General features: G+C 36.3%; 2 protein-coding genes, 1 long non-coding RNA gene and 3 pseudogenes across 8 annotated transcripts; 1 reads left to right on the top strand and 5 right to left on the bottom strand.

Moving 5' to 3' along the window:
• The first annotated feature begins 75,322 nt into the window (after positions 1 to 75,322).
• LOC120611797 (uncharacterized) lies at positions 75,323 to 75,441 on the top strand (annotated as a pseudogene).
• An 11,677-nt stretch (positions 75,442 to 87,118) lies between these two features.
• Positions 87,119 to 143,141, bottom strand: LOC120611602 (uncharacterized). 2 transcript variants are annotated; one of them, XR_005655236.1, is made up of 5 exons: positions 143,019 to 143,141; positions 94,647 to 94,792; positions 90,661 to 90,797; positions 89,920 to 90,008; positions 87,119 to 87,221 (listed from the first exon to the last, which is right to left on the bottom strand). It is a non-coding gene; the product is annotated as an uncharacterized LOC120611602 (long non-coding RNA). The 2 variants fall into 2 exon arrangements; XR_005655237.1 differs by lacking the exons at positions 89,920 to 90,008; positions 90,661 to 90,797.
• Positions 143,142 to 156,896: 13,755 nt separating this feature from the next.
• On the bottom strand, positions 156,897 to 199,845 carry NEDD1 (NEDD1 gamma-tubulin ring complex targeting factor). Of its 3 annotated transcripts, none has more exons than XM_039874055.1 (15): positions 199,758 to 199,845; positions 197,354 to 197,497; positions 195,226 to 195,320; positions 191,049 to 191,165; positions 187,922 to 188,062; positions 174,770 to 174,999; positions 173,194 to 173,395; positions 172,619 to 172,814; positions 169,896 to 170,024; positions 167,632 to 167,679; positions 166,501 to 166,703; positions 165,461 to 165,605; positions 164,401 to 164,557; positions 158,757 to 158,823; positions 156,897 to 158,323 (listed from the first exon to the last, which is right to left on the bottom strand). In XM_039874055.1, the coding sequence occupies exons 2-15, from the start codon at positions 197,487 to 197,489 to the stop codon at positions 158,219 to 158,221; spliced, it is 1,971 nt and encodes a 656-aa protein (XP_039729989.1). In that variant the 5' UTR covers positions 197,490 to 197,497; positions 199,758 to 199,845; the 3' UTR covers positions 156,897 to 158,218. The 3 variants fall into 3 exon arrangements, with proteins under 3 accessions (XP_039729989.1, XP_039729988.1, XP_039729990.1); XM_039874054.1 differs by having other exon boundaries at positions 199,488 to 199,813; XM_039874056.1 differs by lacking the exon at positions 199,758 to 199,845 and adding an exon at positions 199,336 to 199,481.
• Positions 192,606 to 192,724, bottom strand: LOC120611803 (uncharacterized; annotated as a pseudogene).
• A 26,422-nt stretch (positions 199,846 to 226,267) lies between the features above and the next one.
• On the bottom strand, positions 226,268 to 459,241 carry CFAP54 (cilia and flagella associated protein 54). 3 transcript variants are annotated; one of them, XM_039874058.1, is made up of 68 exons: positions 458,866 to 459,239; positions 453,142 to 453,247; positions 450,318 to 450,461; positions 446,617 to 446,788; positions 442,829 to 442,887; positions 438,118 to 438,261; positions 436,291 to 436,404; positions 436,071 to 436,172; positions 432,745 to 432,943; positions 426,126 to 426,307; positions 425,879 to 426,041; positions 424,865 to 424,950; positions 422,853 to 422,987; positions 421,676 to 421,826; positions 419,498 to 419,574; positions 413,816 to 413,944; positions 413,337 to 413,463; positions 409,582 to 409,668; positions 409,368 to 409,489; positions 397,717 to 397,893; positions 394,216 to 394,308; positions 393,777 to 393,962; positions 389,194 to 389,330; positions 386,623 to 386,770; positions 385,017 to 385,172; positions 380,768 to 380,890; positions 373,088 to 373,216; positions 371,218 to 371,329; positions 369,323 to 369,412; positions 368,526 to 368,652; positions 361,613 to 361,727; positions 361,170 to 361,267; positions 356,819 to 357,049; positions 354,351 to 354,493; positions 352,640 to 352,830; positions 350,828 to 351,055; positions 350,263 to 350,486; positions 350,027 to 350,162; positions 347,059 to 347,167; positions 335,509 to 335,661; positions 332,829 to 333,023; positions 331,091 to 331,178; positions 330,594 to 330,803; positions 327,623 to 327,689; positions 325,763 to 325,945; positions 323,124 to 323,210; positions 318,223 to 318,345; positions 313,401 to 313,454; positions 308,837 to 309,044; positions 306,685 to 306,764; positions 304,929 to 305,098; positions 299,389 to 299,494; positions 297,210 to 297,357; positions 296,234 to 296,391; positions 295,883 to 296,062; positions 295,646 to 295,772; positions 289,632 to 289,802; positions 288,194 to 288,299; positions 287,162 to 287,255; positions 277,720 to 277,818; positions 277,051 to 277,192; positions 268,469 to 268,642; positions 266,708 to 266,931; positions 261,443 to 261,610; positions 254,556 to 254,662; positions 252,046 to 252,187; positions 244,899 to 244,973; positions 226,268 to 226,484 (listed from the first exon to the last, which is right to left on the bottom strand). In XM_039874058.1, the coding sequence occupies exons 1-68, from the start codon at positions 459,213 to 459,215 to the stop codon at positions 226,365 to 226,367; spliced, it is 9,561 nt and encodes a 3,186-aa protein (XP_039729992.1). In that variant the 5' UTR covers positions 459,216 to 459,239; the 3' UTR covers positions 226,268 to 226,364. The 3 variants fall into 3 exon arrangements, with proteins under 3 accessions (XP_039729992.1, XP_039729994.1, XP_039729993.1); XM_039874060.1 differs by lacking the exon at positions 436,291 to 436,404 and having other exon boundaries at positions 458,866 to 459,241; XM_039874059.1 differs by lacking the exon at positions 313,401 to 313,454 and having other exon boundaries at positions 458,866 to 459,238.
• Positions 438,271 to 442,208, bottom strand: LOC120611594 (intraflagellar transport protein 74 homolog; annotated as a pseudogene).
• Positions 459,242 to 497,124: the final 37,883 nt, after the last annotated feature.

Genomic DNA, 497,124 nt, shown 5'->3' on the forward strand with positions numbered 1-497,124 from the left:
GTTTCTGTTTCTTGCAACCAAAAAATCCTAAATAATAGACATTATGTACCAGTTTGTTTAAAAACACTAGAATCTGTCCTACGGTGTTTCAACAGGGGTTCCACAGATAGTTATAAAAGTCTCCAGTGTAGTAGTAATAATCATAGTGGAGCAATTACATCCCAGTGCTATTTGCCTTTCTACTGTATGTGGATAGAAAATGGGACAAAGTATTCATTGCTAAGCAAATGAACAGAGCAAACAAAGGTGAATTTGGTCTGCTTAAGCACAAAAGCCAGCAAACTTTTCAACACTCATTAAAAAATTCTGTGCGGTATGAATGGGCTGATTTTAAAAAGCACTGTTGTTTCATGCACATGAATGTAATGAATATAGAATTTCCTTACAAAACCTATAATTCTGGTTTATACTTTAAAAAATTGGTTAGATTAAGGATAATACGCTCAGTTTAATGGTCCTGAGAATCAATTAATTTTAAAGAGAACACAGAGCACGTCGCTGGTCTTAAATAATATCTTATTCTTTTCTAAAAGGTATTGACATTTAAAAAATATAATTATTAAACATGTACTCTAGGTATAGCAGAGTATAATGTCTTATGAGGCAACAATCTCTACCCTCATGAGTTTCCAAATTAATTGGGAAGCTAAGGCATTGAAAAATTAAGTTAAAAAAGCAAAGTAGCAAATAAGACACCGGTTACTCAAGAAGAGACCCCAAAACTGGTCCCTACCCATGAGTGTTGCATAACATAGCTAGAGAGACAGACAGTTACAAATTTATCGATATTAAAACAGGGCCCATGCTATATTAGTGGTATAAGAAAAAGCAGCGTAAGAAGACAGAGGGAGCCATTACTTCTGCCTCATATGTCTGCAAAGTCTTCATAGAGGAGGTTATGACAATATGGGACTTGCAGGATTTACTGTGACAGGAATGAGGAGAAAAGCCTGAGGAATTGTAAGAACAAAATTAGGACAAACTCATTTACCCAAGGGAGTGGTCAATGCGCCTGGAGTATGAGATATACGGGTGGATGAAGAGGCAAGCAAAACCACGCTAGAGACAAGAAGAAATCAAAAGCAGAAAGATCAATTCTTCATTCATCCATGTGCCCATCCACATACTCTGTTAAGGAGTATTAACAAGTAATGGCTGCAGAAGTTTGATTCCTGGAACAGAGGTTGCAAACTCATGAACCATGGACAGATCCAAATTCCAGCTATGTCTCGCACAACATATTTTGTTTGTTTCTGTGTTCATTTTAATATGACCCAAACTTTAAAATGGATTCCCCACAGAAACCTAGATTTTTCTCCTCTGAAAATTCAAATCTGGCAAAACTAGACCCACATTTCCAGCTAAAGTCGAGTAGGAGATGAATCCCTGAACAAGGGACATCAATAATCAATTTTCCATCATTCCCCCCATTTATCTGTGTGCCTGATATTGAAGCCAATTTTAGAGGCCACAGTTGTTGTGATTTTACTGCTGTCTAACTTCAGCAGAGAACACTGTCTTTGTACCAATGTAACTATCAAAAAATGAGAAAGTAGGAAATAAATGGAAAGAAGATCATTTCAAGAAAAATAGGAGAGAGCGTATTTCTTTGTGAAAATGATGAATTGTCCCATGTTTTTAATGCAAATACAATGTCTGTGTTAGAAGAATACAGCTTAAGGTGTCCTTCTGCTTACATTATCCTACCATGCTCATCTACGTTCTCTGTTTTGCATTTGAATTTCCAATCCCAAAGAAAAGGGAAGTCTAAGGTAGGGATTCCCAAAAAAAGTTGAGATTAAAGCATGAAGTTAGCCTCGTAAAACCTTCTGTCATGGCGTAGTATAGTAATTCCAGATATTCACCAAATTACCTGGATTTCTGTGATTCAATTAGTGTTTCCCTCCTTTAAGTTGATTCTAGTATCCTAAGGGGTATGGCTATGGAAGAGATAGGGCATGGTACTATAAGCCACATATTCATTTAATAAATATTTATTAATCATTTACCTATAATTAATTACCTCTTAATCACTTACCTCTACTTACATAGGTACAAAGACTGTTCTCGGCTGGGAGTTAGCAGTGTGAGTATAAATGTCAACCACTAACAGTTGCCTTGGATACCAGAGACAAAGTATAAATGGTAGGGACTACAGCAAATTGGTCATGGATGCCTCCTGTTCAGTGGTTCATCCCCTACTCAACTTCAGCTGGAAATTGGGTCCAGTTTTGACAAATCTGATTCTGGCACTCTGGTTCTTGGCACTCTGCTAGGTTTGGGATGTATAGCAGTGATCAAGACAGATATGCGCTAAAGTTTACCTTCTAGCTAAAGAGATAATTAGATAATAAATTATAACAAAATATAAATATTACATGAAGTGAGGGTAGTGTACCAATTAGAGTACGTAGCACCATGTCAATTAGGAATGCTTTCAGCTTCAAGGAAGAGAAAGTCCAAATGATGGTGGCTTAAACAGATGGGGGTTATTTTTCTCATATAACAAGAAATCAGGTCAGGCTGGTGTTTATGAGGTAATTCCAAAATGACAGGGCTGGTGTTCCTGTGATTTTCTAGATTTTTCCTTCATGGTCACATGAGATATTTATGATGTATGATGGACAAGAATTGGTTTTGGATACAGGGAGACAGGCAAGCAAGAATCAGAGATGACACAGATCTCCGCTCCTGACAACTGCATGGAAGTGAAAAATTTTCCTGAGATAGCGGTAATGGCCAAAAGACCAAGTTTGTCTAAGAAAGAAAAAGACAAGACAGCAATCTTGTCTGAACTGTACAGCATTATTATAGAATTTTTAAAAAATAACATGGAAAGTTCTATCTTGTTCAATAACTAAAGGGAGCCATAGCCTTCACGAGTATATGAGAAACTGAGCCAATAAAGGGCCCAAGGCTAACTCAACTTGGATCCCTGCTCTTAGGCAACCTTTATTAAATACTATCTCCACTTGCAAACGGGAAAAGAGCATCAGGAGAAGTAAAACCAGCATTCTTCCTTGCTTTACTTTCATGTTATTCTAAAAATGATTTAATTTAAGAATACACCAATATGAAGGGAGAGGAGCTCTGTGGAAGGTATAATATCGAGTGTATTAAAAATGTATGACACACTGTATATTCTCACAGGAGCCCTATCCAGAACCTCTACAGCTGATAAAATGACATACAAATGTGATTAATAATATTATAAATCCTGTTGATTGGAAAACTCAGGGACATATGACAAATTGACCTGACTCTTTGATTTAAACCAATATCACTGAAATAACCTTTCATATCCTGAGAAAGAATAATGTCTTGCCTGCAGGATAGAAAACAGCATCAGAAAATGCAGTTGTCTTCTGAGGTTTGTTTTCATACATTAAATGCTCTTGAAACATTTTATATCTGAATCTTTATATCTAGATTCTGAGCTCCTACCCCAGAATTGCTACTATTTCATCGACCCCCCTCCCATATCATTTGTATGATTTATGATGAAAAATAAAACAATAGAAAAAAAAAAGAAATATGCCAAGATGCTAATAGCGAAAATCTTTAGATGGTATCTGAGTGATTTTTGTTAATTTCTTTTTACTTTATGGAATTTTCCCAAGTTTTCTACAATGACACATGGTGGGGGTGGAGGTGACACAAAAGTTTACATTAAAAAATAAAGAAATTAAAAGAAAAAATCATTTTAAAAACAAAATTGTTATAAGTGCCAGTACTTTCCACCAGATCTAGGTAAAAAGGTCACGAAGATTGAGATGAATCTGATGAACAACCAACGCATAATAGAATGATGTATACAACTAGCATTATCGCTGCACATTCCCAACTCACAGCCCAGCTGCTGTTCTCTATTTTGGTTTTTCTGCACCTTAATGAGTAATGTTCATATGAAAATCAAACTATCCACTCTCTTTTGGTTAGACTCTCTACCTTTAACAAAAGGCATCTTTTCCTTTTGCTCCCCAGTGTCTTCTGTTACCCAAATCCTGACATTCTTCTGAGGAACCAGCCCTTCCTCCCATCTGAGACATGGGTTTACAGGACAGCTGACTTCACTCCTGGCTCCAGGTAAAAGCACATGATTCATTCCTGGCCAAACAAAAGGTCACATTCCCTGGTTACAGCATTTGGTTCAGGAACGGCACATGATCAATCTTAAAGAGATGCAGTAAGACCAAGGGAGAAGCACATGCTCTTCACTGCTGAATTTGAACCTGGGCGAGTGAGTTGTTGTTGTTGTTTGTTTTTGTTTTTATTTAACTGGCATATAAAGCCTGGGAACAAAACTCGTCTGGAGAAAGATTAGGTCCTCATTGTATTGTTTAAGCCCCTGCTTCAAGTCAGTCCTAAAGGCTTCACTGCTTCTGGGCTTTCTAATATAGAAGCCAGTGACTAACTTCCCTTTGTGCTTAAGCCAGTTGGACTTGAGTGTTTATCCTTTGCAGCTGAAAGAGCCCTACCTGACATAAACCTTTTATCTATTTAATGCCCTACTCAGGTTATTGTGACCAGGGGGGTTAACTGTTGTACCTTGTATATGATAAGACCAACAGAGTTGCACAGGTAGACTCCTGGAACTGTACTCCATACACGAACTTTAGGTATTTATGCAGCACTTTGTCTATTAGAGCCTGAGTACCAAAGTTTGTACACTAAAGACATAAGCACAACTATCAATGTTTATATTACAAATAAACTAACCCTAAAGTTAAATAACACATACAAACATTAATACATACTAATGTATTAAAATAAGTTATGCTTTAGATAGTTCTAAGCAGTATTCTAACAACAGTTCTTATGTTTTGACAAATATACCAAATAATCAACTCAAGCAAAGTTCTCAATCATATTGAGTTTCCTTGTCATTCAAAGTTCACAACAATTTGAAGGTAAAAGATTTTGTGTCTGAAGGTACAAAAACTCCATCTAGTTTAAGCTCAATCGCACTCTATTTAAGAGCATTCTGATATAAGCAAGGACCAAAGAACTTCTATCTTGGTTTGCAGGAAATAACTATAAACCCATCCACTAATTCTGAAGGTACCTTGTTTGAGAAGGAGAGGGCTCAGGGAAAGGGAGAGTGTATGCTATCCTTTGTTTTTCTTCCTCCTCCGACAGGATGGGGGATTCAGTGGCACATGACCATATAACCGTGAAGGTGAATGGAAGCCAGAAAAGAAAAGACAATTGCTTTCTCCATCACTGTTAGATATGATCACTTCTGGCAGTGGTCCTTATGGTCTGCTATACGGTACCAATGTGCTTTACTGCCATCTGCTATATAATTGTCATAATATAATAATTTTGTTTGAACGGGATATTTTTTGTACCTTCTAGGCAAAGGCAAAGATAAACATACCAATGCACTTTGTTACATGAACATACCCGTTAGATGTGATACTCTCCTTCAGTACACATCTAACACAACTGTACATGGCAGCCCTGTGAGCAAAGATTGTGATAAATAATACCATACACACTGGCCCACCTTGAAATATTTCAAGTCCTTTTGACCCTTATCTCATATTTCTGCCATTTCTGCCATCAATATTGGACATGTTAGATCTGCTCACCCTCCCGTGTCCAGATAACAGGGTCATAATGATGCCAGTTACACTGGAGAAAGGAAACAATCATTTTTTTTTTACATTTGTCATATGCTGGGAAACATATTTTCTCATTTTCAAAATTATCTTTTTCTGTACTTTTGTTTTTATTGCAAAGTAATTTTTTTAAAATCCAAGCAAAACAGTAAAGGATAAGGCAAAAAATAAAGGTCTTCCTCCTAACGATCATTCTTACTCCTCATAAACAACAATAATTTCTCGAGTGTTCTTCCACTCAAGTTCTAGGAAGTTTCTATACATATACACATCATCAACAAATAAAAACGTGTGTGCATGAGAAATATAACTATTCAGATAAAGGGGCTCTTAGTAAGTGCCCATATCCCCCAGCTGTTACCTGTTTGAATAGGCACATCCAGGAATTCACCTCAAAGGAAAGTCTTCATTCTGCAAAGAAAAAGTAGTTGCTCGTAATTATACAAATACAAGATGAGCGGACACTCAGTCTCCTGGGACAAGACTATAAGGGGACAATTCAGGCATGTGTGTTTTAGCAAAAGCCATTCCTATCTTTGGTTTGCAGAGTGTGGAGAGGAGATTGACTAATCTGAAAAAGAACCTATCTCTACTCTCTTCTGGGAAAGAAGAAATCTAGAGTTCAAACTCTGCCCGAAGTTAGGGAAACTAGCTAGATGGCTGGTTGATGGTTCCATTAGGAATGTCTACTGAGGCCTCCCTAGGAGGGCTAAAGGATATCAGCTCATCATCAGTGCCCAAGAGTTTTCACTGCAGGGTTCCTTCAAGAAACGTGGCTAAGACTCTAGACTTGCAAAATGGAGAATAATGACTGAACTTGTGAGTATAAACTAAAAACAGCTATCCTAACACAGCACAAACATGGGCCATCACAGCTTCTCAAGATTCTGGAGGAGTGAGGCATTCCAGCAGCCATGGCCAAGTGTCACCTGATGGCTGGTGCCACAACTAGTCAGTACAACTTAGCCTAGAAATGAAAAGGCCAGCAGAGGATTGAACAGACTCTGCTAAGCTAGCTCCCCCTGGTGTTAGGAGCTGGATGACACTCCCCTTTTGAACTGCATAAACCCTGGAGTTTTTAAAAAATTTATTAGGGCAATGTGGATACTTGTGCAATTAGTGGAAAAAATAGGAGAGATGTAGTCAGCTGTGTACCAAGTTAGTGAAGCATATCAAGCTGGTTACAATACCATATATTTTCATGTCTATACATACTTATTATATGTGTGTAAACACATATACACACATCTATTCATGTGTCTGCATGATGCCTACCATATACTATTTTTCAACTAGTTATTTAATGTAATAATAATTCTTGGCCATTTTTCCATATTTGTATATCTATCTCATTTCTTTTCATGGCTACATATAATTTCATAGTACAGATTTATTATAATTTATTTAATTAGTTTCCTATTGATGGTCATCTAAGTTGTTTCCACTTATTCATTATTGCAAACAATGATGCAATAAGTATCTTTATATATATTTATTTATATTTATATTTATATTATATATATTTATTTAGCCATGAAATAAACTTCTAGAAGTAAAATTGCTGAAAAACAGGTATGTGCATTTAAAAGGATAAGAGATTTGACTAATTTTCCTTCAAAATAAATGCACCAATTTATACTCTTACTAACAGAGTAGAAATTATTTTCCTATATTTTCCCAAAAGTTGAGAGAATTAAATATGGTTTTTTTCAACTCTAATAGTGAAAAATATCATTTCATTTGATGTTGCACAACAATCCTAGGAGACAGAAATCTTTCAGATGAGAAAACCGAATCTGATAAAGGTTGTATAACTTATTATATGGCTAATAATTAAATGAACAAATATTTAAACCCTAATATATTTGATTTCAAAGCCCATTCTTTCATTCATGTAACAGAGCTTACTATGTTTCAGGCATCGTTCTAAATAAATTACATATATTTGTTCATTTTGTCTTTCTATCAAGACTTTAAGGTAGATGCAATTAATTCCCATTTTACAGATGAAGTAACTGTAGCAAAGAAAATTTAATTTACTTGCCCAAGGCCACATAGCTAGTAAATGGCAAAAATGGGGTTAGAATCTCAGCTGTTTAGCTTCCATTTGTTTATCTTAATAGTAACTTCTTTAAAATAGTTTTGCAAAGAGAAAAAGTCACCTCTGCAAAGGCACTGGCTCTACATATCAATGTTTATAAAAAACATTAAGAGGAAATAAAAATGGGCTGAAGAACACCAATTCGATGGGCTTCAAATGGCTACTTATTTTGATATCCAACCAACATAATCCCTTCCTCTCTCTTTTTCAGATTTAAAGGTGACACTATGTCTTAGGGTTTGCAGTGATTGTCAGTAAGGTTGCCAGTGTTATGCACAGCTCCATTGTTATCACACATTTTGTGACATAAATTTAATCATTTAGGTGGAGGGGATGGATATGTAACAGCCATAGTGCCCTAAGCTGCCCAGATTATGGGCAGTATTAGCCTGCCCAGTATTAGTTGTGATGATGTAAATGGAAACAATGAAAAAATGCAATAAGAAAAAAAAAAACATTCTTTTAATGTTTTTACCATAGATTTTTTATCATGATATTCTAAAACCAGAAAATTCAGCATTATTTTAAAATAAGGGGGAAATGCTAGACTGCCACATTTGCCCTAGAAATTAGTTTTGTAAAGAAAATTAAAATGGACTCCCCAAGATACTGTGTATCTAGACAATAATTTTATGAGGTAAATAAGATAAAAATACCTGTCTTAGCTAATCGTAAAATAATACTTCTATACCAAATAAAGTATTTTACTAGATTTAACATCTTCCAATATATTCTAACGTCCACATAAGCATAAATATATAAATGTATTTATATAACAAATTAAGGTAAAAGGAAATCAATTCATATAAATAATTAATTCTACTAAAGTATTTCAGCTAGAAAACTCAAGCGGTTTCAAAGTTTCTTGGGCTGAGTAACAGGAATAAGCATTGTCTTTTTGTTTTTTTTTTAAACATCTCACTGTTCTTTGTATATTCCATTGTTACAAAACCAAAGACCATGTCAAAGAGTTGTCTCATTAATACTGAAATAGGATGCCATTAATTAGGCTTATTAATGGGCTTTGGAATGTAGTCAGTACTTTAATGGGCTTTCAAGAGCAGTCAGTTCTGTAAGGGGTTTACTTTTCATTGGTCACCATTATGTATGAGAAATATTGTTACAGCTTTCTCCAGTTGGTCAGTAATGTCAAAAAAAAAAAAAAGTTCAGAAAAGACTTCACATTAATTTAAGGAGTAGAGGTCTGATGGAGTTTCTTTCTGTCATCTACTTTTAAACACATATTGAATCATATTATTAAACTATATCATAGAAAGAATTGGTCTACGTGGCTTGTTAAAAGGTGGATTCATCGAGATAAACATTGTAGCTTGGTCAGAACAGTGGGAAAGCGTTCATTCATTCATTCATTCAGCAAATATTTAGTGAGTCAGCTCCCTGCTGAGTTCCAGAGATACAGCAGGGAACAGAGCAGACGAAGCCTTCAGGTACTAAGGAGTTCACCTTCTAGTGGGGGATTTTCACAATTAGCAATAAATCAGTAAAATCTAAGTACGTCACATGACAATAAGCAATATGAAGAAAAATAAAAGCAGGGGCAGGATTGTCGGAAGGGAGCCATTTAAAATAGAGTGATCAGAGAAAAACTTTTGGAGAAGGTAACATTTGAGTAAATACCAGAAAAAACCAGCAATGAAAATGTGAGTGGGGAGAACATTCTGGGTGGAAGAACTGGCAAGTGCGGGGTGAGAGAGCATACTGTAAGGACACTGGAAGGACAAATGCGGTCGGCAAGTAGGGCCATGGGAAGGAGACTAGGTCCAAGATGAAGTCCAAGAGATGATGTGGACCAGGTCTAAGGCCACTGTCAGGACTTTGGCTTTTACTCTGAGTGAGATGGGGAGCCGTGAGTGTTCTTAAGAAGAGGAGTTTAATGATCCAACTTAAAAGGGTCTGAAGGAATCAGTCTGCCTGCTGTGCTGAAAAAAGTCCAAAGGGGACCTGTTAGGAGGCTACTGACCATCCAGACAAGAGACAGTGGTGCCTTGAACCTTGGGTGGTGAATAAAGGTCATTCTCTGGATATTTCGAAGGTAGAAACAACAGAATATGTTGACTCATTGGATGTAGAAATGAGAGAAAAAAATAATTACAAGACGACTCCAAGATCTTTGGTGTAAGACGCTAGAATGATGAAAGAATTGTTAAAATTAAAAGGAATGTCCAGGAAAGAAAATATAACATTAGCCAGTATTGACAAGGTCACTGACTAAATCAAGACAGGAAATTATTCTCATTGCTTTTAATTGCCCACAGGAAACATGGAATGAACAGAGAGGACCCCCAATGAGAGAGGACCCCCAATAGCTTTCCCTGACTTAGATGCTTATTATGAACGTATTATAATTATCTTTCCACCTAAATCTCAGAAACATCTTCTAATTTTTAAACAATTATTCTGGGAACTTGAGTTTGATTATTAATTTTAGTCATTGGTACTTCTACCCATAGACAAAATGATTCCATTGCAAAAATACATATTTAGTACCTAATATGGGCCAGCAAGTCACTAGACAACCTAGGCAGGAACATTAGGCATTAGGGATGTAATTATGAATAATACACACTTGCTTTTCTAGTCTTCATTTTTTTCTAGCATTCCGACAGTGTATACCCCTGTTATAAATAGAATGTAAACATGTGGGAACTGATTTAGCTGGAAATGATTGAAAAGAACCTTGATGTAAAAGTACCAAGTGGAGAGAAAAGGAAGCAAGGCTGGCATCTGAAATTGCTGTTAAATATGAAATGTGACCTAGGAGAGAGTGGGGCCATTTGTATTTACTATGTAAAACGTTTTCCATTACAGATACACTTCAGCTCTGCCTGCTTCTGTATTAGGAAAGTCAGAAGCACCACAATTGGGCTCTCTCTGGGATTCTTGAGTTCGGAAATACAGGGCAGCTGTACATCAAAGTAATCTGGCTATGCTAACTTCAGAAAGAAGGAGAAGGAAAATACACGAGATAACTAAAATGCCACTAAATCAAAAGGACTCTGGCAGGACAGGAAACTGGCAGAGTATCCAAGACCTAACTTGGAAGGGGTTCACAATGGTGAGGAGGAAAGCACGTCACTGTCATTGGCTCCCAGAGATAAGGAAGCAAATTTTAACACATCCTGCTCACGTCTTGCCACCCAAGTTACCTGTGGTGGGCTATTTCTTGGCAATATAATTTACCCAACTTAGTCTGGTCTTTTTCCTCTCCCTCCCCCTTTTGATAAATTGATTTCATTGGATCCAAAGCTATGGTGGAAACCCAACTTCTCTTTCTCCTTTATAAAAAATACTTATCTTCACACTGACCATCATTTACTACCGTACACAGTTTCTTGTCTTATTTTTACTTCTTATTTATAGTAGTAAATTCTGCAGGATTTATGCCAAAAAAAAAAAAAAAAAACTAACAATGTTGATTTTTGCTAACTTCTTTTGGAAGTGTGTAGCATATTTACTTTTTCTCAGACTGTTTCTGAGGAATGTTTCTTTGATCTTTTCTTTATTTATCTTTAACATTCATTTCTTCCATTTATATAGAAGAGGTACTGAGTCATGGAGGTAAAAAACTAGAAAGTCACCCAGAACTGGAAATTAAACCTGTAATGCCTTCTCCTGCCCCTCCTGACCTTTCAGATCAATGAAATTTTACTTTTGAATGCTTTAAATCTTCAGAGACAAATCCAATAAGGGCACTGGAATGCACCCCGCCACTTCAGTCCAGTGTAGAGCAGAAGAGACAAAAGAGTGGGCTGCTCAGTGTGCATTCTAATCAACTCTCTCAGGAGTCCCCCAGCTAAGTACAGGAAATCACAAGTTTTCAGCCAGCCTTCAATTTCCTAATCACGGACTTCAATTCCCTTCCGTCTTTATGCTTGAGCTAGCAGTCACTGCTTAGCCGGCTCCGTCCAACATCGCTGGCAGCATTCTGTGCTAAGCGTTCACGTTGTTGAGGTAATGCCGATGGGAGCCGAGTGGTTCTGGCTCTGGAAAGGCTGTATTACCCTGAAAAACAGTTCTCTTCCAGGCCCTCATTCCCACAGTGTTTACTGATGCCAGATCTTTTTCATTATTTCTGTTACTCTCCGTCACAGCTTTCTAGACCATAAACTGATAAGTTTAGGAAAAGTTATTTTGTCCAAACTTAACAGTGAGTCTCACTCTGATTGACTTCTAAAAACAAATTCCATTTGACTTTCACATCAGCCTCAACATAAAAGTGATTTGTTGAGAGTTACTAATGACCTTTCTCCAGAAGGCTTGAGTCAGATCTTCAACAACAGTAAACAGCATCTATCAAAATCTTCCTACAGCACCATGGGGCCTATTGCAATCTTTCTGCTTCTCCGCATTCTCTAAGTCAACCACCTCCAACACATACACCACACACACACACACACACACACACACACACACACGATAGACTGACACGTGTTTTTGGCACTTCTAGTCAATGATGAAATTTGGAACATTCTACAGTAAGATGAAAGTTATCTTACTTAAATTTCTGTAAGGCAATCATTTATCCTCATCTTTTTCTTTTGGTACCCATGTTTACAGTGTGAGACTTGTTTTCTAACAGAAAGCAAAGTCATCTGCCTCTGACAAAGAAGAATGGTCATCACATATACTGCATTTTCCCTAAAACTAGAAGAGGTAGATACAGTTGTAGATCAGAAAAAAACTGGGGACAAAAAAATCTTTCCAGATAGAACAAGAACAAAATAAGATTCTTACACCAACCATTGGGAGTAATTTGTTCCTGAAAAGAAATCTATAAGGCTATTTCTCAAAAATGTTATTACAATCAATTTCAGTGGGAAGAAGTTTTGTGTTTCCACCCTCCAGATTGATAGATGTTTATGTTAAACAACATCAAATCCCATTACAATGAGCTCAATTGCCCCAATAGTTAACATTCATTATCACAACATAACCTAACAAGGTGTTTTCCCTTCATCAATTATTCTACAATATGGTTGTTCCCCTGATCCGTTTTAGTTTTTTTTTTTTTTTTTATGGTTTATGACTAAGACAATGCTCACAAAAAGGCATGCACATGGTGTTATGTTAAGTAATTTAACCTTTAATGCAGAAAAAAAAATTCCATTAAAGTCGAAATAAACCAGTGAAAATGATACAAGTCATCTCATACTCACTGAATAAGTTGACATCAGAAGGGTCATGCTGGACAAAACATCCCTAGCAAAAACTAGATGACCGCTCTAAAGGAGAAATTTGTACAATTCACAACAAATAGACAGCTACAAGGATGACAGGTTGCAATCCCTCTCAAGGCACTCAGATGCCCCTAAAGTACAAAATCCACACTGATAAATTCATATATTGGAACTCAAAAAACGGAGGCCGCCCCAATGGTTTGGCCCACATCAGCCTGCACTTACAGGCAATGCCTCAATATCAAAGAACTCTAACACCAATCTCAAACCTCCAGCTCAGCTTCAGCCACCCTACTTCACCCTAAAAAACAGGACCCGCTCGCCTTATAAGGAAATCTCTGTCCTCCTACCAAGCATGCCATTTCCTCAGTGCCTCTTCTAATGATCTATAAAATCGCTCTTGCCCAGTATTCCTTTGGGAGAGAGTGCTCCATCCACTGCTTATAAGGCCCTGTACTCCTCCAATCCACGGATTGTTTTCCCTTGAGTAAAGGCAGAAATTTGTTAATAAATCGTTTTAGTTTTGTCATTTGACAACACTAAGAAAAATGTATTTATTGAAACTCAGTATAAAGTCAAGTTCTCCGAATCCAAATAGGCAAATGTTAATGCCAGAGTAAAGAAGGGTGAAGGAGGGGAAAACAAAGGGGACTTGAGAGTCTGGGTCCCTCACTGGCTTTTGTCCTAGGTGTATTTGATATACAAGGTTGTGATACAAATCAAGGTGGTTCGTGGAACTTCCTGAAGGTCATCCATGGGAGAATAAGGAGTGGCTTGGGATGGGGAGCAGGGGTCACAGATCCCTCTGAAAAATTCGATCACAGTTATCTAAGGTTCGATCCTGACAAAAAGTGCACACATACACACAACTTTTGGCTTAAATTTTCATTGTTTGAGAACTCTCTAAAACTCATCCATGACTTGAGAATCCCATTTAAGAATCCTTGCTCTAGAGACTGAACCAACCTAAATTTTAAGATCTTTCCTTTCTGTTGGTTCAAACACTCTTTCTGTAGTGACTCATTATTCACAAATAAAGCCATCAATGAGTAAAGATGGAGGTGAGACTCCCCCAAGGGCAAATGAATTGATGAATATGAGCAGTTAATTATCTCTTGGACATGCTCTGTTAATACCTTCTACCAAAACTTAATTTCAGATTACTTCCTGGGAATGAATTAAGCTTATTGGGGGGTTGCATTACCTGATGGCACTCCAGGCTATTTGGTAAAATAATTACAGGTTTGCTGCATTATGCGATGGCTACCTGTCCTGAAATTCTGTGCAAACAAAATCATTTTGTAAATCAAATCATGTTTTAAAGCTATTTAGCAAATAAACTTTGCTCCTTAGAAGAAATTTTATGGTGAGTCTTTTGGTGGGAAAAAAAAAAACCATGACCTAAAATGTTTTGTAAATCCTGTTTTGTATATATCAGCCTTACTGGAAGTGGGAAGCTTCCGAACTAATATATACGTAGTAGTTGGAACTGGTTCATAAGCTCATAACAGAAATCTGCTTGAAGGATGAAAGGATATGGTCAATTTAATATATGTGTAGATTTAGAATTGTAATTGGTCAATTGACTATGACTTCTGGAAACGTGTACAGAAATTATGATTTTTATCCGAGAATTTAACAGTACTGTGGAATTTTCTCTATTGTGACTATATCAGTCTCGTCTCCTTGGTTAGATTTTCAATGGCCAGATCTTTTCCTTTTGTTTCACTTTTATCTTCATAGTGCCTGGCCAAGGGAGGAACCGTGGGTTTCAGAGTGCCCAGAGAATGCGTTACAGATGGGTCATGGCACGGATAGGGAGGACTTGGGTAAACGGACAAGAAGGAAGAGGGCAATCCAAATGCAACGTAGAAGAAGCAAAGTCTCAGGGGTAGGAATGCAAATCCAGGATCAGGGAGTAAAGGTCAGAGGCAGAGGACCCATGAAAGCAGGGCTGGAAATGAAATGACACAGGTGGGTGGAGCCAAAGAAGTGACTGCTGCATAAAAAGAGCTTGAAGAGCTTCGTAAATATTTGTTGTTGTTGTTGTTGTTGTTGTTATTCAAAACACTTCTTAAACCAGATAAAATTTCAATAATTTAATGTGTGTGTGTGTGTGTAGGAAGGAAGGTATATGCTACAAACATTTTATGCTGGGAGATTCCTAGTATTTTCTATGCACTTTGACACTTTCCCCATTCAAGCCAAAAAGTGAAGCTTCGAACCCAGCAAGGGTTGTCAGAACAAAAAAGAAGAGAAGCAGCTTTTTTGAAGTACAAAGCCTGGCCTTTTAGGTCTCAGAAGCTCAGGCCCAGAGGGGATGCAGGCAAGAAGGCTTGATACATAAAGAAAGGCTTCTCACCTCCCCCTGCCCAAAAGCAGATAATGTTAAGGCTCATGGGTAGGTAGTGAGTAGGAAGAAGATGAAGGGGAAGTAAGTAGGGAAGAGGTCAGTCTCTCTACAGGAGATGATTGGGCCAGAGAGTTCACACAGACAGGAGCAGAGACATTCGCATTGGTTGATATCTTAATAATACTAATGATAATCATAATGATATCTGCAAATGTTTGTCAAGTGTTTAATATATGCCTGACACTGTTTAAAGTACCTTACGTGTATGAAATTTCATTTCATTTTTACAACAGCCCTAAAAGTAGATATTGTATATTATTAGCTCCATTTTTTCTGTGTCTCACAGAGAGATTAATTTTGCAAGGTTACACAGCTAGTTAAGCATTAGACCAAGAAGTAATGATTTGTGAAACTATCTGAGAAGAATTCTTCTGGTTGGGGTGTGCAAATGGATAGAGGGGTTAAAGACTGGAATCAGGGCAAGTGATTAGAAGCTATAGCAACAATCAGGGAGCTAGTGTATCTTGGGTGTCAAGGCCCTCAGAACAAGTATTGAAGATGACACCAAAATTTCCAGTCTATGTGTCTCAGAGAAAATCAGAAATTCAAAGAAGCAGTCTATTGGGTATGGTAGTCTGGGAATGCTAAGTTGTATTGGAAAAAAGTTCAATCTGATTCTATCTTAAACTCACTGCAAACACACACTAGAAAGCAAAGACGATTATGCCACAGTCATACATAATCAATAAGTAATTCACCAGCAGTTTCTAATCTCACAAAATAGGTGGTTGATAATCAATGCCTGTGTCTAACTGATTAAGTTGCAAAATCAAGAATATCATAAAGTGAAACTGAATTGAGATCAGTGAAGACTCTGGGAAGATCTAAATTTTTCTTCAATATTTGACAGATAAAAACCCATAACCAAAGCGCAGGCCCTGGAATTATCAAAAATCAAATTTTCAAAGATGGAAAAGATCTCCTAATTTCTGCTGTAGGTAGAATAATGCTACCCCCCCCACACACCCTCCTTCACCTCCCCACTCCCCCCAAATATGCCCAGACTAATTTCCAGAACCTATGAATATATAAAGTTACTTAGCAAAGAGGAACTAAGGTTGCAGATGAAAGTTGCTAATGACCTTAATCATGGAGAGTGACTTAGTTTATCCAGGGAGACCCAATGTAATCAGAAGCGTCCTTAAAAAGGGCAGTGAGAGCCAGAAGGGAACCAGAGCGATGGTAGTATGAGTAATATTGGACCCAAAGGTGTTGGCTTTGAAAATAGAGGAAAGGGACATGACCCAAGGAATATAGATGGTCTCTTGAAACAGGAAAAAGCAAGAAAACAGATCCTTCTAGAGCCTCCAGAAAGGAATGCATTCTGCCATCACCTTGATTTTAGCTCAGTGAGACCTATTTTGGACTTCTGACTTCTGGGGTGTAAGATAATACATTTGTGCCATTTTGAACCACATAATTTGTAGTAATTTGTTACAACAGTCATAGGGAAGTAATATAGTAAGTTAGAAAATAATTTATTTCTCCGAGTAGTTCAGATTTTTATTTTAACAACACATCCATAGAATGACTCTTGCCTACATGAAACAAACAATGCTAACAAAGAATCATAGCCTTCCATTTGTATTATTGACAATGGGAACAGTCTTAACTATGAATTGAGCATAAAAACTTCTATCGGGGTCATAGTCTATCTAGTCTGCCATTGAACAAACATGCTGGCAACAGTGATCCCCACATTCTGGGAGGCATGTGCATCCTTTTATCAGGACATATCTCTGATTTAAAAGCAAAAGAGGGCAAAAATGTATCGACATGCACGAACATACAGGAAACATTCTTTTGTCTCAGCAAAGGGAAAAATGCCTTGCTCAAGGAAGAAACTCTTACACTATATCAATAATTGGTTGGCATAAAAAGGAGAATAGTGGAGGTTTTGACCTTATTTTCTTCCTGCCAGCTTCCTCCTTTCCAGAGTATTCTATAAGCCCATTCTCTCAGTTAAGAGGCACAGCTCTTTCTGCCAGGGCTTCAGCCTTATTCCCAGCAGGTTGCTGGGTTTGGGTTCCTGTGGTCACTTTAAGATCAATGCAGCCCTTAACCTTATTAAGTAACAAGACAAGGGAATTCCAGGCAGTCTGAGAGGCTGTAGTCCAATAAAAGTTCCTTTAACCAAGTCTCGAGTGTGATAACACAAGTGATGTCGTCTTGAAATATAAGAATAATCCTGCCCTGTTCAGGGGTCAGAAAGTAGGGGAGAGCTTAACTTGTTTAAAAGAACCCTGTAGCTTATTTTAGACAAGTTAATACTCAGGGGTTTCTGAGATGGAGGGAGCATTGTGCTAGCTCAGCACTATTACCTGCATTGGAAACTGTGTTACTCACCTGCTTAACTTTAGCCAATTACAGAAAATAGCACCTCTGACTTCAGTCTAATACTTTGAATTTCATGGGTGAATATAGACTCTCTAATAGAATAAATTAACCTCTGACCACATCATAAACTAACCTCAAAAACTTGAGTATCTTCCTAAGAGGAAAAATAGAAAAAACAAAAATTGAAGCCAGGTAAGAATCTATGTCAGCCTCAGGCAAATCCTTCTACCCAGAAGTCCTTAAACCTAAAATTTCTTCTCAAGTCCAGATGGTCAGATAATTAATAATCAGCCAAGAGTTACTGAGAGTTCAACCAAGCATAGTAGAAGGACCCAATGAGTATAAGATGTGCCTAATGCCTTCAAGAAATTTGCAATTAAGTTGGGGAAATCAACCATGGAAAAGTTACAACAAGTAATTATACATTTCTTTGTGTATTTATTGGTCCTGCCTTTACTCCACAGAGAGGGGCTACATGCATCTTATTCACTGCTACACTTGGCAACACAAGATATGTACTCGAAACGCCTATAGATGTTAATTGGTTTTGTCCCACAATTAACTGGACATTGCTCTCAAGCCTTTTTCTCGTTGCTTCAAGAAATCTAATCATATCAATTAAGTACTTTTTCTATGGTGCACCAAAAATCTAGAATGTTGTAAATATTACTGACAACACAAAGCATTGTATCAAACCACTATTTCTAAGTCATCTCTTCTCCTCTTGGCCCCCTCTCTTTTCTATAACCCACAGGAGTTCCTCATTAATCAGAGTAGCTTCTCCGACTTCTAAAGACAAGGGTCCTATATTAGTTTCCTAGGCCTGCCATAATAAAGTACTGTAAACTGAATGGCTTAAAACAGAAATTTATTGTCTCACGGTTTTAGAAGGTAGAAGTCAAAAATTCAAGGTGTCAGTAGGCCATCTCCCTCTGAAACCTGTAGGAAAGATTCTCTCCTCGCCTCTTCCTAGCTTCTGGTGGTGGCTGTCAATCCTTGGCTTTTGTTGGCTTCTAGACGCAATACTCCAATTTGTGCCTCCATTTCTATGTCTTCACATGGTTATTTTCTTATAAGAACAGCAGTCATATTGGATTAGGTGCCCACCCTACTCCAGTATAAGCTCATAACAACTGATTATATCTACAATGACCCTATGTCCAAGTAAGGTCCTATGAGGTACTGGGGGTAAGGATTTCAATATATCATTTTGAAGAGGATACACTTCAACCCATAAAAGGGCCCTATTCCTGTAGGAAGAGAAGCTACCCCAAGAATTTATCAACTCTATTCACTTTTGCAATCCTCATTCCTCAAACAGTATCTGATGCATCTTAGATACTGACACAGTTTTTCCCCATAAAAAAAATCCAGTATGACAGCAGGTCAATATTTCTAAGACTAACTTAAAATTCATGATTATAAAAAAAATCTGCTTAAAGGCATCAACAAGCTGCTAAAACAACCAGAACTAGAGGGAACAAGATTCTGGAAAGGAGAGAACCAGAAAAACACACACTGACAATGTGTGACTGTTTTGATGATTCTGGGTTCAGAGCAAGAGAATGCAAATCTGGGTTGTGCCGTTGCTGAGGACAGAGAGATGAGCAGAGCTTTTCACTCTCCTATAACACTAGAGTGACAAAATTTGAGACTTAAGGAGCTAAGTTACTGGTAACAGGGAGAAAGAGAGAACTAAGCCTGATATACAGCCAACTTTTCCTTTAATACAGATGCCAATTTTTGAAGCAAGGCCAGAAAGCTTAGAAGCTAAGCAAATAAACTGAAAAGCAGAGCAGAGTCTTAGGAATCTCAGTTGTTAAAGAGAAAAGGATTAAAGTTTAAGCACTGCCTGGATGAGGCACCCAGTGAGCTCCTCAAGCTCTTGGGGAGGTTATTAAACCTTGGGAGTGGAGGTGAACCAGGAGTGGAATGAGACTTGCTAAAATTGAAACATAGTCTTTACTTGGATTAAGAAACAGCTCCAACTCAACCCAGCAGAATGAAAGGTAAACTCTAGCTGGAGGAAGATAACATTATCCGGAGCCACCACAATTTGTTTTTATATACAATGCCTGGCATTTAATTACAAAATTACTAGGCATGCCGAGATACAGAATGACATGTCTCAAAACCCAAAGAAAAATTAGATATTGAAATGGGTCCATATTGATCCAGATATTAGAGCTAACTGAGAAGAAACTTTAGAACAACTACGTTAAACTTCAAAAAAAACCAAAGGAGAAAAATTTTAAGTAGATGAAAAAAATGAAGAATTTCAATAAAAATTGAAATGTATAAAAAAAAGAATCAAATGAAAGCTCTATAACTGAAAACTACAATTACTGAAATTAAGAATTTATTGGGTGGACTTAACACAGCAAAAGAAAATTATTGAAGTGAAAGGCCCATAAAAACACCCAAAGTGAAGAACAGAGAAGCAAACAATAAAAAATACAAAAAAAGGGCATATATATATGTGGAATAACAATAAAAAATGTCTAACATATATGTAATTAAATTCCCAGAAGAAAGGGAGAAATAAAATAGAAGAATGTTTGTCTTCAATAATGACTGAAAATTTTCAAAAACTCAGAAAAGACAATATAGTTTAGAGAATTCTGAGAACCCTAAACAAAGTTAATACAAAGAAAACTTTATCCAGCTATATCGTGTCAAACTGCTGAAAACCAAAGAAAATTTAAGTCTTAAAAGTAGACAGAAGAGGAAAAAAGACATCTTTAATAGAGCAACAGTAGGACAGTCAGCTAACTTCTTATGAGAGATAATGAAATCCAGAAGGCAGTGGAATGATATCTTTAAAGTATTGAAAGAAAAAACAACAACCAAGACTGTAATACTCAAAAATAAAAGAGAAATTAAGATGTTTTAAAACAAACAAACTCCCAAAGTGGAGAGAATACATTTCTAGCAGACTTGAACTAAAAAATAAGATTATTAAAAGGATTTTTTTTTTTTCAGACAGAAGAAAAATAATCTGAAATAGCAACATTCAAATGCAGGAAGGAAGGAATAAAAACCTGCATTTTCAAAAATCTGTTAGTAATCTCCAGAGAGCAAGGAGTTCAACAATGGATGGCCAGTTCCTAGCACTCTGAAGATCTCTTAGTAAGTGCTTAACTGTTAAAATAATAACACTACCTCCATCTTGCTCCAAATAGGTAGTTTCCTCCCTCCAACGTTCGCATGAGTCAGAGAAATTGTATATTCGTGAAGTATCCATTAACCTTAGAGAAGGACATTCCAAATATCTATTCCTGGGTCTGAAAATGATTCTATTTCATTACACTTCTCCAAATAAAAACTAAATCTTAAGACAGGTGCCCCCAAACCTCTCCTTCCACTTAATACTTTCTCTCATTCCAAAAGAGAGATTACCTCAAGTAATCCTTATTGTCAAGGAATAATCTCCTGAAGGAAGGAAACTCACAGATCAACTGATTCTTTCTCTCACCACTAGTAACAATCCTAAACCTTTTTACTATATTTAGTTTTATCTGCACAATAGGAAGCTGGGAAAAGAAAGTACGGGAGAAATCCTTTGCACTCCTTAGATGCCTTCCACTACATAGCGGCCACCAAGTGTATTCAATAATAAACCCTTTTAAAGGTTTAAAAGCTGCAGCAAGGTTTAATAGACCATATAAGTCTCTCCCCAACCCCTTCAAAGAATGTCTGAAATCAGATGACAGGGAGAAGGAAAAACTGGCCTTAACCGGTTAAACAATGTTGTCTGCGTGCCTTTTTATTCTAGAGGCTTAGAAACGCAATCAGCTTTCTTGGCTGCTACCCTTTTGTGCGCAGAGCGCATTATGCAGCTTTCTTCATGGCACAGAAGCTCCCTGCAGTGAAAGCCTCCTCCTGAATGGGGTTTCTGAGCACAGACGTTTTCTTGCGTCTTATTTGCAGCTTTCTACAATAAACCCTCTCCCACACGAATACATATTTTCATTATCTTATTTTTAGAAATGCAATTTGTAGAGGGAAGTGTGATTTGACATTCTAATTGTGGTAGATTCTTCTGTCTGAGTCTCTCTAGGATCTGGCTGCAAATACAATTCTAACACTTGATTTCAGCACACCAGGCATCAGTTCCACTTCGCCATATTAAAAGCCATGTGCATTGCAGTCGCAGGCGCACCTTCCCACACATTCATTAGTCAAAATATATCATGTAATATGATTATCTTCCATTATGGCATTAAGTGTCTGATCCAGACTGTGAGTGTAAGAAATAAGTTGAGTTCTACAGTTCGAGTTGAATTCTCAGGTTATTCTCAGGTCTTAAGTTGCCTTCTATTCCTTCAAGTCCCAAGAGTACTAGTTTATATATTGCACCAATAGTTCTCAAAAGAGCAAGATTCTCAAAGTGCTACCAGCTGAAAGAAACTTTGTTACCTGAAGGCTCTGATAAAACTAAATGAATTTACAAGAGAGTGTGAAGGTTGTCTTAAAACTAAGGAGTTATGTCTCTCCATCTTTCTTTCCTTATTTTATTCTTTCCTTTTTCCCATCCCTTCTGCCTTCTTCTTTCTCTCCCTCTTTCCATCCATTCTTTCTTTATAAAAAAAAAAAATTATCTTAGCATCTAAGGAACTCCAGATACTGTTTGAGGTACTGAGAAAGAAAATATACATAAGCCAGAGCTTCACTCTTTGGGGGGAGACATATCAGTGGAAAAAACAATTAAAATGTAAAGTGAGATAGATGAGCTGGGTTCTGCAAGACCAAGATGTGTGAGAAAGAAGCACGTGGGAGATGAATTCCAGCCAGATGGGAAGGCGACTGCATAACCCCACTCCCTCAATTAGAGCCTCAAGCAGTACTCGCATTTGGTCTGAGCACATTCGTGGGCAAGACTGAAATGAGTTGATTTGCATTTAGGTTGTTGGATCTAGGGAAAGTGACCATTAAAGGGCATAGTTGGAAAGCTCTGTCTCAATGTGTCACTCTGCAAATATTTATTTAGTACCTATTACATAGCATGCAGTCTTTCATTACAACTCACTTAAACCTTAAGTTTAAGTACTCTGCTAGGGACTGGGGACACAAGGGTGAAAAAGGTAGATGTGGTCTCAGCCCTCTGTACAGCTACAGGCAAGAATCTTGGCCCTTTCCCTTCTAGGACCTTTAACTGAGTGGTATAGAGTGACGAGCTAGGAGGGAAGTATTCATGAAGGTTTCAAGGAGACTGAGAGATAGGGAGACACGAGTATAGTTGCTTTGGGCCCTAGTGACAAATGGCACACAGGTGAAGAAAAGAGACTTTTTCTCTGTAGACATAGCCATAATTCTTTGGAACCTCAAGAAATGGGAACACTGAAAAAGTACCCTGGGTATAGATGTCTGTATTGGTCAGTGTTCTCCAGAGAAACAAAAATCAATAAATAGAGAGAGATTCAACAGGTAGGTAAGTAGGTAGACAGATAATAGATAGATAGATAGATAGATAGATAGATAGATAGATAGATAGATAGATAGATGATAGATAGATAGATAATAGATAGATAAAGAGATAGATATTCAATAGGCAAGTAGGTAGATAGATGACTGATAGATTACATAGGTAATAGATGATAGATGACAGATAGACATAATTTTCAGAAATTGGCTCACATGATTGTGGGGACTGGCAAGTCTAAAACCCACAGGGCAGGCCAGCAGGTGGAAACTCGAGGTTTCTATGTTATAGTCTGGAGGCAGAATTTCTTCACCTCTGAAAAACCTCAGTTTTTGCTCTGAAGATCTTCAGCTGATTGGAAGAGACCCTCCCACATTATGCAGGGTAATCTGCCTTAAAGTCAACTGTTTATAAATATTAATCACATCTACAAAATACTTTAAGAACAACATTTAGACTAGTGCTTAATCAAACTGCTGGGCACCACAGCTTAGTGAAGTTGACACTTACAATGAACCATCACAGCATCAAAGTGAGAATTCTTAAGAGAACCCTCTATAGAGATATCAGTATTTCCACCCAAATCATAAGACACCAACCAGCAAGAGCAGCAGTGGTGGCTAGTTTGTGACCTGTCAAAACAGAAAAATATAAGAACTCCTATGAGCACATGATAAAACCCCTTCTAGGCACCCCCAGAAATATGTGACTGGAAAGGAATATGCAGGTAAATGTTTTGTTATAATCTTTGAGATCCCATTAACCTGGAGAAAGAAAAACTTTGCGACTTGAAGGATGACTTTTGAAGATGGAAAAATGTTTGTCTACAAGGATCCTGAGAGTGGCAAGAAAACAAAATCCATAGATCCTTTATTGCAGGAAGTCTGTGAGGACAGAAGGAGATAGAAGCCTTCTCTCACATTATGCGGGAGCTCTGCCTGATGGGGTTGGGAGAGCACAAGTCCCCGAATGGGGCAGAGCAGGAGTGAACCTTCCCTTTTGATCTAGTGATTTGATTGTTGTTGGGTGTAGCTCAGTATCACCAGTTTAACCTCTGAGAGGCTAGTAAGCCAAAACACTGTTTTGGTCCCCCTGTTTCTAAGGCTCAGGCTTGGGGCAGAATGGACCTCAAGCTATTTTGAGATGGGAAATGTCTCTGTTTTCAAGTTCCTATAGTCTTGAAATAATTCACAGGAGAATCAGTAGTGACATTCTAAAGAAGGAAAGAAGGACCACTGGACCATCAGCCAAAGCTGAGCACTTAAATATCATTCTAAATGTACACAAGGTAAGTTGAGATTGAAAAAAAAATAACCTAGTACATAAATAAATCTCATTAGCTTCCATGGATATACACACATATATTCTTTCCCTCCAAACCTGCTTCTCCTGCCATCTTTTTCTTAGAATCAATGCCACCATTCACCCAGTCACTCAGCCTAGGAAAGTCCTTAAGTCCTTCCACTCAAGTTTGGTCACTCACCAAGTTATGTTGCTTTTACCTACTTCCCTACTGAGCTAACTCCCACTTCTTAAAGACCTAGATCAATGGTAATTTCTTCCAACTTACCATGGCCTGAGTGGGGTGTTTCTCCCCTAGCATAGGATTGTTTGAGGAGTCATATGCCTGGAGACTTTCTCTTTCTTTCATTTTATGCAATGATGATATGGTTCACCTAACACCATCTATGCCCACCATCCTGCCAGCCCCAGCTGAGTGCTCAGCCTGGAAACTTACTCCCACACAGAAGCCTGGCTAACTCTACCTTTAAGACTGAGGATCATCTCAAAACCACACTCAAGAGTGTGCCTAATATTTGTTACCCCAGAACCCAGTGTTTATCAGAGACATTCGTTTTGTCATAGCACAACTTTAGCTGAGGGCAAAGCTTTACAAAGAGATACAGTAAATAGTGCCTTCAGGATCTCCTGGTTTGAAAGACACAGCAGCATCTTTGTGACATCCCCAGCAGGGTTACTTTCAATCCGTGACTCGCCTAGGTGCTGGTTTATTGGCATTCTATCCCTGCCATTTAAAAATAAGTAGCTCTTCCAATAATAGGTAAATAAACACAAATAAAAAAGAGCAATGATTTATATTATTCTCCAGCAAAGTGCAGGAACAGTAAATAGGACAGGTCTTCATGTTTGTTAAATCAGCCTTGGGATTTGGTTTCTTAAAATTAAGGCCAAAACAAAGTTCACAGTCTCTTCCGATATATGTGGGTAGTCGGATAAGGTCATTCGCTCACCAGCCAACAGGTGGTGTTATCAAGGCAGCCACTTAAAGAACCACAGTGGATTAAGGAAATCCTTCAGAAAAGAAAGGCATCTGATAGCGCAAAGACAATTAAGGAATTAAATTCAGAAAGTCATCTCCAGCCCAGAAAAAGCAAGCACAGGAAACAGAATCAGGAAGACAAGGAGAATGAAGCAGCCCCATCACTTTTCTTAGTAATTGCTACATTTTCCTGAAGCACGGTTTACACTGGTCAAACAGATCTTTATTCTTGTGAAGATAAGGAAATCTCAGTGATTTAAACTACTAAAATCATGAGGAACCACATTAACCAAACATCTAGATAAAAGCTGAAGAAACAGAGAAAAGACTGTTGGCTACCAGGAGTTGGAGGTTGGAGGAAGAGGGAGATGTTGGTCAAAGGGTACAAATGTCGTTATGAGATTAACAAGTTTTGGGGATCTAATGTACAGCATGGCAACTATAACTAGTAATACGGTAGTGCAGCAGTCCTCAATCTTTTTGGCAGCAGGGACCAGTGCTCCTGTGAGAATCTAATACCTGATGATCTGAGCTGGAGCTGACGTGGTGATGCTAGTGCTGGGGAGCAGCTGCGAATACAGATGAAGCTTTGCTTGCTCACCCACCAGCTCACCTCCTGTTGGTTTCTAAGAGATCACAACCAGTTCTGGTCCATGGCCCAAGGGTTGGGGACCTCTGCTGTAGTGTATACTTGAGAGTTGCTAAAAGAGATCTTAAATATTCTCACCACTAAAAAAGAAATGGTAAGTAACCTTGTGACATGATGGAGGTATTAGTTAATGATGTGGTGGTAATCATGTCATAATTTCTAAGTGTATCAAATCAACACATTTGTACAGCTTAAACCTAGACAACATTATATGTCAATTATATCTCAATAAAGCTGGCAGACATAATAAATCAAAACATAAATAAATCAAAACAAAACACAAACTGCAAATAAGATTTTTAGAGTATAAAGTAGTTTTTTATAGAGATAAATTTTCATCATAATGTGTTAGTTAATATTAAAAATAAATTTGAATTCTTTTGGTCCAGAGTACGATGTTAATAAAAGCCAACCACAGAACCCACAATTCGTTCATTCATTCATTCTACATTTGTGAAGGACTGCATGTAGTCGCTATATTCATCAGTAAAAAAAAAAACCAATAACTATCTTAAGAAAATGAAGCCACACTGCCCAAGTGTAGTCCCCAACCATGCCACTTAGTTTTAAGTGTGAGACCTTCGACAAATTCTTGAATGTCTCTATACCCCAATCTCCTCACATGTAAAATGTGGATAATAAGAGTGTGTTGACCTCATACGATTATTGTGAGGACTAAACAAGTTTGTAAATATAAAGTACACATCACAATGCCTGCCAGGCCACATAAAAATAACAATATTAAAAAATAACCATAAACCCACAACCAATCTTTATGGGGGATTAACTCATGCTATGGACTAGGCATAGTAAATACTCAATAAACGTTAGCTATTGTTATTATTATTTGGATCCTTTAGTTTTTAAAAAAAAATCAGAATATATTCTGATTCCTGTAGTTGCCACCATACTCTCAGCATGAAATCAGAGAAAATAGACCCAAGTACACTATAGGTCTAATGTAATAATCACCTGACTACGTCTGAATTTAGAACCCAAGCTTAAAAGGCCAGAGAGTACTTTAAAAATTTCTGCATATTCTACATTCCTAATAAGGAATGAACTGTGCCCAAGGCCAAGGAGAGGTCCTATCTTCTTGGACCTTGTTTGAAAAAGCAAAGCAAGAAGGTAGACCTATGTCAGAACAGTGGTTCAATAAATGAATGAATGAATGAATGAATGAATGAATGAATGAATAGATAAATAGATAAATAAATAGATAGATAAATAAATAGATAGATAGACAGATAGATAGATAGATAAGTAGATAAATAAATAAATAAATGATGCTGCTGAGGTTCTGAGTTAGGAAGACATGAGGTTATGTCTAGAAAAGTCAACTAAAACAAGGAGGATAAAGGCAGTTGAGTCCAGGTACACTAGAAGGAAGGTATCATCGGTAGTGTAGTCCAAGAGGCAAAACCATAGGAAAAGATTCGATTAGAAGATCAGAAATTTCAGCTATGGGTAACCAAGGCAAGGATGAAGCTTGTTTAGGGATACAGGATTTGTGCCCCATCTTCTTTTCACTGGCTGGGGGCTATGAGGGCTTAAAAAATTGTAGGCACTCCAATATTGGTTGTGTGATGCCATTTTTTACTCTAAGGAGTAAAGAATGCCTGGAGATATGCCTGGAATATCATGTTTATATTTGCATGTCTTTTACCTTTATGAGATTGTAAGCACCCCAAAAGCATCAACTACTTCCTCAACTTGGTGTTCCCAGAGAGAATTTCATATTGTAGATATTCAATAAACATTTTCTGAATGACTGAATAACTACCATGAACAAATGTGCAGACACCAAGGGAGTCTGATCTTGAGCCAACTACCTTCTGAGAGAAATGATCCTTACATCCTCCCCATCCAGAGCAAAATGGCTGCAGGGTGTGGGAACATCTGCTGGTGTTGTCTGCCAAGAATCAACAGTGCCATCTTCCAAGGAGAGCAAAGCAATTTTCCTTTGGGGAACTCTCCCACTCCAGTCTCTCCTGGCTAAGGGCGGGGTTAAGAGTTTAGCCAATCCTCTGTCTCTCCTTGGGATGTGAACATCATGCAGAACTTCAAGAACAGAAAATGATTAGAAACTGATTCGCCCCAACAGCGCCATTAGTTCACGCTACTTTGATTGCCATAGTTGTCTTGGTTTCTATCCTCTTTGAAGCTTTGAGTCAATGAACTTCCCTTTGTCCTTTAACATAAGTTAGCAAGAGTCCACTTCAATAACTACAAACCAAGAATCCAACTGGTGCCCTATGACGTCCTTGCTTACATCAGTAGTTCTCAACTGTGGCTGCACCTTAGAATCACTGGGGAGATTTTAAAACTCCAGCACTCAGGCCACACCCCAAGCCAACTAAATAAGATTCTATGAGGGTGCAACCAATACTCGTTAAAACACCCCAGGTGATTCTAATGTGCAGCCAAGGCTGAGAATCACAGGTCTAGAGCTAATGTTAATATGTCCACCTGCCTACTCTAAGAAAATGAGGGAGAAAGGGTATTTTACAAATAAAATATTCTTAAAGACAGAATCTAACTCTATGGAAAGAGCTAAACTCCCACTCGGAATTCATGTTTTCCACAAGAATTAAAGAACTGGGAGAATTTTCATCTTTAATTGCTATTTTTACCACTAAGTAAATTTAAAGAACTTCACAAATATAAGTACTTTCTAATTTTATTAATGATACAAGTATAGCGTCAGTGAAGAAAATATCCCTGTTAAATAGATCACAATAATTTATTCCAACCTTGAAAATATTTCTACTGAAGAAACCCTAGAACTGTTTAAAGTGAGATTGTCTTTGATGACATCTGTTAACTAGAAGGTGATCATGAGAGGGGAGAAAACTGACACCTTTTCACTTCCTCCACTCCTTCTGTTTTGTGAGAGACCTTTTTTAAAGTTATATGAGATGCAATGAGAGAAAAGCTAGCTAAGGAGTGAAGCAATTAAATTCCACAGAAAATAATAAACGTGTCTATAACAAGAAATATATGTTGAAATATTTCATATTCAGTCTCCTAAAGCAAGGATTTGCCTTTTCATAGAATGGTTTCTATAGAGAGAGTAGGACAATGTGATGACATTCCAGAAGAAATCCCAGTTCTGTGCACCCCCTGTACAGGGAATCCATCAGTCTGCTGCTCCGGCTGCTTGGGCCTCAGTCACCCACACAGTCACCTCTTGATCATGACTAATCCTTAGTTCATGTGGACTTGAGGCACGCACAGGCTATTTTGAGCTCTACCAGATCTCATGCAGTGATGCTGCACCTATACCATCAGGCCTGTTTCCCACAGCCCTGGTGTGGGACCTAATGTCCCTAGAAATTAGTTGAGTGTCTCCTCTTCTACCAGCTACACAAGGTGATTTATTTTATTTTTTTTTCAAAACTAGTGAGATTGAGTAAATAAGTATAGATTTATGTATGGTAACACACTTGCATAAGTTTAACGACAGAGCTTGGACATTTTATTGAATGTACTTCAGTTGAATATAGACGAGAATAAGAACCAGTTCCCAAGAAACACAGGAAAGGAGAATCACTGGTGCATCATACACATATTCAGGTGTCCTTTTTTTTGGTACTTTATTCTGATTCTAAATTCAAATATCATGTAAAAATGCATTTTAACACATTAAAAAATAAATTTAAATTAGATTGTATTCATTTGTTGTCTTTTATCTTGTTTGATCAGTGTATGAGGAAATAACTCCTTCCAAGTATAGGCTAACCACTGATAAATAATTTAGAAATATGTTTTCCTACAGGTCATTGATTTTTGTTTAAACATGAATTGAATTCAAGAGATATTTATTGAGACTCTACTATGTGTTAGGCATAGTCAAAAAAAAAAATCTCGTCTTCATAATTATAATATAATAAATTTCCTGTGTGCTGAACTGTCAATTCACTGTGTCATCATACCACAGTTATTTCTAAGCAACTAATTGGCACCATCTTTGGCAAGACACTGTCCTTCCTAAACTGAGAGAGTGATAGTGATCCACTCTTTATCAGGAGTGGATGAGAATGGCCCACCTCGAAGTATAATGCAACGGAAGTATTCCCTCCGTGTTACTGACTGACCACAGGGCAACACAACTCATACAAAGAGAACTGTAGGGTAGTGAAAAGGGAGCTGGACTTGGAATCTGAATACCCAAGTCTGAATCCTGACCTCTCAAGATGCAAACTGCAAAACCATGTACTCGCTGGTCACCTCCAGTCAGTTTCTTACACTGTCGAATGAGGATGACAATTATAGTGGCCTCTCCAAATGTTAACAAGTCAATAACGTATGTTCAAACACCAAACATAATGGCCTGTGCTCGCATTTCTGCTGAACCTGAACCTCGATCCCATCAAGGGCATCAAGCGATGAACATCTGTGTTGGCTACCATGTATACCTTTTTACTTTATGATGCATAAGTCAGGATGAGCATGGACTACTTGTGACCTTTACCTTCTTCTTTTCATTTTTCTATAGTTTCCAGTTTTTTCATAGTGATTATGGATAACTTTTATAACCTATAAGACATGTTTTATGAATAAAAAGATGGGGATATATTTTAAAGGTTCGAGTTAGACTGGCGGCATTGGATCCGATGAATACACATGGGTTAAGAGCATTTTGAGATCAGTCTGAATTGACCAAAGGACTGAATGTCAGCAAATAGGAACACTAAAATGATCGAGGTAAGAAGTTTGCTCCGTTCTTATTTCTATATGCTTTTAAACATAAGAAAAGCTTTTGTCAACGTGCTCACTGTAGACTTAAACAGTTAAAAATATTAATTTATTGTCCATTTATAATAACATAATGGCTGTTTATTGAGCACTTATTATGTCTTAGGTGCTTTTCAAACTACCTTACCAATACTCTAAGTAGTATCCTTTTTCCCCATTTTATCTATAGGAAAATTAAAAAAAATAATTCACCCAAGGTTGGGGCCAATAAATGGTTGTATCAAGTATTACCATTAACCTATTCTACTCTCTATTCCCTTGTATCTTTCTGTACTATGAAGGCCAGTGAGCTAGTTTTCAGACTCACTTGCAGCGCTAGTCCTACATATGGCCTAGGTTCAGCCAAACAGATACACCCATGCAAGAAAAGGAAGGTAAACATGAGCAGCAAACAGAGAGATAGGATTCTTGGCAAGCATAGTGTAGAGTCTGTGGTTTTACGAAGGCAAATGGTCAAGGAGGTTATGTGTTTGATTCAAAGAACTGATGAGGAGCAGGCAGAGTTGGTAGTGAGGACTTCTCGAAAGAAACCCCTTGCAGTTTTGGAGTGTTTCTGCTGACCGCATTATTTCTGGCTGCAAGGCATGAAAACTTGTTTCCTGGGCCTGAAAAGTCTGCAAATTATCCAATACCTTGTAATGAAACCATTTTCTCTTTAAACTGCCTACGATGAATTCTGTTGTCTGCAACCAAAGGATTCGGGCTGAACTAATGTATCATTTAGATTCTATGCTCCCCGCTGCCCACCCACATTCATGCTTTTCCTATCATTAGAAATTATCTTTTTGATAGAAATTGTCTAGAAAGAAAAAAACACTAACAAACTTAGATCTGGGCTTCCTAAAACCAAAGAGATGACTTTAAGGCAACACAGCTATGACTGAAGAGGGTAAAGAAGCAAAAAAGTTAAATAAAAGAAATTGCTTCAAGCAAGGCTCTGGACAGGATTAAATCAATAGAGATCTGAAAAAGCTGCAGAAAGTGAAACCTAAGTTTCAACTACGATGTGAGAGAAGTCTACAAGTATCTGGGCACACATTCCTGAAGAATGCAAGGGTACCAATGCTGTGAGTAAAACACAGTTGACCTGTACCTGATCACAAAACTTACACTGGGTTCCCGTTTCACTTGTTCAAAAATTGCAGGCTAAAAAAATATATAGGTCAGGGATGGACCAACTGTGGTCTAAAATCAAAATTGGGCTTACTATCTTTTTTTATAAATAAAGTTTTATTGGAACATAGCCACACTCATTCATTTACACATCGTCTACTGGCTGCTTTCACATCATACGGTTGAGTAGTTGCCCCGGCAACCATATAGCTCACAAAGCCTAAAATATTTACTGTTCTGCCCTTTATAGAAAAATCTGCTGACCCTTAGTCTAAAAGGTTAGGAGGGCAAAGCCATTTGGAAATGACAAGTCAGTTTTACATATCTGTCAAGCAAAGAGGGGAGTAAGTGAACAGATAAGGGACCAAGGTTGCTGTCTAAAGAGAAGAAAAGATTTTACTCCTTTGGTGGAAGCAGTCTCCAAGAGCATTTAGTTTGCAGGTATTCTTGGTGGGGAGGATGAGAAATATCACAGGTGCTGAAGTGAGTAGGAATTGTGGAAGTTGAAAGAGATGACACTGTAAGCCAGAAGACATAGATGATAAAGCAGGAGAGAGATTATACAAACAGAGGTGGAAAATTTAGAAACTGAGGCTAAAGTTCCAGGAGTACTTAACTGAGAAAGAGGTATGTCAAAGAAATAACATGCCCATTCGAGGCCTATTCCTCAGAGGCCAAGGCATTGTTAGGTCTTCAGAGGATTTGCAGAGCAGTAAAGGATAAAGGTGTAGCTCATAATACTGGATGCAGTGGAGTGGCTGAGAAGCAGCAGCCTTTGGATCTGACAGTTGGGGGCGCCTTCAGCAATCCTTGTAAAAGGAGGTGAGCTCTGTATAGCTCTGTGTAATTTGGAGGAATAGGAGCTCTTCTGAAAGAGGTCTCTGGGAATTTCAAATATTGAGAAGGAATAGTACTCCAGAAGTGATTCAGATGAAAGGAAGAAGATGAGACAGTAGCTCAAAAGTGTAAATGGGTCTCATGTTGCTTTCTGAAAGATGGGTGTCATGGCAAGAAAACCCTTTTCATCATACAGAGATGCCAGTAGTAGCAGCATTCTTTGTAATAGGATTTGACCTGTAGGTGAGCAGCTTCCACTCTGACTACCAAGAGATTTTTCTTAGCTGTGTTTTGGAAAAAAATAGAAAGGAACGCCAACTCTACTGAAAACCACTATAAATGCTACCTACACTGTGCCTGTGGCTACTTTATCCAAGGGTAATGAGAGGATGACCAGAATAAAAATACTCTGTGGCCTTTCTCAGCAGCCATGGTCAGTGTGATTGACTAAGCACAGAAGTTAGAGTCCTCCCCGAGTGGGAAGAGCACAACAAAAGGCAGTTATTAAATGAATCAGCCGACTTGGGTCTACACAAGAACCTGTTGCGGCAGCTGCACTAGCTCTCCCATGGAAAAATGAGAAGTCGGGTCAGATACTCAGAGTGGTATTATACAGGCTGAAGAAGCCGCAACTTATGGGGCTTTGAAAGGAAGTTGAGATGTTTTTATCTTCCTGGCACCATTTTTATCACTTCTGAAGATTTCTGAGAGAGTCACTTAACCTTTTGGGGTCCCTTTTTCCATCTGTAAAAATGGGGGTAATAAAAATTGTGCCTTGCTTCTCAAAGAGTTTGAGCTACTGCTATCAAAATGTCTTATAAAGAGAAAGTTACTCTTGTGGAAACTCAATACTTAGGTGCTGAGTTTGGGCAATTTCCTCTGTCTCTAAGGAGCACTTTGGGAACCACTGAGAAGCAAGATTTAGATGCCTGTCGTGCGTAACAGGAAAGGCAAAGAAAGTCTGGTTTCTGCAAGATCCTGCATACTTCTGTAAGATCCAGCAGACTGACGTCTCTGCAGATTTCATTACTACATATGGCACCTCTTAGTAAAGCAAGGTGGATGTGTGAAAGGTTGGTGGCTGGCAGGGAAAGTAATACAGGATACTGGTGAAGAGCATGGACTCCAGGGCCATAACACCTAGGTCACAAAATCTTAGTTCCTCCACTTTCTACTGTGTGACTTTTTCCAAAAATATCAACCTCTCTGACCTTTAGTTTCCTCACCTGTAAAGTATAAATAATAACCATATATAACCATATATCAATGTTATATTAAAGATTAAAAGAAATAATGAACGTACAGTACCTACCTAGCACAGTGCCTGGCCTTCAGAAAGCAACCCAAAATGCACGACATAGACAACTGAAGCCAATAGACCACAGCTTAATTCCATTTCACTGACATTTTCAGCCTCTCCCCTATATCCCAACAAGCCTTGCAGAAAATATAAATATAAAGCCTGATGGGTCTCCCTTTGTTTCTAATCTTCTTAAAGCTGAGAAGCAAAATGAAGTGAGGAAATGAAAAATAGTAAAGGTCTTGGCAGTAGCATCCCTACACCCAGAGGTGGGAGATTTGGTAGAGAGCTCTATTCACGGAAACATCTAGGTTTGCATCACATAGTAGGAAACCTGGAACCCACAGAAGGAGCTGTGAGAGATGCAGTACTCAGAAGGAGCATGCCAACGCTGTCACTCAGGTGCATGAGCAGCAGGAACGAGCTCTGGGTTGAGGACCATTAGCCATTGGTGGCTCAGAGGTTCAATGAGGTTATATAATGTAATCACCGAACTCATTCATCACTGAGGAAGGGATGTGGGAGGAAAGGAAAAAAGTACACCAGGGAAGATCATCCTCAAAAACATGTCTCAGGAAGCCCAGAAATGAACACAAGAAACTCAGTTCGAACCAAAGAATCCAACTCTCCTTGGCTCTAAAGTGCTTCTAAGAAGTAAACCGATAAAAAAAAAAAAAAAAAAAAGTCCCCAGCTTATGTTGTTTAGCAGCTCCTCCCAAGTACTATTCAAACACAGACTTTGTTTTCCATTGCGGTTATTTGACAAAGTCAAATATTATTTTCAAGACAATGAAAAAATAAAAATAATATTAGAAACCCTCCTCAAACTAAATTATATGGCCCACTCTCTAGATTTAGCAAACATCTTTCTTCCTGCTCTGTTGTCCTTTATTAAAATCTAATACTAATATGGGGTTAATGTGACAGCCCCGAGTACACAGATGAAGTTATAAAGAAAATAAGCTTTTATTACTTTTCCAAAGACAAAGCAATAACTTAGAATAACAGAATGATGTTAAACTTTCTACCACTTTCCACCCTCAAATTTTTCCTTTTTCTTTCTCCATATCACAGAGAAATTTTCTTAAAAAAAATGAAATAATCATTTATGAGTTAACAATAGAGCAATAAGTAAGAATAATAGCACAGTCTTTGTGACAACATCTTCTAGAAGCAGGGAAAACAGTCTTTGAAATAGCTCTGAAATTTAAAACTATATTTCTTATTTTCAAGTACATTGAGTTAACTGATAGATGTTACACGGCACTTCTTTTCATTCATTCTTAATTAGCCACCAAATTCTTTTTTCCTTAACTTCCTGAATATCTCTCAAATCTGTCATCTTCTTTTAGGCTTCCTCATATTTCAAATGCTGTCCATTTTCTGAAATGCATATTCCTAGCCATCGGATTGAGACCTTTGTAAACTGCAAATCTAATCTCCTCCCTTCCCTGCTTACAAAATGTCAACAAATTCCTGTTCATTACAGAATTATGTCCCTTCTCTTTGGCAAGCCCCACTTGTATGTCCATCAACTCTTCAACTACCCAGACTCCACCCCTTATGCCCTACTTCCCACCCACCCACACACACCCCTAGCATGGCTACCACCCACCACCACCATTTTAACTCTGACAGTTCTGGAAATCCTGTGGTTCTCTAATCCCACCATGCTTTTGTAATCTCTATGCTTCTTACATTCTGTTTCTGTTACCCTTCCTTCTTGTTTATTGTGTTCATGAGTTGTTGTAGAGCTCTTACCACATGTCAGGTCTTATTCAATGAGCTTCATGAGTATTAACTCATTTAATCATTACAACCCTGTGAGACAGATATTATTATTTTCATTTAATAGATGAAGAAACCTCAACACAGATCAGTTAGGAAACCTGAGCAAAGTCACACAGCCCATATACTCTGAGAGGAGAAAGGAGGCAAGATTCAAACCCAGGCAGTCCAGCTCCTTAACCACACATTGCACTGCTGCTTTTCGGATCTTCATTTCCTTACTCTGTATCATCTCCTCTGCAAAACCCTCTCTGACGACCAGCCTCAACTGCTCATCAACCCCTCCCATGTATCTCACGAAGGGTCTTATTATGTGATGACAACCACAATCTTCTTCTTCTCATTTTCGACCATAAGTTCCTAGAAGGCAGACACCATCATTCATCCTGGTATCCCAGCACAGGTGCTCAATACCTGTTTGACAAATGACCCAATAAGAATGACAGATAGCCTTATTACATGTTTCACGGTTGGTATAAGGAGAAATTCAAAGAAAGTGGAACTGAAGGATTACTTGTTTATTTCAGTATTTCACATTTCCAGTGAACATTATATCTAAGCCGTAAATTTGAAGGAAAATTTGTATGTATGCCCCTCCACTGCCCTACCCCCATTCTCAATAGCTCCATTACATAGACTGGCACTGTCCAATAGAATGTTCTGAAACCCTAGAAATGCTCTACATCTGTACTGTCCATGGGGTGGTCATTGAGCACTTGGCTAAAGAGAATGAGGAACTGAATTTTGAATTTAATTTTAATTATTTTTAAATTTAAATAGTCACATGTAGCTAGTGCCTACCATATTGGATGGTGCCTATCTGGTCTATTTGCAAATCATAAAGTGGCAGAGAAGAAAGCAGTGATGGAAAAAAGGAATGGGAAGCAGGAAGGAATATGCAAAGAACACTTGGCACGAGGGTGACCAACCTGTCCAGTTTGCCTGGAACTGAGGAGTTTCTTGGGGTGTTCAATGCTAAAAATGTGATAGTCCCAGGAGAACTAGAACAGTGAGTCAACTAACTCAGCACCTGGAAGGAACTAAGAGAATGTTCCACACTAGGATTAAAGAATTTGAAGCAGAAAAGAGAGTAGGAGAAAGACTGAGCTTGGGACAAGCTGAAGATGAAAACATATGACAGATGTGAAGAAGGTCATTATCTTGGAAACTGTATGCTTTTCAGATTTCCATGAATCTACACATTCCGACACCCACATTCCATTGTAGAGATTTCAAAAAATATGTATAACTTGCTTTTATACCTGCTCTTTTTCAAATATATATGCTTTATTTTACTCATCTGTCTCTTAGCTGGGAAGTCAAGATGATAGCCTACTCAACTCTCTTTGATCTGTCATTTAAATTTCCATTCTCATCCCATAATCTGTTAATCTTTCCAGTATCTCAGTGCAAGGCTGAATTAAATCCCCGTATTGAATCCCAACATGAAAGGCATTTCTTTGCGAACAACTCAATATAATGTTCTTCTAAATGACATTTAAAATGTTCAGCTCAGTAATGGAATGATAAAGAAGGGCACCCGGTGTTAGTACACATCAGTAAAAAGTACATTTTTTTTTTATTAGTCAGAAACCAAAAAGATAGAACAAGATAATTAAAAAAAAAAAAAGTTTATTCCTGCTAGACTGCCACAGGAGTATCATGACTCAAAATGTAATAGTCACTGAATTCCTGCAGGAATCTAACTTCTTAAAAAGACATCAGACATCAAAGTCTGAGTCATGCCACATTAACCACCAATGGCCAAAGAAAAGTTTGAATACCACTGGAAAAGTTAAATATTAGATTTTCCCTGAAACATTTAAACTCAGAGAAGTAGGTATTGCGGTTGTCATACCGACTTGTGTGCATTCTTTACAGCCTTCCAGACGGATGTCTGCGCCCCCCCTTCCGTTGCTATGGTGACCCAAATAAATTCTCTCCTGAGATTCATTTCTCTCAGAGGCCGATGCATCAGGTCAAGCAGACAGGCAGGCCAGCAAATAACACACTGGCCCTAAACATTCTCACACTCTCCAGGCAGCGACAAAGAGCTATTCCTCCACATATCACACACCCTATATCAATATTTTCAAAACTACGATTCCATTAGATTGAGAAAAAAATTATTCCAAGCTTTGGTATTTCTTTTATTTGTCTAACCAACAAGACGAATCCCTGCAAAAGGCAAAGAGTAAGAAGCTGAAAGTAGAAAATTCTCCAAACATCCACTTCGTCACCCTTATGTTCACCAGTAAGACCTAAACGGTAGTTGTCAGTAGAATAAAGAAAACTCTAAGGACTAGCACTGTCTGACCACTGTAGAGCATTAGCAGATAAGGGATTTAGTGATTAGAATTAGAGGTTGGAGAGAGGGTTGTGGGAGAGACTGAGATAAAACCAAAAATATTCATGAAGGAAAGCATTTGGCTCATAGAAAATATGCAGACATAATTCTAGGGGGAAAAGCGTGAAAGACTTTTTGTCATTAGAGACACTATAGTTTAAAGCCTCTAGTGTTTGTACACCCTACCCACCCCCGCCATATATGTGAAATATGTATTGCATATAGTGTCAATACTTCTCAAGATAGAGCATCCTGACAACCAGCAGTTCACAATGACAGTATATATGTAACAGAAAACAAATAGATCCCTACATTCCCTAAAAATCCAAGTCTATTAATTTTACCCAAAGGTATACAACATTTTGACCCCAAACTAATACAAGGCACATAAAAAGAAAGAGCGAGTTAGGCATTCCACTCAAAGACTGCTCGTAATAATAGCTCACATGCATTAACATTCTCTGCCTCTTAGAAATGCCTCACCACAAACCTATAAAGTTTGTTACACCCATTTTCCAGATCGTGAAACTGAGCACAGAGGGAAAAATCACTTGCCAAAAGTCACACAGCCAAGAAGAATCAGCACTGGGGTTTAAATCTTAGCTCATTTGTCAGGGCTTGCTACCCCTGTGTTCTTCTGTCCCCAAGGGTCCCTGATGCCCTTGGATGAACCAGACCTTGACTAGAGACTCTCTATTTTCAAGTGTCTCTAGTGTTACAAGTGTTCTTTCTCTCTCTCTCTCTCTCTTACAGAGAGATCTATATCCTCCCAGTGCTTCCAGGCCACAGAATCAATGGCCAGATGTTTTCTGGGGAGTTTAGCACTGCTAGAACAAGACACAACTTCTCTACCATCATTGCAGTCAGAAGCCAGAAACCATAGGCCACCAGAATTTTTTACTGAGCCCAGGGGAGCAGCCAGAGGCTACCACTGTCCTGGAGGAATGACTCTGATAGGGTGACAAAAGCAGCATATCTACACTTCCCATTTCCGTGCCATGCTTGCCCCAGAAGTGAGAAGAAAGAGCAGATTGGCTGTTCCCACACATGTACCCAGGGACTCCAACCATACCTTAAGGAGAGAGTGATTCAACCCTAGGGTTGAATAAACCAGAATGGAAAGCTTTAAGCACACAACACGCGCAATGAGGTTACAGAGATTCAAAGAGGAAGAAGCAGAGTGAACAGGACAGAGCAAGCAAACCAATAATACATAGTCAGTCACTTTTGTGCCCACTCCTCCTAGGCTCTGGGTCCCCACAGTGAGCCTGCCAGGGCCTGCTGTCCTCCCCTGTACATCCAGTTCCTTGGCACTTGGCTCTGTCCTTTCTCTCCACTACAGGTTTAAACCAAATTTGGTATTTTGAGGGTCAGCATGGGTATTTTTCAGTGATTTTTGAATCTATTAACTGTTTTCTTATAAACCAGTGTCTTTCCCTTATTAGGATTTCAAAACTATATATACTGGAGAGTCTTTGGTCTTGAAATGCTAGTTGGATTCCTAATGACCATCAGTGCAATGGGACTGATGGTAAAGAATTTGCCTTAAAGGCAGCTAACTTTTGGAGGGGAATACATCTATACTATATAGCAAGGGATACCTGTTTTCAACATCAAAGGGGCTGCAAACATTCATATTCCTCCCCAAAGGACAGCTGGGAATCTTATAAGCAGAATCCTAGCGTGACTCACTTGTTAGCGTTTGCCGCCTGCGGCATAGAATGTCTCATCAACAAGACTTGAGGTTTTGGGTAACTGTCTCTTAAGTGGATTCAGCTCTTAACCTGGATTTCATATTTTCCTCCTTCATTTCAAATGATTTAATTTCTCAAGAATTAAATTATTTTTTTAGTGTTCTCCTAAATTAAATGAAGAGTAAATAAAAAGGCCTTGGACAAAAACTGAGTAATTTTATTTGGAATATGATAAATGTGATAGGTTGCAATAGCCTGAAAAAAATCCCATTATATGCAATTAAAGAGCTACATTAATATAATTGTAGACTTCCTAGCATTTTAGCCGAGCACATACAGTATTTACAGATAATTGCATAGTAAGGGGGAAAATGCAAGCTGTGAGTCTAGCATGCATGTGACTCACATTGTCAAATTAAAACCTGGCTGGGTTTCTCCTTGAGTTATTATCTCTAAAAAGCTTAATTTTTATCTTTTCAAGATGGAAAAATGCACAGGCATGCAAACGGAATGTTTCCTGTTAAAAACCATACGTAGCACAATGAAATTACAGACACTATTAAAATAGTCATTTGGATAATACTAATTCCAAATTTCTAATTCTTTTACAAAAACTTTACTGAACAAAAAAGTCTAGAGTGAATTAATGCCGTAAACAGCATGCAGGGAGGATGAGTAACTTACTTTTATGCTTGTGAGACCTCTGATAGAAACATTGTTTGCATAGAAATGATGCCAACGTTACAAAAAAGCCAATGAGTGATCTAAAGATATTGCAGAACAAGTGCGTAACTAGTAATGTGAGTTCATACTCTACTCTGTTGGCAATAAATTACAGTCTTGAAAATAATTAAATTCTCTAGATCTGTTTCCTCAAGTGTCAAACTCAATAGTTGAGTTAGGTATGCCACAGGTCTTCTTGATTTCTAGGAATTAAGATGTTATCTAATTGTTGAGGAGGTCCTGTAGGACAAATACTTTCCAGCGATCAGGTTGAATTATTAATCTGAATTTAGAAGCAACTCTACATTTTTAAAAATAAACTTTTCATTAATTTAAGTTCACCTACCCTCAGATATGGTAGGGAAATAACGTAGGCCAGATAATTTCATTGTATAGTACTCTCCCCTTATCTGTAGGGGATACGTTCCAAGACTCCCAGTGGATGCCTAAAACTGCAGATAGTACCAAACCTTATACATACTTATGATAAAGTTTAACTTATAAATTAGGCAGAGTAAGAGATTAATAACAATAACTAATTATGAAATAGAACATTCATAACATAATGTAATAAAAGTTATAGGAATTTGGCATTATTATATAAAATAAGAGTTACTTGAACACAAGCACTGCCATGTCAGTAAGATAACTGAGACAGCTAGTAAGTGACTAATGGGTGAGTAGTGTTGGATAGGTAGCATATACAGTGTGGTTACACTGGGCAAGGTGATGATATCTCAGGGTATCTCAGAGAGGAATGGTGCAAGATTCATCACACTACTCAGAATGGTGGGCAATTTAAAATTTATGAATTATTTCCAAAATTTTCTATTTAATATTTTTGGACTGCAGTTTATCGTGGATACCTGAAAACCGCAGATAAGAAGGGAGTACAGTATCAGGAACTACAATAGTGACTGTCACAGATACCGCATCACGCAGTATCTGTATACTCTATTGGAAAAAAGATGGAGTTTGTATAGGCTGCTTTTACATTAAAGAGATTATAATCATTTTAAAGTCATTTAGCTTAAATACGTACCTGTGACCACAGTAATGATCACAGCAGTCATCATCTAAAATCTCTGATGAGTACTAGATATGGCATTGAGTGCATTGGATGCTTAATCCCAAGAAGCACCTTACAGAGAAGGTATTGTAACTATCTCCATTTTACAGATGCACAAAGTAAGCTTTGGAGAAGCTGGACAACTTGTCTAAGGCCACCCAACCAGCATGTGCAGGAGCCAGGACTTCGATTTAGGTAAGAATCTGAATCTAAAGCCATGCACAGACTGGTTTACACGTGGACTTAAAGTTATTTCCTTTTTCGTACTGCCCTCTAATCATTAAGGAGGTCAGAGGGAAGTAGATATAATAAAGACCCTCTACTTAATTTCCTCTGCCGAATTCGTGAAGAATAAGTCACCGATCCAGTCATCTTCCTCACTCCTGCCTCTGTATGATGGAAAACAAATGTTCTTGTTAAAGGGTTTAGATGGAAGCTATCAACAGAAATGAAATCTCAAATGATAGCTGCCCAGAACCACACAGCAATACATTATCACTCATATAGTTCATGGAACATTCATTTTCTTTAACATCAAGTTTAACTTTGCAGGAGGCAAGTTGTGTTATAAAACTGGAAAAAAAAAAAAGTCCGGAAATGTTGATATGATTGTCTATCTAGCGGAAGGGAGACAATTTGCAGCAAAATAATTGGTACATTTTCCCACTGCATTATGTTTCTCAAAACATGTTACTGTGGGAGGAGATTAGCTTCCCCTTTCTTCAGGAAGAAAATGACTTGTCTCCTATAGTGAATAGAACTGTCATTCTGAGAGCTGACAAATGCTAACGACCTTTGGAGGTACAGTGTGCAAGCATCTAAAAAACAAATAAAATAAAACAAAGAATCCAGTAACCAAAGAAGGAAAGGCCATGAAAGGAAATAATACAGTAGAACCCTTAGACATAAAAAAAAAAGTATTGGAAATCTGCTTAATGCTAGAAATAACACTCATACAGTAAAATGAAAGAAAACAGAAATAAATCATTCTAAATTAAAATCACTTTAATTAGTTTACTTTTTTATGTTAGGCTCCACAGCACCAAATCAAATATAACAAATTCTATTCTGTTTTACTAAACATGCAGTTGCACTAAGAAGACAATTAATAGAGCCGGCCACAGATGTTCAAAATAATAGTATTTGGACCGGGGATGGGATCACCAGCAGAGGTAGCACCCACTCCATCATGTATCTCTGTACCCTTGTTCCCCATGGTCCTTGTGGGATTAGAATGAGATTGGTGACAGAGATAAATAGACAGACCATAGGATAATGCAAGATGAGTAAGAATAATGCTGGGAGGCCATTATGACAGACCTGCATGAGATTTTGGCAGATGGTAGCAGTCGAGAGAAGTTTCTGGTCAATCCTGGTCTCCCTTTTTCCTGTCAGAAAAGGCCCTCAAATAATGACATCTTTATGGCAGTATTTTCTTTTCACTTTTTTTTTTAAGCACATAAAAGTCTGCAACTGATAAAATTTAGATTTTTGTCAGTCAAGATAGAGTATTTACTTTCTTGTTACCCTAAGTATAGTCCCAAGTGCTTATCATAGTAGAACTGGGGGTTGCTGCTAAAAACTAGTGTTCTTTAAAAGGCGGGGGTGGGGTGTGGAACAATGTAAAGCACTGTTCTGTATTTCAAGGACATGGAGATGTTAGAAGTGGAAGAGTCTTCAACAGATTTCCTAAAGGTCTGTGTAAGAAATGTGGTTCTTCACAAATAATCATAACAGTAATACATGACCATTACCTACTGAGCACTTACTGTGTGCCCTGCTCTGAACTAAGTACTTAACATATGTGAAATTATTTGCTCTTCACTATTCTATGAAATGTACTATCAGCGTCCTTATTTTAAAGATGAAGAAACAGGATTAGAGAGTCTGAATACTGATTCAAGGCACAGCTTGTAAGTGGTCAAGTTTAGATTTGGTAATTTTTTTCTTGGAAGCTAGACATTGTGAATTTTACACTGTTGGATGTTGGATATGTTTGTATTCTTTTCCCGAGCTGTGTTCTGGAATATAGTTAAGTTCCTTGGAAACAATTTGATTCTTTCAGGTCTTGCTTTTAAGCTTTGCTAGGCAGGACCAGACTAGTTAAGTCAAGGGCTAAATATTTTCCACTACTAAGGCAAAATCTTTGAGAAACTTGATGAATTATGAGGTTTTATACTCTGGCTCGTGGGGACAGGAAATGGTCCCAGGCCTGTGTGAGCTCCTAGTATTTTCCCTCTAGTCTTTTCAGGTGGTTCTCTCCCCAGTTTTTGCAGTTTCCTCACACGCATGTGCTCAGCCAAAGACTGAAGGGGGCCCCTCTGTAGATATCCAGAGCTCTCTCTTCAAGTAGCCCTACTCTACCCTGTAAATTCTGGCCCTGGCTTCCCTGGACTTTTAGCTCCGTCTTCTCAACTCAGGGAGACTGCCCTGTTCTACCTGGGTTTCCCTTCCCTGCACCTCAGCCTAGAAACTCTTCCCAGGCAATAAGCAGGGGTAATTGTGGAACTCGCCTTATTTGTTTCCCATAACTCAGGGACCACTGTCCTTCATGGCATGAGGTCTAATGTCTTAAAACTGTCCTTTGTTGTTATATATGTTGCCCGATTTCCTAGTTGTTTCAGAAAGGAAGGTAAATCTAGTCCTGATCGCTGCACCTTGGCCAGCAGCAGATGTCCTCAAGCTCAGTTTTGAAGCTAAGCCATCAAGTTTCAAAACCTGAGGTCATAACTGCTAACCTAATTTTGATGAAATCATTGGGACCAGAGGTTAAATAAAGAACTAAAAAATATACCATAAAAAATAAGTCTCTTTCCTTATAATACAATTATTTTTTTTTTCTAAAATGCCATTATGTGTACAGTGACATTAGAAAGGGGTGGGAGAAATAGATTCAGATCCTCTGTGGGTTAAATATTTTCACCTAGGCTCAACTACCAGGTTTTCATCTGAGGGAATGCTCACATTTTCTTGGAGCATTAGTCCTGGGAGACCATCCATAGAAATTTTAGGAAAATGGCAGGCAGCATTCTTTATGTTCATGAATCTCACATATCTTACCCACATAGAGTCTGATTAAGGTGGGGTTTAGTGATGTCTCTGACCATCAGAGGAAATCTGAGCACTGCAGATATATCTCGCTTTATTCACCAGATCTGTTCCTAAAGAACTGTGTTTAAATTAAATTTGAGTAAATTGAATGATTCTAAATGCACCAGTCTAATGTTTTAAAACTGTCCTTTGTTTAAAACAGTGAAGCTTTCTGTTTAAAATAATAGTAATCTCTTTTGTGAACTGAATCAGTTTCCTCAGTCTTCATGGAAGGCCGTGTAGCATTGTGGTTAAGGGCATAGGTTTAGGTAACTGGCAGGCCTGGGAGCAAATCCCAGATTCCTATGTGATCTCGGCCAAGTCACTTAACTCATCAAAGCCTCAGATTTTTCTTCTATAAAATGAGGATGATAAGAATACCCACCTCTTGGGTTGATAGCGTGAGCTAATCCCTGTAAAAGTGCTTAGTGATAGTCTGATGCTTAGCACTAAATAAAAGTTAACTATCATTAGCTCCCTTACATAGAAAAAAATGCAAGCTCATACAATCAAAGAAAATGAGAAATAAGAAATTGTCATCTCTAGCTAAAAATCTTTCCAAACATATGCTGCGTTTTAGTCTGATTTTAAATATATTAAAAGTTAGACTACCTAGCAATTTCTTAGAAAAGTTTTATAATTAAAATAGTTCACTCTTCTTAAATTTTCATTTATTTAATGTCATTCAATATTACTTATGTACCATGGTAACTAATTCTGCAGTGTTCATATCCTTTGGATATTATTAGATAATTACTTCAACACACCGTAGTCCTTAAGTTACCATTTTAATCAGCTACGCATATTCATTATTTATTTATTTTCACCTAACTTACATGAATCAAATCATTTAGCACTAAACATTTCTATCACTTTCCATGAACACAATTTTTAAAATATAATAATTCAGATAATGCTTCCCTCAGAATCATAGGAAAAGGAAAATTCCAATGTCCTTTTAATCTATTTCTAATTTATACCCAAACATATCTACTTGGACAGCCATACCATACTTCAGATTAGACATTAATATCAGCCCAAGAAAGCAGATTAGCCCTAAAAGAATTGACTCAGTAAGCCTACATGAATAAGTATAATCATTATCATTTTTTTTCATAATTTTTCCTTAGGATCTCCCAATACATCTGTGTTTAAGAATGAATTCTAAGTATATGTAGGGTTGACTCTATTTTAATTTGATAAATCTGGCAACTCTTAACATGTTTGAAACATGCATATGCTTGTATATTCACAAACTCTAGAAAAGGCTATATGTGAACATAACTGTGCAAGTTGGTAGAATAATTAAAATCCTAAAGGTTGTCAATGGTATAAACTATGAATATTTATCACATCTGAACACATCTTAGTATAATTTCTTTCCCTGGAGATTCCAACAGGTTTTAATGCAATACAAATGTAAAATGTCACCAATTTATTTAAATACAGCCTCTAAATCAAACACTAAGATGGCAAAAGAAGGCAAACTTAGTCCTCATTTCAGAAATATCTTGTCATCAGATGCATTGTTATTTTATGTTAGTAGCCATTTGAAGTACCTAGCAGACAACAAGAGGTCCACACCAATGCCAGTTTCAATTAATTCAAGATGGAAAATTCCATGTGACACTATCAAACACTTTACCAAAATTGAGATAGATTGCATCTACAACTGCACATTACTTTTATCTACTTATCTTGAAGTTCTATCAAAAAAAGCAATCAAGTTTTTCTGGCATGATTTGCTCTTTTTAAATTTCTATTTTGTAATGTCCATTATCATTATATGTTTCATCAGTGCTTGCAGATTTTCTATTAATGTTCATTCCATTCTTTCAATATAGACCGAACATGCTTTTGCTGTATAATTATGTCAGTGTTGTTCATTTTCTTAAAGAACAACAATAATTATTATCATTAGGATAATGCTCAAGAAATTACTCTTCATATTTGGGTTGATTAACAGATCCAGATCAATTCTACTATACTTATTGCACATTTACTAATTACTTATTACTCTGCCAGAGTAGGAGAGACAGATTTAAAAAAGCGAACTTTCCTCTGGAAGCCATTGATCTCATTGATAAGATAAAATACAGACTAATGGGAATTGTACATTCATTGGTACCCAGTGTTCTGCAAACTATAGCAGCTTAAATAAATAAATAATCTCATTAAAATTCAAGTTTTCATGCCTTATTTCCAGAAGTTCTGATTCAGCATTTGTGTTTGCAAAAAGCAACACCCCCTCCCCCTACCCAGGTAATTTCAGCAGAAGCATTTCTTAAACTACACTTGAGAAAAACTGACATGGACAGTCAAAATATGAGAGAACTAGAATAGAGTTCAGCCATTATAGGTCAATGTCATACAATAAGACTTTCCAACAGAGTTAGGACTTTAAGGATAGCAAACTAGCAGAGTTCTTACAGTATAACTTGTATTTGCAGGGCTAGAACTGTTTGACATATATTTGATTCATAAAGGTGGACATCTTTATGATTCATATACTCTGATCTTTCGCAATTGGGCCAAACCAATTAAGCAATGCAGGAAACATTACAATAACTTACCCACTCAAAAATAAGCATGTATGCTTGTCAAAGGAATTAAAATAAATTTAACACTGAGAAGAATTTACCTGGATTGCTTTCACATTTATACATTGGATACATTCCAGAACTTATAAATTTATCAATTTTTTTAGTGACTATCCAGAAAGCAATACTTAGACATGATTTCAGAGTCACCGGGAGATTTTATCCCATGAGAAACCTTGCAATACTCCTGTGAAAGCCTGTAGTGTTAAATATGATTGCTTTAGATTCATGAGGTATCAAATAAAAATTAGTATTTGAACATGTATAACTGCCTTTCTCCAAATATCTCAGACTGGTCTACTGTATTATTTCACTCTTTATATTATCCATGTAAAACCAACATATCAGTCAGGGTCCAACCAGGAAAATGGTATTTAAAACAAAGGGTATTTAGTTAGGGAACATTTTTGTTGAACAGGTGATGAAAGAGATGACTAACCTAAGGGGACACAGGAAGTCTCTTCCTCTAAGCCCAATGGAGAGTTTGTGTTGTTGCTTCCACTGCCCAGAGGTAGGGGCACCTAACTGAAGCCAAAACTATGGGGGCTCATCTGGAGTGAGTAGAATAATGGAGAAGAAGCAGCGCAGGCAGAAAAAGGGGAAGAGAAGTACCCTGCCTCTCCCTTCCTCCTACATGCCAATCTCCTGCAGGTGCTTCCCTCCCACAGCTGAACCCAGCAAAAACGCCAGCTGACATGTGACCTTTGAAAACAGTTAGGTCTCTGTTCCCCAGAGTAGGTCAGGAAAAGGACAAGAAAGGGGTCTGAGAGCAATAAGTCAAGGACTATCTAGAAAAGGTGATGGCAATGTTGACGGTGGTGGTGATTATTATTATTTTTATAGTTTTCCTTTAAAACAGAGAAGCCGAGTTTGCACAAGGAATTGGAAATTTTTACAGCTTCTCAATCCAGTATTTTACTTATTCAAAAATTCATGCTGCCTCCAAATATATTACAATTTATCCTCTCATTCTTCACTGCTCTAGTTTCCTAGGATTTAAAATTCGATGCTTGAATAAGCTTCATTATTCTTTTATAATATGACCGAATGCAAATTCTTTCTCCCTACTCATCTACTCATTTTACTTATGTCAGAAGATATTCTTATATTGTTCTTGATATCTTTTTAATTGTCCAAACGTCTTTACTTTGCATTTTTTATAAAACGCACATTTCTAAAGAACAGTCTAGCTACCATTTAGCTACCATAATTTTATTCTCATCTACACTCATCATTGGAATTTTTGTATCTAGTGATTTCTATTCTGCAGGCAGAATTCCATATACTAGTCCCTTTAGCCCATTTATGAAGTAAAAAGGATGAGCTAAGAACAAAGTTTGCTGTTTCCCAACCCCACACACATGCAGAAAAAATCGATCATATGAATTAAACACTGTGTAGAGCTTTGTGTTTAGCAAAGTGCTTTGCATACTGTGTCGTGTGTGTGTGTGTGTGTGTGTGTGTGTAAACAGAATAAACGGAATGGCTTCAAGGAAGACAAACAAAATAACACAATTGTAGGATCACGTTTCCATCCATATATATATATATATGCATATATACATAAATGCAACACGTAAATGACTTAACAGTTACGTAATCTTGTTCTCACAAAGTTACCCAAAGTCCACAGATTATACTTCAGTTGATCCTCATTTCTCCTTAATAACCAATTTCTAGTCTCATGAGGGCAGTCTCCTCACCAGCCACTCAACACCTCCCATGTTCAACTTGAGCTTCATTTTTCCAGTCTACTTTCCCCCACACTCCATTAATTCTGACTTCTCCATTCCCCAAAGCCCATCTGAGTCCATCTTCTTCATGTAATTTATTATGATGGGCCAGCCCAGAGGGATCCCTCTCCCTTCTCTTGAACTTCTATTAGACTGAGGTCCATGGCTTAATTGTTTATTAATTATCTCAGATATGTACTTTGTATCTTTAAATATCCTTTAAACTCTTGAGAACAGGATCTGTAGTTTAAATCCTATAATATTGTTAAGTAAAGAGTAACTACCCAAAATGTATTTACTAGATGCCGCTGAAGTTTCATAATCAGTCCTAGAAAGGGGTTTTTGAAGTCAACAAAGGTGATGGGGAAAAGGCAAAAAGGAATGATGTAACAGGGCAAGATGAGAAAGGACAAATGAGAGACCACTAACCTGGAAAGAAGCAGAAATCAATCAATTTCAGGTATGCAGGAGTAGATCTCCTTTAAAGAAACTTCTCATATATTTAGGGGAAATTTCCAAGACACTTTTTTTCCCCTTTGGAAAAAAAATCATATTTTTATCTGCACTGATTAAATTTCTTTTGTTTTAGGCAGCAATATATTTTTGCTGCCTCTCACGTCTTGAAAAATAACACTGAGGAATTTCATTTCATAGTCACTCTTTATTATCTGTCTTCTACCCAGTCTTAATTCAGTTTCATCAGGAGGATCAAATCTAAAAGCCATCTGTAGCCTGATTAGGTGTTCACTAAATGTGATTTTAAAACTCAAAGCTCATGATATCATTCTCGCAGCCTCCTGAAGGTCAACGGAGATTACACCAGTGACAATTAACATGGCTTCCCCTCAAGGTGTCTCCCCGCACCTGGACCATATCATTCTGACCTATCTCCTCATTTAAACCTCTCAACACCAATATGTCTTCAACTTAAAAATCAATTTTCTCCCTGTTTCAGTTTCTTTTTCACAGTTGCTTCTTCATTTAATCTTCAGGGTCATCTCAATCCCCATAAATCTAAACATAGCAATCAAATGTCTTCTCTCTTTAAAATGTCTCGCCACAGGTGGGGTGCAAATGCCCCCTCTTGATGGATTGGGCAATTTAAAAGAAAGATGGTGAACAGAGGAAATTATATCTCCAGAGAAAGGCCATTTTATCAGAAACATGGGGGTGGAAGAGCAGTTTTTGTTTTTGTTATTGAAAAGGTTTATGTTTTAACCTCTGCTTTCAGAATGCTTTTTTCTTGAAAAAAACAATCTTACCATTTATGAATGAGATCTGAAAATCAAGGTTTTGATAGCCCACTACAAGTGTTTTGTTTACTAAAATGAGAAGACTCCTACTAAATCTGAAGTGGGCTTAGTCTTCCCCTCTCTATGGATAGCTACTGTACCACTTTAAATGTCTGCAGTATTCTTCATGCGAGGGTTCTCTGTATTTATGCTTGCTCATTTTCTTACTAAATGAATACTTAGTGGGCATTTATGATCAGCAAGATATTGAGGTAGGTGCTGTAGGGCCAATTAAGATTAATATGACACAGCCTCTCTTCTCAGTGATATAGAGGTGATGGACATGGATATAGGTAAGCTACTTATATCTATAAAGAAAGGCAAGTAGTATACTTCATTTGTTGATTCAACAAGTATTTACTGAGTGCTTTCCTGCCAGACACTGAGGATACAAGAGAAAGAAAAACAGACTCCTTTCTTTCCCTCTAAGAGATTCTAGTCTTGCAAGTGGGTGACAAACATTAATAGAATGATCATTATGGCATCATTAGACACGAGTGTTCTGAAGTATTCTGAAGGCCACATATATCAAAGGGGACTGACAGACACAACAATTGGAGACATGATTTTGGGCTGAGATCTTAGAATGGATATGAGGTGACAAGGCTGGGAGGCTGGGGAAGAACATTCCAGATATGGCCAGATAAAGAAAAACTGCTGTGGGAGTTTTCAGATGGAGAAATCCTTTCAAGAAGGAGTGGGAAGAGACATATCCTAGAGTAAACAGACCGCTAATGTTGACCTTCTGTAAGGGTAGGACTTCGTCAAGAACAGATGATGGGGAGAAGAGTCTAAACCAGAGAAGGCAGAGAGGCGGGCCAGGATGAGCAGTATTCAGGGAGACAGGAATAGCATGATTTAGTTAGGTATACGTAGGGAATTCAGCAAAGAAGCTGGGAGGGAAGGAGACTGAAACGTGGGGGGTCTCACTCATCTGGGCTAAGAGGTTTGGGATTTTTCTAGGCATACGATGCAAAAACACTGAAGGCTTCAGAGCAGGCCTATCGTGGGACTGGATTCATGTGTTAAGGATATCAATCTGAACCTGAAATATCAATCAGCCATTCCTGGCAGCAGGAATGGAAAGGAAGATATAGATACATGAGATAGTCACAGAGGTAGATCTAGCAAAATGAATCTTTAACCCACTTTCAGTTTGCCCCGAGAATACTTGCCGGTGTCACTTGCAGCTACAGCATTTACTCCAAGATAAATCGTGGATCACAGTCCTAGCCTTATCCCCAAAGCCTGCCATGAAATATCTCACTTTTATTATTTTCTCATCACTCTAGTATATTGATAGTCTTTGGAAACAAATGACATCATTCTATATAGCATTTTGGTTTTAGTAGTGGTATTTACATTTACAAAATATAGTAATTCTCAATCACTGAAAATGTCAAATCCTAGAAAACATGGCATCCCTACATGTGATGTTAACATCATTCTCAAACAGTTTTTAACCGGAGATTCATTTGATGAATCTGATTTTTGTGCACTTTTCTGTTACATTAGGATTAGAGACAAGTTCTTTTTAGAAATAACTCCAAGAAGTTTTTATATTTTATTTTCACATTGAAAACCAGTCAGATACCCTTCAGCCTCAAAGCGCATGATTATGTAAAATTACATTAATACTGGCAGGAAGTCGCACTTTTTCTAAACAGGAAATGGGCTAAAGGAGGTTTTACATATTTAGGAGCTGTAAAGAAATTTTGAGAAAAAGGGAGCTAGACCCCATGCTAGGAGCTTCTCATAAACTGTTTTACTGAATCCCCAGGAATCCTTAAAATGGGTATTAGTATCCTTTCTATAGACGTGAGAAACTGAGGCTCAAAGAAATTACTTGCCGAAAAGAAGGAAAATAAGTTATGAAACCAAGATCTGACTTCAAGATCAGCTTGTTTTACTTCAAGACAAAAATAACACTCAAAGCCTTTCTTCTCTCCTAGTTTGCAATTTTTACCCTGTTCACCATTCCTCAGACTCTATTGACATTCAAAACAGATTCTCAGTGCTCTGCAAACCTCTGATTGAATATGGGAAATTCCCAAAGGGTCACCCAGCCAATGTCACACATATTTATCTCTGGGATAAGAAAAAGAAGATCTTCAATAAAACATACAATTGGAAGAGTAGAGATAAAATAATTTATTTCAGAGGTGCCGGGCCCATCTCTCCCTGAAATTTCAATGGCAGGGCATTTGCAGGACTTAAAAACCAGCTAGTGGATTCAGGATGTTAACTTTCATTTTCCTGTTTTTATTTTCCATATAAGGATCCAAGGACGAAGAACTCTTGTCAAAGCTCATAATTCCCTAATTACTTAATAATTAACAGTGAAAATCTGATTTTCAAAGTTGTTTAATGGTCATGCAATAAATCAACAGGAGACGACCGTTGATGCTGCAGCTCAGGTCCAAAGAGGTATGTGATGTTGCAGTTACTGTTATTTCAAAAATGGAAACAGAAAAGCCATAACCACAATATTGCCTGGGATTCCCAGTCACCCCCTATACCAGGTAAAATGTCTTTCAGACGTGGATGGGGTCAAGGAGGAGACTGTTACATATCAAGTTTTTTCCCCAACCAGTCTTTGTCATAGCAGGTAAAAATAAAGTTGATCATTAGGCAGAGGGGAAAAAAATGAACCAATTGTTAAGCATATTGCATTATTCTTAGAGTTGTTTTCTGACTTCTGTTACCACCACCAGCTGTGAATTTCAGCATTAATCATCATCTATGGGCATCTAAAGTATACTGATATTGTAATTTAAAACCATTATACCAAGTTTCTCTGCTCCAGCTCCTCATTCCTGACAACAAACAGGAAGGTGAAATGCAAAGTAGCCATAAAAAATAAGAGAGAACAAAAGAATAATAAACAGACAACTTTATATTAGTCATGGGAATAATTAGAACCCATCCACACAGTTCTCTGAAGGTCTATCCATGAGCGGTAACATCGTCAAAAGAGGGGAATGGGCTTATTTCTGGATTATCACTGAAAGGAAGTATTTCAAGAAGACTTGACCTTACAAAATATGATAGAGTAGCCCCTAAAAGGGGTTGCCCTGGCACAGAACTCTCTTCCTCCTTCATAGAAAAAATTAAAGCCATCAGATGGGGCTCTTGCAATTTTGACCAAATCCATGAATTGGTCTACAGTGCACATGGCCTCTCCTCTTTCCTGTTAGATAGGTTATAACGTCTCCCATCAAAAGACACTCCTAATTGTACTTTGCTTTCTGTCTCCTCTCACGTTCTGGTTCTTCTAGTTATCACCTCTTTCCTCCTTTTTCTTGACAGCATTTAACATGCTCAAGTCTCTTCCACATTAAAAAAAAAAATCCATCAGCCCTCCATCCAACCTCCAGCTGACAATAATTCTTTCTTATTCCTGTTCTGTCCTACACAAATCTGCCCCATTTTCCTTATCTCCCTCATTCCTCGTGTCCTTTAAATCTGGACTTCCACTTTGCACTTCACTAAAACTGCTCTTCAAGATGACCACTGATCCCCATGTTGCTAAATCCAATGGTCACTTTTCAGTTATCATTTTCTGACTTCTCAGCAGTATATGATATTATTGAAATCTTGAAATTCTCTTTTTTTTTTATTGACAGCGTATACTTTTCTTCCGACCACTTTGGTCACTCTTCATGTTCTACTGGTTCCATAACTTTGATGTTTCTCCGGATTCACTCCTCTCACTTAAAGGAGCTTAGACATTCCAATGACTCCAAGTACCATTACTAATTAGACTGATGAGTTTGTAGTTGATATCTCCAGGTCAGAACTGACTTCTAAGTTCCAGACCAATATATCTAAAAGCCAGTTGGACATCCCAACTTGTTCTCTTGCAAGAATCTTAAATTCAACATGTGTAAAAAAGAACATAACTTCTCTCCAAACTTGTTTCTATCTTGGTAAATGACATTACTAAGTAACTACTTACTCAAATATTGAAATCAGGAATCTGGGAATGATTCTTGGAATGTTTTTTCTCCTTTCTCTATCTCTCACCACTCATATTAAATCAACTATAAGTCTATCCATTCATTTATTCATTCCATAAATATTTATGGCATCTATCACCCATATTAGGTGCTGTGGGGAGCAGAACAGCCAAACTCCCTGCCTTCATGGAACTTACAGTTTAGTGTGGAAAACAGTAGTCACTAAACAAGTAAATAAACAATAAGAAAGCAAGAAATACAGGTAAAAATGAAACAGATTGAAAGATAATCGTGCCTGGACTACATCTGGGGCAACAAAGAAATAAAGAAGCATATGGCACTGAGACGTATTGGGAGGTAGAATTGAAAGGTTTTCCTGATTCAGTAGATGTCAGCATCAAAGGGAAAAGAGAAATCACTATATATTTACAGGTCCTCAACTGAATAGATGGGTAGATGGTAGTGCTTTTAACTGAGGTGATGGAAAGGTGGGAAATCAACAGGAAAGTTTTAGATGTGTTGAGGTTGAAATGTCTGTTAAGACTCCCGAATGGGCTTGTCGAGTAGCAGTTGGGGTTATAAGCTTAGAACTTCAAGGAGAAGTTTAGGCCTGAGACATAAACTTGTGATTTAGCAGTGTACAGACATTAAGATCACCTAGAAAAAAGTATAGACAATACACTGTATAGAGAGAAGGAAAGCAATTCCAGGATTGACCCTGATGAACTCCATCACAAATGGTTAAAAGGGAGAAAAATAGTTAGAAAGAGACTGAAGTGTAGGTTAGGAAAAAAAATAAAATTAAATAAAAATAAATAAATAAACCAAGAAGAAGAATAAATAGCAAAAGAAAAAAAAAAACAAATTAAGTGACGGTGACTGTGACAGAGGCAGTGTTAAGAGAAATGGTGAGGGCATAGAATGGAAATAGCTCTATTATCTAAATATTTTTTAAATATGCCTCATTCATTCCATCCTAACTCAAGTTTAAACCAGTATCATTGCTCACATGTATCACTCTTGCATCTCCTTCCACTTAAGTCCCATCCCACGTCCAGAATGATCTTGCTAAAAATCAGTTCTGAGCATGTCACTCCCCTGACCCACTTAAGATACAGACCACACTCCTCGTGATACCTTAAACCGCCCCCGCCGCCTGGCCCCTGCCTGCTGCTTCCATCTCATCTCATTCCACTCTCCTTTCAAGTTCAGTGCATCGACCATAGTGAAGATCTAAGATTCCAGGCACACCTAACATTAGGGCATCTCGGGATCGATTCTGAGTCAGAGAAAAAGTGAAATGAGGAAAGTGCATGTACGTAAGCTTGAGGGACATGTCCTAGGTGTTAACCAGGTAAGTGTTGTACAATTGAACTGACTCTTCCATTCTTGCTTTTTTTTTTTCCCCAATTTGGATCATGCTCCCACTTCAGGACTATTCTTTCACTTCTGTTGAGAACTCCCACAGTCAGGGAGGAACCCTAAAGCTACTTGCTGTATGCATACCTTGTACTACTGGGCCTTTTCCAGAAGAGCTATGCTTCTTATGTTCTCAACTAGATTGTAAACTCTTTAAAGCTGGGAAACATCAAAGGCCAAGAGTATGGACACCTATGTTTGAATCCTAGTTTCTGGAGTCCTTGGGCCATTTTTTTTTTAAAACCTCTCTGGGCCTCAATTTCTCTATCCGTGAAATTCATATAATAATATGTACTGACTTTATAGGGTTGTTTTAAGGACTCCGTGGGAGAACCGTAAAGTGCTTACTGCAATGCCTGGACTTAGTGAACACTCGACAAATCCCATTATCGTAATTTTTACTATTATTAGTATTTTCTAGATTTTAGAATGCTTTACACCATACTTAACAAAGTTGGTGCTTAACGAACACTGGTTGGCTAGCTGATAAATCCTATGGAACTGAATGTTTTCCTATGACTGATATGGTATATTATTCAAGGACAAGAGTGGTACACCCATCCTTATGATTAATTCTTTCTTTCATTTTCATGTTGAGTTATGTAAATCAAGCTTGCACATTTCACCCTTCAGACATAAATAGAGTGGTTCTAATTTGATCTAACCTAAGATGGGAGTGGGAGGGGGATACAGAAGACTGTAGAAGTTAAAACTTTCTGGTATAAATGAAACAGCAGGCTGCCTTATGTTTTCAACATTAGCATTTAAGTTCACTGCAGCTGAACTCAATTCGTATCAGTGGAGATTTATATCAAACAGTGGGAAGGCAAGTCATATCCTATTGCTGTCTCGCAGAATTAGCATCAGGAATGTAGCCAATTTTAGCACAAATAAATGGTAGTTAGAGAAGTAACTTGTATGATCGAGTCCTATAATGGTCATTCTTTGATTTAGAAATATGTTCTAAACCTGTCACTTTGCATGAGCTTGATTTTCAAAGGACAGAAGAAAAAAATAACTACGTTTTCTCTCATGGGAATACCACGATATACAATAACAAAATAGAGAAAGTTAAAATTCTCCTCACTATTTTATCATTTTAAGTGTATAGAAAATAACTTTAAGTAATAGATGCATGCTTAAGGATTAAATTACAGACAATATAGCTCACTATCATTACTGTTACACATCACTAAACCAAGACGGTCCTAAAACTGTCATCTTGTCGACAGTCAAAAGACAGCTTAAACACTGTTGAATTTTATTTCTTTTATCTCCTTTATGAAGTAAGAGAAGCACTTTATAAGAGTCACATACAAATGAAGGAAAAAACTGGTTTAGTGAATAAAATGAAGGTAGGTTTAGGGCAGGAAGGGAACTTAGAGATCATCATTTCAAACCCCTCAATTTAACAATGAGGAAACAAAGACCCAAACAATCAAAATAGCCGGACCAGGGACACATGTGATGGGGCACTGCATCTACATTTCTTCCCACAACTAATTCCCAAACCTATCCAAACAGAGGTCACCTAGGAACAAACATACAGGTTCTTGGACACACAGACTTGCAGAATCAGACTCTCTGGGGAGTGGAATTTAAAATCCTATGGATTTAAAAAGCTCCCCAGATGACTCAAATGAAGGACCAATGTTTGTGAAGCACCAACCCCTCTATTTAGTTTCTGTGTTATGTGCTGTTGAACTGGCTTTGACTCCCAATGACTCTATAAATAAGTGATATCCATAATGTCCTGTCCTCAACAGCCCTGCTCAGCTCCTTTGGACTCACGCCTGTGGCTTCTTTTATGGAACCAATCCATCTCATATTTGGTCTTCCTCTTTTCCTGCTGTCTTCTATTTTTCCTGGCATTATTGTCTTTTCCAAAGAACCCTGCTTTCTCATGATGTGCCCAAAGTAAGACAGCTTCAGTTTTGTGGGGTTTGCCTCCAGCAATGTGTCAGGCTTACTTTGCTCTAGGACCCATTTGTTTGTCTTTCAAGTAGCCCAGGGTATCTGTAGTGCTCTCCTCTTTCATTTCAAATGAATTTATTTTTTTCTATCAGCCTTCTTAACTATTCAACTTTCGCATCCACACTTAGTAACTGGGAATACGAGGGTGTGGATGATCTTAGCTTTGGTCCATAATGACATCTTTGTTCTTAGTGGTATTTTCTAATTCCTCCATCTATTTACCCTACATTCACCCTCAAACCAGTCAGACCGGCTACAGTTCTTTTCTGGTTTATAAAAGCGCCGTCCCTAAAAAGAAAACCATAGAATGCTTTTCAAAATACACATTTTGTTTTCCCTGGGATGGAAAATTGATATCTTAATTATCTGATAGTGCTACTAATATATCGATAGTGTGATATAAATGAACATCAAATAGACAAAAATAAAGTACCATCATCTCAGAACAATACTACACATGGTATTTATTTGTTTGCCATTACCCCTTTATTTACTAATATATCCTGAATACCTGCCATGGGATCAGCCATGCACCACAAAAGGAGAACTTTGCAAAAAAATGAACTTTCCTAAGCATAAAATCTGATGGATTCAAACCTGATTCTTCACCTCCAATCTAAGTGTCAGACTCATTTACACACGTGTCTTCCAAACATCTCTACCTGCTTGCTCCACATATAATCCAGACTCAACATGAACATGCTCGAAACCAAAGTCATCATTTTCTCTCAAATCTGTATCTCCTCTGCATTTCACATGTTGATTAATCCACTCAATTACTCGAGGCAAAAATCTGGGAATCACCTGTATTTGCTAGAATTTCAAATTCAGTTTCAAGGGAAAGAAAGTCTACTGTAGCTGGCTTGACTGAGAAATATTATCAACTTGCTAATTGGAAAATCTAAAGGAGGCTCTGTAAGTATGACTGGACCCAACTAAGTGATGTTACAAAAATCACTTTCCTGCTCTTTTTCTCTTCTCAGCTCTTCTCCACTATTGGCTTCTTTCTAGACTGCATATGCCATGCTTAGATCCATCTGGTTTTAATTCCAAAGAAAAGAGGTTCTCCTTCTTAATAATTTCAGCAGGAGTCCTGGTCTCGTTGGACTAACTCAGTTAGTTCATTGGCCTACTCCTGACTCGTTATTATAGCCAGGGAGATGGAACTGTTGGGTCATCCATGTACACCTGGGTGAACAGAATTGGGAAATGAACTGAGTATGAGGGAGGAGTAATTACCCAGAGAAAAACCGAGATGCTATTTCCAAAACTGAAAAATAGAAGGCGGAACACTGTGCAGGCAGAAATATCAGATATTTCCTATATCATCCTGCCTTTACTCCTTGATCCAAAGAATTGCTTAGTTCTGGTGATTCATTATCCTTAACATGTTTCTCATTTGTCTCCTCTCAGATACCCCTGGGTGTGTTCTTTTTTTGCAGGTTCAACTAGTCAACCCCCAGGCAACTTCAAGATCTAACCCAAGTGCCTTCTCTTCGATGATGAAGTTTCTGCTGATACATTTAAGCAGAGTTTATCATCTTCTCCTTTATGAATGACACATAACAACTTGTGAACATTGGAAATCTAAAGATTTAAGATAATTAAATGAATGATGTTCTATAATAGAATATTTAAAATATCAAAAATCATATTTTAGAAAAACACTAATAACCTAAAACACTGTTCCTGATGTAACTTGATTGGGGAGGGGATAGCACAGTACAAAGCACTAAATAATGTATGCTTCTACCTTCATAAAGTAATGTATCAAAATTTGACATATTTAGAATGTAAAATGGCAATTAATATAATGGAACTTTAGTATCAGGCAGAAATGGATCTGAGTTTCATCTTTGCCACTTACTAGCTCTAAAACTTTGGGAAAGGTACATAACCTGTTTGAATCTCTGAACCTCTAAATACATGTATGTGAACACATGCATGCATCTACATCTATATCTATCTATATCTATATAATAGCTATATCACATCTGTATCCACATATCTATTTATAGAAGAGAATGAGAATAAGAGACTGGAAGGACATATTTATCAAAAAGTAACAATAACGTAATTTGATTAATGTTTACTTTCTTCTTTATATTTTTCTTTATTTTCTATATATTCTACAATGCATATCTGTTTCCCTTATCTATATTCTGATCCATGCTCTGCGCTAATATGCTGTGTCTAATTTAAAACTTGGACCCAAGAGCAGAAACCGCATCTAATCATCTAATTATGCATCGACATCATACCCTACATGGCCTCAGTGTGAAATGACCTGGTGGTTAGTATCGTCACAGCCATGGCAGATCTGTCTGGCACACTTGGGAGGCCTTCTTTGGAAAAGAGTCAATTTTTGACAATTTAAGGGTTGATTATCTAGACTTAAATTGTCTATATCCTTATATTCTACAACATTTCCCTCCTGCCGACCAAATTTGAAGGTTCCATGGCTCCTTAATATCTCTACCATGACAAGAAGAGAGAAACAGAAGTGATGATATTATAATCAATCAAATTGCTTACTCTGTGGAAACACTGACCATTATGTTCACTTTAGAAGCTCCAACATGAGAAGAAGTTTCTTTTTACATGTAATGGTAGAGGAAAAATTTTCTTTCCCCTGAGAAAACATTCTATTTTCTATTTTATCGCTAAAACTATGTAGCTAGTGTTTCACCTTTTATCTCGGGTATTAGAAGGCTTACCATTATTTGTGGCTCTGTCTTCCTCCTCTGCTTAAATCTGTTTTCCTATTAACCTTATTTTTATGCCCTTTTTACACAGTTTATCTCAATTTATTTTTGAAAGGGTTGGAGTAGAAATAAATTCACTAAATTTTATCCTAATAAATTTATCCTAATAAATACCTTCTATTGTTTTGCTCTTTTTTTAGTAGTTTCACATTCATGACTTCATCTATTTCTCCTTGCCGTATAAATGAGGCAGTCATTATGCCCATTTTACAGATAAGAACACTGACTTAAAGCCTCTGGGAGAATAAGAAGGAAAAACATAAGTTCTGGAGCTAGATTGTCTGAGTTTGAATTCTTGGTTCTATTCTGGTTCTACCTAGAGCTGTGCCTTAGATAAATTGCTCAACATCTCTATCCCTCAGTACCTTCAGCTGTAAAATGGGAAGGATGATAGTAATAGCAGCTTCCACAGAGGATTATTGTGAGGATCAGTCAAGTAAATTACACACTTAAGGCACACGGATCAGTGCCTGGGAAACAGTAAAACTCATAAGTGTTTGACACTGTTATACTTAGATTCTTGTCATTTAACTTTCTGCATCGACTAGTCCATTATATTCATTTCTTTGCACTTTGTCAGCGTCTTAGTCAGCTGAGGCTGCCATAACAAAATATCATGTGGCTTAAATAACAGAAATTTATTTCTCACAGTTCTGGAGGCTGGGAAGTCTGAGAACAAGGTGCCAGCTGAATTGGTTCCCTGATGTGGGCTCTCTTCCTGGCTTGTAGGCAGCCACCTTCTGGTTGTGTCCTCACATGGGAGACAGAGAGAAAGAGCCCAGGTGTCTCTTCCTCTTCTTATAAGGGCACGAATCTCAGAACTGGGGCCCTACCAAAATAACCTCATCTAAACCTAATTACTTCCCAAAAGCCCCACCTCCAAGTACCAACACAGCAAGGGTTAAAGCTTGAACATATGAATTGGTGGGGCGAGGTTGGGGTGAGCAGTGCAATTCAGTCCACAGCAGTCAGCATTCAAACCACAATCAACGGAGTTCTGCTTTTGCCACAGATAAGACGAAATGATTTTCTAAGCACAGTAAAAGCATGACTATGGGGTCATATTAACATGATTTCAAAGGGAGAAAAAAACACCTTTAAGACTTTCTCCTATATCACAAAAAACATAAATTTCATCATATAGAGCAATGGGTAACAGAAGGCTTTAGTACCAGCCAGGCCCATCCTTGTCACTCACTAGCTGTGAAGCCTTGGGCGAGCTCCGTAATATCCAGAGCCATATTGTCCTCTGTCATAAAATGGAGATAATAGTGGTTCTTACTTGGTATTATTATGTAGAGCACATAGCACAGTGCCAGGACCATAGCAGGCAGTCAATAAATATTACAGTGATCGCTGTGGTGTTGCTATCATCATTATATAGTTGGCCAAGTGTACCAAAAGCCATCAAATTCAACTTCTTTTAAAATATTTTGCAATTCAGGCTTTTAAAAAATAATTCAGATTTTTTTTCTAAGTGAGGTAAAATTAGAGAGGATTTACTTTAGTTGAAGGGGAAAAAATTGTTCCCCCTAAATACAAAGTTTTGTGAATTTTTTCCCCCAGTTTTCTGACTCTAGTACTCATTATATCAATATTTTTAAAAAATTAACATAGTATAGAATTAATCCCCTTTGTTATATAGAATCTCAAAATTATCATGATAAATATAGACCTTAAAAGCCATTTAGACTTTCACTCTGATTCTGATAAATGTCGGTAAAATGTAAGATTTTATGTTAGATTTTCTAGTGGGATGTGTTTGTTTTGTTTTTGAGGTTTGGAAAGGACAGTTATGTGATTGAGCAAAGGGAAGGATTAGGTCTAATTGTCTTAAGTAACAAAAGTAAAGTTAATTAAGTTTGTGCTGAATTAAATTTATACAACAGACTTTATTAAAAAATAGTATCCACTGCATTCTTGAAGCTATTATCTTTTTTAAAAAATCACATCAAGAACACAGATAGGCCTTCCTTTAAGAAAATCTAAATGCAAAGCCCCAAACCTGTAAAATGAAGAGAGGGCAGCTATTTGCTTTTCAAAAGAGACTATTTCATGAAAAGCAGCTTTCCTTCAAAATCAAGCTTTATGTGGTATTTTAAATGATTCAATGGGAAAATTTGACTTGCACCGACCACAAATATTGAATAAAATGAAATATGCTTGTGTCTAGAGTGAATAAAAAGGTCACTTTTTCACTTTGATGCCATTATTTTCAAGCATCTTCTAGCAGATCCCTATAGTCTAAAAAATAATATTCAGCCTGGATGGAATGGCCTTTATAATTTTTAAATGGGTCTGGTGATCATGCGTACCTCACTGCGAGTGATGTGAAAAACGCAATGCCCTGACAACTCGCATTAAACATCACACAGAAAAAGTATAATTAGCATTTCTGTGCTAATTAAAAGTGATTCTGGGTTAGTTCCAATATCATGCTTTTAAATAGCTGAAGCCTCAGGAGAACAAAGTTGGGGGCAGGGTGGGGGGAATGCATTTTAAATGGAAAAACTTTCTTAAATGATTCAGATTTGTTGCTGTTGTTATTTACATCTCATTATCATGGTAGACTTCAAGATGACTTCTTTTAATCAGTTTACCATTTTCACTTTCTCCACTTTGCAAGCAGAAGGGAATTCAAGATGTTGTTCTGCTTCTTTAAATCCTTTGACCGTCTGCTTTCACACAAAATTAATTAAGGATTTTCTAAATAGAGAACATGCCATGAAAGAAAGCAGCAATTCAGGATTTTCAGTTCTTCTTTTGTACAGTGCAAAGTACATAGTGTACTCAGCCATTTCGGCCTTTCCTACAAGTGAAAATTTTAAAGACAAATACCACCTCCCCAACCCAATGGTTTTTCAAATAAACAGATGATTGCCATTGATTAAATACTTTTTTTTTCAAACACAGGCCAATTATTTAAAATCACAAAGGTTCTACATGGTGTTAAATCTGATTTTCTTTCCAGATGAAATGTCGGAGGATCACCAAGAGGTGGGGAGAGGGGGAAGCTATTGTTCCACCACATTCCATTCCTGTTAAATCAACTTGATATACGCAATAAATTAAGTCTGCACTGCAGGTCAGTGAATTTCTATTAACTACTTATTATGGAAGAAAGGAAAGCAGCCCAGTCAAGAACTCTTACACATCAGCCAAAGCAAGCTGTCACTCTGCTTAACTTTTACAATAAATGTTCCTCCATCTCACACATGTGAAAGAAAAAAACATCATTTGCCATTTAAGCTCTCATTGCCGATGTGCATTAAGGCAAAGAATCAGCCTAGATTGATTACTTCTCCTGATTTAAAAGGCTAGGAAACGCTCTGAATTTTGCTAAGATTTTGCTAATTTATAATGTAACCATTTTAAACAAGGCCTCTGGAGATTCTGAAAATATGGCTACCTTGCTAAAGTTTGCTACAGATATACTCCCAATGCTGCTCTCGGATCCCACAACTGCTGGGTGGAAATAAGGCCTTCCCTTTAGAGTGAGTCCCCAAAGGGAGAAATGATTCGCGTTTTTCACACAGGAGCTAAATGAGCAAGAGACTATAGGCAACTAATGTCAGAGAGTCCTAGCACTAGTTTCACAAGTTCCAAGATGCTGGAAAGAGCTTGACCCGCAGAACTCAGTGGGTTCTAAGCTCCCCGAGCACACCTGAGATCCTTAGACAAGAAGTAGTAGATAAGCAAATAAGAAGTAACTAAGCAGGTGGGCCTGGTCCTCCGTGTCCCCAGCCCTGCAGAGTCAAATAAAAACTGGGACAAAAAGTTTCTCCCTGTTGCCTCTGTGGGAGGTTGGAGCTACCCAGAACACCTAGAATGTAGAGACCACAGTGCCTTCTACCACTCACTGCCTGAATTGCTGCCACTTCAGATCTCCAGCAACCAGAACTGAGTCCCTGTGAGGATATCAAAAGAGTAAATGAATTAATGAATGAAAAAATATATCTTTTAAAATTATAATAAAGCCAAAGAGAGGAAACTCATTCAGAGCAAACAGAATGCATGTCTATGAAAATAGAATTGCTGGAAAAAATAAATGACAATGATGTAAAATATATTTTTTAATAAAAATATACAATAAAAACAATCATAATTAAGTAAAGAACAAAAATAATTTTGTGGAAGAAAATAAAAAAAAGAGACCATGATTTTGCATATAAACAATTAAAGAAGTGAATTTGAAAATAGAGTGGTTATTATTAAGATACAAATTAGCGACTTTGAAAATCAAGTGCAAGAAACATCTCAAAACACAAAGCCAAAGCATAGACAGAAAAAAATAATATAAAGAAATAGAAATGTGAAGAAATGAAAATATAAAGTTAGAAACAAAAAATATAAAAAGTTAGAAACTTTTTTAAAAAAAAAAAAAAAAGAAAAATGCTTTGAAGGAAAAAACCAAGAACATAGCTTTTTTTTTTTTCCAGAAGAAGACAGGAAAGGATGACAGAGATACAATATTTAAACAAATAACAGAGAAAATTTTCTCTGAACCAAAGAAAGATTTGAGTGTACAGAATGAAAGGACGAGGTTTAAGAATAGATTAATAAGACACAGGCTTAAGACTTTCCTAAAAAAATTAATAAATTCTAAGCATAAAGAGAAAATTTAATGAACTTCAAGCTATCACAAAAGAAAAAAATCAGACAGGTATCAGACTTGTCATCGGCAACACTTAGACCTCGAGGATGACGACATAATGTCTACAGACTACAGAGAGGAAAGGACAGTAAGAATCTTGACAAGGGAAAGGTGGCATTGAGGGAGAAAGAAAATAAGTGGCTGTGTTCAAAAGTTCACTCTACTGGGGTGCAATAAATGGAGGGGAACAGTGCCTCTTAGTAAGAAAATAATAGCTTTTCATTTTTAAGCAATATTAGAGAAATATATGTAAAATTATGAGTGTAGAAAAAGGAAACGTAACCGTTAGTAAATTGAAGCAGCAAAGAAAATCTTCCAAATGAATAAGAGAATGAACAAACGAATTAAAATTTGGATAAGGGAAAAGCAGAACAACAACACAAGTCATGAAGCAAGAAGAGAATAATAAAATCAAGTCATTGTACTGAAAACAAACCGACTGAATTCTTCCATTGCGGGAGACTGTCTAATTGGAATAAAGAAGAAAACCTTACTTTTGCAGTTTAAAAGAAACAATTAAAACAATTTAAAAGAGATTTAAAAATGTTGAAAACAAATGTATAGGCAAAGATAATATTAGACAAGGTGGAATTTAATGTTAAAAGCCCTAAACAGGAAATAGAGGATCATTAGGTTTCAATAGAAGGCATAGGTTAAGAAGATATTATAATTATAATTCTATATAATTACATAAACAGCTAAATATAAAAAATAAAAATTATTACAAATGTGAGACCTTGATGAAAATATAATTTTAGTTTGAAATATCAATGTATCTTTTTGAGCGTTACACAACTCTAGTTCACAAAAAAATAAGATCAGAGAGAAACTGAATAGTGCTATTTAAAAACTTTAGTTAATAAATACATGTTTAGGGGCTTAGTTTTTTACCTTCCCCAAAATTCATGTGACTGTATAAGGAGACTGGGCCTTTAAAAAGTAATTAAGGTGAAAAGAGGTCATATGGGTGGGTCCTAATCCTATTTGACTGATATCCTATTAGAAGAGGAAATTTGGACACAGCAAGAAGGTGGCCATCCAGAAGCCAAAGAAGAAAGGTCTCAGAAAAAAATCAAACCTGCTGAAACCTTGATCTTGGACTTCTAGCCTCCAGAGCTGTGAAAAAATAAATTTTGTTGTTTAAGCCATACAATATGTGGTATTTTACTATGCAGCCCTAGCAAACTAATATAATCTATATTAAATTTCTTAATTCTCAGATATAAAATGTGTGTGTACATATTGTGGGTAGGGGGAGAAAGAGAGAGACAGAGAAAGAAAAAGAGAGACAGAGAGACAGAGACAGAGACAGAGAGAGAAGATCCATAAATCATCTTTAAAATCATTTACTTAATCACAAAGAAAATTTCTAACATATTAAAAATATATACATGCTACATAGTCCAATTATAAAATAATATAATTAGAAATCAATTATAAAAAGTTTCTTCCATAAAAACTATAACTACGAAAAAATTAAGACACACTTTTAGAAATTTCTTGGACCAAAGAGGAAATCAAAAGAGAAATCACAAACTATTTTGAAAACAATGAACAGAAGAATATTTCATACCAAAATCTATGGGAATATACTTTTAAACCTAAAGGAAAGAGAATTATTAGCACAGAGGTTTGAAAGGTTAAAAAATTTTTTTAAAAAGAAGCATTGAAATCTGGTTCTCAGTTGAGTTTTTCAAACCCAGTGCTTTTCAACTGGGGCACTACTGGCATTTTCAATGGGATAATAATTTGTTGTACAGGACTGTCTTCTCCATTGCTTGACACAAACTCATTCCTAGCTCCTGGGTACAAAATAACATTAGCATCTTATCATCACTGAGCATCTCACCACCACCAAAATACTAGCACAATTACAAATGCTCTGGTGAACAGATAATTCCAGTGTTATTCAAACTATTCTAGGGCATAGAAAATCAAGGAAATGTCACTAGTTAAATCTCACGTTATTATAATTCTAAATTGTGCTAAGAGAGTAGAAAAAGAAAACAGTATGATATCACTTAAAATTGGTCCATATTATCAGATAGGAAGACTTAATACCACAAAAAATGTTTATATAAATATCTATCTATACTTATATGTAATTTTAATGCAATTTAAACTAGAGTTCCAATATGACATTTAAAAATTTTAGCTATAATGATCATACATTTTATATGAAAGGATAAATACCCAAAATGGGCAAGAAAAGGATTTTTTAAAAGGATTTAAAAAGATAATAAAAGAAGACTTGGTTTACCAGATATCAAAACGTACAATAAAGAGAATATGGTATTAATTTAGTAATAGAAAATTAAGTCACTGGAACATAATAGAAAATCAAGAATCAGATGCTAGCATATGAGGATTTAATATAGAGAAGAGTAACATTTCATTTCACTGGGTAAAAAATGGATCACTGGTTATCTATCTGGAAAAAAGTTGTTGGGACCATTCATCTTACACTATATGGCAAAACATATTTTAGATATACTAAAGATATAAACATAAAACCATTAAATGAAAATATTTCAAGAATATCTAGGAGACTATGTGTAATACTAAGGGGCAGAGAGACCTTCCTTGCCCAAAGTGGAAAGTCACATACTGTAAGAGATAAAACAGACACATTTGGCTAAGTAAAAACTAGATGCTTTTGATGGCAAAAGTTACCTTAAACAAATATAACAGACAAGGAAAATATCTGGAAAAAAATATTGCAAAATAGAGGAAAACAGTTAATATATGATGTGTACACAAAAACTCCTACAAATTGGCAGGAAGGCAAACAGTTTCTCCCCATAGGAAAAGAACAAGAGAAAACTCATAGAAGAGTTGATATAAATGGCCAGAAAATGTTCAATTTCACTAGTGATACAAAAAATGTACATGAAAGCAAATGAAACATCTTTATGTTCATCAGGTGGCAAAGTATGAAAGAATAATGATCATTATTATTGGTGTTGAGCTTTTTAAAAACATGTCTATTTTACATTTCTTAAAGAGGACAAACGTACATAAGAATAAAAATGTGTTTAGAAGGAAATGTGAATTGTAAAAGCCATTTTGGTAAACAATCTGTCTATATTCATTAAAAATAGACATATCTTTTATCCAAAATTTCTACCTCCTGGGAATCTAGTCAAAGAAATAAAACTCAAAGACATAAGAACATGATTGTATCACTGTTTGTAAAAGTTAACAATAATGACAACAGAATGGAAACAAAATGAATGCTTATCAATTGGATTCACCATGGCATATCACATAGCCTTCAAAAATAATGAATTGCAATTCTGCCAGTTGGGATAAAAGTAGTTTCCATTAGCTATTTTCAGTGACAAAATCTAAAAGTAGAAAAAAATGCTTATAATAAGTACATTATTATAAAACCTAAAATTTCTGTATGTGTGTGTGTATAGGTTTATGTTTGATTATACGATCATGGAGATAAATATGGATTACACATGATATAGTTTTTCTATATTACATTATACAATTTAATTATGATATATACGTAAAATTAATTACATGAGGTAGATGGATAGGCAGACAGATATGGCGGCAATAGTGGGATTAAAGAAGGAATATTGTATTTATGTAAAATTATACATGTGTACTCAGTGATAAAAAATCAAAGATGTACACCTCATTTCACTGATTCTACAATATTTTTTTTTTTGCTTTTTAATATCTCTGAAATCAGAATGCATCTTACAATTGATGGCATCTGGTACCTTACAATTAACTGACATCGTTTTTTCCTTTCTTAATGGCACATAAAATAATAGTGCCTTGAGCAGATGAGATATAGTATTATACTAATATCACATTCCTCAAAAGATGCTTTCAACCCAAGTCAAAAACGGTATATCCAAATGAAGAAGAGCAGAGCTTTAAAAAATCAGTAGTCTTTTTCACATTTCTTAAGTGAGTTAAAAAAAAAAAGTATGCAAGGGTAAAAATGAATCCATTAGAATCGTCATCTAGTAGACAAACAAACTAACAATGTTATACTCTTGTAAATAAATGGATTAAAGGAAAAGAGGCCAGATCTTGAAATTCACAATGCAGGGCAGTTTAAATAAGAGTATTTCATGGTCCCTTTTACAACCCATAGGCAGACAGCCAAAAACAAGACGACAAAAAATTTCTCCTTCCTCAGCTGCCATCTCCTCAAGCCCTGATCACGTCTCTTCTTCCTTCTGCTCCTAGAGGGAATAGCAGCCCAGGAAGGCAATATTTTCCTGGTGTTCTGAAGTAACTAAACACTCAGAGGAAACTGAAATTTGACCAGAGGGCCCACTAAAGTAGAACCTTTGGTTTGAATCCCATTTAGGTCTTTCTGATTTTACCTGGGATTTTCCAAAAGGCAGCATTTAAGAACATGAAATAGCTGCACAAATTTTCCATTCGCTTTAAAGAGTCCCTAACCTTTAATATGTAATAAACAGAATGTATTTATTTACAATCTTCCAATGACCAAAAACACTTCCACTCTTAGAATTTGAATATTCAGATGATTCTCAGACAATCTAAAGCCAGTTTTTCTACTAATGACTCCTAAAGACATTTTTTCTTCTCTTAATGTGATCAAGATCTCCTAATCCAGAAAGGAAAGAAGAGACGTGGATTCACAAAAGAATAAAGGAAAAAAACTTTGGCTGTAAAGGCCATTGGTTAAGAAGTACTGTTGAATTTTACTTCATTTTAATGGCCTTGTTATAGGCCTGGCATTGGCTGGATACTAAAATATACGAAATAAGTATGTGACTCAATTTCAGACCTTGGATGACTTACTATCAGAAAATAAATCAGAACATATAGAATACAATATTACTAATCAATCTCTCAGTGTATGCTATATAAATATGCCATATATATGAATGTCCTTTCTTCCTCAAATGAGGCCCCCAGCCCTTCTGCCTCTGACTTCCTCTTTAATCTGTGTAATATTCAAAGCAGTCCTTGGCTAACGGGGTCAGATAGTAGCTGGCACAAGATGGTGTTCTGTCCCAAATTCTCTTCATTACCTTCACACTCCCTCCTCAGTGGGGTCATAAATATGCTATCTTAGCCCATAGTTCAATTAATTTTATCTCAGTAGCCATTTCTCATCGGTACACGTTATCTTCAACTTTTTTCTTGCCCACATTCTATTAATGGCAATTGCTTCAGGAAAGATCTGGGGAAAGGTTCAAACATATTAGAATGTGATTCAAATTTTTTAAAACTTTAGAAACTTCTCTGACTTGATAAATATTTAAACTTGGAAGTTTTTAAGAGAAAAATAGGTTAGCACTTTTAAAATAGAGGAAATACACATATGAAAAGATGCTCAAGGTCACTAATCATCAGAGAAATGCAAATTTAAACCACAATGAGATATCACCTCACACCTATTAGAATGTCTATCATCAATAAATCAATGAATAACAAGTGTTGGTGAGGATGTGGAGAAAAGGAACCCTCATACCCTGTTGGTAAGATTACAAATTGGTGCAGCCATTACGGAAAACAATCTGGAGGTTTCTAAAAATGTTAAAAATGGATATATCTTTTTTGACCCAGCGATTGCACTTCTGGGTATTTATCCAAAGAAAACCAAAATAATAATTCATAAAGATCTATGCACCCCTATGTTCACTGCAACTCTATTCACAATAGCCAAGATATGGAAGCAGCCTAAATGTCCATCGACAGGCAATTGGATTAAAAAGTTATGGTTCATATATGCAATGGAATATTACTCAGCCATTAAAAATAAATGAAATGCTACCATTTGCAATGATATGGACGGACCTAGAGGTTATTATGATGACTAAAATAAGTCAGACAGAGAAAGATAAATACCATATGATTTCACTTATATGCAGAATCTAAGAACAAAAAGAACAAATGGCTTCCAAGTTCTTTGATACTCCTCCTATCAAGAAGTGGGATCTATGGTTCCACTTTGATCCCTTTTGATTCTAAGCTTTTTACTGCTCAGTAAATAGAATATTGGAAGTGACAAAGTGGCAGCTTCCTCTTCTTGCCTTTTGGGACATCCACTCTTGTAACATAGCTGGCATGCCACGAGGAAGCCCAGGTAACACGGAGATGACACGCACAGGTGTTCTGTCTCACAGTCTGAGCTAAGGTCTTGGCTGACAGCTATCAACCAGGAAACACATATATGAAAACATCTCCAGATGATACTCAGCTGCTGTGTCACCTCCAGCCTTCTAGTTTCTCCACTGATGCCCCAGACATTGAGAAGCAGAGGCAAGCCACACCGCTGAACCCCATCCAAATTCCTGACTCACAACGTCCCTGGGCATAATAAAATGGTTGTTTTATGCTACTCTGCTTTGGAGTAGTTGGTTCTACAGCAACAAATAATGAAGACATCATCCACCAGAGCCTAATTCTAACTCATACAGAGGCTCTGTTTGGACTAGTAGCAGCCCTGACTTAAGGCAGGCTATGGTTACCAAACTGAATCCTCAGGCACGTGTTATCTTTTCTTTCATTTCATGGTATTAGCTCTTCTTATTCTCTGAAGCTCAAAGTCCTGGTTTCTTCTCTTGGTGTACAAGGCCCTTGGTTTCTCTCTCTTGACTCATCTCTTTCCACTTCCCCCAAACTCACACCATGTTCTACCTACACTCACACTTCTTAGAGCATAGTTCTCACTTGGCTCCGGATCTTTGCATATGCTAAGGCCTCTACCTGAAATAACTTTCATCCCTACACCCCACCACCTCCATTGCTATAGTCTCACCTTCTAAATCTTGGCTTCTAATGACAAAATTTTCAATAATGCAGGGGGTTTCTGCATACTTTCATCCTGAACTGACCATAATACTGGCAGCTTTTCCTACCATACACCCTTCTCAGTGTCTTCCCCTGGACCTCCCTCTCCACTAGAAATGTCTTCCAATGGTAGTGAGGAGGGAAACATGGCTGCCAGCCAGACTGCAGAATCACCACCTTAAGATTTGTCACCATGCAGTAGACTCAGACAAAGAAATTGGAAACTCATTCCCACAAAGAAATGATGTAAATTCAAATAGCCATAAAGTCAGTTCTACCCCATTTCAGCAAGGGCATGCATTACAAAGGCTTCAGGATGTTTAAATCTCTGACTGACTAGAACCTTAGAGTAAGCTAAAGTGGAAAGTAGCCTAGAAATCACAGTTAGTCTTCGTTTCATTTGGCAGGAGAGAAATTGTTATGAGGTGGTACTGAACTAGCAGTAACATGACAATCCACGGCCTAAGCTGGCTGCAGTGGGCATTTGAGATGACTTAGCTCAGAATTAAGACTCAGGAGGTTTAATAAGAACTGCTTCAGAACTGTGAACAGGGAGCAACTCATTTCTTCCCAATGAGTGTGTGTACTCTGACTACTGTTTTCTTCTTTATATGATCCCTACCATGAAACAAAATAAAAACAAAAACGATTGGATTTGAGAAAATGATAGCTTGGATTTTTTTTTTTTAATGTACACACAATGAAATAAATGCTGATCTCAAATAAAATCTTTCTGACTTTGTGAAAGGACCCAGCCTTAATATCTCAAATAACAAAGATTAGGCACAAATGCTAGAATGTGAATGTCAAAGAGACTCACAGGAATAACTGGAAAATGGATAGACACCCTAAAGTTTCCAAAACACTTTTGAAAAAATCGAACACATTTTCTGACACAATACGAAAGCTGTAGCATTCTCTGGGAAAATAAATGTTTACTTCCAACATAAGCGTTGCAATTTGTAAATAAAAGTAGACAGACTTTTTCTCTGATGCTAAAGGTGCTGGCATGCTAACAAACGTGTCAATGAAAATATATATAAAGTGACGTCTGTCTGTCTTACTCTCCTCCCTGTTGACCTGCCTTTTCTTTTTTTCCCTTCTATCTGTCATATCTATTTTCTGTGTCTGCCCTGTCTCTTTTACTACCTATTTATGTATTTATTTATCTTTTCATTTTCCTTCTGCTGTAACTCTGTTTTCAATCAAATGACCCATTCATTATGGTCCTACTCTGTGCAACTCAGTTTGCTGGACAAACATGAACGCAATGTGGGGTGCTTGTCAGACTGGAAAGTATAATCGAGCCGAAAGATAAGACAGGAACCCAGGTAGTTGCAAATACAAGGCAGTGTCTGACCATAAATGTGGGAGTATTTCAAGAGCTGGGCCTTGGAAGATGAGCAGACTCTGGTAGGAGATATTGTGAAGAAAGACATAGGGGCAGAAGAGCACAGATTTGCTGCAAAGTTCAGCCCATTAGGCTGCTTTATCTTTAGTGCAAGGCTCAACTGGGAGGTGGTAAGAGAAAGACTTGCAAAAGCAGATGAGATCCAGATTGTAGGCAGCTTTGAATGCCAGGCAAAGGATTTAAACTCTACCCCACCACAGAGAGCCAATGGTGTTTTCTGGTGGAATAGTAAAGATTTATCTTTGAGAATCCTCCCCTTCTTATCCTCTCATCCTGGCCCACTGTCCTGTTGTTATTTGTTACATTTACAGAACAAAATGTTGCATTCTTTATTTTTATTTCTACTACAAAAGTACATGAGCTAAATAAAGGTTTTATATTTATCTTTTTAAGTCACATACATTGCTTGCATTCTTGAGAATAAGAAAATAAAATACAGTTCTGGTTACTTAGAAATATAAAATTTTAAAGATTATCTTTCAGATAAAAAGAAAAAAATGAGATAAATCCAAGTCTACACTAAAATCCAGAAATAAGTCATTTGGGATATCAAACCTGTTCTATCAAGGACTTCAAGAATTATAGCTAAATACTTCTGATTTAAATGACATCTGGCTAGCAACTCTTGAAATGGCCTTTCCTGATTCCTAGCTAAAATACTTATAAATTCATAGAAAAATATAAAACCCACAACACCATCAGAAAATAAGAGTTATAGGTAACTATTACTAGACTCTGTGAAGTATTTCAACTTAATGTATGGCTCACAAACATGGATTATAATTTATGCTTGAAGGGCTTCAGAGACTCTGACCTGAAGGACCACAAGCCTGAGGAGCCAGAGCCTGTTTATTCCCTCTCCTCACTCTCCTCCCACCTCCTATAACTGACTTTTCTCCATTTATGCAGACTAAAACCCCCACAAAATAGTAAGGCAAGAGCTACATAGTGAGTGATGTGTTACTTCCTCTTCTCTTGCTGCGCACTGTGAGAAGACCTCTTCCCTTCCGCAAGGATGCTTGAAAAAAAGGTCACATTAAAAAAAGAGGAAAAATACCCAAGATCACGGAAGAGCACACTCCTAAAAATGGGTACTGTCCAAGGGGCTATGCCCTCAATGATAGCCAACGAGGAATCCAGTAGGAAAAAAAAAAAGATCAAGAATACAAGACAATAGAATGAGTTTTGAAAACAATAAACTGAGTGTAAAAGAACAAAGTGGAACGAGGAAGACTTAAGAAAACTAAAATTATAATAACATAATTAAAACTGATATTGACGATGGTAGAGTGGAATTCACACTGCAGAAAATCAAAAGAGCGATAGGGATGGGAAGAACACGTGTACTGCAATCTCTACGAATGCCAGGTAAGAAGGCAAGACATATAACAGCATATGATTAGCAGTGGTTGTGATAACAGATGCAGGCAAACACTGCCAGAACATCAATGCAATTCCATGAGTGGTGGCTCTTCAAGTGCATGAAGATCCTGTCAATGAATCAAGAATTCAATTAGGCAGCAAAGACAGTGGGAAGGAAGTTAACTACAACCTTAGCTGGAATATTACAAAACTAAAGGCATCACTTGAACCTAGGAAAGGTCACTCCTCTCTAAATAGTTTAGACTCAAAGTGCCATTTGTCTTAGCTACAATATAAAAATAAATAGTATTTCCTAGTGAGGAAGCACAAAGAGATTGGCAGGGTTCAAATCTTGGATCTGTCACTATGTGACCTTGTTCAAGTTACTTCCTTTCTTTTTGCCTAAAAAATTATAATAATAATTAAATTCATAGTTCTTTCCTCATGGGACTGCTGTGAGGAATAAAAGTTATATTGTGCAAAGCACTTAATCTGGCACATAGCAAATGCTCAATAAATCAGTTGTTGCATTATTGCCATTATTAAAATCATAGGAAAGAAATATATACATGGCCCTAGAGATAAAGATAAATACATTAAAATAAATTTAAGTCTACAGACATGCCACCCTGAACAAGCCCAATCCCATCTGATCTCGGAAGCTAAGCAGGGTCGGGCCTGGTTAGTACTTGGATAGGAGACCACCTAGGAAGACCAGGTGCTGTAAGTGTAAAACATAAAAAATAAGCGATTGTAAGCTGACAAAGTCCTTGCAATATGTGAAGTCAACTGAGGGTTGCCTCGCCCAAAAAAATAAATAAAATATAAAATAAATAATAAAATAAAATAATAAAATAAAATATAAAATAAAATAAATAAAATAAAAATAAATAAATAAAATAAAATAAATAAAAAATAACTTTAAAAAGCTAAAGAAATGCAAACTTCGAACTAGCAGTTTTGTAGTTAGCTGCACTAGTGAAGGGGTACTGGATCCCACTTACTTAAGTCAAAAGTAAGAACTACATAATTTAAACCAGAAGGAAGAAACCTTATCTAAAAGGAGTTATTAGGAGGCTCCAGTTGTCATAACAACAATACTATGCTATCACCCTAGACCGTATGCATTTTGGTCAAAAATCTCTAGCCAAAACGCATTCTCAGCCAACTGATGGAACACTGCACCCATTTCTCCCTGAAGGTAATTCCAACTTGTATGGAATGGAAACCTCAATTTATTTTACATAATAAAATCTAGAGGGATAGTATCTTTTCCTTCCAGGAAGTTTATATTAAATATAGAGATGATAAAGTAAATCAAACCTACAGAATTAATACTTTTGTGGTAAGTACAGGAATAGGTTTCTAATTACGGGGCAATATTTCCATATGTAGTATGTAAAGAGATTTAATGTTTAAAAGCATATGGCTGATCACTGAATATGACACATTAGTCTTGTGATTCCATTTTAAAAGGTGTAACTGAGAAATGGATTTTCAATCTTTACCTTCTAGTGGAAAGATTTAGAGAATTTAATCAAGTTTAAAAGTATTGAAATGGGTAGAAGAATATGTGATTCATAATTTAAAGTAAATTTATTAGATTTATTGGAGTTGTTAAGATCTGGTTAGTAGGTCAGGCACCTGAAAGCTTAAAAAGAAAACTGAATGTATTAAATGTATAAATGGATTTTAAATACTTAGGGGATTTTATTAACTAAGTTGTAAAGGGACCTGCTTGGGCATTAAATGTGTTTAACTAAAATTGAACAAACATTATTCAAAGGTTCCCCTGAAAACAATTGTTAAAATTTACTGGATCCATAAATCAAAAGTGTGTAAGGTAAACTTAAAGGTTTGAGAAAAACTGAATTTCTGAAAAACTACTTTTAATAAAGTGAATATTAAAACCTTAAGTAACAACACAAAAGCAGCCTTCAGACATTTTTTAAAAATCACAATTGACATGGAGATTCCATCTAAGAATTATAAATGTTTCTGAAAAAGAAAATCCATATAAATAAAAGAGAAGAACTATCAGACATGATTGAAAATTGTTTTCTAAAGCTAGAAAAAATCACGAGTATGTAAACCAAATGGACTTAGTACGTTCTAGGCAAAATGAAGAACAAAGATTACATGCTAGAAAAAAAACTGAATTACAAGGATAAAGAAAAAAAATCATATTAGATTCCAGAGAGAGAAAAAAAATGTGATCCACAAAGGAAAATAATCAGGCTGGCTGCAGACTTCTCCTCTTTATAATGATGGCCAGACGAAAACAGATAAACAGCTATAGGATTTGAAGGAAAAAGGTTGCTATCTAAATATTTTCTACTTCATCAACTTGTTATTCATGTATGAAGCAAAGAGAAAGACATTCTCAGAATGTAAAACTCTAAAAATATAATTGAAAGTACATTTCCATGAACAAAGATGAATTAAAAACAGGAACCCCGCAATCAAGCAGTCATGTATATGAGGATTATGGTGAGCATTACATAAGTTAAAGAGTTAAGCTTAAATAATTGCAAATATTTTTTCAGGCCAAATGGCATTAAATAGTCATCTAATTCCTTCCTTTCCACTTTCCCAATGAATACAAGGGAAATCCTTTATCAACAAGACTGGAAGAGAAGGATAGCATTCAGATGGCAAATTTTTGAAAACTCATCCACTGAAGATAAAGCCAGATTGAGAGAAGGCCCAGAATGTATTTCATTCACCTAGCCCTCTCCTAAGGAAGAGCAGCAAACCCAGGATATACATGAAGGAAGCCCTTGCTGAACCGTACCGCCATTCCTAAGCTGGAGGTCTTGGCTGGACTTAAGACACCTTGGAACCACTTACACTTCATTTCACTCCTCATGAGCCTTAACATTGGAAAGAATGTGGCCTAAGGAACCTTTGGGCAGTGACGTAAAGCAGAAAACTGGGTGATGTTTGGGATCTGGTGGGTGGCACTGTAGCAGGAGACCCGATATTGGTTGAATCAAGCCACAGCTTGATCCAGTTACGGTGCATATAGAAAACTGGTCTCTGCTTTCAAGGTTTCACCAAACCCAGAGAACAAAGATCTCCTGGTATTTATTTATTCATTCAAATAAATACTTATTGAGTATCAACCAAGTAGTAAATTTAAAGTGGCTCCACAGCTTACCGTCTTCAGGGGACATGAGACAAGTAAATAGATAACGGCAATGATAGTGCAATAATAGGTGAAGAACATGGAGCTAGCAGATGATTCTCAGAGGCACCCAGCTCAGATCTGGGCAATTGGGAAAGACTTGCTAAAGGAAATTGTATGTATGTAAAAAATAAGTTGTACTAGGTGAAAAGTTTGGAGTCAGGGCAAGTGGGGAAGTACGTAAGAAAGCACTTTAGGCAGAGGGTGCAGCAAGGGTGAAGGCCAAGAGCCAAGAGCACATGATGCCATGTAGGACCTAAAAAAGAGGCAAGCAGGGGTTCAGGCCACAGAGAACCTTGCGATCCGTGTTTAACACCCTGGACTTCAACCCAAGAACAATGTAAGAGTGCTGAAAAGTTTCAGGCAGTGGAATTGATCCAATTCCCATTTTGAAAAATGATTCTGCACAGAAAAAACTAAGACTGGAGGCTACAAGACTACAGGCAGGGTGAGAGGGTTCATGGACATACCTGACTTCAATGACTGGTTGTAAACGTATGAAATACACCAGCTTTCAGAGACATCAAGGAAACCGAAACAATAGAACTTGAGGATTAATTTTCTATTAGTTATTTAGTGCTATATAACAAATTCCCACCAACTTAGCACAAACACATTTTTTAATCTTACAGTTCCCATAGGGCAGGGCCCTCTGTTTCACAGTCTCACAGCTTAGCTGGGCCCTCTGCTTCACGGTCTCACACAAGGCTGAAATCAAAGTATTGGCCAGGGCTGAGGTCTCATCTGAAACTCAAATGGAGAAAGACCTGCTTCAAAGCTCACATGATTTTTGACAGGAACCAGTTCCTCGCAGCAATTCAACAAAGTTCCTTGCTATATGGAACATTCCTCTGCAACGTGGCAGCTTGCTTTGGCAAAGTCAGGCAAAGACAGAGCATGCTGGCAAGGCACAAGTCACAATCTTATGTGACCTAATCATGGAAGTGACATACCATCTATTGGTTAAAAGCAAGTAGCTATGCCAGCCCATACTCAAGGAGAGGGAATTACACAAAGACATAAATATCAGAAGGGATGGATCACTGGGGGCCACCTTTGAGACTGTCTGGCTATGTGGGTTGGGATAAATAAGAGGATGATGGCTACATTTTTTGGAGTACTTAAGCAGTAACCCATTTTTTGTTTTTGTTTATTTGTTTGTTTGTTTGTTTTGCCAGTAAGTAATGAGGTGAGCTTTGAATATATTGAGTTTGGGGAACCTATAGCACACCCATGTTGAGTTGAAGTATGTTGAGTTGCTGGGATTCAGGGTTCTGACACTTGGTAAAGCTCTCTGGGCTAAGGGTAGAAATCTCTTATCTCTCAACAGATCCTTGAAGCTTTGGTAGTCAATGAGATGACCCAGAAAAGGTGGGTAAATAAACAATCCTAAGGCATGTTGAGTGCAACACCATTAAACACTATGGTAGAAAATGTTTCAAGGAAGGCCTGTTCGATACAAATCTCCAGAGATGAGGTCTGGTCATCTGTATTTTTGTAAAGCACCACAGGTGAGTTTGATGTGCAACCAGGCTTGAAAAACATTGAAATGTATTCATTAAAAAAAGACTAAGCATATGTGCACCTAAGCTTCAACTATGGTTATCTCCAGAAGATAGGATTACAGGTAATATTCATTTTCTCTTTTCTGTTTGCCTATACTTTCCACCCCAAATATATTTCTTTTATAAAAAGGAAATCAAGGAGCTCTTTTTAAAGGCAATTCTGCCACAAACAAATAGATTTTACCTAAGGAGCACAATAAAATAAATGTTATTAATATATCTTATTAATAAAGTAGAAATCATGGAAAACTCAAAACATACCCAAGCTTTACCTGTGCTAAGATTTGCAATTTAATGATAACGCTCGAAGTTAGTAATGTTATACAGTGTAGGTTGGTGTATAACTTAGTAAACCCTTCCAAGAAAGCAATTTATCAATGGGTATCAAGACTCATAAAATTATTCATACTCTTGGATTTAATTACACTTCCAGGAACTTATCCTAAGCAAATAATCAGAAGTAGGAACATAGATTTAAATACAATGAATTCATAGCCAGAATACTGATGATACTGAAAAATTAGAAACACTGTCACACAATTGGAAATGGTTAAACAAGTCATTCATACATGCCATCCTAATGTCCTTTGATCTCATTCAAGTATATACAAATGAATCATGTTTACTACAATACTATATACATTTAGTAAGTACTATAACATATATAATACTACATGCTTAATACAATATACTATAACACTATATGTGTTAAATATCTTATATATAAGACCCCACTGGCTTGATTGTCACCAAGTCTAGACTTTTCCAGGAATCTCTTCCCCAGTTATCCCCTCTTTGACTCTGGAACGAATTAAAAAGGAGATCGAGGAGGAAGAAGGCCATGGAATTGAGCCCCACATCCCCTTTACTCTTCACCTTGCTTTTCTGCTCTCCATTTACAGCTTTCACAAGGCTATCCCCACCTCTGCTGGCCTCTTTGGGAAGTCCAATTTCTGGGTTCATCTCTGGCCAAGAAAACAGTGCCTTTCACTTCCTATAAAAAGCTTTTTTAAGGCTCTTCCCATAGCAGAGTTCATTAATCCCCAGAGACAGGATTCTTCCCTAGAGGCTAGAACACACATGTGCTTGAGAAGCTCAGGTTAGGGACCCATCAAGGCACTCTACCTGGAGCCATGCTCTCTCTGACATCTCCAATAGCACACATTGGCCAGCTAACAGCCGTCTTCCCTTGGGATGATTTTGCCCAAGTTCTTCATGTGCCCCTCTGCAGTGTTGCTTCCTCTAGGAATCCAATCCATGCCACAGCCTAACTTCATTGATGGGCCTCATTCTGCTTTCCTCCCAGAGGCGACTCAAGAATTTAGCTGAGAATCTTCTTCACTTTTTCAAATTGTCTGTGACAGTTCAGTTCCCTCGCACATCCCTCACCAATGGAGCTGGTCTTCTCAGAGCACACAGAGAACCTCAACGGACAACATTCCTTTCCTTCACAAGCCAGCCACATCCTTCCACCATCTTTTGAGTCAGATTTTCAAAGCTAAGTTTTTTTCTATTTTCTGTGAAATACACCGTTCATACACGTAAGTATACATCTCTAAGTAATCAAAATAAAAATATTGTAGTTTCTCTGGAATATAGAACCACACAAACCTCTATTGTACCCCAATAAGAACAAATAACCAAGAGAATTTTTATTCATCCATTGAACAAATATTATTTTTGACTTACAAGGTAGACATTGCAAGAGCTACTAGAATAAAAGATTGGTCCCTGCTCTCGAGGATAGAAGAGGTGAGCAAAAATAATTGTGATGCAATAAAATATGAATTAAGTGTGGTAACAGTGGTGTAGATAATGAAATATGATAGTTCACTGGAGGGAAAATGAATTTCAAAAGAATGATTAAAAAACCTTCTTGCGGGGGGACAGCGTTAAAGTAAGTTTAAATAGAAACAGTTCAAGAGTTGACTGTGAGGAGGTTAAGATTTAATTTGCTGCTTTTTTCTTAAAGCAGCCTAACAGCTTATGCATTGTATTTTATAAAAATTTAGCTCTAGGTTTTATTAGCTGGGACTCTTTTAGTTACAAATCTCAGAAATCCAACTTGAACTCTTTGGCTTAGGGAGAAAAAAGGAATTAATTGATTCTTTAGAAGAATACTAGAGAAGTCTCAGGTGATCACAGAAAGGGTTAACGACAAAGCTCTATTATGATTGGTCAATTTTTACCAAGTAACCAACCCTGGACCAATCAATGAAAGTTGAACAAGTTGACATGTGTTATAAAAATGGCAGCTCCTAGAGATGCACAAGGGTGAAATAAAGGAAATATGGTTTACAAAAGATATAAAACCATCAAGCTCTGTGTATTCAATTGTGTAAAACCTTAGTTCTTTATCTCACAAGACTCCTCTCTGAGAATTATTCAATATCACGTAAAGATGGCTAGGCAGCCATCTCTCTGTTGTATTTCAGGTTTACATACACTACCGAACTGAACAGACAACATGTATTGTAAAGGGGCAAAAAGAATACCTTTAGGCACTGCTGATTATACTACTACTAAAAGTACTGAGAAATCCCAGGCACAAATTTCTCAGAGATCACCAAAAATATAGGCTTTGATGTGATCTATTTCATGCAACATTTAAAACAAATAGATACTCACACCTCCTTTAATTTTTCCAGTTCTACAACCAGGTCATGAAAAATGCAAGTTTCCTACCGTCCTCTTCAATGGATGTCTGAACAAGTTAAACAAAATGTTATTTAACATCTGTTTCACCTGGTTAAATCTAAAGACTACTGCCCTGGCTCCTAGCGTTTCATTATTCCCAGACCTCATATAACTAATACGCTCAGTGGAAAAGACTGATTAGCCGAGGGTCTTCCGACCCCCTAGAAAACTCTATGCCTATTGGTGTTCATTTTTATATAATAAGAAGGCCATTAAAAAGTATACCTGTTAGGGAATAGCAGGCTTTGCTCTGATGAATATCAGCACTTTGTATAGGAATATTCATGGTCATTACTAGCACTCCCCTGAGTTTTCCCGAGATAATTAAAGGCCTGGAGGCTCAGCACATAACACCACAAACAACTCTCAGATTGTTCCCTGAGCCCTCCAAGTAAAGTTGCCAGATTTAGCAAATAAAAGTCCAGGACATACAGTTAAAGTTGAATTTCAGATAAATGAGTAATTTTTTCCATAAAGGTATGTCCTATACAATATTTGAGCTAAGTTTTTACTAAAAAATTAATTATCTGAAATTCAATTTTACCTGGGCATCCTGTATTTCCCTGGCAACCTTATCCTCCAAGTTCTCTTCGGTATTGGCTTTAGTCTCTTCCCTAAAAGGTTTCAGCCTAAACAGCTTCGAAGAATTAAATTTCATCAAGCTTATCCGAACCCTATGAAGCTTTTATTTCCGCCATTTTGTAGTCACCAAACTCTAATTCAGAGAAGACCCAAGGGATGATAGAAAAGAGGGAAAGCAATAAATACATACTTACGTGCATACATACATACATATATACATTCACATATACATGCATACATATCTACAGTCATACATACATGCATACATACATTTATTTTCTCCTTCAATAATTCCTTTTCTCCTGTGTCACTCCACCCTCAAAATAAAATACCAAGTGTCGCTGATGATTCCTTCGATTAGGCCTATTGTAGACATAGTTTACAGTACAGTGGATTCCTATAGAACCATGCTATCATTACTTCCTAAAATACCCGATGAACATGCTGGCAACACTAAGTGCATCTTTGCCAGGATACATGAGGCCCAATGCAGAGAAATGCTACTGCCTCAGCAGTTCCCCGTCTATAGATCATAAGCATGTGCACATCCTGACAATAGGCCTGCCACATGGGAAGGAGGAGGCCATATATCACCTCTGAACATTAGAATTTATATTTAAACCCACCCTTGCAATGGTAGGTCTGGGAGGTCCTTGTATTAAACACAAATCATAAAATACTTGAAAAATGAACAGGAAAACCATAATTCTTCCTTCAATACAACACCTCTACTGTCACTTCTGTTTGAGAATTTTTACTAGTTTTTGTTAAGTCAGGGTATGTGTGGGGAGGTTAGAGAGTTATATTTAGCCAAAAAAATAATAATAATATAATTCTAGAATAGGGGGGACAAAAGCATTTCATCAATGACCTAAGCAAATAGAGTTTAAAAACAAAACCCCAGGTCATATTCGTTAGGTGGCCACAAATCGGATTGCTGGGGCCCCAACACATGACTATGAAGGCTGATAAATGAAAGGAGTGGATCAGGCATTTATCCTCCCTTCCTGTACTTTACAGTGATACTTCCTATGTTTCAGGGTAATCAAATACTTAATGAAAGAAATTTCTTCTGTATAGGAAAATTTTCATAATAAATGCAGACAGAATAACAGAACTAAAAAAATCACCTTCTGCAAGCCCTTAAATGAAATAATGGATCTAGACAACAATAATCAAGGAACAGATATTTTATAATGGAGGAAGGAGGCTGACACATCGGTCTCCACGCATCGACCTTAGCATCATTTCAAGTGGGACAAACAGACCTTACGGCTTCAAGAAATGAAGCAACAGGAACTACAGAGCACTACCCAGGAAAGTCTTGCCTAAAAATTGGAATTAAATCTAATTGCACCTCTAGAGCATTATAGCATTCTCTCTACTTTTATGTATCTTTGAAAATTTTCATTTAAAAATGTTTTAAAAAATAAGTATTCAGAATGTTCCTGGAATCTTTGCTTTGACCTTTGTTTTTATCCTAAGATACATTATTAGTTCCCTGTCCAGCCTAAGTACATTCACCATCCTGAACACAGCCAAGTCTTTCGACTGAGGTCTTCATTTTAGGCTTATTATAATAAACTTCAAGTGGGAGTTTCCCACTTGATTTAAATCATAGCTACTGATTTAAATCATCTAAAGGAGGTTGAACTGAATCTATACTAATTCCAGAATTCTTAATCATCGATCATAGTTTTCAGCGTCTTTTCACATACTAAGTATTGCCACCATCTATTTTCTTGATATTTGACCCTTTTCCGATAATTTTTTTTTTAAATATTCAAAACCACAGTGAATAGGAGTGGGAATTGGGACTATTAAAACCTTCTGGTTAACTGGCTTCTAGTTATAGGAGGCTTAAATTATACAAAAGAAATGATGGCAGAGGATGGGGGAGTAACGATAGCATTCTGTAAGGGTGCTGCTTACCCACTCTTCCCATTCTGCAAGACAGACTCTTGGCTGAAATAGAATCAGCTTGTCTACATGTAATAAAACTAAGTGAAGTTAACTTGCACCTTCATGAAGATAACTAAAGCACTGAGAAAGACTGAACTTTATTCACACCGAGATATAAAGAAAAGAGAGCAGGGTTCTAAAAGAAATATCTTTTTCTTTCTTATGAAAAAAAAAAATGCTGAAAACTCTTAGCCATTAAGGGTAGGGGACTGTGCTTATGATATAATCTGAATTGTTCTTTTGCCTCCATCTTCTTTATCCTATTCTTATTCCCCCCGGTCCACAATACAGTAGCTGAATTTCTCATCACTGTCCTTTTGTTAAACCTCTTCTAAGGCACTTCAGAATTCACTTTATGCGTTCTTATTATCAATCATTTTGCTGAGGATACCTTGCTTCCTGCCAATATCCTCTGTAACACACTGGCTGCCTACTTTCCATGTAAACTTCTAGAATACATTGTTCGTCTCTCAGTTTATGACGTTTTAACTTATTACCTATCTACTCTCTGAGCTCTTGTTCCGTATATCAGGCCTGTCTATGGCCGAGAAAAGAGAAGAGTTTGTTTGTTGTTTGTTTTTGTTTTTATTGTATATTTTGGGAGGGGTAACTTCCAGATTGGAGCCCTTACTGAAATCTGACATTTTTTCTTCCTTTGTTTCTGATCCAATGCCCTTAGTCTTGAATACACCCTCTCCCCCTCCGGCTGCTCTGTGGGAGAAGTATGTGTTTCTAATCATGCGATGCCCAATACTGAAAAGGTTCCAACAGCGGCCATCCTGAGGTTGGTTTTGCTTTTTCAAATTCCGCAAATTACTGAAACTTTGCTTATGGCTAACAGTAAGGATCAAGGCTCTAAGCAAGAAAATGAAATTCTACAAAACCCAGAGCTGAGTTTAATAGAAAAGAATCCCTTTTCTGATATGAGTAAAATGAAGATCTCTTGCTTCTTTCTTTCTTAAATACTCCCTTTCTCCCCCCCCATCCAACCCCATTTCCTAGACACAATACAACTCAAAGATTAATACCACCAAGCCTCTGCTACTCAAGAAGTACAATAGGTAAAAGACCCAAGTTAGAAGCCTGTGAAAAAAATGCCATCATCTAAAAAGAATATGGTAAATTTGGAGGGAAGAGATATAAGTGCTAATAGGTACCTATAGAGGAATGAGGGCAAAGAACAAGAGTCCAGGAGAATAGCCAAAGACTTCACAAGAAAAAAATAATTATGTTTCAGATATATGAGAACCAGAATCTATAATAAAAGTGAAAGCCAGAGAACAAGAAAATGGGTCCAAAACCAAGAACTATCACTGAGAGAAACAGAAGGAATGGGGCAGTTGGACAAATGAATGGAAAATCACCCAACTACAGATCTGATTAAGGTACTTCCTCCCCTCAAAGATTCATGTCTCCAGCCAGAGGAAGAAAGGACATCTAAAAGAAATTGGATAGACCATTCTCTTCCAGATGACAAAAGGGAGGCTAAAGATAGAAATAGCTCCACTTGATATTTAAGGGTAGAAGCAAAGTGAACTAACCAGCATTCATAATAGAAGGGAACAGAACCTGAAGAAGAAACTGTGGCCTGAAGAGGAGATAACTATCTGCCATTACCAACACAGCAAGGATGGGGTTTAACGTTCTGAACTTGAATGGGATGAACTGAATTAAGGCAGCCATATCTGTGAGCGGCCCCTAGGCTTTCTCACTCCTGGAGTCTTCAGTTCTGCATCAAAGCTTTCAGGGTGTGCTAAGCTGTGCTGGGTGAAGTGCATTTGTGGGGGAGTCAGGGGGAGGCTTGAAGGTAGGGAGGTACCACTGAAGTGGAAGGAAACAGAGTAGAAACAAGGTGGCCTAGGAAGATCAATTTTGAAAGGGAAAAAATATCTCCTTCTTTTCTAAAGAGAAAGAATCTACGGTTGGCTATACAATGGTAGCACTCTGTTTAAACTCAGACCTATGGCCAACAGGTCTCTAACAGCTACTGATCACCTACCACATTCAGTGCACAAGCAATCAAAGTACAAAACAAAAGAAAAAAATCAAGAAATTGACATTGAAAAGAATGGAATGAAAGAAGGATTAATTTCCAAGTTGGAATATTAGTAGCCTTGGGTTATAAACGATATTGCTTTCTATCATCTGATCTAAATACAGATTGTATTCATCCATACTTAAAGCCAAGTATCCAACAAATAAGCATGCCCATTACCTACTATGTGCCGAGATTTGTACCACACTGTGGGGACATAATAATGATGCCCAACATAAGTAGCTCCACCCAGTAAGGAACACGGGAAATTTTTTTTAAATCAATATTACGGTGCAACACAAGTACAAATTAGATAGATGCCTAAGGTACTATGATAACCCAGGGATCGTAATACTTTACCTCCAGACTGTAAAAGGGGAGGGAGGCATTCCGGTCATAGCGAACAGCATGTGCAAAGATGAGGACAAGAGAAACGGCATGGCATATTCATGAAGGGGCATGTAGTTCCCTGAGGTTGGAGCCTGGAAGCACAGGAGAAATGAGTAGATTAGGTAAGAGCAGAGTTTCTCAACCTCAGCACTATGAACATTTTGGACTATATATTTCTTTGTTGTGGAGGCTTGTCCTGTGCATTGCAGGATATTTAGCAGCATCCCTGGCCTCTACCCACTAGATTCCAGTAACACGCACACACACACATGCACGCACACACACACATACACATACACACACACACACACACACAGAATCAAAAATGTCTGCAGACATTGTCAAATGTCCCCTGTGAGGAAAAATTGACAAACTGACCCTGGTTGAAAATCCCTAGATTAGAGAGGTAGTAACGGGTCAATTCATGAATGGCTTTGCATGGATTTGGATATTCTCGTCTAAGCACCGAATATTATAAAAGAAACTGACATGACCAGATATATACTGGAGACCTATCACTTGTGTACGTAGGCTCTGCAGATGGACAAAGCTCGAGTAAGGAGCCCAGTTAAGAGGAGGCGAGGCTACTGCGACGGTCCAGGCAGCGGGGCGATCCAAGGCTGAACGGAGGCCATGGCACTGGAGCAGAAGAAGGAGAGCAGAAAGTAGGAGAGGGATGATAGGATGATGTCACGTCCTCCTCCCTGCCCTCTTGGTCAAAATAATAACCAAAGAGCAAACTAAATCTTGAAATGATTATAACTGGTAAATAGATTTACAGTGTAGTGATAGAAAAAATGAATACTTCATGAAGCTTTCCTGAGAACACATTACTGCTTTTACAAAAATCATTGCACATTAAAATTAATACATTCATTTATTTAACAACAACACTATTAACTTCTCGGCTACTAGAAAATAGGAGAAACTATGTGTAAACACATGTAGAGTGATGTGTATAAAATGAAATCATAAGACTTGCTGGGTTGGTGGCCTGTGAAATCTGAAGGGACCTCAATCTTCTCTCTCTTACTGCTGCTCCAGCACCTTACCCCATCCCAAGGACGGGGGAAAAAAATAAAACTTCAGGCAAACAACGTTGCCTTTGTCAACGCGATGCTCTTTCTTGTACACAGTCAAGCGCATCTGCTCGTTGACTTATATAACACCATGTGTCCAACGATCTCAAACTATCGAGACCAATTTCAGAAGCCAATTGATTGTGTTTCCTTTGAGAGCACCTTTCCATGAGAAAATTAAAATGCTTTTTTAGGGATGACTGTTAGATCATGACATACATATATACCCCTGACCATTACCTCAATTCCTGGGGACATCTGCAAAGGCGACGGCAGAACAAGGGTAGTTCATGGCAACAACACTGTATTCCACATACTGTGCTGTCCAGTCAGACGGCACAGTTGGTGGTCCTCCTAATGCCATTTCCAGCCTAAATCTCCTATTCACCCTCTTTTCTATATCAGCTCTGCATGATTAAAACACAAAACCCTGTGTTTATGAGAGCCATCGTACAAACTGAAATTAGAAAAAAAACACAGACAGTGGGTTAGCCAGCTTTGAATATCACTCTGGTAGAAGCGTTGAATTGGCTAAATTAACATTTTTCTCCTTCAAAGTCCTTTTTATTCCCCTACCTCTTCAATTTCATTTTCAGCACTCAGGTAACTGACTTATTAACCAATCTCTCTGGAGACTGCTGGTCTTTCCAGGAGACTGTTACAGAAAAAGCTTATTCTGACCAAACTGGAACACCTCAGGAGACATAACATTTATAAACTTCCTGTCACCCAATGTGCTGTTCAGAAGCCATTCATTTTAACTTAATTTGCAGGACTGAAAGTCTCAAGCTTACTTGCCGTATAAAAAGTGACTTTTTAAGCTATTACCCATTATCATTTTGCCTCCTGCCAATGGTACAGAGTTAAAGAGCACAGCAGAGCCGGAAACCCTTTGTTTGTAGTTAAACGAAGAGCTCCAAGACAGTTCTTACCTGGAAGGCAACCATTTCCCCTTCAAAATTTAATAATAATATCAATTTAGCAAGCTACTACTTTTCTTAGGGTGCTGATAGTGGCGATGCACTACTTCAGGGTCAATGAATACTTCACAGAAATCTTTGAAAAATGTAGTTTATGGATCATTTTTCCTACCAGCTAATTTTCATTTGTTTCTTCAAATACTTATCTGAGTTTATTCTTTTATTTACAGAAAACTAAAATGTTTATCCCCAGAAAATGCTCGAACTGTTTATATAAGAAATTATGTACCAATTTATAATATGGTAATGGATAAACTAATCAAACGACTCACCTGTCTTTCTCTAGTAGAGATAAATGATTTACAACTAAATAATATCAATGCTATTAAGATCTTTAATGATATGTAACTTAGAATCCTGAAAAATAAATTAATAATCTGAATAATCTTGGCCCATCTTGTTGCTGGCGCGAGGTCACTGCCACCCACCTATGACAATAACGCAGTAGGTAATTTTTGCATAAGAATTCAAGACTGTGAAGTCACTATCCATTAAACTACACAGATGAGTTAAAATTTTATATTTGGGATGAAATAACAGGATTCTTTTCTACTGACTTTAATACAAACTTTGAAACACTGAACCAATCTTCTTAAGCCAGACAAACAGAATCCCATCATTTGGATATTTATGTTGTATTCACTCTATTGTTCCCTGAATCTATTTTTGGCAAGATCACTAGTGGCCCGATTTTTGTTAAGTCCATCTACTGGACACTTTTAAGTCCTCACCTTAACTGACTTCCATCTTTTCTCTGCTCTTATGTTCTCTTCTTGGGCAACTTTTAGGGAGATTTCCTCAACTTTTCCTCCGAGGTAAGCTGGAAGAAAATGTTTTGTTTGAGTAATCATCGCTCTAATTTCCAAATGTTTTACCTCCTTCTTTGTATTTTTCATGTTCATAGCATCATGCTCATCTTTTGTGGAGACGACAGTGCCCATATCGTCTTATACCTCACTGAGGACAGCAGTCGCCACTGTTGTTGTTTTTAAACTATATTCGTTGACCTGAATTCTGTTTCTTCAGGGGTCAGTTTTCTATATCTTTTCTATTCTATTTTGTGAAGTTCCTCAAAATATCTTTCACTTTCTTTTACATGTTGTGAACTTCCTCAAACACAGGGCCGACTACGAGCAAAAGTCATCAACTCACAGGCTTCCCTTTAGGGGAAGAGAGTGAGGAGGTGAGAGCCAGCTTTATTTATGAGCCATCTAAATGACAGAATGTGAAGGGCATGACTCCAGGGTGATAACACCCACACTAACAGCCCAAGTTCTCCCAGACTATGTGTTCAATTTATTTAGAAAAGAACACTCTAGGTTTTTGTTTTGTTGCTATTGTTTCTGCCTGGAGGAAAATATTTAGTTGCTAGACTTTCTGAAGGAGAAAGTAGATTGTGTCCCTATATAAATAGGTTTTTCGATATTCTCCAATTCTCTGCTCTTTGCTAACTCGTTCCCACTCTCAGTTACCTGTTCTCTGTGCTTAAAGTATAAATCCTTTTTGGAGTATTCCAGGCAGCCTGGCTTCTTTCTCAGCTGCAACCTCCTCTGCAAATATTATGGCTGGAGTTTTCTCCACTCTGCTCCACCAATCCTTAATTTGCTTTCTAGAAGGAGAAACAGTACATCTGTCATTTCTCCTTATGTAAGTTGAGGCATCAGCATTGTCTCTCCTCTACTTGTCAGTCTTTGTTAACTGTATATGAAATTTGAAATCCACATAATTATTATTATTGTTTCTTGTAAAGTGTACTTTCTCACTCCAGACAGAGGCCATCAGCTGACATATCTTTAATAATTTTCCAGAAATCATACCAGTATGAATCCTTTTATAGTTGACAATGCTTCCTTGTTGCTTTCACACATTAATAAAATCTTGGAGGGATGCTTTGGTTAAAACTTTTTTTCCTCATGAGTCTATTATTATCTAGTGCTTTATATTATAGAGGTTACGCTATGATTATCTGGTGTTAAATTTGTAGAGATGAAATCCGAATTCAACTTGATGTTTTTTCCTCTGTAAAAAAACTTTTGAGAATTCAGAGTTTTGCATCGATGTTTTTATTTGTCTATAAAATTCAAATGTTTTTGCCAGAACATGTCTGAAAGTAAGGCTTAGTTTATTTTCTCTAGAAATTATTGAGTGTTATCAATGCTGACTCAATCTTTCATACATTTGGGAGAGTTTTCTTCTTCATATCTTTTAGTATTATTTCAATAGCATTCGTACTGACTTTATCTTCAGAAATGCCATATAGTCGTGGTTTCATTATCTATAACTGCCTTCCATATTGATCAACCTTGCTATTATGTTCATCTCTTTGATCATTTCCTCTGCATTCTAAACGAGCCTCTTACCTTTCCCTTCAAGGTAAATGATGCAATTTTTTGAAGTTTCATTTATGTTCCTTCTTCCTTCCAAAGAAGATTTCAAAAATATCCATTTGTTTCCTTTAACAGGCCATTTTTCAAAGTATGCATTCCATTTGTATCTTCAAGGCAATGGTTCCCATCTCTCAAGTTGTAGAAACTTTCCAAAGGCCCCAGGTTGGTTTAATTTATTTGTGTGTTCATCCTTTACTGAGGAGAGTTTTATCCAGTTCATCTCTTTCATGGATAAGATATAAGTATTGCTCTTAATCCCCTCCCCTCTTCCTACCCTGCAATAAACACATGTGTCTTATATAAACACATTCTCTGTCCCCTGGATGCCAAAAGAATTCATCTCTCAGACTTTAACATGGGAAAAAGGTGATTATTTATACACGCACATATATAGATATCCTTGTGGCAGATTGTACTTCATTTTCCAAGATGGTCTTGACAATATGTACCTTCCCACATGCTCTTTAATGATGTAACCTTATCACCCTCCCCATCAAGAGGTGGCATTAACCTTTCCTTGAATATGGGCAGCCTCAGTGATTCACTTATGCCAACAGAATGCAACAAAAGTGACTGCTTCAGAATTCTGAAACTAGACTATGTCAGAAAAGGCCATGCAGCATCCATCTGTTTGGTCTCTGGATTATCCCACTGGGAACCCAGTGGCTGTGCTGTGAAAAGCCTAAGCCACATAGAGAGGCCAGTTCTGGCTGACATTTTCGGTTGAGCCCAGCCTTCAAATTGTCCTAGCCCAAGTGCCAGACATGTGAGAGAAGAAGCCTCCAGATGACTCCCTCGGTCATTTGGAGGCCCCATTCATTGTGGAGAAGAGATTAACCATCCAAATTACTGACTCATAAAATCCATGAGCACTATTCACTGGTTGTTGCTTTAAACCATTAAGTGTTGGAGTTGTTTGTTACACAGCAGTAGATAACCAGGACAAGTTTCTAATAAAGTGTCTTATATAACACAGTCATTTATACAGTATAATTTTGATAGGTAGAGAAAGAATCAACTCTTAACCCTGCTGTTAGGTGTACTTTTACTAAAATGATGTTTTTATAGGTATATTTCATTAGAATCTCAGAAAGAGTTTAAAGAACGCTAACGACTCCTGCGTTGACCATCTCTTCTTATCTCTACTTCTTTCTGTGGATGACTTCACATCCCAGAATGCAATGGTCCCCTGTCTGACAGCTTCAAATGCCAGCCCTTTGCATGACTGAGGAGGGATGATAAGGAAGAAAGGTCATGCCTGCTTCAGAAAAAAATCCTCACCTGTGGCACTGAGAAGTATTCACATGGCTTTCTCACTGCTGAGGGTCTCATGTGGTATGTAACAGCCTTGGTGAGGGTCTCTTCCTGTCTTCTCCCTCTCTGGCCCTGTTAATCTGTTTAGCAGCTATGTAATGTTTCCACCCACCCCAACCTCACTGTGTTAGTGATATCCCCCGCAGTGAAGAAATTGTTTCCATGGCTTAAAATTTTTAAGGCACATGACTGAATAAGGTGTTTCCTCCTTAAGGACATATATTTTGTCACATTAGATCAACTGCAGAGTAAACACAGCTTGGCATTCTTTCTCCTACATAGTACCAACCAAAGAGGGTACCACAGGAAGTATAATTCACTCTCAAAAACCACTGAGTCTCTACAACTAATAAAAATTACACCTTCTGTGAACCTTTATTATTTTCAGCCCAGACCATATCTTGGGAGAGACTTATTTCAAAAGTTTATGACTCACTGTGTAAACTAATGTTTTTTCTATTTGTTCTAAATTTCTCCTTTTTCAGGCTTCAAAGAGTCCTCCCTACCCATTCTCGTACTTTGGAATTTGGTGAACACAAACATATTGATGTGTTCGTGGCTTCCTCTACTTTGATCATCTCTCCATGCAGCCTTCATCTCTGTGGGTTGAAAGTCTTAATCTTCTTAGTTTGACCTCATGTTTCAGCCCACCTATTCCCTTAATTCTTTCATCTGCCCTTCACTGGCCCTTCTAAGAATCATATTTCTTTGTTAAGGGGTACTAACCACAGACACTATTTCAAGAGCAGGTGTTCCCAGTCTTATCTTTAACTCTCTCCAGTGAGCTATTCAATCAGGCATGCTTATATGTTTTCAGAAGGTGGGGCAAACAGGAAGGGAGATATATTTCAAAGTCAATGTCAGAGCACAGTTTGGAAATATTTTGTCGCCCAAATGATGCGAGGCGAAATTACTCCCTGGATTCCTTTAGTATCTATTCAAACTTGAATGGCAGGATTTCCAAAGCATGTGGGAGCTACAGCGGTAGGCACTGTAGAAAAACAAAAAGCCTATTTTTATACCCAATGTTCAGAGAGGGGGGAGACACATTAATACACACACACACACACACACCACCACACACACACACACAACAGAAAAATGACTCTGAATTTTGTACATGGGGAAAAAATAAAATAGGATGGCAGCTTCATTTTGATATTTTGGTTCTTAGAAGCTGTTGTTTTGGTAGAAATGGGGAAAAAATAAACAAATGGAACAGAAGGTGTTATACACAGGAGGAATATAAACACAGACTCATGGCATATTCGTGCTTGGAGGAGAACTTCAAAGTTCCAACTCAACAGGAGTTTCCAAAAGGCAGGCTGTGGACCAGAGATGGGCTGCAGCTGTGAGGTCCACCCAGGGGGCTTGTTACAAAGGCCCTGAGAGCCTATGCCTGGAAACACTGACTCAGTAAATACCAGGTAAGGTCTGGGGAATCTGTACTTTTTTAAATTCCTCAAGGTAATCTGATATGTAGGTAGGTTTGTGAAACATTAATCCAGACCAGTGGTCTCCAAACTTTTAATTGATTGGATTTTCATTGCTTTTTGTCTTAGTAGCAGAATCCTCCTCTGAAATGAAATTATACATGAAATCTAAACATGTAAAATGCATCAGAGTGGCTGCACTGATTGGACTGGCCATTCAAGGCTGAGACATCCTTTTCAACTGACACCCCTACTGTGCCCCAAGAATATCACCAGAGAATTTTAAAGGTGACACAGAAACAGGCTGAAGATGACTGCTCTCACCTCTTCCCTTAATTATACTGATGAGGGAGCTGGAGCCCAGAAAGGTGGCATCTTCCAAGTCCACACAGTAAATCAGAAGGTGGGTCAACTAGAATCGAGAACACACTCCCAGGCTGTGTGTAGCCTCTCCTGGTGTCCATCGGCGGCTGCAAGAGAAAGCAAGGAGCAAGCATGAGGTCCACAGTCAGCCCCGTCACCAACACCAGATGAGAGACCCCTCATCTTCCTGGTGGTTCCAGGCTGTTCTTCCTCCCACAAGGGGGACTGCTTCCTCACTCCATGGCTGCCCTCCCAAGAGTCCAAAGAGTCACCCTCCTAAGAAAGCCACCTCAGTGGTGACTCCAGGGCTTTCCTGTGGCTTCCCACAGCTGGAGCTCCTGCTAAGCCAGGAACGAAGCAAAGCCCAAACCTTTAATCCCTGCTGTGCTGCCCCTTATATCAGTTACCTGCTTCCCTCTGATAGGCTACCATCAGTTCTTTCTTTTAACAGAATATTTGTATACCTAATGAATATATGTAATATACATGTAAGTTATGAATGAAGCATAATAAAATAAATTCCTCGAAACTTTTACCGAACTTATGAAACAGAACATTTCCAGAAGTTTCCATGTGCTCCTTCCAAAGCTGTTCTGGGGCTCGCTCACACTCCTCTGCTGCTGTAACAACAATACTGATTTTGGGTTCTTTATCCTTCTGTCGTATTTACATAGCAATGGACCATACATGGCTATATAACTGAATATACTATCATTTGCTTTTGCTTGATTTTAAACTTTGAGAAGTAGCATCATACGTGATTATTCTTTTGTCTCATTCATGTTTCTGTTATTCACCCACATTGACGCATGTAGCTATAATTCATTCATTAGTCACTGCTGCCATGTATCCCGCACAATGGGATCATACAAGTATACTGCATTCATTGCTAAACAAATAGTTGAGAGCTTCCTATGTACCAGGCTTTATTCTGGGGATACAGCAGTGCACAAAACAGACCTCATGGTGCTTAAATTCCAGTGGGGAGCATGCACTGCATAATTTATTTATCCTATCTTCTATCGAGGCACATTTGTTGTATTTGTTTGTTTGTTTGTTTTCTTCCAGATTTTTTGCTATTACCAACAGTGCTGCCATGGACTTGCTGCAGTCTTCTGAGCTGGAGCACTGAATTCCTCCCAGGGCAGTGGATCTCAGTGCTGAGGGCATACACAACCAGCTGGGGAGCTCTGCAAACCACCAGCACTTCGGGTCCCACCCCCAGAGGCTCTGTTTCTGTGCATCTTGGGTGGGGCCTGAGAACGGAAGTGTTTTTTAAAAGACTCCTGTGTGATTTTAATGGGCAAACTGCTCTATAATGTAGGTATGAGTCCATTCACTGACTTCTTTCATGCTTCCATTCCTTCTGCACCCAGAAATCTTCTTAAAGAAAGTACCAATTCAAATGACATCCTATCTGTTCAGTCTACTATTACTGCCCTTCTCCACGTCACCCCCCACCCCAACCACACACACTCATTCAGAATCACTCAGTTCCTCTTCCGTGCACACCGTCATCTCATTCATCTCCACTGTGTTACATAGGTTTGCAGGGGACCACTAACATGCTGGTCTCTTTTATAGTTTGAGAGTGATATGATAGACAGGCTGTCTCATTTGTCACTGTTCTTCCAACACAGCGCCTGGTGCAGAATAAATGTTGGCTGAAAGAATAAATAAATAGATGTCCAATGCTTTATTAGAAGTTATAGTCAAAAATTTAGGAAATGGAAGTGTAACAAATCAAGAAAGGACTGGGCAGAAGCAGGGAAGAAGAAGGAACATCTATAGTCAAACTCCCTTGAAAAGGGAGCCAAGGTCATCATAACCTATCACAGCAGCTAATAATAACATTAAGAGCTTAGAATCCTCAAGATGCAATTTACAACACAGTAAACATTAGCTAGGAAGCCCACAGAAGTTTCTAGCTTCACTGGAGACTAGTAACTTTCCAAGACATCAGTAGGCTAATTATTGATCATTGTACCGCTTCCCAAGAAAACGAAACACAGCCTGCTGTAGTAAAAAGAATATGGGTTTGGAAATCAAAACGATTCATTTGGCCTCCTGACACAACACAAATAAGTTAACTATTCTTTTTGAGCTACACTTTGCAAATCTATGAAATGGGAATATTTATAACTCCTGGCTCATAGGCTTATGTAATAATTGGAGAACACCTTGTCAGTGAAAGTTACTGTTCACCATGTGCCAAGCAGTGTGTTGAAAACCCAGGCAGTGTCATCTCACTGAGTCTTAGGTGGTAGGTGCTCTCTCCATGACAGACAAGTTAACGGACATGCTCCAGTTCCCATGACTGGTGATCCAGGATTTGAGATCGGATCTGTCTGATTACAAACTTTCATTTCATCAGTTCTTAGATATGTGTGGCGGGCATGCTCCTTAACCTTTCCAAGCCCAGGTTTCCTCTTCTGTAAAGTACAGAGACCAACAGCAACTACCACGTTGCGCGTATTCAATGAGGTGATCCATGCAGAGTGTTTAGCACACAGCTTGGCACTAAGGGCTCAAAGACGTTGATAGCTCTTACAACTACCACCACCACTGCCTTCGTTCTGATTCGGTTTTTTAAAATTCTCTGTCCCATGAAAGACATCACTATCTGCCCGGTTGTCCAATTCAAAAGTACATAAATAATTCGTCATGACATCTACTCTCTGAACCTTTACCTCTCTGAACCTCCATATCCATTCACCAAGGTCTGTCAGTTCTCCACCATTTCCCGTATCACTGCCACTCCACTGCCTCAGGTGAAGGCCACTGTCACTTCTCACCTGTGGTTTGTCAACCACTTCCCTACTGATCTCCTTGCCTGCTATTCCCCAGTCCTTCCATATGCAATCTCCATACTTAATCAAAGTGACTTTCTAAGACAACATCTCATTGCCACATTCCCTTGCTCAAAGCCCCTGACAACTCCACAAATCCTTGAAGATAAACTCTAAACTCCTATGTACATGAGGTAAAGTCTGGCCTGAACTAGCCTGACATCTGTCCCTCTCCAGTCTCCCCAGTCCCACCTCTTACCATTTCGGCAGACTTAAAAACTAACTCTCTCTCTCTCTCTATCTACCTTTCCAGTTGCTCAAGCCAAAATCCTTAGAGTCATCCTTGATTCTTCCCTTTCTTTCACATCCTGTAATCAATCAATCAGAGAATGCTATTGGCTTCACCTTCAAATATATCTGGAAGCTTGCAACTCTCCACTTCTACTACCTATGTTACCTTCATCCCTCTTCTGGATTGCTGCAACAATCTTGGGACTCTCTTATTCTTTATTCAGAGTCAAAGTCCTCACAATGAGGTTCTATGCAATAAGGCCCCTTGTTACCTCTCTAAGGTCATCTCCTACTATCCTCTTTTGCTTACTCTGCTTTCATTTCACTGGCTTCCTTGCTCCTCATCAGACACACAAGACACACCCCTACCTTAGGGTGTTTGCATTAGCTGTTCCTTCTACTTGTAATACTCTTCTCCTTGATACCACCTAGCTCACTCCCTCATCTCCCTCAAGTCCTTACTCTAATATCACCTTCTCAATAAGGCCCGCCTTAACTACCATCATCTCCGCCCTCCCAGGAACTCCTAATCTCCTTTACATTGATATATCTTCTTTTCTATAACACTCTATATAATTGATTGATTGATTGATTGATTGATTATATTCGTTGCTTGATTTTCCTACTAAAATGTAAAATCCACAGAAATAGTTTTTTAGAATCTTTTCTGTTCCTTGATATATTTCTATTATCCAGGATCAGTGCCTGACACATAGGAAGCACTCAGTAAACATGTGATGACTGATTATTGAATGAATGCCTCCCGTTTTCAGTACTTCCTTTAGGAAGAGGTAGGTCTGAAAGAACCTTGTTTTACGTTTTGTATTTGTCTATCCCTAGCCTTGAATGTTATAATTCTCATGCATCTCTGTTTGCTTTTTCCAAGAATATCTCATCTTTTCACCTAAAGAATCTCTTTTCCTCTAGTTAATCAATATTTCTTTCGTGGTTATCATTCCTCCGCTATACCTGTTCAACTAGCTATACAAAAGCCTGTTTTCCAGACCTCTCTAGACCCTGCCTGACTTCCTGAGCACACCTGATTCCTTGAGATAGAGTGGCCCAGATATAGGCTTTGTGGATTGCTTTCCTGGCTTCTCAATCTGCAAAAATTCCATTGAATGATTTCTCTACAGCAACCCAAGAACATGGCATATTCTCTCTATATTAAGGGCCTTCATTTTTTTTTTTTTTTTTTTTTTTTTTTTTTTGGTTTTTAATAAAACCTAACATCTCTTTATAAGTGAAGGCACTATTTGAATCCTCCTACAAGTCTAAGCCCATGGCCAAAGCTGATATAGTTAACAATTCAGAGCCAAACTGAGACCCTATAGTAGACACGATGCTAAGGAGCCCATATGAAGAAAATAAAATCTAAGAGGTTAGCTCCTCCATGGCCATCCCCCTGGGCCTGAAGATCAACATTAGAAGAATCATTATTTGGAGCAGTCTCATCACTGAAAGCCAGTGCTCAGAAGGGCACAGGGATCTCGACACCTTCCAGCAGTTCGAAGTCACCCCTGAAAATCTAGCTAAGAAAGAGGGCAGATTCCTACCACAAAGGTGAAGAGGTTGAGCCAGGTGTGCCCAGGTGCTCTCCAAAACACTCTTCTCCTTCCATTTGTTAAATGAACAGTTCAGAAAAAATACACTTCATTCTAACAAGAAAATCGCTTTTACCTGACATACTCAGATTACTGAGGCTGAAGTCTGAGTGCTATTTTATTATTTGGAGGCTTAAATTAGCCCAATATTTGTTGTGGGACCCCCTTCACTTTACGTCTGGAGACAGAAGCACAGGCTGCGAAACGGCAGGTGTTACAGTTAATAAAAGAAACCACTGAACGCAATGAGGCATTTGAGTGTTTTCTCGCTGATAATTGTATTGTTTCAGAATATTCCTAACTAACAATCTAAGATTCATTCGTGCAAGGAAAAACTACATTTACAATTATCCCAAATATACCTCCCATAGTGTTCCCGCCATTTCTCCAAAATAAAAGCTCCATTCCTTTCTCCCAGGAAGCGTGTGCCCTTTTGAATCATAAAAATGGATTTCATCACTGTTCAGCACTAGACTAATGGTTTTAAATTTTTGAGTTGTGCTGCAGGAGAAACTGTGTGCTTTCATATCGCATTTAAAAGAACGTTTCAAAAGGATTTTATGAGACAAAGTACACACACACCCATGCAATGAGATGAAGCTGCCGGAGGGATACAATATATTTTAGAAAATACAGCATCAAACTTTGATGAAAACAAAATTAAAATGTCTATTAAATACAGGGATTCTTCAGTTAACATCTCATTCATGTCATCTTATGTGAATTTTTCAGATAGTCAAACTGATAATTTTTTAAGATTTGCTTTAGAAAAAGAGTTCTAAAAGCATTACATACATCCCTGCCTTTTAAGTATAAATATATTAACCCTCAATATATATATAATATATGATATATATATTAATCCTCAAATGTTCTCTTTGCTGAGAACTTTTCCATGACCTATTTAATAAGTTCGTACAAACTGGAGGTCTGACAAGGGTATATTCTTTGACCCAGCTTCCTCCTCACCTTTATTTTGTACCTAAATTTCTTCAAAGTGTGGTCCACACTCTCCTTCACCACATCCTCGCTTCTTATTCCTTCCTTGACTTGCTGAAGGCTGACCTCTTTCTGCCAGCCTCCTGACTCCGGCAAGCAAAAGTCCTCTGTTCTTGAACTCTCTGAATTTAACCTCGAGGCCTCTTAAAAACTCCTTCCCTAGTTCACTGGCAACTACCCTCCCTGTTGCCTTTCTTTCAGTCTGACCATTTCCTCCCATGATCCTCCATAAAACCTCTGGTGTTTCCAGAGTTTTCTTCTGATGTTACTGCTTTGCCTTCAGCAATTCCACACCCTCCCTAACCACCTCCATACTCATGATTCCCAAACCTCTATCTTGGGCCAATCTGAACACCTTCACTTGGACACAGGCATCTCTAGCTAACGAGACCCAAGCTGAACTCATTGTCATCCCCCAGTCTGTTCCTTCTCTTGGCCTTCGCATATCCAAAGCCTGACTTCCCTGCCTGCAATATCAGGTCCAAGACTTCTAGATGGATGTCTCGGCTTCATTGTCTTTTCTTTATCCCTGTTGCTAGTATCTTAACTCAGGCTTCTATTCTTCCTCCTTGGAATTGTTGCAACCGCCATTTAACTAATCACCTTTTCTCTCTCATCTTGACAATTTTACATCTACGCTCCTGCTGCCAACAAAGTTATTAAAGATCTAAATCTGATTTTGTCATCTCAGCTTAAAAATCCTTCTCTGGTTCCCCAGCATGTACGGAATGAAGGCCAAGGTCAATTGAAGAGCATTTGAGGTCCATCTTAATTTGATTCCTGCCCACCTTTTCACCATTACTTGTCACCCATCCCCACCTCAGAATCTCTTTCAGCAATTTATAGTCACTTGTAGTTCCCTAAGCACATGAAACCACTAAGAATTTGCTTCATTATACACTCAAGAAACATCACATTTCTTTTTTAATTTTTCTAGATAAAATTAAAACTGGCTCAGTCTTTCTCTGCCAGTGTGTTGATGAGAAATCCAATCCTCCTTCCACCGTGTTCTGTAAGGATCCTAAGACTCCCATTGGAAGAGGGCCTGTTCCGGGTCCAAATGGTTGCCCTTATTGTAACTGTTCCTTCTGCTACTTAACACCTCTGTCAAGGCTATCTGCAGGCCATGGACACTGCTCACAGTGGAGGTAACAATAATAAGGGCACACATACAGCACTTTCTGTGTGCTAGCCACTGTTCCAAACAATTTGCATATATCTGCTTCTATATTCCTCTTAGCAACCTTATGAGGTAGGCATTCTTCTTACCAGCCCCATTTTGCAAGTCAAGGAACAGAGGTCAAGTTACTTGGCGGGGCTGGGATTTGACCCATCAGCCCAACTGCAAGCTCCTGCTCTTAATGACTGCTCACAGTGCAGCTGTCCATGGCCTGCAGGATTAGCCACAGAGAAACTTCATCCTTGCTCCTAAGGGCTAACTGACTAACCCCCATACAAGCATCCATATACCCCTTTTCCTACCACATGACGCTTTCATATCCTATACTTAAGGAAATACCCAAATCTCTATCTCTTTCTCAAATTCCAAGAAGCTACCTCATCTCTCTTGAGTCACTTCCTTTCTCAATTCAAAGTACAAAGATTGTTCTCCCTCCCCTGGGAAAAAACTCTAAATGAACTCCTTGATGGCCCTAAATCATTCCCATAACCCGAGGCACCTGGTTCTTTGACTCCCATGCTCCCCTTAGCTTCGCAGACCAGCATCCCAGCCTCCAGATGTTCCTTGACGCACAAAGCAAGTTTCCATTTCGGGGTCTTTACACTTGGTTATTCACTCTGCCTGCAACTCTTCTCCCAAGACAAACCTTAAAACACAGGGGTAAATGGGTTGTTCTTGGGCCACAGGGAGTGGGGCTGGGGAGTCTTGTTTCAACACTTCGACTCTAATGCATCCCCAAGAATAAAACAGAAATGAACAACTTAATAGCTTACACTACCCCACAAATCTTGCTAGTCCCTCCACCCAGGGATGGAACCCTGTGAAACTCTTGTTTCTTTTTCAAAATACAGCTCCTTAAAGAAGCCCTCTCTGCACGCCATTCTTTTGGGGGGGCCTGTGTCTGTACCTTGAACATATTCTGTTATTGTGCTTGCCACGACACATTATAATGTTTTAAATTTCTTTTTAGAGTTGTCTCTTTTATAAGATTGGGCTCAACAGGAGTAGGAACGGAATCATATAGAACTGTATCCTAGTCCCTAGCAAGATGTCAAGAAAACTAATAAATAACCCAAGTTGTTTGATAACTGAAGTAAACTGACTCAAGGTCAACACAGTGACGATCATTATTTTACTGCCCCCCTCGCCTTCACTACCCAAGCCCCCAACATAACAGCTAGGATAATCTTAAAATATAGATAGTTCATTCAAAATCTTCCTGTGACTTCCATCTCAATTGGCAAGCACTACAATGGTCTACGAGATTCTACATGATCTGTTCTCCTTGCCCTTACTGATCTAATTTCATCTTCGACTGCAATACTCATCACTCCAGCCGTGAGACTTCCTGTCGTTCCTCAGACCCACCAGGTACACTTCTGGCTCAGGGCCTTTGGAATTCCTGTTTCCTCTGCCTAGAATGTTCTCCCCTACATATCCTCATGGCTTACCCCCTCACTTCCTTCAAGTCTTTGTGTAAAAACCATCTTCTCACAGAGGACTTCCCTGATCGCCCTATTTAAAATGCTTTTATTTGTCTTCATGGCATTTTTCATATTCTGCATAATGTATGTATGATATACTGCATAATTTACTCATTTATCTTATTTATTGCCTGTCTCCTCCACATAGAATGCAAACTCCATGAAGACTTGACACATAGTAGACACTCAATAAATCTGTGTTGTCTGTCTGACTCTTAGACCAAGGAACCCAATGTCCAGTCTCAACACTGCCTCTAACCGGACAAGGCATTCAACTTAACTGTCCTCAGCCGTTTCCACTCTGAACTAAGTTTGGACCAGACTATCCCTTAGTAGATTTACAGTGGAATAAGAAAAAAAAATCTACAATTTTTCCTACCCACTTTTTGTCTTTTGAACAGGATCACAATCTCAAAACATTTTTGGTCCAAAACAATTGCATAAAAATTTGAGACTGTGTATATGATGGAGAATATGTGAACCATATGTTTTTGCAAACTTCTCTCTAGGGAGAAGGAGAAACCTGAGTTTTTGAAAGTTGATCCTAGGGAAGAAGGGAGAGAAACAAGAAAGAATTAATTAATTCGCTCTAGGAAAGAAGGGCCTGGAACTGCTTTTGGAAAAAGAGATTCAGATGTGACAGGAAGTAGCCCAATGTGAGAGGCGGTGAAGAAGGGTGGCATTTTGAAATAAATTTTGGTATAAAGAGAAGGACCATCACAAGTCTTTGAAATTTAGAAAAAAAAATTGTGCTTCAGTGGAAAATTCTGCATTGTCTACAGCACACCCTTCTGGATTACCTGGTTCTAGCCTTTCATTGCCATAAGTTATTGAACAGGTCTGTAAATTGTAAATAACTGATAGAAATTCAAAGTGGTTCTTGTGTACAGATCTGTAAATTCTACCTGATAGAAGTTCCATTGACTTCCTTCTTTTATTGTAGAAAAATCCAGTTTCACCTCCATTCGTACATTCGTTTCAACATTCCTGATTTGTAAATGTATCCATTCTTTGGATTATCCCTTGAACTGGTTGTAACATCGTACAGGTTCCTTCTTTCATGGGTTGAATAAAATCTTTAACATGTGTTCATTTTAAAACTGTATGAGAGTCATGATTTCATCTTTATTTTTTTTAAAAATTATCCTTTAAATGAGTGAAGAGAATCTTAAAGATATTTTAAATGTATTGTGCAATATAATCAAGAGAATGTAGTAAAAATTTAGGGCTTTTTATGTCACCGTGCTGAGAAGGACCTTATATTTGGATGAATGGAGATGATATAATATTCAGAACTTTAGAAAATTGACACTCTCAAACTGGTCTCACTGCCTTCAGATTCTTCTCTTTCAATCCAGCCTGGATAATTTTGCTAAAGTTACTTTGATCTTGTCAGTGCCCTGGTGAAAAACCATAAATGGTTCTTCACTGTCTCATCAGTAAAGCTCAAATGGCTTCACCCGCCACGCAAGGCCCAGACTGTAATGAATCTTCTGTATGCTCCGACTTTCCCTGCCTCAACAATAAGAATCTTCTACATCAGCCAAATGCTCTCACTCAAGCCCATGACTGTGCACCCCCAGGTTATCCACGTGACATCTCTTCTCCACTGGTGGAAAGGCCACTCACCCATCCCTCAGGGCTCAGGTCACATCCCACCTTTCCATAAAGCGAGCCCAGAATGACTTCTTCTTTTGAATGCACTGAACAACATATCTCTCTATTTTCTCATTTATCAAATACTGTTCCAACGCTTACATGATCTTTTTTACACATCTAATTAGGCTATAAAGTATTAATGAACATACCACATTTTACATTTCATTTGTATTCTCCACAGGACTTAAGCCAGCATTTGGTACACAGAATAAGACTATTGGTCTTCATACATAAGAATTAGCTTCTGAGAGAAATCTAATCCTTTGCTCCAATAGAGGCCTAATTTTTGATGAAACAAACACACACACACACACACACACACACACACACACATTTTCACTCTCTCTCACACACACACACACACACACAAACCACTTGAGAAATTGTCATAAATACTTCTCACCAGAACTCCTATCCCCAGACTTTTGAATTTTTTCCAAGTTTTCCGCAAACATCTACCCATTTCAAAAGTTGTCACGTGATTGCAATCTGCAGGGTATTCAGGGAATTACACCACATCCAGAAAGTCTCCTGATTGGATCCCCCTCCCCTTCCCAGGCTTCCTTTCTAGGAAAGGTTCCTCTGCTGCATTTCCATCTTTTGACTTAGTCCCAGGTGGTTCTGCAGTCTGTCCTGTTTGCCTGGAACTCACTAAGCTCCTGCTCCGACCTTTGCTAAATTGTTTTGCTGAATCTCCACGTTGGCCAGTAGCAAAGTTCCTTCACTTGTGCAAGTCCCTGCTGCGGGCGCTAATCGCTGCCTTTAATATATGCAGGCCCTTGGCTAGACCCTGGGTGAGGTGTAATAATGAATAAGACATTACCCTTGCCCTCCAGGTGCTTACAGGCTAATAATACTGATAGAACTAATTAACTTCTAAGGGAAAAAGAGAAAATATCTTCAGATGTCTCATTTTTGCTCACATTCAGGTTAGACAAAGCCACATGAATTGCTCGTTGGTCTTTGTGAACTGATACCAAGGAGAAACCACCGCCAAATCAATACATTTTAATTGGAAGTGTTTATGAAACCCAGGAGAGTTTCCTAAATGTATTAATTGCTTCCCAAGGAAATATAAAATTCACAATTACTAAAACCAGGGAAATGAATACAATGACAGCTCTAAAAAGACTGCTTTGTAAACTGTTGCTAAATATATAAAAATAAACCAATTGACCTTTTAAAAAGTTTTTTTAAAAAAAGCTCTAAATGATCAGTGTACAAGAACTGTTTGCCTGGAGACTAACCAACTTACTCAGGGCAGTATATGAATGCATTGCAATTCATTTAAAAGCAATTGCATCAACTGTATCATTCGTTTTAGAAAAGTTATTTCAACAAAGAAGGTAGCTAAAAGGTTAGATGTGAATTATTCTCTCCTTCCTCCCACACCTACAATATATTAGTACTGGTAAAAAAAAAAATAAAAAATCTCTATTAGCTCTGAATTTAGACTTTAAAAAGTAGTTTGAAGTGAAAATAGCAATTATCTGTATTCTAAGATTCTTTTTCATTTAAAGTTTCCACTGAATTACATCAGAAAATACGCTGAAGGGCTGGTTCTCCACAAAATACCGTACATGCAGAGCTTTCAAAACTTGAAATTACTTCCTCTAGAAAAAAAAGCCTGCTCATTTGCATGGTCACTCACTCAACAAACTTTTCTATGTATGCCCACCACTGGGTTAGGCACCAGGAAACATAGGCAGGAAAACTTAGTTCCGGTTTCAGAAAGTGCATAGTCTTAGGAGAATATGGGTGTTTACTTTACTGGCACTATGTGCATTGGGAAGTAGGAGCCCAAGATAAGGAACACTTAAGTCTATTCATGGAAGACAAAGCATTTCAACTGAGATTAAAAGGATGAAGATGGTGTTGCCAGGCAGTCAAGGCGGGCAAGGGCATTCCAACAGAAGGGCCAGCATGGGTGAAAGACACAGAGACCTGAGAAAGTGTGGCAGTGTCAGAGAAGAGCAAATAGCTGACTCGGGCAGTAGCAGTGGAGATAGAGGGGAAGGGGTGGATACACAAGACACTTAGAAGGTGGAATAAGAGAAGACTTGGTGACATTTATGGGCATTTGAAGTAAGAAAGGTATAGACAGGTATGAGGAAAGGAATACCTCCTTCCCACTCCTGATGTTCCTTTGAACATGAAAGGACATCAATTAATATAAAACTCCTGGCCTCTCTCTGCCCCCTTACTGCCAGGCCCCTTGAGCTGTAGTAATTTATCTGATGGTGAATTTGGCAGAGAAATGAGACGTGTAGCCCAGCTTTGTTCCTCCTCCCTCTTAGGGGCAAGTTGCCCTCGGAAGCTCACATTCTAATCTGCATTTCCACAGAGCAGAGAGACTCACAGTTTTAGGAACTAACCTCAACCTCCCAACAACTGATGTATGAACCGAGAATTTTGAGAAACAAAACAAAACTGTAGCAATTGATGGTGTGTAAGTCACAGGCCTTTGATGGAGCCTATGATTCGGGGCTGTTTGGTGGTGACTAGCAGCTTCGATGGTCCATCAGGCCATTTTATTGTTTCTGGTTTTTTTTTTTTATTTGTTTGTTTTTTTGTAATTGTGAAGTTTTATTAATATATGACAAATTTATCCTTATGTTTAAGAACTTTTCCATTTATTTGCATATCTGTTGCTTTATGTAGAAGGAATATTTTGAAATTAAAATTAAAAGTTTGTCAGATTAAAAGGCTAGTTTTGAGAGTTACGTAGCTGGGTTTGAACTGATGGCCCTGAACAGGAGGCCGGGTATGGTTTTCCCCTTCGCTGATCTTTGCTGCTTGTGGTGGCTCATCTAGGCTAACTTCCTCTAGAGGCAGAGTAGCATGTACAAGACCCTATCAAGAGCCATAGTCTCACCAAAGGGGAGAGCCTCAGTGCAAGGACAGGACACAGAAGGATGGGGTCGGGGTAGAAGTATAAAAAAGAATTGCTTTTTAAACTGCAAAGCAGCTGAGCTTCACATATTAAGCAGAGCCCCCAAGAGGTTCTGGGTTTAAATTGTTAGTAGCTTACAGGTAGGCAGTATAAAGGGAAAAAGAAATAAAGAAGTTTCTAATATGTGTAATAAAAAAGGGGAAAAGAGCTCTAATAAGATCCAATAACAGGAGCTGCCTCCATTACGAATTTTTATCGTCAGAGGGTACCAATGCCTCAAAGAGTATGTCAAAAGAAGGAGACGTGTGCGTAGGTGGTGTTTTCCCGCAGGTAGGCTAAACTCCCAGGCTCAAACTGGCCAACCTCTCGCTGGGATATTCCTCCCACTGCATTTAAGGTCATGAGTTGTGTGTTTTGGGAAGAGGACAATAGCAGACTGGCTTCCTGATGAAGCCAAACACTTTCTCCTCTGGGCCTCCTCTCAGTTACCACTGCATCTCTGCTCTAGCCTTTGGCAACTCTCAGTTCTAGGTTCTGGGAACACAGTTTTGCCCTGGATAGGGGACAACAGCTTAAAGACTGGGGCTTGGCTCATTTTCTAACAATGATCTTCAGTGTCCTATTAACTCTAGATTCTTTACACATGATGCTCATAGTCACTTGGAATGGTCACAGGACAACTTCCAAGGCACAGAGGCACTCTCCTAGCAAAGATCCCACCTGGGCTACCTCTCCTGGGAAATCCCCAGAACTATCCAGAATCAAGAACACCTCTCACTAAGACTGATCAAAAATAGCAAACAGAGGAAGATGGATTATTGATTTTAATTTCCAAGGACTTTTACATCATGGTAGCAACAAAATATGACTTTGGACTTGAATTCCTCTGGATTTTATCAAGTCTTTAGATTCTAATTTCTCCCTAAACATTTCATAGGGAATTGACATTAATTTTGGAGACACCTTTACAATGTTGGGATTTTGAAGTACTATGATGCTGTCATCTAATGTCACAGCAGGACATAGGGAATGTGCCATCGTCAAGTATGATGGAAAAGCAAGCAAGGGGTGAAGAGTCAGCCTTGGGAACTGAGTGGCCTTGGAGTTCATTCAGGTAAGGGAATTGTCCGATCCATTTCAGAGCCTTGATAGAGCCCAATCTTCACTGCCCACCTGTGGCTCCAGGGTAATCCTCAAAGAAGCTATGGTTGGCATGGGTAGATAGGACATAGGGAGGTGGGAGCAGGCTGATCCAACAAGCTACCTCCCCTCTGCCCTGAGTGGGAAAGCCCCACCCTGGTTAATGAAATGGTTAAGGCTAATAAGAGAACAAAAAGATGGTAACTAATAGAAAGGGAATATATCTTCTTGACTCCCTATGTTTCCCTTTACCTAAGGGCCATCAATTAGTATAGCACCCCAGACCTAACATCAGAATCTTCTGAGTTGGGCCAACACATCGGAACATTTTAAAAAGTCTCCAGATGATTCCAACATGTAGGCAGGCCTGAGAACCAATGAACTAAATGATCTCTAAAGGTAACTTACAACTCTTAAAAAAAAATAAATTGCTGTGATCCTGCTAGAAGTTAGAGGAAATGACTTTAAGGCCCGTGGGACATCTTATCTAGCAGCCCTGAGACTCAAAAGCATAGTGTGCAATCAGCTTTCTAATGGGAAAAAAATACATGAGTTTCATGTGTTGGTCCCAAAGCTTGCCTCTTAGGGCTTCCCTACCGGGTCATTGCCACACAATCAATGGTAGAACTGTTCTGAACTGTAACTGGAGAGGGAAATAATCAGGAACGATCCAGCTACACCACAGCCTAATCACAATGACTGATATGTCTAGGGCTGTGTTAATCAAGCCTTCCTGTAGACAGACCCTTGTGGTCAAACCGATTCTAGAATGATTCTGCCTCCACGGCTGGAATCTTTTATAAACTGAAATTCTCCATTTAGCCTTCCCTCTCCCCTAAGTGCAAAATCCCTCCTAATGGTAGCATCTGTTGTCTGCAGCAAACAGAGCTGATTACAGATGCTCTGAAAAGAATGTAAGTCCTTTCTCATGCTACTCGGGAGGTGACAGTGTGATGAGAAGCAGTGACTCTTCTGATTTAAAAAAAAAAAAAATCTTTGGCTAAACAGTGAGTGTGATAATAAGGTAAAAGATATATTGTTGTATAAAATATTAATATTTGTTGAATTTTTATCTCTTTCTTCTGTACTAAATACAGCCAATAACCGCACATGCACTGTCTCTTATAGCTACAGAGCAGGTGTGCAGGTAACTGGTTACCAAGCAACGTATTGGCTGGGGATTAGAGAACACAGTTGCATGGGCATAACTCTGAATAATGCAGACCTTGTTAAGTGATACATTTTTCATTATCCGAATATCACATCAAGTTCTATAACACCTTTTTTTTTCTTTAATCTAGGGAAAATATTCCTATTAAGAACCTTGAAGAAATTTTACCATCAGATATTTCTTTTTTATTAAAAACAATAAAAAGAACAGCTTCATTATATCTTATCCATCAAACTTGGTATCTACCTAAACATCTGTTCAGTAGTTGTTGTCATGTTTAGAAAGAATAATTATCCAACAGACCTTATAAGAAACGAATTCCAATGGCACAAATGAACTTTACTAATGGCTTGCATTTATAGCTCCTCAAGGAAAAAGTTATGTATTCTCATAATCCTGTTTATTCTTTTAAAACGAAAGGTCTTTAGTGGTTATTTTAGATCTTAGAGGGTTTTTAAAAACTAGCTCTTAACAGCCTTATGATCCTTAATAAATATGATCAAAATATATTTAAAGTCTTGTAGATCCTTAGTCCCTGAATATAGAAAATGGCTCTGCTTTTTACCATTATTTTCCTAATTTAAATATTAGTCTGCATCAAGGACTCGAAGTGGCAACTAAAAAGTTCTTGTTTATAGCAAAGTTCTCCGATACTTGTGATGACTTTTTTTTTTTTGTTAAATCACAATTAAATAGGGAGGAGTTAGCAGCTCCTCCCTAGTTAGGGAAGAAAGGAGTGAGGGAAGGAGCGAGGGGAGAAAAAATTCAAAAGGAGCTTCTACTTCCCCCATTCTTTGGAAACATTAAACAAGTAGATCTTTTTTATATATATATTCCATAGAACAGCTCAGTTTTTAAAGGCTTCCTTTCAATTGTTTAAGCGACTTGCCTACCCTAGAGAAGAACTTCCGCGTGGAAGTGGCGGCACACGTAGTGATTCTGGCGCAAGGAGATAAAGTTAATTCTCTTGTCCTTAATTTTAAAGCTGTATATGTATGACATTAGTTTTATCACAGAAATTGACAAAATATTTTTTTAAACCTGGAAAGAAGTCAATGGGGTTTTGTCTTGATATAGGGAAGCATACTCATAGCCCAGCTTTTGGTGTTGATATCATAGTTATGAATACAGAGGACAATACATTTTACGCAGCCTTTTGGAGTTCATGCAAGGCTGTATACCATTGCTAGCCTCAGAGAATAGAGCAGTGGGAACTTGCTTCCGACCTGGTGGCTTATTGAAGCTCAAACTAGCAATTTTATAGTATTTCCAGCAGCTTTGTAACTGTGTCTATTATTTATAATTCACCATCTTCAAATTCATGAGTACACTTACTATGAGCAGAACACTAAAAAATGGCAAAGTAGGCAGCTTTAAATTTCTTAGGGGAAAGAATTATGAAAGCTATGCCCTCTCTCCTTACCTGCTCTTTTTTCAGGAAAGAAATACAATATTCTCCATACTGTGGGTAAGATGCAGAGTCAACATATCATTTCTTGAAATAAAATGGATAATTCTTTTATTTACACTTAAAATGTATATGTTGGATACCAACCTTATATCTAAAATAAGTATCTGGACCAAGAACAAACTGATGGTTGCCAGATGGGAGGGGGTCTGGGGAGATAGGATAAAAAAGGTGAAGGATCAAGAAGTACGAATTGCCAGTTAGTTATAAAAACAGTCACAGAGATGTAAGTCCAGCATAGGGAGTATAGTCGATAATATTATAATAACTATGTATGCTGTCGGATGGGTTCTACACCTATTGGGGTACTCACTTCATAAGGTATATAAATATATAAATGTCTCATCCCTGTTGTACACCTGAAATTAATATAATATTGTATGTCAACCATAATTGAAAAGTAAATTTGAAGAAAAAATTTAAATAAAAAGTATCTGGAATCCATACCCCTCCGAAAGACCAAAGTGAAATAGCTGCTTTTATTTTTTGAGATGCTGCCTTCGAGATATATATAGCTGTGTTTTCTCCACCACCATTTTTCTTATGTTTTCCCAGTCTACCGGGTTCTTTCCTGATAGGATTGTTGCTATGCTGTCTAGATGTGAAAAGGTCTTTTGACTAGTAAGACATCAGGGCTGTTTTCAAAAAAAAAACACAAGTAACTATAGGCTACGATACCTGCTCAGCTCTCATTTCATTCTGTGAAACAAAATTTCTGTTAAAACAAAAATCAATCTCTGTTACTATTTCAGGCTGGAGATTCAAGCATCACATCTAAATACAGTCTTCTTATAACTTTAAGCTAGTTTAATGGTAATTTCCTCAAAAATGTCATTTTAACCGAAATCACCCTTGAAAGATACTCATTACAAGAAATCATAACTTTTTATCACAGAAATGTGTGTTGCTCCAAAACACAGATTTATACATATATTTCTGCCCCTCCCCCACTCATATAATTATGTAATGATCATGTAATAAAGACGTAACACAAGCTACGTAGAATTTTAAAACTAAATTTTTCTAAAAGCATTAATTGTCTGTATCATATAACTTGTTAGTTATATTCTTTATTCCAAGAGGGCTCACTCTAAAATTGTTTGCCTAATGTTATCTCCATTTCTCAGAATCAAGTAATAAATGAAAGAGAGAAAAGATGGTCTGTGAGCCTGTTTTCTTTTATAATCTTTCATGCAGAAAACAATTGCGTTGCACTTCAAAACCGAATCTGTAGACTTACAAATTAGCAAATATCGCCTAGCCTGTTGCTAATAAAAGGGCTATATATAACTGCTTTTTTCTTTACAATGAAAAAGATCATAATTTTAAATCAGCAATATGTAAAAATCTGTAATAAATTCACATTTTATGTCATTTTCAAAACAAACAAAAACATGTTTGTGAGAACCAAAATGAATTCATGGCACTGCCCGTCAGTCTATCTGATCGAACGAATCATCTTTCCTCCTCTTCCTTTCTCCCTGGCGCTGCCTGACAGTCAAGGCCAAGTTAGTTTACTTGCTTTGTTCAGCAAAGAAAATGCTTGGTTTTGCCTCCAAGTTTGAATTTATTAAAAGGTACAGAACCTTCTACTCTAAACATCGCTATCAACTCTTTTTCCCCCAAAAAAATTTAAATGCAATTTAAACACTATTCTCAGAGTGGACACCTGTATAATTATGTTTTCAGTGTATTGCATTTACTTATGCTGCGTGAATCTTTCCAGAAATAGGATGGGTCAAAAATTATATTAGCGAGAAAAAATTTATTAAAATATCTACTCTTCCCATATTTAAAATGTGAACCTCATGATTCATTACTTTCTATCAATTCTCCTGTGCACTTGAACATGGTAATTAGCAAAGTCTTTCTTAAAATCTGCCAAGATCTTGAGAGAGGGAGTTTTGGGGACAGGATGAATTCAGGCTTGTGGTTAGATCACGTTAGGGTTAAAGGAAGAGTGGATTGATAAGGTCACGAGACTGAAGAACCCGTGAGATAGACAAGAACGTTGCTCACCAGCCCACCTCCAAAAGGCCAAGAGGGCCTGAGTATTGTCTTCCTTTTTGATTGCTGAGGAAGAACTGTTCCCTAGAGACGCAGACAAAGGGTGTCAGCCTTCTGAATTGCACCTAACACTGCACCTAACACTGAATTGCACCAACAGTTACCATCTACTGATAAATTATCCGGGCTATGAGTATGTGTCCTTTCCATTATCAAGTATAAGTTTAGTTTCATACGTGGGGATTTATAGACATGTATAAAAGACAACCAATATTTCTCAAGCACATTCTTGTACCTAGTACTTTATGTGTATTTCCTTATTTAAACTCCTCTAAACCCCTGGGAAGTTGTACATCGACTGTATTTGAGACACACAAAACACAAAACTCGAAACTCAAGAAGGCCAAGTAAGACCCTTGAGCAAGAGAACACATTCATAAAAAGTTGGTCTGGGATTCAAATTTAGGTCGGAATCCAAAGGCCCTGTTCTTTCTACAATACCATGGAGGCTGGTGAGATACAAATTTCCTCACACGCTGAGGAAATTGAATTTGGCATTGAATAGCGTCATCCAACTCTTACCTCTGAAAATAGTTTTGGCAGCTCCTCAAGTAACTGATCTGTATTTTGTTGTGTAACATTTATTTCTGTTTGATAACATTTCCAATATTTAAGTAAGCTGAAGATTTTGTTGATCTGCTGACATTTAAATTAGTTTTTGTATGTCTTTCCTTCCGACAATTTTAGGTCATTGAATTTTAGAGCAAAGTCATAATTATAAAGAAATGATTTCCTCCATATGTAAAAAGACTATCCTGTATTATATACCGATAAAAGGCCAAGGATGAAAGTTCTGAAACTATATACTTCTCAAAGAGGAGTCCAACAAAGCCCTGTATCAGAATCACCTTGAGAAGATGTTAAAATGCAGGTTCCTGAACTCTATCCTAGAGATACTGAGTCTGGATATGAGACCCTGTTATCTACACTTTTAAACACAAAAGTTCAGGAATCAGCACTACGAACAATGCACTGTGAACAAAGTATCAATCATAAAGACTCAACTGTGGAAGTTTTCATACCCAAAGAGTTCCGAAGAGGGTCACTTTCAGTTACTGAGTTCTTAAATTTGAAATGGACATACATGAAATTGACTGGACTTTCTCTGTGCAAATGCATTAATTATTTTTCTGGGAAAAAAATTAGCTTTAATTATGCCATTCTTGATATGAAGCATAGTAAACCAGATCAAGCCACGCACACCTTCACCAAAAACCAGCAAATTAACAACATACGAAAACTAAGAGAGGCTTCTGGATCTAAGGCACTTGGCTCACTATCTTTCACCTTCTCCCTTTCTCCCTGCATCAGCTTTATTCCTCTACCACTTTAAGATTACAGGTCTTCTTTTTTCCCCACTTCTTTATTTTCATAGTGATTACACTCAAAACCTAACAAGCCAATATTAAGGAATTGTCATCTTGAACATACGACACATAAGGCCATTCATTATCAGTGCCTCGCCTCTCAGCATTCCTCACCCATTATTTCACCCTGGAATGGTCCCCAAGTGTAGTTTGCTCAGTACCTAACGCTGACAGACACTGCATCCTTTCCTTTTGGAAAGACGACCTTCAACCTATCATCTTCTTTGCCTGATTGATACCAATTTATTTCTCAAGTATTGCCTCTTCTTGGAAGCCTTCTGTGATGCACTGCAGCCCCACTGTATGTAAAGTTAGGGGTTCTCATTTCTGACAGCACATCAGAATCATCTACTAGCTTTTGACATAAATATCACCCCTCTTGCTCTCTTATAGTTACTATTTGCATAATATATCTTTTTCCATACTTCTACTTTTAACCTGTTTATATATTTTGGAATCTAAACTATGTTTCTTAAAGACAGCACACAGTTGGGTCTTGCTATTTTGTCAAATGTAACAGTGTTTGTCTTCTGATACAAGTGTTACTCCATTCATATTTAATGAAATTATTGTTATGGGTGGATTTGTTTTTCCATTTAATGTGATAGGTTTATTTGCTTTTAAGATTTCATATTTTAAAATTTCTACTCAAGTGTCAATATTGTTGAATTTATTTATTTTCAATATGGCACATCTTTGCTTGTTCCTATGCTCTTCATTTACTACCATCAGGGTTAACTATTTGTTAGGATAGCATTACAATGGTATACAACGTTTCTCTGTTGATTTTTTAAGTTATATTCTTAGCAGTTCTTCTAATGTTTATAATATGCATCTCTAATTTATCACAATCTACTTCAGGTTAATATAGACTTAATTCTGATAAAATATATCAACTTTGTTTCAATATAGTTTTCTTTCTTCCCTAATACTTTGTGCTATTATTGTCAGATATATTTCATCTATAGATGTTACAAACGGAACACAATAGTATTATAATTATTGTTTAAAATAATCTTATAGTTTTAAAAAAAATTAACAAAATAAAAGACAAAAAAAAAAGATAAAGATATAGATATATCCTCTATTTCCTACATACTTGCCATTTCCAGTGCTCTTCTGTAGTCTAAGCACCTGACATTAAGCTTTTAATTGCCCAGGCATCTATTTCAAAATGCATCCATCTTGAATAAACATTGCTAACTGTATTACACAGCTACTAACAAAACAACCAGAGAAGGAACTGGGCTGCCCCCACCCATGAAGGTCCCTCTTTCAGAAAGCCCTGGGTAACTAGATAACTGACCACTTAGAAAAGTGACACTGCTTTTCTCTTCCCACACCCTAATTCTTGCTCTTAGGCTTTCAATTAGCCAATAAAGAGTGAACCCACAAAACCCTACCCCACCCTCAAACCCTAATAAAGGCAGAACTCCAGGTTCGGTTTCCCTCTCTCTCTCTCTGTGCTCGCCCCAATCCTTACGATCTCACTGTGTGGCCCTCAGGCATGACACGTACCCTCCAGGACCTGTGAGTAATCTTGTTCTTCAACTTTCCCTGATGTTTTTTGCCAAAGCGCAACTTGCAATATTATAAGAACCACAAGGGCCAGTCCATCCATAACATTTATATCCAAAATTATGCAAATTTACAAATAAATAAACAATCTCCCCCAAAATATCAACCTAGTCCACAACCTAATACTTTTTCACTTGGAAAAGTCTTATACGTAGACCTCCAAAGAACTTCTAGTAATAATTAATGTAGATAAAAAGAAACTTCATGGGTACTATGTAAAGAAAATGTGACAAAATTTTAAGTTTTTTTTTTTAATGCTTCTTATGCTGACCATTATGGAATGATCCTACAACTTAGAAATGTAACAATCAGAGGTTTTCCTTTCATTTGACTCTTTTCTTGGTAACAACAACTGATGCTTTTACTTCATGCCTGTTCCCTTCTAATTCTGCTCCAAAGATGAATCAGCTTTCCCAAGAAATTCCTCTTTGAGAATTTCCAAACAAACTGAATTGGGTCTCATTTCACTCTCTTGACACAATGAGATTATTTATGCAAATTAAGCAATGCACAAAACAAAGAACCTCCCATTCCTGAATTACATACCCATCTCAATGAAATGCACAGTAAGGTACTGCAGTGGTGGAGAACTTGTCACCCCAGAATGTGCCTCTTTGGCATGCAGATTATTTTGAGCTGAGGACAAGCGAGGCCCAAAAGAATCGTGAAGTGCTTTTCATCTCCTCCTTAACAGCCTAAAATAATTTATGTAAAGGGCTAGTCTAGGAAGAAAATTATCACCAGAGATAACCACAGAGAATATGGTCTAGTTGTGGTAGACTGAGGGAAAGTATGGCAGGGCCATATTGCTCAGTTCTCTGTCTCTTCATGGCATGACAAACATTTGTTTACCAAACATTTGCTCTTCCCAACTTCCTGTAAATTGCCTTCTTCCCCTTTGAAGTCCCAGACCCTCACCCATTTCTCCTTAGTTCAGGATGGCACATAAATCTAAATTGCCTGACTGCCTATGGGTTTGATATTCTTATGGGACTCCCAAATATGCATATTTAAATTTTTTTTTTCTCCTGTTAATCTGTCTCATGTCAACTTAATTATTAGACCAGCCAGAAGAACCTATAAGGGTAGAAGAAAAATGTTTCCTCCCCTACCGTACATACACGCTAAAAAGTAATTTTCACAATGAAGACTGACTCATCCTTTGACAATATTCCCTTCCTGCCCATTTTTAATCTACTTAGATTTCTGGAATAATTGTGTGCTCCAGCCTCTGATCTTCTTCACCCAGCTCAACAGGGCTACCTCCATCCTCTCTGGAGTCTACAGGGCATACTTTCGTAGAAAAATTCTTAGGGCCGCATTTAAAATGCACGTTTTAATCAATGGCCAACATTTGAAAAGAGCAGTATATATTATGCTCATTCTGCTTCTGCCTCCAGAAAGAAGGATGGGCAAGATTTACATACTGCTTAACTCCACTGCAAGAGAGTTTTCTGCAATAATTTACAGTTTTGTTCAGATCCTACTGTTAACAAGGTCAGATTCTCAAATAATTGGCTGTAAGTTTACATAGGACATAACATGTTCGGTTTTGTTCCCTGCACGTCCGCCCCATAATATGTGTCTGTGTCACAGAATAACTGGAAGTCGAAACAAGACTGATAACTGTACATGTTTTCATGCCTCAGGTAAATAGACTTGCAGCTGGTAGGTTCCAAAGGGTTGCTTTTATGTTCTAATCTCCCTCTGCTCCAACACAGGTTTTAAGAGACTGTAAATCCAAGTCTCCTGGTTTGATTTAATCTAACCATGTCACAGTTGGTTTAATTATTCTCTTTCTCCTTCTCCTTCTCCCTCTCCTCCTCCTCTTTTTTTTTTTTTTTTTTTGTAATACAAGCACTTGACCTGAGCTTTGATTGCCAAGGCATCCATTCTAAAGTGGCACCCACTTCAAAGGTGGCTGTCTCTGATGAACAAATGAACACCTTGCCCGCCATAAGACAGGTAAAGAGTCAGGCTGCCTCCCCGCACTGAGGTTCCTTTGTTATAAAGGTCTTGGTTGATTTCAATAACTAACCATTTGGGCTACTTGTTTTATTTTTCTTCTTACACTTTAAATTCCTGCTTATGTTTTAAATTTGCCAATAAAGAGTGAGCCCCTCAACCCCAATAAAAGCAAAACCCCAAGCCCAGGCCTGTTTCCTCTTTCTCTCCCTCTCCGTCTCCCTCTCCCTCTCCTTCTCCCTCTCCCTCTCCCTCTCCCTCTTGCCACACTGTGTGGTCCCAGGTGTGCTATGTAATTTCCGGGTCTTATAAGTAATAAGCTGTATCTTTTCAAAGTTTCTGGGTGGTTATTGCTTACAATCATAATAAGAACCACAAGGGCCGACCCCTCCACAACACTGCTTTATTGAAAGGCAGAGACAAGTATGAAACAGTATCACTGGGAGATATTATTGTGTACCCACTGTTCTCACCTTTCCTCCCCTCCATTAACAGCTCTTCAGCCCAAGAGCACCTTCTGACCTAAGGAGAGGTATCCAGAATCCTTTTACTATGACAGAGAATGAGACTCACCTCCAGAGAACAGCAGCCTGTTCCCTATTAAAGATGCTCTCACCCTACTACAAATGCAGAACAGTGAAGCTTTCATGAAAAATGGCACCGAAGAAAAGAACCTCCAAGAAAACCAAGCTGAGTAATGCCCAACATCCTACAGGCAACTGGCAAGGAAGCCCACTGATGCTACCTGCTAACCCTTCAATGGTCAGGATCTGTGCTAAGTTCAATATAAAGTACTTAAAGTTGATCTTTGCTGCCTATCCACTCTCGCTTGTATCTTTGTGTATGGTACCCTCCTACTCTCCCTGGCTAACCAGGATCCCCATTCTGATGTCCATGTTTTACCATTTTTCTCCTTGCTCTAAAAAATGATCACTCTCCTCTTCGTTCCATTCAGTGTGTGACAGGTTCAATCACTGAGCCAGAATATTGATGGATGATAATTGCTCCATATGGTCCCGCTTCCCAAGATACACAACAGTTTTAAAAGGGGACTTTAATATCTTTACCCAAAGAAATAGCAATGTAGAAATTCCAGATAACCCAGCATGATGTGCTTGACTGGGGAGGGAGAAATGTGTCTAGCGATGTGCTTCAAATTATCCCTTATGCACTTGTACTGTCTACAGGATGCCCAGGCAATGAAGCATTGCTGTTCTCTTCATATGTACCAAGGCCAGACCCATTACATACCCACTCCTGGGATTCTATAAAGCTAAGACCCTACATGAAGGCAGAGTGTGGACTAATCAGAAGTACAAACAAAACAGAGTGGTAACTGCTAATATATTATCTTCCCTGTATGTGCCCCATTAAATTCAGTTAAGTGGCACAAATTTTGCCAGACTGTCTTAGAAACTGTCACACCATACAAATATCACATGCACTACAATACAGCAGAAAATCCTGCCAATTATTCCCTGCAAGACCTCTGAATAGGTAAACAGGTTCCCTATAAACAAAGATAGCAACACCCTCCATCCAGAGCTTTTGCAAGGAATGTGAAGATTAATAAACAGAAACCTCATTTAAATTGGAGTTGGAAGGGCCCGTAAAGGCCCTATGACTCACAGTCATTTACCCCAAACAGGAAGGAAAGTACTTTCTATGTCCAACAGGAAGATGTTTTTCTACTCCACTACTTCCAGCAGAAAGGAGGAGGATCTTCTCCTCACCTGGCAACCACTCAGCCAATGAAACACTGTTATAACTCAGCCAATGAAAAGCCATTACACTTCAAACTCCTCGTTTCTTCCAATGGACTCTTGGTTACAAAAATCCATCTGAATTCTCCCTTTCTTCTATAAAAAAATATCCCTCTCCTTTATGCTCTAGACTTGAGTGTGGCTCCCCATTAGACCACATATCCTTTGTTGTTCTTGAATAAACCCATTTTGCTGGAAATACATCTGGCTATTTGTTTAAGGACAATAAGAATAAATGAGATGGTGTCTGTGAAAGTAACAGCCTGGGGCCTGACACACAGTAGAAAACCAACAATGCTCTTCATCTTTATCCCAATTTCAAGATTCGTTTCTTATCTAATAACCTTTTTATGTGAAGTTAGGCACCCATAACAACCCCTATTTTTCTCTTCTCCTTAATCACTCATTCTCCTTGTACTATTTACCCTGCCTCTTGGGAGATCAATCCAGTCTATTTTCCTGTCTTTTTACATGCTAGCTATGGCAACAGATATGGAAGACCTCATGCGAGTTCATACTTCATCAACAAGAATCTTCTAAGAACAGGCTCCTAGTCCTGCACCTGGCACTATGATGGCTCTGCCAGAGTAAGGCCAGGGCCTGGTACACCCAAAGCTTCCAGTCCAGTTGACAGAACTGCTGAACATATAAAATTGTTATAAGACAATGTGAGACTGTATATTTTAGTGTGTATTGTGCTACCGAATCTAAGTAAAAATAATAATAACAATAATAATAATAATAATAGCAGCTTAAGTAATGAGTGTTTATAATGAGCCAGACACTGTTCTAAGTACTTAGAACAGTATTTAGATAATAGTGATAGATATAGATAGATAGATAGATAGATAGATAGATAGATAGATAGATAGATAGATAGAGTACTATTGTTATCCCCATTTTATGGATAAGGAACTTGAGGCAGAAAAAGATTAGGTGGTTTGCCCAATATCATGGGCCACCACTGTTATTCATGTCAATAGAAATGTACAGAACACTGTCCTGAGCACAAGACTTAGAGTACTGGATTAGTGTGAAATTCTTAAGGGTAAGGATCATATCTTCCTAATTTTTATTTCCATGGTAGACAGCTCATTAACGTGTGGTGATTAACTGACTGAATGAGAGAAGTCTTGTTGAATAATATGGGGCTTGATAAACTACAGAAGAGGAAAGTAAAGGCTATTCATGGCAAGCAGAGTAGCATGCTCAGAGGCTGGATTTAAAGTAACTATATACGAGAACTAAGAAGATGGACCTTAATGAAGCCCCGGGCTTGTTTTGAGGATAATGATGAATACGGATGGATAGATGAGATAGATAGAGATCATGGGGAGGCCTTAAAAGCTTAAGCAGAAAAGTATTGAGTTCATACTTAAAAGCTTAAGCAGAAAAGTATTGAGTTTATGGGCAATAGGGAACACCCATAAATCCTTGAAGAAGGAAACAATTTGAGAAAAGTGGCATTTTAGAAAGAATGATCTGGCAGGAGCGAAAAGCTGGAAGGGAGTAGAATTATCCAGGTGTGTGATCAGGAGGGGGCGGATCTGAGTTTGCCAAATGGTTGCACTAGAAGAGCCACAAGAGCCAAAGCACAGAGAGAAAAAATAATCCAACAATAACAAAGTATCTTTTATGTGCCTGGAATGGTGCAAGAGACTGAGATGAGAAAAACAAATAAAACAATCCCGGGTGACTAATCACAAAGAAGAAGAAAATGAAGTTGAGAGAAATCTGCCAAGGTGGTGTCTGGTATTAGATTAGAAGTGGTTCCATCCCAGACCTCAGATCAGAAGGGTGAGATACTAATGCCAGATGTCTAAACTGATGGGGGGACAACTCATATTTTTTCTAATCCTTTCTTAAGTCTTTATCTCTCTGGTAAGGTTTTAAGCTTCTCCAAAAAAGAAGCCATATCATTCGCATCTTTCAAGATCCCTAGGACAGTATTGGAAATAAAGAATATGATGAATACCTGTGATCAATTAACTAAATGTCCTGAAATCCAACAGGAATTTCTTCGTAAAATTATTACAATATTCTGTCTCCATTCCATTCCCTCGTCATCATTTTACAGCTCCCCACACCCCCATCCACTTTCTCTATTCCTTCATAATTACCTCTCTACTCCTGACAAGAGATGTTTCTTGCCACTTCAACCGTCTGGCATACCATTTTGTGAATTTCAGAGACTCAATTCAGAAATACCACCTTTCTTATACTTTCGAAAAAGTTAACATGAAGAAAGAAAGCACTGTATATTAAAGCCGAGAAGTATTTTAGGAGATACTGTGTGATAAGTGTTAGGAAGGTACATAGTGTTGGTAGTGAAACTTCAGAAGTCAAATTCCATTATGGATTTTCCATCTTATACCTCTACGTTTCCTTTCTTGGTGCCTGAATGGTTCCATCTATAAGTGGGAAATACTCTGCTCTGATAAACTCACTAAGAAGAAATCTAGAACCTAGCAAAGGCCTCAGCACAAAGTTGGATGAATGGAAAAAGAACACACACACACAATGAGTAGGAAGTATCTCTCCAGCATACCGTCTCACAGATGATTTTAAATGAAGCACAGGCAAGGCAGGTACTATGAAAATGACGGGCTGCCTGCTCAATATTATCTACAGATACATAATGGGGACGAGATGCCAGTCAAAAAGCTGATGAAGTTCCTCAGAGTATCATTTCCCACTGCAGTGATCTGAGAAACAAAAGAAATGGGGGCTAAAACAACTCCTGAAGGGATGAAAAATGGGTTTCAATTCTCTCACAAACTCTACTTGATTGACACTAACTGCCTAGAGCCCTGTGTTAAGGACTCTGGGGCTGTTCCTGGGCTCCTTGTAATACAGTGCTGAACTGACTGGTGATCCCTAGCACAGGGAGGGGAGAGGCGATGATACATAGGCTGTTTGGCCAGCTTGAAAATCAGAATGAATAGTCTAAAGGATTGAGTGAAATTCAGCTGTAAAGCTTCTAGAGAACACCAGTGAATCTAATCTGCGAGTGTTTCCTGAGTCTTGACTAGGTGCAGGGTATCATATGTTACAGAGGGAAGCCTTGTGAAGGAGAAAGAGTATAGAAAAAAAAAAATCAGAACTCCCAGTCTACTACCAGCTAGTTCTAAGGTCTTAGGCAAGACGTTCTACTGTCTTGGATTTCCATATGTTCATCTGAAAATAGGAAAAGGACATGTACTTTCTGATACAAAATTCAGTGTTTTTGTCTTTAATTGTTCATATTTACTATTTCTTCTTGGATGTCCACCAATTTCCCTAAAAATGAATTCATCAAAACATATGAATCATTTTGGGGTAAATAAGTTTACCTTGAAAATGAAAGTGAGAGTGATCATAGTTTAACTACACCATCCACTCTTAAATCTAAACTCTTTCTCCTTCTTACAAATCATGCTATATTTATCTCCCCCAAATGCCAGCCTTGAGAAATATAAGTAATGTTGGCACTAGTTAATGAATGATTAACTACTGTGCAGATGCTGACAGTGCTGCTGGAGAAAGGGATTACCAGATTTCAAATTTCTAGGTTGGAGGGTGTTAGAGAGGAAAAAGAATTTGATGAGGAAAGATTCTCTTGGTTTCAGGCATTTTGATCTTGAAGTGCTCAGGAGATATTGGAATAAAGCTGTCCAGTTGGATATGTAAGTCTAAAGCTTGGGAGAAGAATCTGGGCCAGAGATAAAATTCAAGAGTCACTGATATATTGATGATAGTGGATATGATAATGAGCATGGATTAGATCAACCAGGCAGAAGAGTATGTAGAATGAGAAAAAGAGTTTGCTTATGATGAAAAATTTATCAGAATGTAACTGATAAGCAGTAGGAGAATGCCCTGAAGAAAACCAAGAAGGGATAGTCCATGAGGTGTCATGACAACCAGGAAAGTGAGGTTTCATAAAAGCCAACAAAACAGAGATTTTGATAAAGTAGTGTCAAACGGCAGAAAAATCCACTTAAAGTCCAAGTGAGCTGGTGATTGATTAGAAGACACCGGGGCCATTAACAAGAACTATTTCGGCGGAATAAACATGCAAACCGAAGTGAGGAAAATAGTGTTTTACTTTTATTTGGAAAAGTACGAAGGATTGCGTGGGTAGAGCAGGAAAGATAGAAAAGAAAAGCTAATAGTAAGTGCAATAAATTCTAAATACTTGCTCTTTTCCATTGTCTGCCTGGATAAAGGTGGGCTATTTTTTATTTACTGGCATGAGTCTCTCAGAGGTTGATTTCAACTGACTCACAGCTGGAAGAACGGACAGATGACACTAAGAAGAAAATAACAGCATTTCAGAAAGGGGGCGCCTTCTAAATCCCATTCCCTTGTCTGCCGTGTTACATCTGTCCGGTCTTAAAACAGTCATTTGGCCTCTTTGTTGATCCATTTCCTTAGCTGTGGAATGGGAAAATAATTCCCTTTTAATTGGATCCTGAAGTGCTAAGGGCTTTTCAGACTGCCCGAGACTCTGCAGTGTTTAGAGACAATCCTAGCTCAGAAATTCTGCAGCTACTTTGTCCTGCTACTGAGAAAGCCACTTCCCACTTCACATGAAATCCACAACCCAAATGCTCAGGATGTAAATTTCTCCTTGCAGGTCTGTTTGGCTTTGGACCATGAACTACCTCCTTGTGTGTACAATATGCAAAGTAAAGTGGAAAATGAGGAAACGATTCACAGAATTCAGCTCCCACTTTGAAGTTTGCCTCAGACTATTCATTTGTTTGACCAGAAAACTTTATAAAACTAAATTCCTACTGCAAAGGCTATAGCCTTTGGTTTATTGGGTCTGTGCAGGTTCATTTGAATTCTCTGTTTCTTTCCTCTTGAATTTCAACCTCTACCAATTTTGTGTCCTGCAGGAGCTGTCGTTAGCAGCCATATATCCTGTCTTGTAAATAAACCCCAACTGGCTGCTGGAAATTTCCACTCGTATATCCATCCATCTCACCAAATGCAACACACCTAAATCAAATTCATCAATCTCTCCCCCAAAACTGGCTCGCTCCCAGACTCTCCTATTTCTGTCGATTGACATCATTCTCCCCGTCACCCTGGCTTAGATCCTCAGCGTCATCTCCGTGGCCTCACACTCCCTTGCTGTCTGTATCTATTCCCCAAGTCTTAAAAATTTTCCATGAAAATGCCTGGCCTACCTGTCCCTTCCAGTTTTCAGCTTTGCGTACTTCCCACGTCCCAGACAGCGTGCCGAGTACTTTACAAACCTCACCTCGCTTAATCCTCACGACAACCCTATGGGGAGGTTGATGGAATTTCCCCCATTGTGCAGATGAGAAAATTGCGGTTCAGACGGTTATGGGGACTGTTGCAGGCTGAATATTTGCGTCCCTTCTGAAATTCACATGTTGAGGCCCTGACCCCCAATGTGCCTATATTGGGAAATAGGGCCTGTGAGGAGATAAAAAGGCTAAATGAAGTCATAAAGATGGGGTCTTCATCTAACAGGGCCGGCACCCTGGCAAGAAGAGGATGAGACACCATCCTCTCTCTGCCATGTGAGAACACGGCAAGAAGCTGTCCATCTACAAGCCAAGAAGAGAGCTCTTACCAAGAACCTTGATCTTGGACTTCCCAACCTCAAAAACTGTAAGAAAATACATTTCTGTTGTTTAAGCCATCCAGTCTATGCTATTTTGTTATGGTGGGCTGAGGTGACTAAGACAGGAACCATGGCCAGCCCAATATTAGGTGACAGAGGACCACCGCTCTCCAGAAAGCATGCCCTGAACCAACACACTGCACAGCACCCCGGGCCAGCTCCCTAGCTCAGGCCCTCATTACCACTCAGGGAAAGCTCAGTGACAGCACCTGGCTTCAGGTTTTCCCTGCCCTCCTCCAGTTACTTTGTGTGGGTCAAGTTTGTTTTTCTCAAACACCATTTGGATCAGATCACTCCTCTGCTCAAAAACTTTCAGTGGCTCCTCATTGGCTATGAAAGCAGGCGTAATCTCTTTAAATAGACCTCCAAATTCACTCCAAGTTGACCCTAGCCTTCTTATCCAGTTCTAGGTCCTCACTACCTCTACCAAAGGTACATGTTCTGCTTATCAAAGTAGCATGAAGTATTGTCTGTGAGTTTCCATGAGGGCAGGGGCTCAGCCCCATCTCTGTATGACCAGTGCCTGGCACACAGTAACTGCTCAATAAACGGTTGATGAATGAATTGGTGCGTGTTATTCATTCACCTGGTCCAGATATACTCCCAGTCCTCCCATTTGCAGTTTACCCAGCCGTCAGGACCAAGCTCAGTGACACTTCAATGACAATAGCCTTTCTAGCCACCCCAGCCCACCATGATCTCACTCTTCTCCAAGTCCTACTCAAGAATTTTCTGTCCCTGAAACTCACTGGAGACATTCACTTACTAGCAGGAACCAACACAATTATCCATGTTCAATAATGTTCATTTTTGCAGTTTGTAATAGCAAAGCATTGGCAACAATCTGTGGCGGAGACTGCCAGCTGCCTCCCCAAATCTCTCCTATTATAAAAACTCTGATCGTTAGCTGGGCCTATTGCCACCCAGCTAAAGAAGAAAAAGAAAAGAAAAAGAAAAAGCCATTTCTCAGCCCTTCATATAGCTAATTATGGCTATCAGAATAAACTTTGGTCAATGAGAAAGAGGCATAATACCTTCCTCCTCTATATCCTCAGTTTCAACACCTGGAATTCAGATGTGATTCTGGAACTCCAGCAGCCATATCAAAACATGAGGACGGAGACATGCCGGGATAGTAAGCTGGCAAGAGGCTGGGTATCTACCAGCATCATGGAGTTTCCATAGCATCCTTATACTGTCTGCCATGGGCTTTCTTTTTCTTGAGAGTTAAATGAGCATCTGTCTTGTTTGAACCACTGTTATTTAGGTTTCTCTATTTAGTGCTGCCAAGCTGGAGCATATAAACACCAATCCTCAGAGAAATGAACAAATAAGAGTATGTGGCTATGAGGGTAGTTAAAATAAAAGAATTAGATCAATTGATCAGTCAATCTATCTACCTATCTACCTCTCTATTTATCTGAGAGAAAAATAAGCCACATGTGCATCATAATATTTTAAGTTAAAGAACAGATTTATGAATTACTTGCATAACAAATGGCAAAAAAAATGAATCATAAAAATTGCTAAATATTTCTACCCAATATATACTTTACCTCCTCAACGATCTTTTAAACTTCCCAAAAGCAGAGATAAAAACTTTTTTCTTTGCGGCCACCACTCTCCCCAGCATATAATAGGCCTTAATATTTGGTTGGCTAAAACCTATGGGAATTCGTCAAACACTATCTGTACAGACACCAAGGGTAAATGCTGGTGTAGGGTAGGGCTTAAAAAACAAAATCCCTTATCTGCAATAACTTTACAGTGTTTTATTTATTTTAATTTAAACTTACTGGGGACGACATTGGTTAATAAAATCATATAGGTTTTAAGTGTACAGTTCAATAATATTGGCTTGTGTGTTCACCACCCAAAGTTAAATTTCCTTCTGTCACCATATATTTGATCCCCTTTAACCTTTATCTACTTACCCTCCCCCCCGACTTTACAGTATTTTATAGTCTGAAAAGGTTGTTAATTTTATATTATCAGCCCTAGCATAGGAGACTTTATATTCAACTAAATATAAATATGTTTGACTTGTTTTACAGTCCTCTCCTCCCTGCTCTCACCAAATTTAATTCACTTTCAGTTAAAAAAAAATTATTTTGAATTCTAAAATAAGAAGAAAATGTTAATGGTGAAACTCAACAGTAAAGGAAGCTAAAGAGAGCAAAATAAAAATATAAAAAGAAATAAAATAGAATTTCTTTATGATATATGGTTTGGGAGATGAAATTAGTACTCATTCATAGATCTCATTCATAGATCAAATTAGCACTCATTCCAGAAGATAAGATTTCTTGCCCTCAGTGGTGGAAATCTATTGTAATTTTGTACTCTTCACCAGAAGACTTTGTTTGGGGCTCACTGAGAAGTAATAGGGCACAGCAGAGACATTTATTGAAAAAAAAAACAGCTCTTGTTTATTTCATAATTATACACTGACATTTGGAAACTCCTGCTTGTTACTAGTTGCTTAATTAGGCGCCCCAAAGTTCATAAAAAATCATAGGTTTAACTTCAACTGAAAAGATCCTTTAACTCCTTTTGCTCTGAAATTCAATCTCACTCACTGTACAGTATATGTAATTACAGCCCTGACAAACAATTGCTGACGATAATAGACCTCATTTTAAGGAGAGAAATCTAAACACGCAATAATCTGATTCTTTTTTTTAATCTGTGTCCATGGAAAGAAGATGTGGAAAGGATAAATCAATAATGACCAAAAAAAAAATCCCCACAAACAAACCTTAATCATTGACTTTTTTCAGCAAATCATTAAATAAAGCTTGCATTAATGGAGATTCACATAAATAGTCTGAATGGTGAGTGACCTTCAGGAAAATTACTATTAAGACAAAGGCCTTTGTGTATCTCTGAGATGTTTGACAAGGGCATAACTCTCAGCTGCATATCTTCATTAATACTGGTTTCATTTAGATCACCAGGAACTTCCCTAATTTTATTTATATATATATATATATATATATATATATATATATATATATATATATATATATATATATATTTCTTAACTAAAGCAAACAGCATACTTGATAAATTTTGGCATTTTACAAACACACATACACATAACACCCAAAATAATTATGTCTAGGAGTGCAAATTAGAAAACACTATTTTTTGTTTTCTTATGAAGAGTCAATGATATTTAGACAAAACAAGGCTGACTTTAATCGTGAAAGCACTTTTGTATCATAAAAATGCAGACTATTACTTCAAGTCAGTATTTCCCAAAATGAGGTACTAAAAACCATGGTTCATCAATATGCTTCACAAAAAAAAGCTCTGTTGTCAAAAGAATATGAAATATGATGCCTACAACACTCTCTCTTAGGTAGTCACATTAGCATATTACAACCTATAAGCATATTAAAGGTTCTTAAAAGCCCTGCAATAAAGCAACCTATGTATATGTAACTGGATACTTTTTCCCAAAGTAACTTATATTACTATTCCTCTCTAGGAAACCATGTTCTAAATTAATAATCTAAAGTTGGGTTTTCAACGCACATTATAATCCTCAACTGAATGCTATTTATTATGGAGGTTATTTACCAAATGCTCCCTATGGTTAAAGCACTATATGGAACAGATGAATAAAGTGGGATCTTTGATCTCCAGGAGCTTATACACTCTGGTGGAAAATCTAACACGCCTATTCCCAAACTAAATGTGTCACGGTAAATGGTATGTGAGGCAACAATTGCCATAGTTAAGCTGAACAGGGAAGGTTTCATAGCCTGTGACATTTCAAACTCATTCTTAAAGAATGGATTGAATTTCACTTGGGAAGAGATGGGGTTTGGAAATACGAGGTGCAGATATAAAGAGGCAGGAAACTCAAGATGTTCCGGAGGATGATAACTAATTGGCTAGGGCAGAGATTTGGGGTAAGGACCTTATAGGCTAAATGACTGGAAAGTTCCCCAGCAGCTTTAAGGATAGGTCAGACTATAGAGGTGCTTGAATGCAAGGCTGAGGAAGGTGGGGCTTATATGGTAAGCAATGCAGAATAACAGTAAAGGAAATATGATTATAGCTCTGTGCAGAATGGTTTGCAATGCTGCCCTCGGTATAGAAGTGCAGCAGCCTGAGGTTTCTCATCCTCTGCTTGGATCCAGCAATGTATAATTTAAGACCTTAAACAAATCCGTCTGACGAAGTTTCAGAGAGCTATCCATTTTATCAGAAATGTTCACAAGCAAACCAAGGGACTAGAAAATTATGGTTTGGGAATAACAGAGAAAGGTGATACATTTCCGCTGTCTTTCATAAATCCAACCCGATGGCAACACAAATGAGGAAATCTGAAATATCACCCTGCGACTTCCGTTCTCACCTGGCAGAGTAATCATAGAACAGCCCTACAAAACTGATCGGACTGATTTCACCACTGTAACTTTTGTTGGTTGCAAGAGGTTACTTTTACCCTTCAGAAGCCACACACTATTAAAAATTGACATGAAGCATAGGATTTCATGTGAGTTAAAAACAAACAATGCCGTATATTTAAAGACCAAAAAGGAAACACACAATTTGATATTTAAAACCCAATGACTGTTTGCTTCAGAAAACAATTTTACTAACGCAGTTGCCTTCCTGTCTACTGTGGAAGTTTAAGTAACTGGGAATCTACAACTGTGTTTGCTCAGAGGGTGAAAATGATTGAAATGAGATATGAAGACTTTTTTTTATATAATTGTAATAAAATATAGGTCATCAGTATCCACAATATCCAGATAGCTCTCCTTCTACATGGGGCTTCTCACTAAGAAATGGAGCAGTTTTTTTCTATGAAGCATTCTATGGATTTTCAAAACAACTGACCATAGTTTGAGGTCTAGACTAATTAGCATGGTTGGTATAAAGAGAGATTTGGGTTCATTTACTTGACTAAGAAACTGTAGACCACTCTTTTTCCTCCTAGTCTTTTTTGCCAAAAATCTTCCTGAAATGAATTCATCCATATTTCTGCTTTATCTAGATAAGTGGCTCCCAAACACCAAACTGACTCCAGACTGGCTATATCCAAATCACCTGGAGAGCTTCTGAAAAAAAGGTAGATTACTGCTTCTATTCGCCCTACCTGCCTTCATTCCGATTCTGTGTGGGTCTAAGTGAAGTTCCAGAGATATTTTTTAATGACCCAGGTTTTGGAAACCACTAACCTACATAATAATTAAATGTTTCTTAGATGTTTCACAATATGAGACGGGCCATAAAATCCTTGAGATTTTATGCCAGTGCTGTGATAGAGACAGTGCTAGGTGGATACCAAACCCTATTTCCTTTTCTTCCTGGGCACAGAGTAGGACTACATTTCCCACCCCTCCTTGCGGTTAGGTGGGGTCACGTGACTGAGGCTCCACCATTGGAATGTGGACAGGACTGTGTCTCACTTTCAATCCTGGCTCCTAAAACCTTCCCAGAGAATCTCCCAGGTTGGCTGCCTTCCTTTGTTTGCCAGTTGGATTCCTTAGATTCCGTAGAAAACTGTGGGATTCTAGAGGAATATCAGAGCCATAAGACAGAAAGAGTTCAGGTATCTGAAAGGTATAGATCAGAGCAACCACCCCTCCTCACCACCATCAGTGACTGCCATGTATTGTGAGATGAACAAGAAATCAGCTTTTATTAGGATGAGCTATGGCTCTTTGTCACAGCCATTAGCTTAGCCTTACTAATATAACCCCCTTAACATTTTTAGCAGACTTTGCTGATGATTAAGAATTTCAAAAGCATAAGGAGATGTACCCATATTTTAACACCTAACTAATTATAGGCATAGGACCGTAGGACATAGTTACCCTTTAAAAGAAAATCGGGTATGAGCTTATTTTTCTGTAGTTTTCTTCTTCCTTCTAAAACTGGAATACAGGAAACAAACAAACAAACATCTGGCTAATTGAGAGTCCCAGATAACAAGATTTCAATTTCATAAGGTTTTGTAACAGTTACAGGAATAAAAACAAAATATAGCCACTGATAAATCCGAATTTTCAAAGACCAAATGGATACAAAATAAGAGCCTGTGAAAATTTAAGACTTAATAGAATCACATAACCTGAAGAGTATTCAAAAGGTCATGATATTTATTTACTTTTAAAAAAATCGGTAGGAAGAAATTCTACCACTGAGTTCATCATTGTCATCACTTCAGAGGTGGTTTTACAGCATAATGTTAAGAGGACAAGGTTCGGAGTTAGACAGAGCTGGGTCTAAATTTCAGCTTTTCTGCTTAGTACTTGGGAAATTCTGAATAAACTCTCTAAGCCTTCCTCTCCCCATCTGCACAATGGTGATGATATTACCCCCTTCATGGGTTGTTATGAAATTTAAGTGGGCTCTAAGGCAGTACACTGTATACTGTAAATACTTAATACTCGCTCGCATTAATGTAGTAGTTAGTTGTAACATATCTTTGTTTAGGACAACCAGTTATTATCTACGTGCATAAGGAAGCTCTTGAGAACTCAAGAGCCATAACTAGCTAATTTTTATCCCAAAAGAAAGAAAGATGAGAGGGCTGGTGGCAGCTGTGCCTGGAATTCTACATAGGTATACTCTGTTCTCATAAAGCAACAGCTAGTGTGCTAATATCTATACTTCTTAATCCTTTTTCTGCCAACCATGAAGATCAGTAAGTCCTGGGTAAGGATCACTGGTCCTTGAAACTTCTCTAAAAATGGTATAAAACTCTCCCTGTTCTTGGAGACAAGAGCTGGGAGGCCTGTGGTGGTCATCCAATCTCATCAAGCTTGAACTGCTTCAGCCCTTAATATGGTAGCCCATCTCAAAAATGCATCATCTACAAGAGGGAGCAGAGATATTTGATGGGGGCACCTGCCTCCTTCCACCTGGCCGGCCCGAGACAGCATTGGGAGCCTGCCACTGCATTTCTTTTGATAAGCTGCTGAGGAGACACAGTGTCTCCTCAGTTTTCTAAGTTTTAGTTTGAAAATTGAATCCAGGAACTTGTCAATTCTGACAGCAGAGCTCTAACACTCAGTTCAAAAACAGTCTGCTTGTACTTTATAAAATTCGTCTTCTGACTCCAGAGCAGTGGGATTTTCCAAGATCTTCACTATGTAGGAAATGAAAAACTTCAGGTTTCCTTCTTTCCAATTAAACTCAGGCTCTTCATTAAAACCGTTTCATTATTTTCTCTTCCTACCCCAATTCTTCCTGCCCCCCCAACCACTCTCTCTTTCAGCAAACAGAACTCAGTCCTACATTTCACAAAGCGAAGCTGAGACTTTTATACAACATGGGCCCTCCTCATCAGTGAAGACGGAGGGCAAAAATAGATAATGCACATATGATTAATTGCAAGTCGACACTGTTCAAGTGACAAGATTCATGACACTTGCGGTTTTAAAAATAATAAAAAGCAAAGCTTGTGGAAGAAATCACTCCATACCTTAAAGTTACAAAAGTCACACGTGGCAGCTGAGACCTCCATCGGAGGCTACACTGAAAGGTAAAATTACTCAAAGGGATGGGTCAAAACCCTAAACATGGCAGGAAACCAAAGGTAAAACCACGATCCAATGACAGATGGCAAAGGCCTGTCAATGCCTGGGAAATTACACGGTGAAATTCATTTCTGACATTTCATTCACACAAGAATAACAGGACCCTGAAGTTAAACAATGACATTCTGAAAGGAAATACCTCCATAGATGACACTTCTTGCATAGTTCAGCCTCCGGGGCATACACCCAAACCAGAACTTCATATAGTTCAGGTGTGTGTGGGTGGGGAGAGGGGAGGAGGAGAAGGAAGGAGGAAATGGGGAGAAAGCAGAGAAAGCCAGCGAGAGGCGGAGAGAGCCCATATCTAAGCAAAGGGAGGATACGGTGACAGTTCATTTCTTCTCCTTCCCAAAGGACTTGAGCCTTCACTTCATAGATTTTTTTAAGTGACATTTGAAAGGTGCTGCAATCATCCATTCATTTGGGGTCTGTTTGGCCTTTAAATGTAATATTTCAACTGAGAGTTCAAGCTGGTGGGGGGTTGAGATGTTTTCATGAAAAGTAACCAAGCCAGACAGTTCTCTATTGTCAAGGAGACCCTGTTGAAGAGGAGAAGCACTAAAATTAGCTACGCAGGCTAATTTTATCACTCAGGCCCAGGGGCACAAGGCTTCCGGATTGTTTCATCCTTCTTAGCAGGAAGGTATTAAAGGGAAGCAATCCTTCCATTCCGGAGAAATACAATGTGTGTAAGGGAGAAGCAGTGTGCGTCTCAGAGCTGTTTCCATTTACCAACATTGAAAATAAAGAAAAAATGTTTTATAGTGATGGGGAACTCGAGAAAAATAGAATCCCGTTAAATTCCAAAGGCAAGCTCTAAATTTTTCTTGCTAATTTCTCTCTTGTTGCCTTCTGTTTGAAAGATGATCATTATTATTTTTATTAATATTTATTTTACATTTGTTTTAAAATGGCTACAACAATGGATTTTCATTATCACTAATATACTAGATCAGAAATCAATTCCTAAACTATAAAAATCAACAGAAAAGATTTCTCCTCTCCCAACACACACACACACACACACACACACACAAACACGCACCCTCCAAAAACTTCACTTCTGTTTTTTCTTTAGATAATAAACACAACTGCTTGCAATTCCAGGTGATTGAATGGCTCGTGCACATTCCCCCTTCCCCAGCACATAGGTAACTATATCGAAAATGCGATTACACACATCTCTTACTTCCCACCTGAAACATCAGACTAGAGACTGAGTTTCCCCAGTGAGTCTCAAAAACACAAAACAGGATGTTTAATTTGTTTAAATTTCCAGAGCAATTTACCGGAGACAAAAATAAAATACCGTGGCATTTTGCTGGCACCTTAAAAAAGAAACCCTCTCTGAGAAGTACAATGAACCTCATGAGATCTCCGACACGAATCCTCTATTTGTATGCTCACATATTTTTATGACTTTGTTCACTCAAGAACAGTTTAACATATTCCAACCCATGCACTTAGTGAAAGAGAAGCTTCCAACAAAACAGGTCTTTTTATGAGGCAGCCCCTAAGGTCTCCAACAGCTAAACAGGCTGAGGCAACCACCCACACTATCCTAGCCCGGCCTTGGTAATTAAGAGACTCTGTTCCCTGGATCATCTTAATTTGAAAAAAGTTTCTCCTGTTTAATGGAGTAGAGCATCACTCTAGCGTCAGCCCTGAGTTTTAAAATCTTAAAAGAAAACTTCTATGCCTGTGAGTAAGGTACTGCCATTTATGCTTTCATTATTTCGAAATGAAGCTTGCAATGAGAACACTTGAATTTTTTTAAAAAGAAAGTATTCATCAGCAGCCCCTGGCTTCCACGTTGTGCACAGCAGCCCCAAAAGGTCAAAAGCCTGCATAGTTTCAAAAATAGTAGGTCACTTTTTTTTAATCCAACTGTTTGACATTTGGATCTGATCTGCTGCCACCAATGCCCTAACGTGTTGGTGGACTTTATTTTCCTTCTTGGGACAGAGTTCTCAAGCTATCTATTGATCTCTTGACTCTCCCTATCATTGTAGTGATAAAAACCTCAAAGGTATGGGCTTCTGTGTTCTATTGCTTCTGCTCGCTCTAACTTGACCCTCAATTGCCAGATAGCTACTTCGTAACCATAGATAGGATTTATAAGGCACCATTTGTTAATGGTGCCTTAACATAAACACATACATGTGAACGAACTATCAGCTATCCCACATCAGCTTAGAGTTCTTTGATCGCAAGCGACAGAAAATTACTCTACCTAAACCAAACGGAAAAGACTAAGCTAAAGGATACATGGAGTTTTCAGAACAGATAAAAAGGCTGGAGGTCTAGCACAGAATAAAAGTGAGGACCCAGGGAGGTTTGAGGAGTTCTAGCTAACAGGACCAACTTAACATGTTATTCCCGTTAGTCTTAATGAGGCATTGACGCTGGAATGAATGAGTTTGAATTACGTGAAAGGTTCGTTGCTTTTGTCACACCACTGATGTTTCAGAGTACCAGAAGGGAAAGCACAGTTGGCTGATATCAGGGTTTCTCAACCTCTGCATTACTGACACTTTGGACCAAATCATTTTTCGTTGTAGGGAGCTGATCCTACAACAAAGATTATAGGATATTTAGTAGCATCTCTAGCCTCTACACACTCCATGCCAATAGTATTCCCTCTAGCAGTGACAACCAAAAATATATCCAGACATTGCCAAACGTCCCACAGGAGGCAAAATCATCCTCAGCTGAGAAACCACTGCCTTAGATTGAATGACAAAACCGTCTATTTCATGGTTTCAGAAAGGCCAAGTGCCTTGATGTATAATCCCATGAGACAAAGGGAAGATGGATAAGTCTCCAGAAAGTCAGGATACCATTCCCAAAAGACAGAGGGATTAATGCCTGCTGTCTATTTCCACATTGGTAAGCAGAAGGTCCTAGAGGAAATTAAGCCTGAAACATCACAGGAGGCAAAAATGGCAAAACTGAAGCTGTCCTACTTTGGGCACGTCACGAGAAGGCAGCGTTCTTTGGAAAAGACAGTAATGCTCGGAAAAATAGAAGGCAGCAGGAAAAGAAGAAGACCAAATATGAGATGGATTGACTCCATACAAGAAGCCAAAGGCACGAGTCCCCAGGAGCTGAGCAGGGCTGTTGAGGACAGGACATTGTGGACATCACTCATTCATAGGGTCACGAGGAGCTGACCTCAACAACTCAGCACATAACACACACCAAAAGAAAGCTGAAGAGGTTAAGTTTTCCAGCCCATGTTTTCAGAGAACAAGATACTGGGGGAGAGTAGAAATTAAGAAATTTCTGCAAACATATTGTAGAAAAAGTAATCAGAATAATGGATCGGTCCTTCACAACCCCATGAGAGTTAGCATTCATGTCCAGGAAAAAGCACAATCCTAGGAAGGTGGGTGTTCTTTTCCATTTTTATTCAAATTCTTCATATAGAAGAGTCTGTTTTTAAATCCTGCCATATCTTTTCCAACTCCTGGTATCTATAGACTTGCGGTAATTGACATGGCCAATGTAAGGGAAACTGATTGCAAATCCCAGAGAACCACCAATGCATCTCTGTATTAATTAGTCAGTTAACTCTGTTAGTTCCAACTTTGTGCTAACAAAACCAAAGACATGAATTCAATCCTCAGGCCATATGGGCTGGTCAATAGCCAGCCTGGAGCCCCACTCCAACCAGTCAACTGATAGGTAGATGTGTACAGCTACTAGAGGGAGGAGGGAGGAAAGGGGACGGATGTGCCCAGACAAATCCATCCCCACTGCCAGAGCACCTCGTGTGGCACACTCTCCCAGAAGTGGGACTGTCTTATCCTCACAATGTACAGAGCACAGCACACACCAATCACGGTTCCTCTTTCCTAACCCCACAACGCATAATGCCACACATTTACCTCCCCCCTTTCCGGCTCAGATCTCCTCATATTAGGTTCCTTTGCTGCTCCCTTCCCTTCTGTTCATTAACATTTTTTAAAAATTGGTGCAGAATTTCATCTCCAATCTGCACTGACTCTAAATTCCCTGACCCCACCATCAGCAGCAAGACCGGGCTTGTCTCTTCTTCCATTATTATTTCTGACAGCCCCAAAGAAATCACTTAATATTCATTTCAGTCTCCTTTTTCAGACAGTCTTAAAAATCAATTTCAAAATTTTTCTTCTTGATCCTGTCATTTAGCACTGAAATGGCCCAAACTGATTACTTGGGAGCATTAGCGTTTCTCCCTTCTCCTTCCAGGACGTCAGCCCCACTTTGCAAGTCTGTTCTGGAATGATTCAAGTTGGCTTTCATTTTAGGGTTGTTGTTTTTCACTGAGAAACATGATTTTTTTCTAAGCTATATTTGTAGAACAACTTTCAAGTACCTTAAAAAAAAAAAACAGCAATGAAGAATAGGCAAACTACTTTGGCTAAGGGAAAAATCGGATTCAATGGGTGAAAAAAAAAGAAAAGACTTAAAACGGCCATTACTCTAAAACCTTCAAAAGTGCCACTTTGAAGCCTCTACTTTCCAAACAGTACATTAGTTAACAGTAACACCATCTTATTTATTAATAACAAGGAGAAGTTAAATTAGACGTTCGTGATAAGATGCTGAAACCTACATGGAAGCCAAGAACAGGAAGAAAAGGGTCTGAAAGGGAAGAAAAGGGAATGGGCAGCTTTTATAAAGAAGAAAAAAAGTTCTTTGTCTTCGCTGCCATTCTGTGAACAGTCTAGAGAATCCAGTTCATTGTTATTGCCGCTGCCCATCTTCATTGCTATTGTTTTGCTTTTTCACGTTGTCTTTAATTCTCCAAGTAACATTATTAGAGAACTGAAGAGGTCAAAACTACCAAGAGGGCCAAGGAAGGGGGCGGGGAGGGGGGACCTAACTAAATGAAACGTGTCCAGAGCATTTTTTCCTTAGCCTGTATTTTCTCTTCTTCGTGAATAGTGGATGATTTTGAAAGTAAGGAATGCTACAGACATGACATTTTTAAAAAGCTCTGGACCGTGCAAAAAGACAGTCCTCCAGCTTGATCACCGTAACCAATTTTTGCTCTCGCATCTTACGATTATCACTCTGCTATATTTGTAACTCCACCAGCTTGTTATTTATATTATTACCTATCCTAAACCCTCCGCCCACCACGACTCCGGCTTGAAAAAGAAAATATCTGCTATAATAATGAAGGAACAAAAGCCATCAACATGAACTGCAAGATAGAAAACAATTGGATTTCTCTTATAGGATCAAAGAGTCAAAAATCATCCTTTCTGGGGCTGTGGAACATCAAACATGGAGACTTAAAAGTGTCACCTCAGGAATTAACAAACTCCAGAATGTGTGTCCAGCCTCATACCACTTTGAGACTGAAGGTACATTGTAGGAACCCGTCCACATCACAGCAAAATAATCAAGTGGACTTTGAAGAGACATAATGTGACTTGCAGAGAGAGTACCCTCTGTCTTTTCTGCCTGCCAAAGGTGTGGCCTTTCTGTTCACACAAATGTCACCAGGAGGCCACTTACACTAAACACCATAGTACCACCCTGGCTTTTAGGCTCTGAGTGTATGAAGTCAGCCTGGGACTACAAGGAACTAAAAATGACCTAACTTAACCAAGTGAAGGTGACAGTTCTACTGTTGAACATTTTATTGAACATAAGTAATGCATCACAGTCCACCTGCAACACCGCCCCAGACTAGGAATTCACTCATCTACATAGATGGACAGGTAACCAGGGGTTGTTTTGACAACAAACAGGGAAAAATAGGAATTACTTAGATTATTGACCTTTTTAAAAAATAAATAAATAAATGACTTGTCTTTGGAGACTGTGATAGTAGCTGAGAGAAGAAAAACTTTAATCTAGATCCTCAAGTAAGTCATACAGTGAAAACAGATGAGCCCTGCATTGACATCAGAATTTTCTGGAAAGTCCTACCAAACTTCAAGCAAAGCCAATAGAACAGCATCCTTACTTTCAAAATTAGGTTATGACTCACTTTACCAAAGGTCCATTTATTTTACTAAGGGATTTACTTCTAAATTCCTGCAAATAACATTAGCTCCTTGAGTGCATTTCTAATAGGATTAGAATTATAAACATTTCAAACTAGACTCAACTGTCAGAGACAGAAATGTGAACTACTCAGGTAATTAACACATGTCCCTAGGCTAATAGAGGCCTTGAAATAGGACTCTGCTTGGGGACGACACACCCTTAATCTAATGATGCCACACTTTAAGCTTGTTGGTCGTCATCTCATATTTGTAAAACTGCCTTTGATTCTAATAAAATGAGTGTGATGAGAGCTCAACACAGGATAACATAGCATCGCCACTGGCAGGTGACTTTAGAGGTCACCTAATAAAACCTTCCTCCAAGGTCAGAGGTCCCACAAGCACATGACTGATTGCTTCTGCTTAAGCATATACATGGACAGAGGAGGACTACTTTTCAAAGCTCTATGTGTTCCTCAACTTTGATGGTACAGAATCTCATGTGGACCAGTTAACATTTACAGGTGAATAAGTGAAGTCACGATATATGAATGGGAGGCAGTGAAGGGAAAAATGTATTTTTATTTTAGTCATCTCTGTTCTGATGAAACATTTGGTTTCCTGACCCTTCCATTTTGAATGTTCTATGTAACTTCACTTAATTTGCACCCTTTCTGCAACACTATCCTCAGATTCACATATTATCTAATTCAGAAGAATGACAGCACCAAAAGTTCCAGATCCTTGAGATTTCTTGCAAACCACCTGTTAGGTTACAGTAGCATATCCATTCACCTAAGAAAATGTTGAGAATACCATGAGCATTATGGAGACACAGAGAAGAAAGGAACCTAAGATTTCACAAATGCTTTAAACTTTCAAGAGCGTGGCATTCTCTAGCTGGGAGTGGAACCTGGTGGACACTGACCGAGGCCAGTAATTAAATGGCATCTATTTGTGGGTGGCCATTTTCGTCTAACATTGGGCGGATTACGATGATAGAAAAAAATATAGCAGACATGGGTCTCTGCCGTGAAAGATCTTCCATCTTGTCACTGGGGAGACAGGACAAATACAAAAGGCCAAGGAATAAATCGTTAAACTAACATTTAGTGTTTGAATTGAAAGAAAAGCGGGATAATTTGTGGATTTGCTAATTATACTTCTGTGCCACGCACATTAGCCCTGAATGGTGCATCCATGGCTCAACCTGACTTCAGGGTTATTTCATCGAGGCCTCTCTAGATTCTTCCACATGTTTAGCTGACACCACTTACTACTCAGGGTTTCTTACAGAACACACTCTGTTGTGGTGGCTGCTCTAGCTCTTCTCCGTTTAATGCAGAGCAAACATGAAAGTTAAAGACTTTCAACACCTATCCAGTATTAGTTTCCAAATTTAACATGCCAACATGGAAATAAGCTTCCAAAACCTAAAAAGCATTTTCATATAAATAGATGTTAAGCAGTTTTAAATACTTAGAAACAGTTCCTTTCGCACCCTGTTGCCAGCTTCTTTGTGTGTAATGTTAACTGGAAAAAAAAAAAGAAAGGAAAAGAAAAATAGCCCAAAGTGAGTAGCAAGTGAAAGCTTGAAAGAAACACAAGGAAGAAATATATGTAAATCGTTTGCGTGAATTCTCAGTTCTCCCCCTTCTTAGATTTCAGCCTTACAGTATTCAATTTCACACTAAACACAGCAGAGATGTCTGAGACAAAGGAAGAAGAGAATGAATCGTTTAATGTACATTCTAGAAGAAAATAACCCCATTCTTTTCTGAGCAAATTCATGTCAACCGCCCTTCCTGTGCAGATGAATAAGAGCATTTTTAAAATAAAAAGTCGCTATATATTTTGATGTTGCAAAAATAAATCTCCTAGATGTTTTGTGTAACTTCAGGAAGTAAAAAGCTTCCAAAGCATTGACTCGGAACATAGAAGCAGACTCTACAAGAATATGTTGGGCACTAAACCCAAAATAATATTACATGGAAGATACAGCACATTTTGCACTTTTTTTTTTTTTTTAGAACTGGGACATTGAGTGCAATCTCTTGGGAATACAAAGATAGGTTGAAACATCAACTTTGATACGTTTTAAAAAAAATGAAAGAGTGCTGCTTTAATCTGTCTAGAGTTATTACTTAAAACTGGAGAGAATCAGAGAGATTTTTAAGTCAGGGGAAAATTAATGACATTAGATTTAATTCTTCATTTTATAAAAACTTAAAATATTAAAATGTTAAATAATCGTGGAAAATAATAGAATACTATAACATGTAAATGAACATTAAAATATATTAAGTAAAAATATTTCAAGTTTGGATCCCAAGAATCACAATTACAGACTAGAATCCCTAATTTGGCAAAACCAAAGCGACATTCAAAATAGAAATTTTTTTTGAGACAGCTGTGCCCTCTGGAGGTGGCACTTGGGAATTGAATAAATCTTCACTAAACGCATAACAATGACTTGCCCTGAGATTTGAACTTGCACTCGGAAACGCAAAGAAGGCTTAGAAGGTTTCGTTCATGTTCCTTTCTTCGTGTCAAACCAGTTTTCAATGAATACTAATTTAGAATTTCAATTTAGAAGTGTTCAAATGGGTGCAAAACATTTTGGTAGAAGGGACTGAAAGCCTGTGTTCGATATCTGGAATACAATGATTAGGGACCTGCTGAATATTATGAAAAGAAAGAATGGTAGTTCCAAATCAAGTATCCTCAAAAGCTCTTTTGGTAAACTGCATGAAAGCTGATGGCCTACCTTCTTTATATCATATTTTCCAATACTGCCGGAGGCAACCAAATCACCTAGACTAGCAAATGCATTTGTCCTATCTTCTCAGAAGAAATTCACCACTTGCCCTTTATTTTTCTTTAACCTGTTTTTTAACATATCATTTCTAATACATGCAGCTAAATTTTCCCACCTATTAGGGAATATATTATTCCAGTGGGAGAAGTGAAAGATAAGTATTTCTTGTTTTAGAAATAGAAATTAATAAAGTTGGTTTTGCATTTGGAATTTCAGTAGACAAAAAATATATAAATAAGTGAAGGATATAATTATGGGGAGAGGGGATCAAGAACAAAACATCCTCAAAAGTAGTCCTTACTTGATGTGAAGCAAGAACAAAGCCACCACTTTTAAAGAGAGAATGAAGACATCTTCTTGATTGTAAATTTGCTTTGCATGTGGGTGAATGTTGTGTTTTTTTGTTGTTGTTTTTTTAAGTAAAGTGGGGAAGAAACTAAAAGAATTGAAATCGGCTGGAGCACGGGGAGAGAGTATAATTACTATCAGTCAGGTGTAGGAGAATACACCCAAATATCAGTGGGATGTGCTTCTTTAAGTGAACAGTTCCCTGGTGCGCGCTCAGCGCGTGGCCTGGGTTGCCAGGCGAGGCTGCAACCGAAGGTTCAGAAAAAAAACGAAGAACACATGATCTTCCCGCTTCCGGGTACATGCATCACAGGTTCTGGCCGTAGGACTAAGGGCAACCTCACTCCCCAACCCCATTTCCTGCCTTCTCCCCAGAGGGAAGTCAAGGACCCAGAGTTTCTATAACCTGGCCCTTGCCAGCTTCCGGCTGCCTCTGGTTTCAACCACCCGGGCAATTCTTAATTCTTAAAGTTCCCGCCCATTGGCTGCGCCCATTCTCCCTAAAGTGCTCCCCCACCCCCAACGCCAATTCCAGGACTACGCCCCTGAAACTCACAGGTGATATCCAGGTGCCACTGAGGGAATGGCTCAGCACCCCAAATGTGGAGCAAACACGTAAGGACAGGCATGCAGTCAGAGGCCGACGCCGGCAGCCCACGCCGGGCTTCCCGCCTTCCCTGGGCCGCGCACCGGTGCGTCCGCTCGCGGGGCCGCGGCGCCGCCGCAGCGCCGACAGAGGGCGCCCGCGGTGAGGCTCGCGGCCCCAGGTGCCGCAGGCCGCGGGCCTGGTCTAAGGCCCGTGCCCACGTGGAGCCAGTGTGGACTAATGGACAAGGGAAACGGGCTTCAGGAGTAAGGGATTAGTTTCTTAAGTTCTCTGAACCTCGGGCTCTTCACCTAAGAAAATGGTGATAACACTGATATCTAAGTCAGTTATGACTGTATATTCATTCATTTATTCATTTATCCAGGGCAGAGCACAGCCTTCCCTATGTTAACAGCTCCATGAGTTTGATGAATAAATGAAGAGATTGAATAGACCATGGCCTGAAATCCTGGAGGAAGGTGGACGTAATGAAAGGGGCAAACTCTGCCACTAATGAGGCAACTACTGCTAAGACTTCTGGGAAGGGCCTTGCATCTTTAAGGGACTGACCACTTTCCCAAGAAAAAAATGGAACCTCTTCCACTAAAAGAGGTGGCCTGCTCAGGGACCTCCCTCCAGCCCAGAACCTTCTCATTAAAAACACCTAATAGCACTTTGGGAGTTAGCTGTCCCCTACCCTTTTCGTAGGTGTATTTAGGTTTCAGTGATTTCAGGGGCCCCAAAAAAGCTTTCTTTCAGAGTTCCTCCTCAAAGGAACTGATCCGAGATAACTTACATCACTGAAGGGAGTCACGTCTTTGTAAAAACAAATCCTAGACAAATGGAAATGCTCTTCTCAATGTGTTTGTTTGGTCGGTTGGTTGGTTGGGTTGTTTTAGGTGTTTTAAGGTATTAACTCCATCTGATCAGGAACAGAGTCTGTTTCCTTTTTGGCCTAGGCCTACTGAGACTAATTTTTATCTTTTAAATGAATTTCAGGAAGACGTAGTAGTCTTTCATTGTTATGTAAAATATTATCACAAACTTAGCAGCTTAAAGCATTTATTATCTCACAGTTTCCGTGGATTGGGCATTCGGGCAATGGATTCTCTGCTCAGGGTCTCACATGGCTGAGCTAAGGATGTTGGCTGGCTGCATCCTCACTGAGAGGCTCCTCGAGGGAAATACCCACTTTCAAGCTCCCTCAGGTTGTTGGCAGAATTGTTTTCCTTGTGGTTGTAGAACTGAGGTCCCCAATGTCTTGCTAGCTATTAACCAAGACCCACGGTCAGCTCCTAGAGACTACTTTCACAGACGCTCTCATATATCCTTTCTCTCTTTTAAAACTCACCTGATTAGATCAGGCCCACTCAGATAATCTCTTTTTTGATGAATTTGAAGTCCACTGAATAGGAACCTAATAATGGGAGTGAGATCCCATTCTATTCACAGGGGAGGGGATTTTACAGGTATCTTAGTTCAGACTGCTGTAATAAATACCATAGACCGGGAGGCTTAAACATTTAGTTCTGGAAGCTGGGAAGTCCATGATGAAGATGCTGGTTGATTCAGTTCCTAGTGAAAGCTCACTTTCTGGTTTGCAGATGGATGCTTTTTTGCTCTACCCTCACATGGCAGAGAGAGGGTACATCTCTCCCCTGTCTCTTTTTATAAAATGCACCAATCCCATCATTGGGGCTCCACCCTCATGACCTATATTACCTCCCAAAGGCTTCACCTCCTAATACCATCACATTGAGGATCAAGACTTCGACATGTGCATTTTGGTGGAACACAAACATTTGGTCCATTGCAACAGAACACATATACCGGGAGTGAGAAGCTTGTGAATCATCTTAGAATTCTGACTACCACAGAAGAAATTTGAGAAAAATAAACAAGGAGAATATAAAGCTATAGGAATGCGCTAATTTACAGACATCAGACTCCCACCTAAAATAACTAATGTCTATAAGGCCAAGGGGACCTCTGGGATACAAAAGACCCCCTCCCTTTCTCTGAGCTCAAGTCCTCAGCCCTCTCCAACCTCCACAATCCCATCCTCTGCCTCCTGTATGAACAGGAATGAGAGCCAATGCTGGAGATCAGAGGATACAGGGCATTTACTGAATGCCAGGGCCGTAGGGAAGAAAGGCACTGACACTCATCCCATGGTGCCTCTGGCCTGGCAACAAGGCATCAATTAGAAGTAGAGGGATCAGGAAGACTTACCTGGGTTCAGAGTCCAGCTCTGCCACTTTCTTACCTTGTCACTCTCAGCCTAGTTACTGAATCTGTATTTCTGCAACTGTAAATTGAAAATAATAAGACTTCCCTCGGGGTTGTTGTAAACATTGAATGAGAGTGCTTAACACAGCACCTGTATGGTAAGAGTAAGATAATTGGAAAAATATAACAACTACCTAGGAAGCAGCTGAGAGAAGGAGTTGCTATTTTTCATAGTGTCTACTGTGTGCCCGGAATGGTGCTGGGAATTACAGGATTTACAGGCATCCATAAAGCATGATGTCTAACCTTAAGACATACACAATCTAGTTGAAAGACAAGGCAATTTACCCAACAAACGGGTGCACTTTCATGGAGAGAGAGACTGTAAGCACAAGAGTCCTCTTTCTCAAGGAGTTCTTTCACCCAGGACCTTCAAGCACTTGGCCTTCCCAGATGTTTGAGCCTCGGCTTCAAAGGTCTGTCACTTCAGCAGCTGGCCTTTCCATGACCATAACCCACATGGTGGCTGGATATAAGTTCCCAGAAGCATCACAGAGAGAGAGAGACCTCAGTTAGTGACACCCAGAATGCTCAGCCGACAATCGGGGGGTTCCATTTACTTCTACCAAGTAAGAGTAAGTATCAAATGAGACTGCGTTAAAGGAACTGCCTTAAAGGCACCTGTGAATGGTGCTGTATTATTTTCCTACAGCTGCTGTAACAAATGACCACAAACTTAGTGGCTTCAAACAACACACATTTATTCTCTTACAGTTCTAGAGGTCAGATGTCCGAAATCAGTTTCACTGGGCTAAAATCAAGGTTTCAGGAGGGCTGCATTCCTTCTGCAAGCTCTGGGGAAGAATCGATTTCTTCGCCTTTTCCAGTTGCCTGCATTGCTTGGTTTGTGGACCCACATCACTTTGACCTCTGCCTCCAACATCACATCTCCTTCTCTGACTTTTATACTCCTGCCTCCCTCTTATAAGGATCCTTGTAATTACATTGGGCCCACCTGGATAAGCCGGGACACTCTTCCTGTCTCAAGATCCTCAGCTTAATCCATCTGCAAAGTCTCTTTTACCATGTAAGAGAACAGAGTCACAGGTTTGGGGAATTAGAATGTGGAGATTTTGAGAAGCCATTATTTTATTACCACGGGTACCTATACTCAAACTGACTGTGAGTATATTTTCCCCTCCCTAAATAATTCAAAAAAAGAAAACTACTCATCTCTCTAGACCATTTACCTGATCTAGCCTACAAACAACTTGAGGATTAAGCGTATTTTTATTAAAATAAGTTTGTTGAAGCTTAGTGAGAAAAAGATACTGTGTTCGCAACATCACAAGAGAATAATCGATCGTTATCTACTTTAAAATGCAACAGATTAGACACCATTTAATAAGATTTGAAAACAGAACCTATATTTTAGTAATGTTCTAGTATTCTTCATTTGAATGTTTGCAAATTGTGATGATCGCTAACACCCACGTCTCCCCTACCCTCTTTCAAACTATTCTTTAAATTGACTTGATACTTTTTTTTTTTCCCGACAGTTCAGTGACAGGCACAAATTACTTCACTGTTACCATGGTAACCAAGAGACCTCCAACCAGAGGAAAAAATTAAGATTAAAATAAAAGGGAGAAGAAATTGTCCAAATTGGCATTAATGAGTCATTGTCCGAGTGTAATCAGGTGTCAACTGGGCAAGCTTTGGGATTTTTTCCAGTAAGGACCCCTGAATCAGTCAGCCAGCTGGGGAAGTCACCCGTGTGAACAAGAATGCTTGTCTCCTGCAAGAAGTGATGGTTTAAAGTTTATAGAACCTTCTACTCTCCCTTTACTTATGCATCTCTTTTATTTGGATCGTCTTTGTTTTTCATCTCCTCCTGCTCTTCCTCTTCCGAACACGTTAGTTACTATGGAAACATTGGTGTGAATATCAGAAAGCTCTTCTCAGAAAGGCTTCATAAAGTCAATTTAAAGAATGGTCTGACATTTATCTCATGTTTGGAAATTTTAAAAATTTGTGATATTCATGACCATGGACAGGGGTGGGTGGTAAACACTGTCTATATATAGATTTTAAAATTTGTTTTATTAACCTGGAGCATATGAAGGCCACTAGGCAGAGAGACTGAAAGCTTTGGAACAAAAAGCATATGAAAGATTAAGTGAAAACCAGCCAAATGGCATTGTTTGAACCTTGAATATAGCAGTGTCCAAAATCTGCTAGACTTTTCAATGACTAAATCAATAAGTCACTGCCTCTTTTTTTTTTTTAATCTGAACACATTTGAGCTGGCTTACAACAAACAGAAAAAGGCCTAATGGAGAAAACATGAAGCATCTTTGTCCTTTGAGGACAGACGCTGCATCTTATTCACCTTGTTCATAGACAAGTAAACATTCCCTTATCTGAGATTCCAAAATTCATAAACTTCTGCAAACCAAAAGTCCCTTTGTAGATCATTTGGTGACAAAACAGATATGACCCGCATGTACATAAGGTTACTCATAGTCCTTAATTAGCCCACAATGTGAATATTCCTTTATTTTGCTAAGGAACAACTAATGTGTGTGATTACCATTTGCCACTACAGACCCTGCCAGAAGTATCAGACTATGTAGAGAATATAAACTCTTATCTTTATTAAATCAAAAAATTATAAGTTCTGAAGCCCCAAGGGTTTCAGATAAAAGACCGTGGACTCTAAGTCAAAGGATAAACTGAATGAATAAATTGATTGAATAAAAAAGAGCTTAATCTGTGAATAGGATGGGATCTGAGGAAGCTAACGATATTGTTGAGAACCATGAGATGAAAGCATCCATCATTCCTAAATTATATTGAAGGTAAAAGTGTGCTTGCATGGCAGACAATGGACAGACAGCAAATCAAACATCAGGTTGATAAATACCATGAGAAAGTGAAAATTCAAAGTGCAGAACAGAAGCAAAGGGAACTCACTGCTTAAATGATAGTATCAATAGCTTTGAGAACAGAGAATCTGGAGGTAGAACCAGTGACTTAACTTCACACCAAGTTACACTACACTGTACATACTATAAACACTAACTTCAAGATGTTAAAGAGAATTATTATGTTGAGTACATGTGGCTACGACATTGACTAAATCTTAAAATCCACATCCCATGTCCATGGGGGATTTATTCTAAACCCTTCTCTCTGAGTCTTCATATCATAAAATAAAGTGTTACTTACTTTTTTTTTTAGATAGCAGTCAAGAAAACTATCACCCTAGGCGATATCAAAAAAAAAAAAAAAAAAGAGTACTGGAAACTAATTAAGTATTACTCTCAAAGTAGCAAACTTTGGTGTCATGATTCATCTCTTTTCTTCTTTATAGCCAGGACCTAAAACAGCAACTAGTACACAGTAGGTGCTTAAGATGTGCTTTGTTAGGAAATAAAATAAGCATCGCATTCTGACAACCCCTGCCATATGACAACACTGATGAGCTGTCTTTGGGACAACTCACAGAGGAAGGAGAAAAACTAGAGAAGAAAATAAAGTCCCTAAGGATGGCGACACCACTAATCCATGGACAGAGACCCTCCGTGGGCCTCTCCCATCAGTTGCAGAAAAACCAAATTCAGATTGATGATGTCCAAGGGACCTTCTAGCCCTATCAGTACATTATGATTTTTCTGCATAAAAAGAAAATCTAAAAGGGCACAGAGAGAAGTCTATATAACTTACTTAAAACACTGACTAATAGAACATTGAGTAATCCCTAAATTTGGTTAAGACTCTTGAAATTTAAAATTTCATATATATGAACAATTCTGCATCAAATCATACTATAGCTAAAAGATGGTAGAAGTCTAAACAATAGCTCAGCTCAAAATAGCCCACATACTGGTCTGAGAAATATTGACTTCTTATCTGCCTGTTAATAAACTTCTAATGTCCACACTGCCAAGCTGTAAGAACCCAGCCAAACCTAGTATGTTATCAAATCCCCAGCCCCGCCACCCCCATGACATTGCTCAAATCCAACCTATCTTTTCCATGAGAATAGTTCTTAACTGCCTCCCTTAACCCAATCTTCTTTGCACACAATTGCCAGATGAAATTTCCTGAGGAAAAGCTTTGATTCTATCACTTTGTTTCAAAACCTTCAATAGCTCCCCATGACCTTCAGCAGCATTTCACTAACTACAGGATGATACCACACTTTCCTAGTTCCTCTCCTACTTCTTATGCTGCTCCTTTTCAGCCTTCAGGACTGAAGCTCTCTCATCTACCTGTCCTTTAAAGTGTTAGAATGTCTTAAATCTTGACCACAGCCCCTCCTCCGCTCATTCTATACCTTCTCCCCATCCTTACAGGGCCTTCGATAATATCTAGATGCCAAAAAGAAAATCTCATTATTTATTTATTTTTAATTGTAGTAAAATACACATATAAAATTTTACCATTCTCACTACTTTACAGTGTACAATTCAGTGGCATTGAGCACATTTGCAATGTTGCACAATCATCACTATTATCTAGTCCCAGGATTTTATCATCATCTCAGAGGGAAACCTCTGGCCCATTATGTAGTCACTCCCAATTTTCCCCCTACCCCTAGTCCTTGGCAACTACGAATCTGCTTTCTGTCTCTGTGGACTTGCCTATTCTGGATATTCCATATAAATGGAATCTTACAATATATGGCCTCCATGGCTGGCTTCTTTCACTTAGCATAGTGTTTTCAAGGTTCATCCACATTGTAGCATGGATCAGTACTTCATTCCTTTATATAACTGAAAAATATTCCACTGTATAGACATATCACATTTTATTTACCCATTCATCCGTTGATGGGCATTTGAGTTGTTTCTTTTAGCTATTGTGAATAATGCTGCTATAAACATTAGTGTACAAGTTTTTGCTTGTATAACCTGTTTTCAATTATTTTAGATATATAACTGGAGTTTAACTGTTAGGTCGTATGGCATTTCTATGTTTAACTTATTGGAGAACTGCTAAACTATTCTCCACAATGGCTGCACCATTTTATATTCTCACTGGCAATGGATGAGGGTTCCAATTTCTCCATGTCCTTGTCAACATGGGTTATTTTTGTTTCGTTTTGTTTTGTTTTTAAATCATGGCCATCCTAGTAGATGTGAAGTGCTATTTCTTTGTGGTTTTAATTTGCAATTGCAACTGTCTCTTTCTCTCACACTAAAAGGGTAAATTTCTAATAAAACATTAAGATGAGAACTATACGTAAGATAAAACTCTCTGGTGGAGAGGGTCTAGGGTGGCCCTCTCGGCTGCACCATGCCAGATTCCTGACCTGTGTAATAATGGATGTGAGATGTTTGAAGCTCCTTAGTTTGTGGCAATTTATTACAAAGAAATAGTAAACTAACATAGACTTCCAAGCTATCAAAGATGTTTTTCTTGTTGTTGTTGTTTTCTATATACTTTTGCCAAAATGGCTTATGTATCTAAAGGAACAACTGACAAAATACACTAGTTAGAACAAAATTTAAATGCATTTCTAGCCTACTTCCCAATTATGTGAATTACAACAGAGTACTTCAATTTGATTTGCTCTACTTTACAATAGGATATATAACTTTTATTTTTGTTTTTGTTTTTGGTTGCTCAGGCTCTCATTCTTAGCACTTTTTCTGGCTTTTAATGAACCTGTTGCTCTTAGAAGCAGGAAAAAAGATGCAGAAACATAAGAGCTCTGAGGATCAAAACACACCATAAAGAAACAAATGAAAGAGCACTCTACTGCACAACACACAACAGTACATATGAGTCCACAGCCTGACCTGCTGCAATGTGTTTTTTGCCTCTGCCATTTGAGTCAGTTATCTTCCCATATGAATAATTTTATAATAGGAAATTGATGACCCAGCATCAAATAAGTCATCATTATGACTGATATGGTCAATTTACATATAATAAAAGTGAAGAAAGAATTCAGAGCCTCTATAATTTAATGCTTCAAGTGACATAAAATAGGCATAAAAACAAGCATAAGATTCATCTTGATTATATAATAAATTTACGAGTAGCATAATAAACGTGGTATAAAATAACTTTATAATTTTTAAATCTAATATGCATGTAAACATTCATCATTTAACATAATTTTGTTAAGAAGCTAACTATTCCCTATACAAAAACCTAGCGAAGTTAATTAGAAACCTATATTGTTTATGACAATAGAATTGAAATACTAAAATACCAGAGAAAAAGATTCAACAGTATATAAAAATAATCCTCCCTGACCACGTAGAATTTATCCCCCAAATAAAAAGATAGGTCAGTATTAAAAAATAAATTATAACTCACATCTATTAATAAAGGAGAGAATGTTCAATTTGATATGAGAAATGTGTTATAAGATGTTGAAAACTGTTAAATTTCTGTTTATATTTTTAATGTTTAAAACTCTGAAAACTAGAGCGAGTAGGATAATTAAACCTAAAATAGCCTTTTCAAACCAGTAACCCACCTAATGTTTAAAAGATGGCTTCTAGATGTTTTCCTGTGTAAATCCACTATCTCTGATCAACCTCATGAATGGGATGTGTGCTCTTATAGAAGAAGCCCAAGAGATGCCTCGCTCCTTCCCCCATATCAGGACACAGTGAAAAGCCAGTTTTCTATGAACTTGGCTCTCACCAGACACCAGAATGGTCAGAAATACATTTCCGTTGTCTGTAAGACACTCAGTCATGGTATTTTTTGATAGCACGAATAGACTAAGACAACCACTGCCCTTGGTTTAACTCTTCTCAAAAACATTTTCTTCACTGTAGTCAGAATCATCTTTCTAAACTGAAACACAACACATTCCTAATTTAACCCCTTTGTTCCTTTTTATCTTCAAAAGAAAATTCTAGCACCCTAGATTGCACTCAAGGCTCTTGGTGACCTGACGTGACTGATCTCTGCAGCCCACATCTTGCTCTCTCTGCCTGGCCCTTGCAGGTCCTGTGCATATTTCCAGCCTCCTGTCTGGAAGGCACTTCCTCTCTTTTCATCAGGTGTATTTCTATTCATCTTTAACCCCCAACTCAGGCCTTTGCTCCCTACTTTACTTCTCATTACCTCTAGGAAGCCTTCTCAGATACTACTCTACCTTTTCAGGTTGCAGCTAATGACCCTCTGCTGCCTTCATAATGTGCGGTGCGTGTATCCATTCCCTGCTCTTAGCACAATTATTCCATTTATATGTCTGTCTTTTCTACTAAATGAGTGTGCTCCTCAGTATGCTCCCCAGTGCTTTAGCACACAGGAGGTGACTACTGTTCACTGAAAAAATGAAGGCATGAATGAAAAAAAAAAATGAAGAGGAGCGAAAGTGAGCTCTGTCAGTTGGAACACTTCTACTGAGGCACAAGTTGAAATGGAAGATTCTGTGGAAGTTGCCCAGACAAGGGGATAACGCTTGAGACTATTATCTACCACTAATCCTATGAGAAACCCCAGCAAAGCCAACTGTCTAGATTTGGGATAGCCTACAGACCTACCAATACCACCTCACGCCCACTCAGGATGCACTACTCCCTTTGAAACTTAAAAAGGAAGACTGATGTATAAAATGGATGTCAGCAACGTTCACCTAACAAAGATGGCGGCCACATTTAAGAGTCTGCATGCTTTCTAAGGAAAAGGGTAAGAACAGAGAAACTCATTCCCTTCGTTTTGTAATCTACAAGCAAACATTCCTCTGTTTACTGGATGAAGCCTAGACTCAGCCATTTCTTACAAAGTCCTTCCTCACCTGCCTCTCCAGTCTTCTCTGCATAGGCTCCTTCCTGGGGCCTACGTTCCAGGAGTTTCCTCCTATTAAATTTAGACAACTTTGTTCTTCGCCAAAGTCAGTAACTTATTTAAAGAGAGTTCAATAACGATAGCAATATTTAGACAACCAGATATTCTTCAGTCTCATTTTAGCAGATAAAGATCTACTGTGTACGATTTTTTTAAAATAAAAAATGAAATGTTTTCTCATTTCGCTAGTATTCAGATAATAGTGTCTTTTGACACAAAATGCTTCAAATATATTTTCAAAAGTTCAATTCGTCTGAATGTCAAATGAAGCATAATTGCTTTTTGACGTTTTAATTTTAAGTGAGCTGATTGTCAGATTTCACTTGAAAAGGACTCACAATATCTACATCAAGGGTATGTCAACTCTCTTCAACCATTATTGTCGTTTTTCTATGTTTAGCTATTTATTCTACTACAATAAATGCTACTGACATATGTAAAGAAAGAATAATTATGGTTAATCAAATTTCCAGTTTATTGAAAATCATAAACATCATACAGGAATTACGGGGATTAAAAATTTATAATAATCTCGACATGTATTCCACATTATTTGATGATTGATAAAATTAGATATGAGATAATATTGAATCTCTATGGAGGTCAAAGGACTACACTAGATATTGCATCTACAGAAAATACTCAGAAATGGCCTCTGCCCAGTGGGAAAAGAGACTTGGAGAAAAATCATCCCAATTCTATAAACATTGTAATTGTAGTAGAAAATAAATTTTTGGATGCACAGAAGACAGCATGATTGCCTTTAGGTCATGGAAAAATGTCACAGAAGGGGTGACATTTGAGAAGTGTCCTGAAGGATCTACAGGATTTTGCCAGGCAGAGAAGAATGAAAGTGATGGCCCATAGCCATGAAAGGGTATGGTTCTCCCTGGAGCCTGAGACTGGAATATCAGGGGCAGGGTGCGTGGAGAAGGAGACAAGTCTTCAAGGAAGGACCAGGATGTCACACCAAAGACCATGGCCTTTTCCTGTGGGGAGTTAGATTCGCCTTTTGAATGAAGACAACTCTGGTAGAAGTGTATACAACAGACAAGAAGGAATAGAGGAAAAAGAAGCCTAGTTAGGAGTCTCTAAAAAATCCCAGCAAGGCATGATGAAGCGCTAAATCACAGCAGCTGGAATACAGATGAACCGAGATGTTTATCAGTTACCTACTGCTCTATAATAAACACCAGAAAACTCTCAGTGGCATACAATGGAAGGCATTTATTCCTATACATCTCAGAGTCAGTCAGTTGGCCCAGACTAGGCTGGGTTCGACCGAGTACCTTGGCTGAGACAGCTCTACTTCACATGTTCCTTTTAAGACCGGCAGCTAGCCCAGGTAGCTTTCTGTGAGTTTGTTTTTTTGTTGTTGTTTAATATCTATGCTAGAGGTATGAGAGCAGGTGGAAACATGCAAAACCTCTTAAAGCCTAGACTTGGAATTGGCATACCATTATTTCTGCTTTATTGACCAAAGCAAACCACATGGCAAAACCCAAAGTCACAAGGTGGGTAAATATACTCCATCATTTTTGTAGGAACTCCAGTCAAATAGCAAAAGGCAGGAGTACAAGTAGGGGTGAAGGACTGGTACTAATACTGCAATATCACACTCTGCTCTCTAGGCCACTATAGTTCAAGTGACTCCCAAATGCAATGTATGCTCACCCCCATCCAAGGACTCTGCAAGTTGCATCCAATCACAGCACCAGGCTGTTTGTAATCTTGTGATCTACAGTAGATTCAGATGTGTATCATCTTGATAAGAACAATGACTGCTCTCTTCAGAGACAATGAACAAAAAGATGGGCTATCTGACCCACCCTTTATCACACACACACACATGCATGCACACACACACGCACACACAGAGCCTACCAACAATAGCAAAGCTGGCACCAAATAACTACAATAAACACTGATTTAAGAAGAATGGATGGCTCATAGCAGTCACTAGACAATAGCAATTCTGAAATCCCAGTGGGCAAATGCTGCTTTGTGGATAGGGAATGTTTCTAGATTAGGCCTGGGTTCTGCTTCCTGGTAGTGCCTCTTCAGGCGATTGTTCTCCACCATTTTAGACTCTGCTTTGAGACATCCTTCCCTTTTTTATCCTCCTCCTCAACCACTTCAGAAAAGGGCTTTGGAAGGTATGCCCTTTTGGCAACTAAGGGACTGTCCCAGCCTGCCTTCAGCAATAGAAGTTTGCTTATGTTATGTTTCGCTTGCTATATTTCTAGCTTAAGGTGGAAGCTGAAGTCTGACTTGAGTCCTTTCCTTTTCCAATATAGGCATTTAATAATATAAACTTCCCTTTACTTGCTTTAGCTGATTCCCATAAATTAAATTTTCATCTTCATTTGCATTCAGTTCAATATACTTTCAAATTTCTTTTTATATTAAAACTATTTGTGTCTTTATATTTGAAGATTTCTTGAATTCAGTGTATAGTTAGATAAAAAAAAGACAATCTGATTATGAGGGTAACTGACAATTTACACTTAATGTAATTGCTATTGATAATGTGATTACTGATATGTTTAAGTCTACCATTTACTATTTATTTTCTATTTGTCCTATGTATTCTTTGTTTCCTTTTCTTCTTTTCCTTCATTCTTCTGGCTTATTTTTTATGGCTACATTTTACCATCTTTGTTGGTTTATTAGTTTTTTCTTTTTATGGTTGCTTTAGGGTTTATGTTCTACATTATCATAGACTACTTGCAAGTATAGGGGCAGTATAGGAACCTTAAGAGTAGAATGCTTTCATTTCCCTCCCACCTTTGGTATTATTGTCAGACATTTCACTTTACATATGTTAACCACACAATACCTTAACATTTTTGCTTTAAGGAGTCAATTATCCCTTAAAGATAATTTAAAATAAGAAAAAAGACCTTCATATATGGACTATTTTTTTGTGCTCTTCATTCCTTTGCCTAGAAGACTTCTTGTACAATTTTCCTTCGGACTAAATGCAATCTTTAACATTTCCTGCAGGCAATTTTGCTGGTGATAAATTTTCAGTCTTCATAGGTGCGAAAAAGTGTTCATTTTATTTTCATTTTTGAAAGATATTTTTGCTGGGTATAAAATGCTAAGATGAGTTTTTTTCCTTCGGTACTTTAAAGATGTTGCTCCACTGCCTCTGACATTATCTTTCTCTGTGTCTTTTGACTTTAGTTGCTTTAAGAATTTCCTTTGTCACTGTTCTTAAAAAATTTGATTATGACGTGCTTTGGTGTAATCTTCTTAATGCTTGTGTTTCAGGTTCACTGAGTTCCTTGGGTCTCAACTGTTTTCCTCTCTCAGGTATCATAGTCTTGCACTGCCTAATGTCCAATATTTGAAAACTATTTCACATATTTTGTCTCCTTTAACAATTTCATATGGGTAAATCCAATCCCTATTATTCCATCTTGGCCAGAGGCAGAAATTTAATTTCAGATTTCCCATTTTTATCATATAAAAATTTTATTTTTTTGTACTTATTTTTTAAGTTCCATGACAATGTTTTAACTATATACATAAAGTTACTAAAATTGTTTTATTTATCCCTATTCTTTTAATATACGGTAAGTACATGAATAGAAAAAGGCAATAGGAAAATATTAATGGATTCTAATACAGCATGTAGGCAAAACACACTTTGTCTTCTAAATCTGCTTGATAATGATAAATAAAGAAACTTGTTACAAGTCATAATGCTTTCATAATCCACCAGAAAAAAGATCACAGTAGCACCCTTTTATGCTTCAATACAAATGTATTCTCTGAGCCACACTGGGAAAAAGTAACATTTTCATTTTTATTCCTTGAAGTAGTTATTAGCATGTTTACACTTACTAAAAATATCCTTAAATTTTCCATTGCATTGGAAAACCATAAAGTTAGTAAGCTAACTCAATTTCCTTTTTATTTTAGTAAATATTTTCATCTCAAAAGTGAAAACTGGGCAGGAGTACTATTATATAAGGAACACAGTTTAAATCTTTGGAATAAGAGACTATAAGGAAGTAAACAAGCCAGTAACTCCACCTAATCTTATACCACTAAAACTGTTGATCACAGCAGGTAAATGTATACATCTACCTATTGTCAAAGAGGTATAAATTCTGACAATTAACCTTTCTAAATTTTATGGTAAGGTCAAAAATATAAAATTATTACACACAACATACAAAGAATTAGAGAAAGTTAATGATATAAACCACACACATAAAAAAATCCACACTGCATTTGGGAGAAAAAAATGGCAATAATACAATAATATTTAGTTTCTAATATAAAATGTTCACTGATTATAGGTTGAATCATGTTAGTTGAAACTTTATAGTATAATTTTGCTTGTTATTAATTCATGTGATAATTAGCAGATAAGCAGCTCTGGTCAAATCTTATGAATCCTTAAAAGTTTTCATAAGTAAAATGAAGTCAGCTAAAAGAACACCAACCATGAGTACAGATTTGTCGGAAATACAATACGGTAACATAAATGCAATAGATATATAATGTAATCTGTGCAACGGAAAATTCCAAAAATTGTCTAATCAAATATACAAGTAATAAATAATTGTCATACTTGACTTTATCAAGTTAAAATAATTACTAACGTACTTTGTGTTTTATTAATCAATTACTTAGAAATACCAATTGCCATTTTAAAATGACTTTCTCCATAAAAATAGAATGTGTATCAAATTGTTTAATCCTCAAACATCCAAAAAAATTTGGAAGGCAACTGTCAATTGAAAATATATCTGTTAAAAAAGGTGATTTTAAAACATCCATAACCTATTTTTTGCACAATTTTCTTTTTTTATGAAAAAGGGCACTTAGTGTTTAGCTAAAGCTTTCAGAAAATAAAGATCCTATTGACTTTCCTATTAGGCAGATTATACACTGCACTGCTTTTAATATAAAAATATAAATATTTTTGACAGAGAAGATGAAATAGTGGTTGGTATAAAATCCCATCACTTTTTTACCTAATATATGGGACAAAAAAATTTTTTTCCCGGAGTCCAAGAAAACAGTAAAGATTCCATGCACTTCTGTGTTGCCAGAAACTTCCCAGATCACAAAACATGTAGAAGGTATTTACTGAAATTTCAAAAGTGGGCCCGCAGTCTTTTGTTTTCTTCTCGCAGTCTTTCAATTTCAGCCACTAACCCTTCATTCACTGAGTATCTTTCCAGCAAAGAGTGCATTTCATTCTAGAAAAGGACAAAGATGCTTTTAAAATTACTGGTATTTCACATTTATTTGGCAAGTTATTTTACACATTTATTGTTTCTCTCATGTTCAACTAGCTAAATGATATAATTTGTACTTCATCACCCTTATTACTTCACTAATATAAATAAAAGGTCATACTAAAATTTACATATTTGGAAGGCTTCTATATGCACATTTGGGAAGTTTTCTGTTTACTTATTGAAAAGAAAAAAAATTGTAATAAAATAGCCTTATCTATCATAGATTAAAATAAAGCGTGACCTATTAACAACTATTCTACTTATTAAATTTTTAAAACTTTCTGTTTATCAGAGCAACTACATATAACTAAGTAAAAAATATATTGCACTTAAATGGATTTTGTATATGCACAACTCTACACTCATTTAAAATAAAATTTGTCATACATACCAACTGCATATGAAACTGTTTAATCATCTCTACTTGCAAATTCACAATGTCTTTATGACATGCTTCTCTAGGGGAGAATATAAAATACTGTTAAAATTGTAACAGTTTACCAAATCTAGATCATTAAAGAAAATGGCTAAGCTCTCATTTTTCAAATTATTGGATGTTAACAATTATTATAATAAAAATAGCAATGCACCTAGCATTTGTTTAATACAGGCTAGGTACTGTTTTTTGTACTTTACATGTAATAACTCATTTAATCTTCACAACTAGGTACAATTATTACCTCCATTTTACCAGTTAAGTAATTGAACCACAGAGCAGTTATAACTCATCCAAAGTCACAGAACCAGTTAAGTGGTGGACCTAGGATAGCACCTAGGATAGGACGGGAGGCTGTCTGCCTCCACTTCACTCCACACCATTCCTTAATACAGAAATTCTCATTAAGGAAAGACACAGATTTATATTACAATGAAATATACACAATTCACTAGGTTATACTATTTTATCAATACATTAGCTATTAAAAAAATACTTCCAGTAGAATGGAAAGGGGTGATTTGGGTGGTTGTAACAGCTTACTCATAGAATGCAATTAATTCGTGCTTATAAAAGAATATATGAAAATCGTGAATTATAATAAAAGAAACACTCAGTCACCCACCATATACCTTATAAGCTAGAACATCACCAAAATCATATATACTGCCTGTATGCTCCTGATTCCATCACTTAACTCTTGCAAGAAGCTTAAGAAAAAAAGACAGTACTCTAATGAATTTTTCTTAAGCAAAGAAATGTTTTAAAAAATACATTTGTATAACAGAGAATATGTACTCAATAATGCTTAAAAGCATTACAAAAAGGGTAGCATATCCTATGTAGTATGTGTATATCTGAGTAGTATACATATACAAAATAATCCAATATCACATTTTCAAGATTTATGTTCTATACATCTGTAATTCACTGATTTGTACTGATGTATACATTTTCCTGTCAATTGATATTTGGATTGTTTTCAAGTTTTATTATTACAATAGTGTTATAAACAATCATTTATATATCTCTCAATCCACGCATGCCAATTTCTATAGATGATATATCCGAGAGTAGGTATTGCTGAGTGATAGGTATGACCCAGATGTACACTTGTATAATGCAAATTGTTTCCTGAAGTGGTATCAATGGACATGCTCATTATCAGTGTAACAGAATTCCTCTTGCTCCACATCCACATCAAGACTTGTGTTGTCAGACTTTTTACAATATTTTCCCATCTACAGGGTATGAAATGATATCACATTGCATTTTTAGTTCTCTGATTAATTACAGGATTGAGCATCTCTCCCAGTTTCATATCTCTTCTGTGAAATGCTGTTCCATGTCTTTTAACAATTTTTCTATTAAATGTCTTTTTCTTATTTATTAATAAGAGTTCTTTACATAATCTGATCCTTTGTTATGTGAGTACTGCAGATATTTTCTTGTCTTTTCACTTTGTTAATAGTGTCCTGTGATGAGTTCTTATTAATATGCTGATTTACTAAGATACCACAGTCAAATTTGCCAATCTATTTTTAGAAGTAGAATATCCTCTTATTTCTTAATAACTTCCCAACCCTGAAGTCATAAATAAATTCTCTTATATTGTGTACAATTTTGCCCTTTACATTTAAACTTTTACTACATGTGAATTTGATCTTTTAATAGCATGAAGTAGGGCTCTATACTTATTTTTCATATGAATAACCATATTTCACAACACTGTTCATTAATTTTCCATATTCTGCACACATATCTGCCATGTTTCCTCTGTCATAGATCACATTTTCATATGTGCATAGGTTTCTTTCTGGCCTATTTGATTCCTTTGGCCAATCTGTCACGCTGTACTATTGCTACACTATTTTAATTATAGCTTAATAATTAAACTTATATCGATAAACAAATCCCCTTCAACATTACTCTTCTCTAGACATGTCTTGATTATTCCTGGATCTTTTCTTCTTTCATATGCGTTTTGGAACTATCTCATCATCATCTTTCAAAAAACCCAGGGATTGAGTGTAATTGCATTAAGTCTATAGACCAATTTAGAATAAATGACATCTTCCTAATATCTTTCCAGTTAGTTAAATGTTAATGCTTTCTAACAAAATTTTAAAATGTTTTTCTATAAAGATTTTTATAGAAATAATGCCTTATTTTTTCTGTTGCAACTATAAGGGCATGTAAAAATTTTTTTCTCTTTTGCTTTCAATTTTGGTAAAAGCTATTAACAAACTGAAGGAATCAGAAAACCATGACGGTAGCCAGGATTTCTTCTCTTGCAAAGAAGAGAAGTCTACTAGGTAAGTACCACATTTCCTTTTGTTTTTCCCTCTGGAGAATGTGCCGATTCCAGCGTGGGGAAAAGAGGCTGAGCTGAAAACAGTGCCTTGGAGCTTGAGAGAGTCTCACTGGGGTCGGGGGGGTGGGGATGGAGTTTGGGGCTGCCAGAACACCCAAAGCTGCAAGGTCCAAGATCCTGGAAAGAGCACCTGAAGTAAAGTAAATCTGAAACTGTGCAATTTCCCCTGGAGACATCTGTTGATTCCTAAGCAATGCCTATACTGGGTGAGATGACAGTGAAGCCAAACAAAAAGTAGCAGCTCTAAAGAGCAGAGAAAGTATTTTGCAGCCTTATGATGCCGGGGAAATGAAGGTTGAAGTTCAAGACCCATCAAGGTAAAAAGGTCTGTGAATACTGCACACATTCAGCTGACGTTCTCAAAGGCACAGATTAAACACTAGGAATAAAGGCAAACCAGAAATAAACTAGCCCTAAGAAAACCTGAAACCCAGCAAGTACAGACCAGTGATCTGCTAGCCTGAAGAAACTTAAATCTTCTTGAAAAACAACAGAAATAGACCCACAGACTTTCATTTAGGATGTAATCTCTCCAACCCTAGTAAATGAGAACAAGCCAGATTATCTATAAAACCATGTGTTTTAAAATTCAACCACAGAGCTGAGAGTGTAAAGAAACCTAAATGAACTAAAATCTAGAAAATGATGATTCCCTCCTAGCAGAAGAGAGACCCATGATGGTTTTCATCCTCAATAGAGCACTGGGAGAAGACAGTTGTCATTGATGAGTAAGGAGAACTAGATGAATTTTTTACAGATTTGTAAAGGCCAAATGAAGACTGGCGTAACAGTTCAGAACCCTAAAGAGTCCCGGCCACAGAGAAAGTCTGCAGGCCTTCACTGAGTACTTCTGTAAAAACAGGGGCACAGCAAGAGGGCTGAGAGAGATTCCCTCCACCCTCCACCTCCACCCACTACCACCAACACATAAGGAACAGATACACAAAGCCTAGTGAAGACCTGGGTTAGGGGAGAACTGAGAGTAACCTCTCTTAAGCTCTGAAGCACTCCAGGCCAGGCCCTTGTGGAGAAGGCAGCCACACTCCATAGCTGAGGAAGAACTGCCCAGAGAGATTCCCTCACGGCCTCCTTTGTGCACCCACTCTGAGACATAGCTGTGCAAGACCTACTGTGCAGAGCAGGGAAATTTACAGAAACCCTTTGAGCCATTCTGGATCCTCGCTGAGTCCCAGGCAGAGGCTGCCTATGGTAGGTGGAGTGCAGAAGAGCTGAGAGAGGCCCCTACCCACACCCTCTCCTCAGGTACAGGAATGCAAGGCATGCAGAAAGCTGAAGGCAGGACAGGTATCTTTCTAAGGACGTCACAGCAGAAGGACTCCCTTTCCATGTTCCCAATGTTGCTTTGTTCACATATTATAGTCAGCTATATCCAGATGATTCTGCTTTTTTGCCATATATATGCATTCCTGAAAAACCTCATATTCTTTAAAATTATGTACTAAAAATAATGGAGACAAATTTTTAAATTTTAATATATAATAGAATATTCAACCTTAAAAAAGGAAATCTTGCAATATTCAACATGTATGAACATGAATGACATAATGCTAAGTGAAATAAGCCAGTTACAGAGAGACAGACAAATACTGAATGATTCTGCTTATATGAGATATCAAAAATAGTCAAACTCATGAAAACAACAAATAGAATTGCAGCTGTCAGGGGCTGGGGAGAAGGGGAAACAGGGAGTTGCTAATTTACGAGTATAAAATTTCAGTTACACAAAGTAAGTTCAAGAGATCTGCTCTACAGCACTGTGCCAATAGTTAACAATACTGTACTGTACACTTAAAAATCTATTAAGAGAGTAGATCTCATCTTAAGTGTTCTTACCAAATTAAAACTTTTTTTAAAAAGGAAGAAAAAAGAAAATAATAGGACTTAGGGAAAAAGGATTAGGGCAGACCACTCAAAACAGATAAAACTTTATAACCAAAGCACTATAAAAACAAATAAATCCTAATAAAAATACTAGCTTAGTTTAAATATTAAAATATTTAATAAAAAGACTTCGCCTTAAAAAAGTGATTGTCACTTGATAAAAGGGGAAAGAAGACAGAAGGAAGCATTGAGCTGTCAAGCACGAAGGCAAAAATAAAACGTCCAAAAATGGAAGAATAATCACAAAATAAGTACTTCCTCACACAGACAACATAGTCAAACTGGTTAAGAGGAAGGGTTTAGAAAAAGATGGACACTGATAGGTGGTTTGCTGCTTTCAGCAACGTTTACGCACTTTGTTGTGGATGCTGTTACACGAACCAACAAAATTTATTCATCATATTGTCATCGCTGCTTTATCTATCAATCATAAATGAATTAATTCACATTAAAGAAACACACATCATAGTAGGACAGATTGTACCTTTCCCAGTTAAACTATAAGGACTTTGAAAGCAGACCATTCATTTTTGCATCCTTAGTATCTGGTACATATACTAGACATACTGTAAATGTTAAAATGATTATTTTTCTTTGAAAACTGTATATGTTAACATTTAAAAATGTTTATTCAAAACACTGTTAACATTAAAAAGAGACATGTACCAACAAAAACTGCACATCTCCAACATTCTTACTCATGATAACTAAATCCGAGTTAGAATACTAAGTAACTATAGGTCAGAAAGAAAACAGATCTTAATAATTGGTAATAGCCTCCAAAATATATTGAGATGATAGGTAAAAGGAAGTAGCATTCTAGAACACATTCTTACAATGTTCAAAATTCAAAGAATGAGAAGACAAGAATAGATAGGTACAAGAATTTTTTAACTGAAGTGTTACATTCTAATGCATTCTATTTGAAAATTTTCAGAATTCTTTTTAAAGATATTTTTCTCTATACATTGCACCTAGCAAACTTAACAGGTGATCTATAAATACTGTACATAAGGATCCCATTTGCGCTTACCGGAATCCATCTACATTTTGATGATTAAAAAAATCCACAATGGCTGCCTACTTTTTAGAATGCCCTGCCAAATTATCTAATAATTACCCTAGGTAATTGTGCCTTTTCCTGGCTGATATTTAATAAATTCAATCTATGAACATCAACAAAACTCATTATGTTTTCTATGGTTTTATAAACACCAGAACTTTGGCAAAAGCAGTAACCACCAACATTACTTATAGTTCTGGTTTTATACCTAATAAAAAAAGCCAGTTAAGGTATAGATAGAATGATTGCTCAATTACTACCTAAAGTCATCCATTGTTTCCTGTATCATGTTTTGAATAAACCGGATTTGAACAGATGTCAATGGTGCATTTGGCCGATTACTTCCAATGGTATCAGCTATTTTTTCTGAGAGTGAACTGGCAACTCCAGCAGTGACAGAAGATGCTAACTTTGGATCTAAAATAAAAAAGAGAGAAAATATTAATAGTCAACTTCGACTAAAAGACATCAAACATTTCTAAATAAGATTTGGCATGAGAAAACTTGAAAAACTAGAAAAGAACAGTGACACTGAGAAAAATTCACTGTTTGGAATAATACAAATCTTAGAAACTTTCTATGACATTGTTTCTAATAGTCATTTATCTAGATATATAAACTGCCAACTGTCTAATGTAATCATATATGACAGAGGGCTTAATCTTGAAGAATCTCTGAACCACTTCCTCTTATAAAAGATGAATGTGACAAGTTGCAACACAAACTATATAAACCAAGACTATTAAAAACAAACAGAAAAAATATAGGAGCAAAGTAGTGCTACAGGCAAAACCCTAGAGTTTAAGTTAATACAATTTATCTACAGAAACCTTAAGGTAAAATACAGATATCTATACAAAAGAGTTGCTTCTATACAAAGTGTTAATTTGTATAGATAACTCTTATAGCTGAACCTAGTATCTCCTTAAATGCGATCAAGTTTTTAGGGTCAGTGGTATGAACTCTATGAATAAGACTTTAATATGGGCGGGGGGACAATTTGGGGTAGTTAATGACCTATTTTCAAAGGGTCCTAACATTATATTCCTATCTGTACCATATTAAAGACACAAATTAGGTTGAAAATGAAATTCACACCAAGAGAGTTTCAAATAAATGTAGTTACAGTTAACCACTCATATACATTTTATAGTCTTCTAGTAAGATAGTCAGTCACACTACAGAAATATCATAAACTTTAAACTCTTTGAACATTTTTACTTTCAGTTTATGATCACTCCATTTATTTATCTTTTCAAGTTAAATAGTGGGAGTTTTCAACTTAACACTTTCAAATATTAAGAAGTTTTATGCACTTACGTGGAGTTGAGGATCCATTAATTGTGGGTTCATATAGTAACTGGGCTTCATTTTCTTTGTCAAATTTCTCAGGACTTCTTGTTTGGTTAGATGATGGAGAGGTATTTATATTCCCAGTTTCAGCACCGGAGATCAACTTTGCAAACTTCACATTTAAAATAAAAAATTACTATATAAATTCTGGTATCATCCATATAATTTGTACTTACTTTTCTCTTTCTATCCAGTAAAGTCGGGTAAAGGAAGAGTAGAAAGAGATACAGAAAGAGAAAAAGATTGCTAGGACTAGTAGCAAAATAAATCAAATTACTCAACAGAACAATCTCAGTGATAACATGATGAGGAAAACCTTATTTACTAAGCATCTGGCTATTGAATATCATTTAAAATTAATTTTAAAAAAATTCCCCAAAGTCTCATGTGTTAACTAGTCAGAAATAAATAAAAAATAAGTCCAAAGACATTTCTGTACTTCTTGAGTGGTGTCTTTTCAATATCATTCTAAAAATATAATTATAAAAATAAATAGACATACTGCACAAAAGACTAAGCCTTCCTGGTAATATCTGATCATTTTAAACCATTACATAATAATTCACTTCTATATTGAATATTGTATTATCATAAAAAGTAATGATAATGAATTATATCAAGTTGCTCTAAGACCAAGAGCAAAGGACTTGACCACCAACTTGGTGCTTTCTGCTGCAGTGAAAATACATTCTAAAAAATCTGGGAATAAAATATTCTTACACAGTTAAATCAGGATTCTTGTTAAAAAAACAAACAAACAAACAAAAAAAACATAAGTTTAAAACTTCTGTTACCTTCAACATACTCAGAGACAGATTTCAAAAGTATCCTTTAGTTTTGAACATGTGACATCAAGATATGAATATTTTTCTACTTAGTAAGTGCATAGCACTGTCAATAATAAGGACACATCCAACAGCCACTGCCTGTTTTCTAGAGATGAACTTCATTATGCTTGTTAGTGATAAACACACACAGTGAGTTCAGTATCATTTTCAGGCAGATACCTGTTTGAAGGAGTCTTTAGGTTCTTGTTTTCCCAGATATGTTTTCTTAGATTCAGCTATCAGATCATGACTTTCATTTTCTTCTTTCCCTGGAGATCCCATGAGGACATTAAGAGGACTAGAATGCAAAACTGAAGTGCCTGAAGATCCTGGATGTTTTCTTGGAGGAAACATTGAGTTCAATTGTGTTAAAAAGTCAAGACCTGAAAAGGAAGAGAAAAAAAACACATTTGCATAAGATGTTCCCAATCTTGGATATTTAACAGAAGCACTTAACACAACAGACAGGTTAATGCAGTAGAAAGACATGGGATTTGGATTTAGCAGGCAGGTTCATTTGTCAGCTCTAGCCCTTATTTGATGTGTATTTTTAGGCAAAAATCATAAACTCTCCATGACTGCTTCCTGATCTGTAAATGTGAATGATGATATCTATTTCCTTGAGTGGTAAGGATTAAAGGAGATACTGTATGTGAAAATACTTCGAGAACTGCAAAACGAAATTAACGTTTTAGTCAATATTAGTTTTCGATAAACTGAAAATTGTTAATTTGGTACACATCTGGGCAGGCAGCCTCTAAGATGGCTCCTAATGATCCCTGCCTTTCAGCCTGGATCCTTGCCTTTGTGTAATACCCTTCCTTTAAATGTGAATTGGACCTAGTGACCTGCTTCTAAAAAAAAGAATACAGCAAAAGTGGTGGGATGTCATTTTCGAGATTAGGTTATAAACACACTGTGACTTCCATTTTGAATGCTCTCTGTCACTCTCTTGCTCACCAACTCTGAGAGAAGTTAGTTGCCGTGTTGTCAGCTGCCCTGTGGAAAGGCCCACAGGAGAAAGAACTGATTGATGTCTTTGGCCAACAGTCATATGAATGAATTTGGAAGCAGATCTTTGAGTAGTTAAGCCTTGAGATGACTGCAGCCATGTGGAAACCCTGATCAAAGCACCAAGAGAGAGCTAACGCCACAGGCACTCAGTTAAGCCATGCTCAGATTCTTAACCCACAATTATGAGATGATAAATGCTCCTTTAAGATTCAAAATGGTGGTGTAATTTGTCACACAGTAATAGATAACGCAATATCACTTATCATTTTTATAAAAATACTTCTCAGTGGTCCTTACCATCTCCATTGCCTGAGGGCTCATCACCTCCCTTGTTAACTCCAGTATCTATAAGAAAAGTAGAAAATCAAGTTTAAAAGATAGTGAAAACGATACCATAGCAACTTAGGTTTCCTATTCATTTCCCAGAGTTCAGAGACTAAGAAGAAAAATCTAAGTAAAGTTAAAGCTAGTATTCACATAAACTTCCGTTTTTGTTCTTAGCTTCATGTATAGCAGCAAATATGAAAAGATAATTCTATGATATAGTCATTTAACAAGACAGCAAAGTATACTAGACGAAGCAGTGTAGTAAACTCAAAAGATTTGTTTGTAATCTAGTTCTGCCCATCCTTAGCAGCTTTGTGATCTTGGACAAATCTTTAATACAATTAAGCTTCAGTTTCTGCATCTGTATAAGGGTGATAATGCCCTGATCACTTCACAAGATTGTTTTGAGAATCAATGGAAATAATGCAAAAATATTTTGCGAGCAATACAATGCTATAAAAACCATAAGGTTTTATTAATATTTATTTCAGTGGTAGAATATTTTAATACTGTTAATATTTCCAATTTACTAATTAACGACAAAAAATTGCTTAACTCCATTTTACCAGATTAATAGAAAGATGGTCAATGGTCACAAAGAAATTCAACAGAAATTCGAATGGCCAATAAATTATCATAAAAGATTATCATATAAGTAAAACTGTCATCCATCTATCCATCCATCCATCTATCTCTCTGCATGTGTGTATATATACCTAGTAATTGCATTGTTAGAAGTTATTAGTTTTGCCCTAACAAAAGCAGTATTCTTTTTTAAAAGATTAAAACACAAATCTCGATAATAAAAATCAGTACTATATTTAGTATCCTTATTTTCTTATTACTAACATAAACCTAATAAATAAAGGGCATATGGCTCATACACTAATCGTATTTTCAAAAATAGCTTAAGTAATTAAAGAGGAATTTCTATGCATTAGTCATTTCTCTTAAAACCATTAAAGAGAATTTCATTTATAACTCAAAACCCTCCAAAAAGCCCCTTTCTTACATCCTTCAACTCAAAAGTTAACTCCATGGGTTCTCAATAAGCCACAACTCCTCCAACTGGGTACTAACTTCTGAATCCTTCTCAACTCCAGCCTAAGCCACTTTTCCCTCCTTGGCCCACATCCTTCCTATCTTTACCTTTAACTATGGAGTCTGACCTCCCTTCCTCCTGAAACAAAGGAATCCTTCCTCTTTCATTAGGAAGATAAGGGAATTTGACCTGGCAATTGAAGTAGTCATTTTCAGGTTGGGGTAAGGTAGAAGACGCAATAATTCTGTACTATCAAATATGTATTTATTCTTTCTCATTATGAAATTCATTGTAGAAAACTGGAAAATAGGCAATTTTAAAGTAAAAAATGAAATTTTATAAGATTGTGAGCAGATGTAACAATTTAATCATCCTGCTACTGTTAACATTTAGATTTGCTCATTTTTCACTATTATATATAAACAGTAAACATACAAATATTTGTGGGCTTCTCTGAGTATTTCCTTAGGTAGATATACAGAAATAAAATTAACAGGCCAAAAAGTATGAATAGTTAAGCCTGCCAAATTATCTTCCAGAAATTTACCCATATTGTTGATAATACTGCTATTATTAGCTGTGAAACTGTCTCATTATAGGAAACAGAATGGACATGAGTACCCAAAAAACACAGCCAATGTGCCTAGTTCATATAGTGTAAACAACAATGATAAATAATGTTTCCATTTATCAGGCTGGCAAAGTTTTTTGCCGTTTGTTTCCTTTTCTTTTTAACAGCAACATCTACTAGCCATATTTCTCCATGAAAACATTTAATAAATACCAATTAAATACTAATAATCACAGAACAATTTTTTTTAAGTTAGGAAGATATATTTTGCTTATCCAAATATCTAAGATTTTATGAAAATTTATTCAGAAGTAGATACAAGTAAAAAAGATTACCTTTAAAGGCCAAACTTCCTTTAAGAAATTTCTGTGGAAATGAAAATCCTAACTTAAGAGCTTTCTGCATAGTTCCCATGTAAAAATTACCCATATATATTTTAGAATGATAACATTTGAAATATCAGGGTGAAGAAAAAGATATCACCTTGAGGACTGAGTAAGTTAGCAAACTGTCATGAAAAGAGTTAGTTAAACTGAAGCTATTACCCACATCTTTTCGCCAGAATAAAAATGTAATGACGACCAGCAAGAGAACATGACCCTCTGATTTCAACAGACTTACCATCTCTGATAGGTGAAAACATGTCACCTAAACTACTTTTTCCAGTATCATCCAAGCTGGAGAAATCCTGATTTTTTCCACTGTCTGTTTCCTTAGTTAAAATATCCGTATTGATGCTTCGAGGCAAACCTTATAGAAATTATATACAAAAATAAGAGTTCTTACATCTAAGTAAATTTATCATCAGAAGCTAGGTTCTAAAAATTAATGCATTACCCATATTATTGGTAATATTACAACTGTCACATCAAGAAAAAAAAAAGCAGAATTTAACAATAGCCCAGTTAACCATCATTTTCATGGAATAAAAGGCTCCCCCCCAAAAGCAAATAACTTATGTATTCATACAATACCACCTTATTTTAGCCATTTTGATTGGATTTTTTTTCTAAAATAACACATACTTTTCTTCCCTCTTAATACCAAACATAAATTACTTTTGTTACTAAATGACTCAGACTTAATCTATCCAGAAATAATTATTTTTTAAAAAGTCTGTAAGGCATATGTAACACAAAGCCTAACAGCAGGATTCAAGTCAGTTGTTTCCCCAACTTCCAGTGAATAGATTTTTTTCCCTCTTCTGTCTTTTCCTTCACTAACAGTGGGAGCTTAACATTGCTCTCAGCATTACTGACCTCAAATGACTTCAATAACCTCACAATAGTTTACTAAGAGGAAGGAAAACAGAATACCAAACTCATAAAGAATAGTAAAGTAGACAAAAATAAGGAGGCAGACAGCAGTTTATTGTTTACTCCTTGAGTGGCTGTTTCCTACTGAAAATGAGCACGAGTAACAAGTCTGCAGAGGTTGTCTTCAATAACTCCATTCAGGACACCTTCAGTAGAAGCAACATGAACTTTCTTCAAACTCTGGATTTATTTTACCAGAAGCTTGAAATAATAATAATAGTAATGATGATGATCATGATGACAATATTAGTCACACCATAACTTACTGATCGCCCGCTATGTTCCAGGAACTTTTGATATATTTTCTCTGATTTTCACAATAACCCTAAATGTTAAATATTATCTAAAAAGAGAAAAATAAGGCTCAGAATGGTCAAGAAAATTCTCCACAATCATCCTTGTAGGAAGTACAGACCTAAGACTTAAGCCTAATATACTCTTAATGTTTCAGAGAGAAAAAATTGTGTGTGTGTGTGAGAGAGACAGAAAATGAGGAAGCAAATGTAGCAAATTTATAAAATGGTGGCTATGCTAGACACTAGAGCCTAGGAGTTCTTTGCGCTACTATTATAACTTTTTGTAAGTTTGCAATCCTTTCAAATAAAATAAACAAAAATTTTTTTAATATGGGTGCTGAGCAAACATTCATTTTGCCAGAAACTTTGCTAATCAGCCAAAGAGCAGTTAATCAGTGATCGTGCAGACCCAAGTCTTTAGTTTCCTAATTAATGCTGTCATCATCAAACATGAGCCTCCTTATTAAAAACTAAGTGAATAACAGTAAAACCTTGGAAAATTTACAGTAAATGAAAGAATCTTTATTTCATTTAATTTTTGAAATTTAGGCATAAAGTTAATAATAAAATAATTTTGAAAATAATAAAGCAATTTTCAGTTAATTCAACATCTTGGCAAACATTATTCAAAGTTACAGTTCTTCTTTTAAGTATATAGCAATAGTATTTATTTACAGGAGTTCTTATATAAGGATCTAATTATTTTTCTATAAAATATATAATGATTTTAAGTAAGGATAATGTAGATATTCACAGAAAATTTACAGTGAATATACTTATTACTCTAAAAAACTATTCCACATTATCAAGGCTATCAAATTCAAGTTTTGCTTATACTTGGGGATAGTAAACTTAGACTGAGAAGGCACCAACAAATATTTTTGTCAAAGTCAAGTACTTATTCTAAAAATTAAAGACGACATGGATACATCTATTTTTAATAAGGATATTTTGGAAATATACTGGTATATATACTATATAGATAAAAATATCTGTTCCAAGTTGACAGTTTAGCACAACTTCTTAAAATAAAAACCAGAAGGTTTTCATGAGTTTAGGGAATATGATCTTTATTGTGGGCAAAGAATATATTCTACAGTAAGTGCGGGGAAGCTTATCGTCAATTTACACCTTCACAAAGTCTAAATGAATTCTTCATTAAGAAACGCATCAATATGATTATCAGAGTAGAAAAATATATTTAAAATTACAACATATTCATTTGGTTTTAGTTAATAAACTACTACAATCTGCTTAGCATGTGCCAGGCACTAGCCAACATCTAAATATGTTCATTTCATCACTTGACTCACCTCCCATTCTAAAATATGAAAAGGAGTCATTAATAGCCTTTCTCCAAAAAAAAAAACCAAAAAACCTGAGATCAACTCATGACATCATCAAAATTCCATTCTCTACTAATTAATCTGAAGATACAATGGAAAGTCATCCAGTTTAGTGATACTAAGAATGAATAAATTTCTAAGTTGACATTATTGTTTTTAAGATATTTTTTTCCAACAGAAGTTCGGCTAAATAGAATAAGTACCTTTCATTAATTTTTAAAAGACTTATAGTGGAAGTTAAAATTTTCACTTCTTCAATGATATCTACTAACATATTACCTAAATACTCAAGTAAATTTGCATCCTAGGTTCTTGAAAAAAGTGCTCATCATATACATAGGGGTGGGGTGAGGTCACTCTAAACAGTATGCATAAGCAACATTTACCTGCTTTGTCCTGAGCAACAACTGCTCCTTTCCCCACAGCTGTTGTCATGGGCTGTGGCAGAATTGTGGCGATGGAAGTGGTGGTTGCGTCTCTGACGATTCCAGAATTCTGAACTCCTCCACCAGCAGCGCTCACACTGACGGTTCGTTTGTTGACAGCTGACGGCTTATTTGAAGAGCCTTTATTTAAACTTGACTGAAATGTAATGGAATATTTAAAAGCTCAGGTTTCTAATGCTCTATACTGTTATTAATATTTTATAATTCCTCGTTACATTAAAAATATGTATATACTTTCCCTTACAAATCTTAAGCTTGCTGGTGGATCTGAGAGTCCCTATGAACCAAAAGCCTTTAAAAATATTTTTGAAAGTATGAGAATCAAGTGTAAAATTAACAAAACATAGTTTTAAAACCACACATCAAATATCTTTGCACTAAAATTATTTTAAATGCTTTCATATAAAAATAATGATAAATCAAATCTACATGGTGTTTAATTGATAGAAAACATTTCCATGAGCTAGATTTATTTTGTAAAATCAAAAATGCAGAAAATAAAGGAAATACCTTACCTTAGAAAGAGCAGTAGAGTACTGAAATGCTATACACTGCACAGATGTCTTGTGAGCACTGATGGTTTTAACTGGTGATTTCAACATCCTTAAATCATACTGATATATTTTCCCACGGGAAGATCCAATAGCCAAACTGGCTCCATCAGGGATGAAATCTACTGCAGTTAGAGGACTATCAGCCACTAAAGTTTTCACTAGCCTTTGGGAAGGAGAACAAAGTATATATAGACATGAGCACATACAGGTACGTAAGCTTATATGACACATAAGTAACTGTATACCAAAACCCAACTTACTTAGACCTCGGCAAACGGCATACACATCCCAAATATTGTTTAAAGTAGAAATTTAGAATTAGACTTAGAGACATTTCTAATATAATGGCATGTAAAGGAACTGCTGAACACTCTATCGTAATTTTCTATTCTCTTCTAATAGGTACAGTCTACATCTTCTAGAAACAGTACCTATTTAAGTAATTATTACTTTGGCAGTGAAGGTGACAGAATTCCTGGGTATTACTCCATAAACAAGGGCTCTACCCTTGGGGTTAAGGAGGCTCTCGGCATCCACTTTCCACTTACTGACCTGCTTAAGCCTCAAGAGGGCTGTGACCTTTCACAGGGGAGCAGCTGCTATTTGTTCTTAGTTGTGCATCTTTTGACCAAAAAGCTAACAGAACCCATGTGGCTTGATCCTCAGGAAGCTAAAACAGAAATATGGATACTGATCTGCTGAAGCTGAGCTCTTTGCTGGAGTGTCTAATGTAAGAGAGGAATGGCTTACTAACTCAGGTCTCTTAGTAATTTGTTCAAAAAAAAAAAAAAGAGTGAAAAAGAAAAAAGAAGCACATGAAATAAGTAACAGTTAAACTTTTAACAAGGGCTGACAGTACAGGTCCTTCCCCAGTAGTAACATTACCATTTTCTTCTACATGCTCTTTAGCTACTGTTAAGTATCTTGAATATATGTGTGGTGTTCTTGCAGCTTTTTAAAAAGCTAATCGAGCACCTCTGCAACTCTGAGAAGGATATGAAGGCACAATGGACCCAATTACTTAGATTATCCTTTAGCTCTAGACTAGTGGTTCTCAACTGGAGGCAGTTAAGATGTCACAACTGGGGAAGTGCTCCTGGCATCTAGTGGGTAGAGAGGCCAGGAATGCTGCTAAATATCCTACAATGCCTAAGACAGCCCCAACTCCAAATCAGAAATTATCCAGCCCCAAATGTTTATAGTTTAGAAACCCTGCTTTAGATAAAGAATTAATTTTAAAGCAAATTAATCATATTGCTTTAAAGCTTTACATATTTAGTTGCATGCTAAAATAAATATGTGAAATCATTAACATGCTATCTCTCAACATGCACAATCCAGAAGCACTCTCAAGAATGCCCACGCCTCATCTACTTTTTTCTGTATGGGAAGAAAAAGAAAAACATCTATCTTACCAGGTATCAGGTACACAAATTTTAGAGCTCTTGAACATTAACCAGAGGTCCATACTAATCACAAATATGTCTGCTATTGAGATATTTATTACTAAATTAAGAAATGAGCATGGCACACTTACTTCTTACTTGAAGTGTCATAAAGAATGATTCTTTTATCCAAGCCTATGGTTACAAATAGCAATTCATTGACAGGAGAAAAACAGATGCCTGAAGCTGGAGCTTTATGTGTATTGTCAAAGTTATGATAGGGACTCTGACTATTCACATCCCATAGAGTTACTATTCCATTATCCGAGACACTGCCCAGTAGTGATTTCTTAAATAAGGAGTACTTCAAATGCCGAACAGGCTGTAAAAATAAAAATAAATTTTATGTAATTGCAAGCATTCATAAGAACATTTTACATAAATAATGGCCAACCACCAAGCACAATACTCGCAGGACTTGGGACTTCTCTGGTTTATAAGTTAACAGGTGTCAATCATAACAACCATAAAATCATTTAATGGGCTATATAAGATGACTCCAAGACATACCAATATTCTAGTAATTGAATATTTGTCATGATTTTATTATCTTGGAGTATAGCTACCTCAATCTCCTTTTTCCAGAGGAAAAATATAATACATTGAAATTAATTGCATTAATTCACAGGGTTAAAACATCCACCATAAATACAAGACCCAGTTATAGCGAAATCACAAATAAGTATAAGGGAACACTAGCAGAGGATAAACAATATTTGTATTCTATATATGTTTTAGATATTTGGATGTTTTGATGAATCTGAGTATCCAAGGCACTGGCAATTCAACACCTAAAGCATAATAAAAATTAACTAAATCACGAGGAGAAACTGTCTAGACTGGGATGGATATACCCATTCTTTCAAAAGCGTCAGCCTGAGGGCAATGCTAGCTTTTCTCTAAACATTTGTCCCTGGGGGCAGTGGAGACATTCTCTCTTTCTAGTTTCTGCTAGATAAACCATAATAAACAAAAATCCAGTTTAAGTAAACAAGTCTGGATTAAAACTGCTTGAAATCTACTTTTACTAAAATACTGCTTTCAAACTTGTATTCATATTGCCATTTACTGTGCTAAAAATTAAGTACTTCACATTTAATTTTTCCCTGTGAAGGAACAGCAATCTAAATATACAAATTAAGCAGAATCCACTTGAGTGGGGAACTGGCTGTAAGATACCTTCAAACAGTTAAGTTATAGTCCTGAGTCAAGCAATGAATTAGGTTCTAGTAGGCAAGTTTCAGCTTTATATTTGGTCCTAGATAAAACTGGCATGGAATAAATGTCAAATCTGAGCAGATTTAGTTTGTTTGTTCTATCTAATTTAATCTTTTATATTCCAAAAAGATTTTAAACCACTGGCTTTTAGATATTAAAAACTCATATTCTACTTACTTCGAAGACGTTCAAAATAGTATGTACTAGCCTTCGACAAAAAAAATATTTAGAGAAAACATTACTAGTGAATTCTACTAAACATTCAAATATTTAATACCTATCCTTCTCAAACTCTTCTAAAAAATTGAAGAAGAGGCAATACTTTCTAACTCACTGTATAAGGCCAACATTACCCTGATATCACAACCTGGCAAGGATAAGAAAAAAAAAAAGAAAAGAAAAGAAAACTACAGACCAACATCTGTGATGAATACAGATGCAAAAATCCTAAACAAAATACTAGCAAATCAATACAACAATACATTAAAAAGGTAATACATTACGATCAACAGGGGTTCATTCTAAGGGTGTAAGGATGATTCAATATACAGATATCAATCAGTGTGATACACATTAACAAAATAAAAGGGAAAAAATATGATCATATCATCAGATGAAGAAAAACTATTTCACAAGATACATCCATTTATGACTAAAACAATGAATAAAATGGTTCTAGAAGGAAAGTACCTCAACATAATAAAAGCCATGTATGACAAACGCTCAGCTAATCTCCTACTCAGTGGTGAAAAACTGAAAGCATTTCCTCTAAGATCAGGAACAAGACAAGGATGCCCACTCCCACCACTGTTACTCAAAATAGTACTGGAAATCCAAGCCATAGCAATCAGGCAAGAGAAAGAAATAAAAGGCATCCAAATTGAGAATGAAGACATCAAATTGTCACTTTTTGCAGATGACATGATTCTTTATATAGAAAACCCTAAAGACTCCATTCACCAAAAACTCTTAGAAACAAACAAAAAAATACAGTAAAGTTACAGGATACAAAATCAATGTACAAAAAATTCACTGTGTTCCTATATACTAACAATGAAATTTCAGAAAAAGAAATGAAAAAAACAATTCCTTTTGCAATTGTGTCAGAAAGACTATCTAGGAATAAACTTAAAGGATGTGAAGGACCTATACACTGAAAACTACAAGATATTACTAAAAGAAATTGAAGAAGACACAAAGAAATGGAAGGATATTCTGTGTTTATGGACTGAAAGAATTGACATAGTTAAAATGGCCATATTACCCAAAGTATCATACAGATTTAATGTAATCCCCATCAAAATCCCAATAGCATTTTTTAAAGAAGGAGAACAACGACAACAAAAAAATCATCAGATTTGTTTAAAACCACAAAAGACTCTGAATAGCCAAAGCAATCCTATGGGGGGAGGGAGGAAGCCAGAGATATCACACTTCCTGACTTCAAATGATACTGTGACGCAACAATAATCAAAACAGCATGGCACAGGGAAGAAAAACAGACACACAGATCAATGGAATGAAAAAAATAAACTCACATATATATATGGGTAAATAACTTTTGACAAAGGCACCAAAAATATACAATGGAGAAAAGAAAGCCTCTTCAATAAATGGTGCTGGGAAAACTGGAGAGCCACATGCAAAAGAACTGAAACTAGACTATTTGTCAGCATACATAAAAATTAACTCAAAATAGATCAAAGACCTAAATGTAAGACCTGAAACAATAAAATACATAGAAGAAAACATAGGCACTAAACTTATAAACCTTGGCCTTAGAGAGGATTTTATGAAATTGACCTCAAAGGCAAGGGAAGTAAAAGCAAAAATAAATGAGACTACATCAAACTTCAAAGCTTCTGCACAGCAAAAGACCAACAAAAAAACAAAAAGGCAACCAACTGAATGAGAGAAGATAATTGCAACAACACCTCCAATGAGGGGCTAATATCCAAAATATATAAAGAACTCATACAACAGCAAAAATAAAACCCCAAACAATCCAATTAAAAAATGGGCAGAGGACCTAAACAGACACTTGTCCCAAGAAGATATACAAATGGCCAACAGAATATGAAAAGATGGGAAATGTAAATCAAAACCATATTGAGATACCACCTCACACCTATTAGAATGGCTATGATCAACAAGACATGTAATAACAAGTGTTGGAGAGGTTGTGGGGAAAAAGGAACCCTCATATACTGCTGGTGGGAATGTACATTGGTACAGCCACTATGGAAAACAGTACAGACATTCCTCAAAAAATTAAGAATAGAATTATCACATGACTCAGCAATCCCTCTTCTGGGTATCTACCAAAAAATTTGAAGACATTTATTCATAAAGATATGTGTACCCCTATGCTCACTGAAGCATTATTCACAGTGGCCAAGACAAGAAAACAACCTAAGTGTCCTTTGATAGATGACTGGATAAAGATGTGGTACATACATACACAGTTCCCATATTCAATATTGTTTATGTACCTATTGAATCATCTTTTACACATATTTTTTGAAAAGACCCTTAGGTAGCCACACTGATTCCTTTAAATGCCTCCCCTTTATCTCTTTGATAACATTCATTTCTGAACTTTCTACATCTATTGAATTATCATCTCTTTAAAATAACATTAAGAGAATATCCAATGTTCCTGGATAAACAAAGTATTAATCTACTAAATTCTTTTAAAATAAGTATTAATTTATTTTAGTATCAGCAGCACTTAATTCCCTATCTTGTTCCAGATTCAAGCTATTTATAAGAAAAAAATATATTGCCAAGAAGCTATGAAAAACCCCAGCATTATACACAGCAATTCTATTTTTTCTTAAAATACATTATTATTATATAAGACTGTGTGTGCTTGCGGAGGAGGGAGGTTGTTTCTAAATATAAAAAATACATCACTCACTCTAGATCAGGGATGGCAAACATTTTCTTAAAGGAAAAGAGTAAATATTCTACAGTGCTGTACTGTAAAAAGTTATGAACAATACATAAATAAATGAGCATAGCTGTGTTTCAATAAACCTTTCCTTACAAAAATAACAGCCAGCACATGAGTCATAAGTTTGTTCACCCTGCTATAAACATTTGAAAGAGTGGGGTAAAAAAAAAAAACAAAAAAACTATCCATAATCCCACTACCTAGAGAAAAACCAATTAACATTTTGGGAGATATTCTTTTAAGAATTTTTCTGTGTGTATGTATGTTTGTGTGTATTTAGTAAAGTGTTAACAGAAAATCTGAGATTATATTTTATTATTATAAAGTTAGCCATGTCGTTAATATTTTCTACTTCATGACTTTAATAGCTGGATAAACTGGATAATATACAAATGTATGAAAATCAATTTATCTAAATAATCTAATGTTGGACATTTAGGTTATTTCCAATTTCCAAGTACCATAACTACCATCATTTTTAAAAACTGCTAATTTATGAAAATTTGTTATTTCACTGTTGTACACGCTTTACAAGTTCTTGGTTGAAAAATGCTTAAGTGATCATTTGTCTTCCTTCTTTTGTGAATTACTCATTAATGTGAATTACCCATTAATCTATTTCGTTTATTTTCTATTGGACTATTAAGATTTTTTACGTACTAATTTGGAACTGAATTAATAAGGACATTAATGCTGTCATAGGTATAAATATTTTCCCCATTTTCCTTTCAATTTGTTGATTTTTTCAAGTCTTTTTGTCGGATTTTAAATTTTTACATATTTAATCAAATTTGTCCCCAATGACTTATGATTTTGTTCCCATGCTTAGAAAAAAAAACCTTCCTTTTGCAGAGACAAGAATGTACATTCATATATTCTTATAGCTTTAGTCTCAAATATATATACTAGATACCATATATGTATGCATCTACATACACACATATACAAAAACACGAATATACAGTGTCCCTTCAAGTCCATTCCCTCTTTCTTCTTGATTCCCAGTGTCCTATTTCAAACACAAATCAACTATCATCGAAGCTAATGTCTACTTCCATTCTCAACAGCTTATTATCCATCCTTCACACTATTGCAACACTAACCTTCTCAAAAATGGAAATCTAAACGTATTTCTGTGTTACTTAAAATCCTTTTAATTGGAGGACTCTGAGAAAATAGTGGTTATGGTGATCACAGAGTTTTTGAATCTTCTTGAATTCCCCCTTTTATGTGTATGTATATGTGTGTGTTTATGTGTGCAAAAAAGACTTAAGCAGACCTGAGACTGTGTATCCTTAGAAAGTCCTGCTTTCAAGGTTGGCCCTTGTCTGACTTCTGGGAACCTGAATTTTGAGAAGGTTCCCAATACCCCAACTGATAAAGACTGGCTCACTGACTGATACGACTGGCTCACTGTGCCTAAACTTTTTGTGCAAATGTATGGTTTATTGGCTGAACCAGAGCTCAACACCTGCTTCCCTAGCATTTGAGTACATGCTAGGCAGACGGTGCCTAGGTAATAAGCCTCCAATAAAAACTCGGGGCAATGACTATCTAATGAGCAGCCCTGGTAGACAACTCTTCATACGTGTTGTCACAATTTGATGCTGGGGAAATTAAGTACATTCTCTCCCCTGAGAGAGGAATCTTGGAAGCTCTCACCGGGTTTCCTCAGGATTTCACCCCATGCGCTTTTTCCCTTTGATTTTGCTTTGTACCCTTCGCTGTGATAAATCAGAGCCATGTATACGAATATATGCTGAGTCCTATTAGTCCTCCTCGTGAATCATCAAACCTGGTCTTGGGATTGCCAGCACACTGAGTATAAGTGTGTGTCTGTGTGTGTTTTACAGAAAGCAAACCAAACAACAAAACTAAAATCCCATAAACAACATTCACAACAAAACTAGATAATCAGGTATCCCCATAAGCCCCAAAATATTAGGCCAATCAATTAACAATCACAAGTCCTTCACAGTATGAGTGTCTCTGCAGGAAGAAGCAGAGGAAAATAACAAGGAGTCTGAGACAAATCTGAGAACAGGAAAAGCCCTACATAGCCCTATATAGGTAGTCACAGCAAAACACAGTGACCAGTTTGGACAACATTAGCTGAAACCAGGAATACCCATTGCATTAGTGGGTCTGTATTAGAGGTCTGCAGAAAAGTCAGAAGAGCTAAAGCCGTTTAGCTCCAATGAACTCCCAAAAGTGACCAGCCAAGGTGCCTCCCTCTCAGGTCAGGGCACTACACTAAGGAGACACTATTGGGAGTGGAAGCAAACCTGAAAAGGATGGAGTCAACAGCTGAAGGAAAGCCAAAGTTCACATACATGTAGTGGAGTAGAACAGAGCCAGGCAACCTCAGAAAACAAGTTGCTATTAAACAAACAAACAAACAAGCTACCTGAAAACAAGAGGAAGGTCTGAGAAATTAGAAAAGATACTCTGGACCTCATCTCTATCTAGATGGTCAGGGAAACTAACTTCACAGATAAATCCCATACAAAGTTATTACGAGAACAAGAAGAGAAACATTCTCAACAGATGACCAAAAAGACAATAAAATGATGCAAGACATTTAAAAAAAACAATATAAATTAGAATTAGAAAGCTCAGAAATAAGATGTCAGAACTTGGAAAATTAGAAATTTTAAAAATCTCTTCAAAAATGAAGGCTAATTTAAAAGAAATACAAGGATGAATAAAAAAACAACAGATAATTATCTTAAAGATAGGTAAAAAGAATTGTTAAAAACCAAAAATAAGGAAACAGTTAAAAATTATGAGAGAAAGGAATTACTAAAGAAGACCCAACAAAGAAAAAACAAAGACAAAGAAGAAATACTAAAAACTATAATTCAAGAAAACTCCTGAAACAAGAAAATTTTTGAACTATATATTAAATGAGCACACCATGTACCTATGAATAGTAATACAGAAAGACCAACACCAAGACATAGTCCAGTAAAATCCTTTGGTCATCTAAGGAAAAAGAACAAGTGACTTGTAAGGAAAAAAACACTGAAATTATCATCAGACACTTGAGACCAAAAAGATACAGTAACGCACTTAAGCTCCTCAAGGAAAGAAAATGTGAGCCTGTGACTGAGTTAGTTACTTTGAAAGAGAATTTGTAATCTCAAAGAAAACATCAAAATCAGAAGATATATACTTATGGAAACAACACTAACATGTGGTGCTCACTGCAATTATAAAAATTTAGAAAATACTTAAATTCAGAAATGTTTAGATCAACGGTGGCATTTGAACAATGGAATATTATGCAGCCATTAGGAAAACTAAGTGGTATGAGAATATCTGGGATAGAACACAAAACAAGACTGGACCAACGACATGACTACAACCACAGAGAAGAAAGACAGCTATACATAGAAATACTGCAAGAAAACTTTCTTGAAATTACATCCCATTAAAGAAAAAGTGAAAGAGAAAAATAGAGGAAAAATATAGTCTTTAAGAAGTAATATGTAAAGATATAGAAGTTTATTTTATGCCAACATGTCAACTATAAAACTGCTTAAGAACATAATATATAAGCTAGAAAAGTATACACAAGTACTAAGGAAATATATCGAGAATCAATGCCATACTATTAAGTACACATGGTATATTAATGCTCCTCTATATCATAAAGGAGACCACTACTCTAGAAAGAAAGCTTTGTAGTAAGATAAACTTTTTGAGTGCCAAAATTCAGGTACAAACATAACCAGTCACCGAGTTAACCAAATCAGAATTAAACTCATTCTTGACAAAATAATTTTTTTATTGTAATTAATAATTATTAGCATTTACTAGATCTCTGTGCTCAAACAGGCTTATTAATACTTACAAAATCTATACCTAAAATATCAAAAATTTCACTGAAGACAATAGCTTATTTAACATATACTGAAATACATTATATTTAAAATCTCACAGAAAGATCATTTTAAATTTAAGGAATCAGTAAAATAGACCCATGTTTTCAATTGCTTTGAAAAAGACTGCAGTTTGAGAAGCCCAACACAGGTTAACGTATTTGTGAGCCTAAGCTGCTGAACTTGCCAAATAGTGACACGCAATTATAATCTAAGAAGTCTGTCAGCCCTGGCAGTTCTGCAGAAGCAGGAAGGCTCTTTTTCCCCTGCAGAAAACCACAGTGATCCACATAAAACTAATAGCTTCAATTCAGCTCATACACATCAAAGTAAGATTCTAAATATATTCAGGCAATCTCATTTCTGATATGAAATTCAGTATAATGCATATTCAGTGGGACTCCCTGGTTTTATCATTTTTACTATGAAATCAATTTGATAGTTTTAAAGATTTCAAATTCTTGATTGTTCATAGAAACAAAAACAGAAAATCTTTAATTTAATCATTAGATATGCCCTATCTACTACTTTTCTCAATCACTCAGAAGCTATCTATAGTAAAACTGATCGACACAGAAATTGGGTTGGGTAACAGTATATTTGAATTCAATTGTGTCAATTTTTTGACACACTTGAAATTTTCACGAACATTGTTTAAATTTTAGGAATGAATATTTAATACATTTGAAATATTAAATGAATTTTGAGAAATCTTTTAAAAAATTTTAATGAATGATCAATTAGCAATTGTATGGTTTGGTCAACAATACAATAAGCCACAGCAAAAATCATTTGTAGGGAAAAAAACTAATTAAAAAAAAAAACACTCCAAAGACTTCAATCACACTGCCAGAAAAGGGGAAACTGAAGCATAAAGAATCATGAAAACGATGACTTTCTTCACTAAGAAAATTGAGACTGCGTACTTACGCGCACAGGGGCCAACTGCTATTTCTTAGCCTGTACGCTGTTCTAATAGTACAGAGGAAAATAAAATAATATGGTATACAAAAAATATATAAACATTTGTTCCAGGGAAAGGGAAAAAAATTAACACTCCAGTTCAATTCCTTCACCTTCTTTAATGCTCTCCTTATTCTAAGTTGGTCCAAAACAAGAAATATGATACCCCACTCCAGAGGTTCAGAGGGTATGCATTAAACCTAAAGATGTTCAAACCAGTTTGGGAAAGTAAATCACAACAGCTTTTTTAATGAATTAATGTATTTATTCATTCAAAGTTCACAATAAAGTTCATCGATCTCTTACCAAATATTAGGAACTATGCTGAACAATGTATTCAGCATCTCGTCTGATCCTTAAAAAACAACAACAAAAAACCCAAAAAAACTAGTTGAAAGTATATTCTCATTCTCACTTGACAGATAAGGAAAAGAAAGCTTGAGAGTTAAGTAAATAGGCCAGGTTCACACAGCTAGCTTTACAAATAAATGCAGGACTGAATTGCAATGTAAAACTATACCAAAAGATCCTATAGAAATGCCAACTGCCCTAGCAGGCGGCGGCAGGCACATGAAAATCTCAGGTTCTGGTTTATCTAACCTTGCGTAGAGATAAGCTTTGACCATTACTGTTTTCCTAAAGTAGAGATAATTTCAGTTTTACTATGCTATTAATTTTTTATTAATCAATGAAAATCCTTTGAAAATCAACCACACAGCAACCTATCTATCATCTAGAATTTTAAAAGAAAAATTTTTAACATGAAGATGAGATAAGAATTTTGGACTCCTATACAAAGTGACAAGAGAATACCGTAAAATTTCCAGAAGCTTTGGACCCTCAAATCCTTATACATTCAGCTGCTCCTGAGCTACAAAGATCCCAAAAGAAACAATGCTACAGCTATCCAAAACAGGTAAGAGTCTTAGGACCTCAAAGCCCTGGAATCTGTTTTCTCACTTGTAAAATGAGAATAACATGCACCTCACAAGCAAGTAGCAAAGATTAAACAACAAAATGTAATACAAAGCAATGATCACAGTGCTTGAAACACAATAAATGGTAGTAAGGATTCTAGGAAAGTGATAACCTCTATCTGGAATGCTCGCCAAACCCTCTCACCACCTACGCTCACCCCATTGGCAATAGCATGGTATTTGCAACATATAATGCTGGCCTAATTATACACCAGTATGGAAAGTTGAATCCTATCTCATACCATACACAAAAAATAAATTTGAAATGGATCATAATAGATATAAATAAGACAAGTAAAACAAAGCTTTATCTAAAAGAAAACGAAGAACACTATTTTTAAGATCTTGGGGCATGAGAGATTCTTCAAGAGGATACACACACACAAAAAACCAGCATCCTTTAAAAAAAATGATATGCTAGACTAGATTTCATTAAATTTAAGGACGTCTGTTCATTTAAAAAAAGGCATTAAGAGAGTAAAAAGGCGAGCTGTAGGTTAAAAAGTATATGCAATATGCATATCCAAAAAATGACTCCATCTCGACTATATATTAACTTTATACAAATCAACCAGAATAATACAAATAACCCAATACAAAAAAAAGAGGAAGAAACTTGGTCACTTCACAAAAGAAGGTGTATGAAAATGCACTCAAGTCATTCAACACAGAGAAATGCAAATTAAAACCATAATAAACACCATTATATAACCATCAAAGTGGCTGAAATTAATAAGATAGACAATACTTTGTATTAGTGGAACAACTGGAGTATAAAATGGCACAAGCACTTTAGAAAAGTATAAAATGGCACAAGCTCTTTAGAAAACTTTTGCACAATTTTTTAAAAAGTAAATCTGTTACCCTGAGACCTAGTGATTCCCTGACTGAAGACAAAAACATCCATCCACAAAAATACTTGCACAAAAATATTCACAGCAGCTTCAGTAGCTTTATCATAACAGCTAAGAACTAGAAACAACTCATGTCCATGATTGATAAGATGGACAGTGTCACATCCATATACTGGAACACTAACTAGGCAGTAGTAAAGCAGTATGAACTACTACTATTCCATGCAACAAAGCAAACAATAAAGACTAAAAGGAACCAAACACGTAAACTCTCTTAGGAAATATGAGGTAGTGACTGGAAAGGGTTAAGAAGGAGTCTTCCAGCGTGCTGGAAATGTTCTCTATCTTGATTTTGGTAGTAGTTACACAAATATTTGTATATATAAAAATTTATCTGGCTCTACACTTAAGATATATGTACTTTATTATGTGTAAGCTATATGTCAATTTTAAAAATTTAAACATTTTACACATAAGGCCAAGAGCAATAACTAAACCAAATGTTTTCAGGATTATTCCTTCATACCTGGTTTTAATAAGAAAACTCTTTAGCAAGATACAATAAAAACTGAAACATAAGAATACACATGGTAGTTATCTGACCTACTTTTTGTGTTACTGAAAAGTCAGCCAGGAATTTACAAATCTAAATTTGTCATGCCTCTAATATACAAAAAAAAAAAAAAAAGGAAAAAGGAAATAAAATTAGAAATTAGTCTATTTCCTTACATAGCAAGAAATCTGAATACTAGGTAAGAGTTTTCACAATGATTCCAACATCTAAGGGCTTAGGCTTTATGTCTCCATTATCAAAATACAAATAACCAAAAAGAATCACAAAAACAAAAAATATTGCTTCCTACATGTATGACAATATTAATACATTCTCGGTGGCAAATCAGTTATCCTCATCCACAATGCAGAAAGTGAGATTATCTCTAAAGGCTTTTTTCCAGTTCAAGGATTCTATCATTCTGACATTCAACTAAACAAAAACTTTGATTAGTTCCCTAAATGCCTACCAAAACAAAAGCCAAATCTTTGGTCTGGCATTCAAAGTCCCACATCGACATTATGTTCATGCATATCTTTCCAATCTTTTCTCACACTGGCCCTAATAAAACCATGCACCTTCTGTTCCTTATTTTTGTTCTTGAGATTTCTTCCATATAAAACATCCTTCTCCCAAAGTTCTATAGTAGCCTATTAAAATTAAATATAATCATCCATTCACATTAATGGAGGACCTTTTTTCATGTAAGGCACAAATTTGGACAATGGTTAAAGACAAAGAAAAGAAGATATGGTTCCAACTATAGTGTGGAAATGTAGAGTTAACCCTAATACAAGTTAGAATCAAGTAACTGGCAAACAGGCCAGTTTATATTGCAGTAAGAACAAAAAGTCAAGCCTTAGACCTAGTTGAAATCCTTCTTTCAATTTTCCTTATTTTGTTCCCAGTTTTCTCTCACTGTTCTGAATCACCGTAACATTGTTTTACATCAACCACCTATTTATATGTATATCATTTATATGTATATCGCTTTTATTCCCAATATATATGAAACTTGAAAAGACTCTTCTATGCATTTTTAATATCCATTAAATTTTCCTGAAACATTATATATATACTATTCAAATAATAACTTTAAAAAGTGCTTTTCAAAAGCGAGGAGCTCCCATCTTTTATCTAATAGTAATTATGGCCAAAACGATTACAATAAAAAGTAAGGATTAAAGTAAGATACCTCATTGGAAATTTCTGTGGAGAATTTCATAGAAAGTTAGACAAGAATTACATTTCTTGAGAAACTAAATTTATTTTTTTAAGAATTTTATAAACTAATTTTTATAAAGAAAAAATGTGACTGGTTTCCCTTTATAAAAAGTTTCCCTAAATATTCCTGTATTAACCTGAAATACATGAATAAGCGTGATACATTAACTATCATATACTTAAACAAAAAACAAAACTCAATTCACTCTGCACCTAAACACACTCAACCACTCTATGTCCACCGGCCTATTCATGAACATATCTGACACGGTCTGAGCTATGCAATATTCCTATAACTGCAATATCACAAAAAGATTAATATCCATGTTTTGGGCTTAACCTATTAATGCTATTTGTGTTTGTTATATATAGTTATATTCTAGGAGCATGTGACTACTCAATGGCCTAACTGAATTCAAGTAAGCACTATAATCTAGTATAAATTAGCTTGTTATTTGAACATTTTAAAACACTACCATTAAAAAGTAGCTAGCTGTGTTTTCAAGCAAACTAAATGCAAATTTAAAATACTTAATTTTAAAAGCTTAAATTCCTTGTTTTATATAAAAAAAAATCTATCTTATCAACTTTATTTTGAAAAAACCCATACTGTACCTGGTTACTACCATGACCAAAAGGAGTACTTGATAAATTAGTGGTTACACTGTGCAAAATAATTTCACCACTGAGAGATCCAGAAGCAATGTAGCAATCATTCCAATTATATGTTACACAAGTTACTTCATCTTTATGATCCTGAAAGGAAAAAAAAATGAAAAATTTTCACATTTTTCTAAATTTAAAGTTTTATAAATATTATCTATTTGTCAACCTAATATTTGCTTTAACATTTTCCTCAAATAACATTTAAAAACTCACATAAGTAAGAAACAATCTGATCAACACCAAATCTTCTCAGGGAACTGAGATCTATTTTTCACAACTATAATAATGATCAGGCACTCAGAAACAAGAGACAGAAAGGAAAGGTAATTTCTTTATGGTATTATGTCTACCTTAAAGAATTCACTTCCACTGACATGTAACATTTATTGCAAGTTGATTATTATGAGAGTCCCTTGCCCTTGAGAGTATTACTGTTCAATTGAGAAGATGGGACATTTAAGTTAACACGAAAACAGCAGAATGAATGCTAAATTTGTGGTAGAGGCAAAGTGTCAAAAGGAAAGAGAAAGAGGCATCCTTGTGAACTGAGTTGACAGAGGAAGCTTTATGGAAGACATAAAGCTTGAGTTTAACCTTAAAGAAAGGATACGAGATAAGTTAGGGGAAGGGGAAAGAAATCAGACACCACAAAGTAGAGCAAAAAACAAAAGCCCTGAAGCCAGAATGAGCAAGGTATGCCTGAGAGATGATAGTAGCTGCTTCTATTTACTGAATACCTACTAATGCTGGGAGCTTTATATATTATTATTATTATTATTATTATTATTATTATTAATCCTTAGAACAATCCTGAAGGCAAGGTCATTTTTCCATATTATAGATGAGTTAACTAAATGAGACACAGAAAGGTTAAGAAACCCGTGCAAGCCCACATAACTGCTAAGTGGTGGTACCAGGATCCAATTCCGTAACAAACTCCAAAGCATGTTTGCTTCCTTCTCCGAGGCTGTCTCCTACATCCGAAGGGGAATCCACTTTGAGGAAATAAAACTGTTTTCAAACAAACTGAGTTCACAAGGACTATGCTTTCCAACATCAAATTAGAGCTATCTAGTAGGAACATAGACAAGTGATCAGGATCAGGGGTGTAGTTTTTAACAGTCTAGTATCGCATCTTAATATAAATTAACTTTTGCATCTAATAATTAATTTAATATCAAGAATAGTAACTATACTATTCCACTTATATTACAACTTTTCCAAATGGTCCTTCAAGCATGTTTGGAGGTGCCTTTACATTTTATTCCTTTGCTAAATCAAAGAAACAACTGCTACCCTGAGTAAAAAATGTTTGATGAGAAGAAAAAAAGAAAGAGTAGACATTTAGCGCATTGTTTCCGTTTGGGAAATTAAGAATATGAGGTGCACTACAATTTCTATGACTCTGCAAAGAAGCAGGTATGTTTTTTCAACTGTGGAAAATATGTCACTCAGTGCCAAAAATTGTGCTGTTACCAGAAAGAACACTGCAGAGGAGGGATCTGAAGGTGAAAGATTAGATTTCCCACTATTACAATTAGTCAGTCAAGTACTTATTAATTTAATGAATGAAGGAATAAAGTATTCAAAGAGTTTCAAACAATAAGAGAAAAAACTATTGAGAATAATTTGAAAGCTGAGGATAGAGAAATTAGTAGAATTTTTGCCATGCAGTAAAGAGGGATGGGGGGAGGGGGTAAGTGATGCTCCTAAATTGTGTGACAATATGTGACAAAACGGGTCATAGACTTCTAAACTCTTCTCAATTTTGTAAAATGTTCCCTGTTCATAATAAGTATATCCCTCTAAATAACTTTTATTCAATTGCTGAATAATTTAAAAGATTAAACAATGAATAACATCTGAGTTTGCATCTCATCTTTGTCATTACTAGTTGTTTGACCGCTGAAAAAGTTCTTTAACATTTATGAGCCTGAGTTTCTCCACTTGTACATAAGAATAGTAGTACGTGCTTCACAGAGTTGTTGAGATAAATAGATAAACATATGTCAAGCACAGTGACTGGCATATCAAAGAATTCAATAAAAATGAATGATTTTCATTATTGGCAATTTTTCAATTTTTCGTAAGCCTCTTCAAAGTTTAGCTAATACATAAAATAATGAACTTCCAAAGGTAATATTTTAAACAGTAATTACAGGATTATATTTCAATTTAGCTAAGAGAAAACCATTCTTCTATATACCATTTCCCTAATTAGAATTAACTCAATGACATTAAGGTATATTACAAGATGATAATGATATCCGGTATTTGCTTCAAAATAATCTGAGGGTATGAGGATTTGAGAGTAGATGAGAACATAGATAAAACATATTATCTATGAGCTGATCATCACTGAAGTAAGATATGATGAATACATGTGTGTATATATGTATGTGTACAAATAAATGTTTAAAATTTTCCATATTAGAACTTCTTTAAGTCATGTAAAAATTAAAAATAAATGTGGACTTCCAAATATCAAAAGAACACGATAGTGAAAAGCACAATTAAAAAAAAAAAAACCTTCATAACCCAGAGGGTTCTGTGTGACATTTTTATTTTCTGAAACTACAAAAAACTAACTATTTAAAGAAACACTAATTATAAACAGTAAATTATTTTAAAAACTATTTCATTACCAAGATGAAAATACATACACAAATATACTAGACAACTAAGAAGCCAAATCCACAACTCTGACTATCAGATAGAGTACTATCTTCCCAAAACTACTCTCATTTTTTCACAGTGCCTTGAAAAAACATCTCTGCTGACAGTAAACCATACTGCAGAAAATGTGAGGTGGTTCATTAAAACAAAAGTAGAACTAAGTGGGAAAAAAAAGTTTTAAACACCAATAATATGCATTAATGACATACATGGAGGAAAAAGTAGACAAAAAAAATATGTTTCTGGCTAAATGGCATCTTTATTTCCCCTAACAAATCTCACTTAATACTAAAGCATCTTATTTTTATCATAAAAGTTCAAAATTAAAAGCAAAGTTTGGGAACTAAACACACTGTGAGATACCCATTTCTGTAAGGATTAAAAGAAAAAAGCTGCTTACCTTAAGAGATCGATGAACTCTTTTTGATTTTAAATCCCAAATATTGACAGTGTTATTTAGGCCTCCGCTTACCAAATACATAGATGTGGAATTTAAACTGACACATGTCTGCTTTTGCTATTAAAGAAAAAAAGAGTTACCTTAATTTAAGAGACCAGACATGACTTTCAAGTCTCATCCAACACTTAAGGTACTTGATAAATATTTGTTAAATTAAATGCTAAGAACATTCAAATACTTATACTAAAGATTCGCCTCTCATCATCTTCCACATGGAACCAACAGCTTGTAAGGAGTTCAAAAAGGCTTCAAGGAAATCAACCAGAGTTGTGTTCTCTTCCATAGAACAGAGGTGACAGAGGAAGCTGAGGAAACACCAGCAAATCCTGGCCTCCCATCAGGGCTTGCCCTTAACATCTCCCCTTAATAAACCTGCTCTTGCACTTCCACAGAATACCTTAGAATCAACCCACAGCTCAGAAAACACTAAAGGTAGAGGGAACTTTAAAAGATGTCTAAACTCTTCATTTTACAGATGGAGAAAGTCTTGTAAATAGGACAAATAGTTTCCCGAAGTCTCATAGCAAATTTCCCCTAAGAAGCCCAAGTCTCAAACATCAAGTCATCAGAACTTGACTCTATACTCTTCCTCATGTTTGTAAAGACACTGCCCATCCAGTTTCTCAAGATAAAAATCCAGAATTACCTTAGATTCCTAATTCTCCTTTCCCTGAATCTATCATGAATTCTCTAAACCCCAATACTAAAATAAACCCCATACAGGCCCTCCTTTATCTGTCACTACTGCTTGCACCCTAATCCAAATCTTGCCAAACCACAATAGCAGCCTCCTAACTGGTTGTCCTCTTTCCACTTCTACCTCCCTACATTCCATGCTCCACAAGTAAGGTGACCTTTATAAAATGTGAATCAGATCATGTCTTTCTCATTTAAAAATCAATGGCTTCTAATCAGCCTCAGAATAAATTCCAAACTCATTAACTAGCTTTCAAAGCCCCATTCATCCGGCCCCTTCCCACCTCATCTGTCACCATTTTCTTCCTCACACACTAATTTTCCAGCCACATTGACCTTCTTACATTCCTTAAACATAATGACTCTCTATTTGTCTCAAGGTTTCTACACAGCTGTCCTTGCCTGGAAAGTTAAATTCCCTGAACCTTGACTGAATGGCTTCTTCTGGTCAACAGATAGCAACTTAAATGCCACCTCTTCAGGAGATGTCTCTTGGCTACCTAATGTAACTTGTTATCTAGGTATCTCATTTTAGTTGTCTGCATAACTTATCACTATTTGGGTATTCCGTTTACTAGTTTGTTTGACTTCCACCAGAATGTCAGTTTCATTAGAGCAAAGAATATATCTATGTTCAATAAATATTTATGAAATAAATGGCTAAAAGTATAGAGCTTATCGAGTTTTGGGGTTTTTTTTGTTGTTTTTGTGGTTTTTTTTTTTTAGGTGAGGCAATGCTTAGTTGACCTCACAGATTACAAGGACCTTGTCAGCTTACAATCCCTTATTTCTTATTTTTTATGCCTACAGCACCTGGTCTTCCTAGGTGGTCTCCCGTCCAAGTACTAACCAGGCCCGATCCTGTTTAGCTTCCGAGACCAGATGGAATTGGGCTTGTTCAGAGTGGCATGGCCGTAGACAATTGAGTTTTTTTCACAATGATTATCTATGAATGTCATCTATCTGGTAGTACCCATCCACAACTATGCTACAACACAGAACACAGATGTTGTATGGTTTTTTTTTTTTCATATTTAATCTTCAGGTATGCTATGTACTTATATTAATTGTTCTCATCTCCAGTTGAATGCCATGGGGGAAAAAAAACACAGAAATAAATTCCAAAGACAAATTATGTACATTTAGGTAAGTCACCTTATCTTTCTGAGCCTGTTTCTTCATCTGAGAAATGAGAGATGAAGTCTAGATCTACTGTTCCTACATTGAAGAGTCCATGCATCTCAAAAACATCTAGGTTCTTAAAAGGGTACAGATGACCCCCTGTCCCTAAGGTTTCTTACAGCTCTCAAATTTTGACAAAGGGTTCAAAATTACTAACACATATAAAAATATCAGGAGCGCACTGCATCAATGTTTCAGTATAGTTGGTATAGTTCTCCTAAAGGATCCAATGCTGGGAACTGACTTTAGTCTAAACAGACCAATAAAATTTAGAATCTGGACAGTTTGCTAAAAGCTATAAAAATAACCTTTAAAGAAAACAGACAAGAATGGTGTCCATCAAAGATCAATATATTAGGATTCTAACTGTCAAAAACAACTCAAATTAATCTTAAGGGCTCAGAACAAAAGCTGTATTTATAGCTGGCTTACCCTAATGATAGAAGACTTTTTTTATGTTAATATAGTTTTAATGTAGCAAGTGAACTTAAATAATTAATAAAAACCATATGATTATTATAAAAATCCTGTTCCCCAAGACATAAGCAATGGGTACAGTTTTCAAAATCCAAAATTAAGAGCTGGTCAAATTTCTAGGTTATATAGTAGCCTATCATATACATTATAAAACTTAATACCAAACAGCCTACTTTAAAAGAAGTAAAACAGAACATCAAAGAAAATAAATATGAACTTAAAGTTCTACTCTAAAAATAATGTTAGAGTAAAACAGAATCTTATCTTCCCATGTTGGAAAGGTCTAATATCTCATATGACACATTAGTAAAAAGACTTACTTAGATCTTACAAAGCAAAGGTTATCAACACAATAATATCTTACAAGAAATTACCAATCAAGGCTACAAAAGCAATGTTTGCACAATATTTTTGTAAGTAAATTAAAGCAGATTCAAATTTTAACTATAATAACCTCACTTCCATCCACCTGCATTCTGATGTGATTTCTTACCTGTGGGAAAAGAAATTAACTATAGCAACTGATATGGAATAATCACAAAATCCTTAAAATTCTGTCACATTTGTGAATATCATCTGTTCTTTTGCGACTTTAATTAAACAACAAAAAAGGTCCAGTCCCAAACTGGTTCTAAGGCATAATGCATAAAAGTAGCACAATACATATTGTGGTGGAGGTGGAATCAAAATTGTTTTGATGTTTATAGTTAAATAAGCAAATGTTTGTTGACCACCTTTGACAAAATTTAAATTTCCAAAGACGACTAAGATATTTTTGCCTGCTTCTGAAGAGTACACTTTGACTTCTTTCAACCAGGGACACTCTCTGCCTCAGTTTTACTTAACTGAGCCTGAACAGGGAGCGTGTCTCAAACTCCATTTCTACTCTCAGCAGACATTCTCTCTAACGGGATTGGATCAATCCCACCAGATAGCTTTAGGAAAGGACTGACCTTTTTAAGTTAGATGAGCTTTTAGATTCCATGTCCTACTGTGTTCTAATTGGGCTACCTGACCTACTCCAGTGGATAAAATTAAGACAATTCATAATGATTTAGGGTCTGCTATGAAAACTTTGAAACTTAAAAAAAGAATAAGCTACTGACTACCTTTTTACTTAGACTTTATCTTATTTAAAAAAGAAATAGCTTTCAAGGAGTGTGATTGGAAATGAGGAAGTCAGCATTATCCTGAATCAAAGAGATTAATTTACAAAACAAAAGAATAAGAAAACAATATACAGGGAACTCTACATTAAAATGCTCTGGGACCAAAGCTTATTTTGACAAAGCCATCCTGTTCCAGGAGAGTTTGGAGAGGCTCGGGCAGGTCCCTCAGCATGAGGTGAACAAAAGCAAAAGCAAAAGAGATGTCTTTAGCTGATGCTCCTGAGCCCAACATCAGTGAGGGCACAGCTACATCATCAGGGCTCTATAGTCAAGTCAACCTCTTGACCTAAGTGAGCCTTGGTCCTAAAAAAGGCAGCCATACCAGGGAACCTTTCATAGACAGAAAATGGAAAAAGCAAGTGCCTAGTTGACAAAATTTAAGTCCTTGATTACTCTCCCAGGATCCAGTATTATTTTACCTAAAGATGTTTCAGTACCTGTCTCACCTGTAAGTGTTACTGTATAATTTTGACCTTAGGTTAAGAATGTTTTTAAATACCTTTACATTTAGTTGCAAGCACCATAAAAAATAAGCATTAACGACCCAAGTAGAACAAAGATTTTTTTAAAAGTTTTTTTAAAAAATCACTTACCCCTTCACCAAGCTCTAAAAGTGGAACAGGTTTACATTTGCAACTTGAAACAACAATTTTGTCACCACTGGAAGATGCTGTCACTAGAAAGTTATCTAAATAAAGAGTTATGGAGCATAAAACAATCCATGAGCATCTCTAGCACTATTAATATAAGACTATTAATATAAGAATTGTGAAGATAAAAGCAAGCACATCAACCTAAGAAGAAAAGCAAATGAACACAGTTATACATTAGCTTTCGAAAATGGCTCAGGTTACTAATTACTAAGACGAGAACTATCCTTTCTGGCTTTGCTATCGCTTGAAAGCTATGTGACACATGTGAAATACTACTCCACTTTCAAAGCATAGGCCAGAAGGTCTAATTTTATCCTTCAAGAATGGGAGCATGATAAAAGCAACATCAGCAAATATCAATCAGCTTTTTCATCTATAAAAACTGTTCAAGATAGTTATTTATTTACAGGGTGCTTGCTACTCATTTAAGCTAGGAAGCAAATATCCGCATTAGTCTCTTATTTGTCCACTAAAAAAATAAAACCTGATATTTTCTCAAAACTAGAATTTCTCTGATAGAATGCTTCAATCTTAAATGTATTAATAAACATTATAATATAGAAATATAAAGAAATGTGGTTAAATAGCAACAATTTGTTACGGAAGTTTATATTAAATTTAAATTATTTAAAATTTAATTTTAAATTATTTTAAAATTTAAATTAATTTAAAATTATATTTACCTTGACATAAATTATAAGTAGAACAATCAGTAAACACAAAATAATGTAAGGTAGGTATTTTAAAACTAAAATGATAAAATACAATAACATAACCAAAAATAAGAATCTGATTTTGAGAGTCCTAACGAATTAAAATATCAGAAGTTTAAATCAATGCTTTAACAAGCAGTTCTAACTGCATTCCTTTTGAATGATTTGCAAAACATTCAAATATTTTCTAAACAGGCCATGGATTGTGATTTTTTAAAAAATGTAGTCATTTCACAATGAGTTTGATTAATAGAGTACCAAGGTAATTTATTTTGCTACTATAAAACAAAATCAAGGAATGATAAAGAGGTAAATTTAATTCAATAAGAAAATTCATTTTTGCTACATATTTGCAAGAATAATTAGGTTGGATTTGAAAACTTCTAATACTTTTGTTCATGAATCAGTCATACTTTAATGCTTTGCTACTTTCATCATTGATGTCAGAAGTATTAAAATCTAATGTTACTTAAGAAATACTGTAGAAGTTCCACAAAAGAATAATTTCTAGCATACCAAGTATATAGAACACATTTATATAAAAAGTGATGAGTACTTTCTTTATAGCTATGGTTCTCAACTCGGGGCTACTGGCATCTGGTGGGTAGAGGCTAGAAAGGCTCCTAAACATCCTCTAATGCACAGGACAGCCCCATAACAAAGAATTATGTGGCAAAGACAAAACGTCAACAGTATGAGGCTGTGAAATCCTGATTTACAAGTTTCACTGCCTCATTTATTCTATCCCCATATAGGAAGGAGAAAATGAAAACAGGGAGGGTATGAATCAGAAACCTAAAAAGCTTAGGAAAATTCACTATGATTTGCCTGTTTGGGAAATAAGACTATTTTCATCATAGAAAGGAAGAGAAATATGAGAGTACATCAATAAGATGGGAATGTTGGACAATTTTAATTTGTATCTCCTCACCCAACCTTTGCTTCTGCCTTTCTGTCTCTAATTTTCAAACCAGATCCACAAATATACAAATGTAGATGCAAAAACTCACTCCAAAATCCCACTATTACCTATCTTTTCCCATCTGATTCAATAATAAACTTTTGGTAACAAAACTAATTCTATGGTCTGGATCTAGTCATTTATATTTACATATTAATTGCAGTATTTTTCAATGTAATGGGCTACAATTAAAATTTTTAGAAATCAACAGAGAATATTAATGTGCATTCATGACATATTGTTAATAAAACTCTTGTTTCTTTTTATCTAGCTTTCATAGCCATGCAAAATATATTTCTCATGGGTTGCATGCAAAAGTTCCATTGATACTGGAACTTTTGTTAGGTTGTTTAACCTAACGAAAAAGTGTTTTGTTTTGTTTTTTAAAGGATACTATTGCTGCTCCAACACACTGAGCTGATTCCATGTGGTGATGTGTGTGGGTTGAATTTATCCACCAATGTCATAGATGAAGCATCCCATATTTTAATATCATCTCCTGATGAAGCAAATCTGAGGTTTTCCTGCATGACTGCACCTGCAAATAGTTTAACACAGTATATTTAAAAAATTAAGGACAGACAAAAAAAAAAGGAAGTTAAAATGAAGCATCTAAGCTAAAACAAGTGGCGCTACTTGTCCACTTTTGCTCCAGAGTGTGCTTACCACAAAGTAGTTGGAGTGATCTTTCTAAAATGTGAACCAGATCATTCTTAGTCAAACTTTCCCATGGTTCGCCACAGATATTATAATGAAATCTGACCTCCTTATCATGCCTTACAGAACCAGCCCAGGTGTAACTCTCCGACTTCTCTTCCTTGGGGCCACTAGACTCAGGCCTTCGTTCTTGCTTCCACGATTTCCATTTTCGGGCCCCCTCTGCCTGGAATGTTCTTTCCCTAGATTTCCCTTGGTCATCTCCTTCACATTATTCCAGTCTCAGCTCAAATATCTCCTCCTCAGAAAAGCCTAGTCTGATCACCAAGGCTAAAGCAGCCCCATACCAGCTGCCCTTATCCCATTATCCTGTTTCATTTTTTTTTTTTTCATGGTATTTCATTCTGGTAATATTTTATATTTCACTCTCAGTATGAACAAAACAAAGATCCTGAGATTTTGTCTTGTTTACCATCAGTCTTGAAACTTTCCTGGCACACAGTAGGTACTTACAGATAAGTATTGGATAGGTAATCTCTTAATGTTTTTTAAAATGTATGATAAACTGTAGCACTTCTGCAGATCAGAATTCAGTCACTCCAGTTCTCCCAAGTAATTCCAAAATTAGCAAATACAGCCAAAGGAGATGTCACTAAGTCCGTATACCAATTCTTGGTCTACAATTCCCTCTCATATTATTTATTCACAGTATATACAGTTCAAACATAAGTCTGACAGTGATTTTACAAATTAAAGCAATCTAGAAGGCAGAAAGCAAGGAAGCTGTTCTAGGAAGACACTTTAAAGGGCAGTAAATAGTAATGAATGACAGGTCAAAAAAAATGCTCCAAAACACATGGGAGGGAAGGGAAGGGGACCTAGAAATAAATCCTCCATACCTTCCTGAACAGTGCAAGAGTACAGTACAGCATTAGTGATGTCACAGACAGGTTCCCAAGTCATCAACAAAACAACACAATTATGTCCAGTATACCCTATTTCAAAGGACTAGAGGGATAACTACAGGACCCTTTGATTCTCAAGAGACAAAAAAAAAATTTTTTTTAATGGATTTATAAAAAGGCTAAAACATTTTAATTAGAAAAGTCACTCGTGATTCATTATACTTCATTCATCACATAAATACATTGCTACTATAAACCGTTACAGTCATCTGTTGCAATGTAGACATAGTATCTGGATTTGGTGCTTTAACATGTGGTAACATGTGCCCTTCTGGTTCCCTACTGAAGGAATAAAGTGCTGGAAAGGCGATTTCTAAATCCAGTAAACACAACTGAAAGGTGTCTTCACTATTACTATACATCATTCCTGTTGAGCGGTGTGGTATACTGTAGTGGAAAGATCACTTAAGCTAGGGCTCAGAAAAAGTAGGTTCGAAATAAATGCCCAAGAGTTAAGTGACAGTGACTTTGGCCAAGTCATTTAATGTATGTTTCCATCTCTGAAAGTGGAGAGGGGACGGGAACCATCTGCCCACCTACCTGTCTTCTGAGAACTGAGCACATTTGAGGGAGATGGAATACATCAGCCTTCCAAAGTGGGTTTTAGGGAAAGTGAGCTGTCAGGACACAAGGCGGTAATAGACTGCCATCCCCGGATTTAGAGATAACAGCTACATGAAACAACTCAACAACAATTAGTTTAAACAAATAAAAGTTTTTCAACTTTCATTGACCAAAAATGCATTTTACTTACAGGAGACTTGCTCAGCTGGGGTTATCTTGTAAAATGCATTTAAGCGCCTACTAAACGAGTCTCATTAGAGAGGTTTACAAAAGGAGGCAAACTGTGGAGAAGCTGCAAACTTTTCAGAGGCAGCACATCCCCCAGCGCCGCCACCAACCTACCCCAGCTGACCCGGCCACCTCTCAGGTCAGGCAGGAGGTCGTCGCTGGCAGAGAGGTCCGCGCCCCTGGCCCGCTGCTTCCAACTTCCGCGCCAGATCCGCTACTGCACCCCTGCTCGGCAACCGTCCGGAGCACGGGATCAGCCGGGGCGCGCAGAGTCCCGGAACCTCGGACCCGCCCCCTGAGGTGGCCGGAGGCAGGCGGGGTTCCGGAATGCGCGAAAACACGGTGGGCGATGACCCGCTGACCTCAGGCCCTCCGGAACCTCACCTCTCGGCCGCGGTACACCGGAGGCCACCTCACAGCCCACTCCAGCACTGTGCTTCCGGCTCCCGCCCAGATTGTTAAACTTCGGCGGCCGGAAGTCCCACCCCCGAGTGGCGTCACGTGGTGAGGCGTTGCCCTAGGCAGTGGCTCCGGATCGCTGGCTGGGCCCGACTCTGCAGCTGACCCTGGAGCAGTGCGGAGCCTCTGCTGGGGTTGTTACCCTGTGCCAGGGCGGGAACTGCGGATCTAGACGGCTTCCTCCACACCCCAGCTACAGCGCTCAGGCCACAAGCATCTACGCCTTTGTCATTCGTTTGTTGACTGCTTACTGTGTGCCAGGCACTATGCTAGACCCAGGGTGAACAGTGATGGGTTTAGCCAGGGAGTACAAATTCCATGGAGCTTACAGTCCAATATAGGAGGCGGACGTTAAATAATTACATACTTAAATAAAAAGTGAAATTGTAACAATTGTTTCAAAAGAAAGGTACATGATGTACGAAAGCCCACAATAAGGGAAATGAACGTGGATGTAGGTGTAGGATAGGTTTTCCTGAAGAGGAAACCGTGGAGAACATAAATACCACAAGCTGGTTTAAAACCAGGAAACAAGCTCAGAAAGGCTAAAAAATAAACCAAAGTGTAAGCATCTGAGTTATCTGACTTCAAACCCATACTATTTCTTCCACATCATGCTGCTGAGTCAGGAACATCAAACAGCATCTGGTTGATAATTCTTTTGAAGGGGATGCTTCTCAAAGTGGAAAAGGCACCAGCAGAAGGAGCTGGTGCTTTCAAAGGCTCCTTCTACCTGTGCCTCTATTACAAGTTCTATTGACGATTTTGCTGAGAATACTTATAATAAGTATAGAGCATTTCTTCTACAAACAATATTATTATTCTGTCCTCTAAGGACATCTGAAATGTGTTTCTGAGCTAGGTATACAAGCCCCAGTTATTTGTGCCCATATTGCAAATAACTGGAAAACTCTAATATTAAAGTGCAATTTTTTTCAGAGCAGAAATGGGAGTTCTAGCCAAGTTGTAAAGATTGATGGGGAGCCTCGAAAGGAGAAAGATAGCAAGCAGCAACTTCCTTAATTGTATAGTTTACAGTTCTTGACGTTATTAAATCAAATTTCTGTAGGGATGGGGGCCAAAAGTTGAGAAATGAGAAAATAGAGTAAGGGAGTAGGGACAGAGACAAGCAGGGCAAATAAGGAAAAGACAGTTAACTAAATTTCTAAAATTTTAAAGTTAATGGGAAAATTGAGGCTACAATATATGAAACTATATGACTATATATCAAATATGTGTTATATATTGTATAATATAACAAATATAATAATATATATCTATTGAACACATACTTTATTAAGCACTATATACATATGTATGTATAGGTATGATATATATAATGTGTACATACATAGTGTGTGTATATATATATATATATATATATATACAATTTTATCTTTCTGAAAATACATATGTACTATTTTATGTCCCCACTTTACATATGAAGAAACAGAGGTTAAGTAACTTGCCTAAAGTCACACAGTTCAGAAACAGTAGGAACTGGAGTTAAACCCAGATCCATAAGACTACAGAGACTTCACTGTAAATCATTATGCTATATAGTCAAGAGCCAAAACACTGCATAAAGACCCAAATATTAACCTCCACTCCTCGCTCTCTGCTGGTGCCACAAACACATCAAAACTTATGTGATTCTGGAACAGTCCTATCATAAACAAGTCTCAATAGATTTTAAAAGAATAAGTCTTGCACAATATGTTATCCAATCACAATAGAATTAAATAGAAATAGAAAACAATAAAGCATCCAAAAAAGCCCAAATATCTGAAAATCAAACAACCTTATTTCTAAACAACACATAGGTTAAAGAAGAAATCAAATCACACATAAACTATAAAACATTCTAACTGAATAAGTAAAATGCAACATATAAAAATTTATGGAATTCAGCTAAAGCAGTGCTTAGACAGAAATATATAGGTTTAAGAGTCTAAATTATGAAAAAAATGAAAGATCCAAATCAATGATCTATGCTCTCTCTTAAAGAACCTAGAAAAAGAGTAGTAAATTAAACATAAAGATTAGAATGGAGAATAATGAAACTGAAAACAAATGAATACTATTTTTTGAAAGGATTAATAAAATTGATAAACCTCTATATAGACCTAGCAAAAAGAAAAATACAAATTATCAATATGAGGATAGAAAGAGAGGCCAACCATATAGGACCGAAGGTATTCAAAAAGATAATAAGGGAAGAGTATGAAAAACTTTATGCCAATAAATTTGTTAACATGAACAAATATCTTAGAAGATATATAAGTTAAAACTGACACAAGAAAAAATAGATAATATGAGTAGTCCTATACATACTACAGAATTTGAATTCATAATTTAAAAAACCCTTCCAAAAAGAAAACCCCAAGATCAGATGGCTTTACTGTTGAATTCTATGAAACGCATGAGAAAGAATACCGATTCAGCATGAATTTTTTCCAAAACCAGAAGAGGAAGGGATATTTTTAAACTCACTTTTTTGAGGACAATAGTTCTCTGATACTAAAACCAAACAAAGACCTAACTATAAACTCATAGCCCTCATGTATACAAAAATTATATGTGTGTGTGTGTGTGTGTGTGTATACAAATTGAATCCAGTAATGTATGAAAAAGATTCTACATCATGACCAAGTAAGGTTTATTCCAGAAATGCAAGGTCGTTTAACATTCAAATCACTGAACATAATTCATTATATTAACAAAATAAAGATAAGTAACTCATATAATTATGGCAATAGACAAAACAAAAGCATTTGAAAAATTCAACATCCATTTATGATTAACAACTCTCAGCAAACTAGGAATCAAAGGGAAGAAATATCCTGAACTGGTTCAAGAACATCTATGAAAAGCCCATAGTGAAAACAATGCTTTTCTCCTAAGATCAAGAATAAAATGAGGATGCCCTGTCTTGCTACTACTATTCAACATTCTTTTGGAGACCCTAGCCAGTGCAATAAGACAAACAAACGAATGGACAAATAAACAAATAACATACAGAATGAAAAGGAAGAAGTAAAACTCTATTTACAGAAAATGTGATGTGTACTATAAACCATAAGGAATAGAGAAAAAGCTCCTGAAACCAGTAAGTGAATTTAGCAAGATCTATGTAAAGTCAATACACAAAAATAGAGTAGTATTTCTATATATTAGCAATAAACAATTGCAAAATGAAATTAAAAATTCCATTTCCAATAACATCCAAAAGCGTAAAATATTTAGAAATAAATTAATAAAATATGTGTAATAACTATACATTGGAAACTATAAAACATTGCTGAGAGATGTTAAAGAACTAAATAGTTATATTAATGAAATGAAAACAATATTGCTAGAATGCTAATTTTTCCATATTTATTTATTAAAATTAATCTCCACAGAATTCCAGCAGGTATATTTTGTGTGTGTGCAAATTGACAGGCTAATTCAAAATACAAATGACCTAGGAATACAAATGACCTAGCCAAAACAATTTTTTAAAAATAGGCAAAGTCAGAGGACCTATACTAGATACCAGTCTAGATTTAATGCAAACTAAAGCATAGTGACAGAAAGCAGTGTACCACTTGCAAGGGTGGAGGAAGGAATAGAAAATAAAGGAGTCAATGACACAATTGGTGATGATGGAAATGTTCTTCATCTTGATCGTTGTGGTACTTTCAATACATCTGTCAAAATTCATAAAAGGGTATATCTTAAATTTTGTAATTTATTGTTGGTATATTTCAAAACAAAAAATTTATTTTAAAAATAAAAGATTTCAATGACCAAGAGCTCCTGATCATTAATAAAGTGATGTCCTTGACTTGTAAGAGAAAAACAAAATTATTTTTTTAAAACAACACACCAAAATACATAATTGTCAAATTTCAGAACACTGGCTTGAGAGAAATTTTAAACATTCTCAAAAGTGAAAAAAAAAAAGATATTACTAAACAAGTTTCAAGATTCAGAATGGCTTCCATGTTCTCAAGAGTAACACTAGAATTTACAAGACAAAGAACAATGCCATCACAGTTCTGAGCAAAAATGATTATTAATCTAAAATTATCTACCTATATTCTCATCCAAGTGTCAGGAAGGAATAAAAAAATTTCAGACATGTAAAGTCTTAGCAAATTGGCCCTTCAGGCAACCTATCAGGAAGCTGCTTGAGGTGTTCCGTCAAAACAAAGGGGTAAAATGAAAGAGAGGAACACCCAGAATCCAGCCTGCGAAAGGTCAAGGGAATCCCCAAGACGTTGGTAAAGAAAAATCTCAGAATAGTAGCTGGGTACTGAGCCTAAAGAGCAACGAGTTCAGACAGCAGGTCAAAAGACTCCAGGAGTGCTGTTGTCAAAAATGAACACACAATACTGGTCAATAATATCAACACACACGCATTCCACGACGCACACATCTAATTAAGAAGGGGTTTGCACAACTGGGAGAGAGAAGGTTTGGGACATAATTCATGATCGACTCTGTAGAAAATTAGAAAACCAATCAATCAAGCAACTAATAACAGAAAACACAAGGGAAACAAAAAAGTTGCACAGGAAAGGAAAAAATGGAAACAGAAACCATGGTACACCACATAAGTCTGCTATAGATAATATTTATATCCTCATAAAAAAGTGAAGATGGAATGTTAATTTAACAAAAATTATAATACAGCCATGTTAGGTTGATAGGGAAATGGGAAGTATGTATGTATCCATGTGTAGTTGGGGTGGAAGAGGGTGCTGTGAGAACTGATTCCTCATCTTCTATGGTGGAAAGTCAATAGGTAAAGCCTAAAATTGAAAAAAACAAACAAACAATGAATTAGCTTATTATTCAGAGAGATGGAGATGGATATCAAAAGACACAGCAAAAAGAGTTGAAAAGGTTGCCTCTGAGGGAGTAGTAAGTGGGTGGTGCTAGGGTTAAATGACTGCTTTTGATTTAAGCCTTGTAGTTTTATATACGTCTCTTTAAGTGAGTCCAACATGTCTGATTTTTATAACTACATTAAATTTAAAAAGATAGAAAAAATTTTAATGCAATATTGAACCATTCATCTTTTAAGGCATCAAGATTTAGAAAGGATAGAGTAACCAGGCAATAAGTTTTCTAGTAGTTTTGAGACTTACAAAATGTCACATCGTTTGTCATTATTGTTCTGTCAACACACATTAGTGGGCCCTCCAAGTTCCCAGCAAACTGTGCTGGGTATTTCAGTCACCAAGGTGAATAATATCCCTACCTTGGAGAAGCTCAGATTATACCAAGGTAACAAATACTAGTGATACAAAATGATAAGTGATCTAAGATTTATCAAGCGTTAGGGGGTCAGAGTAGAAGAAGGATTTAGTACTGTTTAAGAGGCTAGGGATGGTTTCAAAAGGAAGCAAGATGACATACACTTGAAAATGTAAGGTTTTCAGGTAGGGCTCCTATTATGCAGAAATCTGCATCCCTTCCCTGTTTCATGCCTTCCTCACAACCACCACTGCCCATTCCCGTGGGACTCTGCTACCCGACATGGTTTTCCTTGTATTCTCCTCCCTTGAACTTTCAAACTTTTTCATGGCTCCCTCTGGAACTTCAGTCAGGTTTGTGCTCAAATATCATCTCTTTGGAGATGCTTTTCTTAGGATTACCTTATCTAAACTATCCCCCACACTTCATCATGCTCTGTCTTCTCAGCCTAATTTATTTGACTTTGAAGCACATACTACCTGACATTTTACCATATTATACATTTATTTACTTATTAGATTTGTTTAATCTCTTTACCGGAATGAAAGTACCACAAGAATAGGAACTTTGTCCTGTTTCTTTTCTTTATTTCTTTTCTTTTTCTTTCCTTTTTTTTTTCCTCTGTTTTGTTCTTTGTTGTTTGTTTGTTTGTGCCATTATATTCCTAGGGCTTAAAACAATGCATGGCATAGTGTAGGCATTCAATACCTATCTGTTGGATGAGTAAATGAATAGAGAATGAATGTCTCTAGCCTAAATCGCACACCTGAGTGCAGACCCCTATACTCTACCATCTTTCCCAGATCACGAAAACAGCTCTCTGCAAAACCATTCCCTCTTCCATAGTTTCTCATAGCATCCCAAGGGCTCAAACCAGACATTTGCAAGTCAATTCTGACTTTATCCTTTTTTCCCTCTTTCTTACAAACATCCAAATAGGTAATCACTAAATGTAGTCTGTTTTATTGATGAATATCTTCCAACTCTGTTCACTTCTCTCTACCCCTACTGCAATTATCTTTATTTAGGTCATCCTTGACTCTTGACTGGATTATTGAAACAGTCTCCTCGGAATTTGCTTTTCTGGCTCCAGTTTTTCACTCTTCTAACTATCCTCCAAACTCCTACCTCAATGCATTTCATAAAATGCAAATCTGATCACATAACTGCTCTGCTTAAAACCTAGACCCTTAGAATAAAGTCCGAACTTCTTGCATGGCTCCCTAGGCCCTTCACCACTTCCTCATCCTGATGTCCCCAGCTCTTCTCTGGCCTCCTGTCTGGCCTTACTGACCAGAGATGCCAGGCATCACCCTGTCTAGCCTTTGCCCTTGCTGCTGTTTTTGCTAAAAAGAAGTCCCTCTGCTTCTCCCTAATGTAACCAGATGGCAGGGACTGAGAAACTATTTCTTTCCACTGGGTGTTGCCACAGCATCCTTTGTCCTCCCTCATTGACTGTAAATCTTATGTCCACTCATTTGCTCCCTGCACTAGATTTGAAGCTCAAGAGTACAGTGCCTGCATATGAAAAACATGTCCTTGTGTCCCCAGTTCCTAGCACAATGCCTGACACAAAGGAGATACTTTTAAAAATGTTCGATAAATAGATGAGTGAATGCATGAATCTGTTTTTCAGAATCCGTTTTTAGAATTTAGCAGTAAAGTGGAAAATGGATTGCCAGTAGGAAGTCTGAGAGCATGCCGACTAGTTAAGAGCTAATTGACATATTCCAGACAAGATGAAGAGGGCTGGACTCAGGCAGAGGCAATGGAGATGGAAATAAGGAGTCAGAATCAAGAGACTTTTGTTCAAAAAAAACAAAAGATATTTCATGAGCAAATGCAATTGATTGAATACTGTGTATTTTCTGAAGGATGGCTCTAGTGTTTTAAATTTAGACAAAGGGCTGAAAAGTCAGACATACCCTGTGAGAAGCAATCAATCAACAAACTTCATGAAAGTAAGAAGAGGTGATTGAAGTAGACAAAGAGGTTAGCAAGGCACACAGAGTTTCTGTTACAGAAATAAAAGTGTTTTAACTGCCGAAGAATCAAGAGACTGACAAGGAGAGAGAAGATTTTAGTGCAGAGGATGTAATAACTGGAAAAGTTTGCTTCAGCCCTTAATATAGTAATAAAATTTGCAGACAGCTTACAATGCCATACTGACTGCAAAATTATATACTATATAGGTTGCTTTCCATTTTGATGAGAAGTATTAAAGTAAACAGGCAAGGTTTCCAGGATTTATTGGGGGCAAATAACTTCCAGGGCACAAAATAGGATCAGTAGAACCTCATCCCACTTACACTTGATACTTTTAGCACCATAAAATGAAGGTAACACTTAAGGCATCCCTGAAACATGGAATGATTCTGTTATGACGCCTGTGCCATTAGCCAAAGGGTAAGGAAGAGAAGGAAATATGTATTTCCTAGGAGCTTACTCTGTGTAGGATATCGATCTGTCCCCCACATCCACTTTTTAAAAATAACCTTGAACTATTATGCCATCATAACTGATTTTGGAAAATTCCACTTGTAGATTGTTTTCTTCAAAAACAATGAAAACCTGTAAATAAATTTATTTCTGAATAGGTAATGAATACATATTGTAAAACATTTAATCATTAGAAATAGGTAGAGTTAAAAGTAAATCTTCCCACGTTTGATACTGAGCTGCAATTTCTTCTCTCTAGGACAATATCTAAAAATAATTTCTCGTGCATCCTTCCAAAAAATATTCTATGCATATGTACAACTTTACATAATTCATTCATAATCTATTCAATATATATTGAACAGAAACATTAGCTTACCATACAACTGTTCTGTGCTTTTTTTCACTTAACCACATATATCAGACAGTTCTCTATCCTCATATATATTGGTCTCATTCCTGTTTCTGGTCACACAATATTCCACTGTGTGAATGTTTCATGTGTTATTTAGCAAAGCTTCTGTCAGTGAATATTAATAATGTTTTGTCATATATATATAATTTTCCACATATATAAGTAGAACTATATATGCTACCATTGCTCAACAGTGTGAAAAACATGTAATTTTAAGTATTCTAGCAGTCACATTTAAAAAAAGTAAAAGAAACAGGTAAAATTGATTTTTTAAAATGTATTATATTTAATCCATTATTTCCCAGATATGATCACTTCAATATGTAAACCAGTATAAAAAATTAGTAATAAGATATTGTGCATTCTTTTACTTGTAGTAAGTCTTTGAAACCCACTGTATATTTTCTACTTAAAGTACATCTCAATTCAGATGAGCCACATTTCACGGGCTCAGTACCCATATTTGGTCACTGGCTACCATATTGGACAGCATAGGAATATACATTCCGAGGAGTGGAATTACTCAAAAGACTACGGGGTGACATTTTTATGGCTACTGCCAAACTGCCTTTCAAAGAAGTTACACCTATTTACATTCCCCTTAACAATGTATGGAGTGCCTACTTTCCCGCATCATTCATTGCTAGTCAGTCAGGTGAAAAAGAGCGTACTGCTGAGTTTTAATTTGCATTTATTTTATCACAAGTGAGACCGAACATCTTTTTACATGTTTAAAAGCTATTTGTATTTCCCTTACAGTGGACTATTTTTATGTCCTTTGTTCATATATTTTTTACTGGCTTGGTCTTTTTCCTCACTGATATATGAGGGAATGAAAACAATCCCTTTGTCATAAATGTTGTAAACATTTTTTTCCAGGTTACCCACTTTTGGTTTTAGTTATAGCCTTATTTTGCCACGCAAAAATGTTATTTTATGCAGTCAAAATGTCGATCTTTTATAACTTCTGGATTTTATCATGCTTACAGAGGTCTTTCTCTAAAATCATTAAAAAGTCTTTTCATGACCTCTTCTGATCTTCACAATAAAGCTATGAAACTGATGCTATTATTTACCATTTACAGATGAGAGAATGGATGCTTAGATAAATATTAAATAAATCGCTTAAAGACACCAAGCCAATAAACAGCAGAGCTAGGATTCAAATATAGTCAGTCTGACCCTGAAGACTATGCTCGCTCTTTTGACTAGACTGTACTGATCAATACAATTTGTTAGGTGTCTCGCTATTGTCTGCCTCTTTCCAATCTTAGCCTTACATTAAATATATCATTATTAATAATTACAACATTTCATTAATCCTAACATCATATTCTCACAAAATTCCAGATAAGTAGAAATTAGCAGTTCGGACATTCCCAGGCTCTCTCCATTGGACATGGAGAGAAAACAAAAAGATAAAATATCATAGAGAATAAACAGAAAACATTCCAGAGTCCAGCTCATCGGGCTGAAATAGAGAATAGAAAACAAACCTCAGTGAGGCTGCAAAGGGCCTTGACCTCCAGACCGACGGGCTCGGACATTTTTATGTGAGGAGACAGAAGTCACCGATCAATTCTGAAAAAGGTGGTGACATTATTAGGAAAGAGAGAAAGAAGAAAATAATAGATCATTAGGATCCTGGAGAAGAAAATCAACCCATCTCATTATCATATTACATGATTACGTTGTATTTCTATTAATCAACTTTTTCACCAAATTTTACTCCAAATGACAACTTGGGTTGTTTTCAAAACTCAAATTTGCTCTTAAAAGACATAGATTTTTACCTGTTCAAGCTCCAAGGCGAATCCAAAAGAGAAGTTTCAAAAATGTGCAGTAACATCACTGCTAGAATAAATGTATAGCCTCCCAAAGTGAACACCTTGAAAAATGTTCCTTTTATTTTATTTTACTTTATCTTATTTTACCTTATTTAAAAAAATAGGTCACTTTGTAATCCCATCTCCTGCCCAAAACAAATTCCAGTTCCCAAAAGGGAGAAATTCTACTTTCTTTTTTTTTTTTTTTAAATTTAGTTTTCAATTTCAATGTTAAATTCAGTTGACATTCAATATTACGTTAGTTTCAGGTGTACAACATAGTGGTTAGATATTTATATCTAACCTGATCACGCTGATAAGTCTGGTATCCATCTGGTATCATCCATAGTTATTACAATATTTTTGACTATATGTATGACTTTTAGGGAATATATACATCTTAATCCATATGTTTAGTTAACAGGCGAGCCTCTTCAAAATGAAGGCTAGTCTACAGGCATTTATCTTAGTTTTTTAAATCACTATCTGTCAGAGCTGAGTCTAAAAGGCTGACTGGGTTTTAACTGCAAACTGGCTTCCACCAGAATCATTCAACAGACTGTAGACATCTGTTGTTTTTGGTTACCCTCAGTGCCAACCATATATTCTGGAAACGGCAGCTATTTCATTTCCTTCTTTTGGATTTATTCCTCCCTTCTCAAACGGTATGATTCTGCCGACATTACCATTCATAGTACCTGCTCTCGGCCTAGGAGTAGGCTTATGACCCTGGCTGGGCTGAGCAGTCCAAGTTTTTCCCAGAAAGCTGTATATTTTGAAATGAGGAAAGAGAATCCCCTTTTTCCTCAGGATTTACGAGGATGAGATGATGTGAGCCTGGAGTCACCTACAGTCTTGTCTTCCTCCATGGGCGGGAAGCCTGTCTGCAGCAGAAAAGAATGAAACCAAAACAGAGAAGGACAGAGAGGTGTGAATGAGGGATTATGGGGAAAATGGGGAGAAATGGTGTGAACATCACTTAAGACACTGAATCCTCTCTTCTCCTTCCCGTTAATATGAGCCAATAAATTCCTTATGATGATTTGAGTTTCCAGTACTTGTAACCAAAACAGAGCTGACTAATTGCTGCTCTTATGAATTAGTTCCAAGTTATCCAAAGTGACTTCACAGTTTTTAACTCATTCAATCTTTTTGGAGTCCATGTGTCTGTTAGCTTTGTTCTCTTTCTTACTGTATTCTCTTAGCTTTCATCCCTCCTCTCTGACTAGTCCATTTTAGTATCCTTCTGGCACTTTGCCTTCTGGATTTTCACACCGTGCCTTTCTTCCTGTGAAAGAGCATCGAAACCCAGGGCTTCAAAAACCATTTCTACTCTATTTATTCCATATCAGACATCTCACAAACACCTCAAGCCCTAAGGGGCTACAGAAAACCTATTGTTTTTGACACCAAATCTCCTCCTCCTACTGCTCCTCCTACTACTATATTCTGTTTCTCAACCAATTAACCCAATACCCATCAAAAAGACCAGAAACCTAAGAATCATTGTTAAAGTCCTCCTACCCTATCTTCTGTCTCCCTCCACATTCTATCAATCATTAGGTCATATAAATTTTACTTTCTAAGTACCCTTCAAATTAGTTCCTACTTTCCTCCTTAACATACACTATCTAGTTCAAATTACCTAGTCTGTGATATTAATGTTACTTCCCAGTGAGTCATCTTACCCCCAGGCCTGTCTCTTTGTAAAATATGCCCCCAAACAGTTGCTGCAAGGATCTTCCTCCAAAGCAAATATGATTATTTCACTCCTTTAATGAACTTACTCCAGGAAGTGACTCCCCATAGTTTTGAGGGTAAAGTTCTAACTCCTTTGCTCAGTGCATACAGCCATTTGTCAGCAAACAAGGATTTATTTTAAACACCATACCAAGTGCTGTGAAAGATGCTGTGCTTAACAAAAAACAAAACAGAATCACGGTTTCTGCCTAAAAGAGCTAGTGGTTTTGCTTCTGTGCAAATAGGTCTCAAATTCTTTGGAGAAAGTTACTAAACAATAAAAACTTGATGAAAATTTACAACACAAATGCTGTGATTTGGGCTTTCTTCATTCTTCCTAATTCTATGAGAAAACAACATCAAATGCATGATCCAAGAGACCCAGATCCAGTCTGCGTTATTTGCTTACTACTCACTCTTACTTTTAGCCATTTTGTTTGAACTGTGATGAGGCTCTTCTAGAAAAGATTAAAGGAGAACTCAGCCCCAAGAATGCTTTTTTGCATTTCCTGTAGCTTCTGATTGATATTAGCACTCAAGGAGACTTAAACACCATAGCCCTGCACTCCTATACCTTAATGGAGAATGTTTTGTTTGCCTGTATCCATGTAGGTTCACCTGTGGGTTGAATAGCTATCTTGTGCTTTCTAAACACAAAATAAAAATGCTCTATATCATTTGGTTCCTAATAACATGCCACAGACTTTGATGCAACATTATGGGGTTATAGTATCTAATTGGTTTGGTGCATGCTTCCCATCTACTCCTGTAATAAAGGGTGCATTAAGTTTGCTTTATGTGTATGGTTTGACTTTGAATAAGAACAGCTGCTCTCATTTTAAAACTAGGAATTATATCTGAGGGACTAGTCCTTCACCTGATGACCTAATGGATTTTTTTCCTGCTAATTTCCATGAGTCTAGATGCATCTTTTGTATAGAAAAAAAATAATAAATGCTTTCTGGCTGTTGACAGCTGGAAATTTTTGTTATGTCTCACCTGAACTGTCATCACTGGTTTCAGCTTGTAAGGATGGGGTAATTGTCCCAGAGAAACTATTTTTGAGGGCTGACTAATAATGGTCTGAGAATGACTCATGATGCAGGAAGTTATATGTTAAGCAGATTGTTGAATAGGGAAAAAAAGTTTTTGATATATTGTCTTCTCCCTGCTGAAGTATTGACCAAAAAAAAAAAAAAAAAAAAAGACTTCTTGGGTGCTAGTGAAATTCTATTTCTTTATCTGGGTGTTGGTTACTAAGTGTGCTCAATTTGAATACATTTGTCGTTGAATTATATACTTAGGATTTGTGCAATTTTCTGTATGCATGTTATACTTCAATGAAAAGTTTTTTTAAAAATCGTGCAACATTCCCTCCCTACATGCGTGTGTGTGTGCGTGCACACACACACACACACACACACACACACACACACACACACTCCTTGTCTGTGCTCTGTGATCCCTCTATCAAAGCACTATTATACTTTATTCTAATTGTGTATTTGTTAGCAATCTTTCTTGATAGTTCTCTAAGTGGTCTAAAGTTTGTGCTGTGTGAACCAAATGAAATTTAAAATCCTTATTTAAAACTCAAAATACCAGCCGAACAAATTAAAAACCGTATTTCAGTATGCAGTTAGTTAGTCCATCATTTGAGTAATTCCACCCTGTCACCTCCCCTCCCCTCAGACTCTGTAGGTCAGTTTCTGCTTTCTGCCAGCTCGACATTCTCAGATTGAAATGTGGTTTACATTTTTATATCACCTTTGACACAGAATTCCTATGTCTCTGAATTAATTCACTTTATGGATCATCTTCCATCACGTATGTTAGACACGGACCAATTTTTCCTTGATATTCCCACTGATTTTTATATTTTACAAAAGGCATCTCTGTGAGGAGAAAGGAAGGAGTTTTATGTCTCTCTGTTGCTTCTCACCCTCAAGGATCTTTCTTTTCCCATTTCCCCTTTCCATTGGTCTCCCCAAGAAATTAATTTCCCTTTCTCTTTTGCTGTAAAACAATTTAGATCACTACCTCCTGCTTGCTCAGGGCTTTCATTTACTTATACTTAATGTGCTCTGTAAAGAATGGACCATTTTCTCCAAAGCTTCCTCTTTGAGCAGCACTAAACTCTATCAATCTCTGAAATTATATAGCTGAAGCAAGAGATCTGATTCAGAGATAACCGAAAAATAATAGATAAGCCACACCCCTCCACTGCCTTCCCTAGATCCCTAGAGTGTGGTGAGGTGGCTCAGTGCCCTCTATTGTGCTTGGAATGGGTTTCAAGGCAATTTCTAAGAGAAAAGGAAACAATATACTTCCCCACTAGATAAACTGTGCGTCTTCCCCCTAATTTTGAAAGCAGATGCTGCTAAAGTCAATTTTGGTTCTAAATAACACGTTTTTGTCCTCTTCATTTTACATTCGTCACGTGAACTATGCCAGACACATTTAATAAAGAAGTCTGTGCTAATCATTCATCATGATACCAATATGCCAGTTGTATTGTATTCTAATGTAATTCGCACTTGTGGATTTCAAAGAGCTTCCCCAGATTTAATTAATCCTCAGTTTTGCTAATGAAAAGCATCACTTCCACCCGACGTGAGTTTGGGCTCCTAATCTATTCCTTAAGGTCACTTCATTTTTCTTGAAACCGTACATTTATAATTTAACATTTCAGATCTTGCACTTTCCCTATTAAGCAATTATTTTGATTACTTCATTATCTTTCATTTTTTCCCCCTATTTAGGCTGGTTTCTGCCTACTGCTAGCCGAGTGTAATTCCGACATTCTCTCTCACTCCCTTTATTAGCATGATTTGCATTAGCGAGGGATTCATTTTCATTCTGAAGACTGAAAACAATTTCATTATCTGATAAAAATTATCTTCTCATATGCTATAAGAAGCAATTCTCCTCATTTACAGTCTCATTAGGCATTTCAACTACCCAATACATCTTCTCCATTCTTCCTCTTTCCGAAAGTAATCGTTCCTGTGCTTTAACTAAACATCTTGGACTAGCCATTCTCATTTTTCCGTTCCTTCCCTCTTTTGTTCTCTCTTTTCCTAACGTAGTAACTGCGTTATCTCCACTGTGAATCCCTGCTATTTCCTGCTCTTCCTAAATATTTTGTCCAGGGTATGTCCAACACCCATGCTGTTGTATTGTGGATTATAAATTTATATTTCTATTGTCCTTAATACACTCTGAGCATCTTACAGACTGGGCCACAGCTTATGAATCTTTTGTGTTTTCAGGGCCTGAAACTGTGTCTTGTGTATGGCAATGGTGAAAAAAAAAAAGTAGTATATTGACTAAAATGAAGAACTAAGTACATGTGTATATTCATTTTTCTTCAGACAATTTATACTTTCAAAACACAGGAGAGAATAGAGAAGCCAAAGCAACTTAATAAAGAGATAGATCAGTTGGATAAATTGAGAACAAGCTGAAGTGATATACAGATCTGTGAGTAATGGGACATAAGGAGTTAAACTGCCCCAGTGGGAGCTGAAACACCCAAGAGGCCAGTTGAGCAAGAGCAAAAACTCAAAGCAATATCTGCACTATCTGGATACATCACACGTGACAGATGGGGCAAGATCCACATCAGACCTCGAGCCTTCTCTGTGAGCGAGACATTGAATCATGACTGTTTCTTCTCACCAAATATCCCAAAGCTAACAAATATTGCTAAAAAAATTCCTCCGTCTGATGTTGGATTCTTGACTTAATTCTCTGTTTTATTCATTTCTCAAAGAGGGAAAAAAAGTAATCACAATACTTCCTTTTCACCATAAGCATATAAGGAAGATAAGAAATGCTGAAGCATCATCCTGTGGCATTGGGGTCAATTCAACAGGAAAACCAAAGTGCCCGCTGCTTGGAGCTGGACCTATTTCTAAGGAGTAGAGTTCCCTAGCAAGTTTTGATTATGTTGTTTAAAAATGCTATTAAACCTTTAAATGGAGATTTTAAATAAGCAGGTGGCTATAGGAGTTTGGAGATAGGGTCAGAGACAAAAAATTGGAAGAGTTTAGTGAATAAATGGTACTGATAGGGTCATCGTGAGTGAGTATGGTGAAAAAAAAAAAGAGAGCACATGCCAGGAAAGAAAGAGATTTTTACTTAAAACTCTGGTTAGTCAGTCTTTTAAGTCAGGGGTCAGCAAATTATGACCACCAAATCAAACCTGGCCCTCTGCCTTTGAGCTATGAATGGTTTTACATTTTTAAACAATTAGGAAAAAAAAAATCCAAAGAATAATAATATTCATGACACATGAAAATTATATGAAATTCAAATCGATAAAGTTCTACTGTAACACAGACATGCTCATTTGTTTATATATTGTCTATGGCTGCTTTTCACTGCAGCGGCAGAGTCGACTAGTTGCAATAGAGACACAAAACCTACAATATTTATTGTGTGGCTCTTTATAGCTCAAGTTTGCTGACTCATGGTGTTGTGTGAGCATATGAGTCCTGGAACTGCTACCGCTGTTGTTGCTACCACAAGGGAAAACATTCTGAATACGAGATGTCACAGGGAGAGGGCTGCTGAGACACTCGCTGGGAAATGGAACCAGAGCCCAGGAGTGCTCATGGACCAATGACGTCGATCTAACTTGAAGAGCACATGTTACCTCTGTACTTTTCGGTTACATGAATGAATAATTTATTTTATGATCCAGTCAGAAGTAGATATCCTGTTATCAAAAAACAAGATTCTTAACCAATACAGTTATAAGATCCAGATGTAATCTGTCTCTTTTGCCCCTTAATATACCTAAACTTGACTCAAATCTCCCATTTCATACCAATGATGGTCCAAAGTCATTCTCATGATTTCTACAAATTCTTAAATACTTACTGTAACAGAATACTGTAGACTGGGCAGCTTAAACAAAAAAATGTTTATTTCTCGCACTTCTGGAGGATGGGAAGTCCAAGATCAAGGGGCTGGCCAGTTCAGTCTGGCGAGAGCCCTTCTTTCGGTTTGAACACAGTTGCCTTCTTGTTGTGTCTTCGTATTATAGAGAGAAAGAGCTAGCTTTCTGCTCTCTACTTATAAGGTCGCTAATCTCTTCATGAGGACTTCACACGTAGGACTTCATATAAACCTAATTACATTCCAAAGGTCCCATTATATTGGGAGGGTAGAGTTTCAACATATAAATTTTGAGGGGACACATACAGTCTCTAGCGATTACATTCTCATGGCCCTTGCCACATGAATACCATGCCCATGATGTATGTTGTATATTTTTCTTTCACCCACTCTCTCTCATTTTAGGTTCCCCAATGATTTTTCATTTGTTCATATGCTACCTGTATGTCTTTGGTGCATGTTCATATCCCTTGCCTGTTTTTAAAAAATGAATTTTGGCTTTCTTTTCACTAACAAATCAGAAGACAGTGGGACAATAAATAAAGATTTATGTCAGAACTTCAAAAAAAAAAAAAGCTCATCGATACCTTATGAAATATTCCATTTCACCTCTGGCAGTAATCCATGTCTTGAAATAGACCTCGATATTAGAATAGTCATACCAGCTTTCTTATGTTCAGTGTTTGTATGGTATACATTGCTCCATCCTTTTCATTTTCTTCTGTGGTCCCTAATTTGATGTTAATTTCATCCAATACATTTTTTATTTCAGATAGTATAGTTTTCAGTTCTAGGATTTTTGGGGGGTCCTTTTTTTCTAGTTTCCATCTTTCCTAATTCCCCATCTCTTCACCCATTTTATCAATCTTTTCCAACAGATTCTTTTACATGTGTATCATGGTTATTTTTAAAGTCTTCATCTGCTAATTATAACATCTGTCACTTTTGAAGATCTGTTTGACTGTTTTTCCCTTGATTGTGGGCCACATTTTCCTGTTTCTTTGTATATATAGTAATTTAATGTACTGTACATTGTGGGCAACATGGTATTAATGATAGGTTATCTTTCTTGGTGGAGCGTTGAGTTTTGTCCTAGTAGACTTTTAAACTGCTAACGACTTGCCTTGATCTTGAGGAAGACTGGTAGAATAGGCTTGTTGTTTTTCACTTACGCCTCAGTTGTAGTCCTTTGTCCTCGCATCTTTATTCTTAAAGTGTGGCCCTTGAAGAGAGTCGATGAAAAGCACAAAGTATTTAGTAAGTCCCTTTTACTTGGCTGGACTTGAATTCCAAAACTTGTCCCTCTGGCACCAAGCATCTGCTGAAATCTCTGCTCAGCTCTTTTAACCTTCCAGCTGTTATGTTCTGCTGGATTCCTGTCATCATGTGCGAGTACACTTTGGTGGTCAGCCCACAGTTTGAGAATCTGTGCACAGATCTGGAGGGCTCCCCACTCTGTCTCTCTTTTTTCTGTAATATCCTTCCTTAATTTGCAGCTACTCTGACTTTTTACCACTCTGACTTCTGAACCCTCAGTCCAGTCAATCAGCCTCTTTTTGATTGAGCCGATCCTTACTTACTTTACAAGGTGAGAAGGGCCCTCGGTGGGGGTGAGCGGACCTGTTTAAATGTGGATCTCACCTAGTTTCCCGTATTTCAAAGATCATGCCCCCTCCAGTTTCTGCATATTTTCAGTCATCCCCCAGGCACTTCAAACAGTTATTTTAATTCTGATTTTATAGTTGCTCATACCGTTCTTTAGTCCAAACTACTGTTACCAGAAGTGAACTCCCATTACTAAACAACAAACAAATAAACAAATAAGCAACAACCTTCTGTTCTTTCTAAGTAGAGCTGAACATTCCTGAAAGATATATGTAATAATATAATATTTAATAATATTAAGAGATAACTGTTTTGAGTGTCCAGGATCTGCTAACCACCGTTCCAGGTGCTTTATCCATCCAGGTGCTCTATCTATCCCCAATTTACAGATGAGAAAATTGAAGTGTAGAGAAGTTAAGAAACTTGCCCAGGTTCATGTAGGTGGTAGATAGGGGAGCCAGGACTCCAATCTACATGGCCTGATGTCATTGCTGGCTCTCTTGACCACTATATCATGATGCTATCTAAGTGCAGGCCGGTTGTTCCTTGATGGAGTTTAGAGGGGATTCAAGTGTATAGCAGAGAACCGAAATTAATAACCTTTACGATTCCTTTAAACCTATGAGTTCATTGCACTATAAAATTATAATCCCCAATCAACTAAACATATTAATTTTTATATCAGAAAAACTATTTTCTCTCAATCAGAAATCCAGAAAATGTACACATAAAATGATATTTCTATGTATACTCAGCCCCTGCAGAATCATTTCTCTTTTCTTTATTTTAGAATTTGACTTACAGCACCTCAAGCAGTGCTATATATTTGTGGTTACCTAAATTGCTACAGCACTGGTTGTACCTTGTGTTCATTCTGATACAGTGTCCAGATCGATAAACGAACTTACTTTAAGCCATTCAAAGCATCATCTTTGATAAACCAACTTACTTTAAGCTATTCAAGTCATCGGCCTTTGAAGTTTTGGAAATAGCCATTTTGGTGTGTTTTTCCACGCCACTCGAAATATATTTTTAAAATATTTTTAACCAGTGAAATTATTCCAAGAGAAAAGCCACACTGAGATATTTTTTCTCAAAAACAATACGATTTTTAAGATCAATAAAAATATCCCTTTCCTCGATATTCTTCCCTTGCTACATGCCTCCCAAATTGTTTAATAAGAAATGGATGTTGTTTTGCAAAAGTAAAATACACAAAAACCATTGAAAGTCTAGAATCTACAAATCCCTTGAAAGTCTACAAGCCTTAAAATAATCTACAAAATGGGTTACCTTTTACTGCAGACTGCTGTTGAAGACATGGTTCATTGAGAGTATTCTCTCATAAGGACACACGGGAAAAACTGTTTTCTGGAATTAGTACCAGAAATACCAGTGCCTCTTCTAAATTCATGGTCTGCTTTTCCCTCTCAACATGGTCGATTTTTAATGCATTGTATGTACTTATCAATACAAGCTGCAGAAAAGCACACAGCCACATCTCGGCCAACCACTAATAATTGTAAAGGTCTCAATAGCATCTTTTTTCAAGAAATTAACTTCTGGCTCCATCTTACTTTTGTACCTTTGTTCTCTTTTCATTTTTCTTATGTAGCTTTAATTGATCTCATCTTTGCGTTGAATGCATGTTTGAAAGATACCTTAAATCCTTTTTGAGCAAGTCTGAATATAACTAACTAAATGGTCTAGAATTGATTATCACAGTTTTAAAAATGAAAACCATTGAACTGTAAATGAAATTGAGAGGCAAATGAAAACTTGAAGTTTACGAAATCATATGAAAAGGGTTAATAGCCTTGATAATGAGAGATCTTGGAACCACCAAGAAAAAAACAGGTAAACATACAAGTAAAAAATTGAGCAAAGGTCCTAAAGAGGCATAAAATAGAAAAAAAATGCAATGGACCAATGACAAATGTGAAAACATTCAACGTCAGTTGTAGTCAAAGAAATGCAAGTCCAAATTTAATGAGAAATTTCCATTAAAAATGGGAAAATAAATTCATTTGTTTCCTCATAATCCACCTACCTTACTCCTTGACCTTGAGGAGGGAGACAGATATACAAATAAGCATGGGTAAAATAGAGGGAGTATGACGAGAACATGTGTGTTACATGGAGGCAGCAGGGGACTTGGCAAAGACAAGTTATCATCAGGGAGATGCCTGGGCTGAATCTGGAATGAAGAGCTGTGTCATTAGATTTTTTTTTTTTTTTTTTAAGGAAAGGACCACCTAAGTGGCATTCCTCATATGCAAAGTGTCTGGCATATAGTGAGTACTCGATAAATATTTTTTAAATAAAAAGAGTGAGAAAAGACATTTTGGCTAGGAAGCAAAGTCATAGAGTAATGAAATCTATCAAATAAACAAATGTATGCACGAATGAATGAGCTAAGTTTGTCAGGGAGATTTAATTAAATGAACAGCTTCCACAGGACAAAACAAAGATTTGATTTTTCCCCCCTGCCTACGGATCATTGCCATACACCTTATTACTAGGAAAGAGAGCTCTGGACAATTCCTTGAGATTTAATTACATCCTGATTTTATAGAATTGCATTGGATGAACCAAACCACAATGTCTAAACACTACCAATGTGGGCATTTTCCCAGACAATAGGCTCTGAAAAGGTCCATCTGTGCTACACAGCTTAGGGAATGTGAACAGTTGCCTCAAATCTCAATACTTCTCAGTCTGAAGATTTATTTCCCCCCTGGCTATTAGGGAAGATGATTAGATATGTTATAGAAAATATATTTAAATGTTAACATTGGTTGTTTCACAGTGGTAAACTCTGGGCTAACTTTTTCTAGTTTGCACCTTTAAATATATTGCAAATTCTCTACATTGGTGCTGAATTGCTTTTATAATGATGATAAAAAAAATCATTTCAAGAAATCTTATGAATCTTATGGGGGGTGGAATTAAATTAGGAAAGTTGTGAAACTACTTAGAAATCTTCAAATTACTTAGAAACCTACTGAGTTTTCACATTGCAGACAATTTAAAGGGAAGGCTCAGGATGATTTGTACTTGGGCAGAATGTGGTTATAGACCTGTTCCATGCTAAGCTATTAAATACAAAATATATAAATGTTATCTTAAATATCAAACAGGACCAAAGGCAATTTAATAGCAATTAATTTTGTGTTATCTCCAAAGCTCCAGTTGAAAATGACCGTGTTGCCATAAAAAGCCTCTGCCTCTTAACCCAGCATTTTAACTAATGAATTTAATTATGAAGAGAACTGTCATTGAAGCCTTCTTCTTAATCATGCCTGTTTTTATGACAAAAAAATAATATGTTGCCATGGAAATTTTAGTGTCAAAAGTTGCAATTCATAAAGCTCTATTGAAGTGTAAAGCAAAAATAGGAAATATGTTTTCAGTAAAGAGAAACTTCTTAATATATTTTTAAAACATTGAAATTATGAATAGTAGATGGATTTTACAAGTGAACCTCATTTTGTATAACAAGCAGTCATGTAAAAAGTTCTGCATATATCTAATTTCAGAAAATCAAATAACTTAAAGCATAACTAGGGACCTTACAATTGATAGGACTTGTACAGAGAATCTGCCTCAATTTAATTAAACATTTATTGAGGCTCTACTATCTTATATTAAAAATTAATATTTTCATAGATTGAGTTTGCTAAACTTGAGCACACATATAGTTTGACATTAGTTTCAAAATGATTTTTAGTTGTCATTGAAACCCTAAATAATGGAACCAGATGTGAACTACTCACTTACAGTTGTATGAGACCAGAGTCCTAATTCCCATTTAATGGTTATTTCTTGATAGGTGAGCCAATAGCCGTACAAAGCGTGCCGGCCAACAAGATGAGGAAGGTGAGTTTGTTTTTAATTTATGATACATGTAAAAAAGTAGAGAACAATATAACAAATCCCCAGCTTAAAAAAGAAAATTTTACAAATATAAATGAAACCCCCTGGGCATTTTTCCTAGACCACATTCCCCTGCCTTCGTGCAAAACCACAATCTGATTTTGGTGTTGACCATTAACCTGCGTTAACAAAATGTTTTTAGTACACACCTATGTACCCATAAATACTTATATAATTTTGCTTGTTTTAAACTTTATATAAATGGTATCTTCCTATGTGTATCCTTCTGCAATACTTTTTTCTTTTGTCCAACCTGCTTTTGAAGTGTATCCAGATTAATATGTCTCTGATATATAATAATAATTAATTCATTTGTAACTGCTCTTTAGTAGTCCATTATTCATTCATTTATAACTTCTGTATACAATTCTACTGTATGACTATACTATTATATATTTATCCATTCTCTACTGAGGGATATTTTATAGGTTTCCATTTTTTTGCTATTGTAATCAATGCATTAGTGAACATTTTTGCACAAGTTCCTTGGGCACATGGGTGGGAGCTTTTGGTGGGGGGATATACCATCAGCATTTCAAATATGATAAAATGAGAAAGAGTGTTTAAACAGTGAACCTCTGGGTCCATTGTTTTCTCCTGTAACCCACAGGGGCTTGTCCAATCCTATGCACACATAGATAAATAAGTTAAAAATAATATTTTATTTTTTTATGGATTGAAGATGTTCATAATGACATTACATATATTTCACCTAAGTTTCTAGGTGTTGTGGACATCCAGCAGGTTCCAAGAAAGATTAGCAAATGATAGCATACAAGCTAAATGAGACCCAGAGGGGTGTAGGGCAGACTCACACACTACGACAACCTTGAGCTAAGGTGTAAGACTGTACTGTGAAAATATAATGCCACAAAGCTATGTGCCAAAGGGCACTGTTAAGAGCCAAATGAGCAGGCACAGGAAGTGCTTTAGGAGTTCTAGGAGCCCTGTCATTTGTCATTTGAATAGGGATGGAGAGATTTATATAAGGTTGTCTGGAGGGAGAAGGAAGGGCAATGCAGACCAGAGGCAGAAACCAAGTTTTTAGTAGTCCCAGAAATGTACCATTTTTCCCCTGCAATTCAGTGAAGAACAGTCAGCTGCGGTGAGGAACGTGTACAGTGCCTATACATGAAGCGAACTGAGACTACTGCATTTAAGGCTCTGAATAGCTGGCAGGTGGTCAATTTCTAAAAACAATCTCTTGGAAATTGATATGGAGAAAGATACGGGGAGCACTGGGGTTTTGCTACCCGTCACTTAGCGGCTGCATGGGCTCCTATTCCCTGACTGCCCGCTTCTCTCTTCTCTCTCCTTGCTTCCCTCTCTCCCTTTCAGTTTGCCTCCTGTCATTCTGTGTTATAATGAAAACAAATAGAAAACTTTGCAGGTGTCTGCTATAAAGCATTTACAGATGCTGTATATTGCATGAAAAATAAAAAATAAAAGCAGCTGATAATTGTGTAATTTGGTCTTTAGAAAAAAACCTGAAAGACTTCTCTGGAAATGAACACATCTTTCATCCTGGTAGATTCTGAATTTTCTTTTTGTTCCTTAGCCCAGTTTGGCACCATTTCTTCACTGCCTTGTACAGAAAGTCGCAGCTCTGATGAGTGAGTGTCGTTCTTATTTTAGAAGAGATGGGAGATTTCTGGAATGATGGCTTAAAATGAGGAAACTGAATGCAAGCTCTGGTGCAGTTTTCGACAGTGTTTCTCTCAGTCCAAATAACACCTAAGAATCACAGCATCTGTAAGTTACCAAAGTGGAAAAAAAGTAAAAATGTGCTTAATATTATCTGTAATAGTTGGAAGGGACCTTCCTTACCCAGAAGAAACCAATATACTGGCACAGATAACACTGGGGACATCCCCATGCTTTCTGTGGGGGTCCATTCAGCTCTACTAGTCATTTAGAAAAATCTGCTCCTAGGGCAGACCATAGGTATTCCAATTTTAGCTCCAGGCTCAGATATGTCTTCCTCTCCCTTGACTTTCAAATTTTATCAGAGCAGTAGAATAGGCACGAGGGCTGGAGAAGCCAGTTTAGCAACAAAAAGCTCAGATTCCTCAGTCAGACTGAGCTGGGATTTAAATCCTGGCTCTACCTGGCTCTACCTGTGATCATTGGCAAGTTATTTAACTGCCTTATGCTTTTGTTCTCTCATCTGTAACATGGGGTCAGTCATACCATGTGCATCATGGTCACAATTCTTATGAGGACAGAAGGAGATGATGCATACGAAGTATTTACCAATACAGTGCCTATTCTACTAGCACGGTAAATGCTCCAGAAAAGGTAGACAGTAACAGTAGTGGCAGTGATGATGGAGATGGTGGTGATACCTTTGCTTCCTCTCTTTTCAGAGCCCCATCATGCTATCTAGCCTGGGTCACATCCATCCATCCATCCATCCATCCATCCATCCATCCATCCATCCGTCCATCTATCCATTCATCCACTCATTTAACAGACCTCTACTATGTGCCAGGTGTTGTTATAGGGTTCTATAAAACAGTACATGCATTTATATCCACTAATATTTAAAATAAGGAAAAACAAAAAGCATGCGATTAGTAAAAACTTAGTTTTTACTAATAAAGAATGAAAGACATGTATATATATTTTCAGGAAACTAACGTTAGGTTGAAGCAAGTGGACTTGGTTATTATGCTCTAGTTCCACACCTGTGTTAAATGTGTACTACCTTTGGCTGTGCTTTTTTGACCCTGTTGGTTAACTTTGCATTATAAATTATAAACTTCCTTGGGAGTAACACAAAACCCTTAAAAGCATTCTCTATCCTAGCAAGAAATTTATAAACCCTGGCCCCTGGCCAGAGGATTTCGAAAGCTTCATCACATTAGAGCCATCACTATCTGAATGGCTTCTCTGGTTGATCCAAACTTTATTTCATAAGAGGCATAGTCATCAGGCAATTTTTTTTCTGAATTTAATGGAAAATATTGTGCTCCTTTCTCTTTCTCTTTCACTACAAAATAGTTTCCTACTGGTCTTCTTGCCTTTGTTTCTTCCTTGCCATTACATACTGCATACTTATCATCCCTGAGACCCAGGCCATCATCCATTCATTCATCCATCCAACCATCCATCCATCCATCCATCCATCCATCCATCCATCCATCCATCCATCCATTCATTCCCTTTCACTCACTCAACATTTATTGAACGTCTATTAGTGCCTGGAATTTGCCACTCTTCTCCTTAATCACCGGCAGTGGTACCCTATCACACACTGGATCAAGCGCACAGTCATCACTCTAGTTTAACCTTTAAAGTTTATCTTATTTTCTATTATGACTGTCCACTCCTGATAGGTGGTAGGAAAGTCTTTTGCACATATAGCATATTCATTTTCATTTTTATGCCTCTGTTCTTTTACAGCATCCTACCTACTGACAAATTCTCTACCATCAAAATCCTCATAATCTTCTTGTTCAAGACTCATTTGCTCTATGTAGTATTCTAGGACAGTTCTAGCTTGGCTGTTCCTAGACTTTGGAGATTTGATGCTAAACGAAATGGGTCAGAAATCCATGATCCTCTTCCAATTTGGCAGGGAAATGATAACTCTTAGCCTGATGACTTACTATCATCTCACTTAATTTAATACACACAGTGGTCCTATCGATATTTCCATTTTACTGATGAGGAAATGAAAGCTTAAGCAATTTGTTACTTTCCCAAGGTAGAACTAGTAAGTGATGAAGTTACTAGTCAAACTCAGATCGATGTAACTTCATAGCCCATTCTCTAAAATTTTATGCAATGTTGCCTCTCAGAAGTATATAATATGAAAAGTCTAATTTGCTACAGATTCCTTCCCAAACTCTGTAATAAACTTCTAAGGTTGCACTTACCACATGTGGAGGTTTAACCCAGAGTTTCTCTTCTTTGATACTACTGACATTTTGTGCCAAACAATTCCCAGCTGCAGGGAGCTCTCCTGGGAATTGTAGGATATTTCACAGCATCCCTGACTTCTACCCACTAGATGCTAGTGGCACTCTTCTCCCAGTTATACAATCAAAAACGTCTTTGGAGATTGCCAAATGTCACCCTCGAGGCAAAATTCTCTCCAGCTGAGAACTACTATTTAATTCAATCTTGCTGTTTGGACACACCTAAAAACAACTTAAACACGGACTATATAAACATGGGACTAGCGGCACTGGGCACAATCACATTATCTATGACTAGCTTTGTACGATAGTCTTAATAAACAACAGCATTGTCATTCAATTCAAATATAATTTAAAACATTAGTCGAAAGTATAATTTTAAAAGAAATTTAGCTTGTGAGAAAAAACAAATTTTATTTAATTTTTTTTTTTTTGTAAGAAGACAGTTCTAAAAACTTATTTCAAACCAAGAAAAACATTAGCATGTAAAGGATGTTCAGGGAATAATTGACACAATCCAGTTGAAAAGGCTTCCTCCTGACACGATACAACCATTAGCAAGATCGAAAAGTCTCTCAAGACTGAATATAGATGGCAGCGAGATATCAAATGGGACCTGAGAAAAAGCATAAAAGTATTCATGAAATGCTTTATTTCAAACTGTTGGCTCAAGTAAAATTCTCAAAACACACAAATACCAATGCCATATAATAATTTTATGTGAAAAATATTTAATTCTTGCCTAAGGTAAGACACAAAGTTCTACATCTCTTACACTGCTGACATGTCACATATGTCATTTTATATACTAATAAGGTTCATATCTATTAGTCTATAAAAATGAGCCTATAAAACAGCAGGTACTTCCAGAAATATGGACTATTTGTATTTACATAATCATTGTGCATGATTGCAAATGTAGGACTTTGGGCTCTATTACTAATAAAATGATTTCCCCTATAACATATTGTCTAGTTGACAAATCTCCCTCTCTCATTTTGAGCTGAAGTCCTGCACAGTGAAGCCAATTATGTTTGGAGCTTGCTCTCTGAAAAAGACAGTGTGCTACCATGCCGAGGGCTGGTGTAACCAAAGTCATCTGAGCAGACTGAAAAATGGAATAAGAATGCTTTTGTGATCGTAGCCCTGTTTATTTGATTGTGAGAAGGGCAGGACAGAGAGAACAAACATGAAGAAAAGAAAACAAACGTCTCCCGGGGAACCACTTCATGCACATCTAGATGCTTCTGGAGAAGAATGAGGAAATGTCATGTAGAGTGATCACAGTGAACTAGATCCTTGTGGGCCTGAATCCTGGTAAGCAGAGGACAAGTTTTATTAATTCCTTGTCTATTTGTTAAAAGAACCTTTTATTTTCGAGAAAACATAATGAACCTACAATTGGAGGCTCATTTTTCTTTCTTTCTCTTCACTCTATTGGATTAAAAAATGATGAAAGTATTCCAGTGCTTTCTATAACTTCAAATAATAAAGAGATGAATGCATGAAAAATTACTAATATCCCCCTTCTCGCTTCTTGGAGTAATTAGTGTTACCAGTTTGAGTAGTATTCTATAAATTTTAAAATCCTCATACAAATAAATGTATATTCGTATGGGTTTTTTCTTTTCCTTTTCTTTCATTCCTTTTCTTTTGAAATAGAATAACTAGATTTTCTTTATTTGCTTTTTCAATTATCAATATGTAGAGAAATCCCCTCATTAGTCAATTCGGGGAGGCAGAATGACCACATGGAGGTTAATGGTGTGCATTCTGGAGTAAGCCTGGTTCAAATCCAGCCTCACCACATGCCAGCTATGTGAGTCTGGGTAAAATATTTGATCTGTTTGAAGTTTAATTTCCTCACCCATAAAATGGAAATAATAATAATTCCTACATAATATTGTTGTTCCAAGGATGGAATGGCTTTATACTCATATAATGCAGTTGACCTTGAACAATGCCAGGATTAGGGGTGTCAACCTCCTGCACAGTAGAAAATTCACATATAACTTTTGACTCCTCTAAAATTTAACAATTAATAGCCTACTGTTGACCACAAGCCTTACTGATAAACGGTTAACATGTATTTTATATGCTATATATATTGTATACTATATTTGTACAATAAAGTAAGCCAGAGGGAAAAGGTTATTAAGAAAATCATAAGAAAAACACATTTACAGTACTGTATGTATTTACTGAAAAAAATCCATGTGTAAGTGAACTCATGCCGTTCAAACCTACGTAGTCCGAGAGTCAACTGTACTTAGAATAGTGCCTAGCACAAATATTCAATAAAGGCTACATGTTATCATTATTGAACACATTATTTTTAATGGTTACATAACAATGCATGAGTAATTTACTCAATCATCTACCACAGAAGGTGTTTCTAGTTTTTGTGCATGCTTATATATATCTTGGGTACAGGTGCTTTTATTTCTGTATTACTGATGCCCCAAGGTGGATGGTTTAGTCACAGGGTGTTTACATTTTACTTTTTAACATTTCTTGCCAAATTACTTTCCAAACAGGTTATGGCAATTAATACTTCAATCAGAAATGTACAAGGGTTTTTCCACACCCAGAGTAGCATATTATTATGGAATATAATAAATCCTTTTGGGCGGCCACTTAATGACTATTTTTATTCAGAAAAGAATAATGGGAAACATTTTGGAAAGATAATATTAACTGGTTTATCAATATGTCAAAAATATGTGATTATCATAATTATTTTGGTTATAGCTTATTGCTATCTAACTTTACTAAACATTCAGTCTGTGTATTAACGAAATACCTCACATCCAATAATATCCTTTAGTAGATGATTTTCAAAGTAATATACAAAGAAATAAAAATTAACATTAAAATATTTATATTTTTTCTTGTGCTATATATATCTCTGTTACTGTAGAATTCTTCTCATGTTAAAGATAAAAAATGGTTTTAAAAAAAGCGGTCAAGTTAGTTTTAGATAACATTAGAAGTATCTTTATGACATAATTTATATATTAATACAAACAGAGCACTTTGGCCTCTGACTCTTGACAACGAACCTGCAGAAACAAGTGGCTATTTGGCAAAGAACGAAGATTAATAGCTGAATTTATTTATGAATGCCGTAGGTGAAAGGTTTGAGTCAGGAAGATAAAATAAAAACAGTTATCATCCAGAAGTTATTAATTCTTGTCTATCCTCTGGAAAACACAAATTACCCTAAAATATCAGAATTTACCTTTGTACGTGTGTGTGTTATTACTCCTCCCTTTCTAGACACCCAGACATTTTAAGGCCTTCAGTATACAAGTCAAATGCTTAAAATTTCAACTATTTCTGTCACGCTATAACACAGTAGTTCATATTTTCCTATTGCTAAACACAATAAACTTTTGAATGAAGTATAACACACAGACAGGAAAAAAAAAATGAAATCTTAAGTGTACAATTTGATTTGATCATTTTTTCCAAAATAAACATAACCAAGAAGTCCCCTGGTGCCCCCTCTTAGTCAGGAAGGCTATCCTCCTTCCAACAAAGTAACCACTATTCTGGCTTCTATGCTTCTATGCCAATATTTTTGTTTTACTTGGGGTGTGTGTGTGTGTGTATGTGTGTGTGCATGTGTGTGCGTGCGCATGCGGTATTTGTGTTCTAACTGTATTTAAGTAGTAGGATCATAAAAAACGTACTCTTCTATGTCTGCCTTTTTTGATCAACTTTATATTTCTCAGATTCATCCATGTTGTTAAGTGTTAACAATAGTTTGTTCATTTTTATTGATGCATAGTTTCCATTGTATGAATGTACCACTATTCATTTTCCAGATGCTGGGCATTTGGGTTATTTCAAATTATTATTTAAAATTTTTATTTCAAACTTTTTGTTGTTATGAATCCATGTGACTTCGGTATATATATATGCACATATTTCTGTTAGGTATATACATAAAAGTGGAATTTTCTGGGCCATTGATTATGCATTTATCTATCTTGAAGCTGATTCTACCAGACAGTTTTCTAAAGTGATTGGTCAATTAATAGCCCCACCGGGAATGTATGAGGGCATCAGTCATTCCACATCTTTACACACTTTGGTCATTTTACTTTTTAATTTTAGCCATTCTGTTATATGTTTTGAGATGTCTCTTCATGTTTTTAATGTGATGTCCCTGACAACTAATAATATTGAGCATATGTTTATTGGTCTCTTTGTTGAAATGTACATCTTTAGTCCAATTAATATTGAGTTGTCTTTTTCTTACTGATACATACAGAAATTCTTAATACATTCTAGATACCAGACCTTCCTTGGGTAAATTTAAATATTTTCTCTCACTGTGGCTTGCCATTTCACTCTCTTAATAGTGTCTTAAAATATAATCCGATTTATCAGTCTTTTCCCTTATGCTTTTTACTTTTTCATAGGTCCTATTATGAAAGCTCTGCCATTACCAAGGTCATGAAGATAATCTATGATTTCTTCTAGAAGCTTTATTGTTTATCTTTCACAATTAGTTCTACCATCAATTTGAAATTGATTTTGTATATATTGTGAGGTAGGGATCAAAGTACAGTATTTTTCTGTATAGATATCCAATTAGCCCAAATTCATTTGTCGAAATGGATTTGTTTCCTCATTGTACTACAGAGTCATCCTTGACATAAACCAGGACTGCATATGTGTGGATCTCTCCTGGACTCTCTTCTATTCCATTGGTCTATATCTATACTTACTCCAACCCAAAACTGTTACTGTGGCTCTAACTCCTTCGCTCTACTGCCTCTCCTCTACTACTCAACGATCCCGTGAACTTCCTCCTGCCACGTCTGTCAGCCACAAAATGCCCGTGCTCTGTGCAGCCTCTCCTGCTCCTCTCACCTGACTTCGGTCCTCTGTTCCTCCCATGGGCTCAGTGGTAACCCGGACAGTTTTCTAGCTTTTGGAAAGTTTATAGAAGGTTCTAGATCTTCCATAGGGAATTTCTCAGATAAAACTACTGAAATTCTTTCTTTGTCTTTCTATAAAGACAAGATTGGCAATCATATTATCACTGAGAAGTCTTTCATGTTTTTGTAAACAGCTTTGAGTTCAAATTGTCCAGGGTAAGGTGCTATCAGATCCTCTTTCCTTTTCCTGGATTAGAAAAGGCTTTGCAGAGAGAAAGGCAGAAAAAGCTTGGCAGGTAGCAGGCTGTAAATCAGTTCAAATAGGTTATGTGATAAGAAGCAATATTAAAGAAATGGTGATGATTTTGCCTGCCTACAGAGGATAAAAGTCTGAAATAGTACAAAGAAGAGAAAGGAAGTTAATCAAGTTGGGGCACACTGAAGGGGTTCATTAAAATCTGCTCTGGACTTGAACTTGTTTGCGGGAGTTTTGAAAGGCACTGGAGAGTTAAAGGTTATTTGCCAATGCTATACTCTACTTTATATGAGTTTCTGCATGAAAACTAAATTCTATCATAATGAAAGATTTTATTACTTCTGTTCTTTTGTTCCGATGATTTTTCTTGATTGAAAGAAAAATCATATGGCCTTCAAAGTATCTAGGATCTTTCTCAATCCAATGAGTTTTTATTAAACACCTACTTGAGACCTCTTCTTGCTTCTCTCAGCACAGTGTCAATTAACTTTTTACAGATTCAAAGTGTTAATGACCAAGAAAAAAAAGGAACAAAGCTAAATTTTCACTAATCAATTAGGTTTGCCTATTCCTATAATTGATAAGTAGGATATCAAAAATTGTGCGCTTTGTGATATGTGGATGAATTTAACTTCGCCTCCTTTCAAATCTCTTAAAACACAGCCATGAGTCACAGCCATGAAAAAAAAAATTAATAGCTTCAAGGTAGGAAAGCAATTACTGTTTTCATTCAGCATTCTCACACATAAGTTTCTCTACCATGTTTTCTATCTTTCCATAATAGATCGCCTGAATCTTTGAAATTAATGATTTATTAGAATTTTTTTTTTTTTACTGGGGAAAAACATGCATTTCAAAGTAGAAAGGATAACACAGCACTAACTTACTTAAGAATCAATATCATGAATGACTGGTGAGCCATCTAATAAAAGTTCTATCTAATAAAAGTTCCAGATGAGAGGGAATTGGATCCATATGGCTTCACTATGCTTTCTATGATCAAGAACATCCCAATACCAAAAACAATAGATATTATTTTCCTCAATCTAATGGAAACTGTACCCAAATCTTAGGAAGGTGAGAAGGGCTTGTATGCAACTCTCTCATCAGACCACAGAAAATTTCACATCTTCTGAGAACAAGCTTATCTTTTGTATCACTCTAATTTTTGTATTAATAAAACTTTAAATATGAAAGAAAAGAGGTTTTTTAAACTGTAATATGAGATCAAAGGGTCATATTGGCAGGATGGTAGGAATCTTTCAAATTTAATTTTAAAGAAGTAACATTATAAAGACATTTTTGCAGAGAACATACAAATAGAAATTAAGATAGAAGATGGGAGAGAAAGCATTTGTATAGAGAACTGGTTCAAATGTAACACTAAGCCTAGGGTAGAGTCTTCCTCAGTCATCGCCACTATCATCGCTATTGTCACTGTCACTTTAGAACCACTGAGTCCTGGTTGTGTCTGGTGTTTCCTTGAGTTCTTGAGAAGAGTTCACCTTTTAATAAAGGACAATTCTTGCTCAGAAACATTGTCCCACATGCACAGGAAATCACACGTTTCAGTCCACCCCAAATCATTTCCTCAACATGAAGAGATCCTGTCTCGCTTCTCACATCTAAGTAGATGTCAGGAAAACCAAAAACAACTCGTCCAGTGCTATGTAAGGAAGGGCAGTGCTCAGCTAGCGAATGCCTTTGGGGCTTTTGAGGCCTTCTACTCTCTTCCTCCTCCTTGGCATCTACGCTGTACACACTGCCCCCATACCCTGCCCCAGGCTGAGCAAGGCACTACTTGATGAAAAGTGATAGAGCTGGCATGAATACCATCGTTATGGATATATGCTTTCTATAGGGAACTATTTAAGAGAACAATCCCTTAAAACCAAAACAGATCCTTAAGAAAAAAGTGAAAGTTTAGGCTGTACACATGCAGGCTGATTCTGACTACTCAAGAGTCGAAGGCCCAGAGAAGAGTCTTTGAAATCTGACACCCTGTTATGTGGAAAGAATAGCCGCGCGCTCTCTCTCTCTCCAGGAAAGTATTTTACACCATATAAAGAAGTAATAAAGTGTCTCAAACAGGGCAAATTCTCTTTAAAATATCAAAAGCTCTAATCAGAACAGGAAGCACAAGTTATGTAAGCAACAATGAAGTGCAGAGGGCAGAAAGGCTAGATGCAAGTTCACGGCAATAGTTCAGTGCTTATAATCATGGATTTGGGAAAAGAATTAAAGGAAAAGTTTTCTTGGATAGAGAAATGCCTCGATTAAATGTGCTGTAAAACTGAATGTCTATTCTTCATTCTCTGTGGAGATGCGGGGGCATAAATTCTGATATAGTACTTATATGTGATTACATTTCACTTTACATCATTGCCTTTATTTTTAGAAGATGATTTTAAAGCTTTCTTAAGTCCTTATATTTATACTCTGGAAAAACTATTTCACTGAGAAAGGAAGGCAACATTTACAGAGAACTGGATATAGGCTGGAGTCTTTGTTTTACAGAGTTTTCTTCATCTGTAAATTAACCGTTATGAGGTCAAAAGAAAATGTGATTGAACTATGTGGCGCACTGTACAATATATTGTTAACCATGAGTAGGCGACGTGTGTGATGTCTTCTCCTTACTTCCACATTAAAAAAATAAACTTTAAGTCAGAAAGGAAGTTTCCTAGTTCCTTTAGCGGTCTTCTAATTCCAATAAATCGGGATTAACTGAGCACCCTGCTGTATTCATCACCAGTCAGAGATCTTAATGTTTCATTTTTAACTCATTGCTGCAGTTCGGTTTCCTGGGAAGCAGACTCTGAGAGAGAACTTAGCTTTCAGGGAGTTTATTAAGGAATCCCTATGGGATCAACACCCGTGGGATCAACATCCATGGGGAAAGGGAAGAAGGCAGGATTATGCTGAGAGAGAAGATGGGCAGAGAGAGAAGGGCAGAGAAAAAAAAAAACAGGCCCAGAGAGAAGCTGCAGTCACACAAAAAAAGGGCTCAGCCAATCCTCTGGGAAGCTTTGACGCTGGGCTGGCCTGTCGAAGCCATCCCAAATACTGGTGGAGGGTCAGGTCTTTGTACTCCCATTTAACCAATAATTGGATGCAGACTTCCCCCCAGAAAGAGACTATGTTCTTTAGCCAAGGGCAATTCCTGGAGAAGGCTGAGCTGAGGGCTGTCAGGCAGCACATTGCCAGAGCCGGGGAAACAAGTTCTTCAGTCCTAGAGGGGAGATCTGGGTGGCTCAGTGCAGGGGCAACGCCAGGCATAGACAGTTAAATCAGTGGTTAACTACAGATCCCTTGAACAAGTGGCAATATGGCAAAACACATACTAGTGTCAAAATAGCAAAAGCTCTAACCAATACAAGCTAAGGGGAAGTTTAAAGTAATAACTAGGTAAGAATTCATATACCAAAATTCCAGATGTTTGTTTTCTGGGTCATGGTAAAACAAGCTTACTCCAGTTCCAGTATCACTTCTATTAATCACTTTATTTGGCTACTCTTGGGAACATTCCCCTCTCTAGAGTATGAAGAACAGAATTAGAAAACGAGAGAAAGACGATCCAGAAATAATGAATGTCTTCCCATAAACTTAAATATGAAGAAATTCAATAACTCCACTTGAGGCCTAACTTTACTTGAGAAAATTCCCTACGGAAGACCTAGGACCTTTGGTAAAATTTCCAAAAGCTGAACGAAGCTGGGTAAATGTTCAGAGAAGGCCACCGAGCCTGTGGGAAGATCAAAAGATGGTCAGGTGGGAGTGCACGGAGCAGCGGCATTTCATGACTGATGGGCAGGGAGTTTAGAGGACAGCTGGGCAGTCGGGGAGAGGCAGAACAGCCGAATGGTTAACAAAGTATTCTGAGGGGCCAGTCTGCCTGGGCATGAATCCTGGTTCCGACACTAACTAGCAGAGGGAACCTGGGCAAGTCACACAAAGTCTTTAGGCCTCAACTTCTCACATGTAAAATAAGAGTAATAATAGTTATCTACCTTAACTAGGAACCGAAATCTAAAGTCACATACTGAACTTCAGAATGTGTATGTGTATTAATTTCTTATTGTTGCTATAACAAATTTACAACAAACCTAGTGGATTACAACATAAATTTATTCTCTTACATTTGGAGAAAAGAAATCTGAAATCAGTTTCACTGGCTGAAGTCGCGGTATCAACAGGGCTGGTTCCTTCTGGAGTGTCTAAGGGAAGAATCCGTTTTTTTGCTTTCTTCAGCTTCTAAGAGGCCACCTGTGTTCCTTGACTTATATCCCCCTTCTCCGTCTTCTACACACATCACCCCAACCTCTGCTTCCATCATCACACTGCCTTCTCTTCTGTTGTCAAATTTCCTTCTGCTTCCCTTTTATAAAGACACCTGGTACTACATTCAGGGTTCACCTGGATAATCCAGGATAATCTCCCCATCTCAAGATCTTTAACTTAATCATATCTGCAAAGCTCTTTTTTCATATAAGGTAATAGGTTCTGGGAATAGGGTGTGAACATCTCTGGCGGGCCTTGATTTGGCCTACCATAATATGTGATTAAATGAGATAGTTTAGTTCATAAGAATATCATATTTATGTCATATCTGCTCAACACAGTTTTGGTAATCGAAATTATTGAATTAATTCTGTTTAAAAATTCATGGCATTCCTGAAAATGCCTACTGTGCCAGAAGTTATTAGCGTTCACTAAAATCTATACTTGCTCCTCCACAATTCTCTACATCCTTGCATATTAGGTTGAGGCCAATAGGATATGAGCAGAAATTATGATAGTCATTCCATGTTGACTCTTAGAAATGGTCACTTTAACTTACTGCCTAAATTTGGACACTTTTGAGGATAAAATAAAAGGAGAAATATTAACCCTTAGTCCAAATCGACAGGTATACATTGCGACTGTCACAGGCAAACCAGGAAGTATGGTCATTCTACTTAAAAACATCCTGTAAATTCCCTAGCCCTCTTCTCCTGCTATGGTGGCCTTGGAGGCCACATACAGTCCAGACAGTTACAGGTTGAAGGAGAGATGTCCATCCTTCACTGGACTTCATGTGAGAAAGAAATAAACCTTTATTGCCACTGAGATTTGGGTTTATTTGTTAGCATAGCATGGCCTACCCAATCCTGACTCAAACACGTATATTCTGGCGAGCTTGTCTTACCCTCACCCTACCTCTGATTAGGGGGAATTTCCATCAGAGAAAGGATTTAATTCCACTTAAAGGTCAGGACTTTGAATCTCAGCAGCAAAATTATAGGAAGAAATTCTGTAACTGAGTACAATGAAGCTGGGTTCCCTCCTGAAGGTGTGGTTTAGCTCCGACTGTGGGCTTTTGACCTGGGATACAGAAATGAGAACTCTACAGTTCAAATAATACTTGGCATTTCTTGACACTTTCAGAAGAAGTTCACTGGGCTTACATGGAAATAGGAGGGCTCTTTTTATAGAGTGAACGTTTTATAAAGAACATGAACTGAAGTTTGTATTTTGTTCATGGGACTTTGTTGCTTAAAATCAAAGCATGATGGGCTTTGTTGGGTAGCTGCTCCCACTGCAGGAGCAAACTGGAGGGCAGACCTCATGTGCTTAGTGTGGGGGAAAAAAATCCCACTCACACTGACTTCTTTATTCCTATTGGTATACACCACAAGCACCACCTGCAAACTGTTCTCATAATGTGGCCAACACTGACTGGCAAGTTCTGATAGAAAGTCTAACAGGGTTTGCAATTTACTAAGAACTTTCGCATAAGTCATTTCACTCAATTCTTTGTAGAAATTTTTAACTGGAGCAATCAGCCCTTGTCAATATTAATAAGAAGATGTGGAGAAGAAGGGGGCAAGGAAAAAGGAGAGGGACAGAGAGGAGGAGAAGGGAGGGTGGAGGGAGGGAGGTGGAGTGGGAACCCACCACGGAGCCTCCCCGAACATTTACTATGCACTATCTGCCAGGTACCACATTAAGCACTTTTGGTTAATGATAATTCTGTTGCCAAAATAAAATGTGTCAATATTCATAAGGATTTTCGGTTTGTCAAAGGCATCATTTAATAGCTCTCCGGGGAATTATGCTGAGTAAAGAAACGCCAACCCCAAAGGTTTCATACTGTATGGTTCCTTTAATATAACATTCTGGGAAATGAGAAAATGATAGAAATGGAGAATAGATTAATAATTGTCGAGGGTCAGGGACAGAGACGGCGGGGGGAGTGGGAAGTTTGGGTAGCTACAAAAGGACAATAGAAGGGGCCCTTGTAGTGACGAAATTGTTCTGTATCCTGACTTTATTAATGTTGGTATCCTGGTTGTGATGTTGTACTACAGTTTTGCCATTGGAGAAAACCAGGTAAAGGATATGCAGGATCTCTTTATATTATTTCTTATGTGAATCTACAATTATCTCAGAACAAAAACAGTTTAATTAAAAAAGAATGGATGAAAAACAATACTAAGAATACATCTCTTTAATGCCCATTTGCTCCTTTGAAAACTAGCAAACATTTAGACAGATCAAAGGCCACTAATGAGGGGAGCTGCTACTAATGATCAAATGAAGAAATGACTCACTTCACATTATTTTAAGGCTGAGAAAAATAAAGATGGCCACAATGCACTGAATGCCTACTGCTGGCATTGCACTGGCACTCTACTAAGTGGATTGTATATTGTTTCTAATATAATCCTACAAGAGAAGTAGCTATTACCGATGTACAGATAAGGAGCCAAAGCACAGAGAAGTTAAATAACTTGCTCACAGTCACATAATCAATAGATGGTGGAAGCAAGAATCGAATCATGTTTTTATCCACTAAGATATATCACTTTCGAGACCTTCGACAGAATCTAATCGACCTAAGGTCTTTAAGAATTAATGACTTGTCCATAAGGGCAAAACTGAGACTCGAACTTGGGCTGAGTGCTCTTCTCACCATACTATGCTCTCCTGGGTGGTTGAGAAAAGAACATAATGGCATTGGCTGCCTGAGATTGAGGTGGAATAAGAACATTTCAACTGGTAACATCCAAAGTATTAACAAGGAAAATAGGTAAATTTACACCTGCTCCTTCTTTATGGATTTATTTAAATATAAGAAAAATTTGTCCAGAGAATTTCTAAGGTTTGCCAATTGACTCAATTATATGAGGCAAAAATCAACATCTTCATAAAATGAAAATATAATCCCATTGTTAAAGGTCCAGAGTTTTTAGTCAAGACAAAATTGTTTAGCAAAATGAATGAAGTAAATGAAACTAAACCTTTAACTCCATGTTTAGCAAAATAGAAAGCAATGAACAGATGTGCTAACGATACCCTTGCCTCTCACCTCCTTGTAAGTTAATACAAGTGACTAAACTTCAGGAAATTGTCCTTTTGATTCTGAAATACAGTTATATCCTGAATGAAACCAGGCTTGCTTTATCAAGCACTGCACACGCTTCTCGCCACTTTTATAGTAAATAAACAATATCAGGTTCATGATTATATTTTGGTTTAAATTATATCCAAGTATCATTATACTTCCAAATTGCATGTCTAACAAAAGCAGGACCAATACTTTGAGCAGAGATAACACAAAGGCTCTCGCTTGATGAACGAGAGCATATTTCACCTTGACAATATTGCTGGCAAATCTCTGAGAGATGAGCATTTCGAAATCGCTATAAACAGCTTAGCCTTTTCTTAGCATTTTGAAGAGCACATTAATAGCCTGGCCTTTTCTTAAGGGCTTTCTTTCTCCTTTAGCCAAATTTGACAGTTAGAAGTGAACAGTGAGAGGATGGAATCAAAGTCAGCGCTGTGTTTTAAAAGCAATGTGGACCGATGTCATCCTGCATTGTCTTCAAAAGAATATAAGAATATTAAGTGGATGTCTCACGAACTTACATACAAAGGATACTCTTCACTTGAAGACAGAATGATAATGTCTCACAGAAGGAAGATATAATTCTAGATGCCCATAAAATCTATTCAGACAGCTCCTGGCTGGTACAAAAAAATGTATATATATCTGCAACTCTCCACCAAAAGAAGTTCTATTAATAGAATTAATTTTTAAGACTAAGTAAACATCTACTACAGAATATGTGAAATCTTATACCCAATGCTGTAAATGACAGTTTAAAGAGAGTATTGTCATTGCCACCATTTGGGTGGTTTTGTTAAAAAGAACCCAAGAGGCATACAGTAATGTAACGAAATCAGCTAAAGGAAGTTAAACAGCCTCTGGGATTTAACAGCCTAAAAAAAATAGTGAAGTGGAAGCTGTCCCACATAAATATGGGTACATGCAATCCCATCCAATGCCCAGAAAAACTGCATAGTTTATTTCAAAGGGTGCTTTGAGAGTCCACCTAGTTTGTCCTCTACCCTCTGGACACACTCAGCAGTTACCTAGCATATTTGGGAAGAGAGGCTGACTCATTTTTAAAATTGTCAAGGCAGGTTGCCAAGAGCAGCCTCTGCTCAGAGGAGAAACTGGCCTAGAAATTGAGAGTGTTTTATTGGCTCTTGTGGCAGACTGCATTTTCCCAAAAGGACCACAACGGTGGCTCCCAACCCACGTGCCCTTCTTGCAGTTGGACTTTGACACTCTCACTGTTACGAAGTGGAGTCTATGTCTAACCTTGAATCTGCATGGACTTGGACTGGTGGGGAAGGGCCGTTATATAACTTTCAAAGCTAGGGCATAAACAGTGATAGAGCACCTGCCTGGTTCTCTTGGGAAGCTCAGTCTTCAAACCTAGATGTCGTTCTGTGCAAAGGCCCAAGCAGCCATAGAGAGGTGACACATCATGTCCCAGCTCGCAGCTCATTCTGCATTCCCAGCCTTAGCCCCCAGCCAAAAGCCAGCATTGAGCACCAAACCCAATGAGCCTTCGCTCCTTCAGGGGTCCCAGCCCCCGGCATCTGAGTCAGCCCCAACCTTTGAGTCTTCTGGGCCAATGCCCCTGAGACCACGGAACAGAGACAAGTTGCCCCACTACACCCTTTCCAAACAAGCACCCTACGGAATCCTTGAGCCTAAGGAAATCGTGGTCATTCTGTGCCTCTACATTTGGGGTGCTTTGTTGTACAAGAAGAGGAACTAGAACAGATGACAATGGGAAATACATGTAGTTAAAAGTGATGCATGCGATCATTTCTAGCACTTGCGTTATCCAGCCTCTCTCTTGGGAATGTCTTCAGAGGCTTTCTCTTTGGCATGTAGTTCTTCTACTACAGCCACTCCTTAGGGCAACAGATCTCCTCACAAGGGTCTAGTTCCAAGAGAACTCAGGTGATAGTAATAGTAACCATCTTGCTTAGTATGTGCCAGGCACTGTTTTAAGAGTTTTACATGGACTAACTCAATCCACACAAGGCTATAAGTTAAGTACTATTTTTTTCCTGTTTTACAACTTTCACTTTCCCACTCTTGCTTTCTCACCTTCACTTTCTCACCTCTCATGCCTCAGCTCCCTGTAGCACCTTCTCTCACTATTCTAATAATATATTCACTGTGTATAAATTAAAGATAAACACAGATCCTGGATTTAAGCAGAGCTGGATTTGACTCCTGCCTCCTCCACTTATAAACTGGAAGACCTTGAGCATGCTGCTTAATTTCCCTGTGCATCAGTTTCCTTATCTCTAAAATGAGGATAATAGTAGTAACCAACTTTATAGGATTGTAATATTAAATGAGAGAATGTATTAAAACACTGAACAGTGCCTGCACATGCCATGTGCTCAACAGATATTAACTATGAATATTATTACTACTCCTGGTTGTAGTAATCATTTTAGTGATTACTGTCATTATTGTTTGTCAGATATTATACTAGGTCTAGCTAAAACTCCTGAACTAAAAAAATATCCTACTGAATTCAAGCAGCCAAGGAAAACTACTTTGTAATCTCCTTATACAATGTGTCTTACTTCAACCTAGGAAAACCTTTCCTACCTTCAGACCAGGATCTGCTCCCAGGAATCTCCTCTCCATACTAATTCTGTATCTAGTTAGTTCAGTTCACACACACACACACACACACACACACACACACACGTGCACACACATACTGATTAGGTAAATTTATTTGAATCATGTGAACCAATATGAAAATGTATTATTAGCTGAGTTCAAGAACCTTAACATAAGCTGCCTTTGTAGCAACAAAAGTATCCATGAAGCAGGAAGTCAATAATTACTGACGGACAGATAGTTATATAAAATGACTTTGTCCTTCCCACGATCAGTCACAGCAAGAACAGAAAGAGTATTTTCAGCATCATGTTTGAATCCGACCTGATAACTTGGGAATGGCAACAATTTAAACCCCTGCAGGCAATGAAAGGAACGCTTTATTGTTGGTTCCCCAGAAATTATACCTAATGATCATTTATATTCTGTGATCAATCACTAAGAAGGTTAGCATGGAGCACTCAATCCCTTCCTTCATCTCCTTGCTATTCTCAGTTTCTTTTTGTCACAGGCTGTGGCAGTATCTATTTTAATTAAGAAGAGGCAATAATAAGCAAAGGGGATTGCAATAGGTATGTTACAGTGAGGAACCAAATTGCACAGCAAGATCTCATCCCGGTGACAAAATGGCTTCACTAAGGCATGCAATATTGTCTAACAACTTCTGTCTTGGAACAAGCTCCTAAGTGCTCACACTCCACTAGGTAAGTCTTGCTGCAGTGGAAATATTAGTGTGCGGTTTGAGTGGGAGGTACCTGCTCTTGGACTGGTGACTCTTTCACCTCTGGGGTCTCATGTTGGGATCCTGTGTACTGACCTAATTCCTCTTGGATTCAGCGATGATTTACATTATGGACAAAGAAAACGAGACCTTGTTCTCTCTTTACCTCTAACACTTTTCTTCTCCTTCTCGACCAATATCTCAAAACAAATTTGGATCCTAAAAGTCTGTTTGAAATTAACTAGGGAATGAAGAATTCACACATGGAAGGCAAGACCATGATGGGGATGATGATGATTAAATAGCTAATAGTTACTAAACATTTATTTGCACTAGGCCCTATGCCAAATACTTAATACATATTATTTGCTTTAGTCTTCATAACTGTGAGAGCTTGGCATTATTACCCCATCTTACATTTGAGAAAGCTGAGGAACTGAAATAACTTGTCCATGGTCACACAACTAACAGGAATCGAGGCTTGGATTCCAAGCCTGGTCTGTCAGAAGCCAAAACCTGTTAACACTAAAAATCACATGTCTCATAATAACAAGTCCTTTTTGTGTGACCTCTTTTTAACTATAGATTGTAGAAAATTAGGTTCGAGTTTGATTTTATTACCCATATTCTGCCACAGTAAATCTATATATTTCCATAATAAAAAATTAAGTTCCCCATTTAAAAAATGAGAAAAGGAAAGGAATGGCCAAATAAATATTAAAAGAGCAAATATTAAATTTCAGGTGTTTAAAACTAAAGGGAATTCAATTCAGTTCAAGAAACTGTAACCAATTAATATAGTGTACAAGGCATTGCAAGAATTCAAAGGTGAAGAAAGCATCTCTCCTGCTCCCAAAGAAGCTAATGATCTAGTGGGAGAAACTCATTGCAATATTTCAGGTCTTACATCAAATGTCATCTCCTAGCAGAGGTCTTCCCTGACTATCCTACCAAAGTTGTCACCCCATTCCCTGTTACTTTCTATCACATAAGTCAGGAAACTTTTTCTGTAAATAATATAGGCTATGTGAGTATATGGTCTCTGTCAAAACTACCCAACTCTGCTGTCATAGTTTGAAAGCAGCTATAGACTATAAGTAAATATATGAACATGGCTGCGTTCTAATAAAAATGTATTTAAAAATCATGCAATGGGCCCGATGTAGTTCACAGGCTTCAGTGTGCCGACCCCTAACATATCACTCTTTTCATTCCTTCACAGCACTTTAACAAAATCTTATCATCTAGCTTATTGATTTAACTATTCTCCTTCACAAAACTGGCAGCTCCAAAAGAGGAGGGTCCTTGTTTCTTGTTCAGAGTTTGCTCTCAAGGGCCTAGAGAAAGGAGTTCCTGACACATAGACTGTTCACTCTAAATATGTGTTGATTAACTGAATGGATGAAGAACCACTTCTCAAAAGGAGAAACATCGATCGCCAACAAACATAGAAACTATATTTGGCTTTATCAATAATAAACATTTTAAAAGTGACGATGTCCTTTTACACTTGTCGGACCGACAATGGTTAGAAGAGAAAGAGGAGAGGGAGAAGGAGAACTGGTGGAGATAAGGACGGGTGAAGGGGCCCTCTCATCTACCACTGACAGGAGAGAAAAATGGTGCGACATTTCCGGACAGCCATTGGCAATTAGGTAACAAAATGAGTATGAAGATTCAAAATAGGCAAAGGATTGAACAGACTTGTCTCCAAAGAAGATATACAAAGGGCAAATAAACACATGAAAAGATGGTCAACTAAATTAGTCATTAGGGAAATGCAAATCAAAATCACAATGAGATACCACTTTACACTCATTACAATGGCTATCATTAAAATAAATAAATAATAAGTGTTGGTAAGGATATGGAGAAACTAGAATTCTTGTGCACTGCTGGTAGGAATGTCAAATGGTTTAGCTTCTGAAAAAAAACAGTTTGGCATTCCTCAAAAAGTTAAACATAGAATTACAATACAATCCACCAATTCCACTATAGGTATATACCTAAAAGAATTGAAAGCAGAGACTCAAACATACTTGTACATCTATGTTTATAGCAGCATTATTTATAATAGCCAAAAAGTTGAAACAACTGAAATATCCAGCCACAGAAGAATGGATACACAAATATGGTATGTACATACAATGGAATATTATTCAGCCTTAGGAAGGAATGAAGTACTACTGATACACACTACGACATAAATGAACTTTGAAAATATTGTGCTAATGAAACAAGCCAGCCACAAAAGGACAAATATTGTATGATACCATTTATATGAGGTACCCAGAAAAGGCAAATAGTAGAATAGAGGCAGAAAGTCGAAGTTACCAAGTGTTGAGGGAGGAAAAAAAAAAGGAATTATTATTTAATGGTTACAAAGTTTTTATTTGAGATGATGAAAAACTTATGGAACTAGATGGTGGTGATGGTTGTACACACTGTGAATGTGCTTAATGTCACTGAAGCGTACATGTAAAATGGTTAAAATTGTAAACTTTATATTATGTATATTTTATCACAATAATATATATGTATATGTGTGTGTGTGTGTGTGTGTGTGTGTATACATATTTTACTCCAAAATCTTATTCCCAAGAATTAACTCCAAGGAAATAATGCAGATGGTTGAAATATGTATATACTAGAATCCATTTACCTAAAGATCCATGAATAAAATGTTTTTTTTTTTTAAATAGCGCTTGACACAACAAAGACACAAAAGAGACTATATGCAAACATTAAACACAACAAGGTCAACTTTTCAAATAAAAATATGTTCATATTATTATCAAATGAAAAATAGGTGAGTTATAGAATGCATGAACAGTATGAGCCCACTGATATAAAAATTTTAAAGTTTATACATACATGGAAAAATTTGAGATCTTTTCCAAATGTTAATAGTGGTTATTCTCTGAATGACAGATTTGAGATGATTTTTAAATTATTCTCTTTATCATTTTCCATACTAGTTGAGTTTTAAACAAATAATATTTTTAAACAAAATAACATGCCAAGATAAATTCATGTCTATTATCACTTTTTCACATTAATTAGGAAGGGTTAGGCACTTGATACTCTCACAATAGATGTTTTCTGTATTTCCATTTCCATAGCAACAATAATACTGTGTGTGAATCAGATACAGTTTTAAACAAGATACATACCTCAGATAGCGATGGTATCTCTCTATCAGTCGAAAACAGACTTATTATTTCAGAGCAACATTCAGTAATCATGTTCTAGAAATAAGAAGACAATCTAGTGAGGTTATCTTATTGGTAAATATTAGCTATTTTAATTATAATCTATTTATTTCATTTGTCTTTCCTTGCGTTATCACCTAACCTAATTCCCAGCATGAGACTTAGAGGGACCCAGAGGTCACAATCCCTTATGTAGTTAGGGTTATTTGAAAAAACGCAAGATGGCCACAAAAGATAAAATTTAATTAAAAATAATACATTATTTTAGGGTTCTTTCCCTGCACATTCACTGTTAAAATTCACGTTACAGAAGACTAACAAGTAAAGTAATTCACGCCAAAATAGGATTTTGGAAAATTACTTTTCTTCTGAGAAGAGAATCCTGGAAGAAAGTCCAGAAATGGGTTTAAGCAAAGGAGAATGGTTGGAAGTTGGGAAAGAAATGAAGAGTAAATGAATAGGAAGAGAGGCTGAATATCATATGTTATCTGTTGGCGATGACACTGCCACAGCCCCTACTGCATGGACAGAGTCATGTTTGTATGTGGACATCTGACCCACAGGCAGGGTTGAATCATTCCGATTCTCTATCATTGTAATTTCACAGAAGGAAGGACAACAGAAGAGAGTGGTCAGTACTGGCTGTGTGAGCTGAGAGATCCTGATACAGAGTGGGGCCAGATGGAAGGTGAGTAAGAAGAGGAAACAGAGATGAGTGAGAACTTCCGCCCTCGGTGGAACTGAGCTCAATCTTGGCTCCTGACTCTTCGGTTCCATTTTCGGTGAGGTCCACTGTGTATCGTTCCCAGTCCTTGGCTATGCATGAGCTTACTTCCTGGACCCTGCCAAACACGGCCTCCCCACCGAACCTATTTCACTTGAGCTAATGTAAGTATAGATTTTCTTTGCTTACAATTAAAGAAGTCAAAACTATAACATTATCAGAGAAAAACTATGCCTGCAGCACAATGTTGCCAGTATTTATCCCTGAAAAAAGCAACAATTTGCTTTTATGAGAGTAATAATATATACATGTACTAACATTCAGAAATATTAAAATGATAAAACTACATTAATTTTTACATTATAACTGACCAATACTGGTTAAAACCTTAAAATAAAAAAAGCGAACAACTGAGTCACAGCCCCAAACCATGTCAAGTTTTAATAAATGCATAACATAGATCAAATTTCAGAGTTCCAAAGCTATCATTGATTTAATTCAATTTAACAAATATATTTAAGGCATTACATTAGGTACTATAGAACACAAAGGTAAAGAAACAGGCCTTATCCTCCTGGAGTTTATAATAAGTGAGAAAAATAAATGCATGCACAACTAAATAAAATACCAAGTAGAATGTGGTCAGAACATATGCTGTTATGGCATGTTATAGGAGCCTAGAGGTAGGAGAGAGTAAGTATAAGTATGATGAACAGGGAAGACTTCCTGGACAATGGGTCATATGAACTGAGTGTTGATAAAGTAGAAGGATTACAACTTCTGGCCACAGTTTAAAGGTGAACTAAACTGTTCTTACCGAGAAGTGATACTTAAGTGTGAACTTAAAGGTGAACTTAAATGTTCTCAGCAAGGAAAAAAACAAGTGAACTGGAATGGAAAGAGACAAGAGAAAGATGAATCATCTAGGAGGCTACTTCAACTGTTTGAGCAGGAAGTGATCATGGCTAAACATAGCCCAGCTGCAATGGTTCCATGTTGGGCTGAGAGAGCCCTCATGTGGCCTCACTACCACTGACATGAAGACAGGGAAGGCACTGAGCTCATCCATCCATCAGAGAGCTAGCTGCTAGGAGAGCTACGGTCGGTGAGGGGCTTGGGACACAGAATGACCCTTGCTCAGTCTCTGCCACTTCTCCTTTGAAGAGGAGCATCTGTTGATTCTAAGAGAGATGGACTTCTGAGTTACTTCAAGAATATATAAAGCCAATTCTTTCACTTAATTGAACTCATCGTCTTTTACTTGCAATATGAAAAAAGCTTCCTAAACTGTTTTCCATTCTCCAAACTCTTGTTTCCCTCATCTCTCCTTCACATGCCACCAGGGTGATCTGAGCACAGTGTGGATCATGTACTGCCCTTCCAGACACTGCCCCAACCTCTTCCAACTCCCCCAACACGCAGCCCTGCTTTCCCACCACGCTTTCCTGCAGAACAATGCTCATTCACCTCTTATTCATTTGACAGCTACTGGATGCATCCTAAGTGCCACAGTGTGGTAACAGTAGATGAACAGGACAGAGAGCCCTTAAGGTACTCGTGGTCTGGTGGGAGGAATAGGAGAGACAGACTTCCAGCACTATGTGTGAGATCACAGATGGGGGACCACTCAGTTCCACCCATCTCTTCAGCCCCATCTCCCACCATATTCACCCTATACTCCTACCACAACAGATGGCTCATTGTCCTCAATATAACATTCAGTTTCATGACTTCGCATCACATCTCTTCCAGTTTTCTCAGTCAGGAATGAGTGCTCTCTACAAGTCTCCAACTAGAGGTTTCACAACCAAGTATTGAAGAGGTACTACATTTCAGTTATTGGGCCAGATATTGGAGATAAAATGAATAAGACCCCTGAGCGAAGAAATTCACAGTCGAGAGAGAGGAAGAGACACATAAACAGATAATTGCTGAAACAATAATATAAAGACACAGGATATTTTGAGGTGCAAGAGAAAATGGCCTTTATTTCAGTTTATAGGGGCTACAAAATGCTGTCTGAGCTATTTAAGTACAAAGTCTAGCTCATCTTTCTGTCTCAAACACACACACACACACACGCACACACATACCCCTTTACCAATGAGATTTAAAAAGTGATATATTAGAATAGTTTGCATCAACAGCCCCATCATTGAGAGGGAAGGATTCTAGCACCCCTACCTTTTGTACAGTGTAGAATCCAGATAATGGGGGAAATAGGAAAATCAGAAGAAGCCATACATACTAAGTTGAATTACATAATAAAGAGCTGAGCCAGAACAGGATAGGGAGAGGAAAGTAAACACTCCACGCAGACTGTGTTGGAGGGAAAGCTTTAGGAGTTTAAGCCAAATGAGACAGATGTTGGCGAGCCGATGTGAAGGTCAGAGATATTAAGAGCATATTTTGGGAAAAGAAGACTAAAAAGTTTTGTCATGTATCACACAAGGATTCTTTCTTGGATGTTCTTCAAAGAGACTCCATAAAGATTTAGACAATTTCCACTGTTTCTAAACTTTGGATTGATGTTTCTTTGAATGCCATGCTTTGCTTGCTAAAAGAAGACCACCAGGCAGCTGGCTCATTATGAATGACATCTGGGTACCTACAACCATACTTATACAATAACTAAACTTCTCCATGACCGGGACCTATTTACTGATTTCTCCATGACTGGGACCTATTTACTGATTTCTGTATGTCCTTATTTCACAAAGCCTGGAAAATTTTACAAATAATTGTTTCTCAAAAGTAATTTAATTGATATTAACGTTCAGTAGTATTTTATTTTGTTTTCACTTTACTTAAATATTTGGGATAATCTGATGACTAATTTAATTGTCTTGCACAATTCAGGCATTCCATACATGTTTGCTGAACTAAATTTGGATGACTTGGTAAACATATTCTAAGCTTTTCATATAAGTATGCTATCATTTCGAAATGATGTTTTTGTCTTAAAATCAGGATGGTTTGCATCCTTCATATGCTTTAAAGTACCTGATATACTCTCAAGATACCCCTAAGGCTGTGAATGACAGGTTAAAATAACTTAGTCATTCTGAGCTGATGTTGTTCATTTTAGAAAAAGGACATACAACGTTTTCAAGCCAGAAGGGATTGGAACACCTGTTCTGTAGCCCTCTCAATACATCTTAAATTAATATCTGTGTTCTGAAGTTCTTGGCTTATTCCAGACCATAGGGATTTGGGGGAGGAAAGGAGGAAAAAAGAAAGGGAATGAGAAGGAGAACAAGATACCAATTTCTGAACCCTTGTATTTAATAACCCACCAAAAATCTACACTGTGATAGAAATAAATATATTAGATTATAGAGGTTATGACTTCTTGTCTAATTCTTGACCATAATTGATCTCTTCGAGTGTCCTAGTTAAAACTTCAAATTAGCTCCAACTGAAGATTGTCATGACAACGAACTGGCAGACTTAGTCATTGGGATTTATTTGATATAACCCAGGATTTAGCTGCTTTATTTTCTTAAGTCCTGGTTAGTATACTGGAAAAAAGAAAACTTTATATGTTCCTTCCATTTCTCAGTTTTCGAATGTTATAAACAAATTAGTTTGCCAATTCACCAAAACAAATACTAGTTTTTCTTTCTTTCAGACATTCTGTCTGACATAGAACAGAACTAGAACACATCTAAAAAATCCCTACTTAAACCTGAAGAAGCACTTTCTAAGCTGGAGAACAGAACAAACTCAAAAGCACATTGGACAACATCAGGACTGAAATGAGTTTGTTCTGCTCAAGGACTGACCCACTCACATGCACCATTCTAGTCAGGACATGAAAGCAAGTCACAAGCCTTGGTTACGGCAAGACAGGCCCTCTGGATTTCTCCATCTGCTTATATTCGAATGCCCTTCTTTCCTCCTATTTATTCCTAATTTGTTTATATGCAGAGTCAATCTCTGAGCTCAGATGCTGGGCTCACTGTGATCAATTTGATACCTACATCTGACCTTCAGGGAAATTCTGATGACTCTCGCGCCAACCATGAGTTCTGCCTCTTCATCTGAGAGCAGCATTTGGGTGAAAGAATCATTTTTAGAGATGAGAGAAAAATTAGTCCCAGGAATGGTTAAGTAATTGACCATAGGTAGCAAAGCTGAGTGGCTAAGCAAAATCTAGAATCTTACCCTTACAGACCCTTGCTCTCCTGTTTTGGACAGTCTAAGCTGAAAAGACAAATGGATTCAGAAGAAAATAATCATATATATATATATATAATATAGATAGATAGTAATGTATATAATATATATATATAGTAATGTATTCAAGGATAATTTCAGCAAAAGATATTCTAGAATATAGCTCAAAGACAGCAATCTGAAAAGTTTAGTCTGCCACTGAAAAACTGTGATTGTAAGTGATCTACACAGGAAGTGCAAAAACAAAATGAGAGCTGAGTTCTTCTTGAAAACAGACATGAAAAGGCAACCATGTGATTTAGGAAAATAATTATGAATATGAAACCTCAAGAGTTTGAGATATATGATCTATTGGGAAATTTGTTATCAGCAGTCGGTATATCATTAATATCATTAAACACCTGGTAATTCATATTATAACATCTGACAATACTGAAAAGAATGTGTAACTAAAATTCTAAGACAGTTCTATGATAAATGCAAGCACAGAGCACAAAAGACATAAATACTGGAAAGTTGCATTTTGCAAAGACTAATTGTTCTTGTTGGATAAATCCTCTTACAGCTGGGCTCGTTGCTGTCACAGTAATGAAAAATATACTCACTCTACTGGTAAATTCAGACTGAAAAAAATGCCAAAAAGTATATTCTGAAAATCAGGAGAGCTGCCAACTTTTACACTTTTACATATGAGTGCATAGATGAGATAAACAAGAAAACAAAAAGAGCCTTACCAAAAATAGTCTTTAAGAATTAAACATGTCTTGTTATTGGTAACCAACTAAGCATTAACCTGGCAGAAAGTGATTTAAGAGAAAGTGATTTAAGAAAAAAGATAGAACAGACTAAAAAACAAAGGGAAGATCCTAAAAGCTTTCAGAGGACGAAAATAGAGATAGGCCCAAGTGTCTAGGAATTCAAACAGGAGAGTTTGGTCAGGAGATTGTTTCTTTTCATTGTAAACACTGTACAGCCATTTGATTTTTTTCAAATGGCCACAGTAACTACAGAATATTTTTCTCAAGAAATTGGATTAATGTGCAAATGGAAATTCAAAGAGCAGGTGATAAGGACAGAGCATGTACCCCCTGCTCCTCTCGTTTCCAGGAAGGTAGGAGTCCCCACTCTGATCCTGGAGGAGGAGAGGCATTTCAGCTTTTTTCAGAACCATCATCCCCAATTTGCTGCCAAGAGTGTGGGGTGACTTATCTGATCGGTGAGTTTGAGAAAAGCAACAGAGCATGTCAGGCTCTGCCCCTGCCAGGCAACCTTTGGTTATCATTTTGGAGGTGCCCTGCCTGCCGGACAATTATTTTCTGCTCCTCCATGTAGTAAGGATGACAGGGGCAGAAGGAGAGTGGGGACATTTTATGGTTTATACAGGTGTGCTAATTGACTGTGTGACTAGGTAGGCAAGTTTGGCTAATTCAGGGGTGAAATATTAATAAGTAATCATTTGGACACAAATCTAAAGCCATGTTGGCTAATCTGCTTTGTCGGTAATGATGCTGACATTTTGATCTCTATATATTCATTTTCTGTGTCTCATTTCTCAATGGGTTTAGAATTCAAGAGGAGTAGAAGGGAAACGACCTCTCCTCTAAAACACAAACATTGGTAATAAAAACTATTAACTGCATGAACTGTGTAATCAGATTTTTTATCCTAATTTTTTATCCTAATTTTCTAATAAAAAATTATATTTTATTTGAAAAATATAATTTTTTATTAGAAAATTAGGATAATTTTTTTATTAGAAAAATATATATGTATAGAAAAAGTCTGAAAGATATATGCTTAACTGTATTTACTAGTTTTCCTTCATGTATTACTTGGGTAATAAAAATGCTAAAATAATAAACTTTGAGTGAGAAATTAAAAGTAATGTTATAAAGTTATAGAACACTGTCTCTTAGGTGTCACAGTTATATCTGAATGATTTCTCTAGATTGGCTTTGCTTTCATTCACCATCAGATTCTTATGACTGATATGCTTAGAAGAGCTTTAAAGGAAATACTACTTATGTGTTCGAAAGTTGGGTCATATTGGTACTCTATATAGAGCGTATACAGGGCAGAAAACCCACAAAGTTCAAGTTTAGTTACATAATTCTGCTCTAATGAAGTAAAAAATAATTTAAATATTTATGTATAATGACATCCATCTTGCAAAGCAATGTAATTTCCCATTATTTAATAACTTACTTCCATTTCTTTATCAATTGATTTGTCTTCCGTTTCTTGTATTTCAGGTACTTTTTCATCTGAAATAATTTCAGGAGTTGCTGGCAATGATATTTCAGCTATTTGTGCAAGATTGGATAGTTTCTCATGAATCAAAATAACTCTAAAAATAACAAAGATATTATTTCATTTGAAAAGTTAAGAAAGACATTAATTTATTCTGAGAGTCAACAATATGTATAAAGAAAGTCCTTAGTTATTTAACACTTAGTTTTCGCGCATCCCTAAATATAACTTATTTAATTATTTCTTCATTGAAGGAATATGAGCAAAAGGACAGGACTCTAACCTACATAATGTTTGTGATCTAGTTATACATTCAAATAGATACATAATTACAAACTGGCACAGGCGCAATGAAAGAAATGTACACATCCAAAATATTGCTTATGATGAAAACCCAAAAAAATAAATACATGGGCAAAAAAACTCCAGCAATGACAAAAGATTTACCCTTATGTAAACCTTAATGTCATGCTCTGATTCCCTGGCTGACCAAGGGAAGAATTATGATGAGTTAACAATGGCTCTTAAAAAACCAACACTGAAGGATATGGTACAGGGAGTAGAGGGTAGGGAGAAAAATCAAAGTAGAAGGAAAAGCAAAAGCAGAGGGCAGAGGACACAGTGGCAATTATGCTGCAGATGGGAAGCTTCTGCAGCCAGAGGCCAGTGGATGCTCTGAAGGCAGAGGTGAGTGGAGTCAGAAGATGGAAAAGCTTTGAAACAGCTGAAGGAGGCAAACAGCCACCTGCATGGCCCTCAGTGACTCTACGATACAGGTACAGTGTGCACATGCATGCCTGTATGTGTGTGTGCTACCAGTGTCCTCGTCTAAGGAAGGAGGAAAAGTTTTATGGAAAAGAACTAAATAATCCCAGAAATCAAATTGACATTAGGAAAAAATTCGGGAATTACAATTCTTCAATTTCCCACAGTGTCCCCTTAGTTTGCCTTCTGAAGGATGATCAACAAGAGCAACTCCCCAAGAACTGATCTTATCTTGACCCTTGTAAGAACACAGGAAATGCCACCTTGGTTGACAGAAGTAGCCCATTTTCATGGTGCCACCAATGGACGGATCAGATGAAAGGTTATCAGGCACCCTCCTCTGTGATAGCTTCAGTGATAGGGACATGTCCCTGCTTTAGTGACCTTACCATTGGCCATGAACACACCAAAATCAACAACATTTTGGGATAATAATAATAATAAAAAAAAAGAACCCTGTCAATTTGATTACCTTCTACTTTGCAGAAATTATAATCATTTTCATCATTGGGTTCTGGGAAAAAAAATCTCGCCATGTTTTCAGATGTACATAAGGCAGCGCACAGTTTCCCGATTTTGTTGCTTAGCTGTACTGGTATATGATCTGTGCCTTAATTTTCTGTCACTTCATAAACAATAAAATAAAATAAAACAAACAAACAAAACAAAACAAAACAAAAAACATGCCAGCTCTTGAGATATCTCTTTATTCTTGTTCATATTGAGGGCAAAGAGTCCTTCGGAATGAAAATCATGCAGCATGAACAAGGCTCTCCAGGGAAGGACACAGAAGTACAGAGTCTCTGTTCCCTAAGCATTTACTAGCTGGGCAAAGCTAGACACTAACAGACAGAGGATCTGGTAATGAGACCTGACGTTTGCCCTGTGCTGCAGCCTTTCAAAGAATGTGCATGCATTGTTTGGCTCGATCCTAATAATAACCCTGAAAGGTAGGCAGAATAGGTATTATTTCCATCTTACAAGTGAGGAAATGGAGGTTGAGGTCACAAGGGCAATGAAAAATGGAATCAAAATTAAATTAACTAAGCAATAAAAAGAATTTTTAAAAAACCCAAGGAATTTGTTAAAGAGAAATAGGAAAAGAGGGAAAGCAGGCATGAGCAAAAGTTAGAGATGTGCCCTTTTTGATGGAGAAGGAGAAAAGCAACCTAGCCGAAGCAGAGACCTTTGACTAGGGAACGATGTAAAATAAGGCTGGATAAAGAAGAAAGGATAAGACGAGATATGGTGGAGTCTGGGCTTCATTTTGCAACCTAATTCAGAGCCACATTAAATTACTTTTTAACCCCCCTGCCCCAATTTTAGGCAAAATATTGCACAGACAACATCCTGTACTCTCTACAAACTTCATACAGTGTAAGAAACTGCTCCTCCAACAACCCTTGGTACTACTATCATTATTCACATTTTAATGAAGAGTAGAATGAGGCACAGACAGGTAAAATATCCTGCTCAAGACAGTAAGATGAGCAACTGGTATCTGAATCAAAGCAGGCCGGATTCAGAATTTGTGCTCTTCACCACTGCAATATCATATTCTTCTAGGTAAAATGAAGATTTTTTTTCTAAACATCTAAAGGTTCTCCTGTGCTTTACCTTGTATGTTACTAAAAACAGCTTGCTCTTATGAAAATATCAACAGTCAGGGTTAGAGTTGTGGATAATCCATCTTCACTTGCCTGTTCAGTGGAACCCAAACAGAGCCAGCGTGTGCACTGTTGTAACCATCGTATTTCACATCTGCAATCTTCAGGGGCTTTGTGTTATACGCATACAACAATAAAACCTATAGGAAAATTAAAAGGCACATAAAATGTGACATCGAATTACACTTTGCCTTAAAAAAATGCAGCATCAGTTCTCAAAATAATATCATTAAACTTTAAAAAGTTTTTCGTTGAAAAAAAAAGGATTTTTTTCAATTCATTTTAAGGAAAATGATATGAATAAGAGTTGTACAAAGGTTATGAGATGAAACGAAATGCTATTTGGTACCAATATTATATTATTTTTGAAGACTGATATTTCTTACTGCAGTTAAGTTTAAATTTCAGCCTTTGAAAGCCCTCTATGACAAGTTTTAAATATACACACGGTGAGGATCTGTTTTTTGTTACTTCTCAGTTTGCACTTTTCCCACAGTGGTCATAGCCTCTTTTCTGCATTCACTTATGCTGTTCCCTTCCTCTTCTCTCCATTTACTCGATCTACACACGATTTTCTAGTCCCCACCTCTATGACAAAAACTCTTCTAATGACTCAGGCTTAGTAGTTCCCCTGTTGTTTGAAATATGACAATGCTTAGAGTCAGTCCTACACAACATAGCACCTGTTTACAGTCATGTAAAAATCCATCGAATTTGAGATTCATAGAATCTTAGTGATGATGTGCCCTACATCCCTCATTTTACATATAAGAAAGCTGAAGCCCAGAGCAACCAGTCAAAACTAAGTGCATGTGCTATCTCTGCTTCCTCAAAAATCAAACTAAAATAAGAGTAAAGGGATTTTTTTTAAAGGCATAAATCAACAAAGACAGAACAAGAGAGAAGGTGAAGCATCAAGAGATGTTAACAACACTTTGAAGGATGGAGCACTAGGAAGAGCATAGCTGACTCAGTGGAGCAGAAAGGCTGTGTCCGAACTGCCTTGAGAGGGGCTGCCAACTATATGCCTGACCGAGACTGTTGAAAAGGCTTGGGGACTGGAGGCCTCAGGGACCTTAGCTCACCTCCCTTCTCTGAGCCCATGCAACCAGGAGACTCCCCACTTCCCTTGTTTCCTCTCTGCTGGAGAACTTTCATTTTCCTCTCGGCTCAAGTTAACTTAGAAAAGACCTATGCTCAGGGATGAGGTGCTGAACTGTAAACAATAGAATTAAGTGAAGGTCTGTATTCTGCACAAGAGACATCCCCTTGCCCCGCTCCAACCCTTTCCCAGAATGTATCTGGCTCCTGCAGTTACCCTACAGTGAAGCCTATAAACCGATAAGTCTGACCCAATATGCTTCTTGGTGCCTCCAAATATGAATGGATAGCCAACAGTCACTAGACATGAAATAAAAGGCAGTGACCAAAACCAATATAAGAAAGGAACCTGGAGAATCAGATAGAAGACAAAGAGCCTAAGAAAACTTCAATGGAATGTTAATTAATATCCTTGCAGAAAGAAGAAAGACAATATTACATCTGTGAAACAAGAACATAGTACTGTTAAAATAGAACAATGAAGGACAAGATAGAGCTCTTAAAAATTAAAAAATATAATCGTAACAACTAAATAACCAATAAAACATCTAAAATATAAAGTTGAATATAAAGTAGACCTAAATTTAAAAACATATAGGGAAGAAAAGATGAGAAAAGTAACAATAGGTTCAAAATATGAATATTAAAAGTTCCAGAAGGCATAGAGACAATCAGAGGGAGGAAATTATGAAAGAAAAAATCTCCATGAACTGAAGAATATACCTTCAGGATTGAAAGGGCACCCTAAGTATCCAGCACAATGAATGACAGGCCCACACCAATGTACATCACGGAATTTCAGAACAGAGGGCACAGAGGGAAGATCGTCAGAGCTGCCAGAGGAAAACAGTCAAAATAAAGAACTAGGAATGAGAATGGGATTAGATTTCTCAACACATCAGCAGCTCCAATTCACCCTTTTTCAAGAAGCTGGAATATGTGTTCGTTTGACATGAGAGAACAAATCAAGAGAGCAAAAAACATGAGACCCAGGAAACCCCAGCCGAGGGGAGGGAATTCTCAGAGGCACAGTAAATAGGGCTCTTAGGATGATACCTGAGTCAGGAGAGCAATCGATCTAGTTTGCATGTCTCTGAAGGATAAAAAAAAAAATGGAACTGAGAGATCAGCTTATGGGTTTGACCAAATGGAGAGGGACTGCACAGTTCTTTGAAAATTTAAGAAGAATGAGAGATTCTAAAATACGGAGAACAATAAGGTAAACAAAAAGTAGGCAATTTTTTCCTTCAGGAAAGAAGACAGGAAGAAAGAAAATAGTACCTTATTTGGCTTGGCTGTGAGCAGTATTTACATGGTCATAACTTAAACACTGACGGTGGTTTACGAATTATGACAGGACTCAATTAGGAAAATGTGCAGAGGAGAAGAGTGTGTGCGAGACGGGGAAAGGCTGACATTGGCCTTCACCTTCTGCGGTAGTGTGTGAAGCTGATCACCTAAGAAATCACCATGTGAACATATCATTGAGATAAATGGGAGGAAAAACAACCCAAAAAGCCCCATTTAAAAGAGTTCAAAGTAACTGCATCTGAGAAGGGGAATTCAGGGATGAGGGCAGCTCAACAGAGAACTAGTCTTTTTTTTATTCATTAGAAGTCTTTCAAATTTTGATTTTTCAAACTATGGAAAATTTGGTGAAACATTTCTGAAAAGAAAATTAAATGAGTCCCAGAGAGATCAGCCCACGATCACACACTATCTTTTGGTGTCTGCTCTTGTTTTGTGTTTGTTAACCTTGACTCTCAGGTTAGCATCTAAATAAAATCCCTGAGGACAAGAGTGACATCTTGTACTTTTTTAGTTGTGCTCACAGCACCTCGAACATGTTAATTAATATCTTCCTATTTCTGAAATTTTCATTAGCTCTGTTAAGAGCTAATGAAATTCCCCAAAGCATGTTAGTGGAAAAATTTAAATAGCATGGTTGATATTTAAGCCCCGATAATGAAAATAATTCGCTCCCTCCTTAGGCTGATACTGGTCAATGGTTTTGCAATACAATTCAAAAATCTTTTCTAACTGTGCATAGCACAGACAACTAAATTCAAGGTATAACAGTCTCAAATCATATTGGACATACATAAAGTAGGGCAGTAGTTAAACAACAAAACACTAAACTCACTGGCAGAGTTGTTGTGAGCCTGGGCTCTGGAGCAGGCGTGCCTGGGTTTGGCTACTCCACTTTCTAGCTGTGTGATCAAATTATTAAAAGGCTGTGCCTCTGTTTCCTCATCTGTAAAATGGAGATGCAGTATTCTCCATCCCGTGGCTTGGTGTGAAGATTCAGTGAGTCAATGTCAAATACTTAGAGCAATGCTTAGAGCCCAGTCATGGGTGAAAGAAGAGCCCCTCGTCCGCTAGAGGGAGGAGATTCATAACTTCTTCTTCTTGGTATCTTAATCACCTGACAAGATGCCTGGCAAACAGTAGGCACTCAATAAATGCTTTATTATTTAGATAGTAAGCAGTTGAGTTATATGTGTGTCATAAAGAAATGAATATTAAGAGTTATATGACTTAGGTTCTCATTTCTATTTTTGTCACTGATGAATTGTAGCACCGGTCAAATCACTTTGCCCGTGTGAGGCTTTGCTTCCTGATCTGTAAAATGAGAGCAATGATCTAAGTTCCTGTTATCTTTATTTCCTTTCAGATCTGAAATTTGACTTGGGTGGTACCAAGAGATGTTAGAAAAGGTTTCCAGTGGAGCCTACTATATAAGCATTCTCTTAGATAGTCTGGGTACTAAAAACAGCAAGAATATAAGGTAGAACAAAGCTAAAGGTCCTAAGGTATGATCTGGAGACAAATTTGGGCAATCAAATCTTTGATCGTGTTAGATCTGTTTAAGGCTAAACTGTAGCTATATGTCTCTCTGAGTTAAATCGGCCATTCTTTATGTTTTTAAAGCCAGTGTCTAGGAGGTTCATTAAAACAAAAGCTAAACTTCTCCAAGTTATAAACTAAAGTCTAAAGTATTGTGGTATGGAATATTTAGCCCTCTGAATTATCTAAATGTTTAACATCCAAATCTCCAGTCCCAGGATTTCTACTTTCTTGCTTCAGTGTAGTGCTTAAACTGAAATGGATTGAGGTGAATTAAGCGATGTCAACTTGCAGTGATATCCAATGACCCTCTAAGTCCCTGGGAACTCCAAGGTCCTAAGTCGGCTATTAATTTTCATTACCATCCTGCCAAGTGGCTAGAAGTGCCTGCAGCCAGGACCACCGTCTGAGGACTGAACATAGCACCATGCTTAGGAGCGCAGATTGGAGTCAGTTTGCTCCAATCCTGACCCCCACGCCAACTGGCATTCTGCCATCCTGTGTCTCAGTTTCCCCTTCTATAAAATGGGGCCAATGATAGTGTCTACCTTATAGAATGGTTGTGAAGTAAAAATAAATAAAGTGTCTGGAATATAGTAAGCTCCACGTAAGTGTTCACTATTGCTATTATCTTGTGGGTTTCATGAGTTTCAGCTAATTATTCAGCATTAAACTCTACACCAAAGGCCTAAGATAACGAAGAGATGAATGCTAAACTGCACCAATATTTAAATCATCAAACAAATTCCTGTGCTACCTTTCAAAAAGATAGAATCTTATGACTGACAAGGTGTAGTCAGTGTTTCCTGATTTTTTTGACTGAGATTTATGGCAGTAACTATTATCTTTTATCATGACCCAAGACATGCATGCTATTGTCAAAGGGAAAAAAAGTCCCCGAACTAAGAAATGAGAAAACTGTGTGTTCTGTCTCTGCTTGTGGCTTAAGAAAGTCACTTAAGCAACTTGTTTAAATCAGAATTTGTTAGTTGGTGCTCTGCTACTAATCTCTGTCTGACACCAGTTCGTGCTTCCATGTTAATTGTCAGACACAACTGTTGAAGGTGAAACCTTGTTATTCTAATTATCAGCCGCAGATGTAGTCTTAGCATTAACTTCTCAGATCTTCCTGCCCCAAACTGATATGGATGTGATATTTCTATGGTCTTGTAAAGTGAACTTTATATTTTATAATTTTTCCTCATTTTTTTAAAATTAGCTGCTTAGGTAAACATTCTGTTTCCCAACTATGTAATCTTTCTCTTTTCTTATCTTCTCTGAAAGATATACTCTTTTTTCACTTCATTGATTCTCTTGCCAGCAAGGACATAAATTCTGATATATGCTGAAGAGCAATCTAGATTTTAACATATCTATTATTAAAAAAAGTTTCTGAAAATATTTTCACTTACTATATGCAATATACTTACCTTATTTTTCTTGTATTTAATCTCTTTAAAAAAAATACCACTCATCACCCACTATACTGATTTGATGACCTATGGGTATTCTTGGAACCACAATTTGAAAACTACTGCATTAAATTCCTCAAAACGGACCACACATTTATTATTTCCAAATGTACGTGAAATATCTGGCAAGGTTTTGACTTGGAAAGGGTGAGAAGGAAAGCACTTTCAAAATGTGAGAAACAGCTTTGCATGTTTCTAGGGAGCGCTATGTTAAAGTTTCTCTTTTTGTATGAGTAGGAAGAGATACTAATTGACCAAGAGTTAGCAATGTCAGCAGCCTAAGGAAGCAGGATGAGGGGGACAATGGGAGAAGGAGAGCAAAGAGGAGTAGTAAGCCCAGGAGGTTTCGCTGTCTCAGGCAAGTCCCATGAGTCAAAGAGCAGCAGAAACTACCAGAGGCACAGCCAGAGGGGACAGCACTTAAGAGCTGGGAAGTACAGGAGTAGACCAATAAAGGAGACAAAAAGCAAATTAAAGTGCTAAATAAGGAAAAACTATATGGCAAACATTATGAGAAAAAGCCTGAGGCTCTTAGAGCAGCAATCAAAGGAATTCTATAGTAGGAGATTCCTCTGTAAAAGGCTGTAGTGACCAACTATTCTATTTTTAAAAGCTTGACTCCCTTCAAGGCTCTTCTAGAATCTGAATCACTATTCAGTGGCCAAGAGTTCAGGGACCGATACGGAACTGCTCCAAAATACTCGCCTCTGTCTCCTCCTGCTCCGCCCTTCCCCGCCTCTACTCACCCCCTTCCCCAACTAACATCATTGCAAATGTCTATTCATGCATATGGACAGAAAAGGATACAAATAAAGATATGGCCTTAAAGATAATGACAAACATTAAAATAAGGAGCGACATGTGCGGTACAAATTTGTAAACAGCATTTAGAGACAAACTATTTTTCTCCAATTTTCTCTGCATTTTAATTTTGCCGGTTAGGCACAGTTCACTCTCTTTTCTGCACAATGTAGGCAGCTAAAGAATCTATATGGAGATACTGTTGCTAAACTTTAAAAGGTTCTTTTAAATAATGTTCATCAAGTGTAGTACACATGTATCTGAAGTTGTTAAACTTTAAAAGGACATAAGAATTTTAAAATAATTTGAGATAATAATAAATGACAACTATTATTTACTGAGGTTAGGTGTTTACACAGTGAGTTCTAATTACAGATGAGGGTAACCATGATACAGAAAAGCTAACCAATATACTGAAGATCACGAAATTATTAAGTGACAGAGCTAGGATTTGAATCCAGGAAATTTGGCTCCAGACTCCGTGTTCTAACCCACTATACTAATGTAAGCAAAATAAATAAAAAGAAAACCATTCCCAGGATTTCTTAGTTATTTTCAGATCCATTTAGATAATATAGAGCCTATATAGCTGTATATTTTCATCTATATAAGAGGATGTTTTCTACTCTTCAATGTATAATGGCCTAGTTAAACTTTATATCTAAATATAAGATTTAGCTTTGTAATCGTATTACATACCATAGGTTCTATTTCCTTTGGAGGTCTTTCCAGGGGAGGAATGTACCATTGAAAGCAAAGTTCCTTGTTCAAAGCATGTGTTGCCATATCTGATATCAGCTCTACACAAGATGGGCTGGCAGGGACCTTTAATGATAAAATGGAGTGTAGAGAACTGTCACGAAGTAACTAGGGAACAAACAGAAACATCAGTTTAATTGCTGGTAATGAATTCATTCAATATTTAAAACATTCATTTAATATGCATTTAATATGGGCTACATTAGATAACTCCGGGAATTGTTTCAGCTTGTTTTTTGGATATAGATTTTAAAACTCTCTTTGATTACCACAGAGAAGTTTGTCCTGCAGAAAAATATGCTTTAAAATCCAGTGAACTCAACAAATGTCTTCCACTTTAGTGAGTCTCCCAGATTAAAATCCTAAAGGGGAAAATGTCCATGCTAGCATTTCAGTCTTAAGGTCACCATGGAGTCTAAGAACATGTCCTACTTTTTTCTGGCTTATTCTGCTGATGAATCTACTGAGGGTGTGGTTATAATTTATTATCTATTTTCCAATAGCATTTTTTTTTTGCAGTGCCCATGTGCAAAATAAGACATAGTTTTTGCTCTAAAAGATTAAAATCCATTATTTTCATTTCCTTTTTAAATGTGTGGCTGATTTGTCATTTCAGTCTTGGTGAATCTGGGCCCAGCTACTTTGATGGAACTTTGTCCCTAAATCAAGAGTTTTTAAGAATCATAAATATGTATAATGCAATTAGTAATTTCATAAATTATTTGCTTAGTTTTTTAAGGTAGCTAGGAAAGCAAAACATGATCAATATCAATAAAATAAGTCTAGCCAGAGAGATAATAATAGTGATAATAATATCTCAAGACTAAAAAGGACCTTCTTCAATGGAGTGCAAACTATTTTCAAAATTAACTTCTTGTTGAACAAGGGATGAGTTTGGGGGGCTGGATAAAAAAGGTGAAGGGATTAAGATATATAAATTGGTAGTTATGAAGCAGTGAAGGGTATGGGTGTAAAGTGCACCACAGGGATTATAGTCAATAATATTGTAATAGCTATGTATAGTGCCAGGTAAGTACTAGACTAATTGGGCATTGGGGTGGGGATTGGGATCACTTTTTTAACTGTATAAATGTCTAACCACTATGCTTCATACCTACAACTAATATAAAATAATATTAAATTTCAACTGTAATTAAAATAAAAAGAAGTCATGCCTACAATTTTAACAAAATCGGCATTATATTAAGAGATAATAAATATACTAATTAACTTCTGGTTATTCCCAAGATTACAGTATGGTGGCTGGGAAGCAGTTCCACTAAACTCCTGATATCTAAGGTATCTCAAGGCTTGGTGACCAAGGGAAACATGTCAGTGTCCAGAAAGAAATGCCTGGCATTTTTGAAAGGCTTTGTACCTCCCATTATTTCTGAGCCGATTCAAGATATAAGACTGTCAGTGCAAGTCTTCAAAATAAAATAAAAAGAGAAATAAAGACATCAATCTTTCAAGTTATCTACTGAAAAAATAAAAAAATATGTTTTGACTGAAAGGTAATATTAAAAGTGAAAAACTTTCAAAATGTCTAGAGACTATCATAAAAAGATATAAACCAGAATAATCATTTATTAGCACTATGACACTAAAAGCATGACAAAAATGCACAATAAGCAAGATTAGTAGCATTAAATAATCATTTTAAAAGGCTTAAGTAAGATTAATTCTATGTCAGGCAGTTCACCAAAAAATCAGGTAAATAATTGATTCGCAAAAATAATTTCTCATGTTTTTTCACATCTGAGTGCCTTTCAAGAGTCTGACAACTAATTTAGCAAAGACTTCATATTTAATAACTATGTAAGTGGAGAAAAATAACAAAAAAATACCTTTCTCTGCAATATAATGTTTATTAGCATAATGGTTTAATAATGGTAAATTGTAACAGAAGTCAATATCAAAATAGACATTTAATTTTCCATTGCCTTAAAAAATATCTAGTTGCTAATGAGATTAATTACACATGCTAATTGATGGAATATACACTACGTACTTTTGATATGTTTGATTTATTCTTTGAAAGGAATGAAACAACAGACCTGCCAGGAGAACTTTTGTTTTCCACATCCTATGAACAACAAATTACTTTGCACCAGTACACAGTACCAGTACACTTTGACCTTACACAGATTGTCACAGGCACACAGTCTAAACATGAATAACTCAGTACCGTTCACAATTTAAATCATACCCTCTTTCTTTTTTTTGGAATTTTTAATGTAATTTGCTCGGCATCTTTGTTTGCCTATCACAAAGCTTCGATAGACCTGACAACATGCAGACATAAAACTGATGAGCAGGACAAGTAGCAATGATCATTCTGGAAAGGCATCCACTTTGTGGGGGAGAAAAGCAGGTTTAAGTATCAAATTAAGGAAGGGGCTTGATTGAAACAGTCTCCTGAGTGATTAAAGGCTCAAAAGTGTTATAAAAATCAGCCAAGCTTGGAGATTATTAAAAAAAAAAAAAATCCAAAGGCTTTATGCTTGTTAGCTGTCTACCCCAGTGAAACGAACACATGGTTAGGTGGCTTGCACCTGTCAGGCAAGCAACAGTGATATCCAGAGCTGATTATCTTGGGAGAGTGTTACACTAATTACATCAAAAAAAGAGCAAAGTGGGTGAAACAACTCTTTGATAACATTGCTGCCACTATAAATGTCACATGTATTTACAAGGTATTCAGGGTTGTACAATTGGAGCATCCTTTTTAGGAACTGGGTAATGATAGGCTGCCCTTAATATGAAGTACAGAGCTCCTTTCAGAACAGTATTTAAGAAGCCACACTTATTAGTTTCCAAATGCTTATAAAATATTCACATGGATAAGTGTATTAAAACTATAGTTCAAACCTTCCTATTCACTGCTCTCTACTCAAAATACCTGAGGTTATCTGGGACACATGGCAGTGACCTTCAAAGATGGTCTCAGTTCCCAGGAGGGGTGAATCAGAATTTGGTGTTAGATGGAAACGATAGCATCCCACTGTCTACTGCTTCCTTCCCTGGGGAGGGCCAGATGTGAACACTACATTCCTGGCCTTTCTACCTCTGCTCACTCCTCTCCCTGGGACAGATTTACTTGACTGGAGAATTTGGGGAAAGAATCTTGACCATGCACAGCTCTGCTCTATTTGTAGGAAGGGAACACTGTATGCTCCTTCATACAATGGAGGAGGACTCTGTCTCCACAGATTTTTAAGGAGGTCTGTAATAACCAAAAAAAACTCCACAAAAAAACAAAAAAATAAAACCAAAAAACACATGGCTGTACAGGCAAATCTGTCTACTTTGCTATTCACTACTAAGGAGCCTCTTTACCAGTAAATAGAAGCTAAATCCTAAAATATCAACTTTATGATTCATGAAGGTATTATTTTAATCTCAATCTGCTTTACTCTTTTAATTCTCAAATAATTTAGAATTGGGGCGGGAAATGGGGGTGCTGAGTATTGAGCATCTCAATACTCCAGTTATCTGAGAAGTTATTTGAAAAATTCTCCCATGTGGATTCCCATACACTGTCCTGGGGACAATTCCATAATCCCAGGTGACAATCACTTCTTTAACTGAATTCTTAAATATTCCTTAGTGATCTTTCCACTTCTTTATAAAATCACAATTTATTAACAGTCATCCCACTCTCTTGTTTAAAACAGCAATTTCTTAAAAAAGTATTATGTACCCCAAACTATTTTCTAGTAGGATAAGATGAGCACAGTTTCCCAGTTTGGAACAAGGTCACTCCTCTGAGATAGCTGATGATAGAAACATGGATCCAATGTGGGCAAGTCTATAACTGTAAAAATTAAAGCCTTATATGGTAAAGTCCAAATTCAAGATAATTCAAAATGAATGAATATTTTTCCTAGTTTTGAAAGAATTCTCTGCAAATGACTTGATTTATTCATCTCACAAATACATATTGGAAACTTATAATACACTGTGTCAACTGGAATCTCAAACTCTGCATCTACAGAGCAGAAAACACCAGCCTTCTGCACAAAGGTTCTCACTCTGCAGCTTCCACCGTATCTGCTAATGGTGTTAGCATGCTCTAAAGATCACAGACAGAGGTTCCAAATGGTGAAACAGACTTTGATCATTTCCTCTTCCTCACTTTCTGTCTCCAAAGGGTCACTGAGTTGTTTTGTTTTGTTTTCAGTTTTACTTAAGCAATATCTTTCAGTCCATCCTTTCCTGCCCATTCCTATGATCAAAAACTTTATTACTTCATTATCTCTCTTTTGGATAACTTGCTTTCATCTATCCTTTGCCAATCAGCCCTACCCACTATTGACAATATAACTAACATATTTTAATTTTTACATTGTGTCTGCTACTAACCCTGCCATTTTCTCTTAAAAAGCATATCTGAAATTCCATAATTTTCTTCTGTTCTAACTCTACCAATGTTTCTCATGGACCACATCAAAACTATGTACAAGGACTAGGCCTTATCTATCCCTTCTTTCTCCACCAACTAAGAGTATCTGGCATATTGTTAGTTTTCAATATGTTATTGAATATACGAAATTTCAAATACACATTCCCATTTTTAGTAAAACTCTTTACTTTTCAGTATCTTCCAAGTCATCGATTTTAGTTTATTGAAACATGACTATTCAAGACCCTAATAGCTTTAAAAATCAAAACAAACCTTCATTATACTCCTCTTTTTATTTCTTTTCAATGGGTAACTTAAAAGAAGTGTCCATATTACACACTCTGGGAAAGTCCATTCAATTTAATAATGCTTTCCAAAAAAAAAAAAAATCTATATTTATTCACACTCATGATTGTAAAAAATACACAAAATAAATTTTTATAACATATTTAAAACAAAGAAATTTGGGCATTTAAAAACTCTTAGTCTAGTTTTCTAATAGTTATTATATTGAAATTTGTGCAACTTGGCAAAATGACTGCCTGAGAGATATTAAATGCAGAAATAAGAAAATTCTGAGACATTTTGAAGATTTATGAGAACAGCATACCAAAATGTGAACTTTCCTAAAAATCCAGGATATTTGGTTGGCTTCTCTATGTGGTAAAGCAGAAATGAGCCTCCCCAAGAATTCTGAAGGAACTAGAAAACTGCCAGCATTGAGGTTAATGTGCTCCCTTCAGAAATATAAGAATGATTTTAATAAGTTTTACAAAATATATAATGTTTTAAAACATTACCTTGCCTGATGAGTCTTGTAAGACTTTTTCTGAAAAAGATGGATTTTCCAAACCTTGCAATAATTCTTTTGGAAATTCATCAATACAAGAGGAAGAATACAGCTGTAAGAATCTTCTTAGGAAAATGTGCATTTCTTTTTGGCGTAAAATCAACCCAGAGTTGAAAAGGGACGTGAAAAGTGTATCATCTGGCAAAGAAATTCCAGAATCTGCCTTCGGAGATGCTTCAGGAAGAAAAATATCTTAATTTAGAGTCATGTGAGATAACAGAATGGTCTCAATATTACTAGGTTTTGCTTACTATCTGGTATATCCCCACCTCAGCTAGTGGCTGCCAATGACTTTCCTCCATTTTTAGAGCTTATACACTAATGGAATTGCTTCTTGCCGCAGAAAGAAAATCTCAGAAGCATGTGAGGATGTTAATTCAGGTTCCAAGCCTTAACAATGAAAAATACTCTATCTAGCTGTCTTATTTTAGGCTCTCCCCCAAAAAGATCTTAAAGCAAGAATTTAAGTGCAAGTGATTTATTTGAAAAGTGATCCAAGGAGCACAAGTGAGAGAACAGGCCAAGTGTGATAGAGAAAAGACCCACTGAGAGTGAATTAATGAAGGGGCTACAGCTATGAACAATGAGGGCTCAGTCCTGCAGAGGAGCTTCTGGAAAAAAAAAAAAAGATATGTACAATTGTCCCATCAAGGGACTGAGAAGTCAGAATATTGATCAACCAGTTCCCTACCTCATTAGTTGAAGGTCACCCCTGTGTGTGTGGAATACTGGCACTTCTAGGCTATCCTTCCTTTGGGCTGGACAACCCTCAGTAACTTCAGAGAAAGCCCAGAGCAGAAAAGCAGTAAAATGTAGGCGTCTGACATGGGACTTGCAACAGGTAAATTCAGAGGTGAGCCAATACGGGACAGGGCATCGCCAAAGTCTGCTGCCCTGGCTCACGTCCACTTCCTTAGCCACTGAACTTCCATTATTCTTACACCCATCGTGATGTAAATTTTACCCCTGACCCCTTTCTGATGCTTGTCTATCTTACTGCTAACTCCTGATAACTGTGCTTAGCCGCCCTGTGACTCAACGTATTAGCCCTGCTGGCTTCTCCATCACTGGGCCCTGGTATGGGTCAAACTGTCTTTTCTGACTGTTGCACTGATGAGCAACACTGGATCACCAATTTCATGGTTACAAATGAAACACAATAATATACATCATCACAAGACCACAAAAGGGACTGATGTGAAGGAGATTATATCAGTTTTTCAGGAAATTCTTCAGATACATCAATGATAAAATAAAACAAAACAACTCCATGGAGTTAAATATCCTATCTGTAGTCATGCATTTCTTCTCTTCTACATACTGGATACTAAAAGACTCTCTCCTTAAAGCCAATATTTCACCTTGTTCATTTTATAAGCTTGTCACATTGTGATCACTGGTTCTTAACTATTCAGAGCCATGGGTCAATTTGGCAGTCATGAGAAGCCTCTGGATGCCTGCTTATAATAATGTTTTAAATACATTAAATAAAACATATAGAACGTCAAAGAAAACCAATTACATTCAAATACGATTCTATTGAAAGGTCTATGTGTCTCAGGTGAAGTTTTCTTACAGGTAGTATATGAGAATTCCAGTATCTTCTGATGAGAATTCAGAGATATCAAAGTATTTTATAATTCTAAATAAGAAACATGACAAACAGAAACTGGAAAGGAATATGTTCTTTCTTAAAACATCAAAAATCTACCTAGAAGTTTGCTCATATTATTAATCCTTTGCAGGTGAATATAGTAGCGCAATAGAAGAATCCATGTAATATCCACTTTGGTCTGAGTCTTTTTGTTAGCATCTGTGTTGGCATTCACATCATCACTTTGGTAAAAAAATGTATAGCCAGTCTGGAAGACAACTTGGTAGTTATCTGAAAGTAAAAACAAAACAAAAAAATTTTAATACTAATATGCATTTCTTGAAAGATGGTAATACATGGAAAAAAGCTCAACTCATGAGACTATAATTGATTAAATTTTTTTGTATCACAAAAGACAACAAAGACAAAGTTAAAATACAAATGACAGACTTAGAAACGATATTAAAAACACACAGAAATTGTTTTTATCTAATATATATAACACCTTGCACCAATCAGTAAAAAGATGTCAAACAGTCTAATAGAAAAGTGGGCAAAAAATTTCAACAGGAACTCAGAAAAGGAAACCCAGATAGCCAAAAATTTTAGCATCACTAAAAATCAGAGAAATGACAATCAAAATCAAATACTTCCCTTAGGAAATGACAGACACTAAAATCTGAGAGTGATAAATATTGGTGATAATGTGAAGAAACCAGAATTCCCATTTACTACTTGCAAGAACAACTTCTTGGGCAAGCAGTTTAGCAGGATCTAATAAAATTTAAAATTCAGATACTTACATAAAATTCAGTCTTGCACAAAATATTCACTACAGGGTTGTTTGTAAAATAAAAATAAATAAATAAATAGATAAAAACTTGGAAAAATAAGTTCATTCATTTAAGATGAATTTACTAGATCTATAAGGTAAAAGTATAGTGTCTTGGTTCAAATTCCAGCTGCACTATTCACTAATGTGAGATCTTGAACCTCTCTCTGTGCCTTTAGGCCTCTCTAGGCTTTTGATTTCAGAGTCTTAATTTTCTCATCTTTAAAATGGGCATGATATTATTGAATTGTACATCTGAAACTTACTGGATTTTGTTAATCAATGTCACCATAATAAAAATAAATTTTTAAAATATTAAAAAATAAAATGGCCATGATAAGGGTGGTCTGGATAGATCTTGAAAACATATACTGAGTTAGCAAGCCAGTTCCGGAAGATATATAAAGTATGATACCATTTGTATAAATTTGAAAGAACTCAATACCATACTTTGTCTTATTTATGTATACATACACAAATATATAACATTTGATTAGGACAGTGGTTGCCTCTACAGAGAAATAAAGGGAAGATAAACAGGATCTTCTATGGTTAGTGGCATAGCATATTTTCTTGAATTGTAAGATGAATCCCCATGTACTCACTACCCAACTTAGCTAACAGAATATATCATTCTCATATTTGGAGAGCCTGTAAAGCTCTTTCTAATCCCATTTCCTCTTCTCTGTCTCAGCCTGCCTCTAGAAATAATCACTACCCCAAATTTAATAATCCTATATGTTTCCTTTACTCCTTACTCATATATTATATATTCTGTATTACATATCATTTAATAAGTAACACATTGCTAATTTTATCTTTTGGGAACTTTATAGGGAATACATTGCTAATTTTATCTTTTGGGAACTTTATAGGGAAAATCATATGCATGTATTTATCTATGATATTCTTTTTTTCACTAAACATTATGCTTTAAAAATTCATCTTGGCTGATGCATGTAGCCGTAAGCCATTGATTTTTCATTGCTGTATTATACTCCATTACTATGTGAATATACCACAGTTTATCTGTTCTACTACTGATAGACACAAAAATTGTTTCTAATTTTTGGTTTGTTGGCTGTGATTTTTGCCTTTGCTATTATGAACAAGGCTGCTATGAATAGCTGAGTACATCTTGTTTACACATGTGCACACACTTCCCGGAAGCAGAATTACTAGGTTAATTTTCAGGAGTCTTTTGATCAATCTTGCCTTTTCCTTTTCCACATAAACTTTAGAATGAGTTTGTCAAATTCCACTAAATAAAACCTAATAAAATTGTTATTGAAGCTACATTAAATCTACAGATCATTTTGAGAAGATTTGGCATCTTGTAATGAGTCTTCTTAACTATAAACTTGGTATGTTTTCTTATATTTCAATTTTTTTTTGTTTAATAACTTATCAGATTAAACCTTAGATACCTTATGCATTTTTGTACTATAGTAAATGATAGCTTTTTGATCAATGTTATAATTTACATGATCAAAAATAAAAATTCCTATCCCCAGAGGCAAGCATTTTAAAACATGTCCATTCTGTTTCTTTCAATGGTTTCTTTCAGTAGTTAGTTCCAGTTCTTAAAATCATTCCCTTATATCACTTTTCTGGATCATTAGTTTTAAAAAATATATCTATTGACTTTCTTTTGTGACAGATGAGGTACTAGCTCACATAACTATTCCGATTCACTTTGAAGTTTTTATATTTATTTCAACATTTTTAGTTCCCCTATTATTTTCATATTAAGTCTATCAGTGATATCCTAAAGCTCTTTTTTTCTAGCTCTACCAACTATAGACAGTATCTCTTGATGTCTTACTTTGTAACCTAATGGCATCTGCACCCCTTCACTTCCTTCCAGTTGCCAGGTTTCCTATTTACCAAGTTAGTAACATTTAATTTCTGTTCTGTATCTATAGTAGACCCTATTTCTTATAGAAGTTGAAAATCAATAAATAATGCTTAAGTTATTATGACTCTAGAAGTACTGTTCACTGTAAAGCAACTGAATTTACTCTACTAAAGGTAAATATCACAACCTCATGACCCACAAAGGATAGAGTTCTTAGCACAAAAATCAAATTGATCGCTTTTACTTATTCCAATTTGTCAAAATCATGTCATATTCTAATTTGCTTCATTTTAACCATGAATTCCTGAAGACTATTTTTTCTTAGCATTTTTGAATGCCTTTTTTTTTCCTATTGGAAGAAGCAACGTTTCCATTCTTTATCATCTTCCTGTCTTCTAACTTTTTGGTTATTCTGCTGCTGCCTAGAATCCATTCATGCATCTTGAAGACATTCTTGAGATTGCAAACTTGCTGCTCTCATTTGTATTGACATATTTCTAAGTTTCTGCATGGTTAGCAATACAGTGGAAGTCTTCCTTCCTTCCTTCCTTTGTTTCTTTTTTTCTTTTTCTATTTCACACTTGCTTCTTTCTTTCTTTGCAACCTTGTGTGCTAAGGTACATTTGCAGTAAATTCCTTTAAAAAAGTTTACCTAAAAATATTTGCAAATCATATATCTAATAAGAAACTAATATTCAAAATATATTAAGAACTCAAACAACTCAATGGCAAAACAAAACAAACAATTTAATTTAAAAATAGGCAGAGGATCTAAATAGACATTTTCCAAAGAGGACATAGAGATGGCCAACAGACACATGAAAAGATGCCCAACATCGCTAATCACCAAGAAAATGAAAAACAAAACCACAATGAGATACCACCTCACATCTGACCTATTATAAAAAAACAAACAAACTAGAAATAGCAAGTATTGGAGAGGAGGTGAAGAAAGGAAATCCTCATACACAGTTGGTAGGAATGTAAATTGGTACAACCTTTATGGAAAATAGTACGGAGGGTCCTCAAAAAATTAAAAATATAACTACTATATGATCCAGCTATTCCACTTCTGGGTTTTTATCTGAAGAAAACAAAAACTAATAAAAAATATGCACTCCTATGTTCATTGAAGCATTGTTTACAATAGCCAAGATATAGAAACAACCTAAAGGTGCATCAATGAATGAATGGATAAAGAAGATATGATTAATATAATAGAATAGAATATATATAATAGAATACTATTCAGCAATAAAAATGAAATCTTGCCTTTTGCAACAACATTTATGGACCTAAAGGGTATTATGCTAAGTGAAATAAGTCAGACCAAAAAAGACAAATACCATATGATTTCACTTCTGTGTGGAATCTAAAAAAATGAAATAAATGGACAAACAAAATAGTAACAAACTCAGATATGGAGAACAAATTGATGGTTGCCAAATGAGAAGGGGGTATGTGGGATAAATGAAAAAGAGGATGAAATTAAGTACAAATTTCAAGTTATAAAAACAGTCATGGGATGGTATATAGTACAGTACGAGGAAAATAGTCAATAGTGTTATAATAACTATGGTGTCAGATGGGTACTAGAATTCTTGTGATGATCATTTCATAAGGTATATAAATATTGAATCACTACGTTGTACACCCAAAACTAATATAATATTGTATGGCAACTCTACTTCAATTAAAAATAATTCCTCCATGTTCAGTTTGCTGTACTAACATCATTACAAAGAGTAACTTTTATTCATTTCTCAAGCGCCAAATAATCATATTGATCCCACCATGAGCTTCCCAATACTTAAACTTTTCTGATAAGAATGGTGGTGATAGTTTTATAATTTTATTTTTTAATTGTCCAATAAATACTTAGAAGTTCTGCATAATCCAGGGAATCATTATTTACCAAATGTCTAATGCACAATATTTTAAAATTATGTATGCGTAAAAGAACTATTCAAAATGAATGATAGACTAATGTATTTTAATGTAACAGCGTATGCAAAGTTCGACAATATTGTTTCCTATTCTACATTGGAACTTACTTTCAAGAAACTATCACTTGTCTAGTGTTGGTTTGGTATCAACTAAGAATATCCACAATTATCTGAAAAGGCTCTTAAAATACTCCTTCATTTTCCAACTACATAACTGTGGGATTCAGAACTTTTTTTTTCTTTTATCTTAATTCATCTGTTTTAAAGCACTTGTAAATGTAATACCTTATGGGCTTACATTTTTTCATTGAAGAGATACACTTTCCATGCACCTTCTATTTTTATTCCCCCAGCTTTGTCTAGAAAAATGCAGAGAAGCCCTGGGAAAGGCTGTAGAGTCTGCAAAGTATAAAGAACTTCTTTTTGGTACCTGTTCTCTGAATGTTCCAAAAGATACAGTCAAAAATCTAGACTTTCTTATGGAGGAAAAGAAATCACCAAATATAAAAAGTCTGCAGATGTGCGACATAGTTTTAAATGCCTCTGGAATAACAGAAATTCGCATCATAGATTTGTCCTTCTGTAACATTATTAAGCTAAATTTTAAAGAGATTTTTAATATGCTATTAATTTTAACATGTAGTGGGTTTACCATTCTTTTAAAATTAATAAACTTTAATTTTTCAGTTTTAATTTCTAACATTACTTTATTTCTTCTATAATAATAGATTTAATTTTTTTAACTATTTAAAGTAATTTGGGTAAATTATATTTACTCCCACAATTATAAATTTTCTAAAGGTTTCAAATTTATTTGGTTGGAATTAAAAAATATGTCCAGTATTTTAATTGCTGAATATCAGTGATGACTTTTCTCTTATTATATATCATTTGTGGGGAGGTTACTATAATTAATTTTCTTAAATAAGTTGGCTAATACTTTATTGTTTTTCCCTGAAATTATATCTTTAAATCTAATTTATTATATACATATTATAAAATGATACAAAATAATGTCAAACACCTCTCACATCAATTAACTTAAATTGACTAAAGTTGTTTATTATCAAAAAATATTATCAGGTTTTAAAACAAAGAAAACCCAACTATGTTCTATGTTAGAGTCATATTTAAAATAAGATTATTAAGAAAGATAGAAAATAAAAGCATAGGCAGATGTGTACTTGGAAAATGTAAACCAAAAAAAAAGCAATATTTGTGAACCTAGTATCAGAGAAGGTAGAATTCTGGCCAAAAAGCACTAAATGGAACAAAAGTAGAACCTTTATAATGTTATAGGGTATAATTCATAAAAGATGTAATAGTTAAGAATATTCATACTCTAAATAACATAGTATTGACAATAAAAAAAAAAACTACAGATATACAAGACAAGAAACAATTATATTAGTTGCAGCAGACCATTAATCACCTTGTCTGGGGCTTGTTGCTACAGTCCATGGGCCAAATCAGGCCTATTATGTTTATGAATGATCCATGCACTAAAAATGTTTTTTATACTTTTAAATGGTTGAAAAAAATCAAAAGAAGATTATTTTGTGACACATGAAAGTTATATAAAATTAAAATGTCAGTGTCTGTAAGTAAAGTTGAAATGGAACACAGCCATGCTCATTCATTTACATTTTGTCTATGGTTCCTGCCACATTGCAATAAGAGAGTTAAGTAGCTGGCAAGAAAGACCACAAAGCCTAAAATATTTACTATCTGGCCCTTTCCAGAAAACATTTGCTGACCTCGACTTTGTTTATGAATGATCACATGAAGAGAAATATCTAAAGATAATAAATATAGAGACATCAAAACCAACAAACATGACAAACAAACATAGACTCATGAACAGGGACAGTGGATTAGTGGTTACCAGAGGGATGGGGTAGAAGGGGGTGGTAGATAGGAGTGAACGGAGTCAAATATTTGATGATGGAAAGAAATTCAACGTTGGGTGGTGAACACACAATGTAATATACATATGATGTATTATTGAATTGTACACTTGAAACCTATTTGATTTTATTAACCAATGTCACCTCAATAATTTTAATTTAAAAAAATAGCCTCCATATATATAAAAACTAATAGAAATATAATGGAAAAATGTACAATATCAATAAAAAGGTAAAATATTTAAAAATAAATCAAACAAAAACATAAAGACCTATCTGAAAAAAAAGTTGAAACACTTTTAAGGGGCCAGTAAAAAAATGAAAAGCGGAAAAATATAAAGAGCATACAACATTGTGCAAGATGACTCAATAGTATGAAAATGTAAGTTATCTCTAAGTCAATGTCTAAATGTAATGCAACCTCAATAAAAATACAAGAGGACTTCTTTTAAACTAGACAAGCTGCTTCCAAAGTTAAAGGAATAAAAATCATAAAAGTCAAGACAAAAATTTTATTTTAAAAGACAATGAGCAGAGACTTACACTAATATATATTAAATAATTATTAGGCTCCAATAATTAAAACAGTTTGCTATTTAACCCTGGATAGGTAGATTAATAGGAAATAAAGAAAAAAGTACAGAAATAGGGTAGTCACCTTGAAAAACTATTTTTGTATCCTTTGTCACTTTTAACATATTCCAAATAGATTTCAAAAAAATAATTAAAAGAATCCATGAGAGAACTCAGAGTCTGAGTAGAGAAGACCTTTCAAACTGACAGAAATCCAAAAGTTATCAAAGAAAATATTAATAATTTATACTGTATAGAAATAGAAAGTTTCTTCATGGACCTGAACCAACATAAAAAATTGATAAATTGAAAAAATATATTTACAAATAATATTATCATTAAAGGGTTAATTTCCATAATAAAGGGATTATATAAATAATAAAGAAAAGGCAAAAAAAACCTCAAGAAAAAAATAAGCAAAGATTATAAGCAGAAGGTTCACACAAACGATGCTCAACCTTAGTCCTAGTAAAAGATGTGCAAATTAAAATTAAATCTTTATCCGCTCCCTGGAATATTGACAAATGTTTAAAAAATGTTTATAATGTACCTATGTCAGCAAGTGTGTAAGAAAAGTACACCTTTTATTAATTTCTGACAGGAATACAAACCGGCATAATATTTATTGAAGGCATTTGGCAAAATTTAACAAAATAAAAAATGGATCTACCCTTTGATCCAGAAATTTCTCTTATGGGAATTGGCCCAATAGATATGCTAGCCTATGTACAAAATTTTATATATATATATATATGTCTGTGTGTGTTTATATATATATGTATATAAATATAACTAGATATCTATAGCAGAGTTGTATGTAGCAGTAAAAGAGTAGAAACAACCTAAACATCTATCAAAGGGAAACTAATTTAATTACAGTGCATCTCTATAAAGGAATATTATGCAACAATAAAAAAGAAGTTATGTATTGATTTGAAACAACTGCCAATAGATACATTTATATAAATTAAAAAAGAGCAAGGAACATAATTGTGATTATAGTTATAGTATTATTTGTATTTTTAAGGGAAAAATGTATCAGTATATTAGTGTATGTACCAGATTGGTTCACTCAACATCTGTCCTAATCACCAAATGTACTTTCCTATATTGAAGAAATTACAAAGTTAAAAACTGTGTTTCCATTATTTCCCTGTTCCTAGGATGAGATTTAGGAACCACAAACCCAGTGCATTTGTGCAAGACTTGTAGGTTAGAGCCCTGCTAAGTGGTATGGGAGACAGGATTCAAGGCCTCTCTCTTGCGGGTGCGAATTCTGGCAGAGGCATTATGATTCTTGAGGTTGAAGCTAAAGCAAAGTCATCCTATTTTGTAGGCAGCTTTCTAATTCTACAACTTCCACGATGCCATATATGGTCTGAATGTTTGTGTCTCCTCCACCCCCAAATTCATGTGTTGAAATCCTTTGTTTTGAAAGCCAGGCCCTAAGACCCCTACCCTCTTCCAGAGGCTCCCAAATCATTATCCTCTCTAAGCTAAAATCCAATAAATCACTACAATTAAACCTTTGAAACTTGAGTACACATGTGTTGAGTACAAAATGCTTAGATATTCAAACATACCAAGCAAGTAATCTGAGTATGAAGACAAAAGATCCACAGTGGCAAATTCTGGGATGTTAGGTAATATTCCTTGACTAACTTTATCAGTTCTAGCATTCTTCTTTCCAATAAGTAGGTTAATTGCCAGCACAGCTTCACTGACCTAAAATTAAAAAATAATTAGAATTTATAAACGTACACTTTCTGATTCATAAATTACCCATTATGTAATGTGAAAAAGCGAATTCATAAAATAACATTCAATATATACTGGAAGAAAAAATGAAGACAACCTCAAAAACAATGTTTCCCCAACATGTGGTATATGTCATAATCAAAGAAATCATTAGTATTGACAATATAGTTAATGTATAAATCATTTTAAAAATGCTACCTCACCTAGCTATGATAAATATTTACCAAAATGTCAAATATGTACACATGTGTATCTGCCAGTAGTTTCATTAAAGCTGAAGCAAACAAAGTCTCTATCACTTGGCTGATAGAGATTAAAAGCACTACACATATAAAGAGCATTTCTACTCTTCCCAAAGAAACATCATTGATCCAAATCCCAAAGAACATAAAATTTTCCTTTCTTTTGTACAAATACATTGTGTTGCCCTAACAGCTGGTAGGTGGAGGATAAAGAAACAATAAAAAGAAAGATTAAATAAAGATCACACCAACCTGTGTAGCAGCTCTTATTGCAATCCAGGCCAATGAACCATACATTTCAAATCTATTTATTATTGGTTCTTTAACAGAACTATGCCTTCTGGTAGAAACCTAAAAAACATGGCAATTTTTTTATGCTAAATATATATAAAGATATTAAAGTTTCACAATAAATTTTCTCATCTTCTAAAGATGACAATTTAGTGGAACTCTATGTAGCCATTAAAAATAATAATGTATTCCAGACAAGAAAAAGCTAAAGGAGTTTATCACCACCAAACCAGTATTATAAGAAATGTTAAAAGGACTTCTTTAAGAAGAAGGAGGAGATTAAAAAAAAAGAACACAAATATGAATAACAAAGTGGCAATACCCACGTATCTGTCAATAATCACTTTAAATGTAAATAAATTAAATGCTCCAGTCAAAACTAAACATATAGCTAAACATATAAGAAAATGAGACCCATATATACGTTGTTTACAAGAGACCAATTTCAGATTGAAAGATGCAACAGACAGAAAGTAAAGTGATAGAAAAAGATATTTCATGCAAATGCAAATAAAAAAAAAACTGGGGTAGCAATACTTATATCAGACAAAACACTTTAAAACAAAGGCTATAATAGAGGCAAAGAAGGACATTTCATAATGATGAAAGGGTCAATCTAACAAGAGGATATAACCTTTATAAACATTTATGTACTCAACATAAGAGCACCTAAATATATAAAACAAATATTTACAGATAAAAAGGGAAAGATCAACGGTAATATAGTCATAGGAGGGGACTGTAACACCCCATAGACATCAATAGATAGATCTTCCAGACAGAAAATCAACAAGAAAACAGGAGCTTTAAATGACACATTAAACTAGATGAATTTAATTCATATTTTTTTGGAACATTTCACCCCAAAGAAGCAGAATATACTTTATTTTCAATTACACATGCAACGTTTTTCAAGACAGACCATGTTAGGTCGCAAAACAAGTCTCAATAAATTTAAGACTGAAATCACATCAAGCACCTTCTCTGACCACAATGGTATGAAACTAGAAATCGATTACAAGAAAAAAACTGAAAAACACACAAACACATGGAGGCTAAATAACATGCTACTAAACAATGAATGGGTTAAAAATGAGATCAAGAAAGAAAACAAAAGGTACCTTGAGACAAACAAAAATGAAAACACAATGACCCAAAATCTATGGGACACAGTGAAAGTAGTCCTAAGAGGGAAATTCATAGTAATACAGGATGATCTCAAGAAACAAGAAAAAGCTCAAAACTCAAATAAACAATCTAATCTTACACCTAAAGGAACTAGAAAAAGAACAACTCTACTCAAAGTGAATAGAAGGAAGGAAATAATAAAGATCAGAGCAGAAATAAATGAAATAGAGTCTAAAAAAACAATACAAAAGATCGATAAAACCAAGAGGTTGTTCTTTGAAAAGATAAACAAAATTAATAAACCTTTAACCAGACTCCTAAAGTAAAAAAGGACCCAAATAAATAAAATCAGAAATGAAAGAGAAGTGACAACAGATGCCACAGAAATACAAAGAATTATAAAAAAATACTATGAGCAATTATACGCCAATAATTGGACAATCTGGAGGAAGTGAATAAATTCCTAGAAATATACAATCTTCCAAGACCGAATCAAGAAGAAACAAAATATAAACTGACTGATTAGTATTAATGAAATCGAATCAGTAATAAAAACTCCCAACAAACAAAAGTCCTGAACCAGATGGCTTCACAGGTAAATGTTACCAAACATTCAAAGAATTAACACCTATTCTTCTCAAGCTATTCCAAACAATTCAAGCAGAGAGGCTTCCAGGCTCATTTTATGAGGCCACCATTACCTTAATTCTAAAGCCAGACATTACGGAAAAAAAAAAAAAATTTAGGCCAATATCCCAGATGAAGTTAGATGCAAAAATCCTCAATGAAGTATTAGCAAACTGACTTCAGTAATACATTAAAAAGATCTTATACCATGATCAAGTGGAATTTATTCTTGGGATGCAAGATTGGTTCAAGATCCACAAATCAATTAATGTGATACACCACATAAACAAAGTGAAGGATAAAAACCATATGATCATATCAATAGATGCAGAAAACATATTTGACAAATTCCAGCATCTAGTTATGACAAAAAAACTTTAATAAAAGAGGGAATGTATTTCAACATAATAAAGGCCATATATGAAAAACCCAAGGCTAACATCATACTCAAAAGCTGAAAGTGTTTCCTTAAGATCAGGAACAAGACACTTTCACCAATTTTATTCAGCCTAGTATTGGAAGCCCCTAGCCACAGCAAACAAGAAAAAGAAATAAGGCATCTAAACTGAAGAGAAGGAAATAAAATTGCCATTATTTACAGGTGCCATGATACTATATAGAGAGAATCCTAAAGATTCCACATACAAAAAAATTATAACTGATCAATGAAGTCAGTAAAGTAGTAGGATAATATAATAATAAATATTCAGAAATCAATTACATTTCTATATACCAATGATGAAATATCAAAAAGAGAAATTAAGAAAACAATCCCATTTACAATTGCATCAAAAAGTAAATAACATACCTAGGAATAAATTTAACCAAGAAGGTAAAAGACCTGTACTTGGAAAATTATAAGACATTTAAGAAAGAAATTGAAGAAGATACATATAATGTAAGCATATACCATGCTCATGGATAGGAAGAATTAATACTGTTAAAATGTCCACACTACCCAAAGCAATCCCAAATAGAATCAGTGTAATCTTTACCAAAATATCAATGGCATTTTCCATAAAACTAGAACAAATTATCCTAAATTTACAAGGAATGACAAAAGACTCCGATTAGCAATCTTGAGAAAGAACAAAGTTGGAGGTTTCATGTTACTTGATATAACTGTACTACAAGTGTATAGAAATCAAAGCAGCATGCTACTGGCATAAAAACAGATCAATGGAACAGAATAGAGAGCCCAGAAATATATCTTTGCCTATAGGGTCAAGTAACCTATGGCAAAGGAGGCAAGAATATACAATGGGGTAAAAACAGTCTCTTTAATAAATGATGCTGGGAAAACTGGACAGATACATGCAAAAAAATGAAACTGGACCACCTTCATACACCTTCTTACAGAATAAACTCAAAATGGATTAAAGACTTAAATGTAAGACTGAAAACTATAAAACTCCTAGACAAAAAACATAGGCAGTAAACTTCCTGACATTACTCTTACTAATATTTTTTCTGATATATCTCCTAGAGTGAGGGAAACAAAAGAAAAAAACATATGGGACTACATCAAACTAAAAAGGTTTTGCACAGCAAAGAAAACCATCAACAAAACGAAAAGACAACCAATTGAATGGGAGAAGATATTCACCAATGATACATCCAATAAGAGGTAAATATCCAAAATTTATAAAGAACTCATGTAACTTAACACCAAAAACACAAGCAATCCAATTAAAAAATGGGCAGAGGACTTGAACAGACATTTCTCCGAAGAGGATATACAGATAGCCAACAGACACATGAAAAGATGCTCCACATCACTAATCATCAGAGAAGTGCAAATTAAAACCACAATGATATATCACCTCACACCTGTAAGAATGGCTATCATAGATCATTTCAAAAAACAAGTGTTGGCGAGGACATGGAGAAAAGGGAACCCTCAGGCACTGTTGGTGGGATTTAAACTGGTGTAACCACTATGGAAAATAGTATAGAGGTTCCTCAAAAAATTAAAAATGAAACTACCTTATGACCCAGCAACTCCACTTCTGGGTATTTATCCAGTGAAATCCAAAACACTAATTTGAAAAGATATATGCACTCCTATGTTCACTGCAGTATTATTTACAATCACAAAGATATGGAAGCAACCTAAGTGTCCAGCAATAGATGTATGGATAAAAATATGTGGCACATATTTTAGAATACTACTAGGCCATAAAAAAGAATAAAATCTTACCATTTGTAACATTGCGGATGGACCAAAGGGTAATTGAAAAATAAAAAATAATAAAACTGTAATTGAAAAATAAAAAATAATAAAATAATTTTTAAATTATGCAAAAATATCAATAATAAATAGAAAAGGCAAAAAAAAAAGAGAGAATAATAATGTACATGGATCTATTGACCTGAAAAGATGTTCAAAGTATATGGAGAAAGAAAAGAGTAGGTAACAAAATAGGATGCAAAATATGATCCCAATTTAAAAAAAGATATGCATACACATATATTCTCTGGATATACAAGCAGAGAAAATTATTGACAGTGTTACCCCAGGTTTTAAGTGAGATTAAATTATTTGTTACCATTTTTTTCTCATTTTCTATAATGAGCTTGCATTATTTGAATGACAAATACACACAAATGGCATTTTAAACATTTACTTTACCCCAAATGATATTTACTATTTTAACAGAGGATCTATCAATTCAATATATTATGTGTAAAGATGTCAGAAATAAAAATATTACTTAAGGGTTTCTAATAAGTATTTGCTATTTTTCTAATTAGGAAATTATTAAAGGAATGATGTAATCATCAAGTTCCATAGAACAGCAAGAAGTAACAACGAATGAAGAAATGTTTTACCATGAGTATGTGTGTGTGCATTCAGTTTTTAAACATAAGAAAGTCAATGCTAAAGAAATATGCAGAAAGAAACTCTACCAGCAACATAATATCTCTTTTACATTTTTACAGAGAGCTAAAATAAGTAATAATAGTCCATTTTTAAGATTCAATCTGGATGAAAATATTCAATTAGACTGTTTGCTTCTAATTTTGTGATGCTCACATTTTGGCCAATTCTTTAATCTTCAAGAAAACTGCAGGATAAAACAAACATAAAGATCTTTCTTTTACTTCTGTCTAGAAGACTTCCAAGGAAAAGGAAAGGCAATGAATAATGCTGATGCCAGAGCAGGAAATACAATGTGCACACATGGCCTGGGCTAAATCAAGTGTTAAGCTTGGAGGCAGATGATACCTGGAGCTATCTGCCTATGGGGAATTTAACCAATACAGCCCTGTCCCAAGATAAGAAGACCCTACTAGCTGTTATGAAACACTTAGGCTCTGGGGTAGCCATGGCCAGCTTACTGGCTATATAAAAATTTACCTAATTAAATTCTGGAAACAAGACTAATAGACATTAAATGAAGAATATAGACTAACATTAAGTGACATTATAGTCAATTAGTGACACAGACATTAAGTAAAGAAAGAACTCATTTTGAATTGAGGGGAAAGCTTTATTTATTGGGGAAGTCAGGCTTCAGCTCAGAACAGAAAAGTATGGACTGGAAAACTAATATGCTGGGCATTTTTTTATGGGGGAGGTGTCTGACATTACATAGGAGATCTTAGCCCTTGCAAACAAGTAAGAAAAAGTGAAAATGCATCTACATTGGAAATAAACAAGTGAATTTGTCTTTGCAGAAAACATGATCTTACATGTAGAAAATCCCAAGACACACACACATACACACGTGCACACACACACACACATAACACACACAGAATTGATAAATGTGTTTAGCAAAGTCATAGGATATAAAACTCAATACACATAAATCAACTGTATTTCCATGAAGCAGAAATGAACAATTTGAAAATGAGATTAAGAAAAAATTCCACTCACATAAAAATAAACTTAACAAAAATGTACAAGATTTGTATACTAAAAAGTAAAACTATTATTGAGAGAAATTAGCTAATATCTAAATAAATGAAGAGACAGTTCATATTATGAATTAGAAGATTCAATATTGTTAAGATGGCAATGATCCCCAAATTGGTCTATAGATTCAACACGTTTCCTACCAAAATACTTAGTTTTTGTAGAAAATGGCAACCATATTTTAAAATGTATATGGAAATGCACAGGACTCAAAGTAGCCAAAAAAATTTTTGAAAAGGAAGAACAAAGTTGGAAAACATGTACTTTCTAATTGCAAAACTTACTAAAAGCTTCAGTAACCAAGACAAGGATACTCATGTAAAGGTAGACCTATAGATCAATAAAATAGTATTAGGGGTCTACATTTATGATATACATTTACACTTATGATCAATTAATTTTGACAAAAGTACTAAGGCAATCCGATGAATTAAAAATAGTCTTTTCAACAAATAGTGCTGGGAAAACTGGACATCTATGTACAAAAAGATGAATTTAAATATTTACCTTACATTTTACACAAATATTAATTCAAAATAGATCACAGGCAAGCATAAAAGCTAAATCTATAAAAATTTTAGAAGAAAACATAGGCAAAAATCATCAACATCTGAGGTTCTTAGATATGCCAGAGATAGGCAGAGTTCTTAGATATGCCACAAAAAGCACAATATATTTAAAAAATGATAAATTGGACTTCATTAAAATTAAAAACTGGTTTGTCTCCAAAGACACCATTAGCAACATGAAAAGACAAGCCACAGACTGGAAAAAATATCTGCAAATCATATAATTGATAAGGAACTTCTATCCAGAATATATATTAAAATTCATAACTCCTTTCTGTTGCTGAGTTATATTACATTGTACATATTACTAATATGTGAGTATTACTCAGCAATAAAAAAGAATAAAATCTTGCCATTCGTGACAACATGGATGGACCTAGAGAGTATTATAAGTAAAATATGTCAGACAGAGAAAAATACCATATGATTTCAATTATATGTGAAATTTAATAAACAAAACAAATGAATAAGTAAAACAGAGAAGTTAATGGCTGCCAAAGGGGAGAGAAATGGGGGATGGGTGAAAATAAATAAATAAATAATAAATAAATGAATAAATAAATAAATAAATAAATAAATAAATAACTCACAACTTGATTAAAAAAAAAAGACAACCCAATTTAGGTTATGGTCAAAGGACCTAAATAGACATTTCCACAAAGAAGATATATAAATGATCAATATGTACATAAAAAGATCTTAACATCATTGGCCATCAGAGAAATAGAAATGAAATCCCCCCAAAAATACCACTTTATACCCACTAGGATGACTACAATCAGAAAATAGTTAATAACAACTGTTAACAAGTATGTGGAGACATTGGACTCCTCATACACTGCTGGTAAGAGTACAAAATGGTATGGCCACTTTGGAAACAATCTGATAGATCATCAGAAGGTTAAAAAAACACAGAGCTGACGTATGATCCAGCAACTCCATTCTTAGGATACACTCAGGAGAATTAAAAACATATGTCCACATAAATATTTGTATATGAATGTTTAAAGAAGCATTAATCATAATAGCAAAAAACTGGAAATAATTCATATGTCCATCAACTGTTAAATGGATAAAGTATGATATATCCAATAAGGAAAATATATCCATATAAAAAGGAACCAACTATTGTTACATGCTATAGAATGGATGAACCTCAAGAACATAATGCCAAATGAAAAAAAAGTATGCACAAAAGACTACATATTGCTTGATTCCATTTATATATCCAGAAATGGAAAATCCACAGAGATAGAAAACAGATAAGTGGTTGCTTAGGGCTAGAAGTAAAAATGGGAATGACTGCAAACGGGCACTAGAGATCTTTTTGAAATGACTGACATGTTCTAAAACTGGTTGGTTGCACAACTCGGTAAAGTTAGTAAACATCTGTGAACTGCACTCTTAAAATAGGTTAATTTCATAGATGTAAATTATACCTCGATAAATCAATTTTTAAAATGTGGGCTTGATGATCCTTCTCTCTCTTTGGATGATTTTTCTCCCACTTAACTACTCAGAAAACTTCTACTGATCCTTCAAGATTCATCTCATCTGTGAAGCTTTCTCCAGCATTCCCCCAAAATAAAATTAGCCCCTACTTGGCCTCACTTCCCTACCTTGATATATCCTGATTATACTCCACATTATACTGTGATAATTATTTCTCTGTCTTGCTAAACTCTGCGCTCCTTAGGAAAAGAGAGTAACATGCCTGGCATACATAAAGTACTCAATTACTGTCTGGTCAATGAATGAGTAAATAAATGAATGTTCAAAATATAGTCAATTCATCTTAGCTAACAAATAATTATTAAACATCTACTATATACAAAATGCTTTAGAAAGATAGAATGTGGATGTTTAACTGAAATTTTGTAGTGATGGAGAATAGTTCCCCTGAGTATCTATTATGTGCCAAGTCCATTACATTGTTTAATTCTCCCAGCCACTCTACAAGGTAAGTATCATTGTATCCATTTCACAGATGAAAAAACTAAGTTTAGAAAGGCTCCAATCACTGTTAGTAGGCCTTGAAGCTTGGATTCAAATCCAAACCAGTGTTGTGGTCACTCTGCTATATGGACTCCATAAAAGCGAAACAATAATGCTTTCTTTTAAGGGTTTATAATGCATCATCTTTATTAAGACAATTCTCAAATGTTATATCTCAATGGTCTGAATGTGTCTGGATGAATTTTTGTGTTTGTTTTTGGCTGTTTTCTGTGTATCTAGTAATTGTATGACTTGTTAAAATATTTATACTGTGTCAAGATATACAAAATATAATAATCACATTGTATGGAATTGTATTATTCTTTCATTCAAATTCTAACTTGTTCAAGCTCTTAATTATAAACACTTCTCTAGTGAAGGCCAAAAAGTTGATATATTATTTTCCCAGGATCCTATTAATTTGTATCGCTACTTGCTATGAAAACAAAAATTTTTACTTTCTCTTACTGGAAATAAAAATATTTATCACATCACAAAAAGAACTTTTCTATGTAATCATAAATTTTTGATAGAAAAAAAATTAGCTCCTATCCACCAAAGGCAGCTACTATATGAATAATTCAATTGACTGAAAGCTTGTTTGCCTAAAAGTTTTAAATCATGTTTATGCTACCCCATAATTAGAGATTTGATACCAAAACTTTCTGAAAAGACCTCTTGGCGGGTCCATGAGAACAAAGACAGAGTTTGGCTTCAACACTTTCTGGAATATTGCCTGGATCACAGTAGGTGCTTAATAGATACATGATGAATGAATTGATGACTCGATCAAAAGGTGATCTCTTTGCAGGCCACATCAGTAATGAAAACTTTACTTGCCATCTGCATAAGCAATATGTTATTTCCTGCAGTTTCCTGATCAATACTAATGACTATTACATGCACCTGCATTTCATGGATAACATTTTAACACACAAAAATGTCTACATGGAACCCATTCCCAGAACTTTACATAAAATATCCAAATAGGTATCTAAACCCAAGTGTGACCACAAGGCAATAAATTAATTTCTCTAAGTCAAACAGCAAAATCAGTCTCATTATTTCAATAGCACAGTGTTACCAAAATAGCAACCTCAAAAGGCAATTCACTTAAAATTTCTAATAAAGTAGTTTTATTAGAAATAAATAAAATAGTTACCTTAGATATTAATGGTGCTACTGAAAGTTTGTTCTTTGGCTTCTTCATATATAAATATGATAGGGCCATCTCTAGATAGGAGTCCCTTATCAACCTAAAATGATATAGCATTGGACTTAGCAAATAGCTTATAACTCACAATCATTTTGCATCATTTGCCAATAATTTCTGAGCCAATGAAAGGTGAAGATGGGCAAAACCAGCATCTGTCCCAAGCTCACACCCTCTTCCCAAAGCACTTTCAGCACTGACACTAACATCTGCCTCCCTACTGAAATCAGAAGCTCTTAAAGAGAGCTGAGCACTGTACCTTGTCCTGTGCTGGTAACCCTCCATGCCATGACTGATTGAAGCAGAGCATGACTGATTAAAGACTAGTCTGGAATATGCCATCAAACAGGGCAGTAAAGAATTGAAGGTGAGGAAAGCAGGAACCTGCCTTGAAAATCATGCCTCTCTCTACCCTCCTACACTAATTTATATAGAAGGAGAGGCACAGAGTTCTGCAGAAAGCAGGGATTTGGTACAGATTAGGTCTGTGTGTTCACTATCAGACTGGTCATTTGGGGCCTGTTGTAATAATGGTACAGCTGTAACAATGGTGGCATACTCTCAGTCTTGATGGAGGTGATTTTTCTATAGCTTAAGCAAGTCAGCCCTGTTACTGCTAACCAGATTGAATATCCACGTAATTCCTTTCTAGATACAATTTCACACCTAGGGTAGGCCCCTGTAATCCTGAGACTGACAGGAGATTGGTCTGAGTGCAGACTAGAAGTGATGTACAGTCCAGTGTGCCATTATGATAATCACCATCATCAACCACCACTGTAAACACTTTGGATCAGAGCAAAGAGCAACAAGCTTGAAAACGAAGTCAGTACACCTGTTGGACAGTGGACCCCAGTGAACTAGACCTGCTGTGAGAAGAGGTTCTCCAACCATTTCAACTTTGAATATTTAAAGTTCTACCAGAATATAGTGCTCAAACCAAAACACATTGTTATGATAGTAGAAAGACATTTTCTTTACCCGGAATTTTGATCATGTCTCAAGCTTAGTTGTATAGCTTCAGATAAACTCTCAAGTTGTGAATTTGGAGATCTCTCTTCCGTTAATAATTGACGTTCTATTTTGCCTGAAAGAAAACGACATACAAAGATGGGTTTTCCTTTTTCTATCATTTAGAACTGCAAAACAAATATTTCATGCTGGAGATTCAGAAAACTGGATATGCTTTCCTTTTTACCTGTCTGTTGCTTCTTGCTGGAAGGTAAAGCAATGGGGAGAGATCTTTTGCCTCCTTCCCTAGGAGTCTCAGGATTTCCCTGCCTCCAGGTAGCAAACAATGAGTCAAAGCCTCCTTTGGCTTTCCAGACACAACTGTTCCTACTGTCCTCCTATTCTCTCCATTTCCTTCCTTTGTGCTTCCCCTTCCTCCTGTGGTACTCATTCCCTTTTTCTACATCCGTTTTCCTGTCTCCTCTGACTGCTATCACAGTTAGTAGTCCGAAAACATCTCTAAAATCAAAAAGTCCTTAAAAGTCAGCAAACACTTTAAAACTACTATGGATGATGCAAATGCTCTAGTTCTCACACAGCTCCCAGCCCTCATGGTGAGCTGCAGCCCTCAAATATAGGTACTGGAATGGCCCTTTTGTAGCAAAAAGGGAAGGAAAGGGAAATCTCATAATTACTATAAAAAGGATTCACAGTTTTCATGCAGCATGTGGACAGGGCAGAGCCACCCAGGATTAGGTTCACATCTGGGCACTATCACTTAGTAGTTGCTGATTTAAGAAAAGTTACTTAACCAGACAGCATCTCATTTTCCTCATCTGTCAACCAGGAATAGCCATGCCAACCTTGTAGGGCTGTTGCAAAAATTATCAATATGAGATTTAAAACACTGACTACAGTGCCTAGCATCTAGTAGATGCCCCATAAATAAAAGCACTGATCACCATTGTTTTTCTCATGGCTAAAATGGCCACAATAAAATCATATGAATGTATTATGCAGATATGCATTGTATATGTTATAAATTTAGGTATGCTATAGCAACTTAACTTAAACGGGTATGTATCTTCTTAAAATTAAAATGCTTAGCTAAGTAATGAAATGATGAAGAAAAAAATATCTTCCAAAAATTATTTAAATAATATTATTTATAGCTAAATGTCTGATGCTGACATGTCTGAGTCAAACATGAAACCAAGGAGGGGCAACTGTAATTATAAAAACAACTAAGAAGGAGTACTTTTTTTTTCTTTCTAGGTATAAACCTAAAATAAGTAGACTTCTCTTTATCTAAAACTGAATTTGGCAGAGGTACAAATGTATGTCATTACTAAGCCCTTTGTAAAAAATTATTTTTTATATTCAGTAACCAGATTTTCAAGAAGCCTACTGTTAATAGGAAAAAAAATCCACAAACTTTCTCATTGTTTTGATCCCAAATATAGCTTACCTTTCTGAAAAAGGATTTCAGCTTCCACCTCACGTTCTTCTGTGGCTGATATCTTACAGAGCTTCAATGCTATTTCAAAAAGCTGAAGAGCAGGTAACCAATTTAAGGGATCCTTCTTTTTATTTTTTATTATATTATTATTATAATGTAATTGTTTGGCCACTGTATGTCCTAAAGAAAGACAGTCAGATAATGAGGGAACAATAAAATATAGTGTTCATTATAAGCCTCCAAGTTCCGAGACTTCTCTCACAGTGAGGCATCTACTAAGAACCCTGGCGGTCTTTAGTTTTTAGCATCTAAGAAATTTTTTAAAGAAACTCAATACTCAAATATTTCAGTAAAAAAATATTTGAAATTATTTTTTTATAAATTTCAACATTGTCTCACTTTTAAAAGGAAGGATAATCTCTCAAGTCTCTCTTTCAGTTCTCAAATTTTATAATGCTCTACAAAACAACTTTTGTGTTCCTAATACGAGATGGTTAGTAGGGAAACATCTAAAAGTTTTATATTTTTCCAATAAAACTTGCATGTATTAACAGATATTAATTTTGTTTCTATTCAGCTCTATGCTGGTTGCTTGTTATGCATAGTTTGTCATCCAAACTAGAGGGTAAATCTGTTATGGACAAGGGCCACATGTTATACTTCTGTAGGGTCCCATCATCACTTAACATAATGAAGGGTTGTTATATGGAAGAGGCATAAGATTTCATCAATGTGGCCTCAAAGACAGACAGACAGACAGACATTTATTCAAAAAATAGTTTCTGAGTGCTTAGGCACTAGATAAAAATGAGAAAAGAGAAAATTAAGAGCTAAGGTTTATTAAGTGCTTCCTACATGTCAAGCATCATCCCAAATACTTAACAAGCATTACGTCATGTGATCTTCCCAACTCCTACTCCAGCTGGATACCATTTTACAGAGAGGACAAAGCAATGGCACGGGGAGGTTTAAGTAACTTGCCCAAGGTCACATGACCAACAAGTATCAGGGCCATGATTTGACCTTAGTAGTCTGGCTCCAGGACCGCACCCTAAACTATGACACTGCAAGGCTCCTTAAGAAAGAGGTCGTGGAGAATGCTAATGGCCAGACATGTGATCAAAATACTATGTGGTCAACTGTGTGGCAGGGAAAGCATGGGCACTGTGGTAGCAGGTTACAGAAGCCCTAGCCCAGACCTGGGAAAGGTCAGGGACACCTTCTCAGAGAATGTGGCTGTCAAGACTGCCAGCTGATGATTGCCTTCTCTTTTGGTAATTTTAAAGAAGAAAATTGTTGGGATAAAGAGTGGAAGGCAACTGGAGGAAATGCTACATTGATAAAATAGTTTATCGCACACCATAGAGGAATACAAACAGAAAGGCAGTTTGCAGAATGATAGAGTTGCTCGGTTCCACCCAAAGTGCTGGGTCCAGGCCAGTCATTGGTGCTACCAAGTCATTTGCGGCTTTGAACAAGTCCTTACATATCTTTAGGCCTTGAGTGTCTTCCTCTGAAAATGAAGCAGTAAGACTACAAAATATCTGAAGTCCCTTCAGGTTCTGAAAATTTTCAATTCTAGAATGCCAAGCGCTACAAAGAGCTTTCAAGAAACCCGGGACTTCTCATAAATTTTTATTTCAAAATGTGCTATATGAACCAGAAGTTGGTGGGAAAAGTCTCTCTCATTCTTATCCAGGGAGAAGTCACCGAGCCCTCACTTTGGAGGAGACAGGATGGGAGTGCACTGCTGCGGACATGGAGATGAAGAAACTGAGGCCTTCCTTCCAGGCGGCTCCCAGAAGAGTAAGGTGGCCAGGCATGGAATAGTGAGAATAGCTAAAGCCTACAAAACTCTTAGAACACACTAGGTGCCCTTCTAAACATGTTACACATTCCATTCATTTCATCCCAAAACAAGCCAGTGAGATTGGGATATACTTTCTTCATCCACACCTTATGGGAGAGGAAACTGAAACTCAGAAAAGTTAAGTGGCTTGCTCATGGGGATTAGACTAGTATTCTTTCTCCAGAGTCCATGCTCTTAAACCCAACAATCACCAAGCATGATTAGAAGGCTATGAAAATATCATCTGTCCAATACAACCTTATATTTCAATATATCTCCCATTTTTATGTTTTACCGTTGTTTCAAATTATACTACAGTTGTTTATTAATGTGAGACAAAATATCAAGTATCTTCATTTCATCAAGGCACTTATATATGTACTATACATAGTATATGTATCCCACATATATTACTGTATAAAATGGTATGAATATATAATAATAGTACAGACTCCTTGAGGGCAGATGGTGACTTGGCTCGGCTCCCACTCCACAGCACCATTCTTGCAACTTCCTTTACTCCTATTACACAGTCAGTTATTGATTTTTTCATCTAATAAGGAAGCTCAAGTTTCAGTCATTGATGGGGAAAAAATCTTAAATAACCATAACACTTATTTTTAGATTTATAAAAATAATCTCAAACGCCTTTTTTCTGTTTGAGACTTTCACAAGAAAAAAATAATTTTTAAGTGGCTCTATTCTTGGGATACAATCTATACTATCACTGTAAAGGAAAACTGTTGAGAAAGCATAAGTCAGATGATCTTATGCTTCATAATATTGAAGTGCTCCTTTTTCCAATAAACACCAACTCTGTGAAAAAAAAAAAGTTGAGAAACTGGTATTATTTTGACAGAAAATCTGTTTTTGGATTTGTTTTTTAAGTCTATATTTAATATAATATAACAGAAATCAAGCTGTTCTGCTTCAAGTGAATCTAAAAAACAGCACTAGTACTACTACTGAGCAGTGACACATCTTCAAGATTAGTAAGGCAGGAAAGCAGAGAATACATTTGATTTAACAAAATCTGTACGATTTAACACAATCTGTACTAACCTTGTATAGAAATCAAATATACTGATAATATAACAAATTGTGGACTAAAAGTGCAGAAAAACAGCTCTCTCATGGGATCAGATTGCTAGAAGGAATTCTAGGGGTCAGCTAGGCCAGCTTAATTTCAACAATATAGGGGTAAAGCAATTTACCTAAAGTAATAAAATTCATATCTGATGATAATTATATAATAATAATGATCAATAATAATCATGAAGGAAAGGAGCAGAAAGAAAATAAGAGAAAAGGTTCTGGACAGATGATGGCTTGAGCTCACCTCTGCTGGCCAACCTTCACAATTCTAGTCCAACCAACAACCTCTCCTGAGCTACACGCCTGCTGATGCAGGAGGCAAATGGGTCCCAGGAAGGAGGGGTAATGTTTTGTTTTTGTTTTTTAATTAAGTTTATTGGGGTAACATTGGTTAATACAATTATATAATTTTCAGGTGTACATTATAATTTGACGTCTGTATATTCTATTGTGTTTATCACCCAAAGTCCAGTTTCCTTCAGCTACCATATATTTGATCCCCTTTATCCACTTCACCCTGTCCCTTTCTCCCTATATTTGACCCCCTTTATCACATCTATCTTCCCCACCCCTTACCCTCTGGTAACCACTAGTCTAAAGTCCATGTCCACGAGTCTCTGTTTGTGTTTGTCCTGATCATTTGTTGCTTTTAGGTTTATATCCCACATATAAGTGATATCATGTGATTTTCAACTTTTTCTGTCTGGCTTATTTCGCTTAGCATGATGATCTTGAGGTCCATCCATGTTGTTGCAAATGGCAGTATTTCATCTCTTCTTATGGCTGAGTAATATTCCATTGTATATATGTACCACGGCTTCTTTAGCCAATCATCTATCATAGGACACTTCGGTTGCTTCTATGTCCTGGCCACTGTGAATAATGCTGCTATGAACATCGATGTGCAGATATCTTTTGGGATATAGGTTTTCAAGTTTTGGGGGGTAAATACCCAGTAGAGGGGTTGCTGGATCATATGGTAGATCTATTCTTAGTTTTTTGAGGAACCTCAATACTGTTTTCCATAGTGGCTGTACCAATTTGCAGTCCCACCAGCAGTGCATGAGGGTTCCTTTTTCTCTGCATCCTCTCCAACCTTTATTATTACCTTTCCTATTGATTATAGCTATTCTAACAGATGTGAGATGGTATCTCATTGTGGTTTTGATTTGCATTTCCCTAAATAGCTAGTGATGCTGAACATCTTTTCAAATATTTGTTAGCCATTTGTATGTCCTCTAGGAAGAAGTGTCTGTTCAGGTCCTCTGCTCATTTTTTGATTGGATCATTTGTTTTTTTGTTGTTATTGAGTCATATGAGTTCTTTGTATATTTTAGATAGTAGGCCCTTATCAGAGGCGTTGCTTGCAAATATATTTTCCCATTCGGATGGCTGTCTCTTTACCTTGTTGACGGTTTCTTTTGCTGAGCAGAAGCTTTTTAGTTTGATGTAGTCTCATTCATTTATTTTAGCTTTTACTTCCCTTGCTTTTGAAGTCAAATTCAACTCATAAAATCCTCTTTAAGTCCAAGATCCTTGAGTTTAGTTTCTATGTTTTCTTCTATGCTTTTTATTGTTTCAAGTCTTATATTCAGGCCCTTAATCCATTTTGAGTTAATTTTGGTGTGTGGTAATAGACAACAGGCATAATGGTTTTAAAATGTAGATTTTATTGTTATTCAGGTATGATGAGGTTAACAGGTCTGGAGACATTTAGCACTGAAAAGATAGTTTGTTATTCACAGTTCCCAAGAGGAAGAGGCACAGCATGCCATGTAGGGCCACATGGAAAGCACCAGGGTTAGTTAAGAGGTAGAGGGAGCAAGGAAAACCAGGGACAAGACTTTTGCTCTGGTTTTTGTGGGAAGGAATGGGTTGGGTAGGGTAAGCAGGCTAAGCAGGTTTAGGACTGGCTAGTTTGAATAATTTCAATGGACTCTGCTAGTAGTCTGATAGCTGTCCCTGGGGTGATTAGAGGAGGGGAATAGTGGCCCAGAGTATAAGAGCCCAATGAAGAACAATAAAGGAGCCCAATAAAGGTGCAGGGTGTGGACTCTGGAACGGTTAGTTTGCTAATGAAAGGCATACTCATAGGAGAGTGGTTGGCCAATCTCTAGGAATTGGCTAATTCTGGAAGAGGAAGTTCCTCCTTGGTCAGAAATACAGAAATTGAAAATGCATGGTTAATACAGGTTAGAACAGAGAGTTAGTATAAGATTTTTCTGCCCTCTAAGCTGGACAAGAGCCTGGGAGCTACTTGCATGCAGCCGTGGGTCAATGATCAGAGAAGACCTGGAAAAATCTTGAAACACTGTTCCCGAGTTCCTCCTTGGTTTCTGAGGAGCTGGAGGCTTTCTTCTTACTGGTCCACATGCTCTAAACAGATCCACTCTTGATTGGCTGCAGTCTACTCTCCACTCTATTCTTTATTCAGCAGCCAGGGTAATATCTTGAAACATAACCCATCCCAGCTCAGGTCTTCCCATTAGGTTGCCCCTAAGCCACTCTAAATACCACCTCCACAGAGAGGCCTTCCCTAATTATTCTATTTAAATAGGCAGCCCTCCCTTTGTCCCTCTTTATCAGCAGATCTTATCCACATCTTTCATAACACTAACAATTTATAATCACATACATATACATAATTCATTATCATATATACTCTTTCTGTATCCTCACTGATTTCCTAATTGTTTTCAGATACACATTTTATTTTATATAATACTTATTTTATTAAATTTTATAAATATTAAAATATGCATTTTTATACAATATTTATAATGATATGATATATGATATATTATGCACTCCTACATGTGGTTTATTTACTTGTTTATTTCTGTCTCCCACACTAAAGGCAGGAACTACATCTGTTTTAATCTCCAATAACTTCCCAGGTCCTCACTCAGAGTCTGGAACGTGGTAAATGATTAAAAACTATTTGTTAAATAAATCGAGCCTGGGTATCCATAAATATTGCCCCATAAATAAATACTGCACTCATATAATAGCATGTCTGAACATAAATTAAAGTTTTTTATCAATGACTTGAGTGTAATATATGTTTAAGTGTTCTCACCAATTCTCATTTTTGTTTTGGCCAGTAACATGACATGAGGAAGATAGACATTTTTCAAAGGCTGTAATGGACTTGCATAGTCAGTGTCTGATGAAGGAAATTCTACTGTCTCTCCAAAAGTTAGCATCTGTAAAAGAAACATTGCAATGATTAATTAGCTAATGTGCTTTAGAATGAAAAAAAAAAAAAACCAGAAATATAACTGTCTAAATCTTATAGATCCAAAAGCATTCTCACCTGTTCAATAAGAATGTTGTGAGCCTGAGTCAACAAACTTAATTTTTCTGTTTTTGAAGAGGGAGCTTCCTTGAATTTCTCAGCTTTTGTTAAGTCATCCAACAAAAGCATGCTTCTCACCAAGATTAAATAAGACCGAGGAGAATTAAACTCTCTTCCTTCCAGCAATTGTATTATAGCCTATCAAAATAAAATTATTCCTTTTGATCATACTGTTTGCAATTCACTGAAACAAGAGCTGGCCATATTGACTGTTATGTATTCAGTACCTAATCGAATTTAAAATTCTCTCCTTTTGTTCTAACTAGAGTCTTTCAGTAAATATCAATGTGAATGAAGTTTCCTTCCTACCTGAAGGTTTGTTATGATGTCTGCCTTTAAATGTTTTTCTTGTAGGCCAATGATTACAGCTTGCATCAAGAATTCAGCCTGTAGCTCCCTGTCACCTGCATTTTTTGCCTCCACACACACTTCATTGACGAGGCTAACATAATTTGTCATATCATTTTCTAAAATAAACAAATGCAGTTATTTAAAATGCACCAAGAAAGTAAGAAATTAGATATGCATAATATCCCCCAAAGTTTATTATAGGAATATTGTATAATATAGAACAGAAAGATACAAAGACAGAAAACAAATGGACTACATGAAGCACTGAAAATAAATGTGTTGTAACTTGGGGGGAAGTACCTTAGGCTATTTATATACTGCAAAAGTAATAATAATGCAATATGTAATTTAACTTGGGAGAGGGATAAAATTGGTGGAAAGATAGGTTTACGAATAGATAATTATTAATCACTGTAAGAACTAACATTTATACGTGCCAAGCTGTAATCTAAGAACTTTAGAGATTGAACCAATATAATTTTAACAATAATCTTGTAAAGTCGGTACAATTATCTGTTTTACAGAGAAGGAAAGAAGGTAGTAGGGGCATTAAGGGAGGGCCAAGGTCACACAGCAAGAAAGTGGTGGTATGAGCATTTGAACCCAAGGTCAGTGCCTACAGAATCTGTGCTCTGGACCCTTTATACTACGCTGCCTTCCTAGATGACAATTAAACCTGTGCATTAGTATTTTGAAATCTCCTTGGCTGCTCTGCATACATCAGTAACATATATGCCATTTTAAGTGACACAAGGGACTGTTGAAAATGATTATTCTTATTTAATAACCTGAATTTTTTTATTCTGGAAACAGATCAAGCTAGAAAGTTATAAAATGTTAATGTTACAATAAAAATATACCTCGATAAAACTTCCATTACTTACATAAAATCATTTTTATAAAAACTTTGATTAAGAAAATAGGATACCTGTACCTTTTACAATTCCAATGCCACGAATCTGTGCAACAAACGCGGTCACCAGTGCTAAGCGGCACCTCAGCCAGAGATGAATGTTGAAATATTCTCGAGAATTTAGTGAAATAGGATCTAAAAACTCATTGTCATCTTTATTCTCAGTGGCCTAAACAATATTAAAATCATGGTTATCTTCCAATTTAATAATGTCAAAGTTCTAGCCTAACACTAAACGTAAGTTAAAAGAACCGTGTGATATTTAATAGTATTAAATTTTTAATCTTAGAAAGTATTCTTGCACATTCTATAAAACACAAAAAATACACACACACACAAAACAAAAAAATGAATAAAAATCACCCATAATCCTCTATTAGCATTTTGGTATATTGCTTTTCAGCTTTTCTTTTTCTCTCTATATCCATTGCTAAAAAATAGTTTTGCAGTCTGAATTTCTCATTGCAAATTATCAGCAGTTTCTGTGTCTTCAAAAATTTTATAAATAACATTTTCAAGACTGAATAATAATAAATAATACTGGCTAATATTTATCGAGTGTTTATTATGTGCCAGGCACTGTGCTACATGCTTTATATACATTATCTCATTTAATCCTCCTAACAAGCCCAAGACAGGTTATTATTATTTCTCTTTTACAGATGGGAGAACTGATACCTAGAAAGGTTATCTATTTGCTTAAACTCCATCATATTTAGGCAGAGGTGGGATTCACCTCTGAAATTAGAGCCCACAGTCTTAATCCATTGTATTACACTGCTGTATGCTGCTCACATCCCAAAACATATATTATAATTGATGTACCTTCCTCATTATTACCCTTTATGAAGGGTGGCCAACATCCGGAACTACTGAAAGAAAGGTGCAAAGAGGGCTTTTTCCAGGGGGCGGAGGAACTCAGTCTTACTTAGGTACTGGGGAACTTTAAAGTCATTTAGAACAGAGCCCATTTGTTCTGGGCATTTCCTGCTACACATCTCTGACAGCTCACCATCAACGCCTACTAACAAGGAGCAGCTACTGGGACTTGAAGGGGGCTGGCATGTGGATAGATGGGTAGAAAGCCCAGAATAGTAGAGTAAGCTATTCCTGGATATAGAGTAAGAAGTGAACAGAGGCCTTGAGGCAGGATAGTGACTAGAATGGGCACAGCAAGTAGTGGGGGAGTCTAGTACTTAGATTAGTACCACAGAAAAAAATGCTCATCCACATACCTTAATCTCTCACGCCTACATTTCTTGTTATTATTGAAAAGCCGAGTCACACTTACTCTAAATTAGGGTTTCTCAACCTTGGCATTACTGACATTATATGACAGATGATGGTTTTGGAGAATGTCCTGTGCGTTATAAGATGTTAAGCAACACTGCTGACCTCTGCACACTATATGCCATTAGCAACCCCTCTGGTTGTGACAACCAAAATGTCTCCAGATGTTGCCAAATGCCCCTCTGGGGGAGGCAAAATAGCCCCCAGCTGACAACCATTTCTCTGTCAATTTTTAGAATTAGATTGCTTTTTAGCATTTTTATTGCTTCTGATACAGTAAGAAATTAGTCTCTATGACATTTAGTTTTACTTATATTTAATGACACTAGATAGTAGCAATTTTATTAGTAAAGCTTAAAATAATGAGCAAGGATTCGGTGATAAATCTTTGTTTTTAATCCTAAATGACCCTATATTATTAAATTACTTGATCAAAATCCAATAAAATTCAAAGAGATTTGAGAATTTAAATGCAGAAGAATCTATGAGAAATCCAAAATAAGAAACAGCACAGGTGTCATGCTGAAGTAATAATTCAAAAGTGAAATAAGGAACAAAATAAAGTGAAACAACTTCAGTTGCTAGTGAAATCAGATCTAGAATACTGTGATGATACATCTGGTGGGACTTTAATAATTATTACATCCAATTCTATTAGTTCACAAATGAGATTTAAATTAAAATTTTTAATTAGAAATTAATTTTAAAAGTTTAAGGGACTCGCCCAAGGTACACCAATTAATAAACAGCATAAATGGGTCGTGAATGCAAATCTTTATACTCTTTATCCAATGTTTTTTTCTCTTTATCCCTTACCAATTAATTAACGAATTAATCAGACAATTTTCTAGCATGCCAATAGTTATTAAATAATAAGTATTGCAAGGATAAACATTAAATTCATACATACAGAAACTCCTGGAGAGCTGGAACTCTCTGTGTCATCTTGCACTACCTTCTTTTTAAAAAGTTTTGAATCCTGAAGAAGTTTAAGTGTGGAAAATACTATTGCAGCACTAAAATAGAAGATATAGTTTAAATGTGATTAGTATCACATGTGGCATTTGTATACTATTTCCTAAGCTCTTCCTCCAAAAAACCTTCCCATACCCTCACCTGCCCCCAAAACTTTTAGCTGCCCCTTCCACATGCCCTAATAGTACACTGATCTTAACCATGCAGTAGTATTTGTTACGCTATTTAATTGCCTGTAATTGTTCTGCAGCTAATTTGTCTTATTCTCTGTTGAAACCCAGCATCTAGTGGCTGGGACATAATAGAAGCTAAAAGAAAAATTTTTAAATGCAAGTGAGTGAATTAAAGAATAGATAAGTGAATGTTTCCAAGATCAAAAACAAAACTTACTGACAATCTCACTAATAAAATGAGCACATATGCATTTCATATATGTCAGAATATGGTTCTCCAGTTTTTTTTGAGGTTATACAACTGTGTCACTTAATGCTATATACTTGGAAACTCTTAAGTTAAATTATTGCTTAATCAGTGTCTAGTAGTACCAGAAAGAAAATATACTAAATTAAGGAAATAGAAACCAGGAAATAGGAATTCTCCTTATTTCTTGTTGCTCTGTACATAAATTTGTCTACACTTTAAATCCTCATATCCTACTACCCTGTAGAATGATAGATTTACAATTGGCATTATATTTTTTCAAAATATTTAAATAATATATATCAAGAGTCTTCTTTGAAAATCTATCCCAAAACAAAATTCAAAATATGGAACAATATACATATCTAAATATGCTGATCAGAGTGTTATTTATAACATGGAAAGATTGGGTGAAAGCCAAATGAACAGTACTCTCATCTAATTCCTCACTTGATATCTCCATTTGAATAGGTAATAAACAATCACATTTAATAGGTGTTATAAGTTGAACTGTTTCCCTCTCTCCTTAAAAAAAAAAAGGTATGTTGATATCCTAACCCTCAGTACCTCAGAATGGTAGTTATCTGAGGAAATCAAGTTAAAATGAGGTCATTAGGGTAGACTTTATTCCAATATGCCTGGTGTCCCTATAAAAAGGGGATATTTGAGCAGAGAGACAGATATGCACAAAGGGAAGATGATGTGAAGACACAGAGGAAGAAGATGGCCATGTGGCTGGAGTGATGCATCTATAAGCCAAAGAATGCCAAGGATTGTCAGCAAACTAGAAACTAGAAAAAGCAAGGAGGGATTCTCCCCTAAAGCTGTCAGAAAGAGCATGGCCCTGCTGACATCTTGATTTTGGACTTCTAGCCTCCAGAACCATGAAACAATAAAATTATATCATTTTAATCCGCCCAGTTTTGGGTACGTTGTTATGGCAGCCCTAGAAAACTGACAGGATATGTTAAAAGCAGATCCATTTGTTTCCACCCCCTCCACCAAACCCAGTTCTCTTCCCTGTCCTCTATCCCACAGGCAGAGCTCAGAATCACCATTTCTTCCTCAGAATCAGTCCATCAACAAGTTTTGTCAGCTTCACCTTCAAAATATGGATACCTTCAAAATATGGTGCAGCTCCTCAGGTCACCTCCTCCACTGCTAATGCCTTTGTCCAAGCCATCATCTCTCCAGGCTGGACGGCTGTGGGAGCTTCCTGACCAGCCTTCCAGCTATGGCTCTTAGCCCTGGCAGTCCTAGTCTCCACATAGCAGCCACAGCGATCTCATCCAGATGCAAATCGGATCACATCACTTCCTCAAATACACATTCCAGAGGCCTTCCATGTCCCTAGACTGTGGTCAGTACACCTCTTCTTTGGGTCAGTTACTGAGGTTTCTGGCCTAGTTTATGATCAGCTTTGTCAGTGACCATGGATGTTTTGGAGAAGGTATTGTCTGTCTGTAGGCTCCCAGAGTATTGAAATGAGATTATTGTGAGGATTAAATGAGGTATTTATTCTTTCATTTGTTCAAAAATATGTATTGAGCACCTGATACAGGCCAAGAACAAATCTAAGGTCTATGGATAGAGTCCCTGCCCTCATAGAATTGACATTCTAGCGAGAGTGAGGTTTACTTAGCAAACAGGAGTGCTCGGCAAATAGATGGCATTCAATACATGCTAGCTGCTATCATTATTAGTGTATTGAGATAGCCAGGAGGGACAGAGGGCATTAAATTGATTTTTTATCTAAGTTGTCAACCAGAATCAAAAACTGTCTGCAATTATTGAATTTTAAGTTCCCAAGATTCTACTGAATCATTAAAATGCTATAGATATTTGTAGAATATTTCCTAAGGTATTATTTCTGATTATATAAACTTACTGATTTTTATTAAAAATAAAACAAAACAAAAACAAGCCAAAAAACAACAAAAAATGTAACACTAATTCATTATATATAAAGGTATGAAATTTCCTCTCCTCGACACCCTTCCTCCCTCAAGGATGCACACATGTTTCCATGGCACCTTGTTTACTGAGAAGCTTCAGAGGCTAAGACAGGATGGCAACTAGAGGACCCTGGACGAAGAAAGAGGTGCGGATCCCATCCTTCCGATTCAGAACCTCAAATTCTTATTTCAAGAGAAAAAAATGTAAGGTTTGGAATCTTGCTAACCCCAAAACTTAGTGAATAAAATATAAACACACTAGTATGTACTAATCCACCTGGTATTGCTTAGTTGCACAATGGAAAATTTCTAGTTTCTCCTCTTCACTTGAGAGAGAACGTGTAGGAGGATTACCCACTATAAACAGTCTAAAATCCCAGAGGAAGGAAGTTTCATTCTGACACAAAATTAAAAGGCTCAAATGTTATCCCATTTAGACAATAAATTAAATAGAAAGGAGAATAGAAAGGAACACTTATTAAAAAAAAATAAGAATTCTAAGAAAGGCAGCCCCAAAAGAGGTAGAAATACAGTTTGAATAACTTTGATCCCATTTACTTCTTATTAACATTCATGACAAAAATGGTCAGTTTGTTCTCATAAAATCCATGTGGCTCACTTTACCTGTTACCCTAGGGAATGTGTCTTTCAATTTTCTTGACACATAATTTTATTAGAAGTATCATGAAATGTCAAGCTAACCATCATTTGGGAAAGAGACTGTCCAATACTTTCAGCACCACCCAAACAGAAGCTCGTGGGAGGTAAAGTTCACATAAGAAAAACTCATTCATCTTGACAGTAGGCTTCCTCAAATGACAACTCTGCTGGAAAAAGGCAATAACATCAAAGTTTTTGCTGGTTTTGATCCAAGGGCCAGGTTCATGTATTTAAAATAGGAGAGATTCTGATACACTTGCACATTATTTGCATATGTCTACCTGGTCTTCAAAGTTCTATTATAAAGTTCTACTCCTTTCTACTCCTTTCTGTGGGCATTTTGTAATTTTTAATTTCTAGTTTCCTTTTTCGTCCCTAAAAAACAAAAATCACTCATATCCTCCATACCAAAAGGGTATAAGACATGTAGAGAGCTGGGGAAATAATGACGACACATGACAAAAAATATTTTCTAGGGCTGCTGTTGCTGTCTGGGGACTATTTAGAGAAAAGAGTTCTAAATTCTTCCATAGGAAATCATATTGCCATATATTTTATAGTCATATGTATCTAAATATACATATTTAGATATGTTCACATCATATATTTTCTATAGGAAATCACGTAGTAAAAGTTCCTCCTCCTCTCTTCAAACTTCAGCAGGGACAATGGTATACTACTACGCTAAGCCTATTTTACCATCAATCAACTACCATTGTATTTTAAAGATAGCTATAAATGTGACAATACACTAAACCAGGGGTTTTCAAGCTTTTTTACCTCGGCACCTTAAAAGGTGCTTAATGGCCTTAAAAATTAAGAATGCCCGAAGAACTCCATCAATATTTACTTACCATATTAGAACTTAAACTGAGAAATTTTTTACTTCATTCATATTTATTGATTTGTTTTAAAATAAAAAACCCATTATTTGTTAATATCAATAATGTGTTTTAATTTAAAAAAAACTATATTTTCCAACAACAAAAATATTAGTCAGAAGAATACCATTGTTTTCACATTTTCGCAAACCTCTTTAACATCTGGCTTAATAAGAGAAATCTACTTAATAGGAGACTCTTATCTGCTTCTACATTCAGTCTGTTGTGACATATTGTTTTGGCCGAAGTATATGAAGAAGACTGGGCCTCACACTGATGGCTGTGAAAATGGGAGGAGTATTTTAATAGCTTCTTCAAATAATTGTGAATATTCTTTTTTGGTACTATGCCAAAATGTGACAACTGATGTTTTCTTAAAAATTTGTTGCAGTGTCGAATCTAATACCACACACTGATAAACTTTTCCTTTTCTGTTAACTTGAAAACTTATTGGTCTATCTTCTTAACCAGGATTTTGGAACATCATGTACTGGCCGCATTAGCTCCTAGAGTTATGTAGATTCTCCCTTAAGGTTGAAACATTTCATTACACAATTAAAAAGATGCTTATTAATATTATTTCCAATCTTGTCAGAAGAATCTAAGCATTAGAAAACTGTCAAGCTCATGATGGCAAATACAAATTTTCAAAAATTCTAGTTTTCTTATGAAACGTTAGATTTTATGATTGGCAACAAAAACTATTTGCTGTTTTCCTAGAAGTGGAATGTCTATTTTGCTCATTTTCAATACAATGCCTATTAAATAACCAAGTCTGAATAACCATAGTTTGTCAGTTGTTATTTTTTTTCAAATAAAAAAAAAAAACAGTTCGTTTGGCTCTCAATTCAATCACATATGTGTTCTTTCTCAAGACAACTATCAGATTTTGATATGCAGCAGAAGTGCTTTAGGTGTATTTCCCATTTAATATTCCCACAGAACATTAAAAATATATTCAAAGATAGGGATTTATAAATGTAACAAATTCTACTGCTTCATGAAAGGCATTCTCAAATGAAGCTAGCTTTTTTTTAATTGCAAGTGTGTGGCAGCAAAGTATGTAATGACTACTAGTACACTTGGTGCTACTGCTTTGATTCATGGTAAGATGCTAGAAGTTTTACCACTGTTGCTTTTATAGCATCAATGCAAATAACAACACAAGAAGAAGGCGAATGACACCTTAGTTTCATTACGAAAATAGTTTTGACCTTACAGACCCCTGGAAAGTCTCAGGGACATCCCTAGAGATATGTAGACCACACTTTGAGAATCACTGCTCAAATCAGACTTTATGGCTTTTCATTACTGCTTAAAAAGCACAAAAATTATAAATTTCCAAGAACCTATACTGTCACTAGCAAAAAATCAAATTTAGATGTGGTTAATCATGAATAGCCTTTAGTCAAGGCTCACACTGATGAGATGATTGAATGAGTCCAATCAAAGCAAAAGGGGATTTCTGCTTTTTTTTTATTAATGTGGGAATCTATGAAATTTAGGTATATTTAACAAGTCAGGATGAGGAAGAAATTCCTGTGCATGAAGAGACTCACCTATATGCCGATCGATGTCTCTGCAGGGCAATTGCAGCCAGCTGAAGCCTGGCCTCCACCACCATCTCCAACTCACCCATGGAACACTGAGAGACACTCCTGTTACTTGGATGCTCCATCTCTGACACAAGGAGGTTTAGCTTGTCTTCAGCTTCTGTCAGTAAAATGGACTAAAAAAAGAACACCAGTGACACAATCACATAAATTCAGAAATAATACAAATAACATCTCATTCTTATGCACACCGAAAAGTAACAATGAATGGAAGACCAAAACAGAAATTTGAACCTCGTCATCAGAGAAGAGAGTTCAGTGAACAGGAAAAGGGCAACGGAGAATGAAACGGAAAGTAATGGTCAGAGTAAGCACGCAGGACAGCTACCCTTTATTATATGCACAGCCAATGCTCGTACATGCTATTCACTGTAGCTTTGTTCAATAAAGTTCCTGAAAACACTGAATTAGTGAATAATTGAACTATTGTTCCTAGGGGAAGTACAGGGGTAGGTTCCTAGGAGCCTCTGGTCACAGCATTTGTTTCAACTGATCAATATATAACCTGGCTTAATGTGTATTTATGTTTACATACACATTATTTAATATATCTTATAGACTCATTAACTTTGAACTCACAGCCACTAGCTCTCTATACCTAAAGTCTGACCGAAACTTAGCTGACACACTTATTTTCTCCATAAGGCACATCACAGCCTTCCTGCATGTAGGAACACTAAACAGCACTTCTGTACTACACTTGGGGGGTCATTTTAAATAGTAAAATCACCAACCAAATAAAAGCACAAAAATGCAAAAACGGTGGCAATAAATAGACCATGAAAAAGTCACTTGTTTATAGTATGAGCATGGAAACAAAAACTCAGAGTACTGCCTTGTTTGACTCAACTGAGAATGTGTGTGTTAGATAACTCTATTTTTCTATGCTCAGCCCACATCTACAAATAACCACAAAAGAACTACGGATATTGATTCGGGGTTACAAATAAATTTTAGCATTGGCAAATTAGAAAATACTGAATCTGTGAATATGAAGGATTGACTGTATTTCAGGTTAAACTATGGTCACCTAACTGGCAATGTGAAGATAATGAGATTTTACAGAGGGCAGTCAATAGTGAACAGCAATCTGACATGGCAAAATAGAAAGGGACCAACCAATCTTTCAAGGAACAATCTGTGTAAAATCTTGTTTGTATGAAGCAGTAAATATATAAAAGCTATAAAAGTTATAGGGCAATTTGTATATTAGTTAATAATATGATTGGTATTTTATTAGTTGCGCGATGTTAGTGAATTTCATACTGTCTAAGCTTCAGTTTCCTTGTTTCAGCACGACACAGTTCAAATATGATTAATACACCACAGAGTTGTGAAAATAATCATGCAAAGTGCCTGTCATGTAATAAGCACTGAATAAATGGTAGCTGTTTTTGTTGTTGTTGATCACTATTATTAGTAAGGAAATGAGAAACAGGGTATGGAATATTCAAATCCCATCAAATAAAGACTCATATATTCTGCAACGCCTAATTGGATTGTAAAGTCAGACGCCTCTGGGCATCTACTTTTTTTTTCATGGAGAGCAGACTTCATCTCACCCCAACCCATGCTTATGTTTAAAAAAAGCCACCTAGTTTCCTAACAGTAAGCACAGTCCTGAAAGTGAGCCTGTCCATGGTCTAACAGTCAGCATCTTGGTAACAGACTTATTATAATTTGAAAACATTTTCAAACTTACCTTTATTGTGCTAAGAGTGAAGTCGTCTTTCACTTTTGTAAGATGACTAAATGAACCTCCATCATCCTTTAAACATAGCTCTATAAGGCACAGAATTTTGGAAGAACAAAGGATACCTATGGTTAGTTTAAGTATTAATTCTAGTTTATAAAACTCATCATTAGTTGAGAACTATCCATAAATTTAATGCTAAAAAAACTATAATGACAAGTAGCAATATACTGCTATTTCAAATAATCTCTAAACCTCAGATATGAAAAGATTAAGGCTGATTCTTACAATAAATCAGACAATTATGAAAAGATCTTTTGTATGCTTAGTGACATTATTTGAGTCATCAGCTACTGATATAAAGTAGTGGTTCCTCCCCTGGAATTCCCAGAACATCTTATGGTCCTCAAAGTATTTGGGGTCTTTCAGATATTTATATTTCAATAAGATCTCCTTGGAAGCATCAGTTCTGCAGCTCTGCACAAACCCATCGCTCCAAGAGCAGAGAGTGAGACCATTTGGAACAGCACAATCCACAATCCTCAAATATCTCAAATTCCCACCCACAACCTGAAGCTGGCCCTTATTCTGAGCCAGGGAGAACTGAGAGAATTTAGACCATAGACTTTGCCTTCTTTGGTAATCCTGGCTTCTAGACTATAGGAGAGAGAAAAACTACAAGTCACTAATTGACTAGGAATTACTGCAAAAATTATTCACCTAAAGAGACTAAGTTCGTCAAGTAGGAAGAGGGAGTCCAGAATAACATGGGACTGAACACACCTGATTTCCTCTCTTCTTCTAAGCCCAACCTACCTGACTCTTCTCCTACATAAGAAAGTTCTAGAGCTAGGGCTCAGCTGAGTATAAGGGAGGGTTTGAGCACTGAGAAAGGCACAGCAGGAAGATCTGGGACTGAGTCTTCCAAAGAGGAAAGTAAGAGAGAGAGAGACAAAGATAGAAAACAAATGCCTGAAGACTGGTATGGAAGAACCCTGTGAGGAGCATCAAAACCTGAGACACGCTAGGAAAAGTCTGACCCATGTTTTCTTCACTGCTCTCTCTGCCTCCCGTGTGGCCCTGTCCTGTGTGGTCCTTCTATGTCATGGCATGCCCCTTCTCTTGGGAGCTGTAAATAAAGTATGTTTTCAGTGGCAGTTATCTCCTATCTGATGGCCTTTATTATTATCTGAATAATAATAAAACTTACATTTTAAAACAGAGGCCAATATTATTCTGATACCAACTAGACAAAGACACCAAAAGAAAAGAAAATTATACACCAATATTTCTTACAAATATTGATGTAAAAATCTTTAATAAAATACTAACAAACAGAATCCAGCAACACATTAAAAAATTATACACCATGATCAAGTGGGATTTATCCCAAGAAAGCAAGGTTGGTTAAACACTCAAAAATCAATTAATGTAATACATCATATTACTAGAATAAAAAACAAAAACCATCTAATCATCTTAATAGAAGCAGAAAAGGCATTTAATAAAATCTAGCACTCAATCATTATAAAATCATTCAATGAAGTAGGAACAGAAGAGAAATTCCTTTATCTGAAAAAGGACATAGATGAAAAACTGACAGTTAACATCATACTTAATGATGAAAAACAATTATTTTTATGGTGACATCTAACACAGTTAAAAAATACATATACACTATGGCCCATTACCCCACCCATGGGTATCTTAACCCATAGAAATAGATACTATATTATATGAATATGTAGCACTTCAGCACTGTTCTCTAGAAACAAAGTGAATGCATGTCAACAGGAGAATGGTTAAATGACTGTGGGATATTTACAGCATAAAACTCTACACAGTCAGCACAGTGAACTAAAGCAAAGCAGTTGATCTGAGTTGTTCTAGATGCAGAAAAATGTAAAATACATTGTTTATAAATAAATGACAAATCCTGTTTTGTATGTATGTATAGGAAAAGTACATAGAAATGGAGACATATGGATGGACGTGAGTATGCATGTACCTAAAACATAAGCACATATATGTGTCATTCGTGAGCTAGGAGAAAAGTATGAAAGAATATATACTAGATTGTTCGTAGAGATTATTGGTGGTGAAGTGGGGAGGACAGGAAAGTGAAGAGAAAGAGGAGCAAGAAAATAAAAAGAAAGATTACCTTTCAAGTTTGGGAGGTTTGCTTTGCTTCTCTCGGAAACAAATCCATGGTAGATCGTTTTCAATATAGTTTCTGGGACACAATTTATTGTTGCAGCCACATTTATTAAAAAGTATGCTTTAACAAAAGAAAACTTATTTAAGAGATGTTGTTGGCCAATTGTAACCAGAATTTGAGGCAAGCCTTTACTTATTAATTCATCAAGTGCCTAAAAAAATGGAAAAAAATTTAAAAAGCAAATCAGTAAAATATTGTTTTTATGTATTATTAGCTTTAGTCCTCTTTTATATTCATTTAGTTTTGGGTAAAAGAATACAGAAATGGACCTGAGGTTCCATAAGTGGCAGAACTATTAAGAAAAACATGTAATGTTAGAACTATCCCAGCAGTTCCACAGTGTTTCTGCCATTCCCCTCCCCAATTTGTGACCTGGGCCTCATGAGCCCAGCCCTGCCACTTAATGAAAGTGAACCTGTGCTGAGATCAAGGGAGAAGACAACAAAATAGAGAAACTGCAAAAGCTCATCAGCCATGCATAGAACCACTCTGCTTTAGAGTGAATAAATTAGAGCTACTAGGACCAGAACAGGAAGAATGGGTGGACAAGTAAGCTCCCTACCCAGCTTAGACTCTGCCCTCAATCATTAGAACTCCACCTCATGTACACTCTCAACTCCCTGGCCCCTCTCTCATGCATACCCACATCCTTGGCAAAATCATAGCCCCGATAAAATCCAGCGCATGCACCTGCAGTAGCAGAAGGCTGGAGAAAATCATGCAATTATGATAAGTGGTCCTACTTTAAGTTCCTGACCAAACTTCAGTGCTGCCTGGTCACCATTCTACATTTTCCTGGTACAGTCCCTCTTGCTCTTTCCTAGATAACCACTTCACGCTCTTCTTCTTTCTAAATTTTAACCCTTCCTCTCCATTGCCCCTGACAGCTAACGACCTTGCTTCTTCTACTTAACTGAGAAAACTGAAGCAGTCAAAGTAGTGCCCACAGACCCCACAGCTCCACCACCTCTCCCACCTACCCAAGCACCTGCCTCACCATTCTGCCTTCCTTCCCTCCCGTCCACACTGGTCTACTCAGCCATTCTCTCCGATGCCATAAATGTTCTCTTTCTACAGACACGTTCCTATCAGCACCCAGCCATGCCGTCTTCTCCACTGTAAAAAACAAAAACTCTCTACATTCCTACTTCCTCTCCAGCTACTAACTCAATCCTCGCTCCCCTTTAGAGTACTACCTGAAGAGCTGCCAATAGTCCAATTTCTCTACTTTTATTTGCTTATAACCCCACTCCTTCCCTACACTGAAACCCTTTGGGAAGGTCACTAATGGCCTACACTTGACTAAATCTAATGTTCAATACTTAATTCTTATAATCCAAGACATTATCTCATAATCAATTAAACTGTCACTGTAAAATTCATTCTAATTTCAGGGATGTTAAATACAAGAAATTTAAGGTGCTCGATTCATCAGCAAAATTTGACAACAGTAACATTTCCTCTTCTGAAAATGCTTCCCTTAGCTTCCAAGTCATCCTCCTCCTGTGGTTTCTTTCCTGTCCTACTGGCCACTCCTTGTCAATCTTCTTTGCTGATTCCTCTTCTCCTATACTTCTTAATGTTGGAGTGTCTCAGGGCTCAGTCCTCTTTTCTCTCCTCACTCCCTCCCCTTAGATAATCTTAATAAGGCTCATAGTTTTGATTTTACCTAAATGCTGATGAAATACCAATTTTTTTCTCTCCAGCTCCAATCTTTCTTCTGAATTCAAGACATATATAATCAACTCTGACTCAATACCTTCCCTTAGATGTCTAATAGATATCTCAAACTGAACATGTCCAAAACTATATTCCTAGTCTCGCCCACAACCACACACACACACACACACACACACACACACACACAAAAATATAAACTCTATGAGGGCCAGAAATTTGTACTATTGATTGACTGATGTGTTTGATTGATAGCACTGAAACAATATCTAGCACATAGGAGGCTCAACGGATTAGCTAAAGTGATCCTTCTAAAACATAAGTAGATCAGATGATATCTCTGATCTAAATCCTCCAGGAGCTACCCATTTTGCTCGGAATAAGAATCTAAGTTACAAAGGCCCTTCTCAAAATGGCACCCTGCTACTGCTCTGACCTCATTTTCAACTGATCCCCCATCATTCACACAGCCCTCGTCACTCTGGCCGAGATATTCCTCACCAAGCAAGGCAATCCTGCCCCGGGGCCTTTACACTCGCTGTACTCTCTTCTTAGATTATTCTTTCTCCATGTCATATGACTTTTGCCTTTATCTGCTTCAAGTCTGTTCACAAATGACACCTCAGTGAGGACCGACCTCATCACCCCATTTAAAATTGCAACCCCCAACCCAGTCCCATGTTCCCAATCCTTTTTACACATTGCTAGGTTTATTTTCCTCACAGTGTGATTCATCTAACATACTATATGATTTACTTATTCATAACATTTACTTATATGTTTATTACTAGTCTTGACCACTAAAATATAAGCTCCCTGAGGGCTTAGAGTTCATCCGTATTGTTGACTGATTTGTTTATTTGACAGCACCTGAATAGTGCCTTCCCATAACAGGCTCTTATTCAATATTTATTGAATTAAAATAAAAGGCAGATACCAAGGCCATCTTTTCTTGAAAAGGGGGAACTATTTGCCTTATGTGAAATAAGAAAGAACAAAAATCTCATTGTCTGGGAGAGTTTGAGGCAATGTTGGCGGTGGGGTGATCTGCTGCTGCTGTTCCTTCTCCTCTCTTAACCTCCTCTAAAGGGGGGAAATCAACACATACAGAAGAGCCAGACATGAAGCAGCGCTGAGCCTGAGCTGGTAGCAAACTGTTGTACTAGGAAAATGGTTGACATTCCGAATCTAGAAAAGAAACTTTGGGTTAGTTGGGGAGATGGGGAGAGGAGACCTTTTCTCTTCTCTTTTCCCTCCACAGCACTGATTTAATGAGTCTCGACAATTACACACAAACACTTGAAGATCAAAAGAAGATTAATTAGTAATGCTATTTAACACCCCTTTCCCCTTTCCCTCCCTCTAAACAGACAATGTAGAGTGTAATCTGAAGAGTCTTAAGCAGACCAACAGTTCTGCTTTAATTAATTAGCTAATAGAAATCAGTTTTCCATTATACTGTCAGTCTCTTTTTGTTTAAAAAGAGATGATCAGACAAACATTCTTTTTATACCCCAAACCACTCCTTAAAGAAATATTTTTTAGGATGCCTTGGCATTTATGACTGGAAAGAAATAAATATTCTTAAACATCCTAAGATCTTGGAACACTAAAATGAAATATGAATATGTATTCGTATCTTCCTAATACTAGCTCTTTTATGTCTGAAAATTTGTTCATAAATTAAAATGAACTTAAGTCAAAAACAATGAATCATCTGAAGCATAATTATATGTGAAGTTTGTGGAATAAAATGAACAATAAAAGAAAAGAAGGTTACATTTAATAGAAGGCGCATATATATATATTCCTATTAAAATTAGGGAGAACAAACAAAGCAATTTTGAGCAAATGTCTTTCAAAACTATTTAATAAAAATAAATACTTAATAAAACAGAATGCTGTTTACTAGTATTTAAAAAAATAAACCTGCATATCTGTGTGTATGCATGAACTGTCATCGGGTTGTGTGAGCCCCTTGCCTGCCCTCACCCCTTTAACAATGGCTGCATGACCACTCTCATACTCCTCTAGAGGACAGACTGCTAACAGTCCTAAGATTGTTTAAAATAACTATTTCAAGTTATGTAAATGCTACTAGGTCATCAAAGCTTAAATCTCAATCATTCAATTATTGACGAGAACAAATATAATGAGAGGAGCAGTCCTGTCCTCTCTTTGTAAAAAATATTACAATAGACTCACTAACTTGTTGAATTAATATAAGAGGAGAAATGGGGAAATTAGAGGAGCTGCTTATGAAAATGTCATATGAAACTTTCCATTAGCTATCTCTATAGTGGTAATCATATTGTAATATATAAATCAAATGAACATGTTAAACCTACACAACGTTATATGTCAATTATATCTCAAAAAAATTTTAAATAAAAGAAGAAAAGCAAATCTTCTAAACCACTGGCTAAGACGCAGTCTCAGACTGGTGGAAAGGACATGAGTAAAAGCAGAATTGAACAAAACTCACAAAATCCTTTTCTTACAACCAGTCAGCTGTCATTGTGTAAGTAATCAAGATAAACATCAAAGTTAGATACTTGACATGGCTAGAGGAACAAACTGAATACACATGTGTAATTGAAAAATTTAGGAACAATGACCAATATTTGCCCAATCTGAAAAACAGATCTGTTTGGAGCCAATCTTACCTCTGGCCTCAGCATTTTGAGATAAAACCCCATAATTACAAATAGAAGAACATATTACATAGAAGATTTTCAAAAATGAAGATTATAGCTACCAAATAGATTGGAATGACTCAGAAATTATTCATAGTAAATAGCCAACATTTATAAATTATTGTTATCCTTACCTGTATGTTTTCTTTATTAGTAAGAGGTTTTCCTGAGTCAAATGATTGAAATACCTGTCAATATACATAACATCAACATCAGAAACAAGATCGAGTGTTTTTTTTAAATAAAACTGTTAATGTGTTCTAAACACATTTTAAATATCATTTTTATTGTAAAAGTATTATATGCTCTAGTCAAAAAAAAGTAAGTATAGTAGAAAGAAAATAAAAATCACATACAAATCAATTTTTTAGGTTGTCAATGTTAATATTTTCTTGTCTTTATTACCAATTTCTTTTTGATGTACTTAAAATTTTTATATACACATTTGTATTCCTTTCCTCATTACATCATAGTTATTTTCCCAAACCATTAAATTATTTGTAAACCTCAATCTAATAGCTAGGTAATGTTCTATCCTATGAATGTGGCATAATAACCTCTTTCCTACTGTTAGATACCTAAGAAAGCCACTTTCCACCCTCACCTCACCATTCAGCCCTCTTTAAATAACATTGGTGAGTATTCTGTCTGTATTTCCGATTATCACCTTTAGATAGATTCCTGGAAGCAGAATTACAAGGTCATAAGATAAGAATATATCGAGAAAATTGTAAAGGACTGGCTTAATTTAATTTACACTTCCACTCATGTTATATGAAAATGCCAAGATTACTGCACTTTTAACAGTGCTGTTAGCACTTAAAAAAAATGTGGTCAGTTTTAGGTAAAATTGTATTACTCTTCAGAATGACTCTTTTTTATGGTTCTTTCCCTTTTTAATGAATTATCTATAAATATTTTTCGATATAAATATAATGTTGCATTAGGAAATATTCAATTTATTGGCCACAAGAGATTGTTGTATCATCAGATAGGGTACACTCCTCTCAGTACAGAAGGTCCTTTCTAAAAGGTGCCCCTTCGTAGATGTCAATACTGATGCCCTGTCCAAAATCCCTTGGGTCACCTGGTAACAACCAGCAGCTTCTGGTGGACAGGCCGCTCACATATGGATGGCATTTTACTTTACCTGTACCTCTTTGCTTGAGGACATTCTGTGGCCACACGGGCATTCAGGAGGAGCCGGAAGTACAGGGAGTACCCCACACCAATGAGGGACAAGAGATAACTCCTGCCAGTCTTTCTGAGGATTCCAGTTGCCCACATCAGTAACCTCATTAGTGCTCCCTGGAATGGTTTTCCTCCCTTCCCTATATGACTTTCCCATTCCCTCACCATTCTTTCTGGAATCACATCTCAAATATACCACTTGCTCCCAAATCTTTGTCCCAGGGTCTGCTTTTGAAGGACCCCTCAACCAAGATATCGCATATAGCTCTTATTTAAAGAAAGTATTGGTAATGTTTTAAATTTTTTTCCTTTTCTGAAGATATTCTTTATCTGTTATAAATGCACTGAAAAGTGAGTAAATGAATCCATGGGGAGACCTTCGGTGATATAATTTGAAGAGCGTTGATAATGGGACTTCAGATTCGGTGATGATAGCAGAATCTCAATATGAGTATGATGTTAAAAGACAGAATTTTTTTAAAGTTAAGAAAAGTCCAATAATAATCTATAAGACTTTTTTCAGATACAGCAGTTAATCACATAACATCCTTTCATTCAAAATCATTTTGCTATAATGTTGATGAGAAAAATATATTCCAAGCTGAGATCACTGTATGGAGTTTGCATGTTCTCCCCATGAATTTTCTCTACATAAATTTTCTCCGAGTGCTCTGGGTTCCCCCACGTCCCAAAGATGTGCATGTTGGGTTAAACGGCTTGTCTAAATTGTCCCAGTCTGAGCAAGTGTAAGTGTGAGTGAGTGCTCCCTGCAGTGAAAGAGCATCCTGTCCAGGGTCCCCACCTGGCACCCTGAGCTTCTAGGATAGGCCCCAGCCACTCGTGATCCTGAACTGCAATAAGTAGATGGAAAAACTATTACCTTACTTGTTTTTATTAAACTTTCTTAAATGTATGCCTACTCACATTATTTTAGTGTTTAATATTTAGAACTATTTTGGGTCTTTAGAAGTTTAGTGATGTTTGTTTTTGTGACCAGAAATATGCCATAGGAACTTAACTGTTGTTTATATCTATTAGCTGGTTTCATGATACATCATTTCACTTAAAGTTACAATTTCCAAGAACCTACTGATGACTTTAAGTAAGGACTTACTGTATTTCTTTTACAACTGAAATCTAATTCATTAATCCTTTCTTTAAATAACTAGCCTGCAGCCTAATAATGCTGGCACCTATTTTAATTATAAACTCTGAACGCATTTCTTCTTTAATTATACTTTTTAAATTCCCAATTGAAGCTGCAGAACTTCAAATTAACTTTGGGAATACAAAATTTGACAACACAATCCACGGAGAGACAATTCACCCACACTTCTGTGTTATGATAACTGGTTCGTAAAAATTAAATTTGGGACTGACCTGTTAAAATTGGCTTCAGACTGCTTGTTTATTTTGGTGAAAGCAGTGACCACTTGTTTCTCATTCTGGCTTCCCTCTCCTCGTCTTCCTAGATCCTAAATGTGGATGGCCCTAAGGATAGGTCCTGTGACTTCTACTTTTTTCTATCTGTGTCAGTCCCCAGCTGATTTCATCCACTCCCGTGATTGTCAATCTCTAGGCTAATGATCCCAAACTTGAAGCCCCAACCTCTCCCCTGAGCTTCAGATCATATATTCTCTGCACTTACCTAAACTACATCTTTACCTGTATGTCTACAAGGGCGCTCCTACTTAACACGTTCCATCCCTGCACGGAACAGTATCTCGCATCTCATTTCACGAAAACGCCTTCCTACCAGTCGCTCATGCTGAACACACTAGTCACCACGCTTGCCTTCTTTCTCTTTTACCTCACATCCAAACCACCACCCACAAACATGCAGCTCTACCTTTGCAACACAGCCAGAATTTGACCACTTTGCACTCCTTCCACCACTGTTACCCCAACCATTATCATGTCTCACTCAGATTCTTTGCAAAGGACTTCTAACTGATCTTCCTATTTATACTCATGTTCATCCACAGTCTAGTTCTCAGAGAGCAAGTGAAGTGGTCCTTTGACATTTAATTCCTACCCTGTCGTTCCTCTCCTCAGATCTCTGCAAGGTTTCCATCTCATTTAGAGTAAACTCCCATCCAGACCAAGCCCTATGAAGTCCTACAAGATCACAGCTCGGGGCCTCACCCTTTCTCCTTCTCTTCCTCCTTGTCCAGCCTCGCTTGCCTCCTTGGTTTTCCTCAATCACATCTTGGAGGCATACCCCTCAGGGCCTGTGCCTTTGCAGCTCCTTTTTGGAAGGTCGTCCTCTCAAATCTTTCACCCTCAAAACTCCCTTATTAGAAAGACTTCTCAAACTACCTGAATAAAACAGCCACCTGTTGCTCTGATCACTCTGTCTCCCTAACTCAGCTTGATTGTCTTCATGGCACATCATCAACTGACATATATTTATGGGCTTAATATGTTTATTGTTTGTCTTTCTCGCTGGACTATCCAATAATAATATGACTGACTCCAGGAAGGCTGTGACAGTATTTATCTTTTTACTGCTCTATCCCCATGCCTGGAATAGTACCTGTATTCTGTAAGCTCTCAATAAATACTTATAGAAATTAAAATATAATTTTAATAAAATGCAAACCATTTACAATAGGGCAAGGCTGTTTGTTAACTGAGATGCAAGCAAGAAAATACTGCTAATTTTACTGAGGTAAGAAATAAATTAATTCCTACCACAGAAAATTAGCAAACCCAACTGATTCCTCTATAGATAGACAGTACACACACACACACACACACACACACACACACACACACACACACACGATCCTGCTTGCACCGAATGTCCCTCTTAGGATTTTCTGTAGATAACCTCACACTTACCCTATTACAATAAATTGTAATGCTGTAGCAGCTACATTTTAGGGGAATATGCTGAAGTGATGAATGCATTATGTGTAAATATAATGTCAGTTTATGCAAGAAATTTTCAAGACTTACAGCCTATTCCCCGGCTTCTTTCAACTCCTCCAAATTTGAATCCCACCAGCATGTACCTGTCTGTCAGTCTCATTCCTCACACATACAGTAACCTCCAGGAAACTGACTTGTCACCTCCTTTTATTTCCTTTATTGCTGGCCCAGGAGGGTCTGAGCACCTCCCTAAAACAAGATCACCCAGTGATTCCCAGATGACCATGCGACTGAAGTAGAGGAAAATAACAGCTCACTCTGATTTAAATAGAAACACCACTATTCATTTTCAAGAATGCTTCAATCTACGGTTTTCCAAATACAAATTAAAACAATTCCCCAAAGTCAAAAGAGACTAGACAAAATAGAGGAACATTCTCTTCCTACGGAAATCAGAAGAAATTTGAACAACACATGCTTAACTCTTAGATATAAAGCATTTAAATCAAAAACATCCAAATGAAACATGAGGAGACAGTGTTCTGAGTAAGAACATTAACCAGAAATTAGAAGATTAGACTCCAAAGTCTAAGAGGTAGTGGCTGATAAATGTGTCTACTGAGACAGTCCAAGATAACTGTAATATAGAGCCATAATTTCACTGTAAAAATCTACTCCAAGACCACAGTCCCTCCCCCCAAGGCCTCCTTTCTTTCCAGACGAATGAAACCTTGTAAAAGCCTGATGTTAGCTGTAGCCAGGCTTAATAAAGAGGTCTGCAGTACCAGAGTCTTATAAATATACCTCCATGGAAGCAGTCCCTAGATTTTAGGAACACAGCCTTAAAAAGGTAAAGAAATAAATGGCTTCGAATCAAGTTGGCAGGTTTACCTTCACTTTTCCCGTAGTTTTAAAACCAGTGGGTATCAGGGAAGGCATGTTTTTTCCATAGAAGATCTGTGACATCTCATGAAAGGCTTCAGAAAAGAATGTTAAATCTATGAGGACTTCTATCTTTAAAGGAAAGAAAAAAAAAAGAGAGATTTTAAAATTAAACGATTTGTTTTACTTACAAAGTAAAAATTTTAGAGAAAAATCATCCACTAAAATCCAAAATTTCTGCTTAACGTTGGTAATGTGTTATAAATGCATGTTTAGTAAACACGGCTGATGGAGATACCTGTGTATGTGTGTAAGCCAGCTTACATGTGCAATGGAGCAAGAAGCTAGTAAACAGCAGAGAACAACTATTCAAAACAATGGATGTTTATCAGATGTGGCTACTTCATCAGAGGCAAACACATAAAAATATGATAGGCATAGAAAAGGTAAAAAAAATAATTGAATTTACCTTTATGTTCTCATGGCGAACTATGGTTTAAAAGGAAGACAAAACAAAAACACTCCTGATAGTCTCTAACACTGTGAGAAGAGACAAACGAACCAGGAGATAAACTCCACAATGCATCAACATAGAGCTGACTATTCATTTCCGTATCCATAATTAATGGGCACTGTTGATTTTAAAGACATATACTTCACGACATTAATTAATTGGTAACTATACATTGTGCATGGCTTATTTTGAATATAATCCAGCAGGACTTTCGATCAGGAAATTATAGGAAGAAAAGTTCTTGACCAAATTCATTCATTCATTCAATATGTTTGTTGAGCATCTCTTATGCACCAAGCCCTCTAGGAATTTATATTCCATCAGGATGTATATTTAGCTAAACTTAAGTGATACATCAAAGATATAAACGTTATAAAAAGGGACAGAGATTACTGACAACATTCTATCTTCAAAACTGTGCTCAGGAAGAACTCTGAGGGAAAAACCTTTATGAGAAGATTTGAGATTGATGTGAGGGAGAGAGATATGTGAAAATCTGCTGAGGGGCTCTCGAGTACAAAGGTCATAGGGTACAGGAGCAGGCTAGGGGTCTTGGTGTGCTCAAGGAACAGCTGGTGTGACAGGAGCTTCGGGAGAGAAGGGAAGAGGATCAGGAGGTAGGTGCGAATGGTGACCTGGACAGCCGAGTTGGGGACTTGGGTGGTAAGAAGTTAGTGGAGAAGAGTTTGAACAGGCCAGGGCCCTAACCTGACTTATGTTTTGAAGACATCTAGTGACTTTCTAGAGAATAGAAAAGGGTGAATTGTGGAAGCAGGGAATGAAATACAAAATTGGATAAATATTTTATATATATATGCATATATATATATATATAGTGTATGTGCATATATGTATATATATACACACACACATACACATATACACACTGTATATATATATACACATATATACATATATCACACTATATATATATTATAGAAAAAGTAAATTCAATTTAACTTCAACATATATATCCATCTTATTCTCTCTTTTCCTTTAAGCACTACCTTAGGAATATCTCAAAAGTATATAAATTTTAAAGAAATGAAAAGAAAGTAAGTCAGGGGAAAACAAGATGTGACAATAACATGAAAATAAAATACTTTTTGTCTATTGAGTTGCATACTTTAGTTCTTGCCTACGACACTTTGGGCTCTCATCTCCCTAGTGCCATACATATCAAAGTAGGTGTCAGGGAGTCACATGAGCTCTTTCAGACTTCTTGATGGACATTTTTCTCATTGCCCTTTAGAGGAAACGCTTCCTCATATCTGTTTGGGATTAGTCTCCTCTGGTGTCGAATGTAAGACTACTATACATGGACTACTTGTAACTGTTAAGGTTACTTCTGGTTTCAGTTTCTCATATCAATACGATCATTTGGAAAAGCAATGGTGATAATAATGAACATGTATTTTCAGAATTGACCAGCTCTGTGAACACCAACAACCCAGGTGGAAAAAAGAACTACCCATAAATCAACCCTTCACTCACAGACCCAACAGTACCCTTTCCAGGAATGTTGGATATTTTGAGAGTGAAAATCTTTCAAGGTGTTGGCAGTTCTAAAGTGAAGGCAGACAGGTCGATCATAAAGAGGTCTTAAAGCTTTCCGCGAAAGACACTAGTGCACTATAGAAACTTAACAGCGTGATCTATTGCTGTTTGATTTATCAAAAAGCGTCATTGTTTGCTATTTCCTGGCCATGACTTTTCTCTCTCAGTGAGTGAGAACTCACTGACCCCAATTTACTTCAGAAAGGTCAGGCAAACTCTGCTCACACAGGCTGTCATTCCTTCCTCTGTATGGTGCGTCACTTGCCCTTTTCATTACTTCTGTTAAAACCTTAGATGGGTTGTTCAGTCCTTCTATATCAATAAGACCCCACTTCCAGCTCACTCTGCTGCTGACACTGCTACCAGATACATCTGATCATGTCTTTCTGATCAAAATTCTATAATTAATTCTCCCTCCCAACCCAAGGCTACAGAATGGAATCCACAGTTCTTCATGGGCTTTTAAACTACTCTAGTACAAAAACAGTTATCAAGTGCTAACAATTCAATAAAAAAGTCACTTAACCAAAAACCTTGTTCTTTCAGTGCTTCTTCGGATCTCCTTCTGACATATTACTAATAGTCATTGCAAACCTTGTACGCTTGCCTCTTATCACAGATCAGGAAAAAAAACTGTTGTCCAATTCTGACTCCACAGTCTCGTTTCTCCCATGGCTCAGCTTCCACCTTATGTCTCAGCGTGAAATTCAAGATTGGGCCCCTGGTATTCTTCATATCACAGACCTCAATAACATGGTATTCTCATGTTATCCTCTCTGACCTCCCTACTCAAAACCTCCACTCCAGCCTAACTGAACCATCCCTACCCCTTAAACAAGTCAATACTTTCTCACTTCTACGTCTTTCACACTATTATCTGCCAAGGTCGTCCCCTTCTTCCTCTTTTCCTGTTCAGTTAGTTCTATTCTTTTCAAGCCTGAATCGTTCCTACTTAGTGAAACCTAGAGATCTAAAACCATTTTTCCCTCTTTCAATTCCTGGAGACAGTGCTCATTTGGAAAATGATCAAGTGGCTGGTGTACATATAATCATCTTGGGTCTATGTCCTGTTCTTCTTCCCTGTTTTCATGTCCTTATAAACAAGGACCATAGGTTATATTTCTTTGATTAGAGTTACTAACATGGTACTTTTATACAGGAGGTACTCAATAAATGTTGTTTCAGAGGTAAAGCAATTAATATTTACTAAGTATCTTCTAGCTGAGTTCCTGCTAAAAACTAAGAAGAGTATGGATAGTAGGCACTTGATAAATGTCTATAGATTTTAAATTCAATTCAATAATTAATTACTATCAGGTAAATGGATTACTCAAGATATTATACAGAACTAAAAGATGAGTAAATACAGACCCTAGCCTCAAGAAATTTACAATTCTAGAAGAGAAAGAAAAGATTGTATGCATTTTTTTAAAGTATTATTAGAATTCAAAAGCAGGAAAACTCTTAAGAATCCAATAACTCAGAAAGGGTGATCCAGAAATTTTCATGGCTGATAACTTATTTATTCCTGAATTAAAATATATTATAATAATAGTCAGCTCTAGACTTCCTCTTAGGGAAGGTACTGTCTTTACTTAGAAACAGAAAGCAATGGACTCTTTGGATCTGAAAACATAGGCCCAAGGTCAGGGTCTAGATGAGAGAGCAACTTAAAGGGAATCTAATTTTCCCTCATTAGAAAAAGGAGAAGATTTGAGAAAGAAGAAGAGAGGGCATTTCCCAAAAAGAAGAAATAGGGTTAAGCCAGTGGTTTGTTGGAGCCCCCTGACTCTCAATTGCAAGAGCTGACTGTGCACATTTTGTCCCCATCGCACATTCAGCAATGCCAGTTAGTAGGTGGAAGTTAGTAACTGACAGTATTTACACCTCTGAAACTGCAAATGCCACAAAACAGGGCTCTTTTTTTTAGAGTGAGTTGTGAATCACTTACCACACAACTGAAAAGCGTGAGATGTTGGCCAAGAAATATTTTAAGCTCAGAGATGTCAAATATTCTATTTAAAATATTTTTTTTCCTCAACTTCAATTTCCCGGTGTTTCCACTTTTTGGTAAAGTCAAATATAGAAATAAAGGCCTTGGGTCAATGTGTTGTGTGTGTTCATGTGTAAATGAGAGAGTGTGTGTGTGTGTGTGCGCGCGCGCACGCACATTATTGTGTAATATGGAATAGGATTGAATTCCATATTAGAGATGAAGAGATGCAGAACAGGTAGCAAATTTGCTGGATGTTTAGATGATCCACACACAAAATGAATTCAATGAAAGTGGGAGCCTGAGACCACAGGTAACTAGGAAAAGGGGCAGAGAAAAATGAAGTGCTTCAGGTTGCCGCTCCATAAGGGGTTCAAGCCAACTGCTCATGAATTGTAAAGGCAAAGAACATCACCTGATTTCTAGGTTCCAGAATTAATTGTAATTTAGTGTCTCTGCAATTAAAAAAAAAAAAAAACTCTGTATACCATGATAGACATAAAAATCTTTAGCAAAAAATTCACAGAAACTTCAGAAAAGTGACTCATAAGTCCACAAATATTCAGGAAATCAATCTTTCAGAAGTGGTTATTTCCATGCTGGCTGGTGTTGGGTGAGTCTTGTTACCATGTGTAGATGTTCCTCACTTTACTGTGGCCTGAATGCAAAATGATAACCTTCCTAACTGATTCTTTCTCGTACTTTATTATAATGGTGGGCAAATTTTTTCTAACATCAGTACAATACCATATTATTATTAGTTTATTATTATTAGGACCAAATTAATTCATGACAATATTTTTAACAGTTCAAAAATATCAGATGTCTTAAAAGCTTCTTACATACCTTGAGGATTCTTGCATCTAGATTTCTAACTAGGTCTTGGCAAATTCCAGAAACAAAATATTGGTATAATGCAAGGAGAGGCAGAATCTGCCAACAGAGAAACACTGTATTTTAAAACCTATGTTATCAAGTTAATAACATAATAATAAAATTTAGCCAAATAATATAAAAGATGTTATGCAAAATAGTGATTGAATTTCCATGCTAGGAGACGAGACAGTTTGGTATAAGAGAAATGATCTGCCTAGCATATGCTTCCTAATTTTACCAGAACTTTAAAGTGCTATCAGGGACTTAAAGTTCCATACAGATGTCACTTGGTACCAAAACCCTAGGTTTCACATCTTTTAGAGAGTTAAAGAGTGAAAACGTAATTATTTATCTTCCTTAAACAAAATTAATTCGATATATATGTATGAATCACTGAGGCCTGTGGAAACATTCTAGCAAATGAGCTATCAAATAAATGCAAAATTTAAAGCAAAGGAACCCATATCCATGTCCCCTGAGAGCTCCTACCTACTCATCTCAATGTCAGTTGCTACTTATCTTCAACTGGAATATCACTATCAGTAAAAACATATTTATAACATGCCAATTATGTATCAGGCACTGTTGAATAAGAACAAAATCTAACAAGTCCCTCCCTTCACAGAGCATATATTCCACTGATTAAAACCCAAGCTTACTCTTCACATAATATTTTTATTTTCATAGAATTAACTCCAAGTTCAACTCTTCTTAAAATCTCATAGCTATCTGTAAAGGATTAAAGACAATCAATATTTCAATTGACCTAGCCACTGTCTAGCTAGAGACATATGTTGAGGGGACAGTTCTGCCTAGACTTCTGAACAACTCCTGATCTCAACTCAAAGCTGAAGCTCATTTCCTACGTCTGGGTCCTGCCCCACTAAAGGGAGATGGAGCAAGAAGGAGAACTGAGATTCCCACTAGTTAGCAAACTATTTCGCATGATTCCACAGCAATGGGTCCCACAGCAAATCGTATATGTGACAGCAGTGTCCTTAGCCACCAGGCTTCTGCTGGAGGGTAGTATAATACAAAATGGAAACCATTTACATTCTGTAAGTTCAGCTAAGGAGATTCTAATTGTCAGTCAACTGGCAGCCACTAATAGAAGCAGCTTTTTAAAAGGATTAGAACTTTAAAAAATTAAAAATACAAAAAGGAGAACTGACCTTAAATGATTTTAAACATAATACATTTTTCTGCAATTATACACTACCAACATAATACAATACCTTTTTCTACAATTAATATGACACAAGACAGTGAGTTGGCTATTACCTTTGAGATTTTCTTTTCTTTAGTGAGAAATCAAACCACACCATTTTATTGCTGCCAATTGCTCAATTATTCAGAAAAATGTTTTCAATTTCTTAAGCTTCAGAGAGAAAAAAAGGTCTCCTTCCTTTTCTAGTGCAGTGATATGTATTATATATGAATATGACTAGGCAACTAAAGGCTACCCAAGAGATAGAGCTATTTTCTAAATCCAGAAATGAATCCCCTTAACAATGAGAGAAGCACCATTTTGCTATTTTTTTCTAATAAACAATTTCTTGCCAAGTCTTCCAAGTGTTAAAAGCATTTATCAACCTCTTCACTTTATCACATGGCTTTATAATTTAACAATCACATCAGGGAGAAATAAATCTTTTCACTATAAGGAGAGAGAGTAAATTTAGAATGAGAGAATAGAAAACAATATATGAAAAAGAAAGTGTGTATGAAAATTATGAAAGAAAAGGAAAGAAGCAGAAAAAGAGACAGGATAGATACTTAAAAGCAAACATAAGAGGAAACAAGACATGCAAAAGTAAAGGAAACAGCATAAAAAAGGAAAATAGCAAAACTAAGATAAAGGAGGAAAATATAAAATAATCAACAGTTAGAATGTACGAACTTATTTTTAAAATGTAATCAACTTTACATTTGTTTTATATACATATATATCAAATATATATTAATATATCAAATATATATACATAATATATACACAAATATATATATATATTATGTATATATATTTACAGATATATATACATATAGTGGTTCATTTCCCCACAGGAAAAGAGAGTTGTATTGGGATTCTTTTTAATTTCCTAAGAAAATAATAAGTGTTGTCTGGTTTTTATTTCACAGTTAGAATCTGTTGTTCTCTTAGGATGCACCTTTAAAAGAGAAAAGACAAGAGACATGAAGATAAATTTATCTCAATAAAAACCAGTCTCATAGTTTTGGTCTTGATATGTCCTATATGATCTAATGCAGTAAGTTACATGTGTACTAAATTCCTCTGTTTGAGACCAGTGAAACATTCTAATCAATTTCACCAAATGTCTTAAGGGGGAAAAAAAAGATAAAATACAGTAAAAAGAGAACAAAATCAAAAAGACATTGCTTTTGGATCCAAAATGCAATGCAAACAACAATGTCAAAGAATCTTAATTAATATATTTCATTTTGAATACAGATGAGAATCCTTAATATAGAGTTTAAAAGTTAAACAAAGACTGACTAAAAGAACATTAGCAAACTTTGAAAATTATAAGGTAAGTGGAGCAAAAAATACTGCAGTGACTTAAGATTTGGTGACTTTACAAATTACTTACTATTATATTCTGCTTAACAAAGTGCAGTTCGTGTATTATATAATACAGACTTGCGACTACAGAGCAAATGTCAGCCCTGTATCTGTCCGAGAAGAGCTCAATGCCCGGGAGAAGCTGAGTGATCTCATACTGAGCATAGCAACGTTCAGCTTTGGGGTGTGGAAGTGTGGTTCTGAGCAAACCCTGATAATGAAAAAAGGTGAAATAAAGAGCCATAAATTGCATTTGCAACAATGAAACAGAAAGATGAGTACACATATTACTTCCTTAAGTGCTTAGCACATGCCTAGCACACTCTATCCTGTAATAAACAGTACTTATCATTAAAATTATCATCATTATAGGTTCCAAATGCTTTTATCCCTCAAGATGGGCCTTTCGAATTCCATGGTAACTGAATACTTCTTATTTTCAGAAGAAATTATCATTACATTAAGTTACCATTGATTGAGGGTCAATTCTGTGTTGGGCACTATTGGTAAGGTCTTTATAAATGCCATCTCATTTAATCCTCATGTAACTTAGCCCTAGAAGGAAGGACTGTTATCTTACAAATGATATTTAATTGAAGCTTAAACAACTTATCTGAGGTCACACAGTTAATGATGGCAGAAAGAAGATTCAAAGTCACATCTATTAAACTCAAAAAACTTTGTCCTTTCCGCTATACCAAACTGTAAGTAGAGGAGATAACAACTTATTTCAGAAGTCTAAATTAAGTGAAGGTAATTCTGTACTTTTAACTGAATTAAGTGAAAAGGTAATTTGTTTTAATTTGACCAGTATTTCTTAGGTTTATACGACCAACATTGTACTAGACATTGGGAAACCAGATGAACGCACAAAATCAAATTTTATGTAGAAATGCTTCTTATGTTATCTTAAATAATTAAAATTTTTTGATGACAAATGCATTATAAAATTATTTAATGTACATATCAGAAAGAATTTTCATTAGATTGCTCATTAAAGTTATAAGGTACTTACTCTAAAATGCTATGCAGTTGTTTCAATTTTTAGTTTCACAAATTTGCTTCAAAATCACAAAGAATTAACAGGTTTTTAAAAATAAATCCCGCTATCTAATTTTTTATTTTAGGTGCAGTATTACTTAGAGATTATGCCCACATTAAGCCCATTATTCCTTTTGCACCCTTGCCTCTTCAACCTCTTCCCTTTGAAGCACAAGCAAGAGGTGAATGGAACATAAGAAAATTAAAAAATCTGGCCTTACATTCAGAGCCTTTCCCAAAGATCTTAACTATCCAGATTTCATAAGCTATTAGATTCTTCTGATACACAGAACAAGGGTGTCCGTCCTTCAAGGTAAACAGAACCTTCAGTAGATTGAAAAGGCCCCAGCTACATTCCTGAATCTGAAAATGTATTTCTGTTAAAAATTCCTATCTTCTTCAGTAAAGTCAAACCCAAATTCTATAAAATGCAAATACTCTAAGTACTTCTGTAGTCTACAACTTATTTTGTGCTTTCATTATATGGTATACCTTATATCATGCAATTGAGCAAAACTTTATTTAAAGATAATGCAACCATCTGAGTCAAATGGACTGAATTTGCTGCTCACTGATCTTACTGATCTTACTGATGACAGGAGACTCGGTTTCCTTATATGTAAAACTCCTTCCTCAGTCTAAGGGAGAAACCGACTCTGCTGGATGTTAAAGATGAAAGTGTCACAGGGGTTCAGCCAGAGAAAGAAAGACTGGCTTATGAAATTTGATCAAGGTTCATGCTTTTCTTGTGCCTATAAGTTTTATACATATGAAAAACTACTACATTTTTCTTTTACTGACTAACAAATGGTCATGCTACTGTAGAAAGATATACACGAAGTGTTACCTGAAAGAGTAATGCAGACAAAATGCAACAGTTGGTTCTCTTCTCAACATCCAATATCTTAATAAATCTAAATAAGTATAAGAAAAATAAACTGATTCATAAACAATTTTTCAAAAATATTTTAATATAAATATGACTCCAATGCTCATAGATTTCCCAGAATTATGATAGTTTTTGTGATTCTAAAAGTGCTACATACTCATAAAAGATCTAGAACAATGAAAAATATAAAACATAAAATGAAAAGTCACCTACAATCCTACCACCTACACATAATTATTGGTAATATTTTGGCCAATTTCTTTCTAGATTTTTGTCTATATAGTTATACATGCATTCATTAAGACTAGAATTATGCAATACCTATTATTTTACAAATTGTCCATTCATGAACGTGATGAGCTACATCATTATTTTACAGAACTTTAATAGGTTTATCAAATGGATGTACCATAATATAAAACAATTCATCTCCATTTTGGTTTTTTTCAATGCTGAGGTAAATGTTGTACTATCATTCTGAGCACTTGTTCTATCAGTTCTATTGAATAAATCCATAGAAGTACAATTTGAAGGGGAAACGTGGTATACACTTTTAAAGTTTTTGATGAATATGGTTAAATAATTCTCTCCAAAAGATTGAAACTCACCAGCAGTATACTATGGACACACTGATGATATTAAGTCTCGCTATCAAAGATTCAGGTAATATCTCTGAATTTACTACTGTCTCATTTTATGTCCCGTAGAAGAGTTTGAGTTTTCTTTACATGGGTCTCGAAACTCATATTTGCAGCTATAAACTACATTACCTTCTTCTAAGTCATATTTACATAAAACCAGTCATCTTCACTATATTAAATAACTATACTAATTAATTAACATCTATCTGAGTTCGGCTTTTCTATATGGCTATTAGAGTGTGGGGAGAAGAGTTTTTTCCACACAGGGAGCCTCCATGAACAGACAAAGCCTCTCTAATATCATATATCCTGGGGAAGTCAGACTTCTAGTTAAATAACTGGAAAGTGACCTTCTGTTGGTTAAATATCAGTAAATAGTAACTTCAGAGGCTCAGAGAAGCTGAGGTGCCCAATGGCAGGCATGCTACGGTGGTTCTTTTTTAAGCTGTAAATCTTTTTCGGCTTTTCTATTCTCTGCTGTCAAGCTCTACTAAGTCATAAGCTCACACTTGTGTGGGGATTGTGTATGTGTGTGCATGTGTGCGTGCACATGCATGTGTGTGTGTGTGTGTAAGGATGAGCTACTTCCCAGGAGTATAAAAAAAAATAATCAAACTTGACAAATCTTTTAAAAATCTTTACTATTTAATACTTTTTAACTAGATGATTTCTTACTTCCCCTGCACAAAGATGCTAATTTTCTGAAAATAATATGATTATTAACTACTTACTATTTTTTAAAATTTGCAGATTTTTGCCCACTACACCCTATAGGTAAGTTAAAAATGTAACTGGACAGGTAAAGGAAACCTGTACTTTTACCTTCTCCATACTTTTTAAGTTTCTCATATTAATTAAATATTTAAGACATCTGTGAGTGCTAACTAGGTATAAGTCATTGTGATAGACTTTCAGATGCTATGTGTGGCAGGCCGAATAATGGCCACTGAGAGATATCTTTGTCTTAATTCCCTAAACCTATGAACATGTTGGTTTACATGGAAAAAAAAAAAGAGGAATTTACAGATGTGGCTAAATTAAAGACCTTAAAATGGAGAGGTTATTCTGGATTACTCAGGTGGATTCAATGTAATTACATTGGTCCTTATAAAAGAAAGGCAAGAGGATCACAGAAGGAGATGTGAGGATAAAAACAGGAGATTGGGGGAGGTGGGGAGAGACAGAAAGATGATAGGCAGTTGGTCTTGAAGACAGTAGATGACCATTGAACCAATGAATGCAGGAGGCCTCAAGAAGCTGAACAAGACAAGAAAATATATTCTCCCCTAGAGCCTCAGCGGGGGAGCACAGACCTTCCAACACATTCGTTTTAGGATGTAAGACAGTAAGTCTTTGTTGTTTTAAGCCACTAAATTTGTGGTAATTTGTCACAGCAGCAGTAGGAAGTAGTTACAGTATGTGTTATAGGCTAAATTGTGTGCCAACCCCCACACTCACAAACACCAAAATCACATGTTGAAGTCCTAATCCCCAGTGACCTCAGAATGTGACTGTACTTAGAGACAGGGTCTTTAAAGAGGTAATTAAGTTAAAATGAGGTCATTAAGGTGGGCTGGAATCTGATGTGACTGGTGTTCTCATAAGAGGAGGACATTAGGACACAGTCATGTGAGGACACGGCAAGAAGACAACCATCCAAAGAGATGAGGAAAGAGACCTCAGAAGAAACCAACCCTGCCAACACCTTGAACTCGAACTTCTAGCGTCCAGAATTGCGAGAAATATAGTTCTGTTGTTTAAGCCACCCAGTCTGGGGTACTTTGTTATGACAGCCCTAGCAAACTAATATAGTATGTCATGTGACTCTCATCACCATGGTTTAATGATGAAGACACTGAGGCTCAGAAGGAATAAATAACTTGCTGAGGGGCACAGAGTTTAGTAGGAGGCTCTTGGGATAGAATTAGGCCCAAGTTGCCCTGCTTCCTCACTACTCTGGTTCCCATACCAATTGTTCATTCAACCATTCATTCAACAAGTAGTCACTGAATGCCACCTTCATGCAAGGCACTTAGGCTACAATGGTATACAAAGCAAAGACCTTTGCCCATGTGGTGCTCATATTCTGGGGGATGGGAGATATTTAGAAAGAGGAGAGGATCACAAACAATAAACATCACAAATAAGTAAATGGTATAACCCTCTATGATTTGGACATAGCTAGAAGAATCCAGGGCATGTGAAACATGCCTCTACATGGCACAGGTGGGTACCCCACAAAGGGAAGCTATTAGCTATTACTCAGATCATTCCATTGTCATACTCACTGGGCTATCTTTGCTGATATGATTGCTCCTTGCAAACATCCCCAAATGCCAACTTTTGACAGAAATTCCTCACTGTAGTCTTTGGAACCTGGAGGTGAATAGCTGTCAGTGGCACTGTCGAGTGAGGGGCACAACTCTTTCCATGTATGTAGCACATCTTGCTTCCCGAATAAGTCATCAAGAGCTTGACACCAACACTTAAAAGCAGCCCTAAAACCAAAACAGAGCATCAAACAGCACATTCTCTAAGACCTATGCCATTAAATCTTTTCAAAAGGGAAAGCAAATATACTTAAGAAACATTTTAATTAAAATCTATATCATTTATGCATTGCTCATAACCATTTTTCTCAGGTAGCATTTGATGAATAAATGTAGCAACGTAATATTATTGAAGAACTAAAATTTCAGAAAGACAGTATTTTTCACGATCATTTAAAAATTTTTTCAAAAAAATCAATAGTTTTCCCTCATTCTAAAGACTCTAAAAAATCTACCTTCTCTTTTCTGCGAAGATGAGAAGACTTCCAAGTTCATGCAACGCCTGAACTTTAAGACTTCTTTGATTGCTGGCTTGGAGAACATCTGTATTTCAGTCAAGTAAAAGAACAAATATCAGTTTCTGGAAAATATCTCCTTTGTATTTGCAAAAATATTTGAAACTGCATTATTCCTTAACTGTGTACTTGCAAACTATTAGTGCCTTCAAATGTCACACAATATACATGCAGACACGGAGCAAAGGATGCTCTACTTGGATACAGTGGAGTGGAGACTGGGTCTAACAGGTAGGAAACGCAAAGACAGTGTAATAGGAGTCAGGGAGGTGGAAACAGTTGAGAAGAGAAATGCAGAAATGCATGCAAGGGAGAGAGGGCTAGGTACATGTGAAAATGACATGTGCAGCTGGCGATGGTTTTCCTGGGAGGGAGAAGGACACAGGTAAGGTTACAGAGGCGTCTGAATGCCTTGGAAAAATGTGTTCATTATTCCATAATGAATGAGAAGCCCCGAAGGTTTTTGAGCAGGGATCTGACAAGATCACAGCATATCAGTTTACGCCTTTTACCCAAAAAGCATATCTTTAATACCATCTTATTTTTTTTTTTTGATAGAGAGGGTTCTGAAGAATGTATACACTCAAGAATGTGTAGCCAAAAACCCAAGCAACATGGCAATTGTTTTTAATGAGGACAATACTGTCTCTTAGAGGGTGTTTTAAAAATCTGAGGAAAGGTTTCGTCACAAAGAGGCATCTCCTGGTATTACAAAGGTGAAGACCAGAGAAACTGGATGGGCTGTAATGCACAGAACCTTGCCCTACACTGAAGAAAAAGGCGTTAAATCTATTTATAATTATCTAACATCTGTACTTCATTTAACACATAAAAAGTGTATATTTGCATGTTTTCAAACTGCTCTAAATTTTCTAGAAATGCCACCACTCACTGTAGTACGCTGTTTTGTTTAGCACTTTACCTAAATTTATTTGTCATTTTAGAAAATCATATCACCAAAATTAACAGTGCTAATACTACGTGCCACCAACATAACACACCGGAAACACTCTGCATCCATAGCTGTCACAGTCATGGTAGTTCTTCATACAGGATATGAGCATCTGATTGCTTCACTGTACCTTCTACTGCTTGAGTACTTACACATCAATAATAGATTCTTTTATTTTGTTTTATTATTATCTTTTATTTTATACTTAGAGCATCATACTGATTTTTTAAAAATAATATCTATAGGAAGAATATATTCAATATGAATTTTATTTCAGGGAGTAAAAGAGAAATTACAAAACATCTGTTATTTCAAGAAAAGAGGGGGAATGTTGGGTTTACAACATGGCTTGAGTATGTACTGCTGAATTTGTAAAAGCAATATAAAGTGGAATGACAAGGAAAATGAAATCGGCTAGGGCACAACAAAAGAACTTAAGAGTGGCCACATCCCAGAGAGTGGTTCACAGATTAAAGGAGGATGGACAGGAAGGTGGCCTTGAATCTCACAATGGTGACAGCCTGGCTGGGACAGTGGTAACAAAAAGTGCTGGACACACCTTGTCTCGACATTACAATGTCACTGCCTGTAAGGGTATGATGAATAGGTTCTCTGTTCGGGCTCTAATATCCAACTTTTAAAGAAAATATTTCAAGACCAAATGTAATTCTCAGTATGAATGCAGATAATAGTATTGAAAATGAATACATAATAAATAAATCTTACCAATAGTTTCATAGTAAGAAGAAATTACTAGTCCAAGTTGTGAATGTGGAAGTTTGCTTTTCTCCACTGAACTAAAAACTCTGAAATGTTCCTGAGAAAGATCAGGGGGTGTGGGCATATGCATCTCTTCTATCCCCAGGCAAAATTCCACCTTTCCAGTAGAAATTTTTGAATTGTTTATTCCTCCTTTGTCTCCTAAATTCATGGGGAAAAAAATGAAAAAATCCTTAGAATGGAAAAAGAAAGGAAGTTGATGGGGAGGAAAAAGGCAGGAGAAAAGGAACGGAAGCTGAAGGGGAAAAGGCTTTGTATATATCTGAGACTTATTTGCTATTTGAGGGATAGTGTTTCCTTAAACTTAGCATCTAAAATCATTTCTGAAGAGACTAGGTATATGTGAATGAGCTCTATACTGAAGTTATTTTTAAAAAGAACACTACTCAGTGTTCCAGAATATAAATGTTGAGATAATGCTTTGCTTCTCCTGGGGATTGGTAGAAGTTACACCATTTGGGTTTGTCCTTTTTAAAGAGCTTCCAACCATAAGTTATTAGTTTGCCTCTGGGGCAGAGACCTCTGGGAGAGAAGCAACACATAGATAGTTCTGACCTGAGCTGGGGAAAATGGGCAAGAGCTTTCTCTTTATAAGATCAGACAACACACAGGGGAAAAAGACAGGACATATTCTAGGAAAAGTAGTCAAAGGCTGCAGAGAGAAAGAAGCAATTGTGGCTTTTGAAATCTATAGCCCGAGGATTGGGGATAAACTGCTGAGAATATTTTGGTGTGTACTGCATGCCTTTGAGATGGCTCTCATCCCTGGAGACCCTATGAATGAGTGATGTACACAATGTCTTGGCCTCAACAGCCCTGCTCAGCCCCTGGAAACTCATGCTTCTGGCTTCTTTATGGAGTCAATCCATCTCATATTTGGTCTTCCTCTTTTCCTGCTGCTGTTTATTTTTCCCGGCATAATTGTCTTTTCCAAAGAACCCTGCCTTCTCGTGACGTGCCCAAAGTAGGACAGCTTCAGTTTTGTCATTTTTGCCTCCAGCGATGTTTCAGGCTTACTTTGCTCTACAACCCACTTGTTAGTCTTTCTGGTGGCCCAGGGTATCTGTAGTGCTCTCCTCCAACACCATATTTCAGATGAATATTTGATTATATTTCAATATTTCAAATGAATATTTTGGTACCAGGTGAGACTCAGAGTGAATAGGTGTAAACCATTCTTAGCAATTTTATGTCCTTTTTTTAATTCATGCCTTAAAAAATTATTAATGTATGCCATAATTGAAAAAAGTTTAAATATGATATGGAGAGCTAATTTAATATAATGTGAGTTTATGGACAATACAACCAAAAACTGTGGATACATATCATAACAAGTACTTTTTGGAGGAAGCAGCAACAAGAAATACAGACAAACATACATATGTATATACATACATACATACATTAAAATATACACATAAAACTTAAGCCAGTGGTCGTAAAAAAAATTTAGAAATCTTTCAGATTTCTAAAAGATTAGTTCAGTGGATATTAGCATCTTAGGTATAAGTTTAAATCTATTTTTAATAACTTTAAAATATAATTAAGTTTATTTATTTGTAAGCTTATTTTTATTATTCTGATAAATTTCAACAGCAAGAATTATAAACATAAATTAGGATTTAATAATTTTTAAATAACCTAAATATAGATAAATTTGAATATACTCTTCTTTGAGGTTACCACTTAATCATTCAAGGCTGTGTTCTGATTGAGCTGTGTTTGACAAATCAATAGATGTTGAGAAAGGAAGAAACAAATTAATGTAATGTAACCAATGATAATGAACATCATTTTTTGAGCTAAAAAAAAAATCTCTAAAAAGATCAAAATCTGTGATATTAATAAGAAATCTTATTGATGCTTGTATTAGTATGCATTCATTTCTTTGATAGTGATAAAGTAGTGTTTTTGTAAAAGGTTCTAGTTACTTCAGTATGCATCAATCCATCTACTAATAAAAATTAAATAAGACTATAGCACCATACTTGCAAAGAAAACAGTAAGAACAAAGATGTACAAAATGAAAAAATTAACAAATATTGTTTTTGTATCTACTCTATACAAGGGAATATAATAGTTTCACAGGAAGCATAAAAGTGGATGAGCAAGAATCATATAATTTCACTTATATGTGGGATATAAAACTGAAAGCAACAAACAAATATGACAAACAGAGATTCATGGACATGGACAGCGGATTAGTGGGTACCAGAGGGAAGTGAAGGAGAGAGGAGGTAAGTAGGGGTGAAGGGGGTCAAATATATGATGTTAAGAAAATTAACTTTGGGTGGTAAACACGATGCAATATACATATGACGTATTACTGACTTGTACACTTGAAGCCTATATGATTTTATTAACCAATGTCATCCTAATAATTTTAATTAAAAAAAGAAAGAAAGAAGTTGGGGGGCGGGAAGCAGATGAGTGAGGCAGTGCCTTGGTTGGAATAAAGTGTGTGAGAAAGAAGATGTGATCCACTAGGCAAGAAGAAGAAAGTGGAAGGGAGCAGCGAGGGGGCATGTAAGTGGGGAACGGAGGCAGCTATGGCAGAATATGGTAGATCTGCAGGGTGGTTCCCCACCTTAAATAAAGAGTAAGTGATACAGTGTAAGTGTTTTACCTTGTGTCTGTGCAAGAAATAATGAAAGCAACTTTCTGCTGTGTCGGATTGATCTGTTATGGTATTTGGATTTTTCCAATGTCTCTCTAAAACATCTCAAAGTGTCTGTCACGTCCACGGGCACACAGACGAGCTTTTTGGCTTGGCTGTATTCTGAAAAGAAAGGGAAGAGCAACAGTTGGGGATTAAATGCTGCAGTAAGCCAACTAGTAGCAAAAGACTCTAATTCAGAAATTTCTTGGTCCCAAACAAAAGCTGCTAAATTCAAAACCTCCAGGTCTATAGCAGATGTTTCAATGTTCAGATCAATTTTTTTTCTAGTATATTTGAAAGTACTTTAAAAAAAAAAAGAAAGAAAAAACTTAAAAAACTTTTGATTCTCATGAAATACAAAAAATTTTAGATCTTGCCAATTTTCCTTATGAAGCCTCCTCCTTTTTTTTGCTGATCATAAAAGATGAAATAATCTACTTTTTAGCAGCCTCTTCAAAGCAAAGGTACCTTGGAAAAGAGACGAAAGGAAGAAACAAAAAAGAGACAGACAACTGTTCTCTTAAGAGAAGGAAAAGACAATTTTCTAATATTGGAGGGTGCAGAGGAAAGGAAGATGGGGCCATAAAAGGGTGTAAAACTAACAAACAGTCCTGAAAAAATGGCCAGAAAGGGGAGATGGTGGCAGAGAGTTGCTGTGAGGTCCCTGGAGAGGAAGGGACCATCCAGAAATTAGGCTGCAGACCTGCAGCATGCGCCACGAAGCAGGAACATAAGAAAAACGAAATTACAGGCTTCACATTGAATTAACTTCTTCAACAAGTTGAACAGGTCAAATGTCTTCTATAAAATATGAGATCTTGAAAGGAAAGCAACTTGCCAGGGAACGGAGCTGTAAGAGGTTAGGCGGCAAGGCCTTGGCCCTTGAGAGTTTACAGTCTAGCTGCAGAGGTGAAGCAAGCCATCACTTAAGTATTAAAATCACAGTTACAGAAAGTGTCCGGTTACACCCTAAAATGCGGGAAAGACAGAGGAGAGAGATCAGACTAGGGAGGAAGGGATGAGCGAGAAAGACTTCATGGGAGAAGAGATATGCCGGCTGTGTCTTAGAGGAAAGGGAAGATTTGATTAAGAAGAAAGAGGTAAGGGGTTTTAGAAAAAGAATAGCTGAAGTTGACTGAGCACTTACACTAAACCAGGAACTATTCACAGTAAATTATGGTGATAAGTCTCAACAAATCATAAAAACAACTGTAAGAGGTATATATCATTATATCCTCATTTTACAGATGAGGAAAAGAAGCCATACAGAAGTCTGATAGCTTCTCCTGGGTCACAGAACTAGTTTGTGCAAGGAGAGGTATGGCGGCAGGAGTAAGGGTGGGGATTCAGGGCACAGTGAGATGACATGACCAGTCCTGTTGAACAAAGAAGGGTTTGCCAGGGGCCTGAAGCCCTCGCTGAGTAAGTGGCCTCCACCCTCTTAAATGGGGAGCTGAGCAAGGGTTTTGACCGGGATCCTAACAGAAGAGATTAGTATTTTAGGAAGAGTTAGCCAATAGTTGCACGCACAGCACACTGCAATAGAAAAAGGCTGGTGGCTGAGAGACTGTGATGACATCGTGTGATCTGAATCTGAGTAAGGTAGTAGCAATGTAAACAAGGGAAGGACACAGGGAACATTCCAATGTTTGAAGAGACAGGAAAGTGGTTATTTGGCTATGTGGCAACATTTTTAAAAAGCGGAGGTGAGGGGTGGTAAAAGTTACCTCTTCCCCATCCTTTTGGGGCCAATGACCTTGATTCCCACCTCGCTGGGGGAAAAAAAAAAAACTAAAGCAATCCAAAAGGATTTCCCATAGGCCCCAACCACCATATCCATCCAGTCTCCAGCACCTATGCCCATCTATGCACCTCAACAACATCACTCCAATAGTTCTCCTCTCTCCAAATCATCAATTTTTCCCTCTGCGGAATCATTCTCAACAGCACATTTTGCTGTTTTTCTCCTACCTTTAAAACAATTTAAATTTCATGTTCATCTATATGCTAGTGGCTCCAAAATTTATATCTCTGGCTCCAACTTTTCTGAAGTCCAGGCTCATCCACCCAATGATCTACTCTGCTGTGTGCCCATTAGACACCTCAAACTTAACAGGAACCCAACTGATTTCCTAATCTTTCCCCTTAAACCTGCTCCTCCCATACTCTTTCCTCATCTCATTAAAGGATTGTTCCATTTTTCCAATTACTTAGGCCGAACGCTGGAATCGTCCTTGACTGCTCTTCTAATATGCTCCAAATCAAATTCACAGCAAATCTTATAGGCTCCCGCCTCAGAGATTGTCCGGAGTGCCACCATCTCTCACCAGCTCCAATCTCCACTCCCACTCCCACTGAGTTCCAAGACCTCATCATCTCTTCTGAGTTACTGCAATTGCCAGCTGCCCTGTTTCCACCCTTGCCACTCTCAACACAGCAACCAGGGGACTCCTTTTAAAAAGTAAGTCATCTCAGGTCACTCCACTGCCCAAGACCCTCCATTGGCTTCCCCACCACCTAAGGCAAATACCAAAGCCCCAAGAGTGACTTGTAAGACCCACCATGACCTGGCTCCCCAGGACCACTCTGACCCCTTCTCTTATGACCCTCCCCTGCGCTCCCTCCCACACCACACATGCTTTCACATCAGGGCCTTGGCATCAGTGGTTCACTGTGGCCCAGAACATTCTTCCTCGGGATATCTTCATGTTTTGCTTCCTCGGCTCCTTAAGATTATTGTTTAACTCGACTTCTCAATGAGTCCTCCTTTGATCACCCTATATGAAATTAGAGCACTCTCCCTTTCTCCCTCCCGACTTCTATTCTCTGCGGCAGTCATTGTCTTCTGACGTTCTGTGTGTTTCGCTTGTGTGTTGACTGTCTCCCACCACGTGACTGCAAGTCCCATTAGGACAAGGATTTTTGTCCATTTTGTCCACTGCTATAACCCCAGGCCTATAACAATGCCTGTTACATGGCATGTGCTCAATAAATATATGTTAAATGAATGAATGACAACGGTCTTCAAAATTATATAGCTAAGATAAACTTTATTAATAATCGCTTCTATAAGCCTTAATCTCAATTGATCCTAACGGCACCTTATAAACTAGTTGGGTAGACATCACTCTCACTTTACAAAGAAGGAAAAGTAAACTTGAGTGGCATTCGATTGTTTTAAGCCCTTATAAGAGATAAGAGAGAGAATCAGTATTTAAGTCCAGTGCCTTTCCCAGAGAATTCTCAAAGAGTATCAGATCCTGGTTAATAGGCAATGATCCAAATTTGAGGTGCAGGGACACTTTGAGAACAGGACAGAAGTAAGCCCAAGAAAGGTTAATAAGAGAAGCAGCCCGACTTCCTTGTGACCCCAGGGAGGTTCTGATGGAATTAATAACAAAGGGTTATATTATGTGCCCACAGTGATGACATCTTTCAATATATCCTGATTTCTAGAAATCCTGGAGGCTCTAGTCAAACAAGAAACATGGCTGCACTGAGAAAAACATTTGTCTCCCCAGCAAGTTCACTCTTGACACACTCCCCTAACACGCATTTAAGAGAATCAAATACTTAGGCCACAGTAACTCTTATTTACTCCCTGGTAGCTCTCACTCTCCTACCCTACCAACTTCATTCACCTGTCCACTCCATCCTGTCCCCGCATCTTGCCCCCTCAAGTCTCCCCTCCTCTGAGCGTGTGCAGTCCTGCATGCCCCTGAGCCGGTGTATGCCCCTACTCCTCGACCACCGCCACCCTCACACACAACACCCTGGAGATGATAGATTCCTGCTCTGTTTTCCTTGCAAGAATTCATGAGCTTGACTTTTATCTTTTTCTCCTTAGAATGATATCGAGGAAAGAAGCCAACAAAGGAGATAAGGAAGCTGGAAGCTCTCACATATTAATATTTTGAGACGGTCAGTTAATTTCTCTAGGCCTTCATTTTAAATATCTGTTAAAAGTGGAATGGTAATATTTACCTCCGAAGGTTATTACTTTAACCTGTGTGTGAAGTGTCCAGCACAGTACCTGTCATGGGGTGAGCATTAAATAGATGGAGGTTCAGATTATGACTATTAGTCATATAGTTTTAAAATATATATTAACACTTCCCAGTACTAGGCACTATGCTAGGCACTCAGGAGACAAAAGTGAGCAAAACAGACATACTACCTGCTCTCACAGAGTTTACTTTCTAGAATAAAAATCACAAAGGCATGCTGGTTATTAGGGTTGATAAATATAGAAAGAAGGAAAGATGTTTGCCATCTTTAAAATATGGGATCTAGATAAAATCATACTTTTATCTAATATCTACTCATAAATCATTCCTTTCTTTCGAAACTATTTTGCTTTCTATTTTTATTTGTTTCAAGCCCTACTATACCTTTTTTCTTGTGGTCTAATTAGGGTTCTGCTAGTGTTTTTGTGGCTGTGTATGTGAGATAAATGATGCAAAGCAATGAGGCCTTATCCTGACATCTGTCTCAAAGGGGTTCCTGTCTGAAAACTTACATGGAAAATTCAAGAAGCTATTCAAAGCCACTAATAGCCTCAATGGTTTGAAATAGGTGAGAAGAAGATGAGGTGAAAAAAGAGGAAGAGGCGCCGGGGAGGGGGAGAAAGAGGAAAAAAAGAAAAGAATTATTGTCTAATGTAGACGTTAAAACTGAAATGCCAATCACTCCTGAGAGATGGGTCCACCGAGGAAAACTCCCAGGGAGTGATACAAAATTTGTGCTGCTTTCTACCCATCTGGCCACATCACTCCAAATGCCCAGAAGCAATAATAAAACACACCAGCCAGAGGGTTGAAAATTCCAACATACTTGAAGACTGAATAACCCTATCAGAAATTTTAAATACCAGTAGGTCGAAACTCAAGAAAGAGATTCCAGAAAGAATGCAAAAACAGCTACAATAAAAGACATATCCATAGAGTTATCGCCCCTATAAAGTTTAACAAGCAGGCAAGTTACTCATCCATATAAAAAATAATCTATAAAGTGAGGTATTCTCACTTCTCCAAATCCTACAGAGACCTTCTCAAATTACATATGCATTATTAAATAGTTAGAGGGAGAACAGAATGCTTTTAAATAATGAGAACAGCAAATGTTCCTAGGCACTGGAGCATTACAATATCTGTTCTGAAGAATTAAATGTATCAGACATTACCACCAAGTGCTGTTATGCCAGAAGAAAATCTATGACACTCTAAAGCAGCAATCTGGTGAGGAAAACATCAAGAGTACGCTTGGTCTTTTAAGAGTTGCAAACAAGTCATGGTGACATATATAAGACCCACCATGCTTATAAACATGTTAATGATCTGAGTTCAGTATACTGGAAAAAAATTCAGCATCCTAAAAATTGTATGGGCCAAAATATTGCTCCTAGTCACACAGGTCCATGAGTCTTATAAAGAGCTCTAAGTTAGATGCCAAGATTTTAATAATAATGACTCACTGTGAAACCTAGAATGAGTATGCGGGATCAACTAAAACTTACCATACTATCACAATAAGTCAGAATAAAGTATCTATCCTCCCATGACCACTGATAATACAGCAATTTTTTTCTTGAGTGCTGTAAGGTTAGAGGAGAGTTTAATCTGAAAGGGCACAAGCAGTGAACAGGACCAATAGCTCAGGGGAGCACTTATGGGTTGAACAATTAGACAGACCAGGGTTTGAATGATAGTCCCAGTACTTACTAATAACATTTAATTTTCTCATCTGTAATATAAGCATAATCATATCTACCTCCTAAGACTGTAAAAATTAAAGAGGCTAATGGTTATAAAGTGCTATAGTGCCTAGCCCAATTAACTATTATTGCAATTATAATATATGTTAGACTTTATTCATTCAAATATTCCTGCTCTAATCATTGCTCACACTAGCTATACTTCCACCATCACTGAGAATCAACCCAAAGGATTACTGTAGCCTGATTCTACCTGCCTTCCTTTCTGTCCCACCACCAGCCATCTTGCCTGTCCAAATGTAACTTTAATAACAAGCAAGCAAAATGCTTTTCTGACATGATGCACCCATCATCAATAAGCACCTACAGGTCTAGAATTTTACTAGGTATGTTTTTCCTGTCCCTAGATGCTAGTCATTATTTGGATAACAAGCATTTTGGATACATTTTCTCATACTTGTTGCCAGGTCTTTTTAGGATAGAGGGGATAATATAAATCACATTCTGAGTTATAGATCCCAAATTGGGGGATCTTCAGAGGTTTGACAGACAAGATCAAGGAAAGGAGAAGACACCTAGGAAGAATCACACTCTTCAATCGAAACTAGCCACATGTGATTGACCAGATGGGTCCTCCCACTGTTTACTGAATATGAAGGGTTAACATGATTTATCATTGGCAGTAAAACCTACACACTTATGGTCACCAACTTCACTCAACTGGACCTTCTTCACTGTTCTTCCCCTCTCCTATTTACCTCAGTGGCCAGTCCACTCTTTCACATCCTGTAATCGATTACGCTATCAACCCTGGCTATGCTCTCAACCCCCTGATTCATTAAGGAAATTTCCAAATACGCAATGAGAACACCTCCAACCTATACCCTTCCCACCTACAAACTTGACTGCATTCGGACCTATTCTCTTTCACTGCTCTTCTGCCTTAGCAGCAGGGGTGTTCTACCTTCCTGCATCCCATTGTCTGCCTGTTTCTCCTCAAGCTCCTTGCCCTGTCAAATATCTTTCTTTCCTGTCTCTAAGCTCTCTCTCTCTCCTGGCTCCTTCTATTTAATGCAGAAATATGCTTCTCTTCTATTAAAAACAGACACACAAACAAAACAAAGCCCTCCTGAGCCCTCCTGAGCTCCACATTTCCTGCTAGCTGCTGCTGCAGTTCTCTTTCCTGTCACTGATGAAGCTTTCTGAAAAGAAATTCTCTGTTCATTGACTCTGTGTAGGCAGAGCTCATCAGTACTACACCCACCACTCAAAATACTCCTACTCCCCTCCCCACCATTTCTTTGAAGCTACTCTTATTAAGGTTACAAAGTCATTAATTCTACAAATAGATATTGAGTTCCTACTATGTACCAGACACTGATAAAGGTATTTGTGACCCTTGCCCTCACAGAGCTTACACTGCATCAGGGGAGACAGACTATTAGTAATCGATATATACAGTAAAAATTTTAATTATACAGTATGTGATAGGTGCTCGGTAAGTGCTTCAGAAAAAAAAAGAAAACATTAAATAGCATAAGGGGAACTGGAGGAAGCGGGTAGAGTGAAGTTTTAAATAGAATGGTCAGAGAAAGCCTCCTTGAAAAGATGTGATGTTCACGAAAGACTTAAAGTTGGTGACGGGTTTATCAGACAGACATGGTTGAGGGGAGAGCATTTCAGGAAGGGAAAACAGTTAGAACGAGGCCCTAAGATGAGGATATCATAGCAAAAGGCCAGTGACAATGACCTCACAAATACAATAAATAGTCTGTCCTCATCTTATGCAACCTCTCTGACTGCTGACTACTTCATCGTGCTCGGTCTCTCCTGCCTTGGTCTTGTTTATACCACTCTCATCCATTGTATCTCCCACCACTTAGGCCATATCCCAGTTTCTTTCAGATACTGCTCTTCCTGTTTGCTCCTGTGACAATCATTAGGGCTCTTCACATATTTTAAGACTCTTTATCCTCAGGGTACACAGTAGGATCTTACTTCCCTAACCCTTTTGAAATCAGATGTGGCCGTGTGCCTTAAGCCAGTGAAATATCAGCAGAAGTGACATGTGTCACTTTCAAGTATCAGTGTTAAGAGCCAGCATGTGATTTATATATAACTCATGACTATAAAATTATAAAATATAAAAAAGACTATAAAATATATTCTTTTTCCTGCCTGAAAAACAGGGACAATAACAAGCTTACCTCATTAGGTGGTTATAAGCTGATATAGGCATACCTTGTTTTATTGCACACTGCTTCATTGTGCTTCACAGATACTGCAATTTTTACAAATTGAAGGTTTGTGGCAACCCTGCTTCAAGGAAGTCTATTGGCACCATTTTCTCGCTGAAGGCTCAGGTGATGGTTAGCATATTTTAGCAATAATTTTTTAATTAAGGTATGTACAGTTTTTAGACATACCATTACTGCACACTTAATAGACTACAGTATATCGTAAACATAACCTTTATTTGCACTGGGAAATCAAAAAACTAATGTGACTGTTTCATTGCAATATTTGCTTTATCGTGGTGGTCTGGAACCAAACTCGCAATATCTCCAAGGTATGCCTGTACTCACAAAGCACCTACAAGAGTGCCTGATGTCTAATGCATAATAACAATTACTTTATTGGGGTTGTTATAATAGTTAAAGAAAACAATCTGTGTAAAGCCCTTAGCATAAAGCATATAGTACATGTACATGTGGTCTGGCTTCGAAGTCTGTGTCCTTAATCAATCAATTGCTGCCTCTCAGTATGACTCCCCTAAAGGGTAACATTAGTGCTTTGTTTCCTGCCTTGGAAGTAATCATGGGAGCTTGTGTCAACATGGAGATTCCATCAACCCACAATGAGCAGCAGCTCAGTAGTCCACCTCATTGAACATAGTAGCATGGTTCCCTTATGTTAGGGCAATTAGGTTTGGGGAGTTTGTTACTGCTATACGGCCCAGCCCTCTTTGACTGACACAGCTTCCAAAATGAGGCCTAAGATCTACACTCTGCATAATTCTCCCTGGGCGACCTCATACAAACCCCTGATTTCAACCACTACCAATATATTGATGACTAAAATACAAATCTCTGCCTAGTGCCTCATTAGTATATCTAACCACATACTACCAGATCGTTCTACTCAGCTATCGATAATCCAGGAACCTTGAACTCAGCAATTCCAAAGTAACCTCCTCCTCTGACCTGCCTCTTCTTTCAGTTTCCTGTAGAGTGAAGACATCACATCCATCTCTCTACCCAAGCCAGAAACCGGAGCAACTTGAACTCCTCCCTTCCTTATCCATCCCTACCATCTAACAAGTACAGAATGCAGTCCTGTGGATTCCTTCGGCCTTTCTCTCATAGCTATCCACAGCTCTATTCTCTCTGCCATGGTCCAGGGCCTCGCCACATCTAGAGCACACAAGTCAAGAGTAGCCATTTCCTGCTTCCATGTGGTCTCCTTTCAACTGAGTCCCCATGCTGCTGCTGAAGGGTCTTTTAAGAACGCAAATATGATCATTTCACTTTTCTTCTTTAAATCCTTTTACCTAGCTCCCCTCAGCAATCCAGATGAATCTGAATCTCTTTATCTTGCCTTCTAAGACCTTTTATTATCTAAATCCTGCCAACCTTTCTAACCCCATCTTTTGTTTTTTCCTTTTACATTAGCCCCAATAAATTAAATGCAGTCTCTCAAAAGTGACACTAGCTGTTAAGTATTATTGTTTACAGCAGCACCAGTCATAGTATTACAGATCTAATCACTCTATAGTACAGCAGGTCTTCGAATAATGCCATTTTCATTCAATGTTGTTGTGTTATAATGTTAATGAAAAAAAAATTGATTCCTAGACCGGGCCACTGTCTGTGTGGAGTTTGCACATTCTCCCCACATCTGCGTGGGTTTTCTCCAGTACTCCGTTTTCATCCCATATCCCAAAGATATGCACATTAGGTTAGTTGGCATGTCTAAATGGTCCCAGTCTGAGTGAGTGTGGGGGGGTGTGTGAGTGGCTCCCTGCAATGGAAGGGCGTCCTGTCCAGGGTGGGTGCCACCTTGCACTCTGAGCTGCTGGAAGAGGTTTCAGCCATCTGTGACACTGAACTGGAATAAGCAGGTTGGAAAATCATTATCTTACTTGTTTTTACTTGTTAATCATTCTTACATGTTTGTATAGCTCACATTCATTTCAATGTTTAGTATTAGAAGTATTTTGAATCTTATTTAGAATTTTGGTGATGTTTTTGTGATTAAAAATATGCCATAGGAACTTAACTCTTGTTTATATCACTTAGCCTCTGGTAAAATTGTTTTTGTTATATGTCGTTTCACTTAAAGTCAGTTTCCAGTAACCTACTGTCAATCTTAATAAGGACCTACTATATAATATCTGATTTATTTACTGGTCTCCTTCAATGGGCTATAAACTCCAAGACAACAAATCTTTAGTCTCATTCATCTTTGTATGCTCAGTACCTAGTACAGTACTTAACACACTGTAGCTACTCAGTAAATGTATGCTAAATGACTGAACAGCTGGCTGACTGACTCAATAAACAAATAAGTGAATGATTACAGTCGTCCTTCCCTGTATCTAGTTTCCCTTTTCGTGGATCCAGTTACTCACAGTAAACCACAATCTGAAAATATTAAGTGGAAAATTCCAGAATAAACAATTCATACGTTTTAAATTGCTTGCCATTTCTAGTTGCATAATGAAATCTCAAGTTATCCTGCTCCTTCTCGCCTGGGATGTGAACATCCCTTTGTCCAGCATATCAGTGCTGTATACACTACCTGCTCATTAGTCACTTAGTAGCTGTCTCAGTAATCAGATCAGTTGTCAGAAAGAGAGAAAGAGAGAGAGAGAGAGAGAGAGAGAGGGACAACGTTCACATAACTTTATTATAGTATATTGTTATAATTGTTCTATTATCAGTTACTGTTGTTAATCTTTTACTTTGCCTAATTTACAAGCTGAAGTTTATCATAGGTATGTGTGTATAAGAAAATAACATATTATATGTAGGGTTCAGTACTATCTGCATGTTAAGGCCTCCACTGGGGGTCTGGGAATGTGTTCCCCAAGGATAAGGGGAAACTACCCTACATGCATACACACATACATACACAAAACCAATAGACAAATAAGTGAAAGAATCATTACACTTCAAAAGGAAGACCTGAATTTCTTTCCTGTACCAGAAACAGAGACACATGAAAAGTGCAATTGAGAGAATGTTATTTCCATTTTCATCTCATTCTATGGCCTCATCCCTACATGCTACACTGCCAAAATATTCTGCGAGGGCTTAACAGCTAAAAGCAAAAGAATCGTGGCATTCTCAAATCTCTAGTTAAAAGACCTACACTTTAACCATGGTAAAGCCAATAGAAGAACAATCTCTACTGATTATGGCAACAGAAGTTATTTGGGGAGTCGAGACAGAGCAAAGAAAATAGCAAAAGGTTAATCTGAAGAGCTCTCACATGAGACAAAAACAAGGAAAATAGTACAAAACAGTCTTTCCCATCTTTATTTTTCCATCAATTTCCTTTCCCCTTCTTGTTTTTTAATTCATTTCCCAACTATAAATTTTAAACTAATAAAAACATGTGTTTTAATTCCCCTTAAGTGACATTTATAGCAACATAAGATGGTAACTATCAAATGGATTCTTTTCAGTCAAATAACCCTGCAAAAGAGATTCTGCAAACATTTTAATTATCGAAGATTTGACATGCAGAACACAACAGCAAATCTTGCTTTAAAAGAGCTTCAAGCTAAAATTGGTTCTGACCTGAAGAGATAAGCTTTCTTAGTAAATCCATCCAGTTTTCTACATCTGTCAGTTTATTGGTTGTAGGATTAATCTTGAGCTGCTTCCCAATAAAATTTCGGCAAGTTATCTTAAAAAGAAAAGATAAAAACAAATATAACTTAGGCATTTATAGCCAAAAACTTGGCTGACTATAATGTTTATCTTATTTTTCATTTGTCAAAAAAAAAAAAAAGATATACAAGAGGATGCTACAAATAAAAGTAAGCAGAATAGCATTCAATCATGAGAACTTTTCGGGAAAAAAACAGCTACATAATTTTTCATATTTTATACAGCACAGCTGGAAAAGCATTAGGCAAATTATGTAGACCAATTAGAATATAATTTTCTGATATTCTTAAAATTTACTAACCTAAATATATCTTCCATTATGTAAGTTGAAACATATTTAAAATATAGGCTGCTTTCCCAATGGCAGATTTTTCTACCCGACTCATAATTAATGTAACTTAAACCTCCCTGGTGAAGTTTTTCAGAAATTCTCCTGTAGTATTTTAAAAATCTATTTTCTAACAGATATTTGAGTCTTAAAATTGTATAATATATGAAAACTAAACATTTTTCAACAGAAAGAAATTCTTTTAAAAGGTCCAAGATCTTCTCTCTGTTACTCCATTCCCAGTCCTGGAACTAACCTACTGATAAAAATAAAGCCCTCCCTGAGCCCCGGTCTGATGTACATGTTGCTTCTTAATTGTCTCTTGTAGTATTCCCACAATGAGTCTAACAAATGCAAATTCCTACCCACAGCCTAATAAGGCCCTACTTGGCCTAGTCCTTTCCACCTCCAGCTTCATTAAACAAATCTTTACTGCACACCTATTTATGTGCCAGGCACAGCTTCAAACTGAAGGATCATGTAGCAGAGAACACAGAAACAAAAATTCCTATTCTTATGGAATTTATTGTAGTGGAAGCAGAGAGACAATAAACAAAATAGAGAAGTACATTAGGGTGTATATTAAAGAGGTATAAATGCTATAGAGAGAAATAGAGCAAACAGGCACAACATTTTAAACAGGATAATGAAGACAGTCTTCACAGAGAATGTGACATTTGGCAAATACTGGAAAAAGGCTAGGGAAAAATCAATGTGGATATTTGGGGAGAAGCATTCCAAGCAGGGAAAGAGCAAATGCAAAGACCATGAGGCAGAATGTCTTAAAGAACAGAGCAGTTGAATCCTGTAGGGGAGTAATAGGAGATAAATTACTAGAGATCACAGAGGGATAAGTTGTGTAGGGCATAAAGGCCATGATAAGGATATTCACTTTAACTCTGAATCAGATGGGAAACTATTATAAGGTTTAAGATAAGGAATGACATAGTCTGACTTAGGTTTTTAAAGGGTTTTTCTATCTGTTGCACTAAGAAGAAACTGTAGAGGGGATGAAAGGATTCAGGGAAGTTGAAAGCAAGAAGACTAATTAGGAAGTCATTGCATTAATTGAAGCAAACATATTGGTGGTTTGGAGCAGAGCAGGAGTGGTGAAGGTAGTGAGAAGTGGTCAGGTTCTGAATACATTTTGAAGTAGGGGATTTGGCAACCAATCTGAAGTGGGGTATGAAAGCAAGAGAGGAGTCAGGGATGTCTCCAAAGTGTCTGGCCTGAGCAGCTGGGAAGATGGGATGTCATCAATTGAAGTGCAGATGACTTGGCAGAACAGGTTTATTTGAGATTTGCTAAATTTAAGAAGTGTATCAAATAGCTAAGAGATGATGCTGATTAGGCAGTGTGATGGTTTTTTGATGAGGAAACTTGGTTAGGCTAAACTATAAGGACAAATGAAGAGAAGCATCCATTTTGCAGCATACACACACCTCATCTGAGTTTTTCAAACGAATCTAGGTGCTACTGTGAAGGGATTTTGTAGACACTAATTTAAGTCCCTAGTACATCGATTTTAAGTGAGGGAGATTGTCTTACGTGGGCCTGACCTAATCAGGTGGGTCCTTGACAGTGCTGGTGGTCTCCAGACTCCAAATTCCAACCAGCATCCAGGTCTAAAACTGACTGACTGTGGGCTCTGACCACACCTGTAGGTTTCCTTCCTTTTCCTGATCCTGACTGCCTACCCTACAGATTTTTAACTTGCTTGGCCAATCCCTGTGATCATATAAGCCAAATCCTTGTAATCTTGATGACAGATAGATAGATAGATGCATCAATCTTGACAGATAGAGAGATAGATCTATCTTACTAGTTCTGCTTACTCATTGAACCCTGATTAATACACGCAGTTGTTAGATATGTCAACACAGAATTCAAGAGAAAGGTCTAAACTGGAGATGTAATTTTGCTAGTCACCATAATAAAGATGCTACATATGCCAGGGGCCCTTGGGCAGTATACAGACTGTATAACTAAATCAATGGCTCTGGCATTAGGTAGTCAATACATACTTATTAAGTTAACAAATGAGAGAATTTATTTATCTCTTTCCTCCACCTAACTCAAAGCTGAACCATGACCTTCGTGGGCCTTAGGCACCTTCCCCTTCCTGGGCTCACCCCTCCTCTCTAAAAAAATATTAAAAATTATATTTTATAATTGTATTGGTATAAATAGAAATACATTAATATTAAAAATCAAAACATTTCCTTTGACCTAAAAGCTAGTATTTTCTTTTCATTTAAAAAAGAATTAAAAAATTAGTGAGCCCTTAAAAATACTGTGGCTCTAGACACTGTCCTTACTGTGCCTAATAGATAAATCAGCCCTAATAAGTTTCTTGTGTACATGGACTTACTTTAGTTTACCCTGTTTGGGGAAAATACTGGCTCATAACAGGCTCTCGATAATGTTTGTTGATTTGAATGACAAATGCCTACATGAAAATCACATTTATCTGATTCCTAAATCTTGGTATTTTACAAGTGTACTAATAAGAAATCACAACTGTTTGAATAACAGAGTCAAACTTACCTTCTCTTTATGTTCAGCCTCATATCTTCCACAAGGTTGTTGGATAATATCTGGGCCCTCGTACTTGGATATTCTTAGAAGAAGCTGGCGCTGTGCATACACCAGGAGTGGTGTCACTTGCTCTGTATATCTCTCACTAGATAGGGGTAAAAATACATTAAAAAGTAAACATTCATTTAAACACATTTTTTTCAATGAGGTCTGTCACTTTTAATTACCCTTACAATAGTACTTACTGTGAAACTGCATTGAACTGAATGGCAAGTGATACTAGTGTTTCCCATTTTTCGACTTGATATAAAAGTTCCAGCGATTTTAATACAAAGTCATGGATCCATTTCAAATCAACCACATTTACATCATCTAAAGGATGCTCAAATATAAGGCTAGAACCACCATTATCATTTTTAATATTTCCATAGCAACTTGGAACACTGAACTCTCCTTTTTCTTCAATAATCTGCAAGTGGTACATTAAAAAATTTTGTATAAGTTCAGATTTTACTACACTTTTTTCTGAAAACTGAGTGTGTGTGTGTATATATATTAAGTGTGGAATAAAGTGAACAGAAAAAAAATTTAAATATTTTTATTATTTATAAATTTATTCTAAATTTATTTATAATTTTTATTACTTATAACTTCTGCACAGGGAACCTAATAACAATGAGAAGCAAATGAAATATAAATGAACCAAATAATAACTCAAGAAAAATATTAATTTCTACTTATCCCAAGCTGCATGGTATAAAAATATTTGTTAACTAAATATAATAAAAATAATTACCCAAACACCCTTACCTGAATAGAATTGGTATTTTGTAGTTCTAGTAACATGTCAATAAGAAATTCTGCTCCCAAATAGAATGGTAAAACAGAGGTACAGATGAAACCATCCTGACTAATAGGAAATATTTTATACAGATCCACTGTTTGTTTAAGAAGTATTTGCAATTCCTGAGTAAAGTTCCAAAGGGCCCGACAGCAGTTCTGAAGCAGAGTCCAAAAGCCGCCACGATAAGCAAGAACCTAAGGCAAATACAACATGCAAAAGACCCCAAAGTTCCAAAAGTTACAGATCTCTGAATCACTTCATCTTTCTGTAAATATATGTCGATAATAAAAATAATTAACACTATTTGTTATGTGCCATTTATATGTGTTAGATACTGTGGTAAGGCCCTTATATGCATCATCTTAATTCATTCTAACAAAAAATCCTATAAAGTAAGTATGCACTAGTATTCTATTCAATTTAGAGATAAGGAAACGGAGCAGTGGAGCTAACTTGCCCGAAGTCATAAATCTATGACCTGGTGGGCTACGATCTGCACATCAGCCATCTGACTCCAACACTCCCATGTTCTAGGTGCTGGAAAAGTGGCAGCGAACAGGAAAAACCAGGTCCGCCCTCATGCTGCTTCAATTTACCAGGGGAGAACAATACTAGATAGACAAATAAAGATACAATTTCATGCATAATAAGTGTTGTAAAGGAAAATAAAGCAGAAATGGGTCAGAATCCGATGATGGTGAGAGAACATATCCTTCTAGGCAGGGTGGTCAGGAGAGAAGTCCTCTCTGAGGAGGTGACTTATTGAATGTTGAGTTAAACAAGTCATGTGAAAGTGGAGATGGGGTTGCTTGGAGGGGAGAGCACTTGAGGCTGAGGGAAGAGCAAGTGCAAAGGATGGAGGGTAAACCTGAGGGCTGAGGAGAGAACAAGCTTAGCACTTTCAAGCTCACGGAGAGAGGAGTGAACCAAACAAGAGCAAAAGAAGCTGAGTTCTGAGAGGGGAGCAGGACCTAGACCTTCTAGGGTCCTAAAGCTGGTGGAGAGCAGGATGCACTGTCATAGTCAAGGGGATTATGTGGGTTTACTTTAGATTTTTAAAAAGTCACTCTCTCTACTCCACAGAGAATATGGGAACTTAAGTGTGTTCCTTTCTTGTCTCGAAAGGGTAGATCTCCTCTCACCTCTTCAGAGGATTGAAGTATAATCCTTCCTTGCTAAGTGAAAAATTAAAATAATTTCTTTGTAGCTAAAAACAATTACGATTCTGCATTTACTAATCTATCCTATAATTTTTTAAAAAATTAGAGAGAGAGAGAAAATTGTTTGACAGAAAACACAAGTGGTCTGTAAAAACAGAAGGTTGGGCGGGAGGGGCTGATGTTTCCTGTGGTCTAGAAAGATCTTCCCTGTGCTAGAGGGAAGAAAGGGGTCTACACCCAGGAGGGGGCAAAACTCCAGAGAGAAACCCCTGGTGTCACCAGAGAAGCCCATGTCCCAAGTGTCACAAGAAAGCAGCAGAGGAGTGTCTGAATATCCATGAAGACTGTGTAGACAGGGACAAAGGCCATCTCATTTCTGGGTGGAGGGATGACTGATGATTAAAAAAGCTCACCTCTCTCCCTGACTTGACAGTGCATAAGACCTCAGTACTGTGGCAGGCAAACCTCAAAAATGACGACACAAAATCCAGCAAATTTAGTCTCAAAATTTAAACCAAAATTACAGATGGTAAGCAAATAAATACAATGTATCTTACATTCCTAAATTTATGGGCTGAGATATATGTCTAGTACATTAGCAAAGAAGGACCACCTTACCATTGCTCTTCTGCAATATAAAAAGATTTTCATAAAATGATCCAATAAATTCAAATTTGCTGTTCGATCCTTTTCTTTGGCACTAAGACCTGATCCTGATCGAAAGTCTGAGTCATGAACTGTCTGTGCCTTGGAAACAGTTTTTTCATCAATCATTTGGGAATTAATAAATGTCATGAATTCTTCAGCATCTACAATACAAAAATAAAGTATAACACATTATTGAAAACAGAGTTAAGTTCCAGAAAACACAGTAGGTGACAAGCATCACATGAGTAATTCAGATAACAATTGCTGTATAAGTTTGGAGAAAGGACAGGATTATTATGATCACAATGAAACAGAAAGAGTTTCTAGAGAAGAAAGTTCTTAGATTAGGTCTTAAAGGGTGTGCACAATTGAGCTATGCAGGAAAACTATGAAGAACATTCCAGGCCAAGGTGATGGCCAAAGGAACAAAGAAGCAAGAATGTCATGTTTTTTGATGGAACAGTGACAGGATCACACCCTTCCTTTATTCCCCCTCAAACAGGCCAATCCCGGGACACATACATTAGGTAAGTAGCATCTCCCAGAGTTAGGCATGCAGTAACCCTGGCCACTCATTCTCCCACTCGTGTGATATAAAAACACAGAAGATTTCTTTTGCCACAAACCTCCTTTTAGAGCCCTGCATTAAATAATAAGTCTCAATAGCAAGATATTCTCTTGTTGATTTCATGGAAGGTCTTAGATAGGGAGCTAGTTTAATTAAAAAAAAAAAAACAAAACTCAAGAAATTATATATTATAATCTAAATACAAAACTCAGACTCTTTTCATGTCTAGGAAATTTACTTTCACATACTTCAATATATATAGTATGGCATGTGGGTGCCAGTTAAATTTAACCTATACTCCAGAAGAAATTAGAGAGCGTGTCAAGTACCTCAAATATGAATCAATACTCCTGGGGTGGTTAACCAGCATATGAAGTATCCTGATCAGCAATAAGTTACATGGCACTTAAAATATCATTATTAAAAATCTACATAAGAGGGTTTGTAATAGTATAAAGATATTAGAAATAAATTTTTATTTATGAAATGAGTGGTATTCAAGATAGGTAATTACTTAGGTATAGTGTCATCAGTGCAGATCGAGAGCCCTGTTCACCTGCATCTCTCCCCTCCCAGAGTCCCCCATTACCTGATCAGATGACAACATTGGTTGGTCCTGCCATCAAAATATTATTGCTTTCATCTAGGAATAACCTTTCATGGAAAGTGCTAGTTGGAGATCATAAGGCAAGAGTAGACTGCCCTGACTACAAAATTGGTACTATAAAACAGCAATATGACCGTTTTCATGCCTGCTTGCATCAGTATGCTTGGTGGAATTTGTTTGGAAACTTACTTCCACTAAAACATCTGATAGCAAGTCTTTCACCCTGACCACCGGAGGCTACCAATATTTCTAAAAGAACATTATATTTGCTAAACAACCAAATCATTTCAGGTCAGAACACAATATGGATAGTTCCAAATATATGATACTATTATAAAAATAGAAATTTTAAAAAGTAGAATAAATAAGAATCGTCTATAAAATATCACAACTCAGTTAAATTCCTGGGTCATTAGAACATGATATATGTACTTGTGTGTGCACGTGTTAATAGTATAAAATTCTAGATGTGATTTACTAGTATATAAAATATTTATTTATTTTACCTGATGGTAAGTTGGCCTTTCTTTTTTTAGCTGTATGAAGGAAATCAAGCATCACTTTATAGTTTTCTATAGTCATTTTTCCTGTTGGTAATACTGTTCCTGAATTATATAGTGAGAACATATTAGGATCACATGATCGGAAACTGCAAGGAGGAAAAAATATCATTAAAAAAACAATATAAGCAAAATTGAATTAAATCTGTCAAATACAATCTATTTTAATTTTTTAAGTGTGAATTAGTGCTCCTAAATTTTGGATCATACCACATTTGGGCATTTAACCAGAGCCAAACAATTTCCTATTAAATTTTAAAATTATGCAATGCAACTTTATTCTTAGGAATTTCAATATCAATATCTATTTTGCTGAAAGGACCCTTGAAAATGAAAATGGAAGATCTAAACTCACTCTAAGACCTCTGAAACAATAATTTATGTCAACCTAAAATTACCTGATTTACAATTCAGTGACGATGCCTACAATATACACCAATGTGTCAGCATTTATTTCTTTTTTAAAATAAGGTCTAAGCAATAAACAATCTTCCACCAAAAATAGATGCATACATGCATACATATATACATATGTATGTACATACATACATACATACATACATACATACCGAAGTATATATTAATGGTTTTAATAAAACTGAATTTAGCACCAAGTTACTCTGACACGAACTTGTTCATTGTGTAATTATTGTGCTGCCAAGTAATCATCCGTGAGTGGTCATGAATGATTAGAAGTTCAGAGAAGATTTCTCAGTGTTCAGAGGACAGTAAGGAAGCCTATCTGTTATGAACCACTTTCCCTCTCATGGCCTCATGAGTGGATCACTTTGTCAAGTCTTCCCTGTTGGTCAGGCAATCTAACTGCTCCTTCTTCTTCTTTAATTTTAGAAAAGCAAATGTTTGACCTTTTTGAAGCCTACATTATTTTTTTCCTATGTCACATCACGTTTTTTAAAATTTATTTTTCAATTACAGTTGACATACAATTTATATTAGTTTCAGGTGCACTACAGTGATTAGATATTAATATATCTTATGAAGTGATTGCCTCCGTAAGTCTTGTATCCATCTGATACCATACATAGTTATTACAATATTATTTACTATATTATAGTCCCTATGCTACAGTTTACATACCCCTGACTATTTTTATAACTGGAAATTTGTACTTATTCTCTTTCACCATTTCTTGCTGCTTCTTAAGTGCAAATCTGGTCTAGCCCACAGAAAGAGACCTATCTGGAGACAATTTTGTGAAGGTTCGATCTGGTAATAATTTTAACCAAAATTCTAGAGAAACAGAAACTGGGACCAAGTTCATTGTTGACTTCAATCTGAATATTTTATCACTGAATTATTGAAATAAATATCCTCTTTCCTTCCTCCAATCTATTTGGTATATTGCTGTCAGAGAAATTTCTTACCATAGCCCTGCTCAAAAACCATTCACAGTCTCCCACTGTACATAAATTAAAGTTCAGATTTAGTAGACAGTTAAGACTCTCCCTGATCTGGTACTGACCTACTTTTCTAATTATTTCACACTAATCTCTTTCATATACCCTAGATTCTGGTTAGACCATTGGTGTTCTCATCTGTGTTTCCTACCTTGGCTCTTACTCATGTTCTTCCACCTACCTGGAATGCCTATTTCCCTATTGCACATTTCTAAATGTTGCATATCTATCAAGACCCAGGCCAAGTGGCCTCTCCCCATGAAACCTGTCCTGTTAGTCTCAGGCAGAACAAAGCCACCTTCCTAGGAACAAAGACTTTATGAGTACTTCACCTTCTACTATTATCTCCAATTATTTGTGAACATCTGTGATCTACCTACCAGACTCTAACTTGCATGTCCTGTTCATCTTTGTATACCCATTGTACCTATCTCAGCACCTTGTATCTAATAGGTGCTCAATAAGTATTTTTTGAATGAAAGAGTCTATGTCAATTTTTAATGGCTCCATAGTAGTCCATTTATCTATTTACCTTCTATTTTTATCTCCCATAACACTTCAGCCACACTTAATAGAGCTCCAAAATGTCTTCTGAATTAATAATAGAAAGCTTACATTTTATGAGAAAATATGATCTGTTTATAGAAGCTTAAAATATGTGTTTATATAGATTTGCCTAATGCCTACTAATACTGACAGTTATTGTACAATTAATATTAACTTCCTCTTGAAATTACACTTCCTCCTTTCACTGAAAGCTTTATGGAGAAAAACAGTAAAGATATATGCAACTCAGTACTTCATATGTGCTTACATTCATCATTTGTTTGGGAAAGATTTTAAGATAAGAAATAAAGAAATATATCAATGGCCAGAAAAGACAGAAGCACTCTGTAAACCTCTTTAAGTTATTATCAACATTAGATCCCTGAAGATACAAACACAATCCATGTTCATGAGACTTTAAAGGCACTATTCATCGATAATATACTATACCTGACCATAGCATGTGAAGTGCCAAATTTCATCTTCATACGTTCCCTTAGCTTTATTAAAAGTAGGTTGAAGTGAGCATTTGCCAGATACAGGTTCATCTGAGCCTTCCAGGGCATCTCTTCAAGGCATATTTGATGGAACCTCTTCTTTTTAACATAACTGAATATTAGAGGATTCAAGTTGTCCACCAGAAATCGATGTGCTATTTTTCTAACATCAGGTCTCTTATTTCTGCCAAGGGAGAAAGAAGTTTTGAAATTACACAAACTTTCAGATATCTAAAGAGGAGTGATTCCAGTTTGTACATAATCTATGAAGAAGTCAGTCGACTGACCTTATGCAAATGTTTCCAGTTTATTTATCATTCATTTACTTAGTCCTGAAAATGTGAAACAGGGCAATGAAAAAGGCACAAGAATAAACACTAGAGACAAAGTCACTACGTACTGCCTCCATTTCCGTCTGACGTCCATGTCCTAAGCTCAATCCAGAGCTTTTTTTCCATAACCAAAGGCCACTGAGATTATACAACTAAATTATAATATAATTATTCACATTCATCAATTAACATCAATATTGAACAAAAAAATCATTTCTCTGGATGATTTCTTAAGGAAAAAAAACAATGGAGCAAAAATTTTTCTAACATTAGTAAAACCGTAGAAGGAAATTAAACATCAGTCAATGATAGATGAAATAACTTCATAAATCCATACTCAGCATACTCTGAAAAAAACTAATATTTCAAAATTCAGCTAATAGTTCAGATTTTAAGTATGATATATGTTCATTTTGTTTAAAATTATTCCTATCAAAATCTCAGAAAGTCCAACTATTTTTAGCGTTACATAGTTGTTTATATGGAATGACTTCATTTCTTCAAAATACTTATATCAATTTTTTTGACTGTTGACAATGTTGCTGTCTCATTGGTCAGTGCCATTTTACCTGATGTTCAATATCATTAGCCATTGGAAAAATACAAATTAAAGCCACGAAATATCTCTAATACATTTTATTGACCAAAATTTAAAAAAAAACAAAAAACAAAAAAAACAATGATAATGCTAAATCCTGGCAAACATGAGGGAAATTGGATTACTCATATGCTGCTGGTGGGAATGAAAAAGGTACAGCCATTCTGGAAAAGAGTATGGAATTTCTCACAAAATTAAATAAACACTTACCATACAACCTAGTAATTGCACTCATGGGATTTTATCCCAGATAAATAAAGACTTACATACATACAAAAACCTGTACGTGAATGTTCATATCATCATTATTCCTAACAGTCAAAACTGGAAACAATCCAAATGTCTTTAGTGGGTGAATTGTTAAACGAATTGTGGTATATGAATACCATAGAATACTACTAAGCAATAATAAGTGAACTAGTTATTCGTACAGTGTGGGTGGATCTCAAAGGAATTATGCTGAGTGGAAAGAAAAAACCAATCTCAGAAAGTTACCTACTGTATGATTCCATTTTTATAACATTCTTGAAATGACAAAATTATAGAGATGGAGAACAAATTAGTGGTTGGGAGGGGAATAGCAAGGGAGGTGGCTATACCTGTAAAAAGGGAGCATGGTGGTTAGTGGGCAAATCTGTATGATAGAACTGTTCTGTATCTTGACCATGGAGATGGTCACACAAACCTACAAATGTGATAAAGTCTCATAAAATTAAATATGCACACACATGTGTGCACATGTAAAATTGCTGTAGTCTGAATAAGGTCAGTGGATTGTATCATAGTCAATTTCCTGATTGTGTTACTGTACTGTGGTTATATAGTTAACATCAGGAGACACTGGGCAAAGGGTTTATAGGATCTCTTTGTATTACTTCTTTTAACTGCATTGAATGTGCAATTATCTGAAAATAAAAAGTTTTTATAATTGCATGTTACAACAAGGATGTCTACAATTGCAAACTTATTAAGATTAAACTTCGGGTTCTAACCTGCAGATGAGACAAGAAAAGGAAGTAAGAGGTTCGAACATTAGAAAGGAATGAGCAAAAAAACTTTCATTATCTCTTCACAGTATGACCATCCACATGGAAACATGTATCGATGAATAGATTATTAAGTTTTACAGAGATCAAGTTGTTTATAAATCAATTATATTCCTATAAAAAAGAATAGAAGCATTCAAAATGTAATTTTAAAATACTATTTATGCTAGTACAAAAAAGCACTTCTTTGATGCAGCTAACAATAGATGTGTAATACCTCTGGAGAATATCATAAAAATTTATTGAAGGGCATTAAATAATACCTAAGTATGTGGTCTGTCTACTAATATAAAGACTCGATATTGTAAAAAATAAAATTCTTCCCAAACCAATCTATAAATTCAGTTCTATCTCTACCAAAATCACAAGTCTTTTGTATTACTCAACAAGCTAGTCCAAACTATTTTGTGAAGAATATCCAAGACTTAAGACAAATGAAGGAAAAGAACACACAGGACAGCCTTGTTCTATGAAACAAGAAGACTCAATAAACTCAACTGAAAGCTAGAGTAAGTGTGATGGTGTGATATTGACTCAGGAATGGATAAGTAGACTAATGGGACAGAAAAGAGATCCCGAAACTACATATATGCAAACTTGCTAAATGACAAAAGTGACAGTGATCACAGAAGACTACTCAATAAATGGACCTAGCCAATTGGGTACCTTTAATGAAATTAAGAAAGCGGGGGGAGGACTCTTCCTCTCACATTCACAAAAATAAATTCCAGTTGGAGGAAATTTCTAAATATGAAAATCAAAATTTTAAATTCACTGAGAAAATACCTTTTCTACCTCAGGTTAGAGAAGAATTTCAAAAGCAATGAAGGAAAATATTGTTAAATTTGACTCCATTTACAATTACAGCTTTTGATTTAAAAAAAAAAAAAACCTTTAAAATATAAATAGATGAGTCACAAACAGGGAGAAATATTAGTATCCAATCTTCTAAAAATAAATGAGAAAAAAAAAGTTTTCAAACGTGCAAGGATCTAAACAAGCAGTTCTAACAGGAAAACCCTGAGGTCTAATAAAATATGCAAAGATGTCTAACTTCATCGGTAATCAAAGAAATAAAAATTAAAATAACAATGAGATAAAATTTCACAACTCAATGTTCCACAAAAATTTGAAAATTTGGTAATAATATCAAGTGTTGGTGAAGATGTTGAATAATAGAAAATCGATACACCACTGATAAAAATTTAGGAGCAACTTAGCAATATCCAGTAATAGATATAAAAAATAAATATGTTCATATCTTGGGAACTGCACTCCTATGTATTTATACCAGAAACTCTAACATATGCATATGAAGATATGTACAACACTGTCCTCTGTAGTACTATTTACAATAGTGAAAAACTGAAAATTTAAATGTCTATTTATAGGAGACTGAATAAAGTTCATTTATTCATACAATGGAATACTTTACAGAAGTAAAATGAATAACTAGATTTACATACATATCAACATAAAAAAACTCACAAACCTAATATTGAGGAAAAAGAACAAATTGGCAAAGCAAATTGTAAAAAATAATATACATTATTTAGGGGTATACACATATATAATTGATGTATAAAGTCACTCATAAGCATGATAAATTACTTCTGGGATTAAGGAAGATGGAAATGCATTCCATGATGACGTATGGGAATTTCAACTGTGTTTGAAATGCTTTATATGGTAAGATACATATTAGGTACATGTTCATTTGTTATATTTTCTATACCCATCTAAAATATCTCATGATTTAAATTTTAAAAAGTAAAGGAATGATCAAACAGATAGTAGGCAAATGAAAACAAAAAGAGAGAATGGTTTTTTAATATCTATATGTTGCAAATTAAGATCAAAATCACTAAACAGGTAAAGAAAGACATTACATAATGAAGGCAAGATATATAAAGAATGTATAAGAATCACAAATGCACACATAAAAATAGATGCTAAGCACTTTACCATGATAAGTTTCATGGTTTAAGTTTTATAAACAAGAACATTACCTACCAATAACTAAAAGTAATTTATCAATTTGGTCTCCTGACTACCCTATCTAAACTACTGCTGCCACCATCTCGATCTCTGGCCAAGTACTCTATAACTATCATTCTGTTCATTTATTTTATAAAATTTATGAAAATTTTAAATTGTCTTACGTGTATGTTACTTGTTTACTGTGCTTCTTTCATTGATATGTAAGCTCCTTGAAGACAATGATCTTATCTGTCTAGTTAATCAGTATGTACCTTCAGTTCCCAAATAATCCTCAACATGTAGTAACCTTCAAGTAAATGTTTACTGAATTAATTAAAAAATCAATACCTTTCATGTTCCGTCATTTCAAAAATACTTGGATTTTTGGCAAAAAAATCTCTTAGAGTTTCCCTTTTTCTACTTCTTTTTCTTTGTATTTCTGTAGGCTTAATAGAAGAGAAAACAAAAATATTACAAACTAAGATTAAATTCTGAACACAATACTACAATTTACTCATACTCTTGACATTAAAATACAGTGGTTTCTTTATATCCCCCAGTTAAAATTATCAAAAGTAACAAAAGTATCCCTGTAGGCAAAAAAAAGAATGATTGTAAAAATATCCATACACTAACTTAAGAATTATAATTTATTATATAATCATGAAATTACGCTGGTGGTATTTCCATCTGTTTCATATTATAATGAATTATAATGCAGCCAATCATCTCTAGATACATTAATCTCTTCACTTCATTAACTTAAAATTCAAAACTCATATGAAACTTACTCTTCCAATCTCCATTATTACAGCTTTGAACTTCTTCACAGGTTTAGTTGCCTTTTTATAGAAAATACTGTCCCTATATTTCATTTTTTTAATTTCAAGTAGAGAATCATTTCTCCTAATACAAAAAGATAAAGTCAGTTAAAAGGTTCTACAAGAATTTGCAAAACTACCCCAAAGTAATAAATCTTTAATGAATGTTGTCACTGAAATTATGCAAGAAGAATATCCAAAATTGTTTCTGTCCTATACATAAATATTCCTGTGATATTCCTGATTATGAAGAAATAGCCGGCCTCTATTCTATGTAAATCTCATCGCTTCTTGACCTTTTGGCTAAGATCAAGTGTATTCTATGTAAATCTCTATGCAAATCGCACCATAAGATTTCGTTAGAGCTGACATGTGATGTAGGAAAAACATAATTGGATCAAAAATAAAAGGACATGAACAGTTCTCTATAAAACTGAAAAGATAACTATAGAAAAGTGACCCCTAGACAAGCTACCTTGTTTCCAACAGATCTCAGTCTCCCTGGTTCCATCATGTGCAAGCTTCCAGCCACTATCACTTTCTGGATACCAACAAAAGCTGAGCATGTTAAATGACTACTTAATTTTCTCCCTTCCCTCAATCACCTGTAGGGATTCCTAACCTTGTTTTTTTAATCTCTCATGGATGCTGAGATAATCTGGCCCATTCTTCAAATATTAGAAAGTCTCTCATGCCCCCTCTATTGATACATATCACCTATTTTCCCTGCAATTTACATATTTCCTAAAATTTATATTTCTTTTGGTAAATACTTGCTAGGTATAGCAAAACCCTTCTATAACATGATAAAGATGATCCAAAAATGATTCAAATTTGATTTGAATAAAATGTAGGGTCACATCAACACAATGCTAATGAAATGACCAATGTGAGTCTGGATAGCTTGTTCCAGGAGTTGGGGTTCCAAATTCATCTTGGTCCCACTGGCTATTGGCCTCTTGCTTCAATTTTAATGATGATGATTCTGGATCTTGTGGTTGGTTGCTCAGCTGCAGCAATTCCAAGAATCTCCCAGTTAGTTGGCATCCATTTTGGCAAATGTTTTGTCTGCCTGAACTAGGAAGTTGGGACCAGTGACCACCAGGGATTTGGCAATCCATCCTCTGAAACTTGCATCGTGAGACTGGTTGCCTGTGATTTTCCAACCAGCTTGGTCTCTTCTCCACCTCTTCCCTATCCCATTCCTCCAGAATACTTGACCTGGTTGCTGTATTCCAGGAAGAGGTGGTAAGGACTGGAGGTCACAGATGTACATGTGAGCTACCATCTTTCAATTCTCTCAGCATTCTCCCCCATGCTCAGACTAAAGAAATTAAACTCACTCCTGGATCTCTCCACAGAATGCTTCCTCTTAGCTCTGACTGCTTTTTTTATTTTCTTTAGGGTGTGTTACAAAAAAAAACTATTTTTAAATTTTTATGTAGTCAACATTATTGATCTTTCATTTCATGGCTTATTTCTGGTTTTGATTACTTATATTAGTGCTTGTTTCTGATTTGAAAAATTGAGTCCCAAGAGCTGTCTGCTTGTTATTTCACAAACACAACTCTGTTATACTTTATGTGATAATACAAATCTCTCTTTTCCCACTTTTTAATTTTTCAAACATTTTCATTAATCTAGCCTATTCCATGTAAACTAATCTAATTGGAATTGCATTAAACCTATAAATTAATTCGAAGATAACAGAAACCTTTACAATATTCTATCTGTCCATTGAGCAATATACTACTGTCTCTCCATTTATTCAAGTTATTTTTTTATATGTCTTAGTAAGAATGTTTGATCTTCTTTATATTAACCTATGTCCCCTCACAATTTCTAATAAATTTAATCTTGTACTTTATAGAAATGACACAATTTTTCTATTATACTTTCTAGTTCATATAGGAAAGCTACTGATTTTGCAAATTTGCATCTAGCCATCTTATGGAATTCTATTATTCTGATAGTTTTTAGTAAATTAGCTTACATTAAAATAATTATTTGCAAATATCAATCATTTTATCTTTGTTTTCAGAGTACTTTATTATACAAGTCATTTGACAAACATTTTTGAGACCCTATTTATGTCATAATCACATAAATTCTAATCCTAATTTCTATTTCTTTAATGCACTGGCAAGAACTTTCAAAACAATGTTAAAAGATAGAAGAAATAATAGGTTTCTTGTTATTTTTATTTTTTTAAAGTCTCTTTACTTTTAGTTAGGTTTTTTTTTTGATCTAATAATTTTACATGTCAGTAATCTATTTTGTTATAAATTTTCAGTTTTATTGTACTGCAAGAGAATGTCATCTTTATAAATTTTAGCCTGAATGATCTACTGAGCTTTATTTGTCAGCTTAAATATTATTTTTTTAACTTAATAAGTGCTTTAAAGGGTATTTAGTCTCAACTGACTATATATGCTAAATTAATTGTATTAATTATATTATGTACATTTTCTGTCCTTTTTATTTCTGTCTTTTTTAAAGTATTATTGTTTCTGTTAAGTTACTCAAGTCTTTTCAGCAATTATTTCCATATACTTTGACTTTTTGTTATGTAGAACATGGAAGTACATGAAATATCTTTGTTGTGGTTTATAAGCATTATTAGTAGAATCATTCACTTTGAATGTGAAAAGGTGACATTCAAAGCAAGTAATAAGCTTCTAGTAAAGATGGAAGAGCAAGCAAACATTGTGCTCACTTCCTCCCATAACCACACCAAAATTACAACTAAACTACAGCCATCAATGAGAACTGCCTAAGTCTAGCTAAACAGAAGTCTTATAACTAAGGATACAAAGAAGGCAGTTTGAGACTGGTAGTGGGGACAGTGGGAGACTTAGGAATAGGCTAGTCACACACCCGCATGTGGTGGTTAAAATCAGGAGGGCTATCTCAGCTGTGGAGGTACCCTCTGGAGAGCGAGGGGTCCCAGGCCCACAACAGGCTCCCCAGCCCAGGGCTCCAGTGCTGGTAAGAGAGGTCTCCATGACTTCTGGCTGTGAAAATCAGTGAAGATTGTGGCTGAGTGAGACGGAGGGCTGCTGGAGTCCCAGTTATTTCTCTTAAATGGCCCACACACAGCCTACACACGGACTTACTCACTGAAGCACTTACTCACTCTAAGCTCCAGTGTTGGGTTAGCCAGGGACATACAGAAAGGAACTGAACTGTCTGGCTTCAAGGCAAGGGCTGGAGAGGTAGCTTTCTCCCTGACAGAAGTGCTGGCAGAAGCCATTGTTCCTTCATCAAACCCTTTCCCTACCCAGTCTGCATACACAGGCGGGAGCCATAACAGAGTCTCCATCAACCTCGCTAACACCATTCTTCTCAACTTGGTGATTCCCTGGGACCCCATTCCACTCAACTTGCATGCTCGCCCAAGCCACTTCCAGTGGGTTTTCCATATAAACGACCTGTCTTGACTCATACTACAGACTTTCCTAAAATCTCTTAAAGATTCACAAATCCCAAACAAGCAGCATCTGCTCTCAGCATGCCCTGTTCCTCTTGCTAAGTAGCCTGAAGCCTGGTACTATCAACAGCCAGCCTCAGTTTGCAGCTTAGCCTCTCCCAGGCACCTTCCATGCTAAAAGCAGTAACCATCTGCAGATCACTTTGTAACTCACACCACGTGGGCCTGGGCACGTAGTGTGAGTTACAAAGTGATCTGCAGATAGTTGCAGGCAGTGGCTGTCTCTGACCTGCACCAGAGTCCCTGCCAAGAGGCTCCCAGAACCAACACACTCAGTGGCCAACTTCAGACCACACCAAAACACTACCCAACCACCTCCACAAATGACACAAGCAAAAGGCAGACTCAGCAGGTACCAGAGCCCTGCTAAAGCAAATCCTGCTCTGTAGGGTCAGCCCCTGCACAACAGCTCCTCCACCATACTCATGGCCAGTCCTCATAATCAATCAGCCTGAGGGTCAGTCCCTCCCACTGATATGCCAACAGCAATCAAGGCTCAACTACAATAAGGAGGTACACAACAACCCACACAAGGAACACACTTGGAGCACTAGGCTCAGGTAACCAGGGAGACTGCACCACTGAGCCTCACAGGACAATTACCACATAAGGACACTCTACCAAAACCAGGAAATATAACAGCTCTACTTAATACATAGAAACAAAAATAGGGAGGCAGCCAAAATGGGGAGACAAAGAAACATGTCCCAAATGAAAGAAGAGAACAAAACTCCAGAAAAAGAACTAAACAAAATGGAGATAAGCAATCTACAAGATGCAGAATTCAAAACACTGGTTATAAAGATGCCCAATGATCTCAGTAAGAGCTTCAACAGAGATAGGAAACAAAAATGGAGATAGAAATCATAAAAAGAACTAGTCAGAAATAAAGAATATAAAAACTGAAATGAAGAATACATTAGAGGGAATCGACAGTAGATTAGATGAAGCAGAAATTCGAATCAGTGATTGGAAGGTAAGGTGGCAGAAAATGCCAATCAGAACAGCAAAAAGAAAAAAGAATTCAAAAAAATGAGGATCATTTAAGGGGGTCTCTGAAACAGCATCAAGTATACCAACATTCACAGGCATATCAGAAGAAGAAGAGAGTGAGCAAAGAATTGAAAAACTATTTGAAAAAATAATGACTGAAAAATTCCCTAACCTGGCAAAGGAAATAGACATACAACCACAGGGAGCGCAGAGAGTCCCAAATAAGGTGAACCCAAAGAGGCCCACACCAAGACACATCATAATTAAAATGCCAAAGGTTAAAAACAAAGACAGAACCTTGAAAGCAGCAAGGAAAAAACCAATTAGTTACCTACAAGGGAGCTCCCATTAGACTGTCAGCTGATTTCTCAACAGAAAATTTTCAAGGCAGAAGGAGTGGCGCAAAATACTAAAAGTGATGGAAAGTAAGGACCTACAACTATTACTCTACCCAGTAAAGCTATCATTTAAGATCAAAGGACAGTTAAAGAGCTTCCCAGACAAGAAAAAACTAAAGGAGTTCATTACCATCAAACCAGTATTACAAGAAATGTGAGAGGAACTTATTTAAGTAAAAGAAGAAAAAAAAGATAAAAATAAAATGGCAATAACTACACATTTATCAACAATTACTTTAAATATATATAGATCAAATGCTCCAATCACAAGACATAGGGTGACTGAATGGATAAGAAAACAAGACTCTTACATATGCTGCCTACAAGAGACTCACTTCAGATTGAAAGATGCACACAGACTGAAAGTAAAGGGATGAAAAAAGATATTTCATAAAAATGGAAACCAAAAAAGTTACGGTAGCAATACTTATACCAGACAAAATATACTTTAAACAAAGGCTAGAACAAGAGACATAGAAGAACCCAGTAATCCCACTTCTGGTATTTATCTGAAAAAACCTAAAACACAAATTCAAAAAGACATATGCATCCATATGTTTATTGCAGCTTATTTACAATAACCAAGATAGGAAAGCAACCTAAGTGTCCATCAATAGATGAATGGATAAATAAGAAACAGTACATATATGCAATGGTACATTACTCAACTTTAAAAATAATGAAATCTTGCCATCTGCAACAACATGGATGGACCTAGAGGATATTATGCTAAGCAAAATAAGTCAGAAAAAGACAAATACTATATGATTTCATTTATATACGGAAACTAAAAAAAAAAAAATTAATGAACAAATAAAACAGAAACAAACTCATAGACACAAAGAACATTTTGACGGTTGCCAAATGGAAGCAGGGTCGTGGAGGGTGAGTAAGAAAGAGGAAGGGATTAAGCAGTACAAATTGCCAGTTGAACTCAGTTATACTGCTCAATCTGCAACCTCAGGTCTTTTATTATACCACTGGCCTATGCTTCTAGGCCACTTTTTCTGTTTTCCTCTTTCAGAATGTCTATTTTGCTTAGATTGGACCTCCCTGGTCAGCTCTCCAAATTTCACTGCACACTGATAGTGTTTTCCAATTTTCTTTGCTATCAAGAATATTGTTTACAGCTTCTAAACATCTAATTTTGACTATGTTTTTTCTAATTTAATGGAACTTTCTAATTCTGACCAATTCTCTTATTACCATGGCCTGCTTCATTTAATAGAAGCAATTTCCTCTTTTCTCTAGACAAAATGAAAAACATATATTCCAAGCTTTTGTTCTAACAAATGAAGTGCCTATTTTAGGTAGACTATTTTAGACTATTTTCCTGTGTGCTTTTATGATGATGTTTCTCTTCTACTGCCATTTTTTAAATAGACCTCATGTTACTGATGTTGCCTGTTACTAAAATGAGATAGATCTAGGCCCAGTGGTGAAAGTAAAACCCAGTTGTTGGAACAAAAGTTGGGTTCATTTGGCATCTCTTATAACTGGTATAAAACACTATAATTTTCTTTGGGGGCAAAGAGAATCATTCAGGCTTAGAGAATAAGGGGAATAGCTTTAAGTTTTACTGCTTCTATTTGACTAACTCCCTATTCACATATGTAATTTTAAACCCCAAGGAATGGCTTTGCTTGCTAATGCAGAGAAATTAGAAGAGCATGGTAAATGACCGAAACTGGACCCAGAAGCCTATATGTGAAGAGTTGATGGCCCAGAGATGTTATTATCCATTTTGACTCAATAGCAAAAAGGTCTAATTTATTTCCTGTTAGAAATATGAGCATGCTCTAATCTTATTCCTATTAATATTATTGTATAAATATTTTTATGTTTATTTATGAACACAGACATAAACCCTCACTATCTCCCAGGTGGCTGTTTTAACTGTTTATATTCTACCCTCTTTTGCACCCACATTTTATATCTTTAAGTGATAATGTTACTTATTTTTTAAAGTTGTAAAAACCAATAAAACAGATATTACAAGTACCTTTTCATGAATTCATACACAGGATTTGTAATTTCTACCATAAGGTGAAATTTTTCATCATTCATACATTTTAGCATAACTTGCGTAAAAAACTCCAGGAATCTAGGTTTCTGTTTAAATTTCATAACTGTGAAAACAAAGAAGTTCATATACAGTTATCAATACACTTAGTGGTGCTAAAAGGTTACTATTGCTAATAGTCATTTTGTTCCAACAGACAAGTTTGTTAACTTACTCTTTGGATTTCTGACTTTTAAAAAATATGTGGGATTAAATGTGATGGGAACAACTGTTTTTCTAAAATCAAATAATCCTTTACAGTCTATATTTCATTTTTTTTTCCAATATCTCAGTGTGAAGGAGGATTTTATAAAAGTTTCCTCTAATGTATGACTAGTTGGAAAAAAATTGCTGAGAATTATCAGAATAACTACTTACCCTAATTTTTATTATATTTTACTGTGAATTAAACAATAATCTTGCTATTTCTTCGTAGCTGAACTCAAAGATCACTAACATGTTTTTCACTTGCCCAGTTTTCGTAAGCTTCATAATACCATTTACTACTAAAATAAGCCACCGCCAAGGTTCCGTCTTTCCAAACTTTAAATCAGGTACCTATTTATGTCTCTTTCATTACTTGACAATCTACATTTTTCTGAATGGATAAGAACCCAAAATCTTCTGCCTAAAACAGTTTAGACCTTTAAGTAGAAAACAACAACAGAATCCACAATCTTCAATAGTAAATTGAGTGAACATTTTACATATTTTAGTTATACATTTAGATTACCTACCTTCTTTCACAGCACCTTTGATGGACCAATTTAAAACTATAGGATAAAGAAATATAGGGTCCTCTGCTCCTGAGAGTTCAGTTGTAATATCTAAAGTTTAAAAAAATAAGTTGTAGGTTCTGTTTAACATCAATAACCAAATATGAAAATTCTTTGGAGGGGATGAAACACAGGAAAATACACAAAATACTTTTCTGAATTATGTGCCTTAAAAATATCAATTATGTCATATTTTAGAAATTAAACAATCTGACAATCTCAATTATTTTTCTTTCATCTTTCTCCCTAAAAGCCAAGGAGTCTACTACCAAACGAGTGAAGAGTTTCCTAAGGCATGAATCTCTTATTCAACAGTTGTCATGTATTTGCAAACCTCAGACTCAGAAACCTACCAATTATATTAACCCCATTTTTATAAAATTATAATTAAAAGACAGTAAAGTATAGACTAATGAAGAACACAACCACTGGAGCCAGATGCCTGGGTTCAGATTCTAACTCTGATACTTTTTAGTTATGAGACTTGGGAAGTTACTCAGCTTCTCTGTGCCTCAGCTTCCTTATCTTTAAAATGGGTATGATAATAATTGTACCTTCTTCATAGAGTTGTTATATAAAGGTTATATAAGTTTTAATGTGTATAAAACACTAAAAGTAGTTTCTGGTATATAGGAAGCACTGTATAAAACTATTATTTCTATTATTGTTTTATTATTGAATCTACTGTTTAGTTAGTAAAATTAGTAAAATTACATTGTGCTTTTTAGTAAAATGTGAGGGACTTGGGGGGTAATATGGAAATAAATAATTCACATTTCTAGAACACTTTACATTTTAAGAAATTATATTTTTTATAAGTAACTAGACAATTACAGCTTTTCCAAAACTATGTTTACTGGCTATGTGAATAATAGAGCATTGTGTTCAATTCAGAAATTCAGCTTGAAACAGAAATAGAGCATGATGAAATAGAGTAAGAGATCCAAGTCAGGGATTCCAAAGTGCTACAACAACCCAGATATAACTGAGGCACACAGTAAGAGAGGTGAAGTAGAAACACAGAAATCTACAAACATAGTCACTTCCCAAAACACCAAGGGGCCAATAATGGAGCCTCCTACTTAAGAGAATTTTAGGTACTCTTGTTCTTATGTAAGATCTGAAGTACCTACTTTTTAAAAATGCAATAATACTTTTCATCACCAGAAACTAAATCAATTTCCTAAGCAAATTTCCAAACTGCAAACTCCAAAGTCCCAACCATTGTGTTAACATATTGGTCTATTATGAAATTACTGTAGAGTACAATGACCTGAAATAAACGAATCTTTCAATTGAGTAGACCAAAGTTCAAATCACTCACAGATTAACACCCTTCATGCTATTCCTCTATTACTCAGCCACATTTTTGCCATTAGAGCAGTGATTCTCAATATTTCCTTCCTCCCTCCCAAATACATTTGGCAGCATTTGCCTCCCAGTTGGTTTTCACAGTTGGGAGATGGTGTGCTATGTATCTATGGATAGAGGCCAGGGATGCTGCTTGACATCCACAATGCTGAGGACAGTCCCCACAACAAAGAATTATCTGGCCCAAACTGGAAAGTGTCAAGGTTGAGAAACCCTGCTTTAGAATCAGAAGATTTAAGCTCAAATCCAAGCCAGCTATGTAATCCTAAACAAATCACTTAATCTTTATGAGTGATATCTGTAAAAAGCAGTTAGCAATCTCTTATTAACAGTATTGTTAGGATTACTGCCATAATAGAAAAGCACCATGTAAAAACCTTAAAGATTTTACCAAATGTTAATCTCCTCAATCTTTTTAACAAAATATTTTTATTTTAAAAAATATGATGCTAAACAGAAGTACATAGAATGAAAAAAATGACTACATTGCTTTGTCAGTTTGAGAAGGTGTGTCTCCATCAAGACCAGCTGCTCATTTATTTTTTCAGGTGATATTATCTGTGGTGGCTTCTTATTCTTGGAAGACTTCTTAGAACCCTAGAAACATTGGTTAAATGTCAGAATGTACGTCAACATGTTTCAACAACTGTCATTTCCAACAACATTCTTTAAATTGTTTTCATACATGGTAAACAAAACTGTGATGTATATGGCTAAACAATACATAGTAATAATTAATAATAGTCAATGTGTTCTTACTAAATGCCAGATGCAGTACTCAGTGTTTTATGGAGGCTGACCAAATTATTTCTTTTCTTCTCTCTCCCTTCCTCCCAGTAACTTCCACTCCTCCTAACAAGCACCCTGGACTCACTCTCCCAAAAGCACTTAAGGGTATGTCTCTAAAAATCCTCAAAAGAAAATGCCCAGTATGCCCTCAGAAATGTATCACTTTTTTCTTTTTTTTTTTTTCATTTATTTTTCCCAACAGAAGCTTCTTTACAACTAAGCTAAATGTCTTTGCTGCTTTGCCTTTCACTGAAACATAACAGGATCAGTAATTAGTGGATTAAAAATTGGTGGGTCTGTGCTCGGGCTCTCTACCATCATTGAGACCTGACCAGTTAGGTCTTTCACTGAAACATAACAGGATCATTAATTAGTGGATTAAAAATTGGTGGGTCTGTGCTCAGGCTCTCTACCGTCATTGAGACCTGCCCTGTCTCCTGTTCTTAAAAACAAAACAAAACAAAACAAGAACCTCCCAAGCCTCTTTAGGCTTACAGTGACCTTGAGCAGCTAAAATGATTTCTGACTCCTATAAATTAGCTTCTCAGTCCCTACAGGCTCAGTCAGAAGGAAGTATCACAAACTTCTGCTGGACTAGAGGCTCCAAGGAAAAATGCATGGGACCCTGTTGTACAATGACGTGCAGGGACAGTGTCCTGAGTTAAAGCCTGGGTGATATAAAAGGGCTGGCTGATGGACTTTGAGAATGAGCAACTAGGTGAAAATAAACCTCAAACTGCCTTCAGGTTAATCAAAACTCTCTAGACAAAAAAATTGCCCTCAAAAAATAAAAGTATTATGGCTAAAAACTCATCCAGTAAAACAGTACTGACATTTCAAGTTTTACGTGGTAAACAAATGCTTACTTTGAAACTCAAAATGTAATAGAAATAGAAATAGAACGACTCCAACTGAAACAGGCTCCGGGATGACAGTCTCTACCCCTACCCATCACCAAAGGAGGTTTCAAGTAATTCCCAGTGCACCTCAGAAACCTGATAAACTAAGGGACAGTTCAAAATTTGATCTGCAAAAACGTTTAACCACAGTTTCTAGGAAAGGCAATAAAACAGGTTCTAATAAGACCCTTGCTTGGGAAGCCAATATTAAAAAGTAGACTCGACCCTTAGCAGTCTCACAAAGAAAACAATCTAAGTGTGATGATGAGTTTAGGAAACCTACTTTGAATAAGTGAAAACTCTGACATGTGTTTACATTCAAAGACCCTCCCAGAATAATAAAATCAATTTGGGAGAGACTTTACAGAGCTTTTAGTCCAAGGTCCAGCTGAGGGTAGGAAATTTTCTATCAACCCCTAACTGATAGTCAGTACTGGTGATAGGGAACTATTCAGGATTCCAGCATGAATTCCATTTCATTTTTTTAAATCATAATTGTCTTAAAAAGAGGAAAAAAGCTCTTCACTCTATATTACTTTCCTTTTATGTAAATATGACAAGTTAAAAACTGATCAATTTTCTAACATGTTTACAAATACAATATGACTTCTTAAAAGACTCAAGTAAATAAATATAAGCTTAAAGATGAGAAACAAAGAATAATTACCTCCTCTTGTATTTCTTCTTGGTCAGTAGTACCAAATAGAGATTTGCACCCTAATGTGATATCCAACATCTTTTTTCCATAATTTATAATAATTACTGCCAGGTCGTATTCCTTCCATGAACGCAGAATCTAATTTAAAATATTCATTAATTATCTCTGTTGAAAACTCTTGTCTATTCTCAAGTGTCTTGCATCATTTTTCATAAACTCAAACATCCCATTAATGTTTTGGGTCTAAGAATTCCCCTATTTCTCTTAAGGAAACTAGAAGCATATCTCTATATCTTATTTCCTAGATTAAAACTGCATAATTCCACTACTTTGAATAAAGAACAAATAACAGGAATCTCATCAATAATGAATTCCCCATATCTCTGGGACATGTACCAATATACATTTTGGCATAGTAAGTTAAGTAAGAAAATATCTCCACTAAAAAGATCCATACTAAAACAAAATCATTCTTAAAGGCCATATAACCATCACCTCTTGTCATTAAGTTGCTCTCTGGGTGAAATGGTACAATTGCTGACCTCATGGTGTCTTGAGGCAGGGGGCGTGTAAATGATTTATAAGGCATTCTGGTAGTGAACTGGAGTTAAGCTGTTTGGGGCAGATTCCCCATGAACCCTAGGGGGAATAGACACCGTAAGCTTAAGAAGGGATGTGGCCCGCTCAGCCACTCTCATCCACAGTCCCTGTTACTAATTGTTATTCTTTGGCCTTTTCTAGCCTGGCCCTTACCTACCTCTCCAGCATAAGCTTTCACCACTCATCCCTTTGTACTGAAGTTTGCAAGATATTTAACTGAGTATAAATTCTGATACTCACCTTGGTTTCAGGACTTCATGCCTTCCTACAGCTGAGTCACTTTCCCAGAACAGCTTCCCCACCTTATTTATATAACCCTACCTGGTCATTAAAACCTGAGCTTCAGCATCAACTCTAGGAAAGCCTCCTTGGCCAGCAATCTGATTGGCACAGAGCCTGCTGTAGTGAAGGGTCACATGAAGGGGACGCGTTCATTATGAACCCCATAGGACAATTCTCTAAGGATTTAAGTGAGTTTGTATGAATTTGTTATATGGAGATGTACTCTGTTAAGTAGAATAAGTTAGTATTTAAGGTAAACAACAACTGTTACCTCCCATGCAGGGAAAAGATAAAATAAGGTGGTTGACAAATAGTGAGTAGCTACTTCAACCTGATAAGAGAGACCTGATGCAGTGTTAAGAACTGGAAATATCTCTGTGGGACCAAGGAAATAGTGTTAAACTAATGCTGACTGTGGAACAGAGTGTGGGAAGGAAAATACTGAAATAAGCTTTGAAAAAATAGATGGGTTTAGTCATGCCGGGCCTTGAATGCCAGGCAAAAGAGTTCACTCTCATTATAAAATTGATACGAGAAGGAGCAAGTTTTATTGTTAGAAAACAGAAACGATCTAATGTTTGCTCTCCACTCAATTTTGCTTTCCAATATATTTAAGTCCTAGGCTTACAAAATATGTAATCTTTCTCTCTTGTTATAATATGCCAGTAGAAAACATTAAATGATAAAGAAGTTTTCCAATTAAAAGAAAAAGAGAACCAAACCTACTTAACATACCAACTGGTGAACAGAAATTCAAAAACTATGCCAAATATTTAGCATAATATTTTTTAACAATGCAAAATTAATGAAACATTTAAGATGTTATGTCTCAGAAGTGGTAATTTATTTAGAATTCTGGAAACTTTTAGAAAAACTACTACTGCTTATAGAAGAAAGACTGAACCATCTGAAAAGATCACCAATTTTTTAAACATAACAGAGAAAAGAAACAAAGTTATTGAGCTTTGCATGTCCTAAGAGAAAAATCCATTGAAAAATGTCTTTATATGAAATGAACACCTGATATCTGGGATTCAGGGCTAATCCACAAAGTTTTGGGATTGCTGGTCATGCTGGAGGAAGCTTCTGAAATGAAAATTCTCGGCATATCAATTTGGGACAGTACCAGCTCTAATAGCAAAATACATGCCAGGTCATTTGTACAATAGCATCACTTAGATCTCAATACAATTCCTCAAGTGGAGGGAAAGGGAGTAGAGTCATGGGTGGCAAATTAGAAAATGCAGAGCCAGCCCCAAGTTGTTGTGTGCCACAGGGGAAAAAATCACAGGAGACCAAGAGGGGAGGCATGTGAATTCCAGGACTTCAATCTCCACTGGGCCCCAAATGCTGGTTGGAAACTCTGTTCTAGGTCAGCTCTCTGTACCATTTTCCACAGGGGCTGTTGCAAACTCTCCCATTTTCTCAAATCTCTGAAACCCACTCTTACTTTTCAACTCCTCACTCTCAGCAAATAACCTTGCTTCCTTTCTCCAGAGGAAATGTAGGGGATCTAGCTTATCTCCAGGCCACAAACCTACCTACACACTCACCTGTAACTACAAGCATCTTTTCCTCCCATTAGAAGTAGAGGTGAATTTCCTGTCCAGATAAACCCATCCCAATGTGCTCAGATCCCATTGCCTCCAGCCTTCTCAGAGTCCTTGCTCTAGTAGTCGCCTCTCCTTTCCTATATCCTCATCCTTTCTCTCTCCTGGCTCCTGGCCATTAATAGGCACATGTTGTAGAGTACTTGGATAAGCAGGATTGCTTTTATGGGTGGGTGGGTTAGTTGATTTTTAGCAGAAGTTGCTATTGGCAAATTGCAAGCAACAAACTGCCTTGGAATAGAATTTCTATGTTCTGGTAGAAACACTACAGTAACTGCTATAAATTATTTAAATGTAAAGTGAGTAGTTGTTCAGTGCTCTGGAAAGAGAGGGTAACTTGGCCTTCTCTTATTTGAAAAAGCTACTCCTCTCCTGGAAACACTCATTGATGGAAGCGTTTGGCGAGGAAAGGCCAAGCAGATGAATATACTCTGAAGAAAAGTAACCTTGAAAGGTGCATAACACTAAACAATGTGTGTGACTGAGCAGTTGGATTGTGTGAGACTGCTTTTTCAATGGTTACACCATGTGACAATGACAGAACTAACAGCAAGAGGAAGATTCTCAAGGTTGGGGAGGGGTTAGGAATGACAAAAGCTTTGGAGTAATTGATTCTCCTATACCTCCTCTTGGACTGGCCCCTTGGACTAGGTGCACCCTTGAGATTCTTAGATAATTATCTTCCCTTCTCACTTAACACACTGTCCTCCGGTGATATTATCTGTTTTTGATGCTTCGATGAGTCTGTATACTAATAACTCCTTTGTCTTTATACATATTTGACCTTTCCTGAACTCCAAGTCTATAGGTCCAATTATATAATGGCCACCTCTTTGGATATCTTATCAGGCCCCAAAATTCAATATATTCAAAACCCATCATTTTCTCCTTTTTCCACACAAATTTACTCTCCATCCAGGGTTCAACACATAGTACTGTATTCATCCCACTGTCCAGGACAGACAGCTGGATTACTGTTGACTTTTTCTCTCCCTTCTTTTTCCCTCTATACCCAATAGGTTTTCAGGTTTTCAATTCTACCTCACATATAACTCTTGAATCTTTTCAATCCTCTCTCCTACTTTTCTACACTGATTTAGTTTATTATCTCTCACTTTCTAACTCATTCCCTGCCTCACTTCTTATCCCCCTCTAATTACTAGCTGTTGCACAACCAAAATAATTTTTTTTTCCAAAATGCGAATCTTATTATATCATTCCCAGTTTGAAACACTTCGATGGCTCCTCTTATCATAAAATCTATTTACTCCCTTTTTCTGTGTATCTTGAATTTTGTGCCCTGTTGAGAAAGGTCTCTGCTGATTTCAAGGCCATTCATCCTTGAATCCATTGGAACTTTATTTTGCTCATGGTGTGACCTAGGACTCTGGTTTTATTTTCAGAAAATTTGTCAATTATACCAGCACCTTTTATTAAATAAACTACTATAATATATTATCATTTTCTCAATGGATCTGAATACCACTTTTGTCATATGTTAAGCTCTTCTGTAGACCTGGGTCTCACTATTGCTGGACTCTCTGTTTTCCACTGAACTATTTGCCTATTATTCTGTTAACACCATTTTAACTGAAGTGGCCTTTTGGCAAATATTATTATCTATAGAGAACTTTTAAATTTTTCTAATCAGTTTTAGAAAAACCCCATTGAGATTCTTACTGGAAGTGCATTATATTTAAATATTATTTTAAGAAGGATTTATATTTCTATGACAGTAAGTCTTCCTATTCAGGAACTTGGTATGGGCTGCCATATGTTCAGATCTTATTTCTTGTCCTTCAGTAAGATTTCACAGTTCTTTTATTTAGATCCTTTAACATTTTGTTAAATTTAAAATATTGTGTATTATAAGTGCTATATTTTCCCCTCTCCATTTCTAACTGACTACTGCTAGTATTAAAAAAAAAAAGAAAAACTTATCAGTTTGTGTTTTACCTATAATCACTTTATAAATTCTCTTTTTAATTCTGGTAATTTTTTACTAGATTCACATGGGTTTTTTAGACTTCTAAAATTACACGTAAGTTATATTTTTCTTTTCTAATATTATAAAATTATTTCATATTCTTTCCTATTGCATGAGACAGAATCTCCACAAATAACAAATAACATTATAATTGAGTCAGCACCTCCTGTGCCTGATTTTTAAGGAAATGGTTTCGGAAATTTGCCATTTAGTATTATATTTGCTATAAATGTCTTTATCATTACAGTAGTCTCCACTTATTTGCAGTTTTGCTTTCCCTAGTTTCAGTCACCATGGTCAACCTCAGTCCCAAAATATTAAACTTCCCCAACCATAGACATCATCTGCTCCTGACATCCAACCATTGACATCATCATGGATCCATGATCCAGGATCACTCCGAGCAGACGATCCTCTTTCTGATGTATTGTCAGAAGATCAATACTAGCCTAACACTACATCACAATGCCCACATCATTCACCTCACTACTTCATCTCATCATGTAGGCATTTTATCATCTCGCATCATCACAAGAAGGATGAGTAGAGTCCAATAAGATATTTTGGGTGAGAAAAAGAAAGAGATCACATTCGTATAACTTTTATTAGAGTATACTTTTATAACTGTTCTATTTTATTACTGTTGTTAATCTCTTAGTGTGCCCAATTTATAAATTAAAATTTTCAAAGGTATGTATGTATGTAGGAAAAAAATTTTTAAAACATAGTACATATAGGGTTCATTACTATCTGTAGTTTCAGGCATCCCCTGGGGGTCTTAGAACAAATCCCCTGCAGCTAAGGGGAGACTACTGTATTCAATCACTTCTTCCCATATCTAACTTATTTAGAAATTTTATTAGTAAAATTTTCTAAGTGTTATCAAATGTCTTTGTAGCATTTTCATATAACCTTATTGTTTTTATCTTTTAACTTGCTGTTGTAAAAAATTCAGGTATCATTTTAATTCACACTTGATCTTTAGTACTTGACAATAAGAGACCAGAAAGTGACCAGATGCCCTCCAAGAGCAGAGAAGGTCGATCAGACAGAACAGATTGGAGGAACACTGTACAATGCCTCTCTTTGTCCTGATTAATATTTTGGGCCCTGAATTCTGCTTTTTCAGATATTTTTGTTGGCATTGTCCCAGTACCTCTGTCTTGCCATTTATTTTTCAGTGTTTGTCACTTTGTTTTATGAGTGTTTCTTGAAATAATATATTGTTGAATCTGACTTTTTATCCCATCTGCCAGTCTCTGCCTTCTGAGTTCATTGACACCAGTAAAGTAATTAATATAGTTAATTTTATTCTTTCTACCTTAAGTACTATCTCTTTTTCCTTTTTTTTTTTTTTCTGAATTAGCCATTTTTCCTCTCTGTCATTCCTCTGTTCATTTCTCCTTTATATCAATTTAGCAGTCCTACTGTGTTTTAAAGTTCCGTTCATGGCTATGTGTTCCTCTGTGTCATCTTTAAATATATTTATTCTATCCAAAGAAAATAATTTTATATTATATGTATTTTTATACTGTATATATTTTTATGTATAGTATAAAATTTTTATATATAGCACAACTATGCACCAAGATTCTCTAACTGCTCACCCCTCCCTCAGCCCCAAATAGGATGGAAGCTTTAGTTCTAGGTTACAAATAAGTTTTCTTTTCAAGGACAATTCTTCTACTTCAAGAATTCCTACTTAGCATTTATATTACAAAGTCCTACTCACATCATTATTATCTATTTAATTTTAATAATACGTATATTACAAGATTCATTGCTCTCATTATTCCTCTTCTTTTTGTCTTTTACTATCTTGGGATTTCTGTTCTGAACCAATTGTCATTTGATAAAGTATTTCCTCAAGTGTTTTCCTCAGATAAGTACACAGGAAGAATACTTTTTAAATGCCTGCACTTCTTAAAATGTTTATTTTGCCCTGACAAATAAATGATATCTTTCCTGGTTATTAATTTTTGGACCCTCAGGATTATATGAAAGTTGCTTCAGTATTTTAACTTCTCTGATAAAAAGTCTGAAGTTAATTTATTCTTTTTCCATTGCAAATAACCTGTTCTTTGTGTCTCAAAACTTTAATATTTGTTCTTATCCTTGGACTTCAGGCATTTCACCAACATGTGTCTACACATGTGTTCTTACATTAATCATGCCTGGGACTCAGGGAGCTTATTCTCCATTTGTTTCTTTTCTACCTCCAAAACGCTACTTCATGTTATGAATTCTGGATCTGCCTTCTGAATTTATCTCTACGCAACTGTGTTCTACGTTGTCAGGTGTTTCTTGAGCTTCCAGATTTGACTCAAGAAATATCATAACCATAATGTTCACCTGTTTAATTTTTTTAATCAAAAATCAAATTTGTTTGTTCAGTTACAGATATTTTGTTTTGTGTTTTAACCATCTAATGGCATCACTTTGAAAGTTTTTTCTTTTTCTTTTTCTTTTACTTTTTTTTTTTAAGTCATCTCTGGTCTTTTCCAACATGGTGAGAGTAAATAACAGAATTACTTACTGGTCTACTCTTCCCCCACGTGGGGTTTTGAGTCCCTTTAAGTGATTTACTACTTTTCTCTTTCTGCTAATGGTTTATGTTCCCTCAGCATCTACACAGATCAGTCATAGAGGTCTCTCTAACAACGGTGAACCAGTGAGCAATGGAAGGAATATGATTTTCTGCCCTCATGTCAGGCCATGAACAGCCAGCAAATCATGACCTCTGTGCTAAGGTAGAGGGTAGAGGCCTCTCCGTTGCCAGAAACAAACTTAACTCTCAACCAAAGTGATAGATCAGATCAGCCCACCAATGCAGTGAAGGATACAACCCTTCTTTTAGGAGACTCACTGGATTCAGTCAACCAAAGCCTTTGAAGAAATATACTAGGTTGGTCTTTGAGCCAAACAGTGAAGATAAATAAGCCTGCCTCTCTGCCTGTGGTCTCTTGGTTCTTTCTTGTTTCCAAAGTAAATGAGGTCCATAAAGTGCCTTCTTTCTATCCCCCAACCCCTTCCTCCCCAAGATACACAAATCCAGGCTTTACCAACTTGCCTGGTTGGGCTACTTTTAACCTAAAATACTGAGTGTTATTTTTTAAAGTATTCTAATTCTTGAGATTAATAGTATCTTAACCTTATAAATCATTACTGCTCCTAAATTTTATGACACTAGACAAAGAATGAGATAAATACCTTTGCTATATAGAAGATACAACACGCTATCATGTGCTGTATGCTTTCAAAAGTCGCAACATGTTTCTTTGAGTGGGTGATGTTTGGTAGTCCTTGTAAAACCACTACACACTTTATCAAGATCTAAAAAATAGAAGCACAATGATTTTGTTGAAAAATATCATCCTTACTCATTATAAAATGTTCTATTCAAATCATGCAAGTTTTAAGCCATCAAATTCTATTGTTAGTAATTTTTTGGTAAATTGCTTATAATGTATACAGGAATGTAGTCTTAAATAAAATTATGTTCTATGTTCAGATGAGTAACTCATCTAAAGTAACTTAAAAACCTGTAGAGAGAATAAAATAAGTACACAAATAACTATAAAACAAAGCACATTTTGATAAGTGCCATAGAAGATATAGGCAGAATGCTACATGTATACAAAAAACACTAAGATCACAGCCAGCCAGGCTTAGGAGAACCTTGAAAAACCATATGAGGAAGAATGTACCATATTAAGTATACAGTGATATCAGATACTTGAAATAACAGTTTCCTTTAAAATTAAAACCAAACATTCATATCCCAAGAAATCAATTAACATTGGTATTTACTTTTTATTCTCCCTGCTTCATATTATATGATCCTGAATTTAATCAAGAGCTAGATGATTAAGTTTAGCTTTCTATTCTGTTGCACATTTCTAAGTAATATTACAATCAGAAAAGTAGAGTTGAGATTGCATCAATCTATTCATCATTCGGATTATCCCAAAGGACAAATTAATATATGGATGTTGATCCTCTGGTGGGACATTAATTGCTTCAAGCTAGCATTCTAACACTATTACTATTGTTACAATACACTTACAAGTTTTTTTATCCTTCTTTAATTCCTCCCTTTCACCATCACCCTCTCTTACCCTACCACACCATATCCCCAAATCATGTTAACAACATTAAGTCCTGTAGCTTTCTCCCAGCTCAAATAATTATATGTGTATACATATAATTCCATAAATAGACATAGGAGGGTTAATGTTACATTACAAAATAGAATTTATACATACTTTTCTAAACTGTGCATTTCTCCTTCAACCGTGTCTTGTGAAAAATCTCTCCAGGTCTACAGGTTTAGCTCCAATTCATTATTTCTAATGGCTGCATAACATTATTTGATGTGGATTGACCATAATTTATTCAGTCATTTCCAGAATCTCCATGTTGCATAATTTTACAGTTGGTGTTTTATGGTCTGGCACTACTGGCTATCCTCCTGTTACTGTACTTTCTCTTTGCCTCCAGTTTTCTTTCCACCACCAAGAATGCCACAATAAACATCCTTATATATGCTCAGTTTCCAGTGAGTGGCAACTGAGGCACCAGCTTTGAGATAATACCCAATGAGGATGAGGCACCATCCTCTAGGGCATAGTACACATTCTAAATCAATGACCATTATATGGTATTGTGTCCCCAGCAGGTAGAACACATGGATCCAGTAATTGAGGGGTGTAGTGAGAAGTTTGATCTTACTAACTGGTGATTTTGCTCTATGGGATAAATTACTAACAGAGGGATTGCTCTGTCAGGTAAATGCATTTTTAATTTTACTAAAATTGTATTCAATGGGATAAATTACTAGTAGAGGAATTGCTGTCAAATATATTTGTTTAATTTTAATCAAAATTAGATTTGGTTTCTTTAAAACTAAGATTGTTTTACCAGAATCTAAAGCCTATAACAATTCACATTTCTCCCATAAATGAATGAGAATGCCTTTGCTCCACATCCTCACCAGCAATAGAAATTACAGATCTTTTCAATTCTGCCAGTGATACTACAATGCTCATTTAATGTGCATGTCTATGAATATTCAGAGTTTGAGCATCTTTTCATGTGCCTCTCAGTCACTTGGATTTGCTTACCCTATAAACTACCTATTCCTATCCTGTGCCTGTTTTGCTGTTACATTATTATTAATTTGTAAGATTTTTTTTGTTACATATATTACCCTTCATCAGTGTTATATTTTTTTTCCGAATCCATACATTTTACACTATCTTTATTATGATCCTTTTTTTCACACCTAAGTTGCTGTACATACAGTTAAATGTGTCTTTTTTCTTGTTGTTTCTAAGAGTTTTGTCTCAGTTAGAAATGGTTCCCCCAACCCTGGATTGAACGGGTAATCTCTTGGGATTTTTGTGTGTGTGTAAAAATTTTTGCTCCATTTTAAATATAAGATCTCGACTTTTTGTAGATAGTACAAATAGGATCAAACTCTATTTTCTTCCAGGTGAATATCCAGTTGTTTTACCACCATTTACTAAAAATATCCATTCTCTTCCCACTAAATTATAATGCCAATTCTGTCACATTTTACATTCTCATATTACATACATACTGAGGCCTATTTCTGGAATCTCCTCTCTGTTCCACTCATCTTTTCCTATCTAAACAATATAATTTAATTAGAAACTCCATTCCTAAACTTTTCCTGAGAGCTATAACCTATTCTCTGAGTTATAACCCAATCTCTGAAAATTCTGCAGTTAAAGGCATCCTGGATTAGTGGGATCCTAAGGGATGACATTGGACTATTCTGAACCCAACCAGCTGAGCATGAATTACAGCTGCTGTTCCCAGTGTGGTCTTTGCTAGAGAACATTAAGAAGTATGCATTGATACGGTTACTGTTTTCTTTTCTACTCTCTTAGGAGGAAGTACCAGAAGTTCTCATTCACACTAGGCACACAAAAATATACATTTAGAGTCTTGCCCCGGGGCAATGATAACTCCACCTACTGATGTAAGGACCTGAACTTTCTGGACATTTCTGAAAACAAAACATTGGACCACAATATTAATAACATGTTAGTCAGACCTAATGAGCAAGAAAGGGCGAGTACATTAAAGACGTTGGTATGATGAATGCCCTCCAGAAGGTAGACATGAACACTATGATGATTCAGGGCCTGACACCTTAATGAACTATCGGGGACATGCTGGGACACCTGCTCCAAAGTAGGTCTGACATATGGCACCTCTCACCTCTTAAAAGAAAGGACAATGCCAGGTAGACACCTCTGGATTCTGGAGGAAGAATATTTCACACTTGAAAATACTGCCCCCAACCATTTACAAGTGACATGAAAGGCTGCCAACTATGAGTCCAGATTTTGGATTTTGGAAGCCTATCTCTTCAGCAGCTGAACTTCTAGATGTGGGAAATATGGGAGGAGGCATGTCTATGCTCCAGTAGAGCCACCTAAAAGTGAATATTTGGTTCTCAAAATCTGAGTCAGTGATAACAATGATAACAACAATAATGGTGATGATGATAACTTTCTATACTATCAGCAGTAAAATCTTCCTTCATTCATTACATTTTTATGGTAGGCAGAATTGTAAGATAGTCCCCAAGACCCCTTCCCCAGGTGTATAAGGCTTGTATGACCCCTCCCTTTGAGTATGGCTAGGACCTGAATGTGATGGTATCATCACTCTCATGACTACACTGTGTTATATAAGAAGCATACTGCCATGTTGTGGCAGGAGCTGAGGACCTTCTTTCACACAACCATGAGGAAATGACTTCTCTCAACAACCGGTGAGCTCAGAACCCCAAGCCTTAGATGAGATCGCAGCCCTGGCCAACATCTTGATTTCAGCCTAATGAGACCCTGAACAGAAGACCTGCTAACCTGTATCCAGCCTCCTGATCCATAGAAACTATGAGATAGTAAATGGGTGATGTTCTAAGTCATTAAGCTTATGGTGATTTGTTGAAGCATAGACAACTAATATAATCCCTTCAGCCAGGTGATCCTCCAACTTCTCCATCACTGGAATACCAAGTATGTATTCTTGGGTCATCCACCGAGTTTCTCCCCCAGATGATGGCTTTAACAACATGTTTAAATAAGTGTTGCTGTTTCTAACATTATAAGAACACCAAAAGTGAAATGACTTTAAAATCCTAGAAAAGTAGATTTTCAATATTTAAATATGGACAGGAACGGCATTGAATGTTTTCAGAGAAACACATTTTAAGTCCTTATTTATGTTTGCCCAGACATATCATTTAAGTTATTAAAATGTTTTTTCAATTAACTCATGAAATTTCATAATACTTGTATTTATACTTTATAAGAGATATATTGCATTTTCTTTTCTAAAATACATTGTTGAGTTGCCTTTATAAAGATACCGTATCTGGTGGGGGAAAAGGCAAGTGGGGGACAGGGTGGAATACCCTTACCTGTACAACAGGTACCAAAACAATGTTGTGATAGATTATAGGAGCAAGGAGGCCATAACATTGAGTCACAGCTTGAAGGGTGTAACTGGAATCATTTAGGTAGCTGCTGAGTTCCAATGCCACTAACACTCTCTCACATTCAATTAGTCTAGCAATCTGTAAAGAAATAGGTGTTGTTACTCAAATTGAACATCAGGTACTTAACTGATATATTTCTAATGAGAAGAAGGGGTAGGAAATGTGATCTTTGTGGCTTAACAACAACATGAATGTTGCTATGAAGAAAATCCAAATTCAGAAACAACCTTAACTCCCTGATAATGCTACAAATGGATAACACGATCTTAAAATTAAACTTCAGGACATTTGTATTGTATTTCATAACAGAAAAAGAACTAATCTCTTTTCATTGTTAAGATAAAATCTTGGCTATATTTTCATATTAGAAAAAATCCAACTTTTTCAAAAACATAGATTATAACAAATAATAGTTAAAATATTGTCTCTGTAATATTGCCCTCACTTGATTAATGGAGACCCATTTTCTTTCTGGAACTGTGAGAAAATAGTAAACTTTCAGTAGACCAAATTAATCTTCTGTTATAATTCTCCTTAAATAAAAAATGATAATAAAATGTAAAGTTAGGCTTTTGTGATTAAGTGCCCCTTAAAAAGAAAAAGAATCCTATCTTATTTTCCCAGGGTAAAATTTCATTATTTTCTATATCGCTAGAATGGTAGTCTAGCATTCTAGAAATTGTTAAAGTACTTAATGATTATCTTTATTTTCAGACTGGATGTTAAAAGAAGAAACTGAATGCAATGAAGTAGGAACAGGTTCATGGTTGTGAGTGCTTGGGCTCTACAAGATTGTGAACTTGTCTTGGGCAGAGTCATGTTTTTTCACTTTCATATCCACAGAAACTAGCACAGCCTCATGTAATAATTTATTGGTTAACTAATTAATAAATAAATTGATGGGTTGTTATTAAAAACAAGAGAATTATAAGGTTGTAGATGTGCACAGAGCAATGTTTATAAGAACTCTGAGACTCCATCAATAAAAAATACTAAATTCCTGCCCTGCCCTGTACAGGAATGTAATATTATAATTTAAAAGAATTTGGTAGGTTAATACACACCACTATGAAAATATGTCCAAGATATATTATAAAAAGTGTTTAAAAGTTGCAGAACATCAAATACATCATAATCCCATTTTTGTAAAAAGTAATAATAATAATAACAACAACAGATTTGTCTATGAATATTTTCAAAAATTTGAGAAATCATATGAGAACAAAAACAGTATTCTTAGGGACAAGAGGATTACAACGAGTTTCACTTTATATATTATATATTTTTGAACAGCTGAAATTTATACTACTTTTGTACAGAGAAAAAAGATAAATTGGAAAAAAAAAAACCGATGACCTCGGGGCAATGAAACTTGTATAGACTATCAAATAAACCAGCATAATCATACAATTGCCTCTCAGTCCATTCACAAGCCAGGATATGCATTCCCAAAAAGAACACGAACTTGAAACATCGAGAAGCAAATAAAGGGGAACTGGCACATTTTTAGTCTTTTTAATTAACTTACTTGTTGAGAAGGGGAAATCTCATTGCCTTTAATATTATCACAGAAAAGATTTTCTTCTTTAATTTTAATATCACTTGTTACAAAAATATTTCTAAGAAAAAGGTATAAGAGGATTGAAGAAGTCTCTGCCAAAATATCTGAATGTAATCTGCAAAAATGAAGTAAATGACATTACAGGTTTAAATATAAAATGATTTAGCCTGTGGACTTGCCTTTTTAGATTGATTTTTCTTAGTAGCTACACAATGATCCCAAGATAGCAGCAAAAATTTGTGGAACAGCTACGCTTGTACAGTATTTAAGTCAAAATTAAAGACTATCCTTAACAAGGTCACAACTAAGAAAATTACACTGCTGACATATTACATCATAGATACATAAAAATAACTATTGTCTAAGGATTCTAGTTCTAATATATAAAGTTCTTTTTTATCAATATAATAAAATTAGTATAGATATTCAGACGTTTGGAAAATAGGCCCAAATTTCAATTAATGAACTATTTATAGCAGAATCAGCCATAGTGAGAGAGAGAGAGAGAAAGAGACTTAATAATTATTGGATTATTTTTAATTATCTTTTCTAAATTGCAGTCAACAGTGCCAACCGTTGGCAAAATGTGAAATCTGCAATCTTCCTTCTTTGTTTCCAATATTCCCTTCCTTACCATTAGCCTTACTTGGTGACAAACCCTCCCTTCTAAGCTTTAGATCCATCTACTCTCCATAGCCCCTATTCCTATAAAAGAAGAAAGAATCTGACATCAGTAATTCATACCTGAAGATTATCTGTTTCACCACCATGTAAAAATCTGAAATTTTCTTTGCCAGGAGAATTTTATTTCTCCCACGCCTGCAAGTCATACTAAACTTCCTCTTTGTCCTCATGCTGACCATCAGTACATTGACACGTGCAATGAGTCCAGTTTATCACTTCTTCTTGGCTCCATTTCCTTTCCTACCCAGCTTAGACTCTAGTAGCCATTTCAATAGTGACCTCTCCAGCACTTTGGATTCTGCACCTCTTATTTTATGCAATAATCAATTTGTTTGACATTCCATAGATGTCACTGTCCAATTTTTCTATCCCTGCCACAATGTTCAATCACGTATTCGCTTATTATCATTCCTTTTTTTTTTTCATTCAAACTAATTGCCATTTCTAAAAGTTTCTTCTTAGTTTTCATCCTACCCAACATGTCTATAGCATATTATTAGGCCACTGCGCTACCTAACCTTGCATTACATTCAATACTGCTGGCCGGTCCTGCCATGATGATCCCCGCACTTCCCTTGGCAGTGCACTTTCCAATGCTTTCACCTCCTGAATTGCTCTTTTTCAATGGCCTTCCTTGGTTCCACTTCTTGCTTCCGTCTCTTAAATGTTATTAATGTTCAGGTTTCAAATTCTAGCCTTCTATCTTTTCTGCTAAACAGTCATTCCCTAGGAGATATCATTCATTGTCAAAATTTCAATGATGACCTCAGTGAACAATTTCTAAATCTGTATCTCTACCCTTGACCTCTCTCCTGAGTTGTCGGCACTAAATATCCAACTACCTACTGGATATCTCATATCTGCGAAGGCATCCTACTGGAAAACTAAACTTGAAATATCCCCAATCAAATTCATTAACTTCCTCCAAAACCTTGTTCCATCTTTCACGTTTCTTTAGTAAACGTCATAGGCTTCCCAGTCAGATAACCCTGGAAATTCCAGTCAGCTTTTACTTCTTCTTCTCTTATCCTCACAAGTTACATAAAATCTTCCAAGTCCTGTCTCTTTCTCCTCCAATATGCCTCTCAAACCCATCTCCCACAGTATCTTGCATCCTTGTAAGATGTTTTAATTGAATGGAATTATACCTTTATGTGAATAAGCATTATCAATGCCTTTCCTCAACCAGCAGTTGCATTTTAAGCTCATTATCTTTGATTGAGAAGTGAAGGGTTTGTCTACTTATTAAAGAAATTTTGGGACTTAATAAGCAGGTAAAGATTTTGGTTTTGAACTTGTTAAGATAGCCTGAACTCACACTAATGCTTATTTCTGAAGCTGCTCTTAAACTTTAAGAAAAATAGCAGTAAAGCAAACGATGGCTTGTGGTTTTAAATGGCTTCTACCAATCTATTTTCAGTGACTGATGGTATAATCCTGGGATCTTCTTCAAGGGTAAAAGAAAAAGCCTTTTACCCTAACAGTCCACTTGTCAGACCCTAACTTTAACTTGAACCTAACCTTTCTCTGTTACAAAAGTTCCCAATGATACTTGTGTCTTCTAGTATAACTGACAGTACCTTGGTTAGTATTTGGTATTTTTTTCCATAACCTTCATTAACTTACATTCAGAATGCATCCATATGCCTCCACTGTGTTTTTCTGATTCTAGCAAAGGAGTTTCTAACAAGGACTCGAGACCTTGGAAAGCATATATTTATTAAAATACTTATTGGAAATAGTTTCATGTGGACTACCCTAACATGAAATTGAAAATAAATTAATTCTAGGCTTCACATCTGACATTTAATTTCAAAAAGCAAATTAATATTTTAAAAGAACATTTCTAATTACCTTCTCTGTGTAATAGTCATTATATTGCTTAAACTAATAACAGATTGTTCATTGTGAGGTGGTGAAGCAACAAAATAATCCCAAACTGGTGAGAAAACTTTCTTGGCCAGCTCATAGTTATCAATCTGATAGGCAACCTACAACAGAAAGCACATTATCTTATGTGATATTTTTATTTGCAAAATGTACATTTTAAAGAAGAATTCTGATATGGGCCGATCACACACTAATTTCTTAGACAGTTATTCACGTTTGCTGTTCTGTTTTACAGTGCCACAGTAAGGTAATGACGGCCACTGGCAAGGGAGACAGACACATTATGAAATCTCTTTTATTTCTAAATTGCATGGAAATTTGAAACTCTGTAAGGATGTTTCAAATTCTCATAAGCAAAACAAAGATCACATCTGAGCCAAATTAATTTCATTCCCATCTATCTCGGCAGCGCACACCATTTATTATAGACACTGTTATAATGAACAATCTGTTCCAAGAGAAACAATCAGATTTCCCAAACCCAAAATATGAAATATACTTCATTCTTTTCTGGTTCTGACTGACACTTTCAGAGCTTCTGTGCAACAAAGGTTCACAGCTGAAAAGAGTGAGGAATAAAACAGAGATGCTTCCAAGAAGCCAGGATATGTTTCAAGTTTAACTCATTCAACATTAGGCAAAATAACTGATTTTGCTGGTAAAATCTAGACACTCAGGAGAAAAAAAAAAATCAACTTACCTACTTCTTTTGGGAGAATATATTTCCTTAAATTTATTTCTAAAAATCATCCTATTTAAACATTTAAAACAATATGAAATCTCACCACGAGTTATACGCTGTTTCAAATCCTTACCGGATATAAAGTATAAGTAAATTCACTGAATTAAATATGTAAATGACAAGTTGCTAGAATATATTCCACTCAAGGAAATAACTTATAGAACCAGAATTTTTTTTAAATCTTCCAAGTCAGCACTTATAATCAACCAAACAACAAACTTTTATGAAGTTTCTGTGTGCTAAGCACTGTAAAAATAGATTCTTCAAATCTTAAAATGATTTCACATTCCATGAAACTGTAATCAAGTCATAGATATAAAACACATGAAATCACAGGAAAACAACAAAGAATAACATAATAATGGTGGAGGCTTAGAAAAGGAGAAATGAAGACTTCAATGAGGAGGCAGGGCTTGCGTTGAACTCTAAGACAGAAATGAGATTCAGATGGGCATAGTTCAGACAGAATCTGAATACGATCCAGTAATGGAAATCATTGCAGTGCAGTGAGGAGAGACTAGAAAGACAGGGCCTAGCTGCATCCCCCCAAGCCAGGCTGGTTCCCTTGCTGGCAATCAGAGTCTTAACTGAAACCTCAGTCAAAATTCTCTAACAACAAGGGTTGTTGTTGTGGAAATGAGATTGATTAAAAAGACAGACAAAGGAAGAAGAGATGATATCTCACATAGAACCTGGCACAAAGTAGGAACTGAATAAATAAGTCATCAATAAATAGATGAGTAGAAAGAGCAGTAATATTCGGTTAGAGGATGAGAGGGGAAAGAAGAGTTGAAACTTCTTAAAGAGCTTTAAAAATGAGGATGACTATCTTTTTTACTTTCTAGCTTTTTCTTTTATTATTTGAATGGTCATAGGTAAAAGGCAAACTTCTATTACTCAAAAGAGTTTCAATGAATTCATATATGAAGTGGGAAAAAATGTATGAACTTCATTTCCCCTTCTCCTGCCACCATTGTGATTACTGACAAAGCATTCATGTCCTAGTATCAAATTCTGTTGCCACCGCTGATCATAAAGACCTGCTGAACACCACCAAATCCAGTCAGAGGAAAGATGAGAGAAACGTGGGCTCTAGAACTTGGCACATGTTAGATGTAGAACACATGACTTCCTTGGAACCTGCGCAGAACACTAGAAAGGCATGAGCTGGTTCAAGTGCTTGCCATCTGTTACCCAAGTAACCTTGAATAAATTATTAAACCTCCCTGAGACACCCTTTCTGGAATAAAATGAGATTGGCAGAGAAAGAATTAAATTAATATTAGTCTCCTCAACTATAAAATTAAAGTGATTATACCACTTTATAGAGTTATAATAAATGGGGTAATGGATTTTTAAATGCCTGTTACACAAAAGGTTTTTTTAATAAATGATATTTTCCATTTCCTTTTTTCCTTTTCTCAACAAGCCATCATTCCCACTCATTATTTGATTTAGTAGTTCAATAATCCAGAAATATATGACATTTTATCGTATATCCATTTTAGAGATAGTGAAATTGAGACCAAGCAATTTGCCTAAAATCCTGCTCATAGATGTCTAATTTTCTACATTTTACATCAAATTATCTAGGTGTTACTAACCTAAAGGGGAAGAATAAAAAGAAATGAGGCTAATAAAGAGGGGGAAATTGGAAAATATACACAGAAAATATATCATTCATAAAGGTTCCTCAAAAATTTTTTCAGTTAGCCTAAATTCTACATTAAGAAAAAACCTAGTAAAGATTCGCCTGATTTTATTAATGTCTATAGAATAATGTTGAGAAAAAGTAGAATCTAAAATCCCAACCAAGTTAATCATAGGCATTTAGTGAAATATTTCCGTATCTTTATGTAAGAATATTTAAGATATATAATAATATTTTTTAAAAAACAGAATTATCTTGAAACTAAAAACTAATCACTCTAATGAAAAATAGACTGCAATTCCAAAACAAAAGTACATTTTTGCTAGAATTTAAAAGCTTAAACTTTTGCAAATTAAGGAGACGCCAAGTGAGAAAATTTTGCTTTAGCCACTTATCATTATGAGAAAGAATGCTCATAAACTGTCATAAATGAACTACAGTACTGCAAATATAGTATCAATAAAGACACACAGGTCATTACTTTATGACACTTCTCATTATCCCAGCAGTATAGCTAAGATTTAGTTTTATTAACTTTCAATGAAAGTTCTGCTAAATGAAACCCAAGAGTCAAACCACTCCCTGGAGAAAAATTAGGCCTTGATGAAAAATTCTGTTCTTTACTTTGAAGTAACTCCATCACTGCAAATTAGGGAATATATTAGATTCCAAAGAAATCAAAACATCAGAAAACCATGAGCCAATATGACACGCTAAACCAATGCTAGACAAATCCTAGCAATTCTCTCAATTTAATTTTCTTTGAAAAATATGCTAATATAAAAATCCACTAAAATCTTAGCTTATAATACTAATCAACTATTAAGAGAAAAATAGCACGATAGAAATATAATAAAATTTAGAATAGCCATCAGCTCTATAGTCAATAAGAGGTTTAAAATTAGATGCTTAAGAATTAGGTCAATGAGTAACTCTTCCTAGTGTCCTATTCACTGATGACGTCTGTTAAGTCAGGCAATCATTTCAGCAAAAATTTTAATTCGTGAGTATATCCATAACTAAAAACAACAATATTTATTAAGTGCCTACTGTGTGCTATGTTAAACATTTTATTAAGTGCCTAGTATGTGCTATATTAAAACATTTGACATGAATAATTCCACCTAATACTAATAGTTCTGGGAGGTAGCTACTAGTAATTAGTATTCCCTCTTTACAGATGAAGGCTACTTGCCCAATATCACATAGCTAATGTGAAGAGCTGGAATTTGAACTCAGATTTGTCTGTCTCTGTTAACCCAGAAATTTCACTTCTATAAATTTATCCTAAGAAAGTAATCATAGTTGCAAGCAAAGGTTTATACAAAAGATGTGCATCACAACTTTACTTATAATAGCAAAAGACTGGAAAGCATCTAAATTTACCCAACAATGAAGAATTACTAAATAAACCATGATCTATAAAACAGATAATACCATGCAGCTGTTAAAAATTATGTTTTAGAAGAATATTTAATAGAATGCAAACATGTCAGTTACATATTAAATAAAAATATCATGTAAAATAATATGTATACTATGATTAAAATTACATATTATACATAAATTCATACATATATGTATATATGTATATAAACACACACACACAAATACACATACTAATGAAAGGATATCCCTGGAACCAGGGTTTCTCAACCTTGGAACTATTGAGATTTTTGGATTAGATAATTCTTTGTTGGGGGGGGGCTGTCCTTTGCATTATAGGGTGCTTATCAGCATCACTGGCCTTTACCCAGTAGATGCCAGTAGCATCCTTTTAGATTATGACAACCATAAATGTCTCCAGACATTGACAAATGTCCCCTGGGAGCCAAACCTACCCAGGTTAAAAATTGCTACTCAGGATGACAGAATAAGAGATAACATTCATTTTCTTCTTTATGCATTTCAATATTTTCCAAAATATCTAAAATTAGTTGTGTTACATTTATAATGCGGGAAAGAAATGTTATTGTAAAAAGCAAACTCATTAAAAGAGAAGGAATGATTCCTATTTTATGAGAGTTTATTTCAGTAATGGAAAACATATGAGCTTTAGAATATCTGCTTGTGATTTTTTTCCATCAGAAATTACTAAGTAACTGCTCAACGGAAAAACACACAGAGAAAACAATTAATAGAAACCTCTTCTACCTGTGTCAGGAACATTCGAGCAGTAACAGCAGAAAGAGGTGGATAAACCAGAATTGGTTTAGTTGTCTCCCCAATAGCATCACCGACAAGCTTCCCATTAGAAGAATAAGCAGCAATTGCAAAGATATATTTTTCATTGCTTTCTAAACCTTTCACTTCAAAAATGCTTTTACCATCAGCTGGTATCTATTAACAAAAATATATTTCAAGTTATGTATGGAAAATAAAAGTAATATGACTTTAAAAATGTAATTAAGTAAACCTTATATGTTAAAAAAATTTTTTCATTTACTGTTAGATTTTAGTTATGACAAGTTGAAACTAGAAAAATTCACTGAAATAATGACTTCATTATTTCATAAGGGAAAAAAACAATTGTCATTAATGAGAATTTTGATAAGGTTTGCTGACATTTAGAGGTTTTTTTAGTTTGACATACCGCCTCTCCTGAGTTTGGGAGATCATTATTGTTTAGTCTCACTTTTCCATAGCTCCCTTCTGCTTTGCAACCCAAAATGCAGTACCATGAGACCTGCCAAAGAGAGAGATGAGCCCATCATCTGTAGTCTGTTTAACAAGGCATTCATTGTCTTTATCAGGATTGGCAAAAGAAATACTTTTCTAAATGAAAACGTAGCTATTCAAGTTTTGAAACACAGTATCTAAGTTTACGAAATACTTTTCTTTTCTTAAGAAGGCGAATATAGAGCTATTTACCTGGGACTACCAAAACTAATTATTATTTGTTATTAATTATTTTAGCTACCATTAACTAAGCAGTTCCAACGTGCTGAGTATTGTTAGGAAATTTACATATACTTTTCAATATTCACAATATTCCGTGACATAGAATTACTGTTATCATTATGCTTTACAGGAAATGGAGACACAGAGATGTTTAATTACCTGCCCAAGAGCGGACAGTGGCAGAAAGTGATTCCAAAGTTGACTTAATCTTGATGAAAAAAAGATCAACACTGAAATTATTTTCATATTTTATTTAATAATATATGACAAAAAAAAGTAAGCGGAAAAAGAAGCAAGAGACTCAATTGTAGTATTTAAAATAAAATGTAAAAATACATATGAAAAAGCCTAGAAAAAAATGTTCCTAAATAAGAATAGTGATAGAGTTTGGATGATAAAATGGCAAGATTATGGGTAATTTTTTTCTCTAGTTCATAAATTTTCAGAAACACGATATTCTTTTGATAATTCTTAAATATAAACATAAACCAAAAGCAAAATGCAAATTCCACAAAAACAACCAAACTTAAACTTGATTAATTGGTTAGACAATGGTCTTTCTGCCAAGATAGCAAAATAATGGAGATTCTTTATTGTAGTGAACTATTCTCAATGCAGAGAAAAGGGAGCAGGTTGGCACTTAGGGAATAGCATTGTTAGGAGCCATCCTGTCAGAGGGTTAGGGATTGGGGGTTGTCATCACTGTGGCATTCCCTTTACCCCAGAGGCTCCACCTCACAATATCTCAACCCCTAAATTACAAGGGAGGCAGGGAAAAAAATGGACATATAATTGTCTTTACAAAGCAACAGTCTCTTACGGCTTAGCCTGCTATTTCTTCCTCTATGGCAACAGAAAAATCCTGTGTCTTGTCTGCACAGGTAGTTTTCAACTCTGACTATGCAGCAGAATCACTTTTTAAAACACAGTTTGTACAGAATCAACCATTTTTTCAAAGTCACACGTACACTTGACCAGCCTCAATGAAAAAGAATTTCTGGTGCAGCTGGCTGAACATTTTTATTTCCCAAGAAAATCTCACAGGTGATTAAGGAATAAAAGACAAAGGCAGACTGCAAGGACAGAGAGAGTATTAAAGGAACTTGGAAGCTGGAGGCCAGGGGCAGGGGAAAAATCAGATGAATCTCAGAAAAAAATTTAGAAACTAACTTTCCTTGACCTCCCATGCAAAAAGAGCAACATTTTTCATTGAGAGAAAATTAAAAAAAAAAAAAAAAAAACATGTTTAAGACTTAGATCATTATTGCTCAAAGTTAAGCTCTATAAATCAAGCAGAATTTGAAGGGTAAACTTCTCTCTAAAAGCATTTTTACAAGCAGGCTTTATACTTTGCTCCACAGATGAAAACATCTTAGTTTGTACAACTGTAAGAAGCAATGCGTAATTAGAATCCATATAAGAATAAAGCTATCATAAATAAATCATCACTAACTTTAGAACTAAAAGTTTATAAATAACATCAGATTTTCAACTATTAAAACATTTTAACGAAACAAATGCCTTAACAAGAGATTTTGATAAAACAGAAGATGGCTGAATCCTCAAACCAGAAAACATATGTAAGCCCATAGTACCATCTAGTGTTGATAAGTAGGTAACAGAAGGTAATAATTTCCCGGAGCATACAATTCTCTTAATGTTTAATATACAGAAACTTCATATAGGGTGCTAACTGTCGAATCCTACAACTGCCAGTCAAATAAGGGACTCATGTTTTCCCATTTCTAAGCAATAGGAAATAAAATAAATTAGTCATTAATTTGGAATATATAAAAAAATAAGATTTGGGTTAAATAAACCAAAAGGTTTGAAAAAAACAACAACAACAAATTCTTGGTAAATCATCCAGTCTTGGTTCTGTACTAAATTTCCAATATTGGTGATTCCTTATTCTTTAAAAAGATCCAAAAATCCAAAGTTGAACTTTAAAACTGCTAGCAATTGCAATAATGTATTCATTATAGCACAGTTGGGTGTAAAGTGAATATTACGTCCACCCCCTCAAGTACAAAGCATTGTGAAGATGGTATTACTTCTCCCAAATGTCCGTCCCCCATTAGTCTAAAGCTCCTCAAAGAATAGAACCACAATTTGGGGGGATTTATTTTTTACCTCAATTACCTCACACAGAGCTTGACAATTAATAGACACTCGATAACATTCACTGGATAAAATTTATGAAAATAACTCACAAAATCATGTAATCACAGTCTGTAACATCATTAATTGTTTTTAGCAGACTTTAGTTCATATAATTAAATTAATACAAGATATGCCAAGAATATTATATATTATCTCATTTAATTTTCACAATGAATATATTTTACAAATAAAAGAACAACAAAAACATTAAATGCCTCATGAAGTATATTTAGATTTCCTAAGGTCATACAGCTAGTAAGGGGTAGAGTTAGCATTTTAACCCTTCATCTGTCTGACTTTAAAGCTCATGCCCTTTCCACAATACCAAGTTGATGTAAGTTCAAGCAGAACATCCTAAAGAGAATCAAGGTACAACTTTATTTTTTTATACAACATCAAAGAGCATGTTATTGATCATCCAAAAGAGAAAAATGTAATATGTGAAATATGAATTAGGTGAACCAAATGCCTGTGAGGAAATTCAAATTGTGGTTACATTTAGGCTAAGTTCCAAGGCATTGAGGATGGCAAAAAGAGCTTATTCTTCAATAAATACATAAAAATTTATGACTTCTAATATGGCTGGAATCCCCATTTGTGTGTGTGTGTGTGTTTGTGTTAAAAGAGTCCTCATTTACTTGTAGGAACTTTGGAAAGAAACTCTAAATTCGCCATCCCCAAATTTCCTCATCTCCATCATTGGCTCTGAGAGTAACTTCTATCCTCTTCAAGTGTCATACTAGAATGTCAGCATCTGACTATGTCATGGTGATGAAGATACTTAGAAATGCTTCTCTATTGTTTCTCCTTACTATATATTTGGGTATAGCAAGACTATAAAGAGCATAAAGGGAAACAGCATAAAAGGTAAAAGATCATGAAGAAACTAAGTATAGTTAAGACATTAGGATACTAATCCCAATGTTCGGTGGTTATTAATAAGACTAGTCAAGTCTTAAAAGCAATAAAAGTATCAATCATTATAGTCATAATGATTTACCTGAGATAAAGATCATAAAGGACTACATACCTTAACATCTGAAATAAATGGAGCAGGTTTCAATGTCACAGAACAATGAGTTCGAGATAGCACGATAGGTGGTGGAGGGATTCTGCTTTTCTTTCTTTTTGAACTTTCCACGTTTTTCTGATACGTATATAGGTTATTTTGTTCTACTTCAGCCTTCTCAATTAAAGAATATGCTTCCTATAATAAAGTGTGAAAATAGAAAAATATATTTCAAGAGCTTGAATTTCATTTATATTTGTAGAATTCTGGTGATGTTAAACAACATTATCTTGCTATATATAGTACTTTCAGCCTCAATGGTACACATGTTTCAAGCACTGAATAATTTGGAGAAGTAAAAACATAAGGCCAAGTGAAAAATAGTTATTAAATAAAGCAATTATTTAATAACTAATATCCTATACATAACATTAATATCCTATACGTTTATCACTATTATCATATATTAATATCAGGCATTTCATTTTTTAATCAAACCCTCTGAATTTCTACTATCATTTCATTGTCCTTAAAAAGTTCATAACACAATCATCTACATTTATAGTGATAAACTGTATACCTACTCTTAATGTAACCTGAAATGTGACTCTCAAGCAATAAGGCTATGGTATACGTGGTTTATAAAAAAATATTATTGAGACTTTCTTACTATCAGCAAGAAAAAACAAAACTTAAAAAAATTTATTCTATAAACTTGAAGGAAAGGCAATCACTGTTTTAAAAGGTTACACATAGAGTAATAACACCGAAAACAAACAAAAAAGAAAACAAAAATCAGAAGATCTAAATAATATTTCAAAGTAAGACTATATTAGCAATAATAATACATGTAAATGGGCTAAACTCCTCTTTCAAATTAAATTAAAAGACAAAGACATTCTAATTAAGTTCCAAAGCAAAAATTTATGTAAAGATTAAAATTCAATGGGTGATAAAGAATAGCCTTTCCTACAGATAGTGCTGGGACAATTAGACATCCACATATAAAAGAATAAAGTTGGACCCCGACATCACACCCAAAAAATAGTAACTCAAAAAGAATTATAGATCCAAATGTGAGAGCTAAAATTATTAAATTCTTAGAAGAAAACACAGGAGTTCATGACCTTTTACGTTTTTACGAAAGTAAAAGTAGATAACCTGAACTTCATCAAAATTAAAAACTTCAAATGATACCATCAAGAAAGTGAAAAGACAATTGACAGAATGTCTTTTGAGAGAATATTTGCAAATCTTCTGTCTGATAAGAAATCTGCATTCAGAATATATAAAGAACTGTTACAAGTCGATAATAAAAAGACAAATAACCCCACTAAAAAAATGGACACAGGGCTTGAACAGACACTTCTCTAAAGAGGATACACAAATGGCCAATAGGCACATCAAAATATGCACATCATCGGTCATTAGGAATAAAATACAAAATCAGTAAACTGACTCAAGAAGCAGAAAACTTGAACACAGGAATAATTATGGAAGAAACTAGGAAAGATATTGCAAAAAAAAACTTCCCACAAAAGTGGCAGGCTCAATCGATTTCATTAAAAAATATTTCAAAAATCAAGGAACTGATAATTCCTAAGCCAGTTTTTAAATTTGTGACTACAGATATAGATAGCTTCTCAAGCAATTTTACAAATTTATTATAACTTTAAAAATAAAATGTGAAATATGACTACACTTAAAAACAGAGCAATCTTCTTATTAACCATACAAATATTGAATCATAAAGAAACAGAAAATATGAACAGACCAATTAACAAGTAAGGAGATGATCAGTAATCAAAAAACCTCCCAATAAAGTAAAGCCCAGAACCAGATGGTTTCACTGGTGAATCCCACCAAAAATTTAAAGAATTATTAATCCCAATTTTTCTCAAACTCTTACAAAAACTTGAAGGGGACACTTCCAAATTGATTTTACAAGGCCAGCATTACCCTAATACCAAAGCCAAACAAGGACACGGCAAGAAAACAACAGACCAATATTCCTGATGAACACAGATGTGAAACTCTTAACAAAATATTAGCAAACCAAATTAAACAGTACATTAAAAGGATCACACACCATAATCAAGTAGAATTTACTCTTGGGATGTAAGGATGGTTCAACATAAATGTGACTGAAATCAATAAATATGATACACCACATTGACAAAAAGAAAAATAATGTGATCATTTCAATAGAGCCAAAAAAGAATTTGACAAAATTCAACATCCTTTTATGATAGAAAGCTCTCAAAAAACTGCATATAAGAAGAACATACTTCAACATAATAAAGGCCATATATGACAGGCCCACAGCTAACATTATCCTCAGTGGTGAATGCTTAAGCATTCCCTCTAAGATCAGGAACAAGACAAGGGTGCCCACTCTTGTCACTTCTATTCTTCAAGTGGACATCTTAGCCAGAGCAATCAGAAAAGAAAATGAAGTAAAAGCATCCAAATCAGAAAAGAAAAAGTAAAATTGGGGGATGAGGAAATGTCAGTCAAAGGATACAAACTTTCAGTTATAAGATGAACAAGTTCTGAAGATCTAATGCACAGCATGGTAACTGTAGTTAATAATACTATATTGAATACTTAAAAATTGCTAAGAGAGTAGATCTTAAGTATTCTCACCAAAAACAAAAGTAATTACATGAGGTGACAAATGTGCAAATTAACCTGATTGTGGTAATCATTTCACAGTGTACATGTATATCAAATAATTACAGTGAACGTTCTAAATATATTACAGTTTTGTCAATTATCTCTCAACAAATCTGAGGGTGGGGGCAAAGCTAATAAACGCAGAAAGCTCTTTCTTTTAATAGACAAAATCATGGCTAATGGTGAAGCACTAAAGACCTATCAATAAAATCCAGGAGGAGGCAGAATGCCACTCTTCTTTTTTATTCTAGAATTCCTTGCCAAATTAATAAATATAAGAAATTCGGAAAATGAGAAGACAAAATGTTTACTAAATTTCAAATGCATTTCATTGCGATACAAAATCCCGTGCTACCTCCCCTGTATAAGACACGCTGAGCTTGACGCCTCCATTTGGAAATGTGAATTCAAGCTCAAAACAAAGGATAAGACTGAAGACAGGGTCTGGGAGTTATGTGCATCAGGGATATTTAAAGCTGAATAAGTAAATCAGTCCCCTGTGGGAGTACAGATTATACACATTTTTTAAAATAAAACTGTAGAATATATATTTTAAAACTAGTATACGTTTTCCCTAAAATAATGATTGTTGGCCTAAATCGAGATCAGAATTAACTTCTCATTTTTATTCTTTATTGTGAATGGCTGACATTAAGGTCTAAAATTATTAGTTGTGATTAAAATGTATCTGTAGTAATAAATAGTTTTTTAAATTTCACTTGTTCTATGCCAGGAGACCTTGAAAATTTTTCTGCATTTGTAGTTCAGGAACCTTAGCCATCTGCATAGGACAATCATTCCTTCATATGAGAATGGATGTGTTCTATACGGTAACCATGTTTCTAGAGCCCACAAGCCAGAGACCTAGGTGTTTAGACTCAAAAGCTAATTTATATACACATGGTGCTCAGTTTAACTTTTGAATCACTGAATGAATGAATCAGTCGATTGATCAAGGAGATAGGATGGCATCTGTCATCCTCCATCATTTCCATTTTTTTAATTCATTCAACAAAACTAGGGCGGGGGGGGATGGAGAAAATGAATGGAAAGGGAATAAGGGCCAGATGATGAAGGAGTTGTGTCGTAAAACACTATGAGAGAGTAAAGGCGTCAGCAATGCAAATTCATCCCACAGGACACAACCAGCACGGGGCCGGGCAGAGGTCATACACCTGTCCACCCTGTACCACAGACAACAGGCCAGCCTTGGCTCTCTGAAAGGGCAGATGTGCCCACAGAGCAGGGCTTCTTTGAAAGGCAACAACAGGTGGGAGCTTGATAAGGAAAAGACCAGGACTGAACAAGGTAAATAGATTTCCCAGATAACTATGGAAAATTTTTGAGGGAAGAAATTTCTACTTGAACAGAAGGGAGATAAAAGCTATTACATTTTGAACATTAAATGTTAATGTGCCTTCATTTTCCTCACAGGCTATGGAGGCTATATTCAGGTTGTATAAGAATAAGTCAGCCTAAGGAAAATTATGCAACACAAGAGAAGGAGACCAATGCCTTGAAAGTCTGAAGACGTTTCCCTCTTCTGGATTACATTTGGAGCCTTAAAATACACCAGCAGCACCGGCTAACTGGTCCTAATATTAACACAAACTACATCTGACCCCATCCCAACTGACTAGCCAGGTGCTCCAGGCCTTCTATGTTAATTCCCAAAGTTTGCCTTGGCAGTATATGCTCCAGTGAATCAGTTGGACACTAGCATCTTCTGACTTGACACTAGTAGCTTCTCTCTGCGTATCCATGAACATAGCTGAGATTTTTTAAAACTTCCTGCTTTCTGCCATGAGCTATCACACAGCTATTTCTCAAACCTAGCTCTTGATCAATATCATCTATGGAGTTTATTTAAAAATTAAGATAGTCCCTCCCCACTTCAAACCCGCTTAATGAAAATCTCCAGGAGGGCAGCTTGACCACCTGTATTAACAAATGCCAAGGATAATTCTGAAGTACAGCAAGGCCTGGGAATCACTGATTTACAGCCTCTTATCCTTTCTTTCCATCTCCAGGCCTTTCGACTTTCAGTTGTCTAGCCCGTCAATGGCTCTTCCAATACTTGTTACAGTGCAAATTCCTCCACAGCCCTTTTCAGTCTGCATACAACTATACTTTCCTGCATTATCTGCCTCTCTACTCTCTTTTCTTCCCATAGCTTCCACCCTATCCAATCTAACCTCCAAAACTGTAAAAGAAAAAATGTCACTCATTTCTTAATTATGCTATATTCTTTTGCACCTCTAAGTCTTTGCCCATGAATTTCCTCTTCCTGGTCTTACATCCTCTTCTGTGCCACAAGACCCACTCAGATATCATTTCCTCTGACTTCTTCCAAGGTAAGTCCTATAAACTTAGGTATTCATTCCCTTCCTTTCACACAATCTTTATTTTAGTAGGTATTATGCAATATGGTATCTGTGTACAAGACTATCCATACTCTCTAAATAATGAGTGTCTTAGTAGCAAAGACAGTACTCTATTTATCTCTTTAGGTTTAATAAATATGTTTTGATTGAAAGACATAAGAGATTATGACAGAAGAGGATGATCTTCACTATAATGTATTCTAAGAAAGCATGTTTAAAATATTCTGACTGGGTCTTGATCAATTTTAACTTTATACCCCCTCATTCAGATCTCATGGCCCGATTTGAAATAGGTTAATAAAAGTATTAAAATTTTAAGTGAAAGGTAACAAAAGAAAAATCTAAAAGAAAATCCTTGATTTATGTAAATCATATAAATTTTATAATAGGACTCAAGGTAAATTCTAATGCTAGCTAGAAATTAAAATCCTAATTTAGTGAGCCAAATCAATGAGCTGCTAATATGATTCCATTTGTAAGAAAGTGACTAGGGGTTTCTAAAGGAGGTTTCTCAGATAGAAAGGAGGAACTATCACCAGAAAAGAAGTTCCAAAAAAATCAAGAAAGAAAAATTCCCATGAAGCTAGCTCTACTCAGTTATGACAAAGAAAGTGCTATCAGTGTGGACATGAATGTTGCCTATACTAGCAATGCTCTAGAGCAGCGGTCCCCAAACTTTTTGGCACCAGGGACCAGTGCTCCTGTGAGAATCTAGTGCCTGATGATCCAAGGTGGAGCTGAGGTGGTGATGCTAGCACTGGGGAGCGGCTGCAAAGACAGACAAAGCCTCACTCGCTCGCTTGCTGCTAGCTTCCTGCTGTGTGGCCCAGTTCCTAACAGGCCACAGACCAGTACCAGTCCACTGCCAGGGGTTTGGGGACCCCTGCTCTAGAACACCAAAGTACTGCGATCACACAACCTAGACAACCACTTCTTAATTGGAAGTCAAGAAGAAATGGGTTTTCCATGACATATCAGATTATGGAAAATAACTGTATCCTCACTCTTTCATTGGCTAGCACAGTGCCTGGCAAATCAGAAGGGCTCACTAAACTTGAAAGACGAAATGAGCCTTTACCTATCACAGGGAAATAATCAGCCAGGGAACCTCAATGGAAAAAAATTCCTACACCAATTCTCAAGGGAAGTAAATTCTGGGTGTTTTTTTCAGTGGCGATTTGTGCTATAGTGTGCCCCAAAACAGTAATACTGAAGTCCAAAATACTACTGTGTGAATGTCATTCTCTCTGCCTATAGTTTCCATTACAGAAACTGAGACCTGCTTCTTTTCAGAAGTTACTCAATGCTTATGAGGGTAGAATGACATTAAATGCATCTGATGATGGCTTAACACCCACAGTGCAGCAAAACACTTATGGAAAGATATAATGTAATCTTAAAGGGCATGATTAAGATATATGTAAACAACTCTCATAAGGCTGCAATGGTAAAGTGCCATATTTACTACTTGTCTAGTAGATCTCCCTGAGGTAAATTCTGGGTTCTTGACACTATTATGTACATTTAAGAATAAGATGAAAAATAGATTTAGTCATATCCAAGAATCTTGGGAATGAATATTGCTGAGAATAAATTATACAATTTATAATACGAATATAAGAGAAAACAAAATGTATAGTTTGATAGAGAAAAATATACATAAAGTGCCAAAATAAAGTTCTGATATCACAAAACAGAATGTTCCAGAGTGCTTAAAGTGGAAGACAGAGTAGTAGTAATAATACTAATGGCTAACATGACTGCTTTCTCTATACCAACCACTAAGCATTTTATATGCATCATTTAATCTTCCTAAGAACCCACATTTTACAGAAGAAGAAATTAAAATGTAAGAGAGCATAAGTAATTTGATAGCACTAGTCAGTGGCAGAACCAAAACTCTAATCCAAGACCCTTCGACTCCTAAGCACTATGATAAATTATCACAAAGACGAGTTAAAAGAAGTGTGGAAAAATAACCCGATGAACTTTCCCACCAATAACCTTAAAACGTTTAAAAGAAAAAGAAACTAAAGTGTAAATATGCTTAAATCTTCTGTCAGTAGTTTGAAGGCTGGCAGTCAAAACACGATCTCATGGGAGATGTCAGAATCAGAAAGGGTTTGTTCTTAATGAAGAAGACTTCAGCATGGAGTAATCAAAAAGAGCTGAGAAGATCTCTGATCAAAAAAAAAGTTAGTTCACATGTATTCTTCCCAAAAAAAGCAAATCGAATTGATTTGACTAAAATGCTATAAATAGGAGGAAAAAATTACACTCAGTAATCCAAATACTGCTAACATAGTTAATAGAGTGGTATTTAGGGGCAATCGAGATATAAATTTAAGGAATATTAAAGGCAGGAGTTATTAAAACTTCTAGTGGCCTGTGCTTATTAGTTCTGGCTGCAATAGGGCCATAAAATTAGATTCCGTGTCAATTGTAAAAAATAATCTACTAACTCATAATGTTCCTTTGCTTAAAACTGAAACAGTATTACTGAAATTTGAAACTGTTAAGATCATCTCAACTAACGATTTGCTTAGGTTCCAACAAATAATATTAGGAGAAAACTAGACAGACACATCAGTTGGAGTTCCCTGCAATAGAAGCAACAGGAAAACCAGGCTGAGACCAAAGCAGGTCTGTAGAGGCAGGAGGGTCTAGAGATCAGGACACAGGCATTAGAATGAATGAACACTAACTGGTTTGAGTCTTTTTATCCCACGACTCAAGATTCAGATTCCAAAAAGGGAGCAACCAATTGGCCCAGCTTGCATCATCAGCCCTACTCATGGCCAGCAGAGAAGAAAGCTCCTGAAAAGTCCCACCTAGTTATATCTACTGGGGAAGAAGAAATTCCTCAAAAGGTGATGTTTGGAAGGGGACACAGATGCTAAACAGAAAACAGCAGTGTGTACCTCTGCCCTGGTAACACTTAGCATGTGGAGGGAGTAATCTTGCCTCTTCCCATTGAGAAGTCCCATCTGCAAAGAAGCTGAATGTTCAGCTGGTGGACTCTAAAGTTTACATTAAGAGCAATGATCATTAAGTCACATGATTATTTCTGTATTTGATCAGAAGTAGACGACCAGGGACACCTTAGATGGTTCTAGGTGTAACCCATTAAAATAAATCTGAAGTATAATGTGTAGAAGGCCAATATGGTCTTCTAGAAATCAAATAACCAAGGAAAATAGGAAAAATAAATCCCCATAATCAAGAAGAAAGTCAGTCATCTCACTTGGAAAGCTAACAGTTTATAATAAAAGTTGTATCCCTCATTTATGGCAACAAGTTGTCCACCGTTAATTGATTCGTAATAACACAGACACCTGATGAGATTTCTACAAGATCAGGAAACTTTTGAAAACCTACAACAGGGTATGAATTATTTAAGAGTTCTGAAAAGACCCAGGCTTTTCAAAGCATTTTATGGTATCAGGTGACTTATAACTTACTGATTTGGGGATAATTTTATTACAAGATCATGATAATGTAAAACATTCTGTAATATAAAATGATTGCCAAGGGAAAGAAATTTATTTGTCTTCTTTAAGGAAAGTTTGGCAATTATTTGAGCCATAATATCCTTGTTTATGAGAGTACCCTGAAGACTGATCATTAAGCCTTAACTCTTGGATAAAAAACTACCACTGAGGAGTAGAGGTGGTTATAGAAAATTTTTGAACTTCTAAATAAATATTCAACATATGCTAGTTGGTGAAAATCCTCAAGGAGGCCCCCTCATAAAAAGTAAGATCTCGAAATGCATGTCATGAGTCAATCATCAGAGGATACTATATTTACAATTTTTCTTAAGTTAAATAGTTTCACTTAAGAAATAGAAGGAAAATACACCTACGGAGAACATGAAAACCAGACTTCCCACATGTCCAGTATGTTCCTTAGCCTCAGTGATAGGAAGAAAGAGACTTAATGGGAGTGGGCATACTGTGACAGTATAAAACAAGATTGAGTCACAATAAAACAAAAGAGAAAACCCCAGATGTTTTACTCTCTGCAGGCTCTGAGAGGCCACAAGATTAGTCCTGAGAGAAACAGTTCTAAAAGAAAGATAAGCTTTATTTGCCAAAGAAATAGGACTGAGTATCAATGTCCTTTAAGTACAAGACAGTAGCAAGTGGCCACAGAAGCATCTGCTGAAGAAATGTCTCCTAACAAAGGTCAGAAGTCTTCCAACAAAGGTAAGACTCTACTTGGCCTTGAAGTTGTCCAACACCACCATCACACTCCCTCATTTAAATGCTGGAAATTGAAATGTAATGGCAGGACAGACTTCTCCACCTTGAACACTGATAACATCTGTCCACCGAAATTTTTAAACTTCTTGTGAACTAGACTCTATTTTCTCTAGGTCTCACTTCTAAGTATCCTCTTCTGACACCCCTTTGCCCCCTTGCCATTGCATCTGATCTTCTGTCACACTGAATGACCTACTGGACTACAAGTACTCTGTGACTCACCTTTCTAGGCTTTGGACCTGTGCAACTGTGGTTCTCTCTGCCTGGAATGTCCCTTCCACCTTTTGTCCTCTTCTTTCTCTGGCTACTACTGCTTAACTTTCAATATTCAATTTCACGACATCTTTCCTAGATGTTTCCTTAAACATTCCCCACTATTGGGTTAGGCACCCCCCTGATTAATTCCCCTGGCACTCTTGCAATTAAAGCATCTATAACACTGACCCATACTTACTTACTTATTTGTCTATGTTCCCATAGGCTAGATTTACCTTGAAGTCAGGGACCACGAAAAGAAGGCAATCTATCAATATATTTTTAATAAACAAAGGATTTTTGTTTGTTTTTATCCCCTATACTCAGTATAATATTAGGCACATAGTCAGCTTTCAATAATTATTTGCCAAATGGATCATAGGCACTCAAAAATATTTTTTGGATGGATATAGTGATGGGCAGATGACTAGGACATGCTACATATCAGAAATCTTAACTTCTAATATTCTACTTCATGACCTCTAAAACTCATCCTTATAGTTCTCTCAGACTCTGATTTTCTGGTCCCTGACCTCACAGAGTTGTCCAGTCTCCTAACATCTCCATAGCCACCAAGTCTTTAAGTGCCTAGATGGTATCATTTCCTTTCCTACTCAAACTGTACCATTTTTAGTCCAAAATTTTAACCTATGCTTTCTTTAAAAAGAAAGAAAGAACCAACCCTATACAAAACTCTGTGGTCACAAATATTCTGTTGTCACAACTACTAAGAATACTACATCAGGATAATGTCATACCACCATGCAGATGGGGCCCCATTAAAATTCATAGTCTTCATCCTCAGCTAGAACTTCATCATGCTGGTCAGTCTTTTTTAACTTGGAATTACCTCCCTCATCCATTCCTCTCTACTCTCCAATCATCACCTCTCTGCTCAGTCTACCTATCCACCCTCACTCTCTATTTAACAGATATCTTTTCCTCCCACTTTATCAGATGATTGGGGTAAGAGGGCATTCTACTCAACTCACTGCCTCCACACCAAAAGACTTAATTAAATCTATATTTATTGTCTATGACCATGCCAACCTGAATGTGCCCCATTTCATTTAATCTCAGAAGCTAAGCAGGGTCAAGCCTAGTTAGTACTTGGATGGGAGACCATCTAGGAATACCAGGTGCTGTAGGTGTAATAAATAAATGAGTGAATGAATGAATGAATGAATGAATCTATATTTATTCATCCCTCCTTCCTTTCTATATCAGAAAATATGGTATCTGTCCTGCAGCCAGCCCTCCATTGAAGATGATTCCTTTTATCTGTGTTTTCAATCTCATCCCTTGTCCTAGGACTCCATTTTATGTATTTATGTATTAAACACTCTCTCCTATCTTCAATTTCTCTCTTTTTTCTGGCTTTTCATTCTTAGCATATGGATATGCTAAATTTTCTCTCTTAAATGCTTTTTAACTCTGTATCCTCCCCCTAGCATTGACCTATTTCTTTCTTTCCCTTATCAGCCAAGCTATTTTTAGCATTATTCTTTACCTCATCATGTGCCATTTACTCAGCCAATACAATCAATCTTTTGTGGGTGATATATAGCGGGAAAAAAAAAAGAATTCTGTAACTTGAAATGTTATTGCCCTCAGGAATTTAAACTCTAAAATGACAAACAATGAATTAGCTAGAAGACAGAACAATTTTCAGAACAAAATGAGACAATAAGGTAACTGATCCATAAATTAGCTATATCCATCTGAGAGAAGGTACCTTAGCCAATGGATTTTAAGTATTTTAATTTCATAGTAAGAAATGCATGATGCTAGTACGATGTCACTTAAATTCTAGAATTTCCCTTATTTTAAATCTTCCTGATTTTATTTGGCTTCCAATGTTAAGTTGCCCCTACAGAGAGAATCTCTCATTTCAGGATTGCTTAGGACTGGAGATACAGATTATTTCCCCTGCTCAGAACTATTCCACTTCTCAGAGGACTAGATATGGTGAACCTGTAGGTTCATAATCTAATGTTAAGGGCAACACATTATTTTTAGCAAAGGAAGATAAATCATTCATTTTAACAGAGATTGTATGTCAAGACTAAAAGAAGGAATGATATATTGTTACCGTCAAAAAGTTATGTGAAGATGTAGAGGTTGCATCTTTCTCAAATATTAGAAGAGCTTTCTGCATCAAGTAAATAGCTTTGGATAGCTTATTCTTCCTTATTTTATTCATTACACTTAATTCTGAAAAAGTAAACAAACATTTTGTCAAAAGGGTAACATAAAAACTATCTTCAAAAAATTTTAGAAAGATGGGTTATTCTCATTTTAATTACCTGTAAAACAATCAGTGCTTCCAGACTGTTTTAGCTTTTCTGGAATTTTGGCAGATATATTTTTGCTAACTACTGGAGTCTGCAAAACTGAAAAAGAAGATGGAGATTGCCATTACAATTAGGTTGTGTCCAAGAAAGGAAATATTTTCTAAACATTAAAGAGTAAGTATTTGTAAAATTTTTGCGTCCTCTATCATATCTTTTTTTTTCCATTAATACAAAGATATTCAAACAAATCTACTATAATGTGGTTTTATTGTCAAATCTTATATTGGCCACTTCTTGTATTTGCCACAGTACACCTATGGAATATGAATCTCAAAACTATAAAAATGATTTTTTTCTATGTCATCTTAAATAAAACTATCTTGAAGACTGATAAACAGGATCCAACCTACTTTTGTCCACTTTCCTTTTCATAAGCTTTTCACACCTGCTCTATCCATAGTCCCTGCAAGAGCTCTGGGTACCATGTAAAGACTTCCACTCTCCTCTAGCTGTGACTGATGAAATGAAGGCCTGCTTCAAGATTTTCAGCTAATGCACAAATTACTGCTAGTTGATTGTGGGCAGTGAGACATCCAGGTATACAGTTGGAACTGACCATCATTCGTGGTCCAGGAAAGAAAGGAAGCTAAATGAGGGAGAAAAGAATAAAGGTATGTATGCTGGACCAGGGAGATGAAGAATGTTGCACTGATTTTTGATTTTCCAGGTCTGGTGCTCAGGAGACCTGGCAATATTTTGTTTCTGTCTTTGGAGGTATGTGAGGGTTTCTGCAGAAACCATACAAGAAACCCCTTTTACTGAAGTTTAATTATTTGAACTAATACATGTCAGTCACGATGGGATAGTGATTGATGAAAAGATGCCAAAAGACACCATTAAAGAATATGATTTCTCTAATGGAGAAGGATAAGGGAATTTATCTGTATGGAGATAATTATCATTCTCTCGGTACCTAGGGTATTGTATATGCTAATTAAGCTATAGCTCTCATGATTATAATTACTGGAGATAAGATGGATGAGATTGCAAGAAAATTCTGAATGCTCAATAAAGATAAGTCATATTTAATGCCACTGTCGTCAACAGGCAACCATTGTAAAGTTCTTGAATAAGAATGATGAAAGCAGTTTTTAGGCAATATTAGTCTGGCAGCAGCAAACAAGAGTGAACAAAGACAGGAGGAGCAAACTGATCATCTGCGTTAGGGTGGCAGTTCAATAAAGCAGAGGAAAAATCCAAGGAAACCTAGAGATTGCAAAGGAATAATAAGTGAATATTTCATTTAAATTTAAGGGCAAGTCTACCAGTGATATCTTTAAGTGGTCTCTGATAAAAACTCAGAGAATCATTTGGCTTTCAAAGATTTACAGATGACAATTAGAGAATGACTTAGTAACTCTATGAATAAATAAACCCTACCTACTAAGAATCATGAGCTGGTTTTCCTAAAGAAAACCTGATCCATATATGCCATTTACATTTTGAAATATATTCCTGATCCAAATCTTTTTAAACTAACGTTTAAGGTTATTATTCTAAGTGACCTAATTTATGTATTAGAAAAACTTTATCAAGTTTTTAAATTTATTTATGACACAGAGATATTTTAATTATTTGCATCCCTCCACACAAAGCATATTTCTTTAAGAAACAGTTTTTAAACAATGTAATGTTTAAAATAAAATGTAAAAGGATAAAATTTAAAAAAGGAAATTTTATATAAATAAAATGCAAACACAAACAACTGGTCCTAAATGTATATCAAATTGGTAACGTAACCATAAAAAAATTGAACGTAGTCTCTGATGTGTGATATATTCTAAATATGAAATGAACTGCAAAGAAATCCTGAATTTACTCATTAGGTTTTCTTGTTAATAGTGGCTTGGTTTAATAATTTTGAAAGTATTTGTTAATATGGTAGGACAAAGCAAATGATTTATTGCACTGATATTGCTAGGAACCAGAGTTCTCAACATGGGAGAAGGGAAATATAAAAAGGAAATGCAGGACATTGGACTTTCAAAGTATTGGACTTTGAACTGGCAATATCAGAAAGAACTAGTGATATAAATAAGTGTATATTCTTATCTCTATTGACAAAAAGGAGATAGTTGACATCCCAATAACAATGAGCACTCCTAACTCACAGACTTTAGTTTCTAAATATTGTTTCTTACCAAAAAGAACCAAAGATCCTTAAGAAAATGATGGATTCCAGGTCAGTCTGGGATAGATAAAGTATAAGGTAGGTCTAGAACATTTTGTTTGGCAGAAGCAAGAAATTGCTCAATGAATAATGGGACATATCAAAAGAGCACAGGATCAAGTTTAAGGCCTACCACTGGCAAAATGTGTGACTTTGAGCTTCAGAAAGAACAATGAAAATAACTGATTTTAAAAGATTTAAGAAAAAAGAAATCCAGTCCATAGTGTAATTCAAAAAATTAAAAAAGAAATAGTAGGAACAATTCTTTTTTACAAAAGGATATCAGGAAATAAATGTACCAAAAACACTTCATTTAGAAAATCACCATATGATCCAGCCATCCCACTTTTGGGTATATCACCAAAGGAAATGAAAGCAAAATCTTGAAGAGATGTCTGTACTCTTATGTTCACTGCAGTAGTCACAAAAGTCAAGATATGAAACAACTTAAGCATCTGCTAATGGAGAATGGATAAGAAAGATGTAGTATATATACAATGGAATATTATTCAGCCATGAAAAAGAAAGAAATCATGCCATTTGCAATAACATGGATGGACCCCGAAGGCAATATGCTAAGTGAAATAAGTCAGACATGTCAAGAGTAGTTTGAATTTATCAAAATTTAACCTCAAACAGAATAGTTTTTAGACCTAATGATATTAAATATTACTCTGAAACTCAAGTAAATATGTTATTTGTATTACCGTTGGCACCTTTTCTTAACATGTTTTGATCTCTTTACCTAATAAGGCAAGAACAACTTAGATCCAACTCTGTCCTCTGACATTGCTGTCAGAGATGTCTTTCTCAGTTTTTCATTAGCTTCCAAGATAAAATATAAACCCTCTACCCCTTCAAGATCTGCCTATGATCTACCTCTCTAGGTTTATCTGTGTCATTCCCCAACAGTGCTCTTTACCCAGGCTATAACAGAATTCCAGTTCTTGATTGTACCATACCATTGTTTGCTTCCACCTTGCTAGAGGTTATTTTCTCTATCCAAAATGATGGCCTCCTTTCAATCTTCTTCATAAAGATAATATTTACTAGCTTTCTGGTCAATTATCACCTCTTCCAGGTGAAAGTAGTCACCCCTGACTTTCTCATCTAATATATTCTCCTCTGTGCCCATAATTAAAACTCTGAGCCCATTTATATTACATTTAATAACCTCAATTGTTATTGTTGGCTTACTTATCTAGAAGCCCAAAACTAGAGGCAATGTCTTATTTGCACCAAGCCTAATATGGTTCCTGGATCTTGCTAGGCACCAAATATATGTTTATTTGAATGAACAAAATTCTAACAACTTAGTATATAGCTCAAACAATTTTTAAGAAGTTTAGCTATTCAAGGTGTAAAAAGATAATGAAAAGTATCTGTGGATAATAATCAAAAAACTAAGAAAAAATAATAAAATTTATCTGGAGCATATCCAATTAATAAGAACATAATTTACAAAATAAATAGATTCTATACTTAAATTTGTCCTAAAATTGATTCAGAACAAATTATTCGTTTTGATAGCTACTACCTTGCAACTGGTCAAGAAGCACAACAGCTACTCGGTGCTGAGCTTGAATTAGTTCAAGATGCAAATCCATGATGAAATTATTAGGTGTGACTGGTTTGGAAATATCTCTATCTGTATCACAGGTGTACTTTGAAAGAGATGAAGTAAAAATAAAAAAGAAACAATTACCAACACATACTAAAAGTAGCTCTATCCTATTAGCACTAAAGTTATCATTTTATTCTCAGTCGTTAAATTTTGCTCATTTCTCAACCCTTTGCAATCTGGCTTACACACAAATAAATCTGCTTTTCAAATTCCTCTTCAGTGACAAATTCAAAGACTCCTCACTCTTCTTGATTTCTTCTGGGAAGAGGGGAATGAATATACTCCTAGCTTATGAGAGAGAAGTCACCACAAAGCATGCTTTACTTATCTACTTGCAAGCCGGCCCTTGTCCTAATTAACTAAAACTTTAATATAAGAGTTCCCATTCTTACCTTGGCATAATAATGATCAATCACTGATGATCCATTTGGCAAAGTAGTTAACATGCAATGGAAATTTATTCCACCAATTGCTTTGTCAAGAAGTTCGTAAGCCAAATATAACTGTTCCAAAGGTTTTTTCTAAAGTGATTTTATAAACAAAAAATTAAAATTAAAATTAAGAGAAAATTATATGAAACATTTCTAAACTTCTTTTAATAATTCAAAACCAAATAACAAATTTAAATAGTCTATCCAATGTCAACAATATTATATTTCTTGCTAAGTGTATTTGTCTTTGATTAAATATGGAGTACTATTAATAAAGGTTATATAATAAATACATTTCATCATTTTTCCAAATATTAATTAAACTTTTCACAAAATCTTTTATGGTTTTCAGAATTCTGATTATACCAAATGTGTAGGTAAATTTTTAAAATATTACTCATTTGTCATTTTCATATACTTTATTTTGAAAGTTAATTTTTTTAAATCTCAGAATCTCTGAGCTCAAAATTCAGACTTAGAGACCCAATGATCTACATTGTGATTTTCAAAAACTAAATATTTTTAATGTAATTATTCTACATAGAGACAAATAGAGAGAATAACATAAGCGCAACCAGCTTTGTTCAAACTTTCTAATTTTCCACATTTTCTCCAGAAAAAATTTAGGAAATTTCCTATCCACAATGACTTTCCTCTTCTCTGTCCCTAGAGGTAGCCATTGTCTTTAAATCTGGTTTTACCATTCTTTTGTGTGTTTTTATACTTTACTACATGTGTCTGTTAATGATATGTAATATTGCTTTGCATATTTTTAATTCTCTCATAAAATTCTACAGTTTGCTTTTTTTCACTCAATCACATGTTGCTGAAATTTTTCATGCTATAGAGAAATCCTGACTGACACTGAATGTATCAGTCAAGGTTTGGTTTGAAACACAAAATGACTAAATATTCCAAGCAAACAGGAATGTAATACACAGAGCTAGAGGAGTCTATCACCATTGGAAGGCCTGGGGAGCAAAGGTCAAGAAAGCTGCCATTGATATTTTGCAGCATGCAGCAGCCTCTGAGAATCTAAGAATCTAGGAGATGGGTGACAACAACCTAAAGAAAGTGAATTACAAGAGCTTGCCCATCAGGGCTAATCAATTCACATCTTCCATCTGCCACTGCAGAATAAGAACTTTCTTTTTCCTCCTGCATTACAAATTCATGCAAATGCCTCTCATTAGAAGACTAACCTAGAGCCATATGGAAATAAAATGCTGGGAACTATATAGTTCCAGGTTTTCTCCCTGTAAAGCAATAATGGCAATGATGCCAATATGACTCTAGTTCAAGCCCACCCTAGTTCATTCATATTCACAGCTACAATGAATTGTTGTTACCTAAGAAATATGTCACAATTTATTATCCACTCTTCTGCTGATGGACATTTAGACTGCTATTATTAAAAAAGTGCAATGCATTGTACTTGTCTGTGAATAAATATAAGGTTGATACTTCCTTTACAGTTCTCAGACCTTTTTTTTTTTTTTGCTTTCTTTTTGTACTCAGCATTCTAAGACCTCTAGCACATGTTGAACAGAAGAATGACAGATATTCTTATGTTGTTACATCAGTGTAAAGGGACTGCTTTTAATTTTTACCATAGGTATAACACTCATTGAAGGTCTTCAGATGATACCCTTTATGGGATACAGACGCTCTCTTCTATTCCTAACTTGTTAAGAGTTATATTTCAAAAAGATAGGTGTCGAATTTTGTCAAATGTTTTTATTGCATGTCTTTATCTCGTGAGGTGGTCATATTTTTTTCCTTTCATCTACCACATCTACTAATGTGGTATATTGCATTATACATTTTTCTAATGTTAAATCATCCTTGTATTCCTGGAATATACACAATTTGATTAAATATATCCATTCAAGATACATAATATATATATATATATATCATCCCCTCTCTTCTTGAATGGAAATATAAGATTCACAGGCTTAGGGAGGTTTTAGAACAACTTGACTAGTGTAAATTCAAATAACAGACCTATGCGAGAACAGCCCTAAGATTATAAATCATTAGGAAGAGACTTCTATCCACTCTCTCAGCACCCATTGAGCTAACTACCTACACAAATAGGCAGATTTTTTTCCTAGTCTACCTTCTCTCAAGATGGAGTCTTTTATAGGTTCTGACTTTATATGTGAGTCTCAGTTCCAAGCCCACATCTTTCATGTACCCGAGCTTCATCTCTTGTCCCTGGATGGCTGTTAATCTAAGCATCATTGTAACTAAGCCCATCAACCTACTGCAGCATCCACTCATAAACTTACCATTCTGGTTTTCAGTTTCCTCTCTGTTTTGGCCCCTGAGATTTATCTTACTTTCTTGTAAACTCTACAATGTGCTTGAGGATATTTGTTTGATTCTGTCCAAAATTTCTAGGTGTTTTGTAGTAAGAGCGTTTTCAGATCACCTAGTTTACTGCTTTTCCAGAAACAGAAGTCATTAAGGATAACTTTTTAACATCAAAAAGTTTTAAAGTCCTGACATGCACTCACATACTATCGTCATCACCACCACCACCACCATCTTTATCATCATCATCTTCTTCATCACAGCTAACATTTAATAAAAACATGTTTCAGATACTGAGCTTAATGCTTTATATAGATTTTTTTTAATTTCCATAGTCCTTTAAGATAATCATTATAATTTTATAATCTATTTGTTGAAATAGATTATGTATTCAGTAAAACTTACAAATAATGTTTTTATATAATCACAATAGCACCTCACATTTTTTAAATAGTTGCATGTATATATGCAAGATACACATTTTATCTCACCTACAGACTCTGTTAGGTGAGCGTATGGATTTAGGACTGTTCTTACAATAAATTATCACTCCTCTCCCCACTTCACTCCCCTCCACATGGGTCTGAGACCCTAAGTGGAGATTCAGTGCTGTATATAAATATAAGAGAAAAACTGAACAGCTACCACATTCCAAGTACTGGTTTCCACAATGTTACCAATATCTCGTTTAAACTGTATAACTAAAATAGTTCTGGTGGAATAGGGCTATTGTCATAACTTTACAGATGAAGACACTAACATTAAAACAGGTAAAAATTGTTCATTCAAGATCACACGAGCAGGCAATATCAGATTCCGGACTTAACTCCTGGTCTCTCAACACTAACTGCTGTGGCCTTAGGCCACATCACTGAATCATTTCTACTACACCTACTTTTATGTTCTAGTGTAGCTGGGAAGGTTGTATTGCACAATTTTAGGGGGTGCCTTTTACACTGTTGTCATCACAGACTTGTATATTTATTTTGACAATTTCCCATCAGATGACAGTATATCATCTTGAGGAAAGGGTGTATTTTTCTAATTTAAATAATAGTAGCAATAGTTCATAAATGATCTTCAGTTTCTTTGTTGTGGGAAAATCGCCACCTTCTAAGAAATTTATTTCGTTTAGTGGCTTTAGTTCCCATCACAAGGCAAAACCTAGCACTTTGAAACTTTCACTAGACTTCCTATCCTATCCCTGCCCTATGAAGCCTCAGGAAATAAGTGCTAGCCCATTAAGCCAACAACTCTCATATTCTTGTGTCATAAAAATCTACTTGGGAAACTTTTAAGAGACACATACCTGAATTATGAACTTTTAAGAAACTCACACCTGAAATTATGATTCAATATTTCTAGAATGGGAAATAGGAAGCTGTATATTTGGCAAGCACAGTAAGTAATCCATGAAAAAAACCACTGGCAGACAGTTATTATGCCTCCTCAATCTCTTAGGCAGTTCAAACATTCTGTTTTCAATTTAATATTTCTCAACTCTAGCTCTCTTCAAAAGATACAATATAGCATAAAGAACTCAAAAATTGCATTCTCTGAAACTTATAATTAGAAAATAGACATTCATTTCAGAAAGTAATTTCAGAATGACCCCCTAGTCCTCCAGTGCATTCATATTCGATTAGTACCCAGTTTCTTAGGACTTGTATTTCTGTGCATTAGAAAAATATATTTTCTATAAATATCCTGAAGATATCTTTCTATAATCAGGAGCCAATATAGCACAGTGGCTAAACACCTGGACTTTAAAGGCAACACATCTAAGTTTAACTCCAATTTCTGTGCGACTCTGAGCAAGCTGGATGCAGTAGTGAAAATAAACACTATGACTACACAAATCAACTTGAGTCAGTGGCACCACCACAATACTGAGATAAAAAGCAAGCTGCAGAAGAATACACACATTATGACAGCACTTATATAAACTGAAAAACAATACTCTCTACTGCCCAAGAATACATACATACATAATGAAAGTACAGTACTAAAATGCCTGGACTTTATATCACTACATTTAGAACAGCAGTTACTCCTACGCAGGGAGCTGGGGGGAAGCGATGTGATCAGGAGGGGTTAGTGAAGGAACCGAGTTTCAACTGTTTTAATATTAACAATGTTTTGTTTCCTTACACCTGGTAGGTGGGGAAATGGGTCATTGTTATAATAGTCTCTATCACTTTATATCATATATTTCAAATTGATTTTTTCAGAGAAAATATAGTAATCATGAGGATTAACATTTAGCAACAGTAAAAGTGCTGATAATATGATGTTAAGGAAAAAAAACACCAGAAGGCTATTATGTTAAAAAAAAAAAAAAAAGACTGGGAAAGATTATTTTTAAGTAATAATATATAAATATATAATTAAATTATTTTTTTCTTCTAATGTTTGTATAATTTGTAATCTAAAATTATGGCTTTTGAAGTAATCAGGCAAACCACAAGATAGATCACTGGCTTCGTCTCTAAAAAAAATATTTTCAACTGCAGTCTATGTCCTAAGTAAGTATTCTCAAGGTTATAAAATGGGTTTTATTCTCAAATAATGGAACACATGAGATTCTATCCCCTTCTTGAAATACTACAGTACTCATAAGGAAGTTAATGCCTCTGAGAAGTCTTACAGGTAGAAATCTATTGTGCTTACTCCAAAGTCACCCAAAGCTACTTGTCCATGGTGTCCTTTTTCTAAAGCCTACTGGCATCACATAGGACAGCTTGTAAAATGCTATTCTAGTTCCTGCCCATAAATAAATGTTTTTTATATATCTGAAGCATTCATATCAATAGAACAACACAATCCATGATGTACAGAAATAATTCAAATATTATAAGAAAAACACAGTCAAGAAGAGGAATGGCCATTTACCTCTCTTAACTCCTTTTTTCTTTTAAGCTAATGCTCACTGAGAATTTGCCATGTGCCAGAGACTGTTCTAAGTGTATTTTAAACAGATAATAACTCATTTATATCTGTCAGAGGCATATGCAAAGTAAGATATCTCTGCTCTATAAGTCTATGAATCACAACACATTCAAAATATCAATACTAATGTAACTAAAAATCCTTTTACAATACTTTATCTAGCTTACTTTTAAAGCTGATTGAATTTTTTTCCTAAAGCAAAAGCAAAAGGTAGAAAAATGTCCCTGTAGTTCTCAACATATGTGGAAACCATAAATTCTCAAATTTTAAATATTAACGATTATTTCTATAACCATTATACATTTACAAATTTACTATTATTTGAAAAATTGAAATTCATGTTTTAAGTGTATTTTAAAAAATATTTTGTAATACCTTTAATATTGGAAGAATTTCCTGGCCCCCTTTCAGAGTTCCAAGGGATTCACTAATCTTTTTTTTTACAGATGCCTCTGAATGAAAATAAAGAGAGAGAGAACAGGAAGAGGAGGAGGAGGGAAGAAACAAGGGGAAAGAAAGAAGGATCAGAAGAAAGAAGAGGAGGAAAGAGAAATATGAAAATATAGTAGCAAATCACAATCATAAAAAACTTATGCTAAATTGGTATTCTTTTTAATTACCCATTATTTTAAAAATGATTCAACATTTTAGAAGTTGACTTAATACCATTTTCTTCAACATAGATAATTTTTTATATAAGTTAATTTAAAAGCACCTTCCAATGCAGCAAACCAAATCAAGACTCAAGGTAACATTATGGTAAAGAGATTGGCCTTCCTTCCATAAAGTCCATTAAAAGCATTCAGAAAATAAAAGTTAGAAGACATGAATTTAGACAAATATCAGAGATGGCTGCTTTGAATTACAGGAATATAAATAATCAGTATTCATATAACAATGCTAGTTTCCTATTTTAGAATTTATCCAATAATTTAAACTAAACTTTATTACTTAATACACAGCCTAATAAACATTTTGAAGCAGGTTGCCATAATTAATATACAAGAATGACTTGTACTTTATGTTTTATGTGCCAATAAGGTGATGAGAAGAACACCGTTGCAAAGTTATAAGAATTTATGTATCTAAATGAGGACAATCCCTCATTACATAAATGTAGAAGTTTTCAAATTTATTGGATTGTGCTCCAATATTGATTAGTTCTTTAGAAGTGAAACATTTTAACAAAAAAAAAAAAATCAATACAATAAATTGTATTTAGCCCATGTATAATTAAACAGAGTATAAAACAGAACAAAACAATAGTCTCCCAAAAGTAACTAGTAAACAGAACAATAAAATTGAATGAGACAAAGACTTTTTAAAAAAGTAATCACTGGATCTTTTGCTTCCAGTAACAGATAATCTGGAAAAAGTCTCCTGGCTAGCAATAACTAGAAAAACTGGAAAGTAGAGTTTTATTTGCAAGCCAAGAAAATAATGAAAAATCAACATCGAGCCAGGATCTTGGGAAGGTAGTATCACCCAGATCTTGGGAAGAGTGCCCAGAGAGTATGGAATGGCATCAGAGATACTTTTCCCGCTGGAGACTTTGGTCAAGCTGAGAAGTCAAGTGGTACTTTTCACAGCTTTGAGGGACTAAAGCAACAGAGATTGGTATACAGGGCTCACCAAGGGTGAGAAGCCAGAAAGGGTTGCGTCCTAGGGGTAAGGGTAAACTGAAAATAGGTCTTCAGAGAGCAGCTAGGCTTCAAATTATCTTAATGTCTCAAATTGGAATAATGGGATCTGGGAATAGTAGTGCCTTTGTGCATCTAATAAAAGCAAGTATAAATCTTCTTTGGAAGAAGATAACATCATTTAAGGCCTCGAATTATTTCTATAAAATATTTAGACAACATAATGTCTACCATCCAATGAAAAATAACCAAAGTAACCAAATAGCTAATGAAGTAAGTTCTTCAGTGAAGAATTCAATATGATAAATGCAGAAGGAATGACAGAAGTTTGAAGCCCCTTCTGGCTTCTCACCCCCACTTCCTCCAGTAGCTTTTAACCAATGACATGTAAAAGTTGTACAAATACAAGCTCCCAGCTCTCTAAAGTATGTTCCGTACAGTCTCTGAGGAGTCCCTCATGGGAGCAAATCCTGAACTTACCTAGCTAGCTTTCTCATGAACTTACTGTACTTTATATTGGCTTCCTTTCCTTCTCTGTCTCACTTCGCTCCACCACTTTATTTCCCTGGATAGTGTCCCAAGTAAACTACTTCACTCAATTCTCTGTCTCAGAACCTATTTCTGTGAAACCAACCTAAGAAAAGGTCAGGCTGACAACACCTGAACTCACTGATAAGTCTTTACATCGCAAAAAGTGGGACAAGCAGGCATTACATCTATTTAGTTAAATCTATATTATTTCTATATCTAATTATAAATCATCAATGAAGCATGATACTGAAATGCCTTATTTCCATTAACAGAAACTATCCTATATTCTAATGTATACTTGTATATTCGTGTGTGTGTGTGTGTGTGTGTGTGTGTGTGTGTGTGTGTGTATAATTCCATCCTTTTTCATTCAATATTTTACCTAGAGATTTTTTAAATTTTCTTCTTGGGTTTCCTAAAGACTCCAATATTTCACTTAATCGTAATGTGACCTCTGCCACCACCACAATGTCAATGTCTTCCATTTTATAGGAGTGAATTATTTCATTTATCTGCCACAGAAGATAAACCCACTAAAAGGAGAAAATATACAGCAAAATCAAATTAAAGTATACAACATCGTAGAGTCACATTCTTCAAAACTTAGTACTTCCTTGAAATCATCTTTTAATTACATGAAAATGTCACACGGGTACCCCCTCCTTATTAGTGCACCTTAACTATAAATAATATAAAGTTCAATGATCCTAATAAGATTATATTTAATAACCAGTAATGTTTATGTAAATTCATAAAAAAGATTTGCTTAAGCTTATGGACTGCTTATCTATAGCCATAATGAAAATTTTATCATGTTATTTTTACATATCAGTGAAGATTTTATGTATCAGTGAAGATTATCCTCAAAATTCTCATTCCCCTTTCTAAAGGGAGTTGTGACAATCACTATCAAAGTCCTCCTATACAATAGTGAGAAAGCGTAAGCAAGTGATTCAAGTTCCACACTGGGTGCCTATATCCTCAAAGCTTAGCGCATAAAATGAGCCATCACACTTTGGGAACTAAAACAAGAAAACAATATTTACGCACCCATATCATTACTTCAGCAGAGTACATGATAAGATCATGTCCATGAATCCTAATGTAGCTAATCTCAGGAGGCCTCGGAATCACAGGAGACTGTTATTGCTAAAATATTTCCTATAAGTTTCCAGTTTATAATATTCACCTGTTCAACTTTTCTTTCCCATAAAAAGCTCTTTAAAATAGTCTAAATATATTACCTCAAGGGGAAAAAACTGAAGCTCCTTACTTATTTGTATTTTCTAATGTTAACTTTCTTAACAAATTTATCCAAGTCCATGTGACCTTAGACACACTATATTTATTCCTTCTTAAAAACCTGAAATGCCTCCTTTCTCCCCAAAACTAAATTGGAGTAGAAGTATTGGGAATACACTTAAAAGAAATGCTCACTCAGCAATACATTTAAAAAATGGTAGTTATGCAGGTGAATAGGGAAAACTTAGATATGAAATGTGTTTCACAATTTAAACTAGTAATAACAAAGAGCGTGTGAAAGAAAACAAAAGGAATACTTTATTAGTACTGATTTTCTGGGTGAACTTTGCATAGTCGTTTCTGGACATATTGATCCGCTGAATCCCTAATTTGCATTTCTGCCACAGGAACATTATCATATCCACAACGATTTCCTTATCAGGCTGAACATTCTGAAAATAAAATTGATAATGTAAATTGATAAAAATAATAAGATATATAAATATATAACATTTAACGTGTGCCAGAAAACATTCTAAGAGCTTTATATATACTGCATTGGATTGAATGTTTGTGTCTTCAGATTCCTATGTCGAAATTCTAACTCTCAGTGTGACCCCTACAATCTCTGTCTCTTTTCACCAAGTGATGGCACATCAAGAAGACAGCCAACTATAAGCCAGGAGGCAAGTCCTCGCCAGACACCAAATCTGCCAGTGCCTTGATCTTGGACTTCTCAGCCTCCTTAACTGTAAGAAATAAATGTTTATTGTCTAAGCCACCCAGTCGATAGTATTTTTGTTACAGCAACCTGAACGGACTAAGACACATACCATTTGATCCTCATGACAACCGATGAGGTGAGTACTATCTTGTCATCCCCACTTTACGGATGATCAAGTTGAAGCACAAGAAGATTGTTTTCTTCCCCGAGATAAAATTAATAAAGAAGAGCAGAGCTAAGATTCAAACCCATGCCATCTAGCTAGAGACTTCACTCTTAAATACACTAGGCTACTTCTGTCTCTCTAAAAAGAAAAGTCTCGAATATTTTTAGGCAAGTGTGTAAACCACTTAGTTCTATCCAAATTTGAAATGTTTATATCCTCTTTCTTTTTAAAATTCCTGTATTATAATAATAAAGAAGAGGAGATGAACAAGAAAGAGGAGAGGAAATAGGAGCTGGGAAAGGACACAGACCAGGGAAAAGAGACATGAAGAAACTAAACAGAATCTCACACAAGAATCAATAGATGATCCAGAATGAGTACATCTCCTGTCAAATCAGTTACTTGGCTTTTTTTGAAAAGAAAAATGAAGTTACTCATTATATCTGATAATGAGTTTATGATTAAAACATATGAAACTTTGAGCTCCTCTGGAGCAGCTCTAGGATTTAATTAGGATATGTATCACCTTAGTACAGTGTTTTGGAACATAACAGAGATCAATAAATCTTTATTAAATTGAACTGAACTGAACTAAGATATGCATGATATTTTAAAAAGCAGATAGGTAAAAATTCCTTGCTTGTTTCAGCTTTGATTAAAATTATTTTTGGTTTAACTATCCCACTATAATCTAATTGTTTTTGCTACCGAATACCTTTCTTTTCAAAAATTAAATACTTGCCACAGGTTATAATATAATCCCATAAACCCGGAAGAGACAGAAAATATATAATAGTAGAACTTCTCAAATCTCTTATTGTGTTCCACTTACTTGAACAAAGTTAATACAATGCTCTATAATTGTGGTTTTCAAACTTCTTTATAACAGTAAAATCAAATTTTCAAATGAAATTCCATCAGATTTCAACCAGTAAAAAAAGTTAGGCTGTTACACCCAAATCTGGGCTCCTGAGGACTCTCAGAGAAGGCCTGGGGATCCCCAGAATTCAGTTTTAAAATCAGCGCTCTACTAGTTTTACTTAAACATTTATACCCACAAATAAGTCACTTCTAAATACTGGCCATTTTGTGCAAAGTGACTCTAAAGAATAAACAGGTTCTGTACTTACACACTGAAAAGCAGTATTTCATTAAGAATATTAACTCTTCATTAAAATCACTGCTTCATTTAATTCATTATTAGAAATATAGCTAGTCTAGAAATTTCCCCAAAAGAAACAGATTGACACCCAAAATGATAACAATAAAAAAAGAGACTTAAAATTATGTCAGGTTATAACTCAATCTCTTATTCTAATGATGAAAATATAGAGAATTTTGGCAAGGTGCAATTCTTGTGACATTTTAAATCTGACTTTAAATTCAGTATAATACCCTCCTATGGTACTATTAAAAATTATCCAAAATAGCTATCTCACCTGGGGAGAGGTGCAGACACAGGAATACAAGGTTGCTGCCAAATGGAAAATGTCTTCTGAATATCCATAAGTCCTCACAGAAGTATCTCAATTAATAAAGGAAAATGAAAGAAAAAATCGATTATAAAATTTCAAACAGAAAAAGCACAGAAACATAGAAATTCTAAAAAAAATAACACAAATGATAGCTGGGCAAATACTATGTTAACAAGGTACTTTACATGCTTCAAAATGGGCTCTCACTCAATTCAAATAGACTATTATCATGAATCTACAATCTATATGCCAACTATGTTCAAAATGGAAGTGAAAAGCCTTATAATATTAAATCATATGTAAAAGATGGCTGTAGAAATAAAAATAACAAAAATATCTATTCAGAAACTGCCAGAAGAAAAGAAGTACCATTACTTGTTAGAAATTATTTACTACAATTAAGCAGCTATATAATGTCTTACAAAAATGGCAAACCACTTTTTAAAATGGGATTAAATAATTCTCATTGGTCTGAAAAATAGAGGCTGCAGATTTCCAATTATATAAACAATAATTTGTAAGACTTAAAAAGTCCTAGAATGGAGAAAACTGCATGCTGGAAAGAGAGAGGAGACCACCAAATTTTCCCTTACCAAAGTGACATGATGGCTTCCGATTTACTGCCCTGCTGGTCTCTTACCAAAAAGGCAGCAGCTAAGTAGAGCCTCCTTTTACTCAAAACCACTTCTCGGAATAAAATCCATCATCCTTAAAATGCCTAGGACCCTGCAAGATCTGACGCCCACCTATTTCTCTGACCTCATCTCCTCCACATTCTCAAATTCTGTCACCACTACCAGTGTACTCCAGCCATACATGCCTGCTTGCTATTCCTTCAACAACCAAGCACACTCTCACCTCAGGACCTTTGCACTTCCTGCTCCCGCTGCCTTGGAAATTCTCTCACCTTACTTATAAAAAGCATATTTAATCAAATAAAATTATCTTAATTTTTCAAAAAGGCAAATAAATACTCACCAGGAAAAGCAATTTTTTTTTCATACAAAGCTGACTGTCCTTCTTTATGGTTTTCCAAAGGACAGATCAAACCTTTGTTCCTCTTTACATTGATTAGAGGTTCTATTGCAAGAAGAAGAGTTAAATCCTTCTCTGCTTTCTTTGACTCTGGGTCATCCTGTCTCTAGAAGTATATCCCACAAGTTAATTAGTAATCCAATGACATCTTAATCGAATAAAAACAAATTAATGGCTTTGCATATATTACCTGGAGAAAATCAATAAGCTGCCCAGCTGAAGAGTCAAATAAACTCCATTCCTCATAAGTAAAAGCTAATTTTATAAATTTCACAGCAGCATCCAGAGAAATAACATTTTGTTTTTTTATAATAAGTTGTAGAAGCGATGTTTTTGGAAAACCAAACATTCCATCTTCACCATTGTGTGACACTAGGAAAGAAAAGAGGTTTGAATGTCATTCATCCAAAGAAATATTTACTACATATTAACTATCAGACACTACCAGGCACTAGGGAAATAATAGAAAAGAACACAATCCAGGCCTTCACAGAGCTTACACTCTAGTGGGGAAAACAAGAAATCTTAGTGGGCAAATTCAGGGTGCCATGGGGACAAATTGGAAAGGCATCAAACATAGGCTCAGGATTGGAGAGGGGTCAGAGAAGGCTACTCATGGAATGCCAAACATAGAGTTAACTAGTCAAATAGGCAGCTAGATAGTACAGATAGAAAGCTCAAGAAAAAATATCTAAAACAGAGAGATAGCTTTTAGAGTCATCATTATATAGCCACAGTAAATGATAAGATCAGCCATGGACAATGTATAGCTCCTAGAGCAGAACAGTACGAAACACCAACAAATAAGAGAAGGGCAGAGGGAGAATAGACAGAAAATAAGAATGTTTAGAGAGAAAGATGCAGTTGACAGCAACAAATGCTACAGAGAATAAAAAGAATAAAGCACTGAAAGGCGACCCCTGGATTAAGCAATAAGGAGGTTATCATGGCATTCTCAGTAGAGTACTAGGGACAGAAGACTGCTTATATACAAGAAGAAAAAATTGGAACAGTGAAAATAGACAAGTCCTTCAATAAATCTGACTATAACAAGAGGAAGAAATACAAGGAGGAAGCTGAAAGGGGACAAGAGATGAAGGGACAGTTCAAAGAGATTAGACTTAAAAAGCTAAAGAGGAAGAGAAGAAATATACTTTCCATTTTAATAAAAGACAATGGAAAGAATGAGTGCAGATGAACGTAAATTTTCAGGTTTGGGTGAAGGAAGTCAAGGAAATTCTCATCTGAGATCTTGTATTTTCCTTGTGAAAATAAGCCCAAACTGTGGCACACGTTTGTAAGAGCCCTGCCCTTACATGGGTGTGTGCATGCAAGCACGTGTGCACATACACACATCCTACGTTCATTTAGAACACAAGCTAAGGTCTCAGTCTTAGCTTTCACCCCTCCTTCCAGGAGCACATTATAGCCAAGTCAGCTGATATTCCAAGGCAACAAAAGGTAAAGCAAACTCATCAGAAAAGAAAATTAAAAGCACAAACACGTTAAAACAAAGACCACAAATGGCAACATCCTCTACTAGCAGAAGCATAAAACTGGAACAGAATGAACAACTTAAGCTTAATAAATATTCTCTCAAGGAAATAAGAGAGAATATTAGAAACATGAAGCAAAGATAAACTGCTGTAAAAGAGTATCGAATAGGTACTAGGTATAAAGTATATTATTACTAAAACAAAGAATTTAATAGATGGATAGAATAGAACAATGAAAATGAAAAAACAAATTAGTGATCTGAAAAAAAAAAAGATTAAGAAACCTTACCAGAAAGCAAAAGAAAGGAATAAAGAAATGAAAATAATAAAATAAATAAGATATGGAGAGTGGATGTGTTAACATTTACCTATGATGACCCTTGGAGAATTAAGAAAAGTAAACATAAGGAATGAAGAAGTAACGTGAAAAATTAAAGAAAAAATGTAAGACCTCAAAGTACCTCCTGTATTACTAGATCCACCCTTACACCCAGTATAATAAAATATAAGAACATCATAGGAAAGAGAAAGAAGTACAAGCTAAATCTATAAACAAAAAGATTTAAACTGACTTCTCAACACCATATTCAAGACCATAGAGAAATATCTTTAAAATTTTGAAAGAAACAACTTTTAAACAAAATATTATATCCAGCTAAACTATTTCAAAGTCCTTACAATTTTATTTAAGCAAAAAGAAATTAATTTAGAAAGAAGCAATGAAGAATGGGAAGTAAGGATGAGGAAAAAAGCTTAATAAATGTATTTACTGTCTTAAAAACAATGACCAGGACTTGTACCTAGAACATACAAAGAACTCTTAAAACTCGACAGAAAAAAATAAACCATCCAAATAGAAAATGGGCAAACAATCTTGAAGAGGAAGAGGATGTAAAGATGGCAAATGAAAAAATAAGGATGTGAAAAGATGTCTATCATCATTAATCATCAGAGAAGAGCAAATTAAAGCCACAATGAAATATCACTACACAACTCTCAGAATGGCTACAAAAAAAAAGTAGTAACACCAAATATTGTTGAGGATGAAATGGGATCATTCATACATTGCTGGTGGGGGTGTAAAATGATTTAGTCACCCTTGGAAACAGTATGACAGTTTCTTACAAAACTAAATATGCACTTATATATTACCCAGCAATTATCTCTTGAGCGTTTATCCCAGGAGAAATGAAAACTCGTGTTCACACAAAGACCTGTACTCAGATGTTCATAGCAGCTTTATTCCTAATAGCCAAAAACTGGAGACAACTCAAATGTCCTTAAACAGGTGAATGGTTAAACAAACTGTGATACATCCATACCATAGAATACTATTCTGCAATATTAAGAACTGAATTATTAATGCAGATATCAACTTGGATACATCTCAAAGGAATTGTGCTGAGTAAAAAAACACACATATAGTCACCTAGTTTATGACAAAGGGATAGTCTAGAAAATGGAGAAAGGACGGTCTCTTCAAGAAATAGTGCTGTGCCAACTAGATATTATATGGAAATATATAAACCTTGATTCCTACATCATACCGAGAAAAAGGATCCAAATTTAGACCTAATGACATTGGGGTAGCAGAGATTTCTTAAACATGACACAAAAATAGTTAACTATAAAAGATATTCTGATAAATTAGACAACATTTAAATTAAAAATTCCTGTTCCAATTAGAGGCTAAATAAAAAAGTGAATCAGAAAACAAAGAAACAAGTAAGCGAACCTACACTCTGAGCTTTGACTCTGGGTACAGGGGAAAATACTGTTCACAGAGAATCTATATCCACAAGCCACAGATTTGGGACTCGACTTCACACCAGAATATGTGTAACTTCAATACAATCATAGAGAGATAGCACTTCATATCTCTCAGACTGGCAAAACTTTAAAGTAAGAATACCAAGTATTGGACAAAATAAGGAACAATGGAAATTCTCATTCACTGCTCTTGAACATTGACTTTGGAAAGCAATTTTGCATTATCTGGTAAAATCATAGATATACATCCATGCGACATTGATTTCATTCCACTGTGAAGTATATACCCTTGAAAACTATATGAATCTATGTTTTAAGAAGCATGTACAAGTATGGTCTTTGCAACATAAAGTGTAACAGCCCCAGACTGAAAGCAGTTCAGATCCACTCACAGGAGACTAGACCAAGTGGAAGATTCATATAATGGAGTACTACAGCAGAGAAAACGAATGAATTATAGCTATGAGTCCTGGTATAAACATAATGTAGAATAACAAAAAGCCCAGTACATGCATTAAGATTCCATTTCTCTTGGTAGTCTTACCATATATTATAAAGATAAAACCAGAACCAGATCCCTACTGATTCACGTCCTACATCTATTTTGTAGGTTCCTCAGACCAAGAACTATATTCTATTCACAACTGTACCCTCAAAACCTAGGAGACCACTAGACATAAAGAGAATATCCAATAGATATTAGTAGAATGAATGAATATATTTGGGATACAAAAACTAAACAAAACAAAACAAAAAGAATTCCTATTCCTTAACAGCTGCAATTAAGAGGATAAAAAAGGGAGCAACCAAATGGGAAAAGATATTTCCAATACACGTATTCAATAAAAGACTTGTATCCAGAATCTATAAAGAATTCCTAAAACCAATAAGAAAAAAAGCAAAGGGCCCAAAAGAAAAATGGGGAAAAGATCTTGTTGGTTTGCAAACTGGCCCCCTGTACACAGGATCAAGGAGAAATCAAAGAAAGAGGCAGACCTCCAGATGGGTAGGTGGCAGTTTTAACAAACAAGCAAACTTACATACCAGGCTTGTCTTAGGCGGCTGCAAGACAAGTAGATCTCCACACCCACCCACCAAAAATTTATCTAGAGATCTTAACTGGAGTCTGTCACATATACCGTCCAGATGGTCTCAACACCTTACTCTCTCAAGGCTGTGTCCCTGAAATGGTTGTTCATATGGGAACAGTAGGCAGGATGCACATTCCAAGGACAGGGCAGGGAGTGGTTAAGGAGCCTCTGAATGCCCAGTTCCAGCTCACGAGTCAACTAGTGGTCACGTGCTCTTAATGGCCTCCTTCAACAGATCTAAGCAGGCACTTCAGAACATAGGATATACAAATGGTAAAGGAATGTATGAAAAGGTGCTCAACTTCAGCAGTCATCGGAGAAATGCAAATTTATTCCATAATGGAATACTACTGAATTCACACAAGAATGGACAAAATAAAAAAGATACAAGTCTAAATATCAGAATGTGGAACAATTACAACTCTCATAAAATGCCGATGGAGGTGTAAATTGGTCAAAAATTACTTTGGAAAATGGTATCTGCTATGGCAAAACATACACATACCCTATGTCATGACAAAATTCCACACCAACAGAAATGTACAGCAAGTCATATTAACACATCTCTCTCAGCAGTTTACAAAACAAGCAGGCCAAAAAACTCAGTAGGAATAGAGACTATTTAACTACATTACTTATAAACTTAACCTAATATATATATATATATATATATATATATATATATATATATATATACACATACACATACATATACATATACATATATATATATACACATATACATATATGTATACATGAATATACACATAAAGCAATACACCCAACAACAAAGAATATGTAACCTTTTCAGGTACATACAGACTATTTACCAACAGGCCATACAGCACATCTCAACAAATTTTAGTGGTTTCAAATAATACAGAACATGCTTTCTGACCAAAGTATAATTAAGCTAGAACTCAATAATAAAAAAGAATTAGAAAATCTCCACGTATTTTGACTTATGACACATATACCACAGAAGAAATCACAATGAGAATTAGAAAATATTCTTAACTAAATGGTAATGAAAGCATAATATAGCAAAACTTCAAGTACTTTACTATAGCTACCTTAGGAGAGAAATGTCTTAATATGCATATATTAAATAAGGATAAGTCTTGAAAAATCAATGATCTAAACTTCCAAGTCAATAATTTTTTAAATCAGCAAAATAAAGCCAAAAAAGTAAAATAAAGGAAATAATAATGAAAATTAATAACATGGAAAACAAATATACAATAGAGAGGATAAACGAAGTCAAATACTGTTCTTTGAAAAGACTAATGAAAGTGGTAGATTCCAGGTGCAACTGATGAAATGAGAGAAAAGGCAAAATGACTACTATCAGGAATGGAAAAGAGTACCTCACTACAGATCGTACAGATGGTAAAAAGATCATGATGAGATATTAAAAATTTAATAAAATTTGAAAATACCAGATAAAATCAAAAATACTCAAGGAATGTACAATTTACCAAACTGATAGGTTTTTTTAAGGAAAAGAAAGCCTAAATCATTTTATATCTATGTAAGAAATTTAACCCATAGTTAAAAATCTTTCCACAAAGAAAATTCCAGGTCCAAATGGCTTACCCAATAAAGTCAAGAAAACATTTAGATAGAAATAACACCAATCTGACACAAACTCTTCCAGATAATAGAGTGTACATCTCAACTCTTTTTGTGAGGCCAACATGACCTTGAGAGTAAAATCTAAAAAGGACATTATAAGAAAGAAAAATCTCTCTCGTAAATAAAGAGGCAGAAATATTAAACATTAGCAAAAAAAATAAAGAAATATATCAAAAGGATTATCCTCACTTCCACATTAGGTTTATTCCAAAAATACAGGGTGGTTAAAAATTAGATAAGCAATCAATGTAATTCACCACATTAACAGAAATATAATAGAATAGCCACTTGATCAACTCAATAAATCTCATTAAACCCAAAAAAAGGCTTTTGATAAAAATTAAACAACTATCCAGGGTTAAAAACAAACAAAACTCTTAGCAAACCAAGAATAAAATCAAGCTCCTTAGTCTGTAAAAGAGCATCTAAAAAAATCTATTAGCAAATATCATCGTCTGTATCTTATTCTATAAAATGTTGAAAGCTTTCCATTAGAGATCATATTGAGACAAAGACACCTGCTACCGTACTTCCATGTTTTATTGGAGATCTTATCCAATGCAGTAAGTCAAGAAACGTAAGAAAAAGAAATAAAAATTTTAAGAATTATAAATAAAAAAATATAACTGTCACTTTAAACATATGATTATATACATAAAAATCCAAAAGAAAATCTATTAATAAATTATTTGAATTACCAATCAAGTTCAGCAAGCTTTCTGAATTCGAAATCAATAAAAATTGAATATGAGCTTATGTGTGGACTACCACACTAAAAATTTTTTCCTGTTCTACAATAAAATATTAACTTATTTACTTATTAAAAGTTCTTTTCCTGCTATAAACAGCTCTAAGACAACATCGCGAACTTCTACTTCATCTGTAACAACAGGTCCAGTTTGTAGTGTTCGCCTATTCGAATCAGAAAGAGCTTCCAAGACAGCCAGAAACTGGGACGCAGTGCTATCAAACATCTCATCCAACAACCGTTCTGTAACAGTACGTGGCCACGGTAACTAAAAAAAAAAATAGTCCATTTTTTAAAAGTTCTACAATGTTTAATATTATAATGCAAAAATAAGTAAGATGTGCTTAATTAATATTAAAAGAAAGAGAGTGGTTGGCCTACCAATGAGATGGCTGCTTTTCTGGTTTTTCATTTTTTGAGGTGTCACTCCAGACTCCACTAAAGTTTATGTCATGTGGCCATTACATAGAAGACTTTGCTATTTCTTTATATGTTTGTGTTTCCAAGGCAGCAAAAAAAGACTGTTAATTACTGTCTTTTGATTAGGGCTGCATCAATCTCCACATGCTCTGTAGTACCTTAATTACAGCCTTTAGGAACTGATACTCAAAACTTTGGTTACCTAAGAATCTCTCAGGAGTGCTTTTTAGATTCACAGACCACATCTCCAGAGATTCAGGGGGTCTAGGTGGGACATTTTTAATAAGCACTGTGGGAAATTCTAATGTAGAATGTCCTCAAACCAAAATTTGAAACAGTATTTTATAGTATAAATAACTGGTCTTATGTTAGTTAACTCTAAGGAAGAGTGGACCAGTTGTATATAACAAACTAGTGACTGTTAGAGCCCTGTGTGAATTCTCAGCCACTCCGCTTTGTATTGGCTCAGAACAATTTCATCTCCTGCAAATGGCTTGCCTCCACACTTTAAATTATCTGACAAATTATCTGTTCTCTGTATTTAGATTACCAGGAAATAAGAAAAGTAGCTCTAGTTGGCTTATTTAGAATCCATGTCCAGTTAGAACATACCCATCATATTCCCCACAATTCCTTTGCTTCTTTCCTATTCTTGGGGCAAAGTCAGAAAGACAGAAAAACAAAAGCAGGAATAAAACCCAAATAGATTACAGTGAAATTGTTTTTTCAAAAATAAAAGGAAAACTAGCAAAAAGCAGAATAGAATATTTTCCAGAGCTATAGATGTATACCAAGTAAAAGATTTTAAAATATAAATATTTAAAAGATCTATTTAAAAAGATTTAAAGCAAAAGCCATAAAAAAATGGACTGTCGGCTGGCAAGCAAAATATTAATGTCTAGAAAAACAATGAGCTCATTCAAATACATTTTAAAAATTAAAATCTCTAATATATAAACAGTCAAAGACTAAAAGATAATTTACAAAAAAAAAATGAAACAATAAGCACAAATATAAGGGAAAGTTGAATCCAAAAAATAAAGTTAAAACAAACCATTTTATGAAAACTGAATTATTCAAAAAATGAAGAAATCATAATATTAAAACAATAATAGCTTGTGGTGAATTTGGTACATGCAGGTCGTTACTTTTAAGAACCTATTTTGGAAATTAATTTGGCAATATATATCAAGAGAAATAAAAGTGTATCCTTTGATTTGAATCCTACACCTTGAATTTTATCCACAGGATAAAAACTGCCCACTAAACAATTATAATTTTTTCCTAAAAAGATATATCACCAGAACTTTCCATATGATAATTATCTCAAAGGAAACCAGAAGTGATTTTTAATGTAATGTTATCTGTAATTTTAAACATTTTTCTTTGAAAATGTATTCAATTTTTATACCAGGATGATTATAAATAAAGTCTTAATAATATGCTAATTAATGGCAGTCTTGCAGCTTTGATACTTAAATTTGGTTTGCTCAGAGGGAAAAAAAAATGCTAGTGGGGAAAAAAAAGAATTGTCTCCTGCTTCTTACAAACACTATAGCATTACTGCTTAACAACACCAGCTCATCTGTGGCATTGCCTACAATTTGGCAAGTTACCATCCCCCACCAATTACACATCGTCGGTTGGTAAGGGATATACTTTAAAAGGGCTGTATGAAATGCCACTTCTGTACTCAGTCGTCAATATATCATAGTCACACTAAGTAGCAGTAGAAAGCTACCATGTCCAAATAATATGTTTTTAAATATTATATTTTATTTGAAATTTTAAAAAAAGAATTACTCCTAAATGTTATAAGAAGAAACAAGGTAAGATTACAGCAGTCACTGCAGCAGTGAGAAAGCACTGGACTAGAGACCTGGGTTCTGGTCCCAGTGCTGCCCGCACCTGCCTTTGTGACCTTGAGCCAGTAATTTAAACACCACAGGCTTCATTTTCCCCATCACAGAAAAGGACTGAACCACATGATTTCTAAAACCTCTTCCAGATTCTGAGATTCTACTACTATTCTGTCAGAAACTGCTTGTCTTCTTTCTCCTTGTTTTCATTTTCAATTTCTACAAAGAAGCTCATGGAAGAGTTTAAAACCACCTAGAACAGTCGGGGAAAGCTTCACAGGAATATAGAACTGGCCTTAAGAAATACTGAGATTCAAAAAAGCAAAGGGAAGACAGTGGGAGGAGGAAAAAGACAGAGGACACTGCAAGGCATAAATAGGTCCCAGTCCCCTCCTGTGATAGCCTTTCCTGCTGTTTGCCAAATATGTTTGTGGCTGGAAGAGGCCATGTGATGACGTTTGACATGTGAGAAGAAGGAACTGTTGACACTTTCATGCCAGGTATTACCGCCTATGTGAGATCCTCCAAAACTCTCCTGTCTCCCTGACAGAACCACCAGCAATATTTGAAATGAGGGCTGGTCCTCAACCTGGCCCTGAGCAGCAATCAGAAGCAGAGCCCCCTGATAACTATAATAACTTGACTCCAGTTGGAAATAAATGGTTGTTTCAAGCCACCAAGATATGGGGGTTGTTTGTTGCTATACTATGACCTAGTTCCTAAACACTTACAAAGGTGAAACCTGAAGTAGATGAAAAAGGTGCCTCCACCTCCTCTCCAAACTCAAAGACTTTTAAACTAACACGAAGCGGTCAAAGACAAAGGCCTCTGCAGAACCACTCAGAGTCCTATGCATTTGAACCTTTCCCAGGCTCTTCTTCAGCCTCTTTCCCTTTAAAGTTACAAAACTGGGTTTGTGATAAAGTACAAAAGCTTTGAGAAAGGGATGAAGTAAGGTCATGTCCAAACTGGGAAAGCGTTCTTCTCTCTGTTTGCCATTGGTGCAGAGAATAGGGTGCAAGGTTTAATATTTAGTAACCAGTCTTAAAAGACACAGAGGTATAACAAATACACCACAAAAAGAGTCTGAAACAGAGACGACATTCTTAGACTTACAGTTTGTACTTCCTTCAGGTTAATTCTTATCTTTGGTCTAAAGAAAGCTTTGTTTTTTCTTCGAGATTCAAATACTCCTCTTTTGAAGATCATCACTGCCATCTGCCTCAAAAAGGAGAATTACATATGAAGTAACAATGCGTTTCTCTACTAATACTATGAAGCACTTAATCAGCTGTAAAGTGCAGTAAATTTCTTTTATTCCATGAAATTTTTATACCTTTATTGTGGCCTCTCTATAATGTATTCTGGATTCTTCCTGTGATTGTGAGGAACTCATCAACTCCAGCTGCCTTAACTCATCAATTTTAGCTAAAGCACGTCGAGCAAATGCCTATATGCAATTAAAAATAAATTTAATTCATAATAAGAGTATAGTGATTAAAAATGTATCAACACAATATGTTTTATGCTCTCAGACATTTGATTTAATCGGTGAATTAAACTCCAAGCTGATGCTGACTCTCTAGAATACATCAGCTATCCAATCTTTCACTTCATGTAAGCACCACTAAATTTTATAGATTTAAAGTTAATAAACTGTCAGATATGCTAACTTTATAAATTAAGAAATTTTAAAAGGGAAGCCAAATTCTAGGTTAAACAGTAGCTCCATATAGATTATCAAATCTCTGGCATTGCACACGTATGCATACACTCACACACACACACACACATACACACATGCACACACACACACATACACCCCTCCTCAGAGCTCTTCTTGAATCCTAACTTTCCTACCAAAACATACTGTATTATCTATTCAACTGTTCACATTGTCCAATAAATTGTGAGGTCCTTACAGCATCTTATTCATTTTTATATCTCCAGAACCCGCCCTATAGGAAGTATTTATTAATATTTGAGGAAAGGAAGGAAAGGGGAAGGCTTATTTAATCAGATCACCATTATTATCATTCTCTAGAGATAATAAAAAAGAGTTCAATTCATACAATTTATTTTACCAGTTCTTTAAAATATTTCATTTATAATTTACAATGTCATGAAGATGCTTCTAAACCACAACATCATATATGAAGGATTAAATTTTTTAATAAGGAAGAATTCTATTGGAATCAACTGTTCACTACTATGTAAATGTTCCATTCTCTGATAATTTTAATAGCTATAGAAATATGCCACCACTAATCCACTATACTTAACTACTCATATGTTGTGAGTAATTTCTAGACTGTACCCTGGGCTAGAAAATGCATCCCACAAGGGCTGTATGAAGCTCTTCCCCTGCCTATGGGCCACGGCCATGCAACCAGAATTAATTTGGGCAGTAAAAACTAAATGTAAAGAAGCCATTAACGGGCCAGATGATTTATTTATGGTTGTGAATAGAATACAAACAGGTATTTGTGTAGCTGAGAAGGCTCAGTCCACAATTACTTCCAGCCAAGTGATTCAGCCCACACTGCACTCAATAAGCCTTCCACACTAGTGCCGGGGTGTGCTGGCCCAAAAGAAGCGGTGCCTATTTTAATTCTCACCAGGGCCCCATCCACTGACAAGCCAAAAACCATGAACTATAGAGATGTGCCTTTTTTCAATTACACATAGGTACTGTATCAAATAGAAGCCCTGACCAATTAAGTTATATTTCAAGTATTCGGTCAAAAATATATACAGGAAAAGAGGAAAAACAAGAAATGGACTATATTAAATGAATGGTGGCTGGAAGCAGAGGAAAGCGAAACAAATGGAGAGTAGGTGCCATGAAACACAAAACTAAATAGGAAACGGAAGTGACTTGCATTGTAAGAATACAATGAGGAAGGAAAGATTATCAGAAATCATATTCAGAAAAGCAGCAAAAAAGGTGGAAGTAAACAGAGAATAATGGACAGGGCAGAAAGTAGAATGGAGAAGCCAGGCAAATTTCTGCAAATAAAGCCTAGGACTTTTGTCTCTGCTTCATTGCAATTCTTTGGGTTATATTTGTTTGTTTGTGATTTTCTTGCTGGGCATCTAAAGAAAATGCTGCATAAGCTGTATTTTAAAATACTGGGGTCCTCAGACTTAAAAGGTAGCATACCTCTCCATGGATACCAGCTTGGCAGTCATAGTAGCACTGGCAGACAGCAGTGTAAAGGGTAGCTCTCCATGTCAAGTACCTGACAGACAGGAGTGGGACTGAGGACTCCATACATATACTGGCCCACAGGAGATATTCTAAGGCCTGAGAAAGAAAGGGAACAATTGAATGCATTTTCATGTAAGCTACATTTAAAAGTTTCCGTTCACAGAACCAAATATGGAACTATTGTAAGTAATCACAGATTCAAAGGGCTGAAAATTGATCCAATTTCATCCCCAGCACCACCATCTGATGTCCCACACCTTCCCTACACAAGAGTTTCCACCTCTAGTATTAAGGAACATGCCAGGTGGCATCAGAAGACAATTCTAAACATGAAATGAAATTCCTTAATCTGAAACGTAAACAAACCATCTTGATACACCTCCAGTGCACTAGCCCGATTTATGCTTTCTAGAACAGCACAAAACCACTCAAAACTCACTTTTAAATTATAGCCTTCCAAGAATCTGAAAACACTTATGCTGCCTGCCCTCTCCCCCAGCTCTCTCTCCAGGATAAAGACCCCTGAGCACTTCTCTACCTCCCAGGACTACACGTCCCTTTCTCATCATGGTTAGTCTTCTGTGGCTGTGATTCAGGTCCCTTTAGAGTACATGATGAGACTACAGTAATGACCCTTGGCCTTGGACACCATACTTCTACTAAGTCAGTCTAGAGTTGCTTTATGCTTTATTGAAGTTTTTGTTGTTGCTACTGTCATTGTCATTGTTTGCCAACCTTGCCATACCATGAACTGATATGAAATTAATAGTCATCAAAATGAGTTTTCTCATATCTGCTGCACAAAAATCCTATTGTGGATTTTTGCATTTGGATTATTGTTGTTTGAGTAGTATGAGATTAAGCCAGGTATAAATTCCGCCCACCTTCAAATTCACAAGTCTTTCAAAAAGCCCTCAGTATTCTGGATATTCAGAAATTTCACACTTCGAAATAAAAATAGCTTAAATCACAAGTCGTTCACATTATATTTGGGTTTGGCCTCAGACTTAGCATACAAGACCCTAAGTAACAAATTTTAGTGCTAGAAGGGACATTAAAAGCAACCTAATTTGACTTTGTTCAAATGTTCTGCCATCATTTGATCTCGATGGGACCCTAACTCGTAAAGTTTTTCATGCAGCAATACAGCCTCCTGTTTTACCTGGGAGTGTGCTATTTCAGCTTTCGGACTCTCTTTTTTCATGTTCCGTAAATCTAGTTGCTGCTGAAGTGTCTCTAATTCCTGCAACTACTTCTCATTTGTGGTTTTCATTTCTATGTACTTGACTTGTTTTTCAAGAGGCATATTTTTGATAATGCCATCTGCTGCTTGTTTCTCCTGTTCAATTTCTTCTTCTACACTTCCAATTTGTTTCTCCTTCACTTGCCTTTCTTAAGTAAATATCATATCCATACTTTGTGCTTCTAGATCATTTTGAACTTTAAACATGTTGTAATTATTCATTACTTTTTCTATTTCAGTATTGGTATTAAGTTTATCTACCTTGTTGTAGTCTGCTAGTTGTCCTTGAAACCCTTTGATTTCAACAGCTAAAGTTTCAGCTCTCCTTTTGTATAATATACTGAATTCTCTTGTTTTTACATTTCTATTTATTTCTTAAGTTTATTAATTTCTGTTGTAAGTTCACTTATGCTACTTTGAAGAAACCCAGGATAGTAAGAGTTGTCTAAAATTTGCCTCTGGGGACCAGTCTCGAGGTAGCCTCTTCTGTATGTCCCCAGTTATAGGACTTCTGTTCTGTTCAGCTATACTTCAGGCAACTCCTAATGATGGTTGTTCTGTAATTTCACTGTAATTTTGATGTGGTCGTGAGAGTAAGCACCCGCAGCGTTTACCTACTCCACCATCTTCTCCAGACCCTGTAGCATTTTTTCTTGTCTATCTTTCTGATAAGATAGAACAATTCCCATTAATAAAAAAAAAAAAAAAAAAAAAAAGATGAGATTTAAGCAGAACTGTTCTCTTCACAGGAAGAGCAGGTGCTGTACGCACAATCAGCTCAGCCACAGGATGGCACTGCAGCATCATTTATATCAGCTAATAGCCTTTGAGAGAGACAATTCTGAGAAGAATTTCAAAGTTTATGTAATGGAATGTGGAATAATTTGACAATCATTGTTCAAGCCACAAACTTTACAACTTATTTTAGCTTTATAATAAATGAAACAGAAATCAACATTTTCTTAGAAAGAATAGATCCTACAGTATTTTTCAATGTTTGCTGAGTACTATATTACAGTTTGAAATGCCTTGGAAGAAACTACAGAATATACCGTAAATGAAAGCAAAGCTGTCATATGTCTTTAGCAAAAGAAATTTTGGAAATCAACCTTCTTTCCATTCCCTAAGCTTAAGCTGCTGACTTCCCTCAGCGAGAAAGGAAGCATTTATCTGGGGAAGAGCCCCAGCCAGTCTTGGTCTTCAGGATGTCTTCAAGAATAGAGTCATGTCAAAAAATACTAACCCCTCCCAACACAGCTCCTCCATTTGACTAGGTGAGCCAAAACAGGATGGGTCATGACAGGATTAAATTTAGTCAACAGACGCATTATTCTAATTGTGTTGAGAGGCAGTACAGTGTGGCACTGGCTCTGGCCTCAGTTACACTTGGAACTAAATGTGTGACATTGAGCAAATTAACCTTTCTGAGCCTTAGCTTCCTCATCTATAAGATGAAGGTAATAATAGCACCTTTCTCAAAGTGGTAATGTGAAGATTAAATGAGATAATACATGAAAGTGCTTAGAAGCCTACCTAATAAAAATAGGCATTCATTAAACAAATGACGATGAGACTATAATGAGTGTTATTATGTATTTAAAGCCCTTCACACAATACCTAACACACAGTAGGGATTCAATAACAATAAGAAATGGTAGGCGTAAATGCCTGGATCTTATAGGAATAAGGGTTTTTATTGCTCTGGGGTGACACCATGAGAAGTCTGAGGATCTTTTATCTACTTCTCTTCAGTCTCATGCAAGGTTCCTCAGACCCAGAAGGACACAGATGTAGTTGGACCCCCAAATAATCAACCCACCAGCTGAAGAATTAGAAATTTCTGGGTAAAATTATTAATTTCCTTGAATTTATTATATCAAACAAAGTGAAAGAATCTCATCCCAGTCTTCAAATGCCAACTGTACAACCACCCACCACCCCAAAATTCTTGCATCCCTCCCTCTCTCATTACCGCCCCACAAGACCAGGACCATAGAACTATTCTCCTTCAGCCCTTATTTTGTCAGAGAGAAATTCAAGTTCTATGAGGGGGAGAGAAGTCTTACATAGAGTATAAATATGAAATTATTTTTAAATGACTATCACATTAAAATTCTCTCCGCATTAACAAGTACAAACACAAAGAGTCAAATTTGGTACACACATCTCTCCCCTCTAAAGGTCTGGGAGACAAATGCTGCAGCAGACCAAACTATGAGGATTCTGTGAAGCAGAATTTGTCGTTACAGCAAGGACAACAGGAGTATGTAAATTCTCTTTAAGAAATCATCTGGAACTGAATGTAGAATCACTGGAATAGTCTGTAGGCCAAATTTACATTATATATGCAACAGTCTCTCCTCATTTAAATTCACACCCAAGCTGGCACAGACTTGTTCAAGTCACTGTCAGTAACAGAATTTTTAAATTCAAAGAACAAAACAGAGAGAGAACACATAATTAATGTTATCCATTAAGCATGCAAATATCTTTGCTTCCATTTTTATTTTTTAAGTGTTGTCAACTTTTAAGATGCTTGGCTACGTCTTGCAAAAATAAAGGAGAAAAAGTATTTGTCCTTAGTGTCAGGATATTCAGAATAAGGTTTTGCATGCGATAAAGAATAAAATAGTAATGTTTCAGACACCAGCAGCAGCTTAGGTATGGTCTCAACGGGAGTATATTCTCCCTTCTTGGCCCACATTCCGAAGACTGGACAATGGATACAGGAGATGAATACGTCTCCTAGAGACAAGAGTGCCACCAACGAAGCAGGAAAGTCAAGAGCAGTGTCAGCCATTTCCTCACACTAAAACTGATCAGTGAACACTGGTCAGTGGGAATCTTATTATAAAATAAAGTCCCCTTACCCTCACGTGTGACTAGGACAGAGTTTAGATGTTCATTCACCCAACTAGCAGGTGGGCCATAAGTCAAGTCCAACCTCCTCAAGCAAAATGAAGTCCAGGCTCCACATATGATATAAGCAGGGTAACCACAGTTTATCCCTCAAACCAGGACACTCTGAAGAGTGGAAGCAGGCACTACTAATGATTACTCCAGAACAGTAGGTATAAACCAGGACTCTCTTGGCCAAGTACTACACCTAGAGATATAGTTACCAGATCGATGTTCAGTATCAAGTTGACAAATTATTACTAACCTGGGAGACCAAGGGACAGTAGAAAAGCCCATCAATTTTAAGAATGCTTTCTTTACATTAACACTTTATTGTCTGCATTTTTACCCACAATCATGTTAAAGTAAAACTAAAAATAGTAAACCTATAATATATATATATATTCACTAAATTTTGTTATATAACTCCCTAAATTTGCTCTGTTTAGCATCCAAAGTTAACGAAACTCTTAAGAAAAATAGGAAATACAGAGGCAGATGTTTTGTTAGTAAATTTCATACCTTGGAAGACTGACCTATAATCATCAGTTTTCTGCAAATGGTGTAAATGTAAATGGTACCTAGATGGAGAAAAAGATCATTAACATGTTTCACAGTCAAATGATCAAAATTTTATATTCCAATATCTGTGGTTTAAGTCTGTAGTTCTCAAAACAAGTAATCTCATGAAAAAGTCTGATAATGGTCAGAAAGTTATCAATATAATTTGTGTTATAACTTATAGACAAATTAAAAGAACTAATATGACCATTTTTTAAATATGTTGACACAAGAATCTTTTATTCAAAAACAGTTTAAGTTTTGAAATATATTGAACAAATGAATATTTTTGTAGCATAATTTATGTATCCTGTGGTTTTAGTAATTCAAATAAAATGTTATTAATTCTCATGGTTTCCTTATGGTTTAAAAACTAAAGATTGATCTCCAAATAAGATTACAATACATCTTTAATCGGCACAGTACTCAACAAGGAAGCTCATGATAATTTAAAAATCGTAATGCATAATGGGTTTCATTATATTCATTCGCAGTCTCATATAATATTTATTCTATTATTAATGTCTGTCCTAAGAGCACTCTAATGAAAAACAGATTTCCCAATTCCTATTTAATATCATTCAAGTATGATTTTTTTTTTGATCAGGCCATTAATTAAACAAGGATAGAAGGCTGGTAGCAGGGTTATAGAGAGGGGTGGGGAACATCACCAATATACAAAGGACGTTATCACGCTATAAACATATGTGAAAGATTGTAACATGCTTTTTAAATGCATGTAATTATAATGCAAGTAGTCTAAATATTTTCTTTAAAAAAATCTCATCTAAAATTCACAACCATCAAAATTCAACAATTATAAATCCTATGTTCACATTAAAATTTCAAAATCTTCTGAGAAAACAGCATCTCATCCAAAACACCCATCACTTGATTAAAACACACCTGTAAACATAGTAAATATTAATTACATAAATTAGTAACAAAAATATATTGAATAAAATCTTAAACACTTACAGCACCACAAACTACATAGAGATTGCAACAGGTCCTCAACATTCAAGAACTCAGCATGCTTAGTGTGACTGCTCCCATGACATAGTTATTTATTTCATGTAAGATCCACCAGGGAAGAAGCCACTTGACTAGTAATAGCTCAAGCCCAGCATTCTTATCTCAACTTGATCTTGTTGACCTCTATTTTTAATCTTTAAAAAAAGTCATCAAGTAAAGATATGCACAGGAAATGCATGCCTCCTCAAAAAACATGTGATTCAGGTGTACACCAGGAGCCTGCATAAACGTCAGTAACAGGAACTGGGGAATTTCAGAAGACCTCAGGAGACAGTCTTCAAGAATGACTAGGGCACTCTGTATTTCAAAATGTGTCTTTAACCTTTCCAACCTTAGTATATTCTGACTATAACTGAAGCCCCCCCTTTGATGGTTCAGGATCTTGGTATGGCTCCTAAATTCCCTCTGCAGAAGCCTGATGGAGAGAGTAATTGGGATAGAATGGAACATAGACTGAGTCTTTTCAACCTCAAGATATCCCTGGAAGTTTGTTTTGTTTGGTTTTTCAACTAAATCCGTAATACGAGTTTATTGCTTGTCGTGTGACTCTTTTTCATCGAAGATGGCCACCACCAAATCATCTATTTAAGGATTTAAATGTGAGAGTTCAGGTTAATCAAGAAGTAAGGTTTTATCAAATATTCATATATCCAATTAGATTTTATGAAGGAACCAAGAGTGGTTACATGTCTTAGGAAACCAAGGGAGTGTATATATAACAGTCAATTAAAAGTAAAGAGAGTGTTAACTTCTAATTGAAAGAGTTATATGTATTTTGATAACTTGAATGTAGGGCAATTTATCTTTGATTACTTAAATTTGAAAGTTTGAGAACTACTAGAACTTTGCATTGCTAACCCCCCAGCTGGAATGTCCTTCTCCAAATACTCAGATGTTTCACTCAGGTCTTTGCTCACATGTCATTTCAATGTGGCCTTCCCTGACTATTCTATTTTAAATTGCACATCCAGACTCAGCGCAAGCCCAGCTGTCCCTATACCCTCCTCGGCTTTACTTCTCTCCAAAGCACTCAGCACAATCTGCCACAACCATTTAGTTTTGATTTGTTTATCACCTCCCTGTAGCTGAATGCGACCATGAGAACAGGATTTTGGTCTACTGTCCAATCCTATGTCTTTAGCACCTAGAACAATGCCTGGCAATCAGTTTTGGATGAATTAATTAAAATAAGTATAGGAATTAGTGAAACTAAGTATGTATATTTCCCACAACTCAGCAATCCAACTCCTAGGCATAGATCCCAGAAAACTCTCACACAGGTCTATAAAAGGACATGTGCAAGAATATTGATTGCAGAATTATTTGTGCAGCTAGAGAGGTAGGGCAAACCAGGTGCCCATCCCTAAGGGTGTATGGATATCTGGAATACAATTCAGCAGGCAGAGTTAATGAACTTGATTTACACACAGGAACCTTGCTAGATTCTAGAACCGTAGTATCGAGTGGAAAAATATTTAGGAAACAAAATAAAATCTAAAGCATGATACCACCTGAATAATAATAATAATAACAAAAATAAGAATAAGAATAAGAATAATAAAGAATACATCAAGAATAGGATATAGAAGATACAGGAATCATTTAATCTTTTTTTTAATATTGGGATTTTTTGTATGTTGATCTTAAAAGGACTGCAGACAGGGTGTCATGCTGCATCACTTCCACCACTCAAGCAAAGCCCAGCAGCAAGGCCCAATACATGGCCTATCATTGCTTCTGTAGCACAGGACCTCTGCGCCTTCCTGCTCAGTCCCTACCAAGATGTGTGAGCAACCCAGGTGGAGAGATGGCAGTGGCTACTCTGGGAATCAGATCCTCTTAAGGATGATCAGGCGCAAAAGCTTGACAATCACTGCACTAAAACATTTCTTCCAAAGTCAGCATCATCTATAGCAGTAAATATAAGGTCTAATTTCAATCAAAATGTCAAAAAATTATTTGGGGAGTATGAGGAAGGAAAAGGTTAGGAAATATATTTCAATTACCACAGATAAGGTAAAATCCAATATATTTTCTTCCAAGTTATTTTGTCCTGCTCTTATGCACAAAGAACACATTGTCACTATTTTCGTTTTAAGAATATCCAGAGAATATAGCAGATGACTTATTACAACTTCTAATTGTAACTTTAAAAAGAACTTGAACTGAATCTAAAGTGTAGCTCTTTAAAGACAAAAATGCTACATTTTGATAAATAATATTTCATGACACATATATAATGTATATATGTATATAATGTATCTATGTATATAAATATAATATACACCCACATATACACATACATTCTCAGAGCTCCTTACACAAAACCGAGTAGGAGGAGAAGGCTGATATGTGGAAAGCCACAGTCACCGGCCTAAGTATTTGAGAAGAGGACCAATAAATGCATGATGCTTAGAATCAATATAACCTGCAATGGTTCCCTGATTCTTCCCCACTTATATTTACTTAATAACTGTAGCCTATGCTTTTTATGCACCTGAAACTAATTGTCCTCACAGCCTCTAACTCTTTCTAGACCAGCAAACCCAGCTTATTAGGACAAATTAAAATGTAATAAAAATGTAAAAAAATACATATATCCTTTTGTGAAGTAAATACATTTTAAATCACAAGGTAATCAACTTAACATCAAACTTGGCATTTAAATAATTTTCTGAATGACACAATGGAAGATAAAATACATGGGTATATACCATTGAAGATAATCCAGCACAGGTGCTCCTGTGGCAGAGCCACCTGCATGATGAGTCTTAAGGAGGACAAGATATGTAGACATTGGTTCACAGATTCTTTATTCTGCAGGTTCATATCACTGTCACAGACCAGCTCGTAGGTGCAAATATATTTGCCATTTAAAGCATGAAACTGAAATACATGAGAAAATACAAATAAATATAAATAAGTTTATGAAACGGGAGAGTTTTTTTTAAATGTAAAAAAACTAAAATGGAAATAATTTTGCTTAATTAATAGATTAGTACAGTGTAATGGACTAAATGTTTCAGTCTCCCCCAAAATTCTTATTTTGAAACCTATCCCTAAAGCGATGGTATCAAAAAGTGGGGTCTTTGGGAAGTAGTTAGGTCATGAGGATGGAGCCCTCATGAATGGGATTAGTGTCCTCATAAAAAGGGTCCCCAGAGAGCTCCCTCGTGCCTTCTGCCAACTGAGGACACAGTAAGAAGAAAGACATCTATGAACCAGGAAGTGGGCTCTCACCAGACACTGAATATTCCAGCACCTTGAACAGAGACATCTGCCTCCGGAAAGTGAGAAATAAATGTTTGTTGTTTAAGCCATCAGTCTATAAAGTTTTGTTATAATAACCCTAACAGATTAAGACTTATACAAAGCAATGTGGTAAAATAGGTTTCTTTGAAGTGTCGATTTAGTTAAGATTATCTTTCTTTAATGGAAAAAATTTAAAAGCAAAAAAAAAAAAAGTACAAAATCCTATGTTGAAAAATATAGAATTGAATTGATTTTTTGAAATTCGCCCCACAGCATTTTAATTAATTCAGATGTAATTATTACCACTTACACAATTCATTCAGCAAAGATCTATCGAGTTCCTCTATTTGCCACACTCTGCTAAGCAATTCAGAGTTGAAGAAGACACAGCCCCTGCTCTTGGCAGAAGAAAAAGAATTCCAGACACAAGCAATGCTAGGAATGCTTAAAGTAGTTGCTATGGTCACTGAATTGAAAGTCTTTTGTAAGGATGGATAAGAAGGTTTAGGATAAAGAGATTAGGTTATAGAGGTAGTACATGGGCAGAACATGAGGAGCATTCCATGTCCTTTCAAGGAATATGGACTTGAGCTAAAGGGCAAAGTCAAAGGGGAAGAGGAGTAAAATGATTTGATTTACAATTCAGAAATTAATTCTGACAAAAGTGTGGAAGATGAAGAGCAGAGGGTCAGGGACAAAGCTACATGCAGGGAGGCTAGGAGAGATCAAAAGCCTCTGAGGTCGTCCAGACATACCACGGGCCCTGCAATGGGGCCCTGGAACCAGGGATGAAGAGAAAGGAAAGATTTAAGTCTTGTCTGAGTCAAAGGGATTTAGTGAACAATTAGATATAAAAGATAAGGGAGAGGAAGAGGTCTTCTTCTTGCAATGATTTCTTGCTTGGGTGACCACTAGAGCCAATTATGGAGGAAACATGATGAATTCAGCTTGGGATATGTCTAGGTGAGATGTTTATGATATAACAAGATAGATATGGAGTTCAGAAGAGAGATTTTGGCTAGAGTACTGATGAGTACTGGTAAAGCTATGGCAGTGGACACTCAATACAAATAGGCCTTATCTACCACATACACATCCTGCTCAGATACACATACACTATTTCTAGCCACCATTTAGTTGGTATCACAGAGGATATTAACTGAATGTATCTACATGTTGGAACGATCATTATCTTCAAAGTGTTCTCTCTTTTAGGAGCAAATAATTATAGGTAATGTTTTTTGAGTGTCAGGCCCTATTCTAAATCTTTAATTATCTCAGCAGCCCTAAAACAACACTATGAGGTAGGTCTTATTATTGCTTCTGTTTTACAGATGAGGAAACTGAGGAACAGAGAAATGACATAACTTCACCAAGGTCCTATTGTGAGGAAGTGCCACAGCAGCTCTCTGAACCCAGGCAGGTTTGTTCTAGAGACCAAAATCTTACCAACTCTACCATAATGCCTCCCCATAGTACATACAAAGAGGAACATTAAATAACATGATTATCTTTGCATGAACTTTGCTGTTAATATTTTGACAGTAAATTCTTCATTATATTGCTTCATCTATGATCTTTATGCATTTAATTCCAAAATCTATTTCTCTAACAAAACTTTTTAAGACCTCTAGTTCTGTGTTGTTGAGTTCCTACTGGACTAAAATTTCATTCTATTTATTCTCTTACTTACTCATTTTATACATACTTGTTGAGAATCACAGTGTACTAGTGTCATGCCAGAACCTCAAACTTAGCATGTAAAATAACAAATTCTTCATATCTTTTTGCACCCATCACAACAGTCGTGTTGGCATACTCTTAATGTCACCTTCATTGCTTTACCTCCTGCCTCAAGTCTTTTCCCTTTTATACCGTGTACCGCTTCTAGATTAATAATTCTGACTACATCACTTCATTTATTCATCCATTCAATAAAGTTTTATTGAGGGTCTATTGCATGCCAGGCATTGTTCTAGGCATTAGAGATTAGAGATTAGAGCAGCCCTTGTCCTCATGAAGCTCACATTCTAGAAAGGGAGACAGGAAATAAAAAAATAAACAAACAAATAAAAGTGCAGCTGGTGACAATAGTGATATAAAGAAAAATAAAGCAGGAGTGCAGACCCGAAGGAAGTGAGAGATGAGCCATGCAGATATCTAAAATATAAGCTTTGCACACAGTGGGGCTCATCAGTGCACTGGTGCTAAGCCAGGGAGGCCAAGTGGAAGCACGATAATGAAAGAGCACGAGAGAGAGATGGAGGCCTGGACCAGGATGAAATAGGAGGGACCTTTAAAATCTAAACTCCTAAGCTTTCATTCAGTAGTCTTCCCAATGGGGTGCCAACTTATATTGCCTTGTATTGTCATTCATGTACCTATGATATAGCCAAATTGAACTGCTTAATGTGCTCCCCCAACATGCCTTGAGATTTTCTGCTTATTAAACTACATGTTTCCAAGGTCTTGAATCATCAAGTCTGGAATAAAATAGCTTTAAAGTCAGATTGATTAGGCTTCAAACACCAACTCTGCCCACTGTTTTGAGTGGGCTGGGTTTCTTAGGCCCTAGTAAGCCTCAGTTTCTTCATCTATAAAAGATCATAATAGTACCCACCTTTTAAGACTATAATGAGGTTACAAGATGACAATTCATATATTGCATATACAAGAGCCTAGCACATGGTAACCACTCGACCAGTAAATCAACGGTTGCAACTAATATAATAATACTGGTATACTACAAATAAAGCATAAAATTTTTATAAGAAGACCTGTGTTTGATCTTCAGAGCCACTAATTATATTGTGTGATTAGTTTTCTTTTTCTCTTTTGTAAAAGAGGGATAATAATAGTATCTAACTCATAAAGTTATTGTGAAGATCAAATATACACTTTGTAAACGAAAAGCACTCTGCATATATCAGTTATAATAATAACTGCTGGATGAATGAGTGATTATAGTGTTACAATCTCCAAAGCATCTTTACAAAGTTTAATAAGTGCACTTTCTTATCCAGCATTGAAAACATTTATTAAGCAACTTATAGCATACTATAAATTCTATGCTAAGCAAAGACATTTAGAAGCTATCAACGAAAGGATACATTGCATAGTTAATCATAAATTGTAGCTATTTTAGCTACTGCTTTCATCTCACTGTATTTGCAGCAGTTTTGTCTCCAAAGCCTTTTGGAAAAAAGACCATTTTGAATTGATGCACATCTGCTTGATTCTCATCAAAGTTGATACTGAACTGCTGAAGGTATCTTCCATAGCACTGCAATAGGGCCATTTTATATTCCTAAAATAAAAAGAGCACTTGATGAAAGTCTCAAAATATCATTTTGCTTATTAAAATTTTAATAACCATTAAATCATATCGATATTAAATAATTATGAAAGTATATCATTATTAAAATTAGGTAATATTTATATTATTCTTAATAGTATTAATCTTAATTATTACTATTACTACTACCATTACATTATTGCTATCATTATCACTACCATTTCCAAACACATATTATGTGACAGATACTGTGCTATGCAATCCATATGCACTATTTCATTTAATTCTCCTCACAACAAGCCTATTGTGAGATAAGACCATCATGACTCAAAGATGAGAATATTCACTAGAGTGTCGTGTGTGCTAATAATACCTGTACATACTCAAAATCCAAAAAATTCAGCATTACCATATGACAGTAACCTGCCCACTCAGTCAGAGAGGTAGATGAGCTATGTAACTAGCTTTGCTTCTCTGATACCTCCTAAGCTCCAAAAAGAAATGAAATAAAGAGATGGGGAAGGGAGAGAGGGAGAAAAAGAGGGAAGGAGGAAGAAAAGGAGGGAAGAAAGAAATAGGAAGAAAGGAGGGAGAGAGAGGACAGAGAAAGAATTAAGAGAGAGGGGAGGGCAGGAAGAGGAGAAAAAGGTAGAAAGAGAAAGGAGAGTGAGAGAATGGAAAGGAAGGAGACAGGGAGAGGAGAAGGGTGGTGGGGGAGGAAAGAGGAGTGGAAAGGGAAAGTAGGAGGAGGGGAGGAGAGGAGAGAAAAATGCAGATGATGAGCTGACTCAATCTTTCTTCCATCTGTCAACAGTCTCTGAAACTGCGTCAGGACAAACCAAAAAAAAAATGTCTGAACTATTGTTAGTTATGAATCTGTTAGTTTTAATTCATGCCTATATTTCCATTACAAAGTCAGATGCTTCATTTCTATAGCCCAGAAGGCACAATTGACCTGGAGAGTTTCAGGGCGGTGGATGTGAGTAGGACTCTGAAATTATGTCTGTTGCAACCCTTACTCACTTCCTCCCCTGTAACTGTGTCTCCAGGAAAAGCAACTGCCCTGGGTATGAACTGCCTTTCAGGTTATCTAGCCCCTTGGGAAGCATCCACAGTCAAATGCTGTTTCTATTTCTGTTGACTTGTTTGTTACTTACTGTTCACTAATTCTGATTCTTTTCTGTTCTAACTTGATTCATATAATGAATTCAAACCTAGCTTCAAAACAAGAGTATTTCAACAAAATGATCTTTACTGTCACTAAAATAAAAATAGATTCTAAAACCAAACTAACAAGTCAAGTTCATTTTCGGGATTATAAATACCTTTATCAGCCTACTTTCCCATCAGTGAAAAGTAGTTAAAATGTTTTCTTTGTTCCTTTAAGTAAAATATCCTATCTGAGCCTTTTTATCTGAAATATTCTGAATCCTTAGCCACTACCCATCACCCACTTGTTTTATCAACTTCTAACATGTTCCTTCTTCCTCCCTCCACCAATATCCACTCCACTCACCTGGATACTCCTCAAACAACCCCAAACTGTGCTGTGTATCACCAGCTTTTTATATTGTGGAGAAGCATAAAAATGGAGAGGGGGCGCGCTCCTAATTCTTGTCAGAGCTGTCATTTAACTTCATAAGAATACAGCTTACAAGTTGGATCTCATCTTTTTTTTTCCTACAGTTTTTCCAAACTCTGTATTTTCAAGTTTCTAAGCACTCTAGTCCAATTACAGGGAGCTAAGGTGAACCCCAATTTTGGCAGCAGAAAGTAATCTTAGTTCTTCATTATCAAAGTTCCTCCACATTTTATCCTCTATTTGGTAAATACCCCCCACCGCAAACCAAAAGGATTCAAGTCTAGAAAATAGAAATGGAAACTAATGCCGAGAAACGGAAGACTGAGAAGACACTGAATACAGCCCATGTCTTTCCTAAAACCACTATGGATAAAATAACTCTTAGTCCAAGGATCCTAGGTATGCCAAACACATATGTTTAACTTGGAATAATTTGGGCCTATGCCAGAGCTTAAGGGAAAAACTTCCATTATCATTCACTGAAAACTCAGCATGATGTGGTCTTACCAAACCAAGTCCACAGTAATCCAAGACCTGAGTATTGACATAGGATCTAGAAATTGGGACAGACTCAGTTTGGAACAAAACTGAGCAGGAAACAAGGCATGTACAGAATGACTGCTACAACTAGATTCAGCAAAACATTAAGATTAAAGGCATTAAAACAGGGCACTAGGAAACAGGCAACAGCAGCAAGGCCAGAAGCCATGAGAGTTGTTTACTGGGTAAGCCAACCATGTGAAAAACAACAGGAAGTGGTGTCTGGGCTCCTTTGTAAAAGGTAGGAACATGATGACTCAGCATTTCCTGTTGGGCGCCTACCACACCCTTTGTAACTAGGGGCTGGGCTCTGGCCCATGCCCAGTCAGTTGTCTTTCTGTTCAGGAATCTCTCACCTCTAGAGAATCTCAACTACAAAATTAAAAAACACTTTTTTGGTTTCTGGGCCTCATTAAAAGTTTATGTATTCATTTATATTTTTCTAAGAAAAACAATCAAATCGTGTAAAATAGGAATGGTATCAAATCAAATAATAATAACAAACCAAACAATAATAATAATTAGCCAAATGAGTTTCATTTAGGCTCTTTTTACTCCAGAGGCACTTACTTTCATTTCACAAAGGCTATCTCCAACCTTCAGAAGCTTTTCATTGTAATAGGCAGCTGGCAGCCGGGGGGCATATTTGGTCCAGATATTAAACAAAGAGGTAGCACTGTAAAAATCATAAAATAAAATAATATCTTCAAAGTCAGCAAGAAACTTCATTAGCAAGGAATCTTTAAAAACTTATCTGTGCTGTCTTTCCAATGTGTCTTATTGTTAATGTCTAATTATTAATAAACATAATTGTAGTTAAAATTATTACTTGTGTCAAGCACTAATCGAAGCTCTTTGTATGCATTTTTAAAAATAAGAGTTTTTTTAGAGCAGTCTTAGGTTCACAGAAAAATTGAGCAGAAGGTATAGAGATTCCACATCCACTTCCTGCCCCCACACATGCACAGCCTCCCCCATCATCAACATCCACAACCAGAGTGGTACATTTGTTACAACTGATGAACTTACATTGACATGTCATTATCACCCAGTGTCCATGGTTTACATTAGGGTTCACTCTTGCTATTGCACATTCTATGGGCTTAGACAAATGTATAATGACATGTATCCATCATTACAGTACCATACAGAGTAGTTTTACTCTCCTAAAAATCCTCTATGCTTTGCATATTCATCCCTCTCCCACCCAACTCCGCCACCAACATGAAGCATCCACTTATCTTTTTACCCACTCCATAATTTTGCCTTTTTCAAAATGTCATATGATTGGAACCTTACAGTATGTTGCCTTTTCAGATTGGCTTTTTTTCACTTAGGAATATGCGTTTAAGATCCCTGATGTTTTTCATGGCTTGATAGCTCATTTCCTTTCAGCATTGAATAATATTCCATTGTCTGGATATACCACAGTTTATTTACCCATTTACTTACTGAAGGACATCTTATTTTCTTCCAAGTTTTGTCCATTTGAATAAAGCTGCTATAAACATCTATGTACAGATTTATGTATAGAATAAGTCTCAACTCCTTTGGGTAAATATCAAGGAGAACAATTTACCGAAGAGTACGTTTAGTTTCGTAAGAAACCAACAAACTGTCTTCCAAAATGACTATTTTGCATTCCCTCCAGCAATGAATGAGACTTCCTGTTGCTCCATATCCTCACCAGCATTTTTTTTTTTTTTTTGGTCAGTTTCCAGATTTCAGCCTTTCTAATAAATGTGTAATGGTATATGACTTGTTTTAATCTGTATCTTCCTGATGACATATGGTGTGGAGCAACTTTTCATATGCCATTTGTATATCTCATTTGGTGAGGTGTCTGTTAAGGTCTTAGCCCTTTCCTCAGAGGACAGGCTATGTGAAAACAGAGTGGGCCTCTGCAGGCCAGAAAGAGAGCTCTCACCAGAAACTGATCCTGCCGACCTTGATTTGGGACCGCTAGCCTTCAGAACTGTGAGAAAATAAATTTCTGTTGTTTAAGCCATCCAGTCTATGTACATTATGGCAGCTCAAACTGACTAAGACAGACAGGAATCGAAACTTAAGGACTGAAGATGGCTCTAGTACCTAGGATGTCCATGTTGGGATGTTAACCTCGACAGAAATATGTCAATTAATTCATTCAGGTATTGAGTGACAAGGGAAGTGAGGGGACAAGGTATTCCTGCTTTCATGAACTGAGTAATAAAATTTAGGGGTAGAAAAATATCTATATATACCAAGTACTAAATAACAATGCCAAATAAATAGTGTGGCAAATATACTCCATAGAAATTTAAAAAGGGGGAAGTTTTTTGGTTGCTTATTTTACCTTTTTGTTTCATTTGCTGCTTCATGAAATGCCACAGTATTGAAATAAATATAAATGAATCCAAAAAATTCACCAAGTCTTGCTAGAATTCTTGAATTATGTAAATGAAAGAGTTAATTCTTCCAAATCTTACGTATGAGATAATGATGACTGGGTTTGTTACTCATAAACGAAAAATACCAGCTTTGTTAAATCAATCAAGGTTATGTAATAAGAGAATTTTTTTTTTTTTTTTAAGTAACCATAAGTTCAAGTTAAGACTGCTCATTGGGAATGACTTACGTAATGATTAAACAAGGAAAATATAATATATAAGATGCAATGTACATCATTTAAGAAAAGAAAGTTAATGTAGTAAAATTGCTGATTGAGTATAGCTACTGAGGGATATTTAGAATTTTCTAAAATAGAAAATCATAACTATATAAACAGAATATCTCAATCGTACATGCTTATAACAAAAGCATACCTTTCAAAAATTTATCGCACTCTAAATTTAATGACATTGCTGATATAATCAAATCTATATTTAAAATAAAATGAATTTTTATGCTTATGGAAGTTCTTATAGTTATAAAACAAATTTTGTTTTTAAAAAATAACCATCTGGCAAATATGTGATAAAAGTGAATCCTATCTCCAGTATTCCTAACTGGTCTCCACATTGCCAGTCTTGCTCCATTTGGACAAGATCACCAAAATAATATTTTAAAACAAAAATCACGTAAGGTTAATACCTTGCCAAAAACAACCCAATGGCTTTTCACTGCATCGGGAATAAACACAAACTCTATAAATGTCCTCTGATACCTTCCAAAGTTCTACCTATTCCTCTAATCTCAACTCATACCATTGCATCCACACTAAGCTATGCTAAACAGGCTTTTGTCCATTACTCCAAAGTCCCTGACTCTTTCCTGCCAAGATCTTCCCACATGATTGCTCCCTCTGTTTATCCTCTCCCCTTGCCTGGTCAACTGCCAGGTAGCCCTCTAACCTCAGCTGAACATTGCCGCTCTGGCCGCTGTGCTCTCTGTAAGCCTCTGCTTAAGTGCCATCTACTCTGACCACCTCACTGAAAACTGCAACCCCCTGTCTCCCACTCCATAACCTTTCCTCTCTTTATTTTTCTCCCTATTATTTAGCACTGTCTAGGTCACCATGAAATGTACTTATTTGTTTGTCTATTTCCTCCCCTAGAATATAAGCGCCAAGAGAGCAGGGGTTTTTGTCTGGTTCACTACTATGTCCCCAGCACCCAGTACCATGCCTGGCACATGTGAATACTCAGTAACTTCTTTCTTTGTAGCACTTATAGTTTCTGTGTTGAAAGTCTATCTCCTTCTCTAGACTATAAGCTCCACGAGCAGATTCCCATATCTATTTTGTTCACCACTATATAACCCATGACTCGGGCAGTGCCTGGCACATAGTAGGCATTCAATAAAAATTGTTGCATAAATATATGCCTAAACTATATAAGAGAATAGATTGCTAAAGTCCATGTCAATCCTTATCATTTGTGATTCTCTAATAGTCTGTTTAAAGATGAGACAAATACTGTACTCACCAACTGACCCAGATCTATTTCTCCATATATAACATTAACAATTATTGAGAATGCTTGCATTTGAGAATTGTTTCAATAACTCTTGAATTTTTCAATATAAAATATTTACTGAATGTTTACTATGTCCCAATCCTCAGGCTAGATTCTAGAGATAGAGTAATGAAACAGAGACGCATCATTAAAAGTCACAAGGACTTTTTTTCTAATGGGGGAGACAGACAACACACAAGAAAACAAATAGAATAAACTGATTGGCGAACCTGCATTAGACATGAAAGGCAACTCCAAAGAGGTATTAACAACTGAGCTAAGACCTGCAAGAAGAGAAGGAATCAAATATTTGAAAAGCTGAGGAAAGAGTATTTCAGACAAAGGAGGCAGCAAATATAAAGTCCCTGGGATGAGAAACAGTAGGATCTTTTTCCCTGGAAAGTCTTGAGAGAGAAGTGAGGGATGATCTGAGATGGGAGAAGCAGGTGAGGCCAGATTCTCATACTCTGGAGGACACTGGAAGGAGTCTTAATTGTATCTGAAAAGCAATGGAAAGCAATAGAGTCTTTAGATATGGGAGTGAGTGATTTATTTATAAAGGTCACTCTTAACTGCTATGTGAAGGATAGATTTGAAATCAAGTGGCTGCAGGGAAAATATGAGATGGTGGTGGTTTGAACCAGAATGCTGGTAGTGTAGGTAGGAAGATAAACTGCTATCTAAGACACAAACACAGAAACATTTTAAATATAAATACATATAGCTTAGGTATGTAATGTGCTCTCCTTTGTCAATTCCTGGTTTTCACCTTACTTGGCCCATCGGCAGAATTTGCTCCAGTTGTTCAGTCATTCTTTCCTCCTTGAAACAGCTTCTCCACCTGGCATCCAGTACACCACACACTTATGGTTTTCTCCTACCTCCTTGGCCCCTCCTTCTTACCTCTGCCAGTTCCTTCTTATCTCCACCAGTTTCTTCTTATCTCCACCACTAGTCGATGTTAGAATGTCTCACGGTTCAGTCCTTGGACTCTCCTCTTCTCCATCTACACTGACTCCCTTAAGTAGTCTATCCAGTATCACGATTTAAATATCTATATGCTGACAAGTCTCAAATGTATACTTTCTCTGATTTCCAGATTCAAATGTCCAACTTCCTACATAACAGCTCTGACTGAATGTTGAATTACATGGCAATGATCTCCCTCATTCCTGAAAGAAACCTGTTCTTCCCACACTCAGAATTCCACACTTGCCAGACACCTTCACTCTGTATGGCCAACATTTTTTACAGATATTCTCATCACTTACTACCATATCTCTTTCTCATCTTTTTTAATACCATTTTTCTGACTTTCCCTGACCATCCTCCTCGTCATCCCATTTTAAATTGCAATACCCACCCCATATCCTCCATCCCTACTACTTGCTCTAATTTTCTCCCTAACACTTATTTCCTTGTGAAATAATTTCCTTACATATTTGTTAAGTAGCCGTAGTCACAAAAATATGTGTTCCATGAGTATACAGATTTGTATATTATTTAACTTTGTTTTCCTAGTTCCTAGAATGGTACCTGACCTACAGTAGGTGCTCATTACATAGTTAAATGCATGAATAAATAAAAAAATATGTTAAGATTATTTCTTCATGTTAAATGCATAAATAAAAAATATAAGTTAAAACTATTCGCTGTTCTGGTATTCTCTGCCACTGATCTAGATTTATAACTATTCAGTTTGCAATGCATTTTAACAGGGAAATAAAGATGGTTAACAAACAAACAAAAACTTCAAAACAGGTAGTTTACAGTTTGAGATAGTAACATGGTGATAGAATCCCCCAAAAGGCAAACAAATGTGCAAACTTAGTCACAAAATCAAGAAAAAGTCACAAAACCAAGAAAAACATAAAAAGGAATTAAAGGCACATGTTCACAGAGGGACATACTCATGGCATCAAGAACTTTCTCAAGAACATAAGCTACCTCAAAGTTATTACTTTCTCTCCATACACAAAACTGTACCCACAACACGCAAAGCTGTGCAAACCCGTGAGTGAGTCAAAAAGTTTTTGGCATGGAGTAGCAATTAAGAGACGCTCAGAAATAGAATGAAGGGTGAGTTATGAAACATTTCTGTGTTGATTTTTATTTGGACCAGAGCAGGAAGCCAAGATACAATAACATTTACAAGGAATTAAGGATTGTAATAGCGACGCGTGTCCACTTCCGAAACTTCGTTTACATCCCCAGGGCCCTTGGGCCAGGTCCTGCATGGGTAACGCCGACCCGCTCTAGGACCCCTGCCCGCATTCTCATGGGCGTCTCCTCCTCTGGCCCCGAAAGTGGCCTGGAGTTCTCCCGCCAGCCCCCGCCCCAGCGCCCTGCCACCGCTTACCATCGCCGGTGAAATTCATGATTCTGTTTCTCTGTGGTGGCTAAAGCCTTCTTTCTCTTCATAAAGCCTAGCAACTCCTGTATCTCCTTCTCAAAGGAGGCCAGAAGCGGATTTTTTGCGTCCAGCGGCCCATAAAACACGGCGAGGGGCAACGAGTCCTCGCGGCACGTGGAGCGAGGCAGGCTCGCCTTCGACTCCAGGGGTGACTTGGAGATTGCGGTTAAGGTCGGGGGCGGGGTCGGTGGCGGTCCTGGAGACAACACCGATGTGACAGACATGTTGGACGGAGAGGCCGAGCTAGAAGCTTGCGCCGCCATATCGACGAGACTCGGCCGACCCGGAGTGTACATACACGCGGTTGCCCGGCGACGGTCTCGTGGCAACAAGGCAGCCAACCCGCTGACGGGGAAACACAGCGGCCCCTGGAGGGCAAAGGGGGAAAGAACCGAGTCCAGAAAGATGATGCTCCTTGGGTTTTTTTGTCCTCTTCTCACTGGCACCACTGTATGAGACGAGATTAGAGAGAAGGTTCTGGATAGAGAGCCGGCGAACTTCCAGTCAAATTCAAATTATACCCTTTTTTCACTTCCGCCACTTAATAATGATGTTGACGATCATTAATATGTGCCAGGCATTTGTTCTAAGCATTTGAAACATAATCTCATTTAATCATCGTAACAGCTTCACAACTTAGGATATTATTAGTATCTCTGTTGATTTAAGAAATCAAAGCTTACAAGGATTTAGTCATTTGACCAAGATAAACCATAAGGTCAGGGACCAGGCCTCAGCCTTCTGACTTCAAAGCCTGTGCTAAAAATGAATAGGCTGTATTGACCATCCCCAAAACACTACGCTTATAAATCAAATTGAAATTAGAAAAATATTTGACAAGCAATTTAAAAGTTAAGTACATGCCACTGATCCATTCTCCTCCCTCTGTTTGCACCTTGAGGTCTCTGTGGGAATTGCCTAATAATTGTGATTATATTGATTCATTTGTATGTCAAATATATCTTAATTATCACTATATTTTAAAATTAATGAGCATTTTACTCAGCCTTAACTATTGGACATTAATGTGTACTAGTGGCTTAAAGTGTTAACTCTCAAAATATTTCCACATTTTAAACAGGGATTTTAGGAGGCGTTGCTTTTGATGGGGAATCTACAGGCCTCAAGGGCAATAATTGGGGGCAAGTGAAGGACTTTTTTCCTTGCATATTATGAGCAACAGTAAAATTCGTTTGTTTGTTTGTTTATAGTATGTTTCCAACCAATAGGAAACCTGCTTTCTTTGTATATTATGCAGTGCCAAAAATTGTCTAAGAGAAGGACCAGAAATATTTGATGGTTTAGAAAAATAGGTCTCTAACACTGAGAAGTTACTGGTTTTGTTGCATAAAGACAGTGACCTTAACACCCTGTGAATCTAATTTCCCACTTAAGATTGAAAACCTTATTGGACCACAGCCTGATTTCTTTCAGTCCTGACCTAATTTCTTGCAGGCTCTGTGGGGCTGTGCTAATTTGTGAGGCTGGCCTAGTATGTCATGTGTACCGGACTTTAGTATTCTTTGAAAGAAAATGATGCTGATTTTGCTCTTTAAGGCAGGTAATTATGGCCCAAGAACCTTCCAGGCAAGTAGTGAGGTGCTCTGACACCTCACTGTAAGAGTTCAATTCTCCAATCAGAATGTAGAAATCATCCTTTGATCAAGATTTTATCTTGTTTCTAAATGAGCAATAAAAAATATTAAGATTTTAAAGAACGTAGGCCTAAGAAAATTCATCTTTGGGCATTTACAAAAAGTATTAAAAGATCTGTTTTTAAAAAAATCAGCTCGGCAAATCTTTCTCTTCTCACCTTCTCCTGATTCTCATATAACAGACTTGTCCACTTCAGATCAAAAGCTGGTATAATTTGCCACTGAATACTATCTGTTATATTAATGAAAGTGGAACTGCCGGATAAAATTAAAGTGTTCAGAGAGGAGGAAAGAAAATAAAAATAAAACACATAAAGTAGAGTTTTTCTCCCTGATTTGGTTGCTTTCACAAACAACCTTATTCATAATGCAGACACTTATATTTCAAAGTTACTGGTAAAAGAAAATGTGACTAATTAACTTCGAATACATGAATTATGAAACGCTGCATCTTAGTCATTTTCTCCTTGCACCTAATAAAGTTAACAATGCTTGATTTTCAGTACTTTTTGGAGCTTGTCTGAATATTTAAATGGGTACTATACTCTGAATCATCTTCATGGTAAGATGGAAGTTTCCATTTTGTTCAGTTTAAATTATATTTGAAGGATTTTTTTTAACATTTAAGAAGCGTTATTGTTCTTATAATGAGATGCATCTATTAGAATATCTTTTCTAATTCCTTGTCACTTTGCTTTATTCTTTTCACTGTAGTAAAAGAATAGAGCTCCAAAACTATTGTGTCTGACAGGGCTAAGTAATGTAAATAGCTTCCTTATAAATAATGTAAATTGCTCTTTCCTTATAATTAGTGTTTTTGCATACTGCAGGGATCCTTTTTGTCCATTCAGAGTCTAAAGTTACTGTTAGAGAAAGAATAAATAAGGTTAGTACTCTTTCTATTCCTAATTTAGTTGTTAATCATTTAGACTGTCCCAAATATGTACATCTACATGGTATTTTTTTTTAAGCACAATGTTCTCCCCCTTCTCACCTCACCATCTAATTTAGACTTTATTTTTTAACTTCATTTTTTTCATTCAGTAAAATGAAACCATTTCTTTAGTGTGACATACAATGCATAGATGAAGCCGCCCATTCCCTACAAGAAGTAGATGACACACAACTAACCATGATAAAAAGGCATGTCATGAAGTATGTTGTGATAGTTTCAGAAAATGCTATCTGCATCTCAAGATGAAGCTTGAAACCAGAAAGAGAACAGAGGATTGTCGAGGAAGTGATGGTTTAGCTCTGAACAGTAACTGCCACTCTTTAAAGGAAAGACCCTTGCAACAGGGATTTGCCTATTTACTGTGATAACCTAGCACCCAAGCCTGGCGACTGGCACAGAGTATGACTCAAATCTCTCCTGAAATGAATGACTGAAAAGAAATAAGATAAAGCATTTCTAAGGATATCTCTGATAGAAAAACCTGAGTATGGTACAGGAATAAAAATAAACAGCAAGTTACATGAATAATCTGTCTAGCGTGGTAAACCAGAAACTGCAGTAGACCCAGGGTCAGAAAATAAAACAGAAAGAGAAGCATGATCAGATATAATGGATAGTTAGAAGATATGCTAAGAGATTGGTGCTTAATTCTGTATTTGGTGGGGCCTTTGTTTGAAAAACAGTATAATATAGAGGTTAAAACCTAAATTCTAGGGCCAGAAAGCATGGTTTGAATTCCCAGTTTTTCCAAGTTTCTTAACCTCACTGTACCTTGGTTTCTCCATCTGTAAAATAGAGGTGAATTAATACTACTACCTTATTCATAGTTTTACTTTGTTTAGAATTACATGTAAAACCCATGAAACAGTATCTGGCACGTAGTGAGTGCTATGTGAATGTTTGGTAATATAATTATTCACTTGGGAGGCATCAAAAGTTCCTACACAAGGAAGTACATGATCCAGTCTATATTTTATATATTTTAGAAGGGAAATAATTATGGCAGAATGAAAGATGGTTTGGAGCAAAGAAGGTTATATCTGGTCTCATTTGCACAAATCATCACAATGATTATATACAGTCAACAATGAGACAGAAATAGCCAAATAAAACCATGAATAGACACTGAGACAGAATCAGTAGGAAAATAAATTCTTATCAATAAAGTAAAAGGAGGATTGTAGAGTAATATGTAATTTATAAAACAATGTTATATGTACTATAACATATGTAATACATATTTTATGGGATATATATATATAATTGCAGTAAAAGTAATAGAAGAAATACTAACAGAATGTATTTATAGTCTTGAAGTAAAGGTTTTTCCTAAAAGCTACAAAAGTAAATGGCAAAAAAGAAAATACTGATCAACTTTAATAGATTAAGATACTTTTGGGACAATAAAAGATACCACAACAAAAGTAGAAAAATAAGCCACACACCGGGAAAAGATATTTATAATGCATAACCCACTGTGTGAACAGTATATTGATAAGTATCAGTAGGAGACTCAGATTGATGGAAATACCAGATAAAAATATTTCTTGGGTATATTTAAACAGGTTTACTTATTATAAGCTACTGTTGGGAGTCAGTGTAGTCAGGACACAGGACAAAGAGATTAGCATTATTATCTAGGACAGATGTGAATATGTTTCCAAAACCTAAAATCCTCACCAGACTCTAGATTGTAATGCTTCAGGACAGGGTGAATGCCCTCGAGTGGGGACTCAAGTTCTACACTGAGAGAAAGGGTCCTTGACTGTGCACAGTAAAGAATTCAACCAGAGTTAGAGACAAAAGAAAATTTATTAGAGAAGGAATAATGCTCCATAGAAAGAGTGTGCTCTTTTCTCAGAGACAGAGAATGACAGATACCCCAAGTGTTTAAGGAATTCAGTTTATATGTGATTCTTAGTTTCTATGAATTACAGCTTAAAGACTTTGTTTTCCTATTTTCCTTTGATGGTATGTATTGCAACAAGAAAGTAAGGGTATGCAGCGTTAGTATACGTTTAGTATAAAGGCCTGTTAGTAAGCTCAGCCTTTGATCTGTAGCTTCCCCATGGTCTAGCCATAGGGAATGATGGTTGGGTTCATTTTGTGTAAGGCACTTTTACCTTGTTTTCCGTTCATGGTCTGGGTATGCAGCGTTTAAGGTGTGGGTAAACAATTGCTAGTAAACCCAGCAGAAATATTCCTTTGTTCTGTAGGTTTCTTGTGGTCTGGCTGTAGGGTCGATCAGCACAGTTATAAGCTTAGAATACAACTTGGTTTAATATTTAGTCAATATGTGTAGTTCTCATGTCTCTTCCCTATATCAGTCTTTCAAGTCTTTGATGCTTGAACTAATATCTGCAAGTCCTCTGGAGTGCAGTATTGCTTCTAAATTAACATTTTGGTATGGATAGTTTCAGATATTTCCTTTTGGCCCTTCCACCCATAACAATTCTAATGTCACAGGTTAGGGATCCAGTATTAGGGGTCTGCTAAATACTGTGTCTCTCCTTCAGTCAAAGTTTCTGGGTTTATGAACTTCCTGAGATCTGGAAACTAGTTGAGGAACCACAATTTTCCATTACAGCAACTAATACCACACTTTTGCTTACAATGTCACTGTAATAGAGTGAAATGCTCAGCCTCTCTGATTCCATCTTGTTCAAGCCTATTTTGTTCCCATGGCCTTCAAGCTATTAGCTTCTATTTAGTCTTTCATATAAACATGCTAATCATTAGAGGAATTCTGCTTTGTGAGTTGAGTTTTACCAAAATAGCCCCTCACCAGAAAGTGCTTCTTCCAAGGAGACAAGGAAGTATGAATTGTTTATCAAAGATTTGCAGGAACTTCGTGATGGAACTCACATCAACTAGCACAATCTTCCTTGGACCCCTGCTCAGGTGCCCCGATATCTCTGGTCATCAATCACCTCTTACCCCTCCCATTTCCCATTCCCTTCATATAAAAGAAGCCTTAACTCTGTACTTTCTTAAGATAGATTTGAGGATTGGGTGTCCCATCTTCTCCACTGGTGACTTCTCAGTCGATAAACATTTCCTCACTCCAAACTCTGACATTTCGAGTTTTGGCCTTTTGAAGCATCGGGCACACGGACTTTGGACAGGTAACATCTTGAGTTTTCTGATTATACGTGTCAATCAACACCTTTAAAGATGGATGCCTGCTCATCTATCTTTCCCCTTTAACACCATGATCCATTAGCCAACACCAGATATTCATCTCTGTAGATATAGGTAACTTCATTGTCACTCTGGCCAGGCCGTCCTTAAGATAGTTATATCAGCAGCCTTTGTTAACTGCTACCACCTAGCCTTTGCTGTTCTGGAATTACATCACCTTCACTAATATTATGAAGCTAAACATCGTGTAGCAGAATCTTCTACTATCAGCCCTGGTCCACGCATCACAGAAACTATTAAGCTCCTCCAAAGGTGCAGGTGCTCACCTCATTCCTGCATTCCTATATCTTCAGTGAAGGGAATGTCCTCTGGCCATCCCAGGGAACAGAGCCAGATGGTGGATTCTGAGCACATACATAATAAACCTTTTCTAACATTTTCACTTCTCTGATCCTTCTGCCCCTTTCCTCAATATGATACCAAGGAAGTGCTGCCATCTCTACTTCATTTGATTTAAAATATGATCAGATCCATGCTTCCAGAAGCCATCTCAAGTTATTAGAAATCTGAGTCATGGGTGGGTACTGCTACATTAATGAATTCTACCCTATCCAGCTTTGTATACTGGTCCCCCTGGTCTAATGTAACAACATTCACTTCTGTACATGTTCTCCCCAGTTTCAGCTACTACCTGTTAGCCAGATCTTGCAATTCCTTTGGTATGTGGACTATTTTTTCCCAAAGCTGAGCTTGTCCTTTCCTGCTCAAACTGTGCTGAAATCTGACTTTGGTTTTTAGCCAAGAGGTAATGAAAGATGTTGGGGGCATAACTTGAGAAAAACAAGAATCATCTTGAAAGGCACCTGCTTCAGAAGGGTTATTTTATGTTCCCCCAGGCAAACAGAGACTGCTTTTCTTTGGCAAGTGGTTAGGGGCTATTTCTGCCAGCCTGGAGAGCTCAGGGGTATTTAAGAGCTCAAAATTCTTAGGTTTGACTGCCGAAATATCTCCATTTTAGGTCTCTGGATCCCATTCTTTTCTTGGACTCTCTACTATATCATCAAATCCCAGGCCTGATTTTCAGCAAAGTCTACCCTGCAGTTGCCTTGAGCTGCAATAAAGACACTCTGACTCTCAGAGAATGACTTAAGTTGTCAGTTTATCACCCTAAAACTGTATATATATTGGCAAGACTTCTAATGCCTTCCACAGGAGCCACAGCACAATCCCTTTAATTAATATTGCCCCCATACTGACTAAGCACAATTGCTATTTGACTTCCTCATAACATGCTGTCTAACTACACCTCACCACAATTAAACCATGGGTGAAATCACTCCATACAAAGGGTTGTTATCACCTTACTTACCCCCACAATTGGCTTCCAGACAATGGGCAATTCAGCACCAAAATCCCTTCCGGAGGGGACACTTTATAGCTCACTCTTACTTTGTTAACCTAGATATCTAGTTATCTGTGTTCCTAAGACAACAGAGTTTGACGCAAAAGCGGAAGTGCTAGTGCTTTATTTGGTAGTGTAAGTCCCATGAAGCAAGAATGAGAGGAGAAGGGAAGTGAGACAGGTACTGTCATGGCTTATTTTACGGGTCCACTTGACAGGGATAAGGGATGCCCAGATAGCTAGTAAAACATGACTTCTGGGTGTATCTGTGAGGATGTTTCTGGAAAATATTAGCATTTGAATCAATAGATTGAGTAAAGAAGATTATCCTCACCATCGTGGATGAGCATCAACCAGGATCCGAATAGAATGAAAAGTCAGAGGAAGGGTCAATTTGCTCTCTCTACTTGAGCTGGGACATTCCTTCTCTCCTGCCTCGGACATTGGCACTCTTGGTTCTCAGGCCTTTGGTCTTGGACCAGAACTTACACCACTGGCAGCACTGGTCATGGACTCAGGCTGAGTTACACTGTTGGCTTTCTTGATTATTTGATTTTCAGATGGCAGATCATGGGACTTCTTAGCCCCCATAATCACTTCAATTAATTTGTTATAATAAGTAAATATATATACATACATACATATATATACATATATATATACATATATATATGTGTGTGTATATATATATATATGTACGTGTGTGTATATATCTACATCCTGTTGGTTGCATTTCTCTGGGGAACCTTGACTAATAGAGATATTGGTACCGAGACATATTACTGCTGTATAAATACCTTAAATGTGGAAGCAGCTTTGGAACTGGGTAATGAATACAGGCTAGAAAAGTTTTGAGGTGCATGCTAAAAAAAAGCCTACACTGCTGTGAACAACTATTAAGAGAAATTTTAGTGAGGGCTCAGAAAGAAAAGAGGAGAACTATAGAGAAAACCTCGATCTTCTTAGAGAACACCTAAGTCATCCCAAACACAGTGTTGGTAGGAATACGACCATATGGTAGTTAAAGGACATTTTGATAAGATCTCAGATGGAAATGGGGAACCCATTAAAGGCCAATGGAAAAAAAGCCATTCTTTATTATAAAATGGCAAAGAACTGGGCTGAATTATGTTCATGTTCTAGTGTTTTGTGGAAGATGAAAACTTACAAACAATGAAATTGAATATTTAGCTGAAGATATTTCTAAGCAAAGTGACGAAGGTGCAGCTTGGCTCCTCCTAACTGCTTATAGGAAAATGTGAGAAGAGAAAAATGACTTCAGGGCAGAATTGTCAAGAAAAAAGAAAGCAAAATTAAAAATGTGGAAAACTCTCAGTTTATTCATATTATAAGAAATGAGAAGAACAAGTTTGAAGAGAATCCTGAGTGTGTCCAAGGGACCATTTGTTAGAGAGATGGATCACAACAGAAGCCAGGAACTATTGTTCTAGACAATGGAAAAATGACCCAAAGGCAATTCAGAGATCTTCAGGGCTGGCACTCCAATCATAGAGTACAAGGTCCCAGGGGCAGAAAGTTTCAAAGGAGGAGCACATTGTCTGCTTAACTCCTCCAGATACAGCTCGGCACTGGTGGCTGCCTCTGCAGAAGGGCAGCAAACTTAGATTTTACCTGTGCGGCATCGTCCTGCAGCATGCACAGGCCCAGGGCATGTGGCTGCCTCCATCTAGATTTCAAAGAACGGGACTGTCTGGAAGAGCACTAGCCTCAGGACCCAAGTCCAGATGAGATGCCTTTCCAGGGCAGAGAACCACCATGGGTGGGCATGGGAAAGGAAGAGGGAGGGGTGCAAGCAAAGAGCCACTGTGGGAATGTCTCACTAAGCCATGGGGGTTGATATTGCCACCTCAATGGGCTTGGAAGGTAGAACATGGAGCCAAAGAGGATTACTCTCAGGCCTCAAGCTTTAGTTTGCCCTGTTAGATTTTGGGACCTACCACTGCTTTCTTCCTGCTTGTTTTCTTTTTTCAGAATGGGAGTGTCTATCCTATGCCTGTTCCACCATTGTATTTTGGAAGCACTTAATTTGTTGGGTCTCATAGTTTCACAGTTGGAGAGGAATTCTGCCTCAGGGTGAATTGCACCTCAAGTGTCTCTCGTATTCTATTTAGATGATATTTAGATGAGACTCTAGACTTTAGACTTTAAAATTGATACTGGAATGAGTTAAGAGTTTAGGGGCTGTTGGGAAAAAAATGAATGTATTTTGCATGTAAGAAGAACATGAATTTTGGAAGGCCAAGGGTATAATGCTGTAGAATGAGTGTTAGTACCCCCTCCCCTCCCAAAACACACACCAAAATTCGTATGTTAAACCTTAACATGTAATGTGATGGTATTTGTAGGTGGAACTTTTGAAATTAATTAGGTTGTGAGGGTGGAGCCCTCATGAATAGGATTAATGCTCTTACTAAGGGACTCCAGGGAGCTTCCTGGGACCTTCTGCCATGTGAGGATAACAGCAAGAAAATGACCATCTACAAACCAGGAAGTTGGCTCTTATCAGACACTGTATCTGCTGGTGACTTGATCTTGAACATCTCAAACTCCAGAACCGTGAGAAATAAAATTCTATTACTTAAGCCACCCAGTCTGTGGTATTTTTGTTATAGCAGCCTGAAAGCACTAAGAAAGGGACAGATGAATAGGAAATACAGTGCTGACCAAATGCACCATAAAGAAACACATAGCTGGTTGCTTAGCCATTTGGGATATCTCCCAACAGGCTATGTAAATTTTTATATGTAAAATCTTGGAGTAGTTCATGATAAGGAAAGGTAGAGAGAAAATGTATCTGCTGTCTTCCTCCTGTCTTCTGTACCCCATTGGTCAAGATTCACTTGTGTACTTCCAGGATGGATCACCTAGCCTCTTAGGTAGCTATAGGGAATGCCAAATCTCATACCTTGTGATATGATGTTTCGTCCTTGATCAAAGGTGGTGGAAGGATCAAGAAACTCCAGATTGTGGTCTCAGGTGGTGAAATCAAGCAAGCCAGCATGGAGCCAGTTACCACAACAGTCGCTGGAATGCAGCAAATTGTTAAAGACCTAGTAGACAAGTGAAGACAAGGTAATCCAAGGCAGTCCATATGGTGTGTCTTCACACAGAATCCCTCAAGGATGCTAGTGTTAGTAATACCCCCAATGAAGGCAGAGTAACAAGATGGAGGGACCATGGGTCCTCAATACTGTGAAACCATGATACTAGTCCTGGACCACTCTCACATCCAGATTATTATTTGAAAGAAAAATAAACTTTAAAGTATTAGTATTGAGGGTTTTGTAGGAGCAGCCAAATCTATATTCTCACTAATATACATTAAATCTCAGAAATTTTATTTATTTAAATCAGCTTTAGAAAATCATGCACACACATGCATAGAGATGCATATACAGATGTGCAGAAGATGTTCATTGCTAACATTAAGTGATTAAATTAGCAAAGCATTAGAAACAACCTAAATGTACATCAATTGAGTAATGTGTAGATAAATGATTTATCCATTGTATTAAACACTAGTCAGCATCCTAAAAGAATAAATCCTTATGTTTTGACATAAAAATATCTTTAATACTTTTTTAATTAAAAAAAGAAACTGTAGAATGATGTGAATAGTAGGTTAACATTTATCTATAAGAAGTTACCACAAAATGATATTATAACATTTGTATTTATATGTACATTTGTATATATTATGAAAGATAGAAACAGGAGAGTGAAAGGAGAAAATATGTCAAGAAGCTTTGAAAGAAAGCTCGATAAATTGTTAACACTGGTTACATCTGGGAAGGAACTGAAATTGGAAATAGATCAAATGCGATTTTAGACTTGTCTGTACTTTTTAAAATTTTTTTAACAAAGAAAAGGCCTTTCTATATTATTCATGTAATTAAAAGTTAATTTTAAAATGTAAAGATAAAACTGTTAGGTTGTTCTCCTAGGAAGATGATTTTATAAGGATCTTTGTGTTGTATTCTTTTCTGTACATTCCAGTTGTTCTACAGCGAGCATGTATTACTTCCAGTGTAAAAAAAAATAGTACTTTTTTAAACCGAAAGCGTGAAGATATATGAACACGACAACAATGCTACAAACTAAAAATAAAAATTCCATATTCTTTAAGTCAACAGAATTTCCACTAAACGCACCATTTTAGGGGAAGTATTTAGAAGCACGTTCCTGGAATATATACTATTTGCTTCATTTACTAAATCTCAAAAAAGGCAGAGAATGTCTTTGATTCACTCATGCATTTTTAAGATTGAACTCTAAGACTTAAGCATATTTTGGACCCCCCAAATAGGCATATTTTCTTTAACTACATGTCCTGCTTCTTTTTGTCATTCCCCACACCATCAATCCTCTTCTTTAAACATGAATTCAAAGACTGTGACTTCTAGTTTACTATATAGCAGGAGGTAAAGGGGAATATGTAGAGATGTAGCAATCGATCATTTGGAATACTGGCTCCCCTAAGGAAAAGCTCTAGCAGGGTGGAGCTTGGGAGAGCACTGAGAGGAGACCTTTCTTAGGGTGTGGCCCGCCATATAATATGCCGTTTAAAGAAAAACTGAAATTTTATCTGATTCTCTGGTTAGTCATAAAACCCCAGTCTACTGGTGTCCAAACCTTTTTTTACCGTAATGCATGGCAAGAAATGGAAAGAGCATGACGGCCATACTTCTAGTTTGGTTCTTGTCAGGAGAATGAATTTTAAATGCATTTGGTTTTATCTTTGGTTACCAGATTGAGATGAAAACTCAGCTTTGCAACGTCCCGGAGTTTTTGGACTGTTTCATTCTTTCTTCCTTGAAAACCAGCCAATTCTTTTCTGAGCTCTTATCTTCCTCGTAGTACCTTGGCAAATATAATCAAAATAAACCAACACATGCTTTTTGTTTCCTAGCCCTTCTTTAATCTGATGCCCCAAGTTTATTCAGTATATTTTATGCTACCAACTTATTGCAGATAACAGTTTTTCTAAATGTTTCATCACTAAATAACATGAGTCACCATCTTCCTCGGCTCCAATAACAGTTTCCTTGTTGCCCACCATCTGTCTCTGTAGCCAGTGCTACACATTTTAAGTTTTTTGTTGTAGCAACACCCTAATGCCAGTATAAAACACTATGTTAGTCTCAGACTATGCTGGGGTAACAATCCCTTATCTCTATGATTTACAAGAACAAAGTTTTATTCCTTGCTCATATTTGTGAATATTGTGGTTCAGCTGAGTTTATACTTCACACACTCCTCATTTGGGGACAAAAGCTGAAGAAGTAAGCCATATCTGGGACATTACAAATCTCAAAGGAGGAAAAATGATGGAGGAACCATTCATTGGCTTCTAAAGCTTCTCTCTTCCAATGTGCAACAATTGCTTCCACTCTCATTTCTTTCTCTAAAGCACTTACTATACCTCCCGCTTGTTTGATGGCATCATTAGAAAAGGCTACCTTTCAGTTTTCATATTCAGAAGCTTCACCAAATTTTCCTCCATTATGTGAGCCTTGACCTTTACTGCATTTTATAAAATGAACTTGAAGGAAAATACAAGCAATTTTATTTGTTCAATTTTTGTTATCATAGTACTCTTTGCCAAGATTTCTCTCCTTTCAGTAGTCCAAAAAAATGGTGTTTCTTCCTGCCAAATTTGCATGATTATTTTTAAGTGTTGTTGAAAGAGTAGTTTCAAGCAGTTATTATGCAGCGCTTGAAAAAAAAACAGATTTAATTATTGAACTCATATAATAAGTAAACACATATACGTATCTTATACTTTTTATATTAACAAATGCGTGTTGTTGATTCCTTCATTGTGGTTATCATAGTGCTGTCACCAAATTCATTGTCATGGTCACTGTGGGAATGATCACAGGGAGTATAGGAGAATGGTTAGGGATATGGGCTCCAGAGTCAGACTACTTGGCTCAACGACCTGTTAGCTGTGTGACCTTGGAAAACTCATTTAACTTCTCTGTGCATCAGTTTCCTCATCTGTAAAATGGAATTAATAAAAACAGTAACTCCTTCATAGGATCATTGTAAGAATTAAATGATTTAAAACTTATGAAGTGCCCAGGTTGTGAGTCATTGAGTTCTGAGGTAATAATATAAAAGAACGATTGGTAAGGTGACAAGCTCACTTTTTCAAAAGATTTGTTTTGGGGACCCTGTAAACTCACAGAGAAATCTTAACATTTCTCTTTATCTGCTAAAGTACATTTTCAATTCTTATCTCAATAACAAACCCTCTTAACAATATCATGAGTGCAATGCTAAAACTATCAGGTTCCCCGTCAACAAAAGTTCATTTTTTTCCAGTTCCTCGCAACATATAAATTTTTTCAACTTTCTGGGTTTTACACACACACACACACACACACACACACACACACACACACAAGCACACAGACAAAAGAAAGTGAGATTCTGCTGGTTTTTCTTGCACTTAAGTATGGCAAGACTTTTAAAAGCCCTGAACTTCAAAACATAGTTTCCTAAAGTATTTTTAAGTAATTTAATTTCTTAGAAAATGGTTGGCAAACTTTTTCTGTTAAAGATAGATAGTAAATATGTTAGACTTTTCAGGTCATAGATCGTGCCACTGCTCATTTCTGCCATTGTAACCCAAAAGTAGCCACAGCCAATAGCAAATAAATGAGTGATTATGTTCCGATAAAATTTTATTTACAAAAACAGGCAGCGGGTCAGATTTGGTCTGAAGGCCATAGGTGGCCAATCCTGTCTTAGTTGTTACTCCATATTTACCTTGTGACTTTGAATATCTCTAGGATATAGCAATATACCAATGGTAAGAGGAGAAAATTTGTGAAGCAATAAACTGCAGAAAAAGACAATACACAGGTACATATAAAGTAGAGCATTTGTAGGTGAGAAGCAGATACTTCAGTTCCCCAAGGTGATCTCATTCAATAGAAAACAGATTAAACCAAGCACAAGTTTTATTATCCGCCTTGGAGTATTTACCTATACACATGCATGTATTCACTTCTAACCAGTCAGAGACACATACATCACTAGGGCAATGCCTAAAACTTCGTGCCCCAAATAATACCATCACTCCACTGAAATAGTACATTCTTAATTCCAGAGCTCACTGGTGAATTCATCATCTTACTACCAATTCCTCCTTTTTATGCGTCTCTATTTCAGGAAGAAACAGAAGCTATGTGTGTTGTTAAGAATGTTTTCCCATCATTTTCAGGCCCTTTTATATGCTGGTTCTATTTCTAAAGTTGACAGATACTTTCAAGTTAATCAATTATACATCAATCTTTAACTCCTTAACTATGATTCCATTAAACCATAACAATCAATCACAATGAGCCTGAATCAGGGCTGTGGTTGAATAAAATGAAAAGTAAAGCCAGAAATAGTGAAGAATTGTTAGAACTTGATAAGTGAGGTCAGGGATGTGTGTGTGTGTGTGTGTGTGTGTGTGTGTGTGTGTGTGTGTGTGTGTGTGTGTAACTGTGGTATCCCAAGTGCTTAGAATAGTACCTAACACTTACCTATCGCTCCACAAACACTTGTTGAATGAACAGATGAATGAATGAATAAAAAATGAATTTAAAATATAGAAGATAAAGGAAGATAAAGACATCCAAGTTTTCACAACTGAACAACTGAATAATGTTACCAGTCAAGATAAGGGCTATAAGAGATTTCTTGAGGAGCTAGCTATACAACAGTCAGGTGGATAACCAATACACTGAAACCTCCTTTACTCCAAAAAAAAAATGTTCCTCAGGCACCCCACTGTCATGTTTGTACTATGTGATCTCACAGGTGATTGGACCAATTTAGGCTAATCAGATTCTTTCTCCTGGGTAATCTGAGACTAAGCTTCTGCTGGGCATAGTAGAACTAAATGCAAAGGTATTCAAGTCAGCCAAGAGCTTGAAGAAGCAGAGAAAACAAATGTGAAAAGACAGAGGGAAGATATCTTAGAAAAAAAGCAAAGGCAGAAGCTGAAAATACTGATTCTATTTCTTCCCTGCCCCACCCCCCACCTCATATGCCTAGTTGCCTTTATGCCATTGTTTCTGGATATCTTCATAATAAATTCATCAATTGAGAGAAGGGTAGGTAACCAGATTTACTTTTCTGAGCCAAAAATCATCAATCACAGAGAAAGGTAGATGACTGATTCATTTTTGGACATGTTAAATTTGAGCTTCCTTTCATTATTCAGAAATATTGGTATCTCATTTGACCATAGCTTTCCTACATTCTTCATTATGTCTTCAATAAATTTCCAGGCCATTTTCTTCCTGTCCTTTTAGAAGATATCTTATGATATAGATGTGTTTTTACGACCTTAACCTCAGAAGAGAAAGTATCCTTACCTCCCAAACCTCTGAGCAACTTACAATGTCCATCCCTTTATAGTAAATAGTCCTGAAAGAAGGAAGTCTTTCAAGAAGGTTTTGCTCATCAGAGACAAATACCATAGACAGAGGGTTTTTCTCTTGTACACATGTCCACAACGCATGATGTTATTTTCTAGGATTATAAGAAAAAATTGGACAGAAGACATTTAGAGAGAGTAGGGCAATTTGAACTACAGAATATTGTACAGCAGTGGAAGGCATGTCGTTTTCTAATCTCTTTATGGCTTCAACACCTCTTCACGACACCTTGAAAAAGTCTGCAAATTTCAAACCACCTCTTTGCAAATTGATTTTTTGATGTCACTAGGCTCCACACACTGACAGCCCACGCTCTTTCAGTTGCTAAGTGCACTGGATTGTCACAGTATGTTCCAGAAGCTCCAGATTTCTCTCAAATGCAAAAGAGGTGCTTCTAATTACAAGCAAAGTTCTTGTCTTTCAAATATAATGCTCTTTAAAAACAAAGAGACAATATTCGTTAGATTTCAATCAGTTCAAATTAAACTGATTTCCCAAAGCAAGGTTTATAAGCTTAAAAGTTAAATAATATTATTTTATAACTTGGAACTCAAAGATGATGTCTAGATTAGTTTTGCATTATTAGCTTCACTTCATTAGGAAAAAAAATCATAACATGCCTCTAGAAATATTTATTCCTAATGTGCTTTCATAACTACTATTGAGGAGATTGATAACTACATGCATTGATAACTACTATTGAGGAGTTGTATTTCAAAAGACTGAGTTTTCTATGTCAATAATATGAATAAAATTTAAGGCAAACATTTAAGACTGTGATAAAAAGAAGAGGGAAAATTTATGGCAAGAAATAAGTAAGAACATTTTAATTTTACATATATATATATATATATATATAAATTTAACGTGTATCTATTGACTGAGAGTTCAATGACAGAGAAGGGACCAATGAGATATAAAATGAAGTCCATAAACCTGAAGAATTTAAATACTAATAGAAAAGATTGGTCATTCATTCATTCATTCATTCATTCATTCCACAAGTTTTTATCAAGCATATACCATAAACAAGATACTTCGCTGGGTACTAAATCTTAATGATTGCACTGTAACATTGGATCACTTCTACATATGTCATCAAACTTAAACTTTTACTTTAAGATTTTATTATGTTACAAAAAAATATGTGTTTTTTAAAAGGTCAAACAATACAGAAACAAAAAGTGAAAGATTCTCCATAACTATCACCACTAGGTGGGGTAACCACTATTACATTGCAGGTATCTTTATACACTTATAATAAGCACATGCAAATATCGACAAATACCTTTTTTAAAACAAAAATAGTATAATATTATACATGGAGCCAATATAGTATACTGCTTGATAGTGTGAACTTTAAACAATTCTACCTCTATTCAAATCCCAACTCTACAACTTAATTAAGTTACCTTTTGCAAGTTACTGTACATCTCAATGCCAAAATATACTAATCTTTAAAATGAAAATAATATTAATACATACCTCAGAGCATTTTGTAAAAATTAATACTCATAATCACTTAAAACAGAGCTTGGTACATCCTAAGAACTCAATAAATGTTAGCTGCTATTATGAAATTTGTGTTATCTGACTCAAGAGTATAGTGTAGACTTCCTTCTTTCAATTCATTTTTTTCAAAGACCATGGTGTAGATTTATTACAATTCATGTAATACCTTCTCCTGTTATTATACATAAAGATTGTTCCAATGTCTTCACAAAGAATGCTATAACTACCTTTGTGTCTATACTGAAGAGAAAATGCCTAGAAAAGAAATGGATGAAACAAATGGGATAAATACTTTGAAGTATATTTCAAATGCTTCTGAATTTCCCTTCTAAAGTGTGCCAACGTATACCATTCCCAATTTACTTGAAATGACACTATTACTACATACTTAAATTCAACATATATATGGGTCAGTTTTTACTCACTATTTTTTTCTATTGAAACTCTTGCCTTTCTCTGACATTACCATGTTATTTTAGTTTCTGTAATGTAATATATTTCATTATCTGTTAACTTCATTTTTTTTTGAAAACATTCCCGTAACTCTTACTGTTGCAGATTATGGCAGAGATAGTGAGCTGACCACCCAAATCTCATGCTCTTTTTTCATAATGTAGCATTGTTGCTGGAAATCAGCTACTTAGCTAGGGACTGCATTTTACAACACCTGCCCCTTCAATCTAGCTAGGGCCATGTAACTAGTTCTCAACCCTGGAGGTGAACACAGACAATGTGTGTCATTTTCAGGCCAAAGAGATGGGGAACCAGATATGCCTTCATCATAGTCATTGTTCTCATCCAAGACTCCAAGGACCCAACAGAACATCACAGCCACAGAATAGAAAAAGCCTGACTTCCGGGATGATCTTATAAAGGTCAACCTGACCAAGAACTCTTCAAATGACTGCAAATGAGAAATAAATCATTTATTGTAGTAATCCGCTAAGGTTTGGGGGCTTATCTATTACCTCAGCTAATATACAAATGATGTATTACAAATGCATTTTTAAAAATTTAGTTAGGATTTTAATTGGGATCACTTCATATTTATAGATTAAGTTAAAGAGAACTCAAGCCTTAATATTGAGCTTTCACGTATAGGAGAAAGCACACCTTTACATTTATTCTGATCTTCTTTTATAATCCTCAGTAAAGCTTTGATGTTTTCTTTATGCAGATCCTAAACATTTCTTGCTAAGTTTATTTCTATGCATTTTATATTTTTGTTGTAGTGTGACTGCAATCCCTTTCTATTACATTGTCTTTTTGATTACTGCTTGTACATAAACAGAATGTTTGCTTTTGTAAGGTTGTCTTTTATCATCTTATAGAATCTTGTTTGTGCCTTTGGCTCATTGGTTTTATTTCTTTCATTATTTCTAGCAAATAATGACAGTTTTGCCTCTTCCTTCTCTATATTGATACTTCTTAGTTTTTTTTTATATTATTGCATTAGGATCTTGAAAATAATATTAAAAAGAGCAGTGATAGCTTTCTTTTCCTGTTTTAAAGTTTTCACCATGATTATAGTATCTTCAAATTCTCTTTGTGTTTCTAATAATTCTTGCTTATGTCTTTTTAACGGACTTGATTTTTATCAATTTAAATTTTTTCTCTGTTTTGTAGATGCTTTTTATATTGGGAGTGGCCATGTTAAAATGTAACCCCAACATTTGCCAGTGGATTGGTCCAAGGTCAGTACTTTACCCACTGGGCCAACAGTCTCTTCCTGAGACTCTCTGCTTAGATTGTGAAACTACCAGTGATTGAAGCTATAATCGGTAAAACACAGGTGGCACAGGCACTGCCATAAGCTGAGTAAAAGAAACTGAACTGTAAAGAGACTGAATGAAGCAGATGCACAGAGAGACACACAGATGTCAGACAGAGAAATGGTTTCTTGGATACAGTTTGATTCTGAAATCCAACTGCATTCCTTTCTTCAGGCTCTGTGAGATATATTAATTTCCTTATGATAAATTCCTGATATATCTCTGTGAGATATATTACTTTCCTTATGATAAATTCCCCTTGGTTCATTCCCCTTGGATTATTCATCCCACAATTATTTATGGAGTACCTAGCATGTGCCAAGTACTATTATAGGCATTAAAGATATTGCAAAGAACAGAACAAAGTCCCTGCCTTCATGGAGTTTACATTCTAGTTGAGATAAGCCAATGATAAAGACAGATGGGGGTATGCTATTTAGATAGGTGGTCAGAGAAACCCTGTCTGAAGAGGTGAGATTTGTATAGAGGCCAGAATGAAGTGAAAGTGAGCCAAGTGGGTATCTGGAGGGTGAGCATTCCAGTAAGAAGCAATAGCAAGGAAAAAGATTTTAAGCACAAAAGGAAATTTTAGCCTTTTCAAGAAACAGCAAGAATACCAGCATGACTAGAGTCCACTGGTTGTGAAAAGGTGGAGGTCAAGGATTCAAACTGTAAACAAGTAACCACCAATAATGATAGATAACTTCAGATCAGTGCAAATGCTCTGAAAATCAAGTAATAAGCAACAGCCTTCACTCTGTTTCTGAAAGTTGGCAAATCATTGACAGCTCCTGGTTTCTGGAAACCAGCCAATCAGTGATAAAACCCACAGTTCTCAAAGCCAAGCAATGAATAACAGCTCCACCCTTCTGGACAACAGCCAATCATCCAACGCCTCAAAGTCAGTGAGTCAGCCTCAGCCTTACTCCGGTGACCACCTGAAAATCTGTCGATCCCTAAACACCCCTGCTTCTAAAAGCCCTCCAAGTCCTAAATGCCAGCTTCCCAAAACCTTATAAAAGATCATATTTGGCTCTGTTTGAGGAGACTGTGCAACAGCTCTCCCATGAAAGCAAAGTGGAAGTACACTTTTTGTGTGTGTGTGTGTGTGTGTTATGTAGTTCAATTTATCATTAGTCCTTTAATCCTCAATCTTTTCAACAGTTCAAACCCTGTTCACATTAGTTGGACTTGTGAATGACAGATACACTGATGCTACTGTGAGATTATCAAATTCGGTCTGTTCAATTCTGGCAGTGGTTGGCATTATCTGTTATTATTTATGTATGTTTGAACCCCAATGCCAAAACCCAAGTGTAAAATTCGTGATGAATTTTTTAAACAGTGGGATTTTATTAACAAGAAAAAAAGTCATTTGAAGCTCTCAGTAAGCAATCGTTTACTCGATATCAAAAATGGCGATAGTCAGACCTAAATCAGTATACTCCAAAGGCTAAGCGTATGAAATGTATCATTTACTCAACTATTACCAAAGAAAGTGATAAAATAACATTTTTTAAAAAAGAAATTCAGCTGAGGAAGATAAAATAATCATAACAGTTGTTATAACCTTCCACATCACATACCAACCTCAATCCTTCAGTTTAATAATCTACCTGAAATATCCTATTGCTCAAAAAAACTTGTTGAACGTGTTTAAAAAAAAGAACTGATGAAACATTTATCTCTTTAAGTGTAAAGGTTATTCATCATAAATGTAATAACATTACTTATGGATAGGAAAAGAAATTCTGACTGAAATGAATAATTGTTATGGCACTTGCCATGACAATTTCATTTCTTAAAGAACTTTATTCTTTCACGTGGATGTTATAAATACTCTTCTAACACGGCAACAAGTGTAATCATAAAGAGAGAATAAAAACTGATGACAATACTCTTTATTAGTAGACAATGTTTTTAAAAGTTATTGATCAGGAGATCAAGCGTAATCATAAAGAAAGGAAAAGCAAGTTATGCCTGAAATGTGGTGTCATGTGCTTCAACAAATCAAATTTAGAGAGCAGATCTCAAAGATGTTAACTTTATGTCAGTACATGTTCAGTAACCTGGCTCATATTACTAATATTGAGTATATTTATTCATTAATGAATATTTAAAGGACAAAAGAATGAAATAAGTGGACCACCATAGAAACTATGTAAATACGATATAGTGTGTAATTACAAAAATTTTATAAACAAACTCTGCATAGGAAAGAATTATTAAGGAGAACCAAAGGAGATATAATTAAAGGAAAAGATATGAAATTTAGATACTTAGAATTCAGATTAACAAGTAATTTTTAGCATAAGTATGCCCCATACATTATTTTTCTTTTATTCGATGTATATACACATAGGCAATTAGAAATAATTAAAATTTGACTGAGTGTCCTTTATTTTTATTTGCTCATTCTGCCAACCCTGAGGGAGGGGCAATTCTTTTTTTAATTTTCCAGAACTTAAATTGCTCCTTTTAAAAATAGCAGCCTGTTCTTGTTTTATAAATATAATAAATTCTTACAGCTCTCTCTGTTTACTGCATTACTGTATTAATGCTTCATAGAAAATTTCCTTTGTTTCTACATTGTGCTATCACTCTTTCATGTTGTTTGTTTTCCTCCAATGTTTGGGAACTCCTGATTATCCATTCACACTTATAATTTCAGGTTTAGATTGACGTATTTGGGTAACGGGAGTGTTTGAGTTCATGAAATTCCTTGTTCTCTTGGCAATCTGTGCAATTCTTATGTAGGGAAGAAAGACTGTATGGCTGAAATCAGAGTACTGGTAACATAGGTAGCTTTTTGGGGAGGATGCAGGTGCTCTCCCTCCCTTACGACCAAAAGAAATAAGGTCCTAGTTTGCCTGGGATGGTCAGAGGTTACACTTCTTATCCTGGCATAATTATGAATAGTGCCTGCTTTTACTCCAAAGTGTCCCAGTTTAGACAACAAATTACATTTTCATCTTTCTTATGACAGATGGAAGCTTGCTGAGATATTTTCCCATTTCTCTCTCTGGCCCCAGCACCCACCTTGAGAGTATCTGGTGGCAAATATCCCAGTTAATTTAAAGAGAAGAACTCATGGTTTTTCCCTGGGGGCAAATGCTACAGCAGCCACTTGGAGAATAAAAGACTGACACAGTTACTCCACAGCACTGTGATTAATTACTGTACTAGCTGCTTTCTTCTGTCCTTATTTCTTAGCATCCTAGGTTTCTTTTTCAAGGATCATCAGAGATGTAAGCTTTCAATAAATAGGATTACAGGTTTTTTATCCCTGGTCGATGTTATCATCCCTGACTAACCCCATCTACTTTAATATTCAATATTAAACCTATAACAGCAACTATAATAATGATTATAGGTGAGACGTGAATACTGATTATGTGTCAGGCATTGTTTAAAGCACTTGTATTAACCTTCACATATGGAAACTGAGGCACAGAAAGGGAAAGTAATTTACCCAAGGGCTGGAAGACAAGAGAGGAAGCAGGTTACCAAGAAACTACCCCACCTAAATCTCCCATGTGAGACAACAGCCGTCTTCCTGGCTTTCTAGAGCTGCTTGGGGTTTAGCACTTCTGTGTTAGCTCTGTCACTTCTGTGGGCTTTTTGAGAGGAAGAAGAGGTTAACTCTTGAGGTCAGTTAACTGTTTTGAACCAGAAGCTTATCAAACTATTTTTTTCCAACTCGGGCTTTCTGTCACATTGAAGAAGGGCTTCTGGTCTAAATTATTATGTGCTCTCATGCAGTCCAACTTTTCTATTAGCCGACCCTGGTCAATACACACATTTACATACTGCTTCCCACTGCCTTATCAATCTGGAAAGCTGGATGAAGATCTAGGGTAAAAACAGGAAATAGTGCCATGGAAATTTCCTCTTAGCCCCTGGACATTCCACTGTAGGTACATTATGGGCCACCCTAGAGTCATAACAGGGCATCCCTTTGTAGTATATAACCCCAAATCATATTATTTTAAATCAGAAAGAGACAGTAACAACTGAGACCAATCCCATTATTTTGCAAATAAGAAAACTAATTCCAAAGAGATCAAGTGAGTTACCAGTCATCTCACAGCTAATTAGTATAATTAGAGATAAGGCCAGAATTACCTCAGAGTTTTTTCATTCTGTCTCACTGCCTCTCTATTTGGTTGCTTTGGGAACATAAAGAGAAAATCATTAAAATCATGTTATTGTATGTCTAGAAATGGTTATTTTGTGTAGGTTTGCTCTAAATGTTCTGAACCCATACTGCTGTGAAAAATTTTGATTGCCATATCTGTCATGGTTCCCTACAATATTTTTCAGGGTTTTCTGTGATATACATTCTGTGATATACAGTAAACCACCCTTCTTTTCACCTCTAGAATAGCATTGACTCATATCTGTTCAAATATGTTAACATTTTCATCTCAACTGACTCACTTGCCAAAAGCAACAGGCTTTTATGCCAGTTCCTAGCATAATCCATATCACCCTTCTGCTGGGTAAAACTTAAAAATATACATATTCTACTTTAAGGCTAATGAAGTTTGAAAAGTGAAAGCTTTTCTTTTCTTTTTTTTCTTGATAGCAATTGGCTTCCTGGGCTACAGATATGTTCTAGAAACTGCAATGTTGGAAGGATTAAAAAGGGGGGCTTGAGGGAAAGGAAAAGGGGAAGAATGAAGAGATACTTTATAATTTATTTAAAAGATATTTCATATTTTATCAAGAGACAAATATTTCACATTCTAAAAGAAATTAAAATGGCCTTATCTAGAACCATATGGAGATCTTTTAGAAGGAAAAGGGAGAAAAAGTAAAAATAAGCTGATAAATTTTTATCATTTGTTATAGGGAGGAAGAGTTATAGATAATTCGATATCTGCTTAGAAGAATATTAGGAACTAAGTTCTAAAATGACTGTTGCTCAAAAGCCATAAATTCAAGATAAAAAGCAATAATTCTTATAAATTAATATCTCTTTCTTCTGTCCTTAACTGCCTCCAGCTAAGAAAGCAACAGGGCTAGAAAATCTGCTGACACGATCTACAGCTTTAGGAACATCCAGGTTACCCAGAATCCCTCAGCAGATGCACTTCCTTGGAATCAGCAAAACCCCTCATTCCACCCCACCCCCTATTACCTGGCCAGCCATTTGCCTTCTGACACCGCCATCTCTAGTTCCCCTTTTGGAGCACCAGAGTAATAATAACCCACCTACAGTCCTGTTAGTCCTATCTAAAACAGTACCTTTCCCTGTTTTATTTTCTTGATAGTTTTTTCTACTGTCACAAATTATGTCATCTGTTCACCTTCTTGTTGTCTGTCAACCCTTTCTGGAGATTTTTTCTCTCTATTTTAGTCAACATGCAACTCCAGTTTCTAGAGCAATGCCTAACACCTCAGAAGTGCTTAAAATTTTTTGAATGAATAATTTATTTGGCTCCTTTGAAGCTTCAAAGCATCTTGGGATCTGGAACATCAAAGAGCAGTTCTCAGTTCTCACACCTTGCCCACCTCAGTCACCCCTTGGAAATGTCTCACTTCTGAAATTTTAAAACCCATGGAAATTCTAGTTGCCATTGCCTCTTCCTCTGGTGCATTCTCTGCGGCTTTATTTACAACAGCTTCAGCCTCTCCAATGAGAACACAAATGCTCCGCCAGTTCTAAGGCTTTACCTCACTTCCTTCTGCAGCTAAGCTTAGTGAAAGAGCAGTTTACACCCACTGGTTTTATTTTCCTATCCCCTACTCTGTCTTAACCCAGGCATTTCAGTTTCACACCACTTCACCAGCACTGCCTTGGCTAAGGTCAACACCCCACAATCCCACCAGATAGATCGCAGAAACATTTTTAAAAAAAAAATCTAATATCAAATTTTAGGAGTACATGGGAAAACAGAAACACTCTTACAGCTGGAGTAAAAATAGCACAATCATTTTGGAGAGTAATTGGTAAAGTTGGAAACATGAATTACCAACAACATATTCTCTTAGAGAAACTCTCTTACATGAGCACAAAAAGACATATGAATGAAGGTTTGTCACAGCATTGTTTGTAGTAGCAAAAATTTAGAAATCATCTAACTGTTCACTGTGGTAGATACTTGTACTTGGTCCTCAAAATTCACCTTCCCTTTCCTTATCAGTAATTGAAAAACCAAATTTTAGGCGTGTGGTCACTTAAAATAAAGATTCCTTTGTTTAATTCTCCTTTACAGCTATGACACTGTGATTAACTTTTAGCAAATGGGATGTAAGCAAAATCGGAGAATGAAACATTTTTCCTTTCTACTACTGTAGGAATGCAGATGTGTCCACCAAAGCTGAAGCAACCATTTTCAATTTTGACATAACCTATATATAAATGTCCATGCATAGAGAAATAACAAGATAGAGAGAGCCTGTGTTCCTGAACACATGGCATTTCATATCATCCCTGGAAAACTGCCTTTGGACTCATATGCAAGAGAGAAAATCTTATCTAGTCTAAGACCCCGTTATTTAGTTTTCTGTTGGTCATTTTTAGCCAAACTTAATCCTAACAATCAAAACAGTGTATTGATCAAATGAACTCTAGTACAGCAGTAAATAGACAAACAAATAAGAGAAATCTATCAACGTGAATAAACCTCAGAAATGTAATATTGCAGAATAATATGTACAAAGTAATACTATTTATTTAAAGTTATAAATGTAAAATAACATTTATATTGTTTATGGGTTTTTACATGTTTACATAAAAAATACAAAACAACATGAAATGTTTCACAACAATATGTCAAGATAGTGATATCTTTAAAGCAGGGACTTTTCTGATTCTATATTAACAAACTATATTATTGATTATCTATCAGCCAGGATGCTCAAAGCCAAACCAAGTAAGAGCCTCTTGGTTTGTCCTATCAAGAGCTTTCAAAGTTTATCTGTCCACTTTTCTTTATAAATCACTGCCGTTGAAATAAAGCTCTGCTTTTCAGTATCTGAGTCACTCCTGAATGACAAGAGGTAAGACAAGTTGTTTCTGGGACATGAGTTCTTAAAAACCAGGCTAAGGAAAATACCTGCCAAGCTTCAATAGAATTGTCGTAGCATAACTGGGCTTGGCTAATTCACAATTGTGGACTAACCACAATTTATTCACATCCACCAACTCTTTCTTCAGTGTATAGAAATATCAATCTTGTAAATTAATTCAGTAAAACAAGAGCCGGCTATGTTATTTTTCATATGGGGAGGAAATCAGAGCTTGAGATGAAGGGGAAAATTAACCAGTTAGCCATTTTCAAGTTTCTAATAATGGTGAGAATAAAAACCACCATTTATTGAGTACTTGTCATGATTACTCATTTAAAATTTTCACAGTAGCCCTGTATTATAAATTTAAACACTGAACATAAGCAATAGCTAATGGTCACACAGGTACAAAGGGATTGAAGCAGGATTCTATTTAAAGACCTAGCTGAAGCCAAAATCTATGTTCTTGAATATTGTACTAGATCATTTACTCTCATGAGCTTGTCGCATGTACAGGTAAACTACATAGTTGATTATATTGTGCAATTTAAACGGTGATTACATTGTGCAGAGGCCACCAAAAGGTTTACCTGTCCCCTAACATCTCCACATTCTGCAGTGTTGCTACCATTTATGTCACTTTTGAGATTCAGTAATATCCCCCAGAATATCAATAAAGTTTGTCCCTCCAAGGAAGACATTATCATTCATTAGTTTAATCATTCACAGGTTAATTTAACAAATTAAAACTACAATTTAATAGCAATCTGTTAAAACTAGATTTCCAGAGGAATGAGATATCTTTCACATAGACTTTAAAGAATGATGTAAAAATATTTTAAGGATCAAGTACTCTTAGAAGGAAAAGCTGTATCAGAGGGACCTGGACAGTGAAATGATTCCATAAAGGAACTATATGCTCTGTGGGTTTAGTATCTCAACCCGAAATGGAATGTTTGAGTTTGAGGAAACCTTGAAGATTACTTGCCACAATCTCCTTTATTACACTCACCAAAACACACCCTTTCCAAAAAAGAAAGCTTAGCCCAAAGAGATTCCTCCATTTGTTCATAGCCATAGAGATAAATTTTAACTGTGCTAAGACTAAATCGTAAATCTTTAAATTCTAAGATTATTTCTCTGTCAAAAGGTGCGGAGAAAAATAGCAAAAAGATAAATATAATAAGGAGATAAAGAAAGAAATATTTGGCTTAATTCATAATTTTAACCGGCACCAGCTGACGCATCCACCAACTGCCTTTATCTGGTTTTGGATGGGAGGAAGAGAAAAGACAGAAGATGCACGGGAAATGGCTGGGTGTGTGCCAGAGGCATTCTGCCTCTGTTTGGGAAAAGGCTGTTCAAATCGCTGAACGCACTGGAGCTCCGATTTCTGCCTCCTTCTTCCTTCAAGCCCAGCAGCTGATTTGAGGAGGAAAGAGGGGCAGCTTCTACAGGGGGAAGAGAGGATGCTGTAAAAGAGCCAGAAGATTCATTTTATCCAGTTTCCAGACCAGTCTATTCCCAGCCCCCAACATTTCTATCAGGAAGAGTCCCAAGCTCTAGTAACAAGAAGCCCATCTTTGAATCAAAGCCAAGTTTGCTGTGGTTTTCACCCACTGGTCCTAGTAATGCCCTCTGGAGCTACTCAGACTGGGTCAAATCCTTCCTCTGGATGGTAATCCTGCATACATCTGACAATTCAAGTCATAATAGTGAATACTTTCATACAGTGCTAACTATATTCTAGGCACTATTCAAAGTGCTCTACTTACGTTAATTTGTTTAACTTTCAAATAAACCCTAAGTACTATTGTCATTAACCCCATAGAAAACTAAGGCATACAGAGGTTAAGAAATTTGCCCTCCTCTCACAGTGAATATTTATTCAAGCTAGGATTTGAGTCTATTCACTCAATCGCTGTGTTACATGAACTTTTCTTCCCCATTTTTTGCTCCTCTTTCTGGCACTTCTCAGATGACATGGCTCTCCATCCCATTCACCCTTTCTCTGACTCGCATTCCAGTTGGTCAATGCTGCCTTTAAACAGTCACTGTCTAAGACTGAGTTCATTGAGACGTAGGCTCTGAGACAGAGTTTACAACATGTAGGATGTTTATTAACGAATGTCCTTGACATCGACACCTGAGAAAGGTGAACAAGGCGGGGGAGGGGACAAAACAGACCTAAGACATTTCCATAATTTTTTGTAGGCCTATTGAAGTATATATCATAAAATATTCATAGGTTACTCTGAAATGTAAAATATTTTCAATTGCTGAATTTAAGATCAGCTGAAATTTCGCCTACATTAAATTAACCATATGCCCTATTTTTGTCCTAAAATTTCGCTAAGCAAGTTCATTTAGAACCCAGTTTATGAATGATGATCATGGAAACCATTTTACTTATTCGGGCTAATTAAGCAAAATTTCTGGGTATATTCACCTCCTCAGAGATATGATTTATCTTTAAAAATAAAAGGTACATTTTTTCTTGCAAGTCTTAAAGTCTAGAGATCCTTTGAAAAAAGTTATAAGGCCTCTTATTTGTGTGCAAGTTTGTTCTTTTGTTTGCTGGTCTAATGATGCTACTGGCTGATCAGCCAAGTTGTTTTTAAGAGCTCCACAGTATTTTAGCAAGTCTGTAAAGTAATGGATAATTAGTCTCTAGGAAAAAATGGAGTAGCATCCCTTAGCCCCCACAAATCTGTTACTTGTCAGATGCCTGTGACAGCGGCTGCTCCAAATGCTATTAAATTAAAACTTTGAATTCTTACCTTATTTCTTCTTACAGTACATTTATCAAATGTTCATATTTCAAAGCTCTGTAAATTTGTATTCTTGTTTTTATTACATTATCAATTTCAGCAATCGAAATTTATGACTTAGCTAGAGGAATTTCTACAGGATAAATATTAAAAATCATGCAAATGTATAAAAGGGGAAATTTGGAGACTATTTCTTTAATAATAACTATGAATACAGAAATGAGGACAATTTTTCAAAGAGAAATTAAAAGTAGGTAAGTTAAAATAATAGGAAAGAGAATGTGATGAGGAAGAATTGTCCACCTGCTGAATTAATATGTTCTCATTCAATGTCACCTCCAAAATAGCATTGTTCCTCCACATTGTTAAGTTTGCTGAGAAGATATTTTAAGGGGTAATTCCCATTTTCAAGTTGAATTACTTCTACAAAGTAAGCCAGTCACATTCTTTGGATGCCAGACACTTAGTTACATTTTTTTCAGCAGACCATAGAGTCTCCCTCTCATACCTAGCAAAATTCAGGTTACCTCCTAGGACACCAGACATAACTTCTTGCTCTTTGGAGTAATCAAACCCTGTCTCTTTCACTAAACTAACTCCATTCCTTTGTTAATTTTGCATAAATGTTCGGCATGGAAACAGCTTCTTCTCAATCATACTGAGAAAAGAGCAAAAGAACTTGGCTGCTGGGTATATCCATTAGAATTATCTGTATTTCGTTTAACCCCCTTGAACTAATGAGTTTGATAGAAGTCAAAAGAGAACCAAAAGCTTATGAAATAAGCTATTCTATATGGGCAGTTTTCCCATGATTGAACCCAAGATTTCCTATAAGAATTATATAGTATGCATTAATCACTGTACCACAGTCTTTATCTTGCTTGTGATGTAAAGCCGAGCTGTGAGAGAGACATGTCTCAAGAGGCGGGTCAGCTGGAGGCCCTGAACTAACTTTATAGCTGCAAAGGGAAATTGACTAATCTTAGAAATGTGCTTTTCCTTCCTTGTGCTAGGCTTGATCCAACTGGAGGAAATTGACTGGTATTTCATGATTTTCCTTTACAATAAGCTGGGAGCAAGCTGTAGAGGAAACTAGTCAGGTTGGAGAAGAAAGGAAACTGCCTAGCACCTTCGTCAGTTTCCTGTTGCATCTGACTGATAGCAGAAAGGAGAGGATGTGATGTTATAGGCGCTGGCCTTAGATTCCTAGATGCTGCTGATAAACGCTGCTACCTTCCATTCAGTGGCTGGTGATTCACAGTTTTCTACCGACCTAATCTGGATTCAGACTTTAAAGACTACTCCTTAACTACCTAGACTTTTAAAATGTTTGTGCTGTGTAAGATGTAGAGAGTCAACAATTAAAATACTTTCTTTACAAACAGCCTCCTGATGATTTACCAAGCTTCAAAAATACACAATATCTGTATTAAGGGAAGTTAGCATCTACAGCCATGCTACTCTGAACTAGCCAGATCCCGACTGATCTTGGAAGCTAAGCAGGGTCTGGCCTGCTTAGTACTTGGATGGAGGGCCACCTAGGTAGACTAGTTGTTGTAGGTGTAAAAACTTAAAAAAAAAAAAATAAGGGATTGTAACCTGACAAGGTCCTGGCAATCTGTGAGGTCAACCAAGGATTGCCTCGCCTACAAAAACAGAAAAGGAAATTAGCTCCTTCAGAGAACAGTCAACTCACCACTGACATTTTCATAGCAGTGTGCGGGAATATCCCCAGTTTAGTCGGAGATAGGGGTGTGTTAGAAACATTTCACTAGAAACTGTTACCCAATACAGCATGTAACTGCTTTACTCAAAAATTCCAATTATTTCCCCTTAATTACAGAATAAAATGATGGTTTCTTTGCACATAATTTGAAAGCTTTGAACAACATAGTCTCTACCTACCTTTCCAAAACTTGTCTCAAACCACTCCACTATTATTATTATCTTTTAAAAATAGTCTACACGTGGTGTCCCAAGATTCAGAACTTGGGCTTCGTTCAAGTTGTCATCCAAAATGACCTCACGGTTTTCTATTTTCCTCTCCAAGTCTTGTCCATAATTTAAGTCCAGTAAAAGTTGCTGTTTCTCTGGCAAGTCTTCAGTAAGTACTCTAGGTACAAAGAAATTGCACAGACCTTAAATATTTGTTGTATCTACTTCTCACTTGGCCTTTAATCACTTCCCTGCAGGAGCACGTTTTCTGCTGTTTTGTTGTGCAGTACTGTTTCTTAATTCTTGTATTCCTGTTTAAGTCTGTATGGTTTCATAATAATTTTGGAAGAAAGGTGATATATTTTACTTCCTTATCTGCCGGCACTCCTCCCAGAATAGTGTCAATTCAGCAATACATATTTTAGATTGATTTATGAAAAGCACATGATATTAAACAAGAACAGACACAACCATGTATAACCTTAAGTGGAGTGGAATGATATAGCACTATAATAAGATAATCATAGGTTTGGCGATTGAAATAGCTTAGGTTCTTTTTCAGATTTTCAGTTTAATAAGAAATATCTTGACTATTTTAACCAATTGGCCAACCTATTAAGCAAACAAAAGCAAATAAAAAACTTCTCTGAGTTTGGATGATAATGATGTAGGTTCATCGATTATAGCAAAGATACCACTGATGCAGGATGCTGATGGTGGGGGAGTCTGTGAGTGAGTGGGAGCAGGAAGCGTATGAAAAATCTCTATAACTTCTGCTCAATTTTGCTATGAACCTAAAACTGCTCTAAAAAATAAAGTCTATTAAAAACATAACTTTTCCGTATTGAACCTGTATTAATGTACCACATCAGATCACTCAATAATATACAGTCCCCATCGACGAACCTCAGCCACTTGACATGCTCCCACCATTACTGCAATAGAAAGAGGTGTCCCTGTGTTCAGTGTCACCTGACAAGGAGAGACTGCTGTAGGTACACATTGGCTGGGTTAAATCTGAGAGGCTATGCCTTCACCAGAGGCTGTCTGGACTAGCTGGAAATCACAGGAGGGTAAAGGAAGTTAATGCCTCATGGGGTAGAATTTAACCACTGAGATACAGCCAATAGGGAGAATCCAACCACTAAATTGTCCTTCATCCCATCCATGGAATATTTTCATTTCCCATGGCCTCTCTGGACACCAAATGATCAGCTGTGTTTTGTTGTGAAGCTGTGGCCAGCTCAATTACACACCACTTTGTATTCATTCTCCTACTTTCCCCGTCTCACTCCCTTTTTCTCTTCACTCTCACTTCCCTGGGATTGCACCCTTATCTAAAATGATGAGTATGTAAGCTCTTCAGGCTCTATTTTCTAGGGAATCTGAAATCTGTCAAATGCCCATCCCTGCACTTAGTATTGGAGAAAAAATATAGTACTCTACAGTTACAAATGCTTTTTATATATTTTGTTTTTGTTAATAGGTAATGCATTCACATGGTTCAAAAAAATGAAGGCACCAAAGGGTAAAGTGTGAAAACCTCCCTCCCACACACAGGGCCCCTGGTACTTCATGTCTTCTGCATCCTGTTCCCTTCCCAATAATATATCTTGAAAATTATTTCAATCAGTACATTAAAAACTTCCACAACATCTTTGGCTGCGTAGTATTCCAACACATGGATGTAACATGATTTACTTATTCTACTCTTGAAGAAACTTTAGGTTGTTTCACTTTGATACTATTGTAAATAATGCAGCAATAAATAACATTATATGTAAGTTGTTTTGCACACATACCTGTATATCTATAGGCTGAATTTCTAGACCTGATATATGTAGGTCAAAGAATATGTGCACCTAACTAAATAAGAGCATCTGTTATTACATCTCCTCAACAGCATAGTATGTTAACAAAGTTTTTGCTTTCTATGTTTCTGGTTGGTGAAAATGGTATCTCAGTGTATATTTAAATTGTACTCCTCTTATTCTGAGTGAGGTTAAATATAATTTCAGATGTTCAAGAGCCTTTTGTTTTTGCTTTTCTGTGAACTGCTTGTTTTTGAAGAAATTTTCACTAAGGGAACAATCTTTGGAGCCTCTATTTTTAAAACCCCATGCACCATGACTCAAAGCAAATTTAGGACTTTAACACAACTCTCACTATCACTGAGATATTGCAATTTATATCTCCAAGTTGCAAAGTCTAGTCCCCACACTCAGTGAGTTCACAGTCTAGCAATAAATCAAAATGATAGGAAGGGAGTAAATCAGGCTAAAGAATACCCAGCTGTCCCAAAGAAGCAAGACTCACATGGTTGATATTGGTACCCATAGGCTCAATCCGATTGCTCAGTGGACTGCAGTTGGCATCTCTAAGCAATATTAGGGCTAAGAGGGAGATGAAGTATCCTGGTTCTAAGAAGAACTCTCCAAGGATGAAGCCTAACTCTAGTCAGCAGCAGACAGGGCTGGAACAGGCAGGGACTGAGACATTATAAGCATTGGAGTAAAGCTCTCTACAAACTACTATGGAAAGAGAAAATAGGATGGAAGTAAAGTCTAGAAAGGTCTCACACTGAGATGGCTTTTGAACAGGGCCTTGAAGGATAAGGTAGAACAACCAGACAGAGAGGTGTGGCCCTTCTACCCAAAGGGAATATAATGAGCAAAGGTAGAGAGGTCTGAGATCTTTTTCCTGTGAATGATGAGTGATTCAGGGTGGCTAGAGAACAGGGAGGGCACAGGTGTGTGTGTGTGTGTGTGTGTGTGTGTGTGTGCGCGCGCGTGCACGCGCACACATACAGCAAGGGGTATGAAAGATGGACAGAATGAGAGGCAAGGTCATCCTTTAATCGAAAGCTTTTCTTCCTTAAGGTTCTTTCAATAGAGCTCAAATTTTCTTATAAATTTTATTTGGCATAGATGAAAAGCCCTAGCATAAACATGGCTTGAGATAATGTATAAACAACCTATTTCAGGGAAAATAGAGGAGAAGCTCACTATGTCAGAGAGAGTTGGCTCCTATGAGTCACAAGGCCTCTTCATTCTCTCAAATCAAAAATAAACCCAGGGCATGAAGGTTAATGGTTATGTTTGTGAGGACAGGGTACCATAACGCCGGGGATGGAATAAAGCAAAAAATAAGGACATGTGTACGTACCCCTTTTGTATCTATATTTATTAGAACTGTTATAATAAAGAATAATAAAGGGTACCTACAAAGAGAGGTCAGTGGAATAAAATTAGATGCATTACAGAACTTTAATGCTACCCACTTTCTAAACACCCAATATTCCTTGTGAATACTCCAGAGCTGCAACCATTTTAAAAATCTGCTTGGCTTTAACAAGAAAAAAATACACGATAATTATTTTTTCAAAGAGACATTGCCAAGGTTTACCCATGCCAAAACACTGAGCAAAATTGTAATGTGAAAAGAACCGCAGAAAAGAAATGATAATAAGAGAGAAGCTTTCAAAAGCTCTGTCATCTGCAGACACATTGGCACCCGCTATTCTTCTTTCAGCTCCTCCTCAACCTGTTCTCTTTCTAATCCTCGATGTTTATATTATCCGCCTCTTTAAAATCCAACAATTTGCAGACTCCAGGGATGAAAAACAAAAGAGCTCAGTTCCCAAATCTTCATATATAAGGTAACAGCAGTTCAAATGACCTCACTGGTTTCCTAGGGCATTATTCTTCCTTGTCCTGAGAATCTAGGCAATGGCCACGTCCAGTCAATTCTTCTTTTGTAATGACTACTGTCTACATCTTATTTGCTTAAGGACTCAAGACAAATCAGACCAAGAACTTCCCACTGGAGTAGTAGGGAAAGTAGGGAATAAATGCACTGAGACTGGGGTTCCAAGAGCTAGTTGAGAAGTGATTACATGGAGAAGGCTGGGATAGGCAGACTGAGGTTCTGTGCTCTTAGTCCATAGCAGATGCCTTGAGTTGCCCGCCCAAATGTCATTTCCCTTCTTCCCTGCTAATAACCCTCAACCTTGTTCAGGAAAAAGGTGCCCAGCACCCAGTTTGTGTGATGTCTGGTCTAAGCCAAGTGTGCTGAACCTACTCTCCTTTGCTAGTGATTGGTCTGAGAGTGGGCATGTGATGTAAAGAAGAGTTGGTTGAGGGCTTGTGGGAAAACTTATTCCCTGATAAAGGAAACTGAGGGGAAAACCATTTACCTCCTTTCCCTTGCTTCCAGCAAATGCCTTTGTCTGAAGAGTGTTTCCTAGGGGGATTACAACCATCTGACTATCTCTGGGGAAGGGATTGCTGATTTACTGAGGAGGCGGGGTGGAATCTGCCTTCTGGATGACATTGTTGAATCGCCAAACCAGCCCCAAGACTGGCTTCTTGTTAAGCAAGCAACGGATATCCTCACGGTCTTGGGCTGTCTCTTCCTTGGAGTTGAAAATATATCTTATAAATGGTAGAAATCAAATCGCTAACCCGGGAAGTAGTGTTAGGGTGAAGTTTAAAGGGGAAGGAGGAGCAGTAAGTGGGGGCCAAGAGCATATCAGAATGCAGTATGAGATACAGGTTGGGAATATGATCAGGACTGGGAATGTGTCTGGGAGTTCCTGCAGGCCTCCCTCCATGTGTTTCTGGCCGGTGAAACAGGGGTGGGACTGACAGCATAAAGTATTGGCACAGGGCTAACATCTCTAAAAACCACCTCCTCCTTTATTTTTCCGGATAGCAAACAGCCCAGATCCTTGTTGCCTCATGCTGAGACTTTTACGCATTCCCTGATTGGTCTCCAATCTTTGGTCTCTCCACCCTCCAACCCATCTTGGACGTGGTAGCCAGATTATCCACCAGTCATACAACTTCTACACTTGGAAATTCTTTGATGGTGTCTTATTTTAAAAGTCTACCTTCCTTAGCCATTTTCATGTCATTCAACTGTTGTTTGTATAGTCTTATGACTTTATGGTGATAATTAACATCATTAAAAGTAGTCCTCAGGAAATGGTCATTTGTGCTATAGATTTTAGTACATTAACAAGTTTAGTAATTAAGATATTTTTAATTTGAGTTTCTATCTGTTATAATTATCTTTAAAATAATCTTTTTTCTCTAACTTCACCTTTATAATTTCACAATCATATTTTTAATTGAAAAACAGAACTTAATTTCCTCAATAGCCTTACTTAGTTTCTCAGTAGCCAGCTTTCTGTTCATATCATTATCATTTCATACTTTGATCAATGCAATAACACCAGATGGTATTTTGTACCTTTTGTATGTTCTTGATTCCATGACTTTGCTCTTATCATTCACTCTATTTATAATGCTTTCTTGTCTTCCCTTAACTTAAACATTCTACAAAGCTCAGTCTATGGTTCATGTGTCACATAAGGCCTTTTTTGACTACTATAATTCACAATAGTTTCTCTTTCTTTTGAGTTCCAATAGCAGTCAGTATCTGTATCACTCAGTATGTATGTTCACCTTGAACTATTAGTCTTCTTTTTAAATGTGACCCAAATGTGACCCCAATGTTTCCAAGACCTCAGCCTTCCCTTTAGCATTAAATAGGATAAGTCAAACTCCTACTGCACATAGCTCTGCTCTCCTGAAGAGAACACGAGTTTACTAAATCGCTCACCTTTTGTTCCGAACCTCTACTCCCAGCTCAGTTTTTGATTCTCTCTCCCCATCTTGCCTCCGGCATTTGCAGTCCTGTTAACGCTCCTATTCCCCACGAGACACAGCTCTTCTCCATTCGTTAAAGCATCACAACACAAGGCTGTTCCACATAATGGACTTTTATTAAACATTTGGGAATAATAGAGAATAATTGCTTTTAAAATAGAGAGTGTTTAAAAGTCCTATACGCCAATCAAAATAATGATCAATTATCGAGCCTTAATATGTGTCAGATATGGTGCCAAGCATTTTACATGCATTATCTCATTTAATATTCACAGCATCCTTACACTCACTATTATATAGCTAGTAAGTTGGGAGCCATTATTCAAATCCAAGTTTTTCTGGCTCTAGAGTCTGTCATAATCGTTACTGTTCCTAAATTTCATGGCCCTCAAAGAATCTCTTACTGTATGTAGTATGTAGTAGATTGTATTGCTCATCTATGCAATGTTCACTCCATTTGTCATTCCTCTGCATAGAACTTTGATTTTGTTCCAGAATCCACCCTCTTCAAGCCCCACCTCTGAGAGCTGCATGCTGACTTTTCTTAACAATTATAGTCACCAATGATTGACTTGGGCATGTACATGTGATGCATTCTGGCCAATAAGATATGAAAAAAAATCTGGCCTGCTTTTAGGAAAAGTTCCCTCCTTCCAAAAGAGACACACAGAAAGAGGTAGTCTCTTCCTCTGCAAAGACAATACAACAAAGGGTGCAAAAAGAAAAGATAGAAAAAACCTGGTCTTTACTGTTGGCCCACCAAAATATTTAGTCTTGAACATTCTTACCTCTGGACTTCTTGGAATAACAGTGTTATTACTTATGTCCTTTTCGAGTTCGGGGTTCTGTTATTTGTGATGCAAATATCCTAATAAACACTTGGCTTCTCTCTCTCTCTCAAGATTCCAGTCTGCTGCTACTGTGAGCATCCATTCTCCTAACGTCTGTAGCCTTCTTTGAGTCCTAGGTTCCCCAAATCTACTCTCTCTGAATGTCAAAGAATAACTCCCCAAATCTATGGCTTTGCTATGGAGAACAGTTAATTTCCTCGTGTCTCAGCTTCTCCCATCTTGCTTTCAGAGGCCCCTTCCTACCACTTCATCACCAAAAGGCTGACTTAATGAGCTTTCCTAAAAAATTCTTCCCCAGAGATTATATGCCAAAGACCAAGGTCGTATTACCCTCATTTGAAACTCAGTCTCATTTCTTGCTAGCTGTATAAACTTTGACAAGTTATTTTAATTTTTCTAAGGCTAGGCTTCATCTGTCAGAGGGGAATAATAATTACAGAGTTATAATGAAGATCAAATGACTGTCATCCACATAAAGCCTTTAAGATAGTGCCTGGCACTTATAAGCATTCAAGATAAAATGCTGATTGGAAGTAAAGAAAATGAGCTAAGGTAGGTCAAAAAGGAAATTTCTATTCTGTGCCTTAGCTCATAGAATGGAAATCCCAGCTCAAAAGACAAGGACCAAGGCAGCCTTCATGATCCACATAGCAAGTGATCTTTTTCAGTCTTTTCATTACTCCACTCAAGATTCAAATTCCTGAGAATAAGCATCTAATTGTCTAGCTTGGGTCATACTCACCTTTTGGTTCTGCTGAAAAAGTACTTGGTTAATGGTGTCATTGGACTGTCTCCAATAGTGTCCCAAAGCAAACTTGGAGTGCTGTCACCAGAAGAAGGGGTAAAGTGTAAAACAAACAACTTAACTACATTGGTTAGTCTATATTTGTTATATGATGTTTATAGGGCAAAAATTATGTCTTACCCATGTAATTCAACCATTATCAATACTCAAGGTTTATTGGTTTTTCCTATATAACTTGTAACACTGATCATTTGTATTTTAAGGTTTGATCCAAAAGAAAATATGTTTCTTTTGTGTGGTTTTTAAGTTCAAGAAGTC

This window comes from Pteropus medius, unplaced genomic scaffold (genome assembly GCF_902729225.1).
Source record: "Pteropus medius unplaced genomic scaffold, Ma_sr-lr_union100, whole genome shotgun sequence".
In the NCBI taxonomy this organism is placed as follows: domain Eukaryota; kingdom Metazoa; phylum Chordata; class Mammalia; order Chiroptera; family Pteropodidae; genus Pteropus; species Pteropus medius.

Excerpts from the sequence above, each read along its gene's own strand:
- CFAP54 (XM_039874058.1), bottom strand. The coding sequence starts at position 459,215 with ATGTACACTCCGGGTCGGCCGAGTCTCGTCGATATGGCGGCGCAAGCT. Across the intron at positions 333,024-335,508 it reads ATTTCTTGCACAGACACAAG|GAGACAAAGGAGGAATAAAC; the intron begins GTAAAACACTTA and ends CCATGAATTTAG. Across the intron at positions 268,643-277,050 it reads ATACTCAGATTACTTGCTTG|ATAACTACCAAGTTGTCTTC; the intron begins GTATGTTTGAAT and ends TTTTACTTTCAG.
- NEDD1 (XM_039874055.1), bottom strand. The coding sequence starts at position 197,489 with ATGCAGGAAAACCTCAGATTTGCTTCATCAGGAGATGATATTAAAATA. Across the intron at positions 172,815-173,193 it reads ACTCTACTGCTCTTTCTAAG|TCAAGTTTAAATAAAGGCTC; the intron begins GTAAGGTATTTC and ends ATTACATTTCAG. Across the intron at positions 167,680-169,895 it reads GTTTTCACCTATCAGAGATG|ATACTGGAGTTAACAAGGGA; the intron begins GTAAGTCTGTTG and ends CTTTTCTTATAG.